The sequence below is a fragment of the Topomyia yanbarensis genome, chromosome 3, assembly GCF_030247195.1.
Source record: "Topomyia yanbarensis strain Yona2022 chromosome 3, ASM3024719v1, whole genome shotgun sequence".
Classification (NCBI taxonomy): Eukaryota; Metazoa; Arthropoda; class Insecta; order Diptera; family Culicidae; genus Topomyia; species Topomyia yanbarensis.
Genome location: NC_080672.1, coordinates 15,796,818 through 16,373,533, shown reverse-complemented (window position 1 = coordinate 16,373,533; position 576,716 = coordinate 15,796,818). Strand labels below are relative to the sequence as shown.

At 38.3% G+C, this 576,716-nt stretch overlaps 3 protein-coding genes across 3 annotated transcripts; 2 read left to right on the top strand and 1 right to left on the bottom strand.

Moving 5' to 3' along the window:
- Positions 1 to 87,744: 87,744 nt before the first annotated feature.
- On the top strand, positions 87,745 to 90,411 carry LOC131692926 (uncharacterized). The gene is made up of 5 exons (XM_058980338.1): positions 87,745 to 87,994; positions 88,053 to 88,192; positions 88,252 to 88,839; positions 88,900 to 89,398; positions 89,501 to 90,411. Exons 1-5 carry the CDS (start codon positions 87,916 to 87,918, stop codon positions 89,965 to 89,967), a joined length of 1,773 nt encoding a protein of 590 aa, XP_058836321.1. The 5' UTR covers positions 87,745 to 87,915; the 3' UTR covers positions 89,968 to 90,411.
- A 191-nt stretch (positions 90,412 to 90,602) lies between these two features.
- Positions 90,603 to 94,277, bottom strand: LOC131686798 (uncharacterized). The gene is made up of 4 exons (XM_058970794.1): positions 94,266 to 94,277; positions 94,121 to 94,214; positions 93,702 to 94,043; positions 90,603 to 90,623 (listed from the first exon to the last, which is right to left on the bottom strand). The coding sequence occupies exons 2-4, from the start codon at positions 94,205 to 94,207 to the stop codon at positions 90,603 to 90,605; spliced, it is 450 nt and encodes a 149-aa protein (XP_058826777.1). The 5' UTR covers positions 94,208 to 94,214; positions 94,266 to 94,277.
- Positions 94,278 to 141,107: 46,830 nt separating this feature from the next.
- Positions 141,108 to 493,312, top strand: LOC131686797 (uncharacterized). The gene is made up of 4 exons (XM_058970793.1): positions 141,108 to 142,939; positions 294,529 to 294,811; positions 474,787 to 475,179; positions 493,152 to 493,312. Exons 2-4 carry the CDS (start codon positions 294,796 to 294,798, stop codon positions 493,310 to 493,312), a joined length of 570 nt encoding a protein of 189 aa, XP_058826776.1. The 5' UTR covers positions 141,108 to 142,939; positions 294,529 to 294,795.
- Positions 493,313 to 576,716: the final 83,404 nt, after the last annotated feature.

The window sequence follows — 576,716 nt, the reverse complement described above, 5'->3', positions numbered from 1 at the left end:
AAATAAAAAATCAATTCTTTGTTTTTCTCATTAATGAACAGCTTATTGCTCAGAACACAGGCACTGTAATTGTCCGTTCTCCATACATTACGAGCTGTTCCAGAGCAGACTTATCCTTAAATGATATTTATCATGTATATAGCATTAATTACTCGATTTTCCCAAATTTTTCTAATTAAAAGTCGTTTATCGTTTCGCCACATCAAAGCTTTTATCGACATTTTGAATAGTTGGACGCAACCTTTGAACAATTTCAAAGATTTCATGAAGTGATTTACCTAAGTGGTTGAAACTTGCACACTTTAGATTACAAATGATAAGAGAATGACAGATGATGATTCTACTACCACATTTACAAAACAATACCTATATTAAATAACTCAAACTTTTATGAAACAATATTAAACATGTACACTAGAGGTGCACGAATATGAGATTGTGCCACTGTATTTGGGTTTTGAAATATCCATTAGAAGCCAATTTGTCAGGTGGATAATTTAAAACATTCCATAATCCTATTTCTCCAGACTAATTTTCAAAACCCGTTTCCTCTCACTTCCCATTATGGCAGGAAGCTGATATTTGATCAAAGTTCATCGCACATAAACAAACGCTGAAATATTGATTAAAATTGGAGATCAATACGAAAAGGGACATATTTGTAAAAATATATCATTTGTCTTTTAGCGAATTGGTGGCTTATCTTACATAATGAATCTAATATAGGCTCATAACCCTATTTATATTCCTAATTACTAATTTATGCGTAATCGATACAAAAATTATAAATCACTGTCGTCGATGGTTTCAAGGACATAAATTGCAGTTCTTTCGCTAAACATACTGGATATAGCAATTAGCGACGGTTCTAATGTTTTCTAACAGAGACTTCAACGCGTACGGCCCTACTGCCTGCGAGTGAAAGAAGCGTTTAATTTTTAAGCTAGAGAATGTTATTCACGGAACTAAATGTTCTGTATGAAAGGTGTGATATACTTTTTTTATGTACATTACTCGATGTAGTAAGTCGTAGAATCGTTACTATTATTTACGCTTGAATTCATCAAAACTTCGGATATATAAGTTAATTTTGAGCACTTAAAAGTTGTGATATTATCAATTGCTTACACAGTTGCGTTTCGGCTTTGCCTCATCACAAACCGACACTATGTATTATTATTGACTATGCTATATTTCACCCTGAGGAGGAAAATTGGGTAAACACCAAATTTCTCACTAGGGTGAAATTTTATTTGGTAAAACCAGTCTTTGCACTTATCATTGTTGAATTTATCAAAGCTTCGGATATGCCAATCCAAACTTGAAGGAAGTTGTGATATATGCACTACGGATAATTATACTTGAATTTATCAAAGCTTCGGATATAATAATTGTATCTGAAATTGTGATATTACTATTGATCAGAGCTACAGATAATTGACATCTTGAAAAAGAAACGAATTTCCATCCATGATCTACGGCGTTTAAGGTCAAGACAGCGTCAGTTGGTTGCTTCATCCCGATGCTTCATCGATTATTCGTTCGGAGCAGCGTAGTCATTCAAATATTTTCTGCTAAAATGCTAAAATTTGCAAATTGAATTTGTCTTCCCTGCTGATTTCCGAGTTTGATTATCAAGTCAAAATGCACTAGAACTTAACCCTGGCATCTACTTTATATGGAGGAAAAGATTCCTCTATTTTAGGTATATGTGAAATTTTTTTATTTCGGTAAAATAATTTAGATTCAATAACGGCGCTCTTCCCATACCCATTGTATCACTATGTGAACGATAGATCAGCAAAAGAAGGTAAAAATGAACGAAGCTTTTCGATTGAGGGGAACGATACGCCATGAATTGTTAATGGAATGAATTTATTATTACTTTGAATGAATAGGTTTAACTCGGGTTAATTTTGGCATTGGAAATCTCTCCTAACATTCCTTATTGTTAAATAGATTAATCGGAGACTCATTTAAGAGTGCGTATCCAATGTACTGCGTTTGTTATTTGGATTCAACTGTAAAGCTCGGTATATTTAGAATCCTTGCGCTGTTTTTGATTGGTGAAGCGATCCTAGTGGTGGGTTATAGAAGCTTTTGACAGCATTCCGTTCACAAAGGAGCGATTTGTCTGCCCAATAGCACTGAAATCATGATATGGTTGGGTGCGAGGATTGTAAAGTTATTGAAAATAGTTATAACCACTGTCTGTTTCCAAGACAGTGTAATCGACGTGTTGAACGTGATTGCGGTCAACAAACTGTGCTGTACAGTCCGAAATATGCGCATTCGGAAAGGTTTCAGAACTGAATCGTTAAGCATAATCGGCAATGCCAAAAAGCGAACCCGTGAGCTGAATGATCAGGTCTTCACCAAGTCAAATAGATGCTTGGTTGTGAACGATAATACGTGTGTCATATTGGATTTCAAACAGCTTCCAGGACAGACATTTTATGCTGTCAAGATTTGAAATATAAAATTATTTTTGCGGATAGCTTTGTCGATAGGTTGTTGATTTGGCAGGGAATCTGCAGTTGTGGCCAAAAGATTTCGATATCTATTGCAAACAACTAGAGTTTGAAATTAGCGGTAGTTTTCCTAACAAGCATTTTTTCCTCGACAGCGGGTCTTTTGCCATATTAATTATTTTCAAACTCTGTAACCATTCATAAATGCTAGATTCTAAACATAAAACAAAGGTAATGTAAGCGAAAAAAACTGAAACAAATCATTCATCGTTATTTCGAAAAAGTCGACGCACCTTTATGTTGATGCCCTTTTCATCCGGCGCGCACTTTGTTCAGTCATGGTTTTGGCCCGCCTATTCCATCGATGCGTCAACCGATCAATGTCGCCGAGGACTGCTCTCTTCATTTTCGAAGCGTAACGGACCATTATGGATCTTAATAATTGTTTGATGAGGAACTTCCTTTACTTCATAGCGTTATTTGCCTCGAAAACGCTGGTTTTCTTGCCACATGAATAGATCCCTTGCCAAATCATATATTTTTTCGCGAACTCATCGAAGGCGGATTCGAAGGCGCAGAGCACAGCATTTTTAAACAAATTATATCCGAATTACCTTCAACCGCAATCCACGATATACGATATATATTCCCAGGCTTGATGTGCACTTTGCTGGGAACATATTTTAAAAAAATCCCAAAATTTCATCAAGATCGGTATGTAACAACTAAATTTACAGCTATTCACTTCCTCTAAACAACTCATAGGCGGAAATTGGTTAAAGTTGTATGTGTGTTCTAGATGTATGTAGTCAACTAAGGTAACAAGAACCATGCATTTATTAAAAAGAATGCAATCATTGCTGTCAGCTTTTGGAGAATCTGGCCCAAGGTTTTCCTATTCTTTTGTCTTTATCACAACATACATACGCAAAAATCATGTTTTTTTCAATTCTTCACGAAAACTATGCACGATATCTATAAAATATTTTCAGAAGCTATTAGTACTCATCAATACCTTTCTACAAATGTGCTATTTGTACATAACAAACTTTGAAATCGTTCTTTCACAGGGGTGCACTGAAGTGTTGTCCCCTAACGCTTTCCGTTACAGTACGGTAAATCCTTCTGCAGAGATACTTTGGGAGCCTACAGAACAGGATATAGACATAACAGATATAAGCAACCTATTTCAGAAATAGCGCAGCCATGCAGTGGTATGAGTGGCCTAAGGGGTGGAAAGAGAGAGAGAGAGAGAGAGAGAGAGAGAGGGGAGGGGGGGGTTATGCCATTAAGGGGAAGGCCTACCTTATAATATCGCAAAATAATCGAGTTTTTATTACATCTATCAATTGATAAACTATCAAAGGATGAATCAACAATTTCAGAACAGAGTTCAAAGATATAAAATGGAACGCAATATGCCAAACAAGTATGAGAGCGCGGAAGAATTTGGTCATAGGGAATAATACTCACTTGTCCTCCTTAAATATTCTTTAAAATTGATGGGATAACACTGTTCAACACACGATCGGGGAGCAGAACGAAAAAAAATGGCGAAAGTTTTGGGTCCGAGGACACCCCTGGTCAAGAAATTTTTGATAGAAATTGGAACCGAGCTTCACAGTTCAAAACCAAAGTTTGTATGGAGAACTAGGGGTGTTCAAGGGGCAAGATATCAATGAAAATGGTCATCTGAAATTTTCGCATAAAGTCTTACATAAAATGCTTATTGCATCGAAAAAGTAATCTATGCAAGGGGGTGCGGTGTTTGAATACTGCTTTCATAAGAAAAAATCCAAAGGGAGTACATGAAATATTGAAAAACGAAATTTTTTTTGTCGAAATATGTTTAAAAATAACATAAAACATCAGCATTTAGTCTCAAAACAAACGAAAACCGCTGAAAATAAATTATAAAAAGTTTTTAGATCCAAGGACTTGGAAATTTTTGATTCGAAAATCGAAAATTTTACTGTAATGCCCTACGATTGAAAATAAAAATTCACATCGAACTGGGCTTGGTAGCAGCACAAATAAAAGATGGCAGAGATTTGGGGTTCCAACTAAATCACAGTGAAGGAATTTTTGAAAAAAAAAGTGGAACGGGACTTCACAGTTTAAAACCAAAATTTTGGGAAATTTTTGAAAATTTGCATCTTTTAGGTGAAAATGGACATTTTTGATCGAATTTTTCTAACGTACTGGGCTTGGGAGCAGACCAAATAAAAAGATGGCTGAGATTTACGGTTCCAACTAAATCACCGTGGAGAAATTTTTGAAAAAAATTGGAACGGGACTTCACACTTTATAATTATTGACCACTTGGAACAAAACACGGTTTGTCTTTTCGGAATTAATTTTCTTCTACATGTACCAAACATCGTAGTTTAACACAGCTTTTTAATGTTTTTATAGCACGTAAAATCAAAATTTTATCGATGATGCGCATTTCTCAAAATTCGTAAATAAAAGATACAATTTCACGAAATTCTTCAGTTTTCTATCATTTTTTTTTTGACTCATAAAACCGCAATTGTGTGCAGATTTTTAACAACTTTTTATACTGTAATATATCTAAATTTTTAAAAAGCTGCGTTGTTCCCTTCTTTTGCAAAAATCGCGTAAAACGGCTGTATTTTGATTAATTGCCTGAAAAAACTTATTTGGCCAACAAAATAAAATTTGTTGAGTCACCCTAATAAGCAGTTAATTTTATTTAATATATTTTCCGATGTCAATAATGTATTCAACTTATCAAAACTACTTGAAACCACCTTTTTCGAATAACTAGAAAGTGGCGATTGTGGCCTACAATCTGCACTGTGGTATGCGGTGTGGCCTGTTCTCAATCCATATTAATTTGATTCCTAAATATCATTTGTCAAATACACATGAAGGTGAAACTAGAAATACATCTAGTTTGGCATTCCAAATCTTTGTTTTGTGTTATTTACATGTCTAGAGGCAATATACTTCGCTTTGTTTGAGCTTCAACAAACACTTCGGTCGCGTTAGGGGACAACACTTCATATGCGACCGTTTGTGTTCATTTTGGTGTTGTCCCCTAACGCAGCGTTTGCAACGGTCGTGAAAAAAATTTCATGAAAGCACGAAAATCTAAGTATACAGTATTGTTCTGTGACTATCGATGATCAAATTCCTAGAACAAATGGATGCTCTAAAGTTTGAGATAGAGCAGGTTTTTACACAATACAAGTGTAGGTTGTAAAACCAATATTTTGCTCTGTTGTCCCCTAACGCGACATTTTCACGTTGTATCTTTCATTTGAGACTAAGTTTGTTAAAATCTGTTCAGCCATCTCTGAGAAGAATGAATGACATTTTTGGTCACACACAGACGCACACACACATACATACATACACAGACATTTGCCGAACTCGACGAACTGAATCGAATGGTATATGTCACTCGGCCCTCCGGGCCTCCGTTAAAAACTTAGTTTTCAGAGCAATTGCAATACCTTTCTATTGAGAAAGGCAAAACATACTTCCCACTCGGCTCCTTACTCTTGATCACTAGTAAAACCCTTGTTCATAATGCTCTCAATACTATTTGACATTCATGCATATATTCGTGTCATTATTCTAGCTATAAAGTGATTATTCAAATTCAATATCAGTAATAACCATGCGTCTCCATTCACAGTTTTTTTTTTAAATTTTGACTGCTTATCGCAATTTTTCGCAAAACTAGCATATACTCATTTTAAAGAGAAAATTAAAAACTTTCGAATGAGTATAGTGTGACCGCGGGCATTCACGGGCGTCGTTGTTGTTATCGCATTAGAAGTTCGAATTCAATAAGAATTTATGACAAACAGTTATCTAAACACTAACTAAACCAACTAGTGACTTATTTTTGGCGATTTTATGATGTAATTTTATCACACGGATAATTTTGGTGAAATAATGCAATGCATAAAATCAACCATTTCTTTGAAAAACGAAAATAACCTGATGTAGTTCCTATGGTCAAATTATGCAAAAAACACCTGAAATATGCCCTTAAAAAAGCTGCCAAAAATTTATTTTACGTTCGAATTACTTAAAATCTCGCAAAAATGTCTCTGATGGCTCAGCTGATAGGAGAAAAATACTAGCGAGAATATCGCATACCATTCATATATGGACTTAAGTCCGGGCTCGTCCCACTGTGTTCCGGGTTTAGCGAACGCGTGATTGTTGAGTGCAACGGTGATTTGGAAAGTTCTGAAAAGCAAGAATGTTCCCAAAGAGGCAAGAAGCGCAAAATTAGACATTGGAAAAAACTTAAATTGTCTTCTGATGCGAATGAAGCCGTTGTTCTCAAGGAACATTTAAAAAACCTCAGTGATTCCTGTTATAAATATAAACGGTCTCCAGTTGATATGTTTCGCCAGTTGTTCGATGTAGATTTCATGGGGTCTATCACCACAGAAACAAACAACTATGCATTGCAAAAAGGAGATACAAGATTCCATGTGACCTTAACAGAAATGTATAAATTTCTAGGAATTTTGTTCGCATCCGGTTACGTTAAAGTTCCTAGTAAACGAAACTATTGGAAACTAAAAGAAGATACCTACAACATGCTGATTTATAATGCAATGACGAGAAATAAATTCGATCTAATTTTGAAATATCTTCATTTTAACGACAATATGCGCAACGATGGGTCTGACAAATTGTACAAAAATAAACCTTTGATCGAACATATGAACAGCAAATTCTTGGAAATGGGCAATCCATTAGGAACAGATTTCTCAATCGACGAGGCAATGGAACCGTACTATGGCAGGAACTCTATGAAGCAGTTCATTCGAGGAAAACCGATTCGTTTCGGCTACAAATTTTGGTGTTTGTGTACTCATGATGGTTATCTCATCAAGTTCATACCATATCAAGGTAAAGAATTTTGATAAATGTTCCTTGAATATAATCAAATATTTCATTGATATACTTTATAGGTAAAACTGATCGCATGCCTGGAGAACCTTTAGGATCGAAAGTGGTTAGCGATTTGAGTGAAGGCATTATTCGTGAAGGAAATTTTATATATATGGACAACTTTTTCACTAACTTGACTCTGCTTGAAGATTTTGACTCTTTAAAAAAGCAGATCAGAGGATCTTACGATATCGTGCGCGATAGTAATACAAACATCACAATTGTTCGCTGGCACGATAATAATGTTGTGAATATGACTACAAACGTAAAAGATGACTGCATTGTCCTGCGTGGTGGTACATGTAATAGATACATAAGAACTGAGAAGAAGAAAGGTGCAATATCTCAACCTCATCTTTGTAAAATGTACAACAAAGGCATGGGCGGAGTTGATCTCTTCGATGTCCAACGAGGACTTTACCGATCTTCCGTGCGTAACAAAAAATGGTATTGGCCCCATTTCCGCTTTATGCTAAATGGTGGTGTCGTAAATCTTTGGTACATCTACAGAAAGACTTACGAGTAAGCACCATTACTCGGTTTCATTAGGTCTATCTGCGAAGGACTTCTTACTGACATCAATCCAAATAGAGCTGAACTTATGCAGCTTAAACCCAGACATTCGAAGTACCCTGAAGGAAGGTTTGACGGAATCAACCATTTTATAAATTCCAATCCAAATAAAACACAGCGAAGATGTGCATATTGCAATCGATGTACCACGTTCATTTGCTTGAAAAATGATCCCTCAGAGTGCTTCTACCGGTACCACTGCAAGTGACATTGAAACATGTATTTGATTTTTGGTCTGTAATAAACAGTTGAAACATATATTTGAATATCTGAATAATTTTTTTGTGCAATAAATAGTTATCTAAAACAATTAATGATTTTGATGATTAAATAAATTTCCGAGTTTTTAGCGAAAGGTGATTTGATATATCAAACCTATCATAAAACGAAATGCCATGAGAGAGGAGCGGAAGGTTAAAATTATTCGAAAAAGCTGATATATTTATTTATTTATTTAATTGCAGGCTTTAACCAACTAAAGCTGGTACATGAATACTCTAGCAACTTTGAAGATATTGTTCAATGTTATCCTAAATAAAACTATAATGGCCTTATTTTATCTATAATGATTTTTTGATACCCTATCAGCCTAGCGTATGAAATTTCATACGTTAGTTTTCTTCGCAATAAAACATTCCAAAGCGGTTATTCTATTTTCCCAAGCTTATATGATGGCTCACGAAGTATTGTATAAATATCTAAAAGTTTTAACATGGCTGGGTTATAATGGGTTGAATGTACTGTACTGAGGACGAAAAACAATGCGTTTCCGCAGAGCAACACGCGAAAACATAAACGACGCCGTAACTAATGCAGATCATCCACGGTAACAGCCGAAATGGCAGTCGTCAACGATGTTCTCTACCGTGTATCTGATTCACCCAACACCTCTGCAAAAACATAATCAGATAATGCACTACTTCTTATTTTATTGAAGAAACAGTTACGCGGGCGTTGTATAGAAAACTCGACGGCGTTACTAAAAAAATTGACGAGATTTGTAACTGCACTGCAAACATTGATAGTCATGTTTGCCATGAAAACGCTGTTCCTATCGCATGGCCGATATTCGAACAAGGAACAATTTGTACACTTTAGAATCAAGTTTGCGTGCTGGTGACTCTGGTTCGAAACAAAAAGTTAAGGGTACTTTACGGCGAGGAAATAAGAACAATATTCAATGATTTTACGTGATAATTTGCGGAGTTTGCAGAAGTATTGTGGAAGATACACGTGGACTGAGTTAATTGCAAATAGCATGAAAAACAAGCCGAATGTGCCCTCTTCTGATTGTGCAGAAGATTTGCTAACCGTAAATCTTTTCATTGGTAAACATTCCTCAATAAGCGAATGAAAAGTGAATATATAGAAATATGGAATTAGAATTGGTTCCTATTTTAAACCATATTTTCATATTTTTAAAGATAATGCATAACTGTAAAAAACGTCGGGAATGATTGTGTCAAATGCAGAGAAAAGAAAAAAATAACATAACCCTTGCCGCGCTAAGGCTAACATTCGTGCTGAAATCCTTGCCACACCGCCGGAGATGCTTGAGAGAGTTATGGATAACGCAGCAAAAACATCCCATTGTACGTTGGTCAATGAGGGCAGTCATTTGTATGTTGCAAGTTGTATAATGTATGCCGATTTAAATTAAGCTAAATTTAAATTCAGCTATTAATTATCCACCAAGGGATGCTGTTCCTTTCCACTGTGAATACTATTGTTTAACTTTGGAATCTTAATGGAAACCCGAAAAAACGTTTTTGCCTAGCTGTGAGAACAAATTTCATTCAATTACTATCCTTCATAGCAATCTCAATCAGCAGTTTGAATGAATTTTCAGGTTCAAGTGAACTAAAAGAATTATCCGAGACTTTGTTGGGTTCGAAATATAATGTAAAGCAGTGATAATATCACAGTTTAAACTTTGTATGTTGTCATATCCGAAACCTTGATGAATTCAAAATTTTATAGCGTAGTGATAATATCACAACTTTTTGAGTGTTTGAATTCACCTATCCGAAGCTTTGATATATTCAAAAACAATATTCCATGTGATAATATCACAACTCATGAAGTTCTAAAAGAATTATCCGAGACTTTGTTGCTTTCGAAATATAATATAAAGCAGTGATAATATCACAACTTTTCAGTGTTTGGATTCACTAATCCGAAGCTTTGATATATTCAAAAATAATATTCCGTAGGATAATATCACAACTTATGAAGTTCTAAAAGAATATCCGAAATTTAATTACTTGCTCCTGGCAAAAACTTGACACCACAATGAGAAAATATCACATTCTCTAGCCTAATAATTCAACACTGATATTGCTCGCAGACAGTGGGCCGTACACGTTGAAGTCTCTGATAGAAAACAACGTTCTTCCGAAGACTGGTTCGCCTACCAAGGTGGCGTGAGGTTGGATTAAAAATTGACTCAAAAGTTGCATCTGATTTATTATTTTGCAATTGATTTCGCTTTAGTTGGGCATTCTGAACATAAAAAGTGATAATTTTTCAATCATTCACCAATTGAATTTAGTCGCTCATATTTAATCGATTATCGCGTCAGCAGACGCCCATGTTAAGAGTCGGTGCAACAATTGAGCGATCAATCGACTGCATAGTCGGCCGATTGTATCGACTCAAGCCGATTTAGTCGGTGGGAAAATCGGGTGGATTTTTTATGGAGTGGTTGACCAATGGGATTTTTTTTCGTAGGGAAAGACATGCAGGCATTTTATACGAACGCAAAGTAGAATTTCAACATAATTGCATAACTTTGGGCTTTTTATGATCACAATATTGTAATGCACCGAAGAAAATAAAGGTCGAGATGTAAGGTTAATGTGCTGGACCCCGCAGTAGACGGTGCTAACAATTTCAAACAATTTGGATAAATCCAGTTGTAATTTGAATGTTATATTCTATCAATTGTTGATACCAACTCTTTCGAACAATATAATGCAAATTTAAAGCATTTCAACTTGATTCCTTTAGTAAAATTCAATATTTCGAACTGGTATCCACATCCCTATAATGGACCCGTTTTCCAATTATGGACCCGGGTCCATTATACGCATATTCAACAATTAATACCTAAAATTGTATTTTTACAGTTTTCTGGCAATATCAAGAGTCATTTTAGCACAGCATTATAAGAAAGATATAAAATATGAAATTTTTTTGTTATTCTTTCCTTTCATTAAAAATTTCAATGACGCTCGAAACCTTTGACTAATGAATTAAATTTTAGTTTGTCTGATGCTGATTTCAAAGGCGAACATGACTTATCAAGCGATGTGATTAGTATGACGCTTATGAGTAAGGTGATGAGGTCTGCATTATAGAAAGTCTTACACAAGTTTACGAAAATTGTAATTGGCAATTGTCTGAATTGATTGGTGGTCGAATCATGACAATCCATCAACAATACAGTGGAGTAAAGCATTTGCAAAATTAACAAGTCAGCTCTAAACATGTTCAGTGTCTAAAGACAACGAATTTAATAATATTTTATGATACCAAATACAAATTAAAAATGACACAACGTCTTGCATCATTTTGATCAGTTCATACAATTGCTGGTACATTCATGTATAGCTATATCTGAAGCGTTTTGAAGAAACCGTAAGTATTTTTAGCTGACAGGGCCAATGATTTACATGATTTAATCCCCAACTATTTAATTTCTACTATTTTCCTGAAAAAGTTCGATAAAAGTACTTTGCATCTTTAGTTTTGTTTCATTTCGGGACGTAACAATAATGGACATGAAATTGCCTGGATATATGCAATTTATACAAGATATCGAACTATATTATCTTACTTTAAAATGAAATTAATTACAGCTTGTTGATTTCAAGAAAGTTATTCGAAACAGTAATCAATGCTACATTTTACGGTATTATTTTAGTATTCCTTATAATCAAATTTTAGTAAAGCTTCTTGAACGTTTAGCACCACCTTTTTTCCTAAAACAATATATTTATTCTATTACTTTTCAATATAAGGATATTAGTGAATAAATTGCAATCATTCTGCAACCCTGTGCATGGCGAACTTGCTAATGTATTACTACAGAATTTAATTTTTTGTGGTTATTAAGTAATCTTTTCGGGCTACCCATGTCACTATTTCATTTTCTTCTATGGTGGAAAGCGTGGAGCTTTTCTTGTTCCTTCAGGCCAGTTTTTCCATATACCCCGCTATACTTCACAGTAGAGCGTGATACATCAAATTGCCTGCACGCTTTTCTTTGACAGAACGTGGTTCTAGTCGCTCGAATGAACTTTTGCATGGCAGCCTTCATGTATTTGTGCCTACTGTTATTAGTTTTGGTCTATTGATTTGTGTAGGAACCACAAATTTTGTCGATCCAATACTGAGAAGCTGCAAAATTTTCAATATGATGGTTTCAATCAATCTTATACTGAATCCACAGAATTTGGATAACTCTTTTTAATTCTATTAGTTGCTATTACAAGTTTCTAGTTATATTAATGTATCAGGGGTTCATAATGCGCAGATACCTAGTTTCACTTGTTCCTATAATGAATTGCAATACCTTTCTACTGAGAAAGGCAAAACATTTTGTTTATCTATTGGAATCATTACTCAAAAGTATTTCGGAGTGATATAGAGCATTTTAAAAGACGAAATGGCTGAATTTTAAGCGTTCAAAACCAAGCCATTTTTCATTTACATGTCATTTCTGTTGAAATTGCACACATCGAAAACAAAGACTTCAAAATATGTTTGTTGATTGTTGAAAATCGTCATCTATTAATTTAGTCGGAGATTTAAACACCTTTATTTTCTTCGGTGCATTACAATATCGTGATCATAAAAAAGTCCAAAGTTATGTATTTATGTTGGAATTCTACTTTTCGTTCATGTAAAATGCATCCTACAAAATCCCATATGAGCGACGAAATTCAATTGGTGAATGATTGAAAAATTATTCTTTTTTATGTTCTGAATGCCCAACTAAAGCGAAATCAATTACAAAATAATAAATCAGATGCAACTTTTGAGTCGTTTTTAAACCAACCTCACGCCACCTTAGTAGGCGGAAGTGTCTTGTTTTCTATCAGAGACTTCAACGTGTACGGCTTCACTGTCTGTGGGTAATATCAATGTTGAATTATTAGGCTAGAGAATGTGGTATTTTCTCATTGTGGTGTCAAGTTTCTGCCAGGAGCAAGTAATGAAATTTCGGATATTCTTTTAGAACTTCATAAGTTGTGATATTATCCTACGGAATATTATTTTTGAATATATCAAAGCTTCGGATAGGTGAATCTAAACACTCAAAAAGTTGTGATATTATCACTACGCTAAAAAATTTTGAATTCATCAAGGTTTCGGATATGACAACAAACATAGTTTGAATTGTGATATTATCACTGCGTTATATTATGTTTCGAACGCAACAAAGTCTCGGATAATTCTTTTAGTTCAGTTGAACCTGAAAATTCATTCAAACTGCTGATTGAGATTGCTATGAAGGATAGTAATTGAATGAAATTAATTCTCACAGCAAGAAAAAAAACGTTTTTTTCAGGCCACGTGTATCTTTCACAATACTTCTGCAAACTCCTCAAATTATCACGTGAAAACATTGAATATTGTTCTTATTTTCTCGCTGGAAAATACTTTTACCTTTTTGTTTCGGACCAGAGTCACCAGCAAGCAACTTGATTCTAAAGTGTACAAATTGTTCCTTGTTCGAATATCGGCCATGTGATAGAAACATCAACGGCAGCGTTTCCACGGCCAACATGACTATCAATATTTGTAGTGCAGATACAAATCTCATCCATTTTTGTTTGGCAACGCCGTCGAGTTCTCTATACAACGGTCGCGTAACTATTTCTGGAATAAAGTAAGAAGTAGAGTAGAATGGGGTCAAGTAGATATGGGGGTACGATAGGAATAGGGCATTATCTTTGCTATGTTATTGCAGAGATCACTCGTGTTGCGTGAATTAGATACATGGTAGAGAGCATCGTTGACGACTGCCATTTCGGCTGTTACCGTTGATCATTATAACGGCGTCGATTATGTTTTCGCGTGTTGTTCAGCGAAAACGCATTGTTTTTTGTCCTCAGTACAGTACATTTAATCAATGTAAAATAATGTTAGGGGTGGGTTTTTTCTTACGTAAAAATTAATACCAAACACGAGTTTTGTGTTGGTTTTCCGATATTTTTGTTTTGAAAAAAAAAAAAGATGGGTGGGTAATGTCAGAGACATAACCAGAGTGAAATAGAATACACTTTAGGGTGTTAATACAAATGCTACAGTTTTGACTAGTTTCTGATCGGTTTTATTAAAACAAGGTATTTCGTTATTTCTAATGGAAACACCGAAATATCGGTACACGTACATCGAAATCTTAAATATTCGAACATATTTATCCTCATATGGTAACCCTGAAAAGAGCATTTAATGAAAGTGAAACAATTCATTTGGCAACAGTGGAGAATCGGATATACACTCAGGTTTTTTTTTTACGCGGGGGATACGAGCCGCGTAAATGAAAACCGCGTAAATTTCAAAATCCGCGTAAATGAAAACCGCGTAAATTTCAAAATCCGCGTAAATGAAGACCACTTAAATTTAAGAATCCGCGATAAAGGGAACCTCATTGATGGGTACCGCGTAAATTCCAAAATCCGCGTAAATGAAAAGCGCGTAAATTTCAAAAACCGCGTAAATGAAAACCGCGTAAATTTCAAAAACCGCGCAAATGAAAACCGCGTAAATTTCAAGATCCGCGTAAATGAAAACCGCGTAAATTTCAAAATCCGCGTAAAAAAAACCGCGTAAAAAAATACCGCGCAAAAAAAACAGCGTAAAAAAAACTTGAGTGTACTTGTACCGTTATTTCGCTATTTCCTTTAGATATATCGAAATAACATATTTTAATAAAACTTTTCAGAAATTAGTAAAAATTGCAGCATTCGTATTATCAGCCTAAAGTGTATGCTACCTCATTACGATAATGTCTCTGACATTGCCTACCCATCTTTCTAATCTAAAACAGAAACATTGTTTTGAAAACCTAATAAATGCATTACCTAAAGCGCTTTAAAGCTACACTTTTGTGAAATTCCGACAAAAAACAAAATAACGTGGTTGTCCAACGAGCTTTCTGTCTCGTTGTGGTATTGAATTATGCCCCCTTGTTGTGGTGAAGTTAACCCACCGACAATCTGACATGACACTCTATTTTTAGATTTGGCAAGAGATTATTAGAGAGTTGACGCAAAAATCGGTAACTCGTACTGTCATACGGACATTTGTGTTTAACAGTACGAGCTACAAAATGTTGCCTCAACTCTCTAGTAATCGACAAAATTGTCATGTATCTTTTAGAGTTCACATTAAAAGTCTGATCAAGAGAAAATTGGCAGCCATAGCTTTAAGAAATGTGGCTCAAAAAACTTGAAATTCTTGAAGCACGTAATAATCTTAGCAATGTATATTCCGGTTTGGTTGAACAGGTGACAATTATCTAATATTTTGTAAAGATAGAACGATAATATCGGGGAATATGCTAAGTTCAGAGTAAAAGACGTATAACAACGTCGTTGTATATACTGAATTTTCGACGAAAAATCTTTGAAATCTGATAGTAAATCGTTTCATTCTTGAACAACGAAATTGGAATGGTTTATCAAACAATGTGTTTGAAAAATGTTGTTTTTTTCTCGATTTGCTTTTCATGAAGTCAACCGAAGCACAAAGTTAGTCAATACCACTGTACTTTCTACTTGAAACGTTTATATAAGATGCTCATTTGAATACAAAAAACTTCTGCTCGTTTTAATATGTCTAACTCATCTTGTCTAGACTTTTACTAGAATATATTAGTGTTATTTTATGAGAGACATGTTACGTAATTGTTCGGATGAACCAGAAACTATATTTTTGTAGCAGCACTATCAGCAGCAGCTCAAAAACTGCAAATTAAGTTATTTATTATAGTTTTAATTATGTTTATAACAAACTTACTTAAATAGTATCCTCTTTCTTCCAATGTCGAATCTTTCCTGATTTCACCTTCTCCTCTTCTCTTCTGCTACTCTTTCGGTTTGCTTTTCGTCCGACTCAGCGAACGACGACAGATATTCGGGTGGCGAGATAAAATATTCAGCGGATTTAATCTCCTCTAAGCCTCTTCTTGCTGCACTATCAATTTGCTAGCCGTCCAAATTCACGTACGGCGACAGTAGTACAGAGAGTAGACTGCTCTACAACTAAATCTTCGAATTTTTACTTTACTTAAACTTAATTTTTCGCAATAAAAAAGATTATTTCCGACTATTTTCCTCACGCACAATTTCTTAGTTTGTTTTGATTCAACTTTTTTTTCTTTTTCTTTCCTCACATGACATGGGTTCGGCTGTCTTGCCGACTGCGGTATTACTGACTGCCTACAGTGACTGCCCAGCGGTGTCAACAGTAATGATGTGTAACTCATTATACGGATGGAGCTACTGTTCCGAAGTAATTTAGTTTGAACTACACGGCTGGCCAATAAAATAGGTGTCTGATAGATTATTTCGTTTTTCTCTCTATTACACATACCAAGTTACAGCAGTCTCAATGACACCTACCGCACACACAAGCCTTGGTATCTGTCAAGTTACTAGTGGGTTGTTGGCGCTGATTATATTTGCAATCTTTGTCAAGATGTAAAACAAAACTGCCGCAGGCTTTTTCGTGTGGTCAATATAATAGGTGTGTGAAATATATTACTATTTTACATAATTCCATGTTACGTTTTATTTGGTGAAGTTTGAATTCTGCGTAATTAGTTTGAATAAATGTAATTAAATGTCGAATAAGTCAAAGATTTGTTATATAATGGATCGAGCATCTCACTGTACTCAAGTGGAACGAGTTTTGCTAAGAAATTTTGTTCAAGAAGATAAGACGTACAAATAAATCGCGAATACACTTCGGCGTTCCGAAAACTTCATTACAAATGCCATAAAACCTTTGAAAAAAGGAAACACGCAAAAAAACCAAGAAAACATCCAGAGCAGCTGACCATCGTATTGAATTATTAGCAAAATCTGATACTTTCGCGTCATCCAAGACTAGTTCAGCGCAAACTGGAAAATTGGTAGGTCCGAGAACAGTTCGCCGTAGGCCGTAAAATCCCAATCTTCCAGACAGAATTGCTAAGACGGTTCCACTATTGCGAAGCAAAATCCTTCGAAGAAATATGCAATTTGCTTTTCAACAGCGTTAATGGGCCTGGTTCAGAAGGCATTAAAAAATGGCGACATATCCTTCGGAGGGACGAATCGAAGATAAACCTGTTTTCCTCCGATGCACAACGAAACGTTAAACGTCCAAAGTGCAAAATGTTTGATCTGCGGCACACGCAAAATGTAGTAAAGCATGGAGGCGAGAACAATGATGTTTGGGGCTGCTTTTCGTAAAATGGCGCAGGTCCTATTTTCCGCAACACCACTATAATGGCAAGATTCGAATGCAATGCTAAAGGATGGACATCCTAAAGAATATCATGCAGTCCTATGCCAAAGATAACGTACCTTTACATGGCAGTTTCAGCAAGACATTGATCGAAAACACACAACGAAGTGTGTTAAAGGAATGATTTCGGGATAATAAAGTGACTATAATTTCGGACCCTGCCAATCTCCTGTCATCAATCCCGTGGAAAACCTACGGAATGCACTTAAAAAGAAGTTATTCGGTTAAAATTTCACAAATAAGGATCGTTTGTGGGAAGCAGCTTAAAAGGAATGGTACGCTATACCAACGGAAACTTATCAGCGTTTGAATGACTCAATGCCGAGACGAATGGATAAAATTTGTTTGAATAAGGAGCTTACGCAGGTTACTAGTTGTTAAAAATATGAAAGTCTTAAAATCATTGGATTTGACAAATTTTAATGCAATGGATTACAATACACCTATTTCATTGACCAGGTACTTTTTGGATTTCATGAAGAAGAGAGAGTTACGATAAAGCATAACATTTAATTTACAAATAAAAGTGTTCTTTTTCATATTTACGACTGTGCCTAACTATAAAATATTTGAATATAAAAATATTTTTAGAGAAAACTCAAAATTTCATGTATTTTTATCTCACACCTATTTTATTGACCAGCAGTGTATTTGCCAAAAATTTTCACCGAAATCGTTCTAGTTGTCATGTCGGTTTGTCGGAGATTTACCTCCGAACAGGTGCGTTTTGCCCTGACCATTTTCCAAAGTATAATGGTTTTGAAACATTACATATCTTACATGTTTTTGAACATTTTGCAAAGCGTTATGATTGCGATTAAAGGGGAAAAGGTTGGTTGAATGATATTTATTTAATTCTCCTAGTGAATGTTCTATAGCTAAGCTAAATCCTATTTCCTTAGGCGCGTTCACCCCATCTTTTCGTAAATAATAATATGCTCAATCCTTAACCAAGCAGGTTTCTTAGTGGAATTTTCTCAATAACCCTGCAATTGTCACGTATGATAATCAACAACGAATGCAGTACCAGGACATTACTTTTAATGGAGCTTTTCACTTGTTGAGCCGCGATATATGCAAACAACATAAGCAAAATGCGTCATCTAGCCGCACATAAACTAAACTTAAACATTGATTATTAGTAAAACTTTTTCTCAGTTTGCCTGACGCCACATATAATTTAAAGAAAGCGCGGTTCGCTCGCACCAAAAGCTGTTTAGCTTTCTGCTTTTTCTGTGGTGTGTCATCAATTCATTATTGTATCTTCCGTGTGAATTATCTACGTATTACTTACCATCTACCACCGAAGAATGCGAGCTGACATGAAACACAGCAGCTGCTACGCTTACAACGTCAGAACACAAACTAACTTTTTTTCTTCTGTTCCCTTTTTATACCTGTTGCTGTTCACTCGATGATAAAGGGGCAGTCCTAACAACGCTCCCTGCTTGATCGAGTTGTACCGACCAATCATGGATCAGATAATTACTGCTTTCATAAAATCCATTATATTCGTTATTTTTAGTAATTGTACATCGTACGGAATTTGATACGAAATTGTTGTACATATTTCCAATCAGATAGCGGAATAATCTTAATTTTTCATTCAGTACAACGGCAGATATTCACGTTCAAAAACTCGGGTAAAATTCCGGCAGAATGTTTTGAAACGGGGCCCCTATATTGAAACGTTAGAAGTATTCTACTTCAAAAAAATACGGACAACAACATGAAACATATGCTTGGGAACACTATAGGTCATCCGTTTGGGGGCACTAAAGGTCACTGCTATAATGCAAATTTGAATTATTTTGGCAGGAAGATTGTAGGTAATTTTGGGCGAAAAACGCCAAAACGAATTGATGATAAGATAAAGAACACTACTGCATCTGTTCAAGATGGCGGCGGTATTCTATCAACCTCAGTCTTCTTTCAAGGTTTCGTTCGAAACATTACGTGCTCGTGTGAAAGGAAAGTGCTTGTCATCAATGAAAGCGCGTCAGATATTTCGCGTGAGTTAACAATAGGGTAAAGTGCCTCCTTTCACCATATTAAGCCTTAAAATCGATGGAATGCGCACAAATTGGCATCAACAGCTTTGTCTTGTTGTTAAGAATCAAGATAATCACACAAATTCCCTGAAAATGGGGAGAGCTCCTAACTCAAAATAGTGAGACCAGAGTTTAGAGTCCAGCTTCCAGAGATCAGAGTCCAGAATTCAGATTCGATAATCCAGAGTTTAGATTCCATAGCCCAGCGACCAGAACCCAGAGTCCCGAGGAAGGAGCCCACAGTCTGGAGTCCATAATCCAGAGTCCCGAGTGCAGAGTGCATAGTCCAGAGTTTAGAGTCCACAGTTCAGAGTCCAAAGTCCAGAATTAAGACCCAGAAGACCACAGTTCAGAGACCACAGTCTACAGTCCTTAGTTCATAGCACAGAATCTCGAGGCGAGAGCTCAGAATCCAGAGTTAAAAATGCAGAGTCCAGAGTGCAGAGAACAAAGTTGAGAACCCTGGGTCCAGAGCCCAGAGTCCTCAACCCAAATTACTGTGGCCAGAGTCCAGAGCTCTGAGACCTGAATCCGGGGCCCGAACTACTTAACCCAAAATACTGAGGCAAGAGTTCAGACTCCAGAGCGCAGAGACCAGAATCCATAAAACAAAATCTCGAGGCGAGAGTCCAGATTCCAGAACACAGCGTGAAGAGTGCAGCATCCTGAGTTCGAAGTCCAGAATCTAGAGCTCAGAGTGCAGAAACGAGAATCATCAGACCAGAGTTTCGAGTCCAGAGACCAGAGTCCTCAACACAAAATACTGAGCCCAGTGTCCCGAGTTCAGAGTCGAGAGTCCAGAGCACAGAGACCAGAGGATAGAGCCCACAGTCCAAAATTCAGAGACCCGAGTGTAGAGCCTAAAGTCCAGACTCCAGAGTGAAGGATCAAAAGCAAAGATACCAGAGCCCATGGTTCAGAGTCCAGAGTGCATAGTACAGAAATTCGAGGCCAGCGCCGAGAGTCCATCAATCAGTGATGAGAGTTAAAAATTTAGAATCCAGAGTCCCGAGTGCAGATTCCAGAGTGCAGAACCTACAGTCCAAAGTTCGGATTCCAGAATCAAGACCCCAGATACCATAGTTCAGAGTCCATAGCACAGAATATCGAGGCCAGAACCCGGAGTCCAGAATCCAGCGAGAAAAGTACAGCGCCCAGGGTTCACAGTCTAGAATCTAGACTGACTGGGAATGTTCGGAATGGTCTAGATGAGTAGGTGCCAAAAGATTATGTCTGACGCCATGTTGACATCCAAGATGGCGGCTTCCGGACGTAAATTATTACGATTACACTACGGATTTTTTATCTTTGCATAGCACTTGATACTGTTTAACTTATATTTATACAATTGATCTATAATGATAATTTTACTAAAACTGCTCACCACCACTGTTGCTACTAGACTGCTTTAAGGCTGTTATTAGGTACTGTTATTAGGTAAAATGAGTATTGATGCAGGTAAGGCACAGGTAACCAGCTTAATATGCCAAACGAATACCAAATTCGTTACTAATACTTTTTTCATGTATCAGGCAACTAGCAGTTGGGAAATTGGATTCTTAGATGATTATGACTTTCATTCGTTTAGTTTTCGATAAAAATACACTGAAAAAAAAATTCAGCTTGGACAAGAAATTTTTTTTTGAAATAACTTTTTTTCTTGAAAGTGTCCAATTTGAATTTTAGACAGTAGGTAGGGAACATAATTACCTATCTTGGAACAAAATTTCATCCAAATCAAAGATGGATTTTTTGTAAATCGACTTTAAATTTTCAAAATCGATTTTTTCAGTGTAGGTGTCGATGAAGAATTTTTTTCACTATTTTTATTAAAAAATTTGACTAATTTTGTGAAAATCACTCCTACAACATTTTTTTGTCATTTTTAGATTATAGCTATTTGAAAGAAATTGGTAAAAAAAAGGTTTGACCCTTTTCAAAAGACAGTCTAGATCATTATTATTGGAAAAACGAAGTTGCAAAGTTGTTTTAGTGACACAGTTTACATGTACAAAAAGTTTTATTAAAATTTCAGAAAGCATTTGTTCGAGTTGGCGCGAAATTAGTCATCAGTTACCACTTCCTCATTTTCTTACTTGAATGACGTCAATAGATTGCATTTATTATTTGTAGTATGAATTATTAAGTTGAATTCCGGATTTTCTAGGCGTGTACGTTGTTTTACTTAACCCCCAGATTTAAAAAAAAAAACATCGAAAAAGTACCTTCGCCTTATTGGATTTAGCTCGAAAAATATTCAGCCAGACATAAGATCATTATTGCCAAAACGATTGCCAGATGTATAACCTTTCCAACGAGTGCTTGTGTTTGGTTCTATAAATGGACTGTATACTTATTTAATTGAACTATTCCTCAAGTAAAATTGAATATTTTACGTTTCATCCGCCCAATAAATAATATATTACAATGCGACGTGCCTATGTAAGGAAGAACTTGTAAAAGAAAACGACAATTTAATTTTCTATAAAACAAACTGTATAAATAGTTGTTCTACCTAAAGAATCAAATCATTTCTTGTTCTAGCAATAAGTTTACTTTATTATTGTTGTGATAAGGTACCAGAATATCCAAAGTTTGGCTGTCCAATCGTGCCTTTTAAAAAATAAACCATTGATGAAAGTAGTACTAATTTAAACGAAAATTTGTTCTACAAGTGTAACTATTGATTTTACACTATTTATTCCTTCAACAAAATGTTATATTTTAGTGGTTCCTACAAATTGTAGAACATAGCGAGTTGATCAATTATGGTTCCAACATGAAAAAGTTAAAAAAAACAGATTTTTAGGTCAAACTTGAAAAATCTACCATTTTGCCATAAACAATGGTATTTTTAGCAAATATATTTATTTATTTATACTGGTCTTCGATTTTCTCGTACAGACAGCTCCTTAATTAATAATAATTCTATGTTTAAAGGTAGTCTTAGTAATGTTAAAATCATACTTGTCAGCTACATCATTAAAATTACGACAGCATACATTGAACGGATTGTTTTGTGAAAAAAGAGTACGATACATCGGTAACCGAAAGAAATCAGTTCGTCTGGTGGGTCTAGGTGGTACGTTGAATCGGAGCTGGCTGAGCAATTCCGGGCTATCTATATTGTTTTCCAGAAGATCGAACACGAAGAGCCGTTGCAGCATTATCCTCCGACTTGCAAGAGTTGGCAAACGTAGAAGATTGCATCGATGTTCATAGGGCGGTAGACGAATAGGAACAGTCCAAGGTAGTAACCGCAGAGCGTAACGAACAAAGTAACGCTGAATTCGTTCGATGCGATTAATTTGAACAGCATGATAGGGTGCCCACACAAGCACGCCGTACTCCAGGATGCTACGCACGAGTGCACAAAATAGTGTTTTTAGGCAATAAATACCGCTGAATTGCTGCGTGTTTCGTTTAATGAACCCCAGCACGGCATAGGCCTTGGCTGTAGTCATTGCAATGTGCTGCGCGAAATTTAGTTTGTTATCGATGAGAATGCCTAGGTCCTTTATCGTATTAACTCGGTTGATACTGCTTTCTGCCATTCTATAATCAAATGTCAGGACGTGCCTGTTTCGACAGAACGATATCACATTGCACTTTTGCACATTTACTTCCATCCCGTTATGAGTACACCAATTTAGCAGCATATCAATATCAGCTTGAATAGCACAGCAATCGACTGCCGACGCAATTACACGGAAAAATTTCAGATCATCAGCAAACATATACTTAGGAGACTGTATAGCGGTGCACAAATCGTGTACGAATAAAATAAACAGTAGCGGGCCCAAATGACTACCCTGAGGCACACCCGACTCTATTACAAACGGAGATGATCTCGTTTCATCTATGCGCACAAATGCACTACGCTCGGTGAGGTATGACATTATCCACCGTGTCAACCACTCAGGAAGTCCCATGCGCTCAAATTTGGCCACGATTAACAAATGAGGCACCCTATCGAACGCTTTTGCAAAATCAACGTAAACGGCATCAACCTGCTGACGTTTTCCAAGCGCGCTACTAAGTGACGAAACGTACGCCATAAGATTAGTACTCGTCGAAGGTTTTTTCACAAATCCATGCTGCCACTCGGAAATGATGTGGTGAACCTTCGGGTACAGCAAATCATGAACGAGGCTTTCAAAAATTTTCGGTAAGCAGCTCAAAATTGAAATGGCTCGATAATTTTCAACATCGTGGATGCTACCTGCCTTGTGGATCGGTGTAATAGATGCTGTCTTCCAGACACTCGGGAAAATTCCTTCGGACAGTGATCTGTTGAAAATTATACTCGCAGGAACAGCCAACGTTACAGCACAGCTCTTGAAGAAGATAGGCGGTAAGCCATCCGGACCAGCACCCTTAGAACCATCAATAGACTGCAACTTCAGCTCCACATCACGCGGCGAGAAATTGAATAGCGACATATTCAAATCGAACAACGGCAGACTATTCAAATATGCTTCAGACAAAGGTGGTCGGTTATTACTTTGCACACTTTGAAAAAAGGATGAGAATAGATTTGCCGATTCAATCGGGGACTCGGCTGTAATTGCGTTGTAACTAACACGTTGTGGGATTCCGGAAGCAATACGCAAGCAAAGAGTTATATTCGCTCTCAATGGCATGCAGCTCAGCTTTGTGCCGATCATCTCTCCAGCGAAAGTATCGTTTCCTAACCTTGCGAAGACGATTCCGTAGATTCTGTAGCTCGTTATTCCACCAAGGCTGCTTTTTACCACGCGGACGACGAGGTCGCTTCACAGGAACAACATCACGAAATATAGCATACATTTTGTCATACATATTTGTCACAGCTTCATTAACACTGCAACCAACAAGAAATTCCTCCCAATGAACTTCGGCGAACAATGTGTTGAGCCTCTCGAAATCACAGCGGGTAAAATCAAAGCCAAGGGAATCAACAACAATACCAGGAGCGTTTTGCTTAATAACGTCAAGCTCGAATAGCCAGATAAAAGGCCGGTGATGTTGGTCGATCTTTAGCAATGGTAATGGTGGCTCACACAATTCAACACAATCAGTGTCACTAATGAACGCTAAGTCAAGAAGTCTCGCGTTTACGTTTTCTAGATCGTTTATCTGCGACATTCCGTTTGCCAAAACCGACTCAACCAAGGATATTTCCTGTTCAGATGAGGCATTTACCGGTATCATACAGTTCAAATTTTCATCCGACATCCAACGTAATTGAGGGAGATTATAATCCCCAACAGTCAAAACCACACCACGATCACCCGCAAGATCAATTAATTTTTTCACACATATTGCATGTTGCTCGTACAACAGGGGAATTTAATATTTAAAATTCAATAATCTGCAACTTTGAAAACATCATCACTCGAAAAAATTTGTAATTTTTTGCTACTCCAAGCTTAATAAAAATGCTCTTATTTATGATGTTTGCAGAACAGTATTATGAATGAATGTTTCCAAGAAACCTAGGTTCTAAAACGCCATCAACGACCCCAAATAGTTGTTATCCCACTTTTTTCGCCACCATATAGCGTGGTAATAAAGGCGTGAGTTTCTGAGCACAATTCGAGCTGTGCTAGCAAAGAAACAGCCTAGTAGCCTATGCCGTAATGATCCACAATGTGCCATGCTGTTTAAAAAACAAAAACACTGGTTGCTATAGTCATTTAATGTAGCCATAGGACGAGTGAGGTTTATTCTATTCTATTCTATTCTAACCCTTACACAGCCAGTATTGAAAAGCATCCTGGAAAACACTGCAGTTATTCTGTAGTGTTTTTCTTGTCAATATTAATATTTGAAGCATATTTTCATATGTCGCAAATGTTAAAACGGCCAGGCCTACTGTGCAGAGTTGGGCTTGGAGATGTTTCAAAATTAGACGGCAATTAAATTGTTCATTCAATGAATAATGTAATTAACGTATTGTTTTGAATCTTAAAGGAGGAAGAAACGAGGACAACCGTACCGAGCGTTTCAGTTTAAAGGGGATATAATAACACTCGGAATACCAAGGGGGTAAAAAGTTACGCGGACTACCAAGGGGGTCTAAAAAAATGGGAACGCTTACTTTGACCGGTCATATCTCAGCCGTTACATAATCGATTTCAAATCTGTCTTCACCAATAGAAAGATATGTCTTTTGTGAATACGTCAAATAAAAAAAATAGAAGAATAGAGTTGTCTACCGTAAGTTATAGTAAAAAGAGTATAACAAAGTCGGTGAGAAAAAAAATGGGAACGCTTCTTTGACTTGCCATATCTTAGCTGTTTGCTCACCAATTTTAATATTTTCTTCACCATTGGATAGGCAATTTTTTTATAAAAACAGTGAACAAAGAATGATGGAAAACAAATCTGTATATCTGAAGTAATTGTAAAAACAGTAATTGAGAGTCAGTACAGACGAAATGAGTTTTTCTGTCCAAACAATCGTATCACGACCATTTGTCAACCAATTTCAATTTTCCTTACACCAATGCAATCCTTAGAGCTTCTGGACTTGTAATATATGCAATAAAAAGTATATTTTCAAAAAATACTATACTTATTCGAGTTTTTAGGAGATAGGATTTTTACAATGTAGGTGGCATACGGCATTGAAATTCTTTGCGACTTGTTAGTTTTACGGTTTGAAAATTACCTGTTTACTCAATAGTTCTACATATTATACATGGATATTATTATATCAAAATGTTTGCACAAACGTGGAGAAACACAATATTGTATGTAAGCTACTAAATAATAGAGTGTGTCAGGACGATTCAGTAAATACGACGAAGTTCAGAATTTTAAAATATTCGTCATATAACTTCAAATTTGAAGCGATGACCTATACATTTTAATACACCAGTCGATTGTAATTGATGGCGGCTACAATTTCTGAAAAAACACATTTTTATATTTTCTCAAAAAATAGCCAAAAGTACGTAGAAGTACAGAAATTTCATTTAGTTCGCAAATAACGTTGAATTCAAAGTGATGGCCTGTACCTTTTTATATACCAATCGATTATAATTGATTTTGGTTACAATTTCTGGAAGAACGATTTTTATATTTTCTCAAAAATAGACATAAGTACGTAGAACTACAGTAATTTCATTTAGTTGACAAATAACTTTAAGTATTCAAAGCTATTACCTATGCAATTTATACACCAATCGATTGTAATTGATTTTGGCTACAATTTCTGAAAGAACAAATTTTTATATTTTCTAAAAAAAAGCCAAAAATACGTATAAGCACAGAAATTTCATTTAGTGGGTAAATAACGTCGAATTCTAAGGGATCATCCCTTAGAATACTTTTTATACACCAATCGATTGTAATTGATTTTGGCTACAATTTCTGAAAGAACAAATTTTTATATTTTCTAAAAAAAAGCCAAAAATACGTATAAGCACAGAAATTTCATTTAGTGGGTAAATAACGTCGAATTCTAAGGGATCATCCCTTAGAATACTTTTTATACACCAATCGATTGTAATTGATTTCGGCTATAATTGTTGCAAGATAAACTTTTTATATTTTCTTTAAAAAAACGACAAAAATACGTAGAAGTACAGAAATTTCGTTTGATTGGCAAATAACTGCAAATTAAAAGGGATGACCTACACTATTTATACACCAATCTATTGTAATTGATGGCGGCTACAATTTCTGAAAGAACAATTGTTTATATTTTCTCAAAAATTAGCCAAAAATACGTAGAAGTACGGAAATTCGCAGTTATGTGCCAATCAGACGAAATTTCTGTACTTCTACGTATTTTTGTCGTTTTTTGGGAAAATATGAAAAGTTTATCTTGCAACAATTGTAGCTGAAATCAGAGTTGCACAAAATCATGATCATCACTTTTTCTTCAAAATGTACCCAAAGCTTCAGTCACAAATCAAAATGATCGTCTTTTTCAGTTGAGAGAACTTGAGCAACCGAAACTGAGCATAGTGAGTACCAACAACAGTGACGAGGGAGAGTGAGAAAAAAAATGACGGGGCGCAGACAGCCGAGTCAAGTGACAACACACAATGATAATTTCTCTTTCCTTTTTGTCTACCACGCGAATTCAACAAGCGTAGTTTTTATTCACTAAATAATCACCATATACGATTCAATCACTAGCCAGTGCTTATTGACCCTTCGCAATTGCCTTAAATTCGATCAAAATCATAGTACATACTGATAGTTAAACTTGAACATGTTGATAAACTTGAAAGTTACTTATAGCTTACATGCTCCTGAATTGGTAGTAATGCATATTGTTTTTTGACCTGGTTTACTGCAGAAATATTTATCAACAGACAGAGCATATTTTTAACTAACCAAACACATCAACATGATCAAAACACAACATATATTTCTTTTGATTTCCTTGCATTTTAACCCTGCCTACTGTGTTTGGGTGCTCTAGACTGTGAATAAACAGAAGTTAGTTTTATGTTATTAGGGAATCCCATAGAATGTAGAATGAATATTATATGATTGAATATGACATTAAATGAGCAATTTACGTGGCTTACAACTCCTATCAAAACGGTGACGGAAAATGAAAGACAATATTTCTCAAACAATTTTCGGTTAGCAACCAAACCAATTGTTTAATAGATAATGTATTTGAACTATAATATTGAATTCAAGACTTGCATCGTGCAGAATTTAAAATTCCCTTTGCTTGGCCTAATGACAATAATTTTCAAAACTGACTGTCATCGAGAGGCTTCAGTCAAACTGAGTGAACAAAAGAGCGAAAAGACAGAACATTTTTTTCGCAAAGGCACTCACGTAGTATGACTGACACTATATGGTGCTGTCACAGTGCGAGAACTTATACGGAAAGAGAGTCGAATATGAGTACTTGCGACTGTGTAGGAAGGTTTTCTGTTTACGGTTACCGAATGCAGCACTGGCTGAAATCAATTACAATCGATTGGTATATATAAAAGTGTAGGCCATCACTTTGAATTTGACCTTATTTGCCAACTACATCAAATTTCCGTACTTCTACGTATTTTGTCTATTTTTTGAGAAAATATAAAAATGTGTTCTTTCAAAAATTGTAGCCGCGATCAATTACAATCGATTGGTGTATAAAAACCTGTTTTAATCCACCTAGCGGTGCAATTGTGCCTTTCTCATTTCTCTAAACTATGGCATGGAGGCTTTTTATGTTCAACATAATTGTGGAAATGTCCATTACATTCTTAGTACACTTTGCACTTATACACAATGGCATGCCAGCCACGAACTTGATGAGCTACGTGTCGACGGTGAAACACTTGAAACAAAAAAATATCATACTCCATTAGCCTAATCAGCATTAGATCAATGTTATCTGCTTGCTAACTCATTTTGTCATGCGGGGATGGGTATGTGAGGAGGGCGAAAGTCCCATGAACGAACGACTCCCCAGCTTAAATTGGTATGCTTTGTAATATAGCGGTGGTTTAAAGATGATGGGGTTGAAAGGGAGGGGTATGAGGTGGTGGTCTGAGGGGTGATTTAAGGAGATTTTTAAAGGAGGGGAGTGAACAGTAGAGGGGGAGTGTAACCCCTCTCCGTAAACCATCAACTACGCCCCTGTTAAAATCCAGAAACCTTATGCGAGTCGAAAAAAAATTTGGCCGGGATTAGGTTGACGTTTTTCAGAGTGATTGCATAACCTTTCTATATGAGAAAGGCAAAAATGTGCAAAATCCAAAAAAGTGAATCTTCGTCAAACTTTTTTCGTGTTTGCATCAAATCTCGACGTTTTATGCACCTTGAATACATTTAGCATCAAAAATAAAAATTCTATTTTTAATTTTTCCTATAGTTTTTATGAGAAATTTCTGTGTAGCCGCACTCTGAAACCCGTAATTCCGGAACCAAAATTCCGATTGATCCAAAATTCAATAGCAGCCGATGGGAAGGTTGCACCTTTCATTTGAGACTAAGTTTGGGCAAATCGGTCCAGCCATCTCTGAGAAAAATGAGTGACATTATTTGACACATACGCACATACATACACACACACACATACACCCACACATACACACACATACATACACACATACACACACACATACAGACTTTTTCCGATCTCGACGAACTGAGTCGAATGGGATATGACACTCGGCCCTCCGGGCCGAGATTAGGTTGACGTTTTTCAGAGTGATTGCATAACCTTTCTATATGAGAAAGGCAAAAAGTATAAATCATCCCTTAGAATTCGACGTTATTTACCCACTAAATGAAATTTCTGTACTTGTACGTATTTTTGGCTATTTTTTTGAGAAAATATAAAAATTTGTTCTTTCAGAAATTGTAGCCAAAATCAATCACAAACGATTGGTGTATAAATTGCATAGGTGATAGCTTTGAATACTTGAAGTTATTTGTCAACTAAATGAAATTACTGTAGTTCTACGTACTTTTGTCTGTTTTTTGAGAAAATATAAAAATTGTTCTTCCAGAAATTGTAACCAAAATCAATTAAAATCGATTGGTATATAAAAAGGTATAGGCCATCGCTTTGAATTCGACGTTATTTGCGAACTAAATGAAATTTCTGTACTTCTACGTACTTTTGGCTATTTTTTGAGAAAATATAAAAATGTCTTTTTTCAGAAATTGTAGCCGCCATCAATTACAATCGACTGGTGTATTAAAATGTATAGGTCATCGCTTCAAATTTGAAGTTATATGACGAATATTTTAAAATTCTGAACTTCTTCGTATTTACTGAATCGTCCTAACACACTCTATTATTTAGTAACTTACATACAATATTGTGTTTCTCCACGTTTGTGCAAACATTTTGATATAATAATATCCATGTATAATATGTAGAACTAACAGGTAATTTTCAAACCGTAAAACTAACAAGTCGCAAAGAATTTCAATGCCGTATGCCACGTACATTGTAAAAATCTTATCTCCTAAAAACTCGAAAAAGTATAGTAATTTTTGAAAATATACTATTTATTGCATATATTACAAGTCTAGAAGCTCTAAGGATTGCATTGGTGTAAGGAAAATTGAAATTGGTTGACAAATGGTCGTGATACGATTGTTTGAACAGAAAAACTCATTTCGTCTGCACTGACTCTCAATTACTTTTTTTACAATTCCTTCAGATATACAAATTTGTTTTCCATCATTCTTTGTTCACTGTTTTTATAAAAAAAATACCTATCCAATGGTGAAAAAAAAAATTAAAATTAGTAAGCAAACAGCTAAGATATGGCAAGTCAAAGAAGCGTTCCCATTTTTTTTCTCACCGACTTTGTTATACTCTTTTTACTGTAACTTACGGTAGACAACTTTATTCTACTATTTTTTTTATTTGACGTATTCACAAAAGACATATCTTTCTATTGGTGAAGACAGATTTGAAATCGATTATGTAACGGCTGAGATATGACCGGTCAAAGTAAGCGTTCCCATTTTTTTTACCCCCTTGGTATTCCGAGTGATAAATCGTTGGGAGTGACTTGGCTAAGAAGGTTAATGCCACTCCTTTGGTCCTAGGTTAAAGCGCCGTTACTCGCTATGCACCTGTTGGATAAAAATTGTTAGTCAAAAGTAAGAAAGAACATTATAAGATAAAATGTACGGCTTCTAAGAAATATTGATTCGCAACAGCTGATTATCATGAATGAGGGATTTTAAAAATTTCAAATACTGTACGATCACAATTTGCCAATGTTGGATTAACAGACACCTTTCTCTAGCGTTACCGTAATTATATAAGTTTAGAGAACGTAGATAGCAACCCATGGATTTCAATTAGGTTTTACACTAACCGACACAACCCCACAAAATGAGCCAATTCTCAATGGCCCGTTTACATGAGAGTTACGTGAGCTCGAATGTAACAGATGAGCATCCGTTGCACTCGCACTCACGCAATCGACAAAGCGAACAAATCACCGAGAATTGTCAAACATGAACTTCATTCATCATAAGTTCATCCATGTCGTCATCTTGTAGAACTCAATACGCAATCCTAACAGCGATGCCATGAAAAATATAGTTAACATGATTATATGTTAAAAGTACAAAACCTGAAACACTTCATGTCATATTTACAGAATTTAGTGTCCAATAATACTTATGGTTATAATAAATTATATTAGATGTCCTTCACCGTATATTTTGCTAGTCCAAAATGGTTCTCTCTTCATGTAGTAGCTCGTTTTCCGACTATCGAAAATTTTTCTTCATTATATCTTTCACACATACTTTTCGCCAGACTTCCAATTAGAGGCGGTACTAAGCCTCCCGACCGACAATTTATATCCTCTTTGGCGATAATTGATACAAAGTAAATTTCTCACTTTTCACACACGTAGCGAACCCACAAATTATGGTATTTATTTAAACACAAGCAACGATAACCGAAATAATAAAATTTTACAGAATAATTTCAAAAAAAAATGAAGGTTGTGAAAAAATAGCACCTGCATCGATTGATAAACATCAAACTTATATGTATAGTAAATATAAAGAGTAATATTCATATAATTAATATATCACAATTAATATGATAAAACTCATACAGAAAAAAAACGCTGAAAGAATCATAAAATTCGACACATAACTGTATATTAAAATAAAAAAATAATTTGCGATGAAAAATCCTGTGCGCGTTGTTTGAGAAACCAGTCTTGAACATACCTTGAGAACCTCAAATCGATTAAAAAAGTTCTGTTCATGTTAAATTTCCGGCCACCTAGAAAAAGTGGTTCCAAGAAAAATATGTTTGAAACCTTCAGTACGTTCGGGGTTCACTAAAAAGCCGCCGAAATAAAATTGAAAATTGAGACATTTAGACGTTATTGCTGTCTTCCATTGTAAGGTAAATATTTGCTAAGAACCCATATACACATTGTAGGCAATATACATTAGTTCACTTGAATCAATTAATTATTTTTGCAACCTAAATTCTAGCTACTTAGTAATTAAACACTACTTAGCCATAGGACGAGAGAGGTTTAGACTTTTACTTGCTTTCGGTACATCAACGATGTTGGTATTATAAAAAATCGCCCAAAGTTATGCAATTATATTGGAGTTCTACTTCGCGTTCTTATAAAATGCATCCAAAATGCAACCAGTCTAAGAAACCTAACCAACTCAACTCAGTCTCAGCCGATGAGAAGCACGATCGAAAATTTTCGATAAATTTACACATACCGCATCAATTTTCGGTCGTATTTCTAGTATATCAGTCGGCGTCTAGCAAAAAATTTAATGTTTTTAGGATTTGAAGCAATAAGCAAAAGCAAGCGAGAACCATTTAACTCAATTTGCTAATTGTAAATGGTTTTTATGCTCAGAAAGCCCAATTAGCGCGAAATAAATATCAAAATGACAAATCTGACAGTCGTTTTTAAACCAATCGCCCCATCCTGGTAGGCGGACAAATTATCGGAAGAGCCTTGTTTTCTATCAGAGACTTCAACGCGTACGGCCTACTGTCTGCGGGTAATTTCCGCGTTGAATTATTAGGTTAGATAATATATTTTCTCATTGCGGTGCTGAACAATTTGATTGTGTCTGGAGCAAGTAATGTAATTTCGGATATTCTTTCAGAACTTCATAAGTTGTGATATTATCACTTGGAATATTATTTTTGAATATATCAAAGCTTCGGATAAGTGAATCCTAACACTCAAAAGTTTTTACTCGGGTGCGTTTCGACTTCGTTTCATCAGTTGTGATATTATCACCTCGGTAATACTTTTGAATTCATCAAGGTTTCGGATAGGACAACATACATAGTTTAAATTGTGATATATACACTACTTGATATTAAGAATGCAGCAAAGTTTCGGATACAAGTATAAACCGGGTTCGCTTGCGATATTGTCGCTACTAAATCTAAGGCAAGAATTTCAGCACTAATGTTAGCCTTAAGCCCGGCAAGGGTTTTCGGATTATTGTCGTACACTTTGCTTTTAAAAAGTCTCACAAATAGAAGTAAGCAAGTGACGAATCGGTGGCCAGTCGCTTCTCTTCGACATCGTGCGTCCTACAATTTTTTGGTGTTCTAAAAACCGAATTGTTTGAGCGGCAGTGTGATACGGCGTTCCGACTTGTTGGGACCAGTAACGCTTAGCACACCCCTGTCACATTTTCGGGCATAGGGGAACTGTACTTAAGACGGACACCTTAAGGGTCAGAATCTTTTTACAGGTGTTTTAAGCTGTTTCAGATGGATATCGCATTAGGAGGGTGGCTTTTCGTTAGGGTGACCCGAAAATTATCAACTGAATGATTGAGAGAAAATTGTAGTAACAAGTGTGCCGAAGACGTCATAGTGGTGTTTCTAAAGATTTTTATTTTATTTTACAGCTATTCTAATTGTGTTCCTTAAAACTGTTTTTGCATTTTTTTACTATAAGAGTGGGCAGATAGAAAATGATTCCTGGATTAGGTTCAAAGATTTATGTTGAAGATGGAACCATTGAAAACATCCCGTGTGTGCAGTCTTTATAATTTGGGGGGGTTAGGTGTATAAGAGTCAGGGGAGGGAAGGTAGACAAAAATGACAGGGAGAAAATTATAAACTTTCTGTTTCAGGCGTCGGGAGATCAAAGTCATAGGTTACAGACTCGGGTGGCCTTGATCAGGAAGAATTATGTACTAGGACGGCGGTGGTCCTCCTCGAGTCGGTAGAGGTTCCTCCAGATGATTTCGTAGTACGGCTTAGATGCTGATCGGAAAGATTTCGAGTTGTGCGTGTGATGTTCATGCTGTAGGTCGCGTGATTGTTGGCTCATTCGACAGAGATGTTTGTTGTCGCCTTTGAGTCGCATCAAACCATCATGGGTGTATGGTACAGGCGGAAGCGGGCACTTCTGAGAATGTTAAGAAAATAAAAGGGGCAGTTAAATTTGTATATAGATGGTTTTTAGGAGGGACATATAGAGGATGTCGCGGCTGGCCAGTACATCTCGAACCGAGACGTTGGTTGGTTTTCCTCGAGCCCGGAGGGTATCCATTAACCGAGACCTGGCGGAGCTGTACTCAGTGCACGCCCAGACAACGTGATCGATATCGTGATAGCCGTCGCCACAAGCGCAGATACCACCATCCACGAGCCCAATACGTCGGAGGTGTGAATCCAGCGTGTAATGGTTTGCCATGAGTCGAGACATCACACGGAGTCACGACCCATATCCATCCCCCTGAACCAAGGTTTCGTCGATAACTTAGGGATTATCGAATGTAGCCACCTTCCCACTTCCCCATTGCTCCATGAAGTTTGCCAACTTACGAGGGTTCACTAATGAGTAATACTAAAAAATTCGCTGAAACAAAATGGTCTTAAATGTCACCTTCTAGGGAACCTTAGCTAAAGAGTCTGCGTTCTCGTTGCCCGGAATGGAGCAATGAGAAGGTGCCCAAACCAAGGTCATCTGGAAAGATTTGTCAGAAAAAGCACTCAGTAGCTCCAGTATTCCCCCCCCCCCCCAAAAAGATGAGTCCTTTCCATGTTTCATCGAGCGAATAGCGTCAATGGTTCTGAGGCTATCCGAAACGATGAAGTAATGGTCTGCGGGTAATGTTTTAATGACACCAAGTGTTCTGAGAACAAAGGAGGCTCTTTTCCAATTCTTTTTAGCTGTTCAAAACTCGGTATATTGGTGTGAGACAGCTTAAAGCTGAAAGTTTTATTGTTATCATTTCCGTTTTATGATATAATTAGGTAAACATTTATCGGTTTAGAACCAGAATACAATGGCTTGCTAGTACAATTAATCTGCGATTCTGCTCGTTTTATCTGTGATATAGTTTTACGTTAGGTTAAGTATTTTAGAAATTGCCGCATGTAATCGATACCCTTCGTTTGTTGTATGGACGACCTGAATTGTTAATCAGTGCTCTACTACAGAAAGTGCGCAGTGTTCCGGCGCCGAAAGCGGAAAAATTGGAGACAATCATCGACTTCGGTATAGCTGTGCGTAGTCTCTGCGATCACCTGGAAGCCGCTGGATAACAAGAGCACCTATCCAATCCCACGTTGCTGATGGAGTTAGTGGGAAAACTGCCTGCGCACACTAAGATGCAATTGGCGGATCATATACAGCAGAATGCGGTGGTCAACCTTAAAGTGTTCGGGGACTTCATGCTCAGTCATGGTCGTCACTGCCGTTAGCAGACTAACAATGTACGTTGGCGAGGACGGAGGCTATCAGCAGAAGCCTAGGAGCGAATCGGAGTCATTTCAGGAGACAATGCGCGAGAAGGAACGGGTGTGCGTGCTGCAAGAAACCAGGGCACCGAGCATCAGCGTGCTCTGCGTTTAAAGCGTATACCATAGATAACCGGTGGAAGTTTGCGCAAAATAACGGGCTGTGTCGGAGCTGCCTTAATGCACATGGAAGGAGAAGCTGTAGAAACGCAACACAACGTGTATGATCGAAGGATGTCAGTATCGTCATCATCCGCTTCTGCATTCTGATCGAGTTAGTTCCAATAGTCGTCCTACCCAAGGATCGTCTACAGTAAGGGAATCACACGCATCGGCAAAGCAAGTAGGTTCTTCTATTCCGTATTATACCAGTCGTCATCGAAACCTGTGCTTTTCTGAATGATAGCTCGGATCTATCGCTGATCGAGAACGACCTGGTAGAGCAACTGGGAATTGACGGTAGGACAACACCTCTGTGCCTGAAGTGGACAGGGAACGTCACCCGTGGCGAATCGGATTCGAAACAAGTTCGAATTACGATCAGAGGAGCTAGCCGCGCAAAACAATTCACTATTGATGATATCCGTACTGTGAAGGAGTTTACTTTGCCGGAACAGAGTTTAGATTACAGTGAACTGGCGCAACGTTATCGTTACCTCCAAGGTTTACCGATTGTCAGTTAGGGATCATCCATAAATGACGTAGCATTATATGGGGGAAGGGGGAGTTTTGTATTTTGTGATGATGTGTGACGACAGGGGGGTAGGGGGTCATGTCATGCTACGTAGCTTTTTTAAAGGGGAATAACTAACATCGTTTTTATTTTTTTTTTAATTTTTCGTGACAAGGGGGGAGGGAGAATTACCGTCAAGCTACGTAATTACCAGGGGGTATTTAGAGGTTTGTGACGAAATGCTACGATGGGGGAGGGGGGTGTTAAAAATCACTCAAAAAATGCTACGTCATTTATGGATCGTCCCTTACGCAAATGCTGTTACCCGTCTGTTCATAGGCGTTAACAACGTGAACCTCACTGTCCCGCTGCAAGTGGAGGAAGGCAAGAAGAGCGAGCCTGTTGCAGTGAAAACCAGACTAGGATGGTGCATTTTCGGCGGCAGTGGTGAGGTAATGGTAGCATTCACTAAATTTCCACGTCTGCGAGTACGTCAGCGACCAAGACTTACATATTGCAGTGAAGGAATATTTTTCAATGGAAGATGCAGGGATGAAGCCGTCGATAGTTCTGGACGACATCGAACTTCCGGATAGCTACAATATGGCATTCAAGAGGTTTGGGTGTCTGTAGCGCAAGATGATGAGAGATCCAGAGCTGGCTGCAAATCTGAAGAACCAGATAGCGGAGTACCAGCAGAAAGGATATGCGCATTGTGCTACGAAGGTAGAATTAGAACGAGTAGACCAAAAACGCGCGTGGCACCTGCCGCTAGGAGCAGTGACAAATCCCCGGAAGCCAGGCAAAGTTCGACTGATATGGGACGCAGCAGGAAAGGTGGATGGAATAGCTCTGAACTCTATGCTGCTTAAAGAACCGGATCAACTTACATCGCTTCCAGCAGTTCTGTCGCGATTCCGGCAATATAAAGTAGGAATATCTGCAGATATACGAGTAATGTTCCAAATTCAACATTTGGATCCACGTGTTCACCGGCGTCAGCACAGTACGTTCAAAATAAAAACGCGGAAGAATTCGCAAACCTTTTCCCACGAGCAGTAGAGGGAATTCTGAAAAGCCACTATGTGGATGATTATCTCGATAGCTTCGAGAATGACAAAAAAGCTGAGCGAGTGTCGCGGGAAGATGCAAGAAAAAAAAGAAGAAAGGAGGATTTCATCTTAGGACCTGGGTGTCGAACAGTGCTGAAGTTCTTTGTGGACTGAAGGAGGCGTCCGCTAACCCTAGCAAAAGTCTATTCTTTAGATTTAGGCCAAACAAACGTCAGATGTTAAAATGCCTAATGGGCGTATTCGATCCACTGGGATTGCTGAGTGTGTCTCTCGTTTATGGGAAGATTCTCCTTCAGGATGTATGGCGAGCTGTATTGTAGTGGGACGAACAGGTACCAGAAGAAATATTCGATCGTTGGGTCAGTTCCCCAAAATCAGAGGCCTGCGGATCCCACGGTGCTACTTCAAGGAATTGAATGTGCAGTTGTATGATCATCTTCAATTGCACGTTTTTGTCGATGCAAGTGAAGTCGCTTTCTCCGCCGTAGCGTAGTTCAAAGTGATCAACCTGGAGGGCAAAGCAGAGTGCTCGATAGTCGCGGCCAAAATGAAGGTTGCACCACTGAAGCCACTCTCGATTCCTCGCATGGAGCTACAAGCAGCATTTCTGGGCAGCCGATTAATGGCGTTTGTTCAGGAGAACAGCGTTTTCTGTGGAGTGATTCCGCCACAGTGCACAGTGGCTCAAAACAGCGTTTTGAGGTACTTAATTCATTGGAGTCAAAACTGTCCACATTAGCGATTTCACATATTCTACAATGTTTGTGTGTGTAAAAAGCGCCATCTTTTGGCAATATTATTTTTTTTAAATTGATCATAGTAGGCTACAGAAAATTTAACTTTTGAGCCGAAAGAGATAGCGCTTGGCTGTCCTCGACAAAGTTGTAGAGGAGAGTATTTTTATAAATTTTTCAGAAGACATGTTGTCTCTATCACTCATAGTAATCGAATTATGAGAGGTTTTATATGGTGAGCTCTTTCATTTACTATTTTTACTTATAACTTTTTTATTTCTGATTTTTCGCATTAACAATATTCTAAAGTATTTTTTATCATCACAAAACACACAACTTTTCCGAAGAGACCAGACAGCTCGTCGCTGTTGTGCTATCTTATGACAAGCGCCATTTAGCACATTTCGAGAAAAAACGATTTTTAAAGTTTGAGATTGAATATCTTGAAACTTATAAATGGTATAAACAATCCAAAGAAGACAATTGATGCTTCTATCTGTTCTGCATTAATCTCTCAAATATTACGAAGATCGGTTGACTATGTTGCGAGTTTTTACTATGAATTTAAACAAAAGTCGCACTCACACGTGTCATAGGCGTGTATTGATGACAAAATTTGTATGACGTGTCATAATCGTGCATGGAAAATTTTCCATAGAAAAAAATCATCACTTTTTAACTTTTATTCATATCTATGGATTCATATGGTCTATAAACATCCGGTGAAATGCATTTTAAAGGAAATGAGTCAGGGAATCTAGAAAAAATGGTTAGTCTTGATTACAGTGTTGCCAAATATATTTTATTTCCAGTTCAAAACTAAAACTGTGTTTTTCTCACAACTCGTATAATTTTCTTTCGAAAATGTTTATGCCATTGTGTTCCTCAGACATTTTCACACATAAAACCGTCTAAAACTTCAATATAACTTGAGCCAATCCCTAGATATAGTGATTTGAAGCAAAAAACTCGCAATTTCTTGTCATGTTTCTAGCTATATCTAAGTAACCAAGTAGAATTTCAAAATTCTGAATACGCCACTTTGTAGAGATTTTTCAAACAAGTAATGTGGCATATCTAACTCAGTTTACCCCAAAATGGCGTTTGTCATAAGATAGCACAACAGCGACGAGCTGTGAATGCTGTGTAAAGACTTATAGCTGGTTTTGATTTAATTTTGGCCTGTTTTCGAACCCGTGCAGCTTCACTATCGGCAAAAATTGCAATTATGCTATCAATTATTCTGATAGGACTAGGTTTCACCTACAAAACGAAGGTAAAATTGTTTGTCCATAAGCACCCGTTCAAAAGTTATACACTTTTGAAAACTTTATATCTGGCCCTCCTGAAGTCGCGTGAATGCCTCACTGAACGAGTAGGCGCTGGTGTTCAAAGACGTGTTCGCTTGATTTCCTGAGTGACGCGCACTCTGTGTACTAGCGCGTCTGCCGGAAGGTTAACACTGATATTGAATGATTTTCCAATGGGTGATATACAATTTCATCTCGGTCCGGTTTACCGGATGAATTTTAGTTTCAGGATGTGGATAAAGAAGTAAAAGATACACATTTTCCATATAATTGCTGCATTAATCGGCAGGATATTTTCAAATATTTCAGACTGTGGTGAAGGCAGCAATTTTATGCATTATCTTTTTTGCCTTGAAGCTAACATTCATACGGTGAAAAATCATTCAATATCAGTGTTAACCTTCCGGCAGACGCGCTAGTACACAGAGTGCGCGTCACTCAGGAAATCAAGCGAACACGTCTTTGAACACCAGCGCCTACTCTATCAGTGAGGCATTCACGCGACTTCAGGAGGGCCAGATATAAAGTTTTCAAAAGTGTATAACTTTTGAACGGGTGCTTATGGACAAACAATTTTACCTTCGTTTTGTAGGTGAAACCTAGTCCTATCAGAATAATTGATAGTATAATTGCAATTTTTGCCGATAGTGAAGCTGTACGGGTTCGAAAACAGGCCAAAATTAAATCAAAACCAGCTATAAGTCTGTACACAGCATTCACAGTTGTCTAATCTCTTCGGAAAAGTTGTGTGTTTTGTGATGATAAAAAATACTTTAGAAAATTGTAAATGCAAAAAATCAGAAATAAAAAAGTTATAAGTAAAAATAGTAAATAAAGGAGCTCACCATATAAAACCTCGCATAACTCGATTACTATGAGTGACAGAGACAACATGTCTTCTGAAAAATTTATAAAAATGCTCTCCTCTACAACTTTGTCGAAGACAGCCAAGCGCTATCTCTTTCGGTTCAAAAGTTAAATTTTCTGTAGCCTACTATGATCAATTTTTTAAAACCATAATATTGCCAAAAGATGGCGCTTTTTACACACACAAACATTGTAGAATATGTGAAATCGCTTATGTGGACAGTTTTGACTCCAATGAATTAAGTACCTCAAAACGCTGTTTTGAGCCACTGTGCAGTGTTAGCCTGGTTAAGCGCCGATCATCGTCGGTACACGCAGTACGTAGCATGCCGAGTAGGGGATATATTGACAACGACAGACCTCTCAGAATGGTATTGGGTCCCCATCAGTAAGCTAAACCCTGCAGATGCAGCAACAGAGTGGGGTAAGAATCCGTGCCCGGAAGCAACCGACGAGTGGTTTAAAGGTCCCCAATTTCTTCGCATTGCCGAGGAGAATTAGCCGATGCAACCAAAACCTTCAAAGGTACCTGAAGAGGAACTGAGACCCTGCTTTCTGATCCAGGGGTCCGGAGGTTGTGATAGATTTGTCTAGATGCTCTAAGTGGCGACGATTGCATACGTACACCGTTTTGTGAACAATTGTAGGCGTAGATGTCGAGGAGAGACGCCTGAATTGCTGCATCTTACTCAAGAGGAACTGAAGAAGAGTGTGGTGTGCTACGCGTCGGCGGAAGAATTGGAACTACACCGCATACATCGCTCGATGCCAGGTTCCCGGTGATTCTCCCCAAGAAAACATCCGGTGACTACGCTGGTTGTAGATGATTTCCATCGTACCTTTCGTGGTGGTAATTCTGAAACGGTAGTGACCGAGATTCGGCAGTTCTACAGCATCTTACAACTAAGGAGAGTGGTGAAGCAAGTTGCGACGGTCTGTCAGTGGTGCGAAATGAAAAAGGCGACTCCGAAGGTTCCGCGAATGGCGCCGCTGTCTTTGGTCCGCTTGTCCTCGTTTACTCGACCATTCACCTACACCGGTATTTATTTTTTCGGACCGTTGCTGGTGAAAGTAGGAAACGCTGGATCTGTCTGTTCACCTGTTTGACCACCCGGGCCGTCCATGTGGAAGTTGCACACAGTCTTTCCACACCGTCCTGTGTCAAATGCATCCGTCGCTTCATTTGTCGCTGAGGAGCGCCGGTGGAAATTTACTCCGATAATGGTTCCAACTTCCAAGGTGTCGAACGACTGCTGCGGAAAGAACTCGAGAACGTATATGGAGAATTAGCAGCAACGTTCACAAACGCACCTACCAAATGGGTATCTCATACCAAACACCGAGTTTGTGAACGGCTAAAAAGAATCGGCCAAGAGCCTCCTTTGTTCTCGGAACGCAGCTTTTTTTGAGAATGACAGTTTTCCTCCCACCGTTGGGCCACGTCATCGTCCACGGGTGACGTTTCAGTCGAATGACAATACTGTTCACCACCAGTTACACCACGAAGAGCAGTGTTAGCAGCAACACCAAGGGTATACTGAATATCAGCTAGATTTTCGAAGTGATATTGAATTTTTAATTAAATATGGTATGCTATTCAGTACTTTACGAGTACTCGGGCATTTACCAGCCAGCGGACATTTTATCTCTTTGATTTTGATTCTTTGATAATTAGACCATCTGGTGAGCATGCAATCCATGGTACATGCGGTGGTATTACCAATCCATATCGAGTGACGGTCTTTCCACTTGTTTTCTCGTATACATACAATGCTTCACACAATCGTCCGTGATCAATTGCGGGTGAGCTGATAACGTTAGGAACAATATGTTTTGTCATTTTACGTTTCCAGTCGTTTGCTTTACGCGATTCAGTTTTGTTAGTAAGTATCGATCATAGTTAGAAGTAGTAATCCTTAAACTTCGTTATTCTTTCCAATCTTCTGTGTTCTGATAAGTTGTTCGGAGACATATGTCAACGCTCTCTTTCGAAGAGACGCAAACTTTTAGCTCGTAGAATGTACACAAATCAGCTTCTAGAGGCACAGTAAAAAAAATTAGCTAGATAGGATTTTACAATCGTTGAATGAACATCTGCATCGAACGACACCAAGGGACTCAGTGAATCCGATGACATCTGGTTAGGCATTTCCAACATCATGAATTCGTTTGCAACACAGCTGTTTCTATCTGGTATTCCATTATCAATTGCAGTCATAGATGTATTTACCTACCATGTATTTCGTATCCGAGGGAACTTCCCGGGAAAACTAGAAATACCAATATGTTGAAAAGATACATGCTAGTTACTCGAAAAAGATAATCGAAAGTGATTAACACGCGAAAATGGGACAGCCGTGAATGTCAGCGACTTAAATGGCTTTGGCGAGGAGCACGAGGAAAACTTACCAGCCGCCATTGCCATCAAACTACCCCTGCTGTTTGTCAAATCAATACCTTTCGACAAGCTGCAGAATAGTAGGTCTTCTAGTAGGCAAATGGTATCAACGATACTGCAGTCAAAGGACGAGTTTGCCAAAACTAAAACGCACCAGAACCAACAGAATACCTAGTTTTTTACCCACGACATGCCGTCGGAGAAACCGTTTAAAGCCGTCGCAAGAGGTTTACCTTTAATGCGACCTGAAGATATTAAAGCTTAGTTGGAGGAGCGCTACAAGCTTCAGCCCCTAGCTGTATACATAATTTTCAGGAAAAAAAACAGAGAACCGAGAGTACAGAGATTGCCTGTATCTTGTCTATTTTCGTAAAGGTACAGCAACGCTAGGTACGTTAAAGGCAATGAAGGCAATTTACAATGTCGTCGTCTCGTGGGAGGCGTATCGTAGCATTAAGGATGTGACGCAATGTGTGCGTTGCCTCCACTTCGGGCATGGTACACGGAACTGCCACCTGTCGCCAAGGTGTAATATATGTGCCGGAAATCACGAAACTACCAGCTGTCCAATCGAAGAAACAGCGGAGTACAAATGCACCAACTGCAAAGAGCGAACGTGTAACGCACGCGAGAAGTACAAGCGGATTCGACAAGAAGCTTCGACAAAAAACCAACCCGGACGTTGCCAGAACAAGGTTCCACAGTTCACAGCAGCAAACTTTCCTGCTCTCACACCAAAATTGGCAAGTGACCAACCTCCCGCCACGCAGTGGGACACCACCGGGTTTCCAACGATGCGGTAACAACAGCGCCCCAGCCTGGTCTGGAATTCCCAACCAATCAAACACCAGTCCTCCAAACGGTTCAAGCCAAGCCCCCAAATATTCTGCAGGCAGAACTTCTGCCGATTTTCACCGCCACGTGAACTCAGCTTCAGCAGTGTAATACACGTACTGAACAAATTCGTGTTTTAGGTGAGTTCGTGATCCAGTATGGTTGCTTACGTTCTGAAAATGATGCTCTGGAACTCCCATGCTGTTAAGCAGAAACACATGGAACTGCTCGACTTGTCAACAAGGGAAGAGGTCGACATCTTAATGCCAACGGAGACCTTTATAAAGCCAGAAATAAATTTAAGCCTACCAGGATACAGCCTGCAAACGTTGTAAGAATATGAAAGTCCCAGGTTTTGATTCAATCTTTAACATTGAGTTGAAAAAATTAAGCCCAGAAGCCCGGTTTTCGTTGAAAATCAGTTTTCGGATAGCTGGGGAGCAATTAGTCGAACACCGATTTTCATCCAAGTGAAGAAATTGGCCGTAATCCCTCAAAAAAACGAGTTTCGGTTATGAAAATTAATCTAAGACTATTATGCCACTTGGTAACAATTTAGGTTGACTACTGATAAATAATATGAACAAGGTTCCAGTTATTCATTCATAAAATTCATTGAAATATGTTGGAACATTTTTGTGCATCGAGTTTTTTTGCATTTTCTTTTCCTTTTGAATAATTCTGCATATTTAGAATCGGTGCACTGTTTTTGACAGGTGACGTCATCCCAGTCGTTGGTTATAAAAACTTTTGATACCAAACCATTCGCAAAGCTTTTATCTTAACGTTCAGTTTAATTTTTTAACAACGTTGGTGTTTTCTCGAATTGCCACGTGTTGGAAAAAAAGAGAATTAATTCGCACGATCGTAAAGCAAAACAGTATGGATAAAATGCTGACCCGAAAGCTGTATGATCAGGTGCTGACCAAATCAAACGGATGCATCCTTATGGACCATGAAACGTATGTCAAATTGGATTCCAAACAGCTTCCGAGACAGACGGTTTTATATTGCCATTGTTTTTTAAATTGTTTCCGAATTAACGAATTTTCTTAGTCTTGCTTTCAATGAATAATTATCTAAAAATAAAGCAAAGGTAATAAATTTTTATTTTGCGAAAACAATCATCATCGTTATTTCGAAGAAATCCAAACTTGTTCATATGGATGTCGTTCTTCATCCGGCTCACATCTTCAGTCAAGGTCTTGACTTGCTGATTCCACCAATTCTTCATCCTACCAATGTCGCTGCAGATTGTGCCCTTCATCTTCAGTTTCCATTTCAGTGTCACCCAATACTTCCTTATTGAACGGAGCATTGGACAATTTGGTGGATTCTGCTCTTTGGGAATAAACTGGTCTTTATGGTCGTATCATTGTAGCACATCCTTGTTGTAATGGCAGCTGGCGATGTCTGTCCAAAACTTAACGGACCACCATGGGACTGAAGAGAAAAAATCGTTTGTTGCGGAACTTCCTATACTTCCATATTCGTAGTGTCATCTGTCACGAATACGCTGGTTTTCTATCCACATGAACAGATCCCTTGCCAAATCATAACTTTTTCACGATCTAATCCGCGAAAAATTTCAACGGAATTTGTTTGAAATCGGCTATCGCATAGGTTTCATCGTCATTCAAAACACATCCATGAGCACCTGGTCGAACAGCGTACGGACCTGGATTCTGGCCACTGTTTGTTGCTCGAGGACTCGGGTGGGTTGTTTCTTTGTTCGATGATATTTGCAACCTTTTCGAAGACGGATTCACGACAGAGTATAGCGATTTGAATAATTTTTTTAGCCAAATTGTATCCGAATGACCTTCAATCGCAATTGACCTTATACGATTGTATTCCGAGGCTTGGATTGCACTTTTTGCCAACTTGAGTTCTTAAGCTCTAAATCACTCATTGGCGGAAGTTGGTTGAAGTTGAATATGTGTTCTAATTCTATGGATTCCTGCACAATCAAAGCAGCTATAGTCAATTAAGTTCACAGGAACCATACATTTAGTAAAAATAATTCAACCATTACTAGTAACTTTTGGGAATTCTAATCCAAGTTTTTCATTTTCTTTTGTCGTGGCTACGACTTACCTTTCAACATAGAGGACCTTTTAAAAAATTTCGGAAATAGCAGGAGGGAAAGTTTTTAAACGTTAGTAGCTTTCGTTATACTAAACTAATCAGCTGGAAAAATAGTTATCTATGTTCTATTAAATTTCAAGGTATATATGACTTCTATAAACGTGTGTAATCCTCTAAATCCCACTGGCCGGCAGAGGTATTATGAAACAAAGTTTTCTGCACATAGTCCAATCACCCCACACAAAGTTGAACGCATTTGGTGAACTGTTCGATAACATTGATCACCAGCTAAAAGAAGCGGTGACTAATGTAAATAATATCACCTGCGCGAAAGTTGATTATGCGGTGTCAACATTATCGCGCACTATGGAAAACAACGCGGTCAATAAGGCCGATGAGCTCGTTGTTTTAAAAAATCATATAACGTCATTATTCAACATATCTATGGAATCCACAAGGAAGCGCATTGAGGAGTACGTGGTGGAGCTCACAACTGACCTGACTCGTGAGCTAAAAAAAATATGCTGCGAAGTTCAAAATTTAAGCGTAATAACCATTGACATGGCGTCTCAATGCAACGAACATACCGGTAACCAGTCGTTTTCTGCTCGTGATGCTCTTGACGAAATAAAATCACAAGCCAGCGCTGTTGGCGACGATATTTTAGACGAAGTAAGGGCAATTGCCGCGACAATTAGTACCCTGGAAACCAGTGTTAATAATGCTCGTTTGACACCTGCGGTGTCTCCCCCCAGTCTGATGGACGAATTGACCGTCGTTTCAAATAAAACTGCTATCTCAGGTTCGCAGCATAATCAAGTGGCAAAAGATGGATGGCGCACACTTGGTTCGAAAAGAGTGTGGCGCTCCGACTGGTCAGAATATGACTTACGTAAACAGCGTCGCATTAAACAACAAAAAGAGAAAGATAAAGCAGCAAAGAGTAAAAAATCGAGAAGAAAACAGGGTACAATATACGGCAATATCAACAGTAATAACAATAACAACTACAACAACAAAGATAGCAAGTGCAATAAGAACAGGAACCGCAATAAGTACAACAATAACAATAATCACAACTACAACCAAAATAGAAACAACAACAATAGCAACAAAAACAACAGCTACAAGTCCAATAATACCACCAACAATTTCAATAGAAACAGGCACAACATAAACAATAACGACCACAACGGAAACAGAAACAACAACATTAACAGCAGTAACAACAACAACAACAACAATAATCACAGAATAAGCAACTACAACAAAAACAGCAACAACAACTACAACAGAAATAACAACAACCACAACGAAAACAGAAACAGCAGTTACAGCAACAACAACAACAACAGAAACAGCATTTGCAATAGAAACAACAATGGTCTTTACAACAATCACCATAACAATAAACATCATTGTTCATCTTGCTCCTGTGAACGTTCGTGTTTTCGCCAATTTTAACGCACTTCTCAGAGGCAGACCAGGACAAGCATGACGCAACTGGTAACAGTACAATAGTTTTAAACAATATTTTTACGAATAACGAATCACAACCAACTTCTTCGAAAGCCACTGAAATTTTGGTTTACTGTCAAAATTTTAATAGAATGAGGAGCGCCGTAAAGATGAACGAAATCCATAAGAATATATTAGGCTCCTCATTTTCGATAATTCTAGGTACCGAAACAAGTTGGAATGAGGATATAAAAAGTGAAGAGGTTTTCGGTAGTGACTATAATGTTTTTAGAGATGATCGTGATTTGCGACTAACCCAAAGAATGTCAGGCGGAGGAGTTCTCATCGCAGTTTCATCTATATTTAATTCCGATCTTATTGTCTCACCAAAATTCAAAGAATTTGAACATGTATGGGTTAAAGCACATATCGCTGATGAAATCCACATTTTTGTCTCAGTGTACTTTCCACCGGACCTAGCTTACAAATCAACATATGAGATTTTCTTTCAAGCAGCTGAAGAAATAATCTCTAATTTTCCTCCAGAATTCAAAGTTCATATTTATGGTGATTTTAATCAGCCTAACTTAGATTTTATTCCTGACTCTGAAAATGAGAGCATTCTACTTCCTGTCGTTGGTGATAACGAAACATTACAATATATGTTTGAGAAAATTGCATTGCTAGGACTCAATCAAATAAACCATATAAAAAATCAACACAATCGTTATTTAGATCTGCTATTAACAAACATTAATGAAGATTTCTGTGTTGATGAATCTCATTCTCCCTTATGGAAAAATGAAACGTTTCACACAGCAATAGAATTCTCTATTTTTGTGCACAAGAATCATAATTTCATTGATTGTGACTTCGAGGACGTTTTCGATTATAGAAAAGCAAATTATGAAAATATTAAATATAAATTAAGCAGTGCTAATTGGCAGTCCCTTTTAAAGAATCAAGTGAACGTTGAATGTGGAGTGGAGATCTTTTATAATATTTTATGGCAAATAATACAGGAGGAAGTTCCACTCACGAAAAAACGACGAAATCATGCATCCAAAAATCCAGTTTGGTTCAACAAGGAAATTATTAATTTGAAAAATCGGAAGCAAAAAGCTCACAAAATTTACAGAAAACACAATAATCAGGATAATTTGGAAAAATACCTTTACATTCGTGACCAACTAACTTTGGCTATTTCTTCGGCACTAACTGTATATAATGCAAAAACTGAAAATGAGATCAAGTCATGCCCAAAAAACTTTTTTAATTACATCAAAACTAAGTTGAATTCATGCAACTTCCCATCAAAAATGTCTTTAGATGGGAAAGAGGGTGAAACTTCAAAAGATATTTGTAATCTCTTCGCAACATTTTTTCAAGAAACTTATTCTAACTATTCAGACAATGATCGTGACTTTGAATATTTTTCTTATTTTCCTGATTATTCAAGGGATGTTGGTGTCAGTCACATTAATGTTCAAGATATCTTGTCTGGTCTCAATGATCTAGATGCCACTAAAGGCTCAGGACCTGATGGAATTCCACCTGCTTTCATAAAGAATTTAGCAACTGAGCTTACGTCACCTTTATTCTGGCTGTTCAATAAGTCACTAGAATCTGGTATTTTCCCAAAAGATTGGAAAAAATCTTTTTTAATACCTATTTATAAATCGGGTAAAAAATCTGATATTCGCAATTATCGTGGAATTGCCATTCTGTCTTGCTTTCCCAAACTTTTCGAATCCATCATAAATCAAACCATTTTCAACCAAGTCAAACATAAAATAACAAATTCACAACATGGGTTTTTTAAAGGCCGTTCAACTAGTACAAACCTTTTAGAATTTGTTGATTACTCGTTAAATGCCATGGATAAAGGAAATCATATAGAAGCTCTTTACACTGACTTCAGCAAAGCTTTCGATAAGCTGGACATTCCCATGTTAATATTCAAACTTGAAAAATTGGGAATCGAGATGAGACTCCTCAATTGGATTAAGTCGTATTTAACAGATCGTCAGCAAATAGTAAAATTTTATGAGATGAAATCTGATATAATTAAAGTTACTTCGGGGGTTCCGCAAGGTTCACACTTAGGACCTCTTCTTTTTATTTTATATGTCAACGACATCTCTCTTATTTTAAAAAACATTAATATTCTCATATATGCGGATGATATGAAGCTATTTTTAGAAATCAGAAATAATAATGACTATAATGTTTTTCACGATGAAACACAAATCTTTTATACATGGTGTTGTAAATGTTTACTGGAGTTAAATGTTAAAAAATGTAATCTCATGACTTTTAGCAGAAAACAAATCACGGCTTCCGTGTCAATTACATTAGGTAATCAAACCGTTCAGAAATGCGATAAAATAAGAGATTTAGGAGTTATCTTAGATAAAAAATTAAACTTTGTGGAACATTACAACACAATTGTTCATAGAGCTAGTAATATGCTTAATTTTATAAAACGCTTCGGATATCACTTTCAAGATCCTTACACAATTAAAACTCTTTACGTAGCATATGTTCGGTCTATTTTAGAATATTGTAGTATTGTTTGGTCACCATTCATAAAAAAACACGAAGTGAGAATTGAATCAATCCAAAAACAGTTTCTATTATATGCATTACGCAAGTTAAGATGGACAGTATTCCCTCTTCCATCTTATGAAGCACGTTGTATGTTGATAGATATTCAAACATTAAAAGAACGTCGGGACTATGCTATGATCTCGTTTCTAAACGATATCGTCATGCAGCGTATTGACTCATCTTACATTTTGTCAAAATTAAATTTATATGCTCCTACTCGTCAATTACGCAATAGAAATTTGTTCGCGATAGGTCATCACCGTACAGACTATGCTAAATTCGGACCACTAAACCAGATGATGGCTGTGTATAACGAGCATTGTGAAAGTATTGACCTTACCATGCCCCGAACAAATTTAAAACAGTTTTTCAACTCTTTACGGCATCATAGTACATAGAAATAGTTTACAGGATAGTATATAAGCAATCAATATTTGTATAATGTAGTCTACATTTGATTGACGAAATAAATAAATAAATAAATAAATAAACGACTTAATCTAGGGATGTAGTAGGTGTTAGCTCTATCGTTTCTCAATGACTCATTTCGAATGACAGAGACCTAGCGGTACATTCCGAGGCTATTCTCCAGTTGGTAAGCTCCTCTTATTTATAATACGTGTATCACAAATTATGCCAGTATTATAATCAAGCTTTTGATTGCTTGCCACGAATGCGTGTGCAAGAAATCAATATTAACAATGGCTAATTTGCCCACGAGCTTTTGTTAAACATTTATGAACTCTTTGAATAACGCAAAAACTTTCGAAAATGACGTGGACAACCCGAAATTTGATAGTCTATTTTAGGCAGAACCGTCCCTATGGCCCACCTAAGAGACTTAATCGAGTATTAGGAAGTTATATAAGTCACGCATGCATTTTTGTGCTAAATGCTTCATTCATAATTCGCTAGTCGAATGAGACGCATGTGTATGCAGGATAAACGGTGCAATAAGAAGAATGCAATCGGAATTTCCATCGCTCATATATTGTTGCGCATATTTAGTTTATTCTGCATTATGACGGATTGTTTTTTTTTTTAACAAATGTGATTTGCATTCTCAATAACAACAAATCAAAATCAAACGGTTATCAAATTCGATCCTTCGTTAACATTATAACATTTGATTAAAAATATTTTGGGTTATAATATTTTAAATATTTCACAATGACTCTCAAAACTAGGAATATTTACAATTATCATAGTATGATTTGTTTAGACTATTAATAGAAGATTCACATTGATATTACATGAAAAGTTTCCTAGAATTAAAAAAAATCATACTACATTTATTTGGTTTGTGAACCGAGCAAAATCTCGTGTAGATTTGGCGCGTTTTTATTTTGTCGTCTTCTGTAACAACCCTGGGGTTTTGATTTTTTTCGTCCTTTATATAAGGAAGGTGTAGAATCCCTGAAACGTTGAAGATTTTTTCCGAGTCCCGGAGGGCTGAGTCTGTTGTCTACTCGGCTCACCAAATTCGGACAATGTCTTTTATCCAGAAGCAATCATGATCAGACACCACCGCCTAGTGGTTTCACGGTAGTGTCGGATTCTTACTGTGGTGGCTTGCAGTAAGCCTGCCGACTAAATCTAACCAACCCTCTTGTTCCCTCCAATCCTCATCCTTCCGGGGCCACCCTTAGGTGTTACTTCAGAAGGGATTCTGCTCTTGCTCTTTTTATTTTTAGTTAGTCGTTTGTGTGTTTTTTCCATTGATGATGTTTCTTGTTCTTGTTTCTGCGCAAGGTTTCTTATCCTTCTTAGCGATACTCGTTTCCAATCATCTGCTAGCTGATGCGGAATTTCTCCCGATACCGATACCCGTTTTCCCACTCTGGTGCTAAGATCGCTTACGGTAAAATTTCTCTAGACAATGATATCCCTAATTTTCTCCGAGCTCGTGTTTTTTTAATTCGTTTATTTGACACGGCTCAATGCATTAGCTAGGAGGAGTCATTGGTATTTTATATATTTACAAGGCGTAAAAAAATCACAATAAATTTTATTTTGACCCTGTAAAATCCTGTGCGCGCAACTTGCTATTGCGAGCGGAGATCTTTTTTCGTGTCGGGAAGATGTTCCTTCTCTCGCCAACTTCGGGGTTATCCATGTCTCTCTCGTTGTTGTTCACGTCCGTATCATGATTTTGATTACTGCCATGATACTCGCGATCGAATGTTCTTCCTGTTTTCTTGCCCTTACGGGTCACGAATGTGAACACTCTATCCTTGGTGATAGCTTCTGTCTTGGTGGTATTAGTTGTTAAGTTTAAAGTACTTGACGCAGCTTTTGCAGTTGTCATTGCAGGTATAGATATTAGAGCTTGGGTTTCGGCATTTCTTTCTGCAGCTGAGCTTTCCTCAGCAGTTTCTGGGTAGGGTTGTTCGTAGTGTGCCGTTAATTCACAGAATTGGCACGTATTAGTTTGTCCTTGATATGTACATAGAGTTCGTTGTATAATTGTATCATCCCCTTCTGTTTTGTACTGCAGGGTAAGGTGGTAGGGAATGGGTTGGTCTACCCGTATTCTCACCACAAAGACATCATTTGAAATACCTGGGAAGTAGCGTCTCCATGTGTCCTCCGTAATAGATTCCACTGTTCCAAAATACGACATGAATCTTTTAATTGCCACTTTGCAAGTTTATTTATTTCAAGTCGTCAATCAGATGTAGACCGGTTTCTTACAATAATTATTAAACTAACTTAACACTAGTTAAAATTTTGGTTTACTTTAAACTGCAGCTTAAGTTTTGTTTTCGACATAGTGAAGTCAATGCTTTCGCAATGTTTGTTGTAAATATTCATCATTTGGTTTAAAGGGCCAAACTTGGCATAATTAGTGCGATGGCGAATTGTACAAAAGATGCTGCGGTTACGTAGTTGTCGAGAAGGAGCATACAAATTTAGTTTCGATAAAAGTTCGATTGAATCAATACGATGTGATACAATGTCGTTTACAAATGATACCATAGAAAATTCACGACGATCTTTCAAGGTTTGAATGTCAATTAGCATGCACCGTGCTTCATAAGATGGCAAATGTAGTCCAGTCCAACCTAGTTTACGAAGAGCGAACATCAAAAACTGCTTTTGTACTGATTCTATCCGGTTTGCATGCGTTGCTGAAAATGGCGACCAAACTATACTACAATATTCTAGTGTTGAACGCACATAGGCTACATATAATGTTTTTATTGTGTAGGGATCTTGGAAATTATAGCAGAAGCGTTTAATAAAACCTAGTGTGCTGTTTGCTTTGTTAATTATTGTGATATAATGATCTATGAATGTTTTTTTTTGAATCTATAATAACTCCTAGGTCTCTTATTCTGTCACACTTTTCTACTTGTTGATTTCCCAATAAGATTCTATTGTTCTGTATATTATTCTTTCTACTCAATGTTATGGAATTACATTTTTTTACATTCAGTTTCAGCAGGCTTTTATTACACCATGTATAAAATATATTTACTTCGTTTTGAAATGTCTGAAAGTCTTCACCATTTCTTATTTCTAGAAATAGTTTCATATCATCAGCATATATAAGAACTTTTACATTTTTTAGAATGAAGGAAATGTCGTTAACAAATAAAATAAAGAATAGCGGGTCCAAATGAGACCCTTGAGGGACTCCTGATGTAACTTGAATTGGGATTGATTTTATCCCTTTAAATCTAACAGCTTGTTCACGATTTGTAAGATATGATTGTACCCATGTAAGAAGTCCTGGCTCAAACCCCATTTTTTCTAATTTAAAAAGTAGCATGGGTATGTCGATGCGATCAAATGCTTTGCTAAAATCTGTATAAAGAGCTTCAACGTGGTTTCCGTTATCCATTGCTGTTAATGTGTAGTTAATGAATTCGAGTAGATTTGTACTTGTAGAACGCCCTTTGAAAAAACCATGTTGCACATGGGTAATTCTGTTCTTGATTTGGTGGAATAAATTTTCATTAACAATCGCCTCGAAAATCTTGGGAATGCACGAGATGATAGCTATTCCACGATAGTTACGCACATCGGATTTTTTACCATTTTTAAAAATTGGAACTAGGAAAGAGCTTTTCCATGTTTTAGGAAAACAACCTGATTCTAGAGACATGTTAAAAAGCCAGAATAAAGGAGCGGTTAGTTCTATTGACAAAGTTTTTAAAAACACCGGTGGAACGCCATCAGGTCCAGGGCTTTTAGAGCTATCCAAGTTTTTTAAGGCATCCATGATTGTATGTACTTTTATCTGTTTAATGTTAATATCTCTTGAAAGTTCTGGGAGGAATGAAAAGTATTCACGCTCTCGATCCTTCTCTGAAAATGTAGTGTAAACTTCCTGGAAGAATGTTGCAAAAAGATTGCAGATTTCCTCTGAGTTATCGCCTACCTTTCCATCAAGATGCATTTCTGTTGGGAAATAATCCGATTTTATTTTAGTTTTTACGTAATTAAAGAAGTTTTTTGGGCAAGTTTTTATATTGCGTTCTGTTCTTGCATTGTACTCTTCAAACGCGATATCAATGGCAAGGTTCAATTGATCGCATAGATTTAAATAGTTTGTTAAGTTATCTTCGCTGTTGTATTTTTTGTAGATTTTGTGTGCTTTCTGCTTACGATTTTTTAAATTTTTGATTTCTCTATTAAACCAGATGGGATGTTTTGAGTTATAGTGACGCCTTCTTCTTTTCAATGGTATATCTTCGTGAATGACTTCAAATAATATTTTGTAGAAGATGTCTACGGCAGCTTCAACATTTTCTTCATTTCTTAAAATCATTTGCCAGTTTATTGCATTAATTTTTTGCCTCAAGCTTTCATAGTTAGCGGACTCGTAATCAAATACCTCCTCAAATTCACTATCACCAGGTCTGTCGTTAATATGCAAGAATATAGAAAACTCAATGGCTGTATGATAAGCTTCATTCTTCCATAAGGGAGTAAGTGATTCCGTTACACAGAAGTCTTCGTCTATATTCGTCATTAATAAATCTAAATAGCAATGTCGCTGATTTCTTATGTGATTTATTTGATTAAGTCCTAAACTGGCAGATTTATCGCAAATGAACTGCAAAGTTTCATTTTCCCCTACAACAGGAAGTAGGATGCTCTCGTTATCAGCATCTGGTATGAAATCAATACCGCGTTGATTGAAATCGCCATATATGTGAACTTTTACGTGCGGGGAAAGACTATTAATAATGCATTCAGCAGCATGATAAAACTTTTCGTAAGTCGTTTTTCGAGCAAAATTTGGAGGAAAATACACCGAAGCGAACACGTGAGTTTCGTCTTTAACATGTACTTTCACCCACACATGCTCGAATTCTTTTGATTTTATAGTTTTGATAACTTCTGCATTTAGTTTTGCTGAAATCGCAATCAAAGCGCCCCCTCCTGACTTCTTACCAGATACATGACAATCACGGTCATCCCTAAATACATTGTAATTGCTCCCGAAAACTTCTTCACTTCTCACTGTTTCGTCCCAACTAGTCTCAGTTGCTAAAATTACGGAATAATGACAACCTAATATTTTGTTTTGAATCACATTCATCTTAGCTGCACTTTTCATGCGGTTAAAGTTTTGGCAATAGACCAAGATTTCTATTCTTGACTGAGATTCTCTTGGAGAAGTGTTAGTTGAATGGGAATTAATTAGACCTAGCTCTGCCTCTTCTAAATCTTGAATCGCAATATGATTTGTCAATTCATTATTATCTTGCTCTAATGAGCGCGTCGATAGCGGCAAAAACACTGACAGGCGCCAATTCCGGAGGGGTACATAGGTGTGGCAGCAGCTGTTCGATGTGAGGTGCTAGGTTGGTCGGTAGGGCACGGGTTTAAAACATCGCCTCTCTGAAATGCAATGGTAGGTCTGAACGAAGTTGAAGGTGGCCTCGAAAAACGTTTCTTTGCCTCAGCCAGTAGCTCTCTATCCAACGGAAGATTGTCGATGTCGCGGCGTTTGTTATCGTGGTACGCAAATCTGCTGTGGTTGTAATTACATCCGTTATTTTTGTCGAAAATTGTGTGGTGTTTGTAACCGTGATTCTTGCGACGCTTAGTATTATTATTACTGTTACGGGTGGTGTCAAGTGCATTAGCGGGCCTCTGTTTATTCCGTTTCTTCTTTATTCTTGCTTTCTCCGCCGCTTTTTGTTGATTGAGACGACGCAATTTACGTGCGTCGTATTCGGACCAATCAGCCTTCCATACCTTAGAGTTGCCAAGGAAACGCCAGCCTGAGTTACTGGCTGCCTCGACGGACATCACAGCCTCTAAACTAGGGGAGGAATCTGTTGCGGGGGAAGCAGCAGTCTTTTGTTCCAGTGAGTTTACTGCACTAGAAATTTGCTTTAACTCATCGATAATATCATCCGTGAATATTGGGTTTACATAACTCATATTCTGAGCCGAACAGTTGTTAGCCATGTCAGTTATCACGCTGCTGACCTTTTCAATTTCTGAACAAATTTGTTTCAACTCGCGTGTCATATCGGTGGTCAGTTCATTGACATAGGCTGCGATGTTGTTTTTCGTAGCTTTCATCGATATGTCGAATAATGATGTTAAGTGATTTTTTGTGGCAACGACATCAGTTTTGCCAGTTTTGTTGGAAGCAGCCAGCTCATTCCACAACTCCGAGGTAAGGTAAGTGGAGATAAATCATGTAATTTAACTTCAATATTTCCATTATCCATGTATATAGGGAAATAAATCTCTTCTGTACTCTGTCCTCACTCCCATTGTATGTCAAAACGACTCGCACTATAAAATTTTTATTCCTGATCAGGAAGTTAAGCAATGTTCAAAAGTAATTCTAAACTCTCATGGGAGGGGTTTGAACCCCCAAAACCCTCCCCTAGCGCATGGGCCTGTGCGGCAAAATCAACCGCAATGGCCCTGCTAGACATTGAGAAGGCTTTCGACAATGTCTTGCCTGATCTACAAACTCTACAGATACAACTTCCGGTATATTTACTCAACATCGTTCAGAACTATCTATCAAATCGCTCATTCCGGGTTGCATTGAATGGTGCTCTCTCGGATAACTTCCATATCCCAGCAGGTGTTCCGCAGGGCAGCTTGTTTGGTCCCATGCTTTTCAGTATAACGCAAGCTATGCTTCTCCCATATAGCTTGTCTCCAAGGCTAAAACCACCAGTCGATTGCAAAATAGTAGTCAATGGCTCTACCGTGGAGTGGTTACAAGAGGCTGTCTACTTGGGACTGACCATTGATCCAAAGTTATTATTCAGTAAACACATTGAAAAAGTGAGAAACAAATGCAATCTCCTAATAAAAAATTATACCCACTTATGATCAGACGATCCAAAATGAATCGGAAAAACAAATTTGCTATATATAAGCAAATAATTGCACCGGTCATGCACTATGGCATGCCCATCTGGGCCACTTGCGCTAAAACCCACAAGCTGAAATTACAGGTTGTCCAAAACAAATGCTTGAAGATGATCCTTGATTTGCCATGGGACACAAAGACAACTGTTGAAAAAACCATCGAAGAAAAAATAATCGACTCTTGTGCAAAGTTCAGAAATAACTGCATCAACTCAGAGCACCTTCTGATACAAAGTCTTATAGGTTAGTTTAGGTTAAGGATTAGGTTAAGGTTATCAGTAAACAACTACTGTTACAAAGGAACAACTTGGCTATGCGAAAAACTGAACATTATTGCGACACAAAACAAAGATGAATTTTTTTGTAAAAATTGCGTCACTTAAAACGTAAATTATAACAAAAATGTAAAATACAAAAGTAACCATAAAATATTGAATGCAAAAAAAAAACAAAAAAAAATGTAATGGTTGTGATACAGAAATCGTCATTCGTTAATTTAGACGGATAGATTTACATCTTGCATAGAAAACCTGTATAAGCAGATATGGCCATAGGACGAGAGAGATTGAGAAACATCTCGTCTCGACCTTTATTTCTTTTCGGTACATTACGATTTTTTAATCATAGAAAATCGCCCAAAGTTATGCAATTATGTTGCAGTTCTACTTTGCGGGAAACCAAATCACTTTAGCTCAGCCTCTGCTGATGAGAAGCACGATTGAAAACTTTCAATAAAGCTACATAAACCGCCTCGATTTTCTGTCAATTTCTAATATCAGAGAGCGTTTAACAACAAATCTTATTGTTTTTGGTAATTGAAGCAGTAATCAAAAGCAAATGAGAGCCACAAATTAGTTTATTTGTTGATGGTGAATGGTACAAAAATTATAATTTTTATGTTCAGAATCAGCGCAAAAGCAATATCAAAATGATAAATCAGAGTTGATTTTTTGAGTCGTTTTTAAACCAACCCCACCCAACCTTGGTAGACGGACTGATATTCGGATGAGCCTTGTTTTCTATCAGAGACTTCAACGTGTACGGCCCACTATCTGCGGTTAATATCAGTGTTGAATTATTAGATTAGAGAATGTGATGTTTTTGGTGTCAAATAACATGTTATTACCAGGAGTAAGTAATGAAATTTCGGATATTCTTTTAGTACTTCATAGGTTGTGATATTATCACATGGAATATTGTTTTTGAATGTATCAAAGCTTCGGATAGGTGAATCCAAACACTCAAAAAGTTGTGATATTATCACCTCGGTAATACTTTTGAATTCATCAAGGTTTCGGATAGGCCAACGTACATAGTTGAAAATTGTGATATTATCACTACATAATATTTCGAATGCAGCAAAGTTTCGGATATATGTATGAACCGAGTTCGCTTGTGATATTTCCGCTACTAAATTTTATTTTTGGACGCAACAAAGTATCGGATAATTCTTTTAGTTCAGTTGAACCTGTAAATTCAATTCAATCTACTGATTGAGATTGCTATCAAGGATAGAAATTGATTGAAATGTGTAAGTCTCTCACAGTAAGAAAAATATCGGCTTCTTCGGGTTTGATTCCAGAGTGTTCGTAGTTTTAGTAAAAATAAACAGCGACCCACTGCTGGATAAATACAGCTGAATTTAGGTTGCAGTATAGACTGTTATTATACACTGGTGGTTGCTATGCAGTCCATATTTGCCGTTGTTTTAGTAACCAATGTTGCTAAGATTGAAATCAGCTGAACATTGTTGGGTTGCTATGATTTCCAACAGATAGTCACTAAACAGTGATGACTCGATTTCGTTCGCCCAATGGTGTGTTTTAGGTTGACATATCGGAACGCTAATAAATTTAGGACATTTTTTACATCCCGATTAGATGTACATGATGTTATTTTAATTTCATTTTGACCATGTAAAGCCTCAAACAACCCTTTGGAATTCAAGTAGCATGGAACAAGTATGGTTCAGTTGGTTACAGGGTTGCCACATTGAAATCTGTAATTTTTCGTGAAAAAATCTAGAAATCTGCATCGCAGGAAAAAAATTCTGTATCGAAAATCTGTATTCAAAAATTAACTAGAAGCTTCCTTAAAAATGATATTTTGGCAATGAAAAATTAATTAATCTTTGTCTGAAGAACAAATGATATCAAAATTTGGCACCTTTGTTTCACGGCTTTAGTGGTTTCTTAAAATCGGAACTATAAGAGGTGTTATTCGAAATTCTGATAGGCTGGGTACTACATATCTACACTGAAAATCTGTAAAATCTGTATTTTAGCCAAAAATCTGTAATCTGTATATACAGAACCTTGGTCGTAAATTATCTAGAAAAATCTGTAAAATACAGAATAATCTGTATATGTGGTAACCCTGGTTGGTTAGTCGATTTCCTTGTACGTGGTTAAATCTATAATCGAAACAAAAAATCAAATAGCAGTCAATGCGTCCTTTTTATAAAAACAAGACCTTTCAATTTATTCAGTTTATAAACATTTCTATGAATTCAATTAACTTACGAAAAACCAGTCATAGAGCTGATATAATCGAGTGCAGGTAGAATCGAAATATCACTGTATTATACATTGAAGCACTCATAGATAACGAAAACCATTGTTAAAAACTTAAATGAAGAGTCCTTTCAGACTGATAGATTGATAGAGTAGAAAATTATTTTTGTCTAACCTACCCGTTGTTAGCAGGAATAATCCGTCGTCCCAAACAAAGGCCGATCCTTACAAACTCAATCAATTTGAAGGCAAACTACTCAAACGCCACAAAGAAAACCGATCCATTTCCCAGATATGGATCCATTCAAGTTGGGACAATCAAATCGTGATACCTGTATCACTTGCAACTTCCTTTGGATGTTCATTTTTTCTTTCTTTCTTGCTATTCTACACCGGTCAACTGTTTATTTCTTATTTTCTTCCGTAACGGAAAAGTTTCTTTCCAGTCCCTTCCTCCTACCTACTTCCTCTTTGTCCTGTGCAGAATGAACTAGAAACGCCATCAGACATAGCATAGGGCAAACTTTTTAATAATATTTGTCAAACTTGTTCCTGCTTACTTGACGCTCTTTAAGCTCGATTGGTAGAGGAAATCGCTTCCCACCGAAAGTAGGATTGAATCTCCCCTCCCTCCCCCCAGAAATAGTGCCAGTAAATTTCCGCAGATTTTAAATTGACCGCATAGTCGGTCGAAGGGGAAGTGTAGGTTTAAAACTAACGTCCAAATCTACTCCACATTGGGTTCCTGGGGTGGGTGGTAAAAAGTGGTAAACTTTTCTGCACCAAACCGCGAACGAAAATCAAATCAAATATAAATGGTAATAACAATAATTTGAGATTATAACTTTTCTACAAAAGAACGCTACTTTCGATATTTTTTTCACGTCTCTCCCGTCGAGAGACCAAAATAAGTAACCTCATTATTTTCTTCCAGATCTTCTCACGATGCCGTGAAGCACTGGCGAAAAGATTTCCAACTCCTGAGGCGAATAAATTGCGATTTGTGTGGAAACTAGGGTGGCATGTTTTTAAAAACTAACATCTAGATGAAGATATAAACCTTTCACCTATTATTTTCGAAATCGGCCGACATTATCATATAATCTTTAAGGTGGCAGTTCTTTTTGCTCATAAGTAAAAGTGAAACCTTAAAATCAAAATGATGATGCTCTAGGAACAACCCTACCTCAATACCGAGTCGAAGGTGAATATTTTATTCCTTTCTCGACCACCAAACCGTCATCACAATTCTGCAGAATCAGCAAGAAGCGCACCAGCAACGGCTTTCCACGCTTAAATCAGCAGTTAAATTTGTCTGATAAAATTCTCCAAGTAAGCGTAAACTTTACGATGCCGATCTTCTGCCCTGTTCATCAGGAGTAGGTAAGGATGATGATGAGTGGTGCACCGTTCGGCGAGGGAAAGTTTTTCTTCTCCATCTCCTATCAAGTGCAATAAATCTTAAATGATTATTGTTCAATTGGGTGAAAAAGTGATTGAAGGGAGAATATTTTGAGTGAGTTTACGAAGTAGTGCATATTGTTATTAATCCTGCACAGTGGCTGAAAACAGCGTTTTGAGGTACTTAATTCATTGGAGTCAAAACTGTCCATATTAGCGATTTTACATATTCTGCAATGTTAGTTTTTTTTTAAAGAGTATTAAAAACCATTCAAAAAAGCCCAGTGACAGGAAAAATGTACAAAAACCCTAACGTCTAAGGGTACAGCTTTGGGCTTGCCATCACCCGACCTGCTAAAAAACACTGATCTTGGCCAGAACCTGACTCCTCCCCGGCACTACCTTACGGCATTACTTCGGGGAGGGATTTTTATGTTCACTCTATTTCAACTATTAAGTAGTTAGCTTCTTCAGTAGGGCTACAGCGCCACTCCTCGACACACACCACCAGTTCATCACCAACCATACAGGCAGTCGGAGAGCTAGCTGTAGTGATCTTCCCCTAGGAAGACAATCCGGGCGTCAACTTTAGATTGTCTAATTTACCGAGCCCTTCGGTTCCCTTGTGCCATTCAGCACCGCAACTCCCTTCTCGTACCATTCAGTACCACTTACTCGTTGAGCTCCCGACTTGTTCGCGAACTACTCGGTATAGTCTCCGACAATGGATCTAGCCTATTCCGACGAAGAATTCCCCAGCGAGAGAGGTACTCGCGAAACCAAGCGGTAGATTTCTCCCGATACCGATGTGCGTTTCCGTGAGCTATTTAGCTCCCCACTTCGTCCCGATCTACTCGGTCTAGTCCCCGGCGGTGGATCAAGCCTACTCAACGGGCCATCCAGTAGGTGCTGAGGTCCATCCAGCGATTCCGGGTAGAGCGTAGCTTCCGGTTCACTGATGCCCCAACGACCCACTGCTAGCTAGTCGACGCGCTCTACTCGGTCTAATCCCCGGCGGTTGATGTAGCTTACTCACGAGCTACCCGATAGGACGTCGAGGTCGGCCCGGCGAATTCGGTGAAGCTTGACGCCCGGTTCACTGGCTCCCTGACGACCTAAATCCGGTGCTACGCCCCATACTACTCATCTGGTTCCCGGTGGTGTGGACCTAGTCTGCACCGTCGAATAGTTCTCCGGCGACGGAATTTCTCTCGATTTGTGGTTTCCCGGTGACTTTCTAGCCAATGCCGCTACTTTGTTGGTCCCTTCGCCACTTCCTCTGCAGCTCAAAGAGTATAATCGTAACCTCTCTGTTGACAGCGTCCCAGGTATGTTCGTCGTGGCACATATCTTTGAGGTTCCGGCGTCTCCTGCACAGTCGCACACTCCGGGCAAAGGGGTGACGAAGCATGTCCAAACCGATGCAAGTATTTCCGGAAGCATCCGTGGCCGAATAAAAACTGCATCAAATAGAAGTTCACCTCTCCATGCTTCCTATGCACTCAAACCGGCACATTTGGGATGAGTCGGTGGGTCCACCTTGTCCCACTCCTGCATTATCCCACTCCTGCTGCCATTTAGCCAACGAGTCCGCTCGGATCAGTCTCCTTGCACTGCGTGCATTTCTCCGCTGGTAGCATTCCACGTCCTCAACCAGAGTGATGCAGATTGGAATCATCCCGACGATAACGCATACTGCCTCCGACGATATTGTTCTGTAAGTACTCATGACTCATACGGGCATCAGCCGGAATGTCCTGTTCAGCTTTTCACGATTCCACTTGGTTTTCAGCGCAGCACCTCAGGCAGGAATCCCATATCGGAGTATCGATGATGAAACAGGAGATAGCAGACGTCTCGTACTGGCTCTCGGGCCACCGACGTTTGGCATGATTCTCGCTATTGCGACTTTTCGCATACGTAGTCGACGTGATTGTTGAAGCTCAACCGGTCGTCGGTTATCAATCCCAATTGCTTCAGTGCATGCTTCGATGCAATTATGTGCCCTCCTACGTCGATCTGCATCCGCTGAACTGCTTTGCAGTTGCTGACCAACACCACCTCCGTCTTGTGGTGAGCTATTTGCAGCTTGACCCCGTTCATCCAACTCTCAATCGCGTCTATTGTTTCCATCACTGACACCTCCACTTCTTCAAGTGTCTCACCCATCACCGTTAGTGACACGTCGTCCGCGAAACCTACGATTTTCACTTTCCTGGGCAGCCGCAGTGCTAAGACCATTTACCGTTGATAAACCGGTCACAATTCCGTCAGATCGATGGACAATATATTCTTGTTTAATGTACATTGATTTGCATAATTATATTGTTTGTTTTCATTTTCTCATTACTATATAAAAGGCTCTTATAAAATTAATCATAAAAAGTTTTTTTTTTATTTTGGTTAATTTATTTAATTTTAGTACTAGTTTAGGTCACATTAATCCCTAAAGCAAACGGCTAGCATCTCGTCTACACACATGCATTGTGGCAAACTTCACGGTGAATATATTATGCACGCAACACCACTACATCCGGGCCAGAGAGAGAGAAAGTGCACGAGACAAAAGCGAAAGGGATGGAGGAGCATACAGAGATAGGAAGAAAAGGCGAAGTCAGTTGGATTAGGACGGTCAAGGTAACGAGGCGTAGTAATCTGAAACGAGCCTCAATCGTTCGAATTAAACACGAACCGTCCGGAAGCATCCGGAGGCAACAGTTTTCTGAGGTAAGCGCCCTCCAGGTCAACAACGGTGACAAGAACCATCTGGAGCGTTAGGATACTAAGCCAGCCGTCGTCAGCAGCCTTCATGATCACGGGGTGAACCCTCAAGCAGTGGCGTCATCTTCATTCAATCACGTCGAGTGATGCTGGTAGCCGGTGAGCCTCTTTACGATATTATCGAGTCACACGTGTGGGTCGTTTGTTGGAAACTTGAGTCCATTGAGGTCTGGTTGAACCTGGCTCCCGCTCATTGACACTTGGGCCGATGGGTTTCCCCTCCGTACATGAGCACCAGGAGTAGAGTCAACGTCACTTGTATAACCAATGGCTCCATTCCCCGACGACCATTGTACCGTCGCAACACTTGAGGTATGAATGCCCTCTCGCCCTTTCTGCACATTGTAACCGACCAAATCGTTTACAATGGTTCGATGACTGTCTGTCTCTTGGGTTTACATGCAATCACAATTATAGACGAAGTAAAACATTTAAAATTATGCTACTCTAACGCTACGTAACCAGGAATTGGTTCCGACTAAATCTAGAGCATAGAATATTTGAAATTAAGAGAACTTATGAATTAAATAAATAAACGAAATGGAAATAATAGAGCAAAATAAAAATCACTTAACATCACTTACATTCCGAGGCAACCTGCTGCTACCCATCGTTCAGTAGCTACCAACAATAAAAAAAACTAAACCGGGAAGTACTAAAAGTTTTCCCGGAGGTGACTGGCTATCAGGAGATGACTGCCTCGTTCATTTACGTGTGGCTAATCTTCCGAAGCAGTACCGAATTGTGGAAGCAAAGCAAGGCCATAGTGTAAATTTTTCGATTAATCCGCAGTGTTTGGCACTCTCCGCCTTCGATAAATTTGGAGAGAGTGTAAGAAGGATCAAGGTAACTAAACACCAACGGCACGGAAAATTATAGCCAAATCGTAAACTAAACCATATTCTCCATAGCATCACCATATTGCAGTGTCATCATTCGCAATTTTTAATGATAAAACATCATTTGATTATCTCCATCGAGTCCGAGTGCGCCCATCACCCGGCGAACAATTTTCCCAGAAAACCAAAATCCAATCTGCCGCACGAATCGTTTCACCGAGCAACGAGGCGCGCTCATTCTCAGCAGCGCTCCGCTATAGGGTAACATACCCGAGAGTCGTCCCAACAACCGTGGAGCCAGTAACCGTAGGATATCGCAGGAAACCGTCTCTGGCCCCAACGAAGACATTACACAAAACAGTAGTAAGTAGATTGTACATAAATTAGATTAGGGTCACAATTAGCAATTTAGGTTAGCAATAAATATTTAGAATGCAAGCTTAATATAGTAGGTTAAAGCACATTATTTCCAATTATTTTCCATTTTTTCTTGAGTCGAAATACAACCCTGAGAAATAGTACATGGAATAGCATAATTATTTTGTGGGCTTCTCTGTGACTAACAACATCAGTATGATCCTGTCGCACGTGCCTCATCGGTCCCAGTTCGGCCGCATCTTTACCCTTTTCCCCATTTCGCACACATTCTTTCCTTTAATAAACAAGTAAAATTAATGCTTGTTAGTTGTACTTTCTTTTTACTGAGCCTACAAGTCTATTTCCTGTTTGTTGATGTGCATTGTTGCATACAATAATGGGAATGTATATTACATATTCAGTACGATTTGCACATATGTACATACAATGGATCGACAGGCAAGATCTTGAGATACTATGTGTCGACACTGAAACATCGCTTGAAACCAGCGGCGGATCAATGAGGAAGATCCGGTGGTCCGGATCGTGCCAAAAAATTTCAACTTGTTAAGAAATTTTAAACTAGTTTTAAATTTTACAGTAGCAACCCCTCATTGCATACTCCTACCTAAGCCTTTATAGGTCAAAAAAAATTACAAGGCAATCGATTTACCAATACGCTACCCAGGCCCGATGAGAGGGGGAGGCAGCCAGGGCAATTGCCCTGGGGCCCGGGTCGAATTTGGGGGCCCGCGGTCATTTTAATTAACCGAAGCTCTTAAAATATTTGATTCTTAGATATAGCCTCACAACCTTTTCTGATTATTTTCTTTAAGTTCCCCTTAAAGGGGTCTGACAGCGCAAAATTAAAAAAAAATTTAAATTTTTATTTTTGCATTTTTCGGATCTCAAGATAAGAAATATATGCCCAAGAAAGGATTTACTCGAATTCAACTTGGTTCGTTTGCTAGAGCCCATAAACTATCAATTTTCATATGAAGCTGATAAAATCGGGTAAAAAAGCTGATAAAATCGTGGGTAGATAAAATCGGGAGTAGATAAAATCGTGGGCTGATAAAATTGGGTGCTGATAAAATCGGGTCTCCACTGTAGTAATTTCTTTATAATCATTCGCTTTATTAAATTGTTATATGATAAAAGTATAAAAAATGCAAACTTTATTTGATAGTTGACATTTGTTTAAACAAACGTTTTTGAAGGATTTGCCTACTTTGTGTACAAGTTAAAAAACGAGTTTTATTGCTTGAATTGATGGAATACACTACAAAATATTGAGAAGCTAATTCAAAGTATTTTCGAAGAAAGCAATAGAGCGTCAAACAAAAATGCGAGCGTACGGACAAACGCATCCGTCGTCTTTTACGTTCGCTTCTTTGCTGGTGGTGCCGGTTGTTGGCTTAGAGACACTGGTCGTGATTGTTTTTGAGTGAATATTTGTTCGTGTCAGATCCATAGATATTGGTTTTGTAGCCGTTTGTAGTTTGGCATAAGATAACGGTGTGCTGTTCTCGGTTATAATAGGTGGGCTGTTCTTAGCTGGTTTTGCACAAAGTTTTCCGTGGTGCAGTGTCTTTTTGTAGAATTCGCGCAGAGGAAGCTACCATGGTTGCATAACCAGTATTGTCTGATGAAACGTCCCATTTTCGGTTGATCCGCATCCGCATGAAATGGTTGAAAAAGTTGGATTTTGTCGTGCATCTATAGCGGAACGATTTTTAGTTTCTACTTTGGGCGAGATGAGAAGGTAGACTGACCTTAGCTAGTCGGTGATTAAAATGGATAATTGTTGTATTTTTATAGCACGTTCAAGGAATTCTTCTGAAAGTGTGAGAAAAACGGTGTTTTTGGGCCTCGCCCAAGTAACCACGAAGCATTATGTAATGGCTTTAGATATGTTCTAAATTTTCATACAAAAGATATGCTTTACGGCTTCATAGTTCTATAGAGATGATTAAAGCACACTGAGTGTGCCAGAATAGAGCTAGTTCAGAAGCACTTTAATGGCTGTCAATGTTAATATAGAGCCGTTTAAAAATAACTTTTCCTTCTTTATCGATACAGCAAAAGAAAATATAAACTTTCCATAACACACTCACCCTTCCGCTCTTCTTTCGTTTGATGTGCCGACCAGAGTTGCACAAAATCATGACTATCACTTTTTCTTCAAAATGTACGCAAAGCTTCGGTCACAAATCAAAATGATCGTCTTTTTCAGTTGAGAGAACTTGAGCAACCGAAACTGAGCATAGTGAGTACCAACAACGGTGACGAAAGAGAGTGAGAAAAAAAAATTGACGGAACGCAGACAGTCGAGTCAAGTGACAACACAATGATAATTTCTCTTTCCTTTTTGTCTACCACGCAAATTCAACAAGCGTAGTTTTTATTCACTAAATAATCACCATATACGATTCAATCACTAGCCAGTGTTTATTGACCCTTCGCACTTCTCTTAAATTCGATCAAAATCAGTAACATACTGATAGCTAAGCTTGAAAGATACTTTTAGCTTATATGCTCCTGAATTGGTAGTAATGCATGTTATTTTTTGATCTGGATCACTGCAAAAATATTTATCAACAGACAGAGCATATTTTTAACTAACCAAACACATCAACATGATCAAACCACAACATATCGACATAGATTTTTCATTAGGGCTTAAATCGCAAATGTAAACAAACTGCGTTTTCGCTATTACGACATTATGCAACAAAAATACTACAAGATTGAGGTGAAAATTAGTTAAAATGGTTTTTAGTTCGATGTATAATTAAAGAAAACAAAACGGCGAAACATGCATTTTCTTCGAGATTTCGACTTAGGCCCTTCTTCTCATATGGAATATAAAGGCCAAACTTACATTTTTAGACAGAAGCGGGCGTACGGTTATTATTCACAAATAAAAGAATAAACGGCGATTCTGTTATATAAATGATAAGCAATATCTACTATGATCATGTCTACTCGATAGTTGTTGCACATAAACATTCGAATATTTCGATATTTTCATGAAATTTGAAGAAAAGATTCACGCGCCCTTTCATTTGCATTGGGTTTCTATGCGCCCATTTGCTGAGCCCTATTAAAAAGTATACTGTCAAGCTCGCCCATTTACCCAGCCCTACCCAGCAAGACAGAGTCAGTTTAGCCCATTTACCGCGCCCTTCTGAAAATTATGTACATGGTTTAGCCCTTCCGCAAATGGTGGTTGCTGAAGGGTGAAATCACGACTGGGATGCAAATTGGGCGTAAGCATTTTTTTAGTTTCTACCCACTAAAAGCACATAGGAATTAAATTCTTTGTTATATTGTCATAAGGTTTAACGAAAAACGCTTCCGGAAAAACACGGTCATAAAGTAATTTATACCTACAATAAAAACTACATTTAGAAAACCTTCGCCGAATATTGAAACTGATTTTTCTCCATTTGAGTACATTGCGACCCTAATGAAAGATCTGTGTCGATATATTTCTTTTGATTTCCTTGAATTTTAACCTTGCCTACTATGATTGGGTACTCTAGACTGCGAATAAACAGAAGTAAGTTTTATGTTATTAGGGAATCCCATAGAATACAGAATGAATATTATATTATTGAATATGACATTATATGAGCAATTTGAGTGGCTTGCAAATCTTATCAAAACGGTGACGGAAAATGAAAGACAATATTTCTCAAACAATTTTCGGTTAGCAACCAAACCAATTGTTTAATAGGTAATGTATTTGAACTGTAATATTGAGTACTTGCGACCGTGTAGAAAGGTTTTCTGTTTACGGTTACCGAATGCAGCACTGATTTTTATTGACTGAAACGCCGATCTTCAAATCATAAATTATCACAATAACAGTCGAAAGTACACTAATTTACGTTTATTGCATTATCATTTATTACAGGAATGCATACGACTTTAGGTGATTATTGGAATACATAGGTATATTTGTTATTGTTCGGTGTCTCAAAGCACTATAAGAAGATTACATATTTGCACATAGAGTTTTCTATAAAAGTTTCATAGCATTTATCTTCAAAAGCTTTTTAGTGCGATGTGTATGTTCTGTATGTCGATATAGTGCTAGATTTAATGCTTCAAATTTTTGGTGCATTGAAGCATTAAAAATACTTGCATACGGCTAGTTAGCAATAGGAATGCTAACTTAGAGTCAATCTAGAGCTTTAAATTAGTGCTTATGGTTATGGTATGGGTGATCAAACGCGTATACCAAATTGAGACGAGGTTTTCGACTACGGATGGAATCCCATCCCAGGCACTAAATCGTCAATTTAATCAGTCGGCATGTCAAACAAAAGAAAGAAAAGAAAAGAAGAAGGGTGGGTACGTTATCGAAAGGGAATTTTTTCTTTTGCTGAGTCGATAAAGAAGCGAAATTATTTAAAAAAACAGCTCTATTTTAACATTGCTGATAGCCATTAAGGCGCTTCTGAATTAGATCTATTCAGGCACATTCTTTCGTCTTTTCCGACACTAAGTGTGCTTTAATGAGCTTTATAGAATTTTGAAGCCGCAAAGAACATGTTTTGTATGCGAATATAGAACATATTTAAAGCCATTAAATAATGCTTCGTGCTCTTGGGTATATTCCTTACCACTAACCTTACCGCTTCCCCAATCCTTCCCATCAGGAAAATCATGAAAAGGCGATTCATGGCAAGGCACAAATCTCCGATCAACATGGGGAACGTGCTATTTGAGCTAGAGGCTACTGATTTCTGTTTCCTGAGTACCAGCAAATTGAAAAACTCGTTGCTAATAGAAACAGGAAACTGTCGAAATTCACCTGTCTGGCACGCTATCTGTGGATGTGGCAATATGAGTCTACCAGAGACTAATAGAAACTACGGACTCACGAGTTTCTCATGGCTGAAGAGGTATTAAAGCAGTTCGCTCACGAGGCGACAGGACACACGCTACAAAAAATATTCACTATGGATTTTATTTTACCTATTCCAACGCGGTAACAGCAACAGCGTTGGAATAGGTAGAACAAAATCCATAGTGAATATTTTTTGTGGCGTGTGTCCTGTCGCCTCGTGAGCGAACTGCTTAACTCATACTGAACTAGAGGGCTTAGGTTGTAAAGGGCCCGGCAATAATTCAAGCCTTGGGGCCCGACGCGGCTGTCGACGGCCCTGACGCTACCCCCACCCCCTAGTCATATTACAGAAATTACGAAAATCATGACTAAGATCCTGAAATCATGAACATGAATCACTCTACTCATAACTAAAATATCAAGATAACGTGAATAGAAATAAACAACATTTGACTGTCGGCTGTGTATTCCCAAATCATGAACTTGAATCACAACAAAAGCTAAACATGTCCAGTAGAGTGACAGAAAAAAATGACCCCCATCGGCCCACCCCTGAGTCGATTCCTAGTCCCACCAGGAGTGTTTGCTCCAAGTTTGAGCCAAATCGAACAAGTCTAGCTACCGGACCAACGTGCTTGAAGTTTGTATGGGATTTTTCGACAATTTACATGGAGAAAACCCACTTGCGAACATTTTCACCGCTAGGGGGCACTGTATACATCAGATTATCAAAAAAAGTGAAACTTAAGAAGATAATTCTATTATCTACAACTTTGTCGAAGACTGCTAGTCAATCCGGCTTTGTTGAAAGAAGTTATTAAACTTTTAGTGAAGTGATGTCTGAGTCAGTTTTGCATGGGGCCTAGCAGTACGTGGTAGTATATCAGTACTAGGTTCTAACAAACTAAACATTTTTGTGGGATAATGGTTAGATTTAGCTGAATAGTATGTTCGGAAGAATTGCAGTACATAACACGAGTTATGTTTTGGTTAGAAAACTTTAGTTCCAGCTGTGACCTCATAGATGGCGCCAACACTAACTTTTCAACGGAGAGAGATAGAAATTAGGTGTCTTCTATAAAGTTGTAGAACAAGATTTTTTCAGTAATTTTGCCAAACATCTTGATATTCTATCTCTCTCCGTTGAAAAGTTAGTGTTGGCGCCATCTATGCGGTCACATGTGGAACTAAAATTTTCTAACTAAAACATAACTCGTGTTATGTACTGCAATTCTCCCGAACATACTATTCAGCTAAATCTAACCATTATCCCACAAAAATGTTTAGTTTGTTAGAACCTAGTACTGATATACTACCACGTACTGCTAGGCCCCATGCAAAACTGACTCAGACATCACTTCACTAAAAGTTTAATAACTTCTTTCAACAAAGCCGGATTGACTAGCAGTCTTCGACAAAGTTGTAGACAATTAAATTATCTTTCTTATTTTCACTTACAGTGATAATACGATGCATACAGTGCCACCTAGCGGTGAAAATGCGAGCTAGTGGGTTTTCTCCATGTAAATCGTAGAAAAATCCCATACAAAGTTCAGGCACCTTGGTCCGGTAGCTAGACTTGTCCGATTTGCTTCAAATTTGGAGCAAGTACTCCTGGTAGGACTAGGAATCGACTCAGGGGTGGGCCGAGTGAGTTTTCAAAAATTCATTATTTTTCTGGGCACTCTAATGTCCAGGGAACAACAACAGTACCCTAACCGAACATTCTAGTGTAACGCCATGTATATATTCGGGGCGAACTGGTTTTTTGGAAACACAAATAGTTTCATCAATTCGAGGTTTATTATTCATAATTTTCGGAACTTGGTCATAGTTTTCGTAAATTGGCTGTTTATGTTCAATATGACGGTGGAAATGTCCATTACATGTTCAGTACGATTTGCACATACATACATACATAATGGATCGACAGCCACGAACTTGAGAAGCTATGTGTCGAAGCTGAAACACTTGAACCCAGCAGCGGATCCAGGAGGAGGGTTCGAGGGGTCCGGACCCCACCAAAAAGTTTCAACTTGTTAACAAATTTTAAATTAGTTTCAATTATAAAGTAGTTTTCAAACTCTAAATCATTTTAAACCAAATTTTTCACTGGTTTTAAAGACCTACTAGGGAAGTTTATTTTGGAAGAACTAGTAAATCTTCTTCGGGGGGCGAAGGGGGGAATTGATGCGGGAAGGTGGGTTTAGGAAAGGATGGTGTATGATGTGGGGATAGACCGGGATTAGGTTGACGATGTTCAGAGTGATGGCATAACCTTTCTATATGAAAAAGGCAAAAAAGTAAGGTGAACTTATAAATATGGAACTCCACTTTTTTCACTTGAACTACCATAACAAACGAACAAAATGCACCAGGGCTTCTAAATTTCTAGAAACATCGTTAATAAGCTTCAAAACCAACGCTACGAAATTGGTGCAGTTTGTTTGTATAGAAAAAAAGTTATTCTGAAAAATTAGGGTGAACGTATAAATATGGGACACACTGTCTTTTCCCATGGAACCAATGTCAAATACTTGAAGAAAAGTGGGCGGAGGTCTAAAATGGTCAAAATGATATGAAATTTTTTCATCTGAGTTTACTTTGATATTTGTCACAATAGGAAGCCTTTGATATTTAAAAAATGAGTGTTTTTTTGCAATGCCCTAATGCGGGTGCAAGGGTGGCCAAGGGGGGGGGAGGTAGCGGGTTGATGAAAGGTGGAGGTGTTAGGGTAAGTGGAGGGCGATACTATACCAAACTGCATATTACACCTTCCATTTGAGACTTATTTTGAGAAAATCGGTTCGGTCATCTCCAAGTAACCGATGCGCAATTGCTGGTCACACACATACACACATACGAATACACACGTTTTCCGAACTCAACGAAGTGAGCCGAATAGTATAAGAGTGTCGGCCAACAATTTCAAGCAATTTTTTAACTCTTTTTTATTATTTTTGCATTATTTGCAGCCTATGGAAACGTTGTACCTTTCATTTGAGACTAAGTTTGAAAAAATCGGTTCAGCCATTACTGAGTAACCGATGTGCTTATTTTTGGTCACTTACATACGTACACACACATACGCACACACGCACAGATATTTATCTAACTCGACGAACTGAGTCGAATGGTATTACTCAGCCCTCCGGGCCTTGGTTAAAAAGTCGGTTTTCAGAGTGATTGCAAAGCCGTTCTATAGGAAAAAGGCAAAACACTGAATAATTGTAGAAAAAACTCGAAAACAAATAGTTCGCATCCGATCACCATTACATACGCTAGATAACAAATGATTCAAATGATGATGTCAACTATTAGGATTTTAGAAAAATCGATTTTTTTTAAATAAGTTTAAATAAAAACTACTTAACCTCATTAACTGAAACCAGCGAAAACACCATTAAATAGAAAATTTTGGCACCTTTCCAGTGGAACTAAACGATTTGAAATACAAAGTATATTTTTTGAGTTAGAGGTACTTTAAAACAAAAACTTCAATAACTTTGTAACGATTGAGATTTGATGGTATGTGTAGAACGATTTTTTTCTCCGAATATGACGGCCAATCACTGCTCGAGAGGTTCTTAACCATTTTGGTTCATGGTTTAGAACCTCATATGTATATACATGTATATACACAGATACATCCATACATATGAGCAACCGAAAATAAAAGTCGCGAGGACAAAACATGCTTCGTAAAACCCGCTTCAAATATATTAGAATATAAAAACCGGATATAAACTTCAAGCATAAAAATCGGACTGGGACTTTCTTTTGCACGAGTCGGATAAAAAAACCTTCAGTATAAAAACCGGAAGAAAATATGTCCGATTCTCACAAAGTAGGTTTTGTTAGCCGATTTTGAATCTTGAACATCTCGATATACGGATGCTCCTACGAACCATTTATTTATTTTTAACCTGTTTTTATACTGGAGGCTCATTCTTATCGATTTTTGCGGGTGAACATTTTTTAACGATTCTTATGCTGAAGAATCTCCGTCCGATTTTTACGCTTGAAGTTTATTTCAGACTTTTATATTCTAATATATCTGAAACGGGTTTTACGAAGCATATTATATCCTTGCGACTTTTATTTTCGTCGCTCATATGTGGGTATGTGAGTGCGATAAATTCGATTCATTATTGTATAGAAATACACACTTAAAAATATTTACATCTCGTAAGATGCACATAAAAAGGAGCGTCACAATTCACATGAATTTACATTCAAAGACAAAGCACATGTGCTTTGTTCACAATTTTCCATCTCTATGCAACCGAGTTCTCTAGTCTAGTCTAGTCTACACATACACAGCCAATACATGTAGGGATCCTGGGAAATTGCAGACGTTCGCCCACAATTTTTCTTGTCATTATTAACGTTTGTGACACATATGGAATATGACACAAGCATTCAAGCGGCCAGGCCAACTGTGTAGCGTACAAAATGAAGATGATTCAAAATTAAACGCAATCAAACTATTCATTTAATGAAGAATTTAATCAACGAATTATTTTGAACCTTGAATAAGGAAGAAACGTGAACAACCGTACACAACCGTTTCAATTTGATAGGAGTTTGATAAATCGTTGGGAGTGACTTGGCTAAGAGGGTTAATGTCACTCCTTTGGTACCGGGTTCCTGGGATGGGGCAGAGGTTATTAGCCCTGTCCTGGCTTATGAGCCAAGGTTATAGCGCCTTTACTCGCTCTCTGAAATGAAACATAAAACATAAAATGTCCGACGCAATTAGAGACATCAGCAAGAATGTCAATGTCAGTACCAATATTCTAGAAAAAAAGATTTCACTGCTAGACTACATGGTTTTGTTTTGTCCATATTCCCCCGAAAACCGCCATGCCTAGAACAATGATACCCACCCTGCCACTCATGTCTCCAATCGCATGTTCTATTTCATTTAATCGCTTATAATTATCGTTTTCGGGAATAGAATTCTTACGCATAAAATCTAAATTTGTTAACTCCAATTAAGATTACATATACCAACTGAGCACAATATGTGTATATTTGAAATACACTGAGCTATACTCTTCTTGGATTGATTTAGCATCAGCGGAATTATCTTTTTTGTTGTCTATTACCTTTTGTCACTTTTGTGAGAAAGTTTGTTATTTCACACTTTATGATCTTTACTTTATAAAAATATTTCACAGAAAAAAATCCATATCAAACTATCTGCGTGAATTGTAATTTCGTTATTTCACTCTGATCCGGGCGTGCTCAGAATTACAGGCAACTGGCATGTGACCAAACTTCACGGCCTATACCGTGACCCGCTCTAACGTGCAACACCCAACAACGATTCAGAATGTAGCAATGCTATGTGCTATTCACCTCGTAGTCAGTCGCAGTCGTAGGAATTATATCTACTATCCTAATACTGAATATTCGGAGAAATGGCTTTAAAGTTGATTACATATATAAATATTCAAAAATATAAATTGCATGGATCTCACCAGCGTGTTAGGACACCCAGCAGCCCGTATAATAGTCTGAGCACCGACATCCCTCCGGTCACCTCTTCCGGATAGTCCGCTGTAGGTCGACGGCCTGTAATTGCATTGAATTGTTCGTTGCGTGCCCAATCCGGCTGCTTTTCATTGCCGTCTCTTTGTTTGCCAGGCGGAGAAAAACAGTACCGTCTTTACGCATGGGCACACTGGGCCAGGGCCAGGGGCCCCGCGATTTTGGGGGCCCCGCACGTAGAATGAATATAAAACCATTCAATAGACTAATTTTCAAAAAAATGTTTGTAACTTTTTAGCATAGGGGCAACTATATTGTCACTCTACGCATAATTGTATCGCGTGTATTGGGAATCCCATAGCACATGCATGGGAAAGTTATTTATTTATCATCGGACATAATAGTTCAAATGATTTGGGTGGAAAATGGTCCGTTCGAGTTGGCCTCCTCCTACCAGGCGCCACCTTCAAATGGGCGTAAAAACCACTATCTTGTCGTAAGGTTAAATGGACAAAATTAAGTAAAATTAAAAGTACCTGACGTGATTCTTATTACTAATACGCATAATAATCACAGTAAACACAATCTTCTTATACTGTTTGCAAATATTTTCGAGGAGTCATTGAAGATTGAATTGATGGAATCCAAAAGATGTCTGATGGAACCTCGACAATAATAATGATGTATCTCGTGTTCTCCTCGCTACTCGGAAATCTAAGCCGGGCTGCTGCCATCACATTCTCCGTTTAAAATTTTCACCAAGGTAGTAGCTTGCTGGATACTATGACGGCATTCTAATGTCTCAAAATTGAGCAGCTGGCAACGGTCACGATTCGGTGGTAAATTTTGCGGGTCACGCCAAGACAAGTTCCTAAGAGCTAAGCGTACGAACATTTTCAGTACTCTCTCCAATTTTAAACACCAAGTTAGGTGATGCGGATTCCAAACCGGCGAGACGAACTGGAGGATTGGTCTGACCAATGCGCAGTATTTGGAATTTAGACAGTACGGATGCGTAAAATCCCGTGAAATCTTCGAAATGAGTCCCAACTGGCGATTAGCTTTCACAATTATGTTGGTCATATGAGAGTTGAAAGACAGCTTGTGGTCAAGAATTACACCCAAATCATAGTCTGCATTGACTCTCTGTAGCCCAACCCCATCGATACTGTAATCGAAGATTAACAGATCGTTCTTCCTGTGGAACGTTATCACGAAGCATTTGGTAATATTTACAGTAAGCTAATTCATTCCACACCACTTCACAAATCGATCAAATAGTGCTTGCAGTTGGTGGCAGTCCTCGGCTGACTGGATGACTAAGTACAGCTTAAGGTCGGCGGCAAATATGAGCTTGTACCCGGAATCTAACACTACTGTTATATCATTAAAAAACAGTGAAAAAAGCAGTGGGCCCAGATTGCTGCCCTACGGTACACCTGATCTATTGGTAAACGGTAAAGGCGTGCTGTGCGTAAGGTAGGAGCGTAGCCGCAACGTAAGCTTGTCGGGCGCTCCTAAATTGTACAACTTCTTGAGAAAAATTTCATGGGCAATTCGGCCAAAAGTAGATTTCAAATCTGTGTATATAGTGTCCACTTGTGTTTTCTCCTCTATGAACACCAGGAACATGTAGGGTTGTTTCCAAACGTCGGGGAACTTAGCCTGGTCAAATGATTGGTTCAAAATGCGAGACAAAGGTTCAGCCAAAGCGACGGCACAGCGACAGTAGACAGCAGCTGGAATCCCACCCGGTCCAGGGGAGAAAGAGCTTTTTAGCTTTCATGCAGCCAGGCACGTAGCCAGAGGGGGGGCTAGGGGGCTAAAGCCCCCCCCGAAAATTTTCAAAAATAAATTTAAGAAACAACATGTTTTTCGGTGACTCTTAAAAAAATTGTATCTTGTTTGGTTTCAACAAATTAATGCGAGAATTGTGAGGAAGATTGCTATTTCGAACCACCGAAGACAGCGGTCAGGATATCTACTCAGTATGCTGAGTGTGATAAAACAGTTCCCTTCATATTGTGTGACTCGTCGGAAGACAAACGAAACTGTTACTTTAATTCTTGCTGTGGGGATCTGTCGAATGATTGAGTCGCAGAAGCAAGAAGTAGTGCTCCAGCCAAATACGGAGGCTATTGACTTCAGGTCTTTTCGCATAAGATCGATCTTATGCGAAAAGACCTGAAGTCAATAGCCTCCGTATTTGGCTGGAGCAACATTAATGATGTGAAATATTTGCTGAAGGTGATTATGGAGGTTATGCTTACGAACATCGCCTTTAACGAGTTTAACCATGTCAGGCGTTCAGTGCTGATGCCATTTAACAAATTAGCCCAGGCGAAACCAGTCATTTTGCATAACAACTTGTAACATGTGGTTGATCCTCATATATATGGACGATGAGAAAATCAATGCTCGGCTACAAGATCTGATACCACTTACTTGCACCGTGGCTATTAAAAGATTCCTGTCATATTTGGAAAAAATGGTATTCATTATAAAGGACACATCTAGGAAGTATATTAAATGGTGTTTTTGTGGTGAAAATCTAGGTGAACAGACATATTTCCTCCAACCTGACCCTGCACGTAAAAACTGAATGCGATAGTATTATTTTACACATTATATCTTTGCATATACATAGTCTCCAAAACCATTTCCTGAGAAACAAACATTTGCCAAATTTTGGCTGCTGTTCGGATAATATTGAAGGCAAAAACTGCGTCTAATATCTCAAAATCAACGGTCGGCACCATCATTGAGGAAGTCGACACTCGTGACCCGTCAGAAATTCGCGAACATGGACATGGCAGTAACCACTATGATGATAAGGAAGTGTACGAGATAGAAATGAACACCACCGCGACACTGTTGGTTAGGAAAAATATTTCTCAGCCTAGTAAATAGTTCTCCACATGCAATCGCTAGTTGTTCGCACGAGATCTGTAGGACAACCATTTACGTTTTATCACTTTCATTGTTCACATCATGGAAATATATTGAAGACACAAGGCTTCATTTAGCTAATGCATTGAACCGAATAAAATAAACGAAATATATAATAAAATTGCAGAAGTTTTATAGAAAAGTGAGCTCAAAAACTGTCCCAAAATGAGAACTTTATCGCTAGTGGTTGTGTCTAACAAAACTCAGATATTATGTTATATATTAGCCAGAATAAAGTTAGTTAAAGCATAAGCAGATTGAATTTCTGTAATAGGTTAGTGCACTGTACGCTTAGTAGAAACATCAGGCATCTCACTCAAGCGTGCTAGACAAAAACATTTCCGTTAGTTGATGACAATATAGTCGAGAAGACAGTTTTTGTTTTCGCGTCATTTTAATGCAATAGTATTTCTGTTGACACTCAATTTCATTTTATGCGGAGAATGCGGTCCGTATTTAAACATTATTAGTCCGCAAAGTAGTGATATTTTAAACAATCGAACAATAAGCAAGAAAAATGCCAAAAAATAAACAAGCCAAAAAGTGGTAAAACAGCGGTTTTTCTGAGGTGTTCATCAACCCAAGAATTGTATACCGTCGTATATTACTAATGTTGTTCACATACAGAAACGTACATAGTAGCGGTAGGACTATCTGTTGTGATTTTATCCTTACTTTTCAACGGATGTCAATAGATGCTAAACCACATGTTAGTCAATCAATCATAATAAACTTAATGTTGTAAGCAGCAGCATTTCTGTCTCTTTCGATGGTTTCCAATTAATGTCCATGTAAGTCTAAAAACGACGTGACGATACAGTGAACAAACATCAGTAGCCTATCACGGATAGCGACTAAAATGTTGTAACTAGTTGAGTCTACAGTCAATAAATTGGGATTAATGTTTCGATTTCATGTTTTCGTTTTATTTGTGTTCGTTATGGAATAAAATGAGAGAGATGAGCAGAGGTCACGAAGAAAAAGAGAGAAAAAATAATAAATAAATTGAAATCGACCCAAGAGCAGCTGTTCTATATTTTCTGGGCACTCAACTACAGAACAACAGAAATCATCAAAGAAAGTTGGCCTTACACCTACGTTACTCTTCGACAGAGGTGAAGTAAGTGCGATGTATACCCGTCCATATGTCGGAATAAAGAGATGCTGAAATTATTGAGCTTGTTCATATTTATAATATTTCTTTTTTTTTCAATCTAAAATTTTATTTGAAACGGCTCAATGCGTTAGCACAACTGATCCGTGGGTCTTTTAATTTTTTTTACAATAAGTAAAAATAAAAAAATTCTAAGAATGTCGGTCTGCCAGATCTTGTTGACGCAGTTTGCTGCTGCGTGTTGAGATCTTTTTCCTTGGCGGTGAGGCCGCTTGGTGGTCATTCAGTTTGCCTTCTCTCGCGTTATCGTTCCCGTCCATGTCGTCATCGGTACTGCTTTCTTCCTGTTCACGATCAGAGGTTCTTATTTGTTTCTTGTTCTTATGGGTCGCTGTTGTATATCCGTCTTCATCGGTATTTGCTTCTTTATTGGCGATGCTAGTTGTTGGTTTGGGAGTGGTTGTCGTGGTCGTTGTACCTGCATTATTGGGTAATTGGATCGTTGTTTTAGGTTTATCTGAAGGTATCGGTGGCTGCTTGTTAGAGTTGGCTGTAGTAGATGAGTTTTGACTAGTTGCTTCGGCGCATGTTGTTCCGTAGTAGGCTGTATAGTTACAGAATTGGCATGTTGGGGTCTGCCCGGGATATGTAATTAGCGTTGTTTGCTTATAGGTCACGCCATCCTTCGGTGATTTGCATTCGATAGTCATGTAAGAAGGTATTGGTTTAGTCACTCGCATTCTCACAATACGAACGCCATTGGGAATGCCGGAGAAAAAATTTCTCCAGGTGTCATTCGTAATAGATTCTACTTCTCCATATTGCGACATGATTTGTTTGATGAAATCCTCCTTCGTGCGCGGGGCCAAATCATGGATACGCACGTCCACCATGTCGTTTTCCATATGCACGGGGATCTTGATTCTGGTGTTATTAAATTCGACCTCGTGTTGCATGTTGTTCTTTGCAATAAAGTTTTCGGCCTGTGCTAAGCTTCTAAACGTGATCAAAACACAGTTTTTACGTGATGTAGCTGAATGTAGGTAACTTCAGCGAGATTAAGCTCCATTTTCACTTTAACTAATTGTTCCACTTCCTTAACTGTTCGTGTTATCCCGTAGCACAGGCACTTTTGCTTCATTTGGCAAACTCATTTTACTCCGCAGCCGGGGGCAACGATACAATTTGTATGTGCACTGATATAGAACAATAGCTAGCTTGATTCACTGGTGCCTGTAGCCTGCTATAGCGTAGCAATTTTTTTTGCTTCTGCTTTTTGCGACATCAGAAGGTAGACCTTCTAGTTCTTTTGGTAATACATTTAACAAATTTCACGTACCGTCAAGTCCCCAGTTACCGTGCGTTTAGGTGGATTTGACGTGACTTCAAATCCTGTTTTTTTTATCAAAATGAAAACCGCCCTCATAGTCACCGTAAAAAAACCTATCTAAATACGTCACAATTTAGAAATAATATAAAACTATTACCAACAAAACGAGAATAAGTAGTTGAGGACATTTGTTTGGCACCAGTGCACGTTATATGATCAACTTACGGTGTATTTAAAATTTTGATTCAACTTTAGTTGGAATGTTTCAATAAAACGATGAAACGAAAGGATTTGGGATGTGGATCTCTCCGATGGATTTAGGGAGCTAGTTCTTTAAATTTCGTGATTTTGAAACTGCACGGTGAACGACACATGCACGGCGACTGGCGATTTGAAGGAAAATTAGAAGATATTAGTAATCAGTGTTTTCATTCGATTTGTAGACAATTTTCTTTAATCAATTAAATTGTGGGCAGTTTCCTTCAGTTGATTTAATCATTTAAATTTATATTTTGATCCTATTGATTACCAAAAATCCTTCCTAACTGGGGTTCTAATCTACCCGACCAAGGCTAGTCTTGAAAATAGTTTCATTTAAATAGAATATATCAAAAAATTGTGTTAGCATGATGCCTTGGAACTGGTAATACTCGCAGAACACCAGACAAAGAAAATAGAAGTTGAACCGTCTCTGCGCATCTATAAATCGCTTGCTAAATCAGAAGATTTTGTACGAATTTCAACATTCTCTTCGTTCGAACATTTTATGGATATTTTTCTACTCATTTCGGTTTAGCATCTTCTACGCCTTTTAAAGGTGTAGCTTGGAACACCTAGTGTTTTCCAGCACCGTCAAGCATTGTCATATTCGGTTAGCGCATAAATACTGTGAACTCTAGAATATACTTTGTTGTAACGAGAGTAAGTACTATAACCTTTCTTGTGACTATGAACATATTTTTAGGATTGTCTTTGATTTGGAATTGATTTCATTATGAACTTTTCAAAATTTAATTTAGTTTCTAGTGACTATATCAAATTGTCAGAATTAAAAGCTTTATGCAAATTTTTTTAAGCCCCTCCCGAAACAAAATCCTGGCTACGGGCCTGCATGCAGCTGCTATTAACATGTCGGGTGAAATCGAAAAGGTGCTTAAGACAGCGATATCTTTCGGAACAGTTACTAGTAGAATTTTTCCGCTTGGAATTTACAAAGTTCCAAAATCCTTTAGGATTACTTCGTAAGCCTACTTGAACTCGTTATACTTACGATCTATACAGAACAGCGTTGAGATTCCGGTATGCTTCACTGGCAACGTGAATGTCGTTGTTCGTGGCAGGCGATTGTTTGCTTTGGCATGCATTTCGTTTTCTGCGACGGACTCGCAGCGCCGATGTACTCCATGCCGAGGAAACACTCCCGTTTACTGGGGGATTATTCTGTAACCAGTCCTGAATTACTCGGCAGAAGTTTATGGTCATTGCATCTGCATCGCTGTTACCTAGATGCGTTGACCAGTCCAGATGGAGCAAATAGTCACACAGCTCGGAAAAATTCAATATTACGATAATTCAGCAGTTGGCTAGCTGGAACAACTACCGACATAACCGGGCAACCAGGCGACTGCATCATGATAACTAGCGGTGGGTGGTGCGTGTCGACGTGCAGAAGGGGGATACTGACTTCTCGACCGAAATACAAAATATTCCTTCGAGCAGAAAACTAGGTCAACGAACCGTCCGATTTGATTGGTATGCGTAAAGCGGTAGTATAGATCTGTAGCAGCTTGGAATCCCACGTTGCACCGTATCTCATGTGATCAAGTTGTTTAAAGGGCATCAGAGCGGTAGAAAACCGAGGCACTGCATGACTAATAAACCAGTTAAAACGTCAATTCCATATTTCGATTCAAGGTTCAATTTATTTTCAACTACAGCAAACAAAAATTTGGCACACTACGTATACAAAATTTGGAAGGTACCCAATCTTAGTCAACCAACTAGAAAACTTTGATTGGCAAGCGATTTGCGAATGTGGAAACATATTTATTTCTATGTCATATTTGAGTCTGTAAATGAACAATTTCACATGGAAATGCCCAAAAGTAACTTCTTGAGGTCTTACGAAGACTCGACACTAATCGATCGGATTTGGCAAGTTTCATTTTGCATGGTCAGTCTTAGACTGACACAATACCAATAATGTTGCTCTGTAATGCATCCGCCTTATCTAGAATAAATAAACCATCTTGTAGACAAATGTCATGAAATCCCAATAAAAAAGTTGAAAATGGCATTTTTAAAGTATTTACACACATACAACCTGACTTTCCCCTAGATTTGAATAAATGAGTCACGGCAATGTGCATGTGTTTGAGGGTATTTGAAGAACATCGGACATTTGGTAGCGTAACCCAACCCCGACATTTCTTCTTCTTGATGGAAGCACTCTTAATCCTCAAACAACGTCTACCAACTATGAAGGTCAGATTACTGGGAATACTATAGCGTAGTTAATAAGTCCATGACGATATTTGGACATCGGCAACGACACCAGGTTGTGGAAATCTAAATTCGTCTTTGTTCTCAGTATAATTTAAATTTAAATTCACAGATTTGGTTTAAATTTGGAAAAGAGCCTCAGGGTGGTATGGAGTGGAAACTGTACCGAAAAGCTGGGATTTTTTTTTGATCATCGTACTACTACAGCTGCTTATAGATTTTCAATTGTAGGGGCCCCCTAGCTCAAGAGTGCTCAGGGGCCCCGTGTAGTCTTAAGACGGCCCTGGAGAAAAACTCTAAGCAGTTGTGATCTCGAAAGATTCCGGAACAGTCTGTAACGCCAACACCCGTGACTACAAGAACATCCATTGCACACGTATACACACACATTTTATATTTCCTTCAGCATCAAAAGGATTTTAACACCTGAATACCACACTCCGACATTACACGAAAATTGACCCAATTTTCAGCAACCCCATCTCCATGCAACCGAGTTCTACATCAAAAGAGACACAATATTTTATTTCACATGTCAAAACATGTAAAATTCCATCATTAGATAGCAAAATACGTCGCAATGTTGTTTACGTCAAATGTAATTTTCATTTTTTCTAAGTCGTCGCTGATGTGCTATCTTATGACAAACGCCATTTTTGGGTAAACTGAGTTAGATATGCAACATCACTAGTCTAAAAATTCTCTACAAAATGGCGTTTTCAGAATTTTGAAATTTTGCTTGGTTACTGAGGTATAGCGATAAAAGTAATGAGAAATTGTCAGTTTTTTTGCTTTAAATCACTGTATCTTGGGATTAGCTTAAGTAATGTAGAAGTTTTAGATGTTTTTATATGTAAAAATGTCTGAGGAACACAATGGCATTATAATTTTTAAAATAAAAATACATGTATTGCGAGAAATATGCAGTTTTACTTTTAAATTGGCAATATTTCATATTTGGCAACACTGTAATTAAAAATTACTATTTTTTCTAGATTGCTTGCTCAATTTCCTTCAAAATGCATCTCATCGATTGTTTCTAGGCCGAATAAAGCCGAAGATATTAATAAAAGTTAATAATTGATGCTTTTTTTCTATGGAAAATTTTCCATGCACAATTATGACACGCCATACAAATTTTGCCATCAATACACACCTATGACACGTGTGAGTGCTACTTTTGTTTACATTTATAGTGAAAACTCGCAACATAGTCAACCGAACTTCGTGATATTTGAGAGTGTAATACAGAGTAGATTGAAGCGTTAATTGTCTTCTTTGAATTGTTTTTACCATTTATAAGTTTCAAGATATTCAATCTCAAACTTTAAAAATCGTTTTTCTCGAAATGTGCTAAATGGCGCTTGTCATAAGATAGCACAACAGCGACGAAGCGTGTAGAGACAAAAAAATCTATTCTTCTTATCGCTTAATCCTGTTTTAATAGAAATACAAAACGAATGAGCGTTTGAATAATATTCGATTGAAACCTAAACCTATAGTCTGGAATTGCATAATCTTGCAATCGTAGGTTTTCGTATTAAGATAAAATGTGATGATTCTAAACAAATCATGGTAGCCGACTGCCGAGAGTAATCAACAAATGATATCATTGTTGGCACCCTTCCTAATAAAGCTTCCTTTTTCCGTTTTACGTGCTAAGAAATGCAGAGAGTTCCTTAGTCTTTTGCAGAAACATGTATCGAATTAACATTCTGCTTTCGGACGTGACTAATGTCGGTGTTAATCATGAAGTTGTTTTCAAAACAGATTTCACAATGTGCAATTATATGTCACTTTAAAATAGTTTCCTTTCAATTAACATTTTGTGATTAATAAAGAAGTTGCAGTAAAAATTTGATCCTTCATCCTTATGCTTACGATAATATAAGACTAATTCGTAAACTAATTTGTACACCACCGAATCAAGCCCCCGATCGACTGTAGACCACAATCGACGTAATTAATTGTCTACCCCAAAGTAACCTCCCAGGACGGTACGGTAGGGTAGGATTAATACTTATCCGAGTTGGTGTAGATACATTCCTAGTGAGCCGGATGGTGTCCGCTATTATTCTGCAGCTCGCTACTGCAACACTGCCAAAGTACATTTTATTGGACAGATTTTCCAATTTTACGGACCAACGAATTTTACGCCTGTACGCGCGCTTCCCCATTCCACGGAGAAAATTCACTTTCAGGTTGCACGTCCTGTTCTGCAGCTAGCTCGAACCGTCCCCTATCGGTGTCCATTTCCGCACGGGAATTTATCCTGGTTCGGTTCTTTTCTCTCACACCCCGAGCTGGTTTGAGTTCGATGGTTGGCGTGAAGTTTCACAGGAGAGCCATTCATAAAATTGCATTAGTTTTGTTTGGCGGGTGTTTTTGTTTTTGTTGCTGCTCATATCGTTAGGAGTTAATATTGGATCTTAATTCGACGACTGGCGACCGGTGCCGTTCTTTGTCATCTTTGGTAAGTCTAAAAAAGGAGTTTGTTATTGGTGCATAGTTAGTAGGAAGCCAAAAATGCAACAACGAGCCAACGAAAAGCATCGAATAATTTAAGTTCTCGCTTGAAAAAACTGCTATTCAGGGTAGCAATGGGTGCAGCTTACACAGTATATATGCGTTGAGAAATTTGTCGATGTATCAGTTGAGCCTTTAGTATTAGAGCACGGACATAATTTTTATTCACGAATTTCAGTAGAACTTGGAAACTGCTTATCAACTCTTTCAACTGTTTGAATCGTTGCATCTCCTAAATTCACAATGCGTGATTTGATACTCATTTTCTAATTTTCCAAAAAGTTTTTAAAAAAAGCTAATGGTGTCATTAATTCCAAGCAGTCGGACATTCGAATCAAAACGATAAATCTAAATATTATCGTAAACTTTCCGAACCACTGATCATTCGCTGCAAATCCCACGAATAAATGTGTAACCGGACAAAGCACTCATCCATTGCGTCTTCCAGAGAATACCCACATTTCAGGCTGGGTCAAACTGTCACTTAACTATAGCGCCTCCGGATTGCTCGATTTATGACCAGGGATTTGATTCGAAGCAATCGAAGAAACGAACGGCATTCCACTTACCTACCTACCGGAAAAGCGGAAAGCCCTATCAGAGTTCGAAGATCAAATAAGTGGAAAGTGCCTACTTGGACCTCGAGTGGACACATTGCATTGATTGTCGTAAATCGAATGGCCGTCGTGCGTGTCCTTCTCGGTATATCCCTTAATCGCTTTCGGGGGGGCACATATGCCCTGGCCACCTGCAGATTGAACCTTTGCTCGTTGGGAACATGTCAATAAATTAAATTTTATACACTCTCTTTCGTTTCATTTCGCCCGTTGCGTTCGAATTTCGGTCAAACAAATCTTGTATCCGAGGAAAGTGTATCCGATTGAAGCGAAATGGACGACCGATTGAGACCGTAAGGGAGAGAGATATGGTAGGAACGAAATCCAATTCGCCTTCGCTGGACCAGATAAAGATTTTCGGTCTGATTTATTTCCGACTTTTTTCGAACTCTATCTCTTGTTTGGAAGGTGGGAAGCACAGCCTGATTTCGAATTCTGGGCCTGTAAACAACATTTTTTTTTTTTTTTTTATCTATTTTTCCCTGCAATCTCGTCGTCCATTTTCGCTCAACCACCTTTCTTCGTAGCTGGGAGATTTTGTTATATTTTTTCCCCTACCAACAATCCACTGACTGACTGGGTCGTCTTGCTCAACCAAGGATTCAAAAGGGGGGGGGGGGACGGAATGGGGGCATAGTACTGAATTAAGAGATGCAGGAAGCGCATTAGAGTAGTTGACATACGAGACTAAAAGGACCAAATGATGCTGTCGCTGCCTTCCTGCATGGCACCAGAATGCCAATGCAGTGGGATTTAAGAGGAAACAAGCGGAAACCACATTCGAAAGTCCTTGATTGCAGCATCACATGTATGTGAATAGGTACGAGTGGAAGGCTCGTACGTACATACATGCATACAAACATCGAGCGCATTCTGTCACTCACCCGTTTCTTCGAGTGAGATTGAAATGTGTGCTGCACCGTCGCCGTGCCTTGAACCGAAATGCATCATCAAAGCCCTGGATGTTGCTTGAATTTCGGTTGATTGTTAGTAAGAAGGTGCATTTGGAATTGCAATTCGGTGTAGCAATCGTTCATTCAAACCGATTCAACATTACATTCGCTGCTGATTTGTGGCAAAATAAGAACAGGAGAATTGTAGGAAAATTCTCTAACTATCCAGGCTAGAACTTGAACTCTTTGGAAATCATAGTAAAAGTATCAAAAAACACGGATAGGTTAAGTAGGGGCTTTTCAAAGATAAGCTAATAACCACCGTCGTACTCTAGTAGCTACACTCAGCTAAAAAGGAACATACAATTCATATTATAAATCCTTTAACTTATTCTGAGTTGCAATCGCATTATATTTATGTGATTCATTTGAAAATGAAGTGAAGACACTGTGAATTTAATCAATTTGTACCATAACTTCTACGTGATTATCATATACATTCGAAAACGTTAACTTTCGGCAAGTATTTTTTTGTTATATGATTTTCCAGTGTGCAAAAAACGAACTAAGATGGCGGAAGCAAGTCGAGCGTTTGATGTTCTGTTGGCAGATTTAGGTTTCTCGGACAACTTACTGGATGTATTTTCACGTAACTATTTTAGCTATTCATTATTACTATTAATAAATACATTAATGTTTTTTTTCAGAATGTGGTCTTAATCTTCACCGATTGTGCACAGTTTCATTCGAGGATTTGAAGGAGCATTTAAAACCGACAGCGGCAGGTGGAACAAAGTGGAAATACGGAGTTCTCTACGATATGATCGATACCTGGCGGGAGCGAAATGTAAATATTGAAATATTTAACAGAAACATCCATGGTAACATTTATTTGGTTATTTTCAGCAATTAACTATTTCGTCGTTTTTGAACGCTTCATTAGCTGCAGAAGAAGTTGGTAAAACCGTCTGTAAAGAAGAGCTTGTCATTACGGATGCAACGGAGCACGGAAGCTCGCGATCGACGCTGTTGATTCAAGAGGAAGCGGACGTTCCGATCGAATTAGAGGCTGAGGAAATTCAAGAAGTCGAAAACCCACTTGTCGAACTCAATCGCATCCTATCGCAGGATAATGATACCGATTCGCTAGATACAACTGAAGACGTGCCACTACTTGAACAGTTCCCAATCGCCGAAGAGGACGAGGAGGATATCGGTTTAGAAGATTGCAATGAGCCAGAAAGGAATCCATACACCACGGAAGACCCAGCAGTTCCACTAACTCCCTCAGTACTATTGTTCCTTTTAAACAGTACTGAAGAAGGAAAAGAGATCGTAGCAAGAGCTAAAGACGGAGAGCTTTCCGAGCCTAAGCAGTTACAACTTGCTGGTGTAATCGCTCGCTTTCATTTGAACCGATACAAGATCACGCGTAAAGAACATTTGGAAAATTACTGTCGTGTAATTACAACTCTTTTTTCGCACGAAAAAACTGTAATTATAAATTTGAACTCTACAGAACAATCATTAAAATTTTATGGTTATATTTTTCAGGAAAACTATTACATTCCTAGAGGTGGCGATCGCAAAAATTTTGGAGGTAAAGTTGCTAATAAAATTAGCAACTTAAAGCAAAAAAAGCGAAAGTCGGATGCGAAAGAACAAGAACACTCGAAGAAAATTAAGGCCACAGGAAAAATTGATTCGCTGCTAGACCCAGAATCACAAGCAGCAAATGCATGGTTGAAATTAAATACGGAACCATGGTCAACGGTACTCGAAATGTGGTCAAAAAGCTTCAATTGTCGTAAACAGTACCTCATGAACAAAATCCAAACTAAGCAGCTTCTTACATTGTTCGAGCACTATAAATCGAAACATGGGTATCAACTTTTGGATATTGATTTTAATCTCAAAGGCATTGGTTCAACGAGCGGGTCAGAAAAATTGGAAAGCTTGAAGGCGGGTTTAATTACGTACATCTCAAAAAAAGGTCTGGACCCATCGGTAGACGGATTGATATCTCTATTGATCGACAGCAACGCATCTGACGGTAATCATATTGAAAAGAGTAATATTGTCAATATTGCGCATAACGCTAAAAATTGAAAACTAATAAATGCAAAATAATTTAATTCAAACTTTTCTTTTGCAGATTCCAAATTATGTGCGCTTTTGCTTGGACTTCAGACGGTTCTGTCACCGATAGCGGCAGGATTGCATTTTAAACCCACCATTGTAGTTGCACAAGACGATACTATTTTATTCGTGGAGTCAGTTGAAGATATTCGTTCGAAAATTCAAGCTGTATATGCATCTTATGCAGAACGCCACTTACCGGTTGCACCAAAACTTGTGTTTTTAGGTTCGGGCTACAAACAGGTCACTGGTAGATTTTTTGTATGCTACGACGACGTTATTTTGTATGAGCTACCCTCAGCATCAAGAGCACTGGATGTTTTGGTAAAGCTAACAGCTGTATTCGATCTGCCATATGCAAAGCTTTCAAAACTTCTTTGGCATTTTTTGAGTTCTTATGTATACGGAATAGAGAAACGAGAAACATATGCCAACATCAGCAAATTAACAGCATATTTGAATAATTTGGGGACAAAATGTTAATTCATTGTATGTTACCAGATTGCGTCGCTAGTTTTACCGGTTGCGAGCCATATTTGGACCATCTAAAGAATTTCCATCGAACGCCAGTATCTTACAAATATGTGTGTACAATGCCACGTTGTCCTCAAATATTTTCCAAATTTTATCCTTTTAAAAAACACATTTCAAACCATCCGGAATTCCGTCTAAATGTTCATGTTCCGTATGCTAAAATTATCAACCAAATCCCCGAAACCATTGGCGAATCGTTCCAGGCGCGAAGAAAGAAGTTGAGGGTAGATAACGTTAGCGAAGGTCGTCAAATTACAAAGAATAGTCCAATCTTGCACCACACTCACGCATTTGAACCAGCAGCTGCAGCATTAACTTTAAATTTACATGCAAGAAATAATATTACTAGATCTAATGTGTATGATATTCAAGCTGAAATCAGTCGATTGTTGAATGAAATAGCAGAGAAAATTTATAGCCTGAACATGACATGCTCTGATATAGACAGTCTCTTTAAATTCAAAAGTTATGTTGCTCAGATGAAGCAGTTATTTAACTCGATTAACTCGGATCATAAACTTTTTAATTATCTTAAAGAACAACATTGTTTCCAAATACCTTCGATCATTGCAATAGAGAAAAATCTAATCGTCCGTAGGGATATACTGGATGTCGATAATGAGTTGATTTCCGATCCTGACAAAAGCTTCCTAGTATTAATGGCTATTGAATTACAAATCAAATCGTTTTTTGAATGCAAAGATATTCTTAAACGTACACTGCAAAATATGCAAAAACTGGAAAAATCATCTAAGATAATTAATTTTGTAAATGGTTCTATATGGAAAGATATTAAAAACAAATATCAAAATGAGATAAGCATACCAGTATGGCTATACGCCGACGAGTATGAAATCAACGATACCCAAAGCTCTCACAACAACCGACATTCAATATTTGTATTTGTATTTGTATAAAAAAAAGTCCAACTGACAATTTGTCTTAATGAACTATACTAAACTAAGGTAAACTAAACATAATTAAAATAGTGACAATACACGACGACGAAACTGCGAAGAGTTCATGACGAAGTCGAAAATTTCAGCAAACTCGTTGAAGCGACGACTCATTGCTAAAATTGGACTATTGGTAGCGTAGTTAGTGCTGCGCATTTCAGAATGTAGCAGGGCTCGAGGGCGAAGAGAACGGGTAGGCGCGTAGAGGTTGATTTGCGCTAGTAGCTCCGGATCATCATATTCAGCCAGCAGAATCTTTGACACGAAGGTAGCTTGCGCTGCATGTCTCCGGCATGTTAAAATATTAAGTCCTAAAAGACGACAACGGTCCTCGTACGGTGGCAGGTTTAATGGATCGTTCCACGGCAATTCACGTAACGCATATCGTATGAATTTACGCTGGACTGCTTCGATCCTAAGGCTCCACGTAGCTTGATACGGGCACCAAACGACGTTTGCAAATTCCAACTGCGGGCGCACCAATGAGCAATAAAGAGCCTTGAAGCATAGAGGATCCCGAAATTCGTTGGATATTTTGAAAATAAATCCCAGCAAACGATTGGCTCTGTCGATGGTCGCTGAGACGTGATGAGTATACGTTAGCTTATCATCAAGAATGACTCCTAGGTCCTTCACGTGGTCAACGCGTTGTAGTAGAGTTCCTGCGATGTTATAGTTGAAGGTAACCATATTTCTCGTTCGGTAATAGCTGATGACAAAACATTTTGCAACGCTAAGGACCATCATGTTTCTTACACACCAGCTATAAAAGGTGTCAATAAGATGCTGTAGCTCACGGCAATCGGCTTCATTCCGTATAACAAGAAAAAATTTTAAGTCGTCGGCAAAAAACAGCTTTCCTCCACGGCTTAGAACGAAAACCGCATCGTTCACGAACAGTGAAAAAAGTAGTGGACCTAGCGTACTACCTTGAGGAACTCCGGAAGTGTTGAAAAAGGATTCTGAAACAATATCGCCAATTTGAACAACGATTTCACGGTGCACAAGGTAGGATCGAAGCCAATGGCAGAATCTAGTAGAACACCCTAGCTTATCAAGCTTTGTTATCAGTATCTCATGATTAACTCTATCAAAAGCTGCCTTTAGATCAGTGTAAATTGTATCCACCTGCAATTTCTTAGACATTTGTTCCGTGCAAAATGACGTAAAGCAGACGAGATTCGTCTCGACTGAACGTCCTGGGAAAAATCCGTGCTGAGATGTACTAATGTAGTGTCGACAAGCAGAAAATAACGCCTCGTTGATAATTGATTCAAAAACTTTAGATTCGACTCCTAGCGAAGAGATTCCGCGATAGTTCGCTATGTTGCGTTTGTCACCTTTCTTGAATACCGGGAACATAACTGAGCATTTCCAATCCTCAGGAAACGTTTGCTGCTGAAGCGATAGGTTAAAAATATATGCAAGTGGTGTTACAAGTAAGTCCGAACATTTTTTCAATACAGTTGAAGGTATAGCACTGAGGCCGGGTGCATAAGATGACTTGGTTTTCCGAATTGCAGATATAACCATTTGTTCAGAGACAGTAAACACATCCAAATCAACAGCACAAGCAGGAACGTCGCGAGAGGCATTTTCGAGTTCGTTTGCGGTTGGCGAGTCAGTTGAAAAAACACTCGAGAAGAATCTGGCAAACAGCGTACATTTCGCCACAGTTGTCGTAGCTTCTTCGCCGTCGTAAAGCATCCTTGATGGAAGTCCAGTTTCTTTACGCTTCGTGTTGACAAATGACCAAAAGCCCTTCGGGTTTCGGCGTAGATTATTCTGGATGCGGTTTACATAGCGTTTGTACAGAAGCTTGTTGTAACAACGATACTCATTACTGGCTAAAGTGAACATGCGCTTAGAAAGAGGACACCGTCGATTTGTGTACGCACGTAGGGTTCTTGCTCGAGTACGTTTTAGCTTTCGAAGAGTGCTGTTTGACCAGGGTGGCTTGCTAGGAGGCTGACATTTAGGCACTGAGGTCTCAACACAGTTCAGTAGTAGTCGCTTGTAGATGGCAACTGCAGCATTAACACTCACTTGGGCATGCAGTACACTCCAATCAATTTGCGACAGAGAACTGCGCAGCTTTACAAAATCAGTTTTGCGAAAGTTGAGACGGTCGACAGAAAGAGTTTCTACATACTGAACTGATCGAATAGTGCCAATTGAGATTTCAAGCGCGGGATGAAAGTTGTCAAGTGGAACAATCACGCTGGATGCTTCATTGACGGAACATACAGGTATAATAGTTTCACTAACAAAGACGAGATCCAGAAAGCGTGACTGGTGGTTAGGAATCATGCTTACTTGACTTAGCCCGTTGAAAGCAAATCCGTCCAGTAGCAAACGACTGGCGATGTTGGTTGTCGAAGCAATCGGGTCCGGGTAAGCGTATCCGTGTCGTGACGGCACCCAAATGAGTCCTGGCTGATTGAAATCACCAAGGACAATCATCACGCCATCCGCGCCAGCTTGTGAAGAAGCGTTATTCACAGCATCCATGTGAAGTTGCATGATATTGCAGTCGAGTCGCTTTTCAGGAGGAATATAGACAGCACCAATATAAAAGTTCCTCGATGGAGTTGTAATTCTAACCCAAACAGCCTCAACACTGGTTAAACTACCTACATCAATCTCACATGAGGCAAATGCGGTGGAAACAGCAATCAAAACTCCTCCTCCACGTCCGCGAATACTGTTGCCACTATGTCGGTCCGCACGGTATACGGTGTAAGCATCGCCGAAAAGCTGCACTGATGTTATACGCGCATCGAGCCATGTTTCGGTGAAGACGCAAACATCGTAGTCACCGTCCACAGCAGCTAAATACACGTCATCAATTTTCGTCTTAAGCCCTCTCGCGTTCTGATAGTAAATCCGCAAACCATCAGTGTCATGTGAGAGGTGTCGTGCTGCATTCCAAGTTTCAGGACTGTGGGCTCGATGATCACTATCACCGCAAATAGCGCGGGGAGAGCAGGATGTACTGTTGTCAGGAAGGGGAACAAGCTGCGATACGGAGGGAATGACTGCGTCATAACTGTTGCGTCCAGCGGCTGACTGCAATGGGAGGCATACTTGAAGGTGCGCAGTATCACGTGTAGCTTCGGAAGGACATATATTATTTAAATGTTTACCTGAGCGGACAGATGCGATGCGATCGAAATTATCATTTTGACATTGAAGGTTCGCTGGAGCGGTAGAGTCGATTGAGTAGTGTTCATCAGCAGACTGTAAGTGAAATTTACATTGAGGGTGTGCAGGTAGTTCGATGTCGCTCACCGAGGAACATGAAATTAGACAGACGAGTTTATCCGGGATAGCTTGCGGTATTTATTATTCATTCCCAACTATACCAGAAGAATTCTCTGCCAAGCTGCACAATATTTTTGTAGCAGGAATGTTAAAAAAAGCCGACATCAAAGTTGTCGGAATAAACAAGTTAATGGCACCACTTATCGATAAATTTAAAACTATGGAGGAAGTTGGAATAGAGTTGACTGTCGACGGTGAATTAGTAAAAATCAGGATAATTTTATGCTTATTCCAGGGTGATAATTTGGGGGTTCACTCGATGTTGCTCTTTTCTGGTGGATTCTCTGCATCATATTATTGCCGGTTTTGCCGACGTCCAAAAGAATTACTACAGAAAGATTGTAGAGAGCATGCAGACTGTTGTCGTCGAATTCAAGACTACAATGAAGATGTAGAAATCAACAGACGAAGTGATACTGGAATTTCAGGAAAATCAATTTTTAATCAATTACCATCCTTTCATGTTATTACCAATAAAAGCGTTGACGGTATGCATGACTTGTTCTCATCGGGTATTTGTAAGCATGGCTTTGTTGAAATCTTAAACTATTGTATTTATGAAAAGAAATACTTCACACTTGCTGAATTTAATACTCGTAGGGAATACGTTAGTAGAACTTGTTTGGATAGTGACTTGAAAAGAATGCCAGATATTACAGAGTCTTACTTTAGTAAAGAGAGGCGCAAGTCTGTACACCTACGGATGACGTCTAATGAGATGCGCGTTTTCAATCACTATTTCACATTTGTTTGTGGACAATATGTCCCAGAGGATGACGACGTATGGCAATATTGCATTACATTGATAAAACTGGTCGATATGTGCCTAAAAAGAAGCTATTCATTCGATGAAATCCACGTTTTACGGAAACTCATTGAAACACATCATTTATTGTATCAACAGCTGTTTCGAAAAGACCTCAAGCCGAAGCACCACTTTTTAGTTCATTATCCTTCTGTAATTTTGAATTCTGGTCCAATAGAAAAGATGATGTGCTTCAGAAATGAGGCTAAGCATCGGTCATTCAAACAGTACGCCCATATCATGGCATCGCGCAAAAATATTTGTTACACTCTTGGCATAAAAGCGGCATTACAATTTGCACAAGATGTTTTGACAGAATGCTTTTTCCAGCCTGATGCCCACAACGATTGCTATTGTGCCGATATACGGTTGCGAAGTTATTTTTCGAAACTACTACAACCCTTGAATATAAGATCGAATTTTGAATTTTTATTAACAAACAATATGATCTACAAAGGAACTGCTTACAAAGCGGGTAGTTTTATATCGTTATTAGAAAATGGAAAAATGTATTTATATCAAATGTTAGAATTTTTTATATTTGAAACGAATGTTTATCTAGTTGTAGAACAGTGGAAAGTAGGTCGTTATATTACCCATTATTTAGCATACGAAGCTTTAAACAGCGAGAATCTGGTTGACATACTTAAAATCACTTTGTTCGATAGCCCACCGATAACACTTCATTGTATAAATAAACGTTTTCTTTTCCGTGCTAAGAATAATTTTAGTGTAGACATTTAAATGTTTTGTATTAAAAATATAACATGAATACTGATTTTTAATTAATTTAGAGAGAATCCAGATGATGTTTACATCAATAAAGTTTACCGGAATATCACGTTGAATTTATATAATGTTTCATTTTAGCGAAACATTTGAAAATTATAAGAGACCACATGATTTTAACAATATAAAATTTATAGGAAAATCATATAAAGTACCACATTGAATTTATGTGATAGATCACTTGACTTTTATTATGGTTACCGTTCTCCTTTCACTTGGATATTACATAAAATACATTGGATATGTTATATGGAAAAAAATCATATACTATTTCACATGGATAGTATGTGCTAATTTTTTTGAGTGTACCATGATTATTTGCCTTTCTCGCATAGAAAGGTTATGCAATCGCTTTAAACATCGACTTTTGAACCGAGGCCGGGAGGGCCGAGTCTTATATATCATTCGAATTAGTTCGACGAGATCGGAAAATATATGTGTATGTAAGTAGGTTTATTGCAAATAATGTCAAATGTGTGCAACTTTACTCTAATTTACGGATGTAGATCACTAATAACCAATTGAAGAAGCTTTGACCATATTGGCCACCTGTGACGGTTATTGATTCCCTGGGGGAACTTGCAAACTTCCAAAATAATATCAAAATTATTTCTCAGCGAATATTCGACCGATTTCTACAAAATTGATTTCAAACGAAAGATATAACACTCGCGTTGACTGCCACTGAATTTTATTGAGATTTGATTGTCGGTTTTGGAGTTATAGCTTATCGTCGCTGTTGTGCTATCTTATGACAAGCGCCATTTTGCACATTTCGAGAAAAACGATTCTTAAAGTTTGAGATTGAATATCTTGAAACTTATAAATGGTATAAACAATTAAAAGAAAACAAATGATGCTTCTATCTATTCTGCATTAATCTGTCAAATATTACGAAAATCGGTTAACTACATTGCGAGTTTTCTTTAAAAATGTAAACAAAAGTCGGTCTCACACGTGTCATAGGTGTGTATTGATAACAAAATTTATATGGCGTGTCATAATCGTGCATGGAAAATTTTCCATAGAAAAAAAATCATCAATTATTAACTTTTATTCATATCTTTGGCTTCAATTGGTCTATAAACAATCGGTGAGATGCATTTTGAAGGAAATGAGTCAGGGAATCTAGCAAAAATAGTTATTTTTGGTTACAGTGTTGCCAAATATGCTATATTTCCAGTTTAAAACTTAAATTGCATTTTTGTCGTAGTTCGTGCATTTTTGTTACGAAAATGATTATGCCATTGTGTTTATCAGATAGTTTTACATATAAAAACATCTCATACATAAAGATAATTTGAGCGAATCCCCAGACACAGTAATTTGAAGCAAAAAATTAAAAATTTCTCAACACGTTTCTCGCTATATCTCAGTAACCACTTTGTAGAGATTTTTTAGACAAGTAATGTGGCATATCTAACTTAGTTTACCCCAAAATGGCGTTTGTCATAAGATAGCACAACAGCGACGTTATTTAGTAAGACCACACTGGAGTTTCACATATAAAACGTTACAATCGTAATAGCTCAGAGGTTAAAATCTATTGAAATGGACGTCAAATTGCTTATATTTGCTGATCTAGATCACTGATGACCAATCAAAGATTCTATGAAGTTATTGTCTACTATCAACAATTCCGGTAATCCCGGATCTCTGACATATTTCAGAACTAAAGTCACATCGGTTATTCGGTGATGACTGAACCGATGTCCATAAACCAGATATCAAATAGAAGGTATAAAATATGGTTGGTTGGATCCTCGGTTAACATCCTTACCTCCCCCACCCTTTCGAAGTCTCGTTGGCCCATTGACCAGAAAAGGTTCCGGTAGTCCTGGGCAAAATGGCCATCTTTCAAAATCAGCAAACTCACATCAGTTGCTCGGAGATGGTTTAAAATTTCCTAGTTTTACCAGAGTAAACTTTCCTAGTGGTTCTGAAATTTCGATTTTGAAATGAACACATTAAATAATATGCAATAACCGCATTTAATCAACTCCAGTGAACTTTGGTTTGAAGTGATTTTGAGTTTGAAACTACTTTCAAATTGAAACTAGTTAAAAATTTTTAACAAGTTGAAAATTTTCGCCGGAGTCCGGACCCCCGGTCCCTCATCCAGGATCCGCTGCTGGTTTCAAGTGTTCCAGCGTCGACACATAGCATTTCAAGTTGTTTGCCGTCGATCCATTGTATGTATGTGCAAATCGTACTGAATATGTAAAAGACATTTCCACCATTATGTTAAACATAACCGGCCATGGAATCGTAGTTTGTGCAAATAAGAAATGCACAATTGCACCACTAGGTGGATTAAAACAGGTTTTTTAGAAGGGGGTGCCACATAAAATTTCAGAAATTGAGCATAAGAGTCTCATATTGGAAAAGAGCAAGCCAAGATAAACGTATTTACATTTTCATTGAGCCTTATGGATGGGACAACCATGTTTTGGTATTTTTTCGATATTTTCTGAACAAACCTGGTAATCTTATTTGTGCATTGTGATTCAGTGGTGATACAGAATACAATCCAACAGATAACTCATTTTTGACAAAAATCCATATGGGACTCTTATGCTTTTATGGGCAGTCTAGGAAGTAATTCCCTGTAAATTAAATGGTGTTTTTGTGGTGAGAATCTAGGTGGACCGACATATTTCCGCCTACATGACCCTGCACGTAATAACATAATGCGGTAGTATCATTATGTGTTTATATGTGTATTATATCTTTGCACATCCATAGTCTCCAATACCATACCCTGAAAAACAAACATTTGCCAAATTTTGGCTGCTATTCGGAAAGTATTGACGGCAAAAACTGCGTCTAGCATCTCAAAATCAACAGTCAGCACCGTCATTGAGGAGGTCGACACTCGTGATGCGTCAAAAATTAGTAGAATAAAGTTAGTCAAAGCACAAGCAAATTGAATATCTGTAATAGGTTAGTGCACTGTACGCTTAGTAGAAACATCAGTCATCTCACTCAAGCATTCTAGACAAAAACATTTCCATTAGCTGATGACAATATAGTCGAGAAGACAGTTTTTGTTTTTGCGTCATTTTCAAGCAATAGTATTTCTATTGACACTCAATTTCATTTGATGCAGGGAATGCGTTCCGTATTTAAACATTGGTAATCCGCAAAATAGTGATATTTGAAACAATCGAACAATAAGCAAAAAAAATGTGAAAAATAAACAAGCCAAAAAGTGGTAAAACAGCGGTTTTCCTGAGGTGCTCATCAACCCACGAATTGTATACCCTCGTATATTACTAATGTTGTTGACATACAGAAACCTTCATAGCAGCGGCAGGAATAACTGTTGTGAGTTTATCCTTACTTTTCAACGGATGCCAATTGATGCTAAACCACATATTAGTCAATCAATCATAATAAACTTAATGCTGCAACCAGCAGCAACAGCATTTCTGTCGCTTTCGATAGTGTCCAATGAATGTCTATGTAAGCTTAAAAACTACGTGACGATACAGTGAACAGACATCAGTAGCCTATCACGGAGAGCAACTAAAATGTTGTAACTAGTTGAGTCTACAGCCAACAAGTTGGGATTATCGTTTCGATTTCATGTTTTCGTATTATTTGTGTTCGTTATGGAATAAAATGAGAGCGATGAGCAGAGATCACGAAGAAAAAGAGAAAGAAATGAATAAATAAATTGAAATCGACCCAAGAGCAGCTGTTCTATACTTTCTGTACACTCAACTACAGAACAACAGAAATCATCATAGAAAGTTGGCCTTACACCTTCAGCAAAGGGGAAGTAAGTGCGATGTATACCCGTCCATTTGTCGGAATAAAGAGATGCTGAAATTATTGACTTCAAACCCTGTTTTTTATCAAAATGAAAACAGCTCTCTTAGTTACCGTATAAATACCTATCTAAATACGTCACCATTTAGAAATAATATAAAACTATTAGCAATAAAACGAGAATAAGTAGTTGAGGACATTTGCTTGGCACCAGTGCACAGTATAGGGTGATGAGCCCATTTTCGCCATATTTCTATTATCACCCTAGCCATTTGAAGCCGTTGGTTAGAGCAGCGTCTTTGTTCAACGCATTGAGTCAAATGGTAGCGCAACAATAGGGGAACTCGATTCGAGTTTTCCTTGCGCTCAAACACGAGAATTTAACTGTTTTCAGCGGATTTGTGTTAATATATTGGTTCTTAACAACGAAGCAAAGCTGTTGATGTAAATTTTTACGCATTCCATTGATTGTAGGCCGAGAAATTAAGGAATTAGTGAGGCACCCTGCTTAATATGGTGAAAATAGACACTTTACCCTATGTCACCATTAACAGTGCATGAAGGTATCAATTTACCGTGTATTTAAAATTTTGATTCAACTTTAGTTGGAATGTTTCAATAAAACGATGAAAGGAGAGGATTTGTGGATTCAGGGAGCTAGTTCTGTCAATTTCGTGGTTTTGAAACTGCACGGTGAACGAAGCATGCACGGCGACTGGCGACTTGAAGGTAAATTAGAAGATATTAGTAATCTGTGTTAAGTGATTTTCATTCGATTTGTGGACAATTTTCTTTAAAAATTAAATTGTTGGCAGTTTCCTTTAGTTGATTTAACCATTTAAATTTATATTTTGATCCTATCTAAAAAGAGTTGCACAAAATCATGACTATCACTTTTTCTTCAAAATGTGCGCAAAGCATCGGTCACAAATCAAAATGATCGTCTTTTCAGTTGAGAGAACTTGAGCAACGGAAACTGAGCATAGTGAGTACCAACAACAGTGACGAGGGAGAGTGAGAAAAAAAAATTGACGGGACGCAGACAGCCGAGTCAAGTCTTGAGCGTTTTTTCAAAACGTCATATCTGCAATGAGTTACTCTCTTTGTTTACTTTCTCTTCTGTTAATAATTCGGTCACTTTAACATTTATCCCTCAGCTCTTTGCATAATATGCTAGTTAAAACCACCGTTTTTCGATCTGTACTGTAAAATAAGTGAAAAGTGTTATAGTGACGCCGTAAAAATCGAAAGTAAACAAAGAGAGTAACTCATTGCAGATATGACGTTTTGAAAAAACGCTCAAGAAGTGACAACACAATGATAATTCTTGAGCGTTTTTTCAAAAAGACATATCTGTAATGAGTTACTCTCTTTGTTTAACTTCTCTTCTGTTAATAATCAGAGCCGTCTTAAGACCACTGGGGGCCCCTGGGCACAACTGAACTGAGGGGCACCTATAATTCAACAGGTATAAATTTCTGTAGAGTAGGATGATCTAAAAATGATCCCCAGCATCAGGGAACCATCAACACCACTTTGAGATTTATTTAACTATGTGAAAGTATTAAAAATAATATAGAAATCAAAATATATGGACAAAATTTTTTATGGTTCCATCATTGTAATTGTTCAGGTACGGTCGAAAAACGGAAGATAATTTTGATAGATCTTAAAAAGATATTGGCATTTCTGATCAATATGATCGAAATTGGCAAATGTCCTAACACACTATATGCGGTTGTGGGAGTTCGAACTCAGGTGAGCTGCGTATAGAGTTGCGTTATTTGTTCCCCATATGATATAATCTGACCTTCATTGATCTAAGTCTAAGACGATGTTTGAAACTGAAGAGTGCCTCCGTCAATAATGAGGGATGATGGAGTAAGGCGGGTTAAACGTCAACACTACAATGTCGACGATTCATTCAATAATTGTCCTTACACTATGACAATCTAGGAAAAATATTTAGCAATATTTAGTCAATAAAATCCTATTTGTTAATAGATGACGACTACGTGATTTACAAAAGTTACATTGATTCGTATAATGTTCTCAATTTCTCACTGTTCCTGATATGATGCAGCTGGATAAAGTCAATTGCCAGCTTTATAAAAAGCCACATTTTTTCAATCATTATTCAACTAAATTTACAGATGACAATATTGAATATTGCAGCCATTGAAACCAATCGATTTTATGTCAAATCAAATTGTGCGATTAGAGGTTCATCCATTTTAGATATTCGCATTTTTCACCGCAGAAATAGAACGATTCTTTGAAATAGTGTCTCTTCCTGCAACAATTGTTGGTGAAGTAGATTTTTGTTACATATTCTGACAGAAGTTTTGTGCTTTCTTTTGTAATAAACGGTTCTGAGAGGCGAAAATAGCAAACAAGTACATTATAAGCAATATTAGTATTTTCATATTTACGAATTAGTATCTCAAAGACGGCGCCCTTAGTTAAGTGGCAAGTGTCTGGTGTCGATGATAGGCACTCAGTACAGAGAAACCAAAGGAAAAAAAATAATAACAATAATTAGCTCTTTCACTTTTCGAAAGTACAAACATTCAATACCTTCATTGTTACTTAAACAAATAAACATAGCAAAACATCGAAATTACTCGAACCCATTAATATGAGCAACACAATTCATTTTAATAATTCATTACCACAACTTTTAGGAGATCATTCATAATCAGAGATGCAACCATCTACCAACGAAGCTCATCAAAGACGACAATCATATGCTATATCACTTAGACTGCAATATTATATAAAATGTAAACTCAAGCATAAATGAATAAAAAATTGAATTTAAAAACATCATTTCAATACCAGTCGAAATAGGAAACACATCGAATGCATGCTGCACAAATCCTCGACTACCTACGGAATACGTTCCATTTGGGCCAGTATATTCTGATTCCTGATTCTGACTGCCTAAAATATTTTTGATAGGGCGGATTGTCGTACAAAAATAACATAATTGGTACTGTACCAGATTACGACGGCATGGTGGAGAATGCCTAATCTGGCCGCGAAAGTATATTGAGACCTAAAAAAGTCCAGGATTCATTTTTAGAGATTTCATGTAGATTTGTCCATTCACACACCCTGAATTCGCATCGGCAATTTTCCAACAGCTGTGTAGTCATCAAATTTAGAAACTGAAATCTCAGCAAAGTGAGATTTGTTTGCTGAAATATTTTGCGAGTACGTCAAAAAAATTGTTTACTGAGATCCCAGCTGTTCAGATTTCGGCAAGAGATGCGGAAAAAGCTGAGATGCGGCAGAAAAAATTAAGTGTACAATCCCTGATGTACCCTGATGATTGTGTACCGAGTTTCGACATCGTTCTATTCCATTTTCTGTACAGCTTTCTCGTAAAAATTTTGCCACCTTGTTGGTTGCCGCTCCTGGTTGGTGTCTTTCGAACTTTCTATATGTTGTAGAAAACATTTCATTGTTTTTGCTCAAAATGAATTGAAACTTGAATCGAAATGTTGGGCTGACGTTTGAATTTGTCCAATACCATCCTAGTCATGCAGTACCTCGTTTCCTGCCGCTACCATAACTTCGTTTGATTGTCTGATGCTCTTTAAATGTGACATGGCACATGGGTTAAGGTGCAATGTGCGAATACGAGCAACTGATCCATTATTACCCACTAGGGCATTGCAAAAAAAAATTTTTTTTGAATTCTCAAAGGCCCCCCCTCTCATATTGTGACAAATGTCAAAGTAAGCTCAGATGCCAAATTTCACATCATTTGGACAATTTTAGACCCCCGCCCACTTCGTTTGAAATTTTTTGAAATTGGTACTATGGGAAAATATGGAGGAAAAATACATTAAATGCTATAACTTTTGAAGTAGCAATCAGAAAATTAAAATTTATACCTCTTTTGGAAGGAAATAATCTAAGTATTTGAATGGAGATATATTTGTTTCTAGAAAAATACGGGAAAGTGGGGTACTGGGTCATTTTGGCCCCAAAATCCCCTATTTTTAATGATTTTTCTGCTCCGTGATGAAAATCATACATATTTTGTAGTTTTTCTAATGTAAAAAAATCTCAGAAATCGAACGGAACCCTTTTGACCTTAGTCCGAATACGAGAAGTTGGGGTTAAATAGCCTTTAGACATTCATATTAAACTTCATCATTTTCTCGTCAATATATCTCTATTATTCTTCACTCGATTTTCATAAACTATACCTTGTTGAACGTGGAAAATCCTTAGGATTATAACAAAAATAGATTCGTTACCGGTAAAATTCAGGAACATCAAATTATCTGACATATATTGTCGATTTCACATTTTTATCATAAAATCGCACATATTAACTCCATTTAACAACACAATTCTTATTTAATTTACTACTTTTAGTGTAAAATATGCTCAGGGATCACATGAGAAAAGTTTCATTCCTGGAAAAATAGGGGAAGTTGAGGTATTAGGACAAATAATGAAAAAAATGAGATTTGTAGAGTAAAGATCAAAAAGTTTGATGTTTTTGAATTTTACCGGTAACATTTTTATTTTTGTTTTATTCCTCAGAATTTTACACGTTCAATAAGTTACATTTTGTGAAAATTGATTGAAGAATAATAGAGATATATGCATGAGAAAATGATAAAATTTAATATGACTGACAAAAAGCCCTATAACCCCAACTTCTTGTATTCGAATTAAGGTCAAAAGGGTTCCGTTCGATTTCTGAGATTTTTTCACATTAGAAAAACTACAAAATATGTATGATTTGCATCACGGAGCAGAAAAATCATAAAAAATAGGGGATTTTGGGGCCAAAATGACCCAGTACCCCACTTTCCCGTATTTTTCAAGAAACAAATATATCTTCATTCAAATACTTAGATTATTTCCTTTCAAAAGAGGTATAAATTGTAATTTTCTGATTTCTACTTCAAAAGTTAGAGCATTTCATGTATTTTTCCTCCATATTTTCCCATAGTACCAATTTCAAAAAATTTCAAACGAAGTGGGCGGGGGTCTAAAATTGTCCAAATGATGTGAAATTTGGCATCTGAGCTTACTTTGACATTTGTCACAATATGAGAGGGGGGGCCTGTGAGAATTCAAAAAAAAGTTTTTTTTGCAATGCCCTATTACCCACACGCTATAGAGTTGCAAACAATTGAATGCTACTATTTTTTTTTTGGTACAAAGCCTTCAGAATGATTTTAATTCACCCTAATTTGGGGGCCCCTAAAAGCCCGGGGCCCCTGGCCCTGGCCCAGTGTGCCCATGCGTAAAGACGGTACTGTTAATAATTCAGTAACTTTAACATTTATCCCTCAACTCTTTGCATAATATGCTAGTTAAAACCACCGTCTTTCGATCTCTACTGTAAAATAAGTGAAAAGTGTTATAGTGACGCCGTAAAAATCGAAAGAGCAAGTAAACAAAGAGAGTAACTCATTGCGAATATGTCTTTTTGAAAAAACGCCCAAGAATTTCTCTTTCCCTTTTGGTCTACCACGCAAATTCAACAAGCGTAGTTTATATTCACTAAATAATCACCATCTACAATTCAATCACTAGCTAGTGTTTATTGACCCTTCGCACTTGCTTTAAATTCGATCGAAATCAGTAACATACTGATAGTTAAACTTGAAAGATACTTATAGCTTATATGCTCCTGAATTGATAGTAATGCATGTTGTTTTTTGACCTAGTTTACTGCAAAATATTTTTCAACAGACAGAGCATATTTTTAACTAAACGAACACATCAACATGATCAAAACACAACATATATTTCTTTTGATTTCCTTGCATTTTAACCCTGCCTACTGTGATTGGGTGCTCTAGACTGCGAATAAAAAGAAGTTAGTTATGTTATGTTAGAATACAGAATGAATTTTATATTATTAAATATGACATTACATGAGCAATTTACGTGGCTTGCAACTCTTATCAAAACGGTGACGGAAAATGAAAGACAATATTTCTCAAACAATTTTCGGTTAGCAACCAAACCAACTGCTATGCTATATTTCACCCTAAGGAGGAAAATTTGGTAAAAACCAAAATTTCTCACTAGGGTGAAAATTTGTTGGTAAAAACCAGTCTTTGTACAGGAGGGCACAAATCCTTATTTCATACTATGTTGCGTTTCGGCTTCGCCTCATCAGAAACCGACACTAACACATTGTCGGAATAGATTAGCGCCGGCTTGACGCAAATCCCTTAAATCCGAAACGCAACATAGTATGAAATAAGGATTTGTGCCCTCCTGTACAAAGACTGGTTTTTACCAACAAATTTTCACCCTAGTGAGAAATTTTGGTTTTTACCAAATTTTCCTCCTTAGGGTGAAATATAGCATAGTGCTTTCGCATAGGCCTGCTAAGCCAAGACAAGTTTCGGCTTCACTTGTGTCTCATCGGCATAAACAGAACTTCTGCTCGAACGGGACATCACGTTTGATCAGTCGTTTGATTGAAACACATAGTGTGTTTTAGTTTTAAGGGATTTGCGTCAAGCCGGCGCTAATCTATTCCGACAATGTGTTAGTGTCGGTTTCTGATGAGGCGAAGCCGAAACGCAACATAGTATCAAACCAACTGTTTAATAGGTAATGTATTTGAACTGTAATATTGAATGATGATGATTAATTAATGATAATAACTTTCAAAACTGACTGCAATCGAGAGGCTTCAGTCAAACTGAGTGAACAGAAGAGCGAAAAGACAGAAAATGTTTTTTGCAAAGACACTCACGTAGTATGACTGACACTATATGTTGCTGCCACAGTGTGAGAACTTATACGGAAAGAGAGTCGAATATGAGTATTTGCGACCGTGTAGGAAGGTTTTCTGTTTACGGTTATCGAATGCAGCACTGCTTTTGATCACCAAAAATCCTTCCCAACTGGGGCTCTAATCTACCAGACCAAGTCCAGCTTTGAAAACAGTTTTTTAAATAGAATATATCAAAAAAAAAATGTGTTACCATGATGCCTTAGAACTGGTGATACTTGCAGGACGCAAGATAAAGAAAATAGAAGTTGAACCTTTTCTGCGCATCTACAAATCGCTTGATAAATCAGAAGATTTTGTGCGAATTTCGAATTCTCTTCGTTCGAACATTTTATGGATATTTTTGTACTCATTTCTGTTTAGCATCTTCTACACCTTTTAAACGTGTAGCTTGGAACACCTTGCGTTTTCCAGCACCATCAAGGATAGCGCGTAAATACTGTCAACTCTAGAATATCCACTGTTATAATGAGAGTAAGTACTATAGCCTTTATTGTGACAATGAACATATTTTTAGGATTGTCTTAGATTTGGAATTGATTTCATTAAGAACTTTTCAAAATTTTATTTAGTTTCTATATCAAGTCGTCAGAATTAAAAGCTTCATGTAAAAATTTTATAAGCCCCTCCCGAAACAAAATCCTGGCTACGGGTCTAATTGAATTCGTATTTTCGATGCCAAATGTGTTGGAAATGCATGAAACGTTGAGCTTGATGTTATTTGGCCGGCGTTAAGTTAGATCGGACTAAGTCGTAAAACATAAAAAAATTAGATAATGATTGCAATGGATAAAGAATTGCGTCAGCTACATTCGACTTTTGCCAGATTTGAAATATGTAACAATAAACAAGATTTGTGGCAAAAAATAATTTCCAATTATAATGTAAAAGGATGCTGCGATTCAAACTTTAAACTCGTTTTTCCCGAAATCAATATTTTGTCACTTAGTCCGGTCTGACTTAAATTTACAAAGATCGACTTTTTGGGACTTAACTTTTCGACTCAGTTCGGCGAGATCGGAATATGTGAGTATGTATGTGTATGTGTGTATGAGTCAAATAATCTCACTCATTTGTCTCAGAGATGGTTGGGCTGATTTTACCAAAGATATACTCAAATGAAACATGAATCATTGCTATATTAATTTTTTTTTTTCATCGGAGTTCTTGGTCTGGAGTTACAGGTTTGAAAGTGTGGTAACACATCAAATTCACATTATAAACCGGTAATACCTTGACAAAGTCCCTGAATTAAATACGTCTCTTTCCTCGGCATGGCCGACTCGATTTTTCACAAACTAACTAAGAATTTCGATTTAGTATTACAATAATTTAGACGTTCAAAGCTTGTTATTTTTATTTTCTAATGGAAAAGACTGATGGAACAAATTAATTCTTTCAAAATAACTAAAATAGTAGTTGGGTCATACGGTTGCCTACTGCGGCAATAAGGCACGGGGCGATAAGTGTGGCGAGCCTCACGAGGAAAATTGTTAAGGATATAGAATAAAACCAAACGATCTTTAAAGGAACGCTCTAGACACTCCTATGCAGAAATATTTAAAATATCTAGTCCAATGCAATTTATACAGAAATATTTATACAATTTTATTTCATCCCCTAGGATTCACCGCCAATAAAACTTACAACGTTGAGATTAGAATTATTTTTACAATTTCTGAGGTTTCTTAAGAAGATTATAAACTTTTCAAGAAAGGTTCAGATAAAGGCTTGATTTGTTCAACCTTTTTCGTTAAATTTTCATTTCTTAAGAGTGTGAATCTATGCTTAATTTCATTTTGTAGATCCTGATAGATCCTGATGACGCGAACGTTGATATTGACGTCTTCGAACATTATTAAAGCGTATTGCCGTATCAATGTCAGCTGCATTTTGTAAATCATGATCATGACTAAAATTAGGCGAAGGTGATCAGAGTCGAAGTCAGCATGTGTAATCAATTCGCTACAAAGGTGACTTTGATCCATCCAAACCAAATCAATTGTCGATGGATTCCTTACAGACGAATAGGACCATTCGGGAACAAAATTGAATAATAACCAGCAGAGCAATCATTAAAAAGTACCATTGGAATTACTTTGAGCATTATTCCAGGATCGGTGTTTAGCTTTAAAATCACCGATTATGAAGAATTTCGATCGATTTCTTGTAAGTATTTTTAAGTCGCCTTTCAAGAAATAAGATTGTTCGCCAGTGCACTGAAAAGGCACATACGCTGCAGCAGTACAAATGATACCAAGATCGGTTTGGCAATGTTTGATATTGCGAATAACCGCTATAGCGATTCCTCCGCCGAATCGAACAATCCGATAAAATCGATAATTAACAAAACTTTTGTTACCTTTCAATTCAGTAGTAGGTTTTAAACAAGTTTCGGTCACAACAGCTATATGCACATTATGTACCCTCAAGAAGTTAAAAAATTCATTTTCGCACGTTATGAATGAACGAGCTGTCCAATCTAATAAATTTAAATGATTATTTAAAGTCATTATTAAAGTTTCAATTCTTTACAATTTTGCTAGAAAATTTCCTACCCAGTTTGAAAAGCTTCAAACATAGAGTTAGAATGTAGCATTGCAATCATCAACTGAAACATTGATTCCTGTAAGAATTTCAATTTTTCTTCCGTCATGCTACCTGCATTGGTTGGAGTATCAGGAATCAGAATATATTGGCTCAAATGGCACGTTCCCCGTACATAGTCGGGGATTTGTGCCTTGCCGTGTGTTTTCATCATTTCCTGAGCGGAAGGAAAGGACAAGGAGGTGTGGGGAAGTAGACTTGGAAGGGTGGGAAAAACAGCACAAAACAAAAAATAAACAACAGGTAAATTAAACTCACAAGTAGTTCAACTTGCCTGCGAATAAGCCTAAAGCTCTTTACCACATTGGATAAGAAACTTTAGTATGTCTCTGAGTTTCAGTCGACCAAACATGGTTTCGTCTATATAAGGACGGCTGAAGACTCGTAATCGCAATTGCGCTAGCGCTGGGCAGTTGCATATCAGATGATATGAAGTTCCGTAGTCGGATTCACAAAGATCACATGAAAAAGACTCAGCGCGCTGAATAGTTGCCATGTGATAATTGAGTTTGCAGTGGCCGGTTAAAGCCCTGGTCAGCATGCCGCAGTGGAGCTTCGAAAAATGTAAGAGATTTTTCGAAACCACTGGGCATGGTTGTTCTAGAAACGCCTTTGTTTGGCGACACGTTTGTCCGACCGTATTTTTTCCCTTATCCAACTTGTCGAAATTGGCAGCGCGGGCTCAGGACCAATGAAGTCAATCGCTGAACCTGCCCTGGCCAATTCGTCAGCCCATTCATTTCCAGTAATACCGCAATGTCCGGGCACCCAGACAAGGTAGATAGTGTTGACAATGCTTAGTTCTTCGATTTGGGTTCGGCACGCGATCACTAGCTTGGACCGGGATTTGTCTGAGCTAAGGGCCTTGATTGCAGCCTGACTATCGGAGCAGAAGTTTATAACTCTGCCGGACAAACTCAGTTGAAGGGCCGATTGCACCCCGCACATAATCGCAAAGATTTCTGCTTGGAATACAGTACAGTATCTACCTAGTGAGTGAGATTGTTCCAGTCTCATTTCACGACAGTAGACACCAGCACCAGCACGTCCCTCCATCAGAGAACCGTCAGTGTAACAAACCACTTGCGTTTGTTGTTGTCTTTCCATAAAGCCAGACAACCACTCCTCTCGAGAGGGAATCTTAACATGGAATGTCCTGTAAGGAAAACTACAAGTGAGTGTAATATCGCTGGGAGCAAGAATATCTTCACCCCATGTAACCATTTGTGACCACAATCGTGTATGACTGGTAGCAAGATCAACATGATTACTGTTCCAAAGCCCAGTAACCTGCAGTCTGTATGCACATGATAGTGCTTCTTGTTTTAAGTGTATGTGTAATGGTTTGATATTTAGAAGTGCCTCAAGAGCAGCAGTCGGAGTCGTGGTGAAAGCACCAGTCAACGTCATGAGCGCCATTCTTTGCAGATGGTTTAGCTTTGACTGGACTGTCACCACCTCTCCCCTCTGCCACCACACAAGGCATCCGTATGACAGTATTGGACGTACAATTGTCGTGTAAATCCAATAGATGTATTTAGGTTTGAGACCCCAGGTCTTTCCAAAAGTTCGTCTGCACTGCCCGAAGGCCATGCACGCTTTCTTGACTCTGAACTCAATGTGAGCAGACCAATTCAGTTTGGAATCCAATATGACTCCAACGTATTTGACTTGATCTGCACACAGCAGCTCAGAATCAAAGAACTGCAAGGGACGAACCCCGGTTGTTATTCGCTTCTTCGTGAAAAGAACCATTGAAGTTTTGCTTGGGTTAACTGATAGTTTAACTTGTCGACACCACTGTTCGACAGCTCTTAATGCCTGTTGCATCAAGTCAAAGATTGTTCCGATGCAAAATCCAGTAATTAGTATTTGGTAATCGTCAGCAAACCCGTAGGTTGGAAATCCAAGCTCATTGAGTTTCTTCAACAAGCCGTCAGCTACTAAGTTCCATAACAAAGGTGACAGAACGCCGCCCTGAGGACAACCGCAAATACTCAACTTCCGTATCTCAGCCTGTCGCAGTGACGAGCAAAGTATGCGGTTACTAAGCATTGCGTTTATCCAACCCGAGATGCATGCAGGTATCCCATGACCGCGCGTCGCTTCCAGAATAGACTGGAAGGACACATTGTCAAAAGCACCCTCAATATCTAGAAATACACCCAAGCTAGATTGCTTGAGCGAGAAGGCCTTCTCAATGTTGTAAACAACATCGTAAAGCAAAGTGATCGTGGATTTCCCACACTGATATGCATGTTGCATTTTGTGCAGAGGATATTCAACTAAACTAACGTTCCTGATGTGATGATCGATTATCCGTTCCAAAGCTTTCAGAAGAAAAGAACTTAAGCTGATAGGCCTAAAACTCTTGGCTTCCTCATAGCTTGAGCGCCCCCCTTTGGGAATAAATCTAACAGTTATTTCTCGCCATGCTTTCGGGATATACCTGGTAGCAAGACTGGAAAGCAAAATCTTTTTCAAGACATGTTTAAGAATATCAAATCCCTTTTGCAGTAGCACGGGAAGTATTCCATCTTTTCCGGGTGATTTGTATGGAGCAAAGCTGTCAACTGCCCACTTGACCGATTCAGTGGAAACCAATGTGCGTGCTAGCGCCCACGAGTCCGAATCACCAGAATGAGATCTGTGAACATTGATCAACTCCGGATCGATACAACCTGGAAAGTGTGTGTCGAAGAGACAATTAAGAACATCTTTTTCGTCTGTCACATAAACACCATCTCTGGTTTTCAAGGAGTTCATCTGAAAATCATTCGATTTGGAGAGAATTTTATTTAATCTGCTAGCCTCGTTCAGACTAGAGACATTAGTGCATAGGCTTTGCCAGCCAGCCCGTTCTGCAGATCTAAGACATTTCTTATATGCACTACGAGCTGACCTGAAAGCCCTGGAGTCATCACGCTGACGCCGGTTCCAAGCTCTTCTCATAACTTTCTTCATTCTTTCAAGCTCAGCCCTCCACCAAGGGGTTCCCCTAGTCGATTTAACAGTACGAAGTGGACTTCTTCGTAGGATGCTAATATGAATGAGTTTGTCGTATCCACGACGTCATCTAAGTCGTCTAGTTGACTAATTGTTGGAAAATATCCATGAAATTTAGTCGCTAAGTTTTCCAAAAAGAGGTCCCAGTTTGTAGACTTAGGATTACGATATGTCACCACATTGAAGGTGACATCAAAATGATCGAAAAATATATATTTATGATCGGATAGAGACGGTTCAGTTTCATTTGGAACCTGCCAATTTCCCAGTTCATGCAAAATTCTATCAGAGCAAAGTGTTATGTCTAACACCTCCTCCCTCCCAGACCTCGCAAAAGTTGGTCGGTTTCCCACATTCAGAATATGGAGATTTGTACTACTTATGTACTCCATCAGTTCAGAGCCTCTCAGATTGATGTCTGAGCTGCCCCAAATGATGTGATGAGCATTCGCATCACTGCCGATAATGAGCGGAAGCCCATTTCTGCTACAATATGATACAACGCTTTTGAAATCATCAGAAGGAGATGATTCGTTATGCGGTAGGTATGCTGAACAATATATATATATTTTTTGTCTACGTTTCCGACAGTCAATGTAACTGTGACAACACAGATATCGCGAGTTGTGAGCTCCGATATGAGACACGCGTCAATAGCCTTATTTGCAAGAATGCAAGCACGAGGCATTTCACGTGGGTTAGTCATGCCTGTCTTGTTGTAAGCAATGAAGGCAGTGTTAAGTAACTTTCCAAAATAGAAGTTTCCTTTATGGAAATACGGTTCTTGAACCAATGCTATGGAAGCTTTACCTTCCTGCATGAGTCGAGATAAATTCATAGTTGCTGTACGTTTATGTTGGAGATTGATTTGTGCTATTCTAATCATTGTTGATTAGAGAACTGTACATTTCATCTCCAACACAAATTGCACAACAACTAGAGGATACCAAGCGAGTTGGGATGTTAACGCATATAGCGAGCCATATCAGGTTTAAATGGGACATGATCATTTAATTCCCACGATTTGCGAAGAAAATAATGGTCCACTGTGTCAGAGATTCGCATAACACAGTAAGGGCAAAACCCAAAATGCTCCGTGCGCGACTGGCATATTTTAGACCCTCCAGTCATTAAGTCCTCGGCACGGAACTACACCTTGACATAGGGTCTCCTACTTTCAGTCGCCTCCCACGACATGGCAGCAGGACTTCAGTGGCTCAATTCTAGGCCGGATACCACACGGCCTCTGGGCAGGTTCATCTGTACACATCGAAATTTGATAATCGAAACTCAACAAAACTTCACCGAACTACAATCAGCTGAGAGTCTAAGCAAACCCCCAGCCAACAAAAATTCGGCAAAATTAAGTGGATCATCGGTGAAAAAAAATCGGTGTGTAGAGTGAACGTTCCGCTGCGTAATGCAGCATACTGGGGAGTTCGCCCAGCTCTTCCCAGGCTCCGTTCGCCATTGAGAATGTTTTAAACCCCCTCAACAATTTTACCCATGGCACGGGTCGCATGACACTATTCCCTGTTTGGTAGATTTTTACCACTGAAACAGGTAGTCCGTAGTGTAATTCTTAGTCGGTTGAAACAACCACTACCGACACTACACGGCTTATCTAGGCTGTTCGGTGAAAGAAGCTGACATTGAAGAACAGCTTCCATATTTAGATGGGCGAACAGCCGCAGAAGGAAGGAAGGAAGGAAGGATAACGGGAGGAGAGGGATTTGGGCTAAGCGCTTATTTAAAGGCGGCACTGGCTCGCCTTGTCAGGGCTGCTTTAGGGCATGTGGTATTTAGGCCTAGGACGTATAGGGCCCACTACCTCGTCCTACCACACCCGCAGTCAGCCCCCGCTGCTGGTTCGGGTCGCGAATCACAACTAGTTGCTATCGCGATTAAGCATTATCCACCACCTATGACCCGCCCGGTTGCTTGCAGCTCAGCTTCCCACGTAGCGTTCCTCCACCACCACGGGGCCCGGGCAATTCTTTACAATTTTGCTAGAAAATTTCCTACCCAGTTTGAAAAGCTTCAAACATAGAGTTAGAATGTAGCATTGCAATCATCAACTGAAACATTGATTCCTGTAAGAATTTCAATTTTTCTTCCGTCATGCTACCTGCATTGGTTGGAGTAAATAATCGTCATCGCTCTTTTAGCCGGGTTACCTGCAACTGAAGCATAAGATGACGCACCATTGTTGGATGGCGTGACGGAGATAAAAGATTCTTGTATAGGTAGAGAAGTAGTAATTCTATTTTGAAGTGGATTAACACGCTTAAACTTGTTTTCTTGAAGTGTGCCTGAAGAAGTAGGTAAATGTTTTATTTGTTGTTTTTGTTGCTTTGAACGAGAATTTATATTTTTTCTCGAAAAGGACATGTCCAGAAAATCGATTTATGGTTTTCGTGAAAATTAGCGCATGTAAAACTTTCTGTAGTTTCCTTTACCGGACAATCGTACTTTGTGTGAGATTCATCACCACGTATCATATATTTGGAATCCAAATGACATTTATTTTTTGTGTCATGCTCAAAGCAGGTATCTGCGAAACTGGGTCAGATTTTGAATTCCTGTCGTCTGAAATGTTCCCAGTTTACTCGTACGAGAAACAAAAACGTGCTTTTTCTAACACTTTCAAATTACTAACCTCATTACGGTTAAAATTAATTAAATAAAGCTCTTGGATAATTTTAGAGCATTGTGGCGCACAGCTGATTGACAGCGGTTTTGCGATGCAGAATCCATTTCTGCCTTATGCTCGCACAATGGGTTTGAAGTGTGAATCTTATGGTAAGTATCTTTACATTGCATTTGTTTCTAGGGTTAGTTTAGTTCACTTATTCTTAAATCTAGGTAAGTATTTACAAGTATATACAAAACATAAAATTTCATTTTCATTTCAGGTTCGTATTGGAGAATTAGAGGTGAGTATTGAACAGGAGCCGTTAGCTTTTCTCCTCATAAGAATATTTTGTGCAGGAAAAGATAAATTTTTCAATTCGTCCAAACTTTGACATTGCGGTAACCCTTTCAAGACAGCCTTGAAAGGTCTATCTGTCTTGAAATCACATGAATAAAATTTATATAACTTCTCCGTAAGATACTGGAGAAGTCGTTTGTGGCCAATCAAGCCATCCGCTGTAGCTCGACATTCTCCTCCTCGGCTAATCAGAAAAGAGGCTTTCACGTCTGGAAGGAACGCCAAAAGCTCAGTTCGAAATGCTCCGAAGTCGGAGATCATCACAGTTATCGGCGGATGAGATAGCGTTTTTTTTCTCATTGGCATTACGCACAACGCTAGGAAATTTTAAAATTTCTTCAGTTTTACTTTTCATCAATTGGATTTTCGGGTGGAGAAGTTACCCTTTTTCGTTTAATTTTTCCGTTTTTATTTCGACCATGTTAGTCACATTCTCTTTTTTACATTTTAACAACATTCAATTAGCGAGAGATTACTGACCACATTGGCGTGTAAACCACAAACAGTTTCGGTTCAATTTGGTCCTATTTATTAAAAAAGAACTTCTGTGCAAACCGGGACATCAGTCTCGATCAGTCGTTTACCTTACACATAAGTTATGTGTAATTTTTTTGGATCTAGCGTCTAGCTAGCGGCCCAGTCAGCGGTTAGCTACTGACAAGGAGAATCCGAAACACAAAAAATATGACTTAATTTGAGAGATTACTGGGTAGGGAATGGTTCGAAAATTAAGAACTATAGTACTCAAGTGAGAACAAGGATGTGAAGTATACAGATCGGAAAACTAGAAGTGGCAGGGTCATTAGAACAGGCTTCATATCTTACGGGCTTAACTTTTGTCTTCTGCTGATGAGGGTCGAGCTTGGGCAGCATAACTACGAATCACTCGAGCTCACCAACATGACTTCTGGCATAGACAGACTTGTCCATCTTTACCGTGAGAACCAACTCGTAACTTTTTGTTTGAGTAACTCATGAAGGATGTGACATCAACGTGAAATTGTTGCTGTTGTTTGACTTGAATTTCCAGCAGTGCTCCGGTAGTTGGCCTAGTTTGTTAAAACCGGGAATGCTGAGAAAGACCACTCTCATTAGTTCCGCCAACGGAAGGGCTACCGTTGATGCTCACATTCTCCATATTGAGTGCCTTTTGAGCACCTTGTGATTAACTACCTGATATCTATCCACGGTGGCTGTTAATCCGATGAGTTGTACAGCCTGTTCCTCCAGTTCAGATGGATGAATCAACTTGTTAGGTCCTCCGCCGGTCGCATTTAGTTCCCTTCTGTGTGGGCAAGCATTTCACTTTAATGCTGCTTTATACAGTCAGCCCACACCTATTTTTTAAAAATCGTTTTTCAAATCTATTTTAACACACTTAATTTTTTCCACCCGATATCATCGCTGCTGGGTGGTCAGAAGCTATTCAGCTCGGTTGCTAGGTCGTCCCAGAAGGATACGGTATTCGCGGAAATTCCACGAGAATATCCCTTCGCAATGTCCCCCTTTCAATCTAGCAATTCTATGCTTTTTTGTTGTTTTTTGTTTTTCCCTGTAATTATGTACAAAAGTTGAGCAAAAAAGTATCAAAATATTTAACTTACATCCTTACGTTTCACTCTTGCTTGACCTTATATACAGCATAAACTAACAGATTATCGTACAGAATGAAATTACAAAAATTCGCATTTGATTTTCGAATTTATAAATAACTCGAACGGAATTTGGAATGGGATTTATCTACTCGACCGACATATTTCGATTCGTTCGGAATGCAGGATCGTGGTGACTGCTTGACCGCCATCTACCGTGTTCAAAATGATACAATCGGACACACAGCTCTACCAACTGCTATCACTGGAGAAGAAAATTCGAATACCTGTCAGCCTGAAATTTAACTATTTCAAAGCCTGCTGCGTTGGATACGTCAGAAATTTTGCTTCTTGCGGTAGCAGTCGCACCTGCACATACGAGTCCGTTACAGAAGATGGTCCTAATCGCATTCCAGATAGACCCAAAGGTTGTGATGTTATTTTTAAGTAGTTTAGGGGAACGTGGTGAGACTTGACCAAGCGCAAAATTCTATTTTTGGCTATGGTGTCTTCTATTCGATTCTTAAAATTGTTTCAAAAAATTTTTTATATTTGTTTCGATCCCTTAAGGTAATTTTAAAAGTTTGGAATGAAAAATCCTTTTCTTACAGAAAATATTACCTGATTAATAAATTTACATTAAATGATGTAATTTTTTATCAAACTTTGTATGGATATATCTACTCGACAACTAATTACTATTAATGTACTAATATACCATCTTAATCTTTGTGAAGCAGTGAAATGATTTTACATAAATTGGAACATTGGAATAGATATTACTAGAAATTGAATGACATTGAACGCAATAATTAATGAAATTTATCAAATGCAACCCTTTTATATTTTTACTGCTACCCAAAGATCTCGAAAATATGGAAAAAAATAATTACAGTATGTTTTATGTCATTATTTTTTGTTATTATTTTTCAAAATTCTCTTTCCCCTCAGTGGGGAGACTTGACCAAAAAAAAACTACCTCAGAAAAAGTTTCGTAACTTTTCGAAAATTAAATTAAAAATTCTGCAAAAAATCATGAAGACGCACAATAACTTTGCACATTATATCTCAATGACTTTTGAGGGATTGAAGGCCTTTTTAGAGATTTACGCGGGTTTAAGCTAAAAACCTAGTCAAGTCTTCCCATGTTCCCCTACTTATTAACGTGGAAGGGATGTTGCGTTATTGAGTTAAGTTATTAAGTAACATCATGTCGCAACCTATGTGTCACCTTGTGGAATACCCCGCGCTTATGCAGTTGGAGTTATTCTCATTTCGTTCCTAGTCTAGCTAAGATCGTCGAAATAAATCAATTGTTAACCGAATAGTTCGAGTTTATCTGAGAATAAAACAGTTATCAGTGACAACAGGGCTGCGGATAAAGCGAAAACAGCGGCAATAGAGGTTGTGTATGGTGCTTCGTGATCGCCAAATTATTGAAGTTGTCATCATTTTCGCATCTCTACGATGAACTAGAGCAGTTTCACCAGATGCTACACAAGCTTATGGAATATAATACTGATCGAGGATCAGTCGTCATCACTGATCAGTTTAATGCTTGGTGGGGCAACGGTCTCATCAACCTTAGAGGGCGCAATCTACTATCAGCACTAACCGCAGGGTGGGTCGGAATCACTGATGTCTCCTATTGCGGCCTTGGACTGACAGGAAATATGGACTGTAATGAATACGAGAAGTATACCCACAATCACCATCAAGCGATCCGATATCGTATTGAGCACATGACACAACTTGAATCACGCAGGAGACAGATAAACGAGCGGAGGAGTAAAACGGTGGTCTTTGTCAAAGACGTGTTCATCGAAACTCTTAGATTTCAAGGCAACCTTTTGAACTTGAGTGAGGACGAGTTAAAAGACTCACAAACAAGGACGTGTAAGTTGCCTCCGTCCCAGAAGAAAAAGTCAGAGGATAAGATGTTTTTTGTAATCAGCTTAACACTACGGTAACCGTAAAAGGTGTGCCTTGGCTAATTAGCGGCATAAACGAAACAGTGCAAAATTTTCTTCAACATAACGGCAACTGATTTTTATCAGATAGTTTCATGAAATAAATTACTTTGTTTTATTCTAATACTTTGTTCAAACTACAGAGTTAGAACATGTTATTTAGCCACAAGAAAATGTCATCAAGATAACGTTAAATACCTTTTAACTCGTAGCGTGAACGTAGTATAAGACATCTTTTAATTTAAAAAAAGTTCAAAATATATATGCATTTGAAAGTGCCCCATTTCTAAACGATTTGGCCTTTAAATTCAACGACGTCAATTGTTGTAATAAACAAGCTCAATGAATAGGTGGTTTGTTTTGAACAGAAAGCTCTCATCTTTCACATCGCCATCACATTGGCGCTAAACCATAATTAAATTAAACTAATCGCTACCATTCTTCAATCGACACTACCGCAAATTATCGATTGCAGCGTGTAACCTAATTTCAATTACCTACACAATTTATACCCTTTCAAAACAGACTGTTTTTGATTGATGACCCACATATTTGTTCCGGTAGCACCAGATGGTCCCGAGGGTCCTCGTCGACACTGCAAAACTGCACAATAAATAAATCAAATTAACCCGGCGGCGGCCCACAAACAGGTCCCAGTGATGCCGGCCAACGACATTACCCGACCGGTCAACAAAACCACTGCAACAGCAGCAGCTGCTGCTGCTGCTGCTGCTGGAATCCATCCCCACCAACTCGCTCGTGCTCCACCCACATTTCCGGCCGACCTAGCTGTTTTTTCCTGGGACTCAGCAGTGCCATAATTCGTCATCATCCAATATTCATCGAGTGTCGTACTCTACGTATCAAATTTGTATTAAATATTTAAATCACGGTGTATTTTGATATGGTAACACGATGGGCGCCGAGTTCGCCACACGATGCTAAACCGGAAAGTTAGTCAGAACAGGTATCTAAACGTTTTCCGATTTCAATTTCGATTGTGGCGCCAAGTCCCTTGAGGTGAACGGTTCGAATCACTTGACATCGATAAAATAGTAGGCATAGTAGGCTGAAATCGAAATTTTTCCACCCCATCGTTGCCACCGTGGGTGGCTTGTTGATGAAAGTATCAGCCGAAGGGGGGTTGGTATTGGAAGAGGAAATCGATGCGACTCGGTCAATGAGAAAAAAAAGTTAAACAAAGAGGTGTATGAATAGATTATTTCCTACGAACAAAAAAACGGATTGATCTTTAGGCGAGGCCCGGTGTGTGTGTGTTTCAACAGGAAGCGAGGTTCCTAGTAAGGAACTAGAAACGACAACAATTGAATTGCAGACTTTTCCACTCGTCAGCTGACGACCGATTGTTCGTGTATTCCCGCCAACCACTCGGGAAGGAGAGGAGGTCCCGAGCGTCAGTCAGCAGTTCAGCAAAATCCCATTCGGCAAATTGCCGGCTGGTTGCTCTTTGCGAGGGGGGTTTTTCTCTCGGTTCTACTCTGATGGATCCCGGTTGTAATTCGTAACAGCGCAAAAGGAAAAACAAACCTGAACCATTCAGATTGTTGCCGGTGCGAAACTGTTGCAAGAACTGTCAAATCTGGAGGAAGCGGATTGGTGCGCATGTCCGTGTTTTAACCTTTTTTTGGAGGAACGGCGCACGTGAGAGATCTGCTCTGGGATGGCAGGCTAAATGCTGCCTCCTCCTCAAATGCATCCTGCTTGCCATGTGGTTGCGCGGGAGCCATGGAATTCTGCGATGGGATTCGTTACCGAGGGGATGTGAAGCTCGCTTTCGTATTAGTGCAAAGGTTATGTATAATTGTATTCAAAGAGCATAGTAAGGTGCCGGATATTCTTTTCATGATAAGTTTTATCTACAAAAACACGTCCAAAACAATTAACAATACTACTTATCAGTTTTTACATTCCTTATAAAAGAAAGGTACAAAATTCGTTCAAACTTTCAAGACTGTTTTCGAGGCTTGAAGGGCCGAGTCTTCTGTACCAATCGACTCAACTCGACTCTTGTACGGAGCCTGATTCCTCCCCGGCAATATCTTACGGCATTATTCAAGGGAGTTAGTTAGTCTTTCAGTAGGGTTACAGCACTCATCCTCGACACACTACCAGTTTTCGACCATCTAGACAACGTGGCTATTTCTGTATTGCAGTGGAAAAGCTAGCTGAGGGTCGAGAATTAGTGCTCTTCCCCTACAAGGACAGTCTGAGAGGCAAACTTCAGAATGTCTAATTTACTGAGCCCTTCGGCTCCCTTGTGCCATTTAGCACAACTTCCTCGTTGAGCTCCAGACTTGTTCGCGACCTACTCGGTCTAGTTCCCGACGATGGACCTAGCCTACTCCGACGGAGAATTCCCTGGTGATAGAAGTTCTCCCTAAACCGAGCCAACCAGCCAGGTTCCGAGGTTAGTTCGGCGATTCTTGTGGAGCAGAGCTTCCGGTTCGCTGGTGCACCGACGACTCGCGATTGATGATGTCTCCTAGTGGTCTACTCAGTCTAGTCTCCGGTTGTGAATCTAGCTTACGTCTACGGAGAGTTCCCCGGAGAAAGTTCTCCCGATACCGATTTTTCTTAGGTTTTTGCTATGTTTCTTTCGGGTCAACCGGTAGGGTGCTGTGGTCCGTCCGGCGATTCCGATGGAGCGTGTTATCCTGTTCGCTAGTACCCCGACGACAGATTCCCGGTGCTCTGTCTCAGTCTACTGGACTTGTCCCCGGCGGTGGATCTAACTTATTCTGACGGAGAATTTACTTCTGCTTTGTAAGTGCCCGGGATTACGCTTCGTACTGCTGCACTGCTCCAACTTCTTTAGTCCAGCATCGGCCGTCATCATCCCACACTCCATCTTGAACTCGCTGGTAATCTAGGAGTGAGCTTAGAAGCGCCAACGACTCTATCGTCTACGGTTTTAAAAACGCTGACTACGAAAGCATCATTAGCACGCTGTTGGATATAAACTGGGACGAAAATCTTAACAATGCACAGTGGTCCAGAATGCAAATTCCTAAACTAAAACTAAACAACTTAGCCTTATTAGGTGTTAAGAGAAGTTTTGTAGTTTGTGAGCTTCTTCTTTTTGGTAAAAACAACAGTTAGGATGGTTCTAATTTTACCCAGATCAAAAAAAATTAACTTTTGAATCATTCTAGTTAGAGTCAAAAAACCTTCAGCGAAGTTGAAGAACGACAAATTTTGAAAAAGTTTGCTGAAAACATGGCAAGTGAGAACAAGGATGTGAAATATACAGATCGGAAAAATTGAAGTGGCAGGGTATTCAGAAACTTAAAATCTTTCGAGCTAATCTTTTGTCTTCTGGTGGCAGGAGTCGAGCTTTAGCAGCATAACTACGAATCGCTCAAGTCTACCAACATGTCTCCTGGCAAAGATAGAATTGTCCCTCTTTACCGCGAGAACCGACATATTAAAGTCGACATAAAAAAGGAAATTCACATTCTGGACCATTATGCACGGGGCTCCGGCCAAGAGCCCCGGGCTTTTGGTGGCACCGCGATGGGGATAGGCGCATCAAATCATACTAGCTGCCTGCGGAGCTGGCGCCATAAAAACTTCAAAATGAAAGAGCGGCCCAATCTTTATTTCTTTCGAAGAATATTTTGATGTACATTCTTGATTTAGAATACCAATCATAAATAGAAAATTCTTGAGCTGCTGATTTCAGTTTTGACGAAATCTGATTTTTTATCTGTTGCTTCGTAAGCGCTCAGTGTCTTTTGATTTACTGAAGTTTCGGGCAGTTTGGCGTCTTTGGGCACAAAATTTATCTTGATGACTCTATACACCTCTAGAACTAATTTTGAATAACGGCACGATATCAAATCAAACCAAAACACCGTAGAACCACAGTTTTGTCTAATAGAGGTAGTCGACATTTTTTAAGACACTCTGTGTGATAAGCACTGTGGTTCATAATCCCGGTTGTGACATAAATCTGACTTCATTTGCTGCAACTGCAGATTGATGGCCAGACCAAAATGTCCTGGCCAATTACGATTTATTGTTTGTATTTTTCAGCGATATTAAATTTATCTTTCGTAACTGGTGTTTTAGAAAGTAATCTCCCGAAAAATACCAAACTATTCAAAGAAATTTCACCAAATTTACAGAATATGAACATTACATGTTAAACTGTAATAAAAAAAATGGTTATCTGAGTCGTTCGGAGAAGGATTTGTGGTGCAATATTTTCGTGGCTAGCATTAAGAGTGAGAAATCCAAAAAATCTGATTATGGTAAGAACAATCAAAAATCCAAATGGACAATTATGTCCGCATTTAATGTATCAATAGCAGTATACTTCAACTATAGATATCTAAACTAGTAATGTTCGACCATCTATCAATTGGCATATAGTGTCATATATAATTGATGTATTTACGCATTTGTTTGCAATATTTACGCAGTAATATATAGCCACTTAACTTTTCCGTGGTCGGAAAGGCTTTTTAAAAAACAAAGGTAACTTACAGCAGTTCTAACAAGACTTTATTATATCCAACTTGGTACTAAGCTACCTAGCTACCTGTTTACATAATTGTCCACTCAGCAATCTGATTACCGAAGGCTGGTCGATGGTGTGTCGATGACTCTGCTACACGTTTCCGCTGTCTGGCTCTGTCAGCAGTTCTCCGTGTCGCTTGAACGTTAACTAGCCGAGCGCATTGTTAACGAAAACAGCTTTGAACGCACTATGAAGTGCGAAGAATTGTTTTGTTCGCCTACACTCCTAGAATTACGGTTTGTTAAATTGTGTCAAGTTTGGAATTATATTCACGATAAAATTCTTATTTTTTGGTGTATGGACAAGGGTGTTCGAATGATGAATTTACGGTAAATCTACTTATTCCATTATTTCTACTTCTTGGTCAACGAATTCTTCATCATCAATCAACGAAATGTACCTAAGAAGGTTGAATCACTATTGTTTATTCTACGACAACCACTAACTACGCATTCAATTATGCAGATGCTATTAAGAGAATCGCAACGCATATTTCCGGCATCTCACAAGGAAGTCATCTTGGTCCATTAATATTAGTCCTCTACCTTAATGACGTCAATATCACATTGCAAGAACCACGCCTTTCTTTCGCCGACGACATGAAAAATTTTCGATAAATATGGGATAAAACCGATACAGAGCTTATTCAGAAGGATCTGGAGAGCTTTGGTACGTGGTGTGAAACAGAATGGTTTTAAACCAGAGTTAATGCTAAATAGTTACGTTCACGCGGAAACACCATCAGACTCAGTTTAACTGTAATTTCTTCGACTCAAGCATTCTAAAAAACAAGGATCTCGGAGTCATGGATTCGGCATTAACGTTCAAACAACATATTTCATACATTGTGGATAAGGCATCAAAACAGTTTGGGTTCATTTTTCGAATAGGAAAAAAACTTCAGGGGCGCATACTGTTTAAAATCACTCTATTGTGCGCTGATCCGTTCAACACTAGAAGATTGTTCTGTTGTTTGGAATCCGTACTACCAGAATGGCGTTGACAGAATCGATGCCGTCCAACGCCGGTTCATACGCTTTTCCCTTCGACATCTTCTTTGGCAAAACAGATTTTAGCTGCCAAGCTAAGAAGTTAGTTAATACAACTCGACATTCAAGGCATCCGGAGGGACTGCTCTCGAGCTCTGTTCGTCTCGGACTTACTGTCTGCCTCGGACGCCTGAATCTTCAAGCCCGTGTTCGAGCTCTACGCAATAGCTCTCTTTGGCGATTATCATTCAGCAGAACCACCTTTGGTCGCCAGAGCGCTTTTACCGGACTTCAGCGTAGTTTTAACAGTGTGGCGACAGTTTTTGAATTCAACCTGACGAGGAATTCAACAAAAGCTAAAATATTGTCAATTCTGAAATGAAATTAGTTTAAGCTACCACCATTGGGACCAACGGGTCTGTTGGTGAAGATACTATAAATAAACAAATAAATTAAACATGCATTCGAAAAATATAGACACACCCTTTAACATCTGTGTAAAAATGATTACTTTAATTGAAATTAGTTTAAAGTGTAATGAATATATTGTCAGACTTTCGTCAATATCCAGATACTTTATAGGAAAGCAACGTAGTCATGGCAATCAAAGAGCATCTGACAACTAAATGAAATGAGTAGCGACAGGAAACAGATCACAGCAAAATCAGAATAATATTGAGCCAATTCATCTTTCGTTCCAACATTTCTATTCAAGTTTCCTATTAATTTGAGCACCTTTGGGACCACACGTATACATAGTTTGATAGGCACTGAACCGTAGCGACAGAAACCAGTGGACAAATCTCACGCAAGGAAGTAGTGCCGGAAATAGAAGAAAAAGTTTTCAAAACTGGTCAAAGCATCTTTGTCTGGCAAGCGATCTGCGGATGTGTCAAAATGATTCAGCTTTTCATCAAATCTGGGACCGTCAAGGGACAAATTAACAAAGATAAATTATTCCAATAGCAGCTTCAATTTTTTTGATATGATGAAGATTTGGCACCGTTATGGCAGGTGTAGCCCCTTCCACTAGGCCCGGACCTTTTGATACTGGTACACAACCAATAACGTTATTTTTATGGTAAAAGAGGTAAATCTTTCAAGCTTTCTAAAACTTTGCCCAATAGAGAAACAGTTCGTGAAATCATCTTGGATCATCTTGTCATCTATATTGAACTTGAAAAATTCAACTTACGCTATTTGGCATAACGCCATTTGGCATAACACCATTTGGCATAACGTCATTTGGCATAATTCTATTTGGTATATTTTTTTTATTTGGAAAGTGAACATTGGATTAACGACAAGTTAGCATCTAAGGATTTCATTCTACTTATGTAGATTTTAAATAGAAATTTTGACAATCTTTCTATTTAAGAACAGTTCATGTTTAAAAGAATCATCAATGATTTACACCGAACTATCTAGTCTGTACTTATCCTAATTATTGAAAGATAAATGACATATTTTACTGAAAATTCATCCTTCTTTTAATTATGAGCTGTTCTTTAAGCTGCTATATACAAAGTTGTGGCGAAAAAGTGAGCTAAGTTCGTAATTGTTTTAAAGTGTTTTATGCAAAGCTTATTTGAAAAAGCGAATGACAGTTCGTTGGTAGTACTATCGAAGATAGAAAAACCAAATTGAATTTAAAAAATATTCAAGGTTTTCGGAGTTATGGCCCATCCATTTTTAGGCTGAGGTTTGCGGTGAACGCTCTTTAAGCCGAACCGCTCAACTGATTTCCAAAAACTAAAAAGATTATTGAAGAAAAATGTATTGTGGTGTACTTGAACGGATCGGTTTTCTAATAGAATTTTTTTTTCTTGCAAATAACATGTTGACCAAAAAATTGAGTATTTTGGTGTTCCAAATTTTAAACAAAAATTCATTGCAAAAAATCGAAAAGTTTTTGATAAAAAAGGAACCGTTCAAGTACACGAGAATGTAAATACAAACAATTCAAAAAAAAATCATGAAGATCGGATGATGATTTTTGAGATATCACGTTCACCGCAACAGTACTTTTCAAAAAAATTCATTCCGAGATAATTGCGTGTAAAATTTTGTGTTTACTTCATTCGTGGAAGAACCAGCTCGCTACAAATGGCTGTAATTTGAAATCTAGTGCTCCGATCTGTATCTTGCACAGATACTTTCAAAAGCATGTGCTTTCAGAATATTCAATAAAAAAAATTCCGATTTTTTGAGTTTCAACTTTGCAAATTCCTAATTTCATATTTCCACAATTTATGATATCTTACTCAAACCAAATTTTACTTTTAAAATCCTTGTGTAAATAAATTCAGTAAACTAAGCATTTGTTCTGGTTCTGTTTCTTTCAATAGTTTATGTGCAAATTAAAACAAAATAAATTATATTCAATGATTTTATTCGTATTAACCGTCATAGGGATTAGAAAATTTAACGAAAAAAATCATCTTTATTGCGAGCCCAGATTTGCTGCTATTGCTAGAAGATAATCAATAGTATCAAAATTTTGTAAGTTCGTAACAATTTTGCACAGTTTCGCATCAATTATCTGATCTTTGGTACGACGCTTCTTCTCGGAGGTTAGTGACATATGCGCCAAGATTTGTGAAGCGATAAATTTTTCCTCTAGTTTCGGTTCTTCGATGATGTGCATCAGACCAGCACTGCGACCCACCAGACGATACCATGCTTCGATTTGGTTGGTGGTACGTGGGATTTCACCTTTCACGTTTCGGTAAACCGACCAAAGATCAGGAGGATACAAAGGATCCGTTGTATGTACTCGACCTGGTTTTGTTGTTAGTCTGGATTTGCCTAACACATAATATTCTTCAACATACTTGAAAAATCCAGTAAGTTCAGTCGGTGCTGTTACTCTGAAAATCGTCAATTTAATCCCGGGCCGGAGGGCCTGAGAGTCATATCCCATTCGACTCAGTTCGTCGAGATCGGAAAAAGTATATGTGTGTGTATGTGTGTATATGTATGCGCGTATGTGTCAAAAAATGTCACTTATTTTTCTCAGAGATGGCTGGCCCAAACTTAGTCTCAAATGAAAAGTGCAACCTTCCCATTGGCTGCTATTGAATTTTGTATCGATCGGAATTCTGGTTCCGGAATTACGGGTTTAAGAGTGCAGCCACACAGAAATTGCCCATATAAACTATAGGAAAAATTAAAAATAGATTTTTTTTTATTTTTGATGCCAGATGTCTTTAAGGTGCAAAAAAAAAAATTGACAAAAACTTTCTTTTTTCGATTTTGGCACATTTTTGCCTTTCTCATATAAAAAGGTTATGAAATCACTCTGAAAACCGTCAACCTAATCCTAATATTTTTTGTCTGGCATAAGGTTTCTGGATTTTAACAGGGGCGTAGTTAAGGGTATGCGGAGAGGGGTTACCCCCCCCCCCTCTACTGTTCACTCCACTTCCTTTAAAATCCCCTTAAACCACCCCTCAGACCGACACCCTACCCAGCCCTCATACCCCCCTCCTCTCTCAACCCCACCATCTTTAAACCATCACCATATCACAAAGCATACCAAATCAAGTTGGGGAGTCGTTCGTTCGTGGGATTTTCGCCCTCCTCACACACCCACCCCCGCATGACAAAATGAGTTAGCAAGCAGATAACATTTAACTAATGCTGATTAGGCTAATTAGGTATGATATTTTTTTTTGTTTTTTATTTTTTTTTGCTTTTTATTTTTTTTGTTTCAAGTGTTTCACCGTCGACACGTATCTCATCAAGTTCGTGGCTGGCAAGCCATTGTGTATAAGTGCAAAGTGTACTAAGAATGTAATGGACATTTCCACAATTATGTTGAAAATAACCTGCCACCGAGCCGTAGTTTATAGAAATGAGAAAGGCACAATTGAACTGCTAGATGGATTAAAACAAGTTTTTAAAGTTATTAAAATAGTTTTCATTTTTGTTGAAAATCTGCAACAAACGATTTTGTTGGATATATTTCTACCAGTTTATGTTTAAATGAAAAAAAAAAATCCATTATGCCTTGAACCAGGGAACTCTTCGGCAAATGTATTGAAAAGAGCCTTTCCAAATCTGTTAAAATCACTTCTTGATGCAATTCAACGTCGATCTCATCAGCAATTTCGATAAGCTTGGGCAATACTGCTCTATAGAGAGATTCTGATTTGTTTGTCATCAGAGCAAACAGGTGCAGTGCTCCCCTCGATAGTAAAACGTAGACGAAATAAACTAGTCGAATGTATTGTAGACCAGGTTGATCTTTCCCGGACCGTCAATCACCATTCTCCCTGCACTCATAGCGCATCATCCTTGTTTGCGCACATTCAGCAAATACGGGGTGTTAATTGGTTATGCCAAATCACCCTTATGCCAAATGGCATTATGCCAAATGGCATTATGCCAAATGGCATTATACCAAATGGCATTATGCCACATGGCATTATGCCAAATGACCATTATGCCAAATGACCATTATGCCAAATGACCATTATGTCAAATGGCATTATGCCAAATGACCATTATGTCAAATGGCATTATGCCAAATGACCATTATGCTAAATAACCTTTATGCCAAATTGACATTATGTCAAATGGTCATTATGCCAAATGACATTATGCCAAATGGGATAGAGCCCTTAACGTGCAACTTTGGCTTAAAACAATTTTATCCTTAGTGGGGAAAAATAGCTTTCACCTAAATTTTTCTCCCTTTTATGAGAAATATGGCATAAACTGTATTCCATTTACGTTGGAATTTGTCCACACTAGATATCTAGTGTGGTCAAATTCCTGTAGTATAAAAACTAGTGAACTATATTTGGTGTTGATTTTTTTGGCATGAATCCTCGCATATGTACTTCCGATTTCAGTTACCTCAGTCCGAATACACGATATCTAATAGAAAGGGCATTCTTTAGCTTTAGAACTATGTATGGGAAGAGAACTTTAAAAAAATCTAATATTAACAACGAACAAACAATTCACTTTAGGCAAAAGTCCCAAACGTGAATTTTTTTGGATGAGACCAAACATGTGCATAAGGACGCAGAACTTAACATAAAGTAAGTTTTTTAGTGTTTCGGATTCTCCTCGTCAGTAACTATCACCAACTTGATGCTAGTTAGATAATTCCAACCCAGCACCGAATTCGCGCTAGTCAGACAGTTTAACTAGCGCCAATTTGATGCTGGATTGGACTAATCTGACTTGCATTAAGTTGGTGTTAGTTACTGAAGAGGAGAATCCGAAACACCAAAAACCATACTTTTTGTTGTCCATATTGTAAGAATTAAAATTTGTGATACTTTGGCGATATTCTTCTAAATTGGCAATATTTTTAAAACGGGTGTAACGAAGTATAGCAACTACTGACGTAGAATAGCCCTGATATTAAAATATTTAGATTCAACACGTGAAAACTACACTAATAAAAATATTTAAAACATAACAAACATTTACGCACTCAGCCATGAAAACAATCACACATAACGGAATATGAAGAATTTTTTTACTGACCTAGACAACGTTCTATCGAAGGACGGTTACTTCATCATTCTTCCTTCTACGGAAAGGCACCCTTCGTCTTCAAACAACATCATGTAACTATGAAGGACTGCGAATTAAATCACACAAATGAGCACTAAAGTCACGTAAATAAAAAATACAAATGAGAAACGGAACGCAATATCTTTTATTTCTACCCTTCAAATATCCTATTACTTTTACAAATGTCATTACAATGGAATCGTCTCTGTGATATGATGGTTTAAATTTTTTTTTAAATAGTAACTCAACATCATAGCAACATCTTCACATCAACGAGTCATTTGCTCCTCATGCCATCCTGAGACTTTGTCCTAAATTTGAATCCAATAGATCAGCATTCACTCATTTCTCAATATATGAAGAATTACCACGGCTTCAGCTGTTCAACACCAGAAGAAGTTGTATGTGTCTAAATGCCTTTCAAGATTTTTATATGAAATTTAATGGCCAACAGTGAATGCAAAATTATCTGAGTTGATCCAAAAAAATTATCAGCATTTTGTTGAAGTGATAGCTGACCAATATTGGCACACTAATGTGCAAATCTTTTTTAGGTACAAGAAGGGCGTGGCCCGAGTGCTTTTCTACTAAATCAGTATCAGAGTGATTATATCATTTAAACACTTTGGCTACGACTACTTTTTCTTTAGTTAAGCTACATGTTTAATACATAACTTGGCGACCTTTATTTTTCACTTATGCCCTGGTCGAAATAATGTACAAAGTGGGTTTATGGTCAAGTTTTCTCTGGAGGTTCCCTGGGATTGACGATAAGCTCCGATTTGGGACTCTTTTAAACTTCTTGGAGTGTCCCATGCCAGGACTTTCGACGATGATAATATACCAGTTGATCTTTGACAGCCCATCGTGATCATCCACTCTTACCTATGTCCGCGATCTCCCATACATGATAACAAATCCAGTGAGTTAACTATCTAGCACTTATAAATTTACAAACGCGGTCTCAAACGTGAACCTACAAACGCTGTTGTTCAAGCGATAATAAATCGGTCGCGTCCGGATGTTTCTACTCTTGGTCCTAGACCAGCCTAGAGCCATGCACCCCAGTTGGAGCAATAAAAAAATAATAACGCTCATATCCACAAGACAACACGTTCTAGGGCGACATGACCGGGATTATTAGTGGGGAAGCTTCTTAAATCTGAATCGCATACTGCAAAATAAGTATCCTATTTACGGTCCCCACTATCGTTCAAAAACGCACTCGAATAGGCGAATGGTCACATTGTTACAAAATCAAACTTATACACACGAAGTTACATACACGCGTATGCACACGCAACAAACTCGATAACATATAGACGCTTGAGGCCTTCGCGATCATCTACGCTCACCGACGCTCGCGATCTTGAAAATTTGATAACACCCAGGTGATGTAGTGAACGTTTTGGCACTTATAAATTTACTAATCAGGTCTCAAACGTGAGCTTAGAAAGGCTAGTTTTCGCGTGATCATGAATCTGTTATGTTCAGAAGTGTCTTTCCTATGGCCATACGGTTACAGATTCCGAATTATACGCGCGAAGTTACATACACGCTATCACACGCGACCTACAAAAGCCCACGCGATAACATACAAGCACTCGTGACAAAACACAAAAATGCGACTATGATTTAGTAAATGCCACTCCACTTATAATCTGATCAAAGCGGTCTCAAGCGTGAACGCCCATTCCCACGTGATCATAAAGTCTCTACGCCCGCTCATCTGAACCGTACACCTAATGAGGGATTCCTTGAGAAACCGGCCGACCGCAAAATATGACCATCGTCGATTCGAACAAAACTTTGCAGGTGTGTTCGCTGTATGATATTCTCTGGCAATTGGAATATTTTGATACAAGAGTAATTTTTCAAAAGGGCGTAAACGTTTCTACGTGTATGAATTTCAAATTTTTTTTGTTCGATTACTGTATTTTATACAGCAAAACTAACTGAGAACAAGTTACAGGGAATGAATACTTCTATCCGAAAAAAATATACACTGAAAAAAATGTTGTCATTTTTCAAAAAAACAAAAATTTATAATAAAAATTTAAATTGCGAAAAAACCCATTTTTTTTAATTTTTTACATTTCTTACAAAAGAAATGTATAGGATTCGCTCAAACTTTGACAACTTTTTCCGAGGCCCGGAGGGCCGAGTCTCATATACCAATCGACTCAGCTCGACAAATTGAGACAATGTCTGTATGTGTGTGTGTGTGTGTATGTGTGTATGTATGTATGTACAAAATGTCATGTAATTATCTCAGCAATGGCTGAACCGATCTTAATGAAATTAGTTTCAAATGAAAGGCCTAACGTTGCCATTTGACACTATTATTTTTGATTTTCGATATGTTGTTTACTTTCTGAGATATGGGCGATTTTGTCAAAATACAGCAGGTTTTTTGCAAAAAACTTTCGAACAGTATAATATTGTCCCTCAAACTGCACATAAATAGCAAGCTTGTAAAAATACCTTTCTAACAAGCTATAGATTGTCTAAATCCGTGCACGAGCGGCGGAGATATTAGACATTTTGCATTTTTAGTTCTCGCTTACCAATTTACACCATTTAAAAATGAGATTGTTTCATACAGAGTATTGCTTTACTGGTGTTTTAGGGGCAAAACTAAACCGATTTTGAATATCGGGGTATGAAAACACATCTACGTGATTCAAGGAATTCGATGTTGAGAACATTTTGTGAATTGCCTTTATAATAAATGAACTATTTCTCAAAAATCAATATATAAGTTCAATTCAAAGACAAAATAATGTGTTGATAAAGAAACAGTGAGTTCTAGTATTTATTCCTTGGATTAGGGATTGCGTTCAATCATGAGGTAAATGTTGGATGGTATATCAATACACAGATCAACAAGTAATTCACCTAGTAGTGAGATAAAAGATTTCTAATATAATTATACTTGTGGCGTCACCGAAAGCAACTGTATGTTTGAAGCCCAAAAATCTAGCGAAAATTTAGATCTTTTGCAAGATTTAGGTTATACTGGTTATGGAGCAAAAATTACTACTTACATTATTTATGATAAGAATGTAAGAATCAATATATCATAATAATATACCTATAAAAATAATGTCACTGCATTAACCATCATTTGCCATTCCTCACACGCCCCCCCCCATCTCTCTCACTCTCTCTCTCTCTCTCTCTCTCTCTCTCTCTCTCTTTCTCTCTCTGTCTCTCTTCTATCGCATCTATCTAGCTATTTCTGTATGCATTTCTAAGTTGTGTGATAAGATCTTCTGCCAATCTGAAATATTTATTAATTGTAATTGCGAAGGTTTGAGAAAACAAAACTATTTTTGTCTGCTGCTACATCAACTTAACTTTAATTCAATTGTATTCAAAGCCTGTTTCTACACTATAATTAAGGAAATTCATGGCTATATCAGAAAAATATTTGGCTTAACTGGGTAATATGAAAGTTTGACGATGGAAATTTTAAAAAGAGACATTCCACGTGCGATATTTAAACTATTCGTATCTCTATTGAATTTTGAATGAAATATATGCTCAAAGACTGAAAGCTGAAGCCAGGATTTCGAAGACAAAATACATGAGAAGAAGAGGTTCTAGAGACGACAATGTGAACCTCCCACCCGAGTTCGGATTGACGGTGACGAAATCGTGATGGTCGACGAATTCATGTATTTGGGCTCACTGGTAACCGACGACAATGAAATTCAGAGACGGATCATAGCGGGAAATCGTGCCTACTTTGGACTCCAGAGGACGCTCCGGTCGAACAAAATTCGCCGCCGCACGAAGTTGATTATCTTCAAGACGCTGATTAGATCGGTAGTCCTCTACGGCCACGAGACCTGGACTATGCTCGTGGAGGACCAACGCACCCTTGGAGTTTTCGAACGAAAAGTGTTGCGTACCATCTATGGTGGCGTGCAGATGGAAGACGGAACGTTGCGCATTCGTTGTATTGGTACGAACTTTCATGAAAAATAACGGATCAAAGACCAAAAATAGCCACAAATTAGATCCAGGAAAAGAAGTCCCCAAAGTACCCACTCTCGATGGGGGATGCAACTACAATGTGTCTTCTAACTTATCGTCGTTCATATTTGGATATACTGAGTAGATTGAACCATTTCTTTTTCACAATATTGGTCTGTATAGGACTTATTTATCCATATTTCCTGCACGAGAATTCCGAACGAAACAATACAAACACGCTTTTATGCAATCGACATAGCCTAGACATTTCACACTATTTACTTCAATGCAAATAAAAACTTTGAAATATCTACCTGTCTCATTCACGAATCGCATTCTCCCTCTATCGTTCTCTGTTCAAGGGGCTTGAAAGCACATGTGACCTTGTCTCACTTTACTATATTCAATTGCGCGTTAAAATACTGGACCAGTAAATTCTGTTCTGCACATAAATCTTTTTTCGGGAATATGTGACCAAAAAGTAAACTTTGAATTCGTCAAGTAAAGAAGCATGAAAACAAAAAGAATAAAACCAAAAAAAGATGGAAGCCCTAGAAAGTCCATTGCATATTTATTAGCCTTTGGGATTTTCAAAAACATTTCAAAACTTTCTGATGCAAATTTCTGGTTTTCATTTCGTACAATCCGGTTTATTCATTATCTTTATTCAAAAATGTGTTTGGCTTCAAATATATGACCATTTCATTTTAATTAATAATTTCATTCCGCATCTTTGATTCGTTTTGTTCATCTGCGTTCATTTTACTTATTTTATTCGTTTCATTCTTTGGATTCACTCTGATCAGTTCATTCTTTTTGTGCATTTTACTCATATCATACATTGTTTTCATTGTATGCATTTTATTAATTTTTTCCAGTTTATTCATTTTGTTCAGTTTCTTCATTTTAATAATCTGACTACTTTTTCAGTTTTAATCATTTCATCCAAATAATTTGTTTGATTCAATTTATTTCTTTATATTAATTTATAACCTTTTACTGTAGTTCAATTTTTCATTTTAATCAATGCATTTAATTCTGCTCATTTTCTTCTTTTTATTCATTTTATCACTCCAGCTCATTTTATTTATTTGATTCGTTTGTTTTATTTATACATTTCATTTATTTTTTACTTTATTCATTTTGTTCATCCATTCTTTTCATTCATTTGATCCATTTCATTAATTTGATTCATTGTATTCACTGGATGAATTAAATCAATTTGATTCATTTAATTCATTTGATTCATGTGATTTGTGTGATTCATGTGATTCATTTGATTCATATGATTCATTTGATTTATTTGATGCATTTGATTCATTTGATTCATTTGATTCATTTGATTCATTTGATTCATTTGATTTTGATTCATTTGATTCATTTGATTCATTTGATTCATTTGATTCATGTGATTCATTTGAATCATTTGATTCATTTGATTCATTTGATTCATTTGATTCATTTGGTTAATTTGATTAATTTGATTAATTTGATTAATTTGATTAATTTGATTCATTTGATTCATTTGATTCATTTGATTCATTTGATTCATTTGAATCATTTGATTCATTTGATTCATTTGATTCATTTGATTCATTTTATTCATTTGATTCATTTGATTCATTTGATTCATTTGATTCATTTGATTCATTTGATTCATTTGATTCATTTGATTCATTTGATTCATTTGATTCATTTAATTCATTTGATTCATTTGATTCATTTGATTTATTTGATTTATTTGATTGATTTAATTCATTTGATACATTTGAATCATTTGAATCATTTGAATCATTTGATTTATTTGATTTATTTGATTGATTTAATTCATTTGATTCATTTGATTCATTTGATTCATTTGATTCATTTGATTCATTTGATCCATTTGATTCATTTGATTCATTTGATTCATTTGATTCATTTGATTTTGATTCATTTGATTCATTTGATTTATTTGATTCATTTGATTCATGTGATTCATTTGAATCATTTGATTCATTTGATTCATTTGATTCATTTGATTCATTTGGTTAATTTGATTAATTTGATTAATTTGATTCATTTGATTCATTTGATTCATTTGATTCATTTGATTCATTTGATTCATTTGAATCATTTGATTCATTTGATTCATTTGATTCATTTGATTCATTTGATTCATTTGATTCATTTGATTCATTTGATTCATTTGATTCATTTGATTCATTTGATTCATTTGATTCATTTGATTCATTTGAATCATTTGATTCATTTGATTCATTTGATTCATTTGATTCATTTGATTCATTTGATTCATTTGATTCATTTGATTCATTTGATTCATTTAATTCATTTGATTCATTTGATTCATTTGATTTATTTGATTTATTTGATTGATTTAATTCATTTGATTCATTTGATTCATTTGATTCATTTGATTCATTTGATTCATTTGATCCATTTGATTCATTTGATTCATTTGATTCATTTGATTCATTTGATTCATTTGATTCATTTGATTTTGATTCATTTGATTCATTTGATTCATTTGATTCATTTGATTCATGTGATTCATTTGAATCATTTGATTCATTTGATTCATTTGATTCATTTGGTTAATTTGATTAATTTGATTAATTTGATTAATTTGATTCATTTGATTCATTTGATTCATTTGATTCATTTGATTCATTTGATTCATTTGATTCATTTGAATCATTTGATTCATTTGATTCATTTGATTCATTTGATTCATTTGATTCATTTGATTCATTTGATTCATTTGATTCATTTGATTCATTTGAATCATTTGATTCATTTGATTCATTTGATTCATTTGATTCATTTGATTCATTTGATTCATTTGATTCATTTGATTCATTTGATTCATTTGATTCATTTGATTCATTTGATTCATTTGATTTATTTGATTTATTTGATTGATTTAATTCATTTGATACATTTGAATCATTTGAATCATTTGAATCATTTGATTTATTTGATTTATTTGATTTATTTGATTGATTTAATTCATTTGATTCATTTGATTCATTTGATTCATTTGATTCATTTGATCCATTTGATTCATTTGATTCATTTGATTCATTTGATTCATTTGATTCATTTGATTCATTTAATTCATTTGATTCATTTGATTTATTTGATTTATTTGATTGATTTAATTCATTTGAATCATTTGAATCATTTGAATCATTTGATTCATTTGATTTATTTGATTGATTTAATTCATTTGATTCATTTGATTCATTTGATTCATTTGATTCATTTGATTCATTTGATTCATTTGATTCATTTGATTCATTTGATCCATTTGATTCATTTGATTCATTTGATTCATTTGATTCATTTGATTCATTTGATTCATTTGATTCATTTGATTCATTTGATTTATCTGATTCATTTTATTTGTATCCTTAATTTTATGCATTTCATGTTCAGTCATTCGTTTTATTTCATTCAATTTGTTAGTATGAGTCAATTTATTCTATTAATCTTATAACTATTTCTAAATATAATCTTAATTTTTATGTAATAACCTAATCTAATTTGATTCGTGTATTTGGATCAAAATTATAATGATTTCCATTAATTTTTCTACTCATTTTATGAATTTAAAAACCTATTGTTTAATTTTTTGCTTTACTTTTTTATTTCGGTCGTTTTGTTGATTTCTATAATTTATTCAGTTTATTCGAGATTTTATTTGTGCAAGACTAGAAACTGTTTTCATCTAATTGGGTGCCTACTTCTCGTGAGTTCTGCAAACTAATCCAACAGTGAAATGTGTAAGAAATGTCTCATCTCACTGCTAGGTGGATTAAATCGGTTTTTATATTTTGTTACCAAAAACCTAAAGAGAAAAGAAACATTTTGATTGTGATTGCATGATGGAGAAAAAATTGGTAAAATTTTTTTTCCAACAATAACTTCGTACATGTTTTTAAATTTTATACTAATTGACATACAAAATTGTAATTTTTATACAGAATATAATTCTAAGCACCATTTAAAATCAAAATGCATTTAACAAAAATCTTCCAAAATGCGATAGTTTTCGAGATATTTGAAATTTTGCTGTTTCAAAAACTATTAATTCGTGTAATTATGCTCTTTTTAAAAGTTATTCGCGTTACTCCATCAAAAAATGTCAAAAATTTAATGTTTATCGTTTTAAAGACGTAAAAGCAACCTTTTTAGTGTATTTGGATCATGGAGAAGCTTTCAATAGAAAAGTTTTCCTAACAACAACTTTTGACATTTTTTTATAATTCTTACTATTTGCAGTCAAAAATACAATTTTCTTTTTGAATATGATTCTAAACACCATTTTAAAAACAAAAATTTTCTAAAATGTAGTAGTTCTCGAGATATTTTAACTTTTGTTTTAACAACACAATTATTTTGTTTTATTACGACCTTTTCATAAGTTAGTCGCGTTTCTCCATCAACAATAATAGGTTTTTCAAAAGGCCCGTAAACTTTCCTGCAACCGATCCTATTGTGGTTGAACTACTTATTGATTTTTTCGTTAGGATCGGTGCGACACCGATAGCTTGGTGTCGATTGAATGCATACGTCACGGCTTGATGCTAGCAGAAAGGGAGAAGAATGATCGCATGGTCGTTCTAGGCGAGGATTTGTGAAGAATTTTTTGCCGGCGTCGGCGGTAAAACATGATGATGAGTTATGTTCTACCATAGACCATGCGGTAGACTTGGGTGCAACGCCCAACTCCTACTCTGCATAAGGCAAAGAATTCTTCACATTTCCTTTCGATCATGCCCATATGAGCCTGCCTAGTTCTAGTTTTCCGTTCTAAGTTTATAACTGATTTGCTCTAGAATACCTATCCGTCTTTCAATTTCATTGCTTTCGTTTCTCTTAGTCTCAAATTTGCCGAAAATAGCCAACAAAATCGATACAGTAGAACCTTGCGGCAATTAAAACATAGTAACATAGAAGTTATTGTTAGGAAAACTTTTTTACCGATTTTTTCTCCATCATGCAATCACATTCAAAATGTTTCTTTTCTCTTTAGGCTTTTTGTATCAAAATATAAAAAATTTAAAAAAATGGGTTTTTTCGTAATTTAAATTTTTATCATAAATTTTTGTTTTTTTTTTGAAAAATGACGCAACATTTTTTTCAGTGTATTTTTTTTTCAGACAGAAGTATTCATTCCCTGTAACTCGTTCTCAGACAGTTTTGCTGTATAAAATACAGTAATCGAACAAAAAAAAAATTGAAATTCATGCACGTAGAAACGTTTGCGCCCTTTTGAAAAGTTGCTCTTGAGTCAAAATAATCTTATTACCTGTGGAAAATATTTAGTCTTGCATGACGGTGAAACGTGTAAAGTTTCATTGGAATCTAAGATGGTCGGTCACGATTTTAAAGATTTTTGGACGGATCTTCGTGGAATTCCTCTAATATCACAATCAGAAGCAAGGTCCGCTGCAATTGGCCTTAAGCAGTGCCTTAGTGGGCGACATTTCTCGTTTCTTTTACAACTCTAGTGAGTGATTCCGACAGGGAACGTTTCCTAGAACCCAACTCTACAGCTCCGGTAGGACAACTCTGAAAAAATGGAGAAGGAATTTTATCTGTCATCTTTTGTTTACGATTTATTAGCACATAAGTACAGAGAAGTATGGTATCCAAACGACTTCTAGTTCCTTCTTGTACGCAGGGCCGTCTTAAGACCGCTCGGGGACCGTAGGCACCATTGAACGAAGGAGTTCAAAAGACGGAAACAGATTAAGCATCGCACCACAGAGATGAAATCAGCTCAGTATCTAACTTCAAGGGTTCTAAAATGGGACACTGTGTAACGGCATTCGAAAAGATAAGAAAATAATTGAATGCTAGAAATATGCATTGCGATTCTCTTAATGGCGTCCGTATAATTTAATGTTCAATTAGCACTATATTGACAGAATCATATATAGTATTTTGAAATCCTTAGTTACATTGCGTTGTTTGAGGATGAAGGAACAAGATAAATTTTCTGTAAATTCACCATTCCAACTCCCTTGTCTAGGCCAGCAAAGAATTCTTCGTACTTAATGATACAGTTAAGGCTATTTTCATAAACAATGCGCTTGTCTATGTATAACTGCGTAAATATTACAACATCTATTATATATGCTATCATATGTCAATAGATGCCACTCTTCATTGATAGATGAGCGAACATTACTAGTTTAGAAATCTATCGCTGAAGTATAACACTTTGTGATACATTAAATGCGGACAAACTTCGGTAGCAATGCATAATAGTCTATTTTGAGTTTTTTTGATTCGTACAATCATCAGATTTTTTATTCTTTTCATTTGAAGTTGTCTTGGTTCTCGCAGCGCAGACGAAAATTTTGGACGAATCAGACCATTGAACGGAGTCGTATTTTAACTCCCTGAAAATCCTACTCAAAACATTAACCGCGGCAAGACAAATTGTCCTGTAGTTTTAGTTATTTGCACATAAAGTGCAAAATTTATGCAATTCGAAATGAATCAAAATGCGATTTTAGAAGTTTGGTACAAGCTTTACGAAAGTCTGCCACTAGCTCTAATTCATTTTTTAATTGGAATCGCCGAAGCAGCAGTAAATTGTACCTACGTTGTCTTAGCGATCATAAGGTTTTTCGAAATTCTGCCAGTGCAGCAGTGACTTACTCTTCTACTCGAACGTGCAAAGCACCAGGCACCTTCATCGATCCACCATCTGCTACAAATTATTATTTAACGATCATTGTCAACCGGCAGCTAACCATCTCGCGCCACAAACGAATCGCAGCAGTCCGACATCAACATCATTCGAACCGTGGAAAATCCGCTTTTCCAAACAACTGATTGGCCTGCTAGACTGCCGGCGCGATTGTTTGTTATTGTTGCTCTCTACCCCAGCTGATGAAGAGCGAGAGAAAGGTTTGAGTGCCTGCTGAGTGCAATTCACTCACGCCATTTCGCATACGTTCGCTGCGATGCAAAGATTCGAATCGAATTTTCATGTTGCCCCTACAGCGTTTGGAACTCATTCTCACCGTACGCGTGGGAAAATTTGCTGACTGAGTGCGGTTTTTCGAACTGACAGCATTGAGCAGGTGTTGTACGGTTCGTTTGAAGGAATGTTTTAGTGTCGATAATTAAGGATATTTATTCAACTTTTTAACGTAATTCTAATAGATTGATGAATTAAATTATTGAAAAATTATCCCCTTATCATAGGAATATCCTAGATGTAATTCAGAAACCGCCATTCATACGCGGAAAACACCAACCCGGGGAGCCCACGGTTACGGGCGGTTACGTCGGGGTAGGACAGACGGGGGAACACCGTTCTCGGTGTGCTGCCTGCGGATGGCACAGACTGCTTGTCTGGCGAAAAACCGTTTCGATCCAGTCGGGAAGATGTGCAAGCAGTTTATCGCGACCGACCAACGTGGCAAGACCTGTGCGACCGACCTGGAGGACACTCTCGATTCTCGTGTTTGGCCAAAGGGACACACTGGAAGGGCAGTGCGATTCGGCAAATTCTATTCCTGATCGGTGTCGTCACACGATTAACTGCAGTTGGAACCGATCGGTGCTTCCTCGAGGGTTGTTTTAAATTTTTACCTCCAAACAATGGCGAACAGTCAGTTCGTTCGAGCAATAGTAGACGGTAATGGTTTAACAGTTTTCGATTGTGTCGGTTTTGATTAAAGAACAATAGAATTAGCTAGTAGATAATCCCTTTGATGTTCCGGGTAGTTTGAACTTAGTTCCCCTTAATAGAATGTATCCGTCCCCTGGTCCATAGTTCGGTGATAGTGAAACGAATCCAGTTTCGTAAATTAGTTGGTTCCATCTGGCATCCCCTGTATATCTGATCTGACTTAGGGAGAAAGCAGACTTAAACGTATTATATAGGCTATCCTCTAGAGAAAAGCTAAGCTCACTTAATTTTAGAAACGGTTGTGATTGTTGGCAATTTCTGTATTTCCTAGTGAGTGTTCACTTAGCGGAAAGAAAAGCTTTGTCTTCTTGTGGTTAGTGTAGATATAAAGTGAGTTTTCTGTGCACGATAATAAGTTAGTGTAAGAAGAGACGCAACATTGTCCCCTGCTTCCGTTGGGCAGACGAATGTGAGTGTGCTTGAATTTAATTAAAAGGCTGACGCAACGAAGAGAAAAATCTCCATGAAAGTGTTCCATAAATTCAAAACGGTGGAAAGAAATCAAGTGACAGTGTGCTTTCGTTTCCTTCCTGAGACAATTTTTGTGTGTGTTTTCTCTACCGAACCAAATAGGTTCTCGTACTTTGCGCGGAAAGGACCACGTTTTTCCGTTTGCCTCATTTTCGCATAAACATTTCCACGCCACGTCCCCAAGCGAAACGGTAAACGCGCAGTTGAAACAGTTAGTGAAAGACGACAGGAAAGTTCGTTTCATGTTTTTCCATCTAACTTAAGTCACACTTTTTCCGGCACACTTGCCATTGCGTTGCCGGGAGCCCTCTACTATTTCTATTCATGTACGGAACCGACCGTAAGACTATCTAATCCGGTGAAATATCGTCGCTTGCCTTTTGCTCGTAGCAAAATCCTGTCTGGGCAAGCCGTAAGTGAATGAATCTTGGCGACATTCTGCCATGATATCGAGACTTCAATCGTTGAAATAAACCGGTGTCGAGCGACCAGAATAAATACCAAGAACCTTTCGGAGAAAAAGTGGAACCGAACCTTTTTTGCCCAATCCAGTGGAAAAATAATTCCAAACTGTAAACACGTGATAATTCTCATCGTCCATCCTCGGAAGCAAAAAACGAAAAAAAATCAGAAGTAAATTCAATCCCATCCCAGTCGACAGAAAAACTATCATCCTGTACCAAACTATCTCCGTTTCCGCCTGCTGCCACTGTAACTGACTGCCATCAGGGTGGCTAGTGAAAAGTGTGCGACAAGTGTGTAGCACGTGCCACTGCTGCACCGAAAACGACGCCTGCTGTTTTCGTAAGTCGCGTCCAAAAAAAAGAAAAGAAACCAAAGTCGGTCCAGCAGCAGCAGCAGCACCAGCAGGGATCGAAGGGTGGGAAAGGACCCGTGGTTTGGCTGTGTGTGTGGAGAGAAGAAAGAACCGAAAGCACTATCCGTTTCGAGGAATCCAAGTGAGCGGCTGCTGAAAAGTGAAAGAAACGCGAGTGGCTAGGGCAGCAAGTTGAACTGAAGTGAGTTTGTTTTTCTTTTTTTTTTTGTTTTGGCTTCCAGCACGGAAAGGACTCTTTGAAGAAGGTAAGTGGTGGTTATGATGATGGTGATGATGACGATTAAACGGTTGGGTGGTTGCTTGTTTGTTTGGTGTTTTGGTATTTCACGCGGCGGTGATTGGGTTGAGAAAGAAAAGGTCTACAATATATCCAATTTTTCCGAACTCTTTCAAAAATAAGTATAGAAATATGAACAGTATGAGATCGGATTAGACTTTGGACGGTTATAAAATACATTTTGTTGTTTATGAAAGTAAGGAAAATTTTAAACGAATGAATATTATCAACATAGACGTATTTTACAAAATTCTCTTTGAAATTATTTATGAAGAGATTTATTTACTTTATGAAGAAAATAGGTTATGGAAACTCAAAGCATCTAGTGTGGTACGGCAAACAAAGTCAGCTTAACCTCACTCGACATTAAATTTTCTATATGTACCGGTCTTCAGCTCATGATAATAAGCTAGTAATTTTTCAAAATCTTTTCTTTTTCAAATTAGAATGTTTGCACATTTTCGAACACCGGGAGCATTATGTACAACTTTCAACCTGCTATAATAATTTTATAATTAGTACACTTGTAGAATTTCCATGAAGCGCCACATTTTAATTTTTTGACAGGGGACTAGCGTGCGAAAGCTACCAATTGACAATCTCATTGTATTAACTTTAGAACTATTTGATACATGTATACTTTGTATTAAATTTCAAAGTGTATACGACTAGCATAAAATACAGGAAAAGTGTTTTTAATGTTCAAGATTTCTTATGAGTCAGCTGCGGCAATATTGCATTTGATTTGTATTAGTTGGATAAACAGTAGACGGGTGCGCATTGAATTTACGAATATTATGGTTACTTAGTGTAAATAGGGTTTTCATTCACTTAGGCAGTTGTGATGCATTGCTGAATTAAAGGCAAAATCGGTTATTTCTAGAAAAATAGCCAAATAAATATCAAAATTCGACGAAAATCATATAAAATTAGAACGTGCTTATTACTGATATTTTTTTTGTTTCGTCAAACTTTTTGTTGTGCCCGGTCTTTATAACCCTTATTATCTTTTTCACTACATTAGAAAGAAGATTTTGATTCCTGTGTTTGAATTCACAGTTACATTTCGAGTTTGTTCATTGTCTAGATAAGGCTTGTTCGCAACAAAATCTGGACACCTAAAACACTTAGATCTCTTGAAATTTTCAACCAAAAAATAAATTACTTCTCACAGATATTGCCTTATGTCTATTCTTTCTAAAAATACATAATATTCAAAAAGCACTTTGAAGAGAGCGTTTAAAGAAGCGCGTGTTAGAAAAATTATTTTGTACAGTTCAAACAAAAATCAGGGATATCAAATTAAAATACTTCTATAAAAGCTTGGCCACGCTGCAAGTTTTGTTCACAGTGTTTCAAAATTGTCTAATTCTTGATTATCAAATAAAGGAAACGCATTAAACAATCTTAAAAAACGACCAAATGGATTCGATAGTGAGACGAACATTCAGAAGAAGGCCAAATCTTTCGGTTCGCACTGTTGTTAGGAAAGTAAAAATGTCAACAATGTTTATGCATCATTCGAAGCAAGGAATGAAGTCATTTAAGGTAATGACGGTTCTGTATCATAGTGGTAGCCAGAATGTGTTGACTTTTTTTCGTGAATATTTCACCAAATTTCGCTGAGTGATGACAATATTTAGGACGTAGAAGATTTCAGCCAGCTTAATACCATGTTTTCTATACTGCTATGTAACGAAATGAGGTAACAAAGTAATTCTGATCGATAGAGAAGTCTAAATTTCTCAAAAATTTTTCGTTTGGCAGGTCATCTGCAACAGTGGATGTTAATTTTACCGAACTCTCCGGGTGTTACGTCCTATCATGCGAAATTGGTCTCTCATAATGAGAGAGAGAAGTCTAAATGCCAACAGCTGGTATCAACTAGAGAAAAATACTAAAAATTGTGGACTAAAGTAACTAAATTGACTATCTCCGATTTTCGTTTGAACTGTTCATAGTAACGACCGAGGAATCTTTAGATAGAATAGACATACTTCAATATCTGTGAGAAATATTTTATCTTTGTGTTGAATGTTTCAAAAGATCTATGTGTGTTTGAATGTCAAGATTTTGCAGCGAACATGCTTTAATGTCTGTTTAATTATTTTTTTTGAATATGGTTGACTACACAACATATTGTTAGAAAATTGATTTCTATAGGGTGTTTGGTTCATGGCTAAGAAGGGGTGAAAGAGGATCATATTTGCGGAAAAAATCACTCTACACATATCATCAAATCACAACCGTTACAGAGTTAACGAACTTTTTCTCTATATGACCTGGTTGTCTTTTTATGCTTTTGATTCAAGAAATGTACCTTGTATTTCAAATCTTTTAGTTCCATTGGAAAGGGGAGAAAATTTCCCACTCAATGAAGTTCTCATATCTTTCAGGTGATGGATTTAAGTAAGCTTTAAGTGGTGAAGTATTTAAAAGTGTTTTCATGAGGTTTTTGTGAGTTTTCTCAAAATAAAGAATAATGAACATAACAATACCTGCTGTCCCAATGTCGAGTTTAAAAATGATCCATAATTTATTCTTCAATGTGATATTCGTATTCGAGCTCATTTCGTTGAAATTTCATTATTAAACTTTCTTTGTAGTAAACTTGTAAGTACTTAAAAGACTAGTAATTTAGACTAGCCTAAACAATTTGCTTTATATGTTTATTACCAAGAATTCATTGGAAATTTCCTACCAAATTATGTACTAATGGCTCTTGTTTAATGGCTCTTGGTTAAGTATACTAAGTGACGATTTACCAGCAGTTTAGAATTATTGTTTTTAGAGGAATTCTGTAATTTATCTAACTTCTAATTAATTATTTCCATTATTGCGATTGTTCATTTGATACCCCTTAACATTCTTTACATCTTGTTTTTTGACACTTTCTTCCTATCTCTTTTTATTTATTTATTTTATTTTGGTAAATACAATGATATGATTAAAATGATTTTGCGTGGAAACGAAAAGAGGTACTGATACAAACTCAAAGAAGGACAAATAGAACTTGCTAAGGTGCATCATTTCCATAATAATAAAGGTGATGCTTGATATGTACTATTTTGAAGAAAATTAGCAAAAACTCTAATAATACAATAACTTTGAACTAACTGACTTCTAAAAGCGTACTAAATTCACTTAACTGTAAGATATTAGTACATTTTTGTATGTAAAATTTTTGTAGCTTTCCTGTGGAAATTGAAAAAAAATATGATAAGTGTCATACTTTTTATTTATAGCTAGTAGAAGAGAAAACAAGGTAAAAATATCCAAGTTCAATAAGCCAAATACGTGGAAACGAGTAGAGATAAGTGTTTGAGGTCAACGAACGAATTATGCACCTTTTTTGTGCGAACAATCCGAAGTACTAAAATAATGATGCTAACTATTTAAGTTTTCGAGAAATGAACGAAAGCTCGAAAAAACGCTAACTTTAGATACCAATAGACTTGAAATAAAAAGTGTACTTTTTGAGTTAAAGGCGTTTAAAGATAAACAGAGCGAGAAAAGGCGCTTTAACCTAGGCTTATTAGCCAGGGCAAGGTGTAAATTCTTCTGTCCCATCCAAAAAGACCAAAGGAGTGACATTAACCTTTTTAGCCAAGTCACTCCCAACGTTTTGAACCAACACAATCTGAAACGGTCGGTACGGTTATCCTCGTTTCAGCCTCATTCAAGTTTCAAAACGATTCGTTGGTTAAATTGTTCATTAAATAAATAATTCAATAGCCGAATAATATTGGAGCATCTTCCAACCCAACTCTGCACAGCAGGCCTGGCCGTTTTAATATTTGCGACATATTATAATATGCTTCAAATATTAATGTAGACAAGAAAAAACACTAAAATATAACTGCAGTGTTTTCCAGGATGCTTTTCAATACTGGCTGTGTAAGGGTTACAATAGAATAGAATAGGGGCATTTAAAGACAAACAAGTCAATTTCAGAACAATATAATTTGCATTCCATAAACAGTATTTCTCTTTATGTATTTTTTTCTGTAATTCTGTGCGAAACCTACTGGAAGAAGATATAGTTGGCTAGGCCGGATTAGAAGTCGGCTAAATGTTGTGCTTCTGTTGGGTAAATTTTGCGTTTTCCTAACATTCGTGTTTAATTGCATTTCACATACATTTCTCTTGAATTTGAACATAAATCTTTATTAGATTTCTCGTAATGCTTTTGATGAAATAAAATCACACTTCAGTGCTGTTGGCGAAGATATTTTAGACGAAGTAAGGGCCGATAGCCGCGACATTTGTTAGTGTCAAAAAATGGATATCGCACACTTGGTTCGAAACTGGACAGAATATGACTTACGTGTTATCAACCAGAAGAGAAACATAAAAATACAAAGATTAAAAATTCGTTTTCTTTTTCGGGTACAAGATACAATTTACGATAACTACAACAACAATGACTGCTAAAGAAATAACAACAGGAACCACAACAAGTACAACAACAGTAATAATAACCGCAACTACAACAAAAGTAGTAAAAACAACAACACAAAAAAAACAAAAACCACAACAGCAAGAACAACATAAACAAAATAACTGCATTAACAATAACAACAACAACAACAACAGAAACAGCAACTACAGTAGAAACAACAACTACAACAGGAACAATAACCACAACAAAAACAAAAACGTCAACAAAAACAGGAACATTCACACATGTAGCTAGTGGATTCAACAACAATCACCATAGCAATCAACATCATTTTTTATCTTTCTTCTGTGAACGTTCCTGTTTTCGTCAATTTTATTGCACTTTTCAGAGGCAGACCAGGACAAACATATCGCGGTTGGTGACAGTACCATAATTTTAGATAATGTTGTTACGTATAACGAATCACAACCAACTTCTAAGAAAGCCAGTGAAATTTTGGTTTACTGTCAAAATTTTAATAGAATGAACGCTGTATAGAATGCGCTGTAAAGATGAATAAAATCCATAAGAATTTACTAGGATCCTCATTATCGATAGTTCTAGGTAAGTTGAAATGAGGACATAAAAAGTGAAGAGATTTTTGGAAGTGACTATAACATTTTTAGAGATGATCTTGATTTACAACTAACCCAGAGAATGTCAGGTGGAGAAGTTCTAATCGCAGTTTCATCTATATTAAATTCTGTACTTATTGTTATTGAATTTTAATATGTAAGGGGTGAAGGGGGGCGGGTCATTCAGCCGAAGGCCATTTCGCCGAATGCCGTTTAGCCGAAGGTCATTTCGCCGAATTGGTAATTTTTTTTTCTTTTTCGAGGGTTGTCCTACTGGAGCTGTAGAGCTAGGTTCTCGGAAGGGCTCCCCGTCACACAGTGGGGCCGGCCAAAACCTCCAAAATTTATTGTCGATTTTCACACCTTTTATATTTTTTTCTAAATGTACATTACCTAAAGCTGTATTCGGCAAATTTTTGAGTCAATCGATTGAAAATTATAAGTGCTACATTTTTTTGAACCGTACAAGTTCTTGAAAATCTGCAAGAATTTGAGTGGCAAAAAGTTTTTATTCATTCTAATTCATCTTGCTCCAATAGGTACTACAACGTTAATTTAACAACACATATAGGCGTTTCTAATAGAAAATCATCTCAATTCAATGGTGTATTTCGATTTGAGAAATAATGAGTATTTAAAAAGTTACCAATAAAATCATTATAACTATGTTGCTTAACGCGGACTTATTTACATTCGGGGTGTCATCTCTTTATCGGTAAAATCGTGTTGAAGGATCTCATCTAGTACAACTGACGTAGAATTTTATCTAGTTTTCAAAAATCATAGTGCCATCTTGCGCCGTTTTGCGCCGAAGGTTGATATTTGGACATTTGTAAAATTAGTTTTTTCATTGAGACGCATGGTAATTTTTGATTTCATGAAGTTTTGCATTATTATTCACCGGTGGATTTCTGTTCTGAACACTGCTTGTAAATTCAGGGTTTGGGGCGATTTCCTTGATACAAATATAAGTATGCCTTAACCGTCTTGCAACTATGATTCTTGTTTCTACATTTTCACAGTTATCTGCAGTATAGAAAAAATCAAATAAATACAAGGCAACGCGGCAAACTAAATGCAACTATTATTATATCTTTTTATGAATCCCATCTCTTTGGCAGGTATTGGTCGTTAATTTTACTGGTGACCGATGTAAAGTAAACACGTGAGTGTGAAAAGTGTTCTTTTTTACCCGATTTTTAGTTATTGACCAGTAATGCAACATTTATTTTCAAGTGCAAACTGCCTATTGAAGCTATCACAATCAACAATCAAATTCAAAATCTCACTCAATAATTCACTTCCAAATTGGTGAGAGTTTCATGCAAAAATGCTCACGCCTCTATTTCAAAGCATACACATACAGTGCAAAGTATAGGCAGGAATATAGTAAAAATGCTCAGGATGATTTTGTACGCAAAACCAAGTCAGTACCCCCAAGGAGATATATTCATATCATCATTGGAATTGAAAATCAATGGAAAAGTATTGAGCGGCTTAGCTGCAGTATGCATCGTATGAGCAACAGTGAATAGAGCATAGTAGAGCATGATTTGAAATCTTCATCAAAATCAAATAAACCTGTCATCTTTTAATAGCTTTGGCGATAACTATAAATAAATACACCAATAAAAATTTAAGGCATTCTATCAAACACCTTAAGATATGCTATTTTTATAACTATTCTAAACGCATACGTTTATAAATAAGTAAAAAAGAGCTATGAAGGGATTATTTTTTCTACGATGGTATTCAGATTGGACTGAAGATCTGCAAATAAATTTATAAAATTACATCATTGTTTATTCACCAGATTTCGATAAATTGGGACCACCCTATCTAACTCGTTACTAAGGACTACCCAAGGAAATCAAAATGTTTCTGTTCACTTACGAAGTATCTGTTTTGAGAAATTAATAAAATTCACTTTCGCAAAATTTAAAAAAATATATTTTAGAACCACCCTAGGATGCCTAATTTTCATTTTAGCGTCCTAATTTAATCAAAATCGAGTTCAGCGCACCAAAATTACCCTTAGATGCTATTTTTAGACATTTTAAACTACTTTTGAGGTTTTGTCCAGCTTTTGTATGGAGTGGATGCACTGTGCGCATGGGCATGTGTAAAGTGTTTATCAGGGCCACGGAAGTCTGTTTCTTCCGTTCATTCCTCGTCAGTAAAAAGGAAAGCTCGTCTCGAAATGGAATTATCCCGGTTGGAAGAGAAAAGAGCGTTGGAAAAAAAGAAGCTCGAGCTGATGTTGGAAGAAAAGTACTCACTACTAGAGAAATCCATGATCGAGGCTGATGTTGACAGTAGCATACGCAGTCGAAGTGAACTGGAACACGAGTCGTCCCATCGGTCCCGTCATACCGCACAATGGGTTAAAGATCAATCCAGCTTAAACCAAATGAATAAACAACAATTCCCGAGCCTTCTAAATCACCCGGAAAGTTCAAAGATCGAGCAAAAAGGCGCAGTGGGTGGGATCTTGTTTGAAAAAGATGAATCCCAGCAGGATGCCTCGTCGGTCAGTGGAAGTCAACCTAGGTTGCAAAAGCCGGGGAAAACGGAGTTACGTACGTTGCGCAAGGATTTGCAACGGTTACAAAAACGTAAGCCTACACATGTGGAGCTACAAGAGCTTCAAGAGCAGCTCCAACGATGTGAACTAAGGTTACAACGACAGGATACTCTAACACAGCAATTGTCTGGGAAAAATATTCCTCGTGCAGCGATCACATCACTAGGAGAAATCCGCAAAACTGGTCGAACGGCAGTATACAAAGATGGAGCGCGACCACGCGAATCGAGTGGCCCGAACCCCACAGCAACTGGCGGCAAGACAAGTGCTATCGAGAGATTTGCCAACCTTTACGGGTAATCCGACGGATTGGCCCGTCTTTATTAGTAATTATAACTACACAACCGAAGCGTGCGGCTATAGTGACGGAGAAAATATGATTCGGCTTCAGCGCAGTTTGAAAGGCCCTGCCTGGGAGTCAGTTCGTAGTCGTCTTATGTTACCCACTTCAGTCCCTCATGTTATCGAAGCGCTTCGTATGCGCTATGGGCGGTCGGATTTGTTAATTGAATCATTGATTGAAAAAATCAAAACGGCTCCAGCACCCAAGGTTGATAAGTTAGAGACGATTATCGAGTTCGGCATGATGGTGCAAGCTCTATGTGACCACATGATAGCGGCCGAGTTGCTCGATCATCTGGCCAACCCAACGCTACTGAAAGATTTGATTGAAAAACTACCTGCTGAATATAAAATGCGATGGGCTGAACACCGGAGGAACAAAGCTATCATCAACTTGAAAACTTTTAGTGAGTTCATGGAAGGAATAGTAACAGATGCATGCAGTGTATCATCACATACAGTCTACGACAAAATGTTGCGACGCGAAAAATCGCGACTGACAGATCGAAATTTAGTCCATGCAAATCATGACACCACCTCCGATGTCTTATATGATCAAAACTTACACAGCGAGAATGTCAACGAAATAGGAATGAGGTGCTCGGTGTGTCAAAAAGAAGGGCACAGGGCTAGAGAATGCGAACATTTTCGAGAACTTTCGATAGATGATCGTTGGAAAAAATTCAAACATTGAACTTGTGTCGAACCTGCTTGTTTGGACATGGCAGAAGGGTTTGCCGCAGCACAAGACGTTGTGGAGTGGGTGGATGTCAATACCGTCACAATGCTTTGCTACATTCTGGACCAAAGCTACCGATTATTAGTAATCCTCCAGCATCAGTGTATCACAATCTGCACCAGCGTGATGCTCCTCTGCTTTTTCGCATTGTCCCAGTGACTTTGTATTGCGGCGAGAAATATGTTAATACCTATGCCTTCTTCGATGAAGGATCATCGTTGACGATGTTAGCGAGCGATCTCGCCACTAAGCTAGGTGCGAAAGGATATAAAAAAACACTACGCCTCAAATGGACTGGCAATGTTACCCGCGAGGAGAAGAACTCTCAACGAGTGGAAATAGAAATATCAGCACTGGGTAAAACAAAACCCTTTAAGATGTCGGAAGTGGGAACAATTCAATCTCTCAATTTGCCAACACAGAGCCTTTTGGGTGAAAATTTTTAATACATACGAACATTTAAAAGGACTGCCAATCAAGAGCTATCGTAACGCAAAGCCGCAGTTACTGATCGGCATCGACAATTTGAAATTGGCGCTGGTCCGCGAAGGACCAAATGGAGCACCCACTGCCGTGAAAACGCGTTTAGGTTGGTGTGTATACGGTGGGCGTCACGAAACTACACATCCTTCTCTCAACTATCACCTTTGTGAATGTAACAACGATAACGCGATGGAAGGAATAATGAAGGCCTATTTTACACTAGATGAGATGGGAACTAAGGCGCATGCGAAAACACTTTCAGAAGATGACCAGCGTGCATCTAGAATTCTCGAGCAAACCACTTGTATGGTTGGTGACCGTTACGAATGTGGACTACTGTGGAGGTTTGAGTCCTTTGAGTTTCCGGATAGCTACGCAATGGCTGTCAAAAGGCTGCAGTGCTTGAAAAGAAGAATGTTGAAAAATCCCACTCTAAAAGAGAATATTCAACGCCAGATCCAAGAATACCTAGAAAAGGGATACGCACGTAGAGCAAATTTAGAAGAACTAAATCGTGCGGACCCGCGTCGTACCTGGAACCTGCCACTTGGTGCAGTTTCGAATCCAAAAAAGCCGGATAAGATTCGGCTTATATGGGACGCCTCCGCGAAGGTTGACGGAATATCGATGAACTCACTGCTGTTGAAGGGTCCAGATCAGCTGATTGCGTTACCTAAAGTTCTCTTCCATTTCCGCCAACATCGGGTAGCGGTTTGCGCAGATGTAAGAGAAATGTTTCATCAAATACGCATCCGTGATAAAGATCAACACGCCCAGAGATTCTTGGGTCGGATACAGTTACACACTTTCGTAGATGCCAGCGAGGTAGCTTACTCTTGTGTTTATTATCTACGGATGATTAACGATGATGGGTCGATAGAAGTAGCCTTAGTCGCGGCTAAGACGAGAGTTGCGCCACTTAAACCCACGACAATACCTAAACTTGAGCTGCAAGCTTGTGTACTAGGAACGCGCTTGGTAAAATTCGTCGTCGATGGACACTCTCTATGTATATCGTCCAGGCACATGTGGACGGATTCCACAACGGCTCTAAGCTGGATAAGCTCTGACCCTAAGAAATACCGACCGTATATTGCATTTAGAGTTGGTGAAATTTTAGAAACAACGAACCGCGGCGAGTGGAGATGGGTGCCTTCAAAAGAAAACCCAGCGGATGAAGCCACAAAGTGGGAGGCGGGGCCCCATACAAACCGCAAGAGCATTTGGTTCAGTGGACCACGATTCCTTTATCTACCGGAAGACGAATGGCCTATGTCGACCAGGGTAACTATGGTTTCTGAAGAGTTACGAGCCTGCTACAGTCACAGAGAGATTCGATTGCCGGAAATAGTCGTGGATTTTAAAAGATTTTCGTCCTGGAATCGTTTAGTACATACCATGGCATATGTGCACCGATTTATAAATACCGTACGCAATCGTAAGTCAAGGTCGAGCAACCCTGCCTATCTTCTGCAGAGCGAATTAAAGCAGGCCGAAACATCTCTATACCGAATGGTGCAGTGGGAATGTTTCCCAAATGAAATGGTAACAATGACATCGAATCAACTTCTACCTCGAGAAAAACAACAACCGCTGGAATCAACAAGTAATATATTAAAGGATACACCTATTCTGGATACCTGTGGAGTCCCTCGCATGGATGCTCGAACCAGCAATACACAACATACTCTGCCAAATCTAAAGTATCCCATAATATTACCACGGAAACACATTGTTACTACACTAATTATCCAGTCATTGCATCAGAAGTTTCAACATGGGAATAACGAAACAGTCGTGAATGAAGCTCGTCAACACTTTCGTATTCCACGACTGCGTGTATTGGTGAAGAAAGTGTCAAACGACTGCCAACATTGTAAAATCATTAAAGCGCGACAGAAAGTACCTCGCATGGGACAATTGCCTAAAGCCAGATTGTCGCCCTATGTAAGACCATTTAGCCACGCCGGTCTCGATTATTTTGGACCTATTTTAGTAAAGGTTGGTCGAAGCCATGTAAAGCGCTGGGTGGCTCTCTTTACGTGCCTGACGAGCCGCGCCGTGCACCTTGAAGTGGCTTTTAGCTTGTCAACCGAGTCATGCGTTATGTGCGTTCGGCGGTTTGCTTGTCGACGAGGATCTCCAGTTGAAGTTTATAGTGACAACGGCACCAATTTCCAGGGTTCAGAAAGACTGCTTCGCGAACAGATCAACGAAAAACTAGCTTCGACTTTCACTGGCACTACAACCGCTTGGCGATTCATTCCTCCCGGAGCGCCACACATGGGTGGTGCCTGGGAAAGAATGGTCAGATCCGTTAAAGCTGCGCTAACGACGGCCTGTTATAGCGAAAAACTGGATGACGAAGCTTTCCAAACGTTTCTGGCAGAGGCAGAATCCATTGTCAACACAAAACCCTTAACTTATCTGCCCTTAGACACCGAAGAACAAGAAGCTTTAACGCCAAACCATTTCTTACTGGGTAGCTCTGCAGGTTCTCGTATACCAGTGTTCCTTGCTGAGGAGAGAGCTCTATTGAAACGTTCCTGGACCATGATTCAAAAACAATTAGACGGATTCTGGAAGCGGTGGATTAGAGAGTACTTACCAACGTTGTCTCGGAGAACAAAATGGTTTGGTGAGGTGAAGAACATACCATCAGGCGACTTGGTCATTATAATAGATGATACCAAACGAAACTCTTGGATCCGGGGTCGAGTAGTGGATACTATTGCAGCCAAGGACGGAAGGGTGCGTCAAGCCGTGGTGCAAACATCTGGTGGTATAATGCGTAGGCCAGTTTCTAAACTTGCAGTACTGGATGTGGAAAGAGATGGAACCCTGCGAAACGGAGAGTTCCACCGGGGGGAGGATGTTGACATAAAAACCACTGAATTGCCAGCACTGCCAACTGCTGATTTGGAGTTCAACTCCGCCAGTCTTCAGGGACAAAATCAGATCGAGAGAACGAACGAAAAACGTGGTAACTGAATGGACTACAACTCGAGTCCCCAACACACAATAATTAAAGCGATATTTTCTCTTTCTTCAATGAACCATGTAGCAAATCGTTCCGCCATTCATTTTTGGTAAAAACATAAAACTTCCCAAACTAAAACAACAAAAGGAAACCCCTCAAAAGATTTAATTGCAATACTGGGCTTTTACCGAACACATTAAAACAAAACGTTTGATTGTAAAGTGCTAATGTATCCTCCTGCTCCAGTAAAATAAACAAACGTCAGAAACGAAAAGAGCCAAATGAATTTACGCACCAGCCTCGAAATGCGAAAACCGTGTCAAACCCAGCCGAAACAATTTCTTCTCCTTGGGTTCCGATTTTACGGGCCATTTGCGGTTAGGGTTCGGAAACGATCCTCACCGCCTTCCGGCACTTATCAAATGATATCGATTCGATTGGGAAGATAAAATTGGGCTCATTTCGTTTTTTATTGCGATGCCATAAATGTTCTATTTTAGAAAATTTTCAACTGCTCCAAATCCGATTAAATTCAAGCAAAAATTACGTAAAATTTCTATTTCAGAAGCGAGCTCGAAAAGGATAAAAATATCCCAGATTCTCACAAATCCATGACAATTCCACTTTTATTAATTCGAATAAAAAATTGCATAATTAATTTCTTCAGGATTGTGGCACTCTACCGTAAGATCCTTCACGCGGCGACGACGTCGGTGAAAAAAAATCAGCATTCCGAGAAGGGGTTTCCTTAGTTTCCTCTTGGCAGCTGAAATGAAGAGCGAGCAGAAGAAAAAAAAAATCAAACTGGAAGTCAACAGACGAACGAACGAAATTCAAATGAAGACGGAAGAAAGGCACTTCCTATTGTCTCTCTCCCCACGGTCCGGTCCGATGCGAGGGAAAATGGGTCGCTAGCTTGCGAAAGTCGTGGGAAAACGCGAGGGAAAAGTGAAACAGGAAAAGCATTTTTCCTCCCTGTACTTCCTGGTAGAAGCTGCCTTACTCTTCACCGTCCCACACTGTGTCGGTCTAATGAGGGATGGCAAAGTGGCGGACAGAAGCAGCTTCACCGCTATAAGGCTGCCTTCTGTATTTTGCTTCTCATTCAGCCATTCTTTCGTTCAGTCATTCATTTATGCAACGAGTGTGGCTCAATTTGAAGCACTATAAAAAAAGTGCTGTCTAAGAGTGGGAAACCCGCAGACGGTGCCTGGGCTGTTTGGCTGGCAGTCGTCACCCGATGGCACTATTCGTCAATGCTAGCGTGCTCTCACCGCGGAAGAAAAGTTGAAATATGCTAACGAAAGGGGCTCGCGTGAATATTTGGCGAACTTCATCCACCACGACCACCAGCCGGATGTAAGTGGGAAGCGTGAAAAATTTGCACAACGAATTGCGAATTGTGTGAAAACTAAATGAAATCTTGTGCTGATTGTTACAGGGATGATTATTGAAGGGGGTACCGAAACTGAAATTTAGTTAAGATGAAATTGAATTTAGCAGTGGGTACAAGAAGTAACCACCGTATGGGGACCCCGAGAAAACACCTCAGATGCATTCTGTTGCAACATTTTCGTGAGTTAACCCTGACACAGACTGGTTAAAATGTTCTACACCATGGTGACAGGTTCGTATGACAGCCGACGCAAAACCGGAAACAGAAAGAACTTCATCATCTCTGCTCTGCTAGGTCACACCGTTGATTGTGACCAGTCTTACATCACAACTGGGCATAGTCTACGTTTCGAAAAAGAATTGCTTTCGGATTCCGAAGCGAGTGTGTCGAGAAGAGGATCGGTCATTTTATGCTATGGCACTTCCTTCTTCCGGAAGCTGGTGGAGTGCAATGCAATGAGTTCAATCACAGAATGTGCTAATTTGGAAGGGAAATAAGAGAAAAAGTGGAAACTTTTTGGCATAATTGTCGAAGGATTTTTTTTTCTTGTTGGACGACGGTTTTCGAATGCTTGACGTAAATTGGTGAAGGAATCATACGAGAAGTGGTTTCTAATTGAATAATTTCCATCACTATTCGGAGTACGGTAGGTGCAACGTCACCATCAATTAAGAGACGATCATTACTTATGGATAATGGAAGTCTAGTTTAGGTCAAAATAAAGTAAATTGATACTCATTTGTAATGAGGAATTTTTATCACCAGGGCGGGCGAAACAGTTTCGGTCTAAAAGGGTAGTAAGGTAAGCATTTTCGTAATGGCAGCCCTAAGTTTGCGCCGCTAAAACAACAAAAAAGATGCATAAGCACATATTAATGGATCGTTTTACATTTTCTTTTCCTATGGATCGTTTTGTAAATATCCATGAACCATAATTTAACGTTCGATATATGAATCATTTCTAATGTTCATTTTTACATCTTCTATGGACCAAGAAAAATTATTTAGCAAACATTTTCATCAAATTTATGGAACTTTTCTGACATTTTATTGCTCCATTTTGTAATACCGTGGAACATTTTTGTCGATATTATGGAACATATCGACGTGTTTTATTGTACATTGTTAATATTCTATGGATCAATGTCAGTTAATTTATGGCGCAAAATGTATCATTTTATGGAACATTTCTAATATTTTTATGGGGCATTGGTTGAATTTAATTGCACTTTTATTACTATTTTAGTGCTCTTTTGCGACCATTTTATGGTTCAATTTTACATAATCTATGGATCAAATCACCCCTTTTTATGGATCATTCACACAGTTTTATGGATTTTCGGCTTTGTTTTATGGAACATGGACAACTTTTTTAAGGATCGTTTTACAATTCTTTTTTATATGAATTTTTCAATATTTTATATGCAAAAGTACATTTTCCCTTTTCGCAATATACAGGCTTGCATTACAAACACATAAAATCATTCACAAAGCATTAGTTCGAATGAAATCGTCAAAACCTTGTTAGATCACGACCGAGAGGATTCATTTTTTTAGCCCTGGTTCATGCTATTGGTCTAGGAGTGATTTTTACCCGTAGTGAAGAAAATTCAGACATCGTCTGTGTAAGTGAAAATGAAAATTCCCGGATAACAACTGGTAGCTACTTGGATACACCCTTAGTATCAACTTCCGCCTTCTATTAAATTTCGTTCCATTAATTTCCCATTTCCTACGATAAAACCTTCTTTTCGCGAGTAGTGAAGCCCATATGGTACAGTTGGCTAATGGAAATGAATCTTCGACGACCGACATTCTCTCAGACTCAATGAAATTTGAAAATTTCTCCGGTTGGCGAAAATAATTCTGATAAGTCTTCTTTTTTATACAAATAATTTCCATCTAATACAACCGGCCCCTGGATGGTCTACTTCTGGACCAAAGATAAGCCAATCAAAATCATCGATGCATCGCGTAACTAAACAATACACTATGATCGATCTTCAACAGATAAATATGTTTGCTGGTTGCGAGTTTTTTTTAAGAAGTAGTAGCATGTCTGCGTACCCACCCGGGAAGAAGAGATTAATGGTGCGGTCTCCGACATGTGCCCTAATTGCGAAGATCTGCTGAAGTATGGGGTTTATTCTTTCTGTTGCATCAGCTTTATGTATTCATTTTTAGTACAGTGTATCGTTACACTGTTATACAGAGTAACTTCGTTTTACTATAAAATGTATCGAAACAATTTACGTGTTGTATGACACTGACACAACGATATAATCTAGGCTTAAAACATCGACCGAATATAGAGCTGGTCTCAGTTAATGTTTATACCTAAAACCATCAACACCCCTTTTTATTTGGTTCACCGAAACAACTTTACTAAACACCATTTCCACCTTTTCCACGTGTTACCTCCACTTTGATATATATAAAAGTTGGCGACGAGGAAAATTGAAAGTGAAAAACCGCGTGCTTTTGAAGGAAGTGCTAGTTACCCTGCGTTCATCGGAAAGCATCCCGGGAGCGGAACGCGTTGGTTCAGAACGGCTGGAAGTGCGAGATAGTTACGACTATTATCTACATTTGGTGGTTGGGAGAAAATCTAACTGTTCCGTCCGGATTTTTGTTCGGTTCGGCAAATCATTTATTGTTCCCACGTAAGTACACTGCAAGAAAAGTGAAGTGAATTGTAAAAAAAATAAAATAAAATCGGAGAAATTATTCGCTCGTTGGTAACGCCATTTTGTTTGGCGGCGTCGTTTTTTTAGGGTAGTGTACACATTGCGAACTAAGTGATATTTTTTTCTTTAAAGAAATTTGATTGAGTTGGACCAATTGGATAGTATAGTTTCAGTTTTATTTCGGTCCCACTACATAAATTTTCATGAATTGGTAATTGATCTATTTTAATTCAGTGACAATAAGAGTGTTTTCTCGTCTAATTTATTTAGGTTAAAAAGAATTTTCAGCTTATAGGCTGAAGGCGGTTCCGATTGGAGATCGTTTGTTCGTATCTGAAGGGCCATCGCTGTGCTTTCCCAGTAATTTCAAGAGCCAAGTGTCGCTAAGAATTGCGGCTTAAGGGTAAAAAGGACATCGTTCGGTAAGCGCAAAAATTTTTTGGTTTTTTTTCGAATCATTGTTTGTGATTTTTGTAATAGTTATGGCTCAAATGAATATGGCGGCCGTTATTGAGCCGTATCGCAAAGGAGCGTCATTTTCGGACTGGGTAGAAAGACTCGGGTATTTCTTCGCCATGAGCAATGTGGCGGACGATGCGAAGAAATCGCATTTTATAACCCTTAGTGGTCCATCTGTGTTTTCAGAGCTAAAGCTACTTTTCCCCAATAACAACTTGGCGGACGTTGCTTACGATACGATGATTGAAAAACTGAAAGCACGATTTGACAAAGTCGAATCGGACATTATTCAGCGATTCAAGTTCAATAATCGTAAGCAACATCCTGACGAATCCGCAGAGGATTTCGTGCTTGCGATCAAACTGCAGGCAGAATTCTGCAATTTTAAAAACTTTAAAAATGAAGCAGTTAGGGAACGCATCGTTGCTGGTTTGAGGGATGAAATCCTTCAGCAGCGTTTGCTTAACGAGCAAAACCTAACCCTTGAGTCAGCGGAGAAGTTAATTGCTACGTGGGAGATGGCAGGGGCCAATGCCAGGACCTTGGGAATCGGTAACAATTCGGGACAAATAGCTTCTTTAAAAACCTGTTTTAATCCACCTAGCGGTGCAATTGTACCTTTCTCATTTCTCTAAACTATGGCACGGAGGCTTTTTATGTTCAACATAATTGTGGAAATGTCCATTACATTCTTAGTACACTTTGCACTTATACACAATGGCATGCCAGCCACGAACTTGATGAGCTACGTGTCGACGGTGAAACACTTGAAACAAAAAAATATCATACTCCATTAGCCTAATCAGCATTAGATCAATGTTATCTGCTTGCTAACTCATTTTGTCATGCGGGGCTGGGTATGTGAAGAGGGCGAAAGTCCCATGAACGAACGACTCCCCAGCTTAAATTATTATGCTTTGTGATACAGTGGTGGTTTAAAGATGACGGGGTTGAAAGGGAGGGGTATGAGGGCTGGATGGGGTGGTGGTCTGAGGGGTGATTTAAGGAGATTTTTAAAGGAGGGGCGCGAACAGTAGAGGGGGGGGGGGTGTAACCCCTCTCCGTAAACCATCAACTACGCCTCTGTTAAAATCCAGAAACCCTAAACGAGTCGAAAAAAAAATTTGGCCGGGATTAGGTTGACGTTTTTCAGAGTGATTGCATAACCTTTCTATATGAGAAAGGCAAAAATGTGCCAAAATCCAAAAAAGTGAATCGTAGTCAAATTTTTTTTCGAGTTTGCATCAAATCTCGACGTTTCATGCACCTTGAACACATTTAGCATCAAAAATAAAAATTCTATTTTTAATTTTTCCTATAGTTTATATGAGAAATTTCTGTGTGGCCGTACTCTGAAACCCGTAATTCCGGAACCAGAATTCCGATCGATCCAAAATTCAATAGCAGCCGATGGGAAGGTTGCACCTTTCATTTGAGACTAAGTTTGGGCAAATCGGTCCAGCCATCTCTGAGAAAAATGAGTGACATTATTTGACACATACGCACATACATACACACACACACACACACATACACACACACATACACACACATACACACACACACACATACACACACACACATACACACACATACATACATACACACACACATACAGACTTTTTCCGATCTCGACGAACTGATTCGAATGGGATATGACACCCGGCCCTCCGGGCCGGGATTAGGTTGACGTTTTTCAGAGTGATTGCATAACCTTTCTATATGAGAAAGGCAAAAATGATTTTAAGAGACCCCGTTCATTGGCGTTAGAAAAACTGGCAGCAACATTTGCCAGTGCTAGGGCAGGTGCTCATGATAACCGACCTGCAGAAAATAGACAATCGGTGAAAACCCGTTTGGGATTTAAACCATATAGCTATGCAAAGGAAAATGATGGCAGGTATAAAAAAGGTTTCACAGGTTTTCGTCCTGCTGGATGGAAGGGTGAAGAGGATACACATCGTGCCGAGAGCCGGATCTGCGACTTTTGCGGTATTAGAGGGCACTTGAAGAAGAAATGCTTCAAACTGAAGAATATGCGCAAGGAAGCGGTCCAGTTTGTGGATTCGGGGGCAGGACCGAGCAGCCTAAGCGAGCTTTTCAACAGGTTGGAGACAAATGCTTCGGACAACGACGACGATGACGACGAAAGGAATAACTCAGGTGAACTTAATTGTATGCATGTGTCTTCTATTAATCACATTAGTAATCCTTGTTTGATTGACTTGAAAATAGATGATAAATCTCTCAAAATGGAGATAGATTGTGGGTCTTCGGTTTCAGTGATTGGGAAACGACAATATAATTTAAATTTCAACAAAACTTGATCAAAATCTACAAAGGAATTAATGGTTGTTAATGGTGCTAAACTTTCAATTGAAGGTGAAGCGAATGTTTTGGTTAAATTCAAAGGAAAGGAAGCAAAATTGAAGTTGTTGGTACTGAATTGTGACAATGATTTCATTCCTTTACTAGGGCGACCATGGTTAGATGTGTTTTTTCCCGGTTGGAGATTATTTTTTTCGGATAATTTGTCCGTTAACAATGTGTTGTCCAACAAATATCAATGTGATGCAGTTATACAAGATATTAAACAAAAATTTTCAAATGTTTTTATTAAAAATTTCTCTACTCCTATTGACGGGTTTGAAGCCGAATTGGTTTTAAAAGATGATGTTCCTATTTTTAAAAAGGCCTATGACGTACCCTATAGATTGAGGGATAAAGTTTCGAATTATTTGGACAAATTGGAAAAGGAAAAGGTAATTACTCCAGTAAAAACTAGCGAGTGGGCATCTCCAGTAGTTGTCGTTACTAAGAAAAATAATGATATTAGGCTTGTTATTGACTGTAAGGTGTCAATAAACAAATATATTATTCCCAATACTTACCCTTTACCTGTTGCACAAGATTTATTTGCTCGTTTAGCTGGTTGCAAAGTATTTTGTGCATTGGATTTAGAGGGGGCATACACACAATTATCTCTATCTAAACGGTCCCGGAAATTCATGGTAATTAATACAATTAAAGGGTTATTTACATACAATCGATTGCCACAAGGTGCCTCTTCTAGCGCATCTATTTTTCAACAGGTGATGGATCAAGTGTTGGAGGGAATTCAGAACGTATTTTGCTACTTGGATGATGTCTTGATCGCAGGCACTGATATGGCAGACTGCATAAAAAAATTATATTTGGTTTTGGAAAAGTTGGCCAAAGCAAATATTAAAGTTAACTTAGATAAATGCAAGTTTTTTGTTACAGAGTTGGATTACCTTGGACATATTATAAGTGAAAAGGGTCTTCTGCCTTGCCCAGATAAAATTTTGACGATCAGAAATGCTAAAATACCGAATAACGTAACAGAGCTTAAATCATTTTTAGGTTTAATTAATTATTATCATAAATTTATTCCCCATTTGTCCTCAAAGTTGTATCATTTGTACAATCTTTTGAAGAATAATGTGAAATTTGAATGGGACGATAATTGTAGTAGGGCTTTTGAGGAAAGTAAAATGGCACTTTTATCTACTAATTTCCTGGAGTTTTATGACCCAAAAAAGCCATTGGTTGTTGTATCAGATGCCTCTGGATACGGATTGGGAGGAGTGATTGCTCACATTGTAGATGGAGTAGAGAAACCTATATGTTTTACGTCTTTCTCATTAAATAATGCTCAAAAATCGTACCCCATCCTTCATTTAGAAGCTTTAACATTGTTGTGTACCATAAAAAAGTTTCATAAGTATTTATATGGACAAAAGTTTGTAGTTTTCACGGATCATAAACCCTTAGTGGGAATTTTTGGAAAGGAGGGAAAAAATTCCATATTTGTTACAAGATTACAACGTTATATTTTGGAATTATCGATTTATGAATTCGATATACGATACAGGCCATCTGCTAAAATGGGCAACGCTGATTTCTGTTCGCGGTTTCCCTTGGAGCAGATGGTGCCAATAGAACTTGACACTGAGCTCATTAGAAGTATTAATTTCGGCAAAGAATTGCCTATTGACTGTGCTAAAGTGGCCAGGGAGACAAAGAATGATAAATTTCTGCAGGATATTATTATGTTTATGCAAAATGGTTGGCCAGAGAGAATTGACAAACGCTTTGTCAACGTTTCTTCGAATCAACACGATTTAGAGATAATAGACGAGTGTTTGTTGTATCAGGACAGGGTAATAATACCGCAGGTACTGCAAAGCGGGATTTTGAAACTTTTACACTCCAACCATGCCGGCATAGTAAAAATGAAACAACTGGCCAGACGCTTTGTTTATTGGTTTGGAATTAATACTGATATTGAACAGTTTGTGGCTCAATGTGACGCTTGTAATGGAATGGCAGTTGTACCCAAGCAGAAAATTGTATCCAAATGGATACCCACTACGAGACCATTTAGCAGAATACACGTTGATTTTTTCCATTTCTCACATCACACATTCTTGTTGATCGTGGATAGTTATTCTAAATGGATTGAAGTGGAATGGATGAAAAGGGGCACAGATTGCAATAAAGTTTTAAAGAAACTTGTAGCATTTTTTGCACGGTTTGGTTTACCGGATGTTCTGGTATCTGACGGAGGTCCACCATTCAATTCCTATTCATTCACAGATTTTCTAGAAAGACAAGGAATTAAAGTCCTTAAAAGTCCACCATATAACCCTGCTAGTAATGGTCAGGCGGAAAGATTGGTTAGGACTGTAAAAGACGTTTTGAAAACGTTCTTATTGGAACAGGAAATGAAGGAATTGGATCTAGAGGATCAAATTAATTTATTTTTAATTAATTATAGGAATTATTGTTCGACGTCAGACGGTAATTATCCGTCTGGAAAAATATTCTCATATGCTCCAAAAACGCTGATAGATTTGTTGAATCCAAAAAAGAGTTATAAACAATTTTTGTGTAAAAACTCACAAAATTTAAATATTGATACGGATACACCAATAAATGTTAGGCATCTTCCGAGAGAGTCTCCTGTTGACCTCTTGGACGAATTGATGGAAGGAGACCGAGTTTGGTATAAAAACAATAACCCACATAATCATGCAAAATGGATTAAAGCAAGTTATATTAAAAGATACTCTCATCATACATTCCAGATACTTGTTGGAAGCGTCGTGGTACTAGCTCATCGTACGCAATTGCGAGTGCCCAAGGAGAACGTTAAAACAACGCTACCGAATGTGGTTATTTCCACATCGACAAAAGGTCTAACGATGGCACCAGAGCAAGACGACAGCGACACGGACTTTAGGGGATTCTCTGAAGCGGAATTAAACAGAGGAGTAAAAAGAAGCATCGAAGAGGTGAATTCATCACTTCGTCAACTTCGACGATCGAAAAGGATTAGAACAAAGAAGATGTACAATGATTTCATCTACTCAGAATAATTGCTAAGAAGAGAAAAATTTAAAATAAGTGCTTAATTTAATCTTAAGGTTACAAAAACAAAAATATCAAATAAGCAAAATCAAATGAATTATTATAATGTTGAATAATGTCAATTTCTGATTATCTAAGAAAAGAAAAATGCTATCGTAATGATTAGCTTTCGAATTATAATTATCCTATTAATTATCCTCTTAAAGGGGAAAGAGCTGTTGCATCAGCTTTATGTATTCATTTTTAGTACAGTGTATCGTTACACTGTTATACAGAGTAACTTCGTTTTACTATAAAATGTATCGAAACAATTTACGTGTTGTATGACACTGACACAACGATATAATCTAGGCTTAAAACATCGACCGAATATAGAGCTGGTCTCAGTTAAAGTTTATACCTAAAACCATCAACACCCCTTTTTATTTGGTTCACCGAAACAACTTTACTAAACACCATTTCCACCTTTTCCACGTGTTACCTCCACTTTGATATATATATATATAAAACTTTCAAGAACACTTTGCTTTAGTCTGGATTGCAAGCAATTGCGATCAGCAAAAATCGACGGGTATATGAAGACAACTTATTTTCCATCAGCCTCATTTCAAGCATTTCGCCGGATCTGCTCTTCCAAACTTTGTTCTTTTGAACTGGCCTCGCTTCATATTTTTGTGCCGCGGAACATGAACTGCCGTCATTGCAAACAATTGAGTTACCAATTGTAGAAACAAGGCACGGTGTGCAAAATACGGAGAGAATCATGAAAATGATTCTTGCAATGAGAAGTCTTTCTACTGTGGGGAGACTCCGCATGATCTAACGGCATATCCCGCGTACAAATTATGTGAGGAAACTTAATGCATTCTTTTGACGAATTTCGCGCTAAATCGTATTCAGAGTTGGCAGCACCCTTTCAGAATTTAATGAAACTTTCTGTACATGAGAACATTGTTACAAAAAGCCACTTTGCATACTTTGTTTTTTCCAAAAATGATCTAGACTGTCTTTTGAAAAAAGTTACACATTTTTTACCATTTTTTTTTTTCAAATGGCTATAGTCTAAAAATGACAAATCCTAAAAAAATGTTGTAGGAGTAATTCTCATGAAATTAGTCAAATTTTTTAATAAAAATTTGAAAAAATTCTTCATCGACTCCTACACTGAAAAAATCGATTTTAAAAATTTTAAGTCGATTTGCAAAAAAAACCCATCTTTGATTTGGATGAAATTTTGTTCCAAGATAGGTAATTATGTTCCCTACCTACCGTAAAAGATTCAAGTTGGGCACTTTCAAGGAAAAAAAGTTATTTAAAAAAAATTGTTGTCCGAACTGAATTTTTTTCAGTGAATTGTTATCGAAAACTAAACCAATGAAATCATTATCATCTAAGAATCCAATTTTCCAACTGCTAGTTGTCTGATACATGCAAAAAGTATCAGTAACGAATTAGGTATATATTCATAACAAACTTGAATGTGAACTTTCAAATGACCTCAATAATTGAATAACACTAATAGGCTTCTACTTTTACATTTTTAGCATTGAAAATGCTTTACTCCACTATATGGGGCTGTGGCTAGGTGTAAAACTAAAATTCAAAAGTCTATCTGCGTCACGAAAATGTGGCATAATTTTAAATGACTGTAGCGCTGTTAATGGGTAATGAATTTGCGTCATTTGAATACCAATCGATTCAGAAAAGTCCAACTTAAAAATTGATTGCAACTTTAAATTGGTGTTTCAACTGTAGACTTTTGAAAAATCCGTATTATTGTGAAAACGTTGGGAAAATGTAAGAAAACAGACCAAGATTTCGCTTACGTTTTGTTAATTGTTGACGGATTTGCTTGATTCGAAAACCAATCGATGCAGAAAATTACCAATTTTTATTAATTGTTATCAAATTTTAATGTAGAATACATTTAAGCTTTCAATATAGGGGTCCCGTTTCAAAATATCGGCTGCGGCGCCGCGTCAGATTTTGAACGTTAATAACTTTTAACATACTTAACAGAATGATTTGATTTTTAGGCCAATTTGTTGAAAATATGTTCCTCTATGCTGTATTAAAATTTGAAGTATTTATAACATGCACTAATAACAAAAAATTGTGTTTTGAAAAATCTTTCGAAAACGACTCGGAAAAGTGAAAATTTTCAGCCCATCCCGCACACAGCCGTCACTATGGTGGACCAACCGAACAATAAAATAATGAAAAGTTTATATATAGGTCCACTACATGTTTGTTCCTATGATTATTCGCATTGGGTTGCTTGACGAGAGCAGTTGGTGGGGGAAAGACGGCATATTCCTTTGGTTAGGCCATTAGAAGCCGGACGGAAAGGAAAGGCTCATGCACGGCACGAGAACGAGCGAGAAAGCGATAGTAGTGGATATTAGCGCGATTATATAAATATCTGTCGGTCGGTTTTTCTCATCATTCGTATTCGTTCAAGCACCAGCAAGCAGCCAGTCCCCGAAGGAAAGCAGTTGACAATGACGACGGTCGGAAAAAGTGCCCCAGCTACTGGTGACTCATCGGAACTGTCGCCCTGCAAGAATTTCGCCCCAACTAAAGGGCAACTAATATGTAGGCTATCGTTCCAGCGTCTGGTTCGTAAGATTGTACAGGACTGCAAAGTCGAGCTACGCTTACAAAGCTCAGTCGTAAAGATGCCCCGAGAAGCCTACGATGCCTATTTGGTCGGTTTGTATTATTAAACTGACTCACCGTGTCCGCGGGGAGTGCGTCTGAATTATGCTCCCGCAATAAAACATTAAACGGTTCTTTACAGGACCAATTATTTGTGTTCTAATAAGAGTTAAACTGAAATTTACATTTTATGGTGTATAACAAATCTAGAGAAAATTTTCAATAGGACGTAAGTAACAATGAGAGATTTTCTTTGGGGTCTTTCTCTTCTGTTCATTACTCGGCCATTTCAACATTTACTACTCTACTCTTTGCATAATATTATAGTAAAAACCGTCGGCTTTCGATATGTACTGGAAAATTAGTGCAAAGTGTTGTAATGACGTCGTAATAAACGAAAGAGAAAGTAAACAAAGAGAGGCTCTCAATGTTACTTACGTCCTATTGAAAATTTTCTCTAGAAATAATTTTCAGAAAGCTATATAAGAAATACGATGTGTGGAAAGAAAGAGAATTTAAATTATCCTCTCGCTCGTTTTCGTGCACTGCTTTTCCATTCCTTTCTGCTGCTAATACCATCATAACTAAAACGAATGTGCGTGTTCCCCCACCATCTCATGGCCAGTGTTGCCACAATTGCATGTTGCTATTACACTTTGAATTATTTTATCGATCCTCTCTAGTATTGATCAAATATAGAACGTGCAAAGTACACTAGTCGCATGCTTTTATTCGAACTTTTTGGCAGCCTCCGTTGATTAACTGCATAAATCGATTTGTTTGTGCAGCTCCTTGCTAGTAGCAAACTAAATAGCCTTTATCAGCGCTAACAAATAACACGAAAGAATTTAAATTTGTGAAAATCTTTTCCTTCCTTCTTTTCAAATCTGCAACATTCTTTGAAAATATTGTTGGAATGTTGTTATTGAAAAACTGAACATGCAAGTTTGCTAGCACTGGCCACTAGACTAGATTGAAGGCGATGGAAAGACAGAATATTCGTTTTGGTTATGCTAGTATTGGTAGCCGAACGGAAAGGAATGGCACGAAAACGAGCGAGAGAGCGATAGTAGTGCTTTCTCGTGTTTTCATATATGAATATTGGTCGGTCGGTTTTTCTCATCATTCGTATTCGTTCAACCACTAGCAAGCAGCCAGTCCACCGGAGGAAAGCAGTTGGCAATGATGACGGTCCAAAAAAGTGCCCCAGCTACTGGTGGTCCATAGCAACCAACTACCGATCAGGAACTGTCGCCATGCCAGTATTTCGCCCCAACTAAAGGGCAACGGAGCAACTAATCCGCTGGCTAACATTCCAGCGTCTGGTTCGTAAGGTTGTGTATTACTTCAAAGTCGAGGTACCACCATCATTTTTGTAAAGAATAATTTGAAATATTCCTCGCCCAAATCACCTTTTGTTCGAAAATTCCAATGAGTATCAACATATTTGAAGAACGTGTTCCTTATGTATTCTACATCTCTCCGGTTATGTCGCAGACATTACCCACCCATCTTTTTTTTTCTATACATTTTATTAACGCACTATTGAAAAATCCGTAAGTCTGCAAAAAAATAGGGAAAACATATACATCTTTCACATATTAGCGCAAGACTTTCCCTAACACAGACCTCATCTCGACAATCATAAGCGTCCTACATATTTCATCGCTTGATTTAATATTTCTAACCGAATTCATTCATTGCCATGTCTGCTCTGCTGGCAGAACTAGTTAGATTATCGCTATACTGCTGCTGTTATATATTTTATTCGACACGAGCCACGGAAGGTGAGAGTTTGTGATACCTCTGGGTATAAGAGTCAGGGGAGGGAGGTTGGACAAAGATGGTAGGGAGAAAGTTATTAGCTTTCAGTTTCAGGCATCGGGAGATCAACGGCATAGGTTACAGACTTGGGTGGCCTTCATCAGGAAGAATTATGTACTGGGATTCCTGGTGTTCCTCCTCAAGTAGGCAGACCATTTCGTGGTACGACTCAGACTCTGATCGGAAAGACATCGAGTTGCGCGTGTGGTTTGTACGTCCGTTCCGTGTTTGTTGGCTCATTCGACAGATGTGTTTGGTGTCGTCTTGAAGTCGTATCAAACCTTCGTGGGTGTATGGTACAGGCGGAAGAGTGCACTTCTGAGAATGATAGAAAAAAGGGGCAGTTAATTTGTATATTGATAGTTTTTAGGAAAGTGTATACGAGGGACATATAGAGGAAATCACGGCTTGCCAGAATATTTCGAACCGGGACGTTGGGTGGTCTTCCGGAGGGTGTCCATAAGCCGAGACCTGACGGAACTGTACTCGGTGCACGCGCAGACAATGTGCTCGATGTCGTGATAGCCGTCGCCACAAGCCCAGATACCACTATTCACGAGCTAAATACGCCGGAGATGTGCATTCAGTGTGTAATGGTTTGCCATGAGTCGGGACATCACATGAATAAAGGCACGACGCACATCCATCATCTTGAACCAAGATTTCTTCGATACCTTAGGGACTATCGAATGTAGCCACCTTGCTAGTTCACCGTTGCTCCAAGAAGTTTTCCAACTTTCGAGGGTTCTCTGATGAGTAATACTTAAAAATTCGAGGAATCAAATTGGTCTTTCATAAACGTCACCTTCTAGCTAAGCTAAGGAGTCCGCCTTCTCATTGCCCGGAATGGAGCAATGAGCAGGGACCCACACCAAGGTAATCTGAAAAGATTTGTCAGTAGCTCGCGTATTTTCCCCAAGAAATACGAGGAGTGCTTTCCATGTTCATCGAACGAATAGCGTCAATAGAACACAGACTATCCGAGACGATGAAGTAATGGTCTGTGGGTAATGTGTCAATGACTCCAAGGCTAGACTGAATAGCAGCTAGTTCTGCGGCGTAAACGAAAGCGGGGTCACTGAGTTTTGTAGGAGGCGGTGAACTTTAAATTGAAAATACCTAAGCCCTGGACCCTTCGAGGTTTGATCCGTCAGTGTAAAACATCTTAGAACAGGCGACTTCTCGGAATTTATTATAAAAAATGTTTGGAAACGAAAATTACATTTATTAACTTGTATTAAGTTTGTGCTCATTAATTCTGTACCTTTACCAGTGAATCATAAGTATAAGCAAATATTCTTCAGATTAATAATGTTCAAACCCGAAGGTTTTTGTAAAACCTTCAAGGAAATCAGCGAATGTGGCAACCCTGTGATGAAAATATTTTCATTTGTCGTACAAAAGGATGGTCTTCTATCTGCATCAAAAAGTTTATAAAAGAGACGCCTTGTATCAAAAAGTGCTCATTTGACATAAACTGCGTGTGGGGAATGTTCGTCTGTTTATACGTAGCAGAAGCGATTCGCCGGCAAGGTTCGTATCGTTTCAAAGGATTCTCGTTCTGAATCACAAGACAGTTATCTGCAAGCCGTCCTATTAGAACGAATATATAATGGAAAAAGAATTGAATTAGAAAATTCCTTTTATTAGCTTCTCTTAAATGTGTGCTTGTTAATTGTTCGAGATGGGTGCTGGTTCACCGGATCGTGGTAGAAAAAAAGTGAACTATATCGGTGGTGATATCGTGGTTAGTGAACACTCGCTTCGGTACTGTGACTAATATAAAAAGTACTCCATACGTTTATTTTCCGCGATAGACAAATGCGATGTATTACGTTTTAATGGTTTTATTCGACTGACTCTCCCTGTCCTATTAAACCTAGGTCAGAGCGATGAGAGCTAAAGGGAATCAAAATCTCCTCTGCTTTGTGATATGCAAAACGAGAGCGATAGATCAAATCTCTGGGTAATTAATTTAAGGTAAACTAACAAATTGCGGCATGCGCGTCAACATTAATGTTCAATTCTGTATCTTTACCATTACAATAACATTAAAAGTAACAACGTAATATGTGTGTGCCCTAAAAATAATACGATATTGAAACGATAAAACAATTTCACGCATGGTGTTCTCTAGTCATGCGTTTTCAATGTAACGGTGGTCGTGTCTTGTACACAACACTCTATTTTTTATTTGAGAGGTTTGCGGTGATCACGATTGGACCCCAATAGATCAACTAAAATCCCAAAACTCAAAAAATTCCATTTTTTTTGTAATTTAACGATTACTTGAATAAATAATATTTTTTACCCGCATTCGAGAGCATTTTTCCTAAAAAATCGCTGTTTTAAGTTCTAATGTATTAAAAAATTCTCATCTACAAAACCAAAATTTATGCATAAAAAGGAACGAAGAGAAATCATTACGATCAATTGAAAAAAATCGGTTGAGTGGTTTTTCGGCAATCGTGATCACGGAAAAACAATTTTTGGGAAAACGACAATTCGAGAAAATCGAGTTTAAAGATTCAAGTTACCACAGCTCTTGGTAAACGAAGCGCATTTGGGAGCGCTGCAACTTTCGATCTATTTCTCGGATCTTTATAAAAATTGGGAAAATATTCTCAAGGACTTTCAGATAAAGTAATTTAAAACAAAATCAATTTTTCGAAAAATAAAAAGGTATGTAACCCCTTAATGAAGATTTTTCGCATAATAGGATAAGAGCGTAGACTGTATATCAAGAAAACTGTCCAGAATTTGGAAACAGTAACAGCAATATCTCTTTCGGGAATAGGTGATTCTTTCTATAGCTACTTTTATATTGAGCTCCCTATTTTCATACAACAGACAAAACATTGAATATTGCAATTTCTGTTCAGCGTGTAGCCATTTCGGAATTTCTTCTCAACGAGAATTATGACGCCTTTCTCCTGGGTTATGTGACATTTGTTTCTTTTGAAACCGTTCGATGAACATAAGTCCTTCATTTTTTCCAAAATAGTTAACAAACTTGAACCTAAACCTAAACCTTCTCAAATGTTAAATATCTAATAATAATATAATATAATCTAATATAAAGGTTTGAATTTAAGCCAAATGTATCTTACATGATGATGATGGAAATATAGGTTTACTCAATATTACCGCAGCCTCCAGAATGAGGGAAGCAATTAAAAAGAAGAACCGAATATATTTTTGACAGAGAAAAATCTTTTTTGCAATATTTTCCAGCATCTTTGAAAAGAGTATCAATTTCATACAAATTTTATCTACTCTCTTCTCTGTATCTCCTCGGTCATAAGATATCATTGGTGCACAAGAACGGGTGGAATCTGGAATTGATTTTTCTGTTTAAAAGTGATTCCTCAGAACATACTGCTCAATTAAAGCAAACCATTTTTTCACAAATGAATATGTTTCTGGAAATTGACTTCTTAACCAGTAGGCCCCGTGTAAATCGAACAACTTTGATAAAATTTTAATAACTTTCTCGAGCGATTTTAGATCGATTTATAGCTTTCTACTTAGTTGTGGACAATAAAATTGTCCATCAGATTCTCACTTTTAGTAATAATTGAATATCTATAGCAATACCTGGTGGCAAATATGTGAAACAGTTTCATTGTAAAACCTAAGTTTTCAAACAGAAAAGCTTTTAAATAAAAAGTGGTTCTGGACAGAATACTTTACTTTTGGTGGCAAATGAAAGGGCAAAGTCAATTCTATTGCATAATGAAGCTTTGGAGATGCCGATTTTTTTCGAATAAAATTGTTCTACTAAATACACCGTGACTGCTCTTGCCCAGAACCTGATTCTTCCCTGGCACTATCTTGCGAAATCACTTCGGGGAGCGGCTTTACGTGCATAGCAACTCCAAATCAGCAATAAGGACTGTCTATCTGCACCATTCCTCGCTACATCCGGCATCCCAAGGCAAGGAAGCCCTCTCGGTCCAGTAATATTCCTCCTCTACTTTAATGACGTCAATATCACATTACAAGGAACCCGCATTTCTTTAGCCGACGATATGAAATTTTTTCGACAAATACGGGATAAAACCGATGCCGAGCTTCTTCAGAGGGAACTGGATAGCTTTAGTACGTGGTTTTAAACCCGAGCAAATGCTCAATCGTTACGTTCGCGCGGAAACGCCATCCTACTCAGTTTAACTACTATTTCTTAGACTCGAGCATTCCAAGACACTCTCACATCAAGGATCTTGGAGTCATCATGGATTCGGCACTAACGTTCAAACCACATTCTTCATACTTCGTGGATAAGGTATCACGGCAGCTTGGGTTCATCTTCCGAATAGCGAAAAACTTGAGGGACGTATACTGTCTTAAATCGCTTTACTGCGCGTTGGTCCGCTCAACGTTATACTATTGTTCTGCTGTTTGGAATCCGTACTACCAGAACGGGATTGACAGAATCGAGGCTGTCCAACGACGGTTCATACGCTTCGCCCTTCGGCATCTCCCATGGCGAAACAGATTTCAGCTGCCGAGCTATGAAAACCGTTGCCAGCTAATGCACCTCGATACACTCAGCATTCGGAGGGACTGCTCTCGAGCCCTGTTCGTCTCGGACTTACGCCCTACAATCCTCGGACGTCTGGATCTTCAAGCCCGCGTTCGAGCTCTACGCAATAACTGGCTTCTGCGAGTTCCGTTCAGGAGAACCAATTATGGTTGTCAGAGCGCTGTTACCGGAATTTTTAACAGTGTGGCGACGGCCTTTGACTTCAACCGGACGCGTAATGCGATAAAAGCGAAAATATTGGCAATTTTAAAATGTAATTAGTTTAAGCAACCACCATTGGGACCAAGGGGCCTGTTGGTGAAGGTAACAAACATAAACATAAACACCAACTCTAATCCAACTACTTAGTATTTAGTTCCTTTAGTAGGGTTACAGCACCACTAGTTCTCGACCATCCACACAAACTGGTAATTTCTGCATGGCAATCGGAAAGCTGTCTGTGAGTCGGGACTTAGTGCTCTTCCCCTATGCAGATAATCTGGGCGGCGAACTTCAAATTCTCTAATTTATCGAGCCCTTCGGCTCCCTTGTGCCATACAGCATCGAATCTCCCTTCTCGTACCATTCAGCACTAATTACTCGTTAAATTCCCGACTTGTTCGCGAACTACCGGGTCTAGCCTCCGACGATGGATCTGGCATACTCCGAATGAGAATACCCCGGCGAGAGAAGTTCTCCCGAAACCGAGCCAACCAACCAGGTACCCGACGACAGGCGAATGATGGTGTCCCGTCGCGGTCTATTTAGTCTAGCCCCCGGCAGTACGCCGTCGGATAGTTCTCCGAAAAAAGAAATTCTCCCGGTCCGATTCTTCTTGGTTCTAACTATATTTCTCTCGGGTCAACCGATAGGGGCCGAGGTTGGCCTGGCGATTCCGGGTGGAGCGTGGCGTCCGGTTTGCTCGCGCTCCGGCGACCCATTCCCGGTGCTTTATCGCGGTCTACTCGACTAGTCCCTGGCGGTGAATCTTTCTACGGCATTTCCGCTGTAAGGCAGTCGACATGATCTGCGCCACCACTTTGTTTATCGCATTCCACGTGTTTACGTCGCTTGTCGTTTTGTAGACTACATTATTCGGGTTGATGTCCAGCCCGTTCGTTTCGAGCATCTCTCTGCGTGTCGCTTCGATCCTCGGACATTTGAAGATCACATGTTTCGTCGTTCGCACACTCCGAGCACAACCGTGGCTTTGCGTGCCCGAACCGGTGAAGATACTTCCTGAAGCAGCCGTGGTCCGACATGGGCTGTATCAAGTGGAAGTTCACCTCTCCGTGCTTTCTATTGACCCACATACGTCGATAGGTTTGGGATGAGCGGGTAGGTCCACTTTCCTTTTTCTGTACTGTCGCATTCCGGCTGCCACCTCGCTATCGAATCAATTCTCACCATCTTCCGCACGTTTCTGAGCAACGCAAAGGAATCGTTCATCCCTTTGCCTTTTCAAAAGCCAAACTGTATATCGGACAGTAAGCTACTTGCTTTGACCCAATTGTCGGGGCAGAATTCATCATTTTCTCAAATGCTTTCTGAATACGGGACAGCTTTGCAATCGGTCGATATGAGTTGTGATCAGCGGCTGATTTTCCTGGTTTCGAGAGGTCGATGACCGTTATTTGCTTCCAATGCTAATGGGTTTTTTTTTCGAAAAGTACTAGAATAATTGGATGGTCCTGGTAAGGTCCGCTTGTTGCGGTACAATCATTTAGGCATGTTCCCCGCGGACGAACTTCGCTCAGGGTGAGGGTTCTTCGCAAGTAAAGATTCGGCTTCTTAACACCTGGCTGGAAACTTCTTGCAATCGGCTTTTGTTGCCAACTGTTTACCGGAAACCTTCCATCCGGTGAACATACGAGCGATAAGCTTGGTACGGGCCACTGCAAAATGCTGTTGTTTGCTACTGCTGGTACGACAAGACACTTATGAGGTTTTTCATTGAAAAACCCTGGAGTGGTCGATTGCTCTGGTGTTGCATTTTCTAGCAGAAGAGCAGGCCACTAGACGTGTTTCATTCCCACTTCTGCTAGAAAGTGCAAAACCAGAGCAATCCACTGGCCCGGTGTTTTCAATGAAAAACGACATTAATGATGATGTTTTATGAGTAACCAACGTTCATAGCCATCTACTGAGACGGTGCTTGCAATATAATAATATGTTCACTTGAATGTCGAATTATACGGACCAAATGTGGCGCAGATCAAAATTCATATTTTCGTTATGTAAAGAAAACTCACAATTTACGGATTTAGATACAAAATTAAGAATATTCCCTATCGGATAGTGCAGAAATCTAGCATGAGAAAACGGTAACGGTGCATACAGAGTTGATTTAGTGTATACTGAATATAACCAATATAATTCTGGAAGCCTGAATCAAGTTAAGTATGGTTTTATTTTCCATTTCTGGTGTTTACGTACACGCTTAATTTTTCCTAGTGAATCCCTATTTTTGAGCAATTGTTATTCGTCAATTACCGCAAACTTCTAAGATAATTCAACACACGATAAATTATCCAAAATTCTCGACAGCCGGCTGCCCAGAGCAGTAAACACACAATAACACTTCTGAGAGTGCGGAGATCGTATCACTTATCAAGGTGAATCCAGATTAATGAAACTCTTTACCCCATCTCACTAACAAAACTTCCTTCCCGTGGCAAACGTGGAGATGCAGAGGTAGGTCTTCATAACAACGTTTGTTGCAATAACATTCCTTTCCTTCCCCGATGACTGTAAGGACGTGGCCAGCGCCGTTATTGCCGTTTCAAAGTGTAGAAGTCTCGAGACGTGCACATTGAGAATGGATAGCTATTCCCAGGCTCCATTCGTTGATTCTCTGTGCAATTTCGATTGTTCTGGTCAATCACGGAGTAGCAACTACGAATTGTACGGTCATCATGCTCATGCTCATTAGGATGGGGCATTGTTATATGGAAAATCGTAATCATAACCTAATAAACCGAGCACAGCACTTTTTTGGTTCCATTTGGGGTCCCAAACAACTGTGCAACTTTTGGGGTCGATTGGATATGACCCGGCGTAGCGCATTGCGTTTGAAATTTGTATGGAAATTAGTATGGGAAAACCTACATTTTTGCATTTTCGATTCTACAGACTACAATTCTTTCTGCAATATACCATCAATTAGACAGAAGTATAGTCCAGGATATGCTGAATAACTTTGCCGAAGGGTACATGGTGCTAGAATGTCTCTACAACAAGTTATAGCTGTTCAAAGTTCGATAGGTCGAATTTATAGCCAAAAATCTTTTTTTTGCCAACACTGCGGGTGTACCAATGATATTTCATAGAGTATACCAAAATAACATCATATACTTTAAATTTACCACATTGGTATGTTTGGATGAATGATTCAAAATCCTTAGCTCAATTTCATGGGCGTAGGTACTTTCGCAATAGGGTGTAGTGAGGGGAGAAGGAGGAGAGGAGGCTTCAACATGTAGAAATTCTAATTGAAATAATTGAAATCTTGTCGAGTTCAAAAATGTTCAGATGAATTATTTTAAAACATTTGCACAATATCCTATGCATAATAGTAACGATGACGCGAAACATACTGTATCCCTCTGCATTGACTTTATATCAATGGAAGTAAAGTTGCAGATTGAATCAACTGGTGTCGAGTTGATATGTCAGAGGAATGCATTGATTTTATTTCAGTTTAATATGCACTATGATTTGATAGGATGCTCTTTTCAATGTTATTCGATCACCTGAAGTAAAAATTGCTGTTGAACTGGGGCTCTTGTGGATTGTGTAAATGTTGTAAAATAATTCATCTGAACATTCGAACTCGATAAGATTTCAGTTATTTCAGTTCAAATTTCCATATTTAAAAGTCTCTCTCCCCTCACTACGCCCTATTGCTAAACTAACTATGCCCATGAAATTGAACTAAGGCTTTTGAATAATTCGTCCAAACATACCAATGTGGTAAATCTAAAGTATATGATGTTATTTCGGTATGCTATATGAAATATCATTGGTACACCCGCAGTGTTGGCAAAAAAATGATTTTTGCCTATTAATTCGATCTAGCGAACTTTGAATAGCTATAACTTGTTGTAGAGACATTCTAGCACCATGCATCCTTCGACAAAGTTGTTCAGCATATCCTGGACTACACTTCTGTCTAATTAATGGTATATTACAGGAAGAATTGTAGTGTGTAGAATAGAAAATGCAAAAATGTAGGTTTTCCCATACTAATTTCCATACAAATTTCAAACGCAATGCGCTACGCCGGGTCAAATCCAACCGTCCCCAAATTTTGCACAGTTGTTTGGGACCCCAAATGGAACCAAAAAAGTGCTGTGCTGAAAAAACGATCATTTTGCCCCACCCTAATGCTCATGCTCAATTGTTATTCGTCAATGGTATGTTTATGGACAAACTTATTCTGAGAAACTGCAAAATGTCAATTGCTCATCGTTCATTTTTGTGGATTTTACTCCTATTTGTTACGCAAATTGTGGTGACATTTGTTTAATTAGTTGACCACCATCCGACAAAAAAGCTTCATTTAGATATATTACTGATTTAAAAAAAAAACGTTTTCAAGCCGATGGAAACCCTGTGGTATCGTACTCCTATATAACGCTTGATCGCGACAATATCACTTAAAAAAACAATGATCTCTTGAAAGATTCAACCAAAAATTAAATATTTCTCACAGATTGTCATATGTCTGTTGTATCTAAAAATAAGTAATTTAATAATATGAAGAAAGCGCTTTTAAAGGTTTTTGAGTCCATTTCACATAGGACTCGTCGTCTACAAAATGCATGCATCCGATCTCAGCAAAACTCGTAAATATAGTTTCCGATTCCTTCTTTTAGCGTGTTGCTTTTGTTCTGTCTTTTGTTTGCCGTTATTCATCCCAACGCTCGTGTCAACTCTATTTGCAAACTGACGTATCGACATTGATTTATTCTTCCTAATTACAGATACCACAGTTTGGGGTTGAAAACTCTGGACTTTCTGCATTTTCCGGTCATCCTATCCAAAGAATAATGCTCCCCCAACTCGTTTATGAATGATTTCACACTTGCATGATGAGTTCCAAAGTGCTTTGCCAATTTTGAGCATAGTTATACCGTTTTCACTTAGCCATTAGTCCGAAACCTTAATCTTCACTTTGTTTTTAATGCGCGACATTTTGGAAACGAAGAACTTATACCGTACAAATAAGTAAACAAACAACAGATGAAGACTTTTTTTTCAATAGGTTCAATCTGCAAAAGAGAGCCTCTCTTTGTTTACTTTCTGTTCCGCGAATTACTCGGTCACCTTGCGGATTTCCATACTGATAAATCTTGAGCGTTTTTTCAAAACGTCATATCTGCAATGAGTTACTCTCTGTTTATACTTTCTCTTTCGATTTTTACGGCGTCACTATAACACTTTTCACTTATTTTACAGTACAGATCGAAAGACGGTGGTTTTAGCTAGCATATTATGCAAAGAGCTAAGGGGTAAATTATTAACAGAAGAGAAAGTAAACAAAGAGAGTAACTCATTGCAGATATGACGTTTTGAAAAAACGCTCAAGAAATGTTTAAAAAGTTTTATGGTATCGCAGTAATAATCGAAAGAGAAAGCGAAAAAAGAGGGCTCTCATTTGCAGATTGGACCTAATGAAAAAAAAGTCTTCAAATGACAGTCAAATGCACAGCATGCTGTGATGAGCACATTAAAACCATAATAACAAATAGGGGAAACCGAGGAGATTTGAAAAGGAGGAGAGTTGAAACAGTGCCTATTACTAGCGAAACAGTACCGTTAGGGATAAAACAATAATGCATTTGTTTTATTTATATCGTGCCCACGAACCCTCCAATACACGCCAACTACGTTAAATGAGTGGTTGAGTATTTACGGTAAACACCACAAAAAATGAGCAAAAGTAAGTTTTTGTTATTTTCTTCAAATTGGTATAAATAAGATATTAAGAGATGTTCAATCATGAAAATATCACTATTATGTAGTCTAAGAGTTAACATTTATTAATTGTATGCATTTCTTTCTATCTTTGCGATGTTTAAATTGTAAATTGTGGATCAAGCCTTACTTCTCAACCTAGGAGAGTTGGAACACCTTGTTTCAACTCTCCTCGATGATGAACTTCTAATCTTAAATTGCAATGTTATAATCACATTAACGTCCCTGAATAAATTATAATAATCAAGATTATTCTTTCCTGAATTGACAACAGTGATCAACATTCTCAATTTATTAGATCTAGATCATTTAAAACCACAGAATATGCATTTGTTCTAATTGTTTACTCCTATCAGCTTCTGAAGCTTGGAGCGAAGTGACAATAATCTTAAATGAACTAAATACTACCGACATGGATACCAAATTACCTGTTTTCATAAACCCGTATCACTTGTAGTCATAAATAGTATCACTGGTCATATCAACCATTTTAATAAATGTAGAATGTTCTAGGGGAAGTGGTTGGAAAATAATACATAACTAAATATATGATAAATGGGTTTCAATTTTCTTGATTTTACAGTTATATTAATGGTGCGGTATAGTATCTTACTGTTGTTACTGTTGGGATAAGTCCTGCATTTGTACCCAAAAACTAACATAAATTTTCAAAACAAGTGTCAGTTTATACATAGATATACACTGAGAAAAATATTGATAAGAATGCATGTCATTGTAAGGAATCATCTTAGTGTGAACGAATAAAAATGACACACTTGCAACATTTGATGCTTTAGAAAACGTTTTGATAATATTTAAAGTAACTGGTTACTTGTTTCAACTCACATTCATTGCTGTTTCAACTTACCTTGGCATGAGGAGAGTTGAAACAAAGAGAAATACAAAAATCAATATGCTGATGCTTTGTTATTGTTTTTTACCAGTTATTCTGATGTAAATTAATAAAGCATAAACAGAAGTAAGAAATTTAAAAATAAGCAATCATCGAATGACAGTTTTTTTTTCGATTTATCTAACAAAAACAAAAAAACTGTTTCAACCCTCCTCGGTCTCCCCTACACGAGTAAAACGCGAATACATTTGGATATCTGTGTGTCAGAACACAGTCCTTAGCATCAAACGCTATGAATCAGTACGCTTGTCAACGAAATACTGAAAGATAGAACTTGGTCCAAATTAGTTTCTTCGACTGATTACAAAAATCACAGTTCATATTTTATTGTATTTGTCTGGGTTACAGCAAGCAATCAAATGGAGATATAGAACACATCAGTAATCAAACTCCCGCTCACTCCTGTAACGAGTAATCTGTACCGCGGCTGAAGCAAGTTCTCAAACTGCCGATTAGAAAGTCAAACCAGCAAAACTACAAACACTCGTATGCTGTCAAATGTTGTAACCGTTATTGTTCTCCGCCAAGTTAGCAGACGTTATTCATCATCCCATATAATGGTACAGCAGTTTTAGTTTGCAAACCGAGATTATGTAACAATAACCCCGAAATCCAACCGCAGGTGCAAAAGTTCATTTCCATTAGGGAAACTCCCAAATTGCATGTCACACACATTGTATTCCTCGCCTATCTTCCATTCAAGTGTCCTAAAATGGGCCTCCTTGAATACAATGGCCTCCTGCTCCCTACTCGTCTTCCCATCCCTGCCTGACCCGGTACTATAGCTGTCACATGTTCAGTGTTCCTGGGTCGCCAATCCGAAGTCGCTTCCGGCCTAGCTGGCTGACTGGCTTGGATTCGAACCGAACCGAAACTGTCGCAAACTTTATCCCCCCCCCCCCGTTTGTCCATCTCCCGCCGTCAAGTGAACGTTTCTCCGATTATATAGGTACATCCTCTAGATAGTAAGCGAAGGACGAGAGATCTAAAAAAGTGCATCGGCAGCAGCAAAACGGGGATGCGAGGTTGCCGGAAACCGCCGAGTTCCGAATTTTTATTCGACTGTTCGTGACCGAAAATTTTAATTATCTTCGAGTGTTGAATTAAACTTTTGCGGTGCTGCTGATACTAGTCGAAAAATTTATTTTGCAACCTTATAACTCTTGCACTTCACTGTCATACCGCTCTGACTGGCAGGACACCAACTCAGCTGTGGATTTGCGGGGGTGTTTTAGTTTTGCTGGGTCAATCAAGGGAGGCGGGCTGAGGGTTGTGAAAACTTTTTTTTTCTCTGCTCATCCATCGTAGTCATTCTATCTCTCTTTTAATTTGGGCCGTTTTATTCAGAACACTATTTGCGAGTGCTGTCCATGTCCGTCCGGTTCCCGTCCATCCGTTGCTCGGCTCGGCCCTCGGGGTTCTTCATTTTGATTACGGCTGACACATGTGGACAGTTGTTTGATTGCACTTTAATTATGCGCCGATGTGACGAGGTTGAAAAGGTTTTTTTTTTATTTTTCCTCGTTCTCGTTCCAAAAATCATAGCCGAACACATATGTGTTCGGATGGGACTTTTCGTGACTTGATGCTTGAACTAGTGTTTCGGTTGTGTGGGTTAGTTCTCCGGAGGCGTTGTTTTGTGCTCTAGTAATTTGAAGGTTGTTCTAATTTAACCAACGGGAAAGCTCTAAACTGTAGATTATGTTCGTCAGCGCCTCAAAAATAACTATTCAGTTTTGATAAGTTTTGTCAGGGCCTGTAGTAAATGGTACCTACATAAAATTAATTTTGCATTTAATTACCAAACCTTTCAAGACTTTTAAATAGTTTATAAATAACAGAAATCCTTAACGAACCAAACAAAACCATATGACCGGTTTGTGCCCAAGCTAACCCCATCCAACCAGCGTAATTGAGCGAAATTCCGCCAGAGGCGTTCACCACCTCGTTTTGCTTCGTCGCTTTTCGCTGCCAGCATTCCCATCCTGCTGCATCGCAGTGAGTCGAGAAAAACACGAGTGCTTTCCGTGCCGTGGAGAGTGAGTGCGCGCGAAACAGCAACCAGCCAATGGTGGCAAGACTTTTGTTTTCTCTCATTTTCCAACCACGGCTATCCCTCCCTAGGAAATGATCGGAAGCGAACTTCATCGGTCGGTAGCGAAGCAGCAGTCAGCAGCGCCAGAAGCGTTCGTTCGGATGGTGGTTGTTGTTACTGCATCGCATGCTTTGTTTTTTTTTGGATGGCGCATCATCCGTTAAAACAAAATTGAAATGAAATTAAAATTTAAGTGGCTGGAATAGTAATTACACGAAAAAATCGCCGTGTATCTGGCGAGAATTAAAATTCTTTCACGCGTAGATTGAAATAGAATTAAAGAGGCGGAAGCTGGTTGCATTTTAAATATTTGTTCGCTTTCAATTAAAACAGTCATTATTTTATAACAGCGTACAGTGCTTCAGAACTGATGAACCTGATTCTTTAAAACTAAAGCTGTTTTTTCAAAATACTACAGTTAAGGGAACATGAACAAATTTGAACCACTAGCTAATTCAAACCCCAGCTGTTTCACAGCCATCGTAATACTACAAAATGGGAATATATTCTTTTTATAACTGTCACAGAGTTTTGTTATCTATCTATCTATCTATATAAAAGTCAAAGTTTGTATGTATATGATTTATAGACTCCCAAACGGCTTAACCAATTTCCATAAAAATTTATACACAGTAGGCTTTTGTTATGGAGCGTGTTTGTAAGCTATTGGGGATTATCTGCCCACCAGATGGCGCTATAGAACAAATTGTGTTTTCCTCATATTTCGTTGCAAATCGCAGCAACGCGCGATGGGTATTAGCTAGTTACTCATAAAATTTGAGGTCTCTCAGTTTTCGTGTGTGTTCGCTAGGGGAAAAAAAAGATGTAAAATGTGTATGCCAAATGGCTAAATTTTTGACTGGTTACTACAATTAATCAATTCATGTACATTGTCATGTTTGTGGATCTGTCATCTAATATTTTGTTTTAGGTGAGACTGTCAACTGTTTTCGTCTAATCGGTTTATGAATTGTAGAAAATTTGATGGTCCATTTCGGACCTTTCACCGTAAATATACGCGAAAAATGTTGATAAATTTTGGTCTTTATCTATTGATGAAAGCTGACAAATCATGTAAATTTAGACGAGGATTTGCTACATTTTCTAGTAATTTGACTAGACGAACGGCAATTGGCATCGAAAGGAAAAGATTAGCCAGTGCCTATTACTGAATTTATCAGCACGATTAAAACAAGTTTTTGTGTTTCTGAACCTCATTCTTAAATAACTTGGCATAATAAAAATTGAGCTAACGTTTATTTGGCGAATTAAATTAAACAATTACTTTTCTCCGAGAATATTATTCCTAACTATTATTTTGAACACCCATTCTTTAGGGTCATAAGACCTTTTGGAAAATTGCGCAAGTTAATGAATATGATGTCGTAATTAGAGGATCAGTTTCCTGGAGTGTAAAGCTAATCATAAAGTCAGATAATTTATAGAAATCGTCCAATAAAACTTGTTCTTGGAAAAATTTATAAAAATTGCATAAACTTGCGGTGTTTCATTTTAAAACGCCCAGCATTCCGAAAGCTTTGGCAGATGAAACCTATGTCAAGATGAATTCCCGAACACAAGTTTTATCAGATAACAGCTTACGGTGATGTCCCCGGCAAATTCAAGTTTGTTTTTGCTGATAAATTCGCCCGGAAACTACTGATCTGACAAGGAATTTACAGCTGCAGAATCACTATAAGTTTTTCATTACCAACAAAACGAAGAATCATCTGCAAGTGATTTTTTAAAACTGCATTTCATGCGATAACACAAAATAGATAGCTAAACAGAATAAATTCGAAAAATTTGATGAAAATAACCATTTTTATATAAAAATGAATAAATAGCGATCAAACTCTAATTGTAACCGCAAAAATGTTTTACGAACTATCGAATGCAATCAATTTTTTGTTAATTTCGTTCCTCCCGATACCGAGTAAGATGATGGAACAGAATCTTGGGGCAAGAACACAGTGATTATATCCTACACTTTGTCCGATGATTTCGCGATCGAAACATACAATCGCTGTAAAGAGGAGCAGTTAGCTGAATCCAAAATGTTTTTACTGCGAGGAGAAAGGATATCAGGATACTTCTAAATAATGAAAACTGAAAAGTAGTTTTTTATGTTCCAGGAGGTGCTGGGAACGCTTTTTCGGAACTCAGATTTCCGATAGGATAGCATAGCTTTATTTAAGGAAACTTTAACAACTGTGGTCATTCGTCCCTGATGCTTAAAGTAATTACATTAAATATGAATACTCAATTTTGTACATTTTAAAAAAATCATTAATTTATCTTCGCTGTTCTGGTCGTTATTCAAAGCACCTTCGATGGTATTAGAAATGTTGGTATCTCGCCGTTCTTGGGCATATTTCCAGCACTCAATAATCAAGTGTTCTACAGCCAATTGAACATCACAGGTTTCACATTGCTTGGGTGGTTGTTTACTGAATAGATGCGAATGTGTCAATCTTGAGTGATCGATGCGTAGTCTCGATAGCACTCTCTATTCCGTTGGGTTAGCTCAGCTTAGGTCGTGGAAGGTTTGATTTTGCCGAAGACCAAATGTTTTCCCAGCTTTAATCTCATTTCCTGTTTAACCCATGTTATGATGTCGCTGGCCGGTACTAGACGGGTTGCTAACTCTTCTGTTCTATCTTTAACTGAAAGTTGGTCTGCTTTATCGTTTCCGGGGATTTTGAAATGTTCTGGTACCCAGAATAGTGTGATACAGTGTTTGAGCATTTCTTTTTCTATTTTCTGAATCCAAGGGTGGTTGGATTTTCCAGGTCCCACTGCTGATATAACACAGGCCGAATCAGTAAATATTACTTATCGTACTGAATTGTTCGCTATTCTGGTTAGGGAGCATTCATAAATTACGTAACGCAAAAATTACTCAAAATAGGCTCCCCCTCCCCCATGCAACAAATTATCACAAATTTCTCTATACCCCCTCCCCTATTACGTAACAAATTCCTCAATTTTTTTTCTTCAGTAAAACATGTTACGTAACGTTCTAGCTTACTTCCCTCCCCCATATGTCACAACATGTCATACTTTGTCGTATCCCTCTTCCCCTCCCCCTAAAAGCGTTACGTAATTTAGTAATGGTCCCTTATAGCAATGAGGATCGCCATAGCTACAGCTGAAAGTATTGTGGATTGACTAGAAAGTTTGTATGCAATATTTGTTAACCCATCTCATAACCTCACATTCTACTTGACTGTGGGCATCGACGGATCCGTCCGTATAGATTTTGAGAAAATGTGAATGTTTATCTTTCACTCTGCTTAAAAACAGGGCAATGGTAGGCATCTTTTGATTGCCATAGCAGGAAAATCTTGATTTGTTATTTTATAAAACTCAGTCTTGGCTCGCTCGATTGCAGGAATGTTCTGTTCTGTTCCGGCAGTGTACCCAGCAGCAGTGTTCTTCTCCAGATAACGTTTCGCTCTAGAAGTCAAGTTTTGTGTTACTATATATTCCCATGGTACCTCTCCCGACTCTGCGAAAATTGATTTTAAAGGGCTATTCCTGCTTGTGGGATATTTGTAGCGCTATTTTCACTGCTACTATAAACGCTGATTCCGTACGTGATTTTAGGCATTACTAGCGCTTTATTCAAATTAAACAATGATTGCCTGTTCCCGCTTTTCAATCTTCCTCCAATTAGTTTTAGAAAATTTATCTGATTGGATGCAGCCTTTCGCAACTCCCCCAGGTGCGCTTTAAAGATCAATCGTTTAGTGAAAGTTACTCCCAACATCCATGCACGGGTCACTTCTGGTATTGTTTCACTGTTGGAACTTGTCTGTGTTTCTTTTTTCTGCACATATCTAAAATGCACGACTTTGCTGCTGATCATGAGAAGCTAATATTAGTAGCCCAATCCGATACTAGTTTAACTGCATTTTGTATTTTTTCCCTAGTGCTGAGAGGTGCTTTATTTGATGTGAATGCTTGATATATTTGGTGTTCTAGACGTGTTCTAGAGTTTTCCAAACTGAATTTAGCAGGTTCAAAAGTACCAATTTAGCATGAAATGGTTGTTTGTTTTCGGGATGGTTTTCTTGAAGCTTCTTGAGTTTCCTCAATTTCTTCCTTCTGTCTTTGATAAGTGCCTTAATATCAGAGCTCCACCATGGTACTGCTCTCTGGCCTACGCGTCCAGTAGCACGATGGATGCTTGCTGTTGCTGATTCCACGACCGCTCTGTTGAAATCTTCCACAGACAGTGTGCTGTTCAGTGGGATGCGCTTGAGGATCCTCTTCGTATTTGCTCCAATCAGCTTGTTCCTCAAGCCAATGCTTGCGTCTTCGTAGAGAGATTGGCTGTTGTGTGGAGGCGAATATGACGGGGAAGTAGTCAGCTGCTTTTGGCAAGATTAGTCACGCTATTGCAGTGGCAAAGTTGGATAGACTTGGCTTTGGTACTAATATTTTTCATTTGATGCAATCGTATCTCAGTGATCGTCGTATAGCAGTCAAGATAGGTGATTGTGTATCCGAAGAGTTCTTCGCTTCATCTGGTATTCCGGCCCATTGATTTTTCCAAGGGGTTTCCAACGACCCAAAATAGTGACACTTAATCAAGAATTACTTCGATTTTTCGAAATAATTCGGTAATCCGTCGATTACTTTGGTAATCAATAATAAGCAGGGTAATTGTCTTTATTATTAAAATAATTCACGTAATCAACCATAAATACAATGTAATCAGTTAATCATAAAGTAATCGTAAAGTAATTCATTACTACAAAACTCATTATATGTTGATTTTCACATTTTTGCACTCATTTTTAGTATACTCAAAATTGAATGTCTTAGGTCCTAAGATATTGACTGAATTTAATAAAGAATTGGGGAGGCAATCAAAACCATTTGAATACATCTTAGCAGTTTAACAAGAAAGATTCTTTGATTTAACAATTAAAACTAAGAGAAACACTTTTCGGCACATGGTAGGCGCGCAAAATATTCTTTGGAAAAACATTCACATGGGGGACAAATTCACAAGAGCGACATTCGGGGGATTTAGTAGTAGAGAGCATATTAGGGACAGCAAAGAGATAGCGGAAAACGATGACAGAAACAAGACGAATACAAACTTGCACCATTTTGGCACGCGGCTGGTCTTTATTAAAGACCCGATTTCCAGTTTGTTATTTGCATTCGGTTTTCAAGAGTGCAGCGATAGATTTTCTGCTAGTCTTGTAGTAGAGATCAGAGAATGATAGGGAAAAGAGAAGAAATAGCTTATGTTTGGATATCGCCAGCACATCCAGAACCCAAAAGAAATAATTTATCTGAGGTCTGGCGCCACAATACCCGTCTCATGACCAGACAACATATTCGATGTCGTTATAATCTTTCGCCCAAGTTCAAAGATCGTTCCCTACAAGCCCAATATGCCGGGAATGCGCGTCCAACGTATAATGATTTGGCATGGGCATCACTCGAATTAAATTACAACCCATATCTATCCCATTAAAACAGGCTTTTGTGGACACTTGTGAAATTATAGAATGTTGCCACCTTCCTAAGTCTCTACTGCTCCGTGAGATTTGCCTTCTTTCGAGTGTCCCTTGACGAGAAAAATACATGTAAAATTCGTTGAAGTGAATTAATCTATCGTAAAAATCACTTTCTAATGCACTCACCTTAGCTAGAGTTTACGCCTTCTCATTTCCCGGAATGTAGCAATTGGAAGGGACCCAAACTAAGGTTAGTATCTGGTATTATTTCTTAGAAAAAAACACTTAGGAGTTTCCGTGCTTTCCCCAGAAAATTCTAGGAATGCGATATACAACTTATACTATCCTTAACGAAGAAATAACGGTCTACAGGTAGGGTGTCAACAATCCCAAGGATATCCCAAATTACGGCTGATTCTGAGACATAAACTAAAGCAGTTTGTGGAAAGCGGTGAATTTTGATTGAATGTGCCGAAGCCAGGAAACTCGTCGAGTTTTGATGAGTCAGAGCACCCGACTATATTCTGGTTATTGAATTGAAAAAACTTGAAAAATTGATCCTATGTTGCCACTTCTAATTCATACTCCTAATGTGGTTTTCGAGTTGAACCAGATGACAAGATATTTTACTGCGGTGACTTGAGCGATAGTTTGACCTATTAAAAGAAGCTGTACTTGTGCTGAACCACGCTTCCTTGAAAATACGGCCAACTTTGTTTTGTTCATGGAAACCTTAAACCCGGTTGAAAGTTGAAGCAGACAAACTATCCGAAGTACCTTGCAGATCGATGGCGTTGGATCCTATTACGGAGACTACTCCATCATCTGCAAGTTGCGTTAGCATATTAAAATTGACAAGTTATTCATAGATGTCGTTTACAAGCAAATTGTACAAAAGGGGGCTAAGAAATGAGTCCTGAGGGAGACGCATGCCGCTTGCCTTTTTTAATTTTATAAAAATTGTTAGATTGTGTGAAATGATAAAAAAACAAGCAAACAACAGCTTACTATTTATCCTAATAGTCGTTTTGAATTGACATGACATGGTTTGGGGTTCTTGTAGTGAGAATAATCCAGCAGAGCTAGAATGTATTAAAGGTCTATCTAATAAAATACCGATAAATTTGCTAATCATGAACAGTTTCCGCTTAAAATAATTGAATAATAGGAAGTAATTCCAACAAGAATTTGCTTTGTTTCCAAATAATCCAGATTATTCGAGGAATTTTACAGTAATCAAGTAATTATTTAGTTTTTTCGAAGAAGTAATCTTTATAACCATTCAATATTCAAGGCAATTTTTTTCGGGAGTGACATGTAATCAATGCTGTTGGAAACCCCTTGGAAAAATCATTTGTTTTATTATTTTACATAGAAAAGAACAAGAAGGTGATGTATAATTTCATATGGTTTTATCGAGTTTCGATTCCTGTAGGAAGCGGATTCAAAATTCAAATTATTATAAGTAATTATCCCAGTGTTAGTTTGTAAGTAATCAATATGTAGTAGTACTGACAATTATAGTGTTAGGCATTGATCCGTATAATTTGGATGTTTGCCATCTGTTTGTACAAAAGATGAGGAGGTTTTGTGCCTGCTGGAAAACGAAAGTGATTCAATCTCAGCTCCCACGAGCTTCTATATTTTGCAACTATTTCACTTTGAATAACAGTGGACTAGTCAAACCATTGTCCTTATGTTTCAAATGAGTTGGGTTTTAGTAATTACTAAAATTATTAAAAACAATTGTGATACTAGTAGTTAAATCCAACATTTCTTTTCAATAGGGTTACGATACCGTAGTAAATACTTATGTAGATTTTAAATACATTTTGATATCAAAACTGAATTCAGTTCTCTAAATTAACCGCACTTTCCGCCGTCGCCGTTCGAGTAGATTTTCCGTTCTCTATTACTTTGGTATCTTTGTATCTGCCTCGAGGAGCTCAAAATAAAGATGCATTGACTGACTTATACAGACAGTTACCAAAACCATTTATTATATTAGGCGACATGAACTCTCATCACTCAGCATGGGGAAGCAATAAAACGGATTCAATTGGGAAAACTCTCCTCGAGACTATTGACGAAGAAGACCTCGTGATAATGAATGATGGCACCCATACCCATGTAACGCACAGCACAGGAAATACCGATGCAATTGACTTATCACTCAGCACTAGAGATATAGATTCAAAATTCAGTTGGGAGGTCTCACAGACACACATGACAGCGATCATTATCCGATTCTTGTCAGAGTAGAGAACTCGAATCAAACTCTCGCATGCCGCAAACGGTGGAAGCTGAATGAAGCAGACTGGATTGCTTTTGAAGATCACATTACCAATTCATTACCCCCTATACAGCGACACAATATCAACGCTATCGAAACCGCTATTCAATCCGCAGCCGAAAATGCGATTCCTCGTACAAGTGGAAAACTACATCCTAACGCCATGCCATGGTGGAATTCAGAGCTAGAAAATGCCATCCGTGCTAGGAGAAAATCATTGCGACGCCTTCGACGCCTCCCGCCAGAACATCCTAATAGAAATCTACTCCTTGAAGAATTCAAGTCAGCCCGAAGTAAAGCTCGCCATATTATGTGGAAGTCTCGAACTGAATCATGGGAGAACTTTCTGAAGGACATCAACCCAGAAACACCAATAAACACTTTATGGAAAAAAGTACGTTCGCTCCGCGGAGATAAAAAATGTCATCGAGCACCCTGTATCCAGGTCGATAGTACTCTCTATGCAGACACGAAGCATATTGTAGAAGCTCTGGCTCGGCATTATGAATACGTCTCATCTAACGCGTCCTACACCGCTTCCTTTCTTAACACAAAACTTAAAGCGGAATCCCGATCTATCAGTTATCCAACACGAAAAAAAGAATTATATAACAAACCGTTCACGCTTCATGAGCTCTTGCGAGTATTCGACTCAGTGAAAGGTTCAAGTCCAGGGCCAGACAACATCCATTACGAAATGCTACTCCGGTTACCTCTCCACGCCAAACGATCGCTTCTAACCGCATTCAATCAAATTTGGGAAGGTGATGAATTCCCAGATCAATGGAGATTATCGTTTTTAGTCTTGTAGTTGTTGAATTGAAAAAAAATAATGAAAAATTGATCCTATGTTGCCACTTCTAATTTTAATTTCTAATGTGGTTTTCAAGTCGAACCAGATGACGAGATATTTTACTGCGGTGATTTGAGCGATAGTTTGACCTATTAAAATAAGCTGTACTTGTGCTGTATCACGCTTCTTTGAAAATACGGCTAGCTTTGTTTTCTGCATGGAAACCTTAAATCCGGTTGAAAATTGAAGCAGACAAACTATCCAAAGTACTTTGCAGATCGATGGCTTTGGATTCTATTACGGAGACCACTCCAACATCTGCCAGTTGCGTTAGCGTGTTAATATTGAAAAGATATTCATAGATGTCGTTTACAAGCAAATTGTACAAAAGGAAGCTAAGAGATGAGCCCTGAGGAAGAAGCACACCGCTTGCATTTCATAATTTTAATTTTTTTTAAAGATTGTGTGAAATCATAAAAAACAAGCAACCGACATCTTACTATTCATCCGAATAGTAGCACAGTGGCACGACGAGTGACAAAACCCCAAAAATCAATTCTTGTAATTCTTTCGAAAATATTTTATTATTTTATTTTTCGCTTGGTTCGAAAAAAAGTATCTCAAAATTTTACGATAATCGGATGAAAAATGAATTTTTCGCATGTCGTTGAAGCAAGTGATGTCGATGATTTCTATTCAATTCGTTTCCATATAATTGTTCGCACCTTCGAACTTCAAATGGCGATATCTCAAGAGTTACACGGCCGATTGGAGTAGTTTTAAGTTTTTTTTTTGAAAAGAAGAATGAATATACTAAACTATAGATATGAGCTTTTTGTACAGAAATGATTTACCTTTGTTCTGTATTAAGAAAAAGCAATTGAAAAATTCAATGGCGTTTCAGTAATTTATCTTTATACCTCTTCCAATTTTTGAAATGGTCTCCCATGGGTCACTTATCATGAATCTGACTCCAAATTTAGTGTAGTTTCAAGATATATAGGCCTCATCTTGCGCCGAAGTTGTTATATCTATGTTTTTGAAAATACCCATATGGAGACGCCCTATAGCTCATGAATCTTCTTACAAATTGGTTGCCTACTCGACATCATATTACTGAAAAATTAGTAATTTTTACTAGTTTTGGCAACCATTTCTGCTATCTGCTGTTATTGACTACTATTATTAACGTGTATATTAACCCTTAAACGACCAACGCCTTCAAATGGGTTTACATAAAAGGAGTCGAAAAAAAGAAATATGGAATTTCAAAACTGATAGCAGAAATGGATTCAATGACCCAAAATTAGTTAAAAACCCAATTTTTAGCCAAATAAACCAATTTTTATATTTTTGTCACGTCTTTGTATGGGAAGGTGCCACTGTGAGTCGTTTTGAATTTTTTGTCGGTTCCACATGGTTTAGGATTTTTGTAGTGAGAATAATCCAGCAGAGCTAGAATGTATTAAAGGTGTTTATTTTTTATAACTTTTATTATTTGATTAGATAATAGCGATCAATTTGCTAAGTTTCCGCTTAAAATAATTGAATAATCTAAAGTAATTCTAACAACAACTCGCTTTGTTTCCAAATAATCCAGAGTAATCGAGGAATTTTACAGTAATCAAGTAATTAATTAGTAATCGGTTTTTCGAAGAAGTAATCTTTATAACCATGAAGTAATCTAGGTAATTTTTTCCGGGAGTGACATGTAATCAATGCTGTTGGAAACCCCTTGGATTTTTCTTCCGTATTTCAACGACGTCAACTTTTATTTAGAAGTACCACGGTTGTCTTTCGCCGACGACCTCAAGTTATACCATAGAATCCGGAATACTGATGATGCAGCTTTGCTTCAACGCCAACTGGTAACCTTTGCGGAATGGTGCGAGATCAACCGAATGACCCGAAACCCCAAGAAATGTACGATCATTACGTTCTCGAAGAAAAAAAGTCAATTCGATTCGATTACTGTCTAGCTGAATCCACGATTGACAGAACGAATTGTGTCAAAGATCTTGGAGTTTTTCTCGACAAACAAGTGACGTTTAAGCAACATATCAGCCAGATTGTCGCAAAAGCATCACGCTGTTTGGGGTTCATAATGAGAATATCTAAGCACTTTTCAGTTATTTACTGCTTAAAATCTCTCTACTGCTCACTGGTTCGATCAACACTGGAATATTGTTCAGTTGTGTGGAACCCTCATTATCTCAACGGTGTCCATCGAATTGAGACAGTACAGCGCAGATTTGTTCGGCTTGCCCTTCGTCGATTGCCTTGGTGCAACCCTCACCAGCTGCCAAGTTACGAAAGCCGGGATTTGCTTATTGGACTCGATACATTGCAAGTGCGGCGGGATCTATTCCGTACTGTGACGATTTCGGATATTTTGCAAGATCGAATTGACTGCCCCGAGCTTCTCAATGCGATAAACACGAACGTTCGCCCTCGCGCCCTTCGCAATAATTTATTCCTCTGATTACTTCTTCGCCGAAATAACTATGGAGTTAACGGTGCCATCATTGGTTTTTCAGCGGACCTTCAACAGAGTATCATCCGGGTTTGGTCTTCACATTCCATGTAGCAGATTACAATTTGACTTTTTAAATACATTTAGAAATTATCATTAGGGCCACACTGTGTCTGTTGATATTAATTATAAATAAATAAATAAATAAATAAATAAATAAATAAATAAATAAATAAATAAATAAATAAATAAATAAATAAATAAATAAATAAATAAATAAATAAATAAATAAATAAATAAATAAATAAACAAATCATGTCCAAATTAGGTCATTTTTAGCGAGAGTTGTTAAATTCCCACCTAGAACAAAAATCTGAGCTGAGCCATGTATATTTAAAAACTTTTTCAAAATGTGGAGAGGTCTAGTGGTCACTGCCTCGGGAATCGTTGTGAACTGTCTAGATGAATTTCTGAGCAATTTTCCTGGAAGTCATCGTCAGGTCTATAGCTGTTGTATTCCCTGTTCTAGCGTCGATTATGGTGTGTTGTCCATCGTTTCAGATCATTAAATTATGGTCGATAGCGAAACTCGCAATAGTATGTCCTCTCACATTCGCTCTTTGACTATCCCAAATGGGGTTGTGGGAATTGAAAGCTCCCATTAGGACGACAGGATCTGTTGCTTGAGTCAGTAAATTGGTTATGTTTTCGATAAGTTCCTTGTCGTTGGTTCTATGGGGAATGTACAATGATATAAATGTTTTGCGAATTGCGGTTTCCAATAGGATTGCGATTGCTTGTAGTGGAGAGTTTAGGCGAATTGCATGGTGAGGCGTGTCACCTCTAACTCCGATGCATACTCCATGTACATCTGGTTTAGCTCCCGGTTTGAAATACCAGTCATAGGCCTTACTTGGATTTGTGCCCCTAGTCATCGTTTCTTGGAGAACAATGATTCTTGGGTTGAACGCGTTGGCTAGCAGTTGAAGTTCAGTCAGTTTTGATCGCATTCCGCATACGTTCCATTGAATAGTAATAATGTTGTTTGGTGTTTGGTGTCACTATCAGGGGAGGGTGATGGGAGGTGTCCGGTGCCTCCGCTTGGTGAACATGTTGAAGTTAATGGATTCTGAGTTTTGTTCATTGTGTTGATGTTGTCCTCTGTAATGGTATTAGAATTTTCTGGAGCAGAAGCATACTCAAAATTCCATCGGGTACTTGCCCGAGAAGGCATGGCCCCCGTGTCAACAACCGCCAGTGGAGCGTCAGGTTAGCCAGGAATCTCAATGAACGGGGACCACACGGGAATGTGCCTTGATGCTACTTTGTTCGCCGCCGTCGTTTTCTGATGAAATAACCATATCCTCCTTTGCTACAAGAATGTCGTCGTTGGATTTACTATTCGAGTTAGACATAGCAGTTCGTTTCGGAGGCGGTGATATTCCGTTAGGAGATGTGTCGATACGTTTTATGTTGTGTGTTGCATCGTTGGGCTTTTTGAATTTTTGTTTTCACCTGGGATTCTCAGGTTATTCGCTTCGTTTTGAATAGTTGCTTTTGTTAGTCTTGCTCAGGGTTTGCTCGGTGGTAGACAGATCATCGAATTTAACTGCTGGAGTTGGATTCTGGCCGAAAAGATTTTTCATTATGTATCCTTTCAACTGGCTGAACATTTTTTCTATTGTGGCGCTTTTTTCAGCTATACATAGAACATGTTTCGAAATATCTTTATCTTTTTTCCTTGAGCGTGCTAGAAGAGAATCCCGCTTTGCTTCGTCGAATCGGGACTGAACTGTAGCATGTGCGTAACTTTTTTTGATTATAGAAAAAATCATTGGGTCATTCGCCTCTTTTCGGGATAGACAAATTTCTTTTGGAAAAATCTCTAACCCTATGTTCAATACTCACCTCTATACAAATACGAATCTGAAAGAAAATGAAATTTTATACAATGTAAATATCTGTAAATACTTACCTAGCCCTAAGAAGAATTGAACTAATCCTAGAATATTATATACAAAATGCAATGTAAAATACCGTACGATTCGCACAGTCAGCCCACTGTGCAAACCCTAAGCAGAAATGGATTCTGCAAACCTTAACATAGCTGTCAAACAGCCGCAGCATAAACACACATAGAAAAATGTACACAAACAACATACAATAAAACAGATAGTAAAACGCAATCGTTGGTGTCGGTCGCAGAAAAATAGTTTTTCGAGTTTTCATTTTCGCGATATCCAAAGTTCCCTACAACCCGTTCATTTCGCGCGCGACAGCTGAAAGTGCAATGGAAAAAGTCCTGATTCAGCAGGTGAAAACGGCAAAAACTTTCTAAAAGATCCAGTAAGTAAGAAGAGTTGTGAAGTGCGTGAACACCCTATGTGCGGGGTTGGGAATCAAACCCAGGTGAGCTGCGTACAAGGCATTCGATTTACCAACTACGCTATGCCCGTGCCTGTGTAGCTTTCTTTTTTCTCGTTGATGCGTTTTCTGGCTTCTGGGAATTTTTAGATTGTGATCAAGCTTTAGTTTTATTATGCAATGAGATACTTCTTCACATTTTTCACCGGAGCAGTTGAAACATCGTTGGGTTTTGGGGCGTCGAGCTTTCTGATGACTATACTGGAAGCAAGAATAGCACAGCAATGCGTTCGGGTGATAATAGCGGGTTGCAGCGTCCAGCACTCCTATCTTAGGTAGGTCGTTTTATTGAAGGCTAGAATTTGTGTTGAGGTATTGATGCGTTTGCCGTTTTCCTTTTTTGTAATGCGCTTTACGTGTGTAACATTTTGTTCCTCCAGGTATTCCTGTATGGTGTCTTCGACCGTGTCTATTAGATCGTATGATGATATGTTAGAAACTACCGTGGCATAGCTAGCCTGTCTGCTGCCTTCAAGATATTTGAAATTGTTGTAAGCACCTTCGTACTCTCGCGCACGAAAAGGTACATTTCTACCGATCAACATGGGTTTATGCCCGGACGATCCGTAACCACAAGTCTTCTAGATTTCACATTGACTTGCATCACGCGGATGGAAGATAAGGCACCAATTGATGCAGTTTACACTGACCTAAAAGCTGCATTCGAACGAATTGACCATCGAATATTATTAATCAAAATGTTACGGCTGGGTGCATTCTAACTTGAGTGACAGAGTCCTACGTGTGCAGCTTGGCTCTTGTGTTTCCTCTCAATTTACGAACAAATCTGTAGTCCCTCAAGGCAGCAATATGGCCCCCTACTGTTTGTATTATTTTTCAACGTTTGGTTTCGGCCGGGATTTCAAGGACCCGCATTGTATGAAGGCGTTATATTGTTCGTTGGTTCGCCCACAATGCTTCTTTGAATTGGAGCCCCCATCAGCTTACATGGAACTTACAGATTGAACGGGTGCAGAAGAGATTTGTCCGACTCGCACTACGAGACCTTTCATGGCGGAATCCTCTAGACCTTCCACCGTATCCTGCTCGATGTTGCTTGATCGGTCTCGACACACTGGAACAACGCAGACAGCTTCAGCAAGTAGTATTCGTAGCAAAGCTTCTTAACGCTGAAATTGACTCCTCGAAGATGCTGTCCTTTCTTGATTTTCGTGCCTCGCAACGTTCTCTACGCTCATCTGGCTTACTACAACCTAGATTCCACCGTACGACGTTTGGATTCAACGAACCGATAACCGCATGCATTCGAACTTTCTCTACGGTCGAAGATTTGTTCGAGTTTGGTGAACCATCGCACAAGTTCGCACAGAAAGTTTCGCGGTCTGCTATTTTTATGACTTGACTCCCGCTATTCATTAAGACTATTTTTTTGTCAGCTGCATTATTTTAATAAACAAATAAATCAGCGGCTAGTATTTAGGGTGGGGTGCAGCTGTATCGTTACCTTCGATCCATCAATAAGTGTGGTTATATTTAGCAATCTTTCAGTTTTTAACACGTAGCGAGCTCCCTCCTTCTCGCTTTTTGCATCTTCGATGGCTCCGACAGCCGATTCGACGCTTTTTCCAATAATAAAAGGATTTTTGGGGAAAGCTTTCTTTTCCGGTCAGGAGCAATATTGTAAGAGATCCAAATTGTCTATGTGGGTCCATAAAGGCAGGAAAACTTCTATCGTTCCATTGGTGACCACCTCCGCTTGAGAAAGCCATGGTATCCACTTCGACAGTTACCTACCACAGGCAATTTTGCCTGGGGTCGTTCACTTTGTGTGTAGTGAATTCCCAGCAAACACTCAATGTGCTCGTAACAACAGCAGAGTTAAAAGTCAAGATCACTTGTTATAAAAAGCATACTGTAACACTTTTTACCCAGCATCCGATCAGTTTCTCGAATTGATCGATCGATTGTCCAAGTAGAAACCGATAAACGTTTTGTAATGTCGCTATTGGATGCTCAAGATGCTACTAAATTTACGAAAATTTGATTGGAAAGAATACACCAATCAAATTTTCGTAGGCCACATCAAGTCACATTCAAAAATCATGTTCAACTTTTAGGGTCATATATGGTCATCACCAACGAAGTTGGCTCAATCTCTATTTACAGCACCTTATCCATCACAGATAAGGCCTGCCACTGACTATCATCGACATTCGTCTCCAGTCTCCAGCAAAAGTTGGACTAATAACATCTTAAATATAACTTTAGGCCAAATCGACTGTATAGCTATAACGTGTAAAGTGCTTGACAAAAGGAATAAATCTCACAAAAAAAGTTAATTAACGCCCTTTCTCGATGACTGTTGAAACCGTTCGCACTGCGCATTCATACCTCCCATTCAAACCCACATTCAAAACAAGATACAAAAATTTAGCTTCAACTCAAAGGTGTCGACAAACCTTGAGCAAGCTCACAGAAATAATGACCGGAATATTATCTTCTACACCAGGACGTACCGATTCGCGAAGACAATACTCTCGAAATATTTCACCTACGTGAAACACTGGGACTAGTGAGTCCAGTTTGTAACCCTGCCCCAGCATGCAGCGAGATTATAGGGTACAAACTTTCCTCACAAAATAAACCTGTTCCAAACCGCAATTCACCACACAGAGAAGCATCTCTGCAATTAATGTCAATTACGACCTCGAAACGAAAAACTATCTTAAAAGAATTTTTAAACACCAGAACTTGTCCGATAACAAAATTCATCAAGAAAAATATTCATACGAAAACAAACTCATTCACGCACCCCTCACATACCGACCGCATCAGAATCCATCTACGTTACGTATTCCGACACGCGATCATTACCGGTCTACCTAACATACAAGTTCAACAGCATCTTAGAGGAAACGTCAAATGGAAAAATGTCAAGTGTGGAAGTGAATCGTGTGCGCGAGGATGGTCCGACGGAAAACTCGATCGGAATCGCGAAAAAAAATCATTTTGATCCTGAGAAAAAAAGCATCGTGTCCGAGAAGGAAATAGTGGACCGACCACTGCGGAAAAACGGATAGCACAAACTGGTATGTGTTCCAAATCAGGTGTAAAGGTTGTTTCTTTTTTTTCAGGTTAGGACCGACCGTGCCTGGGGGGAGATCAATACTCTGCTAGCGTGGAAGGAACGGATGGGTAAGGAAGGAAGGAACTGGCTGAGGAAGTTATGCAATTTGGATGAAGGATAAGGGATGGAAATTTGATGAAGGACGGGACTGGCTAAGGAAAATATACGATTGGAATGATGGAAAATCTAAGGACAAATTGATGAAAGGAATACTATGAAGATCATGAAAAAAAGAAGTTGGATGAAAGAGAAACTAAGTTGCAATTGAAAAAAACTACATGGATGTGAACAGGAATGGATATTTCAATATATGGCAAGAGGAAGGATTTGAGGATATGTGACAGCAGGACAGGATATTTCGGTGTATGGAAGTGGAAATGGATAGGATATGTAAACACCAGGATGTAAAAAGGAAATTGTTGATGTATGGGAACCAGGAAGGAAAGGATGCGGTATAGGATACGATGGAAAATGAACGAGAAAAGGTTTGGCTACTTAAACCCGAATATGTTCCTACGAGGGATAAATCGCGCACTATAGAGAGAAGCTCTTAAGGTATGTGTTTTGAAACAAATCTAATATACATTTCATCTACGTAGGAAGACGAATCATCAACAAAAAAACAACAACAAAAATTATATACAACGGGCAAATGTCCCTTCGGATGGAGAGGAGTATGCAGCTTATTTACATTCTTGATGGCAAATATTCCCTGAAGGAAGGAAGGATGCCGTATGGGTTTCGATCATCGTTGGATAATCGCGAGTATTTTAGAGTATTAAAACTAACAGTTATTACTAAACATTAATATTAGAAAATTTACGATAGGGAAGAAATATATTAATAAACTAATCTACTATATACAGACTATTTACATTCGTCCTTCGAAACGCTTCGCGACTCTTTTGTTATCTGGTCGTTACTTCTACCTTGAAGGCTGATGTGTGGGTTACCCATTCATATTTTTTTTTTAATAAATCGTGATTGATTAATGGTCTTCGTGGAAGCATATTCGTAGCTGGTAAACAACTTTAGCTAATTAAGGTCAATCTTGGTATCTACAAGAACAGGACTGTCCTGAGACGTTCCTGTACGAGTTCTTCAAGATTGTCCTAAAATGCTAGTTACCCTTAACGGTGTTTTCTTGCTCATCGTAATCTGTGGTCGCTCCATTCGGAGGTACATAGCTCGGAATTGTTCCCCTTAATGGCTTGGATGAGAAGAGTGCATCTTCTTCAGCCTATTGGCGAAGTAGACCCCAAACCTTTTCCCGGTCAGATCTTCTAGCTCGTAGGTATGGGACCCAAGGACTTTGCGGACTACCGCTGGTTCGTATTTTGGAGCTAGTTTTTTGCAAAATCCCTTCCCCTTATCCGACAGGTCAAAAGTTTGCTTGAGCACTTTCTCCCCCACCGTATAAGTTACACATTGTGGGTTGGACCGAAGGTTGTACGTTTTGGCATGTCTTTGGTACGCCGTAGCCAGGTTGGTCTTAACTTCCTTGAACAGTGCTTTCCTCCTTTCTGACACTGCTTTCCCCCCTTCTTCGTTTTGCTGGTAACTATCGCGTACGTGGCTGTATTCTCGTCCATCAGAAATTTTATTCCTACCAAACACGACGAAGTACGGGTTGTATTTAGTTGAGTTGTGCACTGCATTCCGTATTGCATCTGCGATATCCTGTATATCGTCCGCCCAGTGATTGTGGCTCTTTTTCAATGTGGCCCGAATAGCAGTTGTTATAACTCGGTTGACTCTCTCCGTGTTATTTACCTGTGGGTGGTAGGCGGGCGTCAACCAGTGCGAAACGTGATATGTTTCCAGCAGATCTTTGAACGCCTTCGATACAAACTGGGAGCCAGTGTCTGTCAACACGATCTCCGGTGCTCCGAACAGTCGGAAGATCATGTTTTCGACGAAATCTACCAGGGAATTAGCCTTCGCCTCTCGAAACGGTTGAACCAGGATAAATTTGCTGAATACGTCGGTGGCAACAAGAAGACAGGTGTTTCGATTTCGTCCAGACGGCGGTAATGGTCCAATGTAGTCCAATGTCACGAACTGCCACGGATACTCGACTGGCTTCTGTGCCCCCATCGGCGGTGTGACGTTCACATTCCCCGACTTACTCGTCTGACATCGTAGGCATTCTCGGCAGTATTTTCGGACGTCGTCGCTCATTTTCGGCCAATGGAAGTGCTCCTTCACGGAAGCCAAGGTCTTGTCGAAACCGAAATGCGCTTTATTGTGTTCCTTCTGCATAATTTCTTGCCGTTTGTCCTTCGGGGGGTAGTACTTCCAAGCAAACCGTGGATCGCTCTGTCGACTGCCGGTCTTTACATACTGGAATACCTTCCCGTCGATTACTTTCCGGTCGCGGTGTTTCGCTGGATCACCTCGTATTTCTTCGACCAAATCCTCATAGTCGGGGTCGACCTGCATCAAAGTAATCGTGTCTACTGCTATCGATCGAGATAGGCAATCTGCCAGGATATTCGCCTTGCCTTTCCGATATTCTAGCTCGAAATCGTACGCTTGTATGCGCAATGCCCATCGCAGCAACTTAGCGTTGCCGGTCTCTGTACCGAGGTTGAACAGCCACAGCAAGCTTCTGGCGTCAGTGACGACCCGGAATTTCGTTCCTTCTACATAATGTCGGAAATGGTGAATGGCCGACAATACTCCAAGGCATTCTTTTTCCACTGCGGAGTAGCGACGTTGTGCCCGGTTAAGCTTTTTGCTGAAGTAGCTTATCACGCGGTTTACTCCCTCTTGTTCTTGAACCAAAGCGGCGCCTATCGCTCGATCAGACGCGTCTGACTCAATAGTGAACATTTTAGAAAAATCTGGATTTCCGAGGATTGGTGCTGAAGTTAAAACCGATTTCAACTCGTTGAACCCATCTTCGGCTTCCTTTGTCCAGGTAAACCTCTTATTTTCTTTGGTCAGCAAGTCTGAGATCGGAGCGGTCATTCTGCTGTAGTCCTTAATGAACCGTTGGTAGAAACCTGCCAACCCCATCAGCCTCCGGATATCTTGTTGAGTCTTGGGTCGAGAATAGTCAAGAATTGGTTGAATTCGAGTACTGTCTATTGCCACGCCGTTTTCGCTTAACAGGTACCCTAGGTACATTACCTGTTTACGGCAGAATCTGGACTTATCAAGCGATATGGTCAAACCTGCTTTCCGAAGACGTTCCGCGACGATTCGTAGCAGCTTTAAATGTTCCTCGAACGTTTCTGCTGCAATAACTATGTCGTCTAGATAGACGAAGACTCTAGGTTCTAAATCAAATCCTATCGCTTTCGCCATTAGACGGGACATAGTGAATGGAGCATTAATTAGTCCAAAAGGTAACACCTTGAATCGAAAAACCCCCTCTGCTGTGCGGAAAGCTGTGAGATTTCGACTTTCCTCTTTCAGTGGGATCTGAAAGTAGGCGTCTTTGAGGTCGATCACAGAGAAATATTTTGCCTTTCCCAATCGTCGGAATATGTCTTGCATATTCCGCATTGGGTAAGTGTCTTTAATCGTCAGTTTGTTGATCTTCCTCGAATCTAAACACACCCTAACTTTGCCGTTTTTCTTACGCACGGGTACCAGGGGATTGGTCCACTCGGAGTAGCATTCCTCGATGGCATCCAATTCTTTGAAGCGCTGCACTTCCAGATTCACCGCATCTTGGACATACGGCGAGCATCGGTAAATCGGTGGGTTGCGCGGTACGGCTCCTTCTCTTAGCGTTATTTCGTGTTCTATCAAGTGTGTTCTTCCGAGTTTCCCATTGGACGTCAGCTCGAAGCTTTTGATTACTTCCGTCAGTTGTTTTCGTTGCTCCGTCGTGAGAGTGTGCTCCGTTTCGATACTTTCCGGATCTGGAGTTGAATCGATAGGGCCTTCGTATACCGGTATGTCCAGAGTTTCGTCGTATTCCTCGTTGATTACTTCCTCTGGTGGGATTTCAGAAGGTTCAATCGTGAAGCACAGTAGCGATTCATTCTTCGAGTTAACGGTCTCTAGTTCTTCCGGTCCCTTTCCCAAATCAATCATGGGTTTTATCTTAAAGGTTTCCCAAAAATCCGCCCCCAGTATCAGTTCCCTAGAAATTTCCGGAACCACAATGGTAGGTATTACCCTAGTCAACCCCTTGTATGTGAACGGTATGTTCAAAAACCCCAGACACTTGTAATTTGTGCCGTCTGCGGTGGAGACACGGATCGATGCCGGCTGAATCTTCAAGCCGTATCGCTCAACTAAATCAAGGGAGTTCAATACGCTTATCCCTGCCCCAGAATCTAAAAGGGCCTCTATCTCTGTTTCAAATATTTTCACTCTAAGATGTGGGCATCTACTCAGTCGTATTTTTATATGATACACTTGCAGTAATGGATCGTATGTCAAATTTTGTCGTATCAAATCGGGAATTTCATTATCAGTCGGGGTGCTCGAATTCCCTGACTCCCACCCCTTTATTCGTTTCCCTGGTGCGATTGATTGGTTCTGGAACCGGAAGTGCCCGAGCACCGCTCACAACTGCGGATTGTTCTCCCCAAATTTCCGCAGCCGTAGCAAAAAATCAACCTTGGTTTAGTGCACTGTCTCCAACCATGCCCTTCGACCTGGCAGTTCCAACATTTCATTGGTACCTGCTGCTGATTCGATTGATCTATTCTCACCGGTAGATCGCGGGATTGGCGAGAGGTTGGTCTCGTACCGGAGGATGATGCGGGTTCCCTGCTAGGTCGACTTCTCATCATGTTCAGAGGCGCGGAATGCTCACTATCATAGTCGCTGCAATCTGCATCGATCTGATTGATCGGGCGGCGTGCTTGATTATCTATCGTTGTCTGTTGCATTTGCGGGTCTGCTGCATCGATACGATAGTTAAGCCGAATGAGATGCTGCAAATCCTTTATTTCGACGATCGAGATTTTTGATCTGTAATGCTGCCGCATATTATCCCAAATCACTTCGAATTTTCTTCGCCTCGAAAGTGGTTTGGATAACATTCGGTTCAGCTTCTCGATCTCTGTCACGAAAGCGATAAACGATTCTCCCCGCAGTTGCTTGCGCTCTTGGATTTTGGACCGAATCCCCTGGTCCTTGTTCGGGTTCCCGAACCGGTAGGTGATGTTCGTTTCAAATACCTCCCATGTGTCCAGGTCGTCCACGTATGTAAAGAACCAGTCCGACGCAGCCCCCTCGAGTAGCATATGGATGTCTCTCAGTAAGATTTGCTTGGATACACCCTCCCGTTCTGCTAACTTTCTCGCCTTGTATAGAAAGTTTTCTACTGTTAGGGACCTTGACTCTCCCGTGAATCGCAACTTCCATTTTTCCACACGTCCATTCCCTTCCTCTCGTCTACCATGTCTCGTTCTGCGTTGTGGGATATCGGGTTGCCAACCCAACTGTCTTGTCGATCGATAGCTTCCGTGACTGGACCACTCGTCTTCTACGCTGTTTCTGTTCCACTGACGTCGTCGCCTTCCATCTTCGTTGTCGCTCGATTCAGTATCCTGGTCCTGTCCCGAGAAACCTGGCAATTGGTCGCGCGGGGGTTGAACTCTATCCTGGCCGGTTCTTCCCTGGTCGATGCCGCGCATCTCTTCTCTTTCGTGGCGTTGTGTTTCCCAGTTCGTAGCTTCATGAAACCCACTTCTTGTGTTCCGCACGTTGTTGGTTTTGACCTGTTCCATCAGCTCTACCAGTGTCTTTTTCATATTCGTCCATTCTTCCTGTGAAACCGTGATCATCGGGCCATCAATCACTGGAGTTTGTTTTTGGACTGCCCCCTTCGACGTGTCTGGCGGATTTTGGAGGATGAATTCCTGAGTCCCCTGGTTTGTCGGCAGTGTAAACCCGCCTACCTGATTTGACATGGCTGTACCCCCTTCGGCCCCTTGGATAATGTTGTTAATTTGGTCCTTATACGGGGACAGCGGTGGTCCAAACTGAAAATCTACCATAACCTTCTCAATTCGTCGTGTTAGCTCCCTCCTCTCTTTCTTTTCTTCTTCACTGGAAGCCAAACACCGTTTCACCCGATACCAGTAATGCAGTACTCTAGATTCTAATTTCGGTTCCACCTTTCTCGACAATGCCTTCTCTAAATTCACGATTCTTCCTTCTATATACGGGCCCTCGTCCCTGATATTCAGAGATGACCGATAGTTTCGACATTCCTGTTGATCTTCCCTGAACAAATTTCTTAGCTGCCTTTGTTTCCCTGGTAAGTCAAGTTTAAATACCTCTTCTGGTTGCCCACGAATCATTAATTCATAGTCAACTTCTTCTTGATTGAGATCTTCCGCGTGTGGGAAAAGTCGATTCATTTTGTAGCATTCACCCCGTTATAGCAAGTAATAAGGTGATGTAGGCGTACGTATAATGTAATTATAAATGCGAAAAAGCTTAGATTATATTAGGATAACCAATAAATAACAAAGAAAATATAATGTAATAATTGGAAAAAATAAATTAACATGCAAATAACAAATATATAATATGGATTAACTAAATAATGGAAATGATATGTACAATTGAGAAAAGTCCCCTTTTCAGAGGAAAAGTTACCACACAAAAAAACTTCTTTCTTCGCCAACCTGTATTGCACAGAAATTTTCGTTTTCTTTGAACACCAATCGAAATTGGTAAGAAAACTAAAAAAAACCTAGTTTTGTTGGGTGCCAATGTGACTTGGCTGCAACGAAACTAAAAGCCTGGTATTGTTGGGCGCCAATGCAACTGGCCAGCCTAACGAGCTTCCGAGGTAGGTAAGTGGGTGGTTTATGCGCCACTCTCAGTTGAGAGACCACCCACCTGTTATAGAGCTGCCCGGCCTAGTGAGACCCCTCGGGAGAAGGTTCTGGTTTTCCTCTCTTTAGGAAGGAAGCAAGTTAGCTGGAGACACAGTCCGTCCGCGTCGATGATCCGCGTGCTATACGAGCCAAAGATAATCCGAAACGGCTAATGCGAATTTATTCCGAAACGAAGATTACACTCGCGGGTTGTTATCATCACGGGCAAAGTCCAAACCGCCAATTCGATCAACCAGGGTTCGACTAGAGAGTGATTCCGGATGGTATCAGGGCCAACCTCCCCAGTAAAAGAAAAACAACCAAAAAAACTAACACGACACGCTTTAACTAGAACTGAAAAACTTCACCAAGACGACAATCAGTACATTTACCCTACGGGATACATTTTCTGCTATATCGCAAACAGCACATTTTCGCTACATCAATACGTTTATTTCTATTTCTTCACTTTCCTCATTCTGCGATTCCTTTAGACCTAGCTAGGCAGTTTTCCCTTCCCTTCAATCATCCTCTCTCCTATCTAGTGCGACGCAATACTACCTATTGTGCGTCCTCTCAAGGTGTGCTTTGTTCAGTGCTGTGCTAATTGAACGGCAATCTATATGGGCGAGCCACGGATGGCAAAATTTGACGGTAGGGTACGGCCGTCTATGGTGACCCCATGCGCATGGACATCACAAACATAAAAACACTCTACTCACGACCTAGGTTTTACGTGACGATGTTGGGCGGGAGACGGCGATTCCTTCTACTGCTGCTGCTGCTGATGCGACGTGCGATCACTCCTGATCGCGCCTAATGTACGACGATAGTCTTCACCGCCGATTCGTGGACTGCTGGCGGGGTAGTGCCGCCGAATCTTCCGGTCGTCACCGGAAAATGTACTGGGTGTGCTGGTACTGCGTTTCGGTAGTCGGATGGTCCTGCCAAGGCGCGGTTTGACGGATGCTGCCTTCTTCCGGCCACGTGTACCACCGGGACCAACCTTGAGACGAACCGTGGGGTCAAGAGTGGTTACCAACGAGGAGATGTGATGCTTTGGACGTTCGACGGCTGCCACGAACCTGTGAAATAGATTGCCGTTGCACGGGAACAAATAAGCACAAGCACATTTTTTTGGTAACCAAAACTACGGGTTTACCTTAAAATCTTCTTCGGCGCGCACACAAGAATCGCCAAGCTAATTGGGTTGCACTATCAATTGCTATTCTGTTAGGGAAGGGAAACTGATTATTGAACTTGGTGAAACTTTTAAGGCCGAATTTAATTACCACGCTGAACACATCACGGCGCGAACAAATGACGAACCACTCTTGCCTCTTCCACTGATTAGTTCAAAGTGGTTTATTGGGCTTTGAGAATCCTCAGATTAACCGCGGTTTGAAGGTCTTCGTTAGCGGATCTGACGTATTTTCCACGAAGTGGACAATAGCGACATTCTCGAATTCGCATTAACAGTCCCGAGTTTCCCCAGCTGCATAACAGCATCTCATTTCTACGGGTGGCTTCAAGTGTGCCAGCCTGTCTCTTGCCAGCCATCAGAGTGAAACAGACTCTTCACCGAAGGATGCAAGGGTTCGTGAACTCTTGATAAGGTCGATAGCCTCTTTCGGTAGCCAAATTACACTCCCATCGGTAGCGACGCTAGGCAAAGCAAACTACAAATTGGCGCGTGCGAAGAACGGTGGTAACTCAAGTGGATTATAGCAAGTCTATTTTAAAGAAGTCTCTCTCGCGCTACCGTAGCAGCTCGATTTTATGAACGCGGTAAACATGAACAACGAAAATTAAATATTAATAATATAAAAAAATCTAAGTTAAATTATAACTATATACATTTACATATTTACAATAATGTACTCGTTACAAAGTAGAGCTTCGGGTATCCGAGACCACAAGCTATTTGCTTCAATTTATCACCAATCACCAGTACTTCACCGAGCAGTTAGTTTTGGAAAATCTTGAAAGGATACGTCTCCTTGTTTCTATGATTTCTAGGCACATCCGAAGACGTTCCCTTCTTGAGGTAATCAGAGTCGCACTCGTCAGTAGAGAAGTTAGTATAAATGTTTATAGTAGCCGCTAACGTAGTTCTCTTTAGCATTACTATAAAAGATTGCGATTCCGAAGCGAACGCACTCACCTGTTTGTACGCGTATTTGCCACAACTGACCTTATTGCTGTAATGGGAGGCGGTGTATTCTAATTATTTACAATTCATGCAGTTTATGGCCCGCAAGCAAATTAATAAACAAGCAGACGAACCTCGTCAAAGAGGAGTTTTGTAGAGCAGATCCCGCGAAGATCATCCGATATAAGCCATACGATATGTGCTGAATGCAATCGTTTGCAGCCTAATATCTTCACTGACTGAACAATTGGGCCTTTAAACTTGCCAACTCCGTCTTTCAGCAGAACCACACCACCGATTTCGACCTTGTTTGCTGGTACGGAGACTCTGAACTTGTACCTTTAAGGACTGTTATCAGCAATCTCATTTGCCTGATTCAGACTACCAGACTATTTTTTCACAATCGAATATCAAAAATTCGATTTAAAAAAGTCGTCTTTGAAAATGGGCAAAATTATACGATTTCAAGAATATATTATCACTGTTAGACATAGCACATAGTTTTCACATTAATATTAATAATAATAACGCTATTCGAATCAATGTCAATCAAACTTTTCGACGATCGCAGCATTCCGCGGAAGGAAGCGTGACTAGTTTCGCTAGACAATCGCCAAGTAAAAACAATGATTCCAATTACTCTTCCGAATTGAGCATTCAAAACCGTTCAGAGAGCATTTCCCCATCCGATGGTCCACTATTGTGTTGTGATGCAAACGTTTTTGAACGAGTTGAAGATCAATGATTGCCGTCTGTCCATACACTGCACTGTGTGTGTGGGTAGGTATGTCTGGTGCGATGGAGAGGGGAGGGGATGCAATTGGGACCGGTTTCGGGGGACCCAAATGCGAGCAGCAAACGAATAACAAAAAATCGACATTTTGCGGCCAAAAGAGCTGACCGACCGAGTATTGCCCTTTCAGTTCTGGCAGAGCAGAGCGGGTGAAGAGTGCTAGAACAAATTTGCATTGCGACTGATTTTTTTTATTCGTTTTTATTTTTTCATGCGACCAATTTTGCATAGAAAAGTTTTCCCTCCGGGAGAATAAGGGATCAGCAGCAGCAGCAAACGGCGTTTATCTGTATTTGTAGTTCTGACTGGGAGTAAAGCTGTTTTGGCGATTTGAGTTGATGTTTCATTTTTTTTTGTTTCCGCACAGGTTGTAGTCGCTTCTGGCTGGTTAGGATTGTGTATCCATTCGTGGGCATTTAAAGCTGCTGTTTTGAGGTAGAGCGATTCAAGAGGTCCTGTATCGAGAGGGAAACAAGCCACGTACCCTTACTATTTATAAACAACAAAAAGAGACTTGATATAAATACTACTATTTTGGGAATTTTTTATATGACTTGATATTGTGATATTTTACTAGAAAATTATGCAGAGTTAAAGGGTAAAAGTTGAAGTGACAGAGTAATCAAAGAAGAGAATGTAAACAAGGAGAATTTATCATTGTCGCTTAGGACCTGTTGAAAATCTTCTCCAGAATTGTCGTTCTATCTAGTGACATTCACAGTCCGCGTTAGATGTGATTCTAGAAAAATTCGAAGTAGGCTGTGAATTATTCTTTATTTATCATTCAATGAATTTCCGAAAAATCTGATAAGAACGCAATACTTTGACAAGTTTTAGACAAATACAAAACTGAATGTGGACCTGTAAGGTAAAACGGAGTAAAAGATAATGGAAAAACTATTTTGCCGTATTTTTGCACTTTGCATATTGGGGTAATGCCTAAAGCATTGATGTTTTTATCTTATCGCAATATTGCAAACATGTCTCAAACAAAAAAATTGAGACAATTTCCACAGCATTTATTGATGTTAAAACAATCTACAATTGATAATATTCTTGGAATTTGTTTTCTAAACTAATTTCCCTACTGTTTTATACAGTTCCGGCAGACAGTTTGATTGCGATATTGCAATTGCGTTGAAGAGGCCCTCGACTTTTAGCATGTATTCCGCCAGAGGGACGATGCAAGTAGGAATCGTTGAATGGGTCGAACCGGGTTATGTCGCTGTTGCGCCAGGCGGTTTGTTTGTTGTTATGGCACTGAATCGATTCCATAGTGTCTCCATCAGAGGAGCCTATGAGATCGATGATGATGACGGTATTGTCCTCGCTTGATAAGCGACGGGTCAGTGGTAATAGCGATTCGATTGTGCATGTGTAGTTTGTTTGTTAATTTAGCAACGCATTTTTAGATAAAAAAAATACACTGAAGCTGCATGTTTTGTTTTTTTTTTCGACGATCGATTTTCTAACTCGTTGTTTCGATGTGCATAGGAATTTAACAAAGCAGGCATTAGTTGCCATTTTTTCTCGAATCAGACCTCCATGAACAACCGTCTAGACTGCAGTTTGATTTTATAATCTAGTCATCCAGGAATACACTTTCTCTTTTGTTTTGTTGTGGAAATATTGAGTTGTTTATTTTGGTGAGGTTTCGAATTTTGCTGGTATGGAAAGTATTTTTTCTATGGATGGTGATAGTTTTTTTCATTTTGTCTGTTTATTTCAAATAGCGGTTTGTGTCAGTTTGAAGGAACCATATTATTTTACTTCACATTTTAGATTTCTTTTAACTTGAGGTTTATCAATTTAGATTATTTTAAGAAGTGATTTTAAGCTTTTTGAAAAAGCTAAGCGGATCAATTATGAGAGAACTAGAACTATAATTCTTGACAGTTTCAGTCAACGCGTTTTTAGGGATTTTTCCGAAATTCCAGTAAATAAAACAACCGACGTATGCTTTTGATATGGGTCCATCCATAAATGACGTAACATTATACAAGGGAGGGGGAGTTTGTAAGCGTTTCCTTATACACAATTCCAAAATCAAAGTGCGAGCAAATTATTTGGTTCCTGTACTGAATGGTTAATGCTTCGTTTTTTTTATTTCAAACTTTCAAGTTTTTTAATTACAATGGATTTTTTTGAAAATGTGTGCAGTCAAAAACGAAGTATTTTTCTTTGCTAATTCTCGAATAATACGTACTCAGCTTTAGGTGGAAGGATTATCGTCAAGCTACGTCATTATCAGGGGGTATTTGGAGGTTTGTGATGAAATGCTACGATGGGGGAGGGCGTGTTAAAATTCAATAAAAATGCTACGTAATTTATGGATGTAGCCTATAGAGAGAGATTGTATTTTTCCTGTATAGGACCGATAGTTTTAACATGATAAGTTTCTAAATTTTTGTTTTATATGTGATTTAGATATAGTTGTATATAAGAATATTCATTAAGATTATAAGTTTTCGACTTAGGTTTAGTTCTTTTCAAGGTGTTCGTAACCGGATGTCTTGCCAGCAATTCAGGAGTTTGTTGGCCACAGGCTATTTCCTGCAGGTCGTTCGTATATTGTTGTAAGTATTTAGAAGTTTTTCCAACGGTTTTTAGTTAGATTAACACCTCGTAGTAGCGCAATGATAAGTAGATATTAGGTTGGAGCACTAAATCTCATGCGGGCAGTACCCAGCTAGTTAGATTATAATAGATACATGTATATATCGCAAAATACCTATAAATTTTATACTTTTACCAAGCCAAAAGTGTTACTCCAATAGATTCAATTTCAGTGATATTTAGTTAGTATATTAATTTTAAACTTTAAACTTTTACCACAAAGGATAATGAACCTTACACGTTGTTGAACTTCGTCTTTTTGCTTACTAACCCTGGGTGACTGGAGCCTGTTGACCAAGATGTGCTATAGGTAGGTGAGCGCTTATCGGAGGGGTCCGATAACACACCCTCCAGTTAAGCCGATATCTGTTCGGCCTACTTCTCGTCGCGCTGAACATCCAGTACAGTCACATGGTCACAGGGCGCTCGTACACACCACTCGCCGTCCGTACGGTAGCTGACCGTATCTGGCCATCGCACTATGGGTCACAAGGCCGGTTTTTCGGTACAAAAATCAATAACTCCCAAACCGTTCATTTTAGAGAAATTTTGTCTGAGATCATATTTTTGGAAATTAAATTGGCTTTCTTTTAAAGTAAAATGTAACTAGGGTGGTTATCTCGAACATTCTTTTCGAAAAAATATTTTTCGAACTAAATGGTGTAGCAAGGTACTTACTTCAGCAAAGTTGTAGAAAAATGTTTTTCAAGTAACATTTTCAAATGTATCAAAGTTATAGAATTATCGGTTTTCATGCTATAATTATTTTTCTTCTTTAACCTAGGATGTTTCTGAAAAAGTCAGTTTTTTAACTATAACGTTTTAAGTAGTTAGTCTATTTCATTGCACATATTTTTGCTGAAGAAAGTGAATCGATATCATTTTTCGTTATCGAGTTACGATCATTTTTTTAAATAAAAATGATAGTTTTCAATGACCCCTAACTCAGAAGGTTGCAAAAAGTAGCAGCTAAATTTGTACTTTTTCGATAGTGCATCAAAAATACTATCAAATATCTCAAAATCAACTTTTGCTTTTTTATCCTTCAGCGAAAAATGTTGACATCAACATTATGATCAAATGACATCAACTTACGGTTGTTTTTAACCCTTTCATGCCCAACTTTTTTCTAGTGCATGTAGGATTTCAAAACTATTTTTCCTTGAAAACGGTTGGGTCAAGAAACACGAAAAGCCTATTTTCATAAAGATAGGTGCTTCCATGGCAGTGCTAGAGGCTGGTCAATTTTTACCTTGTAATGCTCAATGCAATTCTCCTAGAATAATTACAATAGTCTAATTACGCAGAAAACGTAACCAACGACAGTCTAAATTGATAAGTTTTATCAGTTTTCAATAATATTGCACCATAACGAAGAGATATGAAAAAATCATTTTCCGTCGTCAACGTAAACTATCCCTGGCAGCACTGCTCCATCGGAATCCAATCAGACTAATTGCAATAACTTCAGTTCTAGAGCTGATCCTTGTAACTGTTAATGCTCAAATTAAAGGCAATATTCACATTAATGAGCATTACTTGTTTTTGTGAGCAAATCTCGCCTCAATCAAAAGTTATAGCTGTTTAAAAGCGTTGTTCTCCACAAACAACATAGGCATGAATGGGTTAAGGGCCTGGTCATCGCCATTTAGCACCTGCTTTACTAGATCAAAAAGTCGAGTTTTTAAATGATTTTTTGAGCTTGTCAAATATATGTACACAAATATTGAAAACGTTAGGCTCAGGCAGATATTTATTTTACTATTCTACATAACTATTTTATTATTTTTTTTTATTCATTTCGTTTATTTGATAGGCACAAATGCGTTAGCTTGGCGGTGCCAAATTCTTTTGTTTTTACATTTTGTATATTTTAAAACTAGGAGGTTACAATGTTGAAATATTTTTTTTAAAAAAGAAAAATTTTACAGCTATCTTAAGACTAGAAATAAGATTCTATATACAAGAGAGGGGGCGAAAGATTTTTTTTATGAAAAAATTTTAAAACAAGGAATTCAATAGTAATAATTTTTAGGAAATATTTACAGTTATCTTAAAACTAACAATATAGTTTGGTACACAAAAGGGGGAACAAATATTTATGAGAAAATTCGCAGGTGTTTTAAGACTAGGGATACAATTCTATTTACAAGATGGGGGACAATAGTTTTAACAAAGAGGTAAAATTACAACTATCTTAAAACTAGGAATACAGAATACAAATTTGAACTTTTTTAGCGGAGACTTATGCTTGGTCAAGATATTCAGAGGGGGGCTGTAGAAGCAGTTGTATCAAGGACAGGGGAGAGAAAGCGTAGATGGTGACCGGGAGAGAAGAGCAAAACTTGCAACTTTCGCTCAAACGGGAGATCAGCGAAAGATTACCGCCTCAGTCTAGTAGGTCGGATTGGCGGATGGTATTCTTCGGACCCGCGGGGAATCCTTCAAAAGTCATCGGACCTTGAGTCGCTCTCGCTTCAGTTTCCGTAGTGGTAAGTGCGACGGCGGTTACATAGTTGCAGTCTGGAGCTGATCGGTCCCACAAGGCAAGAGAAAGCTTCTAAAACGAGAAATAAAAAGAGAGGGGCTAAATTGGGATATTTGTCGTTTTTATGAAAGTATAAATAAGGGACATATAGGGGAAATCACGATTTGCCAGTATATCTCGGACTGAGACATTGGGTGGTCTACCTCGGGCCCGAAGGGAATCCTTTAACTGAGACCTGGCGTCCAAGTACCCGGCGCATACCCAGACAACGTGCTCGATGTCGTGATAGCCCTCGTCACAAGCGCACAGACTACTCTCCGCAAGCCCAATACGCCGCAGATGCGCATCCAAGGTGTAGTGGTTGGACATAAGTCGGGACATTACACGAATAAAATCCCGACCCACATCCATCCCCCTGAACCAAGGCTTCGTTGATACCTTTGGGATAATGGAATGTAGCCATCGTCCAAGTTCACCATTGCTCCACGAGGTTTGCCAACTGTTGAGTGTCCTCTGACGACAAATACTAAAAAATTCGTTGAAGCAGATTGGTCTTTCGTATATATCACCATTTAATGCGCCCACCTTTGCTAATGAGTCGGCCTTTTCATTGCCCGGGATAGAGCAATGAGAGGGGACCCAAACAAAGGTAATTTGATAAGATTTTTCAGATAACGTACACAAGGACTCCCGTATCTTCCCCAGGAAATATGGGAATTGCTTTTTGGGCTTCATCGCACGAAGAGCCTCGATGGAGCTGAGGCTGTCCGAAATGATGAAGTAGTGATCTGTGGGCAGAGTGTCGATGATCCCAAGGGTGTACTGAATTGCAGCTAACTCTGCGACGTAAACTGAAGCGGGATCATTGAGCTTGAATGAAGCGGTGATAGTATTGTTGAAGATACCGAAGCCAGTGGACCCATCGAGATTTGATCCGTCAGTGTAGAACATTTTGTCACAGTCGACTTCTCGGAATTTTTTATAAAATATATTGGGGATCACTTGCGGGCGTATATGGTCCGGGATTCCACGAATCTCTTCCTTCATGGATGTGTCGAAGAATACAGTAGAATCAGAAGTATCTAGGAAACGAACACGGCTGGGAGTATATGAAGAAGGATTAATGCTCTGTGCCATGTAGTCGAAGTACAAGGTCATAAATCGGGTTTGAGAATTAAGCTCGACGAGCCTCTCGAAGTTTTCAATCACCAACGGGTTCAGAATGTCGCATCGGATGAGCAATCGATATGAGAGTTCCCAAAATCGATTTTTTAGCGGAAGAACGCCCGCCAGCACTTCGAGACTCATCGTATGGGTCGAGTGCATGCAACCCAAGGCAATGCGCAAGCAACGATACTGGATTCTCTCCAGTTTGATGAAGTGTATGTTCGCAGCGGAGCGGAAACAGAAAGACCCGTACTCCATCACCGACAATATCGTTGTTTGGTACAACCTAATCAGGTCTCCTGGGTGAGCACCCCACCATGTTCCAGTTATTGTTCGGAGAAAATTGATCCTTTGTTGGCATTTCTGTTTCAGATACCTAATGTGACATCCCCAGGTACCTTTAGAGTCGAACCAGACCCCGAGATATTTAAATGTGAAAACCTGGTTGATCGTTGCACCCATTAATAAAAGCTGGAGTTGCGCCGGCTCACGCTTCCTAGAAAAAACAACCAACTCAGTTTTCTCCGTGGAGAACTCAATACCCAGCTGAAGAGCCCAAGCAGACAAATTGTCCAAGGTATTTTGTAATGGTCCTTGCAAGTCGGCAGCTTTGGGCCCTGTAACAGAGACCACCCCGTCGTCTGCAAGTTGCCTTAGCGTGCATGAATTGGCAAGACAATCGTCAATGTCATTCACGTAGAAATTGTAGAGCAGGGGACTTAGACATGAGCCCTGGGGAAGACCCATGTAGCTAAATCGCGATGTTGTTAAATCGCCATGCGAAAAGTGCATGTGCTTTTCAGACAACAGGTTTAGCAAAAAGTTATTTAAAATTGGCGAAAGACCATGCTGGTGCAGCTTCTCTGACAGAATGTAGATAGAAACTGAGTCAAAAGCCCCCTTAACATCCAAGAAGACTGATGCCATCTGCTCTTTGTTAGCATAGGCCATTTGGATTTCTGTAGAAAGCAACGCAAGGCAATCGTTCGTCCCTTTGCCTTTGCGGAAGCCAAATTGTGTATCTGACAGTAAGCCATTTGCTTCAACCCAATTGTCGAGGCGAAACAAGATCATTTTCTCGAACAACTTCCGAATACAGGACAGCATTGCAATCGGCCGATATGAGTTGTGGTCGGAGGCTGGTTTTCCTGGTTTTTGGATGGCGATGACCTTCACTTGCCTCCAGTCATGAGGGACAATGTTACCCTCAAGAAACTTGTTAAATAAATTCAATAAGCGCCTTTTTGCAGTGTCAGGCAGATTCTTCAGCAAGTTGAATTTGATTCTGTCTAACCCTGGGGCGTTATTGTTGCATGATAAGAGAGCAAGTGAGAACTCCACCATCGAAAACGGTGTTTCGTTCGCGGTATCGTGAGGAGACGCGGCGCGGTACGTTTTCTGTACCGGGACAGAGTCCGGACAGATCTTCTTGGCGAAAGCAAATATCCAACGGTTTGAATATTCCACGTTCTCGTTGGTACTATTACGGTTACGCATACGTCGAGCCGTACCCCAAAGAGTGCTCATCGCTGTTTCTCTCGTTAACCCGTCGACGAACCGGCGCCAATAACTACGTTTTTTGGCTTTCATTAGACTCTTCATTCGCCTTTCTAACGACGCGTACTGTAGATAGCTAGCGGGTAACCCGTCTTCCCGGAAGGCCTTATATGCAGTGGACTTTTCCGCGTACAGCTCTGAGCACTCTTTATCCCACCACAGGGTGGGAGACCGTCCATGGGTATTCGCGCTGGGTACTGGTTTAGTCTGAGCTTGATTCGCACTGTCGAGAATCAAGCCAGCCAAAAACCTGTACTCTTCCTCCGGAGGAAGTTCTTGAGTGGATTCGATTTTAACGGATATCGCGGTCGCGTAACTCTTCCAATCAATGTTCCGTGTGAGGTCATACGATACATTGATTGTTTCCGATGGTCTTGAACCGTTAGCAATTGAAATCACGATAGGCAAATGGTCGCTACCGTGGGGATCAGGGATCACCTTCCACATGCAATCTAACTGTAGCGAAGTCGAGCATAGAGATAAATCCAACGCGCTTGCGCGTGCTGGTGGTGTAGGAATCCGCGTCATTTCTCCCGTGTTTAAGATGGTCATGTTGAAATTATCGCAAAGATCTTGGATTAATGTTGATCTATTATCATCATGAAGACAGCCCCATACCGTACCGTGCGAGTTAAAGTCTCCCAGAACTAGCCGCGGTGCCGGTAAGGATTCCGTGATATTACAAAGCGTTCGATGCCCTACCGAGGCTCTAGGAGGAATGTAGATGGAAGCAATGCAAAGGTCTTTACCTTTGATTAAAACTTGACAAGCGACAATTTCAATGCCTGGTGTCGAAGGGAGGTTAATTCGGTTGAAAAAATAGCACTTTTTGATCCCCAAAAGTACTCCTCCATAGGGGTTTTCTCGATCCAGACGAATTATATTAAAGTCGTGGAAGTTGAGATTTATATCGGAAGTTAACCAAGTTTCACATAATGCGAAAGCATCACATTTTAAACTATTTAGTAAAAATTTAAAGGAATCGATTTTCGGGAGGATACTTCTGCTGTTCCACTGTAGAACAGTGATCGAATCGGTGACCTCGTTCGATGACTTAGCCATCGAAGGATACGATCGCTGCAAGGAGGGGCCATTTAGTAGTCAACTGCTTCAAAAATGTTTGCACTATAGGGAGAAAACGTATCAGAAGGCTTTTAAGAGGATCAGTAACATTGAAAGCTGTGAAAATTAAGTCCACTATGTCAGAAAATTTCATTAGTCCGCTACTGGACTGAGTATCTGTTTGAAAAAAGGGGACACTTGGGGTTTTTGGTGTCCCTGGAAGTGGTGGGTACTCCTTGTTAGAATTAATATTTCCAAGTCCTGGAGCAAATTGCTTCGGCTTTTGTGCATCACTTCCGTTGGATTTATTGATTGCGGTTGGCGCACTCTGAGTGGACGACACCTTGGCACCCTTACGAGGCAATGTAGGGGAGGCTAGATTTCTCCTCTTCCTGGATTCCCCTGGGTTAACCAATGATGTTCCCTCTTGTGGGTCGTCAGATTCTTGCTCAACGCCAGCCAAAAGAGCAAAGGAATTTTCGGAAGGGACAGATGGCGAAGCATTCTTTAGCATTTCTGCATAAGACTGCCTCGAGCGATCCTTAAGGGAGCGCTTAATTTTATCCCCGCGCTGCTTGTACGCCGGGCATGACTTAAGAGCATGCGGAGGGCCCCCGCAGTAAATACACTTCTCAGTTTCTCCACCGCAAGCGTCATCCTCATGCTCTCCCTCGCATTTGCCGCACCGTTTTTTATTGCCACAATAAGTGGCTGTGTGGCCCAGTTGCTTGCAATTGCTGCAGTTCATTACCCGCGGTACAAATAGGCGAACAGGTAGGCGAACCTTATCCAGGAGGACATAGTTGGGAAGAGCAGATCCGGAGAAAGTCACCCGAATCGAGTCTGACGGAGAATAAGTTGTCTTATCATCTTCAGTTTTTGCGGAATACAATTGCTTGCATTCCAGAATTTTCACCTTTTGAAGTGAAGGGTCCTTAAAGCAGCCAACCCCGTACTTCAACAGGTCTTCGCACTTTAGACCCGGTTCGGCGACGACCCCATCGATCTCCACAACTCTACAAGGCACATACACTTTGAATTGCTTCGTAAAACGCTCGCTGCGAGCAATCTGGTTTGCCTGGTCGAGGTCATTTACTATAACGCGTATCTTATTAGCTCGAACACGTGTTATCTGAGCCACGGACGGGTAGTTGGCAGTCAGCTCCCGTGAGATTTCTAGAATATTGGGCGATTTCGTGTTGGGCCGGAAATACACCACCCAGGGTCCAGTCGAACTGGCTGGGTATGTTTTAATACGGGGAGGACTGGGGGAATCAGGGGAGGGAGTAATTTCGGGTTTATCCGGTATATCCATGGGAATATCATTCCCATCCAATGTTACTTCGCCCTCGGCCATTTAGGCACGAGGATAACACGTGGTGTAAACGAGAGATGAAACTTATATTCAGGGGAAAGGGCAGAAGTAGAGACCGATCGGGGAAAGGGAAATGAAAGAAAAAAAAAATACTTAGCTTATATAGCGGCGATTCCGGCTATTCTGGTATTCACTTCACCAGCCTGGGCACCGGCGAACAAAGACTGCCTCGAACAATGGTTGACCTTCACTGACAATTTATTCTTGTTCACTTTATGCACAGCACCAGAAAACGAACTGCTTCGATCGAGAGCTCGGAGAGTTATGGTCTATTTTATTATAATCGACATCATCATAATTTTTATAATCACAATCATCAACATCATCAGCATCGTCGTCGCTATAGTTATCTGAATCGTGTTTCTTTTCCCAAAGATTAAGTTTCCTTTTCCTTTTCAAGCACAATTCATGCACTCGGTTTTTTGGACGGCCTATAATTTTGAACATTATATAAACAGTATAAAATGTTGAGCATGTTACTTTAAAAAGCGAATGAATTAAGGATTACCCTTCATTCTATTCTGAGTAAGTGACGAATTTCTGTGAATGCTGGTTTAGGAGGAAGTGCATTTTTTGGAACTGTTAACAGCTTCTCAAAATATTTCGAATTTTTATCGAGCACTTTCGTCTCAATTTGATGGCTGTCTTTCCAAAATTGATCAAACCTTTTACATGTTTTAATTGCTACAGCTTTTGCATTCCGAGCGAAATTCTTTTTTTCATTTTCTCCCACATCAAATGATCTCATAATTTTCTTAAACCCAGCCTTTATTTTATTTCTATTTTCACCTTTGGTCACTTTCCAGAGATAGAATGATTTTCTTTTATCCATTTTAACGGAACTAATAATACAAAGCACTACACGCGTTCATCAAAGAAGTCGTCGGCTACTGCGATTCAATACATGAATGGGATTGATAGCAATTAAACTGTCACGACTCGTGGTGTTGTTGTTCATATATGACATCGAAGGACAAAAAAGCAAAAGTTGATTTCGAGATATTTGATAGTATTTTTTATGCATTTTCGAAAGAGTACAAATTCAGCTGCTACTTTTTGCAACTTTCTGAGTTAGAGGTCATTGAAAACTATCATTTTTATTTAAAAAAACCGATTTAATCCACCTAGCAGTGAGATGAGACATTTCTTACACATTTCACTATTGGATTAGTTTGCAGAACTCACGAGAAGTAGGCACCCAACTAGAGGTGGGATGAAAACAGTTTCGAGTCTTGCACGAATAAAATCTCGAATAAACTGAATAAATTATAGAAATCAACAAAACGACCGAAATAAAAAAGTAAAGCAAAAAATGAAATAATAGGTTTTTAAATTCATAAAATAAGTAGAAAAATTAATATAAATCAAAATTATAAAATACACGAATCAAATTAGGTTAGGTTATTAAATAAAAATTAAGATTATATTTAGAAATAGTTATAAGATTAATAAAATAAATTGACTCATATTAACAAATTGAATAAAATATAACGAATGACTGAACACGAAATGCATAAAATTAAAGATATGAATAAAATGAATCAAAAGAATCAAATGAATCAAATGAATCAAATGAATCAAATGAATCAAATGAATCAAATGAATCAAATGAATCAAATGAATCAAATGAATCAAATGAATCAAATGAATCAAATGAATCAAATGAATCAAATGAATCAAATGAATCAAATGAATCAAATGAATCAAATGAATCAAATGAATCAAATGAATCAAATGAATCAAATGAATCAAATGAATCAAATGAATCAAATGAATCAAATGAATCAAATGAATCAAATGATTCAAATGAAACAAATGAATCAAATGAATGTAATTTGTGGATATTTTTGGTCTTTGATCCGTTATTTCTCATGAAAGTTCGTACCAATATAACGAATGTGCAGCTGATACAACTCATGGTTTATTCGCCTGTGCCACGTTCCGTCTTCCATCTGAACTCCACCATAGATGGTACGCAACACCTTTCGTTCGAAAACTCCAAGGGCGCGTTGGTCCTCAACGAACATAGTCCAAGTCTCGTGGCCACAGAGGACCACCGATCTAATCAGCGTCTTGTAGATAATCAACTTCGTGCGGCGGCGAATTTTGTTCGACCGGAGCGTCCTCCGAAGTCCAAAGTAGGCACGATTTCCCGCCAAGATCCGTCTCTGAATTTCTCTGCTGTTATCATTGTCGTCGGTTATCAGTGAGCCCAAATACATGAATTCGTCGACCATCTCGATTTCGTCACCGTCAATCCGCACTCTGGTGGGAGGTTCACATTGTCGTCTCTAGAACCTCTTCCTCTCATGTATTTTGTCTTCGAAACGTTGATGGCAAGTCCAATCCTGCTGGCTTCAGCTTTCAGTCTTTGAGCATATGTTTCATTCAAAATTCAATAGAGATACGAATAGTTTAAATATCGCACGTGGAATGTCTCTTTTGAAAATTTTCATGTCAAACTTTCATATTACCCAGTTAAGCCAAATATTTTTCTGATATAGCCATGAATTTCCTTAATTATATTGTAGATAAAGGCTTTGAATACAATTGAATTAAAGTTGAGTTGATGTAGCAGCAGTAAAAAAATAGTTTTGTTTTCTCAAACCTTCGCAATTACAATTAATAAATATTTCAGATTGGCAGAAGATCTTATCACACAACTTAGAAATGGATACAGAGATAGCTAGATAGATGCGATAGAAGAGAAACAGAGAGAGAGAGAGATGGGGGGGGGGGGGTGTGAGGAATGGCTAATGTTGGTTAATGCAGTGACATTATTTTTATAGGTATATTATTATGATATATTGATTTTTTATATTCTTGTCATAAATAATGTAAGTAGTAATTTTTGCGCCATAACCAGTATAACCTAAGTCTTGTAAAAGAGCTAAATTTTTGCTAGATTTTTGGGCTTCAAACATACTTACTACTTTACTTTCGGTGACGCCACGAGTATAATTATATGAGAAATCTTTTATCTCACTATTAGGTGAATTACTTGTTGATCTGTGTATTGATTTACCATCCAACATTTACCTCATGATTGAACGCAATGCCTAATCCAAGGGATAAATACTAGAACTCACTGTTTCTTTATCAACACATTATTTTGTCATTGAAGTGAACTTGTATATTGATTTTTAAGAAATAGTTAATTTATTATAAAGGTAATTCACAAAATGTTCCCAACATCGAATTCCTTGAATCACGTAGATGTGTTTTCATACCCAGATATTCAAAATCGGTTTAGTTTTGCCCCTAAAACACCAGTAAAGCAATACGCTGTATGAAACAATCTCATTTTTAGTTAGTGGAAATTGGTAAGCGAGGACTAAAAATACAAAATGTTTAATATCTCCGCCGCTCGTGCACAGATTTAGACAATCTATAGCTTGTTAGAAAGGTATTTTTACAAGCTTTCTATTTTTGTGCAGTTTGTGGGACAATAATGTATTGTTCGAAAGTTATTTGCAAAAAACCTGCTGTGTTTTGACAAAATCGCTCATATCTCAGAAAGTAAACAACATATCGAAAAACAAAAATAATAGTGTCAAATGGCAACGTTAGGCCTTTCATTTGAAACTAGTTTCATTAAGATCGGTTCAGCCATTGCTGAGATAATTACATGACATTTTGTACATACATACATACACACATACACACACACACACACATACAGACATTGTCTCAATTTGTCGAGCTGAGTCGATTGGTATATGAGACTCGGCCCTCCGGGCCTCGGAAAAAGTTTTCAAAGTTTGAGCGAATCCTATACATTTCTTTTGTAAGAAATGTAAAAATGATCGTAACTCGATAACGAAAAATGATATCGATTCACATTCTATAGCAAAAATATGCGCAATGAAAAGTACTAAAATTGCTTCATAGAGAGTACTAAGATAGATTAACTACTTAAAAAGTTATAGTTAAAAAACTGACTTTTTCAGAAACACCCTAAGTTAAAGAATAAAAATAATTATAACATGAAAACCGATAGTGCTATAACTTTGATGCATTTGAAAATGTTTCTTGAAAAACATTTTTCTACAACTTTGCTGAAGTAAGTACCTTACTATACCATTTCGTTCGAAAAATAATTTTTCGAAAAGAATGTTCGAGAGGACCACCCTAGTTACATTTTACTTTAAAAGAAAGAGAATTTTATTCCCACTAATATTCTCTCAGACATAATTTCTCTAAAATGAACGGTTTGGAAGATATTGATTTTTGTACCAAAAAACCGCCCCTGTGACCCATAGTGCGTCGCTGTAATAGCAGGTCTCGATGATCTTTCCCTTCAGCCAACAGTTCCTCGGAAGCTTTGGATCGACGATGACAACGACGTCTCTTATAATCACGGGTTTCGTGCGGATGAACCTCTTCGTCCTTCGGGTAATCTCTGGCATACTATGTTGCGTTTCGGCTTCGCCTCTTCAGAAACCGACACTAACGTATTGTCGGAATAGATTAGCGCCGGCTTGACGCAAATCCCTTAAAACTAAAACACACTATGTGTTTCAATCAAACGTCTGATCAAACGTGATGTCCCGTTCGAGCAGAAGTTCTGTTTATGCCGATGAGACACAAGTGAAGCCGAAACTTGTCTTGGCTTAGCAGGCCTATGCGAAAGCACTATGCTATATTTCACCCTAAGGAGGAAAATTTGGTAAAAACCAAAATTTCTCACTAGGGTGAAAATTTGTTGGTAAAAACCAGTCTTTGTACAGGAGGGCACAAATCCTTATTTCATACTATGTTGCGTTTCGGCGTAGTATGAAATAAGGATTTGTGCCCTCCTGTACAAAGACTGGTTTTTACCAACAAATTTTCACCCTAGTGAGAAATTTTGGTTTTTACCAAATTTTCCTCCTTAGGGTGAAATATAGCATAATCTCTGGCAGGTAGTCTGTCAGCCAGCGTTTCCAGAATTAGTTGACTAGGGCTTGCGATGCGCGTCTTGTTTCAATGCGAGGCTGCTGTCGTCGTTTACGGTGAGTGGCTTCGTTTCGTTCGAAGAGCCCAGTAGGAAATGGGTCGGAGTAAGAGCAAAGTCCGAAGCATCATCAAACAGAACGTGGGTCAACGGGCGAGAGTTTACTACGTTTTCAATCTCGGTTAGGAGGCTCCGGAGTACTTCATCAGTTGGTTTCTTCATCGGGCAGATAGTAGCCAGATTCTTTTTAACAGTGCAGATCAGCCGTTCCTAACTGCCGCTCAGTGGCGTTGATAGCGGATACAGCATTGCCTAGTACTCGACTCGCGCCGAAAAAGTTTGTTCCACGGTCGCTGTATATCATCTAGGGCATGTTTCGACGGGAAATGAAGTTGCGAATCGCCATGAATCCGTGCTGAGTAAGTGTATCAACACGATGTATATTTCACGAATCGAGCGGTTGCGGGCATTCCCCATCGTTTCTCCACTCTTCTACCGATGACGACCTCAATTGGTCCGAAGTAGTCGAGTCCACCGTGCGTGAATGGACGGGACAATGCCGCGAGTCATGCCAGCGGGCGATCGGCCATAATCGGGGCACGTGGGATTGAGTTATCGTTCTTACTCCGTTGATATTGTCTTCTGACTCTAGCGTAGCAAACACGTAGTCGCGAAATTTTGTAGTTCTGGCGGAGTTCGTTTTTGGTGGTTTCATGGTTCTGTTGGAGGTAGTATGCTATGATCAATGTGATTAGGAGGTGGTCGTAGTCGCAGAATCGTGTTCTACCCTTCATCCTGATGACACCTCGCTGATCAAGTCCGGGTGTGAGCTGGTACTGTTCGTTGTTCTTTGGTATCTGCTTACGTGGTTCTTCCGGAAATTCTTGTGCCTTCCGGAAACTCTTGTGCCCTACGCAAAACAGACGAGGACGAACTTCTGCAGTTGTAAAACCGCTTTTGGTTGGTGATCGTGGCCACTCCGTTTCCGGGCGCCAAAGAAAATCTGGTCCTTTAAACCATCTGCTGTCGGGAGCCATATCCGGCTGACCATCGTGGTAGCGTCATCGGCTACGTTTAGCGTGGTAGGTATCCAACGCCATTCGTTCATCTCGGTGATTTCGAGAGTCTCGCTAACTCGGAACGCCACAAATTTGGAGTGTCGCCGATGGTCCGAGTATATCCAGCACCTCACATCCAATAGATTGTGCTAATCTTGCACCTACCACGGCTGTTTGAAGTTCGAGCCTTGAGATGAAAGTGAATTTCAGCGGAGCGACTCGTGTTTTGGCCGAGACTAGAACACACTCGACAATAGCGTTCTGAACCGCTTTCACTGGCATCGACAAATGTGTGCAGCTGTACCTCATTATCGTTGCTGGAATTAGTCCGAATACGATAGCATCATGAGCACCTGGAGTACTTCCTTTTTAGTAGGATTATGTTGGCCTTCTAGCAGCGCTCGATCATGCCGGCTCCAACCGACCTTGTAGATGAAGGTGACAGTACACGCACAGAGTTGCTAATCCAGCAACGGATTTCGAACCCGCCTTGTCAGTGTACGAGCTTCATTTCCTGTGCCAATCTGATTGCTTGCTCTTCTGTTTCTAAGTTCCCCAGCATGTTATCCACGTAGTGCCTTTTAATTATGACTCCCGCTGCTATTTTTAATGTATTGAGCACGGCTCGTGGAACAGCAGGCACCGAATGTCATCACACGCATAATGTATGTTGCGATTTCTCCATTCTCGTCTCTCCAGTAGAATTGTTTGGCACTGCTGGTCTTCTTCTAGGATATCCACCTGGCGAAACATTTCACGGATGTCTTCTGTCAGTCCAACTCGATGCTCTCTGAACTGTAGAAGTATGGAGAATAGAGAACAAAGCTGATCAGGCCCCTTCAGTAGTCCTGAGTTAAGAAATAAGCTGTGACCGCTGCATCCCACACGATTCTCAGTTTCCCAGGCTTCTTTGGGTTTGTTACGGGAAAGACGGGTAGGTATCACGTACGAGCGTATGACTGAGCGAACTCTACAGTTTTCTTATATATCCTTTGGCGCTATAATCTACAATCTAATGGTTAAGGTTCAGCTAACACAGCATCCTTCTTCATATGCATCTCAAGAGAGTAACACCGTCGAAGAGTCATCACGCGACAGTCAAGGAGGCGAATGTCGTCAAATCTCCAGGGGTGCCCCGTCTGGTATCTACCGTTTCTGAATTTTGTCCGGTTTCTATACTCCGAGACTGTCCAAGGCAAAATGCTCCTTCATACTATGATGTAGGCTGTAGTCCATCTCTTCGCCTGGATTGTGCTCGAATTACGAGATATCAAATAATCTTCAAACACTGTACTATATAGGGAGTTTCTTCAACGTGGCCACCGTATACAATCCACCCTAGTCTTGTGTTGTTATGCCTCATGATACGGGTTTATTGGTAGTTCTCGTAAGTGTGGGTACAGTTGCGACAACTCTGTGATGTTCAGAGTTTGGCGGGGCAGCAGTAGTTCCACAGTTCTTACATAACGCAGGTTGAACACCTTGGTGTTGCCTCTTACTCCTGCTATTCCTACGTCAACTATTCGAGAGTTTTCTTCGGGACGCTCTTCACCTGCTTTCCATCGCAGACACAGTGGACTGACTTCACCAAATGATTCCTGTTCTCAACCGTCATCGAAGAAATCATAGGTATGAACCGCTTTGTTGATTCCTTGCAGAACAACGGGTAAGTACCGGAACAGTACGGCAGACGACGACGCTCGATGATAGTTGAACCCATGCCATTGGCTCGACCCAGGTGCACGGTGGAGCACGCTCGGTTTTCTGGTCGTCGTATAAAAGCCCGTGGTGTCTGACGATACAGACATTTTTGCCGCAGGGTTTTGCTTTGCAGTTCCCATTGTGACGACGTAAGCATGTTCGGCATAAACCAAATTTTCCTACCACCCCCCTTCGCGCATCTCGAGAGAGTTCCAGAAAACAGTTGCATTTGTCTGCCGCCTTACATGTACCCGTGCACGTTGGACAGTCGTAGTTGACGCCTGCTTTGTGTACGAGTGGCGCCCTGTCGGTGGCGTCTACGTTGGGCGTCTTATATGCCGGGTTCTGCTCAGGTGATTCAAGATGAGCGTTCAAGAAAGCGTGGCCCTTCTTGGGACTGCGACCTTCGTAACGTGCTGGTCTGTGCTCCTATGCAATCGACAGGATGGCCACCTGGCTCAAAGCTTCAGCGAGAGAGTAGGCCGAAGGCCGCCAAGTTGACCCTGGGTAGAGCTCGACGATGACACGCCCAGTCCAACTTGATCGTTGCCGGCAGTTTATTGACGAGTTGCTGAAGGAGCGAGACATTGTAAAGGTGGTCCTCCAGCCCACACGCGTCCACTGTTGCACAGAAGTTCTGTGCATTTACCGCCAAGTCGACTATAGTCTCTAACAGTGCAGTAAAATTTCATTTCATTCAATCGAAACTGAATGAACGCAGTCAATCAGTCGTCTGCAGTAGCATTCACATTCATTTAACGCATCAGTTGTTGTTAATCTGAAGCTGGGTTCATGGCACTTCACTCACCGCTGCTTTCAAATGAGTCGCAATTCATATTCAACCTCCTTCGTTTGATCCTCTCAAATGAATAGATCAGCTTTCAATTTCCCCAGTGAGCACCAGTCAAATGAGATCCGGGTAAACCTAAGACAAAAAGAGACAACTGGCTTCGTATTTTTGGTTATCATGCCTTTCTTGTGCCAGATGACAGATGAGTGTATGCAGCTAGCGAGGTTGGCAGTGCAGCCAATTTCTTTGTCATATTTAGATATGTTGCTATAATACACATAATAATGACCGTTTTATTGACACATTTCGCATTTATCTGGTACTAATCAATCCAACATTTTTATCACATGTTTCTAGCAAATATGGCCAGCATAACAGCCTATTCATCAGAATCAAATTTGCAACAAAAATATTATAGAGATGAACGTACTACTAAATAACATTTTTCATTGCAACCAGTTTCAATAAGTTGTTATTAGTAGATTCATTATTTTCGTCTGAACTCTGCGAATTTAAGAAAATTTGAAAAAGAAATATGATAGCCGCAGTATGCTATCATAATTGTACGAAGCTGTCAAATTCATTGCTAAAATCAAATATGTAATTCAGCTATTTATTTGCACCTCTACCAATAGTTTCCTGTGTACAATTCCGATGACATGGTGAAGAGGTAAAATATTTCCACACTGGTTATATAGGAACACATTACGAGCACAGTCTATAGTCTACGAGAATCTTTTCTTTTTCAGAAAGAATTCGAAAAGGTTCTGCTCGATATGAATGCTATAAATAGGTCATATCGAAGGTGGGTTTATTGATTTGAGGTAACCAAAAGGCGCCATATTGGATTGATTGATTGCAAAATGTCCTCAATCATCAGTTTCCGTCATCTAGTGACCATCATTGCAAAAGCGATATAGATATATATTGATCATGGTTTTTACTGTGGTGGTTACCCGAAACCGCCATCTTTGTTTTCAAAATGGCCTAAATTCATAAATTACGGTATTTTATGATTGTTTTAAATGATACCCATATTGATAGTTGTTTTCACAGTTTCTTGGTCACTATAGGCCGCAATCTTGGATTTCAAAATGGCCTAACCTCCTTTCAAATGGTATCCATGTTGCCCTCATCTCTGATTTAAAAATGACTTTAACCATCGAGCTTGAGCTTGACCTTGTACGACCACCCGTAGCTGCTACTCCGTTATCGATCTAGACTAGCTGAAGTTGCACAGGGAATCAGTAGTAGTGCTTGGGATTAGGGAAACATCTTTCAATGTGCAACTCCCGGTAATCCTAAAGTGTTTATTGAACAAAACCGGCGACGGCCTGGCCCGAACGTAGATCGCAGAATCTCAGCGACCTCAGCTGGGATTGCACCCAGACTAACTGGGATGGGTGGCTGTCACGCTTACCACTCAACCAACTACGCCTTCATTTAAAATGACTAACCATCGATTTCCGTTATCTATCATCTTGGACCTTTAACGAGTTCGCCCGTTTACACCTAAGACAAGATAAAGCAACTAGTAATACGATTTCTGTATATTTCTGTATTTTGGTAGTACGTCCATCTCTATTTCAAAGTTTGTGGCAAATTTGATTCTGATGAATAGGCTGTTATGCTGACCAAATGTGCTAGAAACATGTAGTATATGATAAAAATCTTGGATTGATTAGATCCAGATATATTTTGGCGAAATGTGAGTTAATAAAACAGTCATTATTATGTGTATTATAGCAACATATCTAAATATGACAAAGAAATTGGCTGCACTGCCAACCTCGCTAGTTGCATACAGTCATCTGTCAACAATTATTCACCAGGGCACAAGAAAGGAAAGAAAACTCTCCAAGAAGAAGAGAAAGAAAGGTTCGGAACATTTGTCATTTTTGAGTGAATTTGTTTTATGTCTGTTAAGCAGAAAAGCCCACTACGTCATTTGTTTTATTCTTTTCTTTTTCATATCCTCCTGATTTATCAGCTTCATCGAAAAAAAATACAACCTTACTCATACAGAGAAAAAATGCTCGTACCTGTATCCGTCTTGAGTTGCCTCGTCTTATCATAGCCTTTACCCTATATTATTTATTATCTTGGTCGGAGTTATTTTTATGTCAGTGAGTGTTCCTTCATATTCATTTGTGAGTGGTTCATTGGAATGGTTCACTTCCATTAGCTGAGACCGTGCTAATGTGAGGTTGGTGTTCAATGTGTGTGGTGTCAAATGACTAGAACCTGTTATTCAATTGACAGTGAACTTTGAGTGACTCAAACGAAGACGGCAGCTGAACTCAACTGATATAGTGGTGGTATGTTTACAGTGAAAGGCTCGAAGTTTCACTTGAAACGATTATTTTCGTTTGAAATTGATATTTTACCGCACTGAGTCTCTAACTTGTCCTCCCTAAGAGGTGATCAGGGCGATCAGGGAATATACAATGGCCTTAGGTTGCTCAAAGATCATCTTCAGAGCAGCCATCACTCCTAGAACGTTAGAGGGGTGCGTCAGACGGCTCTTCACCGCTTCGGATGCTCGTCCTTTTAAGTTCTTCTGAAGCCGGATAATGTTCTTGTCCATTTCTGTAAAGCTGTTGAACGATGACAGAAAGATTCGCCAATCTTCAGGATTACCATAGAACGTAGGTAGATCCCTTGATACTGCTTGTCGAGCTGTAAGCTATGCCCGGATGGGCTCACAGGATTGTTGCAGTTCTAAAGGGTTCCGATGTTTAATGGATCGAGTACACTTCGATGCGCGTTGATACGCCAAGCCACTATCCTGTGGAATTGGCTGCTGCTCCGCTCGGTCCGGCTTGGTGATCGAATTGGATCTGTTGATGCGGCTGAGGGTGCGAACGGATTATCTGGACAAGGGGCATATCTTTCCGAATTCTGGGCCTAAATTGGCCTAGAGTGTATGCTACCGTTGTCGGAACCGAAAATACGATTGGCTACTTCGATGCAGTGCGTTTTGTTCTGAACACTGTACATTCAAATTATCCGGATGATCTCCTGCCAGCCCTGCCAGAAGCGTTGTACGTTGAATGCTGTTGTGGGTTGAAGTGTTTTGGAACCGAATCGACCATCTGTCCTTTCTTCTGAAGTGTATTTACATCCTTTATCCAGTCGTTCACGCGACTCAAACCGCCGGCTTGCCTTCTGTGGGAGAATGTTGTATTTTATATCCACGTACAAGCGCTGGTTCTCTGCTGCTTGTTGATCAAGCACATGCTCCTCTTCCAGTTTCAATAACTCCAGTTTCAGCAACGAGTTCTTTGAAGATGCGTACGAGACCACTGAGAGAGCTTCTCTGGGTGGCTGTTCCGAAAGAGCCTTCTGCTTGGTCGGCTTGCTTGTTTTATTCAGCTGCTGCTCTTCTCGCTGCTGAAACTCAGGAATACTGGCAATTTGTTGATTCTGGCTAGCTTCTGGTCCCTGCTTTCTGCTATTTGTGACTTGCTTGACTATCGCTGGAGTCTGGTTGGCAATCGTAGATTTTCGCCGGATCCTTGTTGCCGTAGTACAGTTGGAACATCTCCAGCTCTGGTCCTCGATCTCCTTCGTTGCCTCACGCAAGCGAAATAATGCCACTTGTCGCACTCGTCACACCGAACCATGTCGTCAGTGTCCGGACCACTACACGGCTTACGTGCCTGTCCGGAAAGAGAGAAAGAAGGTAGAGCAACAACCCGATATAGGGTTGTTGCTCTAACTTCACATTCTCTTCGGCCGCCATTGACACATCAACTAACGCACCATCTTCCACTCATACTTTCCACACCGGTTTTTGCCTTTGACCGCGTTCCTTTCGAACCACATTTCCCGACTGCCTTCGACCAACCCGGCATTACCCAAATAACCCAATCCGCAAACGAAAATCACAAGATGTTAACAGTTTCAGGTGTTTATTGGCCACAGATTATTTCCTGTAGTTCGTAAGTAGATAGCTGTAAGCATTACAGAGTCGAGGGCGAACACGATCGCGTAGCAGTGTACGGATCGGTACCACGCCGAGTTGGTACGATGATGTTGATGAATTCGGTACAGCGCCAAAGGCGATTACGGAGGGTAGGAAAATGAGGGAGGAATTGAATTTCGATAGGCATATATAGGAGAAAACGTGGTCTGCCAGCACATCCCGAGCAGGAACGTTGAGTGATCTACTTGATCATCATAAAAGAATGCAATATCTCCGCTCATCGTAGAACGAAATCCATAGAAAAAATATTGTATTAAGTACAAATCTCTGGGTAATATAAGTGGCTACAGACACTGCACGATTCTGTGAGTAGAGATATTGGGCTTATTTTAGCCTTACGTTCCTTCAGTTTTTAGGAATTAAATGTTACTTATATTCCGAGTAGAGCACGAACGCTAAAATTAGGCTAACTTTATGTACGTTATGTTATGTTCCACGGAGAATCGATTGAAAATTCATCGAAAGAACGTCTCTCCGAACGATGATAAAACTGATTTGACCATATATTTCTTCTGGTTCCAGGAACCAAACTGAGAATTCATGTGCGTGAACTATACTGAAATGAACGTGTCTAAAATTTAACATGCTTTATCATGTTTATATAATATTGTACACGATTAACGGTAAAACCGTTGCTCTCATTTTCCGGCCATTTGGTAATCAACATTGTAGATAGCTCTAACGAATTCTCTGTCACTTCGAACGCAAAGACTATAATTGCACTGCGATAATGCCCTTCAACTGTAAGAAACACTGCACTAACGCTGTACAACAGTACGCATCTGTACACATTCAGTACCCATACTGTCTTCAATATTTATGACACTTGCCTCCAGCTATGGGGCATCATATCGCGCGCTGCCTACACCAACCCATTGCATTGCATTGGTTGGTTGGTTGGCCTTTTGTTGGGAATTTTCCCACTTTCGCAAAACCACCTCTGTTTTGCATTTGCATCCGTCGCGCGCGCGAAAATTTTCATTTGCAATGTCAGACAGTGGTTCTAGATTCTCTACTTTATATACTATCCCTGCGGTGATCTCACATTCGTTCTCATACCAACCGCAGCGCCTGATTAGTGCGGCGGAATTGAAGCCACCAGCAAGCATATCGTTTGCTCCATTTCACCGATGAATAGCTCATTACGGTCGGGGACCTTGCCTTGCTTCCTGGCGAAAGCGGCATTCATTATGGTTCAGCTCGGAATGATACGAAGGGTATCCTAATAATACAACGAGGTCAGGATGATGGTATTGTTTGAAAATGTGCGGTTTGGTGGGAATTGTATGTGGCAAGGGTAGATAGAACTGGGTGCTTTATCTAGAGTGACCTAGTGCTAGTGGCCTCGGGATTTTAGGAGAACCGGTAGTATAGTTTTTCTGTGTATTCATGATCTAAAACAAGCTAATAGCAGTTGTGTATTTTTAACTCGATTCCTCCCGCAATTCTTTCGACTCATACAATTTGTGTCTTCAGCAAAGTTGTTCAAAAGATTATAACCGGTTGGAGGATATTCTATTTGGGTCAAAGCTCTGTCATCATATAGCACAAGAATGTGCGAATTTAAAATATTGAATCTAATATTTTATCTAGTGAATCTGAGAAACTAGTTTTTTTAAACAATGTTACTTCAGAATGATCCAAAGTAAATAATTCAATTATTCGGTTTTTTTTGGCGTAAGTGCCAATAGTGATATTTTGGTGGCATCCAACGCAGAAAACTGATCGAAATGGTGAGTGAAGCGAAAGCAATCATGTGAAAAAAATCCCCCAGATGCGAAATTCGAACTCGCAACCTTCGAGACTCCGGCCCAATGCACTAACCCTTATGCTATCCCTGAGATATGATGACGTTCCAAAAAGAACATGTGATTAGCGCACTAGCGATGGCGATCGTACCTTGCCTGCAAAGCGAGATCTCACACAACCATTAGATTCCAAGGCCCGGGTTTTTCATTATCGTCTGGTGTCTAATTTTTAGTTCATTAACCATCGTACTTCGGTGGGTGACAGAACCAATGAAGACTATCGATTTCTGGTCCTTTGCCTAGTTAAGGTTGCACAGAGAATGGGCAAAAATCGAAAACGAAAAAGCAGTTTTTTACCCCATCTTCATAAAAATCAATCAGCTTATGTAGAATGTTGTCACAGTACTGCTGATTAATTTTTATGAAGATGTAACTCACGGTGTGGAAAAAAACTGCATTTTTCGGTTTTCGATTTTTGCCCATTCTCTGTTCAACCTTAACAGAGGTATGACGGTAGCGAACTGAGCTGATTTGAGTCGAAATACCCAAAATACTTTTTTCCGTTCCGAAGCGTTTCGTTTTTTGTTCACTATTTATGAACTATCGACACCAACACGGAAAAAAGGTCTTCTTTACCTCCTTTTCATTCGCAAAGAAAAACATATTTCTATTACTTTTAGTATTTAACAACATGTCGCCAGGAAAAAAAAACATCATAAACAGGTTGCGTTGCCGCGAACCCGCTTGGACCAAAATGTCTGTCGCAACTTTTGCCTTTTTTCAAACCACTGTGAATGAAAGAGTAGCAAGCAAGCGTGGTAAACATTTATTGAATTCAAAGTGGTGGAATAAGGGAATCGAATATATTGGCGCGATTGGCTCGTTTCTCGTGTTATTCGAAGATTTCTGTCTTGCCATGTCGTCTCATCACTTTCCTGATGAGACGAGAAAAGGAGGTGAAAGAAAAAAAGTAGAAAAATAGAAAATTACAACACATTTCAATCACAACACAAAACAGTAAACAACCTAGATTCTTCGCTCCTGCAGAAATAATGAACCCTACCCATGAAGCCTATAGTATTTCACCTCACTGGGGAAGGAAAAATAGCAAATCTTTGAGTTTCAGTTGTGTATGTATGTATGTATCCGAAAAAGCCAAATACGGATTTACAAAGATCACATGAATAATACTCAGCATGCTGAATAGTATCCATGTAATAGATAAGTTTGCAATGACCAGTCAATGGCCTGACTAGAATACTACAATTGTGTTTAGAAAAATGCCACGAATTGTTTGACATTTTCCGAAGCACATACGGCATCGAAGTTTTTGTTTGAACGCAAATTTGCAAGCTATGTCAATGATTGCAAAGTTCGGGTGTAGCTTTTTCCAACTTATCGACAGTGGTAAATCTGGTTATGGACCAACAAAGTCATTCGCAGTACCTGCTCTAGCCAATTCATTTCCAGTAATACCGGAATGACCGGGTACCTATATTTGAAAGTTCTTCGACTTAAGTTCGAAATGCGTTTACTAATTTCGATCTCGACTCTGTCAAACTAAGTGCTTTCAGGGCAGCTTGACTATCAGAGTAAAAACAGACACCAGCACCGGCCTGCCACTCCACTATGATTTCTTTAGGTTCCATCTAGCCAGACAGCCATTCCTCGTGAAGAGGAATTCTCACATTTAAAGTTTTAAAAGGAAAACCACATATGAGTGTAAGGTCACAGGGATATACCCATCCCAAGCAACCGTTTGGGGCCACAGTCTTGTGTGACTTGTTGCCCGATCTATTGGATTATTGTTGCAGAGCTCGGTAACTTTAGGACTGTATGCACAAGCAAGTGTTTCTTGTTTCAGAAACACATATAGTGGTTCTATGTTCAATAATGGCTCAAGTGCAGCACTCGGTGTTGTCGTGCATGTACCAGTCATCGCCTTCAAGACCATCCTTTGGAAATGGTGTAATTTTGATTGGATTTTCTTTTCTTGAACTTGGGTTTGTGTCCTTCTTGATTCTGAAATCTATATGAGCTGACCATTTTAGCTTTGAGTCTCCAACGTACTAAACTTGATCTGCGACAATAATTTCAGGGTCAAAGAATTATAACAGACGAGCTTCGGTTGTAAGCCTTCGTTGCATGAAAAGCGCCATTGATGTTTTGTTTGGATTAACTGATAGTCCAACATAAACGCACAATAGCTCAACAACACAAAAGGCTTGCTGCACCAAATAAACAAAATGTGTTAATCCAAATGCTGGTGATCATAATACAGACGAAATCATATGTCGGAAACCCAAGCTCATTAAGTTTCTTCAAAAAGCCACTGGTGACAAGGTTCCATAGAAGCACAGAAGTAGTGACAGCACACCACCTTGCGGGCATCCGCAGACACTCATTTTCCTTATCTCTACTTATCTTAACGATGAGAACAAATGTCGGTTGCTAAGCATTGCGTGTATCCAGTTCGTGATATATAAAGGTACTCCATGACCTCGTGCTGCTTCCAAAATGGATTCGAAAGACACGTTGGCCAAAGCACCTTCAATATCAAGAAAAACTACTAAACATAATTACATAAAAGATTTTTGAATGATGGGAACAGTATTGTGTACCAGTGAGGTAGTAAACTTCTCCCGCTGATATGATTGTTGCATCGCATGTAGCTCGCCCAAGCTAACATCCCCAATATAGTGGTCGATTATCGACTGATTTCAGAAGGAAGGAGGTCAGGCTTATCGGTCTAAAGCTCTTTGCCACCTCATAAGTAACGCGATAGCTTTTTGTAATGAGTTTTACAATTATTTTCCTCATTACCTTGGTATGGGTCCCTTCTCATTGCTCCATTCGGGGCAATGAGAAGGCGGACTCCTTAGGTAAGGCGGGTGCCCTAGAAGGTGACGTTTTTGAAAGACCAATTTGCTTCCACGAATTTTTCAGTATTACTCATCAGAGAACTCTCGAAAGTTGGCAAACCTCGTGGAGCAATGGGGAGCTAGGAAGGTGGCTACATTCGATAGTCCCTAAGGTATCGACGAAACCTTGGTTCAAGGGGATGGATGTGGGTCGTGACTTCATTCGTGTGATGTCCCGACTCATGGCAAACCATTACACGCTGGATGCACATATCCGGCGTATTAGGCTCGTGGAGAGTGGTATCTGCGCTTGTGGCGACGGCTGTCACGATATTGAGCACATTGTCTGGGCGTGCACCGAGTACAGTTCCGCCAGATCTCGGCTTATGGACACCCTCCGGGCCCGAGCAAGACCACCCAACGTCCCGGTTCGAGATGTGCTGGCAAGTCGCGATGTCCTCTATATGTCCCTCATATACACCTTCATAAAAACCATCAATATAAAAATTTAACTGCCCCTTCTTATTTCCTAACATTCTCAGAAACGCTCTCTTCCACCTGTACCATACACCCACGAAGGTTTGATGGGACTCCAAGGCGACACAAAAAATCTCTGTCGAATGAGCCAACAAACACGGGACCTACAGTACGAACATCACACGCGCAACTCGAACTCTTTCCGATCTGCATCTGAGCCGTCTGGAGGAACCCCTTCCGACTCGAGGAAGAACACCCGGTCTCCCTGTACATAATTTTTCTTGATGAAGGCCATCCGAGTCTACATCCTATGCCGTTGATCTCCCGATGCCTGAAACTGAAAGTTAATAACTTTCTTCCCTGCCATCTTTGTCCACCCTCCCTCTCCTGGCTCTTATACCCAGAAGTATCACCCCTTACCCCCCCCCCCCCCCCTCCCCATTCTGTCTCTTCTAGTTCTAACTATTATATTATATAATCTCATTGAAAATGCCCAACTCTACTACCACTACAAATAACTCTAATTAATCTCCCCGAATCTTTACAAAATTAAATCACGCTCTCTAGTAATTCCTAGTTTTAAGATAGTTATAAAAATTGTCCCCTTAGTTAAAACTTATTTGCTTCATTAATCTTTCTGCTAAAAATGTCAAACCTTATTGCCATAAAAACTAAATGACCCCCTAATCTTTCGAAAATTAAAGCTATAAATTCTCCTTAGTATAATTTTTAAAAAATCAATATGTAAACCCTTAGTTTTAAGTTATTTGAAATGTAAAACAAACCAAGATTGGCACCTTTAAGCTAACGCAAACCTGCCTTATCAAATAAACAAATTAAATAAAAAAAATAATTATTTTCCCCTACGATAATGGAATGTATTCTGTTGCAAGATGCAGGAACCTTTTTCAAGATATGCTTGAAGTATTCATATCTTCTTTGAAGTAGAACTGGAATGATTTTATCTTTCCCGGAGACTGACATGAAGATTTTTCGATTTCTAACTAACTTATTTAATCTAATAGTTTCGTTGAAACTAGCGACATTTATTATAGCGGGACAGACATTTATATTTATATTTCAACTCATGCGTAATACCGTCAGAGCAGAGCGTTATTTCAAACACCTCTTCTCTGCCAGATCGTGCAAATGTTGGGTGATTTCTTACATTAAGTATAGGAAGATTTGTACTACTTGAGTATTCCATCAGTTTGGTGCTCCTCACATTGATATTTGAGCTGCTCCAAATTATGTGGTGGGCATTTACTGCCGATTATGAGAGGAAACACCTTTCAGCCACAGTATGATACAACCCTTTTCAAATCATCAGAAGGTACGGCAAATATGCCGGGACAATAGACGTATTTCCTGTTTATGTTATCCACAGTCAAATTGACTGTGATAGTACAAATATCGCGAGTTGTGAGGTTGGATACAAGTATACATGCACGAGGATTTGTCATGACATTTTTGCTGAAATTTTCATTTTTATTTTATTTTGACTCATGTAGTCACACTTTATTTGTTATTTTTTAACGACATTCAATTAGCTAGAAATTACTAAGGAGAGAAAGTTATGAAAACTTAGAGCCATAAGACTCAAATGAGAGCAAGGATGTGACATATATAGATCGGAAAACTAGAAGTGGCAGGGTCATTAAAACAGACTTAAAGGCCTACAGACTAAGTGTCCAGTTTAGGCAGCATATCTACGAATCACTCACCAACATATCTCCTGGTAAAGACAGACGTGTCCCTCTTTACCGTTAGAACTGACAAAAAAGAGAAGTCACGTAGGGTCACCACTGAGAACATGTCGACGATTAACAACAATAATGAAAATGCTGCTGATATCTCTGTATGCCTTTCAAATGCCGGAGTAGTTTTTATTAGTGTATTGCCATTGCTCTTACGGTGGTAGCAGTCTGCTACTATGTGTAAGATGCACGTAGCTAGAAATGTTTTGAAAATAAATTTCAAAAACATTATTATCAGCGACTTTAGTTTGTAGCTCGTTTGGTTTGAGATAAAGTTAGAAGATTGCTGTTTCCAACAACCAAAATCAATGGTCATGAAATTCATTGTGGTTTATGCTTCTGTCCCAGCCGGTGTGAAGCGAACGACAAATAAAGTTGCTTTTATATTGTGTTCCTTGTCTGAAGAACAAAGGAAACTTCTACTATACTATGCCCTCGTAATCTGTCGAGATGAGTGAGTCGCAGAAACAAGAAGTGGTGCACTGGCCAAATACTGTGATTAGTGGTGATTCGCATAGTACTGAGTATTTGTGATAAGGAACATTTTCTGAAGGTGAAAATGTAGGCTATACTTACGATAACCACCTTCATTGAGTTCTACCACCTCACTTATTCTGTGCTCATAGCGTTCAACAAATTGGATCAGACAAAATCTTTGATTGATTTAAAGCAATTAAATTTTAATGGTTGTGTGTGACAATGCTGTAATTAAGATCTTCATAAAAATGGTAGGTGAGAGCATCCATGTTCAAGATCGGATACCGCTTACTTGCAGATGCATATCACATATAAGAGAAATGCGGTACAAAACATAATGCGATAGTACAATTATACATAGTATTCTTTGCACATAACAAATGCAAACTACTACGTTCCAGTTCTGTAAAAAAACGTCACATTACGATTTATTTACCGCTGAACACAAACAATTACCAAATATGTGGCACATGTTCAGGAAATATTGACAACGGCAAAAGCTGCGTCAATATCTCAAAATCTACAGCCAGCAAAATCATTAAGGAAATTCACAATCATAAAGGCAACAAGCAAGCATGTTTGCGAACATAAAGACAGCAACCACGATTATGAAACGGAAGTGTTCAATAGCGAGATAGATATGAACGACCCCCTATACGTAGTTGGCGAGAAAAAATATTTCCCTGCTTCGTGAACAGGTATCTACGTGTAATGGTTAAGAGTTTGCGTGAGATCTGTTGGACAACCAGTAAAACTCATTTTATTATTTTTATTGTTGGAAATAGATATAACTAGATAACAGAATCACTGTTTCGATTGGCTAAAGCATTGAGCCGAGTTCACTTATGAATTATTTAAAAAATAGTAGAAGAAGTTTAATGGACGACTGAGTACTACAACTCTCCAAAAGTAAACGCATCATCACAAGTGATTGTCCTGTTTAACAAAACTCAGATGTAATACTCGATATTGGCAACTCTATTTTAAATTTAAATGACAGGTTTTTGAATTGTACCCAATTTGAATTATTGTATTAGGTATGTGCACTCTGTACTCTTAGTATAAATACTACACATCACATTAAAGCGTACTTGTCAAAAATATATTTCAATTTACTGAGAATGATATAGCTGAGGCGACAGTTTGTGCTTTCGCGTCATTTTAATGCATCATCATTTTCATTGGCACTTAATTTCACTTTCATGCGAGGAATTCGTTCCGTTCATGCGAGTTCGCAACACTGTTGCAACTAAAATGTTGTGACTGGTTGAATTTAATAGTCCAATAATTTAGATTTTATGTCTTCAGTATACAGCAGTCTCACGATCTGTTTTTTATTTGTTTTGGATTAAAATGAGAGATGATCAGAAATCAAATCAGCGTTCGGAATTTCGCTTTGATCCTCTCAATTCGGTTTGAATAAAACAGCATTTTCGAAAACAGATTACGTCTTCGTTATCCGCACAACATTCAACGTTAGGTGGAACAACGTTGTTTGAAATTGTTTCCTAAATTTTGGTAAAACAAACCTGTAATCAAATAGTATTACAGCTTTCTTCAAGAAGTCATGCATCTCTTCCAATCTTGATGATGATTGTAAAAAAACTTGAGCTAATTAAAAACGAACCAATTACTGAGCAGATTGTTTGAATTGACTTAGAAAGTGTAACTGCAAGCATCTTCGCATCACGAAAACTGCCGCTGACAAAAGATTTTGCAAAAGATTCACAGAAATAGGATAAATTACAATAATTTATAAACATTGAAATCTGAAAGAAAGTCTCTTCGGCACAAGAGAAGCAAGTGCGACGTGTTTTCTTTGAATTGTCGGAAACAAGTGTGATGTTAAAATTATTTAGCTCACCCATATTTATAGTTTCGAGTAATTCTAGTGGTTTCATTAATGTGACATTCAGTGCTTCGAAATTTCAAAATCAGTTAACTATTTCTGCTTATCGAAACTGACATTCAGATTCAACGCCTCGGTCATTCATTAATTTTCCAACTGACTGAAATTTCATGCAGAATCGAATGTTTGAGTGCAGAGGAAATATATATTCCTTCTCCAACCAAAGCATTTACTTGTTATTGTGTGGACAGTTCGAGCATTAGTGAGCTGCGTAATCTATGTCTAGTGCATTTTCGCTCAATAATCTAGCATAGAAACAAAATTCAGTTTACTTCTGAAACCGAGCATATGCGAACCCGAATGTGCTATGTCGGGAGAATGAATGACGAGGGAATCGAATCAAACATTCCATTCATCGCGGCTCGCAGGAATTAAATTTCGGTTCTCTTTCAAGTTCACGCAGGGATGCCAATTTTTTTTAATCTTTGGTTACATTTAACAAAATTTACGTAAATTGCAAGATAACAGTAATCAGGGGATTTCCTTTCGATCAGTGAACAGTCCTATAGTAGATAAAATTCCGGCTAGTTTTGTAAATTAATTCATTGAATCATCTCTTTTGTATTGTCCAAAAATTCATGAATTCCGAAATGAAACCTGCAAGCTTCGTGTGCTCACATATAATATTTGCTTAATCTAGGTAAATACACCTATAGTTCTTATTTATGCTTTGTAGAGAAATTAGTAGTATTTTGCCATAGTTTCAAGGATCTAGTAGAAGAATTGCCTAGAAAAATAAGCCTGTCTAATGATATAAAAAGTATCAATTTCATAAAAGAATAGGATCTGTGAAAAATTTGAATACTTAAATAGATAAATAATTAGTTGTTCTCACTTGTTTGAAAATAGTCTTTAATGTATCATCATTTAAATTAAAAATTATTATAAATTTGAGTTGAATAGGAGTTGAACCGTTTCTGCGCATCTACAAATCGCCTGCCTAATCACAAGATTTGGAGCGAATTTCGACATTCTCTTGTATTTGTAATTGTATTTAAATAATTGAGTCTTAATGAACTATACTAAAAAGAAATGAACTAAAGTGGCATGCGCGGAACTAATGACGAAGTCGAAGATGTCGTTATAATCGTTGAAGCGACGGGTCGGCAAATTCCAACGGTGAAAATGGTAGCTTATAAATTAATAATAAAAACCAAATTCAAAAGCAAGAATTCGTCGATGTACTATACCATCTCTTGTATCAGACAACATATTGTCTATTGCCATAGTTTTGGAAGTGTTTTCACTAAGAAATTTTCAAAATTACATTCAGTTTCAAGTGACTATCTCAAGTCACCAGAACAAGTTTTAAGCCCCTCCAGAAACAAAATCCTGGCTACGGGCCTGGTAAGATGATGGCGGTGCCTACAGCCTGGGAATCCAACGGCAGCGATAAAACATGATGATGAGTTATGTTCTATCAACGACCATGCGGTAGACTTGGGTGCAGCGCTTAACCCCTTCTTGCAGAAGGCAAAGGATTCTTCACATTTCCTTTCGATCGTGTCCATATGAGCCTGCCTAGTCCTAGTTTTCCGTTCTAAGTTTGTAACTGATTCGCTCTAGAATACCTTTCCGTCTTTCAATTTCATTGCTTACGTTTCTCTTAGTCTTAAATTTGCCGAAATAGCCAACAAAATCGATACAGTTAAACATCTGGACTCATGCAGCCTCATCCTTCCGGGGGCCACCGTTAGATACTACTTCAGTAGAGATTGTGCTCTTGATCTTTTCATTTTGTGGTTTGACCTTTTCATATTTCAGGTTTTCCATTGCTGCTTTTTCGCGGTAAAACTGACCTGTTCACGTCTGCTTCAAATATCGCCTCCTGTCGAGACACGAACCGATCCTGAAGTTCCGATCATAATGACTTGCATCTGTTTACAGTCACTTTCGCAGTTTCTTATACTTGTTAGCGCTACTCGTTCCTATTTATCTGCGAGCTGATGCTGAGAGTACTTCAGCGGCAGTATTTCTCCGGATACTGAAGGTCATCGACGGTGAACTTTTTTTCAGGAATCGATATACCAATTTTCTTCTACTTCGTGTTTTTTCTCCTCAGCTCCCCTGCCTGCTGACCTACGCTGCTGTAGAACTGGTCACAATTTTCAAAGCGCTACGAAAATTCAAAAAACGAGTCCAAAACAAAAAATCCTGTTTTTACCTGGGGAATAATATGAAGAAGAACTGTACAAAATTTCAAAATGATTGATCCTATTGATTATAAGTTATTACACCGCAAAACAAGTTTTCGACGAAGCGCTGTTGTTGTTATGATTTTCTATTATTTTAACTACTAACGGGACCAGCTTTATATCACAGATTTCTGCGAAAATTGCATTCTGTTATAATATTTCTATTGCATTATGTTCGTTTAGCTCACCCTAATATTCATTGGGGATTTAACATTTCATTTAATACCATCGCATGTGGTATGGCAAGTGTTTCACAAAAACTGGGAGATTTCCACGCATGTTTCCTGCTACGACGACGCCAAATTCATTAGAGCCTGTTGTAAGCCAAGTCACCAGCATTAATATTTTTTAATTTTTTTTTGCGCTTTTTCAGTCTACAAAGACTATAACAGCCTATTTTTCCCCGTCTACAGCATCCATTCATAGCGCACAGGAATATAGATTCCAGACATTCTGTACAGGACAAGGCAGAACTCGGGAGTAGCAAATGAGAGGTGATTTTAATGAGTGTTCATTTGTCGTACGCCTCCCCCTCCCGTCGTCGGCGCTGCAAGCAACGGTGCTTCGCTTGTTTCTGGACAGAACAAGGCAGGAAGACAGACAATGAGCTTGCAGTCAGTGTACACTGAATGGAAAATTAACGTAATTTAATGTGGAATCAAGACATTATTTTAATTTAATCGCCTCAAATGTGTATAATATATATATAAACGTGTGAGTGTATGGTAGCACCGTATTGGAAAGGGATGTTCGGTAAATGTAGGTGTCTGGCAGCGATTTCACATTCACTGTGTCGTCGGTCGTCGCCTACTACATGTTCCGCCGATTCACGGCCGGCTGGGAAAGATTCAAACCGATGTCGGAGGCGGTGGAGGTTGGCAAATAGGTTTTGTCTGCTCGATTCCTTGCTTCATTCATTTGAAAAGAGTGCAGCACCGTCACCGGCAGGAAGAAAGACTGTTTAATTTCGATAAAGCTCCCTTTTTCGCTCGCTGCACAAGTACAACAGGATGTTTCTGTACGACGACTGACTGCAGACGTACCGACCGTATGTGAGCAACATAATTCTGTACACGCTTTCGGAGAGGGAACCTTTTGTGTGACAAGTTCAGAACCGAAATATGACGAGAGTTGACGGCAGCAAGCAATCCCCAAAAGCAACATCAGAGTTCTGGTTTCGAAAGTTAAATATTTATAGTAGAATAATAATAAATATATGTAGATCACTCGCTCGCACAGCTCTACGATTGGTCCACACTTTGTCCCGAGCTCATCAACGGCGGCGACGAAACGGAACATCTCCGGATCCAATCAGCATCCACACATTTTCACCAGCATCCGCAGCGACACCAACGACGACGACTACGACGACAGCTAATGTGACAGAAGAGAAAGCGAGCGTATGTTGGTTGAACGTATGTCCTTTCCGAGTTCCCCCTTGCCCCACTAATGATCCCAGGGCGGTTCGGAATACGCGGATCAGAACAATATAATTATCAGTGAGTGAGAGTGAGCCATCGCCTGGCCAGTAAGGCTCATGAATATTTGATTGAAGTCGTTTTAAATAATTACCGGACTTGGAGCCATCACCGGCGGAAAAAGGTACCCTCGGTTGGTGGCCATTGTTTCAGAATTGAATGGGATGAACTGCCGCTTCAGGGCGACGACGTTTCGCTATTGAGCTTCGCCGAAGAGCCGTCGTGCACCGTTGCAGTGACTAATGGCCAATAATTTGCTTCGCTTTTGTCGAAGTTGAAAGCTCTTTCCTGAAGACTTAATTGATCGCGTTAGAGGTCGCGTTGGGAAAATTGTCATTAGTGGTTGGTTGGTGTGTGTGATTAGTCGATTGGCCTTTTAAGGACATCGTTTTACTGGGGATAGTTGCTCATCTGCAGGGTAGTATTGATGAACTATCTTTAGCAGACTACATAATATCGTGTAGATTCAGATTTATGTGCTTAAGAGCTAATCATATTTAATTTTCACCACTTGAACATTTGACACTATACATGGTATAAAATCCGTTAATTTCGTTTTATTTGTATTGAGCTGGGAAAAGATCGACGGAGGAATAAAAATACATTAAATGGCCGTTTACGGTTTTCGTCTACTAAAACGCTCATCAGGACGTTCTAAACGAGTAGCTTAAGCGCCACCCCCGAAGAGGACCACTCGTCAGGTTAGAATTGCCCATTGGTTTTCCGTTCAATGAAACTAATTCAATTTTCAATCAACGCAACGTGTGAATTTACAATAAAATTCGTTGAAGAAAGCACGATAAATCGTGTGTTTGTGGGGGAATTTGATCTTACATTTATATTTATGCTCCAAATATGTGCATGGAAATAAATGTAAAAATACAAAATATTTTTTTTTCTGTGTAACTCAAAATTATTCAGCAACAAATTGGTTGTAAGCGAAAAAACAACCAAATATCGTTTTCAATTAATTTAGGGATTGTGTAGTAAAAGCCAATTTTAAGTTAACATTGCATACGTAGGGGAACATGGGGAGACTTGACCAAGCGCAAAATTCTATTTTCGGCTATGGCGTCTTTAATTCGATTCTTAATTTTTTTTCAAAAATATTTTTATACTCGTTTCGATCCCTTAAGGTAATTTTGAAAGTTTGGAGTAAAAAATCCTTTCGTTGCAGAAAATATTACGTATTAATAAATTTGCATTAAATGATGTAATTTTTTATCAAACTTTGTATGGACATATCTACTCGGCCACTAACTACTATTAAAGGACTAATATACCATCTTAATCCTTGTGAAGCAGTGAAATGATTTTACAAAAACTGGAACATTGGAATAGTTATTACTAGAATTTGCATGACAGTGAATGCAATAATTAATCTTGGGGAGATTTGACCAAGATTTCATGGGGAGACTTGACCAAGTGGCGATCAGCTGAAGAAAGATACAAAATTCTTAATATTTATTATGCTTTGGTATCTACTGTTAATGTTAATTACGCCATAAAAAAATCCCATCCCAAACATAAGTCTTTATATTTTAATATTTGTAAACAAAGTTAGCAATAGTAGGACTGATTTTGTGACGTGTGAACATGCAATGCAAGCAGTACAGTTAATCCTTAAAAAGAAATGCATTTAAAAAAATCAAAATTTATCAAATGCAACTCTTTTATATTTTTTACTGCTACCTAAGGATCTTGACAATAGGGAAAAAATAATAATTACAGTATGTTTTATGTCATTATTTTTTGTTATGATTTTTCAAAATTCTCTTGGTCAAGTGTCCCCGCGATGGGGAGACTTGACCAGAAAAAACGATCACAGAAAAACTTTTGTAACTTTTCAAAAATTAAAATAAAAATTCTGCAAAAAATCATGAAGACGCGCAATAACTTTGCGCATTATATCTGAATGATTTTTGGGGGATTGAAGCCTTTTTAGAGATTTATGCAGTTTTAACTGAAAACCTGGTCAAGTCTCCCCATGTTCCCCTAAATGTATTGATCTGCAGCTTAGTTTATTGAGAATGATTGGTGTTTCGGAAGCCCCAAACGGGAGGAAAATTAAAAGTTATCGGAATAAATATCTATAATATCTTTAACCTGATTTCATGTATATGTCATACCTACATTTAAATCTTCTAAAACGTTTTCATAGTACTTTGGCTTATGTTTGTAACATTTTCCAAATGAACAATGAAGTGCTAATAAAATAGCTAATTATTCAGTGGATTCGCCCAGAATATTGGCAGTGGCACTTTAATTTAAGTGCCGTGAAGAGACGAAGTTTAAACGCAAACACCTGGACTAATTATAGTTAGGTTTTGTGCCATTCATGCATAAAGACGGTTTTAAACCAATTTTCTCCTTAGGGAGTAAAATCGCACTTTGAAGTTTTTGACATTGACACTATGGGAAAATATGAGGGAAAAATGTATTAAATGCCATAACTTTTAAAGTAACACTAGGAAAATTACAATGTGTACTTTGCTTTGAAAAAAATTCTTGACATTTCAATGAAAGTGTTTTTGTTTCCTAAAAAATAGGGGATGCTGGAGTTTTGAGACATTTTGTCAAATAAATTGACCGTTCTTAATAACCATTCTGCTACAACACATACATTTTTTGAAATTTTCCTAATGTGAAAACATCTCAGAAATCGAACGGTATTTTTACGACCTTTGTCAGAATATGAGAAGTTGGGGTTCTAGGGTATTTTGTCATTCATATCAAATTTAATCATTTTCTTGTGCTTATATCTCTACTCTTCTTCAATCATTTTATTTATTAACCCTCAAAAAGGCAACCGGGTCTCAGAGACCCGACACGTAACAATTTTTTAGTTACAAAAAATGTGTATGCAGTATAAGTTTGGGCATGGAACTTTTGATAAGTAGCTTTGAAATCTATAACAAAAATAAAGAATTGTGAAATTTTCATCTATGGAGTGATGCTCAGCTATGTTTGAATTTTTACATGCACAAAAAGGCAAGCCGGGCCTGGCAGGCCCGGTGTGCATGCAATATTTACTAGGAATACCACGGGTTTTATACAATAATATTTATCTGAAAAAAAAAAACATTTTGATGAGTTCATCTTCATATTAGCAGGAATTTTTTTTATGTTTTGATTGATTTTATCTTTTTACCTTTTCATATAAGAAAAAAATCTTGAAAGTTTGAGCGAATTCTATACATTTCTTTTATAAGATATGTAAAAATAGCATACGATAATGACGTGTGTCATATTTTTTTAGGTAAATACTTTTATTTCACCAACTGTGGTCTACTTGACAATTATTTGGATACAACATAACCTAACTCTGTCGTTATTGTCTATTTTTGTTGTCTATTCTTTGTGTTATAGTTGTCGTAATTATTCAAATTGTAAGATCTAAAAGCAACAAAAAATTGAAATGGCTATAATACGATTTGCCCATGTTTTCAATCGTCTCAAAGAATCTGAAATAATGGAAGAAATTCGAGCAAATTCAACAGCAGACGATTCCGAAACTGATTTGCAAAGCGAGGAAGAAGATGTGAATGATATTGCTTCCGAAGATGAATCTGATGCAGAAAAATATGAATATGTACTCCGGTTATGCATCAGAAGAAATTAATAGCAACCCAGAAACATTTATTGGTCATATTCAAACGAAATGGAGCTCAGAACCAATCGACAGTCGACGTGATCCTTTTGGAAAAAATTGACCTTTTTACATCAATCGCCTTATACGCTGATTTGTTGCGTTCGTACTCATCATCCTGTAATTCCGGAACCGGAAGTCGGATCAATTAGAAATTCAACAGCAGACAATGGGAATGCTGTACCTTTCATTTGAAACCAAGTTTGTAAAAATCGGTAAAGAATTCGTTGAGAAATAGGTATGACATTATCTTAGGAACTTGATAAGTTCCCCGGGGCATTAAGAACCGCCATAGCTGGCCAATGTGGTCGAAGTGCCTTCGGTGGGTCATTAATAATCTAGACATACAAAGCCAAGTAATGTTGCACATATTTTAATATATATTGCATCATTTGGACATCATGGTGGTATCAGTTTCTATGCAAATTTGCTGTGAGATTGTATTCTTCAACACGTAACTCCAGAACCGAAAGTCGGATCAATAAAAAAATCAATAGCGACCGATGGGAAGGCTGCACCTTTCATTTGAGAATAAATTTGTACAAATCGGTCCTGCCCCCTCAGAGAAAAATTGGTGAGATTGTTTGCCACATACATACATCCATACATACATACATACACACACATACAGACATTTTACGATCTCGACGAACTGAGTCGAATGGTATTAGAGATTTGGCCTTGCGGGTCTCGTTGCGTTGCGTTGCGTTGCGTTGCGTTGTGACGATGATTTTGGCGGATTGCACACTGACTTCATCATGTTTGACTGCTGATTATCTAATAAGAGTTGCTTAGGAAGTGGTAAGTAGGAATTCATACCAATCCGACCCATATTAAAACCTCAACAGCATGATAGCCATCATTGCCGGCCGCCCCCATCTCCATCGTTCACGGGGAAGGATAAAGGATAAGGTAGACAGGAAGTGTTGATGCTCCACCTACTTAACGGAAGGACGACGATTCATCAGACTCTTCCATAGGTGTCGCGGAGTTGGTGGTTTGGAAGGGTATCAGGTCTAGGATTCGCTCCAAGCAAACGATGCGACCTGTAAAGCATGTTTTATTAGGTAGTTGTTTAGTTAGTCTTCGAGTGCACGATCACTCGAAAAAGAGATGATCTTGTTTAGTTTTTGGTTATTTTTAAACTCTGGGCAGCCGGCTACCGAGAGTATACTATGTTCCCTAAACAAAAACAATTTGAACTCCACACAGCCGATCGTGGGAGTATTGCCTGGAAAAGCTAATCTTATCCGCGTAATGGGCCGGATCACTATTTATTGCAACAGTATTTGGACAGAATTCGCTACTTCTTCTCTACGATATATTTATTGGCTTGAAAACTACCGAGTGATAACACATTATACAGGCAAAAATAGCGAGAGATGTTATAAATCAAGGAAAGTATTTCTTATTTTCCATATCGGATTGTTTGTGGAATACAAGTATACGAGCGATAATACCGAACACTGAAGGGAAATATAAAGGATTGTTAATCTGATGCACGGGCTTGTTAGCAATAACGGAGCTTTAAATTAGGTTCATAAAAACAGACGCGGCGAATTTTCAATACGTATTGAGCCGTGTTCATAGATACTAGTCAGATTAGTCGTATTGGGGCTAATTTCCGATCAACTATTCATTTTTACGGCAATGTTTTCTCGACTAGATCTGTTCGCACCCTCTCATTCTGTTCGCACCCTCTCATTCTGCGGTCTAAGGACCAAATGTCATCAATAGACTTAGAATCGCGTGGAGGCATGAGATAGGAAACTTGTAAGAATTTTGCTATCCCACCGTTTGACTACCAGAATGGATGGGAGAACAGTAATACTAGCAAATACCGACTACCATAAGAGCGGTGCAAATTTGAACGAGTGACGTAGAGTACTGCACTGAAAAAAGGACCAGGAGTGCGATTTTACGAAGTTTTAGCTTCCGATGGCCCTACATTTTCTGACAAAGTGAAGTTCTTGAATGTTGAGATTTTTATTACTGTTTAGAAAAGCAAAAGTATCATAAAGCTAGTGTCAGGCCTTCATGAGACCTCAAGAAGTCACTTTTGGAGGTATTCGTAAATGTAGATTTGTCGGTAGACGGTTCCAAATATAATAGAAAAATACCTAATTTAACACAACTACAGATCACTTGCAACATAAAAAGCTTTTTGTGAAATTCGACAGCTCCATCTTAGGCCAATTCAATAAATTTCCTGCATGAAAGTTTCCATTTTTTAAAAACGGTTTTTAAGCCAAAGCTTTGGAAGTTAAACCTTGGCGTGGAAGTGCCGGTATATTAATATATTCTGTTACTTAGTGTAGAATTAGATTTCGTCATTTACGGCTAATATACAACCGCCAGAAGAAACTTAAAACGTTGGTACACAATCAAGAAAGGCGAATCAGAAAAGGTATATGTCAGTGATTCACTAAATACAGACTGGAAAGAGGGTAATATGGAAAACCTTAAGGTCCGCCCAGATTAAGTCTTCGGTACGGAACAAAACCTCGGCCTAGGAACTCCTAGCATGTTGTTAGTCGCCTCTTACGACATGGGAGCAGTTCCCAGAGGTTCTATTCTTGGTTGAAATAGTGCAAAAAGATTTCAGCCCGCCGGACACCACACGGCTTAGAGATTTGGCCTTGCGGGTCTCGGTTAAAAAGTCGAAATTTCGACCGATTGCATAACCTTTCTATATGAGAACGGCAAAAGGGAGCTTGAATTTAGACGGGCCTGAGAGGCCCGGCTTGCCCTTTAATGTTAGGATTTTAGCTTGCCTTCACAAGGGTTAAAACTACCTTATTGGACGTGGAAAATTCTAAGGAACCAAATGGTAAAATTATTCGTTGCGTACAAATAGGAACATTTAATTTTTTGCCATTTAGTCCTAATTTTTTCACCAAATTCCCCAATACCCCAACTTTACGTACTTTTCCTGAAATGAAACATTTACAATGTGATTCCTGAATAATTTTCATACTTAAAATAGCAAATACAATAAAAGTTTATTGTTTAATAGAGTTGATATGTGCTACTTAATCATAAAATGTGGAATCGAGACTAAATGTCACAAAATCTAATGCATCTGAATTTTACCGATGGCAAATCTACTTCTATTTTGTTCCGTAGAATTTTTCACGCTCAGTACGGTATACTTAATAAAATTTGGTTTAAGGTGCCGAGGTCAGTTCGGCGATTCCGGTGGAGTAGGATTTCATGGATATTTTCCAAAAATTAGTCAACTAGACGACTTAGATGACGTCGTGGATACGACAAACTCATTCATATTAGCATACTACGAAGAAGCTTGTCCACTTCGTACTGTTAAATCGACTAGGGGAACCCCTTGGTGGAGGGCTGAGCTTGAAAGAATGAAGAAAGTTATGAGAAGAGCTTGGAACCGGCGTCAGCGTGATGACTCCAGTGCTTTCAGGTTAGCTCGTAGTGCATATAAGAATTGTCTTAAATCTGCAGAACGTGCTGGCTGGCAAAACCTATGCATTAATGTCTCTAGAGTGAACGAGGCTAGCAGGTTAAATAAAATTCTCTCCAAATCGAATGATTTTCAGATGAACTCCTTAAAAACCAGAGATGGTGTTTATGTGACGGACGAAAAAGATGTTCTTAATTGTCTCTTCGACACACACTTTCCAGATTGTATCGATCCGGAGTTGAACAATGTTCACAGATCTCATTCTGGTGATTCGGACTCGTGGGCGTTAGCACGCACATTGGTTTCCACTGAATCGGTCAAGTGGGCAGTTGACAGCTTTGCTCCATAGAAATCACCCGGAAAAGATGGAATACTTCCCGTGCTACTGCAAAAGGGATTTGACATTCTTAAACATGTCTTGAAAAAGATTTTGCTTTCCAGTCTTGCTACCGGGTATATCTCGAAAGCATGGCGAGAAATATTTAGATTTATTCCCAAAGGGGGGCGCTCAAGCTATGAAGAAGCCAAGAGTTTTTAGCCTATCAGCTTAAGTTGTTTTCTTCTGAAAGCTTTGGAACGGATAATCGATCATCACATCAGGAACGTTAGTTTAGTTGAATATTCACTGCACAAAATGCAACATGCATATCAGTGTGGGAAATCCACGATAACTCTGCTTCACGATGTTGTTTACAACATTGAGAAAGCCTTCTCGCTCAAGCAATCTAGCTTGGGTGTATTCCTAGATATTGAGGATGCTTTTGACAATGTGTCCTTCCTGTCTATTCTGGAAGCGACGCGCGGTCATGGGATACCTGTGTGTATCTCATGTTGGATAAACGCAATGCTTAGTAACCGCATACTTTGCTCGTCACTGCGACAGGCTGAGATACGGAAGTTGAGTATTTGCGGTTGTCCTGAGGGTGGCGTTCTGTCACCTTTGTTATGGAACTTGGTAGCTGACGGCTTGTTGAAGAAACTCAATGAGCTTGGATTTCCAACCTACTGGTTTGCTGACGATTACCAAATACTAATTACTGGATTTTGCATCGGAACAATCTTTGACTTAATGCAGCAGACATTAAGAGCTGTCGAACAGTGGTGTCGACAAGTTAAACTATCAGTTAACCCAAGCAAAACTCCCTCTCGAGAGATGTGGCTGTCTGGCTATATGGAAAAACAACAACAAACGCAAGTGTTACACTGATGGTTCTCTGATGGAGGGACGTGCTAGTGTCTACTGTCGTGAAATGAGATTGGAATAATCTCACTCACTAGGTAGAAACTGTACTGTATTCCAAGCAGAAATCTTTGCGATTATGTGCGGGGTGCAATCGGCCCTTCAACTGAGTTTGTCCGGCAGAGTTATAAACTTCTGCTCCTAAAGTCAGGCTGCAATCAAGGCCCTTAGCTCAGACAAATCCTGGTCCAAGCTAGTGATCGCGTGCCGAACCCAAATCGAAGAACTAAGCCCGGACATTCTGGAATTACTGGAAATGAATGGGCTGACGAATTGGCCAGGGCAGGTTCAGCGATTGACTTCGTTAGTCCTGAGTCCACGCTGCCAATTTCGACAAGTTGGATAAGGGAAAAAATACGGTCCTGGGCTTCGTCCGAGCACCGCAATTATTGGAGAAATCTACAAACGTGTCGCCAAACAAAGGCGTTTCTAGAACAACCATTTCCAGTGGTTTCAAAAAATCTCCTACATTTTTCGAAGCTCCACTGCGGCATGCTGACCAGGGCCTTAACCGGCCACTGCAAACTCAATTATCACATGGCAACTATTCAGCACGCTGAGCCTTTTTCATGTGATCTTTGTGAATCTGACTACGGAACCTCATATCATCTGATATGCAACTGTCCAGCGGTTGCGCAATTGCGATTTCGAGTCTTCAGCCGTCCTTATATAGATAAAACCATGTTTGGACGACTGAAACTCAGAGGCATACTAAAGTTTCTTATCCAATGTGGTAAAGAGCTTTAGGCTTATTCGCAGGCAAGTTGAACTACTTGTGAGTTTAACTTACCTGTTGTTTATTTTTGTTTTGTGCTGTTATTTTTCCCATCCTTCCAATTTCTACTTCCCCACACCTCCTTATCCTTTTCTTCCGCTCAGGAAATGATGAAAACACACGGCAAGGCACAAATCCGCGACTACATACGGGGAACGTGCCATTTAAGCCAATATATTCTGATTCCTGACACGTCGTCCGCGAAACGCACAATTTTTCATTTCCCGGGCAGCCGCAGTGTTAAGACCCATCGTACTTCCCGTATTCCAAAGAGTAGGACCGAGAATGGAGCCCTGAGGAACGTCTGCTGCGATTCGTATTGACATCTGCCCCTCGTTCGTCTTGTACATCAGTACTCTACTCTGGAAGTAGCTCTTCAGGATCTGGCTCATTCTTCTGTTCAGCGCTGCGGCATTAGCCTGTACGAGGATGGATGGCCGACACCAGCTTCTGTACCTTCCTCATTTCGGGTTAATTACCATCATCAAAAGACTTCAGCAGTAGCATCCTGAACATGTCCGGATATGCCAGGATCACAGCTTTCAGCACCACGATTGGTATTCCATCAGGACCTGGGGTTTTCTTTGATTTTAGTCGCATCGACACTTCTTTGAGCTCGTCGTTGGTCGTTTGCCACTCGGCTGTGGCTGCTCCTTCTTCTTCGCCGTACGTTGTCGGTGACCAGGTAGTTGGATCGTGCTTCGGGAAGAGACCCTCAACGATTATCTTTAGCTTACCCGAGCATAATTCAACTGTGTGTCGACGGGTCCTCATCTTCGTCATGACGACTCAGTACGACAGTCTACTTCAAACTAGCTTGCTAAGCTTGATCTCTCGTTTTGAAGCGTCCCTACCTTCTCGAAAGGTCGCTTGCGCTCCTCTCTCACTCTCCGATCTTGCTCTCTGAGCCCACCTTCTAGTTCTAAGACAAGCAGCGTGTAGTGTACTGAGCTACTCATACAACCGGTAAGCCACACGCCGTCTACTGCATGGCTCCAGTTTTCGTGGAATTTTAACGTCAAAAGCCGTCACAATCCTTCATGTTAGATCAGCCGCTTCAACGTATTTGACGCCACTGTTCGCCAAAGTGACTCAACAACGAGGTTTTTGTTAAAGACTTTCGTCTTCCACATTAGCCTTCCGGCCGTCCTTCTCCGTGCTGCAGCAGGTTTCCATGGGTCGATGCGGTAGCGAATCGTCTGGTGGTCGCTATGGGGATACTTCTCGCATGTCCGTTTCGTGAACCAATAAGCTACCAGTTTAGTCAAGATTCCAGAAGCCATTTAACTCCCCGCTTCACCGCGATCTACTCGTTGTAGTCCTCTGCGATAGACCTAGCCTCCACAACGAGCCGACCGGTAGGTGTCGAGGTCCGCCGCCATTTTTCACTACAAGGAAATATTCTCACAAGATAACTTTAGCAAATGAAACCTTGAAAATTCCATGTAAACCTGTTGACGATTAGCATCAATCATCATTTGATTGATGCTAATCGTCGACAGGTTTTCAGTGGTGATCTTGCGTGGCTTAATTTTTGTCGGTTGTCACGGTGAAGATGGACACGTCTACCTTTACCAGGACACATGCTAGTGAACTCGGGTGATTCGTAGTTAAGCTCGACCCTCATTAGCGGAAGACAAAGATTAAGCCCGTACGATATTAAGCCTGTTCTAATGACCCTGTCACTTCTATTTTTCCGATCTGTTTACTTCTCATCCTTGCTCTCACCTGAGTAGTAGTACTATGGTTCTAATTTTCATAACTTTCCCTACCCAGTAATCTCTAGCTAATTGAATGTCGTTAAAATGTAATAAAAAAATTGTCCATAAAGTTATTGTTGGTAGCAAAGAATTTTTTTTTATCAGTTGTGTTGGTTTGGTGTCACCAGTGTGGCCAACTTTTCGTGTTTGTCTTAACTGCGGTGTATGCTAACTCGATTGACCTGACCTTCAAACAGCAAATATCCACACGAAAGGATTTATTGTGGGGTAGCATTAGCCATATCTTTGTTCACAGTGGTTTATGATCCATGAGACTTATTTGAATTTAATGTAATTTTACATGAAAGTAGTCTAATTTTGACGATTCTGCTCAACGAATTTCGGTCTTCTTCAAGCGGAGTCTTAAATACCCTTTTTGTCACTAATTATATGGACGATAAGTGGAAGTGTTATGGTATCAAAATAAATGTTGAAAAGAATTAAATCGAAAGCAGACCATCGTTGCAGATGGCTATAATCATGGCCACCACAATGATATGCATTCAGGCACAGGATTTAGAATCGCAATAATGGCACCCTAACTATTCTGCCACCAAACGCTCAAAACGATACTCAAAATAACACCTTCCAATTAATCGTTTTTTACGCCTCAATGAACTCAAATTGACGATGGCATTCGAATAAACAACAGGCAACGCATTTCGAATAAGCACCGAAAACCGCTAACAAAATTTGCCATACATCGAATCCATTCGTAGGCCTATTCTGCGTTCAGTCGGGGTTAACCCTTAGGGGACCTAAGTAATAAGTTTGTGTAGAACCTTGACAGATTTTTAAAAAATGTCAAAGCCACGAAGTGGTTTGTCAGGATTGTCGCTAAGTAATGAATTTTTCAATCTTTCACATTACAAATTTAAAGGTTTATAAAGCTAATTACAATATTCAACTGAAATTTGGAATTATGTTTGGGGGACGACTGACTTGTATACGATAAATACATCACCCCGATTTCAAGTCAGAGCGTCATCCTGTATAGGGTCAAACTCAGTTAGCCATACAACAAACAAACAAATAATAGTCCTATAAAATCAGACAAAATAATTATCGCAGTTCAGTATCATTAATATGGGGTTTGCGGTTGGATATTCCTGCTGCCTTTGGGCTAGTTTCGACCAACTGTTGGTACAATAGCCTGAGCTAGTTAACCCTTGTGAAGGCAAGCTAAAATCCTAACATTAAAGGGCAAGCCGGGCCTCTAAGGCCCGTCTAAATTCAAGCTCCTTTTTTGCCGTTCTCATATAGAAAGGTTATGCAATCGGTCGAAATTTCGACTTTTTAACCGAGACCCGCAGGGCCAAATCTCTTATACCATTCGACTCAGTTCATCGAAATCGTAAAATGTCTGTATGTGTGTGTATGTATGTATGTATGTATGGATGTATGCATGTGGCAAACAATCTCACCGATTTTTCTCTGAGGTAGCTGGACCGATTTGTACAAATTTAGTCTCAAATGAAAGGTGCAGCCTTCCCATCGGTCGCTATTGATTTTTTTTTATTGATCCGACTTTTGGTTCTGGAGTTAGGTGTTGAAGAGTACAATCACACAGCAAATTTCCATAGAAACTGATACCACCATGATGTCCAAATGATGCAATATATATTAAAATATGTGCAACATTACTTGGCTTTGCATGTCTAGATCATTAATGACCCACCGAGGGTACTTCGACCACATTGGCCAGCTATGGCGGTTCTTGATGCCCCGGGGGAACTTACCAAGTTCCTAAGATAATGTCATACCTATCTCTCAGCGAATTCTTTTCCGATTTTTACAAACTTGGTTTTAAATGAAAGGTACAGCATTCCCATTGGCTGCTGTTGAATTTCTAATTGATCCGACTTCCGGTTCCGAAATTACAGGATGATGAGTACGAACACGCAGTAAATCCCGATTTCAGCGTATAAGGCGATGAATGTAAAAAGCTCAATTTTTTTTCCAAAAGGGTAGTACTCGGAAGATCACGTCGACTGTCGATTGGTTCTAAGCTCCATTTCGTTTGAACACGACCAATAAATGTTTCTGGGTTGCTATCAATTTCTTCTGATGCATAACCGGAGTACATATTCATATTTTTCTACATCAAATTCATCATCGGAAGCAATATCATTCACATCTTCTTCCTCGCTTTGCAAATCAGTTTCGGAATCGTCTGCTGTTGAATTTGCTCAAATTTCTTCCATTACTTCAGATTCTTTGAGACGATTGAAAACATGGGCATATCGTTTTATAGCCATTTCAATTTTTTGTTGCTTTTAGATCCTACAATTTGAATAATTACGACAACTATAACACAAATAAAAGACAACAAAAATAGACAATAACGACAGAGTTAGGTTATGTTGTATCCAAATAATTGTCAAGTAGACCACAGTGGGTGAAATAAAAGTATTTACCCAAAAAAATATGACACACGTCATTATCGTATGCTATTTCTACATTTCTTATAAAAGAAATGTATAGAATTCGCTCAAACTTTCAAGATTTTTTTCTTAAAAGAAAAGGTAAAAAGATAAAATCAATCAAAACATGAAAAAATTCCTGCTAATATGACGATGAACTCATCCAAATGTTTTTTTCAGATAAATATTAATGTATAAAACCCGTGGTATTCCTAGTAGTAGTAGTAGCCTAGTATTGCATGCACACCGGGCCTGCCAGACCCGGCTTGCCTTTTTGTGCATGTAAAAAATTCAAACATAGCTGCGCAAAACTCCATAGATGAAAATTTCACAATTCTTTATTTTTGTTATAGATTTCAAAGCTACTTATCAAAATTTCCATGCCCAAGCTTATACTGCATACACATTTTTTTGTAACTAAAAAATTGTAACGTGCCGGGCCTCTTAGACCCGGTTGCCTTTTTGAGGGTTAAACTATAGGCGAAAAATAGAGTTATCTAAAACAAATTATGTTTATTCAGCGGATGGTCACGAAAAATAAAAAAAAATTAATTAAATTCACGCGAAATTAATAGAATATTGTTCGGACCCGGTGGCGTTAAATTGCAAATGGAAAATTAAATATTAACGGAGAATAGTGCTTCGATTTTATCCGCTTTCAACTAACCCGAACATTGTCACGTCTGCAAAACCGGTAGCTAATTGATCAGTAACGGTTTCGTCCCACCACATACCACCCATATCCGCACAGTTTATTCCCGATCGCCAAAAACCGATAACTGGTAGCACACAATTTAATGTTATAATGACGGTTAATTTGATTTTTTTCTTCGCTCATCATCAGGCGATCCTTTTTCGTCGTCGTGGTCGTCAATTACCGCCCGATTCGTTTGTGGTCTAACCGCAAACATCAATTATGCAAATTATTTGACCAGCACCATCATTCGTCTGCCTGCCTGTCGGACTGTGTATCAATGCGGGCATAGTGTAAAGGTTAGCCTAAGTAGGCCGGGAGGATGGGTGATTTAACCTCGCACCTGGTAGGTTGATGTCCAGTTCACGCTTTACTGATTTTGTGAAAAAAATCATACCTAATATTGCATTAGTTTCAGCAAAGTCGTTACATAATTGAGGGGTAAAATGTTAAACATTTATACACCATCGAAGATAGTACCAACGAAATCAAAAAAAGAACTATCAAATAAAATTTAATAGTGAATACTATTGAGAAACTTCTCCTTCCAACTTAACGGGGAATCCAAACTGAATCGAGCAGACCTCACCCGCCCGCACACCCTCGTCCAAACCATTTCCGGAGTGTCGTCCGTCAGTTATCTGTCACATTCTGTCAACTTACGGACAACCGGAATGAACTAGCGTAAGCAGAAGAACAATCAGAATCTTGGGAGCGACAAAAAATTAACAAAGTTTCCCCTAGCTTCTAGCGACGGGCAGTCTCAGAGAAACTTTTGTTATTTTTTTTTAAGTGGAAAAGGTACTGTTTCGTTCTCTTGTATTGCTTTTGAATCGCTTTAGTTGTGAAGGAAAATCCCCATTTTTTAGATAATTTGAGCTATACTGCTTCAAATGCTGAAAATAAATATAAAATATTTTCTTTTTTATTTTCTATTAATTTTCATATACATTTTAGTAAAATTTTAAACTGTCAACCGTGCGAAAGGTATCGTTTTGATTCGAATGTACTTCGAAATCCAGACACTCACACTTGAATATTCCCATTCCCAAAAACCCAAAAAATAGTATCAAAACTGATGCTATTAAGAAAAAACGAAAACGCCATAACTGTTGAGAGTAGCTGCTCTATAGCTGAGTAGTAGGCTAGGAAAAATATCATCTGGAAGAGTGTCAGTTTTATTCTTTTATTTTCGTTGATAATGATGTATTAAATTTTCGGTGTGTCTGATTTACAAATAGTTGAAAATATTGGCATTAATTAAGCAGTCGTTCATAGGGCGCATAACCCCACCTTCTCATGTGAGTGCTGGTTATTTACAACACTCACCTAATCGTGTTAATTGTTTTATCCCAGCTTGCGACCACAAAAAAAATTCTCGGAATGATTCCAAAGCTTGAGTCACGCCCGCAAAAAATCCGAACAAAAAGGAAAATTGAAAATCATAGCCTACTGCACCCGATCCCATATACGAATGTGAACAATGCTCAAGTTAAAGCAACTGACCGGAAAGCACCCAATCTTCACCATCCCAGCAACGCCATCTTAGGTTTCTCGGTTGCAACCGCAAGTGTTTATCTGTGAAGCCAAATATTCGTGCGCACTCACTCATATAAATAAATTTTCCAATAATACAAACTGAAATTGCTCCAGTAGGACTGTATCCTCAACTTCCGCTTCCGAGCGGAGCGGAGCGGTGGTGGTCGGTGGTGGGTGAAAAAATCGTTTTCCCATTATATCTCACCAGCCGCACCAGCTCCGGTTCAATTGTTCGCATGAGGTTGAACCCGTCGACAACGAATCGGGTTGGTTCGTATTCATTTCGAGTTGTTGGTACACCTAAAACGTACTACAGACCGTTCCACAACCACCGCTACCACCCAGCATATGTACCATACATGAGAACGATAATCGAAATGGATTGGATATTACGAAATCCCTCCCGAGTACAATAGAAATCCATTCCTTCTAACCGGCTGCCGGGCTCCTGACAACCAGCGACACAAAGTCAAAGAAGGCAACTTGCCAGATGAACACACTTGAACATCCGGTTTTGAGAAGATCGTCTTGCCGTTGCTTTCCAGTTTTTTTTTTTGGTGCGGGATGACGTGGTGAGGCAGGCGAGTGTGGGCATTCTTACTTCACCGCTCCGATACTTGGGACGGGGTTGTAGGGGAGCTGGAAACTGCAGGATACAGATTAAAGTTCCTAATGATTTCCTTTACTGAGTAATTTTTCCTGCGAGAGCTGGTAAATTCATTGTGTTTGTGGTATACAATTGAGCTATTGTAAGTGTTTCTCTTATCTTTGTTGATTGGTTTTTTTATGTCATTATAAACTATAGCGAGTGGCAATGTGTACTGAAGTCTAAATTTCTCTGAATCGATTATTCGACCATTTACCGATTTCTGTCTGTTTAAAAGATTCGTTTTCAGGGTCTGCTACACAACAGAAATTAGAATATATTGACTCGATTGGCACGTCCTCTTTGTCATTCGCAGGCCTGTGCCTTGCCATGTCGTCTCATCACTTTCCTGCTAAGGGAATTGGAGGCAAAAATTTGGAAATTACAACACAACACTCTTATAGCACAAAACCGTAAACAGATTAGACTATTCACTCCTGAAGGAAAAATGAGCCATACTGATGAAGCCTATAGCTCTTCGCCACATTGGGTTTGGAATAATAACCAATCATTGAATTTCAGCGTCTATGAATGGAGAACCAAATATTCGGATACGAAATTGTATTACTGCAGGGCAGTAATGATATAAATTTACGTAGTCAGAATCACAAAGATCACACGAGTTATTCTCAGTACGCTGAATATCCAACCGGCTGAAGTGTGTTTGCGTCACAAGTATGCAAGCTACGGTTGCTCCAGTGGCGTAGCCAGGGGGCGGAGTGGGGGTTGGAGTTTAGTTTAATTGAGTTGAATAAAAAATAATTATATAAATAATAAAAAATATTTATTATTTAATATTTAATATTTAAATAATAATTTTCGAAGCTTTTTATCTGATCATTACATTGAGAACTTAATGTTTCAAACACCATGGGGACTTTTACTAAATTGTGGGAATGGAATCTTGTATCTAATCTCTTACATTTAACAAATTATGTCAATATCAAATAAAATACCTGTATGAAAACAGTCACATAGAAACTGATGAAAAATGGCGCTTTTCGTTGGCCTCTAGCAGGTCAGGATCAGTTTTTTATAATAATTTAGTTTTCCTTTATACTATCAATTATTTGAATAGCCACTTAGTAGGATTGGAAATGAAGAAAAAAAAAAAAGGCAAATTAGTGGCTATTTATGAAGTACATTTGAGTACTGAATTATATGACGTAATACAATTTCGTATACAAGGACTCGTTATCTAATTATGAACATTAAAAAAGTTGAATAAATGCTCGAAAGCTGTTTTTGCGGTCAATATCACATAGCTTCGAAACCGTCAGCTTTGGAGGTTTAGAAACATTTTCTGATAAAGTAATTTTGGTGAATAATCCTCCCAGATGGATGCAATAATTCTTCAAACTAATTTAGTCTCGAAAAACATGGTGACTTCAGTAGTTTTCGAGAATTTTATTAAAATAACGTGGCTGAAGACATGAATGCTCCATATATTCAGGATATCGAGATATATTAGGCTAATTGCAAGAGTGAACCTTCAAAATCAATTATTCTGATGTTTCTGTATATGATCAATCTCTTCTGCTAAATAAAATAAGCATTTTTTCCAAGCCATATGTTTCTAAGGCTTGCAGTAACATTGAAGAAAACTGGATTCAAGAATAATTTTCGTAAATATCGATTTATATCTCGATATGCTACATACATAGAGCGTTCATATCTTCAATAAAGATGTTTTAAATGAAATTCGTAAAAACTTTGCTGAAGACATCAAGTCTCTTACTATTTTTTGAAGAGTTGATTTTCCATGATTATTTCTAAGAGTATTTATTACTAAAATGATTATATCTATTCTATGTGTTATTTTATATTGGAAAACTTGTTGCTAAACTTTCACTTAAATAATTTAGTTACCAATCAGTCTAAGGCCGCGATGTCCTTTACTGTATCAAGAGGTTGTGTCCAGTTCACTCGGTCCATGGCACTTTGTATCCTCGCAGGGCACGAATACCTCGCAATCCCGCTTAACACCCTTTTTATAGATGGGACACCCAGTGGAATGCTCGTTGACGATGCTGTACGAACCCAGGGAAGCTAAGTGACTTGCAGTTCGATGTGCCAAGTTTTCAATCATAGTCCTTTTTTCGGTACATAAGCTTTGACCGATTGTTCCGATCCACCATTTCTTCCTGATTTTTCGTAACGTGATGATTTCTAGACGGCTTGTTGGGTTTGACCAAACCTCTTGTCTCGTCGAAGGACAGCTGCGCGGGGTTCCTTTGCCACCTCACGTATTCAGTTCTGTCTATGGTAGGGTTATAGCGCACATACCCACTCGCACCTTATCATTTAGCTTCTGCTGCAGAAGACGGTGGTACCCAGTAGATGTCGGCCTACAGATCAAAAGTCATCAATAGACGTACAGGGAGATAGGTGCTTGTGAACACTGGAAAGTATTCTCCATTTGACGACCAACCTGACAATTATGACAATTATTCACAGTTTCATTCAAACTGCCCGTCGCTAGTATCTCGACCCAATTGACACGTGAAATTTCCTCATTAACCCTTGTGAAGGCAAGCTAAAATTGTAACGCTAACAGGCAAGCCGGGAATCTAAGGCTCGGTAAAATTTTATACCCTCTTATAGTAAAAGCATGCAAAATCCAATGCATATTGACGAATTTCGCGCCAAATCGTATTCAAAGTTGGAAACACCCTCTCAGATTTTAATGAAACTTTCTGTACATGAAGACTTTGTCACAAAAAACCACTTTGCATACTTTGTTTTTCCAAAAATGATCTAGCCTTTCTTTTGAAAATGGCCAAACTTTTTTTCAATGTTTTTCAAATAGATACCTATAGTCTAAAAATGACGAATCCTACAAAAAAAATGTTGTAGGAGTAGTTTTCACAAAATCAGTCAAATTTTCGAATAAAAATATTGAAAAAATTCTTTATTGACTTCTGCACTGAAAAAAATCGATTTTTAAAATTTTAAGTCGATTTACAAAAAAAACCCATTTTTGATTTGGATTAAATTTTGTTTCAAGATAGATAATTATGTTTCCTACCTATCGTCAAAAATTCAAGTTGGGCACTTTCAAGGAAAAAAAAATATTTGAAAAAAACTTTTCCTTGTCCAAACTGACTTTTTTTTCTTCAGTGTATTTCTATAGAAAACTAAACCAATGAAAGTCATAATCATCTAAGAATCCAATAAAACTCAGTTTGTGAGAAGATATTGTCTAATTTAGCAACTAAGCATATTTTTATTAAGGAGTTAATAGTTTGTCATTTTTCATGGTGTCTACTCACTGGGAAAACCGGGAAAAACATGGAAAACCGGGAATTCTCAGGGAAATTAATTTTACCTGAAAAAACCTGGAATCCTCAGGGAATTTTGAAAGTTGACTATGATGATATCAAAATTGTATCAATTGTCACGAGCAACACCATACGCAAAATACTTTTGTTCCTTCAATACCATCGAACTTTTTCTGAATTTCAATAGAATAAAATATTTATTTCGAAAAGCGAGAAAATGTAGATTTATAAATTCAAACATTTCTTTAATCCGCTATCATTTCACTTTACTTGTATCGACTGCTACGAATAACAAATATTTGGGTTTACTAGCCAATAAAACAATCATTCAATTGAATAGTAATATTAGTTTTTTCTTACATTTTAATACTGTCAGTGGGAGAGATGAACGTCATAACAATCCAACCAGTGGCGTAGCCAGAAATTTGGTTTGGAGGGGGTTTTGATGAAAATCGCAAATTTTTTGAAAAAATGCTAAAATTTAATATGAGTTTGATAAATTATAGAAAACTCAAAAACATAAGTAGTCTAACAGATGTCATTCCAGTCTACAAATAAGAAGGATCAACATGGAACAGTTTTCAAACCTCTATAGATTATTTTCTTGTATAATATGTCAATGAAGTAAAAAATTGTGATCTTTTAAAGTGGGATAAATGATCTAAAAAATTTTCAACGTTCAAGATCACCTAATATAATAATCCTTGACTTTGAAGGTTTGACAACTTCGGGAAGTTATCAACATAAAACAGCGCCTGCTTTGATATAGAAATTTTAGTGATTAACTCTCATAGAGGTAATTATGGTGAATTAATTTTTCAAAAATATTAAGAGACATGGTGCCTTCAGCAAAGTTTTTGAAAATGTCATTTCAAACAATTTTGTTGAAAATATGAAGGCTACATGTATTCAACATATAGGGATTTAAATGGACTGGGTCTGCTATATTTCTTCTTAGTGAAGAAAAATTTAGGTGAAAACTATTTTTTTCTGCGCTGCGGATAAAATTGTTTGAAACAATCATTGCGAGTTGAGAACACAAAACCTATAACTAAATTATGGATGGATGGAACTGAAACTTGTGTTTCGACTTTAGCTCATCAGAATCCGACACTAACTTGGTGGGCGGACTAAGCTTGCGCCGAATTGATGCTAGCTCCTGAAAATGGAATCATTCTTTGTGTTTTTGAGTCCTTTTCATATCTGGGAATTATTTGTTTTATATCCAGTTCCCTTATTTTTTGTAAGCTTCAAAGGCACCTTGAACGCAATGTGAATTTATTATTTAATTACCGCAGAAGAGATTTATCAAATACAGTAATTTCAGAATAGCTTGTTGTAAAGGTTTTCTACTACTATATTTCGATACTCTGAATATGTGGGATATTTATGTCTTTGACAAAGTTGTTTGAAATAGCACTTTCGAAAACTTTGCTGGAGACATTAAGTCTCGACTCAAATTTGGTTGAAGAGTAATTCTTGTCTATAATTACTTCTAGGAGGATTAACCGTCAAAATTATTCTATCAGCAGATGAACAGTTTTACGTTTTGAAATTCTTCAGTTACTTAACATCGAAATTTGGCAGTTTCGAATGAATGTGATCGTGACCGTTAAAAATTTATCGAGCATTAATTTTACTTTTCTTTATTAGTCAACCTCACTACTTGCAGTACTAGTACGTAGCACACAAAATTTTAGTACGCCATTCATTGCATCCTGCTAAGAGGCTATTCATATAGTTGATAATACACCAAAAACCAATGCTCATAAAACCGATCCTGACCTGCTAGAGACAAAATTACATCTGCTTTCAACTAGTTTCTGAAATGTTATTCTTGTTGTTAACCATATTGAATTGTTGTCTAAACTCTACACAATCTAAAAAAAAAATACATTTTCAGCAAATGTTGAAATGTATGTAAGTTTTCGGTAAACAAGCTTATGTTTTATATGCAATCAACCTATTCAAATTTAGATTCCCATTCGAAAAATTATCTCTAATCCATATTTTGAAGCATCTTTCCAAAAATGAGCTCATAATAATTCAGACAGTTATTTTATTTTACATTAAAGTAATTTGACAACTATGGGATTTTGCTAAGAGATAAGTTACAAGATCCCCTTCCCATAATTTTCCAAAAGTTCTCATGACGCTTTAAACACAGTTCTCAATGTAGTGATCAGAGAATATTTTTCCAAAAATATTTTGTGGAATATTAAATTAAATTCGTCAGCATAAATTATTTTTTCAATCCAATTAATTTTGGTTTGGGGGGGGGGGGGTTTAACCCCCAAAACCCCCCCTTGGCTACGCCACTGAATCCAACCGACCGTATCAAATAATTAACAAGTGGAAGAAGATTGCAATAATCAAATGCAAATGCAATTTCCGTTTACACTTTTTGTTGAAATATTCGTTAGTTTTCTAGTTTATTCTGAATCTTTTGACATCAGTTAGAGTATCTACTGATTTCAAAAAAATATAGACCTCCTACACTAATGAAAATTGATATTTACAAATTTCCTTTGGTGTTGGGCTATACAAAAAATCACTTATTCGTCTGATAGCTCTGGAATGCTGTCCATGGTACCATCCATTAACGAGGTTTCCATAATCGTGGATTCCTAAATTTACGCGGTTTTCATTTACGCGGATTTTGAAATTTATGCCGTTTTTCATTTACGCGGCCTGTATTCCCCGCGTAAAATAACCTGGGTGTATTAAATTAACATTGCATTCAAATTTTTGTTGCGATTACAGTTTCTTGCAAAAAGTTCTATCTTCGTTTTGCTTCCTGATTCGTTGCTCAGTTTACCTATCTGACCAGTTGTTCTGATACCACGTTTGTTGTCTGTCGTTGACGTATTTCCTGCAATATTGGACCAAGTGCCGTACATGATACTCCACCGCATATTCACAGTTCAGTGGTGGTTCTTTTTTCAACAGAAAGGTGTTTTTCATTTGTGTCGCTAATCTTTACCCGTGTCAGTGCATATTGGTCGACAGCGTTGCTTCGCTCCGTCTAATTCTGTGTATCGTGTTTTATTTCTCCCGGGAACAAAACCACTGCTTATCCTACTGTCATCGTTACGCATATACAACTTCTCTTTAAACATCTTCTGCTGGGTTCGGCATATCAATGACCATCAGTTTTCTGGCTTCCTTCGCAAATCGATCTGCCGTCTTGTTACCGGTTATGCCGCTATGTCCTGGAATCCAAACGGAATCTCGTTGTGATTTCTTTGCACCTCTTTCTTTTGCTTACGAGTTTTCCGCAGCTATCTCGGAGCCACACTTGATATATGAAATAACCTTTGAGCTATTCAGTTCTGAACTCTTCTCTTGCTGTTCGTCTTCATCTATTACATTGCCATTTAATTCTTTAATTCTCTCAGTGATCGGTTTAGCTGCTGATTTCCTTAACCATGTAGCTCCTATTTCCGCGAGTCATTCATCTTCCAGCCTTATCACTATTTACACGGATAGTCCCCGGCAATGAACTCACCCTACTCCGATTGAGAATTCCTTGACACAAGAATTTCCTCCGACATCGATACCCGCATTCTGGAGCCATTTAGCTACCAGCTTTATCGAGACCTACTCGGATATCATCCGGCGGTGAAACTACCCTACTCCGACTGAGAGCTCCCCGGCGGCGGAGTTTCTGTCGGTATCGATGTCTGTTTCGTAGGCCAATTAGCTTCCAGCCAATTAGAATTTACCCAACTGTAAATTCATCGGCGGTAGATTTATTCCGATACCGATGCTTGTTGTATACATCATCGGTATCGGGTGAGTGATGCATAAATTGCAGTTCCACTCGTACTTTCTCTTGAAAGTATGGAAGGTAGTCCAATGTCGCCGATCTTTCGCAGTAGAGTATTGCGGAGCGGTGTGTGGTTTATTTTCAACAGTGATAAAATTCGTGACATTGCACTATTTGATGCTCATTCTGAATCAATGATGCCTATTGCAGCGATGGCACAACTGTCGTAGTTGTGATTCTCGGCTATTTCAACTTCTATTCAATAAAGTGGCGACCGGCTCATAGCGAATTTCTACATTCTGAACCCGCCTATGTTTCATCCAGGCAGCATGACTCTTTCGGATAGCTATAGTACGGCCACGCTCCTACAGATTAGCAGCATGCTGAACGAAAATGATCGGATTTTGGATCTATGCTTAGTTTAAAGTAAAGTATGTTCGTCACCATCCGACCTTACATCTTTCATTCGAAGACCAAGACCACAAACTGGTCGACTACAGCAGAATTTTGACGATTTTCCAAAGCAATAACTGGGATTCTGTGATAAGCAAAGATGAGAATTCCGCTACTGAAAACTTCTGCCATAGCTGAGCTACCTCATTGATCGTCATATCCCTAAGGTAAACCATCGACGAACTAACTAATTTCCCTGGTAGAAAGCAGAACTGCGTCGATTAAAAACGGCGAAAAGAGTAGCATTACGAACTTCTAGCAAACGCCGCACCTTGTCGATGAGAACTCTTCGAAGGCCTCGAAGATGCTTTCTACGTTGGTGAACGACCTGTTTCATGTATCTTATGCTGTTTTTGTGTGACCTCGATACTCAATCAGGTTGCAATACCAACCACTGTCTATTCATATAGCAGTTTGAGCTAGAACCTGACTCATTTTCGCTCCAAGCAAAAACGACATTAATTATTAACGCTTCATACCTTGCAATCCCTTGCCTATTGAATGTCGTTACAACACATAAAAAGAACAATGTGACGCACTCATTGTTAGTAAACAGGAAAAAATATTGTTTTGGATGAAATTTTCTTTCTTTTTGAACCTGGAATTTTTTTAGAAAACCCTGGAAAAACCTGGAATACTCAGGGAATTTTTTTTCTTCAGATTGAGTAGACACCATGTTTTTCATAAAATCGATTTTTTTATTACTTTATCTGAAAGTTCAACTCCTTGGGAATGTTTTCCCAAATTTTTAATCAGATCCGAGAAATAGATCGAAAGTTACAGCGCTTCCAAGTGCGCTTCGTCTACCAAGAGCAGTCGTAATTTGGAATTTTAAACTCGTTTATCTCGTAAATTTCGTTTTACTAAAAATGGTTTTTCCGTGATCACGATTGCCGAAAATCTACTCAATCGATTTTCTTATTTTTTTTTCAGTTGATCGTAATAAATTTTTCTCGTACTCTAACTATTGCTTTTTTTGCCTAAATTTTTGTTTCATGGATAAGAATTTTTTAATACAATTTTTAGAGCTTAAAACAGCAAGTTTTTACTAAAAACGTTCTCGAATGCAGGAAAAAACTATTATTTAATTAATCGTTAAGGTACGAGGAATACTCATATACTTATGAAATTTTTTGAGTTTTGGGATTTAAGAAGATCTATAGTTCTTCAATCGTGATCACCGCAAACCTCTTAAAAAAAGGGTTTCGTGGAAAAAGCCATAACTCCGCCAAATATCAATATATATATTTATAAACCTATGCTTGTTTATTTCACTGAAAAATGTTATACCAAAATACTATAAGTTTTATTTAATGAAATCATTGCTTTATGCCTTTACGTATATTTAAACTTTCTTGACATTTTTATTTCAAAAGGTATGTAACTCCTCCATTAAGAATCCCATTTAAAAGAGTTTATGTCGTTAAACATATATTCCATTATTACTTTTTTTATTTTCTTATTTAGTGCTGAGGAAGAATCAGAGAAAGAAATAACCACCACAACATTATGTATTGAATTTTACATAAATATTTATTTATTTTTATATTTTACATTTGTCTCAAACTATCTTCATGCATGCTATTTTCTATTATTTCTATGCAAGGAAAATATTTTTGGTTCATCTTCTGACTTAGAATATCTTTTCGCTTCTACTTTGCCACCAGGAATAGGCACAAAACTGTGGAATTTCTACGTAACAGATATTGTTTTGGCGTTATTATACAGTTCTTAGAGTGCTTCTAAAACTTTGTAATACTCTTCAATGAATATTTAGCAGAAAATTAATTTTTGATATTTTCATCAGTTTGTTTAATTGCCCAGTTAGATAACTTTCGGAGAGCCATTCGCTTGAGAGTGCCTTCAATAGCATCACAGGGTCCTTTTCCATGGGATGTTACAAAAATGCCATTCTGCACTTAATTCGTACTTTGACTGGAATCTACAACAACCTTGCGAAGTTTTTCTTATTTTTGTATTGTGCTGCTACTCCATCAGACATACAATAAATTTTGGAAAAGTTTATCAATTGTTTCATAAAATTTATCATTTTTGAGATGAACAAATGAACTGCAGTCGTCCAGTCTTTCAGTCTTCATTCAAGTTTGTTACAAATATATATCAAATTCGTTACTGATACTTTTTGCATGTATCAGGTAACTAGCAGTTGGGAAAATGAATTCTAAGATGATTATGATTTTCATTGGTTTAGTTTTCGATAAAAATACACTGAAGAAAAAATTCAGTTTGGACAAGAAAAAGTATTTTTCAAATAGCTTTTTTTATTAAAAGTGGCCAACTTGAATTTTTGACGGTAGGTAGGAAACAATTACCTATCTTGAAACAAAATTTCATCCAAATCAAAAATGGTTTTTTTGTAAATCGACTTTAAATTTTTAAAATCGATTTCTTCACTGTAGGAGTCAATGAAGAATTTTTTCAATATTTTTATTCGAAAATTTGACTAATTTTGTGAAAATTACTCCTACAATATTTTTTTGTTGGACTTGTCATTTTTAGACTAGAGCCATTTGAAAAAAAATTGGTAAAAAAAGTTTGGCCCTTTTCAAAAGACAGTCTAGATCATTTTTGGCTTTTTGTGACAAAGTCTTTATGTACAGAAAGTTTCATTAAAATCGGAGAGGGTGCTGCCAACATTTGTTCGAGTTGGCGCGAAATTCGTCTATTGATCAATTTTATTCAGAAATCCAAACTTTTCAAGTGCTTAATCATTCATTGCTATTCGAATTTATTGGACAATGTAGAATAGACTGTGAAAAAACAGCATATAAGCGAAAATGAAAGACTAGTAGATTGTTTCAGAATACATATTTTAAAGGATTCAAAATTAAAGCTCACGCTTGTAGTAATTTGCTATGCTCTATACTAATAAAGTCAAATTCTCATAAAAAACGAATACTCGATGAATACTCACCCTTGGGATTAGTTAAGGTAGACATTGGGTAAAGCTAAAGGTTAAAATAGATAAATAAATAATTACGAGCCATATCTTGTTTTACCACGTGCTAAAAATGGAAAACTTTATCCTTGGAAAACGTTCGTTCACTCAATTTTCTTGTAAAAAAAATTCAATGCTATTGCAATTTACAATTTTGACAGTTTTCGCTCACGGTCAAAAGAATTGTAGAGTATATCAAATAAACGAAATGAATAAAAAAAAAAAAAAAGAATTGTAGAGAAAAATTTCTCCCTTCAAAACGCTTGTCTCGGATTTCTGTACTGCCCATGATCGCATCCCGTTTTTTATGGGATCTTTATAGGCCTGATTTGCGATCTTAGGCAGTGTAACTTTGTCAAATCTGAATACGCTGAGATGACAGCTTCGTGTGCTAGTATATTGACATTATATTACCCAAACCATGAATTCACAGCTTGTTTCGACGCTATGTAATAAAACGATATGGCAAAAACTGTTATTCTGCCATACAGACAACAATGAATGGATTCACTGTTTGAAATACTCCCAAAGGGAGTTTTTTTTTTGCATACGCCGACGACATAATTATAGTGGTCAGTGGTAAGTCTAAAATACTCATTAGGAAAAAAATCAATGCAGTTGTCCTATGAGCTGAATCAGTTGGATTTAGCATTGCTGCATACAAATGTGCTATAGGACACTGCTGTCAAAACCCATCATAGAGCGACAGACAGACCAGTGAAACTGAATGAAACTGTAATCCCTTTCCGCAAAGAATCAAAAGTACTTGGGATAACCATCGAAGAAAACTTACGCGTACACCACACTTCTAACAGACGAACGGTTAGCTCACGGCACCCAAAGTGCGAACGGCGAACAATGATAAGCGTGTCAAAAGCCATTATTGACAGTCGGTTATTTTACGGAATCGAACTTAAAGGAAGGTATCAAACAGATGTGGAGAAGATACTGCCGTATCACGGAGCGATTAGACTAGTCTCAAACCTTCTCCCTAGTACATCAGCGGATGCAACATACGTCAAAGCAGGATTTCTACCATTCCGGTGGACTAGATTACGAAGAGTAGTTTTCTCGAACGAAAAAGCCGGTGACGATGACTGCCTTATGGCCGACATGGCCAAAGAAACGTACAGAAGCTTCACTGCAAACCAATTACCCCTCATCGCCAGGATGCACAGGATTCGACCACGGGGATGGTCAGACGATAAGCCGACTATCGATACAAGCTGAACACAAAAACTCAAGGCAGGAGCGGCAGCGAAGGAGGTAAAAACGGAGTACCTAGCTCTAGTTAACCGAAAGTATATGGACGATACCCACTTTTTCGCAGACGGATCAAAATCTAAGGAAGCACACCAAAAAATCTGAATTTTATAGTTGACGTAATTGTGTGTGTGTGTGTTAACCTTCCTATCTCCCACTAGCTGGTAGTGATTTACAGAAAAAAGATGTGTGCATGTATTTAAACATTCATGCAAATAACTTGGTTCACGGATTTAAGAAGGTGTTAGCTCAATTGACTTTCCGGTGACCCATTTCGTGTACAGTGCCAGACATGTTCCGAGGTCATCGTTCCATCAACTAGCCCCGCCTTACTGTAATGTTTGTATCAATTGGATTGTAACATTACAGTAAGACTTTCGATTCCATTTAAGCAGGAAATCGACGCGTATTTAGTATATTGGTTCAATTTGTTTATATAACATAACACATGTGTACTAGATAACTTACCAGTTTTTGCAGTTTTCTACCTTCATTTCTATCTCCCATTTATGTCCCCTTTGACTCTCATCCACATTTCTTGAATTCCTGCTTATTTAAGAAAGAAAAGGGGAAATAATAAAAAAGAACCGATAGACTCCGTGTTTTCTTCAGCGCTTCCGTTTCTCCTAGTCTGGTGTCACTGCCTGTTGGACTTGTGTAAGTTGTTCCATTGGAGATCTCCAAGGAGCTGTAATTGGAGGAAGATCTGACTTCTATCCAGAAGTATCAGTTTTTCACATTAATAGATTATATGTGTACACTACAAAACAATCCCGTGTATAATGCAACCATTTTTTGAACATTTATATGTACATATACACACATAAACACATACACATATATACACACATGTATACATAAAACCGATTTAATTCACCCATCAGTGGGATGAGACACCTCTCATACATATAACTGTTGTATTATTCATTAAATTGCCAAACGCACGCAAAGCTGGCAAGCAACTATATGTGAGACAAGCACAGCCTCGAGTCTTGCACGTATAACACGTATAATAAACAGAATAAATTAAAAAACAATAACAAAACAAACCAAAAATCAAAACAATTATGAAGCAAAAAAAAGTTATTCATAAAATGGATAGAATGATTCATATAAATCAAATTAATAAAACAAATCAAATTAGCTCAAATGAAAATCAGACAATATTAAAAAAGTTATGAAATTAAGAGAGTAAACTAAATTGTTTCAAGCTAACTGTCATCCAATAACTAAAAGAACTGACTAAACCGAATTAATAAAATGAAGAAACTGAACAATATATGAACTGGGAAAAACTTACAATTTAATAAAATGATTAAACAAATGAAACAAACAACATGATTAAAACAATAAAAAAATTATTGAATTAATAAGATAAATAATATGAATAATGTGGATAACACTAACCGCCATGTTTGAAAAATGCAAAAACAACCAAGTCCATTGCAGCCGCCAGAAAATTTGTCGTCTTAGTATTGAAATTACCTTTAAATCGCATTCGCAAATAGCATTTGTTCCTAGGGGCAATTAGCACAGGCGAGTTGATTCAAACGTCAAACCATTCAAATGGCCTGACGATCTTCGTCCGCATTTTTTTGACCGGGTACTGACTCCATTCAGATATCCGAACCGGTTCTGGAATGAATTTAACTGGGAATCAGTGAAATCGTTGCATCAACTAGTCAAGTTCAGATGGCGCTGTCGATGCTAAGTGGGAACATTTTTTTGGTAGCTCGCTCGAGTCGCGCACATACATAGTAAAATAATTGTGATGTGACGATAAAATCACTACGTCAAATTACACTATTCCAACGATATTTTTGCCTACCAACACATAACACAACAGGAGAAACGACCTACCGAGCGATTAACTTCGATTTCCTATTAAATATACTATATTTCACTGCAAAATTTTGTAAACTATGGGAGGAACGCAAAATCACTTCCGAGAGATTCGGCAGTGCTGCCACCCATTTCATAGTTGACGTAATTGTAAACATGACACAAATCAACAAACCGCAATTTACGAAAGGACGGAACATTACCGTGTTTCATTTAATTTTACATGAAACATATACTTTACATGCGCAATGACATAAAATTACACTTCCTACTATCCAGAACAAACGCTGTATGTGGAGTAAAATTACATGATTTACGAAATTAAACGTCATGTAAAATTAAAATCAAACGGAAAACTAAGTTATTTTTGATGCTCGTATATGTCAGGGTCAGGAGACGTAAAATTACATTATTTTTTCTAGGTGTGAGGCGTTGGAGTCATCACACCCATACTTTTATGCACACACTCACGATTTGTGTCTAATCACACGAAAACAGGTACACTTTTTATCGCACAAAAGAAATCCAAACAGTTCACCCGACTTACTTAAGTTTTATGCCCTTAATGCAATATTAATTCCCTTTTGGGAATTAATATTGCATAATGCTAAAAAAATGTTTGTGAGACAAATCGCTTCATCAACCATATTCAAGGGAAAAAATGAGTCGGAAGGAGCGTACATCGTATTTGTATAAATGCCACCAAGTAGAGTGGCACCACAAAGCTTTCAAAAACACAATAAAAGTAAGTAAACCATATTATTACAATATATTTATTGATAAAAATGCGTTTTCAACTACAGCAGCCTAGCAAAGCGGCAATTAACGCCGAAGAGCTATGAAATGAGGTAAAAATAACTTATTTATCTTACGATTTCGAAGAACTAGTCGGAATATGTTTTCATAAAAATGTTTCTTTTTATGAAGAATGTTATCATGAAAAATGACACCGGGTTATTTCACGTTCAATTTTATCTGGAATTTTGAACGTTCGATTCTGAAACAGATTAAGTCGGAATCGGTTAAAAAAACAAATGGAACTCCTTTATATTCACCAACACAGAAAATGGATCCAGAGTTCTGCTGTGAATCTCGCTTGGTTGTGTTGTGTTAATTTTTTGTCTAGGGGAACAGTCCACCATTTTGTGTTTCTTCTGCATGTGCGTGCGAAAAGAAGGCGCTCGTTCTCTACAAAGCAACAGCAGTTTCCCAACGGATACAGGTGTTCCGGTGAATCTGGCTAGATTTGGGCCATCAGAAGCCAACAAGGGATCGGCATAGTTGACTTCGATGGGTTCAGAGATGAAAAAGAGGTCCTATTTGATGAACTCAAATACATACTAACGGCCGACAAACTGTAAGCATATCCAGTATATAACATTTATTATATCAGCGTATTATCATCATGTCTAAATTGTATACAAATCAAAGCAATACACTACATACGGGTCGATTTTTTTCCTTCCGGGAAGGAATCGAATGTCTTACTGTAATGTTACAATCCAAATGATACTTGATAATTGATCTTGTGCAAACTCCTAGTCAAGCGTGATGTTCCGCAAGAAAAGAAGCTTATTTTAAGCTGATGAGAACTAATGAAATCGAGACATTTGGTTTGCAGGCTTAGCAGGCCAATGTAAGACGCACTATGTCCCAAAATACCGATGTCGAATGAAGATAGCCCACTACGATTAGGCAATCAAACTATCAAAATTCCACTCATTTTTTAAGTAAAGGCGTTTTTGTTGCAATGAGTAGCCGAGGATGAGTGTCTATGATCCTATATTGAAAGACGACCAAATAATATAAAGAAACTTTCTCATAAAATAAGCAGATTTAAAACTATTTAGGCGTAAACATTATTGTCCAAATACGGCTTTGTGACCATTGTACATTAGTCCATCGCATCACAGGATAATTCCGTCTTTCACCAGGTTTACTCTTGCTTTCTTCGCACCAGGAGAAGCCCAACGGTGTCGATCCGTTGAAAACCTAACTGAAAGTCACCCGACGAGCCCATCAGCCAATACAATATTCCACAAATATTGACCGAGCTGACAGATTTCACTCGCACGGTGAAGCAAAAACGTATTGCACAACTGTTTTCATAGCAACACAATACACACCTTCCAGCACATCAACAACCTGCTTTCGACAGCAGCGCAGCCAGCCCTGCGACGGCATCGAAAATATGCGTTTACTTCGCTTTGCATCTAGTTGCCCGAGGATTGTAATATTCACAGCCATATTATTGCATCGTAGCAGATTTGCAAAACACCAATCGTGTCGTGTGACTGGGGCCCTTCCCAGCTGTTCCGGCAGTGCGTCGATGTGACGTTTGTTCAGTAACAGTACCTAGGTACCTGCAGTTTGAAAATGCATGCATAATCAGAATCGGGATCAGTCTGCCGGCCGGGCGGTGGATTTTGTCGTATTAGACGCGGATTGTTTGCTCGTTGAATATTCCGTTCGTTCGGGTTGATACATTCTGCAGACTGCGATACAGGCTGTAAAATTATTGATTAGTGGATATTCGTGTCAAATTAGGACATGTTTGCACGTTTGAAGCGGGTGGTTGAAACAAGTTTTACTCACCTAGCAATGAAAGGTATAGAAGGCTTCGTAACTGATCCAGCGTCCATTTGTAGAATCGGAACACCGAGCAACATATGACTGAAGCAATTTCTCTAATCAGAAAATTACTAGCGTTCATGCACTTAATGCAATATTCCGTTCAAGCCGTTACTAGTTACTAATCAAAGCCACCGCTGTTAAAACTGTGTACCCGCCAAACAGCTGTTTTCATGAAATCGTGTGGCTCTTTATAGACCCGTTGATAACTGTGCTCATCAATAGTTCCATGAATAACACAGATCCATCATAAAGATTAAATTTTTCTGCCATACACAGCAAAAAGCATGCTTAGATTGAGATATATTACGAGTTTGCAAAAGGTTCTCAGTTGGTACAGAAAAATCACTGAAAAAAATCGTAGTGACTATTGGATACATGAAGTTCTAATATCGCGATAACGATGATTACAGATCAAACGCCATTGATAAAAAAATGTATGCAAATTGGAAACATTTTTTGCCTCGCTGTCGAACCAATGAAACGAGCTGTTTTCTTTTGCATTGGTTGGATGAGGTTAGCGAACCACTGCAACGTGAATTGTGGTATATCGGCAGCAAGTTTTATAGCACGCTACAAATGCAATCTATGTTTTATGAGAGGCTGTAAAACTATTATAAACCCACAATTGTTACTAGTGAAGTCGCCCAACTTTCTGTAAGAAACCTTAGTGAAGATGATCTTTGACAAAAATAAAAATATAGAATTATATATTCTCTACATTTTAAGCACATGAAACAGCGTTTGTCCCGAAATGGATGGATGGAGAGGAGTGTGGAGGAACAGTTCCCCTAGGAGGTTAGGTATGGCAGTCCACGGGATGTGGCATACTGAATAAATTTTCTAGTACTTGGTAAGAAGCTGCGACGGATTTTAAAATGTAGAAGAATGAACTTATCAAACATCTGGGGAGGTTCGGAATGCAGCTTGGCAGCAGGCTCACGAGGTGATCAGTAAAATGATAATAGCAGTGTTACTTCACTAGGGAATAAACGGGGTGCCTGGTTCGACGTGGAGTACAAATACACGAGAAAAAAGTAGGCTAGGAGCTGAAAGTTTGCAGCGGCCACCAGTAGTATGGAAAAGATTGACAGTAAAATTAGAAGTGAGTAGAATAAATAAATTGAAAATCTATTTATATTGAAGAAAGAAAAATGAAATTGATCAAAATTATTAATTATGCGTTATAACTGCTTCCTTTCTCAAATATACGAATAGCGAATCCGTTTTTCTTGTTTCCAATTATTGATGTATGTTTTAACTCTGTAGTGTGAACAAAATATTACTCTCTTGCAGGGGTGTGGCTTCTACATAAAACTTTAAACACAATATTCTCGAAATAATGTTTTCTAAAAACGACGTTGCGGTGACTAGAATTCCAAAAAAAGTTTTCGGCCGATTGAAAAAACTGATTTTTTTTACCTGACTAACGACTTACCCTTCAGTATAAAGACCCCTTTTCAAAACTCGTGTAAGGTTTGGATCGTTTATATCTTTTGTTGTGCTGCATGGATTTAATTAGCCATTTTGCCGAAAATATGTTCAGCGATGTTGAATGAAGTTTTGGAGTATATATTACATGTATTAATTATGAAAAACTGTTGTGAACAATCTTTTGAAATAATAATACTGAGAAGGAAATATTTGTTCACGGATGGTGGATAAATCAGTTGTTATCTACTACTAGCAGAGGCAATTATTTTCATTTATTAATCGTACAAAGTAGCATAAATAACGAAAAACCGGATTTTAAATAACCCGATCGAAGCAAGTCCATGATTGGTTATCGCTTATTTCATGCACCGAGCCGCAAATCTTGAACAGAAGCAATTGTGATTTAGTTGGTTTCTACTAGTCAGCCTTATTGGATGGTCGGAGACTACATTTCAACATTGGGAAATATATTACCCAGAGAACATTTCCTTTGGAATACAAATTAGCTCTTATCAGCGCTATCAACTAAGAATTGAATTTGAAAATCTTTTCCTTCCCCAACTATTATTTTTGTTTCTGAACGATTTTAAATTATCTGACTGAAGCTCATTCCTGGTTGGTTCCCGCTAAGGAACCATTCATAAATTACGTAACGTTTTTAGAGATGAGGGGATATGACAAATTGTGACATATGGGGGAGCGGGAGTAAGCTAGAACGCTACGTAACATGTTTTACAGCAGAAAAAAAATTGCTTTAAAGAATTTGTTACGTAATAGGGGAGGGGAGTAGAGAAATTTGTGACTCTTTGTTACATAGGGGGAAGGGGGTCCATTTTAGACAATTTTTGTGTTACGTAATTTATGAATGGTCACTAATTACATGCACCGAACCGCTAATCTCGAACAGTTTTCTTTCGAGGATCCATCTCTTTGACGATGGAAGTAAACTGATTTCTTTCGATGGACAGCCCATTTTTATATTTTCTACCATTTAAGTAAGATAACCTAAACCACATACAAGTAAATTGAGGTTTAATACTCGACGTGGCTTGATTTGCTGGGTAGTGAAGTTGCCAAGCCGGTAGCAGCAGAAGCTTTGCTGGAGTTTCAGCTGACCACAAATCAGTCGGCTCTCCCTTTGTCTCCTTCGTCAGACGAAGTTGCATGCGTTAAGATGCAGATTTTATCTACCGGTCGTTTCACTTTACCGTTCGCCGTCCGTTGAGAAACCACTCGTATCAAACCATCCGGGCTTATGTGTGTTCCGATGATTCGGGCAATCCTCCAACGTGTGGGTGGTAGGTTATCATATCGTGTCACCATCAAACTACCTTCCTTCACGCCAATGTAACGGTAGGTTTTCACCACTTCACTGATAATATAAATTCGTAAATATAACAAAATCGAGCATGCAATGCACGAATTCATTTGTCATTTTTCAAAGGGGCATAGACGTTTCTACGTGCAATAATTTCAAAAAGTTCGATTGCACTATTTTATACAGTAAAACTATCTGAGAACGAAATACAGGTAATGGATACTTCTGCACGAAAAAATATACACTGAAAAAAATGTTGTCATTTTTCACAAAAACAAAAATTTACGATAAAAATTCAAATTGCAAAAAAACCATTTTTTCTAATTTTTATATTTTGTCAACAAAAATCTAAAGAGAAAGGAAACATTTTGAAAGTGGTTTCATGATGGCGAAATTATCAGCAAAAAAGTTCTTCTGACAATAAGTTTATACATGTTTTTAAATTTCATACTAATTGACATACAAAACTGTAATTTTATTGTAGAATATAATATAAGTATCATTTTAAATCAAAATGCATTTAACAAATATCGAAAAAAAAAAATTTGAATGGATTTTAAGTTCATACTCTCAATAGCGTTTACTTAAAATCCAACGCGGCTGAGAACTAAGCACTGAAATTTTAGCTTTTGATATCTCGTTACCTCTGAAGGAGGAAAATCATCATCATTCGGAATTTTCTTTTTTACGAAACTTTACGATAACCTTCTGTGAGTTCTATCATAAATTTTCAAATACTTTATAGTTTTCACAATATTATTAGGCAAAGCTGTTTAAGAAGTTAAGAGTTGTAATATTATGTAGGAAAACGCTGGAAATTTATGAATGTTCTCTATCTGCAAGATATAATCTTTTAAGTATATCAATTAATTTAGGATCATACGTCTCCCAACCTTTGAACGGAACGGATCGTTATATTTCACAGTGGTGTTCGGTGTGTAAATTCAGTGATTCAAGGTCATCCTTTGTTCGTTCGTTAGCTGCCATTCTGCTGGTGCCGGCAGTAAATCTAGTACATTGTTTTCGCTGGTGCGGAACAATCGACGTTGTTTACAGATAAGTTTTGCTTTATTTTTTTTCCTCGTTTCCTTTCTTTCCTTTTCCCTACTTTTACTCTACCTTGTAATCAAATAATAAGACACATTCCCGTTTATATAACGCTCTGCCCTCGTGCTTAAATGGCCGAGGGCGAAATACCATCTGATGTAATCATGGAAGTCCCTGATCCCCCTAATACTCGCATTGCTCCCCGTATAAAGCAGTACCCAGAAGGTTCCTCTGGGCCATGGGTGGTATATTTTCGGACCGGAGAGAAACCGGTTAATATATTAAAACTTTCTCGAGATCTGACTGCTAATTACCCGGCCGTAACTCAGATAACACGTGTTCGGGCAAACAAGATACGTGTTCTAGTGAGTGATCTCGGCCAGGCAAACGCGATTGCTTGCTGTGAGCGCTTTACGCGGGAATTTAAAGCATACGTGCCTTGTGTGGCCTGTGAAATCGATGGGGTAGTGTCCGAACCGGGCCTGAAATGCGAAGAACTGTTGGAGCACGGGGTTGGCTGCTTTAAGGACCCCTCTCTTGAACAGATTAAGATCTTAGAATGCAAACAATTGTATACCGCAAACACCGAGGGAGGTACTCTCTATCAGGCTCGATTCGGGTGACATTCGCCGGGTCCTCTCTTCCCAACTACATCCTCCTTGACAAGGTTCGCCTACCAGTTCGCCTGTTCGTACCGCGGGTCATGAACTGCAGCAATTGCAAGCAGTTGGGCCACACAGCCACATATTGTGGAAATAAGAAACGATGCGGCAAATGCGAAGGAGAGCATGAGGATGACTCTTGCGACAAAGAAACTGAAAAGTGTATTTGCTGCGGGGGCCCTTCACATGCTCTTAAATCATGTCCTGCGTACAAGCAGCGCGGGGATAAAATTAAGCGCTCCCTTAAGGAACGCTCAAGGCGTTCTTATGCAGAAATGCTAAAGAATGCTTCGCCATCTGTCCTGTCCGAAAATCCCTATGCTGGTTTGGCTAACGTTGAGCAAGAATCTGACGACCCACGAGAGGGAACATCTTTGGTTAACCCAGGGGAATCCAGGAAGAGGAGAAATCTAGCCTCCCCTACGTTGCCTCGTAAGGGTGCCAAGGTGTCGTCCACTCAGAGTGCGCCAACCGCAATCAATAAATCCAACGGAAGTGATGCACAAAAGCCGAAGCAATTTGCTCCAGGACTTGGAAATATTAATTCTAACAAGGAGTACCCACCACTTTCAGGGACATCCAAAACCCCAAGTGTCCCCTTTTTTCAAACAGATACTCAGTCCAGTAGCGGACTAATGAAATTTTCTGACATAGTGGACTTAATTTTCACAGCTTTCAATGTTACTGATCCTCTTAAAAGCCTTCTGATACGTTTTCTCCCTATAGTGCAAACATTTTTGAAGCAGTTGACTACTAAATGGCCCCTCCTTGCAGCGATCGTATCCTTCGATGGCTAAGTCATCGAACGAGGTCACCGATTCGATCACTGTTCTACAGTGGAACAGCAGAAGTATCCTCCCGAAAATCGATTCCTTTAAATTTTTACTAAATAGTTTAAAATGTGATGCTTTCGCATTATGTGAAACTTGGTTAACTTCCGATATAAATCTCAACTTCCACGACTTTAATATAATTCGGCTGGATCGAGAAAACCCCTATGGAGGAGTACTTTTGGGGATCAAAAAGTGCTATTCTTTCAACCGAATTAACCTCCCTTCGACACCAGGCATTGAAATTGTCGCTTGTCAAGTTTTAATCAAAGGTAAAGACCTTTGCATTGCTTCCATCTACATTCCTCCTAGAGCCTCGGTAGGGCACCGAACGCTTTGTAATATCACGGAATCCTTACCGGCACCGCGGCTAGTTCTGGGAGACTTTAACTCGCACGGTACGGTATGGGGCTGTCTTCATGATGATAATAGATCAACATTAATCCAAGATCTTTGCGATAATTTCAACATGACCATCTTAAACACGGGAGAAATGACGCGGATTCCTACACCACCAGCACGCGCAAGCGCGTTGGATTTGTCGCTTTGCTCGACATCGCTACAGTTAGATTGCATGTGGAAGGTGATCCCTGATCCCCACGGTAGCGATCATTTGCCTATCGTGATTTCAATTGCTAACGGTTCAAGACCATCGGAAACAATCAATGTCTCATATGACCTCACACGGAACATTGATTGGAAGAGTTACGCGACCGCGATATCCGTTAAAATCGAATCCACTCAAGAACTTCCTCCGGAGGAAGAGTACAGGTTTTTGGCTGGCTTGATTCTCGACAGTGCGAATCAAGCTCAGACTAAACCAGTACCCAGCGCGAATACCCATGGACGGTCTCCCACCCTGTGGTGGGATAAAGAGTGCTCAGAGCTGTACGCGGAAAAGTCCACTGCATATAAGGCCTTCCGGGAAGACGGGTTACCCGCTAGCTATCAACAGTACGCGTCGTTAGAAAGGCGAATGAAGAGTCTAATGAAAGCCAAAAAACGCAGTTATTGGCGCCGGTTCGTCGACGGGTTAACGAGAGAAACAGCGATGAGCACTCTTTGGGGTACGGCTCGACGTATGCGTAACCGTAATAGTACCAACGAGAACGTAGAATATTCAAACCGTTGGATATTCGCTTTCGCCAAGAAGATCTGTCCGGACTCTGTCCCGGTACAGAAAACGTGCCGCGCCGCGTCTCCTCACGATACCGCGAACGAAACATCGTTTTCGATGGTGGAGTTCTCACTTGCTCTCTTATCGTGCAACAATAACGCCCCAGGGTTAGACAGAATTAAATTCAACTTGCTGAAGAATCTGCCTGACACTGCAAAAAGGCGCTTGTTGAATTTATTTAACAAGTTTCTTGAGGGTAACATTGTACCTTATGAATGGAGGCAAGTGAAGGTCATCGCCATCCAAAAACCAGGAAAACCAGCCTCCGACCACAACTCGTATCGGCCGATTGCAATGCTGTCCTGTATTCGGAAGTTATTCGAGAAAATGATCTTGTTTCGCCTCGACAATTGGGTTGAAGCAAATGGCTTACTGTCAGATACACAATTTGGCTTCCGCAAAGGCAAAGGGACGAACGATTGCCTTGCGTTGCTTTCTACAGAAATCCAAATGGCCTATGCTAACAAAGAGCAGATGGCATCAGTCTTCTTGGATATTAAGGGGGCTTTTGACTCAGTTTCTATCAACATTCTGTCAGAGAAGCTGCACCAGCATGGTCTTTCGCCAATTTTAAATAACTTTTTGCTAAACCTGTTGTCTGAAAAGCACATGCACTTTTCGCATGGCGATTTAACAACATCGCGATTTAGCTACATGGGTCTTCCCCAGGGCTCATGTCTAAGTCCCCTGCTCTACAATTTCTACGTGAATGACATTGACGATTGTCTTGCCAATTCATGCACGCTAAGGCAACTTGCAGACGACGGGGTGGTCTCTGTTACAGGGCCCAAAGCTGCCGACTTGCAAGGACCATTACAAAATACCTTGGACAATTTGTCTGCTTGGGCTCTTCAGCTGGGTATTGAGTTCTCCACGGAGAAAACTGAGTTGGTTGTTTTTTCTAGAAAGCGTGAGCCGGCGCAACTCCAGCTTCTATTAATGGGTGCAACGATCAACCAGGTTTTCACATTTAAATATCTCGGGGTCTGGTTCGACTCTAAAGGTACCTGGGGATGTCACATTAGGTATCTGAAACAGAAATGCCAACAAAGGATCAATTTTCTCCGAACAATAACTGGAACATGGTGGGGTGCTCACCCAGGAGACCTGATCAGGTTATACCAAACAACGATATTGTCGGTGATGGAGTACGGGTGTTTCTGTTTCCGCTCCGCTGCGAACATACACTTCATCAAACTGGAGAGAATCCAGTATCGTTGCTTGCGCATTGCCTTGGGTTGCATGCACTCGACCCATACGATGAGTCTCGAAGTGCTGGCGGGCGTTCTTCCGCTAAAAAATCGATTTTGGGAACTCTCATATCGATTGCTCATCCGATGCGACATTCTGAACCCGTTGGTAATTCAAAACTTCGAGAGGCTCGTCGAGCTTAATTCTCAAACCCGTTTTATGTCCTTGTACTTCGACTACATGGCACAGAGCATCAATCCTTCTTCGTACAATCCCAACCGTGTCCGTTTCCTAGATACTTCTGATTCTACTGTATTCTTCGACACATCCATGAAGGAAGAGATTCGTGGAATCCCGGACCATATACGCCCGCAGGTGATCCCCAATATATTTTATAATAAATTCCGAGAAGTCGACTGCGACAAAATGTTTTACACTGACGGATCAAATCTCGATGGGTCCACTGGCTTCGGTATCTTCAACAATACTATCACCGCTTCATTCAAGCTCAATGATCCCGCTTCAGTTTACGTCGCAGAGTTAGCTGCAATTCAGTACACCCTTGGGATCATCGACACTCTGCCCACAGATCACTACTTTATCGTTTCGGACAGCCTCAGCTCTATCGAGGCTCTTCGTGCGGTGAAGCCAAAAAAGCAACTCCCGTATTTTCTGGGGATGATACAGGAGTCCTTGTGTACGTTATCTGAAAAATCTTATCAGATTACCTTTGTTTGGGTTCCCTCTCATTGTTCTATCCCGGGCAATGAAAAGGCCGACTCATTAGCAAAGGCGGGCGCATTAAATGGTGACATATACGAAAGACCAATCTGCTTCAACGAATTTTTTAGTATTTGTCGTCAGAGGACGCTCAACAGTTGGCAAACCTCGTGGAGCAACGGGGAACTTGGACGATGGCTACATTCGATTATCCCAAAGGTATCAACGAAGCCTTGGTTCGGGGGGATGGATGTGGGTCGGGATTTTATTCGCGTAATGTCCCGACTTATGTCCAATCACTACACCATGGATGCGCATTTGCGGCGTATTGGGCTTGCGGAGAGTAGTCTGTGCGCTTGTGACGAGGGCTATCACGACATCGAACACGTTGTCTGGGTATGCGCCGGGTATTGTGACGCCAGGTCTCAGTTAAAGGAATCCCTTCGGGCCCGAGGTAGACCACCCAATGTCCCAGTCCGAGATATGCTGGCAACTCGTGATTTCCCCTATATGTCCCTTATTTATACCTTCATAAAAACGATAAATATCCCAATTTAGCCCCTCTCTTTTATTTCTCGTTTTTAGAGTTTCCTCCTGCCTTGTGGAACCGATCAGCTCCAGAGTGCCACTATGTAACCGCCGTCGCCCTTACCACTACTCCTGCATAGAAGGAAACTGAAGCGAGAGCGACTCGAGTTCCGATGAGTTTTGAAGGATTCCCCGCGTGTCCGAAGAATACCATCCGCCAATCCGGTACTCGACGACTTACTAGACTGAGGCGCAAATTTGTTTCGCTGATCCCCCTTCCCCCCCCCCCCCCCGTTCGAGCGAAAGTTGCAAGTTTTGCTCTTCTTTCCCTGTCTCTCCCCTGTCCTTGATACAACTGCTGCTACACTGATGCGGAAATAAGCCACCCTCTGAATATCTTGACCAAGCATAAGTTTTAGTTAAAAAATTCAAATTAGTATTCTGTATTCCTAGTTTTAAGATAGCTATAATTTTTACTCTTTATTGAAACTCTTGTCCTCCATCTTGTAAATAGAATTGAATCCCTAGTTTTAAGATTTCTGTGAAGTTTCTCATAAATATTTGTTCCCCCTTTTGTGTACTAAACTATATTGTTAGTTTTAAGATAACCGTAAAATATTTCGTAAAATACTATTACTCCCCCTCTTGTATATCAAAGTGAATCCCTTGTTTTAAATTTTTTCATAAAAAAATCTTTTGGCCCTCTCTTGTATATTGAATCTTATTTCTAGTCTTAAGATAGCTGTAAACTTTTTTTTTTCCTTTGTAAAAAAAATATTTCAACATTGTAACCTCCTAGTTTTAAGATATCCAAAATGTAAAAACATAAGTATTTGGCACCGCCAAGCTAACGCATTTGTGCCTATCAAATAAACGAAATGAATAAAAAAAAAAATTAATTTAGGATGCCCTTTTAACATAAACTATTGCACAAATGGAAGTAGTCGATAAAATAACCCCTTGGAAACTACTTAAAAATTCTTACACAGTTGCGTTTCGGCTTCGCCTTATCAGAAACCGACACTAACTTTTTGTCGGAATAGATTAACGCCGGCTTGACGCAAATCCCTTAAAACTAAAACACACTTTGTGTTTCAATCGAACGACTGATCAACCGTGATGTCCCGTCCGAGCAGAAGTTCTGTTAACTTAAAAATTGGTGTATTTCGAATTGCATCGAACGAAAATATTCTCAGAAAATGGGATGTACCTATTAATGTGAATAATAAATACTGTAAAGACCCGTTTAAATCAGTTCCATGGTGTATTTTAGGCTGACAAAATGGAGACATTTACTAAATCGGGACATTTTTTCTTCATAATAAACAAAAGCTGTTAAAATATTCTTCCCTTCCCTTGATGTAGTGTAATAACTATTTCTGATTATTTAATGTAGTCTTCTAGCGCAAAAATTTTATTTTTTTTTATTTTTGCATATTTGCAACTTTAAGATAAGGAAAGCATGCTCAAGAAAGGATTTACTTGAATTCAGCCTTGTTCGTTTGCTAGAGACCATTAAACATATTTTCATATGAGGCTGACAAAATTGGGGGCTGATCAAATCGGGTCTTCAATGTATTATAATGGATAGGCAGTATTTGAAGAAGTTTCTTGCGAACGAGTGTAGAACGACTTTGTCCCTACTAACTTGTAGTCAGCGGCGTAATCAGAAATTCGGTTTGGTGGGGATTTGGTGAAAATCTAACTCTGTCCAAATGGCATAATTACGAAACCGCCACATTTGAAGTTTTAAAATTATGGAGAATCAGTTGTTCAAAAAATTGTAACAGAGTACCTGTCTTTAGCGAATTTATTTAAACTTTCATTTAAAACAACTTTTTATTCATACCTACATCTATGGAGTATATCGAGTTGTAAAATAATATTTACGAAGTGTACCTTAATCTAGCTTTTTCTAAAATAACTTCTATTGTGAGCTTCTCAAACTCAAGCTCTGGATAAAATGCAAGTTTTATTGTTTATAAACAATAGAAGAGATTTATCATAAACAGTAAAATCATAACAATTCATTTTAAAATTAAATAGAAATAGCCTAAAATATGTTAATACTCCGAACACATTCAACAAAAAGGTTTGTAGTAGCACTCCTCAAAATTTTTCTGCAAGCATTAAGTCTGGAACTAAATTTGTTTGAAGAGTAAATTCTCCAATAATACTTCTTGGAGGATATAACGCCAACATTATTTTGTCAGATGATGTGCTGGTGAACGTTTGTACAATACATCGAAGACATTAAGACATTCTTGACCATAAATTCCTGTTTTCGAACATTTATTTTACCTATTCATATAATTTGTTATACAACAAAAATCAAATGTTAATAAAAATCAGGACCTGCTAGAGTCGAACGGAAAACGCCATTTTTCATAAATTTCCCTACTTTTGGAAAGTGTTATTCTCGTTATTTATTCTATAACGTTTTTGTCTCAACTCGACGCATTCCCAAAATAAAAACATTTTCAGCAAATGTTGAAAGTTATGCAACTTTTCGGTGAGCAGAGGTTCCATAGACATTAAATCAATTCCAATTTCGCTTCCAGTTAAAAAGACCCTAATCCATATTACAGTACATCCATTCAAAACTGAACTCAATGCGATAGAAAATCTGAGGATTATGATTGATTTCAGAACTCTGGAATGTTTTTAGGAAGGTATTTGATATTGATGTTATTAGACAACTATAATATCAAGACCAATAGATCGTTTATTTATTTTTTTAATTTTCTTTCGATTATAGAGGTTTTAACCTTAAGGTCTTTCGCCTCTTCAGGTTAGAAAATTCTCTTGTCAAAATTTCTAACCCTATGTGCAGGGGTTGGGACTCAAACCCAGGTGCGCTGCGTACAAGGCAATCGATTTACCAACTACGCTACGCCCACCCGCAGCCAATAGATTAGTTACAGATCAGGATCCGAATCCCACAATTTTTCTATGGTCCTCATGATGTTTAAAACAGCACGTTATCAATGTACTGACTAGATAATTATCATTGTAATATTGAATTATATCAGTCAGCATCAATAAATTGTTACCTTCAATCCAATTATTTTTTTTTTGGTGAGATAGAGGGGGAGGTGTAGTTAAACCCCAAAGCCTCCTCTTGACAACGGAAAAAGTCCTGAATGTTTGAGCGAATTCTATACATTTTTTTAAAAAGAAATGTAAAACATGTTTTTATCCGCCTAGTGGAGGAATTGTGTCATTCTCATTTGTCCAAACTACGATTCCATGGCTAGTTATGATCACCATAATGGGAAAATATAGTTTTGCATATAAAATATTTAAAATTTTCAAGTTAGCGAAGGTCAGTTACCTGACTAGTGGGACATGGAAGCTTAAGTTTTCTAACTATAATGTATGCATTATCTGCTTTAGTTTGGAATTTCAACCAAATGTAATATGCTTTATTATTAGTTCGAATAGCAAAAAATCGCATGAATTCATCAAATTTAATTTTTCTGGTGTATAAGCACATAATAATGGATCGTTTTACATTTTCTTTTTTTATGGATCGCTTTATAAATATCCATGAACCATAATTTAACGTTCGATATATGAATCAATACATAGCATTTCTAATGTTCATTTTTACATCTTCTATGGATCACGAAAAAATATTTAGCAAACATTTTCATCAAATTTATGGAACTTTTTCTAACATTTTATTGCTCCATTTTGTAATACCGTGGAACATTTTTGTCGATATTATGTAACATATCGACGTGTTTTAATGCACATTGTTAATATTCTATGGATCAATGTCAGTTAATTTATGGCGCAAAATGTAACATTTTATGGAATATATCCAATATTTTTATGGGGCATAGGTTGATTTTAATTGCTCTTTTATTACTATTTTAATGCTCTTTTGCGACAATTTTATGGTTCAATTTTCATAATCTATGGATCAAATCACCCTTTTTTAAGGATCATTTACACTGTTTTATGGATTTTCAGTTTTGTTTTATGGAACATGGACAACTTTTTTATGGATCGTTTTTCATTTTTTTATGGATCATTTTTGTTGTTTTAGCGGCGCGAACTTAGGGCTGCCTCAACATAATGGTGAAAATGTATAATACATATTCAGTGCGATTTTTACATAACTTCAAACCAGTGGCGGAACCAGGAGGAGGGACCGGAGGGTCCGGACCTCGACGAAAATTTTCTACTTCCTAAGAAGATTTAAACTAGTTTCAATTTTAAATCAATTCCAAACTTAAAGTTTTTCAAAACCAATTTTTCACTTCGGTTATTGTGTATTACATAATGTGTTCATTGTACATACATACATACACACATACAGACAATTTTACGATCTCGACGAACTGAATCGAATGGAATAAGAAACTCGGACCTGCGGGTCTCGGTTAATAAGTCGAAATTCTGACCGATTGCATAACCTTTCTATATGAGAAAGGTAAAAAAATGGTTCAAATAATGTACTAGAACATGTATATAATGGAACAAATCTAAAAGAAAACTGTTTTTAAGGGGACTTTCATAAAGAATGCAAGTGGTTCTTCGCTATGAACCTTACTACCTCGACTAAGGAGTTGAACATTATCAGTACTACTTGTCTCGTGTGATGTAGTTGTATGTGGGACCAGGGATGCCAAAGGTACCGGTATACTACATTTTTTCGGTATATTTACATTTGCACAAGCCGTACAGCCCGCTACAGCGACGCATCACTACAGCTCTTGCCAGAACAGTAGCCCAACCGAGTACATTTTCCCGTACAGCAGTAGAATACATTTTTGTTTTGCTGCTGTACTCCGACTGCTCGGTGAGAGTGTAGCGTAGTAAAGTTTGTTCTCTCGCTTTGTACACTTTTCTCTGCATAGTCAAAGGGAGAGGCCCGCACACGAAAGCGTTAATGCCGGTCGTGGCATAAACGAACCGCATTCATTGTTGTCATTTATGATTGAAAATATTGAATAGATTAAAAATAGTAAAAAGTGTACAATAAGAAAAGAGATGCTGTACCGCTTGCGTCTGGTGGCTGTACTGGGGGCAGTACTTTTTTGTCATGTTACTGCTTTGCTTACAGACTGCCGTACAGCGCTGGGCGTCCTGCAATAGCGAACGACAGTAGCGATGAAAGAGAAAGGAGAATGTAGGCAGAAAAATTACAGCCGCGGAAAAGGTAGGCATTTTGCATCCTTGTGTGGGACACTTCTGTAAGCACAAGTTCCATTTTCACCATGCTCATTTGTTCCACTTCGCGCACTGTAGGCCTAAGATGAGTCTGCGAAAAGTCATTCGCGGTTTTGTTCCCTCGTACTGGGGCGAAATTTAGTTTATGGTTCACTCAATTGGTCGCAGTTGGAGGCAACGGGACTTTGAAGTTATATTTTGAGCGAAACCCCTAAGTTTCTTGTCTAGCTACTGAGCCTATAATCCTATAAAAATATGCTTTAAATTTTTCATAAAAGACGTACTAAAAGGAAGTACGTGAAGTAGTCAAACATTTATTCATGCATGTCTTTTGTTGGAGTCAATACGTCGCGCATTTTAAACACCGTCTGTTGAAGTGCTCTTGTGTGCAAAAGTTTGTATGTGCCACTTTGGTCAAATTATTTAATTGAGTATTAATAAGTTCGCTTTTAGAAGTGCACTTAACATACCATATCAACCAAGAAACAAGTATTTTTGGTCCAAAATGATTTAATAAATTACCAGTTGAATAATAACTCTGGAGAAAATTTAGAATAGGACGTAAGTAACATTGAGAGCCTTTCTTTGTTTACTTTCTCTTTCGATTATTACGGCGTCACTATAACACTTTGCACTAATATCGCAGTACATGTCGAAAGCCGGTGTTTTTTACTAGAATATTATGCAAAGAGTTGATTGCTAAATGCTGAAACGACCGAGTAATGAAGAGAAGAGAAAGACCCCAAAGAGAATCCCCAAATTTTCTCTAGAACTATAATATTCTAGAACTATAATATTCAAATATGCTCAGTTGTCCTGTTTGCAGTGATGTACCGATGGGAAAAATTCCATCTTCCCGGGTTTTTATTTTTGGGTTTTAACCGGGTTTTTTCCCAAATCCTTTTAACCCGGACGAAATATGGGTTTTTTCGTTTTATCGAATGTATAATGTTCATTTAATGTTTTTTATCCTTTCGGCAGTCGCGCTAGTGCACTGAGTGCACGCTGCTCTGAAAATCTAGCGAAATCGTCTTAGGGCACCAGCGGCTGCTCATTCAGTGGGCTATAAGCGCGACTTCCGGAGGGTTAAAGAATCTTGCATTTACATTTGAGAGACCGAAAATAAAAGTCGCAAGGATAAAACATACTTTGAAGAATCCACTCCAGGTATCTTAGCATGTAAAAATCGAATATAAACATCAAGCGTAAAAATCGGACAGAGATCCTTGAGCATGACAATCGCTTAGAATATTCTCACCCGAAAAAGTCGGCAAGGATGACGTCCAGTATAATTCGCTCAGAATAAATTCCGTACGTTACATTCAAGATTAAAAGTTGGATAAAGAAAAGTTCTTTGTAAGAACCGGATATACTTTTTTACGGTTTTTATTCTGTAGGACATAATCGAAAAGCTCATGTCCAATTTTGAAACTTGAAGTCAATTTTCACATTCTAATATATTTAATACGGGTTTTACGAAGCATTTTCTGTTCCTGCGACTTCAATTTCGGTCCATTCCATATTCCAACTGGTTTCGTATAATACTGGGAACAATAGTCATTGCTACTCTGACAACTGAAAATTAGAATAATCGTGTGATGCCCAAACTACTTTTATTCTGCTTGTTACTCATTTTAGGGGTTGCTATACTTTTAGCGAAATGAGGTAGGTATTCACACAAAATTTAGAAAATACCTATTTAGTTCGGTGAAAAGTGAGTAATATGCAGAATGTGAGTGGCCTTGACATTCGTCATTAGTATGAACCGTAATCAGAACTCTCACAAATCACAATCCGAATTTTTTCGGCATCAACTACATCAGCAACAGTAGAAAAAATGTTTAGTTCGTTTAGGTGGATTCACAGTAAGAAACGCAATCGACTTAGCCCAAACATTGAAAAGTTTTATCACTTATTTAACCACAATATTTGTAAAAAATGTTGGATCACCGCTATAGCAATGATTCAATTGAGGAAAACCATTCAGAATTCATATACATGCAAAACTTTATGACAATAATGCTCATAAATAAAATAAAAATGTTTGGATAACAATACATTAATGTTCAATTACCAAAATATCAAAAATTACAAAAAACCCAATCTTCCCGCGAAAAAACCGTTTTAACCGGGAAAAAACCTTGGGTTTTTTCCCCAAAATTATAAAAACCCGAATTGGTACATCACTGCCTGTTTGATATAATCAACATCGCAGCAGGCTTCTACTACATAACACATGCAGAAGGAGACGTATGGCGGGAAGTGGGATGCTCAAAACTAACGCACAATGACACTCCCGTCGAGTCACCTCATCGCCGATGGAAAATCGTCCCCAGCGCGCACATCTCACAGAAAGCAGAACTCGGTGACACTTTTGCGGGATCCTGAACAAACATTTACCCTAGCAGCTGATTGGAGCTGGCTCCGGCTCCGGCCAACGTGGTCGTGTAAATCCCGGAACATCGTCCGGACCTATCGTACGGTGCTGTTTTGTCCGATTTCCAAATTGGAACATGAAGTGGAGCCGGCTTCAGGCTTCGGACTGCAGTCCTATGTGAGAGAGAGAAAGTGTTTGCACCGCGGTTTGGCTTTGATGTTGATGAGCAGAAGCAACGGCAGGACAACTTTCGACCAGGTATCCGTTATCCGGTTGTTTAGGTTGATAGTTTGGCCGGACGGTGAAATCACTGCGAATCTGTTGGGTAATGAATTGATCGCAAGGGCTTTCACTGTGTTGAAAAGAAAAATTAAACTCTTGTAGTTTAGATCAAAGCATGCCGTGCCATTCGTATGGTAACCATGTTGACTGTCTTAACTCTTTTCTAATTTTATCGCATTTCAACACGCGATTCTGGTTCCGTTACTTTGAATGTTTCAATCATGTATCGATCTGGGAAAACAGAGGTGGATTTAATTGAATTTAATCGAATTTTCTAGTTTGTCACCAGCTAGAGCTGAAATCCTGCAAGCACCCAACCCAAGCTGACAAAGGCACATCGTCTCGTACGCAGACACAGCATCTGTATCATGTTTTGAATATGCTCGACTTAACGATTATGGTTTTTCACTCACCGGTTTTATTTCTGTGTTTGTGTTTTTTCCCAGGTGTTGTTTGTTGGTAGAATCGATCGATCGATCGGCTTCAGCTGTCCTTTCTCGAATTGAGCTGGTGATGATGCCGGTGATACCGACGCTGACGCAGTTGTTGATGATGAGCCCGATGCCGATGCCGAGAAATCGAAACTTGCTGCAGTGGATAAGTTGTGACACGAACTGAGTCAAGTTGTGGGACCGACCAGCCCCAGAGAGTGGAGGCAAGCTGGCAAGCCAGTTAAAACAGAGGACATTGACAGGGGACGTATTAAACATACGATGAGCTATCAGCAAGGTAAGTCGAATGGGGCTGGTGGACCTTTTGGGCGGGTAGTTTCGATTGCGATTTTGGGTGGGATTTGTTACGGTACGGGAAAATGCTGGAACGTGGTGTGTTTAGGGGAAAGATTGAATTTTGCGGGGTTATAAGCTCGTGTAAAATGAGCAGATGGGACAAATTGAACGGATTGTACGACAGTCGAGTAATCAAGGAACGAGTTTAAAGCAACTGAACGTCACCTTCGTAAACAATACTTGACAAGTATCGTAAAACTGCTTCGAAATATTTTCAGATTACGTCGGAAAAAGAGCGGAAATCTCTTTCAAGGACACTAGAAAACCTTGTCAAAATATAACCTAAAATTAGCTTAGTTTTGACACATTGAATTCTTCAAATCAAAGCAGGCAATGACAAATAATTTTCTGTTGAAATTATGAAACATACAATTCAATTACATCGAATACTCGAGTGAATCTCGAAAGCACTGTCAAACCGACCCTGAGGTAACAACCTAATTTAGCTTCCAATGCAAAACTTTTCGATTGCCGAAAACTCTTCAGCCTTTTATTCCTACAGATTTCAGCCTGGGGGGACGGGGCGTTCATTCTCGCTTCCGTTGGCAAATTCAAACGCAAAATTTCCTTTTGTTTCACCTCACGTTACAATCAATTTCGGAATTATTACCCATCGGGCCCGAATTGCCTCAATCCCACCGCTCTGCATCGCCTACTTCGATGCTTCAAGCACCGAGGGAAAAAATGAAGAAAATCCTTTGCGAGTTGTACGGAAGCAGCGGCTCGGTTGGTAGGAAGGGGGTGGTAATTTCGCCCAAATTGAAAATTTATTGTCTCTCATATTTGCAACCGAGCGTCATGTTCTGTTACCTTTGTTACACACCCCACCTCCCTTCTCGTTCTAGTATTGTGCGAAAGGTACGTAGGAAAAGAGACTCCGAAAGTCCTTCCAACAACCGACATCAGGAATGAAAATGCCAAATTTCTATGGTTTAATTAAATCCATCCGCGACAATGGCAGCACACCAGCATCGGGGGAAGTGTTCTTTTTATTGCTTCTTAGCTTTTTTAGGTTCTCTTCTACTTTTTTTTTGTTTCACTTGACGTGAATCAAAGCAGTCGATGAAATTTGAGTGCGCCGTCGGTCGGTGAGAACTGAAAGCTCGAAGTTTAACGATTTAATTTTCCCGTTCAATTTGCCTGCTTGCTTTATGTAAATTTTGCCAATTTCGGAACTGTGCTTGTTGTAAATATTAGGGAGAATAAAAGATTGCAAAAGTGAGCCTTTCTTTATTGAGGGTCCCCGAGGCGGTGGTGAGTCTGTTCGAGTGCTGATAACATTGTTTCTTCTAATAATAGTTCACCTTTCAGTGCACGGGGAAAAATCGGCAGGGCGATGACTTTCTAAGGAATCGCACGGCTTTCACGACCTTACAAACATGGCTGATTGATTTTCAATTTTTCGAACCTGAAAATAGTCGTTCAGGTGATAAAATTTTACTCTTTAGCTTTCTTCATTCAGGCAGCACTCGTTCCGACGGGCAGGGTACAAAAAGGTGCCAACCGGATATTGCGTTCGTAAATTTTTACGACTCTTATCGGACAACATCCGAAAACTGCTCAACTATCTGCGAATAAGTGAATGGCAGCCGACAAGGAAGCACTGCCCAACACATCCTGATGTTATTCTTCTTTTCTTTTGAGAGTGACCCAGTTTTCGAATCTTTGTCATCATGGGGAAACATAAGCGATTCTATTCTAACGACCTAACTGCTGAAAAACTCTTCAACCTGTTAGACACCATCTCAATTCAATCGCAAGGGATTTCAAATCAAAAGTTAAATTGTCGCTACATTTTTCAGTTCTAGCAACAAACTTTACCGATTCGCAACATAAATTGTCGATTTGGTTCGCCTACTCTTCAACCTCATCCGTAATCACCGCAGTAGGCGCAATCTGGAAAAATGTTTACCTATAGAAACACAGGGAGCCCCTGCCCCTGCTACTGAACTCTAACGTCCAGAGACTACGAAACCGTTGCAAAACTTCCATCATGATTGCCGTCCAGAGACCAGAACACAATTATAAAAGAAAATTGACTTTTTTATCCCAAGATTGCATTATTACGATGATTATTAAATTGCTCTCATCGGACTTTGGGGTGAAGTTTTGCTGGATGCGAGTGGGTGTGGGTGGCTAGTACCGTGTCCGACGGCCTATACCTACTAAATCTGCGATAGTTGGTGTAAGTAAAAAGCTGTAAGCCGTAGGGCGACAAGAGGGTGTTAGCCGGGTAAATGATAGCTTCCCATTTTCCTCTGCGTACTCGTTTGTATTGGTGCAGTGCTGCCAGGTTTTCTTCGGGGTTTATGAAATATTTCTTGGAAAGGTTCATACAAATGTAAAATGGTTGGTTCACAAAAGGCATTTTCTTTAGCTTATCTGTCTGGAACTGCTCGTTGGTGTAAATTGTCGGACGTATTCTCACGATACGCACGCCGTTGCGAAGACCCGGAAAGAAGTTCCTCCAAGTATCTTCCTTAACGGTTTGATAGTGATACGCGGTGTCAGGCCATGTAGCTTAACTTCAATAGTGGATAAACGCAATGCTTAGTACCCGCATACTTTGCTCGGTACTGCGACAGGCTGAGTTACGGAAGTTGAGTATTTGCGGTTGTCCTCAGGGTGGCCTTCACCTTTGTTATCGAACTTGGTTGCCGACGGCTTGTTGAAGAAACTCAATGAGCTTGGATTTCCAACCTACGGTTTGCTGACGTACAAATACTAATTACTGGACTTTGCATCGGAACAATCTTTGACTTAATGCAACAATTTTTAAGCGATTTTTATATTCTGAAGAACTGGCTAAGAGGAGAAACCAGATTGTTCTAAACTAAAGACTATATTTGTAATTACATTGCCAGTTTCGGCAAATATTTTAATTGCAATTGTGTTTTAATGATGAGCATGGTGACCGTACAATTCGTAGTTGCTAACGGTTGTTCAATAAAAATTAGATTTTTTTCAGTCATGTAGTTAAAAAAAATTCAACGAGTGCCGTATTTTTTTTATTTAAAGCATAATGTTTACTCTTCAAAAAAAAACGTCGATGAATATTAGAGAAGATGCCCTAGTCAGCCGTACAATGGAACTTAGTCGCGATGCTCTTACAAGAGCGCACTGACGTCCATCTTCCGGATACAATTCCGTATCCTGGTGGTCAACTGCTTCGTATCCTTGACCCACCAATTATTTTTGTACACTAGGGCACTGAGGGAGTCGAAAAAATCCTCAATGGGACGGCATTGGGGCAAGTTGGTCGGGTTCCTTTCTTTCGGCATGTACAATATCTTTTTCTGCTCAAGATACTCCAGCGTCTTCTTGGCGTAATGGGAAGATGCCTTGTCCAGGCAGAAGACGTACTTGCCATCCGCATGATGCTCTTTTTAAGAACGGAAGAAGAATTTTCTTAAGACAGTCCTCCTGGTACACTTGTTGATTGATGTTATTGTATAGGGATTATGGTAAATAGCTTTTGGAATAAATATTTCGTTAAAACTCCTTTTTTATTTAAGATATTAACCCTTAAACTTTATTTCACGATAAAATTGTTAATTTTATATCTATAAAAAATACTGAAGATAATTGAATGGATTTTTGTACACTTATGGAATGATATATTCACTATCTCATAAAATTATTTCTACTTTATAATTTTGTGAACTTTGCACCAATTTAAAAATTTCAATAGTGTTTTTTATTATGCTATATGAAATATCATTGGTACATCCGCAGTGCTGGCAAACAATTTTTTTGTGCTTAATTCGATCTATCGAACTTTGAACAGCTATAACTTGTTTTAGAGACATTTCAAAACCATACAACCTTCAGCAAAGCTGTTCAGCATATCTTAGACTACACTTTTATCGAATTCTCGGCATACTGCTGGAAGAATTGTAGTCTGTAGAATTGAAAATGCAATAATGTAGGTTTTCCCATACTAATTTTCCTACAAATTTCAAATGCAATGCGCTACGCCGCGTCAAAACCAATCGACCCCAAATTTTGCATCGTTATTTGGGATCCCAAATGGAACCAAAAAAGTGCTGTGCGCTGAAAAAACGGTCATTTTGCCCCACCCTAATATATACATACGAAAATACATTCATCCACACTCAAATAGATATATGTGATGTTGTATTCTGTAGGTTATCTAATCCTATTTAACATGTTCCTGCCATCGCGTTTGAGTCACCTATGTCTGAAACGGATCAATTGATCACCATGTTAGTTTTTGCTCGCTAATACTTTTTCTACAACTGTGACGGCACCCGTAGTTCAGTGGTAAGCGTGACCGCCACCCATCCCAGTTGGTCTGGCTTCAATCCCAACCGAGGTCGTTGAGATTTTTTTGAGATGAAAAAATCGGTGGTCACGTCTTCCTTCGGAAGGGAAGTAAAGCCGTCGGTCCCCGGTCCATGAGTTGATGGGTCGATATTTAGTTACTAACTAATATCCTCCTCCAGTGATACTATTGGAGTGCGCAGTAGTATATACGACCTCTAGCAAAAGCAAGTATCGGACTAACATTCCTTCTCTTTCCATCCGCGATCTACGTTCGGGCCAGGCCGGCTCCGCTGTTGATCAATAAACACTTTAGGATTACCAGGAGTTGCACATTGAAAGATGTTTCGCTACTCCCAAACATAATTATCTACTGATTCCCTGTGCAACTTCAGATCGATAACGGAGTAGCAGCCAGGGGTGTGTGCCGCTTTCGCTGCCAAGGAACCAGCCATTTTGTTATGTCCTTGCCCCGTACAACGGAGTACACGTCTTACCTTTAGCGCGGTCTGTACAAGAAAGAGGACGAGACACTGTTCTGCGTGATCGCGTGAGCTGCTGCTGGTGTGGCGGGTAACCGGCGGGTAAGTTGCAAGGTTGCTAGAGTTCTATGGTTCGGTGGTGCAGTCACGATGTGTATATAGCGGGATAATGCAACGAAATGTAAGGGGTGTAACTCACCGAGTTGTCTGATTACATTCAGCATCCACACATCACCCCCTTCAAAAAAGGGGAAACCTAGGGATCAACTATTCTTAATTGAAATTATCATTTATTTTTGTAGTAATTTAGTAATAAACAAGGCGTGTTTTATTCTATTTATTTTGCTTTACAACTCTTACATAGTTCTCCAAATAACCAGGTCTCCTTTTTACTCGAACTGGACGCTCAAAACAATCAGATTGCGGAATTTCTGCCCACGATTTTGGGGATATCGGATCAGTGTTACTGTCTACAGGAGTTTCAGAATGGATATGTTCTCCGGGCTGCCTCCAATCATAAACGTTCTTGATCTGTGAGACGTGCCTTTTTAAAACCTGCCCGTTTTCATCGCTCAAAACTAGCATCCCATTTCGTTCTTCCGTTACCGTATACTTGCGTGGATCGAAGCGTGATTCTGCTTTCGCCCGAGGCAGGCGTTCTACAATAACCGTGTCTCCTGGTATAATGCGACATTGACGAGCGCCCCGTTTAACATCCTCACGTTTCTTAGCTTCACTTTTCGATTTAAGGTCTCTTGCGTTAAGCAGGTTATCGTCGAAGGACGCCTTTCCACGGTATATTAGAGGAAGCCCACGTTTAATTGTTCGACCCGTCATTACTTCCTCTGGCGGTATCCCTGTGACGGAGTGGTTAGCGGCGTTATACGCTTGAACCGCTGCATTTAACTCTTCTCCGTAGCTTGTTCCACTTGCAGATGCAGCACTCATTGCCTTGTTCACCAACTTCATGCAGCTCTTTGCTAAACCGTTCTGTTGAGGATACAATGGAGTAGAAAAGGTGGGGGTATGCGGTGGGACCATCATCATCATCATCATCATCATATTGATTCCGCGCTCAAGACAGTACCGTTTGTACTCATCCCCGTTAAAAGGGGGGCCATTGTCTGATTTCATATTTTTTGGAAAGCCTTCCTTCTCGAAAACTTCCTCCAAAATCTTTCGGGTGTGTTCGAAACTCGTGGATCTTACTGGTTTAGCTATTATGTATCTGGAACGATAGTCCACAATGACCAAAATCGAGATACCTCCAAACTTAGAGTAGGGTCCGTTAAAATCCAAACCTATAGTGTCCCAAGCTGTTTCTGGAGTGAAAACACGGGTCATGGGGGTGGGCTTTTCAGGTCTTCCATTTGTTGCGCAAATCGAGCAGGACTTCACCCATGCCTCTGCGTCTTTGGCCATACCGGGCCACCAAACACGCTCTCTTAAAATGCTTTTAAATTTAGCAGACGATGGATGGCCCTCATGTGCAACCGCAAGCGTTTTCTCGCGAAGACTCTCAGGTATAACCGCGCAGCCTGTTTTAACCAAAATTCTTTCCCGCATGGTCAGGTCACCGCACAGTACTTTAAATTGTTTCAGGTGCTTTGGCCTAACATCCGTTTCAAGGGCATCTACTACCTCTGTAAGCTGCGTGTCCTTGGCTGTAGCGTTTTCTATTTCTTTTTCTGTTAGAAACCCAATTTTATTTATTTCAAGAGTCGCGATGACGGATCTGCTATATTTTCTCTTCCTCGTACATACTCCACTTGAAAACGATACGGGCTGAGTCTAAGAGCCCATCCGTCCGCCCGGTTTAATGCTCGTTTGGAATCCTCTCGCGATCTGTTTAATATAAACGTGGAACCTTGCGAATCAGTACGAAGTACGAAGGGCCGTCCTAGCAGAAAATATGCGAAGTGTTCCACAGTCCACACAGCAGCGAGAGCATCGCGTTGGTTTCTCGGTTGTTGTTAAAGCTTTCGATGCAAAACTTATGATTCGCGGGGGTTTAGTGTTATTTTCCTGAACGAGAACGGCGCCCAGATCATGCGGGGAGGCGTCGGTGTATAATATGGTTCTATCTTGTTCTGTAAAATAACCAAGAGATGTTGTGCACTGAACGATTTGATCTTTCAGCTGTTGAAAGGCTTTTGAATGCTCCTGACCCCAGACCCACGTATTAGAGCTGTTAGTAAGTGCCCACAATGGACTCGCGATGTTTGAAAAACCTTGAATATAAGGACTTACGAAAGAAGCTAGCCCCAAAAAACTTTGTAGCTCGGACACGGTGTTCGGTTGTCTAAATCTCCGAATATCCTTAATTTTTTCCTCATCGATGTTGAATCCATTTTCGTCGAGCTCGTGACCTAGCCACTTAATCCGACTCTTATCTAATTGGCATTTATCGGGATTCACGGTCAGGTTGCTCGCTCTTAGAATTCTCAACACGCGAGACACCGTTTTGCGGAGTTGATCTAAACTGTTCGCGAGCATAAGGATGTCGTCGATATACACTATAATGTTATCCACTTCTCTGAGAATTCTTGACATCTCCCGTTGGAAGATTTCCGGGGCGCAATTTACCCCGAACATTAAACGGCTAAACCGGAACATGCCATTTTCAGACAAAAATGTCGTAAGATCTCTGGACTGCTCATGGAGTTCTAAATGGTAAAATGCGTTTGACAAATCAAGCTTCGAAAAATATTTTGCCCCGTGAAGCTTAATTCTCATTTCGTCCAGCGACGGCAAGCGATAATACTCTCTTTTAATTGCGCGGTTAGGGGCTCGCATGTTCACGACTAGCCGGAAATCATGTTTGCCTTTAGCTACTGCCGACATTCCGCCAATCCAGTTAGGGGCCGATGTAACACGCTCAATGATTCCTCGGACTTCCATCTCTGAAAGCCTCGCCCTCGCGCTTTTCCTGTAAGCTGCAGGGACGTTGTAGTACGCGTTTTGCCTTTCTCATATAAAGAAAGGCTATGCAATCACTGTAAAAATCGACTTCTTAACAGAGGCCCGGAGGGCCGAGTGTCACACACCATTCGATTCAGTTCGTCGAGATCGGCAAATGTCTGTGTGTGTATGTATGTGTGTGTGTGCATGTGGGTGTGTGTGTATGTGTGTGTGTCATTTAAACTCACACAATTTTCTCAGAGATGGCTGAACCGATTTTCGCAAACTTAGTTTCATCTGAAAGGTATAACGCTCCCATAAGCTGCTATTGAATTTTTAGTTGATCCGACTTCCGGTTCCGGAGTTACGGGTTGAAGAGTGCGGTCACACAGCAAATTCCCATATAAACTGGTACCACCATGATGTTCAAATGATGTAAAACATATTAAAATTGATGTAACATTACTCTAGTTTGCGGGTCTGGATCACTAATGATCAATCAAAGCAGCTTTGACCACATTGGCCACCTATGACGGTTCATGACGCCCTCGGGGAACCCGCCAAGTTCCTAAGCTAATATCACACCCATTCCACAACGAATTCTCTACCGATTTTTACGAACTTGATTTCAAATGAAAGATATAGTAATGCCATTGACTGCTGCTGAATTTCATTCGGTTCTGACTCTTGCTTCCGGAGTTACAGGGGTGTTAGTAAGGATACACTGGAATTTCCCATATAAATCGGTACAATCGTAATACCTCAGAGGCTAAAAACTATTGAAATGGTCACCAAATAACTTCTAATCGCAGATCTAGATCACTGATTGCCAATCAAACATTCTTTGAATATATTGCCTACTATCGACGATTCTGGAAGTCCGGAATTCCGGGCATATTCCACAATTAAAGTCAAATCGGTTCTTCGGTGATGACTGAACCGATTTTCTCAAACCAAGTCTCAAATGGAAGACAAAATATGCAGTTGAGTATTGCGTCGCCGCCCCCTCCCCCCCCCCCCTCCGTCTTGCCCTTACACCTCCATCCTTCATCACTCCCCTCTCCTTGGACCACCCTCACGCCCGCATTGCCTGCATCCATCCCGTATACCAAAATAAGATGAAGGATTTCTGACGCATCCTCCACTCCCACTCTACTAACCCCCCATTCCCTCCACTTTCAAACCCATTCCACCATCATTTCAAAATATAATCACATGAAAATACTATTGAACTCATGCTGATTAAGCTAAATATTATTCTTTTGCCTTTCTCATATAGAAAGGTTATGCAATTGCTCCAAAAACCGACTTTCTAACCGACTCATAACATTCGACTCAGTTCGCCGAGATCGCAAAATATCTGTGTGTATGTATGTGTGTATGTACGTATGTATGTATGTATGTATGTGTGTATGTATGTATGTATGTATGTATGTATGTGTGTATGTGCGGATTTGTTAACAAAATGTCCACATCGGTTTCTCGGAGATGACTGAACCGATTTTTACAAACTAAGATTCAAATGAAAGGTATAATATTCCCATAGGTTGCTATTGAATTTCATTTTCAACCGACATCTTGTTCCGGATTACGAGTTGAAGAGTATGGTTACAAAACAAAATTTGTTGATTTGTCCACATCGGTTTCTCGGAATTTTCTGAACCGATTTTGACAAACTTGATTTTAAATGAAAGGTCCATCAGCTGCTGTTGAATTTTGTGTGGATACGAGTTCTGGTTCCTGAATTACAGGGTGATACGTACGATCACGCAGCAAATCCCGATTCTAACGAATTCTGCGATGAATGTAAAAAGGTGAATTTTTTTCCAAAATGTAAACACATTTGTTGAATTTGTAGATCTAGGTCACCAACAGTCATTCAAAGTCTCTTTGGCCACACTGGCCACCATCGACGGATCCGGAAGCATCCAAATTCAGAATAACGGTTATATTGGTTTCTCAAAAATGGCTAGACCGATTTGATCAACTTAGTCTCAAATGAAAGGTGTTGCGTCCCCGGAAACCGATATTAAATTCCATCTCCATCCGACTTCCGGTTCCGGAGTTACGGGTTGTGGAGTGCGATCACATAGAAAACTCCGATTCAAACCGATACCGCGATGAATGCAAAAAGGTGCTCTTATATATACTTACCAAGTGTAATAAGAATGAAAAACATTACCATAATGTTATATTGTACGAACCAGCTACTAAATCATAGTTTGGAGAAATGAGAAAGGCACAATTGCACCTCTAGGTGGATTAAAACAGGTTTTTTGTCGGTGGTATTGACGTATCGATGCTGAATTTCACTAGTACACCTGGTACCTTAGGGAACTTTGTGGGTTGCTCCATTTTTTCACAGCTGTTTATACCGACTTCCAGCAACCTCAAATCACTTGCAGTGGAACGACCCAGTAGGGAACGAGAACCTTGATCAATGACATAAAACACAGCCTCGATTGATGGTTTGTAGCAACCCACTACTTCAATTTTCGCCTTGAAAGCGTGGGTAACTGAAATAGGTTTGCTGGACGCATAAGATCGCTAATCACTGCCGTTTGACAGTTGGATGGGTTCCAGTTTGGCATTGCCTGATTGGAACTCGTGTTTCAAATTCGCCCAATCGTCTCCACCAATCGTGTTAACATCCGCCCCTGAGTCGATCAGGAAACGAATTGGATTCGAAGATCCCACGCGACAATCGATCAATGTATCTGCCAACGAGATTGTTTTTATTGCCTGGAAGTGTGACGTTAATAAAACAGTTTTAGAATTCGGAAGCTATTACAATGTATTTAATTTCAGTTAAAAAAGCTAATGTACAAAATTCAATACTCATTCGGTTTCTGAGTTTACCTTTTTGTTATCTTCGGCATCCAACCATCTTGATGAACGGTGCTGTTCGATTTGAAGGTGGTTGGTAGTTTTTTTCCGGCATACTACAGCGAAATGTCCCCTCTCGCCACAGGTGTTGCAATTGTTGTTGACTGCCGGACACGATCCAAATTTGTGAAACAGGCGATTGCATTTCAGGCAGCGTGATCTACGTCCCAATCCTCGGTTTGTACTATCATTCCTACCGCGCTTTGATTGCGTCCACCTATCGCCAGTTGCTTCGAGTTTCCGCTTCCATGGCTGTTTTGACGGGAGAGGGTTGGTGGTTCCGAGCGACCACGAGTGCGTGTGGATGCTCCGTCTGAGCTGTTTCTGCTGCGTATGCTTCCTCACGAGTTGCTGATTGGACGATGAAAAGAGTTTCGTACCCAAATGTCCGTGACGCTTTCACCAGCTCTTTGTTTCGCATTCCTTTCAACAACTGGGCCCGAATAAACCGGTCCTGATCAACACTGCTATAACCACAGAGGCGGACCTTTTCCATCAATCGGGCATGGAAAGCAATCGTTGGTTCATTTGCCTCCTGTTTCAAGTTTGTGAACGCTTCGTGTTCGGCTGTTACATCCACCATTGAACGTAAATAGTCTTCGATATTTTTCACGAAGATGGAGTAGCAGTTGGGCTCCAGCAGGCTTGGCCTAAGTCTAGCGGCTCGGGTTATTCCTTGTAATTTTTCCCCCATGGATAAAAACAGGATTTGTGCACGCTTTACCGGGTCGTTGATGTTGGAGAGGGATGCAGCGATCTCAAAACGATCGATGAACCGATCCCACTGTTCCCACAATCTATTCGCTGGAACATCATCAGGGAATGGTAGAATATTTTCCCAGTGAATATTAGCTGCACTTGTCGATGGTCCTGCAATAACGTTGCAGGTATTCCAGCTATGGTCGGCCTCGTGTGGAACTGTGTTAGTTCCTCCAAGGGGCTGATTAGAACCTAGAGCTTTCACTAGCTGGTTAAGAGTATTTTCGATTTGGTCCATCCGGCGATAGTAATCTTGGTTCTCACAACGCTTTGGCAGACGTTCTGTACTCGGGCTCCTTCCTGTGCTATTTCCGGAGCTGACTGCATCCCATTCCTCTGCCTCGACAAGCTCGGAGGTAGACTTCGCAGTGACAATGGATTCTTCCCCAGAGTCCGAACTATCGTTGTCTCTTTCAGGTTCACTGGTATCGTATTGGTTTCGTTTCTGTCCATCGCTGTCTGACTCGTTGGCCAACGTATCATCATTGAACTCTTCTGACTCACTTTGGAAATCGGGGGCACGAACATACTTTCCTCCAGACGACATTTTGGTTGATACGATGCGTGTTAATATCTCACGTTATTCTATAAAAATATCGGATAAGGTATAAAAATTCTGTGGAAGATTGATGTTAGTGCTGTACATATGTATTCAGTGCGATTACAGAAATAAGCTACAAAAGGTTATACCGATACTAGAATGATTACCAATCTTTGCCAATTTGTTTTTTTTTTTTTGCGATGGCATTCATGTACAAAGCAAAATATTTTGCTAACTTAATACTGTCAGTCAAATCTTTTGATGGCGGTCGTCCCGATCCGCGACCATACTTTTATGTGCGGTCGTCCCGAGCCGCTACCCTGTTATTTCCTGCGCGGTCGTCATGATCCGCTCCCAAGCTAGGAAATTTATAAAACGCGGTCGTCCCGATCCGCTACCAAGTCTCAAAACGCGGTCGTTCCGATCCGCTACCGAGTTACCTTTCCTTGCAATATCAATTTCACTAAAATTGCACAATTTTTTATGCCAAATGTTTCGTTACACGGCTCTTTTCACAGTTTGCGTAAATTTACAAAAAATATTGAACACCCAGTCTTGAGATGAATTTGGAAATTTAGCTCTACCACTTTGAAGCGAGCGATTAGCTGATCCGGCAATTACGCGTTTTATTTGTTGAATCTGATACCATTGCACAACATTCTTTTTGTCATTTCTGTTCCACTAACAAATGAAAAATGTGGCCGGTTCTTGTTTTTCAGTCGCCTGGCCTTTTCTCAGAATTTTAACACGCTGGAACGTATTCTGTTCAATAAAACTCACTCACAAACAAAAAACTAAATCCCCGGAAACAAAATAACTGTATTCCCGGCAGTGAAAAATCTTCCAGTTGAACCTGCTGAATTTTCAGCAGCCTGGCAGGATCGCCAATGTGCCGCTTTCGCTGCCAAGGAACCAGCCATTTTGTTATGTCCTTGCCCCGTACAACGGAGTACACGTCTTACCTTTAGCGCGGTCTGTACAAGAAAGAGGACGAGACACTGTTCTGCGTGATCGCGTGAGCTGCTGCTGGTGTGGCGGGTAACCGGCGGGTAAGTTGCAAGGTTGCTAGAGTTCTATGGTTCGGTGGTGAAGTCACGATGTGTATATAGCGGGATAATGCAACGAAATGTAAGGGGTGTAACTCACCGAGTTGTCTGATTACATTCAGCATCCACACAGGGTGGTCGAACAAGCTCAAGCTCAATACTTTTTTCTACAACTGTTCTGATTCTCCTTGGTCTTATAAAAGAACTCGGTAATCCTTTTTCTAGTCTATATTGGTAGTTAATAGGATGTGGATCAGGTAAATCCTAAAACAAAATGCTATTATCATCATGTTGAATAACTAAACGGGTGAAGGCATGTTAAAGTTCTACAAAAATAATCTCTGCCCATAAAGAATATCAGAAATATTTAATGATTAATCCCCAGAATGAAATCCATGGAAGTCCGCTCTAACCGAGTATTCATATCGTTCGACTCGAGCAGATCAAAACAACCGGAGAAGGCGAATAAATATTTCCAAAAACCGGTATAATTGGTCGAGTTAAATAATCATAAAAACAAACGCTGAGTAATAAACTATCTCTCAGGAGTCAGTCCTACTCTCCTTTTCTGAACTAGCTTCATACTAATGGTCAAAAGAGTCATGCATTCCCATCCAAGCGAATTTATTAATCCACTTTTAAGTACAGACGGAACGGACAGAATATCGAAATCGATAGCCTGCAGCGATCAGAGAAGGCCAGGAGATTTGGCGTACAATTTACTTTGTACAGCTTAGATACGTTGAATATAATTAGGGAAGTAAGATGACCGAAAAACAATATTCAAGCGTAGAACGAACCAAGGCATAATATAGTACCTTCAGGCAGAGTATATAAATGAACTCTCTTGTTTCTTAAAATTCAGTCTTCAACCAAGCGGAACACTCAAAACTCCTTCAAGGATTATTCTTATTGGTGAATTGTTTGCAAAACATTACAGTCAAAAGTAATTATTGAATTATGCGGGTAAAAGAATCGACTGAGAATTGAAAAGCATTTAGTTGCATCCTATTGAACAATTTATGCATTGGGGGATGTTTTAATAAGGTGGCATAATTTAAAGTTGTCGCCAAATGATAGTTCCGTCAACTTTATCGAGAGATTTGGGTCGCTGAGATAGAGTAAGAATATGAAAGGGCCAAGATGACTGCTCTGAGGAACCCCTGTGCCGGCAGCAAATGGAGAGTCAGATTTTACAACCATTTCACCTCTAGAGAGATATTACTGAAGTTAATTCGAAAAAGAGACTCCGAATCTAAGTCTGTTTAGTCGTCGAAAAATCACTATATATGGCATTTACTGTTTAGTCAATTTTCATACAATCAATCCACATTTGTACAACAATTTACAAAATTTTCATTCCAAAATGTTGAAAACATGCGTTGCAAACCATAAATCAAGAACTCCCAGATCAATCGTTCTGAAAGATTGCACAGTTATTCTTAACGTTATAACCCAGGTAGTTACAAGAGTTTTTTTACGTAGGACTACGTCTTTGTTTTCGATATGAGGGTGCACTTTGCAAATTCTACAAAAATGGTATGTAACGAAAAGTGGTCCAATTTAAAACGCATATAATTAAGCCATATCACGATAAATTTTCAAATTTTTTGCGCATGTCGCCCCGAAATACTTCTAAGAATAGATTCCAATAGATAAACCCAAAGATTTTTGATATCATGGTATTAAAAATTTAAATAATGTGCAACCTTGTCAAAATATCGCGCATTTACACACAGATAGCGCTTCCCAGATAGCGACAGATTTGTGTACCTATCGCGCTACGCTTCTATGAATGACGTCATCATCGACTATTTGAAGAACGGATATGGCCGGACAAGCTCAGTTGCCTGTTGAACGCAAGGCGGAGCAAATCACAGTGCTGTGTTTTTTTACAGTCAGTCTGAGTTAAAAGTCCGTTACACTGGCTGTGGAGGTGCGCTACTCAGTGCCGTCCAAAAGGCGACTGGGCTTGTCCGTTCAAACACTATGCTTTCTTTTGTGTTGTGCTCGTTTCAGCACACTTTTATGTACAATCTCGAATACAATTCTAGAGAAAATTTTCAATAGGACGTAAGTAACAATGAGAGATTCTCTTTGGGGTCTTTCTCTTCTGTTCATTACTCGGACATTTCAACATTTACTACTCTACTCTTTGCATAATATTCTAGTAAAAACCGTCGGCTTTCGATATGTACTGGAAAATTAGTGCAAAGTGTTGTAATGACGTCGTAATAAACGAAAGAGAAAGTAAACAAAGAGAGGCTCTCAATGTTACTTACGTCCTATTGAACATTTTCTCTAGAATTATTCGTACACAAAGTCGCTTGTACATTAGGGTGGGACAAAAATTCGATTTCAGCTCCGAGCAACTTTTTAGGTACCATTTGGGTCCTAGAAAACTGTGCAAACTCTTAGCTCGATCCCTGAAACTATATTTTTGCGCTCACTGTTTAAAGTTTACATGAAATTTTGTATGGGAAAGCTAACTTTCACAAAACAATTCCTCCAGAAGTCGCCCATTGCATTCGAAAAATAAATCAATATGTGACTTTCACAGGAAATTTAACAAAGAAACAAAGTCTCGAAGAACATAAAACGATTTGTCACTTAAGAAAAAAGTTATTAAGCAGAAACCGATTGATGATCTGATTGATAAAATATTCATTTTTTCTAGCATCACTGCTGTTGGTTGTTCAGTTATATACAATTTTGTTTTGATCTTCTATAAATGTGTCTAAATCAATTATCTATACTGTTTGGCCACTTCACAAGAGTTTTGAGGGATAAATTGAAGCTTTTTTGTACATAATAAGTGAAAGTTAAAAATTTTGTATATAATTTGACCGTCCAGCTGAGCAGTGATGCTATGAAAATTGAAATTTTCAACAATCTTCAGAGCATCAGTCGGTTTTTGCTCAATAACTTTTTTCGCAAGCATCAAATCGTTTCACGAGAGACTTCGAGACTTCATTACCTTGACAAATTTCTCATAAAAATCAGATTTCTATTTATTCTATTCTCTTGGAAGAATTATTTTGCAAAAGAGGATTTTCCCATACGAAATCCCATGTAAACTTTAAACAGTGGGCGCAAAAATATAGTTTCACCGATCGAGCTCAAAATTTGCAGAGTTGTTCTAAGAGCTAAATGGGACCCAAACAGTTAATCGGAGCAAAATTTTATTTCTTCTATATAACCGTGTCCCACTCTATTGTACATTCGAGCTCCATTTGCAAACACGGTTAACAGAGTGTCGTGGTATTAGTTGTCTCTTTCGCTCTACCCATCATCATCAGCGTTGACTCATTTTTCTTTGTGCGCTTTGGTTCAATGTTTGAGGCGAATGTGTAGGTACACACTCAAAAATATTTACATCTTGAAGGTGCCCATAAAAGGAGCGTAAAAATTAACTTAAATTTACATTCAAGAACATGTAAAAATGCGCTCACAATTCTCCATCTCCATTCAACCGAGTTCTACATCAAAAGAGACACAATATTTTATTTCACATGTTAAAACATGTAAAATTCTACTATTAGACAGCAAAATACGTCGCAATGTTGTTTACGTCAAATGTAATTTTCTTTTTTTCTAAGTGTGTAGGTATATTTAATTTGTTAGCAGGATTACCATATTCACAGATTTTTCTGTAATATCACAGATTTTTTTTCACAATTTTTGATCACAGATTCTTTTTCACAGATGGCAGGTTTTTGGCATTTCGATGAAAATTTCACAGATTTTCACAGATTTTTGGGAATATTGTGATTTTTTGGAAATTTATCATAGATTTTTCCTATTTCAGTTATCTTAGATGGTAAAAATATATTCTTGACAGAAACACAGCTTTCAATGTGGCATCCCTGTTTGTTGGCGGTTACGTGCGTAACCTGCATGATAGCAATCTGTGCTTTCGTTGCGCAAAGAGAAAAACTTTCTTAGCAACAAATTTCCGCGGATCGATGGAAAACACAAAGAAAGTTTATTATTCGCGTTCGATCAATTCATTGATTCATTTCCACTCAGCCTATCCTATTTTGATTCTGCTAATTGGTACATACTACAAAGCCTATTTATGAAATTCATTCATACTCGAAAAACCGTTGCAAAAACGCATCAAAATCCATATACATATAAAATTATTTTCGATTCTTTTATATTATATATTTATATTTATAGTTTCGACATGATTAAGAACACTGCATTTGCTACATTTGTAAGTGTACTTTTTAGGAAAGTTACAACAATGGCAAAATATAACTAGAAAGCTTGGTCTATACATGAAATGTGAATATATTGTCTAAAATTTGATTTTTCTTCACCGATCCGGGTTTTTACCACACACAATCGAAAAGTTTTTACAATTTTTGAAAGCTGATCTTGCGCTATAAAAATTTAGTGCCAGATATAAATTCGGTCACGGTTTTCTGTCTTCTTTCTTCAGATCGTCTCAAATAAGTTAAATCGGATTCGATCACCTACTACAAATGAAATGACCTGATAATCAAGAAAGTTTGGTTCAATATGTATTTTTCGATGTTAATTGGTTGTGCTTAAGCTATACGTAAAAAACATATTTGATTTATTATTACTCTAAATGTACTAACAAAATAAATATTTTACATTAAGTAGTATAGTCCTACGTCTACAGTTCGTGCAACCCCATAGGGTTGCCCCTTGTAGTTTTTTACAAAAGTTTTAGCACTATTAGTTTTACAATAAAATATTATTCGATCTTACTCTAGCAGAAATCGAAACTTTAAATTCAAAGCTCTATGAAAAATTCAAAAATCGAGTAAAAATAAAAGCTTCTAAAGGGGGAATGATGTGAAGAAGAACTGTGCAAATTTTCAGTTTGTCGATTGTCGGCGCATAGACGTTGATCAAGCTATTTTACTCGTTATCCTCAAAACCCATTGCTCCATGTTAGTATAAAAACATGCAACGGTACAAGAATGCCGATGCAACGTTTGTCAAGAGAGCTTGATCGCAAATATATAGTATCGCTCGACGTGCTTTTATTGGTGTGCTTACAGATTTACCCTTCCAAGACATATATTTTAGTTCTGATCTTTACTTCAACAGAAAGTTTAGCCATGGATCATTGTTGACAACCTCCATCGAAAGTACCCCGGAGATAAATCTGCACATTTCAAATTGCCGTTGATGTCATAAACGTATTCGTCCTTCTAATCCGTAAAACTGGCATCACTGTTTATAGCCCCAATAGAATATTGTGCTGTAAAAGATTTGCCAGGCTTACTATGATCGTTGGATAAATTTCGTAACACGTCGCCGTTAGGGTTCAACTGTGAAAGCATGGAAAAGCGGTCATCTTGAATAATGATAAAAGCAGTTTTTTCTTCATGAAAATGAATCAATTTAGGGTAAATGATGCTAAGTGGGACTAAACTGATTAAGTTTGGGACTATTTGAAAAATATGCGATACGACGAATTAAAATGAGGTAATGCGTAAAAATCATCACATTCTGCAAAATTTAACATATTTTAATCAATCTGTCATTGTTAGGCACGCTGCAGAGACAAGAAATTCATAATCCAATTTTATCAATCCTCAATTTATTTAGATTATAAAATTCCTAGGAAATAAGTAAGTAGATGTAAGTTGTAGATTTAAGATTGTAAACGCTTAGTATTTCTTTTTGTCGTACAACGCTCCGTATAACCTTTACATATGTTCACGCGTTGCAGCTGTTAAAGTTCGTGGAATCTAGTAGTACATATGCTTAGGTGAGATGGCTATGGCTACTGATATAGTAACTCACCTAATAGTTGCTCTCGCCAGTGTTCTTACACAGCGCAATGCGGAGTTTCAAGCTCTATTGATTCTGAACAAGCAGAATATTTCGGTTAATATATAAATACTAGTAAATTTTCTGAGTTATTATTTATTTGTTCGATCTTCGGTAGATACCGTACAGATTATTAAAAAATAGAACATACTATCTAAATTAATTAAAAATTCCTAATAGCTAACATATAACTAGATTTGGTGACATTAAAGTCGAACAGATGTGAAGTTTCGTTGTATTTGTAGCAACATCTATCCACAGGATTGTTTTGACCGTAAACAATACGATGTCTAGGAATCCACAAAAGAGGACGATTCCTTAGAGCGCGAGGAGGTACAAACACATTAATCCGTGCAAGAATATCTGGGCAGTCAATGTTTTTACACAACATATCAAATATAAACATTCTTTGCAAGAATGTGCGGCGGAACTCTAACGTCGGTAACTCAAGCAGCATGCATCTATCGTTGTAAGGTGGTAGATGGGCAGGGTCGTTCCACGGCAAATTTCTTAGATCGTATCGCACGAAACATCTTTGTACGCGTTCTAGTCGGTTTATTTGGACGTTGTGATGTAGAGCCCACACTTGCACAGCATACTCCAAAATGCTTCGCACCAATCCGCAATATAGAGATTTTATTGCGTAGAAATAGTTAAAGCCAGCGGTATTTCGCTTCAGGAAACCAAGTGTTGCGAATGCCTTCGCCGTCGTTGCGGTGATGTGATCCGAGAAGCTAAGCTTTCTATCAAAAAGCACTCCCAAGTCACGAATGGAGTCCACTCTTTCGATGACGCGGCCTTGGAGCAAGTACTCATAATGAGATAGAGTGGATGATCGTCTGAAACTTATCATTTTACATTTGTCAACGTTTATCTGCATACCATTCAACAGGCACCATTGTTCAATATTAAGTACATCATCTTGAATTGCAGCAGAGTCAAGTCCAGAAGCAATGGAACGAAAAATCTTCAAATCGTCGGCGAAGAATAGTTTTCCAGATTTGATACGAGCACAAATGTCGTTTATAAATAAAATAAAAATTAGCGGCCCTAGGTGACTTCCTTGAGGGACTCCGGTTGGCATGTCGAGCAAGCTAGAACGTGTTGAACCAATTTCAACGAAATCACTCCGACTAGACAGATATGATTGCAACCATCCAGTTAACCACGCAGGAAATCCTAGTCTTTGCAGTTTCAGAAGAGCAATGTTGCGAGGTACTTATCGAATGCTTTCGAGAAGTCAAAATATATTGCATTAGTTTGTTGACGCTTCTCAACAGAGGGGACCAAGATGCTAGTGTACATCATCAAATTCGAAGTTGTAGAACGTTGCTTCACAAATCCATGCTGACATTCGTCGATGATGTGAGAAGCAGCAGCGTACATCTCATTGTAAACAAATTTTTCAAGGACTTTAGCAAAACAGTTCAAAAGTGAGATTCCTCTGTAATTTTCAACATTGTGAATGTCTCCAGCCTTGTGAATTGGAAATATAGCCGCTTGTTTCCATGCACTCGGGAAGACGCTTTCAGTGATTGAGCGGTTAAAAATAATGCTGATCGGCAATGACAATGATCGTGCACATCCTTTTATGAATATCGGAGGCAAACAATCCGGGCCTGGTCCTTTCGATGGGTCGACACTGGATAGAGTTTTCAACACGTCTGCTTGAGTCATATTCAAGCTAGGGAGACTGATATTGTATGATGGTAATGTGTCTATATACTCTTGTGAGGGAGAGATAGCTGGGTTGGTGAATACCCCACAAAAATGTTCTGCAAAAAGGTCTACGGATTCGGCTGTGGATCGCGCACTGGCATCTCCAAGATAAACATTTACGGGAATGCCACCAGAGCGTTTTCTGCTGTTCACAAACTTCCAGAACGTCGAGGGGTTGTTCCGAAGGTTGCTTTGGACGTGACTTATATACTCGCCGAATGCACTATTCCGGGCTGTTTCGTATTGAAGTTCGGTTCGGCGAAGAACAGCTTTATTTTTCGTCGGTCTTATGACGGAAGTAACGCTTGTGATGTTTTCGGAGAATGTTGCGTAGACGACGAAGCTCGGAATTCCACCACGGATATTTGTAGTCCGTCTTTCTGTTGACACGTTTCTTAGGAACTATGCGGCGTAGTATCTCGTATAGAGTTCCGTAGAACACCGCGACAGCATGATCCAGATCGTTTCCACTTAACCAGTCAACAGCATCGAAGGCCGCAGACACTTCGTCAAAATTGCAGCGATTGAAGTCAAAATTGAGACCGTCGACGGATTCGGCAAAAGCGTCTTCTGTTTCAACTTGCATGTTAAACCTCAGCACGAAGGCTTTGAGTATAGAGGTCGGAGGCTCGAGAAGTTTGACTAAATCGTCGTAGTTCACGAATGCTAGATCGAGCGTCCGTCCATTTGCGTTAGTGAGCGAGTTGATTTGACACAGTCCCCCAGCGACTATCGTTTCCGTGATAGCTATCTCTTGTTCGGTTGTGGCATTTTCAGGCAGGTAACATTTGAGATCATCGTCGAATATCCATCTGAGATGGGGAAGGTTGTAATCACCTACAATAAGTACACTGTCTGAGCTACTAGCTTTATCCAGAATTTGTTGAACTGCAGAGGAGTGGGCATTGTACAGGTGTGGACTGCTGTTCGGCCGCAGATATATACGCACAATAACTTGTTCCAAGCATTCAAAACCAGGCATTTTTATTACAGTGCCGGTGAGATTATTTTTAGCGCAATAAGAACGCCACCAGAAGCTCCGAGTTATGTATGTCAGCACGTAGCCAGATTTCTGTGAGAACAATAACATCGTAATAGCAAGAGGAAAGCGCCAGCAAGATCCTAAGTTTTTGTTCTCATTCCTCGAACATTTTGATAGTAGACGGACAAGAAACCGTCCGACTTAGAATTAGCGGTCAACTTAGGATTGGAACTGACGGCTTGAGTGGGCAGGTGAGACAAAGTTGTGTCGATGAAGTGTCGGTTTGGAGCTTGGCTTATTTGGACACTGGCAACATGTGGCGGAGCAGGCTTTACTTTGCTGCCTTCGGTGTTTCTGCTATCGGTTGCGGAGGGGTGGGATTCCAAAACCCCTTGATTGTGTTATCTTCAAACTCGCGGAATCGGATACCAACGGGCCATGCGGAAGCAGTCATCGCTTTATCTTTTCTATCAACAGGCAATCCAACTTTGAAGGAAACAAATGTTAAAGTGCGCACATCTCGTCCTTTAGGAACCAGCTTGTGTACTTCGACGTTGTTGGTGTCCAGTCTTGACTTGACCATTTCTGTTACCGTATCATTTGGTACCTGTGGCATTACCCCGGACAGGTACAACCAAAATTTTGGTCAATGGAGTGGCAGGGACCGATTCCATCCAATATTTCAAATTGCTGCGAATTTCAGACTGGATCTCGGTCAAAATAGTATCGCGGATCGATTTTAAAGCAGTAGAAAAATTCGCTTTTTTCAGGAGAGTAGAACAAGCATTACACATCCAGCACAGATGCACGCTGCTCTTCACTGCCAATCTTATATCAGTCGACATGCCTGAGCAACGCAAGCAAAAACGCACCGAGCAGAACCCACCACAAATAATAAATTCATCGGTAAGGGTACCAGTGCATTTTTCACAAAGTGCATTCATGATCAGAAAATCACAGAATTGAATCGCTGGTGTTGAAAAGGCTAATTTTGTAATATTCTAGGTTTAATTTTCGGGATGATTACCCCAAGCAGAGTCCGAGTAGCCGAAAATCAAAACAAAACACCTCCACAAACAAACGATTCACACGATTTCTTACCCTAATTTATGCACGAGCTGCCTATATGCATCAACCAGCCACCTGTCCGTACTATTGTTCTTCAGTACTCAGCTATTATTTCAATTTAGGTTAAGATTTAGTTTTAATTAGTATTACAATAAATTTAAGTTAAGTTTAAGATTCTTCAAGTATTTTCTCACCTAGATATTTTAATTAGATTCAAGTTTCAATATATTCAATAGGAAACCCTAGATTTCAACTATTTAACAGAATATACGATGGTACGCCTAGCTATTACTTCGCACATTATCAATCTGTTCTCTTTTTCTGCTCTGTGGCTTACGCTCGATCGATATAAGCTAGGTAGGTCACCTTCACCATCACGATCCCTCGGCTGGTGCACCCTCAGTACACTATCGGTGTCACTCTATGAACGGGGCAAATGGGGCTCGTCGGTCGGTGTGGCGTAATCAACAGTCACGGTTACATATAGCCAGAAATATTTATAAAACACCAAACTTTCCGAAACAAAATTATGTCTTTTTCTGATACATTATGTCGCCTTGAGTGAGCTTTGTCGAATAAGCAGGCTTGTGATGAAACACTCGAAAATTGGAATTTTTATATATACTAATGTGAGCAAACACTACTACATTTTCATTTAAATAGATTGAAAATACTACGGAAAATGTCATGAATTTAAATAAATTATATTTATAGTTTTTTGATATTAAAACGCACTACAAATAATCGTTATTGAGACCACAAGTTTCAGCTAGTCACTTCTAGAGGAGCTATTTTGGTAACCTTTTGTTATGAACCTAATAAATCATTTCTAAATGTATTTTTCATCCATTTGGTATACCAGTAATTCATTTGAAACATATTGAAACTTTTAAACGGGGCAGAAATTATAGTCCTAATCAAAATTATTTTTAGTTCCATTCAAGACATTCACACTCATGATCAATATTCTTTAGTCAGTAAAACTGTTATTCTGGTTCTAATCACAGTTTAATTTAAATTTCAATTCACAAATTATCAAAATTATTAGTTTTACCTGTTATCTAATACTTTTTGCTAAAATATTTTCCTAATTTTATGCCGAAATCGAGATATGTGTCGACAATACTGCAGCATATACAATAAATTTTCCCACTCAAAATCATTTACCCTATTCGGGGCATTGATTGATTTCCGTGCAGATGTGCGAAAAAAGTGCTTTTTTCGTTTTTCAAGATGGCCGCTTTTCTAAGCTTTCTCAGCGGAACCTTAATAAACCACGATGTCTCGCGATTTTTTTGATAACACATACTACATGGGATAGTGTCAAAATTCAGGAGTCAGAAGAATTGCTTAAATCAGCATAGGACAACATCAGTGCTAGAAATCTTAAGGGCTAAACCAAATCAATGGAAAAGTGGAAAAATGGGCCATCAAATAGACATCCAAATGAATTATTGCTAATGCTCTGCTAACAAAATATCTAAATTCTTCAATCAGTGCATTCTGTATTGCAAACTTAATTATATGTTGTGCTGAGGCAAAAAAAAATCGAAAAAAATTGAATCAATTTAAAGTTCATACTCTCAATAGCGTTTACTCAAATTTCCAACGCGACTGAGCATTAAGAACTGAAATTTCAGCTCTTGATATCTCGCTACCTCTGAAGTGCATGCATGCATAGTTCAAACTTTAATTTAATATCGATTTGTTCTAAAAGTGACTTCCCAGTAGTCTCTTTGATTTAAATTACTATCGCTAATCCTAATACCAAAGAACAAATAAAAACCTTTCGAATCCCGTAAATGAAAATCATCATCGTTACTGGAATTTTCTTCTTTACGAAACTTTTCGATAACCTTCCGTCACTTGCGTTAATGCACTGAGTGAACGTTGCTCTGAAAATCTATTAAAAATTTTCAATTACTTTATAATTCTCACAACCTTATTAGGAAAAGTTTTTTAATAAGCTTCAGAAATATTGTGTAGGAAACAAGCTAAAAATTTCTGTATTTGATAATTTGTTCATTGAAATTTAAATTTAACTGTGGTTGTAGCCAGATTAACAGATTTACTGACTGAGGAATATTGCTCATGTATGAGAATGTGCTTATCTTGCATGGAAGAAAAAATAAATTTGATTAGGACTACGATTTCTGTTCTCTTCAAAAGCTCCAACATGTTCCTAATGAACTACTGGTATCCTAAACGGCTGAAAATATATTCGGAAATGATTAATTGGTTTTTGAAGCAAAAATTTCTATGAAATATATCGAGAGTATATTATATCAAAACAAGTCAACAGCAAATTAGAATTTTTTTCCCAACACATAAACCCTGAATTTAGATTTCTTAATAACAAAATGCTACCAAAAATACCTCCTCTAGGAGTGAATAGCTGAAACTAGAAGTCTCAATCACGATTATTGGTAGCGCGATTTAATATTAAAAAATCTTAACCCTTTCATGCCCAACTTTTTTCTAGTGCGTGTAGGGTTTCAAAAGTATTTTTCCTTAAAAACGGTGAGATCAAGAAACACGAAACGTTTATTGTCAAAAAGATAGGTGCCTTCCTTGCAGTGCTAGAAGCTGCTCAATTTTTACCTTCCAATGCTCAATAAAATCCTCCAAAAATATTTACAATAGTCCAATTGCATGGAAAAGTAAGTATGCACTAGAAAAAAGTTGGGCATGAAAGGGTTGATAGCTCGTGCCGCATATTTTTCAAATAATCCAAATCTTGATTAATTTCTCTATAGTTCCACTTAATATCATTTACGCTACAAATTTCTCTTAAGTCTTCTAGCGTAAAATTAAAAAAATATTTTTGCATATTTGTATCTTTAAGGGAAAACAAGTTCAAGAAAGGATTTACTCAAATTCAGCCTTGTTCGTCTTCTACAGCCCATCAAATATACACTGACAAAATCGGGGGCAGACTAAATCGGAAGCTGATCAAATCGGGTCTTCAATGTATTATAATAGGCAATATTCGAAGAAGTTTCATGTAGACGAGTGTAGAACGATTTTGTTTCTATTTACTTGGTTTGGTGAAAATCGAACTTACTGTCCAAATGGCATAATTCTGAAACCGTCATCTTTGAAGCTTTTAAACTTCAGAGCCTCCTGTTGACTACGCCGTTGCTTGGAGTTATTTATATCTTTTTTTTATTTTCCAAGATGTTTCAGATCGATCCGATAGTTATAATATATAGAAAATTTGCAGTCAGAAGGTTCACGCGAATGAAATTTTTGGCACCGATAAGTGATCAAGTTTCATCTATACAACTTGGCATTGTTCGGTGGTTATTTCTAGCGGTTATAGATAGAAAAATGAAATACGAAGTTTGTTTTATCGAAGTAATAGTTGGCTTATTAAAATGGATTATTACTATATTGAAGAATAAATAGGCGAAAAAGGGTAATTCATAAACAACAAGCCATAACTTTTAAAGTATGCAAAATAGATATTTGATGTCTTTAGTAAAGTTATTCGCAAACTTAAGAGCTACGAATGTGATCATTTCAATAAAATCACTCCCAATAAAATTTATGAAAATATCTCACTCGTAGGGGGATTAATCAGCAAAAAATACAATGCCAAAGGAAGGAAATATTGCATCCATTAAATTCTCCGAAGATACTATTGACCTAAAATTAGCCGTTTTGGCGTTAATAATAGATTGCATGTTTTTGGTCTTATTTCTGGCTATGGGAAATGATACAAATCTTTCGTCCGTATTTAATGTTATACATTTCTTTTGATAATAGTCCAATTTGAACAATCTATAGCTTGTTCGAAAGTTATTCGTATAAGCTGTCTAAAGATATATAAAATGTTTATCTAAATTGTCAATTTCGGCAGTAAATTTCAAAAAAACTGCGAAAAACGCCATTTTTGCACTTTCAAACATTCATATCTTGGGAACCAAACATCAGAATCAAAAACCATTTAATAGCATTTTGTCTGGGTTATAAGTATTTTATTTAAAATTGGTTTGGATAAGATCGGTTCAGCCATTGCTGAGAAACACGAATGAGAGTTTGTCCGTTACATACACAAACGGATAAAATCGACAAAATAGTTTAAAAAAATCGCTTAAAATTTTTAAAATTTTGTGAAGTTTTTATTTTAAGCTTGAAAGAATGGAAGATACTTTATCGCAATAAAGTTTCAAGATTCCAAGATTACTGCCGACACTGCCCATCGCTGCACACCAAACAAGAACGAGTCACTCATGCATTTATCGGAAAGAGTACGGACGGTTTCTCTCTCTCGTTCAGAACATCGCAGCACCTCAGGAGGCTGGGAAGCCGTTGTCGTAGCCATCGTCGTCATCGTTTTTCCCCCGGTAGGTAGGAAGGTATATGAAGCGGGAAAATTGCAATTTCTGCAGGTTACTGTCCCATCCCAGACCCGGGGTGACTGTCCAGAGCATACAGCACACATCTCCTCCCGAAACAGTTTATCTGTTTTATGAACCAAAGCAAATAACCTACTGTACAATAAAGCTTACGGTGGAGATAGTGGTACTGGCGTTTGCGACGGCTATTGAGAGTCTGTTCCGGCGAAATAAAACTTCGTGAACCGTGGCGCATAAAGCGGCAGTATCAGAAGCAGTTTCCGAACTCCGGTGTGGGCTGATGGGGATTCGGCATTGAGCTGATAATCCGCATGGTTGAAACATTGGTTTGAACTGGGCAGTTTTCTGGAACTGAGAGTATGTGGAATGGATTGTTAATTGGCTATGTTTGACCTGACCCTCAGTCCCTTATTGGTGATATTTTTTTATTATATCATTATTCTACAGGCAATTTAGTTCAAACACCCGTGACTCATACCTATCCCAAACGAATTGAAAGTCAACAACTCAACGCCAATCAAATAATTCCAGTGGATAGCCACCGCAATGCAGCCTATCCACACTCAAGTGCACTTCAATTTAGTTAGTGTATCTATTTGATTCATTTATTCAAACATAATTAGGCTGATCCCCGCTTGCCAAATGACGCAGCTAAACACGTTGGCATAGAATCCCACTTGCAAATTCCGCTGTATGCTGCAATATAATGAACCGACCAAGTTTACACAAAACGGAATTCATAATGACAAAATTTATCACCGTTTACTAATTCCCACCTCACTTCATGCGGGGCGTTTCCACGTCGTTCCAGGGTATGGTGAGACAACTCTATACACATGCGAGCATTTGACACTATAATTACACATAATGATGCAGAGTGCAGCGCAGTTTGGCACTTGTCAGTACATCGCAATCAACGACTTACCGCAACAGCTTCCGGTGTGATACTCGTTTAATTTTACGTCGAAGTTCCAATTTGACTAAACATCTGAAATTGGTGAAACAAATTTACACACGATGTCTTTAATCAATTTAAGTCTTTACTTTTACCCACCAGACACGAGATAATCAATTTCCTATCCCCCGGAGTACAGTCAATCAGAGTGCGTCTGTAAAGTCAGCGCCTACTAGCGCATCAATCGCTTGAATGATGGCACCTAGCAACAGCAGCACTGCTCCGAAAGGGGCGGATTGCTCCATAGGAGACAAAATTGAATTTGAATATATCATTAAATGGCATCGAACAAGTTCGTTTAAGGTTCCACAACCACACCAGCAAGACGGGTTAACGGGCACAAACTGGGATTTACGTAAAGTGTAAGCGTTCCCTGATTGTCCCTTTGTAATCAAATTCCCTCTAATTATGACTCTTTGCCGGCTGGCTGACTGCGGCGAAAGGAGCCGTCTTCCGGACTAGAGACTGACTCAAAACACACACACACGATGGTACGAACATGTGCTCACACCGAACCCCGGGTGGGGATCTGGTCCAAAGTGATAATAGGATCACACCTTCACTTCCGACTGTTGCCAGACAGGACAGGACAGAACAGGACAAGACATGGGCTGCAATTACCACCATCAACCGTCGAAATTTGATCCTTCGTTCGGTCGGTCTCCCAGCACAGCAGGTTTCCAGTCGAGTGTGAAACCGCGGCCCTTCTACGCAGTATTTACCGTTGAGTGGTTTCGGGTGCTTTACCTTCGACAAGCTTCGGTATTGACTGTCTCTGGCGTGTAATCACAAACTGATATAATATTATGCAAAACGATATGCTAATACTTGGCGATACTGAAGCACTTCACCTGTAGACAGTTCGTGATTTGATATGTGACAAAAAAGAGCAGTTTGATGATTGGCTATCCTCGTTGAGAGCAACGTGCGAATGCGTTAATCGAGTTGAAAGATTATTTATTTTTTAGACTTAATGAGATGAATATAGTTTATCAATCAGAATATATTGCCTTGATTGGCAAATTTTCCAAGTCAATAAGAAATTTGTCCAAGAATTTTCCTAAAGGGAAAGGAATCTCGTTTCTCCCGAATCTTGCTGATAAAACCTACAGCTCTTTACCACACTAACCCAATTGCGTATTGAGGGCAGTTACATACATTATATGAAGCTCGTTAATCGGATTCACAAAGATCACACGAATAATGCTCATCGCGCTAAATGGTATCATATAATTGTGTTTGTAATGTTCAGTCAGGGCACTGACTAGAATGCAGCAATTCTGCTTGGGAAAATGTAACAAATTCTTTGATATTTTCGAATTTACATCCGGCAGAAATTTTTTTGCTTGACCGCAAGTTTTCAAGCTCCGCTAATGTACAGTGATGCAAAACCGGCCAAGGCCTCGAAAATTAACTTCAATCCCCATCATTAAAACTATTTTGATCCAAATAGTTAAATATTCAGCCTGCCAAAAATTTTATCATCTGTAAACATTTTTAAATGTTGAGTTCTCAGATGAAATCAAGGATATTCGGGTTTTGTATTGATTTTATCGGTCATTTGGCCGAATCAGTCATATCGCCGAAACGGTCATTTGACCGAATCGTTCATTTGACCGAATCGGTCATTTGACCGAATCGGTCATTTGGCCGAATCGGTCATTTGGCTGAATCGGTCATTTGGCCGAATCAGTCATTTGGCCGAATCAGTCATTTGGCCGAATCAGTCATTTGGCCGAACAGTCATTTGGCCGAATCAGTCATTTGGCCGACTCGGTCATTTGGCCGAATCAGTCATTTGGCCTACTTGGTCATTTGGCCGACTTGGTCATTTGGCCGACTCGGTCATTTGGCCGACTCGGTCATTTGGCCGACTCGGTCATTTGGCCGACTCGGTCATTTGGCCGACTCGGTCATTTGGCCGACTCGGTCATTTGGCCGACTCGGTCATTTGGCCGACTCGGTCATTTGGCCGACTCGGTCATTTGGCCGACTCGGTCATTTGGCCGACTCGGTCATTTGGCCGACTCGGTCATTTGGCCGACTCGGTCATTTGGCCGACTCGGTCATTTGGCCGACTCGGTCATTTGGCCGACTCGGTCATTTGGCCGACTCGGTCATTTGGCCGACTCGGTCATTTGGCCGACTCGGTCATTTGGCCGACTCGGTCATTTGGCCGACTCGGTCATTTGGCCGACTCGGTCATTTGGCCGACTCGGTCATTTGGCCGACTCGGTCATTTGGCCGACTCGGTCATTTGGCCGACTCGGTCATTTGGCCGACTCGGTCATTTGGCCGACTCGGTCATTTGGCCGACTCGGTCATTTGGCCGACTCGGTCATTTGGCCGACTCGGTCATTTGGCCGACTCGGTCATTTGGCCGACTCGGTCATTTGGCCGACTCGGTCATTTGGCCGACTCGGTCATTTGGCCGACTCGGTCATTTGGCCGACTCGGTCATTTGGCCGACTCGGTCATTTGGCCGACTCGGTCATTTGGCCGACTCGGTCATTTGGCCGACTCGGTCATTTGGCCGACTCGGTCATTTGGCCGACTCGGTCATTTGGCCGACTCGGTCATTTGGCCGACTCGATCATTTGGCCGACTCGGTCATTTGGCCGACTCGGTCATTTGGCCGACTCGGTCATTTGGCCGACTCGGTCATTTGGCCGACTCGGTCATTTGGCCGACTCGGTCATTTGGCCGACTCGGTCATTTGGCCGACTTGGTCATTTGGCCGACTTGGTCATTTGGCCGACTCGGTCATTTGGCCGACTCGGTCATTTGGCCGACTCGGTCATTTGGCCGACTCGGTCATTTGGCCGACTCGGTCATTTGGCCGACTCGGTCATTTGGCCGACTCGGTCATTTGGCCGACTCGGTCATTTGGCCGACTCGGTCATTTGGCCGACTCGGTCATTTGGCCGACTTGGTCATTTGGCCGACTCGGTCATTTGGCCGACTCGGTCATTTGGCCGACTCGGTCATTTGGCCGACTCGGTCATTTGGCCGACTCGGTCATGGTGTCTTTTTTAACAACTTTATGCAAAAAAATTCAGCATCTCTGAAACTTCAGGATATGAAAGAATGTTCTTTCCCCTTTCATTTGAAACCAAAATCAAAATAATCCGTCGGGGGTCTAGAGCAAATTTTTTTTAAAGTTTTTTTTCGTGAAAACATAGATTTTACAATGGAACTAGTTCATATTTCTGCCCCTAGATGGTGCTGTAGACATTCGAGCAACACTAAAAGTGAGAATCTGATAGATTATTTGTCTACAACTTTGTTACCAACTAAAAACCGATTTGAATTTTTTCGGATAGGTTGTTTAATATTTTAACGAATTCTAAGTCTAAGTTAGCTTCACAGAAGACCTAGTGGTTTGTCAATTCACAAGATCTTTTTTTATTTGCCAAATAGTTGTGTTTAGTTCAACAGTGAATTCAGCGGAATTTGAGAGCTTGGAAAGTCTTATCTTTCAGCTGAAAATTACAATTCCCTGATACAGGGCACCATTAATATGTTTGAGATGAAAAGTCTTAGATAAGTGTTGACAAAACTAGTATGATATTAATATTCTTGTTCATGATGGTAAGTGATTCCTCTCGCAGAAACAGCTTTTGCAATCATGTATGCCTTCTTTTTCATTTTTTCGATTGTTCTCAGGTATGACTGATAACTATTCTTACATGAATCTCCTACTCTGTTGGCATCTTCGTATAAAATTTACTTGTCCTGAACTTCAACCTTTATATTCGAATAAACTCAATGAAACTTTTAACGCACCATTGCACTATTTCGTGGATTTCATTGCAACGCATGGTTAAAAACGCTGATCATCCGTTTGCAAAATTAACTCAATGTGACAAACAGTTAACAAAAAACCTTGAGTCTTTGGATCAAGATAATTTTTTTTTGGGATATATGCGAGGACTTCTATGTATATAAGGTTTTTGTTGTACTCATATCATATTTTGTTTTCAAAAGTAATACATGTCGCATAATCTAGGATCAATTTAGTAACGATATCTCGCATAATTGATAGGAAATGGCCGTAAAATCCAACTGCCACAATATGCTATGCGGAGAAAATTTGAATAAATCGTTTCACGCTAACCACTAATTTGGACAGTTACTGGTGTGGTTTGCCTTAAATTAGAAACGGTGTGTCCCAACATTTTGTCTTGAACGGAATTATAATAGCTGACTTAAGCGATCATAACCTAAATTATACGACGAATGGTCCTTTCTAAAACACAAATGTACGCAAACCCTTGTAACCAAGCAATACCTTCCGATGGATGGTAGTTCCTTCGAAACTGTCGGGAAAGATTAGAAACCAAAAGCACAAATAGTTTTCTGACTCTGTCAAACATCCTAATTTTCAGAAGGTCAATTAGAATTGTCAACGAATTGTTAATTCTTTTTACATTTCTTATAAAAGAAATGTATAGAATTCGCTCAAACTTTCAAGATTTTTTTCCGAGGCCCGGAGGGCCGAGTCTTATATACCAATCGACTCAACTCGACGATTTGGGACAATGTCTGTGTGTGTGTGTAACGGACAAATTCTCATTCGTGTTTCTCAGCAATGGCTGAACCGATCTTATCCAAACCAATTTTAAATGAAAGAACTAAAAAAGAGTATGAACGCTATTAATTTGTTTTTGATTCTGATGTTTAGTTTCCAAGATAAGAATGTTTGAATGCGTAAAAATGGCGTTTTTTGCAGTTTTTTTAAATTATCTGCCGGAATTGACAATATAGATTACCAATTTATATGTTTTTGAATAGCTTTAACGAATACCTTTCGAACAAGCTATAGATTGTTGAAATCGGGCTATTATCAAAAGAGATATTTAACATTGAATGCGGACGAAAGATTTTTATCATTTCCCATTGCCAGAAATATGACCAAAAACATGTAATCTATTATTAACGCCAAAACGGCTTATTTTAGGTCAATTGTATCTTCGGAGAATTTAATGGAGGTAATATGCCTTTTCTTTTGGTATTGTGCTTTTGCTGATTAATCCCCCTATGAGGGAGATATTTTCACAAATTTTCTTGGAAGTGATTATATCGAAATGATGCCTTTTGCAAATTTGTAGCTCTTACTTTTGCGAATAACTTTACTGAAGACTTCAAATATCTATTTTGAATACTTTAAAAGTTATGGCTTGTTGTTTGTGGATTACTCTTCGTCGCCTATTTATTGTTCAATATAGTAATAATCCATTGAAATAAGCCAAACATTATTTCGATAAATTGAATTTTGTATTTCATTTTTCTATCTACAACCGCTAGAAATAATCACCGAACACTTCCAAGTTGTCTGGAAGGAACTTGATAACTTGTCAGTGCAAAAATGTTCATTTGTGCGAACCTTCTGACTGCAATTTTTCTAACTAACGACCATCGGATCGATCTGAAACATATCGGAAAATGAAAAGCGAAATAAATAACTCCAAGCAACGGCGTAGCCAAGAGAAGGTTTTGGAGTTTAATACCATACACCCCCCCCCCACCACACCCAAAAAAAATATTGGATTGAAGTTGAAAATTTATTTAAGACTGATTTAATTCAATATTACAATAACAATTATCTGATCCGTAGATTGATAACCTGTTGTTGTAAACGTCATGAGGACTTTTGATAAATTGTCGGAATGGGGTCCTGATATGTAACTGATCTATTGGACTTGATTTCACAGTTGTCTAATAGCATCAATATCAAATTCCTGCCTGAAAACATTCCAATAGAAAATTCCAGAGTTCTGTAATCAATCATAATCCTCAGATTTATTTTCAAATTTTCAGCTTTTTTCGTACACAATATTACGAAAGCTTATTAAACAATTTTTCCTAATAAGTTTGTGAAAATTATAAACTATTTGAAATTTTTTAATAGTTTTATTTTTTATTCAACCGTGATTTTTTAATAAATAGTGACCATCGCTTCACAACGTAGTCTATTTTTCATGGCTTGCGGTGAGCACGATCTCTCGAATTGCTGAACTGAAAATTATGGAATAGATATTAATTTTTAGTATTCTTTACAGACCCGCTGGTGCCCTAAGACGATTTCGCTAGATTTTTAGAGCACTGTGCACTAGACTGCCCAGAAAAATGATGAATTTTTGAAAACTCAATCGGTCCACCCCTGAGTCGATTCCTAGTCCCACCAGGAGTACTTGTACCAAATTTGAAGCAAATCGGACAAGTCTAACTACCGGACCAACGTGCCTGAAGTTTATATTGGATTTTTCAACAATTGACATGAAGAAAACTCACTAGCTCGTATTTTCGCCGCTAGGGGGCACTGTATACATCGTATTATCACTGTAAGTGAAAATAAGAAAGATATTTTAATTATCTACAACTTAGTCGAAGACTGCTAGTAAATCCGGCTATGTTAAAAGAAGTTATTAAACTTTTAACGAAGTGATGTCTGAGTCAGTTTTGCATGGGGCCTAGCAGTGCATGGTTGTGTATCAGTACTCGATTCACACGAACTAAACATTTTTGTGAAATAATGGTTAGATTTAGCCGAATAGTATGTTTACAAGAATTATAGTAAATAATACGAGTTATGTTTTGGTTAGAAAATTTTAGTTCCACCTGTGACCGCATAGAGGGCGCCACTACTAACTTTTCATAAAAGAGAGATAGAGTATCAAGATGTTCAGAAGAAATACTGAAAAATGCCTGTTCTATAACTTTATAGAAGACACCAAATTTCTATCTCTCTTCGTTGAAAAGTTAGTGTTGGCGCCCTCTATGCGGTAACAGGTGGAACTAAAATTTTCTAATCAAAGCATGACTCGTATTATTTACTATAATTCTTCTGAACATACCATTGAGCTAAACCTAACGATTATTTCACAAAAATGTTTAGTTCGTGTGAATCGAGTACTGATACACAACCATGCACTGTTAGGCCCCATGCAAAACTGACTCAGACATCACTTCGTTAAAATGTTTAATAACTTCTTTTAACAAAGTCGGATTTACTTGCAGTCTTCGACTAAGTTGTAGACAATTCAATTATCCTTCTTATTTTCACTTACAGTGATAATACGATGCATACAGTGCCACCTAGCGGCGAAAATGCGTGCTGGTGGGTTTTCTCCATGTAAATTATTGAAAATTCCCATACAAACTTCAGGCCCGTTGGTCCGGTAGTTAGACTTGTCCGATTTGCTTCAAATTTGGTGCAAGTACTCCTGGTGGGACTAGGAATCGACGCAGAGGTGGGCCGATAGGGGTCATTTTTTTCCTGTCACCCTACTGTGCACCCAGTGCATTAACGCAAGTGACGGAAGGTTATCGAAAAGTTTCGTGAAAATGAAAATTCCAGTAATGATGATGATTTTCCCAAACGGTTCGTTTTCGTGAGGTTTTTATTTGTTCTTTTGCATTAGGATTAGCGATAATAATTCAAATCAAGAATACTACTGGGAAGTCACCTTTAGAAAAAGTCGATGTCGAAGTAAAATTTGAAACTGTGCACGCATGTACTTCAGAGATAGCGTGATATCAGGAGCTGCAATTTCATTTCAACGCTTTTTTGTGAAAAGGGCGATATTTACAAATGTAAACATAGGGCTTTTTTCTTACATGCGAATGAGGGCTTTGAAACGCAACAAATTAACCTAAAAATTTGGATTCTACGATACTGCTTTCTAAAACTACAGCAAAAAGTACAACAGGCGAAACTGTATTTTTGTTTGTTTATTTAATGTTTCGCCCTCCACGCTCCATGCAAACAAACAGGGCGATACTTTTTTTGCTAGCAGTTTAGAGGCGAAACTGTTATTTTCGTATTTTTTAGGATTATCAAACTGATACCAGCTGTAAATAGTAACAATGATCTCTATTGAAAAAAACCCGGACGAAATCGGTGGTGTAAAATGGTAGTTATTGTAAAAAAACGTAAGGGCGATACTTCAATGCTGATAGATGGGAACGAAAAAGTAAACAATCGCCAAAGGGGCGATACTATCATTTTGTCAATTTCAATAGCAAAAACAAATTTTAATTTAATAATTTCAAATACTTTATGAAGTTTTGGGTTTCGATCACTGAATCATGCAATCTAGGATGCAAAAAAATACAATAGGAAATAAAACCAAGTCTGGAAATATACACTGTTGATTTTCTTTGAATGGTATCACTGCTAGTATCGCCTTTTTCAAGAAAAAGCGTTGAAATTTGAGTAAAATATAAACTTCAAATCGATTAAAAAAAATCGTTTTTTTTTTGTTTCAGTACAATATATAACCCCTTTAGGAAAATTCAGTTTTCCCACCACAATATAGATATTTTATTAACAGAGCATTAACAATAATTCGTTCGTATGTCTATATTATGGGGCATTTTTTCGCTTTCCCATTGATTTGGTTTGAGATTTCTAGCACTGATGTTGTCCTATGCTGATTTGAGCGATTCTCTGAGTCCTGCCACTATCCCATGTAGTATGTGTTATCAAAAACATCGCGAAGCATCAAGTTCTAAATGCTCTCAAACGATATAATATCCGAAGAGTGGTAAGAGTTATAAGAAATGTCTTATCACACTGTTAGGTGGATTAAACACGTTTTTGGTAATGTAATAAGTGCGAGAAAACATATTTCCAAACCACTAGGCCTCGTGTGAAACTATCTTAGATATAACTTTGTTAAAATCTTAAGAAACTTTTCCGGATAATTTCAGATCAATTTTTAGTGGTCAACAAACTTGTAGACAATTAAGTTTTCTATCAAATTCTCACTTTTAGTGTTGTTCGAATGTATAAAGCACCATCTAGGGACAGGAATTTGAACGAGCTCCAGTAGTAAAACCTATATCGTTACGAAAAAAAACTTCAAAAAAAAGTTGCTCTAGACCCCCCGACGGATTATTTTGATCTTAGTTTCAAATGAAAGGGAAAAGCCCATTCTTTCATATTCCGAAGTTTCAGAGATGCTGAATTTTTTTGCATAAAATTGTTTTAATAAATACACCGTGAATAATAAAGTATATTACATTTGGATGTAATGCCAAACTACAACAAACAATGCATAAATACTATAGAGGTTAAGATGCTGTCTGAGAGTTGCCAGGAACAGATTCCTAATTTAAAAGAGTATGGTTTTCATCCAATGGAAATTCATTTGGTGAGTAATATTCGGAAAGGGGTATATGGAGCGAAAAAGATTGAAAACCACTGGTATAGGGGGTCTTTCATATCTATCTCGCTACTGAACACTTCCGTGTCATCATCGTGGTTACAGCCTCGATGATCGCGAACATCTGATTTCTACCTTTCTTGCTGCTTTTACGAATGTGAATTTCTTCAATGATTGTACTGGCTGTAGATTTTGAGATACTTTACGCAGCTTTTACCGTTATCAATATTACCTGAACATGTGGCACAAATTCTGTAATTGTTTATGTTCTGCGGTTTCTGATCAGGGTAATCCGTAATGTGCCGTTTTTTCGTTTTTTTTGGAACGTACTAGTTTGTCCTTGATATCTGTAAAGAATACTATGTGTAATTGCACTATCGCATTTTCCAAATGTGATACGTATCTCCAAGGAAGCGAGATCCGATCTTGTTTTGGCAAAACAGAAGCTTGAATTCGAGATTGACCGAATCAACGGATGCTTGGCGTACACCTTCACGGATGCAAATACCCAGTGAAGCCTGAACCCACCAGCCTCTCTACACGTGCGGCACTCTGCTAAAAAGCCAGTTTGTTAAGGATGAAGAATCCTCCGTTACATTGATGAGTGAAGTGAAAACGATTCAATTCGAGACCTACATTCCGATGGGTGCGTTTGAGCAAAAGCTTACGATGTCGATTTAACAAGAAAGCCTGCTTAGCCCGAAAGGAGATAGTATCTATCATCGAGAAGATACAATTTGGAACATCGTTCAGCACATGATATGCTAGCTCTGGAATTGGTGCATCGGGCAGCATCTTCCGAGTATCTCGAGACAAATGAAATGGTTTCCGAAAACAACGTCTGTGTAGTGATGGCTGATGATAACATCAGAAATGAGTAGGTAAGAGCTCGGTTTTACAGGTTTTCCCAGCTAAAGAGTTCGAAGAGCGCTGATGCAGACAACAACTGGCAAACTATTGGTCCGCTCGCCTTGCTGTACGTGTTGGATGACGGACGAATAGCCAGCGACACGGGTCGGAGAATGTTCCAGGACCCAGCAGGCCAAGATGCCGTCACCTTTGAACACGCAACGGAATCGAGAACATCTGAGACAAAACATGAATCTAACTTTTACAGACCTTTAATTAAAGTATATGTTTCCTAAAATTAAACAATATGAGAAAAAAATATTTAAACTAATAAAATAATTTATGCTGTATTGATGAAATTACAGCTTTGAGGTAACTCCACCAACAAAATCGGTTTAAAAATTGTTGCCGCTATAAGGTTTGTAATTAAATTCAGTGAAAAGGGTGTGGTTAATTTTGAATTGATCCTTAAAGGTAAGCTTTTTGAGCTTTGAAGGATTATTCAAATTAAAATGAAAGAGAGTATTTCAGACCAATTTTCAGAGTTCAAAAAACCAACATTTTTGGGTCGCGTGTACTTTATTATTAAAACAAATCTACCAATAATCAATTCCTTACTGGGAATAAATTGATCGTATTTGAAAATTCATTCGTTTCGCTACAATCCTGACAGGCATCGAAAAATTTCCTTCGAATGCTTCCCCCAGTTCAGCCGAATTTTTCCGTTCGAAAAAAAAAATCGTATAATCATCGCGTTCATTCATTGATCATATACCCGAACCACCGAACTTCCTCGGGTCGTCAGCCAGCCAACCGACGCCGCGCCGCAGCGCAAGGCAACACAACGCAACCAGCTCACGCGTGACTGCACGAGAAGAAAGCGAATCCAATTTGGACCGAAAACGAACGGCGGCGGCGGCGATGGGTTTTTTAGCCTAGCCTACTACTGCTTCACAAAAGCTACCAGTCAAACAAGCTGCCGCTGGGAAGGAGGGGGACAAGCTTTGGTGATTATGATGCTGATGATGATTATTATTTTTTGCACCCCAGCGTGAAAATTTTTTGGCTGTTTTCTAGTCGCGGCCATCGTGTGGTTTGATTTGTTCGGATTGATTCGGGAAGCTCGGATTTGGTGGACCGCTATGAAAATGCGAAAGAAGAATAGCAAATCTGCTAATCCGGAATTCATTGCGTAGAAAAATCTAATTATGGACGGAACCGCACTAGCGAAAACTGCGGTTACGAGATTTTACGCTTCGCAAAATAGGTTCCACTTTGATCCGGGCTTATTTCCATGGAAAGGAATTCCGCGGAAAATAACTCGAAGGATTAGGCTGTCTTCAGTTCCAGAAATTGATTGGGTGATCCAAGTATACAACAGTATTCAAACAGTTCACGTATAAAGTGGGGTTCGTTTCAAATTCCCTCAACAATTTTTATTTTTTAGTTAAGTCTGCCAACATATCAGTCACCATCAAGCAATTTTTCCACCTGGGAGAAAGGCTAAACATTCTATATCACCCGAGGGACAAAAGTGGAATCGCTGTTTATGATATTGACAAATCGTAGGACTAGAATTTTGATCCGTGTAGGGTTTCTCATTGCTAAATCACTTCACGTACAACAGGCACAGCCTGCTTGGACCCACCCATTCTTTCCTGCTGTATAACGCTTTTATTCTCCGCTAGTAGTACAACAAAAGTCACGTTTATTTATGCGTGTAGCTACAATCAACTGTCGGATTTGTCGGCGATTTTAAGATCTTTTCATCGTCCGTGAAAATCCTCACCATTTCCGTAAATTGTAACTGTTCCACTCACTTGGCATGATACTGCTCGTTATAACATCACTCACGATCATTACACTTTATGCTGGTGATGACTAATAATAACATATAAATATTGCTCTTACATGTGTAGTTTTTTCCCCGAGAAGGAAGATATTCCCGTGCAGAAGAAAAGCGGTTTTTGCAATCAGCAGATTGAGCTGCGAAGTACCTTCGCATATAGTAGTTCAAGTAGGGTGGACTTGAGATTGGAAAGAAAACCGTCTTCCGTCCGCACGCCATTCACTGCTCAGGGTTGGTGCAATAAAGTAGCAGCTCACTGTGACGACGTGAAGTGTGTTTATATTAGAAAATTTGTTCACATTTTCCCCATGCACCGGGAAAGTGCCTTACTAGCGCAGTAAGCGCTGACTTTCATCACCAACGAACGACCACACGTACCGTATGCATGCGTCGGTGGAACGGAATCATCGAAGACGGCGTGGAGAGCCTCCACATTGTCAAGGATGAAGCACCATGTTGGTACGATGCACTGCAAGGGGGAAAAATCGATGTTATTTATTGCTGCCAAGTACATAAAACAGCTAATAATCATAAAGTTTAATATAAAAATTATGCTATTAAAAGTTTTGCTTTGCTGACGGTCGGATCGCGATGATAGAAACGGGGGAGACGATGTTTTAAGCTCTGGTCTTTTCCTCTGTGGTATTGAAATGAAGTCGACCGGATTTGTATTTCCATATGTGGGGACTGGTTTTCGTTTTATTTCATGTAATATAAGTGTTGGTTTGGCATTGTGATCTGTACCATATTTCTTCATTAGAATCAAGAATCAAGAATCAAGAATCAAGAATCAAGAATCAAGAATCAAGAATCAAGAATCAAGAATCAAGAATCAAGAATCAAGAATCAAGAATCAAGAATCAAGAATCAAGAATCAAGAATCAAGAATCAAGAATCAAGAATCAAGAATCAAGAATCAAGAATCAAGAATCAAGAATCAAGAATCAAGAATCAAGAATCAAGAATCAAGAATCAAGAATCAAGAATCAAGAATCAAGAATCAAGAATCAAGAATCAAGAATCAAGAATCAAGAATCAAGAATCAAGAATCAAGAATCAAGAATCAAGAATCAAGAATCAAGAATCAAGAATCAAGAATCAAGAATCAAGAATCAAGAATCAAGAATCAAGAATCAAGAATCAAGAATCAAGAATCAAGAATCAAGAATCAAGAATCAAGAATCAAGAATCAAGAATCAAGAATCAAGAATCAAGAATCAAGAATCAAGAATCAAGAATCAAGAATCAAGAATCAAGAATCAAGAATCAAGAATCAAGAATCAAGAATCAAGAATCAAGAATCAAGAATCAAGAATCAAGAATCAAGAATCAAGAATCAAGAATCAAGAATCAAGAATCAAGAATCAAGAATCAAGAATCAAGAATCAAGAATCAAGAATCAAGAATCAAGAATCAAGAATCAAGAATCAAGAATCAAGAATCAAGAATCAAGAATCAAGAATCAAGAATCAAGAATCAAGAATCAAGAATCAAGAATCAAGAATCAAGAATCAAGAATCAAGAATCAAGAATCAAGAATCAAGAATCAAGAATCAAGAATCAAGAATCAAGAATCAAGAATCAAGAATCAAGAATCAAGAATCAAGAATCAAGAATCAAGAATCAAGAATCAAGAATCAAGAATCAAGAATCAAGAATCAAGAATCAAGAATCAAGAATCAAGAATCAAGAATCAAGAATCAAGAATCAAGAATCAAGAATCAAGAATCAAGAATCAAGAATCAAGAATCAAGAATCAAGAATCAAGAATCAAGAATCAAGAATCAAGAATCAAGAATCAAGAATCAAGAATCAAGAATCAAGAATCAAGAATCAAGAATCAAGAATCAAGAATCAAGAATCAAGAATCAAGAATCAAGAATCAAGAATCAAGAATCAAGAATCAAGAATCAAGAATCAAGAATCAAGAATCAAGAATCAAGAATCAAGAATCAAGAATCAAGAATCAAGAATCAAGAATCAAGAATCAAGAATCAAGAATCAAGAATCAAGAATCAAGAATCAAGAATCAAGAATCAAGAATCAAGAATCAAGAATCAAGAATCAAGAATCAAGAATCAAGAATCAAGAATCAAGAATCAAGAATCAAGAATCAAGAATCAAGAATCAAGAATCAAGAATCAAGAATCAAGAATCAAGAATCAAGAATCAAGAATCAAGAATCAAGAATCAAGAATCAAGAATCAAGAATCAAGAATCAAGAATCAAGAATCAAGAATCAAGAATCAAGAATCAAGAATCAAGAATCAAGAATCAAGAATCAAGAATCAAGAATCAAGAATCAAGAATCAAGAATCAAGAATCAAGAATCAAGAATCAAGAATCAAGAATCAAGAATCAAGAATCAAGAATCAAGAATCAAGAATCAAGAATCAAGAATCAAGAATCAAGAATCAAGAATCAAGAATCAAGAATCAAGAATCAAGAATCAAGAATCAAGAATCAAGAATCAAGAATCAAGAATCAAGAATCAAGAATCAAGAATCAAGAATCAAGAATCAAGAATCAAGAATCAAGAATCAAGAATCAAGAATCAAGAATCAAGAATCAAGAATCAAGAATCAAGAATCAAGAATCAAGAATCAAGAATCAAGAATCAAGAATCAAGAATCAAGAATCAAGAATCAAGAATCAAGAATCAAGAATCAAGAATCAAGAATCAAGAATCAAGAATCAAGAATCAAGAATCAAGAATCAAGAATCAAGAATCAAGAATCAAGAATCAAGAATCAAGAATCAAGAATCAAGAATCAAGAATCAAGAATCAAGAATCAAGAATCAAGAATCAAGAATCAAGAATCAAGAATCAAGAATCAAGAATCAAGAATCAAGAATCAAGAATCAAGAATCAAGAATCAAGAATCAAGAATCAAGAATCAAGAATCAAGAATCAAGAATCAAGAATCAAGAATCAAGAATCAAGAATCAAGAATCAAGAATCAAGAATCAAGAATCAAGAATCAAGAATCAAGAATCAAGAATCAAGAATCAAGAATCAAGAATCAAGAATCAAGAATCAAGAATCAAGAATCAAGAATCAAGAATCAAGAATCAAGAATCAAGAATCAAGAATCAAGAATCAAGAATCAAGAATCAAGAATCAAGAATCAAGAATCAAGAATCAAGAATCAAGAATCAAGAATCAAGAATCAAGAATCAAGAATCAAGAATCAAGAATCAAGAATCAAGAATCAAGAATCAAGAATCAAGAATCAAGAATCAAGAATCAAGAATCAAGAATCAAGAATCAAGAATCAAGAATCAAGAATCAAGAATCAAGAATCAAGAATCAAGAATCAAGAATCAAGAATCAAGAATCAAGAATCAAGAATCAAGAATCAAGAATCAAGAATCAAGAATCAAGAATCAAGAATCAAGAATCAAGAATCAAGAATCAAGAATCAAGAATCAAGAATCAAGAATCAAGAATCAAGAATCAAGAATCAAGAATCAAGAATCAAGAATCAAGAATCAAGAATCAAGAATCAAGAATCAAGAATCAAGAATCAAGAATCAAGAATCAAGAATCAAGAATCAAGAATCAAGAATCAAGAATCAAGAATCAAGAATCAAGAATCAAGAATCAAGAATCAAGAATCAAGAATCAAGAATCAAGAATCAAGAATCAAGAATCAAGAATCAAGAATCAAGAATCAAGAATCAAGAATCAAGAATCAAGAATCAAGAATCAAGAATCAAGAATCAAGAATCAAGAATCAAGAATCAAGAATCAAGAATCAAGAATCAAGAATCAAGAATCAAGAATCAAGAATCAAGAATCAAGAATCAAGAATCAAGAATCAAGAATCAAGAATCAAGAATCAAGAATCAAGAATCAAGAATCAAGAATCAAGAATCAAGAATCAAGAATCAAGAATCAAGAATCAAGAATCAAGAATCAAGAATCAAGAATCAAGAATCAAGAATCAAGAATCAAGAATCAAGAATCAAGAATCAAGAATCAAGAATCAAGAATCAAGAATCAAGAATCAAGAATCAAGAATCAAGAATCAAGAATCAAGAATCAAGAATCAAGAATCAAGAATCAAGAATCAAGAATCAAGAATCAAGAATCAAGAATCAAGAATCAAGAATCAAGAATCAAGAATCAAGAATCAAGAATCAAGAATCAAGAATCAAGAATCAAGAATCAAGAATCAAGAATCAAGAATCAAGAATCAAGAATCAAGAATCAAGAATCAAGAATCAAGAATCAAGAATCAAGAATCAAGAATCAAGAATCAAGAATCAAGAATCAAGAATCAAGAATCAAGAATCAAGAATCAAGAATCAAGAATCAAGAATCAAGAATCAAGAATCAAGAATCAAGAATCAAGAATCAAGAATCAAGAATCAAGAATCAAGAATCAAGAATCAAGAATCAAGAATCAAGAATCAAGAATCAAGAATCAAGAATCAAGAATCAAGAATCAAGAATCAAGAATCAAGAATCAAGAATCAAGAATCAAGAATCAAGAATCAAGAATCAAGAATCAAGAATCAAGAATCAAGAATCAAGAATCAAGAATCAAGAATCAAGAATCAAGAATCAAGAATCAAGAATCAAGAATCAAGAATCAAGAATCAAGAATCAAGAATCAAGAATCAAGAATCAAGAATCAAGAATCAAGAATCAAGAATCAAGAATCAAGAATCAAGAATCAAGAATCAAGAATCAAGAATCAAGAATCAAGAATCAAGAATCAAGAATCAAGAATCAAGAATCAAGAATCAAGAATCAAGAATCAAGAATCAAGAATCAAGAATCAAGAATCAAGAATCAAGAATCAAGAATCAAGAATCAAGAATCAAGAATCAAGAATCAAGAATCAAGAATCAAGAATCAAGAATCAAGAATCAAGAATCAAGAATCAAGAATCAAGAATCAAGAATCAAGAATCAAGAATCAAGAATCAAGAATCAAGAATCAAGAATCAAGAATCAAGAATCAAGAATCAAGAATCAAGAATCAAGAATCAAGAATCAAGAATCAAGAATCAAGAATCAAGAATCAAGAATCAAGAATCAAGAATCAAGAATCAAGAATCAAGAATCAAGAATCAAGAATCAAGAATCAAGAATCAAGAATCAAGAATCAAGAATCAAGAATCAAGAATCAAGAATCAAGAATCAAGAATCAAGAATCAAGAATCAAGAATCAAGAATCAAGAATCAAGAATCAAGAATCAAGAATCAAGAATCAAGAATCAAGAATCAAGAATCAAGAATCAAGAATCAAGAATCAAGAATCAAGAATCAAGAATCAAGAATCAAGAATCAAGAATCAAGAATCAAGAATCAAGAATCAAGAATCAAGAATCAAGAATCAAGAATCAAGAATCAAGAATCAAGAATCAAGAATCAAGAATCAAGAATCAAGAATCAAGAATCAAGAATCAAGAATCAAGAATCAAGAATCAAGAATCAAGAATCAAGAATCAAGAATCAAGAATCAAGAATCAAGAATCAAGAATCAAGAATCAAGAATCAAGAATCAAGAATCAAGAATCAAGAATCAAGAATCAAGAATCAAGAATCAAGAATCAAGAATCAAGAATCAAGAATCAAGAATCAAGAATCAAGAATCAAGAATCAAGAATCAAGAATCAAGAATCAAGAATCAAGAATCAAGAATCAAGAATCAAGAATCAAGAATCAAGAATCAAGAATCAAGAATCAAGAATCAAGAATCAAGAATCAAGAATCAAGAATCAAGAATCAAGAATCAAGAATCAAGAATCAAGAATCAAGAATCAAGAATCAAGAATCAAGAATCAAGAATCAAGAATCAAGAATCAAGAATCAAGAATCAAGAATCAAGAATCAAGAATCAAGAATCAAGAATCAAGAATCAAGAATCAAGAATCAAGAATCAAGAATCAAGAATCAAGAATCAAGAATCAAGAATCAAGAATCAAGAATCAAGAATCAAGAATCAAGAATCAAGAATCAAGAATCAAGAATCAAGAATCAAGAATCAAGAATCAAGAATCAAGAATCAAGAATCAAGAATCAAGAATCAAGAATCAAGAATCAAGAATCAAGAATCAAGAATCAAGAATCAAGAATCAAGAATCAAGAATCAAGAATCAAGAATCAAGAATCAAGAATCAAGAATCAAGAATCAAGAATCAAGAATCAAGAATCAAGAATCAAGAATCAAGAATCAAGAATCAAGAATCAAGAATCAAGAATCAAGAATCAAGAATCAAGAATCAAGAATCAAGAATCAAGAATCAAGAATCAAGAATCAAGAATCAAGAATCAAGAATCAAGAATCAAGAATCAAGAATCAAGAATCAAGAATCAAGAATCAAGAATCAAGAATCAAGAATCAAGAATCAAGAATCAAGAATCAAGAATCAAGAATCAAGAATCAAGAATCAAGAATCAAGAATCAAGAATCAAGAATCAAGAATCAAGAATCAAGAATCAAGAATCAAGAATCAAGAATCAAGAATCAAGAATCAAGAATCAAGAATCAAGAATCAAGAATCAAGAATCAAGAATCAAGAATCAAGAATCAAGAATCAAGAATCAAGAATCAAGAATCAAGAATCAAGAATCAAGAATCAAGAATCAAGAATCAAGAATCAAGAATCAAGAATCAAGAATCAAGAATCAAGAATCAAGAATCAAGAATCAAGAATCAAGAATCAAGAATCAAGAATCAAGAATCAAGAATCAAGAATCAAGAATCAAGAATCAAGAATCAAGAATCAAGAATCAAGAATCAAGAATCAAGAATCAAGAATCAAGAATCAAGAATCAAGAATCAAGAATCAAGAATCAAGAATCAAGAATCAAGAATCAAGAATCAAGAATCAAGAATCAAGAATCAAGAATCAAGAATCAAGAATCAAGAATCAAGAATCAAGAATCAAGAATCAAGAATCAAGAATCAAGAATCAAGAATCAAGAATCAAGAATCAAGAATCAAGAATCAAGAATCAAGAATCAAGAATCAAGAATCAAGAATCAAGAATCAAGAATCAAGAATCAAGAATCAAGAATCAAGAATCAAGAATCAAGAATCAAGAATCAAGAATCAAGAATCAAGAATCAAGAATCAAGAATCAAGAATCAAGAATCAAGAATCAAGAATCAAGAATCAAGAATCAAGAATCAAGAATCAAGAATCAAGAATCAAGAATCAAGAATCAAGAATCAAGAATCAAGAATCAAGAATCAAGAATCAAGAATCAAGAATCAAGAATCAAGAATCAAGAATCAAGAATCAAGAATCAAGAATCAAGAATCAAGAATCAAGAATCAAGAATCAAGAATCAAGAATCAAGAATCAAGAATCAAGAATCAAGAATCAAGAATCAAGAATCAAGAATCAAGAATCAAGAATCAAGAATCAAGAATCAAGAATCAAGAATCAAGAATCAAGAATCAAGAATCAAGAATCAAGAATCAAGAATCAAGAATCAAGAATCAAGAATCAAGAATCAAGAATCAAGAATCAAGAATCAAGAATCAAGAATCAAGAATCAAGAATCAAGAATCAAGAATCAAGAATCAAGAATCAAGAATCAAGAATCAAGAATCAAGAATCAAGAATCAAGAATCAAGAATCAAGAATCAAGAATCAAGAATCAAGAATCAAGAATCAAGAATCAAGAATCAAGAATCAAGAATCAAGAATCAAGAATCAAGAATCAAGAATCAAGAATCAAGAATCAAGAATCAAGAATCAAGAATCAAGAATCAAGAATCAAGAATCAAGAATCAAGAATCAAGAATCAAGAATCAAGAATCAAGAATCAAGAATCAAGAATCAAGAATCAAGAATCAAGAATCAAGAATCAAGAATCAAGAATCAAGAATCAAGAATCAAGAATCAAGAATCAAGAATCAAGAATCAAGAATCAAGAATCAAGAATCAAGAATCAAGAATCAAGAATCAAGAATCAAGAATCAAGAATCAAGAATCAAGAATCAAGAATCAAGAATCAAGAATCAAGAATCAAGAATCAAGAATCAAGAATCAAGAATCAAGAATCAAGAATCAAGAATCAAGAATCAAGAATCAAGAATCAAGAATCAAGAATCAAGAATCAAGAATCAAGAATCAAGAATCAAGAATCAAGAATCAAGAATCAAGAATCAAGAATCAAGAATCAAGAATCAAGAATCAAGAATCAAGAATCAAGAATCAAGAATCAAGAATCAAGAATCAAGAATCAAGAATCAAGAATCAAGAATCAAGAATCAAGAATCAAGAATCAAGAATCAAGAATCAAGAATCAAGAATCAAGAATCAAGAATCAAGAATCAAGAATCAAGAATCAAGAATCAAGAATCAAGAATCAAGAATCAAGAATCAAGAATCAAGAATCAAGAATCAAGAATCAAGAATCAAGAATCAAGAATCAAGAATCAAGAATCAAGAATCAAGAATCAAGAATCAAGAATCAAGAATCAAGAATCAAGAATCAAGAATCAAGAATCAAGAATCAAGAATCAAGAATCAAGAATCAAGAATCAAGAATCAAGAATCAAGAATCAAGAATCAAGAATCAAGAATCAAGAATCAAGAATCAAGAATCAAGAATCAAGAATCAAGAATCAAGAATCAAGAATCAAGAATCAAGAATCAAGAATCAAGAATCAAGAATCAAGAATCAAGAATCAAGAATCAAGAATCAAGAATCAAGAATCAAGAATCAAGAATCAAGAATCAAGAATCAAGAATCAAGAATCAAGAATCAAGAATCAAGAATCAAGAATCAAGAATCAAGAATCAAGAATCAAGAATCAAGAATCAAGAATCAAGAATCAAGAATCAAGAATCAAGAATCAAGAATCAAGAATCAAGAATCAAGAATCAAGAATCAAGAATCAAGAATCAAGAATCAAGAATCAAGAATCAAGAATCAAGAATCAAGAATCAAGAATCAAGAATCAAGAATCAAGAATCAAGAATCAAGAATCAAGAATCAAGAATCAAGAATCAAGAATCAAGAATCAAGAATCAAGAATCAAGAATCAAGAATCAAGAATCAAGAATCAAGAATCAAGAATCAAGAATCAAGAATCAAGAATCAAGAATCAAGAATCAAGAATCAAGAATCAAGAATCAAGAATCAAGAATCAAGAATCAAGAATCAAGAATCAAGAATCAAGAATCAAGAATCAAGAATCAAGAATCAAGAATCAAGAATCAAGAATCAAGAATCAAGAATCAAGAATCAAGAATCAAGAATCAAGAATCAAGAATCAAGAATCAAGAATCAAGAATCAAGAATCAAGAATCAAGAATCAAGAATCAAGAATCAAGAATCAAGAATCAAGAATCAAGAATCAAGAATCAAGAATCAAGAATCAAGAATCAAGAATCAAGAATCAAGAATCAAGAATCAAGAATCAAGAATCAAGAATCAAGAATCAAGAATCAAGAATCAAGAATCAAGAATCAAGAATCAAGAATCAAGAATCAAGAATCAAGAATCAAGAATCAAGAATCAAGAATCAAGAATCAAGAATCAAGAATCAAGAATCAAGAATCAAGAATCAAGAATCAAGAATCAAGAATCAAGAATCAAGAATCAAGAATCAAGAATCAAGAATCAAGAATCAAGAATCAAGAATCAAGAATCAAGAATCAAGAATCAAGAATCAAGAATCAAGAATCAAGAATCAAGAATCAAGAATCAAGAATCAAGAATCAAGAATCAAGAATCAAGAATCAAGAATCAAGAATCAAGAATCAAGAATCAAGAATCAAGAATCAAGAATCAAGAATCAAGAATCAAGAATCAAGAATCAAGAATCAAGAATCAAGAATCAAGAATCAAGAATCAAGAATCAAGAATCAAGAATCAAGAATCAAGAATCAAGAATCAAGAATCAAGAATCAAGAATCAAGAATCAAGAATCAAGAATCAAGAATCAAGAATCAAGAATCAAGAATCAAGAATCAAGAATCAAGAATCAAGAATCAAGAATCAAGAATCAAGAATCAAGAATCAAGAATCAAGAATCAAGAATCAAGAATCAAGAATCAAGAATCAAGAATCAAGAATCAAGAATCAAGAATCAAGAATCAAGAATCAAGAATCAAGAATCAAGAATCAAGAATCAAGAATCAAGAATCAAGAATCAAGAATCAAGAATCAAGAATCAAGAATCAAGAATCAAGAATCAAGAATCAAGAATCAAGAATCAAGAATCAAGAATCAAGAATCAAGAATCAAGAATCAAGAATCAAGAATCAAGAATCAAGAATCAAGAATCAAGAATCAAGAATCAAGAATCAAGAATCAAGAATCAAGAATCAAGAATCAAGAATCAAGAATCAAGAATCAAGAATCAAGAATCAAGAATCAAGAATCAAGAATCAAGAATCAAGAATCAAGAATCAAGAATCAAGAATCAAGAATCAAGAATCAAGAATCAAGAATCAAGAATCAAGAATCAAGAATCAAGAATCAAGAATCAAGAATAATCAAGAATCAAGAATCAAGAATCAAGAATCAAGAATCAAGAATCAAGAATCAAGAATCAAGAATCAAGAATCAAGAATCAAGAATCAAGAATCAAGAATCAAGAATCAAGAATCAAGAATCAAGAATCAAGAATCAAGAATCAAGAATCAAGAATCAAGAATCAAGAATCAAGAATCAAGAATCAAGAATCAAGAATCAAGAATCAAGAATCAAGAATCAAGAATCAAGAATCAAGAATCAAGAATCAAGAATCAAGAATCAAGAATCAAGAATCAAGAATCAAGAATCAAGAATCAAGAATCAAGAATCAAGAATCAAGAATCAAGAATCAAGAATCAAGAATCAAGAATCAAGAATCAAGAATCAAGAATCAAGAATCAAGAATCAAGAATCAAGAATCAAGAATCAAGAATCAAGAATCAAGAATCAAGAATCAAGAATCAAGAATCAAGAATCAAGAATCAAGAATCAAGAATCAAGAATCAAGAATCAAGAATCAAGAATCAAGAATCAAGAATCAAGAATCAAGAATCAAGAATCAAGAATCAAGAATCAAGAATCAAGAATCAAGAATCAAGAATCAAGAATCAAGAATCAAGAATCAAGAATCAAGAATCAAGAATCAAGAATCAAGAATCAAGAATCAAGAATCAAGAATCAAGAATCAAGAATCAAGAATCAAGAATCAAGAATCAAGAATCAAGAATCAAGAATCAAGAATCAAGAATCAAGAATCAAGAATCAAGAATCAAGAATCAAGAATCAAGAATCAAGAATCAAGAATCAAGAATCAAGAATCAAGAATCCAAGAATCAAGAATCAAGAATCAAGAATCAAGAATCAAGAATCAAGATCAAGAATCAAGAATCAAGAATCAAGAATCAAGAATCAAGAATCAAGATCAAGAATCAAGAATCAGAATCAAGAATCAAGAATCAAGAATCAAGAATCAAGAATCAAGAATCAAGAATCAAGAATCAAGAATCAAGAATCAAGAATCAAGAATCAAGAATCAAGAATCAAGAATCAAGAATCAAGAATCAAGAATCAAGAATCAAGAATCAAGAATCAAGAATCAAGAATCAAGAATCAAGAATCAAGAATCAAGAATCAAGAATCAAGAATCAAGAATCAAGAATCAAGAATCAGATCAAGAATCAAGAATCAAGAATCAAGAATCAAGAATCAAGAATCAAGAATCAAGAATCAAGAATCAAGAATCAAGAATCAAGAATCAAGATCAAGAATCAAGAATCAAGAATCAAGAATCAAGAATCAAGAATCAAGAATCAAGAATCAAGAATCAAGAATCAAGAATCAAGACTTCCATTTTTTCCATTTTTCCATTTTTCCATTTTTCCATTTTCCATTTTTCCATTTTTCATTTTTCCATTTTTCCATTTTTCCGTTTTTCCATTTTTCCATTTTTCCATTTTTCCATTTTTCCATTTTTCCATTTTTCCATTTTTCCATTTTTCCATTTTTCCATTTTTCCATTTTTCCATTTTTCCATTTTTCCATTTTTCCATTTTTCCATTTTTCCATTTTTCCATTTTTCCATTTTTCCATTTTTCCATTTTTCCATTTTTCCATTTTTCCATTTTTCCATTTTTCCATTTTTCCATTTTTCCATTTTTCCATTTTTCCATTTTTCCATTTTTCCATTTTTCCATTTTTCCATTTTTCCATTTTTCCATTTTTTCATTTTTCCATTTTTCATTGTTCCATTTTTCCATTTTTCCATTTTTCCATTTTTGCCATTTTCCATTTTTCCATTTTTCCATTTTTCCATTTTTCCATTTTTCCATTTTTCCATTTTTCCATTTTTCCATTTTTTCCATTTTTCCATTTTTCCATTTTTCCATTTTTCCATTTTTCCATTTTTCCATTTTTCCATTTTTCCATTTTTCCATTTTTCCATTTTTCCATTTTTCCATTTTTCCATTTTTCCATTTTTCCATTTTTCCATTTTTCCATTTTTCCATTTTTCCATTTTTCCATTTTTCCATTTTTCCATTTTTCCATTTTTCCATTTTTCCATTTTTCCATTTTTCCATTTTTCCATTTTTCCATTTTTCCATTTTTCCATTTTTCCATTTTTCCATTTTTCCATTTTTCCATTTTTCCATTTTTCCATTTTTCCATTTTTCCATTTTTCCATTTTTCCATTTTTACATTTTTACATTTTTACATTTTTACATTTTTACATTTTTACATTTTTACATTTTTACATTTTTACATTTTTACATTTTTACATTTTTACATTTTTACATTTTTACATTTTTACATTTTTACATTTTTACATTTTTACATTTTTACATTTTTACATTTTTACATTTTTACATTTTTACATTTTTACATTTTTACATTTTTACATTTTTACATTTTTACATTTTTACATTTTTACATTTTTACATTTTTACATTTTTACATTTTTACATTTTTACATTTTTACATTTTTACATTTTTACATTTTTACATTTTTACATTTTTACATTTTTACATTTTTACATTTTTACATTTTTGCATTTTTACATTTTTACATTTTTACATTTTTACATTTTTACATTTTTACATTTTTACATTTTTACATTTTTACATTTTTACATTTTTACATTTTTACATTTTTACATTTTTACATTTTTACATTTTTCCATTTTTCCATTTTTACATTTTTACATTTTTACATTTTTCCATTTTTTCATTTTGTCTGTTTTGTTAATTTTTCCATTTTTTGTTTAGTTTTGCATTTTCCATTTTTCGAAAAAGGTGAAGAATGTAATGAAAGTGATGAAAATGGAGATTAATTAATCGATGATAGTTAAGGAAATCAAAAATGTAAAGAAAGTCAGGAAAGTGAGGAAATTGATGGAATTGAAGTTAATGACGAAAGTGACGAATGAAAGATAGTGAACAAAGTTAAAAAAATTAAAGAATGTAAAAAAAGAGAAAAATTGAGAAATGTGAAGAAAGTGTAGAAAGAGAATAAAATGAATAAAGTGAAGAAATAAAGAAAGAGAAGAAAATGAAAAAAGTGAAGAAAGTGAAGAAAGTGAAGAAAGTGAAGAAAGTGAAGATGGTGAAGAAAGTGAAGAAAGTGAAGAAAGTGAAGAAGGTGAAGAAAGTGAAGAAAGTGAAGAAAGTGAAGAAAGTGAAGAAAATGAAGAAAGTGAAGAAAGTGAAGAAAGTGAAGAAAATGAAGAAAGTGAAGAAAGTGAAGAAAGTGAAAAAAGTGAAGAAAGTGAAGAAAGTGAAGAAAGTGAAGAAAGTGAAGAAAGTGAAGAAAGTGAAGAAAGTGAAGAAAGTGAAGAAAGTGAAGAAAGTGAAGAAAGTGAAGAAAGTGAAGAAAGTGAAGAAAGTGAAGAAAGTGAAGAAAGTGAAGAAAGTAAAGAAAGTGAAGAAGGCGAAGAAAGTGAAGAAAGTGAAGAAAGTGAAGAAAGTGAAGAAAGTGAAGAAAGTGAAGAAAGTGAAGAAAGTGAAGAAAGTGAAGAAAGTGAAGAAAGTGAAGAAAGTGAAGATGGTGAAGAAAGTGAAGAAAGTGAAGAAAGTGAAGAAGGTGAAGAAAGTGAAGAAAGTGAAGAAAGTGAAGAAAGTGAAGAAAATGAAGAAAGTGAAGAAAGTGAAGAAAGTGAAGAAAATGAAGAAAGTGAAGAAAGTGAAGAAAGTGAAAAAAGTGAAGAAAGTGAAGAAAGTGAAGAAAGTGAAGAAAGTGAAGAAAGTGAAGAAAGTGAAGAAAGTGAAGAAAGTGAAGAAAGTGAAGAAAGTGAAGAAAGTGAAGAAAGTGAAGAAAGTGAAGAAAGTGAAGAAAGTGAAGAAAGTGAAGAAAGTGAAGAAAGTGAAGAAAGTGAAGAAAGTGAAGAAAGTGAAGAAAGTGAAGAAAGTGAAGAAAGTGAAGAAAGTGAAGAAAGTGAAGAAAGTGAAGAAAGTGAAGAAAGTGACGAAAGTGACGAAAGTGAAGAAAGTTAAGAAAGTGACGAAAGTGAAGAAAGCGTTGAAAATGTAGAAAGTGAAGAAAACGGAAAAAGTTACGAAAGCGAAGAAATTAAAGTAAGCAAAGAAAATGGAGGAAATGAAAAGAATAAAGAAAGTGGAGGATGTTTTGTAAGTGAAAGAAGTGAAGAAATTGCTGAAAGTAAGAAAGTGTGAAAAGTGAGAAAAACGTAGAAAGTAATGAAAGCTATGAGAAGAAAGAAACTGAAGGAAGAAGAGAAAATGAACAATGTGCACAAAATAAAAAAGAAGTGATGCCAAGACACATGCTGGTGAACTCGGATGATTCGTGGTTATGCTGCCTAAGCTCAACCCTCATCAGCAGAAGACAAAAGTTAATCTCGTACAATATTAGGCCTGTTCTAATAACCCTGCCACTTCTAGTTTTCCGATCTCTTTACTTCACATCCTTGCTCTCACCTGAGTACTATGGCTCTAATTTTCATAACTTTCCCTACCCAGTAATCTCTAGCTAATTGAATGTCGTTAAAATGTAGAAAAGAAAATGTGACTAACATAGTCGAAATAAAAAGGAAAAAAGGAGGTGATGAAAGGCGAAAAAAATTTATGAAAGTGAAGGAGGTGCAGAAAGCTTAGAAGCGAAAAAAAGGAGAAATTAAAGAAAGTGGAAAAAAAGTTGTAAGGGAAAAAAAATTGAGGAGAAAGAAATTAGTAAACTGAAGAAAGCAGAAAAGTGAAGAAACTAAAGAAACTGATGAAAGTGACGAAAATAGAAAGAAAGCGAAAAAAGTAGAGAAGTGAAGATAATAATAAAAATTAAGAAAGTAATGAAAGCTGCGAATGTTAAGAAAGTGAAAAACATGATGGATGTTAAGAATGAAACGAAAGATTATCGAAGAAATTTTTTTGAAGGAAGTGAAAAAAATAAGAATCTAAAGAAAATGTTTAAGTAAAGAAAATGAAGAAAACAAAGGAAGTGAAGAAAATTTGTAAAATTGAAATTAAACGATCGCCGCAATATCTACCGGTTTCTCTTACAGAATAAAAGAACACATTTTCCACTTTCCTTGTCATAACGTTCTGGTCTTTGTTTCAACCATCATCGGACGGATAAAGTCTCACTACACAAATTTAATTTTTTACAAAATAAACAACAGTAAGTCTGCAGTGTGTGAAAAGTGGAGAAATAGAGCTAAACAAAGAAAATTGTTTAAAATTTCTTGTGCCATGTCGTAAATCATCGACAATTCATTAAAGTTTACGACTTTTTAAGTAATCCTTCAACAGTTGAACAAGCTTTAGTTTGAAAAGAACGAACATTACCGGACGGTAAACCAAAAAGTTGTGTAAAAAATAAATCTCTCAACTTTTCACGCTTCTTCCACCTTTAGTCGCATCACCAGCGCATTAACTCACTTACTTGGACACACCATCGTCGTCATCATCATCATCATCATTATAACACTTAGCAACGGAACAGTTTAGATTTAGTTTTCCGGAAAAGCAGTTCTCACTTCCCGACCGGCTGACCCGTTCCCTCCTCTACAACAGGAACACTCCCGGTAGATGCGATGTGTACGTGACAAAAATCTAATTGTGTTTTATAATTGTTGCGGAAAATTTACCGCTTCGGAAAAGTCACATCTGTGCTATCTGTTCATTCATTTACCGTGTCTCTCTCTCTCGACACCCCTAACACCCAATCATCACGCTTTGTCCAACTGGATGGGCGGAACGACACGACAACACGATGGATGGAGTGGGAAAAACGTTGGATGGCAATTGTGTGTCTCAGCACTGCCAAAGTGACAACTTCCTGTGTTGCAGTGTCAGCTCAAAGCGGAAAACAAGTTCCAATTTCGCTTCAGAAACTCGCAACCTTACTTTCTAACTCCGTTTCCGCCGCGCAGCGGACTAGCTGAGAAATGTGGTGGACGTTTGTGCCACGGAATTGAAACTACTTTTACTGAACTTTGAGTTGCACGTGTAGAACAATTGAAGGGAGACGTGAAAATCGCTGTAATTTAAGTTATTTTTAGAAACGATTCCTGAATTTAATCAACTGTTTTCATTTTATGACTCAGCACTGAAGCCTGATTAAACAATGAACAATCGTCAAGAAGAACTAAGCTTCCGTTTTGGTAGGCCACACCCACAATGTACCGACTCTCACTATTATGCTAATTAAATTTGATCCACCAGCAACTCGTAAACAACCTCCTGAAAGAGTTATGCCAGCAAGCAGTGGAATCCCCATCCCCTAACCGGTCTGGTGTTTCTGTAATCAGCTCCCTTGCCAACGTTCTGCACCACAGTAAAGCACAAGAGCCAAAGATCATATATTATCAATTACGTCAACTTCATTCCCCGGCACCAATTTCTATTTCCCGGTAGCAGGGTCACTAACTTAACCCCAAACAACCCAACCCGCCCTAATGTGGCTGGTTAAGGAAAGAAGGGAAGACGTATAGGTAGCACACCACACAGCATCAGAATCAATCGTACCCAGGCAAGGCACGACTCTTGTCGAACAATAAATATTGCTTTATGTAAATTAAGCAATCGATTGTAACCGGCTTTCGGCTTCATTCGCATATTTAATGCTTAAATTAAAGTGAATAAATTTCAGTCTCATCTTCTTCCAACCCAACTGAACGGAACGGTGAAGCTGGGAAATTTCTGCAGTCTCATGAATCTCATGTTATGGCAGAGGCTTAGAAATACTCATTTTAATGTGGGGGGTTGGGGTTGTTTTAGATCTGCTCCGGCTTCGAATGTATGCTTGTGTACTAACTACTGGTGAAAGTGATTTTTTACCCATCCTAACCATTCTGTCGCTCACAGCTTTATGTTATTTAATATTCATAGGGTGGGATTAAAACACTTGCTCTTTGGTATTTACCGGAGGCGTGCGGGTGAGGAAATGAGCAGTAAAGCTGGAATCAGGAGTAATTGAGATGGTTGACAGGAATTTGAAATGGCGGTTGGGGTTGGTCAATTACATTCCTTAAACTAGGCAAATTTAGTCAAATGTTTTGGTTTGGATACCGGACACTAAAGAAACTGTTGTAGGATGTTGGCAAATGATTGTAGTGTATATTTAACTTGCGGGTTAATTTACCTTGAGAATTTGTTTCATAGCAGCTTAATTTCATTATGTTTTACTATTTGAATTAATGGGTGCTAATTTTTATGCAAAAACATCTAAACGTACTGATCGCTACTCATTAATTTTCAATCACTTAACGCACAGTTGTAATTTTAACTCCGAGATCAATTAAACATTAAACGCTAGTGAAAATGGCAAATATGATGGAAAAGTGATACTTGATTGAACGACATATTTTCTAGCCTACTATTGGGTAGAGATGCACGCCGCCGTCAGTACTCTTGATCATTCACACGACGTATCGGCGGCGTAAGGGTGTCGTTGACTTTTATAATTTCAGTAATTCGCGTGCGCTAATTTTCTCAGTTCACGTGAGTTTACACACTAAGCCAGCCAAAAGTTGTTCAGTAATTTCTTTTGACGACTTGCTCAGTAAAGTGATATTTTTACTGAGCTGTCAGTAAATTGTTTAAAAAATTGCGGTAAAGTTTTCATTTTTAGCGATTTTCAGTAATTTAGCGAACAATTTGCTGAAACCCGCAATATTTTTAACTGAATTTATCAGCACTTCTGTTCTTTTCAGTACATACACATTATCCAGTAAAATACTGACTGATTGTTCGGCAAAATTGTACCAACATTACCGAACCTCGTCAAAAACTTTCAAACTTTCCCGGGCCCCGTGGTGGTGGAGGAACGCTACGTGGGAAGCTGAGCTGCAAGCAACCGGGCGGGTCATAGGTGGTGGATAATGCTTAATCGCGATAGCAACTAGTTGTGATTCGCGACCCGAAGATACGTTCTAGGCCTAAATACCACATGCCCTAAAGCAGCCCTGACAAGGCGAGCCAGCGCCGCCTTTAAATAAGCGCTTAGCCCAAATCCCTCTCCTCCCGTTATCCTTCCTTCCTTCTGCGGCTGTTCGCCCATCTAAATATGGAAGCTGTTCTTCAATGTCAGCTTCTTTCACCGAACAGCCTAGATAAGCCGTGTAGTGTCGGTAGTGGTTGCTTCAACCGGCTAAGCATTACACTACGGACTACCTGTTTCAGTGGTAAAAATCTACCAAACAGGGAATAGTGTCATGCGACCCGTGCCATGGGTAAAATTGTTGAGGGGGTTTAAAACATTCTCAATGGCGAACGGAGCCTGGGAAGAGTTGGGCGAACTCCCCAGTATGCTGCATTACGCAGCGGAACGTTCACTCTACACACCGATTTTTTTTTCACCGATGATCCACTTAATTTTGCCGAATTTTTGTTGGCTGGGGGTTTGCTGAGACTCTCGGCTGATGGTAGTCCGGTGAAGTTTTGTTGAGTTTCGATTATCAAATTTCGATGTGTACAGATGAACCTGCCCAGAGGCCGTGTGGTATCCGGCCTAGAATTGAGCCACTGGAGTCCTGCTGCCATGTCGTAGGAGGCGACTGAAAGTAGGAGACCCTAAGTCAAGGTGTAGTTCCGTGCTGAGGACTTAATGACTGGAGGGTCTAAAATATGCCAGTCGCGCACGGAGCGTTTTGGGTTTTGCCCTTGCTGTGTTATGCGAATCTCTGACACAGTGGACCATTATTTTCTTCGCAAATCGTGGGAATCAAATGATCATGTCCCATTTAAACCTGATATGGCTCGCTAAATGCGTTAACATCCCAACTCGCTTGGTGTCCTCTAGTTGTTGTGCAATTTGTGTTGGAGATGAAATGTACAGTTCTCTAATCAACAATGGTTAGAATAGCACAAGTCAACCTCCAACATAAACGTACAGCAACTATGAATTTATCTCGACTCATGCAGGAAGGTAAAGCTTCCATAGCATTGGTTCAAGAACCGTATTTCCATAAAGGAAACTTCTATTTTGGAAAGTTACTTAACACTGCCTTCATTGCTTACAACAAGACAGGCATGACTAACCCACGTGAAATGCCTCGTGCTTGCATTCTTGCAAATAAGGCTATTGACGCGTGTCTTATATCGGAGCTCACAACTCGCGATATCTGTGTTGTCACAGTTTCACTGACTGTCGGAAACGTAGACAAAAAATACATATATTGTTCAGCATACTTACCGCATAACGAATCATCTCCTTCTGATGATTTCAAAAGCGTTGTATCATATTGTAGCAGAAATGGGCTTCCGCTCATTATCGGCAGTGATGCGAATGCTCATCACATCATTTGGGGCAGCTCAGACATCAATCTGAGAGGCTCTGAACTGATGGAGTACATAAGTAGTACAAATCTCCATATTCTGAATGTGGGAAACCGACCAACTTTTGCGAGGTCTGGAAGGGAGGAGGTGTTAGACATAACACTTTGCTCTGATAGAATTTTGCATGAACTGGGAAATTGGCAGGTTCCAAATGAAACTGAACCGTCTCTATCCGATCATAAATATATATTTTTCGATCATTTTGATGTCACCTTCAATGTGGTGACATATCGTAATCCTAAGTCTACAAACTGGGACCTCTTTTTGGAAAACTTAGCGACTAAATTTCATGGATATTTTCCAACAATTAGTCAACTAGACGACTTAGATGACGTCGTGGATACGACAAACTCATTCATATTAGCATCCTACGAAGAAGTCCACTTCGTACTGTTAAATCGACTAGGGGAACCCCTTGGTGGAGGGCTGAGCTTGAAAGAATGAAGAAAGTTATGAGAAGAGCATGGAACCGGCGTCAGCGTGATGACTCCAGGGCTTTCAGGTCAGCTCGTAGTGCATATAAGAAATGTCTTAGATCTGCAGAACGGGCTGGCTGGCAAAGCCTATGCACTAATGTCTCTAGTCTGAACGAGGCTAGCAGATTAAATAAAATTCTCTCCAAATCGAATGATTTTCAGATGAACTCCTTGAAAACCAGAGATGGTGTTTATGTGACAGACGAAAAAGATGTTCTTAATTGTCTCTTCGACACACACTTTCCAGGTTGTATCGATCCGGAGTTGATCAATGTTCACAGATCTCATTCTGGTGATTCGGACTCGTGGGCGTTAGCACGCACATTGGTCTCCACTGAATCGGTCAAGTGGGCAGTTGACAGCTTTGCTCCATAGAAATCACCCGGAAAAGATGGAATACTTCCCGTGCTACTGCAAAAGGGATTTGATATTCTTAAACATGTCTTGAAAAAGATTTTGCTTTCCAGTCTTGCTACCAGGTATATCCCGAAAGCATGGCGAGAAATAACTGTTAGATTTATTCCCAAAGGGGGGCGCTCAAGCTATGAGGAAGCCAAGAGTTTTAGGCCTATCAGCTTAAGTTCTTTTCTTCTGAAAGCTTTGGAACGGATAATCGATCATCACATCAGGAACGTTAGTTTAGTTGAATATCCTCTGCACAAAATGCAACATGCATATCAGTGTGGGAAATCCACGATCACTTTGCTTTACGATGTTGTTTACAACATTGAGAAGGCCTTCTCGCTCAAGCAATCTAGCTTGGGTGTATTTCTAGATATTGAGGGTGCTTTTGACAATGTGTCCTTCCAGTCTATTCTGGAAGCGACGCGCGGTCATGGGATACCTGCATGCATCTCGGGTTGGATAAACGCAATGCTTAGTAACCGCATACTTTGCTCGTCACTGCGACAGGCTGAGATACGGAAGTTGAGTATTTGCGGTTGTCCTCAGGGCGGCGTTCTGTCACCTTTGTTATGGAACTTAGTAGCTGACGGCTTGTTGAAGAAACTCAATGAGCTTGGATTTCCAACCTACGGGTTTGCTGACGATTACCAAATACTAATTACTGGATTATGCATCGGAACAATCTTTGACTTAATGCAACAGGCATTAAGAGCTGTCGAACAGTGGTGTCGACAAGTTAAACTATCAGTTAACCCAAGCAAAACTTCAATGGTTCTTTTCACGAAGAAGCGAATAACAACCGGGGTTCGTCCCTTGCAGTTCTTTGATTCTGAGCTGCTGTGTGCAGATCAAGTCAAATACGTTGGAGTCATATTGGATTCCAAACGTATTTAACCATTACACATACACTTAAAACAAGAAGCACTATCATGTGCATACAGACTACAGGTTACTGGGCTTTGGAACAGTAATCATGTTGATCTTGCTACCAGTCATACACGATTGTGGTCACAAATGGTTACATGGGGTGAAGATATTCTTGCTCCCAGCGATATTACACTCACTTGTAGTTTTCCTTACAGGACATTCCATGTGAAGATTCCCTCTCGAGAGGAGTGGTTGTCTGGCTTTATGGAAAGACAACAACAAACGCAAGTGATTTGTTACACTGACGGTTCTCTGATGGAGGGACGTGCTGGTGCTGGTGTCTACTGTCGTGAAATGAGATTGGAACAATCTCACTCACCAGGTAGATACTGTACTGTATTCCAAGCAGAAATCTTTGCGATTATGTGCGGGGTGCAATCGGCCCTTCAACTGAGTTTATCCGGCAGAGTTATAAACTTCTGCTCCGATAGTCAGGCTGCAATCAAGGCCCTTAGCTCAGACAAATCCCGGTCCAAGCTAGTGATCGCGTGCCGAACCCAAATCGAAGAACTAAGCATTGTCAACACTATCTACCTTGTCTGGGTGCCCGGACATTGCGGTATTACTGGAAATGAATGGGCTGACGAATTGGCCAGGGCAGGTTCAGCGATTGACTTCGTTGGTCCTGAGCCCGCGCTGCCAATTTCGACAAGTTGGATAAGGGAAAAAATACGGTCCTGGGCTTCGTCCGAGCACCGCAATAATTGGAGAAATCTACAAACGTGTCGCCAAACAAAGGCGTTTCTAGAACAACCATGCCCAGTGGTTTCGAAAAATCTCTTACATTTTTCAAAGCTCCACTGCGGCATGCTGACCAGGGCTTTAACCGGCCACTGCAAACTCAATTATCACATGGCAACTATTCAGCGCGCTGAGTCTTTTTCATGTGATCTTTGTGAATCCGACTACGGAACCTCATATCATCTGATATGCAACTGTCCAGCGGTAGCGCAATTGCGATTTCGGGTCTTCAGCCGTCCTTATATAGACGAAACCATGTTTGGTCGACTGAAACTCAGAGACATACTAAAGTTTCTTGTCCAATGTGGTAAAGAGCTTTAGGCTTATTCGCAGGCAAGTTGAACTACTTGTGAGTTTAACTTACCTGTTGTTTATTTTTGTTTTGTGCTGTTATTTTTCCCACCCTTCCAATTCTACTTCCCCACACCTCCTTGTCCTTTCCTTCCGCTCAGGAAATGATGAAACACACGGCAAGGCACAAATCCCCGACTATGTACGGGGAACGTGCCATTTGAGCCAATATATTCTGATTCCTGATTCCTGATACCGAACCTAGTCAAAAACTTACAAAACAGGTACAGCAAATCATCTGAAAAGTCACCATTTTCAGAGGAAACTGCTGATCAACCAGTATTTTTTGACGTTTGTCAATATATCAACCTACCGCTGTGAGTGCAGCCATTCATCCGCAACAATGTTACATGGGTTACTAACCTATCTAAAAAGAAGACTGTGGAGTATACAAGCCTCTCGCCCTTTTCTTTTCATTTTCTGACTACGTCTATGTTATTCAGCAATTCATTCTGAATATTCCATTCAAAGGTACCAAGTCTCTGCAATGACTATATTCTCATTTATTTAGGCTTAAAGTATTGGTGTCGGTGGTGTATTGACAGTGTTGGAAGAAATAATGAATTTCTGTATTTGGATTGCACCATAAGTTTTAAAATCGTTATAACTTTTTTTTTTTTTGAAAACTCGCAGCTAGTTACGGTCTTCGACAAAGTTGTTAACCAAGGTTTGAACTATAGGTTTATAAAGCAGTTTTTTCATATTGAGTGAAATAGCGATCTTTATGAGCGTAAATGTAAAATAATTGATTTCCCCATATAAAATCCCATACAAACTTTGAACGCAATGCGCAAACCCAACGGCTCCCAAATTTTGCACATGCACTTGGGACCACAAAAGGAACTCAAAAAGTTCTGTGCTGAAAAATGTTATATACATAGCCACTCTAATGTGCAAGCTATGATTGGGAAGTGCAGTTGCAGTCCAAGAACGAATCTTGTGCTTTATTCATATTTTCCGGAGACTTATATGAAGCAAAACTTTCAAGCGACCATTTGAACGATTCGATTGTCAAAATTCTTCGAGAGTAAATGCCCAAGGATCAAAACGATCTGAAAAGAACTAAGGGGCAGTTGTCGGAGATATCTCAGTACAGTCTGGAAAGTATGTGTGTGTCAAAAAGACAGTTGAGTACTGCACCATCGACGAGCGACTGTCCACATAACATTTGAAGTCTAGCAATTTTGACATTCCATCAAGCAATTCCTCTAGAAATACTCATAACTCGAAGCGGAAAAAACCCCTGGTATACTATGAGTGAGTTTGTTTTATCCTTGACAGCATCCCTGACACTTGGAGCTTCAATCGTTGAAAATACTTGTAAAACCTAGTCACCAAGCCTTCTTCGAAAAGGTCCCAGTTCGTAGATTTGGGTTAAAGATATGTAACGATATTGAGGGAGACGTTTAAAGGATGAAAGATTAAGTGTCAGCGATTAAATGACAACGGTTCGAGCTTGTTCGGAGGAGCAGGTTGCCAAGTCATGTGCAATACCGTTGGTGCAGAGAGATACATCTAACACCGCTTCCCTGCCAGATCATACAAATATTGAGTGATTTCCTCTATTGAGTATATGAAGATTTGTTGCGTTGCGTAAGCACGGTATATTTCGTAGGTTGCAGACTGTAGACTCTCATTTCCAGCCAGACTACTTGAGGAGCATTGTTTGGGAATACCAATCGATCTAGTCCAAGCGAGAATTTCACCTGAGAACCACCATTGCAGGCCGCGACCATCTTTACCTTTAATGTTGATGTGGTACTTACTTAACGGAAGGCCCCGACTCAGTGACACTCCCACAAGTACCGCGAATTGGGTAATGGGTGGGTTTTTAGTCTCTTTACCCCAATAGCGCGGAAGAATTTATAAATGATTCTTTATAGGTATTATCACAAGCTTATTGAGATCCCGTAACTTCAAATTTTCCAGCTCGTTCGAGTAAACGTTGCGATATTACAATGAAGACGCCAAGCAGAAAAAATATCGATGCTGCTTTACTAAACGATATTAATATCATGCACGAATCAAACTCCCCCAACTACAAAAAGTAAGTATTTTTTGCCTTTCTCATATAGAAAGGTCATGCAATCGCTCTTAAAATCGTCAACCCTCCCCGGCCCGGAGGGCTGAATGTCGGCTCAGTTCGTCGAGATCGGAAAATGTCTTTGTGTGTATGTGTGTATGTGGGAAAAAATGTCACCTCTGTTTCCCAGAGATGGCTGGACCGATTTGCACACTTAACTTAGTCTCAAATGAAAGGTACAACATTTCCATCGGCTGCTATTGAATTTGGTTGGACTTCTGGTTCCGGAGTTACGGGTTGAAGAGTGCGATCACACAGCAAATTCCCATATAAACTGAAATAAAAAATTCTCAAAGGGGGGAGTAAAGGAAAATTTCAAAATCGAATTAGTATTTTGGATGCCAAATGACCTTAAAATGTTCATGCATTTGAGATTTGATGAAAACTCGAAAAAATTTTTTGACGAAGATTAACTTTTTTGACTTTGGCACATTTTTGCCTTTCTTATATAGAAAGGTTATGCAATCGCTCTAAAAATCGACAACGTATTCCCGGAAGGCTGAAATTTTTTGGCTTGTATAGGCTTAGGTAGGAGTATGCAGTAAGGGGTTGCTACTTTAAAATTGTAACTAGTTTAAAATTTCTTAACGGATCTTCCTCCTTGATTCGCCGCTGGTTTCAAGCGATCTTTCAGTATCACATAGTATCTCAAAATCGTGGCTGTCGATCCATTGTATGTACTATGTGCAAATCGTACTGAATATGTAATATACATTTCCACATAGTATTGAACATAATGGGCCATGGAATCGTAGTTTGGACAAATGAGAAAGGCACAATTGCACGACTAGGTGGATTAAAACATTTTTTTTATTAAGCTTTATTTGACACGGCTCAATGCGTTAGCACAACTGAGCCGTGGATCTTTTAAGTTTTTACAATATAAGTAAAAATAAAAAAGAATTAAGAATGTCTACCTGCCAGATTTTGTTGACGCAGTTTGCTGCTGCATGTTGAGATCCTTCTCCTTGGTGGTGAAGCCGCTCGGGGGTCATTCAGTCAGCCTTCTCTCGCGTTATCGTTCCCGTCCATGTCATCATCATTTCTTGCTGTTGTTATTTGTTTCTTGTTCTTACGGGTCGCTGTTGTAAATCCGTCTTCATCGGTATTTGCTTATTTATTGACGATGCTAGTTGTTGGTTTGGGAGTGGTTGTCGAGGTCGTTATACCTGCATTATTGGTTAATTGGATCGTTGTTTTTGGTTTAACTGAAGGTGTCGGTGGCTGGCTTGTTGGCTGTAGTAGATGAGTTTTGACTAGTTGCTTCGGCGCATGTTTTTCCGTAGTAGGCTGTATGGTTACAGAATTGGCATGTTGGGGTCTGCCCGGGATATGTGATTAGCGTTGTTAATTAGCGTTGATAGTCATGTAAGAAGGTATTGGTTTAGTCACTCGCATCCTCACAATACGGACGCCGTAGAGAATGCCGGTGAAAAAATTTCTCCAGGTGTCATTCGTAATAGATTCTACTTCTCCATATTGCGACATGATTCATTTCATGTAATTATCCCTAGTGCGCGGGGTTGTTTTTTGCAATGAAGTTTTCGACCTGTGCTAAGCTTCTAACCGTGATCAAAACACAGTTTTTTACGTGGTGTAGCTGAATGTACGTAACTTCAGCGAGATTAAGCTCCATTTTCATTTTATCACAGAAGCATTTTATTCCATATTTTCAAAGGATACTGAAGGGGTGCCCATAACCCGTCTAATATTTTAATGTGAAAATTGACTGCTCCATAAAAAAAATTTGTTTCTTTTTATTAGCAACAAATTAGTAGTCTCGTAGGCTTTTCGTTAATATTATATTAATATGTCTGTTTAACTATTAACTTCATCAAATGTTATGACTGCAATAGGTAATTGTATCCAAAACCGGACAAATTTCCCCTTAATATATAAAGAACGACTATTAGTTCCCATGAGATCTCGTGCCCTAGCTTGCTAATGCGCAAGGATGCCTTCTACGTCGTTGAGGAATTACTTTTTCTTTCCCAACTGCCTCTAGATGGTCATTCGCGTCTCTCTTATTATCATACATGTCCATGGCGTCGCCGCTGTTGCTACCATGGTACTTGTGATCTTTTATGCACTTTCGTGTATGTACTAGTCGTATATGATATTAGCTTCCTCGCCAATGGTGCTGGCTGTTGATTAGGTGCTACTGGACCCAGCTAGTGCAGTTGTCGTTAGTGCCTGAACTGCTTATACAAGCTGGGCAATCATCTGCGGATCAGTTTTCGGATTCAAAAGTATTGTTGGAAAATACTTACCTAGTTTTAATGGAGTTTTAAAAACTGCGAATAACATTTGAAATATATCTTTTAGCACAAATTACTAGTAGTTTGCATGTTACAGTTTTAGACTGACGTTTTATTCACTCGTTTATAGCGACCGGCTCGGAAAGACCCTACTCAATTAATTGACCCTTTAAAGAAGCGGCTTGTGATTAATTTGCAAATCTGCGTTCAATTAAAATCGGTCATTGGGATATTCGGATTGAAACATCTCTGGTAACGTCTTCCTTCGCAAGGGAAGTCAAGCCGTTGCTTCTGGTTCATCTGTTGATGTACCGATATCTAGTATCCAGATGGTTGAATCAGCTCTATGATACGCACTCAACATGGAAATATAATGAAATAATACATTTCAACAATCGAAAGGGAAATAGCTCAGTAATTTTATTGATATGTAAAGATTGAATCGAGTTGTTTTCAAAACATCAACATTGATCGAATCTACTAATACAAGTGGTATTAATTAATTTCAATGTCAGTCATGTAAGACAGACGAAATGGAAAACACGTCGTATATTTCCTCGTGGATTATAGTTTACCATTGCTTTCGTCGTTTGCCTGTAAATGGAGATTCTAATTTAACATGGGTAAGTTAAGTTTAAGTTAAGAATATTTTGATTTCCAATTTCTCCTAATCTGAAAAGATTAATTTATATTATTTTCGTGACAAAAACGGAGGAGGCTGCTTCTGTTTTGCAGTTGCCATGTCACCCCCAGTGCATATTTTTACCCAAAAATTCCGAGCCCCAATGTTTCCATGCATAAAGACGGAATTGTTCTCGTAGCGTTTCTTGGCAAAAAGAAGTAAATAGTTCCTCAAAACATTATCGATGTAATATTTGATAGAACGAACAGAAGTGGTCTTTTTAATAATTAAAATTGAAATATCGTTCCATTGGCTCTCCAATAAAATCCCCGAAACATGACTCCTCATCAAAGTTACCTCTAATGAAGGATTCCATCCCTTCGAAAAAAAGCATCCCATATGGAAAATCCCACACAAATCGTATCATTATCAGCCCTTATTAAACTCCAATCCTACCGTCTATATCGAGTGACTGCTCCGCCCTCGAGCGCAGCACACTTCGATTCAATTCGACTCGATTCGACACATTCTGACGGTTTGGCCGCCTTGCAACCGAAGGGTGATTTAAAAAGTGTCATTTTGCACACACAGACTCATATGGAGAGATTTATCAGGCGGATTTACGGGCTCGGCTTTCCGGTTGCGACCGGCGGTGGCCTCGACCCGCTTCCCCCGTTGTAAGTCAATCTCATAGTCACACTCTTAAAAACCTGATTTATGCTAACGATCTCCCGTTTCACGGCTGGCACTGTCAGACGCGTGCGTGTGTGTTCGTTGCGAGAAGGAAAGCCCAACTTTGAACAGTATTTGGTTGATTTGTTCGAATGAGGTGACGCTTCGTAATTGGCTGTTAGTATCCTGCTGTGGAGAAGAAGCGCTTGATCCCGGGAGTGGATCTTGATTAAAGGCCGTAAATTCAACCCCACACTGATGTAGATGAAATCCTCTGTCGGCGAAGGCTTTTAACCCTTCAAACATCTTTTGATAGGGAACCTGTCCCGATATCTGTTTTGTGTAATTTCACGGACGGAGGGACACAATTAATGTTCGGCATAAAGAATCAACCATGGAAAGAAGATGCCTCCTCTTATCAAACCGAATATGTCAAATTAACGACGCTGTCATAAATCCTGGCTCAATTTGTTGAACAACAGAACCGAAGATATACCCTGCTTTCAGCAGATTTTTACCTACTCACTTTCTAATGGCACGGGGATTAATAAATTTTGGCACAGATAACAGATGACACTATTAACAGTGGCTTTGTTTCAAGCGTTGTTTTGTTGTGGGTTGTTTTATTGCTGGTTTGGCTTCTCCTGTGTTTACAAGTGTTTTTATTACCTTCACCCTTTTTCGTGGTGGCTACAGACGGTGTTGCTGCGTTTTATTTGTAGCCGCCGTAGTGATCGGTAACAAAGACGAAACTAGATATGTAGTTGGCCTTGAGTTCGTAGTTAGTGTAAATCAGTAAAAAGTTTTTCTAGAATCTCTACAAAACCCAGTATTACCAACTATACACCTGTTATTAGTTTTATTTATCAGTAAAAACATAAAAAGTTGAGAAATGTGTGTTTCGACTTTATCTCATCAGTATCGTGCATTGTCTTGGCGCCCGGTAGACACTGTGTTCTTACTTTGGCGGCGATTTAGCGTTGTAAGTTATCTGGTTTGGTTGTTGTATGAATTCGTATGTTGTACTTTGTTTATATTTTTTTTCGTATTTTTACTTTTCAGTGTTGGTATTTTGGTTCTTGGAACAGTGTGGAAAAAATGCGGATACGCCAATTAATTGTTTCTCTTTGATGGGTGATCTCGTGCCAGGAATGTTATTTATGTTAGTCGCTTATGTTTTGAAATACAAGATTAGTGAAACAATTTTTGTTCAATTTGTACAAAATAAATAATACTTTATTGTGGATAAAACTTTTGTTAAAATTATTTTCAAAATTTTGGAACTGTTCCCATATATCTATTCAAATATTAGACGCAATTAGGGCATATAAGATATCAAATGGAGTATGAATAGAATCCTATATCAACTATAGTATCTTCTTTCCCTCATCTCGGGGTTTTTGGCGCTGACCTAAGAACCTACTAATTCGACGAATCATAAACCAGTGTGAATCCATTGCAACCATAAATCAGAAAAGAGACCAAACCAAAACAAAAAAAAGAAAACAATAAATTGCATCTTCCGTTGAGATGTAGTGTTTATCTTCTCTCCGTTTGTTCTTACAATAATCTCTGGCACAAAGGCGTCGAAGGAAGGCAAGTCCTCTGAGGGATTGTGGCACTCCCAAAGGAGGACACCGGATTCCTTATCTCCTCGAATACACACTTCCCTATTGTAGAGAAGAGCAGCAATTGGTTTTTCACAAACGGCAGCTCGGTAGTACATTTTTTTCTTCTAACAACGTGCAATAAATAAACACTCACATCTTCCTTGTTTTGTATTGTTTGAACTCCCAAACTATGCAGCTTCGGTCGTCTTGTGGTTTTATTAGACGACCAACCCAACGCCGCCACACAAGACAAAGGGAATGATTTTTCCCGTTAACAAGGGGGGTGAAACTGTACACATAGTAGCTCCTTCCGTTGGTCCAACTGGTTTGATAGAGGAAGGAAGACGGTGTCTTAAAATTTCAGCACAATGCGGCATTTCTCGATTACTGCCACTACCCATGTGTATTACACATTGTTTTTCGGTTTGCTGTTAGTTTATGGAATTCCACCACCCACTGACGAACGCGTCTAGTGAATGTGACGGTGTTCCGAAAGGTTCATGGGGATCTGTTTTATGAAGGTACGTGTGGTCTCTTAAAATCTTGTAAGAAGGAGGAAAATTTTCAATTCATTGCAAGTTCCACCTCCAATGCAATTCAAGTAAGCATACGAAAAGTCGTCTTACTTTTACTAATGGCTTAACCCTTTCAAGGGAAACCCATTTACGGTGGGGTGTCAAACTACGGTGAGAATGTTGAATGTCGTTCGTTAGAAATTCCCCCGAAAGGAGCGAGCAATTAATCATGCCGATAAAGTTAACTTTATTGCAGCACCGAAAACAGATAGTTACGAAGTAAAATTGGATTTATTTGCTGAAAAGTTAGCACATTGAATTCAAGTCATTGGTTACATCTTAGATTTTTTCGAATTTTCTTCAGTTTTATGAACATAACTACATGGTCGTTTTAGACAACTTGGGGTCCCTAACCACTATACTTAAGTAACAATTCAATTTTTATAGCACGCTACAAGTGTAATTTCAGTTTTATGAGCGGTTATAAAACTTCCATATAACCTCAAATGTTACTAAGGTAGAATAAAGGGCTCTCTATATTATTATGTAATTATGTATAATAGGATGACCGAAAAATGATCTCCCGCATGAACGGCTGGACCCCTATGCCATTCTAAGGTTCCATTCAAAGGTCAATCCAAATCGGCTAACTATTACCGACTTGGAGTTTGTATGGGATAAAGGCATTAAAATAAATAAAAAAAATAGTTATACTTTCCGCCAACATATTTTTTTATATATAACTATGATTATTTAGGCCCAAATGCGGTAGCTTAACGAGGCCGATCATTTATTTTTTATTACATTTCAGATTTTAGTAGAAGAAGGGAAAACCTTATTTAGGAGCGGCTTAGTCCCCTCTTATGCTAGTAAGGGAAAAGGTAGAAAATAGGTTACATTGTATATTGACATTGTCATTGGTTGGTTGATCATTTTGGCAGATATGCACACTTTGTTGTAGTAGTTTCCAGCCTGTAATCGCAGGGGCGAGGGGAGGGTCGATATTTCGGATAATTATTGGCACTCCAATGCTGTCACGATGTCATGATGTCATCTATATCTATGCCTGTGAGGTATGTCATGATGTTCTGGATGGACGGCTATCAAAAAGGGTATGCATCAAAGGGTTTCCAACAAGTCAACATAGTGTGATACAATGTGATCAGTTAATCATAAAATAATCGTAAAGCAATTCGAAACTGCAAGACCGATTTTCATTTATTAGCTTTCACTTTTTAAATATTTAAATAAATTTTTTCAGTTATTCCACAAATGAATTTCACAAGATATTTTACTTGGGGCTTAATAACATTCTCATATACTTCAATATCAGTCGAAACCTGTATTTCAGAATATATCAAAATGATAGGGTCACAAACTCGAGTATAATAACTTTTGAGGCATAACGATCCTCATTGCCACCTACAAGGTACTCTCTCGTGTTCTGTTTAGTAATTACACCCGTTGGCAATATCCTTTATCGGCGAATACCAAAGTGGGTGTTTAAAGATTTTTGTTTTTTAAAGAGAGTGCACAGCAAAAAAATATGAAAATTATCTTAAGCGTATTTCGTAATATCGTACAAAAACTATTCGTGTAATTATGTTTCACGAATAAATTTACGCAATATATCATGCACATAAAATGAACCCTAAAAATCATGCAAATCTGTTTGTTCCTATGGAAGTTTACATTATTATGTTACAGGCTTGCGCGCTATTCATTCAACTTTCAGTCAATATATCGTATTTTTACACGATTTTATACGAAACGGTGTTGAGCAGAGAGAAAAACTAACTGCGTTAAACACATACATGCACGAGCCGCAGATCAATGCGCTTGGATCGTTCACGATCACGCGAAACTTATATACGCCATTTTGCGGCTACATTGTGTGTCGCTTTAGCTCAGTCAGTAAGGGGGTATCTTTGGTAAGTCAATGATTGTCGGTTCAAGTCTTGGTATTATTGCACGGATTTTTTATGTCGGTATGGACACCAACACATACTTAAGTTATATATAGTACGATTTGTGGCCCATGTAAAATTAATAACACGCATAATTTTACGCTATTGGTCGCGTTCCATTTTTGTGCAGTATAGTTAGCATAATTTTAAATGAAATTTTTATCTGTGTGGGCAAAAAAGGATTAATGATAAACTGGGTCATATAACAATGTGAGTAAGAAACAGGATTGTGTCTACTTACAAAAATATATTTTGCATTAAATGTTACTGGATCATTCTAACATGCATTCCTCGTTATGTTTTTCGATTTCGAATCATATTAAATTTTAGCATTTGTCACATTATCATCATAAAAATGACTTGCGTTTTACCCTCTAATTATAATAAAAAAATTTCACTCCTCCGTAAAGAAATCATATCTTTAATATTTTTTATTCAGTAAAAATTCGGTATGTTTCAGTTTAGCTAAATTTTCCTGCACAAAATGTTTCAGAATGTTACATGCATTTGACAAAGCATTTATTCTTATTTTTACACACGACTTCTCAGCCATTTTTTTTATCTAATGACCTAAATTCTAGGGAAAAAGAAGTAATCCGTGGATTTCGCTTCTTGCTAGACTTATTCCAACTTAAGAGGAAAACATTTGCATGCCTCATGCTGCTTTTTATAGCGCGTCGTCGAAGAAATCCGCGAAAATTCTGTGGTGTTTTGAAAACACAAAATACAGAAATCGAATGGTCGCATTAGAGGATGACATGGCAAAATATTGAATCTCCTAGTTATCCTTGCATTCATAAAGAATTCTGCTTTATTTCAAAATGCAGAGTATTGCATCGTTGCGGATATGTATGAATTTAGATTTTCAAGGTATCATACATTTTTGCCTTTCTCAATAGAAAGGTATTGCAATTGCTCTGAAAACCGGCTTTTCCAAGACAATGATCTGGGAACAAAGCAACAATGAACATAAACGGTAGCACATTAACTGTTGGCTCCTGAAGCAAATGAGGTATTTATTTGAGTTCTTCCGTAGTGATTTTTTATATTTAGCTAGTTTATTTTAACTTTAGCTTGACTGTTCCCAAACGTTGAGAGCGAAAAACTCTGATAGGTCCGATTTCTTTCGAGCAAGAATACAACGACAGTAGTTGTCTGTTGTAACTGTAGCTTTAGCTGTAAATTTTATTTTCGTGTTAATTTCATTGTTGTTTCATTTTATGTGTTACTTACAAATCAGTTTATCAGTGTAGTTTTAGGGAACAATTAGTTTTAGCTCCTTTATCCGTACTATTTCTGCATGTTTAAGTTAGGTTAGGTTAGGTTTACATTAAATTCAATTTAGGAACTTACAAATTTCAATAATACATTTTCCTATAAACCAAACCGATAGCAATAACGTTTTTTTCCATTTAGTTCATAAGTTAGAGTAAGAACATTAGTTTTAATAATATAATTTTAAGATTTTCCTAGCTGACACGTTTGTTCTGCGCTGGTGATGAAATCAAAGTGACAGTAATTCCTCACACCCGTCTGCTGTTGTATTTCCGGCTGTCACCGAGATAGCCCCGTCGACCTGACAGTCCGTAGCTCCTACTGTAGCTCAATGAGACGTGTTGCCAGTATCAACATTCTCTCCCCCGTAACACTGGCCACCAGGTCCAGTTTTACCACCATCATCAACCTCTAATACCACCAATCTAGCCACAGGCCTACGCACCAGCCCCCTCGCAGTTTGTACTATAGCTTGCCGTATTCTTCCGTCCACCCCTTTGATCACTTGAGTTTTACGACCCCTCGTCCACTCATTTCTTCTGCCGTCGCCAACTACCAACACCAGCTCCCCTTCTGTTACTGGTTTTGCTTCGCCGCACCATTTCGGCCGTTTGGTCAGCGTAGGGAGATACTCCCTTGTCCACCTTCTCCAGAATACGTCGAGTTGATGCTGTATTTGATCCCAAGAAGATCGTAAAGCCTTCGAAGAACCGGTAGTCTCCATCGCCGGCTGGCGAACGCCACTTGAACTGCCCAAAAGGAAATGGTTTGGTGTGAGAGCTTCGTGTTCTTCAGATGCAAGCGGTAGATACGTTAGTGGACGACTATTCACGATTGCTTCAGCCTCCACCATGAATGTTTCGAGCGCTTCGTCATCCAGTCTAGGGTTATTATTGTATGCCAGCTCCACAGCCGTTTTGATGGAGCGTACCATTCGTTCCCATGCGCCGCCCATATGGGGAGTTCCCGGTGGGTTGAATATCCACTTCGTATCGATACCAGTGAACGTAACAGCTAGCAGATCGATCTGTTCTTTCAGCAGTCTTGCGGCCCCTTGGAAGTTTGTTCCGTTGTCGGAATATATTTCGGCCGGAGAACCGCGACGACAGATGAACCGGCGAATACATTTGATGCAGGATTCCGTAGTAAGGTTGTGAGCAACTTCAACGTGAACTGCGCGCACTGTCAGGCACGTAAACACGGCTACCCATCGTTTTGCATTACTTCTTCCCACTTTCACAGCCAACGGCCCAAAGAAATCTATTCCGACGTATGTGAACGGTCGCACGAACGACGCCATCCTAGCAAGTGGTAGCGGCGCCATTCGGGGAACCTTTGGCGAAGCCTTGTAGATTCGACACCATTGACAAGCTTTGGCTGCTCTTCTCACCGCTATCCTAAGTTTCGGAATGTAATACCGTTGGCGTATCTCGTTCACGATGGTCTCCGGGTTACAGTGTCTGTACCTTCGGTGGTAGCTATCAACTAACAGAACGGTAAACGGATGCTTGTTCGGGAGGATGACTGGGAACTTCACCTCATTCTTCAAGTTTGGAGCTTCTCCGATCCTACCATCAACGCGAAGAATGCCGTTTTCGTCCAAGGTTGGACATAACTGATAAATATTGCTGCTTTTCCCAATAGAAATCTGCTCATCCACCGGCTTTAGCTTGTAGCGGGACAACACCACCATCTCGTCCGGAAAGCTTTGCCACTGTGTCTCTCGAATAAGGTGGCGCTCAGCCTTCTGTAGTTCCTCAGACGTCAGCGGGCCTGCCGATGGTTTCTGACCGCTGGTACGCTGCTTCAGGATTTCGACGAAACGATAAACGTTAGCGACGGCTCGAATAGCTCTATTTAATTGCGAAAAGCGTTCGAGCTCCACGATTCGTGTTGGAAATTTTACTGACTTGTGAGAATAGCAAGGACGGAGCTCTTCTTCTGTGGGTGACGAGCGAGTCACTTGCCTCGGCCATTCAGTTTCCGTAAGCAGTAGAAATACAGGACCCGTGAACCAAACGCTATTTGTAACCACGTTGGGACCTTTTCCCCACTTGGTCGCAATATCAGCCGGATTCTGCTTTGAGGGAACCCAACGCCAGTTTTCCACATCCGTTAATGTCAGCAATTCTCCTATTCTGCAAGCAACGAACTGTTTATATCTACGATGGTCGGCTCGGAGCCAGGAAAGCACAGTAGCCGAATCAGTCCACAGAACCCTTTTCGTGATAGGCACAGTGTGGTTTTCTTCGACAAACTGCATCAGCCGTGCCCCAAGAACTGCGGCCTGTAACTCTAAGCGTGGGATAGACTGCGTCTTCAGGGGGGCTACCTGAGTCTTCGCCGCGACCAACACAATTTCAGGCATACCTGCAGAGTTCAGTGTACGAAAGTATGCCGTGGCACAATACGCAGACTCGCTTGCGTCGACGAAAATATGGAGTTGAAGATCCTTATAACGTATACTGCTTGCTTTTGGGAAATAACATCGAGGGATTTTAAGATTGCGAACGTCTTCGAAAAGATTCGTCCAATTTATCCATCTTCTATGTAGATCGTCGTTCACTTTTTCATCCCATTGAATTCCTGCTCTCCACACTTCTTGCAATAGGATCTTGCCATGTACTAAGAAAAGGCCTAATAGACCTAACGGATCGAAAAGAGACATCAAACACCTTAACATCTGTTTTTTCGTGGGTCGCTCATTGCTACGGATCAGCGCTTCAATTTCTTGCTTCATCTCAATTGAAAAACTGAAGACGTCCTCATGAGTTGACCACAGCATTCCAAGGACACGATCATAGTCACTCGTCTTATCTGGTGTAAATTTCTTATTACGTTGAGGCAATGGTTCTCCCAAACCGATCAAGACTTGGTTACTATTCGACAGCCAATTCCGTAACTCAAATCCACCATGCTTATGAATTGAACGCATTTCAGCGGACACCTTTATCGCCTCTTCTACACTTTCGTAACTCTCTATAGAATCATCTACGTAATGATTCTGAACTATTCCGTTCACTGCTCGAGGGTACAGCTCCTTAAATTCGTTAGCGTTCTTGTTTTTGACATATTGAGCCGATGCTGGAGAGCAAGTTGAGCCGAATATCGCAACGTTCATTAGATAAATATCCGGGGCATCTCTCGGATTCTCCCGGAAAAGGAACCGCTGCGAGTGGCGATCTGCCTTACGTATGAAGATCTGGTGAAACATCTCCTTTAGGTCGGCTGAAACGGCCACATTAAATTGTCTAAAACGAACTAGAACGCCTGGAAGAGACGTGAGTTGATCTGGACCTGTCAGTAAGGCTGAATTGAGAGATATTCCGTTTACAGTAGCTTTGGCGTCCCAAATCAGCCGAACCTTGCCCGGCTTCCGTGGGTTCACTACTACTCCGAGTGGTAAATACCAGACACGTCGCAAATCTGCACCGCCTAGCTCATCTACGGTTGCTCGATGTGCATAACCCTTCTGTTGGTAATCCTCTATTTGTTTGTGTAAAGCTTGCTTCAACTCTGGATTACGGCTCATTTTTCGTTCCAAGCATTCAAGTCGTCGAAGAGCCATGTTGTAGCTATCGGGAAGCTCTATGTGGTCATGCTTCCACAAAAGACCAGTTTCATACCGGGCACCGACACGAACTGTCGTTTCTTCCAGTATCCGAGAAGCGCGCTTTTTTTGGTCCGAAAGTAGCGGAGTGATTAGTTGCATTCCGACGTCCTCCTTGGTGAAAAAATCCTTGACCAACTCATGAAGAGCTTGATCTGATGCGCAGCCGCAAGCATGGCAGTTGACTGAAGATTGCTGACCACTGGCTCCCTCACCTCCGTAGATGCACCAGCCCAGTCTAGTTTTCACAGCTACTGGTTCACGTTTAAGTCCTTGCTTTATCTTCAGAGAGACCATCAAACTCAAATTGTTGACTCCTATCAGTATCTTCGGGACCGCATTTGCATAACTCGTAACTGGAAGTCCCTTCAGATAAGCATACCGCTCAGTTAGATGCCCGAATGACAGTGTTTGTATGGGTAGGGACAGCTCCTTCACAGTTTGCACTCCCTCTAATGAATACTTCCTTCCCCCAGCTGCTGAAACAACTAACGAAAGCTGTTTAGAGTCTTTCTCCACTCTTGTTACATTCGCTGTCCACAGCAAACACAACGGCTTCTTTATTCCACAAACACCTAGTTGCTCGACTAAACTGTCCTCGACTAGGGTTAGCGATGACCCGTCATCCAGAAATGCAAAGGTTTCCACCTTCCCTTTGGGTCCGTGCAACGTCACTGGCAGAATCTTAAAGAGTAACGACCGTTCATCCACACGGAGCGTGTAGTTTTCCGCGGTATTCACTCTAGACACGATATTTACAACTGCCTGTGAAGTCGTCTCGTTATTGCTGCGAGACGAATGTAGGAGCGGATGATGACGGAGCTGGCAACCGTTCGTTCCGCAGAAACTAACTTTCCTACAGCTTCTTCTTCCGTGGGAGTTCAGACAATTTCGACACAGCCCACCGGACTGCACACATTTCCAGCGCCCATCGACGGAAAGCGATTTGAACGTTCGACACTCCTGAATACGGTGACCCATTTGCTTACAAGCAGGACATGGTTTCCCGTCATCCGAATTAGCTAACGAGCTGGCAGCGGTATTGGATTCCGAAACACTCAAGTGAGCGTTGACATTTCCTTTGGGTTTTGCTCTGTTCTTCTCGACGAAACTAGACTTTCCATGGCTGCTTGCATACACTGTCACTTGACTCACTGATTTTACTACGCTGGACATGAAGCTTCCGAATGTATTGAGATTAACTTCCGGAAATGCCTGAAGGTACGTTCCCCATTCCATTTGAAGATGTGGAGGGAGTTTCGCGACAAGTTCCGCGAGAAGGGAAGGGTTTGACAGGTGCGCGGTTTGTCCCGCTGCTACCAAATGATCGCAGAGACTTTGGATGGACATCCCGAAATCGATAATTGATTGGAATTTATCGGCTTTCGGAGCAGGGGCAGAACGTACCTTTTCTAGTAGGGCTGATATTAGCAAATCTGGCCTTCCATAAAGCATATGCAGCGTTTCCAAAATTTGAGGCACCGATTCTGGAAGAAGCAATCGGCTTTGCACAGCTTCGTATGCTGCGCCTTTTAGACACCGTTGAAGACGGCATAAGTTTTCGGCACTGGAATACCCACAAGCTAGTGTAGAATTCATGAAACTGCTTATGAATACCGGCCAATCAGCGGGATTTCCCGAAAAGATTGGTAAATCGCGCGGCATGACTTGCCTAGCGGCTAACTGCGAGTGCGAGGGGGCAAAACTGGCTATATTTGTATAAAGCATTGGTGCTTGCGATGGCGATAAGGCAATGCTACCAAATTGCTTCAACAGATGTTGTAGATTGATATCATTATTTGGTGGTATATTTGCAGGTAGAGGATAATTTTTCGGCTCACTGGGAGGTACGGGAAATGTTCCTGGTCCGGGAACAGATCCAGGAAGAGTATAATAGTCTGGCTTACCTTGTGGCACGGGCAATGTTGCTGGTTCATGAAAATGTCCAGTCACAGGATAATAAGGCTGACCTGGCGGGACAAGAAATGTTGCTGGTCCATGTAGAGGAACTTGCGTTGCAGTTGGTACCGGTCCGGGAAGCAGTACATGCGTTGGCGTTGATCTTGCCAATGGCAGAGTACCTGTGATTCTGTTGAGAATGCCGGGTCGAAAAATTTCATTTTGCTTAAGACCCGTCTCTGTATCCCCACCTGTTGCTGGAATAACGCTCGGTGGTTGCTGTGTTGCTTGCTGGTTGAGCAAATCACGATGCTCGATGGGACACTGTTGATTCTCTATGGTCGTAGCATTTCGATCGTCCTTGTTGGGTACTGGCGGCAATGATGAAGGACCTTCCATCGTCGTGCTTGGATTTTGGAAGGCTTTTGTTTGCTCTGCACTGTTTTTTACCCAATTCACAACCTTGGCAATGCTCTCTCGCTTACTGACTCGACTGCATTTGCTTCCTCCACTTGCGTTGTCGTCTTCCAAATCCAGCTGGGACTCAAGCAGCTTGTATTTTTCTTCGACAAACCTTTTTTGTAGTTCATGGAGCTCTTCCAGCTTCTCAAGCTGCAAATTCACCCTGTTGGATTTTCTCGTACCATCAGAGTTGTGAGATGCGCGAGAAATGGAGGCAACACTTAGTGAGTCATCGCCATGACATTTCGAGCAGGACCATGAACGGTTCGCAACCGAATCCGAGACCCCGGCACAAGAGAAGTGCCACCACGTTTGACAGTTGTCACATTGCACCATACTTTCCACACCGTTGGGGCGCTTACAACGGAAGCAATCTAGTCGATCGTCATCAGGTGTAGGCGGGTTGTGACTAGGTTTGTCGGTTGGCATCTCCGGTGTCGATTGCATATCTGTTTTACTGCAATGATTTCTAAAGTTTGTTCCCAAACGTTGAGAGCGAAAAACTCTGATAGGTCCGATTTCTTTCGAGCAAGAATACAACGACAGTAGTTGTCTGTTGTAACTGTAGCTTTAGCTGTAAATTTTATTTTCGTGTTAATTTCATTGTTGTTTCATTTTATGTGTTACTTACAAATCAGTTTATCAGTGTAGTTTTAGGGAACAATTAGTTTTAGCTCCTTTATCCGTACTATTTCTGCATGTTTAAGTTAGGTTAGGTTAGGTTTACATTAAATTCAATTTAGGAACTTACAAATTTCAATAATACATTTTCCTATAAACCAAACCGATAGCAATAACGTTTTTTTTCCATTTAGTTCATAAGTTAGAGTAAGAACATTAGTTTTAATAATATAATTTTAAGATTTTCCTAGCTGACACGTTTGTTCTGCGCTGGTGATGAAATCAAAGTGACAGTAATTCCTCACACCCGTCTGCTGTTGTATTTCCGGCTGTCACCGAGATAGCCCCGTCGACCTGACAGTCAGTAGCTCCTACTGTAGCTCAATGAGACGTGTTGCCAGTATCAACATTGACGGTGCCAACAAATTTTATTATTTTGCAATTTAATGTTTTTAAATCTAAGGTGTTACAGCTTCAAATTTTTTCAACTATATACGCCATTTATTATTTTTATATTAATTCAATGGCCGTTCTAAAACCAGGAATATTGATAATATACAAAAGTTATTCATTGATATTGACTGAGCTTAATTTAGGATAAGGGAGACAATTCGGAACATTTTTGAAGACTTTGATAACATTTTAGCATTTTTAACTAGAAAGATTCCGTGATTTAACAAATAAAACTAGGAGAAACACTTTATGACATTTTGTAGGCGTGCGCAATATTCTTTGGAAAACAATCACATGGGACATTTATTCTTTTGAAATACATTGACAACGAAAGCATTCACAAGAGCGTCATTCACAAAGGGGATTTAGTAGTAGAGATCATATTAGGGACAGAGAGCGAGATAGCGGTCAACGATGACAGGGAGAAGATGAACGCAAACTCACAATATTATGGCACACGGAAGATCACTCGACTGGCCTTTTTTTAGGGGCTTGACCTCCAGGCCGTTATTAGCATCTTTTCGATAGTGCAGCATTAGATTTTATGAGAGTCTCGTAGTAGAGATCAAACAATGTTAGAAAAAAAAAGAAATGCTGAATTTTGGATATTTATCTCCAGCGCATCCAGAACCCAAAATAAATCGTTTAGTTGGGATCTGGCACAACAATACTCATTTCATGCCCATTACAACATGTTCGATGTCGTAATAATCCGTCGCGACAAGCTCCCAAATCCGTTCTCCATAGGCCCAATATGCCGGAAATGCGCATCCAATGCATAATGATTTGACATGCGCATCAAATCACAACGCAAATCTATCCCCTTGAAACAGGGTTTCGTAGACACTTTTGGGATAATAGAATGAGCTACCTTCCCACTGCTCAACAAGATTGGCCTTTTTTCGAGTGTCCTTTGATGAGAAAAATAAAGGTAAAATTTGTTGAAGTTAATTGGTTTTATATGAAAATCGCATTCTAATAAGCTCACCTTAGCTAGAGTTTGCGCCATCTCAGTAACCGGAATGGAGCAATTGTAAAGGACCCAAACTAAGGTAATCTGGAATAATTTTTTAGATAAAACACGCAGGAGTTTCTATGTTTCCCCCAGATAATGCGAGCAGTGCTTTTCACTCTTCATCGCACAAAGGGCCTCTATAGAAGTTAAACTATCTGTAACGATGGGTCTATGGGCAGGGTGTCAACGATCCCGAGGATATACTAAATCGCTGCTAATTCTGATATATGAATGGTAAAGCAGTAACATTTTGAATGAATATGCCGAAGCTAGTAGACTCGTCGAGTTTTGACACGTCAGAGCCGCTTACCGTAACGAAAAACTTGATCCGTGCAAAAAATTACATAACATTCATCGACATTGTTTACAAATAAATTGTACAAAAGGGGGCTAAGAGATGAACCCTGGTCAGTGGGGTAGGTAAAACCTCCCAAAACAAAATTAATTGAATTGAAAAAAATACTAGAAATACTATTTTTTGTTTTATAGTTAAATGATTATTTTTGAAGTTTAATATCTGATCGTTACATTGAGAAATTAATTTTTTAAACACCATGGAGACTTTTGGTAAATTGTGGGAATGGGATGTTGCAACTGATCTCTTTATGATGTCAAATCATCTCAATATCAAATAAAGTAGCCTTGAAAAACTTGATGTCTTCAGTAAAGTTTTCGAGAATTTTATTACAAATAACGTGGCTAAAGACACGAATGCTCCATATATTTAGGGTATTGAGATATATTAGTCTATTTGTGAAAGTGAACCTTCAACACAAGTTGTTCTGATATTACTGTATATGATCAATCTCTTCTGATGTTATAAACATTTTATCCAAGCCATGTGTCTTTGAAGCTTACAGTAATATTGAAGAAAACTAGATTTAAGAATAATTTCGTAAATATAGTATTATAGCTCGATACACTACACACATAGAGTTATCATATCTTCAATAAAGACGTTTTAAATGAAATTCCATACAAAATATTGTACTTTAAAGTAGTAGACAAGCAGGAAAGACAACACCACAGTTTTTCGCTCTGCGCAAAAGTTTTACCCGCGTTTCGCTGCTATAAAATCACTAAAACAAGACGAGCTTTTTAAACACCGATTATTTTAAAGTGCGGGTCAGTAAAAAATATGCATATGTACACTATAGAAGGACGCCATTGTAAATACACACCGGGCAACCGATGTTGGACACAATCACACTTAACGAAAAAACGAACCGTTTCAACTTCTTGATAAATCTGAAATAAAATCACAGAAATGGCAATACTTCGTTTTGCCATTTTATTTTGATTAATTCAGCCGATAACATCCTCAGAATAATTAACAACAGTCGTCAAACAACTGAAAATATTTGATTTAAGTTCCCCTTAAGGGGGTCTAACAGCGCAAAAAAAAATTTCGGATCTCTAAGATAAGAAATATATGCCCAAGAGAGGATTTACTCCAATTAAACTTGGTTGGTCTGCAAGAGGCCATCAAACTATCAAATATCAATTTTCATATGAAGCTGATAAAACAGGGTAAACAGAACTGATAAAATCGGGGGCTGATAAAATCGGGTCTCCACTGTATTTGTTTCATCTTCTATGTCAGTGCACTGTCTAGCATTGTTCCTCCGGACTTCTCCGATTGGAATAATCCGTTAAGTCCATCGTTGATCGGTAGTTTGAAGCTCAGAAATTCAATGAAGTTCAGCTTGCCCACGCCTGCAACCAATAGAAGATATAGGGTGATGAGCCTATTTTCACCATACTAAGCAAGGTGCCTCACTAATTCGGTAATTTCTTGCCTTACAATCAATGGAATGCGTAAAAATTTACATGAACCGCTTTGCTTCGTTGTTAAGAACCAATATAATAACACAAATGCGTTGAAAACAGTAAAATTCTCGTGTTTGAGCACAATGAAAACTCGAATCGAGTGCCCCTATTGTTGCGCTACCATTTGACTCAATGCGTTGAACAAAGATGGCAGACACTGCGCTAACCAACGGCTCCAAATGGGTAGGGTGATAATAGAAACATGGTGCAAATAGGCTCATCACCCTATCTTGATTGGCTCAAAACGGGTCGTAACAGCATTCACCATTTGTTGTTGCGAAAGTAACCTTACATGTGCATTCTAGGAATACATGTTGGTCTGTGCTCGAAATGAACAAGTATCTTTTCAACTGTATAGTTTTAAAATATATAGAATACCAGTCAAATTCCGCTATAATATGATTCGGAACTCTGGTTGATTCCGATTCAGAAGCATCAAACTACCCACACTTGATTAGTTACGGAGTTTGATCGATCAATATTGAGTGCTAGAAAGAGTGACAATTATTGGGTCTACATGATAGAAGTTCGAGAGATTGTAGATCCTGTAGAATGGGTAAATCCGTAGGGTTCGTCCGTGCTATCGTCACCATTTTTGTATTTATCCTCACGGTTTGTTGTTCTTGCTTGTTTATTGGATTTTCGGGTTACGATCGTGTATCTAGTTTGGCTTCGGCTTCGCTGATGACTGTTTAAAGGTATTTGACGCATATAAATCGTATAAATCTCATTCACAGATATATACTAGTAATGTGTTCAATTGAATGAAATTAACGCGGCTATATCAAACTGCACTTATGTTTTAATTACTACTTGAAATACTCTTTCAAGCAAATAACAAGGTAATGCATGCCATGCAGCATCGAGCCTCAAAACTTCAACAAGGTTTCTATATTTAAGGTAACCATTTATCCTTGTGCTCAAGGAATTTCTAATATTTAAGGTATAATTTCTTCTCAATTTTAGAACTGTTAGGAATGTTACAGTACCAAGAGAAAAAGAAAGTACTCCGGAACAAAGAGAGAAAAAATGGTTCTGCATTCTCTTCTTCTCTTTTTTGTCTTTTAATATCAAACCTGAGTAAAAATGAGCAAGTTCGTTGACTCTGGAATAACTGGGAGCAAGAATTGGGTACTGGAACAAACCTTTTATTTCAGTCTGATAAAGGTACTATAATATGAGTTTAAAGCATCCGGATATGAAAAGTCCATCCCAATCAAAGCTCCTCTGCGATTGTTTTATTGGGATAGGAAAAACTGTGTTCCTGTTGTAGATAATAATGTGAATACTTTTTACTTTCCATGCCAAAAGTTGGGCTCATGTGAATCCATTAAAACCTTTCACCAACGTCCGCTAGCCTGCAATAACTGTGTACTTTATCTTGAAATTAGCTGTTATTTACAGCTCTCAAACAGCACATAGGTGAAAAGGTTAGAGGACATTCTTCCCCACCTTCTAAAGTGCACCCTCGAGGAACATTTCGAAAGCAACACCAGCTTTCTACGATTTTCCCCTATTATGGATAGGTTCCCGACTTTTCGCCCGTCATTCGCTAACCAGATCACGTATTTTCGGCACTATTTTTACCTCTCCCGCTCTCAGCAACTTAACGTCTGCCGGCCGGTCGTACGCCTATCGGCATCGCAAGCGGTATTATCAACATTCACAGCCTGCTACGTCGCCGCCTGCCAGCCAGCACCACTGCTGGGAGTGATGATGACCGGTCCCAAATGGGCAGCAAAGCAAGGCTTGCTTTTGGTCAATCGTGTCGGTGCGAGTGTATCACGTGTGTATCAACCCGAGCCACGAGCTCGGACGGACATTGCACGAGGGCTTTGTGAATTTCTCTTAATTTAGATCCAAGGCAAAAAGCTCGAGGTCAATCGGTCCTGCCTGCCCAGCAGCGAGAGGTATGTAGCTGCTGTGGCCACTGGAGTATAATCAGCGTGTGGCAGACGACCACGTTTTCGAAAGTGGAGAGCTCTCTTGTGAGGCTGACGGTGGAGGTCTGCCAATCATCATCATTATCATCAATCGATTTGATTGAGCTCGATGCGGCTACTTTTACCTTCGGGACTGGGTAGTGTGGTCTCCAAGCGGAGAAAGGGATTGCAGTTTTATACCTCGGTAAACATTTGTTTTCGACCAATCCTCGAGACGGAAACACACAAGGCCTACTTCTCACAGCAAGCCAGAAGCTACTTGGATGTTTTTCCTTCTGGATTATTGATTAGCTTCGGCATTTCATCTCGAGCCGAGGGAAGTGAAAATTCTGCAGTCTATAATTTTTGATGACTTCATCGTTCAAGTATTAATTTTCCTTCTCATTGAGCCTATTCAAGCCGGCATAATCCAGTGCAGTTTAATGCCTGGAAGCGAAGGCGAAAGGCATTTCAATGGACACAGTTGTAGCAATATTTGCCTTTCTCGATAACAGCTTCCGGGGGCTTAGGCGGGGACTATCGTTTTGACCGGAAAGTCGACTTGGAGATGTTTTTACAGTCCGTATTTAAAGTCGGTCCTGCTCTCACTTTATTAAATTGGATAGTCCTTTCTTATGTGTGCAATCAGGTGCTTTCGGATTCTGGTGTCGTACACACTGATATCAGCTTGAAGCATTGAAGCGCTTGATTGAATCCAAACACTAGGAAGGTAAGGTTGTTTAAGAGTACAATCAGACCGTAAAATGTTTATTTTGAGCATTTTGATTGATTATTACAGTGGTTTAGTTAAGAAAGGAATCTGAAAATAGCACATTTGGATATTTGTAACCTTTCTTAGGGGCCAAATTCAACATTCTGTCTACCCTATCGAAAACTGTTAGGGCGCCATTTAAGAATCTAGAAAATTTAAGAGTTCAAATGCTTGAATATAGTTTATAATTAATATAAGTTATATTTTTCAATTAACTTCAACACTGCCAAACCAGAATTTACATCTAAATTCTTCCACTAAAACCACTAGACAAGTCTATTTCTAATTCCGTCCCAAATGCTCGCATTGCCCAAATTATCGCGGAAACGGAGAAGTCCTATGGAAATGAGTATTTCTATACAATAGTCCTGCAGCATATTGCGTTGAAAATAAGAGTGAAAGTGAACATAGAACAAACGTTACGCCAACGGGTGGGGGTTGAGCCGGCGGTGGGGTGGTGGCAAGGGTAAAATTAAACAGGGCGCACACACAGTTCTATTCGTCCCTACTTGTTCGTTTGTCTCGTACCCATAGTCAGCCGGGCGAAAACTTTATTAAATTAAATTTTATTAAATTAAACTGTATCCGTGTTATACAATAAAGATGAGGTTGCTTCGCTCGTCCTCCGTGTTTTTGAGGCTTTAGTTTCACCGATCCACAGAGCAATCCCGGTCCCATCCCGATGTTTCGTGTTTTCCCTAGATGCGACGAAGCGAAAGGGGGAAAAAGGGCCGCTTCCCAAACTATAAAATTAAATGTAAAATTTAAAACATTTAAACACTCGGTTAACCTATCTTCGTACCCTGTCCAAGTGCCCAAACTCTGAACCGGAGGAAGGAGTGGATCAAAGCATGCCAGTGAGTGGGGATAGATTTTTAAGCCAACTTGTTCCGCACTCAGCAGGCGGTGGATGGAAAAGTGTGGAAAAACGACAAACAACATCGGTCGGAGACATAAACAAAAGAGAGTAGCTTTAGCTTGGAGAACCACCGAGCGGATTAGTGTGTGCTTATTAGTTTGTTTGGCCACCCACTGCTGGCTGAAACGATCTGAGTATCCACAGGCCAAATGTACTTTCACACTTAAGTAGCGGGGATTTAAAATCATTGCAAATTGCCATGCTGCGAGAAAGTGGAACACGGAAGAAAAAAAAAAAGCGGGTCCCTCGTCTGGTCGTATATTAGGACCTGTTTTAATTAAAACACCCTTAAATTTTCAAATAAATTCAATAACAATGTTATTACCTTCTCCAGTTCAGCCCTTCGCTGCTTGGTTTGTGAATGTTGGCTCGCTGCTATTCCGGGCTTTGTGTCACGGTTTCAAAGTTGTACGGCCGGAGACGGTTTGCACAGGAAGCAGAACATCACACACAAAGTTCCGTATTTGTTTTACCAGTTTGTGCACACTTCAACACTCGCTGAATCCAAGTAGGGCGGGCGAATTATGGGAATAGAAAATGGTTCTGGAAGCTATGAACTGCTTGGCGACGCGGACTCGACTACTACGATTGTGAAATTCGAATTTGAAGATTTCAGATTTCGGGAAACTTTTTCAATTTGATGTAATTTACTTAAAGTTCGTCGTCACATTTTCGTTTAGTTTTTTTTTTCATCGAACCAAATAAAATTCTCCTAGTCTAATCCAGCGGAACAACAAGCCATTTCTGTGCTAGCAAAAAGTTGAAGCATGTTATTCATAGCCCATTGCCGCCGTTTTGCAACCAACGAGCAGAACATACGTTTTACAATTCATATTAACATATTACGAACAATTCCCTTTCCCCGTCGTCAGCCGGGAATGGCAAGTTCCGCATACCCCATATTTCCACCCGAGCGGTTGCGGTGCTTTGAATTGTGGCCGTTGGTTTTGCGCAAATTTTCCGCGTTTGTGTAGCTTTACACAACCACATGAAACCACGGGCATGCACACACAGACAAAAACGCATACAGTGAGCAAGGGATCCAACTGGTGCAATCAGAAAACTTTATATTTACACCACTTTTAACTAGGATCACACATCAATTCGTGTTCCGGTGCGTTTGTAGGTTGAGAGATAACCAGACCTGAGAACTGTCAAAATTAAACCTTAGATAGCACAGTCATCATAAATTATCCGTGGGTGCAAAACCGTGGGCTTCAATTAAGATTCAATTTGTCAATTTTCAAAATTTCTTATTCTCTTTCTAAGGAAGGCGTTCACACTGACATCGGCTGGGATTGAACCCAGACCCATCGGTGTGAGGAGCGGTCGCAATTACCTCCCAACTATTTACGCCATGTCAATTTTCACAATTTATAAACAGGTAAAAAGTGCTGTCCATAATTGAGCTGCATTATTGCCGCCGTCTTTCTCTACAATCCTACTGGGATAGGATCAGATCATCAAGAGTTTTGGCGGTTACATCATAAGGCCTTGACGAATACCGTCGCCATAAGAAATCTACTAGCTACTGTTGTAAAATAAGGCTCACAATAGTAAAATGACGTATTGAATAAATTCTGGCAGATTCTTCAACAGATCAAACTTGATTCTTTTTGGCTCCGAGGCGTTATTGTCGCATGAGAAGAGAGCAAGTGAGAACTCCATCTTCGAAAACGGTACCTCGTTTACGGTTACCTGCGGCACGGTAGGTCGTCTGTGTGGTGGTGTTCTGCTAGTTTTAGTTATTTTCAGAGAAGTGACGACTCCCACTATCTGGACTAGATATCGATCCATCAAACTCATGCATGGATCGAGGACCAACGGATGGATGTACTTCCCTTCCGAAGGAAAGCGTGACCCCAAATTTTTTTTCACGTCAGAAAAATCTCAACGGCCTCGGCTGGGATTGAACCCCGACCAACCGGGGTGAGTGGTGGTCACGCTTACCACTCAACCACCGGCGCCGTCTTTCAAACGGTTTGAATATTTCCCGCTCTCATTAGTGCTGTTTCGGTTTCGCATTCGTTGGGCCATGCTACAAAGAGTGCTATCGATGTTTCTCTCGTTAAACCGTCCACGAACGAGCGCCAGTAAGCACGTTTCTTGGCTTTCATCAATCTCTGCATTCGCTTTTCCAATGTCGCATATTGTCGATAGCTAGAGAGTGTTACGTCTTCCTGGAAGACCTAATAGCCGGAGTTATAGTCCTCTAGAACTAGCCGAAGTGCGGATACGTATTCTGTAATTCTGTAAAGCGTTCGATGCGCCATCCAGGCTTTATGAAAAATCAGAATAGAATCAATGTAAAAGTCTTTGCGTTTGATTTGTACTTGACATGCGACAACTTCAATGCCTGGATCTTGTATGTGTCTTCTCGTTCCAAGTGAATAATAATAAAATGTAGAAGTCTTTTTGTGAAGTGGATCATATTTCGTGTGATTTTCATGAAACATTTCAAATTATTTTTGACATTAAAAATGTCTTACTCCACTATCTGGGGCTAGGTGTCATTCTAAAATCTAAACTATCTCCCATGTAACGAAACTATGTAAGGTTTGCACGCTTATAACTCCGATATTACTAGATGGATTTTAATCATTCATACACCAACCGATTCAGAAACACCTAACTTAAATATTGGTAATAATTTAATATCTCCCCAATAAAAGTAGACTTTTGGAAATTGATAAAATTAAAAAGTTCACGAAAACGGGAAAATTACCATTCGTGAGGCAGCTTTCTCAGACACAGCCATTCATAGAGGGCACCTTATTGGCTCAATCACACACGAAATGTCATAAATAGAAGCGACGCATGTCCGTTTAAATCAGTTGTTGCTCTTATCCCATGCGAGCAACATCGTCTCCGGGCGATGCAATAAGCGCTATCGATTTTCGGCAACGTTGGCATTTGCACACACTCGCACCTAAGTGACTAAACCATATACGGTTAGTTTATAAACAGAGGTGACGCGTACCCGTTTGAATCAGTTTTTGTCAGGAGGGTGTCACTCCTGTCATCCGCTATTGAGATATACAGACTTTGACAGTAGTCAACATATAGTGGGCCTAGCCACCTCTAGGCCCATGCCGCCCGTGCAATAGCATTGGGTTGTTTTGATTTTAACAAAAGCTAGGACAAAATGGTTGCCTAGCAGGGGGCTGGTTTTTGTTCTTATGTCGAACGGGTAAGATCATGGCACTACAATAAGCGGTAGACGCTTTGCATTTTCGGCAGCGGTGGCCGTGTGCGGATTTTTCGGGTACCAGCACGGTGTCACAGAATGATTTGCAAAGTGGGTGGGCGGGGTGGTTTGGATTTAATTCAATACGGTGTGTGCTGCTTAAGAGTGTTGCGTTTGAAAAAAATATATTTATTTTTATGCATGCGTGTGCGTTGTAACTTGTTAATCCATGTTTTCGGCGCTTTGTAGCTGCGTAGGGTAAAGAGCCTATTGGTTTTCATATGTTTCATATTTCGATTATATGTTTTTTTATCAGTAAGGCATCTGACAACGTGCTTCTGTAGTTATTGCACTGTTCAGCAGCGTAATATTTTATATAGGAGAGCACACTCAGGTTTTTTACGGGTTTTTTTTTGCGCGGTATTTTTTACGCGGATTTTGAAATTAACGTGGTTTTCATTTACGCGGCCTGTATTCCCTGCGTAAAAAAAACTTGAGTGTAATTGCATCGGAAACAATCACATTCCCAGGAGAACTTTTTGTTTTCTGATTTCAAACACTTTTGTTTCGTACTGCACACAACGGAAAATTTTAAAACAGAACTTACCGTCCAAGTAGCAGTTTAAGCGGGTGTTCTTTTTCGATTAAAATTCAAGCCATGTCTTAAGCGTTACTGGACTTAAAATTGTTTTCCCAGTTTATCCAGTCAGAATATATGTCCTACCCTATGTATTTAAAACACAGTTCTAATTGCGTTTTAAAGTATGCAACAAATCTTTCTCACTACAGTTATCGCGCTATCTGATGCTGCAGTTTTCGGGGCAAACAGTGACTGTTGAATCAGGATGCTGTAAAAGAATGTGCTGAAAATTTCAACGAACGAATGGATGAGCGACTGACCAGAGTAAACTAAATACAGCAATCTGGTACACGAGGCGGTAAATACTACAGTCACAAAGTGTAAGGTATTGCACAAAGACATCTGTGGAACTGCTGGATCGATGTTGAATGACCAATAGCGACAAACAAGAAAATTCAGACTAGGAGCCGAACACTTGCAGTGGTTACACAGGCAGCTGACACATTCAAGTGAGAACGGAGATAAAATTTCACCGATGAGAGAAACACGGGTACCACGAGTAAAATATTTCGAAGTTCGCGATGAACTTTTCCCTACCCTTGCTAGAAAAAGATATCGTGATAAAAACATGTTTGGGATTAAAATAAGACCAGTTTATATACTGTTACATGAATAGAACATATAGATAAGCATTGCGTTACAAAAACCAAACGAAATCACATCTGGTCATATATCGAACTTCAACTAGGTTGTCAGTTTCAGTAGGGTCGGTACATAAAACTGGGCCTGCTTACTTCAATTTTTACTATGCACTCGATGGCAAATTACAAAAAAAATCTTATCGACGGAGCTAAATTACCAGATCTTTTATTCTTGAATTGTTTCTTGTTCAAACCAGAATCTTTCTTTCGGGTATAGTATTTTAGTCAAGGCACTGACAGGACATTGCAATCTTATTTTTCAAATGGCAACTCTTCAGCGCGCTGAATATTATTCAGGACATAGACAAATATTTGCACAGGGAGTTAAATCTCAAGGATATGCTATTGTTCCTAACCCAGTGTGGCAAAGAGCTATAGGCTTTATCAGCAGGTTTTCCGTATTCCTTCGGGAGTGAAGAATTTAGGTTTTCTGATTTGTGTTGTGATTTAATTGTGTTGTCATGTATTGTCCCATTAGGAAAGGTAGTTAAGCACAAATCTTCGAATAACTTGGGGAGCGTGCCAATCGAGCCAACCTGTACTGAATCCAAATTTCATAGCAGTTCTAAAATAAAGATCATATCGTTCAAAAGGGCAAAATTCTACTGTCTCTTTGCGTGTATTTTTCGAACTATCTTTCGCGTTTTGGTATTCCGTCACCCATAACTTTGCCTTGTATAAATCCGAAAAAGCAAATATAAAACTATCATAATGAATAAGCCAAATTATGCTTTGAGCAGTACCAGCTACGCAGTACTCAAATTATAAGATATATACCCTCATTCTTGTTTAAGGCCGTATTGATACGATTCGAAAGTATCTCACATTTCTATTCCCGTTTACGTTCGAACCAATTCGATCCATTCGTTCTTTCGAACATCATTCGTTCGAACGAACAGAGTCATTCTTGTTTACGTCGTATCGCTTATTTTTAACGTTGGTGATTCGCAAGTCAAGGGTGACGAATCAACTGTTCGTTTGATTGAAAGTTCACAAGTTCATAAGTTTTTTATGATAAGTCTGATGCAATAAAAACCTTTTTCAACGGTTAAAAACGAAAGTACATGAAAAACTAAAATAACCAACACAGAAGTTTTGTTTTGCAAAATTATTGCTATGGATAAAATACTCTGCGTGATGTAAGTGTTTTTAATTCTTTATTAGAATGATAAAACTGATAAAATTATTCAAAAACCTTCTAGGGCAAACAAGCGAGTATCAATGAAACCAGCATGCAAGACTCGACGTCAAACCGTGTAGATTTGGATCCCGGGCTGTAGTCGATTCCGATTACAGCAAGTAAAACTGCTCAGATTTATTTTAAGGCGAAAACCTACATGGTTAGTGTCATTCGGTGCAGTGAATTGCTGCATTCAGAAGATAAAAATTGTCGTGGCTATGCATGCGTTCTGGCCCGCAATCGAATACCGGTAAAGTGCCCGGATTCGGAAGAATAATCTATCTACGCATCCGCAATATTCGATGGTTTGCCGGAATGGTCTGTGTAATTTGCTTAGGAAGATGAACAATTTGAATTTGTTGAAAAATAAGGTGGAGAGCAGTTTTTGAGAGAACATGATTTGTAAGAAAATTAATAAATATTGACTGCAATTAATGATAAATGTTGCATTGTATTAGTTATAAACCAAAAGAAACCTGCGATGCCATAAAGTTTTTCGAAAATATAGGATAATTTAGTAATTCGTCGCTGTTGTGCTATCTTATGACAAGCGCCATTTAGCACATTTTGAGAAAAACGATTTTTAAAGTTTGAGATTGAATATCTTGAAACTTATAAATGGTAAAAACAATTCAAGGAAGACAATTAATGCTTCAATCTATTCTGTATTAAACTCTCAAACATCATGAAGTTCGGTTGACTATGTTGCGAGTTTTCACTATAAATGTAAACAAAAGTCGCACTCACACGTTTCGTAGGTGTGTATTGATGGCAAAATTTGTATGGCGTGTCATAATTGTGCATGGAAAATTTTCCATAGAAAAAAAGCATCAATTATTAACTTTTATTAATATCTTCTGGTTTATTCGGCCTAGAAACAATCGATGAGATGCATTTTGAAGGAAATTGAGCAAGCAATCTAGAAAAAATAGTAATTTTTAATTACAGTGTTGCCAAACATGAAATATTGCCAATTTAAAAGTAAAACTGCATATTTCTCGCAATACATGTATTTTCATTTTAAAAATTATTATGCCATTGTGTTCCTCAGACATTTTTACATATAAAAACGCTTTTAATCCACCTAACAGTGTGATGAGACATTTCTTATAACTCTTATCACTCTCTTCGGATATTATATCGTTTGAGAACATTTAGAACTTGATGCTTCGCGATGTTTTTGATAACACATACTACATGGGATAGTGGCAGGACTCAGAGAATCACTCAAATCAGCATAGGACAACATCAGTGCTAGAAATCTCAAACCAAATCAATGGGAAGGCGAAAAAATGGCCCATAAAATAGACATACAAACGAATTATTGCTAATGCTCTGTTAATAAAATATCTAAATTCCTCAATCAATGCATTGTGGTGGGAAAACTGATTTTTCTAAAGGGGTTATGTATATTGTACTGAGCCAAAAAAAATCGATTTTTTTTAATCGATTTGAAGTTTATACTTTACTCAAATTTCCAACGCGACTGAGAATTAAGAAATCAACGCTTTTTCTTTAAAAAACCCACCATTCCACTATGGGTCACAAGGGCGGTTTTTCGGTACAAAAATCAATAACTTCCAAACCGTTCATTTTAGAGAAATTATGTCTGAGAGAATATTTTTGGAAATTAAATTTTCTTACTTTTAAAGCAAAATGTAGCTAGGGTGGTCCTCTCAAACATTATTTTCGAAAAATTATGTTTAGAACTAAATGGTGTAGCAAGGTACTTACTTCAGCAAAGTTGTAGAAAAATGTTTTTCAAGTAACATTTTCAAATGCATCAAAGTTATAGCATTATAGCATTATCGGTTTTCATGTTATAATTATTTTTCTTCTTTATCTTAGGGTGTCATTTTAGTGTTTCTGAAAAAGTCAGTTTTTTAACTATAACTTTTTAAATAGTTAGTCTATCTTCATACTCTCTATGAAGCAATTTTAGTACTTTTCATTGTGCATATTTCTGCTGAAGAATGTGAATCGATATCATTTTTCGTTATCGAATTACGATCATTTTTTTAAATAAAAATGATAGTTTTCAATGACCTCTAACTCAGAAGGTTGCAAAAACTAGCAGCTAAATTTGTACTCTTTCGAAAGTGCATCAAAAATACTGTAAAATATCTCAAAATCAACTTTTGCTTTTTTGTCATTCAGCGAAAAATGTTGACATCAACATTATGATTAAATGACATCAGCATACGGCTGTTTTTAAGGGTCTGGTCATTGCCATTTAGAACCTGCTTTACTAGATCAAAAAGTCGAGTTGTTAAATGATTTTTTGAGCTTGTCAAATATATGTACACAAATATTGAAAACGTTAGGCTCAGACAGATATTTATTTTACTATTCTACGTAACTACTTTATTATCATCGTCATCCTCATAGTTATAGTTATCTGAATCGTGTCTCTTTTCTCAAAGTGCTAACTCATTTAATATTGAACTTATTTCAGTGAGTTTACTGTATCAGGATCTTCTAACTGCAAGAACCGGATTAGACGAGTCCATTGCTCTAAAGAAAACATCTTCCATGTTCGCGACTCTTAAACAATTTCTACCGTGACTCAGTCGATCGTTCCGAGCCTCAGCTCCTTGTTCGCTCATGAAACTTGTTGGTAATGGAAGTGTTGACATAATATAAAATGTAGCGCATTTTGCCTTAAAAAGCAAATGAATTAAGGATTACCCTTCATTCTGTTCTAAGTAAGCGACGAATTTCTGTGAATGCTGGTTTGGGAAGAAGTGCAGTTTGAATCTTTTGTAGGAACTGTTAACGGCTTCTCAAAATATTTCGAATTTTTATCGAGCACTTTCGTCTCAATTCGATTACTGTCTTTCCAAAATTGATCAAACCTTTTACATGTTTTAATTGTTACAGCTTTTGCATTCTGAGTGAACTTATTTTTTTCATTTTGTCCCACATCAAATTATCTCATTATTTCCTCAAACACAACTTTTATTTTATTTTTATTTTCACCTTTGGCCACTTTCCAGAGATCGAACAACTTTATTTTATCCATTTTAACAGCACTAATAATACAAAGCACTACACGCATTGATCAAAGCAGTCGTCGGCTACTGCGATTCGATTCATGAATGAGATTGATACCAATTAAACTGTCACGACTCGTGGTGTTGTTGTTTATATTTGACATCGAAGGGCAAAAATGCTGACTTTGATTTTGAAATATTTTATAGTATTTTTGATGCACTTTCAAAAGAGTACAAATTTAGCTGCTAGTTTTTGCAACCTTCTGAGTTAGAGGACATTGAAAACTATCATTTTTATTTAAAAAAAAATGATCGTAACTCGATAACGAAAAATGATATCGATTCACATTCTTCAGCAGAAATATGCGCAATGAAAAGTACTAAAATTGCTTCATAGAGAGTATGAAGATAGACTAACTATTTAAAAAGTTATAGTTAAAAAACTGACTTTTTCAGAAACACCCTAAGTTAAAGAATAAAAATAATTATAACATAAAAACCGATAGTGCTATAACTTTAATTCATTTGAAAATGTTAACTGAAAAACATTTTTCTACAACTTTGCTGAAGTAAGTACCTTGCTATTCCATTTTGCTCGAAAAATAATTTTTCGAAAAGAATATTTGAGAGGACCACCCTAGCTAAATTTTACTTTAAAAGAAAGCGAATTTAATCCCCAAAAATATTCTCTCAGACATAATTTCTCTAAAATGAACGGTTTGGGAGTTATTGATTTTTGTACCGAAACATCGCCCTTGTGACTCATAGTGCATTCAAAGAAAATCAACAGTGCATATTTCCAGACTTGGTTTTATTTCCAATTTAGAACTATTGTGTTTTTTACATCCTTTAACCCAAAACTTCATGAAGTATTTGAAATTATTAAATTAAAATTTGTGTTTGCTATTGAAATTGACAAAATGATTGTATATATAGTATATAGTCCCTTTGGCGATTGTTTACTTTTTCGGTCCCACCTATCAGCATTGAAGTATCGCCCTTACGTTTTTTTACAATACCAATTTTACAATTGGTGGGGGTTTGGTGAAAATCGATCTTAATGTCTAAACGGCTTAATTCCGAAACCGTAATTTTTGAAGTTTTAAAATTATGCAGAATTAATTTTTCAGAAAATAGTAACAGAGCAAATAAGTACCAAAGTCCAAAAAAATCAATTTTTGTCAAACGTTATTTTTTCGAGTTTACATCAAATCTCAATGTTTCATGCATTATAATGTCATTTGGCATCAAAAATACAAATTTGATTTTGAAAATTTTTCATTTCAGTTTATATGGGAATTTGTTGTGTGATTGCACTCTTCAACTCGTAACTCCGGAACCGGAAGTCCAATCAATAAAAAAATCAATAGCAGCCGATGGGAAGATTGTAACTTTCATTTGAGACTAACTTTGTGCAAATCGATCCAGCCATCTCTGATTAACAGAGGTCACATTTTTTCCACATACACACATACACACACATACACACACATACATACAGACATACATACACACAGACATTTTCCGATCTCGACGAACTGAGTCGATTAGCATATGACACTCGGTCCTCCCGGTCGGGATTAGATCGACGAATTTTAGAGTGAATGAGAAAGGCAAAAACATTTTAAGCAATTGTTGAAATTTATGCATTTTTTGTTGAGCAGTTCTATGTTTCATAGAATTAAATCAATTTTAACTTCGCTTCCTATTAAATAAAGACCCTTATTACAGTACATCTCTACAAAAACGAGATCAATTTGAAAATAAATCTGAGGATTATGATTGATTACAGAACTCTGGAATTTTCTATTGGAATGTTTTCAGACAGGAATTTGATATTGATGCTATTAGACAACTGTGAAATCAAGACCAAGAGATCAGTTACATATCAGGACCCCATTCCGACAATTTATCAAAAGTCCTCATGATGTTTACAACAACAGGTTATCAATCTACGGATCAGATAATGTTATTGTAATATTGAATTAAATCAGTCTGCATCAATAAATTTTCAACTTCAATCCAATTTTTTTTGGGTGTTGTGGGGGGGGGGGGGGGGTGTTGTATGGTGTTAAACCCCAAAACCTTCTCTTGGCTACGCCGTTGCTTGGAGTTATTTATTTCGCTTCTCATTTTTCGATATGTTTCAGATCGATCCGATGGTTATAAGTTAGCAAAATTGCAGTCAGAAAGTTCGCACAAATGAACATTTTTGTACTGATAAGTTATCAAGTTCCTTCCAGATAACTTGGAAGTGTTCGGTGATTATTTCTAGCGGTTGTAGATAGTAAAATGAAATACAAAATTCGTTTTATCGAAATAATGTTTGGCTTATTTCAATGGATTATTACTATATTGAACAATAAATAAGCGACAAAGAGTAATCAACAAACAACAAGCCATAACTTTTAAAGTATTCAAAATAGATATTTGAAGTCTTCAGTAAAGTTATTCGCAAAAGTAAGAGCTACAAATTTGCTGAAGACATCATTTCGATATAATCACTTCCAAAAAAATTTGTGAAAATATCTCACTCATAGGGGGATTAATCAGCAAAAGCACAATACCAAAAGAAAGGGCATATTGCCTCCATTAAATTCTCCGAAGATACTATTGACCTAAAATAAGCCGTTTTGGCGTTAATAATAGATTACATGTTTTTGGTCATATTTCTGGCAATGGGAAATGATAAAAATCTTTCGTCCGCATTCAATGTTAAATATCTCTTTTGATAATAGTCCGATTTCAACAATCTATAGCTTGTTCGAAAGGTATTCGTTAAAGCTGTCTAAAAACATATAAATTGTTAATCTACATTGTCAATTTCGGCAGATAATTTAAAAAAACTGCAAAAAACGCCATTTTTGCGCATTCAAACATTCATATCTTGGAAACTAAACATCAGAATCAAAAACAAATTAATAGCGTTCATACTGTTTTTTAGTTCTTTCATTTAAAATTGGTTTGGATAAGATCGGTTCAGCCATTGCTGAGAAACACGAATGAGAATTTGTCCGTTACATACACACACACACACAGACACACACACACACACACACAGACATTGTCCCAAATCGTCGAGCTGAGTCGATTGGTATATAAGACTCGGCCCTCCGGGCCTCGGAAAAAATCTTGAAAGTTTGAGCGAATTCTATACATTTCTTTTATAAGAAATGTAAAACATCTAAAACTTCTACATTACTTAAGTGAATCCCAAGATACAGTGATTTAAAGCAAAAAACTGACAATTTCTCTTCACTGTTTTCGCTAGAACTCAGTAACCAAGCAAAAGTTCAAAATTCTGAAAACGCCATTTTGTAGAGAATTTTCAGATTAGTAATGTTGCATATCTAACTCAGTTTACCCCAAAATGGCGTTTGTCATAAGATAGCACAACAGCGACGAATTGGAATTGGAGATTTGGAAGAAATGTGCATACTTGTCCAAGTTGTTCCCCTGTGCCCTTGGAATCGCTCTTCCAGGTGAGTTCGATCACAATAAGTGACTATAGTCACCAAAGTGACTTCGGTGATCGCTTTTTTCGCTCTTGGACTCTATTCTCACAGTCACGTCACTTAGTGACTAGAAGGAAATTTTCTTCTAATCACTAGGTAGCTGACGTGACTGTGAGAATAGGGCTCCTGATCTCACTTATCTCACTTATAACACGAAAGCCACTAGGTGAAGTGACAGTGAGAATGGCTCTTAACTTAACTTTTCCTATACAAAAATTTGCTTCAAACGTGATTCCGTTATATATTTTTATACTTTCATTTGCGTGACTTTAAAAATGTTTTCATGCTTCACGTCTGTTGATCTAGTTTGTATTGCTCTGTTAACTAATATTCTATGAGAATTATGTATGCTATATGCTACTCTGTTGGTTACGGTATCTTTCAATAAATGAAATATCTGTGCATTCACCTCATTGAAACATGCATTATAATTTTATACAAGAATAATAGTGTTATTGTATGTTAAACATATATTGTGCAGTGCGTATTTTTACCATTTTTTGTTAACCATTTTTGTTAACGACCTATTGAGTCAATTTGTCAGCAGTTGTTACGGCATTTAATTTGCAAGGGACTGGAAGGTGAAGTATATTTTTTAATATTTAGAGCCATAGTACTCAAGGGAGAGCAAGGAGTTGAAGGGAGAAAGTTTAGAAAAGCGTGGAAGGATCATATATGCAAGCTTAGAGCTCACAGGCGACTTAACTTTTTGTCTGCTACCGTAGGAGTCAGGGTCTTTTGGCATTAGAAATGCGAATCACCTGAGTCTACGGCATGTCCGGACAAGCGTTAAGTAACTTGTTACTTCATGCTGTCGGAACCGACAGCAAACATTTATGATTTTCGATGACTTGGCTGGAGAATAATGCAATTGCCGGGCGCCCAGTATGCACCGAAAACCGTTTTTCAGCACTCCGATTGTCCGTTCAATAATTCCTCTTGCTAAGCTATGCCGCCTATTAAAATTGCTTTCTTCGCTTCCATCTTCCGGTGCTCGGTGGGGAGGTATGTGCCCGTGATAACAGTACCATTTATTCTTCATATGGATTTTAAGTGGTTTGAACCAAATAGAATTAACGTTTGGATTTTTATCAGTGTTGGAATCATACGACGCTGCAGGGCCTTTTCAGTAAAAGTAGCACGATGAATATTGAATTTCTTCAAGGTTTTCTACAAAATGAGCACCGGACTACGAATGTTCTCTATTGCTATATTAAATAGTTGCACTGGATTTAAAAGAAGTCTTGGAGAAGAAAAATGCGGGAAACTTTAGTTCATATTAACCAACCATTTGCTAGAAGTGGTTAAAATCAACGAATGACATATTACATCAGAATAAAATTATAATTCCAATTATTTTAGTTTCTAAATTCAACTTTGAAAATAAGTCGCATTAACAGAAGAAAATTATTTGTTTTATTTTGATGCTTAGGATGTTTTACTATGTACCTATGTGCGCTGAGAAAAACAGAGAATTAAATGAATCTTGCATCGTTTTTGCAAGGCGCCTATAAACAATTGCAGATGTTTTGAAATTTTCACGCATATGCCCTTTCAATTTGAAAGGTCTTAAGTGCCATCATGATTATTTTAATCGCATTCCTTTGGTTTGCCAATATCCTCTTCGATTACATTGACAGAAACAAACATATCCAAAGTCACTTCTTGGTATGTTCCAACTCATAATATTTATTGGAAAAGCTTGACGGTTTCGATAGATGCTGTCATTAGCCTTCGTATTGGCCTCCACAGCTAAAAATATTCCGGTATTGGCAAGATTCAGAACCAATCAACTTCCGCTTTTTGTTAGCAGGCCTTGGGCCGAAAGATTCCATTATTGGAAGATCCTGCTGGTTCAACAACGTCCATTTTGTTTTTTTTTCTGTGAATAGCAACGTTGGCTTTGGTTGTAAGAGGTTGCCAAATACACGCACTCGCTATTAACCCAACCTGCTTGCCAACCGCCGATGCGGTGTCGTGTAATTATGGTGGTTAGTAAATCGTTAATACCTATGCTCCGGTGTGGCTAGTCTTAGTGCCAAAGCCATACTTATTTGAAAACATTAAGTACCAACTCGTAAATAAATGTGGCATAAATATGTATAAATAACTCAACAAATGTACAGTAATTGTCTTACAGTATAGAATTGAAGTATAGCGAATTACAAAATATTTTGATGCATAAAATATGTTCTTTAAATACTTAAAGTACACTCACAATGACATGCATTACATAAGTACCAGAATGATTCCCATTCAGTCAACAGAAATATTTTAAGTATGTTCACTAATTACAAATATTTAAAATACAACTAATTCAAATATTCGACAAAACAATTTTTTATGAAATATTAACCGATTTCCTTGAATTTGTGCAAATAGACAAGCGAAGTACGACACCGTGTGTTTTTATTTTCTCCGTCAAATCTTCTCGGTCAAATCCTTTCGCAAACCCGTTCGGAATCCTGAATGTATTACAGCTCATGTACAACAAACTATTACGACTTTATCAGTTGCTGCTACTGAGCTGGAATTTATTCCGGAATCCGAACCGTTTTCCGAATGGTTTGACAGGGTTCAAAATCGTTGAAATAAAAATGACAACCTCACTTCGAGATGCATTATAGTCAAGAGGGTGACATGACGTCACATTATCGTAGTCAACATGAGAGGATTGATTGTAACGAAATTTGTTCTAAATACGAACGAGGAGCACTTTTGTTTGCATCAAATCAAAGAAAGTGTGCATTGTTTTCTATTGTTTACTGCAACCTTTCAACCGATTTTGACGTTGACAAACTGACTTCCATCGATCGGTGGAAAATCGATGTAACCTATTGTCAAACTCTGTATGTAGAGATAGGGACGTCAGTTAACTGATTACAGTACATACATGTGTTACCATTCGTCACGTTTGAGTGTGTTGGTTTGTTGCTAGTGAAATTAATCATGGCGCCCAGGATCGCAAAACACACTATCAACAAACCAACCAATCGAAACGAAGTTTGTAAGCACGTGGTGAAAATAAGTATGGCGGGATCACAAAAGGGCAAAAATTTACATCACTAACCAATCAGAACTAAGTATGGGACCACGCGCCTTATTTTTCTACTTTTTTCTCTTTTTTTGGTCGAAAAAACTGGCTGCCGACGCACACATAGAAAAAATGCTGACACCTGTACATCTCGACCTCACTTATACAGAAAAATGTGGCCACCTTTGTAATTTTTCATCATGTTGAAATTTTTGACAGTTGCGGCAACACTTTTTCGCACACGAACTACGTTCGTATCGTTCGTGTGCGGATACGAACGTAAACAAGAATACCATTTTCGACCTCGTTCGAAAGTATTCATTCGTACGAATGACGGATACGGCCGTAAACAAGAATGAATGTGATAATCTTATTTTTGGACACCGAGTTTGTTGCTGATGTTATAAACATTTGTGCAAAACGACTTTTTCAAATGAAAAGCTAGATTTTTGCTTGGCATGTCTTTTGAAAGCAATCAAAGTAACCAACAGTGGTCCTAATATGTTTTCGCTGTCAACACATTTTTTTTCCATTGAAGCGGTCCCTTAATAGAAATTATACCCGTAATTATTGTCGTTGTAAATGTACTGAAATTATTCAAAGTACATGAAAGAAGAGTGAAACTGATAATAATTGCATTTTCCGTATGACTTTAGTGCATCAGCATTAGTTTTATAAGCATTTGTAGAATTATAAATATAACCATCCAGTGAGATTGACATTCAAGAAAACTAAAAACAAGTCAAGTGGTCATGGTGTGGTGAGCACTTAAAAGCTGAATTAGATGGCGTAGTTGGATTTGTATACAAGGTGTGACTCTCAATTTATGCTCATTAGAAATATAGAAAACTGAAAAAACAGTTTCTTGCGGTCGTTTTAATATATTTTTGAAACCGTAAACTTTGAAGGTATTTTAATATTCTCGGAAATAATTGAGATTCATATGACAATACAGCGCGTCCAATTAAAAAATAATTTGAGGATGTTATCGAGGAAAGCTCGAAGAACAAAACGAATATCAGCTAACAGGAGTTAGCCCTTTCATGCCCAACTTTTTTTCTCGTGCATGTTGTGTTTCAAAACTATTTTTCCTTGAAAACGGTGGAGTCAACAAACACGAAAAGCCTTTTTTCATAAAGATAGGTGCTTCCCTCGCAGTGCTAAAAGCTGCTCAATTTTTACCTTCCAATGCTCAATACAATTCTCCTAGAATATTTACCAATTGTGTGAAAAATATAGCCAAAGACAGTCTTAATTGATAAGTTTTATCAATTTTCAATAATATTGCAACATAACGAAGATATATGAAAAAATCATTTTCCGTCGTCAACGTAAACTGTTCCTGGCAGCACTGCTCCATCGGAATCCAATCAGATTAATTGCAATAACTTCAGTTCTAGAGCTGGTCCTTGAAACTATTAATACTCAAATGAAAGGCAATAGTCACATTTATCAGCCTTACTTGTTTTTGTGAGCAAATTTTGCCTTAATCAAAAGATATTGCTGTTTAAAAATGTTGTCCACAAACAACATGGGCATGAATGGGTTAGCCTGAATGCAGTGCGACAGCAAGTCCTTGCGGCGCTCAATACAACAACCAAAGAAGTGTTGGGTGCGTGGAAACCAGCTAAAAGGCAGGTTTGATGCTGAATGCCAAAGTTCAACGCTTGAAAAAAATCCAGCCCAGAAGCTGAATGCTTGCAACGGCTACACTTCAAAAAACTGCACTATATGGTGAGCTGAGGATATCGAAGAAAAAACTTCACCGGATTAAGAAACGTGATAATCAGGTGGAAGGAGTATTTTGTGTTGCTTAATAGCAACAATGGACAAACTATTAGAAAAGGCACGCAGATCAGAGGACTGTGGATGATGGACAAGCTGTGGATCCACCCATACTACACGAAGTGCGAAAAGTTTATTCGAGAGCTGAAAACGGCAAAGCTACTGAGAAGGACGGAATCCCGGTCCAATTTCTTAAAGTCAGAAGTTACCGGCTATAAGAAGAAACCCACTGCGTGATCGGAATGGCCGAGATGGAAAAAGAAATGCCTTCGGATTGGTTGGATGGTCCTCTCTATTTTCAAGTAGAAACTCGAAGGTAGTGACTATTGAGGCATAACGATCCTCAATGCCGCCTATAAAGCCGTGTGGTGTCCGGCGGGCTGAAATCTTTTTGCACTATTTCAACCAAGAATAGAACCTCTGGGAACTGCTCCCATGTCGTAAGAGGCGACTAACAACATGCTAGGAGTTCCTAGGCCGAGGTTTTGTTCCGTACCGAAGACTTAATCTGGGCGGACCTTAAGGTTTTCCATATTACCCTCTTTCCAGTCTGTATTTAGTGAATCACTGACATATACCTTTTCTGATTCGCCTTTCTTGATTGTGTACCAACGTTTTAAGTTTCTTCTGGCGGTTGTATATTAGCCGTAAATGACGAAATCTAATTCTACACTAAGTAACAGAATATATTAATATACCGGCACTTCCACGCCAAGGTTTAACTTCCAAAGCTTTGGCTTAAAAACCGTTTTTAAAAAATGGAAACTTTCATGTAGGAAATTTATTGAATTGGCCTAAGATGGAGCTGTCGAATTTCACAAAAAGCTTTTTATGTTGCAAGTGATCTGTAGTTGTGTTAAATTAGGTATTTTTCTATTATATTTGGAACCGTCTACCGACAAATCTACATTTACGAATACCTCCAAAAGTGACTTCTTGAGGTCTCATGAAGGCCTGACACTAGCTTTATGATACTTTTGCTTTTCTAAACAGTAATAAAAATCTCAACATTCAAGAACTTCACTTTGTCAGAAAATGTAGGGCCATCGGAAGCTAAAACTTCGTAAAATCGCACTCCTGGTCCTTTTTTCAGTGCAGTACTCTACGTCACTCGTTCAAATTTGCACCGCTCTTATGGTAGTCGGTATTTGCTAGTATTACTGTTCTCCCATCCATTCTGGTAGTCAAACGGTGGGATAGCAAAATTCTTACAAGTTTCCTATCTCATGCCTCCACGCGATTCTAAGTCTATTGATGACATTTGGTCCTTAGACCGCAGAATGAGAGGGTGCGAACAGAATGAGAGGGTGCGAACAGATCTAGTCGAGAAAACATTGCCGTAAAAATGAATAGTTGATCGGAAATTAGCCCCAATACGACTAATCTGACTAGTATCTATGAACACGGCTCAATACGTATTGAAAATTCGCCGCGTCTGTTTTTATGAACCTAATTTAAAGCTCCGTTATTGCTAACAAGCCCGTGCATCAGATTAACAATCCTTTATATTTCCCTTCAGTGTTCGGTATTATCGCTCGTATACTTGTATTCCACAAACAATCCGATATGGAAAATAAGAAATACTTTCCTTGATTTATAACATCTCGCGCTATTTTTGCCAGTATAATATGCTGTCACTTGGTAGTTTTCAAGCCAATAAATATATCGTAGAGAAGAAGTAGCGAGTTCTGTCCAAATACTGTTGCAATAAATAGTGATCCGGCCCATTACGCAGATAAGATTAGCTTTTCCAGGCAATACTCCCACGATCGGCTGTGTGGAGTTCAAATTGTTTTTGTTTAGGGAACATAGTATACTCTCGGTAGCCGGCTGCCCAGAGTTTAAAAATAACCAAAAACTAAACAAGATCATCTCTTTTTCGAGTGATCGTGCACTCGAAGACTAACTAAACAACTACCTAATAAAATATGCTTTACAGGTCGCATCGTTTGCTTGGAGCGAATCCTAGACCTGATACCCTTCCAAACCACCAACTCCGCGACACCTATGGAAGAGTCTGATGAATCGTCGTCCTTCCGTTAAGTAGGTGGAGCATCAACACTTCCTGTCTACCTTATCCTTTATCCTTCCCCGTGAACGATGGAGATGGGGGCGGCCGGCAATGATGGCTATCATGCTGTTGAGGTTTTAATATGGGTCGGATTGGTATGAATTCCTACTTACCACTTCCTAAGCAACTCTTATTAGATAATCAGCAGTCAAACATGATGAAGTCAGTGTGCAATCCGCCAAAATCATCGTCACAACGCAACGCAACGCAACGCATAACGATCCGCAATGCCGCCTATAAGGTAATCTCATTTGTTCTGTTTAGCAGACTGCGTCCAATGACTGAATATTTTGTTTGGCGATCACCACATATTTCATACATTGTCAATAAGGCATTAAGATGTGTGGGTTACGAATGAGCCTTAACTATATGTTGTACCGTATTATGAACATCTACGGTATCACTCTGTGCACTCACATGCAACGTGAGTACCTACACGTGGAGTTCATCATAGCAGGCCTTGACTTTGCCTCTTTGATCTTTCGACCAGCCTATAGGTAAGACGCACGAGAACATACCGTGCTGGGTGATTCCTTTCCCAGTCTGGTGTACTTGGAATACACAGCTAGAATATTGTTCTGCTGTTTGGAATCCGTACTACCAAAAGGGGATTGATTGACAGAATAGAAGCTGTCCATCACCGGTTCATATACGTTGCTTTTCGATATCTCTCATGGCGAAACAGATTCCACTGCCGTTGTTAGTTCATAAACCTCGACACTTTCAGCATCCAGAGGGATTGCTCTCGAGCACTATTCATCTCGGACTTACTCTCCATCATAGTGCATTGTGTTGCGTTGCGTTGCGTTGCGTAAGCACGGTATACTTCGTAGATTGCAGACTGATGACTCTCATTTCCAGCCAGACTACTTGAGGCGCATTGGAGCAATAACGATTGATCCAGTCCAAGTGAGAATTTCGCCTGAGAGCCACCATTGCGGGCCACCACCATCTTTACCGTAACTTGGGATGATAAAGGAAGTGTTGATGTGGTACTTACTTAACGGAAGGCCCCGACTCAGTGACACTCCCATAAGTACCACGGATTGGTAAGTGGGTGGGTTGTTAGTCAGGATTCGCTTCAAGCAAGCGATGCGACTGAGACTGTATTTTCGTGCATGTTTGAATAGTTTATTGACTGTAGTATACGTAAATGTTCAAGGCGTTTAAACTCTGGGTAATCGTTTATCGAAATTGTTTCATTGAAAACAACTTGAACTCCGGACAGCCGGCTGTCGGGAATGTTGTCGACAATGTAAAATAGACCGTAAACAATGAGTTTAAAAGTGATACTGTGGAACATTCATAAATTATGTCACGCAAAGATTACCCAACACTAACTAACCCTCTGTCATATTATTACCACGTTATTTTTCCCCTTGGTCTAGTACCAATCAAATGATTTTAGTTTTTCCTTCATTTTGTAGTAGCACATTAATGCCGCTACTCGCAAAAGTGTTCATGTTCTATGGAATTTCCTATATACATGGCGCAATCGTGCGTAAAACGGCCGTTGCGTCAAAGCACATGATGTGCTCCACTCCCATTTATGTCACAATTAGTCATATCTCTTCCTCCTAATCCTGCCACGCTAATTTATAAATGGTCCTTATTGATATAATCACAAGCATATTGAGATCCCGTAACTTGAAATTTTCCACCTCGTTCGAGTAAATTTTGCGATATTACAATGAAGACGCGAAACAGAAAAAATATAAATGCTGCGTTCCTAAACGATATTAACATCATGCACGAATCAAACACCCCCCGTTTTCAAATAGTACGTACTTATTCTTAGCTCAGTATCATTGACTGATGAGTTAATGGACTAAACGTAAACCTTTAAATATGACCATAAAACATTTGTATTTTGTGTTGAAATGATTGCCGCAAATTGGTAATTGGATTTGAACTGATCTTGCGAATTGTCAATTCTCCACCCTCATACATAATTCAAAAGTCATTCACTCAGACAAGACCATGCGTATCTCCCACACGCCTTAAAGACTCAGTGGATTCATTTCCTAGTTGGTCAAATAAACACTAAACAAACTAATAAATTAGTTTGTTCAGTCTAAGGAAATGTCAGCTCGATTGGCATCAACCGGCGGATACGTGTTCCCTTACAATGCCATCAAATGAAAATACATTTAAAATTACATACGATAAAATAAGTGCAATTCAGAATATAACGAAATGAAGATTGCTTAATTATTTGCATTTAAAAAAAGATCTGAAAAAATTAGTTGCATAACCAAGGTGGTTCATTTTCAAAGATAGCACTGCTGATGAATCACTTTATAAAAATTGGTGATAAGGGACGCGGACGAAAATAGCTGACCACCGCCCTTACTCTCCATCATAGTGCATTGCTCTGCAAACTTCAAGCCAGTAAAAGCGTTTCCAAATTTTGGAATACAATTTCACAAATCGTGGAGAGGATTTATTTTGTGGAGAAGTTATGCTCTGGGTATGATCAGGGATGTAGAGTGGGCTTCTTGCAACCTTGGCGGAGTTCCAGTTTTGCGCTCTTTTGGTGTTTAATACTTTGAGCTTCCAGGAAAAAAAAACCTCAAGTGATTCAACATTACAATCAGAGAATTAATTTAGTGCAGTGTTATTTTGGAACTCCTACCGAAATCGAAGCAACTTGAACTGTACGGCATGGGGTTGTCTTCTCGATTTTGTGTCCTCCACGATATTTGCTATAGCTTAAGTGAGGTGGCCTGCTTTACTGCCCTTGAATGCGGTTTGTCCTATTTATTTTTCTGTGAAACTAAGAAAAGCAGTGATAAAATTTGTAATAATGTTCGCTATTTTTTTATAATTTGAAATCTACAGTTGAATTGTTCGTGTCATGAAAGTCAAAAACGCTAGTTATTTTGTTATTTATCCACGTTACATTTGAGAATGTAACCGTTTGTTCTGAATGGGACTGACAGGGCCATAGCGTGGTCTCTGGTGCATAGAGTAGATAACGATTTCGGCGCTCCCTAAGGTCAGCTAGCGCCCTTGGTGGGGGCTAACCCGACCAATCTTTTAGAAAGAACTTTTCACATCTTGGTATAATTCACATAGAGATTTGTCTTCTGCAAAGTTTATAATAATATTATAGAAAGCTTTGCTAAAATAGCATATTTGATAATAATGCAACCCAAAAGTAACATTTTCTGGGCTCTTTGAATACTTTTCTTCAAAGAGCTTCCACAGGTTATTTTCAGATATACGAGCAAATGTATAGTTTCTCCAAAAATGCTTTACGTTCGATAAGGTCGATTATACGTGCTATGCACGAATCGCCCATTGCAATTCAATCTTTTACAGTATAATCTACAGTCGAAATTGAAATCTATCAAAACCAAACAGGATTCACGTTGAATTATAATTCGAAGGTTCATAAACGAACTTTAAAATTGGAATCAGCGAAAAAAAATAATTTTATTTTTATTCCTATCATTACTTCTATCATGTGGCAATTTGTTCAATGGGTTTGTCTCCCGCCAATCGGTTTCCGCTCGGGCAAGTGAAAGAAAGGCTCTGTGTCTGCACGATTATGTGGAAACGCTGGTGGTGATAATGCCGTTCATAATGATAGGTTGTCTTAGTTCACTGAAAGGAAGGGGGCCCGGTGAAAATTGGTCCTATTGGTGGTGGAGTCGGATAGAAAGCACTCGCAAACAATTTCCCGACTCCGGAGGAGTGTGTGTGTGTGCCTGTGTGTAATCGAATGGGGGAAAAGGTGATGAATATGATGATTATTGCTTTTGTTATTGCTATTTCTGATTAGCTTCTGGTTCGCCCCACCCCAACCGTCGCACATACTACGCCGTACAACCGGTACGAAGGTAAATGCTGCGAGGGTGGATGATTACAGTAATGAGGGTTTTCGGGATTCAATTACGCGAAACGAAACGAATCTCTAGTCTGGTGACAGCGTCGGAAGCGGAAGTGATGAGGATATCTGATTGGTCGTACGGAATTGTATGCGAAAATGGAGGTTATTTCCAAGTAAACGCGTGAGTAATAAAGTTCCCCAAAAATCAATATTAGTTAAGAGAAATTTTCCAAAAATATTGTTTCAATTTAATTTAAATCATGTGGTTCAATAAGCAACTTGGATTAAGAAAGATCCATTCCAAACAACTCTCAACAAGTTACTCCAAGAGCGGATAGCAATCATTACGAAAGCACACCATCTACATACATTCCAGCAGAAACCCCGAAATGCGCTGCATTCTAGCTCCCTTAATTCTCACTACACCATCACCAACCTGTAGTTTATCCGAAGGAAGGAAATTATTTAAATTTTATTACACATTCATGGCAGTTGGCAAGTTTCCGCCTAACGAGCCCGGCTAAGGAGCAAAATTTGGTGTTTACATCTGCCACCGGAGAAACGGCGGAAAAGTAGTTCCTCGGTGATGCTTCCCTTGCTAGGTAGGTATCTTAAGATTAAGGGAATGTACTTTTGATCCTCCCCCAACCCTTCCCATCGCCCGGTAGGTTTCGAAACGGTGCGACTTGAGAAAGAGTTAAAAGTTAAATACCGCTATAAATGACGGTACTTTATAATCTTGCCAAGTATATTAAATTTATCACTGCTTAGCGTTTGTCACTGGAATGCAGATACATTCCGGCCGTAATCACCTCCCGAGCTCTCCGGAGGCCGGAAATGGGAGTTATATCCGTTCAAGGATGGCCGTTCGGGATGACAATTATTTGGTATGCCGAAGACATAAGTTTTTTCCCTTTCCGCAACCACACTCTCGTAATACATTGTCTAATGAGAAAACAGGATTAATTTATCCATCTTATTTATAGCAGTTCCATGTTCGGTACGTTGGATGTGTATCGTGAACTATCTTAACGAGAACTAGAAATAGGAATATAGGAATAATATAGGAATATAGAAGCTCTGAAGAAATGCAGCGAATATTGTAACGATCTATGAGATAACTTTTATTTGAGGGCGCGATCCAACTTGCTCATTAGTTCACGAGGCTCACATCCATCTCTCGAAATATACATTGATTATTAGGATTTTTGAAAAAGCCTTCCATGACATAGTTTATACGTAGATTGTTGCTACAAGTTGGGTAACTCACATTGTCATCCACTTTCTAAAATTGTGTTTTTTTTTCTTGAGAGTATTTTATTCTCACTTCAGCTCATGCAGACGCGATGTATCTATTATATTTATTCAAAATTATTCCTAATGTGGAAAACTTCAGAGGAATCTCGCTGCTTTTTTAGCAGATTGATAACAAATTGATGCATGTCGCATCTTTTGTTCTCAGAAGCAAATCTGCACGGCTTCGTGAAAACGTTCTACTACTTCAAAATGTAATAACACACATAGATTTTTATACCCGCCGTTGAAACGTCGACAGACGTCTAAAAAGAGTGTATGACAAAATACTCAAACTACGGCAACTTATTTTTCATGGTTGACTGGTTCGTTTCAATAAGATAACTTCGTTCCTACTGGTATTGATCAAGGACGTCACTTGGAACCAGTGATTGTCATTTTTAACCCAAACGGTCTCTGTAGTTGCATCCAGTGTATTGTCGGACAGTCAATCTATTGTATTTCGATACAGACGTCATCTAGATCACAGATCCACTCACACTGATATACAAATTTAAGTTTTCTGCACAAGCCTCAAAAAGTGGCAATTTTTAAAACAGATAAAACAGTTGTTTTTTCTCGCTACCTGTAATACAATTGCCATGAAAATCAATGTATTAAGGACATTATTTGAATACCTATCAATAATTCATTTTAAAGAAAAATTTTGCTGTGTGCCAAAAAACTGCTTTCTTCGTTTTCAATAATGACCTCTTTTCCAAGCTTTCTCAGCTTAATACACACGAATCTACCAATTGTACATTCCCATGTCTTGTTTAGTTTCTCAATAGTGCCTCGTTATTTCCCTTTTCAACGTGGCGTGCGTATGTACGTAGCATATGAATAAGCTGTAGTCCATTTGCAATAAAAAATTGGCACCTGAACAAATTGAACCGATTCCAGTTTTGGAACAAACTCTGGCTGCTATCAAATTCGACGACACGATGCTTACCAGAGCTTCTTCTCGGTTTAAATCGTCTTTCAATCCGGAACCCGAAGAATTCCCTTTGGTACCTCTAAGAAGACACATCGACGTTTTGGTAATTCTGCCTCGTCTTGAGTTCTCTTGCCAGTGGCATTTTCTCGTCTAACTGAAAATCCACGAACATGTTTCCAATCCATAAAATATGGTCAATGCAATCACGATTAACATGGCTTCAAGCCTGGACGCTGAACAGCGACTGACTTGCCGAGTCTTGCATCCTGAATAACAGAGAGTATGGAATGTCGCGCTCGAACTGATTTACACCAACCTATCTGCCAATTTTTATATAACAAACGATAAAATGGTGAAATTTGTAATCAACAGTAGTTTTCGATCCTAGCTCTCAGATCAAGACATAATGGTTATCATTGGAGATTGGTACTTATTTTAATATAAGGAATAGCACAGGGAAGCTACTAAGGACCGTTGATGTTTCTGCTTTACCTCAACGACGTGTATTTAGTGCTGACAACTCTGGTCCTGCACAAACGATCTCGAAATATTTTTTGCATCCGTTCAATTCAGATTTACTGATTTTCCCCACAAAAGCATGGAACCTTCGCTGATGGAGGTGATCGGATTTCCATGGAAGACACTATCTACCCCAGAACACTTTACTGTCGAAGCTCTGCTCGTCAGATCCCAAAACTTGTTAACTGGTAACGGGGGAAGGCAGTTCCCTTTAGACTGTCCTGAGTTTTTACTCTTCTGATATGGTCACTCTAGAATCTGTTGCACTTGCAGATTGTCTTTCATCCTTCGTGGGGGTCAAAAATTGTACAAATGATGTGAAATTTGGCATCTAAGCTTACTTTGACATTTGTTGCAATATGGAGGGGACACATTAAATTTGCTATTAAAATAAAAATTTGCTTTTTTTATTTTTTTAGGAGAGAAACCTCCTAAGGCTAAGCTTCTTTCAGTCTCGCTCTCCAGAAGGCATAAAATGATAAACATCTAAATGATTTCATTAAATATAACTTACAGTTAAACAAATTATCAGCAACATAAACATAGGGTGAAGTGGGGCAATTCGGACCGCTGGCCAATTCAGACCTCTATCTGTTTCTCAGCTATGGTAATATTATGAAAAGCGTATATACCATTTTCATGGTTGTTATGTAGCTCAGGCTTTTACGAAAAAATATTTATTTGTGATTCGGTTGACACGTTTCAGTTCTATAGCTCATAAATCCTTACTATGTCCGAATTAGCCCAATTCCCCCTAATAAATTATTAGAAAATAATACCAAAACTAATGCTATCAAGGCAAGGATCTTCGATACAATCGCTTTAAAACATCGCGAGACAGGTGATTATCAAAACATTGGAACAACGTTTAAGTAATCAGGAATCAGAATATATTGGCTCAAATGGCACGTTCCCCGTACATAGTCGGGGATTTGTGCCTTGCCGTGTGTTTTCATCATTTCCTGAGCGGAAGGAAAGGACAAGGAGATGTGGGGAAGTAGAATTGGAAGGGTGGGAAAAATAACAGCACAAAACAAAAATAAACAACAGGTAAGTTAAACTCGCAAGTAGTTCAACTTGCCTGCGAATAAGCCTAAAGCTCTTTACCACATTGGATAAGAAACTTTAGTATGTCTCTGAGTTTTAGTCGTCCAAACATGGATTCGTCTATATAAGGACGGCTGAAGACCCGAAATCGCAATTGCGCTACCGCTGGACAGTTGCATATCAGATGATATGAGGTTCCGTAGACGGATTCACAAAGATCACATGAAAAAGACTCAGCGCGCTGAATAGTTGCCATGTGATAATTGAGTTTGCAGTGGCCGGTTAAAGCCCTGGTCAGCATGCCGCAGTGGAGCTTTGAAAAATGTAGGAGATTTTTCGAAACTACTGGGCATGGTTGTCGTTTAGGTAGACGACACATACTGGAGACTTGCTCATTGTAGGCGTAATTGGTTCTGACACGAGGTATTCGCCAAAATTGAAGAGATCTCAGACTAGAACGGCGGATGTCAAAATCCACAAGTTGCATGAGGTTTGAGCAATCAATTCTTGATTGAAGTAGGTCAGCAATAAAAACTGCTTTTGAAGCATCTCCATGACAGCTTGGGAGGCTTAGCGGGTCCCTCCAGGGTAAATTACGAAGGGCAAAGCGAACAAATTTATGCTGAATAGTTTCTATGCGCTGGATGTCAATGTGGTGACGAGGTACCCAACCAACGGCAGCATATTCGGGAGTATCGCGAACTATACAAGGCAATACAGCGCAGTTTGGCAATGTACATCGACCAAATTTTTAGTAACGTGTAAAATGAATTCTAAAAGCTTGGAGTCTTTGGAAATGAAACACTCAGGTTTTTTACGCAGTTTTTTTGCGCGGTATTTTTATACCGTGGATTTTTTTGAAATGTACGCGGTTTTCATTTACGCGGCCTGTATCCCCCGCGTAAAAAACCTGAGTGTATATTCTATATGATCCTTAAAACTGAGTTTGGGATCTGAAAGAACTCCTAAGTCCTTCACAGAAATTTCTCGCTTGAAAACAGATTGAGAAATGTAATGTAATGTAATTAATGAGCGTTTGCGGGTAAATGAGATGACAGAACACTTTAAAGCGTTTAATGCCATCCTATTTATCTTTTACCTATTTGAAAACAAATTTAACTGTTTCCGTAGGAATCCTGCATCATCCAAGTATTTGATTAGGTGGCAAAGTTTCAAGTCATCGGCAAAAGATAATTCCCAACAGTCTACTGCAAGGTTTAGATCGTTAAGGTAGAGCAGAAATATGGACGGTCCTAGATAACTGCCTTGAGGAACTCCAGAGCTGACTGCACTAGGAGATGTAATTTAGTCTCCAATTTATGCTGTCGTTTCTCGACCAGCCAATCTGCGCCTATTCAGTTTTGCTATAGGTTTTTGATGGTGAAATCGGTACAGATTGTGTCGACTTGTTGACCTGCCTGTAAAGATTGAAAAAAAGATGTGTACGATATAAGATTCGCGGAAGTTGATCTCTGATATGTAGCTCAAGCAATTATGGGCGATAAAATCTCGAACTATAAACTCAAACATCTTAGACACAGTACATAGTACGATCATTCGAAATTTTGGATTTCCTACCCTTTTTGAAAACTGGGAAGATGTGCGATTTTTTCTATGTAATTGGGAAAATTACCGATTGTAGAGAGGAATTGAAGAGCATTGCTAATGAGATGAGAATTTCAGTACTACGGATGGAATACCATCGGGTCCCGCGTTCGACGATAATCTCACCTTTGAACATGCAGTCTTCACCATGGTGGTTGTAATTGGAGGGTGAGAACCATTAGGAGAACAAAGAGGGTAGCTTCGGAAACCAGTTCATTGGCTAAGCTTTCATCGGACAGAACATTGCTGAAGAGTGTTCGGAAAAAGTTGGATATAACGGGTAAAGATGAGGATTTGACGCTTTGGGTGTCATATGAATTGGCAATTCTGTTTGCTTCCTCTGTTCATTGACGTTCTTGCAGAAACTTTTGGGGTCGGTTCTAAGATTATTCTGGTCGCGACGTAGGTAGGCAGAGTATAGTGTTCTGTTCAGACGTTTATAGCGGCTGTTGAGGCGTAAATAATGCGCGTTGCGCACGCTTATAACTTTTCAAGGTTGACCAGGGTGGATGGATAGGCTCACTTACCGTTCAGGCTAGAGCCTTGTTGTCTCTTGCTGTACGCAGAGCCGTCTTCACTCCACTCGGTCCATTTCTGCTTGTCGCCAGCCTTGCAGTCTTAGAAGGGTCCGCAGGTCGTCCTCTATCTGGTCGATCCACCGGGCTCTCTGTGCTGTTCCTGTAGGGGCACCCTCAAAAACCATTTTCACCGGGTCGTCGTCCGAATGGATGGATAGGCTCACGTCTGGTTTTCTTAGGTACGAACTGATCAATTGCAAGCGTCCATAACACAGCGGCCCAGTTACAATCGTAATTGGACAATAGAAAGCCCCAACTTAATGATGAGAAAAATGGATTCATCAAATCAAATTTCAGAAATGTGGGTCTTTTATTTTTTTTTACAATAAGTAAAAATAATAAGGAGTTAAGGATGTCTATCTGTCAGATCTTGTTGACGCAGTTTGCTGCTGAGTGTTGAGATCCTTTTCCTTTGCGGTAAAGCCGCTTGGGGGTCATTCAGTTTGCCTTCTCTCGCGTTATCGTTCCCGTCCATGTCATCATCTGTACTGCTTTTTTGTTGTTTACGATTAGAGGTTCTTATTTGTTTGTTGTTCTTACGGGTCGCCGTTGAAAATCCGTCTTCATCGGTATTTGCTTCTTTATTGACGATGCTATTTGTTGGTTTGGGAGCGGTTGTCGAGGTCGTTGTACCTGCATTATTGGTTAATTGGATCGTTATTTTTGGTTTATCTGAAGGTGTCGGTGGCGGCTTATTAGAGTTGGCTGTAGTAGATGAGTTTTGACTAGTTGCTTCGGCGCATGTTTTTCCATAGTGGGCTGTATGGTTACAGAATTGGCATGTTGGGGTCTGTCCGAGATATGTGATAAGTGTTGTTTGCTTATTGGTCACGCCATCCTTCGGTGATTTGCATTCGATAGTCATGTAAGAAGGTATTGGTTTAGTCACTCGCATCCTTGCAATACGAACGCAGTTGGGAATGCCGGTGAAAAAAATTCTCCAGGTGTCATTCGTAATAGATTCTACTCCTCCATATTGCGACATGATTCGTTTGATGTAATCTTCCTTAGTGCGCGGGGCCAAATCATGGATACGCACGTCCACCATAACGTTTTCCATATGCACCGGGATCTTGATTATTGTGTTATTAAATTCGACCTCGTGTTGCATGTTGTTCTTTGTAATGAAGTTCTCTACCTGTGCTAAACTTATAAACGTGACCAAAACATAGTTTTAACGTGGTGCAACTGAGTGCACGTAACTTCAGCGAGATTAAGCTCCATTTTAACCCTAACTAACTATTCCACTTCCTGAACTGTGGGTCTAACACGAGTTTTATTAAAGTTGATCGAAATCGTGTTATCCCGTAGCACGGGCACTTTTGTTTCATTTGACAAACTCATTTCACTCCGCAGCCGGGGGTAACGATACAAATTGTTTGTGTTAATAAAAGCTGGCTTGATTCACTGGTGCCTATAGTCTGCTATAGCGTAGCGATTTTTTTTTTGCTTCTACTTTATGCGAGGTCAGAAGAAAGACTGTTTATCATTTCGTTGAACTAGACTTGTGATGTTATAATCGTCTAGAAGCGGCGGGTTCGATAAAATTACTAAAGATCATTTCGCATCCGGGTACAATTAATTAGAAGAACAGCAGATCCAATTAATGTCGGAAGCAATGAAATCTCCTAAGGGACCATCCATAAATGACGCAGCATTATATGGGGGAGGGGGAGTTTTGTATTTTGTGATAATGTGCGACAACATGGGGGTAGGGGGTCACGCCATGCTACGTAGGTTTTTTTAAGGGGAATAGGGGTTGACCTGATGTCACGACAATCTTACCTGTTTCATGCAACAAACATCGTTTTTATTTTTTTTATTTTTTGCGGAGACAAGGGGGAGTTAGGGTTACCATCAAGCTTCGTAATTACCAGGGGGTATTAAGGGTTTGTGACGAAATGCTACGATGTGGGAGAGGGGTGTTAAAATTACTCAAAATATGCTACGTCATTACGATGTCGTTCAAAGCCATTTGATTCGTGATCGATGACTTCGAGCGCAATTGTTGATCAATATGATCAAAATAATATTTGGCACACCCAGAGTACCCAGAAATGTTGGAAGAATTGAATATTTGGTTAGGCTGCATTATTCTTGAAAAACGAATTAATGTTGAAAAAGACAGATTGAGAGTAGAAAATAAAGGAAGTCTTGAGAAAGAATGTTTCTGTTGATAACTCTAGGTAAACCAGGAACTATCAAATTTTGTGACTACATCGAACGAAGGGCGATCCTCGGACTCTATGGAAAAATATAACTACTACAACTTGCTCTATATTCCTGTGAAGTCGTCATCTAACACACGGACTCTCAAATATAAGTCGTCCAAATAAGCTTGACCATTTCGCTGTCGGAATTGACCTGATTTGTGCAAACATAGTTTTGCCAAACAGTGTTGAACCGAAGTCATCGATGTCTTTCACATATGCAGATGGATTTTTGTTCTTCGAGAAATCTAGAATTACTTCTGATTTATTTCAAAATAAATTTATGGAAAGCAACACAAAAATTAATCATGTCAACACCGGCGAATGTAGATAGAACACGTACCCCTCTCCCCTGTTTCAAAAAGGAATTTGCATTTCCTTGTCACGTACGTAGCTCGGTTTGAGCATTTGGGCGTATAATTCCAGTGCGTGGAGTCAGGCAGTAAGTTATTGGTCAAGCATGTCGCAATTTCATAACTCGAACATTGTTGAGAACATCAGTTCTGCCAAATCTTAAAAGAAACCGATCACACCTCTCTTTGTTGTGGCATCTCTGTCACCGTGCTTGTACCCAGGGATAATCGTCACGAAAAGACGAATGGGTACGACAATACTTAACACCAACAGCCACTGTGTGACTTCATACAGCAAATAATAAAAATGGGTGGAACATTTTAACTAGAAGCCGTTTCAGAAATATTTGCTTTTTTGCTAAAAATTCTTAAACAGTGTTGTAGTTTCCAAAAGCCAAAATTTTACTAAGCGAGTAATTGCCAGACGCACACTTTTTTTAGATGCGCAAATTAAATATACCTTTCATGTTTCTGAAACTTACAATATCGCAATCTTTCCTGATTCAGCATGAAATTAAAAGGATAAAATAAACTTTCAGTGACACTTAAAATTAGGCTTTTCTGTTGGAAGTCCTCATAAATCAGAATTGTTCACCATTTCTTAAGTCGATAAATTTTCTAAGGATGAAATAAAGGCAATAACATCTCATTTCATGAAACTAACTGTGTTGTTTCAAAGAAATTCTCACATTTTTCTTTTTCGCTGATTTCACTGATTCTTCATCCATCCAAAGTCGTTCTTAAATGCTCTCTTTACTCCAGTTTTCGCTTCATTGTCACCCAAGATTTCTCTATTAGATGGAACTGATAACAATTTGCCAGACTCAGCTCTTTTGGGATGAACTAACTCCATTGCCGTTATACCTTGCTATTATGGCAGCTGGCTAAATATGGCTAAAATGTAACTGAACCATCATAAGAATTAGTGATGGGAAAATCTGTTTATCGAGGTCCTTTCTTTTAAATACTTTCGAGTTCATGGTCTTATCCGTCACAAAAGGCTGGTTTTCTTGCCTCAGGAATAGATCGCTTGCCAAATCATAATTTTTTCGTGAACTTATTCACGGAAACAAACTCGAATCTTCTAGGAACATTACCGTGAGTAGGGGAGCCTTGTAGAATTTGAGCCCAGGGGTTTGTTTGAAATCCTCATAGATTTCTTCTTCGCTCGAGTCACATCCATCGAGTTTCATCAGCCCTTGGTCGTACAGCCTACGGACCCGTGTTCTGAACGCTATTTGTTATTTGTGGCTGGGTTATTTGCTTGCTCGGTAATTTGTGTACAGTACAGCATTCAGTTGATTTGTCGAATCATAATCAGATGTATTGGGATTAGCCTTGAGTCGAATTACTTTCGACCGCAGTTGACAGTAGACACTCGGATTGCGCTTAGCGGGTTGTTGTGAGCATTTCCTCGCACATTTCAATTTTCCTATTTCTAAATAATAAAACCTTTAGCACTAAATATTTGCAGGACCTCACAATGATAGACTAATTTTACCAACATAACGGCAAATCTTAAATGAATCAAAGATCAATTGTCCTAGGTGACTTCCTTGAGTGAAACCTATAGACATTTCATTTAAGCTTGAACCAATCCTATATCGTTTATTATCGGAGTTCAACCAACTGGCCAACGACTGAGAAACAACAGCATGTCGCCGCATATTAACAAGCTGACCGTCGATGTCAACACCTACTTGAACTTGTGCTGGTTTTCCTGTCAATTTTTCTTTTGGTGTTTTTTCTGAAAGTATCGATTCCAACAGGCCTCGATGGGTGAACAAGAATTTCCTTAAACTCTTAATCTGTCTTTCCTGGAACGAGGAATTTACTTAGTTAGTGAAATGCAATGGACATCATTTTAAAGATGGTCTGGACCTAGTAGATCATCCAAAAATCTTGATGAAAAATCTACTGACTGACGGTTTTGTTTGGACAAATGGTAGCCTATCTTCTCAGTTTGGCACAAATCAGCAGTTATGCAAAGAATCAATATTAGAACATTACTGTACGCTAGACAGCCCCGAAAAATAAGGAATTTTTTGAAAACTCAATCGACCCACTCCTGAGTCGATTCCTAGTCCCACCACGAGTACTCGCTCCAAATTTGAAGCAAATCGGACAAGTCTAGCTACCGAACAAACAAGCCTGAACGTATGGGATTTTTCGACAATTTACGTGGAGAAAATTCACTAGCTCGCATTTTCGCCGCTGTGTGACGCTGCATGCATCATATTATCACTATAAGTAAAAATAAGGAAGATAATTTAATTGTCTACAACTTTGTCGAAGACTACTAGTCAATCCGGCTTTGTTGAAGGAAGTTATTAAACTTTTTTTTGAATAACTGGAACAAAGTGTAAAGTGAACAACATCTAGCAGCCTTCGAATTAGTGTACAATGTTTCAAGAACAAAGGTAATATAGTAGTTTTCGAAATAGTGCTGCTTTAACCCAACACCGCGGTTATTGACTTCAAATTTGTTTCTATACGCTTCTTCATGAATTTTCATGAGATGATGTATTTTCTGACGATGAAAATGGAGCTTAGGCTTGCTGAAGTCGACTTTCCTCAGTTTCATTGCCTACGAAAGGCAGGAATGATATTCCACAGGTTATAACAACCCAAAGGATTTGTTTTGCAGTAACCTAAAACACTTGGTTTCAAGCAAGACTCTCGTGTATGTGGAAAATGACTATATGGAGGTAGGCTAGATGACCCATCACCATATATCCCTCGTGAATCAGTTGAAAAATATTTGACGCAATTCGGAGAAGTAGAATCCTATTCGTGAGCAGAATGCATCCGATTGTCCACGGCACATCAGTTATAAACACAAGCATGGACACCATTATCTGAACCATAAACAGTTACCAGCTTTGTGGCAGCTGTTCAGGCCATCACGTTAACAGCAAACACAGCATCAAGCATCCCAACTTCAACTGCCAGCACTTTTAATGAGAAGGCGACTAAATAAATCTTTTCCTTTCACGAAAGAAGTGTTATCGAGCGCTGCATACTCGAGATCCGACGGGTATAATATTTGTTACCACTTATTTATATTTTTAGTTACATATTGTAAATATTTGCGGCTCCGTTAAGTCATCGCAAAGAGCCATGCTAAATAAACGAATTATAAAAAATAGCTTGTTTGGTACGGGTTTCACGGAGTTTGTTTCGAAGTATAGCAGCGCAATCGCGAACGAATACAGAATAGTAACATTTCTTCCGGGGATTCATGTTTAGCATTCAATTACTACCTCTTCGAATCAAATTGCATGCAATTTGCCTCAAGCACACATTGTAATGATTTTTTTTAAATTTTTTGTCTCATTCTAGGTAAATCTTCATAAATTACGGACCACACACAAATATTTAATGTTTGCCTCAGAATCAAACAAGTAAAAAACAACCAAGTCGGTGTCATATTCCCTCTCACAAACAAGCAGGAAGACATCACACAAAAGTTACGAGAAAAATCCAAAAGCATCTCCCTAATTATTTTTCGGAAATTACACATACACACACCGGAGATTCGATGAAAGCACAGCCTCACAGTGACAACTGGTAACATATTTGATACTATTTTTATTTCATTCGGATTAAAAACGCAAAACTGCAAAAAACAGCCCCTTTCTCCTCAACCACGCGATTTTCGTCAGAGGGTTGAGGGCTCGATCCTGTGTTCATTATGCTGCTTATATTACCCAAGAAGGTTATAACAGGAAGGGTAAGTTTAGCAGAACCTATGTATGTGGCTTTCAGTTTAGAAAGAAGGGAAAGCCATTTTCGTCGAGGGGACGGAACGATAGTTGTTTAGCTCGTCCGGACGAAGGGAGTTCAGGAGGGATTTATTTAATTGCATATATGATGGGACATTCGAAACTATTTAGCTATTTCGAAGGAAGTTGCTTTGCCACATGAAGAGTCTGTATGTACGTAATAAAAGAATCTGTCGAATTTATTTTTTTTTGCACGCAAAGCAATGAAATTGAATCTGTTAATTTGAAAATGTTTCTTTTGCTAAGGGGTGTGTATTAATCGGGTGGAATTGCGTTTTGGAGAAGAGTCGGATTAAAGGGATTTATTTAATTCTTTTTCATTTTCATTGACTGTAATACAGATGCCATTCGGTGTGAAATTTACGGGAATGTGGTTTTAGAAATAACGAATTCAAAATCTCTTAAACGTGGTTATATTAACCTTGTCAGGGAAAAAAATCGACTTTCACAGAGATCAATAGCCGAATATCAAATCTCACGAGTAACGTATTTATTTAGCAAATCATATTCAAATTTGCACTTCCTACAAATCCCCACGAGAGCTCCGCAACCAGTCGTATGCAAAGAAAATAAAAAAAATATCTACATTCCTCCCCGGTTGTGGTTTCTTTCCGACTTCCTCCGTACGCCCGCGTAAAAGAAAGTAAACCGAAACAGCTCAATACACTCGAAGCATCCGACCCCAGAATGATTCCTGAATAAATTCCATTATTTTATGCGCGGAAAGACAGAAACTTCGGAGGGAGCTTATTTGCTATTCATTCTTTTAACAGATGAGTTTTCTTTTACCCACCATGTAGGTTTCAAACCGACCTTCAATGGCGCAATGACTTCCCTGGAAAAGCTCGCAGTCGAAACGTCGACGGGTGCGAGCCGGGTAGGTACAGATGATTTATCAAAGTAGGCAGTCCCCCTTTCGCAGAGTCGCAAAGAAATTGGTTTTCTATTTGTTAGTCTGTTTATCTCGTTCACTTCGTTCGAAGAAGCAGGAAGAAACCCTCTCGTCATCAGTTTATTTCTTTTATTTGCATCATTGAAGTAATTAGGGGGTTTATTCATAATTTTCTTTTAAGGTTTGAACTCGGAATGAGGGACATTACTTATTCGTAGAAGTTTATAATGAGCTCTGCGTATAATCAAGTTTAGAATATTCTGCTTGATCTCAGAAATTTCCTAGATGTTGTAATTCTTCCCCATTCTAACAAAAAAATGTTAATGCAATTCACAACTAACTCACCGAAAACAATCGAAAACCGTCATAAATTATTATGACAATCGATGATGATGATGTGAAAATCAGCTTGCCTCGATAACGAGCGGCACGTTCCAGGCCAACTGCGACGCATTTTTTTTTATTATTTTCGACGCGCACTTTCGGTAGTTGCCTTCCTAATCCCTGACAGAAGTGGAAGTTGATACAATCTCGGCACAGTCGGATTAATTGAATGCAATGCAAGGAGGCCTAACGCGACATTGTTCGAAATTTGAATGTTTTCCGTTATCGGATCAGCCCGGCCGGCAAAAGGCGAGATCTTATCCGAAGGCCTATAGTAAGCAAGTACGGTACTGGTGCCGGAATCAATGTGCGATCGTAAGTAAGCCGATTGAAGGAGGGCTATAAGCTGCAGCGGCGCTTGAGTTTGTGTTTCCCTGTGTTGCATCAACAACTTGTCGCTTCGCTACGCGCGAATCGGAATGGGATTTTCAATAATGCTTCTCGTGTAATGAAGCACGTGTCGGACGAGAAAGAAGCCAGGATCAGCCGATGGGAGCCGTGTGCGTGTGTATGTTTACCAAAATGACTTTAGATTGTTTTCTTAGCGACCGTTGCATCATGAAATGTTCTGAAAGGGGGAAGGGAATGAAGAGATCCATATGCTTCGATGATAACCCCTGATAAAAGTAGCAATTTTTTTACATTGTGTTGAAGTAGGCTGTGTGTTTTCTTTCTATATTGCCTCAATGCTAGCGATAAAGGGTGCTACGATCAAAAATTGGTCAAACTAGAACGTAGTCCAATCGGTAAAACTTTTTTTTAAAAAATCATGTCTCTTTTGCAAGTTCAATTCATACAGTTTAATGAAAAAAATATCCACTCAAGCTTCTTTTGCAGCGAATGCGAGTTGCCGGGCTTTTTTTGAACCCTTTATCAACATGAAAGTTGATTTATTAGGCTTTTTAATATTGCCCACTTTCAGTATATGTCAGAGTTCGTGTGTTAATGTTCTGAGCTTTGAAATTTAAATAGCAGTGCGCGTTCATGAAACCAAGCTACAATCGTTTCGTTCATCGTATTATGCTTTTAAAATATTAAGAAAAAATTGTATTGTATTTAACATAACAGATTTTTAGAAATAGTTGCAGACTGTTATAATTAAATTAAAGTAGATATGAAATTTCTTGGCATCGGGGTAGGTAATTTTGGATTTAGGCATTTGGATTCCAAGGCTTGGAAAACTCTATTCTGACAGATTTAAAATATACAAGATCAGGAATTGTTAATTTTAACTGTGATCCGAAGGCAGAAACCAAAGGCCAGAAATGTTTGCAAATTATTGAAATATGAATCCTGGAATATAGATGATGTTTCCCATTTTTCGACAAAAATAGATGTACGAATAAACTGCGTGCTATACAAATCGACAGAATAAACGTGTGAACGCGTGGAGATCCTTTATCGCAGCGGGACAATATTTGTTTCCTGTTCTGCTGCATCATGGGGGTCGTTAATTTCTCTAAAGTGGTCTTACAATACTTGAAAATGGTGGTTGGCTTCTCATTCTTCTTTCTGGCCATTACATATCACGAGTGTGAAACCGTCTTCTTTGGCATTTGCTTCCTTACTGATGACGCTGGCGATTTTGAGTTATTGGATGCCTAATTTGCGGAATCGCAGTTACTATTATTACCACAACTTTAGCAATCGCAATATTTAAGACTTTATGTTGGTTTTGAATACCGGAGATGAGCATTTCTTAGCGGCAGCTGTCCACGGGTTATAATGCTGAACCGTTTCAACACAGACCGGGCTGGTAGGAATCTGTCATTGATACGTGCACAGCGTTGTTTTAATTTATTTGTCACGATCTTCGGTGGATACCGTACAGATTATATAAAATAGAACTTACTATCTAAATTCTAAATTATTAAAAATTCCAAATTGCTACCTTATAACTAGATTTGGTGACATTAAAATCAAACAGACGCGAGGTTTAATTGAAATAGCAATATCGATCTACAGGACCATAAACACCATAAAAAGTACGGTGTCTAGGAATTCACAAAAGTGGAAGGTTTCTTAGAGTACGAGAAGGTACGAACTCTTTCGATGACGCGGCCTTTGAGCAAATACTCCTAATGGTTTAGAGGTTTCATCCCGGAAATTTATTTACCATGAATCCCGAGATTTTTTGGCTTTCCTGAGACTCCCGAATCGCGGGAAATTGTGTTTTCTTATTCTCGCGATTCGGGAACCGCGGGAAAAAGATTTTTTAATTTATTCCAAAAAAACTTAGCTTCCGCAAAAACATTCTGCGGGCAATATCTCGACCGGCAAACACTTGGAGTAGGTAGTAACTGTAAATTATACTTTTTTCACTGATTTGCTGATCAATGGGGGATATATCTTTGAACTCGGTAATATTTTTTAAGGTATAGTGTCTGAACCTTATGCAAGACTTTGCTAAAGAATATTCATGTGTTCATGCCAAAAATGACAAGCTCCCACACTATTTCCGCGAAACTTTACTTTACAGTGGCAGCGGTACGCATGATATCTCCGCAACCGATGAACCAATTTATGGATTTACAAATAATTGTTTCTTATTTAAATAACAAGATCTTCAATGAATGTGTTTGCAATTAGAGATTAATTACGGGCAGATTTCTTTGAAAAATCGATTAGTTTTTGTTTCAAATATTGGTATGGTTTGCAGAGTCGTAGCGTACGGTTGGCCAGGTCGGCCCCCGCCAAGTGTGTCAACCTTAGAGGGGCGCTAAAATCTTGATCTGCTTTATAAAATTAGTGAGGTTAAGTCATAAAATAAGTCAGGACAGGATCCCCAGGTACACTCAAAATTACTGTTTGAAAGTCAAACTGAAAAAAGGCAAAAGCAGACAGCAAACAGGCGCATAACTGAGACTTCATCAAAAGCGCCAGAAGACTACGCTACACGGTCTTGTTAGTCCATAATAAACAACGAACAAGACAAAAACTTCAAGTTTCAACAAAAATAACCAAATTTATTGCAAACTTTTTCCGCTCGTTTTCTCAGTTTCATAGGAACAGGAGGAGTAAGCCAGATCAATTATCACCGATAATCCCATGCCGTACCATGACAATTGAAGTCTCCTCGATGCTGGGAGGAGTTCCGTAATATCGTAAAGTGACGATTCCCAACCTAGAGCCAACCAATCCTGCACTAAGTTGAATAAGTTGAATCTCTGGTTGACATATCACATCAGATTTCAGAGATCAGGTGTACTTGGAAGCGTTGGAAACTCTTTGTTTCTTCTCAATTGTCTAACACCAGGTGCTGTTCGCTTCGGATTTGTGGCAATTTTTTTTTGCTGGCATATTTGGTGGCCTTTCAAGAGGGAAAAACAACAAAAACTCATTTGCTTGTAACTAGTGCTATATTGCTTGCATGACGTGCGGCACAAGCAATCGATCATGCAGACGATCCTTGTCGAAAAAGACGCAACGCAGTCTCGCCCGGTGGGAATGTCACTCAAAATCTTCGCTCACTGGAGCAAGCGGTAATTGAAACAGCCAAGCCCGTCAAGTTCAAATCGATAACTACACCATCGATCTCAACTTTGTGAGCGGGCATATAAACGCGCCAGCTCTTCACGAATGTTTGGTCGCCAGTAACATCTATTGTTTGCTTTAGACAAAATATCACAATTCTCAGCTTATCTAGGCGAAATTTTGAGATATCTGGCACAACTGAATATTTATGCGCCTTATGGAATATTAGAATACTTCGCGGACTATCTTTGATCCGAAAGAAGATCGGATATGATCGAACCTAGTTCAATGTGTTTGACTTTAAATGGAAGCACGGAGTCTTTGGCGACGAATCTTGTTCGACATCCATTTTAGGCTCATTTGGGTAAATTCAGGAGATTTTATTTATGCACGGACCTAGAGCCAGACACAATATTAAAACTGAAGAATAGGAAGGGACAAAAATCATGGGGGATATAATTTGAAGAACAATCTGAATTTGATAGTAAAGGAATGACGTAGTCGTCTATCTTCACACGATATATAGCTGGATGCAATCTATTTTATTAGAAACTGGAACGAAGAATATGTAAAAACTTAATCAGTAATAGATCATAAACACATCTTTGGTTTATTTGATTGTGCTAAAAGATGAGTGGGTGCAATCTGGAATTAAAATGAAATGCTGTGACGGCTCTTGGACTGGACTTATCATTAATCCATCAATCTGTCCTTAAAATTGTCTCCTCAGTATACATGATATACGGTAGAGTGCCAATATTTATGGTTTTCCTGAAAATTCAAACCTGACACATCTCAAAAGTTTTGTTACCTCGAAAAAAGTCCCCACGCAACAGTTGAGCGCAATCGAAAAACAATGTTATGAAGTGTCGCGATCTGGTGCAATGTTGAATAAAAATCCTTTGTGGTGCAAGAAAAATTCTTGAATTGTGATTGGACTTGAGTTTGGAGATGCATCTTTTATATTTATTTGTATGCCAAATGTCAAAATCTGGCGTCAATTCGAATAATTTTTTTTTTATTTTTATTTGAACATCTCAGTTTGAAAACTAAAAATACCAGAAAGGCAATTTTTATCAAAACATTTTTTTACGAGTAGATGCAAGATCCGTTGCTGCATGCATTTCTAAGACATTTGGTATAAAAATAAATTAAATCAAACCCCAGTATCAACTCAAATCCAGAATTTTCCAAGTTCCATAAAGGCTATCTTATCAAAAAATCAAGGTGGCAGTAGATCTCGACGTTTCCTAAGCCATTTAGCATAAATAATTCGAGTTTAATCTTTGAACTACCCTGGAGCAGCTGAATCATTTCATCCAAGGTAATTGATCCCATCCCATTGAAATGTTCTGCAACGAATTTCAATTTTGGACAGTAACTCCAGTACCTGCAATCAGGATACCGTCCCAATTTTAATCGTGATTACCAGAATTTTGGTTATCCAAGGTTGATTCAAGAAAAATAATTCAAAAGAAGTTGATATAGGATAAACTGTGTGACGAGTTGTCAAAGGATTCAAATCCGTCAATTCGACATCTACTGACAAATGTTTTAGGACAGATACACACGCAATCAATCAGGTTTGAAAACATTTAAATTTAAATTTAAATTTCTTACGCATTCCCGGGATCCCGGAATTTCTCGAGAAATTTTTTATTTATTTCCCGAATCCCGGAAAGCTGAAAGCCGTCGGGAAATTGAACCTTTAGTCGACGATCGCCTGATATTAATTATATGTCTTATATTAGGGGTATATTTGTTCAATATTAAATACGTCATCTTGAAATTCAGCAGAGTCCCAAGTTTTTAAAATCGTCGGCGAAGAATAGTTTCCCAGATTTGATATGAGTGGAAAGGGCGTTTATGGCTGAAACGAAAATTAACGGCCCTATGTGACTTCCTTGAGGGACTCCGGTTGGCATATCAAGCAAACTAGAATGTGTTGATCCAATTCTAATGAAAGCACTTCGACTAGGCAGATAAGATCGCAACCATCCAGTTAACCACGGAGGAAATCCTAGTCATTGCAGTTTCAGAAAAGCAATGTTGTGGGGTACTTTATCGAATGTTTTTGAAAATTTAGAATTTAGAGTCTTTTTATTGATACTTCTCATCAGAGGGAAGATATGTTAGTGTACATCATCAAATTTGAAGTGGTAGAACGATGCTTGAGAGAAGCAGCAGCGTATATCTCATTATAAACAAATTCTTTAAGGACTAAACAGTTCAAAATCGAGATTCTTCTGTAATTTTCAACATTTGTTATGAATTGGAATTATAACCGCTTCTTTCCATGAACTCGGGAAGACGTTTACAGTGATTGGGTGGTTAAAAATAATGCTAGCCGGCAATGTCAAGCAATCCGGACCTGGTCCTTTCAATGGGTCGACACTGTATAAAGCTTTCAACACGCCGACTTCACTCATATGCAAGCAAGGGAGACTGATATCGTCTGATGGTAAATTTGTCCATATACGCTTGTGCCGGAGACATAGCTGGGTTGGTGAATACCTAGTGAAAGTGTTCTGCAAACAAGTCTACGGACTCGATTGTGGATTGCGCACTGGCATCTCCGAGATAAATATTTATTTTTTTTTGCTGTTCACAAACTTCCAGAACGTCGAGAGGAGTTGGACGTAGTGTAATTGGTTGTCTTGTACGCAGCGCACCTGGGTTCGAGTCCCGACCCCGCACATATGGTTAGAAATTTTTCGTAAGAAATTTTTCTAACCCGAAGAGGCGAATGACCTTAAGGTTAAAGCCTCTATAATCGAAATAAAAAAACGTCGAGGAATTGATCCGAATGTTCTTTCGGACAGGGCTCATATGCTCGCCGAATGAACTCTTCTTTCGTATTCAAGTTCGATTTGGCGAAGATTAGTTTCGTTTTGGTCGGTCTTGTGACACGTTGTTTTCGAAGATTATGGTCCGTCTTTCTGTTGACACGTTTCTTAGAAATTATGCTTCGGTGTATCTCGTAGAACACCGCGACAGTATGATCCAAATCGTTTTCACTTAACAGTTAATTCCAGTCAACAGTATTGAAGGCCGTGGATACTTCACCAACACTGCAGCGATTGAAGACAAAATTGAGGCCGTCGATGGATTCGGGAAAAGCGTTTTCTATTTCAACTTGCGTATTAAACCTCAGAAGCTTTTACGGTGAGCGTCTCCTTCGAGTATAGAGGTAGGAGGCTCGAGAAGTGAGTCAATTTGACACAGCCCATCGCGGACTATACTGACTATGATCGCATATCAGTCCCACAAAGATAGGAAATCCCATAAAAAATCATTCCAAATTTTCGATCGTGAGCAGTATAGTTTCCGTGATAGCTATCCCTTGTTCGGTTGTAGTATTTTCAGACTGGTAGCATTTGAGATCATCGTCGAATATCCATCTAAGATGGGAAAGGTTGTGATCACCTAAAATGAGTACACTGTATGTCACCAACTTTGTCCAAAATATGTTGAACTGCAAAAGAGTAAGAATTCTCCGGTCTGGACTGCTGTTCGGCCGCAGATTTATACAACAAATATACAGAGATGAACTTGGTAGTGAAATGCGTAGAATAACTTGTTCCAAGCATTGCTGGCACAGTGCCGGTGAGTTTGGTTTTTAGCGCGATAAGAACTCTGCCCCGCAACGAAGTTAACTAGAGGAAGAGTTGCTATTGCAACGATAAATTGCGTAGTTCATTGAATGTTCTGAGTTCGGTATGCCCGCAAGAGATCTAGAGTTTTTGTTCTCATTCCTCGAACATTTTGATAGTAGACGGACAAGAGACCTTCAGACTTGGAATTGGCGGCTTGAGTGGGCAGGTGAGGAAAAGATTGTGCCAATGAAGCGATTACGATATGTGACGATATCTAGCGTCTAAATGATCAAAGGCAATGTACGTATGATCAGATTATGATGGTTTGAGCTCTTTAGGTTCGAGCCAGTTTGCCATCGCCAACTAGAAAGATTCATATAACACCTCTTCTCTGCCAGATCGTGCAAATGTTGGGCGATTTCCTACCTTAAGTATATGCAAATTTGTACTACTTAAGTATTCCATCAATTCGGTGCCTCTCAAATTGATATCTGAGCTGCCCCACATTATGTACTGGCATCTGCATCACTGCCGATTTTGAGTGTTAGCCTATTTCTGCCAAGGTATGGTACAATTCTTTTGAAATCATGCGAAGGTGATGGAGCATTAAGCGGAGATATACCGAACGATAGACGTCTTTTCTGTTTATGGTAGTCAACAGGTTTTGACTGTGCCCGCACAAACATCCAGGGCCGTCGAGAGCCGCGCCGGGCCCCGAAGCATGAAGTACTGACGGGCCCTACTATATATGACTTCTTATTTCAATATCGATTAAAGAAATTATACGGATGCAATTGTTTCAATTAAACTATTTTTTATGAAAATTGTTGATTTGACACGATTCAATGCGTTAGGTCAACAGAGTCGTCAGTATTTTAATCATGTAATAGATGGAAAAAATTAAAATTAATAAAAGAATATTTGTGGCTGGCCATCAGAATGACTTACGCCAGACTTGCCATTGCAATTGGAATCCTTTTTTGTGGCGTTGCCATACAGTCCATATCGCCATCGTTCATACTCCCTTAACTCACGTTAATGCTACCATCGTTAATAATGCCCAGAATCAGAGCTTAGAAAAATTGACATCCCTACGTGAGCTTGAAAGAGAAACAAAATTCAAATCTAGCCCGCCACGATGAATCGAATGTTTGGTTTGTTTCCATCGTCCTTCGCTTTTTCGGTACAAAGCATTCATGTCCGCATGTGTTCGGTTTCAGAAGCAAACTGAACCTTGTTTCTATGCTAACTGTGAGAGGGATTATCAAGCAAAGTGCACCAGATATAGATTACGCAGTTCAGTTATGCTCGAAATGTAAAAGAACTTCTGCCTTCAAACTGTCCACATAAAAACAAATGAATGCTTTGGTTGGTGAATGAATTTATATTTCCTCTGCACTCAACCATTCGATTCTTCGTAAAATTTCAGTCAGTTTGGAAGTGAATGAATGAGGGGAGCGTTGAAACTGAATATTGTTTTCAGCAAATTAATCAGAAATAAGCAACTAAATGTGAAATTTCGCACCACTGATGTTACCTTGTTTCTTGTTGTTGGTACACCTGTTGATTTTGAGTTACTGGATGCAGCTATTGCACTGGTCACTATGACCTGAACGAATTTTCTTTACCGGTTTCTGAACATGGTATAATCGGTTTTGGAATCAGTTGTTACATTTGTGCTGACATTCAGAGGGTGACGATGACTGGGATCCTACAGCGAAGCAAGCTGTTAAAAAAACTGAGACAGAGAGTTGTGAGAGAAAGAGTTTCAGCTTTTGGTGCAAACTAATGGGTGGAATAAGTGTCTAGTTAAATTCCCATATTTTTCTTCATCAAATGTGTGCACTGGAACCTCCATTTACGAACCAAGCCATGGGTAAAAAAGTTCGCTTTACATTCTTACTAAAATTCATTGGTTGAGCAATACTATCGATAAACCCTAACAATATTGGTATTTCCGAAACAGGCTTGACAAGTACATGATGAAAATGAATATTTGGTACCTTTTTGAAATCCAGGATGGGCACTTCCGATTGAACAATAATCTCGATAACCCTAACAATTTGGAAATTGGGGTGGGCGTAGCGTAGTTGGTAAATCGATTGCCTTGTACGCAGCGCACCTGGGTTTGAGTCCCGACCCCCGCATGTAGGGTTAGAAATTTTTCATAAGAGATTTTTCTAGCCAGAAGAGGCGAATGACCTTAAGGTCAAAACCTCTATTATCGAAAAAAATGGGAATTTTTGAAACGGGCTTGACGAGTAGATGATAGAAATGGTAGCTTGGAGCTATTTCGAATGATTTCTGTATAAACTATGAGGGTATTTTTAAACGGGTTTGACGATTAAATGAGCGATGCCCTTTTGGAGGCCAAGATAGTGTCTTCTGGTTGAGAAAAGTTTTCTATAATCATGTCATCCGTATCACAAATCACTATATCTATATCTATTCTATGATTATCTTATTTTGAAAATGTCAATATTTTAGGTTATACAGATATCTTAACTGGAATTCGCCATCTTGGTTTTCAAAATGGCTTCATACATTGATTTTCGTCATCTACTCGTCAACCCCATTCAGAAAATATCAAACTTTTATTAGTAACAGTTAGCTAAGAATATGTTAAATTGTATACAACTTTATACTGTACGAATACGCACGTATTCAAACTTTTTTTACAAACACCTTCAAAAACACGACAAATGAAACAAGAATGGTTCAATTGCACTGTTAAATGAATCTAGTAGGGTTACGTTCACGTACTTCAGAAAACCATTGGAACGACTGGAACGTAGTTGATTGTGGTATATTTGCAGTGCCAACAGAAACAATAAACTTCAACAATAAAATTAAAATAAATTAAATTCAGTTAAAAATGCGGGCCCCCAAAACAGACCCGGGCCCCAGAGTAGTTGCCCCCCCCTGACCCCCCCCCCCCCCCTCTCGTCGGGCCTGCAAACATCAAGAGTTGTGTGATCGGATATAGGACACGTATACATGCACGAGGCATCTCACGTGAATTTGCCATGCCATTTTTGTTGAAAGCTACGAAAACATGGTTAAGATTGAAATACGGTTTTTGAACCAAAGTTATGGAAGCTTTTCCTTCCTGCACAAGACGGGATAGATTCATAGTTGCTGCCCGTTTATGGTGAAGATTAATTTGTGCTACTCTAACCATACTCGATCACAGCACTGCACATTTCATCATCAGCACTTGTTGTACAGCATTTTGAAGATACCAAACACGTTGGCTTATAAGCCACTATAGCGAACTCCGAAATGGGTATTAGGGACATGATTGTTTTAATCCCACGATTGCAAACATAATTTTGTTTCTATGCTGGCTCTGAGTAAGATTATCGAGCAAAAATGCATCTGACATAGATTACGTCAACTTATGATCGAATGCTGATCTCGGTAAACACTCGCAGAAACAGGCAACTGAACTTGAGATTTCGAACCACCGTGGCGCATTAAATTCATCAGTCCGAGTGCCGTAATGACTTTCCGATTATTTTCAAAACAATACTTACCCATCTTTTTGCACATATGAGCAAAACAAATGTGCTTTGATGTTACTGATAAAGGTTTACACATATTATTTGTACCAGTTCCTAAGAAATTCGGTAGTATCCAGATAAGCCTCAAGTAAAGATGTCCACATTTTTGCTTTACCATGACTTCTTCCAATTTATTATATCTCCTATAATTTCTATCTCTTCCTTCACTAAAAATTATTAAATTTTCACTTTACCACGGGCTCTGGACTCGTTCATAGATGAATTTTCCTGAAAAGACTCAGCTGATGCAAAAATAAATGTCGAACAAGATTCGTCATTAAACACTCCGATTTCCTATTTAAAATTATCCACATTAAACTCAGTCTGGTCGTATCTGTTCATTGCATAGCCGTTCCTGGTATCTCGAACGTTTGCCCGGATAACCTCGAAATTGTGATATTCTGTCCAAAGCAAGCAAACGATAATACTGGCGATAAGTCTTTTATGATGGACTACCGCCTCTGCATGTCTGCTAGCAAAGTTGAGATCAACGGTGTGGTTAGCGTTGCGAGTTTGTCATGGATGTATCTACCGAACAACATAATTGGCTGTTACCATTGTTCTAGTAAACGAAGATTTTAAATGGCGATAGAACTGGACGGGACAAAATTGTGTGTCCCCCTGGACTCGTGGCGGGTATCCCTTCGCTTTTGAATGATTGTGTTTTCTTTGATAAGGTTCGTCTGCCTGTTCGGTTGGTTGTGCCACTCGTCATACTTTGGACATATAAATACAAGCAAATGTGATATTGTAGCCGGTGTGGCAAGCACGCCGAAATTCATGAAAGAGACTGCTGAGAAGTGTACCTATTGTGGGGAGAGTCCACATGATATATTACCTTACCATGCCTCGCATACAAACATCGCCCGAAGAGTTGGATGATTATTTTTATCTTGAGAGGCTCCAATATAATGGTCAGAGTAAACGCACACACAAAGAAGAAGCAAACAGCTCCTGGTCTTAGAAATTCGAGATCAAACCAGAAGTTTTTAGCGCTTAAACAGTAAAAATCCCAAGAGACTTTTCAACTAGTAATTCAACTTAGCGCAGGTATAGTTGGGTCTAGGTGGGCACCGGCAACTTTGTAATATTTCGGAACTCTTGCAGCACCGAGAACATTGCCATTCTCACGTTAGGGTATGGGATTGTCTATTCGATTATACTCGATCTAGCTCAAAGATCTTTGCTGCAGTTTCAAGGATGTTGCCTGCTTTACTGATTCTTAGTTCATATCTGTCCTATTCTATGTTAAATGAGAAAAAGAGCAATAATGTTTAGGATAATTTTTCGGGCCATTATTTTTGTATATGAAATCTTTACAGTTGAAAATTTCGTGTCATGCTACTTACACACAATCGTTTTCTATTACTTTATCGACTTATAATCTAAGAATGACACCACGTATTATAAATAATTCTGAAAGGGACTGACACGGTCGTAGCGTGATCTTCTGACGCCTTTTGTGTAGTCTCAGTTTAGGACCTCAGTTTGAGACTGTCGACTGATTTTTTCGTTTCGCTTTCAGAATCCGACACTAAATATAAGCCAGTTTTAATACTGACTTTTAGTGTGTGTCGGATTCTGAAGAGACGAAGCCGAAACACAAAGCCCATTTCGTGTGATTCCAGGGATAGCATGAGGGTTTGTACATTGGACCGGAGTCTCAAAGGTTGCAGGTTTGAATCCTTCCTCTGGGAGAAGCTTTCACATAATTGCATTCGCTTCACTCACTATTTCGATCTGTGCTCCTCATTTGATACCACCACAAAGTACGATATTGATACGATTCATAACGACTATCAGAAAGATATGTGGAGCCTTATTTTCGTCCCCCCCCCCTATATACGCCATTTATCCAATCGCAAGGAAAAAGTAGCCTTCGTTCCCATACATAATCTGCAAATATTTATAACGTCGAGAAAAACATTATAGAATCGTCTCGCTAGAGCTCTCGAAATGCTAGTCTGCTACGTAGCGTACAGTAGCTGCATCCCATATGATCTCATAGTATCAACAGGGATTGTCATGAAACGATTTCCCAATTCTAACTCTGTAGCTTGCTTTTCTACTTTATTACCGCCATGGAAAAAAACCTGCAAGTGGGTGTAATTTATCCAACTTTTCAAAAGAATTAGGCATAGTATCTTACAACATCACAATCTTGATCTTATAATTTTCAGAAAGTGCTACGCAGAAGCATTCAAATTGGTTTCAGTCATATATCTTCGATAGATCTTCGGTTCTTCCTTTCGTGAGTATAAAAGAGCACGTGGTCAAGCTCATGTATATGCTTTTTAGAGTCCCGCAAGACAGTCAACAATCTTCAACCGTTATTTTTTATTTCATTTATCGACATCGACGATATTGCTGTAGTTGTATCAAGTCTGGGGCATTTTTACATAGAGAAGATCTCAAAATCTTTTGTACAATCCCTACAGGACTCGACGCAGTAGTGCTACAAGAAATCATCTGTACACTTCAAAACTAGTGTAAGCTCATAGAAAAGGAAGGTAAGTCTGTAGTCAGGATTTTGTTTCGAGAATATATTAAAAATTGAATGGATAAATTAATTTATTCTGATGACTTGATATGGTATCTGTAATTGAAAATTAGTCCGATATGAAAAAGAAATTTCATAGAATATGAAGCAAATATGAGCGACTGAGAATAGAACATGCTTCGTAAAATCCGTTTCAAATATATTTGAATATAAAAACCGGATATAAACTTCAAGCATGAAAATCGGACAGAAATCTTTCAGCTTAAGAATCGCTTAAAAGTTCTCATCCGCAAAACTCGGCCAGGATGAACCTCCAGTATAAAAATAGCTTAAAAATAAATAAATCGCTCGTAGTAGTATCCGTATATCTTGATGTTCAAGATAAAAAGTCGGTTAACAAAAATTACTTTGTAGGAATCGGATGTATTTCTTTCCGGTTTTTTTACTGAAGGTTTTTTTACCCGACTTTTACAAAGGAATGTCCCAGTCCGATTTTTATGCTTGAAGTTTATATCCGGTTTTTATATTCTAATGTATTTGAAACGGGTTCTACGAAGCATGTTCTATTCTTGCGACTTTTCTTTTCGATTGCTCATATGTAGTCACTGAAAACTGCATCAAGTTTGGAATGATTTTTAGTGAAAAAAAATCCAAAATGAAGGCAATAAAATTTAGAAATTCTAAGAATATCAATTTCATGTTATTTTTAATTTGTTTAATTTGTTATTCAGTAATATTTTCAGATAAGTGAGAATATGGGCATTTGAAGAATATATGCCCGTTAAAATAATTGTAAATAGTGAAATTTTCTAATTATTTAAGGCAATATATTTTCAACGTTATGTGTTTATAATTTATCAGAAAAATTCAAGAAAATTAGTGCTTATTACAATAAGTAAATTTCTGTTTTTGGACTTATTGCTGATATCTTTTAATTTACGAAAAACATGTTAAATGGTTCAACAGTAGTGACACCAAGTTAGCTTAAATTCTTTTGAAAAAAAACCAAGTTAGCTTAAAACTTTTTGAAGCTACTGTATTGTTTATTTGATTGAATGATTAGGATAGTTTTTCTGAACATATTATCCTTTCCAAATCGTTTCAGATGTTTTAAAATCCTTTTATTGAAAGGGTGGATGTGTTCTACATTAGAATTTTAAATCGTCAATATTCCACGCAAAATTTGGCACCAACTTTTCCCCAATTTATTTTTTTCGGTTCAGTAGTAAGTTTGACACGTATTTTTACATATCATAATAGTTGACAGAATTTTCTAGATTTTTTTGGGTTGAATTTTCAGATTTAAAAAGAAGAACTTTTATATAAATTCACTCCTACTGCAATAAAGAAGACGCAAAAAAACTTACAAAGCTTTTCTATGCTATTTTACGACCAAGTTGCTATGTGCCGACCATAAACTTTCGCCATTTGTAACGTTCCTTTTATTTGCATTATATTTGGCATCATTTTACATGTGTACAAACTAGGTCCTTGCTAATTGGTCTTGTCGCCATAACTCGTGCAACAATAGACGGTTTCGTCTCTAGCAAAATATTACCAAATTTCAACAGATGTATGACACACAATCTCAAGTGTCACATGAAGCTTAATCCTTCCGGTAAATTATAATTCACCACCAACCACTCTAGGTGATTATTTTGCTGCTAAATCCACCCGCAAGTTTCTCCCGTCCATCTCCACAACATTCGACAAATGCAGAAATCCGCTTTGAACAATCCGCTTCCACGCGTCAATTCCACCTGTCAGCTACATCCGCTGCTACCGAAGCAGCGCCGTCATGTCGAAAGTGGCATGTCTTCGACATTATCCTCTTAATTTACAGCACACGCACGCACGCAATTTGTTCAACTTCACATTCTTCAATTTGACAGCTGCAAAGGATTTTAGAAGAGCTGAGTACCAAACAAAAAAAAATCGAATTGGGGAAAGAATAGAGCACCACATTTACCCGCTCAGTGAAAACAAATATAAATATTTCATGAAGATTAATCTCATTTGATATTCAGCATGCCAAAAAAGTGCGAAATAGACAGTTGTGATGGCGTTTTCATGGGGAGTGACGAGGTAATCCAGTAGCACCTTTTGAATTCTCACGTGGCACCAAATGTCGCGATGGCACCGATTCAAAGCAAACCTTAGCCTGCTTGGATTCAAATGCAGAGAGCTGTCACACCCCTCCAATACATCGCGATGCGTCCGACTGTCAACAACAGTTGGTTTGAAATATCACTCAATTCAAAATATTGTATATGCTTTTATGATTAAAATCATAAATTTCATAAAAAGGTGCTTCCTTTCAGGAGCGGGTGGTGGTCGCTAGGTTGAAGATACGATTTCCGCTTCCGGGTGGTGTTGAAAAGGGCGCTGAAAAGCACTCATTTTGATCCACTTTCAATAAATGGCAGCTTTTATCTCTCATTATCAGATGTTGCCACGCTGGCACAATGAACTTATTTCGACCGATAACAATGCCAATCCAAAATTGACATCTTTCTTTTCATCCCCTGGTGGGGTGGTAGTTTGTTCTCACAACGTTGCAGGAGGGTGTCTCTTAAGTTTTTTTGAATTATGCTATATGCGAAATGTTATGTGCGTTATTTTCATCGGAAATTTTCTATTCCGTATTTTATTATAAAAACAATAAATCGATTATTGATTTTAAGTACGACTTGATTATTATAAATAAGATTAAGCATAAACGTAAGAGATCGCCCGTGTGCTGCTACTCCCAGTACCGATTGAGATTGTAAAATGTTGCTTGGAACAACATTCATGGGAATACCATGCTAGCCACATTGTGCCATCTGTCATGATCTCTGCATGCTTATCAATACCGACGTCAGACTCGTCCGGATCAAGATCTGCTGGGACTGGAGGGAAGGTTAGTCCGATACATGTTGCTGCTAGGGACCGAGGAATCCTCTGCATCTTCACGTGTATCACGGGAGGGGAAGTTGATTAGCAAGTGTGGCATAAGCGTTATCATTTTGCTCTGGGCAACCGGCTATCGAGAATGTTTGAAGGATTAATAGGGTTTTCTATTAATTCTTACTTTTCACATAAACACTTGGGGGCTTCGTATATTCGACTATCGGGAGGGCTGCGTGTAGATTATTTGATACCAAGCACAATCCATCAAGTCCAATGCAACAAAAATGCTTAAATAGCCGAACGTCATCACATTTAAGGGGATACTAAGGTCAATTCGGCAAAAAGGCACAATTCTCCCAAAAATTGCTGTAGCGCCGCAGAAAGTATCAATGCATTCACTCAATCCCCATACAGCAAAGCCACAACTAAGCAATATTTCCCCAAACCGTCACGGCAGAATCCCCAAAATTAAGCAAATGGCAGCGAATTTCCGGAGGCGCCTCATCGAAAACCTGTTCTTGTTGTTGTTTGGGCGGAATGGAAAAAACCGGTTAATAGCAGCACTTTTCGTCGGTGTAGAGCAGCGCAGCTTTATACTGCAAATATATTTAGTTTAATTAGGTTATATAATACAATTTCTCTTGCTTATTACCTACACTTTCGGTATTTTTCACCGGATTGATGATCCACTCTACACGTGGAGAATTTATGGTATAAATTGTAACCAAACTTTTAGTTCTGTGTTTTAATTAGAATAACAAATTAGGTTTTACAATATTAATTCATTGTTATTTTACTTACGTTTTTTAAACGAGGATAACAAATTTAGACCTCGTTTTATCAGTAATCACCTCGTAGGATTAAGGAATTTTAACTAGCACCAATAAATTATATCAAACACTTTAACCGTTGTCTTCCGTTTTAATTCCACTATGGCAACCAAAATTATATCAATTTAACTTTTACCTCTCAACCGAACTCGTCATGTGTCTGACTTAAGATTCGTTAACGTTTGACGTTTCTAGCCAGCCTACACGCTAAACGCGCCTACCCCCGATTTTAGTCAGTGCGCGCAGCAGCAACAGTATACATCACAACTCAAAATCTTCCGAACAAATTGAGTACAAATCTCGCACAGCCCTTCCACATATCAACCTCTAGGTAATTCAACTCCAACACTCCGCAGCGAAAATCCGAGAGAGTACCGTTCAAATGCTGCACTACTGCAAGCAAACTAAAAGAGAATAAAAAAAACCTGATTTGATCCACCTAGTGGTGCAATTGTGCCTTTCTCATTTCTCTAAACTATGAGTCTATGGCTGGTTATATTCGTTTCAATTATGGAATTATCTAATACATTCTTATTACACTTTACACCTACACACAATGGTTCGCCAGCCACGAACCTGATGAGCTATCTGTCGACGGTCATACACTTGAAACAAAAAATATCATACTTTATTAGCCTAATCAGCATCAGTTCAATGTTGTCTTCCTGCTAACTACGAACGGACCACTCCCCAGCTTAATTCGGGATGCCTTGTGTTATAGCGGTGGTATAAAGATGATGGGGTTGAGAGGAGGAGGGTATGAGTGGTGGATGGAGTGGTGGTCTGAGGGGGGGTGCAATGAGTGGTGATCTAAGGGGAATTTAAATTGGTGGTGACCAAGTGAGGGAGAGGGGGGTGTAACCTTCTCCTGTTAAAACCCTGATACCTTACGTCAATCGAAAAAAAAAATTGGCCGGGATTAGGTTGACGATTTTTATAGTGATTGCATATCCTTTCAATATGAGAAAGGCAAAAAGAATTTTAAGAACGATATTCTCTTTACCGAACTTTTTTGGAGTAGCTCGGATGCGTCGGTTTTTGGGAGGGTTCGGAATGCATTTCTGCGATATTTTACCATTTTAATGTAGCTGTTCATCTTTACCCAAGTAACGCTTGTATATGATTCGAATCTCGCCAAACAAATGATCTTAAGAAGCCTATTTATCGGATTCTCTATTGCGATTCTGGAGACTCAGGGGAAAGGAATCATTTCGATAGTGTAATTTGTTCTGGACAATTCTAATGTTGGGTATACCTAAGCTGACCAACTCTGACGAAAAAATCTGTGTACCATACCGCAACGAAGCGGAATCGTTCACCACGCTCAGGCAAATAGTCCGCACAGTGTACGGATTTTTCATTCAGAGTTGGTCAGCTTAGGTATATGTGTGGGTTACGAATGAGTCTTAACTATATGTTGTACCGTATTGTGAATCTCTACGGTATCACTCTGTGCACTCACACGCAACGTGAGTGCCCACACGTGTAGTTCATCATAGCAGGCCTTGACTAGGTAAGACGCACGATAACATACCGTGCTGGGTGATTCCTTTCCCAGTCTGATGTACATAGAACACACAGTATACTTATAAGTATTACTCGAGTGCATTCGACATCTTCGTGTTTCGACGGTAAACCATTTGACTGCCATCGAAAGGTTTTGCGAACTTGTGATGTCGCAAGTTGTATTGGTGTCGAATGTCCCTTTGCCAAATTTTTTACCTCAATCTCCCAGATTTTGTCTAGTTGTTTGTGTCTCGTTTCTAGGTCACCCTCAACGAAAGTTTTGCTCAATTTTTCAAAAGACGTCATTTCACACTAGTGAATAATGAAATGAGGACTGCATCCACTGTAGGAATGAACGGTTGTGTTTAGGATGCGCTTCACATCGCTTATGAGGACATCCCAGTCGTGTTACTCGGTTCGAGCATATGCACGGATTGCGGTGTTTATTGAGCGATTTGTGAAATCGAGGACGACTAACAATGGTTGGATGCCACGTTTTCTTTTTGACAGAGGACCAATGTAGTCCACAGGAACCATTCGGTATGGTACATTAGTCGCACGCGGCTATCCCCTTTCGTGCTCGACTGGGACGAAAGGAGCTTTTATCTCTTTACACCTCCCGCATTCTGAAATACACTTTCGTATTTCCGATCCCATACGAGGCCAGTAGTATCACAACTGCACTTCGTGGAACGTTTTATCGTATCCCACGTGAAGACATAATTTTCGTGGGTATGTCGGATCAAATCTTGACGGAACACGGGTGCTGCAACGAGTTTCTAACTGAAACGTGAGTCGCACGGAACAACTTTCAAATTTTCATACTTCAAAAGATTATCATTTTCCACTTTGAAGTCATGCGTCAGGATTTTGGATAATTTTGGATTTTAGTCGTAGAGTTGTAATTCTGAATTCCAAAAACTCAAACGTGAACTGGTTTGCCATTTAGTCTTCAGCATTCATGTAATGTAATCGCTGACGAATCAGTAACCAGTCGAAAAAGTAACCTTGGATGTGTTCACCTGTCATTATCACCATTATCAGACATTTCTTCTCAGTTGTATGATAGATCCTTTGGGGAGTGTACAGTTTGTTCGAAAAGTAGGCTACTTTCTACTTTCCCATCCTCGGGGTAGGCTTGCATGAGCACAGAAGCGACTGCTACATCACTAGCGTCTACCTGAAGAATGCACTGTTTGGAGAAGTCTGATGAAACTAAAACTGGAGAAGTGACTAAAAGTTTTAAGGAACGCGAGTTCTGGCTCGGAGTTCCAAACTATGCTCTTGGTTTAGTTTTGAACAGATCTGTCAAGGGAGCAGTTACCTCTTTGAAGCGATCGATGAAACGGCGATAATAACCGCACATGCCGAGGAAGCGACGAAGTCACGGTAATCGGTCTCTCGTAGTCGAGAATCGGTTGAATTTTTTCGTAATTGGCCTTCATGATTCAACAAATAACCTCGAAACTTTAGTTCGGAAATTTCAAAATGGAAATTTTCCAAAATAATGGTTAGATTGGCTCTCGCTAGAGCAACGGTATGTGATGCTGAATCGTTTCGCTTACCTCGATGATGTCATCTAGGCAAACGAAAACGTAGGGTTCCCATTTACCTCGTCCTAGGACCTAGTCCATCAATCGCGCTGGAGTAGCGGGGCTGTTGACGAGATCAAATGGTGGACGAGTAAATTGGAAAATACCCCTGCCGGGAACACTGAATGCACTGTCCTTGGCCAGGACTACCTGGAGGAAGGTCTCCTTCATGTCTATGGTAGACAGGTAGTTCACATTACGTAAGCCCCTAATATTCGCCTAGGGTGGGCAGAGGAGAGGGTATGCATCCCATGCAGTGTGGCCTAGGGTCTAGACAAAGACGCCTTCGAAAACGTTTGGATTTTGCGATTCCGTTCTTCTGCCAAGCTTCCTTTTGGTTTTGATGATTGTGTTTTTGTTTGTTTTGTGGTGGATTATCGGAATAAGCAGCAATTCCCCGAGAAGAATTGAAACTTTCTAATAAATCGGCGTCTTAGAGGCCTCGATCGATTTACCACGACTCATCAATTCTGAAGGCGTGTTCACTGGCCTGAGAATCAGCATTTGTTTATAATCGGTGCTGGAAAGCCGCCATCTTGAGCGTAGCATCAAGTTCAGGTTGTACAAACTTTACTTTGAGCTCACAAACCAGATACTTCCAGTTAAACAGCCTGATACCAGGTCAAAGCATTACCAGTGAACAAATGCATCCCAGAATTGAGGAGCTCCTTATCACACATTTGTTCACACGCAGCATTACTCGCTACGGTGTTCAAAAATTCATTAGGAACAGTTCCCTCATCAGTTCCAGCATACTTCCAAATTTTTCAATCGGAATCGCATTGTGACCTTCGGGCATAATTCCCCGAGACAGCCATCGTTCCGTAATTGGCGATATTATGTAGCGAAAAATCCGGCAAAAATGATCCCATCGACTGTCGAACAAATTCAAGTGTGTAATGTAGCTTCTGAATCTGGAACTGGTTTATGAATCAGGAGTGGGTGCTAGTGTTGGTCGTGGAATTTTCTGTGCATCAAGTGAATCGGATAAGTCCATCAAACGCAAATCGTCCAGAGCGGTCTGCAGATCCATCTCGGAAGCTTTTTCTTGCTGGTGTACTAGTGCTCTAAGTTCACTGACATATTTACGAAGTAAGACAACTTCCTGAACCGTGTTTCTTAAAACTAACAAAATTGTTGTCAGTGAAGCAATTCCGTCCAGTAGTGTCTCAGTAAATTTTGAAAAAGTATCAGACTTGTGAGTCCAGTCCAGTTTCATCATATGAGAAATGTGGTACACAATTTTTTTGCAAAGTCCAAGTAGGCGACTTTACTGTCTATCTTCTTGAAAGACTGTAGAATGTGGAAACGTTAGAAAAATATTCTAGGCTGGAAGATTACATGAATACAGATGAAAAAATCGCTTCATTTCGCGAAAAATACGACCGCAGCCACAAAAGAGTTGTTGCTATTGTGGAAATTTGAAGAGTTTTGCACTCGCATTTAAAAAAGCCCTTTCTTGACCGGTGGCCCTACTCCAGGATAGATACCAAGATTTATAAAATCTGGCAAGAATGAAGATCATAACTGAAGGTTAAGCGAAAAACTAAATAGTCTCAAGTGATTAATCAGAGGAGCGGATCATTTCGTTATACCAGAATTTTTATTTATTTATTTTTTTATTTATTAATTTCGTCTTTGGCATATACCGTACAGATAACTGTTAATACAATTGTTAACGTCAGTATTAAAAAAAATTTAATTGCTAACTTATGACTAGATTTAGTGGTATGGAGGTCGTAAACTAGAGCAGTTTCGTTGAATTTGCTACAATATCTGTCCACCGGATTATTCAGGCCATAAGCTGTACGATGTCTAGGAATTCACAAAGGCGGACGATTCCTCATACCACGGGGAGGAACAAACAAATTAATGTCGGGACAGTCAATATTGTTCGATAACAATCGTAGATAAACATTCTTCGCAAAAAACTACGGCGATACTTTAACGTTGGCAAATCTGCTATTGTACGGCGGAAGACGGATATGGTCGTTCCAAGGCAGTTTTCTGAGAGTAAATCGTACAAAGCTTTTCAAAACACGCTCCAACCGATTACATTGGACGGCGTTGTATGGCGTCCATACTTGTACAGCATACTCTAAGGTGGTCCGGACCAGTGCGCAGTATATTAATTTCATCGCGTAGGAATCCACAAAACCAACTGTGTTCCGTTTCAGAAAGCCCAGTGTTGTAAAAGCCTTCGCTGTTGTTGCAGTGATGTGGTCGGCGAAATGAAGTTTTCTGTCGAACAACACTCCCAAGTCACGGATAGAATCCACCCTCTCGATGACACAGGCTTGAAGGGTATATTCGTAATACCTTACAATTGGCGAGTGCCCGAAACTTATCACCTTACATTTATCGACGTTGATCTGCATGCCGTTTGGTTAGCACCATTCCTCTATATTGTCTATATCATCTTGAAGAACAGCAGAGTCCAGTCCTGAGGCAATTGAGCGAAAGATCATCAGCGTAAAGTAGTTTTCCAGACTCCGCACCAGCGGAGATCGTTGATGAATAAGAGAAAGATAAGTGGCCCTGGATGACTTCCTTGAGGCACACCGGTTGGTGTTTCGATCGTGCTTGAATGTGTGGTACCGATTCTAATGAAAGCGGATCGCTCGGAGAGGTAGGAATGTAGCCATCTGGTTACCCATCCAGGAAATCCTAATCGCTCCAGCTTCAAAACAGCAATGTTGTGGGGCACCTTGTCGAATGCTTTCGCGAAATCAAAATATATTGCGTCCACTTGTTGACGCTTCTCGACAGCTGGAACCAGAAAACTTGTGTATGCCATCAAGTTCGAAGTGCCGGAACGTTTTGTTTACAAATCCGTGTTGACGTTTATCGATTATGTTGGAAGAAGCAGCGCACTGTAGATAAACTTTTCCAGAACTTTAGCTAGACAGTTCAGCAACGCGATTCCGCTGTAGTTTTCGATATTGTGGATGTTTCCAGCTTTATGGATGGGAACTATAGCAATTATGCAAAAATTATGCTTACTGGTGCAGAGAGAGTTCGGGCACAATGTTTTATAAACGCTGGAGGCAAGCAATCCGGACCAGGACCTTTCAACGGATCAACGCTGGACAAAGCGCTGAATGCATCGGCATCATTTACTTTAGGACGAGGTATGTAGGTTAATAGTATACGAACAAAAGTTTAAACCCTCGAAGCTATTCGTCGGTAAAATCATCTCATTACTTCGAACAGATGATGAACTGCCCATAATCGCAAGTTAGTCCTATGTTCTATGGGATTCCTTATCTACATGGGACTGACTTGCGATTATAGGCAGTGAACATATTGTGGAAATTAGTACCAATTGCTCTATGAATACGATCGATTACATACGAACGGCAAAAGTTCCTCCAGATGAAACTTGACACTTTTGTTATTCGACTGAAGAAACAAGCGACCTACGGTGATTTAGAAGATAAAAATCATCATAAAACGGCGGGATTCCCCGCGGGTCCGAAGAATACCATCCGCCAATCCGGTACTCGACGACTTACTAGACTGAGGCGCAAATTTATTTCGCTGATCCCCCTCCCCCCCCTTCGAGCGAAAGTTGCAAGTTTTGCTCTTCTTTCCCTGTCTCTCCCCTGTCCTTGATACAACTGCTGCTACACTGATGCGGAAATAAGCCACCCTCTGAATATCTTGACCAAGCATAAGTTTTAGTTAAAAAAATCAAATTAGTATTCTGTATTCCTAGTTTTAAGATAGCTATAATTTTTACTCTTTATTGAAACTCTTGTCCTCCATTTTGTAAATAGAATTGAATCCCTAGTTTTAAAATTTCTGTGAAACTTCTCATAAATATTTGTTCCCCCTTTTGTGTACTAAACTATATTGTTAGTCTTAAGATAACCGTAAAATATTTCGTAAAATACTATTACTCCCCCTCTTGTATATCAAAGTGAATCCCTTGTTTTAAATTTTTTCATAAAAAATCTTTTGGCCCTCTCTTGTATATTGAATCTTATTTCTAGTCCTAAGATAGCTGTAAACTGTAAAAAAATATTTCAACATTGTAACCTCCTAGTTTTAAGATATCCAAAATGTAAAAACATAAGCATTTGGCACCGCCAAGCTAACGCATTTGTGCCTATCAAATAAACTAAATGAATAAAAAAAAATCATAAAACGGAGAGTCGGGAGAAGAGGTGAGCAATACTGCGTAATAGAGATGGCTTCCAGTGAGTTTGAAATAACACGCTGCAAAGAATCATGTATAAAGATTATGACTGCATTGAAAACTCAACAAACGTCTCTCTCCTGTTAAATTCTCACAGATTTCTTATAAAGAGAAGCGATCATTACATCTCACACTATTTCCCTTACAAACAGAATGTAATTTTTGACTGGCTTGTGAGCGACCAAGTAACCCCAACTCTACTGTCGTGACTTGTGGTTGCTTATACTGCGTCGTCCTACTGACGAGGCTCTCATTTGACTTCCGTTTTATTCGGATAGATATCTGAGAACAATAAACATTTTGATTTTTGTATAATGTTTTGACGTGCCGACAAATCTTAGTTCTGTGGCTCACTGTACATGCTGGATATGCTTCGGTGTGGTTTGTTGTAGTTGTGGCCGGAGTACTTGCTCTGATACACATTGTATCCAGCATCCAGGGGTATAACTGGAATGTATGTGTCACACCAATATATGTAAATTCGTTCTATAAACGGCATAACTATTAATAGCACTAACACAATTAAACGGAATGGTTGCACAATCAAATTCAACGTAAAGTCGGTTTTATATGAAAACAGGGCAATGAATAAGTATTAGGGTGGGACAAAAATTAGATTCCAGCTCCGAGCAACTTTTTAGGTACCATTTGGGTCCCAGAATAACTGCAAATTTTTAGCTCGATCCCTGAAACTATATTTATGCGCCCATCGTTTAGAGTTTACTTGGGATTTTGTATGGGAAAATTAGCTTTCACAAAATAATTTCTCCAGGGGTCGCCCATTACTTCTTAAAAATAAATTGTTATGTGGTTTTTATAGAAAATTTAACAAAGAAACAAAGTCTCGAAAACCACGAAACGATCTAACGCTTGAGAAAAAACCAATTGATGCTCTGACGATTGATAAAATATTCATTTTTTTTAGCCTCACTGCTGTTGGTTGTCCAATTATATGCAATTTTGTTTTGATCATCTCTTAATGTGTCTAAATCAATTATCTGTACTGTTTGACCACTTCACAAGAGTTTTGAGGGATTAATTGAGGCTTCTTTTGTACCTAAAAAGGGAATGCTATAAATTTTATATATAATTCAACCAGTAGTGAAGTGAAACTTTCATCAATCTTCAGGGCATCAACCGGTTTTCGCTTGATAACTTTTTTCACAAGCATGAAATCGTTTCGCGGTCTTTTAGGCTTAGTTTCTTTGACAAATTTCCTATAAAAATCAGACATCTATTTATTTTTAGGAGGCAACGGACGACTCTTGGAAGAATTATTTTGCAAAAGACGATTTCCCCATACGAAATCCCATGTAAACTTTAAACCATGGGCGCAAAAATATAGTTTCCTCGATCGAGTTAAAAATTTGCAGAGTTGTTCTGGGAGCTAAGTGGGACCCAAAAAGTTACTCGGACCAATTTTTTTTCATGTAACCATGTCCCACTCTAATAAGTATCGTTATAATAAAAAAATGATTATTTCAAAATCCTATTTTTTCCAAAATGCTACTCGCCTTTAGAAACCTAATTGACGCTGATATCACGGGATAATATGAAAAGCACAGTTTTCTAGAATGACAACTGGATCAGATTTTTATGTTTTGGTCATTTCAATCATCGAAATAGCGACAGTTTATTGTATATCATAAAGATACAACTGAGAATCTTATTTGGAGTCTAACGGATATCTTAATGTAATCCTGCTACGGAGTCTCTAGGAATCTGCTAAAAATACTGGTCTGGATTCTGAAGGTATGATGTGCAGTATTTTGACCAGCATTCTGATAAAGGAGAATTCTGGAATGGTAGCATTTTGAAACGGATTCTATCAGAATCCCGATCGGGATAATAAACTGAAAAAAAATCTATCACGATCCTCGGCAGGATTCCGCCAGTTTCCTTTTCCGGAGGCCATCAGATTTCTGAGCAGAATTATATCAGCGTCCTGGGCGGGTTTTTATCAAAATCATGTAGAGGAATCAATTACAATACTGAGGATTTCATCAAAACACTGAAAAAGATACTTTGAGCAAAATCACGTCATAATGTTGATAAAGATTCCATTAGAATCTTTAGCTGGTTTCAGTCAGAATCCTTATCAGGATAATGTTAAAAAACCTGTATCACCTCTAAAAGTGAGTAAGACATAGTCAGAGTCTTGTGCACAGTTTTGTCGGAATCCTGAGAAAAGTTTTATCCAAACCTTGAAAATGATTCCATCAAAATCTTAAGGATTCCATAAAAAGGATTCTAATCAGAACTATAAGTAATCGAAGCTCTTTTTGATGGCTAAAGATGAACTTCAATATTCATTCAAAAATTCGTTTTATTCATTCAATTGAATATCGTACAATAATATTCATTCGACTAAATATCTGGATGAATGTTATCAAAAGTTGTTAAAGCATATAAAACAATATTTATCACCGCTTACATTAAGTCAGGGCCTACTTTGATACATTTGATTCATTCTTGCACGTTCGCTTCGTGCAATATTCAGTAGAGTGGGACACGGTTGTATGAAAAATAATAAAATTACGCTCCGAGTAACTTTTTGGGTCCCGTTTAACTCCCAGAACAACTTTGCAAATTTTTAGCTCGATCGGAGAAACTATATTTTTGCGCTCACGGTTTAAAGTTTACATGGGATTTCGTATGGGGAAATCGTCTTTTGCAAAATAATTCGTCCAATAGTCGCCCGTTGCCACCTAAAAATAAATAGATGTCTGATTTTTATAGGAAATTTTGTTAGGAAACAAAGTCTAGAAGACCGCGAAACGATTTCATGCTTGTGAAAAAAGTTATCAAGCGAAAACCGATTGATGCCCTGAAGATTGATGAAAATCACTTCTGCTGACGGTCAAATTATATACAAAATTTTTAACTTTCTCTTATTATGTACAAAAGAAGCCTCAATTTATCCCTAAAAACTCATGCGAAGTGGCCAAACGGTACAGATAATTGATTTAGACACATTTAGAGCAGATCAAAACAAAATTTCATGTAATTGGACAACCAACAGCAGTGGTTCCAGAAAAAATAAATATTTTATCAATCGTCAGAGCATCAATCGGTTTAAGCTCAATAACTTTTTTCTCAAGCGTCAGATCGTTTCGTGGTTTGTGGTGCGGCTGTTCGCCCATCTAAATATGGAAGCTGTTCTTCAATGTCAGCTTCTTTCACCGAACAGCCTAGATAAGCCATGTAGTGTCGGTAGTGGTTGTTTCAACCGGCTAAGCATTACACTACGGACTACCTGTTTCAGTGGTAAAAATCTACCAAACAGGGAACCCCAATTCCATAGTGTCATGCGACCCGTGCTATGGGTAAAATTGTTGAGGGGGTTTAAAACATTCTCAATGGCGAACGGAGCCTGGGAAGAGTCGGGCGAACTCCCCAGTACGCTGCATTACGCAGCGGAACGTTCACTCTACACACCATTTTTTTCACCGATGATCCACTTAATTTTGCCGAATTTTTGTTGGCTGGGGGTTTGCAGAGACTCTCGGCTGATGGTAGTTCGGTGAAGTTTTGTTGAGTCTCGATTATCAAATTTCGATGTGTACAGATGAACCTGCCCAGAGGCCGTGTGGTATCCGGCCTAGAATTGAGCCACTGGAGTCCTGCTGCCATGTCGTAGGAGGCGACTGAAAGTAGGAGACCCTAAGTCAAGGTGTAGTTCCGTGCCGAGGACTTAATGATTGGAGGGTCTAAAATATGCCAGTCGCGCACGGAGCATTTTGGGTTTTGCCCTTGCTGTGTTATGCGAATCTCTGACACAGTGGACCATTATTTTCTTCGCAAATCGTGGGAATCAAATGATCATGTCCCATTTAAACCTGATATGGCTCGCTAAATGCGTTAACATCCCAACTCGCTTGGTGTCCTCTAGTTGTTGTGCAATTTGTGTTGGAGATGAAATGTACAGTTCTCTAATCAACAATGATTAGAATAGCACAAATCAATCTCCAACATAAACGTACAGCAACTATGAATTTATCTCGACTCATGCAGGAAGGTAAAGCTTCCATAGCATTGGTTCAAGAACCGTATTTCCATAAAGGAAACTTCTATTTTGGAAAGTTACTTAACACTGCCTTCATTGCTTACAACAAGACAGGCATGACTAACCCACGTGAAATGCCTCGTGCTTGCATTCTTGCAAATAAGGCTATTGACGCGTGTCTCATATCGGAGCTCACAACTCGCGATATCTGTGTTGTCACAGTTTCACTGACTGTCGGAAACGTAGACAAAAAATACATATATTGTTCAGCATACCTACCGCATAACGAATCATCTCCTTCTGATGATTTCAAAAGCGTTGTATCATATTGTAGCAGAAATGGGCTTCCGCTTATTATCGGCAGTGATGCGAATGCTCATCACATCATTTGGGGCAGCTCAGACATCAATCTGAGAGGCTCTGAACTGATGGAGTACATAAGTAGCACAAATCTCCATATTCTGAATGTGGGAAACCGACCAACTTTTGCGAGGTCTGGGAGGGAGGAGGTGTTAGACATAACACTTTGCTCTGATAGAATTTTGCATGAACTGGGAAATTGGCAGGTTCCAAATGAAACTGAACCGTCTCTATCCGATCATAAATATATATTTTTCGAGCATTTTGATGTCACCTTCAATGTGGTGACATATCGTAATCCTAAGTCTACAAACTGGGACCTCTTTTTGGAAAACTTAGCGACTAAATTTCATGGATATTTTCCAACAATTAGTCAACTAGACGACTTAGATGACGTCGTGGATACGACAAACTCATTCATATTAGCATCCTACGAAGAAGCTTGTCCACTTCGTACTGTTAAATCGACTAGGGGAACCCCTTGGTGGAGGGCTGAGCTTGATAGAATGAAGAAAGTTATGAGAAGAGCTTGGAACCGGCGTCAGCGTGATGACTCCAGGGCTTTCAGGTCAGCTCGTAGTGCATATAAGAAATGTCTTAGATCTGCAGAACGGGCTGGCTGGCAAAGCCTATGCACTAATGTCTCTAGTCTGAACGAGGCTAGCAGATTAAATAAAATTCTCTCCAAATCGAATGATTTTCAGATGAACTCCTTGAAAACCAGAGATGGTGTTTATGTGACAGACGAAAAAGATGTTCTTAATTGTCTCTTCGACACACACTTTCCAGGTTGTATCGATCCGGAGTTGATCAATGTTCACAGATCTCATTCTGGTGATTCGGACTCGTGGGCGCTAGCACGCACATTGGTTTCCACTGAATCGGTCAAGTGGGCAGTTGACAGCTTTGCTCCATACAAATCACCCGGAAAAGATGGAATACTTCCCGTGCTACTGCAAAAGCGATTTGATATTCTTAAACATGTCTTGAAAAAGATTTTGCTTTCCAGTCTTGCTACCGGGTATATCCCGAAAGCATGGCGAGAAATAACTGTTAGATTTATTCCCAAAGGGGGGCGCTCAAGCTATGAAGAAGCCAAGAGTTTTAGGCCTATCAGCTTAAGTTCTTTTCTTCTGAAAGCTTTGGAACGGATAATCGATCATCACATCAGGAACGTTAGTTTAGTTGAATATCCTCTGCACAAAATGCAACATGCATATCAGTGTGGGAAATCCACGATCACTCTGCTTCACGATGTTGTTTACAACATTGAGAAAGCCTTCTCGCTCAAGCAATCTAGCTTGGGTGTATTCCTAGATATTGAGGGTGCTTTTGACAATGTGTCCTTCCAGTCTATTCTGGAAGCGACGCGCGGTCATGGGATACCTGCATGTATCTCAGGTTGGATAAACGCAATGCTTAGTAACCGCGTACTTTGCTCGTCACTGCGACAGGCTGAGATACGGAAGTTGAGTATTTGCGGTTGTCCTCAGGGCGGCGTTCTGTCACCTTTGTTATGGAACTTAGTAGCTGACGGCTTGTTGAAGAAACTCAATGAGCTTGGATTTCCAACCTACGGGTTTGCTGACGATTACCAAATACTAATTACTGGATTTTGCATCGGAACAATCTTTGACTTAATGCAACAGGCATTAAGAGCTGTCGAACAGTGGTGTCGACAAGTTAAACTATCAGTTAACCCAAGCAAAACTTCAATGGTTCTTTTCACGAAGAAGCGAATAACAACCGGGGTTCGTCCCTTGCAGTTCTTTGATTCTGAGCTGCTGTGTGCAGATGAAGTCAAATACGTTGGAGTCATATTGGATTCCAAACTGAATTGGTCTGCTCACATTGAGTTCAGAGTCAAGAAAGCGTGCATGGCTTTCGGGCAGTGCAGACGAACTTTTGGAAAGACCTGGGGTCTCAAACCTAAATACATCTATTGGATTTACACGACAATTGTACGTCCAATACTGTCATACGGATGCCTTGTGTGGTGGCAGAGGGGAGAGGTGGTGACAGTCCAGTCAAAGCTAAACCATCTGCAAAGAATGGCGCTCATGGCGTTGACTGGTGCTTTCACCACGACTCCGACTGCTGCTCTTGAGGCACTTCTAAATATCAAACCATTACACATACACTTAAAACAAGAAGCACTATCATGTGCATACAGACTACAGGTTACTGGGCTTTGGAACAGTAATCATGTTGATCTTGCTACCAGTCATACACGATTGTGGTCACAAATGGTTACATGGGGTGAAGATATTCTTGCTCCCAGCGATATTACACTCACTTGTAGTTTTCCTTACAGGACATTCCATGTGAAGATTCCCTCTCGAGAGGAGTGGTTGTCTGGCTTTATGGAAAGACTACAACAAACGCAAGTGGTTTGCTACACTGACGGTTCTCTGATGGAGGGACGTGCTGGTGCTGGTGTCTACTGTCGTGGAATGAGATTGGAACAATCTCACTAACTAGGTAGATACTATACTGTATTCCAAGCAGAAATCTTTGCGATTATGTGCGGGGTGCAATCGGCCCTTCAACTGAGTTTATCCGGCAGAGTTATAAACTTCTGCTCCGATAGTCAGGCTGCAATCAAGGCCCTTAGCTCAGACAAATCCCGGTCCAAGCTAGTGATCGCGTGCCGAACCCAAATCGAAGAACTAAGCATTGTCAACACTATCTACCTTATCTGGGTGCCCGGACATTGCGGTATTACTGGAAATGAATGGGCTGACGAATTGGCCAGGGCAGGTTCAGCGATTGACTTCGTTAGTCCTGAGTCCGCGCTGCCAATTTCGACAAGTTGGATAAGGGAAAAAATACGGTCCTGGGCTTCGTCCGAGCACCGCAATTATTGGAGAAATCTACAAACGTGTCGCCAAACAAAGGCGTTTCTAGAACAACCATGCCCAGTGGTTTCGAAAAATCTCTTACATTTTTCGAAGCTCCACTGCGGCATGCTGACCAGGGCTTTAACCGGCCACTGCAAACTCAATTATCACATGGCAACTATTCAGCGCGCTGAGTCTTTTTCATGTGATCTTTGTGAATCCGACTACGGAACTTCATATCATCTGATATGCAACTACCCAGCGCTAGCGCAATTGCGATTACGAGTCTTCAGCCGTCCTTATATAGACGAAACCATGTTTGGTCGACTGAAACTCAGAGACATACTAAAGTTTCTTATCCAATGTGGTAAAGAGCTTTAGGCTTATTCGCAGGCAAGTTGAACTACTTGTGAGTTTAATTTACCTGTTGTTTATTTTTTGTTTTGTGCTGTTTTTCCCACCCTTCCAAGTCTACTTCCCCACACCTCCTTGTCCTTTCCTTCCGCTCAGGAAATGATGAAAACACACGGCAAGGCACAAATCCCCGACTATGTACGGGGAACGTGCCATTTGAGCCAATATATTCTGATTCCTGATTCCTGATTAGACACATTTAGAGCAGATCAAAACAAAATTTCATGTAATTGGACAACCAACAGCAGTGGTTCCAGAAAAAATAAATATTTTATCAATCGTCAGAGCATCAATCGGTTTAAGCTCAATAACTTTTTTCTCAAGCGTCAGATCGTTTCGTGGTTTTCGAGACTTTGTTTCTTTGTTAAATTTCCTGTAAAAGTCACATAATGGTTAATTCGACTCCTGGAAGAATTATTTTGTGAAGGTTCATTTTCCCATATAAAATCCCATGTAAACTTTAAACAACGGGCGCAAAAATATAGTTTCAGGCATCGAATTAAGAATTTGCACATATTCAGTGACAAATGAAAGCCTGCATTTGAATGAATGGGCAGCTGGTTCGTTTGATGTTAGCGAAATTAGTCGTTAGCGTCACTAAATATTGAAGATGAATGCGACTGAATGTGATCAATTTCCAATCAATGAATTTGAATATTATTAAATCCGAAATTCTAATACAATTCATAGTAGGATTCCGAACAAGATCACCTCCAAAAATGAGTAAACCAACGTCAGATTCCTGAGCATGACTTCGTCGGAAACCAGATCCCATGATAATTCTAAATATTTGAACAGAACCCTCAGCAGAAGGCCATCAGATCTTAAGAAAGATTCCGTCTTATCCCTGGAAGAGAGAGGATCACATCACAATAAGTAAGACTCCATCGAAATCCTGAACAGGGTCTCATTAGAATGCCGAGAATGATTGCGTCGAAATTTTGTTGATTTCATCAACATCAAGATTGCTTGAAGCGAAATTTTTTATCAAAATAATTTCAAATTTATTTGAAATAAAAATTGCTATCATTCACGAAAAAATCCGCCATTTGATGAGTAAAAAATTTCCTTAATCAAAAAGTTATCTTGAAAACTCGACGTAGGGGTCAGGTATTTTTCACATCGAATGTGTACGAAAAATTTGAAAAAAATCGGTTAAGTAGTTGTTGAATGGCAGGTAACACCTCAAGTCGCGTTTTTTTCAGAGACGTTCTACAAAAAGCTCCATCACCGAGTCGCTTGTAAATATTTTTGGATAAAAAAATTATAACATTCTGTAATTTGAAATGATACATTATAACACACAAAAGTTTTGGTCAATTCGCTTTAACCGAAGTTCTAAAAAAAATCGCAAAAAAAGTGAAATGAATCAAATGCATAATATAGTACTAGTTGAGAAGTATTTTACTTATCTCTTCATTTATTTTCAATTTCAAATGCCCTGTAGATTTTCCTCGCTAAAGTTTCGAAAAATAAGAGTCACCCTACATAGAAACGGCGATGGGAAACCCGGTAATTGAGAGCACACACACTTTTTTCTCCTTTCCTGCTGATCGCAATCGACTGGTGATAATGGGTGAAATTGGCTTACCGTCGAGTGTGAGAAAATTGCCAGCGGCGCTTTCCAGAGAGGCACACGTGCTGCCCATTCCCGGATTGAGTTGCTGCTCAACGCTGGCATCAAAAAACGACGAGGCGGGCACCGAAAGGGATTGATTTCCGGTTTCCGGATCCCGGTTCGAGAAAGGACATCTCCATTTTCTGTCGGGATAAACTCCGGCGCGGCGCTGAAGCAGCTGTCGCTATTTTTTTTCGAGAGAAGTCGTTGACATGCTCGAGAGCTCCTCGGTAAATTCTGCTCGAAAGTTACATAATTTCATTAGGGTTCATGATTCTATTTATTAATAAAGCCATGAATCAAGTGTGAAATCACCTTACCAACCTTTCCAGGAAACATAATTCTCTTTTCTTCATGCGGGACCTGTCATCCATCAATCGTCGTTTTCTTAGAACACACTTCCTTCACATCCTTGGCGGGGGTGCAGAGTTTTGCGAGGAATTTAAATAAAACAACCATCCATTATGAGCGGGAGCGAATACCGGGTACCAGCACGGTAATGTAACGTGTGAGTGGAAATTTAAATTACAATTATTTATTGCTTTGTGCCTCTGTTGGAGCTGATAACGAAACCCACCAGCTCAACTGCGTTCACCTAGATCCTGTTTCTTTGCCACTACCACCGCACGCCGAAGAAAGAGCATTAGCATTCCGAAGAAAGTCCTTTTGTACCGACACGAGAATGGTTTGAACTTTGAACAGTCTCACCTCAGTACAAGACGAATAAAAATTCCTTGAATATTTGAACACATTCCGCTAAAGCCCATTAGCTAAGGTACATTATAGCCCGAATCAAGTGCCATCCAGGCTCAGTCTGAGCATATATTTAGTATAGTGGTGGAAGGAACAGGGTTCCCTTTGTGATACAAGTTAATGGAAGACAGAGAGTGCCATAAAACCGTCGCAAACTCGCAAGAGTGCGATGAGCTTAAACAGCCCATTTTAGCAGCCGAGTGAGCAGCGTAAAAAAAGGGCCGGATAAATGGATAGCACTCGCAAGTGGAAAGACAGCAGACGCGGATTTTAATATTGTCACTCATAAATTTTCAACACATTCGTAACGCGATGCGTAACGAACGGCACACGAGCGAGCGGTATGGTGGTAGCAGCGAATAAAGAACGACGAAAGCCTGCTTAGCAGTTTCATTGCCGAGTGAGGAACAAATTGGTTGTGAAGTTTACATGCGTGGGAAACGCCAGGTTTAGTAGGCTGTGCCAAAAGATGTTCAACTCAAGGCTGTTTTTAAAGTTCTGGTGAAATGTTTGATGTTATCGGAAATTAAAAGGAATATGTTTGCTGGACTATTCCAAATAGGTAAATAGGCTGCTCATAGGTTAAAAAGACTCAAAGGAAAGACATTTTATGTTTCTGGGGTATTTTCTTCTGCAAAATTTAATAAAAATGTGTCGCCTACGTTAGAAGCTCTGCATGATAATTACGAACAAAACTATCTTGGCCCTATTAGGGCTTCTTCTGGGCTTCAATAGTTTTCAATTCGGGACCCGGCGAATTCTCTTCAGTACTTATGAAAAGGCGACGTTTGAAAATTTTTCGAGCATCTGTTACTAGTAACATTTTTTCTATCTCGTACATAAACTGCCGTTATGAATCTATCTGTTGTTTTTGATAAGTGAATATAACAATCAGAAAAAGGGAGAGATTTAGTAATTTTTTACAGTTGTTTCGATCTTATCTCACAGATTGATAGATAACGGGTGTCAATTGAGATTGCCAGACACGCACATTTACTTCAACATCAGCAATATACCCCAAGGAAGCAACTTCGGGTCGTTCATGTTCCTACATTACTTCACTGACGTGTATCTAGTTTTGAAGATTCCACGTCTGTCTTTTGCAGATGATATGAAGATATTCCGTTTCATCCACTTAATTGCAAATAAATCGAATCAAACAGAATCGCTGGACAGGATTCTATCAGGAATCAAGAATCAATAGCGACATGTTCAAATGGCACGTTCCCCGTGTTGATCGGAGATTTGTGTCTTGCCATGATTTTTCTTTTCATCAATTTCCTGATTGGGAAGGATTGGACAAGTGGTAAGGTGAGGAAGTAGGGAAAATAACGACACAGAGAACATAGACAATGCGGATGTATTCTTCACTCCCAAGGGAATAAAAGACACTTCTAGATGAGCAGATATATCAACAATATCCCCCGGATGAGCCATTGTCATTCAAATTTGGCTTAAACTGATTTAGATTCGTTGTGACTTATTAAAAGCAAGAGTTCAGTTTATAACCCTTTTTCACCATTAATTCGGTCGTCGATAGTGCATAAATACTGCTGTATTTTCTTTGTAATTGACTTGGTTCTCAAAACTTCCAAGCGAACAACCCGCGAACAAGGATTGTGGAAATCTTGCCTCATTAACACATAAGAATTTCTCAAACATTCCTTGGGATTGGGATGTGAAGGAATACCTTATTCTGATCAAGGCTATATGGTTTGGCAATAAAACGGAAGTCCCCTACCCTCCCACTTATCTCTTCCAATTTCTGATTCAGCCAGGTACTGCTTTGTTCGTTATCCGGAGAGAACGAAATAATACCATACGGTAAGCCAAACCCACTTAAACTGGGAATGAAAGAGTTAGGAAGGATTAAGAAGAGACACCCGTGAAGATATTTTAACAGACCATCCTTCAGCCTAATCGAGAGGTGACATTTCTCATACCTTGCTTGCTAAAGGCAGGTATTGGGACTCGAAGGCTGATGTTGTTGGAATTGACTCAATTATGGATTTATCCAGAATTTGAAAAGAGTGGAAATGATTTGCACGAATCAGAAGGTTTGATAAAAAAGAATGGAAATTTACATTGCAAAAATCACGCAATCACTTATTTAACCTTGATTTATTACACAGTAGCATCGCAAAAGGTGAAGTTTAAATGATCAAATGCATTTATGATCAGACAACGAGCTTGTTGGGTATGAGCTAGTTGGCCAACTGGTGCGTAATACCGTCAGAGCAGAGAATTACATCTAACACCTCTTCTCTGTCAGATCATGCGAATGTTGGGCGATTTGCTACATTTAGAGTATATTCAGACTTGTGATACTTAACTCAATTGCGAATTAATCGAATTGAAAAGAATCGCTGCACAGGATTCTATACGTACACTTAATTGTCAAGCATGACGTGCAGGATCTAATTTCTCCAACGCAACACGATTCATCGGCTGTACTGGATTAGAACCTTAATAAACGCTCCCCTGGAAGTAGAGTTGCTGTTCACATCATTCCGTACTATTGCAATATTTCTAGTGTTTATCTGATTTTGTGTTGTGAACTTTTGCATCGAGAAGAATTGTAGACTACGCTCAACCGTACAGTCTATTCTCCAAAACAATCGCGTAGAGATAGGAAATCCTATAGAAAATGGTACGAAGGTGCGATCATGGATAGTATATATCGGCTTTCGATCCTTAAACTCCTGGCGAATAAGCTGAGGCTTTGGTTCGTGAGTTTCTGGGAACAGATAATCTGGCCATCTCGAAAATATCGATTTTTCTTTAGTCGATTTCGTATCAAAGTGGGAGTAAGCATGGGACTAAACCGCACTGTTCTTTCCTGTGAAAGATACTCAGTTCTCGTTACACTCTCAGTGAAATCACTAATCATCAATCAAATCTCAAACTCAAACAATAACAGTATCAAATTCATCCCATCTACCCATCAATAATCAACCTGTCACCACCATCTCAGTTCAGTATGCACTCATACGTCAGCAGCTAGCAACAGGTAACCGCATATCGATCGATGCTATACATCCCACATCTCACAGAACGGCTCACTAAATCACTAGCAGCAGATTTTCCCCACATCAAAATCTGTAGCAGGCAACACAACACCATTCTCAAGCTTCACAGCAAAGCTAAAGACCGCCAAGATAAAAATGACCAAAACAACGTCATTTACAAAATTCCTTGTAGAAATTGTAACTATTGTTATATTGGAATGACCCAAAAAAGACTAGCTACAAGACTTTCTGGTCATAAATCTAACACAAACAGACTAGAAATGTTAGAACAAGCAGGCACTAATAACACAGAACAGATCAATGAAATGAAGGAAAAGACTGCCCTCATAGAACACTGCATCGTACTCACACATCTTATTCTCGAAAATACATCAATAATAGACCGCAGTATCCATACCAAATCCTTACCATTTCTCGAAATGTGCCACATTCTCAACACACCTAACACAGTCAACAGGAGAATCGATCTCGATGGACTCAACACAGCATATGCGGCAGTATTACACAGTATAAAACCACACTAACAGACCCAGCAATATTAGTAATATAACTGTCTCACTTCCACAACCACCATACTGTCGGAAATATCGACAATTTAACACATGCAGCAAAACCCAAAGAAAATGACCTAATAAGTATAGTTCAGAACCGCCATAGTAAGTAGTAACAGAGCGACAGAATAGTAAACATCAAACTCAATTTTTTCATCACAAAATTAAAATTTCAAATATTCACAGCCCATGTATCTTCATATTTAACGACATTAAGCTTAGAAAATCCAGGAGGAACAACCAAGTAGATTGTAAGTGTAATCATTGTTCATTTAAGTTCAAATTTTGTATTGTAATTGTTTGATTCGTGTAATTGTTTGTAATATACAGTCCCCTGAAGATGATGCGAATCCTGCATCGAAACGTCGGAATAATCACAAATTAAGTTGTTTCAATAACACAAAGAGTGCTTAGAACAAAATAACTCCAGCAAGCTAGATGTTATGAAAACTGGAGATGAAGGATACTATAGTGTGGATATCTGCTTATCGAGTGCATTATGATGGCATTAAGACTTCAGTTTATTTCTGAAATATTATCTTATGAACGAAATCACGAATACATTATTAAAGCAAAATGTCACAAATTGTGCTAAAACTCCTACCGACTGAATAGGTATGGGGAGGGGTTAACGGGGACGTACTTCTCCGGGCCCTCCCTGGTTCCGTCAATGTTTGCCATGACGTTGTCTTTGTCCGTAAATACTTTTAAAATGGTTAAGTAGAAACTTCTAAGTGTTGAAAGAAGGGATGCCGTTTCAAATTTCGAAACCTACCAGCTCATGAGCAGCTCATGACATGAAAAATGATCAATTTTATCATTATTCATTCAACGAATATACAAATATAGTTGCTTCTACAATTATTTATTCCCATATTATTCAATTATATTATTTAGCAATCAAAAATAAAGTTAAGCAAATTATCTGATGCAGCCGTCGCGTACGAAACAGCCCTAGCCTAATACTAATACAACATGATTTCAGTTCCTAAAATTTATTGTCGTTTATTGCCGAACCAGCTGAGGCCCCTAAAATTAATGCATGCGCAAAATTTTTGTTGTTCATAATTATGAATTATTCATCTACTTATATTTAGTTACAGTCTTGACGGTGCTATGCCCAATAGGCTGGAAATGTGTTTTGACAAAACTGTTCACTTAAATGAAGATCCTTCCAGCCCTACTTTTGTAACAACATGAAAATGAGGACAAAATCTTCGCTTCCAAGAGCCGATTTCGTCACCCTCGCTTAGTGCTTAAGTCAGGTTTAAACGTACTGGTGAACCAGGTTTAAAAGTTAAGCGAGGGTGAAGAAATCGGCCTTAAGGATTATACAAGTTCATTTTGCAAGTATTCGTAAAGGTGTTACATACCTTTTTGCGAGATTTTTAATGCATGGGGCAATGATTTCATTACAACAAATTTATTGTTTTTTTTTATGGTAAATTTTTCAGTGAAAAAATAGGCATAAATTTATGGAAAAATATTAAAAATTGGTGGAGTTATGCTTTTTTCCCCGAGATCATTTTTTATTTAAGAGGCTTACGGTGATCACGTTGGAAGTCCAGCAGATCAACTAAAACTCCTAAAATTAAAAAAAAATCATTAGTGTAGGATTATTTCTCGTACTTTTAGTGGAATAAATAATATTTTTTCTGAGTACAAGAACGCCAAAAAATCACTAAAATTGTATTAAAAAATCCTTATCTGCAAAATAGAAATATATGCATAAAATTGGTAGCGTTAAAGTACGAGAAAATAAATTACAAGTAATTTATAAAAGAAGGTCGGTTGAGTAGTTTTTCGGCAATCGTGATCACGGCAAAGTCATTTATGGGAAACAACATTACGAGATAATGGGGTTTAAAGTTTCAAGCTACCACTGTTCTTGGTACAGGGAGTACGCTTAAAAGTGCTGTAATTTTCGATCTATTGCTCGTATCTCTATGACAATTTGAGAAAATATTCTAAAAGAGTTGTACTTTCAGATAAAAAAAATCAGATTTTCTGAAAAAATAAAATGGCATGTAACCCCTTGAAGCAAAATGAGAAAATGGCGTAGCATAGCATAGGTTTCACTAACAGGAAAAAACAAGCGGAAGTGAAACAGTACTAGCGAGGGCGCGGAATATTCAAACCGTTGAATATTCGATTTCACCAAGAAGACTGGTCCGGATTCCGTCCCGGCACATAAGATCTACCGCGCCGCGTCCCCTCACTTGCTCTCTTGTCGTGTAACAATAAAGCTCCAGGGCCAGACAAAATCAAATTCATCTTGTTGAAGAATTTGCCGGACTCTGTCAAGAGACGGTTGTTGCACTTATTTAATAAGTTTCTTGAGGGTAAAATTGCCCCACAGGATTGGAGACAAGTGAAGGTCATCGCCATCCAAAAACCAGAAAAAACAGCCTCTTACCACAATTTGTATTGACCGATTGCAATGCTGTGCTGTATCCGGAAGTTGATCGAGAAAGTGATCCTATTCCGCCTCGACAATTGGGCCAAAGCAAATGGCTTACAGTCAGATACACAATTTGGCTTCCGCAAAGGTAATGGCCTATGCTAGCAAAGAGTAGATGGCATCAGTTTTCTTAGATATTAAGGGGGCTTTTGATTCAGTTTCTATCAACATTCTTTCAGAGAAGCTGCACCAGCATGGTCTTTCAATTACTTTAAGACCTTTTTCTAAACTTGTTGTCGGAAAAACAAATGCATTTCTCGCATGGCGATTTATCGACATCACGATTTAGCTACATGGGCCTTCCCCAGGGCTCATGTCTAAGCCCCCTGTTATACAATTTCTACGTCAACGACATTGATGAATGTATTGACAATTCCTGCACGTTAAGGCAACTTGCAGACGATGGCGTGGTGTCTGTTACGGGACCCAAAGCTGTCGTTCTACAAGGACCATTACAGAATACCTTGCACAATTTGTCTGCTTGGGCTATTAAGCTGGGTATCGAATTCTCCACGGAGAAAACTGAACTAGTTGTATTTTCAAGGAAGCGTGAACTAGCACAACTACAGCTTCTATTAATGGGTCAAACTATCGCTCAGGTCATCACAGTAAAATATCTAGGGGTCTGGTTCGACTCGAAAGGTACTTGGGGATGCCATATTCGGTATCTGAAACAGAAATGCCAGCAAAGGATCAACTTTCTTCGTACAATAACCGGAACGTGGTGGGGTGCCCACCCAGGAGACCTAATTAGGTTGTATCAAACAACGATACTGTCGGTACTGGAATACGGATGCTTCTGCTTTCGATCCGCCGCGAACATACATTTCATCAAACTCGAAAGAATTCAGTATCGTTGTTTGCGTATCGCCTTAGGGTGCATGCAGTCGACCCATACGATGAGTCTCGAAGTCCTGTCGGGCGTTCTTCCGCTGAAAAATCGATTTTGGGAACTCTCATATCGATTGCTCATTCGATGCGATATCTTGAACCCGGTGCTGATTGAAAATTTCGAAAGGCTTGTTGAGCTCAATTCTCAGACCCGTTTTATGTCCCTGTACTTTGACTACATGGCGCAAAATATTAATCCTTCTTCTTACAATCCCAACCGTGTGCATTTCATAAATACTTCTGTATCTACTGTTTTCTTCGACACATCCATGAAAGACGAGATTAGTGAAATTCCGGACCACATACGCCCACAAGTGGTTCCAAACATTTTTTATAATAAATTCCGAGAAGTCGACTGTTCTAAGATGTTTTATACTGACGGATCGAACCTCGAAGGGTCCACTGGCTTCGGTATTTTTAATCAAAAGTTCACCACCTCGTACAAACTCAGTGACCCCGCATCAGTTTACGCCGCAGAACTAGCTGCTATTCAGTGTACCCTTGGAGTCATTGACACATTACCCGCAGACGATTACTTCATCGTTTCGGATAGTCTGAGCTCTATTGACGCTATTCGCTCGATAAAACATGGAAAACACTCCTCGTATTTTTTGGGGAACTTACGGGAGCTACTGAGTGCTTTATCTGACAAATCTTTCCAGATTACCTTGGTGTGGGTCCCTTCTCATTGCTCCATTCCGCTCAATCAGAATGCGGACTCCTTAGCTAAGGTGGGTGCCTTAGAAGGTGATGTTTTTGAAAGACCAATTTGCTTCCACGAATTTTTCAGTTTTACTCATCAGAGAACCCTCGAAAGTTGGCAAACCTCGTGGAGTGATGGGGAGCTGGGAAGGTGGGTACATTCGATAGTCCCTAAGATATTGACGAAACCTTGGTTCAAGGGGATGGATGTGGGTTGTGACTTCATTCGTGTGATGTCCCGACTCATGGCAAACCATTATACGCTGGATGCACATCTCCGGCGTATTGAGCTCGTGGAGAGTGGTATCTGCGCTTGTGGCGACGGCTATCACGATATCGAGCACATTGTCTGGGCGTGCACCAAATACAGTTTCGCCAGGTCTCGGCCTATGGACACCTTCCGGGCCCGAGGAAGACCACCCAACGTCCCGGTTCGAGATGTGCTGGCAAGCCGCGATGTCCTCTATATGTCCCTTATATACACCTTCGTAAAAACCATCAACATAAAAATTTTACTGCCCCTTCTTATTTCCTATCATTCTCAGAAACGCTCTCTTCCACCTGTACCATACCCCCAGAAGGTTTGATGGGACTCCAAGGCTACACAAAAAATCTCTGTCGAATGAGACAACAAACACGGGACCTACAGTACGAACATCACACGCGCAACTTGAACTCTTTCCGATCCGCATTTGAGCCGTCTGGAGGAACCCCTGCCGACTCGAGGAAGAACACCCGGCCTCCCTGTACATAATTCTTCCTGATGAAGGCCACCCGAGTCTACATCCTATGCCGTTGATCTCCCGATGCCTGAAACTGAAAGTTAATACCTTTCTTCCCTGCCATCTTTGTCCACCCTACCTGCCCTGACTCTTATACGCAGAAGTATCACCCCTTACCCCCCACCCCCCCTCCATCCACCAAAATTTCCCCCGAAGCATTTAGCTCTTTCTGTCTCTTCTAGTTCTAACTATTATATTATATAATCTCATTGAAAATGCCCAACTCTACTACCACAAAAAATAACTCTAATTAATCTCCCCGAATCTTTACAAAATTAAATCACACCCTCTAGTTATTCCTTGTTTTAAGATAGTTACAAAAATTGTCCCCCTTAGTTAAAAATTATTTGCTTCAATAATCTCCCTGCTAAAAATGAGTCGAACATTGCTTCCATCTGAACACGCAGATCAACTTCAACAATCCTAGCTGGTTGCTTTGGCTGCAATGGGATAGTTTTGCTGCTCATCATTTGCTAGCTGTTGAAGAACGCGGGTGGCTAAATAGGGTGCTGAAGCGGTGCCGTACGTAACTGTCTTCAATTCATACATGCTAACTGGCTCAGATGGTGAAAATCGCCAAAATATTCTCTGCAACGGAGTGTCTTCGGGGTGCATTCGAATTTGCCGAAACATTTTAGCGACATCAGCGATCAACATTATCGGGTGTAGGCGAGATCGCATGACTATGGAACGCAGGTCTTCTTGGATTATTGGACCTACCAGCATGACGTCATTCAACGAGAGGCCTGTTGCACTCTTGCAAGAAGCGTCAAACACTACCCAAACCTTGGTAATGCTGGCTGCGCTCTTTCCAAATAACTGGATGATAAGGAAGAAAGAAGGATGGCTGTATCTCAGCTTGAGCTTCACTGATTAGTTCCATATGACCGAGTTGTACATACTCCTTCATACATTCTCGATACTCGTCAGCAAGTTTAACGTCTCGGCTAAATCGGCGCTCAATGAGACGAAATCGGTGGAATGCACAGTGGTGGCAATGTTACCAAAACGTGCGTTTAATTAATTGTGCTCTAGGAGTTGATTTTAGTGATTTGGTGTGTTAGGAATACTTTTTTGGAATGTAAGCCCCCTTCTTTTGATGCATACTGAATTGTGATTAATCCATCTAAAAGTGAGATAGAACATTTATTTCTACTAATTTTTGAGGTAGAGTCATGATGTCAATGACAAAGTTGTAGAAAATTTTACTACGAGAAAACTTCCTGAACATGAAAATTCTCTAAAATGTAACGGTGTTGAGATAAAGCGCGTTGTTTGTGGAAGTCACCCAAAAAACCATTTTTTCATTATAACTTTTTCTGAGATTTTTTCAATTCTTTAAATGTTCTAAGAAGTTGTTGGAATTGAGAAACTAAATAAATTTGTCGAAGGCGTCAACATTTTTCATTTAAAAACTTAAGAGTTTTTGAATAAAATAGTTTAGAAATACAACCATTTCGAACGTCAATTACTAGGAGATGTGGAAATATGTGGAAGACATTTCGATTCTATTAGAAAGATAGTGAAAAGAATAACAAGAAAAATAACTAGCCACAACAGGCATCACCTGGCCTGAATGTAAAAATTACTTTCCAGCAATGCACGTTTTGTATTTTGTGACAAAATAAGTAAGACTTTTTCAACATAACTTTTTTTTGTGATTTTTTCTGTTCGTCAAATGTTTTAGGAAATCATTGGTAGTATCAAAGCACACATATGAATTCAGATCTATAAGTTTCTGTAATCTTAAATTTAGATTTTCTACAACTTTGTCATTGACATCATGACTCTATCTCGAAAGTTAGTAGAAATAAATTTTCTATGTCTCTTTTAGGTGGATTAATCCCAATAGTATACATCAAAAGAAGAAGGCTTACGTTCCATAGAAGTATTCCTAACACACCAAATCACTAAGATCAACTCCTAAAGCTCAATTAATTAAACGCACGTTTGGGTACCATTTGCGACCACTGTGGAATGCGGTGATCTTGTTATCTCCTAAATTGCTCGAACACAGTATCGACTGTCGGTATCACGGGTAACTGTAGGGTAAACAGGTTTAATACTATACCCGACCAGGAGAAAATACCTGGCTAATAACCCGAGCATACTATTTGCTGGTATCACACCAAAACCAGGTATTAATTGATTATTAATACCTCATTGAGGTATTAAGCTGGTATTGAATAAACATTCTTCAATACCTACTCAATACCTCAATGTGGTATAATAATTTATTTTAGTATTATTTATGTATTCCAGTTATTTTTACAAATACCAAATCAATACCTTAATGAACACCTCCATACAGTGAGTTTTGTTATTGGAAGGTTGAAAAGGTTTTGTTATTATTCAGGTATTATAATAACTCGTATCATTATCAAGTAGTTATTCGTAGTACATGTTTCAGTTAATATTTCAAGTATTTTACCTCTTATGCAAGGCTCCTCAATACCTTATTGTGGTGTTCAGTATTGGGTACAGTATAACTGAATCTGATATTCTGAAGTTATTTTCTTCTGCTCGGGTATTTAACCATTCGACACTATGCTCTCCGCACCAACTACTCTAATTTATTTTTGTATTAGTTAGAAATTAGTACCCGTTTCATTTTTTTATTAAAAACCTCCTGATACAAGTATTAATAAACAATAAACAAAGATGCCAAAATTCTAGTTTTTTCTTTCACCCAGGGTGAAATGCCCACGGTTAAAGTGTAATATGCCCTACAACAATAGGATGGTATGCCCCACAGCAATCGGTGAGTATGCCCCACAACAATGGGTGGGGCATTTTAACCGGTGATGAGCTGTTGTGAATGCATGAATAATTCTACACGCACACCACATTTTAAACCAAGCTAAAAACTAAAATAGTAACTATAATATTCTAGTAAGCTACTTGAAATAGTTCTATCAAATCCGACTGTTTCTAATTGGTTGTAAGGCTATTGGAAAAAGTGGGAGCTTACATCAAAGTATCTCTTTTGAAACTTTTGTGTATATTGTTGTTTTGCAACACATTAAAATACCAAACTAACTTAGTACGTTAATTTCATGAAACCATACTGTTATCAGTCATTTTTATTTTTTAGATAATTCAGGAATTCTGGGAATTTAAGAGGGGCATTTTTCCCCGGTGGGGCGTATTATACCCTTTTACCCTATCGCTAAAGTATTGCTCACAAAATGTTTCTTACGGTGAATATGCTGACGATGTATCATCCTCAATACTATAGAATCTTTGTATGGAACGATGTATATCTGACATGGTAGCGACGTTGTATGTCATGGTTTTTGGCAAAAAAACACTGGAATAGTGTACAATTTGTGCCTACTTTGATGTTTCTGGTTTTTTTTACAAAGCTGCATTATCTGAGCAAACACTCATCTGGTAAGTATATAAAAAAATTATACACGAACTTTAACCCATGTAGTGCAACGATTCCACATATTATTTGGATGATACCTTGAACAGGTCGTTAGGCTCTTAAATCGTACGATGTTTATTAGGGTTGGAATAAAATTTCACTATAATGTCGAACCCAAATATGCGTTTTATCGCTCATTGAAATAAAGTGAGAATTTTTAACCATATCTGTATTTGTATACTACCAATTTCATTACCCCAAATCATTCTATTGATTGTCACATTGCTTCGTAATGGAAGCAAGAAGCCATCTGCTGTGTTCTATACACACACAGTCCCAACTAACTATTGTAATTCTTCAGCAGTCATCCGCGACCATAGGAAATTTGATACCTTCCATCATCCGTCCCCTGGTCAGCAAGCAAAGCACACTCCGGCAACGGTCGGAAAGGGAATTAACAACATTATTTGCAAACAAGCGGCTCATAAAAGATTTCCAAACACAACACAGCCAGCAGCAGAATCAGCGCCTGCTGCGAATAGGGAAAACAAGATTCCTCTCCTATACCTGCACCTATAGTTGATGTAATTCTAATAAACCCTCAACACTGTACCTACCACCTCTCTTTCCTACTTCCCCGAACCCACATCTCTCTCTCCCGCGGTGACAAATAGAAATTGAATCGTTACTCTCGTTTCACGTTTCGAACAATGTATCCGAGCTACCGCATTAGCACTGCCGCAGGAGGCAAAAAAAAAGTTGACGAATGAGCCCAAAAAACGACGTGTCTGACATACCGTTTCACACAATTTAAGCCCATAGCGAAAAAATAATGGATTGCCACCTAACCTACTATCCCGGTGCTGGCGGCCGGTCGAATGGATGCGTCGTCAGCCGGTGTGTGCGAGCGTGTGGAAAGGGGCATGTTCAGAGGGGGAGGGAAACATGTTCCATTACATCCAGGACCACCAACAGCCGCAGGATGGCGCGGAGACGAAATGGCATGTCGGTTATTTATGCGATTGTTGACGATTGTTAAACATCCAAGCGTTCTTCTCTTTTTTTGGGAATTTTTGATACGAGCCCTCATTCAGCAGACAGAGGAACCGTCCGCCGGTAGCTTTTACAGTCCGGATTGTATACGGCCTCAAATAGCACCTCAAAACGGTTCCACAGTTTTTGCCTACCTTGTTCCACGCCGGAGCAGTACAACATTGTGTTATTTAATTTGGGATTTTTGATTTATGAATCCGACCTGCACCAATGCAATCGTATGCACCCTTAGGACATAACTACCTACATAGGTTAGCTCAGAACGAGCATGCTGCTAAGCATACCTCGTTTTGCGCTGCTACCGTTCCGTTCCGTTCGTAAGGGCGAAAATGTACAACCGATTGTGTCCTTGCTTCCTGCTGGGGAGTGGGGTGTTATTCTTACGACCTGGCCATCAGGATTTATGACGACAGCAACCTTCATTACAATTTCACACATGCACTGAACAAGGCTCTCTGCATTCATCGTTTGTGCCTTGGCCTTCGAAACTTCGGCGTGTGTATGTATGTGTGTTTGGATCGAGGGGCGACGAACCACCCTCCGGAAGCAGCGCCTGGCTGGCAGAATCGTCATCGTCATCCGGTCCGGTCCGGTTCGAAGGGGGAAAACTAGCAAGATCAATTGAGTCCGGTGCACTTTTCGGTGCTGCGTGTGTGCAGCTTTTATTGACCGTTGTTAATGGTACAATTTTTCAACACCGTTTTGACAATGGGAAAATTAAGTGCGTAAGTGAGAGCTCGTTCAGTGTTTCATCCTCATTAGTGAGTGGACGAGGCGAGAACGGGAACAGGATTTGCTGCTCGCCTGATTGGGTTTCGTGGTATAAATTATTACACGATGACAATGGTGAGAATTCGTTTCGGTAGAAAAATGAAGGGAATATGTTTGACTTTGTAGCTGTTCTTATTGGAAGGTCTTATGAAAGTAGTGCCCTACGCTTCGCATAAAACATATTTAACTACACCTCTGTGTAGTGCTACATCTGTATCCGATCACTTTCTGATTATTTGCTTAGTACAATTTTAAATATTTTTTGTAGAGACGTGTAGTAAAGGATGTTTTGTGGGTTGATTACAATTTTGATCAAGTAATTTTGACTAATTGAAATAGGAAAGTACCTTGAAATCTCAAAGCCTATATACAGGGCCGTCGAGAGCCGGTCTACGCTCCAGGACTTACATTAATGTTGGGCCCTTCTAAATAAATACTTAGTTCAATCTTGATTAAGAAAAACGGATGTATTTAACTGTTTAAATCAAACCATGTTGGGTCAATCCGCTTAAAATCATCGATTGGTAAAGCAATCACAATTGTATTTTGCTAGGAAATATCATTTCAATATAAATGAGCGAATTCTAAAAAATAAAATTCATAGGGTCGTGGAACATTGAGAAATTAGTAATGTAGACAGGAAAAGTGTAACCATAGCCACATAGAGAGAAAATACGGGCCCTGGGGGTCCAATATGAGAGTTCCCAGTCACTATAGATGTTTCAAGCATCAAAAAGTTTAATCTCGATATTCATTGGAAGGAATAGCTCTCTGCTATTGTGTATAGAACATAGAATTTGATTAGATTAGATCAAAGAGGTTTTTGCTGGGTTGATTCTGAAGTTTACACTATAACTGGTTTCATTTGGAATTTATCAAAAAACAAAACCATATTCGGCCTGGACGGTCGAAGTATAACTGTTACTGCTAGGCGCACTGCCTAAAATCTGGGCTATCCTCGTTTAGCGTGTAGGCCTGAGGAGAAATGTCAAACGCGAGCAAGTCAAAAGTCACACACGTTGCGCAATATTTCGATGGAGAACTAAATCAAAACGTGAGCGGATCTGAAGTAACGGCAGAGAAGATTAAGTTTAATCAAACAAAGAGTCTAATAGTGTTAATTGCAATTTCATAATCCTACGGGAGTGATTAAAACTAAAAACCTAAATGTATTATTCTAGTTTAAAACCATGCAAAAGTTTGGTTAGGATTTATGTATTGAATTCCCCACGTGTAGGGTGGATTGTCAATCCGGTAAAAAAATATCGAAAGTTATAAAGCTTCACTGCACTGCACTTCACCACACCGACGAAAAGTGCTGCTATTAACCGGTGTTTTATTTCCATTCCGCCTCAACAATAACAGACTCTAAAACACTGAAAATACAGGGTCAAATTAGTTTCTCACTGTAGCTAACATTTTCTTCCGTTTAGTGGGAGAAGCCGGATTCCTATATTTTGGCTAATCCTTGATTAATATATCGCTACAATATTATTAAAGTTTTTTTTTTCAAAAAATAGTAAAAAACGTAAAAATGTGAAAAGAATGGTTATGAAACAAATTTCAATAAAAAAGCATATATATAGAGGAACGAATTAAAAATGGCAAAAAACATATAATTGACAAAATAAATAAAAAATGTTAAAAGTGCATAAATGAAAAGAATAAAATTAGGATAATCTATTATTTAAAGCGAAGAAAATGGAAGGAAACGAGTAAAAAATATATTAATGCAAAAAAGAACAAATTATCAAAACGGGGAAACGCTTAAAAGTTGGACAGAATAAAGTAATGAAAAATTGGAATGGTACAAAATAGCAAAAATAATCATATCAATCAGTGCTGCATTCGGTAACCGTAAACAGAAAACCTTCCTACACGGTCGCAAGCACTCATATTCGACTCCCTTTGGGGCCGTTCATAAACCACGTAGACTCATAGGGCGACGGGGTGGGGGGTCTAGCAAAAGTCTACGTTTGTCTACGAGGGGGGAAGGGCGCGGTCTTTGAAAAAGTCTACGTAGACTTTTATTTTTTGATATTCTCGTATTACTAATTATAAATGGGACTTAAAGAGAGTTGTATTCAAAATATCCTTCTATTCAGCTAGGTGTACGTTTTTTTCCGCATATGCAGACACTTCAAAGCTAGTACACTATTGAGGTAGGTAACTAATCGTTAAACGACCACTCAACCCAGAACCCACGATTTTGTTTTTTGGACAACCTCACACGTTATTGTTTCTTGCGCATATTTTGATATAGTTTTCATCTAGGAATAACACAAAATAACAGTTCTAAAGACGATCGCCCAAAATTCCTCTCGACGGAAGATTTTGACTGTGAAATCATCTGAGACACCACTAGTTAGCAGACATGTATGGACCATTAAATGCATGAACCATAAAAAGTAAAAAAAATGGTCAAAGTTAAGCATTTAAACCACCGTTGTAATAACAAAACACCCGATTTTTTTTTTATTTTTGCCTTTCTCATATAAAGAAAGGCTATACAATCACTGTAAAAATCGACCTTTTAACCGAGGCCCGGAGGGCCGAGTGTCATACACCATTCGATTCAGTTCGTCGAGATCGGCAAATGTCTGTGTGTGTGTATGTGTGTGTGTGTGTCATTTAAACTCACACAATTTTCTCAGAGATGGCTTAACCGATTTTCGCAAACTTAGTTTCATCTGAAAGGTATAACGCTCCCATAAGCTGCTATTGAATTTTTAATTGATCCGACTTCCGGTTCCGGAGTTACGGGTTGAAGAGTGCGGTCACACAGCAAATTCCCATATAAATTGATGTTCAAATGATGTAAAACATATTAAAATTGATGTAACATTACTCTAGTTTGCGGGTCTGGATCACTAATGATCAATCAAAGCAGCTTTGACCACATTGGCCACCTATGACGGTTCATGACGCCACCGGGGAACCCGCCAAGTTCCTAAGCTAATATCACACCCATTCCCCAAAGAATTCTCTACCGATTTTTACAAACTTGATTTCAAATGAAAGATACAGTATTACCGTTGACTACTGCTGAATTTCATTCTGTTCTGACTCTTGCTTCCGGAGTTACAGGGGTGTTAGTAAGGATACACTGGAATTTCCCATATAAATCGGTACAATCGTAATACCTCAGAGGCTAAAAACTATTGAAATGGTCACCAAATAACTTCTAATCGCAGATCTAGATAACTGATTGCTAATCAAACATTCTTTGAATATATTGTCCACTATCGACGATTCCGGAAGTCCGGAATTCCGGGCATATTCTACAATTAAATTCACATCGGTTCTTCGGTGATGACTAAACCGATTTTCTCAAACCAAGTCTCAAATGGAAGGCAAAATATGCCCTTTTATTAACAAACATTACGTTAAAATATATCGATACTATACAATTAAACAATTTTATCATAAACTGCATGTTTCTATATATAACATATATAAATATATGTTTCTAGCATATTTAGCCAGCAGAACAGCTTCATCAGAATCAAATTTAAATAGAGATAAACGTAGTACCAAATAACGTTTTCATTGCAACCTGTTCCAAAAAGCTGTTATTACCGGATTCATTATTTTTCGTCTGAAACCTGGCGAATTTAAGAAATTTAGAAAAAGAAATATGATATCCGTCGTATGCTATTATAATCGCACGAAGCTGTTGAATTCATTGCTAAAATGAAATATTTAATTCAGCTATTCTTTGCACCTCTACCAATATTTTCCTGTACACAAGTTCGATGACAATGTAAAGGGGTAAAACACTTCTACAATAGTTCTATAGGAACACAATACGAGAACAGTTTAAAAACTACTTACTTTTAATTCAAAAGATGCACTTCAAAATGTGGAATCATTGAATAATGACTTAATATCTCTGTTTTGTACATTGTACTATGTGTATTCAGTGACATTACAATCTTATAAACGAGAATAGTCGATGTTCTCTTTCAGAAATAATTCGAAAAGATTATGCTCGCTACGAATGCTATAAACAGGACACGTATTCGATCGGAAGAAAATTGATATATAGATAGTAAACAAACAATTGAGATGTCGGTCGTTATTAAAAAAATACAGCTTTATTAAATATATAATTTTCACGCTAAATAATTGACGAATTCTAATTATTTTATTAGGCATCTCGCGCTGATCATGATACCAACACTGCGAAACACGTAGAGATGAGCCCTGTGGTAACTATAACAGCATCACATAAGTCGAATTCGAAAACGTCAAATTGGCTTAGCGCTGGCTCCAGAAATCGTATTACTAGTTGTCTTGTCTCAAGATGAAGAGAAAGAAAGGTGGGAAAATTTGACATTTTTGAGTGTATTAGTTTTATATATAAACATCCGGACGATCTTTGTGCGCGATGAAAAGTGAGAAAAGGCCGAGCTTCACCTCGAATTCGAACTCTTAGGGACACTTTTTATCTCGAAACTACCGATAAAAAATAATTAAGACCGAACCGAAACAAAACTTATATCAACAGAAAATCCCACAACCTCATTTTTCGACAAACATATGATTACGGCTTTAAAGCCAACTGTCAAAATTTTCTTTGAAAGGAAATTCCGGACAAAGTAACGACTCACCAATTACAGATGTTAGTAGTAAACAAAAGAGCATTTTTTTCTTTCATTAACTGCTGTAAGCTGTGTTTGGCTAGTAACGGTTTGTCCTGAATTTCCTTTCAAAGAGAATTTCGAAAGTTGGCTTTAAAGCCGTAATCATATTTTTTTCGAGATTTGTTCATGCTTTTTTCTACATAGAAAAAAAAATGAGCCCACCTGTATCCGTCTTGGTTTTGTCTTGTTGAACTCGTCCAAAGTCCAAGATGATAGGTAACGGAAATCTATGGTTAAAATCATTTTAAAATCAAAGATGAGGGCAACACGGAGACCATTTAACAGAAGATTATACTATTTTAAACTCTAAGATGGCGGCCTTCGGGTTCCAAGAATTAGTGAAAATAGCTATCAATACCCATATCGTTTGGATGGAGGCTTCCAGTTACCACGAAACAGTGCTAACAACTATTAATATCGACATTATTTAAATGGGATTAGACATCAAATGCTGGAATTTGATGATTTAGGCCATTTTGAAAACTAAGATGGCGGTCTCCGGTAACCACCAAAGTGACAACCACCGTAAATATAGGAATCATTTGTGAAATGCTGGTCAGTAAATGACAGAAACTGATGATTGAGGACATTTTATAATTCAAGATGGCGTCTTTTCATTACCACAAATTATTTAACCTGCCATCAATATGGGTATGATTTGAAAAATGGAAGTAAGGAGATGACAGGAATTTATGATTGAAGTATTTTTGAAATCTAAGATGGCAACTTCCGCATCCAACTTCGAAAGCTCTATGAAATATTGGAGGTTTATTGAAAGGAGGAAGAAATCAAATGATAAAAATCGATGTTTACAGTCATTTTGAATGTCATTGTGTCGACTTCCGCTTATCATTCGTGGACGTAAATAGTTCTCCACAACTATTTTAATGTGGCCGCTTTGATTACGTTCAAATCCGTACATATTAAAGCCACTTCATCCAGCAGTTATATAAAATGTATTGCCGGTGGCTCAGATTATCGGACTCTCTTGCCGTGATACGGAATAGAATTGCCACCTTCGTCTGTAGTGACTCTAGCAAAAGGTTAGTGACAAACTCACTAGCCGGGCCCATTAAAAACTGCACATCGTAGTCACTTTGCATGCAGTTGTACACATAAACTTGTTTATTTTAACGTAAAGGATCATGTAGTAAATTTTACAACTATGCATTTATATTCTAAAGGTCATCTTATAATAAAATATATTTTGTTGCATTAGCTTATGGCTTCTTCACTGGCTTCGCGCCAAACTAATACTGGCTGCCCGCAGCTCGTTTGCTGCCAAGTACAGTCGACCTCTCATTAGCTCATTTGCAAAAGTTTCCTATTCTGGCGGAAACAATAAGACGCTATCACTGGTGTTGCATCGAGTGTTGGTGTTGTTGAATCATGGACCAAGGCACCTACATATGATCATCACACATATATGTTTAATATAAGAATAAATCGCAGTGAATAAGTGCTTAGGTAAATGATCAGGAGTTATATGCCATTGTCTTCTGACTTATTCTCGAGAAATGATGGCAAACTATGATATTCACAGGCGTACTACCATTCAATTGACATCCATATTGATGAAAATATTCATAGTTTTGTAGTAACCGGAAGCCTCGAAATGGCTGAAGTCTTCAATTGAAATTAATGGCTTAACACTTTGCATACTCGTATTCAGCATTAATTTTCACATTGATTAAATGTACTGTACTGAGGACGAAAGACAATGAGTTTTCGCAGAACAACACGCGAAAAATTAAACGACGCCGTAAATATTTCAGGCGATCCACAGTAACATCCGAAACGACAGTCGTAAACGATGTTCTCTACCATGTATCTAATTCACGAAATATGAGAGACCTCTGCAATAACATAGCGAAGATAATGCCCTATACCTATTTGACCCCATTCTATTATAGTAAAGAAACATTTTGGTGAATTTGTGTTAGGCGAACAATTCTAATGACTTTCATATTCATTATTCATTTCAAACCAAAACACCCTTCGTTTTTGGCTTTCTATCACTAACGACTTCAAGGCAACTTTTCTTTCGAGTACTTTCAATAAATAATTGCAAACTTTAATAATTATCTCAATTATTAATGATAAAAAAAAGGTTTCACCAATCAGTCCCGAATTTTGGCAAAATATCCTGCATCGAAATGCGTACCACGAAATGTCCCACATTAGTTTAAGACTGTACAATGTCATGCGATTAAAAATCGTTCATTAAATTTTTTTCAAAAATGTATTATCATGAAACTTGTGTTACTGAAGTTGATCCAGTTGATTCTTTTAAGCGGCTGACTCTTAAAACTACTATTAATTGACAGTCAGTAAATAATTTAGCAAGAATATCCCTAGCAATGGTGTACGAAGCGAAAAGTTCAGAGTACAGATTATTCGTTTCAATACAAATAAATCTTTGATATTATGTACTTTGTTTTGTTCTAGATTCATCAACAACATTATTTGACTATTTTCATGCGTTCTTTTCTACGCTAGATTCCATTTTATTTCATAGAAAAAAGATTCATTCCATACTCAACAGTTGAATACTAGCGCAAACTCAAGCAATGAACTGCGAAAAGTAACGATGTTCTCAGATATTTTAGTTTAGCTCTACCTACCAACAAGTCAAGATCTCAACCGAACGACTCCTTCAATTTATTTCTTAAACAAATTCAATTAAATCAATCTCAACAAGCCGTGACTTTTGAAGCATGCACCAGACAGTTTCGATTGGAACGCAAATACTTTTACCAGCAAACGGAAAACAGCAGCCTCCTGCGAGCAACAATTTTACCTAACCAAAATTTGCTTTCTCCCCACGACTAAACGGCGCACTTTTTATTCCGACGGCGGCAGTAACCATTGCCTAGCAGAGCCCTAAAACCAATTTGGAAAGGAAACAGTTTGAAAACTTTTCGCCACTCGAATGTGCAGCGAACCGCGTGCACGCGAAAGTGGTTGTGCGTTGAAACGTTGCAATGTTGCATCAACAGCAATCACGTTGAATGCTCTTCGCCCGTGTTGCTGCTAGTGCGGGAAAATTCTCACAGCTTTCACGCGTGATGGGGTGAGTGAGAGAATTGCCATTCATGACACGGGCGAAGGGCTGATTTTGAGCGATCATGCGCAGTTTGGTACTCGCGGGCGAACTTCTGTTTTATGAGATTCTCTCTTTCGGTTTGATTTGACACTACCGGTGGCGGATGCTCAGCACTGCACTCTGCCTTCTGTTCGACACGATCGTAGCATACCGGGCGAAATTAGATGTTTGCAATATTCACGTGTAGATGGTGCTAGCGGTATCGGGATTGATTTTTCCAGAGAAATTATTTAAATTTTTATATCAGCAGCTAAAGGGAACTTGTACAGTTAACAATGTGCAGATGGATTAAATTTAAAAAGTAACCCTGTTTATATTTATTAAAATACATTTCAAGGTTTTTATAGTTCTAATATTTTGATTTCAATGCCTTCGTTATATCTCAACATAAATCTTGCTTCCACAACATCACTGCGGTCGTTCTTTGATCCGTATTAAGTAGTAAATAATCTTAAAATATTGTTTCAATACTTTATCCACCCCTTTCACTGGTTTGTTACTCTGCTAAGGCAAAAGCATCGCTTTCACCCACCGATACAAAAACTGTAAAGAGTGAGACAGTAAGGGGAAAGCGAGAATGTAAACCGTAAGAACCTGGAGTAATAAATATTTAATTAAAAACGAAGATTATCCTATTAAGGGACCAAAGCGAACACCATCACAGATTGACACAGAGTAGCTATGCGATAAAATCTCGTTCACACTCTACTTCTGTCCATGTGACAGGGGTTCGTTTGAAGCTCGTAGCCAGTTCACAGATGCATGTCCCCCTAACCGGATTTTGTTCGATAGCGCTTTCTGCGAACAGCTGAAAATTTCCCACTCTACGAGGCTAGTGGAAACAGCGAAATGCTCGAACTTTTGCTTGAGTAATAACAGTAAATTAAATATAAATTGCGTTTCTAACAGTGGTACAGAAGAGTTCCGCCGATGCCCGAAAACATTTGCGAAATTGTCGGTAAGGCTGACAAAGGAAACAAAAGAGGATTATTCGGAAACAAATTTGATCTCTTATCTCGGAGAAAGCCATCAAAATTGTATCAATTTCCATCTGTTCTTTTTAATATTCAATTCTCACTAATTATTGTTCTTTTGTTTTTCAATTGCAGGAAAAAATCGCCTCTATCCAAGATACTCTTTCAATTCTTCGGACAACGAGGATACTCCGATCCATCGGTCTATTTACGCACAGCCCTACAATTCGCAGCTATTGCAGCAGCAACAATCTCAACAACAATTACAGCAACACCAGCAACAACAACAACAACAACAGTGCATTCTTCCGGTGGTAGTCGGTGCCCAATCTGCCAACTACTACGGCGGATACCGATCGGTGAAAAATTCCGTCGGTATTGTCGGTACGGGACACGGACAATCGAGCGTGACCTCCACGACACCCCCATCGGACAACGGTTCCAGTGCGACGTTGACGGACGCTGAGGCGATATTGGCTAGGGAGAACACGCTGCTGGTTAATAACGGTGAGTTTGGGAACTTTTTCAGTTAGTTTAGTGCAAATGCTGCATTCGATGAATATTTTGCGGTAGAAGGCTTTAACCCTTAAAGGCGCAAATCATTTTTTTTTAGAATTTTGTGAAAATTATCTCACAGTTATATTACGTTAATGCGATAATTTTAAAACAACATAGCGCATTTAAGGGTTAACAGGAAGTTTTGTCGTTCCTAAGGCTCGACGGACACTGACCATGTTTCATAAAATTTGGTAGGGTGTTCCTTTGTCGGAATCCAAAAGTGATCGATGAATTAACTATGGATTTATTATTAAATCTAAAACAGGTATATGTTGTTTAACATATCTGTCTATCAATTAGTTACTTTCTGTTTTACACAGTTTCGATATTAGATACCAGACGGTTTAGTGTGCCCTATATATTCAGTCAGAATATCACCAGATGAATGTCAATATATTACCGTCAATGCGTTCCAGCTATTTTTATAACAGGTCGGACCGGGGCTAGTAGGCGGTGTTTTCAAATTTCACCAATTACTGAAATAATTTTTATTCATTTAATACTCCGGAACGGGGAGAAAACGTCCATTGAAAGAGTGTCTGGTGAAATTAATCGAACCTCTAGCTTGTAACTTGTTGAAATTCAATTTCGTTAATTTTTTCTGGAAGGGCTTGGGGTTCTGAATGGAATATATCTTTCGAACTTGAAATCACAACACTGTTTTTTCCTATTTTTCCATTAAAATACAGCTGGTTATTTTGGGATTTTTTTAAAATTCATATGAATTTTATATGTACTCTATCATTTTGTATAACGTTGAATTATGAAACACTCAGTAGGCCTTGAATATTGTCAAGCATGTCCAATTTAAAGGATCTTTGATAGTCAGTAGTACATCTTCGTGCGAAGGTAAATTTGAAATGTCTGAAAAATGCGGAAAAATTCACTTAGCTGCGTATCTTTTTTCATATTTCGAACATGTAACTCTTAAGTGAAATCTTCGTTTAAAACAGAAAGTTGATTTATGAGTGTATAAGTGCAAAAATTTAAAAATATGCCGCCATTACCTTGAATGACTTCATTTCCTAATGATGTTTCGATTTATGCTCAAACACTTTCGACATGTTTATTTTATGTTACTAGTAAAACACGGTGAACAGAGAGGACTGGCCTTCCTCTAAATCATCGTCTATAGATATAAGTAAGCTGACGAACCGTACGGAATTTGGGAGGACAGTACGGATTTTTTGTCGTGTGTCCGGAAAAAGTACTTCTACGGATTTGTCCGGAATTTGCACGGAATTTTCAACCTTAGTGGAAGTGGAAGTACTCCCGGGACAACAAAAAATCTTCCACAAATGGAAAAAGACTAAATAATGTTGCAAACTAGTTTCCCAGGTTCGAAAAACGCAATTAAAGGCACAAGGAAACCAGTGAACCAGACGGCTAAAAATCGATTTTTGTAAATTTTCTTATAAACTTTGGGACTAAGTAAACTTTAAGATCTTTTCTAATATTAAAGAAAAAATTGAACTTTTTTATGTCCCGCTATCCGCCTCGGCTTTTTGTTTAAGCCATTTTCTCAAGTTGGGTGGTATTTTGAAATTCAGTGTCTAGCAGCCGGCAGGTCGTTCTATCTAAGTCGAAACGCCATTTACTCGATTAATTTTCGTTATGAAAAGTATAGTTCTCGATGTACACATTTGATTCAACTCAATTTGCCTCCAATAAAGGTATCTGAAAATGATCCAGTTTATACATTTTCTATTTTTAATCTTTTTCGGAACCAAATTACTACCACTGCAGTTCGACTGTTTTCTGTAGTTCTGAGACATAATACGATTATGGAACTCTTACAAATTTTCCATTTACATATATAGATTAATAGGTTTTTCCTTTAATTTGATTTGAAAGAGATGGCTAAACCGATTTTGACAAACTTAGTCTCAAAAAAAAGGTGCAACGTTTCCATAGGCTGCTATTGAATTTCTAATGGATCCGACTTCCGGTTCCGGAATTACAGATAATGAGTACGAACACGCAGAAAATGTGGATTTTAATAAATTCTGCAATGAATGTATAAAGGTGAAAATTTTTCCAAAATATGACCACATCTGCTTCGTAGTATTAGGTCACTAACATCCATTCAAAGTCTATTTGGCCACATTGGCCACCATCATCGGTTCCGGAAGCCCCGGCGGAAGTATCTAAATTCAGAATAACAGTCACATCGGTTTCTCGGAGATAGCTAGACCGATTCGACTAAACTTGGCCTCAAATGAAAAGTATTGCGTCCCCGTAAATGGCTTTTTAATTTCATCCCGATCCGACTTCCGGTTCCGGAGTTTTAGGTTGTGGCGTGTGGTCACATAGCAAATTGTGATTCAAACCGATACTCCGATGAAAGCAAAAAAGGTAAAAATTTCGCTAAAATGCCTCTCAAACAACTGAAATTTGCTGTTCTAGGCCACCGACGGCCAACCAAACTTTCGTTCACTACATTGACCACCATAGACGGTTCCGGAAGTGCCCGGGAAAAGCGGCCATCTTTCGAAATTTACGAACTCACATCAGTTTCCTGGAAATGGTTGGGCCGATTTTCACAAACTTAGTCCCAAATGATAGCTATAATATCCCCACAGATGTTTATAAAATTTCGTACGGATCGCTTATATGGGGCCGGAAATATAGACTAAATCGTCCGGTCACATATGAAATTCCCATATAAGCCGGAACTCAAATTTTTTTTCAAGGGGGGGACCCCATGAAATTTCAGAAATCGAATTCGTATTTTTGATGCCAAACATCTTTAAAATGCATGAAACGTCGAGATTTTATGTCATCCCGAAAAAATTTTTTTTTGTAAAAATCGACTTTTTGGGACTTTGCCGATTTCGCACCTTTTTTCAGTTCAATATTACCGTGGCTGTTTTTTCTTCTTCAAAATTTTAGAACTCGAATAATGATTTATTTTCCTGTATATAGTTGTCATGTGATGTACAATAATAAAATGTAACATATGCATTTAAAAGCTTTTAATGAATATAAACAACGCACACATTCTCGTGATTCATGATTGAGAAAGGCACAATTGCACCGCTAGGTGGATTAAAATAGGTTTTTTTGCTATAATGTTGTGCGTTTATTAAATTATAGCATAATAGAAATTGTGTTATTTATCAAGCTCTTTTGTATCAAAAACCGTTCATATTTACTGCTGTAAGTTGTGATGAGATTTTTTACTTCTATTTCAGTTATTGGGGTGATTTTATTTTACATAGAAGCCTCTTTGGCCATAACCGGAAACTCTAGTGATATGGGAGAACTTACTCTCTTCTAGTATCTGAACTATACATTGCAAATTAACTATCATATTCAGGGTCCGCACGCGATAATTCAAGAATACACGCAAATATACGAATAACCACGCGGTTTTAAAATCGAATTTATACACGCGAAGTTCATACACGCTAGTATACGCGACAAACACGTTAACATACAAACGCTTGATCTTTCGCGATCATCCACGCATACCTACGCTTACGATCTTGCTAACAGGATAACACTCCGGCAGGTTTGCATGAAACACAGCACGAGAGCCTAAAATGAGCCGCTTTGAACGAACGAAATCCAATAAGCACTGACAACGCTCGTGCTAGGTATCCGTCGTGCTCGAGCTGTAGGATTCGAAGAGATAGCACAACTGGTTAGCACGATGAGCTAGCTCGGTAAGCTGGCACGATTTTGCTCAATGAACTAGCACGGGAAGCCTGCCCGATGAGCTAGAACGGTGCAGTAGAGTAAGCCATTAAACGAAAGAATAAGACAAAGCGAAAAATATACGTTGGTAAATGTGCGACAAGTTTCTGCAAAAAATGATGCAAGCATTGTTACTCACACTAACGCGTTGTATTTTTTCTACTTTGCTATAGCTCGTAGCAGCGGTGCTCGTGCTACTTACTAGCTCAAAGAACTTAGCTCTGATACATTATGAGCCAGTGCACAGGAATAGTACACGATGAATGAATGAGAACCAATCAGAAAAAATGACACTCATATCCACTAGACAATACGTTCAATGGCGACATGACGGGGAACTCTAGTGATAGAGATCTCACTCTCTTCTAGCATCTGAACTATACACTGAAAATTAAGTATTAGATTCACGGTCCGTGCGATTATCCAAGAACACACGCTAACATGAAATGGACACCCGGTTTTAAAATCGAATTTATGCATGCGAAGTGACACGCACAGCACACGCGACATGCAAACGTTTACGCGACGAACAAATGCCCACACAATCGAACACAATAACATACAAACGCCCGAGTCCTTCGCTATGGTACACAAAGACGAACATACAATCGCGACCATCCACGCACAACTACGCCCAAGATTTCGCTAACACAAAAACGCCCCCGATGATTTAGTGACCCCTACAACACTTCCAATCCCATTAACGCGGTCTCAAGTACACACCAATAAATGTTCATTCCCACGCAATCGTAAAGCCCATACACCCGCACAACTGAACCGTACACTCGATATCACAATCAGAATCATGGCCTGCTGCAATTGGATTTAAGTAGTAATGAGTGATTTTGATGGGGAGCCCTTCCGTGAACTCAGCTCTACAGCTCCAGTAGGACAACTCTCGAAAAAGAAAGAAAGAAAAAAAAAATTATAATCTCTAAGAATCGCATTCTGTAATCAAATTATGTTTTTGTCTACCAGTTAGTATGAAATTTAGAAACATATTTAAAGCAGTTACAAGAAAAACATTTTTAACAGTTACTTCTCCGCGATGCAACCACAGCAAATGTTTCCATTCTCTTTAGACTTTCGTTGACAAAAAATAAGTTTTCAAAAAATGAGTTTTTTGTAGTTTTAAGTTTTGATAAAATTATAAATTTTTTGATAAACTTTTTATTCAGCGTTTGTTTTGTTTTTTTGCAAAGAAGTGATTATTCCTTGCAATTTTTTCTCGGAGTGTTTTGCTGCATAAAATACAGATCTCAAGCCAATTTTTTTGCAAACCCTGCAAAAACTATTATGCCCTTTTAAAGTATTGCACTTGAATCAAAATGCTTTGCTTTGCCGTGCAAAGTGCTCAGAACCTATGCTGGTAAAGAGTCTAATATTTTATCGGTCTTTCGCGATTTTAAAGATTTTTGGGTGAATTTTGGAGGAATTACTGTATTGTAGAATCTGTCGGGAAGTGCCAATTCGAACAATAATCGATGTAATACTTTAATTCTTGCCGAAGTGATCGTTTAGTGACGATATGTGTAAATATGAAAAAAAAGAACTTTGGTCAAAGAAAGTGACTTCGAGTGATTTCGTATTAGTCCGAGTTTTTGGAATATTTACATACAGGTTTCATAGCTTACCCTTGCGAAAGTCACCTCTGTCAGATGCTATTATATCAGACATCCAATAATGATAATTTTTGATAGATTGTGCCAGGCAAATAAAATCATTTTGCAGAACAATCTACAAGTCGCTGATTGTGACGTATTAGAATTAAAATCAATATCCTTGTATTTATGGATAATGACAAAATCGAGATTCGACAGCACGATATGGCACCTCGAACTTGCGATACGGTCTTTAGAAATGTTGCTGTTTAGAAAAGTGGAATCATTACAAAGGACACATGAAAAAAACCGATTATTCCTGGGTATTTCAATAGTGGTTACGCGGTTAAATTTCGTCCTTCCTACCTGGACCAACAATACAAAACACGACAGTATAAATCCACAAACCACGCTTTGCAGTCATCAATGCCTCGCGAGTGGAAGACCCCTTAAATAACAAATGTACATGGAGGAAACCGATCAGGACACTAGCACAGGACCTCTGACATATAATTTCTGTGCTCCATCAATTACATTGAATTCAGAAAATATTTTGATTGTAGAGGTTTTAAAATTAGGGTCATTTGCTTTTTTTGTGGTAGAAAAATCTCTTTTGAAAAAACTCTAACCCTGTGTGCGGGGTTTGGAATTAAACCAATCGATTTACCAACTACGCTGTGCCAACCCCTAAAAACCATTGTTAAAAATCTTATTACCTGTATGTGTACGGATTTTTCCTAGCCCACAGTTGGTCAGCTTAGATATAAGTATACTGCATCCAGCGTTCTTACATACGACCAACTATTGCATATTATCTAGCGAAGGTGAAGATTCTGCCTAGGCAATGTCAGGGCCATGGTGTGACCGGAGCTGTCTAGATCCAACTTGTGTCCGTTCTCGTCAACTTTCTTCCAAAAACTGAAATTTGATTGTCTGTCACAACAACCAAGGCCTGTTGTTAGTTTTATTTCTACTCGCTTATCTCCCACACATGGACACATATAGCATACGTAATGAGTACGGTATGTCTAGTATGTTAAAATTTCGGAATTTAAAGGTTTTATCATCTTAATCTTTTAATAATTCCACTTCTCGAACAGCTGGTCGTACGAGACATTGTGAATTGTCTTTAGTAACAGTTTGACTCAATTGGTCCACTTTTTACGTACGTTCATCTCTCATTTCTATTCGCGATCGACACAGTAGATAGAGGCTATGGTTTTTTGCTATTGCAGAGTAGACAAAGCATCATATCGGTAGATTTAATTGTTTGTTTTGCGGTAGCAATTTGTGCACATGTGATTGGTGTTGATAGTTGGGATAGTGTGGTACCAATCCTAAGAAAGGTTCAGAAAGCAAGGACAAATCAATGACTCAGAATTTGCTAAGTGCTGACTTTTAGTGTATCGATGTTATGACATTCTTTGTCAACCTCCTAAGACAACTTGTCTTAGACTTAGACTTAAATTTTCAGCAAGCTAACCTTCACTGAATTTCCGATTTTTTTTTGAAACTTACAGCGGACATATTCATGCAAAGATTCACTGTTTCAACGAGTTTTGATGGGTTTGTGTCTGCATCTTTTTTGATTTGTTCTAGTTGTTCTATAAATTCTTCCTACAAGTTGATTTGAAAATGGGATGGGATGAATTAGGTTAATTGTTCTTAATTTCATAGAAATTAGTATTTCGTAGAACGAGTAATATTTTAGCAATAATTCAGGAGTACGCAATATGGAAACATACGGTGCATACGCTGGTTTTCAATGATGCCGAATCACTTCATTGTGTTGTGTGTAAACAACTTTATCCTTGCACCTGTATCGTGTAGTTTATTCCAACAAAGATTGCATCCGTTCAAAAGAGCTTCTGCGTTGCGAAATATCAAGTTATAACTTTCTTTTACCATCTTACTTCGAGTGTAAGATCGGGCAAACGAGTGGATCATGATAACCTAAGCGTATTGTGGAACGCTGGTTTCTGTTCATTCTGCATTGGTCAGCTGAATTTTTCTAAGTATCACGATTTACTACTAATCCTTTCTTCAAGTAGCCCTTCTTTTGCACAAAACCGAATCATTGTAAAATATAGAAAGAAGAATCAGACGAAACGGGTTAAAAAGAGTAGATTGAAATTATTTCAATTAAATTTAGTGTTGTGCCCGTTGTTTCTTGCAAACTAGCTTTAAAGGTTAAAAATTCCAATTACCTAGTCTCTACTGTACATACGATTAAACCATGCTCATTCAATTTCCGAGACTATTCAAATACAAATCACTTTATGTGCTTAAGTTGGTTCAACGTGAATTTGTAATAAGGATTGCTTCCAGTACCTCCACACCAACAGCCAGCATCACCTGCGAAAAAGCTTACGACTAAGAAAACGATTACACACTCAACATTAGTTAGCGTTAAATAAGAGCATAAAACCGTACTACAATGATCATTACATAAATGTACACGTCAAAGAATTCTTTTTGTTGTTTCCAATTTTGATTTAATTTTAGAAAAAAATTCACTTAGCTTATAAAAGTTTCCACCATCTCACTGAATAGGGGGCACAAGCCTCTGCATGGAGCCGCCAGGGCATTCTAGTGTTTCAATGTAATTGCAGTGGATAATAGTACCAATTTCCTATCGTATTTCGTTCAACAGTTTCGAAGAACCCTTTTAATTATGTTAGTTCTATATTCTACTGGTTTCAAGCCTGCATCAAACAATTATAGATAGCCACAAAATGTTTGTACAAATATTGTCTTATACAGGAAGACTATTAATGTGTTCGAAATAAAATCTTCAGTTTTTGTTTAAAAGAACGAGATTTATTCGACTTGTGAAAAGAAAGTAACATAGTTTTAATAGATTTCAATATGTTCTGAAACATTTAATAATAGTCAAAATTCAATGTTCATTTTTTGGTCAACAAAGCGATGTGTTAAGTCTTTCTCGGATTTCCAAACACCAAAAAAATAATGTAAACCGCCACGTTATTATTGTCAACTTGTTCAAATTTGTAAGATAATAAGTTAAACTTTTTAAAACAACACTGAATTAAAATCTTAGCATATATGCACGTTTTTACCTGAACTCGCCGTCTGACTTTGGAGTGAATTGCAACTCACGTATCAAATTAGGCTAACAGAGCTGCACTGAAAGCTAACCTTGCTCTGTTCGGCGCTGAAGAGATATGATATCCCAGTCACGTTCCTGTCATAACAAGTACTTTAAGCAGGAGGAAACCCTTCGTCATCGCTTCCAGAGCCATAGTCAGTAGCTTCCGGGGTAGTGTCCTGACTCCGATCAGCTTCCGTCAGGATTCCTAAGCTAGAGCTGCTCCCCGGCGACCCCCGGATAAAACGTCTTCGCTGGACTGGTCTGAGCCGAGAACCACTTTGCATGCATGAAAAATATGTATATCACCGATGGTAGGGTGGCATCGGTACAAATAGTAGGCCATGGGTTACTCCGGTGAAAATATGCATCCTCAAAAGATTCAAGCTATCTTCTCCAAATGATGTTTAATGTTAGCCAGTGTATTTTTGAGCGGCAAATTCCCACCAGCTCAGATTTTCCAAACTTTTCCGAGCCATCCTAACCAAGAATCCAGCAATGTGGGAAAGCTCAATTGCACTTTTCCGTCCGTTTTATTCCGGCTGAGCTGTGACATTCTCCGCACATTTTCAACACCTTCCTCCACACTACACCATCAACTCAACTACTCTACTCTAAGATGAGATTCTAAATCCAATAATTTCACTGAATAGATTTTAAATTAAGGTGCTTATTTGAATGTGAAGCAAAAGGACAAAGAAAAATGAAAAGGGAGAGAGTGCAAATCCGGCCGAGGGAGTCAAAGCCATAGGACGATTCCTTCCTTCATGTAGGTAGTAGGAGAAAGAAAAATCTTATTTTCTCGCCCACCTTTCTTCACCGGCTCTGGCCATGGCTCTGAGAGCACAACTTTTCCCATACCGGTACCGGTTCAGTTCCTCCGTGTTCTGCCGCTGATGGAACTTTAAAGGCTTTAGGATGTATGGGGGTGGGGTTTTCAGGGGAGGGGGACAGGGTCGACAGCTTTGCATTTTTGCTTCATCTCCCGAGTCCGTGTGAACCGTTCGCACCTGTCTCTTTTGCTTTTCTGGGAAACCCTCGATCGATTCCAAGCGTTCAGTTCAGGAAGACCTCCGGCTGCTAGCATGGATGGCAGCTCAAGAAAGCGTCACGTCTTCTTGCTTTAAAGGTGGAATGCTCGTTCGCCGCACTTTCACCTTGTTTATGACGTTATAACACCTTCTAAATACAAAGTTTACATAGCACTTAACAGGCTTTTCTTTGGTAGCTTGAGCGGAAGAAGTAGCAGCATGAGAGTAACAGTTGAGTTACGCTTTTATTCCTTTTTCCCCTAATCGAGTGCGGATGTGTATGTACAAAGGGATCCTTTTTTCCCGCAGGTGTCTACATGACTCATTTCTAAGATTTAATTCAGTGTCACTGGGCAAAGCCTCCAGCCAGCAGTGAATATATTGTAACGGTTTTGTCAAGAAAAATACTATAACAAATTTTATTTTCGTGATGAGTGGAATTGTCGTGTTGGTGGTATTTGCATTTATTTCTAAAAATATCTAAAATGTCAAAATATTTCCTGCATTTGGAACTATTTCGACATTTTAGATCTTTAGATCTCTCAAAGAAAGTAGTTTCCAACAAATAACGGTCTCTAGTTTTGTCATAACTTTTCAAAATATCGAAAGAAACAGCAGACAGAGGTTTTGAGTGTTAGTAACTTGTATTGTACTGAACGGAATCGCACGATGTGTTGCACTGAATTTCGAAGTATGTATGACTTCAACAAACAACGCAAAAACTGTTTTTCTAAAAAAAAAAATTGGACGCAACGCGGGAAACCGAAATTTCTCAGTCTATTTCAGACAGAGCCGTCAATATGGAGCACCGAAGAGACCTAATCGGATATTGGAAAGTTGTATAAGGTCCATATGTATGTGTGTGCTTTATTAGAATTTGGCTAGTCAAATGAGAATCGCGTTGATACGCGGTTAACTAAAATTTCGCCACCATATGTTGTTGCGCCTGCTATTTTTGTTATCAAGACTTATTACGCATTGTGACAGATAGTTTTTTCGATTATGATTTGGATTTTAAATAACGTTAGCAAAATCAAACCGGCGTCAGATTCGATTGAACCATATTCACCGTAATGCAGAACAACGCTGAATATCTATACTATAAAAATGAAAGTGTTTTTGTGAGTGGAGACTACTGGGAAGGTTGTAGGCATAATTTAGTTGACACATCTATATAGATATACAACCTATATTGTATAAAAGTTAAATATGGGTTGTATTATCGACACATGTCAAGATCAATAGATGTATGAATGTTTGCTAATTACTTCCAAACGACGAGTCCGATTTTGATGAAAATTGTTCATACGGGTTCCTTCCGTCAAGAAGATGTTCATGGAGTGGCTTTTTGGGGTGGAGTGGGTGGTTTGAGCTTCAGGGAGGAGGGGTGTTCTGAAGCAGTTTTTATCCGTATTTAATATTTGACTTATGTACTTCTCCCACCCAGGTTGTGGCCATGGTTGATGGAGACGGACCCTTAAGAAGAATTTTGGATAGCAGAGAGGGAAAAGAGCGATGGAGCGGGGTACGTGGGCCTGAGGGGAGGGTGAATTTAGAGCATTTTTATATCTATAGGAGGAAGTGGGCCAATTCGAACCATCAGCTGCGATAATATTATGTATAGTGTACATATAGTTTTCATGGCTATCATGTAGCTCTGCTATATTTCACAAAATATCAAGATTTAAACCAAGTGCATTATCGTGTCTACGGATCTGTTGGATAATACCTATAATCTGAAACCTTGCTTTGGTTGAGACTATCAACTGCAGAATATGCGTTGCTCCAATTCGGACCTTTTGCCATACATACAATACAGGGTGTTTGGTTCATGGTTATGAACTTCTCGAGAGATGATCGAGTGTCATATTTGGAGAAAAAAATCGTTCTTCACATACCATCAAATCTTAACTGTTACTAAGTTATTGAATTTTTTGTGCTGAAAACTTAGTTATCCTAAAATAGCTCTAACTCAAAAAATATACTTTGTATTTCAAATCTTTTAGATCCATTGGATAGGTGAGAAAATTTCTCATTGAAAAATGTTGCCAGTTAATTCAGCTAATGAGGTTAAGTAATCTTTTCACAGTAATTTATTTAGAATTCAACAATTTTAATCGATTTTTCGTTCATTTCACGGAAATTTCTATAGTTAACATCACCATTTTAATAATTCAAATTTTTAGTCTTGAAGAGTTGCATAATTTATTCTTTGACATAATACACTTATCTTTTTTTGTTTTCATGTATTTGGGTTATTGAATTAGGATATTTTTATTTCATATTCAGTCACACTAGCTCTTAATGAAAAGTATGGCACTTATTGTACCTTTATTCGAATACCAGGAAAATTTAGCAGAGAAAAATCTATTAATACCTTGCAGTTAAGTGAATTTAGTATTCTTTTAGAAGTTATTTAATTTAAAGTTAGTGGTATTATTAGCATTTTCGTTATTTTCTTGAAATAGTAAATATTAAACAGTACCATTATTATCCTGGAAATAATGCATCTGAGCAAGTCTTTCTTTTGACTCTATTCAATTATCTCTTCTAGTTTCGAAGTAAAATCATTTTTATCACATCGTTTAATATGCAAAAACGATTTACATTTGTGATGAGATCATGCTGTGTTAACTATTAAATTGCAGCGAAATGAAAAATGTGTCAAATAACAAGTTGTAGAGAATGTTAAGGGGCACAAAATGAAAATAGTGACGATAAATTTATTTGATCACTAATTAGAATAATTACAAATCTCTCCAAAAAACGCTAATTTTGAAATATTTTACTAGTAAAAAGTCATTTAGTACACTTAACTAAAGGATATCTGTACATACATTGAAAGGAAATTTTCTCAACTTTTCAATTAAGTCCTGATAATAACGATATAAAGCATATTTTTAGATTAAAATATTTTAATGGGGAAGGGCAGGGTGGTAAGGGTTGCAGCGTAAAAAAAAACAGTTTTTTTTGTCACATTTTGCTAGCGAGATGGGTGAAGCGAATCGATCGAAACTTTTGTACATTATACTACATCATTTCAATAATATTCTGTAATTTTTTCATACAAAAATATCAACTAGCGACTCGGTGACGAAGCTTTTTGTGGAACGTCTCTGGAAAAATGCGATTTGCGGTGTTCACTGCCGTTCAAAAACTACTTGACCGATTTATTTCAAATTTTGCATACACATTTTACGTAAAAAATACCTAACCCCTACGTTGAGGTTTTGGGGTAATTTTTCAATTAAGGGGACTTTTTACTCATTTTATTAGTAAAAAACCCCCTTAATCCAAAAATTATCTCAAAAACTCATCGTATGGGTTAGGAATTTTTTATGTAAAATGTGTATGCAAAATTTGAAATAAATCGGTCAAGTAGTTTTTGAACGGCAGTGAACATCGCAAATCGTGTTTTTCCAGAAACGTTCCACAAAAAACTTCGTCACCGAGTCGCTAGTTGATATTTTTGTATGAAAAAATTATAGAATGTTATTGAAATGAAGTAATGTACAAAAGTTTCGATCAATTCGCTTTACCCATCTTTCTAAAAAAAATTGACAAAAGAACTGTTTTTTTACGGTGAAACCTTTATTCTCCCCTTAAGCATTTGCAGGTCAATTACAGGAAAAGTTTAGAAGTGAAATTACAAGGAAACGAGAAGAGATGTGAATATCATGTTGAAAAACAAATTATAAATCGTTCTCAAACCTAACTTTTGGATAATAGATATTGCTATAATCATAAGTCATTATTTTGAGAAAATTAACAAAAACCTCATCAACAATACCAACTTTTAACTACTTTACAACTGCAACTTTACAATAACTAATTAACTAAAAGATATGAGAACACCATTCAATAGAAAATTTTCTCACTTTTTCAATGGAACTTAAAGATTCAAAATACGAGGTAAACTTTTTTAGTTAGAGGTATTTTAAGATAAATAAGTTTTTTACACAAAAAGTTACAATAACTTTGTAATGATTGAGATTGGATGGTATGTGACAAAAATATGACAGTCAATCACCCCTCGAGAGATTCTTAATCATGAACCAAACACCCTGTATATACTCGAGATCGCGAAAAGCCGTTTGAGAGAAAAGTGTGCGCAGTCTTAACGACAAATTCGATGTTGGTGCAATTTGATTCATGTACTTCTCATCCAAGGAGATGGTCATAGGGTGATTATTGTGATGATTTTTGGGGTGCTTGAGTTTTAGAAGAAGAGAGGGGTACTGGAAATTTTTTTTTCAGATTGAATATATTATTTTGCATAGGAAACCCAGGGCCATTAAGACCACGGGGGTGATTCAGACCGCCTCTATTTTTATCAAAACATCGTAAGACTTTCTGACTGTCGTACATATTCGTGGAAGAGCTATTATGAAACATTAATTTTGACAGATGAATCTATTCTACTGTTTATTTAGTGTTTATTTTTTTCCATTTTCAAAACACTTCTATGAAAAAATCACGATTAAATTAACAAATATAAGTGAAAAAAATAACAGGTCAGTATTTTGGAAAGTTTGAGAATTCTATTTTATGGGATGATTTTGTTAGGGTTATTTTGCTCACCACTTTGTGCGAAATGCGAGTACGGGGCTATGTGGACCGCCAATTACATCAACCACCGTTCAGCGGCTTGCGTCGGTGCACACGATTGCCACGCCACAGCAAAGAGAACACATGCTGCACCACTCGACAGCTGTGACTACTAGAATTATTTTTCAACACATTTTTTTGCATTTTAAGGAGGTTTTCCAACAAAGATTTCATAGGTAATTGCCCCGTAGGGATGTCCACATTACTCCTACATTGTAAAAGAAGGGAAAACTGTAGAGTTTTGCAAATCGTCGCCTAGCGCTGCCATAGAGGGATGCAAATGAAATGTTATGGCTCCAAAATGGTGCAGAGGTTTCAAACTAACAATTAGGACCTTTGACCGATAAATCTTTTCACATCTACCCTCCTCTAAGGGCAATTTTCATAGGTAGGATTTAATAGCCCCGGGTTCCCCTATGTATTTCTTTTACCAAAGTGGTGCCTGTGACGGATGGGTTCGGAACTTGAAGGAGAGGGAGGGTTTCTGAAGGATTATCGATCTAAATAGATCCATGAGCCACTGTCTGCAATGATTCGAACCCTTTCTCGTGCTGACGGTGCCTTTGAGTTTGGTGATTCCTCGAAAATATATGTGCTGGACATTTACATCGCTGCCGATTATTAGGGGAAACCCATTTCTGCCACAGTATGATACAAGCCTTTTGAACTCTTCAATAGATGTGTTTCTTTCTTTCGTGACCAATAAGAAAGCAGCACTGATGCAAAATGAAACAGAACGATAACGTGAGAGGAGGCAGACTGATTGATCCACAGTGCAGTGCACCGAATACCGTAGCTTCGCCATCAAAAAAGAACATCTCAACACGCACCAGTAAACTGCGTCAACCAAACCCAACAACGGTAGTGAGATGTAATTTTCTATTTTTCATTTACTTCATTTTATAAAAATATAAGATCCACGGCTCAGTTATGCTAACGCGTTGAATATCGATCGTTTTATTAAACTAAACTGTCTTGAAAAATTCAAATTAGTTTTAATGGAGTATAACTGAAATAAACCGGAGATCGAAGTTGGCGTCGACTGAACGTAGATGTAGACATTTTCTCGCATTGAACTTTTGCTCTACCAACAGTAACGGGTGTATTTAGTGGAAAGTAAATGTGAAATTTGTCAAGTGAGGTGACGTAAGGAATGAATCCGGTCGATATACCGAATGCACTGAATTCGCCAAGAGTGCAAGAAACTGGAACCAGCCCAAGCCTACACATCCTGGATTTCGATTGTCGATAGATGTAGGATTATGTTGAGGAAAGCCGCGGGTACAATATCAGCTGAGTGAGCTGTCACGGATTGTTGGGAGACGAACCAGAAGCCTACACATCGATGCTTTCAGTAACGTTATGTGAATAATTGGGGTAAAACGAATATAAACGTTACGTGCGGTCATTTCAACTATCTTCAACCGATTCCCCGGATTTATCTACATAAGAATTACTACTTGATACCAGACACCTTCAGCCTCTTTTCGAGAAGCACAGCCAGTTTTTACTTTCCACTTGAGATATGGGATGATTTGGGGTAAAACGGGTACACACGTTTCGTGCGGCCATTCTTAATATCTCCAATCGATTCCCTAGAATTTTTTGCATAAGAACTACTACTTTTGATCAACAAGCATTCAACCTCTTTCTGAAATGTAGAGTCAGGTTTAACTTCATATTTGAATTATGGGAAGAATAGGGGTAAAACGGGTACATACGTTTCGGGCGACTAGTCTATCTACATTCAAACGATAACCTGGATTTTTATACACAGGAATAATCACTTTTGATTAGCCGCATATAGCCTTTTACCGAAATATAAAGCCAGGATTAATTTCAAACTTTAGTTTTGCGGATAATTGCGGTAAAATGGGTCTATACGTTTCGTGAGATTATTCTAATTATCTTTTATCGATTCCCTGGACTTTTTCACATAATAAATACTATTTTTTGTCAGACGTATTCAACTTTCTTCCGAGTTATATATTCAGTTTTGAACATAAACTCAAATCAAAGGGGGAATTGGGACAAAACGGGCATGATAGCGTAGCGTGCGGCCATTGTAAATACTATCAATAAATTTTTCAGACATTTTTACATAAGAAAAACCTTTCCTGGTAAACGACATCCAGCCTTTTCAAAAAGCCGTTTTGGGTCCATTTTTTCCCACTGTGCACTGGTGCAACACTACTGTGAATTCCTTTTCTTTCTAATGTTGGATTGGAATGAAATGCCAAGGAGATAACTGTAATAACATATGTTGACAGCTGGAACCTTGTTAAATTCTTTTATTTTTAGAGAATTGTATTTACCATCCCAAGAAGTTAGGACCAAAGGAGTGCTTAACCTTCTTAGCTAAATCAAAGGGGTTTATTTGGTAAATCAAAGCCAATAACCAAGAGCGAAGGGCATTATGATTTACTACATAATGTCTGAATATCAATCTATCTGTGTGTTTAAGTCCGGTTGCCACATACTGATGAGGCAAAATATGTACTTTTTCGTTAGCAGCCATATAGTGAAGTCTAACGTATTGGTTTGCTAGTCGAACCATATCTCGCAATGATTTCAGCAAAAGTCAGAGCTTTTTTTCAATTATTTTTAACAATAGTTACTACAAATAGAAATCAAAACATTCAATAATCAATTTTAATTTTGGAATCATTTTTGTGAACTTAGTAAATATACTTTAATATTTGATTTTTTAGTTTTCTAGATCTCTTTATTCTCCGATTCTACAGAACTATTTAAGCTCAAGATTTCTCTAATCTCGGGCATAATTTTTCCAAATGAAGCGAATCTCTTAATTTTCCGCCACTTTAGATATCATAACAATTCACATGCAAAAAATCAGTAACTGTTGAATTAAGCAAACAGGTCGTCCCGAAACTCGACTCTGACAGTTGCCTCAATCGAATAATGCTTTGTTGTATTCTTCATAATGGAACCCACTTGAAAAATGTCAGCACAATAATATTCAATTACGGACCGGATCTCACGTATGTTCGCAATTTACCTTCCGCTTCCGCCAAGGGTTCCCGGGTTCCAACGAAGCGGGGGCAAACGGCATCGGACTTGGTAGAATCAGCTGATTTTCTGATCGTAACCGAATCGACCGAAGCAAGCAACCAACCAACCAACCACCACCGACCACCTCCGGAGGGAAAATGCAAACTTCTTGTTAGTATAGCGGCAAATCTTTAGTTCTTCTGCTGTTCGGCTACGATGGATAACGAAGATGAAATCAAGACTTGTGTGCTGGGTGGGAAGCGGTTGTGAGGTTTCTTAGCTACTGCTGCTGCTGCTGATGCGGTGAAATAACTCGTATCCCTCAAGTGCACTCGATGTCCGGGGCAGCTCGAAAGACGGTGTGTTCGGATCGTTTCAACCTAGAGATTGCACGCTCCGGCGGCTGAATGGAATGGGTAGATTCTCATTTTCTTCCACGAAATTAAATAAGAGCTCACCGTCTGACCTCAACGATATAGTTATGAGCATACATATACATATTCAGTCTCATGTCGTCCGGAAAGTTGGATTAGAACGGAATCGAGACCAGGTACGGGTTGCACGGATTGGCCTGGTTTGGGTATTTTGGGATACGATTTAGAATGTGTTTATTAAAAATTATTTATTTTAAGGAAGTGTTGACATTTAAGAACACTTTCCAACCTGACTACTTGATGAGTCGGCTTTCAATCGAAATTGAAATGTCTGACGTTTAAAATACGCACACTGAGATCTCACATTTGTTCACTATCGACCTCTTTTTAGGAGCAGAAGTTTGTATACATCTTAATTTGTTTTGCTCCAAATTAAAACGTCAAAACAAGTCAATATCCACGCAACTGCGTAAGAACATCATTTTTTATATTTTTTTTTTCTAATCAGAATCTTTCCGTGTTCCATTCCCCAGTGCGGAAGGGGAGAATCTCAACGGATTTGGAACACTAGTCATTCCGACCAGAACAAGGAAAGGGTACAAGTGGATGCACACCGGCGGCGGCAGCGGCATAGGTGGAACGGCCGGTATTCATATCCGGAGAAAATGAGACCCAAAGTAAGAGCATTATCCAATCTTGCTTCGAATGGATGGACCCTTTCTTCCCCGGTGTGTAATGAATGTGGTAGAAGATTGTACCACAAAGTATTTTCTTTTTCGCACGGCTATGCGGAAGAACATAGTTTCTGCGAAGACAAAGCTGGAATGCTTTCCTGCAAATGGGGGGGGGGGGGATGTAATCATAATCCGTAGAAGATGCATAGCAATGGTGCGAAATGAAGGATGCTTAGCCACCTTCGGAGGGGAGGAATGAGAGTAATTGATTCCAGGAATTACCTTCTGTGCGTTCCGTTATTGGGTCGTGAAGGGATTTATCCATGGTAATTTTGCTTGATAGGATCTTGCATTTCAGTCTACTTTGATTGGGAAATTTGTTTTCGGTATATTGATGGCACGCTTCAATTTCACGAATCGATTTTCTAGCCTACTGTTGTTAGTCACAAAATAGCGTGTCAAAATGTATTTCTCTTCATTCAAACCAACTCTTATTTTAACAAATCCCCTCACGGTAGTAACACACACCGGAAAGTCTCTAGCAGGAATAATAATTACTTACTATCTGCTAAGAAACCAGGGGGAGAAACAGTTTAGCTACTAACCGGGTACACAAAACGGCAAATTTATTGCGTCGCGCTCGCTGTCGTTCGACTGATAAATTATTCAAATTAATTTCTGCGAGAATGGTTTAATTTCAGAGGTGCCAGCTACCGGGGAATCGCGCAACATTAACGTAGCGCACCGCTAAACAAACCCGTTTTACAAGCGGGTGGGATGTAAGCGATCAAAATGACGCCCGCTTCCCACCATTCGATTCGTTGGTTGGTTGGTTGGAACAAACAGCGGCAGCGCATAGTCTCTACACAGTCACAGTGGAGGCAATTTTCCCCCGCGATGATGGTAAATTATGTCGTTTATTTGAGTGATCATCAATTTGCGGAAGAGCCGTCAAGTCCTTTCTGCACGGTTGAAACTGATGGTTCGGCTGGTGATTACGGCTTGTTGTCGTGCGGCTGCCGGTGGGAATCGATTAATTTAAACTTTAAAGTTGACGGTAATGAGACGATGGCACATCAAAGGCGGATGAGGGTGTAATAGAATTTTACCGCTCCTTCGAATGGTCAGATAATGAACTTAACACACGCGGTGGTTTTGGTGTGATTGTAAGCGATCATAAAATATTTCACGGATCAATGGTAAAACCTAATAATTTAGACAATAAAGCTAAAAACTATAAAATCGACCTTTGAACATTGTTTCGAAAAGTTTGTATCAATTAAAATTCGTTCGGAATTTCTCCTCAAATTGTTTATAGACTATTTGAAGTCCTAACGATTTTGAGAAGCCATATCCCACAGCCATAGTTGGAACTATCACATTTCATTTGAGCACGAACAGCCACAAGTATCATTTGTAGAATTTAAGTTTTTGCATTGGTACGATTTGATTCCGCCCGACCAGTGCTGCCAGTGACAGTTTAAGTGAACGGTAAAAAATGGAATTTTGATTCTATCTTGAAATAATTCTGAAAACTGATAAAACTTATTAAAATAGGCTAACTTTAACAAATTTTTCCATGCATTTGAACTATTGTAAATATTCTAGGAATGCATCTAGCATCGGAATGTAAAAATTGAGCAGATTTTAGCACTGCAAAGGAAGCAGTCATCTTTATCAAACCAGATTTTTCGTCTTTCCTGTTCCCAACATCGTTAAGAAAAAAATGTTTTGGAACCCCGAATTGCGCTAAAAATAATATCGGCATGGAAGGGTAACCTCGAAAAACTATGGCATCAAGAAAATTCTTTAAATTTAAATTCAGAAAGAATTGAAGGATTCAGGAAAAATTGCTGAAGCATAATCGATTAATTCAGGGAAAACAAAAATTCAAGTATCCAGGAAAATTATTCGAAGGATTTAAAAAGAGTCCTCAAAGTTTTTGTTCAGATTTATCGAATGATCCCGTAATAACTATATACCTAAAATGACTTAAGGAGTGTTATCGATGGATTCAGGAAATATTCTAGGGGTACTCTAGGGAAGACTCAGGAAAAGTGCTTGAGTGAGTCAAAAGAATCCTTTAAGTTATCAAGAACAATTCGCTAAGGATTCAGGAACAAGTTTATTTTAAAGTGTTTGCAATGGTGTTCTGGAAGATTCATAGAATTTATAACAACAGCGTTTCTTAAACCCTTAATACATACCATGATAAAATTGAAAATTTAGCTTGTTTAATTGCCACTGTCTTTGAGGTCCAAACACATTGGTGACAATACAGTTGCCACTACTGTATATACTGTTAAAGATCCATACAGTGTAAGAATCGGATAGATATTGTTCTGGTTTTTATAGTGAAAGTTTTTTTATCCGAATCTTACCCAGATCAATTTTTAAGCATGAAGTTTATAACCGGTTTTTATATTCTTAAATATTTGAAGCGGGTTTTACGAAACATGTTCTGTCATTGGGGCTTTTATTTATGGTCGCTTAATTAGACTTTGAATTCAAATCATGCACCACTCTTCAATCATACATGGGGGATCTCCTACTGGCTCATAAAAAAGACAAATCGTCGTTGTAATTGTAAGCTTTTCTCCTAACTTTCCATAAATAAAAGTTTTATTGGCTCATCCACAATCAAGTTGCCGAGCAAATGTCGGATCTATTCGGTTGTCTGTAGCGAATGTTTCCGTAGATCTCGCCATTGCGTTTGGTCCTTTACGCTGTATTGAGCATGATGACCATAAAATTCATAATCACTACTCTGTGATAGGCCAGAACAAGCGAAATTTCACAGAAAATCAACGAATAGGGCTTGCGAGTACCAATCCATGCTTAATGTGTTGCTTATGTATAGTTGAATTAATTGACATGTGAACAATTTTATTATTTCTTGTTTCTTTAACCAGTAAAACACGACATTCCAATAATAATACAATATAGTGAAAAGCGATTACCTCTACTGTCTCGAGATATTTGCCTAAATAGATATGCTAATACCTATGTAATTCAAGCTGAACATATTTTAGCTAAACAGGAATTATGAATTGTTTTTCTTTTCCATGAACGATTGAATAAGATTCGGACTCTTACGTATGTTATCATTGTTCGCACCCGTTGTTATGCTAACTGAAGCACATTTTGAACTTTAGAAAATTATACTACCCAAGTACCTGAAAAGACCGACATTGTATGTCAAGCGCACAACCGATGACACGCATGCGAGTTTTTTGCTAATTAGTAGAACAAACTTGGATCGAAGTAGCCTTCGGGTCTAACGCGAAAAACTTTTTTTGATTATAATGCGGGTATAATTGTGGTACACGTTTTTTCACCAAGCGGAGCTTGCCGACGGAAAAATGGACTCGGAATGTACCGCTAGGTTTCTGTCATTCTAAAATGGGTCATCGGAAAATCGGTGGAGCTAACACCTACTAAATCCCGTGATTAAGTTATGATTTGACCTACTGCAGAAAACTTTTTACATTTCTTACAAAAGAAATGTGCAGGATTCGCTCAAACTTTGAAAACTTTTTCCGAGGCCTGGAGGGCCGAGTCTATATGAGACTCAGCTCGACAAATTGAGACAATGTCTGTATGTGTGTGTATGTGTGTATGTATGTATGTACAAAATGTCATGTAATTATCTCAGCAGTAGCTGAACCAATCTTAATGAAATTAGTTTTAAATGAAAGGCCTAACGTTGCCATTTGACACTATTATTTTTGATTTTCGATATGTTGTTTACTTTCTGAGAACTTGTTGTTTACTTGTCAAAACGCAGCAGGTTTTTTGCAAATAACTTTCTAACAATATAATATTGTCCCACAAACTGCATATAAATAGAAACCTTGTAAAAATACTTTTCTAACAAGCTATAGGTTGTCTAAATCCATGCTCGAGCGGCGTTGTATTTTTAGTCCTCGCTTACCAATTTCCACTAACTAAAAATGAGATTGTTTCATACAGAGTATTGCTTTACTGGTGTTTTAGGAGCAAAACTAAACCGATTTTGAATATCGGGGTATGAAAACACATCTACGTGATTCAAGGAATTCGATGTTGAGAACATTTTGTGAATTACCTTTATAATAAATGAACTATTTCTTAAAAATCAATATATAAGTTCACTTCAAACACAAAATAATGTGTTGATAAAGAAACAGTGAGTTCTAGTATTTATTCCTTGGATTAGGCATTGCGTTCAATCATGAGGTAAATGTTGGATGGTAAATCAATACACAGATCAACAAGTAATTCACCTAATAGTGAGATAAAAGATTTCTCATATAATTATACTCGTGGCGTCACCGAAAGTAAAGTAGTAAGTATGTTTGAAGCCCAAAAATCTAGCAAAAATTTAGTTCTTTTACAAGACTTAGGTTATACTGGTTATGGCGCAAAAATTACTACTTACATTATTTATGATAAGAATGTAAGAATCAATATATCATAATAATATACCTATAAAAATAATGTCACTGCATTAACCATCATTTGCCATTCCTCACACGCCCCATATCTCTCTCTCTCTCTCTCTCTCTCTCTCTCTCTTTCTCTTTCTTTCTTTCTCTGTCTCTCTTCTATCACATCTATCCATCTATTTCTGTATCCATTTCTAAGTTGTGTGATAAGATCTTCTGCCAATCTGAAATTTTTATTCATTGTAATTGCGAAGGTTTGGGAAAACAAAACTATTTTTTGTCTGCTGCTACATCAACTCAACTTTAATTCACTTGTATTGAAAGCCTGTATCTACACTATAATTAAGAAAATTCATGGCTATATCAGAGAAATATTTGGCTTAACTAGGTAATATGAAAGTTTGACGATGAAAATTTTCAAAAGAGACATTCCACGTGCGATATTTAAACTATTCGTATCTCTATTGAATTTTGAATGAAACATATGCTCAAAGACTGAAAGCTGAAGCCAGCAGGATTGGACTTGCTATCAACGTTTCGAAGACATAATACATGAGAGGAAGAGGTTCTAAAGACGACAATGTGAACCTCCCACCCGAGTTCGGATTGACGGTGAGGAAATCGAGATGGTCGACGAATTCATGTATTTGGGTTCACTGGTAACCGACGACAATGATAACAGCAGAGAAATTCAGAGACGGATCTTGGCGGGAAATCGTGCCTACTTTGGACTCCGGAGGACGCTCCGGTCGAACAAAATTCGCCGGCGCACGAAGTTGATTATCTACAAGACGCTGATTAGATCGGTAGTCCTCTACGGCCACGAGACCTGGACTATGCTCGTGGAGGACCAACGCGCCCTTGGAGTTTTCGAACGAAAGGTTTTGCGTACCATCTATGGTGGCGTGCAGATGGAAGACGGAACGTGGCGCAGGCGAATGAACCATGAGTTGTATCAGCTGCACATTCGTTGTATTGGTACGAACTTTCATGAAAAATAACGGATCAAAGACCAAAAGTATCCACAAATTAGATCCAGGAAAAGAAGTCTCCCAAAGTACCCACTCTCGATGAGGGATGCAACTACAATGTGTCTTCTAACTTATCGTCGTCCATATCTGGATATACTGAGTAGTTTGAACCATTTCTATTTCACAGTATTGGTCTGCATAGGACTTATTTATCCATATTTCCTGCACGAAAATTCTGAACGAAACAATATGAAAGCTATAAGGATGAATGGAAAGAGACTGCATTGCAATCAACCGAATGCACGGCTTTTATTTTATCGACATAGCCTAGACATTTCACACTATGTACTTCAATGCAAATAAAAACTTTGAAATATCTACTGTCTCATTCACGAATCGCATTCTCCCTGTCGTTCTCTGTTCAAGGGACTTGAAAGCACATGTGACCTTGTCTCACTTTACTATATTCAATTGCGCGTTAAAATACTGGACCAGTAAATTCTATTCTGTACATAAATCTTTTTTTCGGGAATATGCGAATAAAAAGTAAACTTCGAATTCCATAGCAAATTGAACTTTCCAGGTTCCTGATAACTAGTTAAGGTCCAACAATAAAGTAGAAACACCAGATAATCTTAAAACGACGCCGTTAAGAAAAGAAGCATGAAAACAAAAAGAATAGAACCAAAAAGATGGAAGTCCTAGAAAGTCCATTGCATATTTATTAGCCTTTTCTCAGAAGATGAGATTTTCAAAAACATTACAAAACTTTCTGATGCAATGGTTCTCAAATTCGTACAATCCGCTTTATTCATTTTCTTTATTCAAAAATGTTTTTAGCTTCAAATATATGACCATTTCATTTTAATTAATTATTTCATTCCGCATCTTTTTATTCGTTTTGTTCATCTGCGTTCATTTTACTTATTTTATTTGTTTCATTCTTTGAATTCACTCTGATCAGTTTATTCTTTTTGTGTATTTTACTCATATCATTCATTTAACTTATTTTATTCATTGTTTTCATTGTATGTATTTTATTCTTCTTTTCCAGTTTATTCACTTTGTTTAGTTTCTACATTTTAATAATCTGACTACTTTTTCAGTTTTAATCATTTCATCCAAATAATTTATTTGTTTCAATTTATTTCTTTATATTAATTAATAACCTTTTTTCATTGTTCAATTTTTCATTTTAATCAATGCATTTAATTCTGCTCATTTCCTTCTTTTTATTCATTTTATCACTTCAGCTCATTTTGTTTATTTGATTCGCTTGTTGCATAAAGCATTTCATTTATTTTTTACTTTATTCATTTTGTTCATCTATTCTTTTTATTCATTTGATACATTTCATTAATTAGATTAATTGAAATCACTGGATGAATTAAACCAATTTGATTCATTTGATTCATTTGATTCATATCTTTAATTTTATGCATTTCATGTTCAGTCATTCGTTTTATTGCATTCAATTTGTTAGTATGAGTCAATTTATTCTATTAATCTTATAACTATTTCTAAAATTTTTATTTAATAACCTAATCTAATTTGATTCGTGTATATTATAATTTTGGTTTACATTAATTTTTCTACTCATTTCATGAATTTAAAAACCTATTATTTCATTTTTTGCTTTACTTTTTTATTTCGTTCGTTTTGTTGATTTCTATAATTTACTCAGTTTATTCGAGATTTTATTCGTGCAAGACTAGAAACTATTTTCATCCCACCTCTAGTTGGGTGCCTACTTCTCGTGAGTTCTGCAAACTAATCCAATAGTGAAATGTGTAAGAAATGTCTCATCTCACTGCAAGGTCGATTAAATCGGTTTTTTTGTTTAAAGTGTGTCAGTATCGACATGTTGCTTGTCAGGTCCGTGGCAGTCGTGCCATTAAATAATAGTTTGGATAAATGAAAAAGGCCCAATTGCAACACTAGGTGGATTAAAACATGTTTTTTATGAAATTTGGAACTGTCTTCCGACAGATCTCATGAAGGTTTTACACTCCTTTTGTTTTCCTAAGCAGTGGTAAACATTTGAACGCTCCCGAACTTCACTCAGTCAGAAAATGTAGGGCCATCGGAAGCTGAAACTTCGTAAAATCGTACTCCTGGTCCATTCTTCAAAATCATCCAGTGCAGCACTCTGGGTCACTCTTTCGAGTTTGAACCACTCATATGGTCGGTGTTAAGTCAGACCAGACTAAGTCGCAAAACATAAAAAAATGAGAAAATGATAACACTGGATAAAGCCTTTCGTCAGCTACATCCGACTTTTGTCAGATTTTAAATATGTAACGATCAACAAGAATTATGGCAAAAAATTATGTAAAGTATGCTGCGATTCAAACTTTAAACTCGTTTTTCTCGAAATCAACATTTTGTCACTTAGTCCGGTCTGACTTAATACCGGCCATATGGTAGTCGGTCTTTGCCAGTATTGCTCTTCTCCCATAAATTCTTCTTCTGGACCGCCGATGGGACAAAAGTCCTTGTCGTTGTGTTTATTATATTTATTACGCATGTCTTTTGCAATTTGGCATTTAAGCCAATTATGGAAACGTGTCTGATAGGGAGAGTGGAGATGCCAACTTGTCATTAATATTTCGCAGTGAGTTGTCACATTCATTTGGGATATCTTTTATACTTTATGTACGCTTGCTTTGTACTGGAAACGATTAGTGAAGTGTTAATAAGAAGTAATATTCCTGATGGTCGGTTGTTCGGGGTACAAATTGCTCGTTTCGAATTATCGGAAATTGATCGCGAGCGACTTTTGTACATATTGTTAAGCTCATATTATCTATAGATGAATGGATACCTCTATCATATTCCACGCAGCTTTATCCTGTTATGTAACGTCCCGTTAAATAATAATTCTTAAAATGCCTATTCGGTATTCATATTTCTACTGGAGATCGCACTGCTGAAAACTTTGATCTAAAATGAAAAGACAAAGCGCGTGAGTACTTAGCTAAATTACGAAATCTACCAAGATATACACTTATGGATGATGATGCAAAGAATAATAGTCCCAAGTGTTGGACTAACATTCCTTCCCATCCCAAAATTGTCCTGCATACGTTATTGATCAACTCTAATCTTAGTATCTTTGGGTTGCAAGTTGAGTATGATGTACTACTCCCAAGTATCATGCAACTGGTTCAATATGCAATTTCAACTGGCTTTGATCAATCACGGGAAACTCATGGGTGTTAAGCTAAGCTAAGCTATCTTCTGTTCAACATTGATTCACAAGAACCCAGTTTCGGTAATTGTGAGATTATTGGTCCTAAAGCGCACACCTACGGAAGACATCCCCATTCAATGCTTCGGTATTGACACACATATACTCTTCTGTCATTGTCGAATCAGATTTTGAGTTTGATAACTTCTTTTCGCGCGAAAAAAAATGTGCACGCACTGCCTGCGTATCGCAGAGAAAATGGCATGTTACTTTGAACTGTGTCGCGTTCACTCTGTCATGTAAGGTATTTTTTGCAAGAATCAAATTAACAGAGCTTAGACGCACCCGCTCACGATAAGTCAAACATCGCGTCGCAAGTCTCGTTCACTATGGCATACCACCCCCCCCCCCCCTACGCAGCATTAATCATCACATAGTAAAAGCAGGAAATCCGCTCAATATTTTTCATAATCTGAAAGGGAAGAGGTATTAGATGCAACTCTCTGCTCCGACAATAAGCTTGAAGCGTTATCATCTGATTATTTCAAATTAGTTAGTGTATCTCCCCGATGATTTTTTTTTTCTTGAATCGAATATAATAAAAAATCAAACCTAAATTGTGACTTCAGGAAGCACAGCTCCTAAGAACCAATGAAATCGAAAGCTGTTGTTTTACCAGCGAGAGAATCGAAAACCCGAAAACGCTCGATCATTTGAATTTCAAATTACAAGTTCATTGAAACTAGGGAACTGCAACTAGCCGGGCCTCTGAGACCCCTGGCCTATTTGAGGGTTAATACCACTGATTCTTTTCTTAATAGAAAGTATCTCTCTAGTCTCTAGTCTGCACATACATAGCCAATACATGTAGGGATCCTGGAAAATTGCAAACGTTCGCCTACAATGCTCCTAGTCAATATTAATGTTTGTGGTACATATGATATGTGACATAATCATTAAATCGGCCAGGCCAACTGTGCAGCGTACAAAGTGAAGATGATTCAAAATTATACGGCAATGAAATTATTCATTTAATGAAGAATTTAATCAACTAACTTGAATAAGGAAGAAACGTGGACAACCGTGCCGGCCGTTTCAATTTGGTGGGGATTTGATAAATCGTTGGGAGTGACTTGGCTAAGAGGGTTACTGTCACTCCTTTGGTACTAGGGTCCTGATACGGGATGGGACAAAAGTATTTAGCCCTGTCCTGGCTAATGCGCCTAGGTTATAGCGCCTTTACTCGCTCTTGACTCTTTTCTTAATAGTAAGTATTCAGTCAAATTACATATCCGTTGAAATACACTGGGATGCAACGTCGACTTGTATTTGATTGTATTGCTCAAATACTTTCCAGATTATTTGGTTCCATTGAGATACTTTCTGTTGTTTTAGTAGAAAAAATTTCTCTCTGTATCTGTATATTTCATAATTGAGCTTGGTTTAACTGTAATATCATTTGATGATAGTCAACCGTGCCGAAACCAATTGCTTTCCCAATTCATACCAGCCACATTCCAAAAAAGGATACACGTTCACCCGAGCCATATTTAACGACACGCAAATTGTCGACTCAATAAATTGAGGTGGAAAACCGCTTAATTACGACACGACACAACTCTTACCAGCGCGTAAATTTCTGCCCAACCATCATCGTGTTCGACGAATTCGCCAATTTTACAGAGATAATAAATTGTCATCATTAATTACGAAATAATTAAAGTCGCACATAGTGCGATCGGATACATCGGCGAGCATATAAAAGCGCTATCCGCGGAAAATCCGCCCGCGTGTTCCGTCGCGACGGGGGGTGTCGTAAATTCTTAATGTAATGCATGTGCCGTACGTAGTTGTAACGTTCAAAGAGTTCTATGAAATCAAAGCGAGTAAGTCTTCGAACGAATTTGAATAATGGCATCGTAACTAATTTGTTTTCTAAAATATGGCTATTACCCGTAAATTTTGCAAGAAAATATTTTATGTCCGATAGATCTGAGTAGTGTGAAATGTAATATTGGACGTGACGCAACTATTTCCGCTCAAATGATAACGAAAGCGCTCCAAATCACCAACGAATGGTTCTCATACAAGTTTGAAAACCCATTCATTCACGTTTTCCGGTAATACCCTTTACATAAATAATTAAAATTTCAATTAATGCCCAGTCAGCCGAGAAAGCTGCTGCACCGCAGACCCGAGCCGGGGTTAGACGGCGCGGAAAAAAAATGCCAGCTGCTTCTTCAATGGGGGTAAAAAGAACACAGGTACTCTCGTCGGTTGTGCGCAGATAAAAACGTTCACACAAATCCCGCCGTACCCACCTCAATGGGACTCATCAGGACCCGTGATTAGCTTCGGGAGGGCTTCGGGACATCATCATCACCATCATCGACATGTATGCAAATTTTGTATAGAGTAGCACTCTCACATCTGCACTACGCGACCAGATTCCAGGCAGGTCCCAGACAGCCATGACCGAGGATGAAGGAGGGTAACTGATTCCTGACTGGCGTGTACTTTTTTCCACGGTTGAAGTTTATGCGAACGCCGTATCTTGCTCGGAGAGCAACATAAATACCCCCAGCATAATCATTACGTTAAGTGCACCTGTTCCCGGTCCAGCTGGCTTTTATTCATTTCACGCGATGCACAGATTCCGACAGGTATGGAAGATTCTCGCGGAAAAAAAACAAACAAAAAGGAAATCCTGCCGATGATGCACAGAGTAGTGGTGGCGACGCCATCCGCGGTCGGACGACCGATGATGATGGCAATGGTGATGAAGATACACTCTTGACCTTCTAGTGTACATAGGCAGGCGGCGCGGCGTTCTGGTAGTCACGAGTAACGAGACAGTAGGTACCTGTCGTCTAGTGTGATGCATCCAAGCCAGCTGTGAAAAAACAACACTTCACAGTTTTAGTCTGCTCGTTTGGGCGAGGAATGGGGAAAAAAAGCTTTCATTTTCGCGCCGCAATGCTCGGGAAAAATAATAAATGCCGCCTATGAGTAAGTTTTGAGAGACAGTCTGTGTTTTGAATTTAATCATAATGTGCACTATTAAAAACGATTAAGAACACTTTTTAGCTATGAAACAATGTGGCTTTGGTGGAATATTTACAGTGTTGACAGAAACAATAATTTTCTGCTATTTATTCTACTCTTAAAATTGGGGTAGCATTTTTATTGAAAATTTCCTAACAAGTAACAGTTTTCTGAAAAAAATGATATTCACATTACGGACTACACTAAAAGGTAAATTCGATCAAAACATGTGCATGCATGGTTCAATACAGTGCGGTAGTATGTCTTGGAATGCGTGTCTGCCATGATACTGATGAGACGAAATCGAAAAGAAAATTCCTCAACCTGTAAAGTTAGGTACAGATATACATAGAGCAGTAGCGTGGTCTTCTGATGCCCTTTAGCGAAGACTCAGTTTTGTGCCCTTTCGTGTCATTGTCAACGCTAGCAGCATTGTCAACGAATATGCTACGGTGAATAATAAGTTAGGTAAAAACATAAAAAGCTTTCATTTTCGCGCCGCAATGCTCGGGAAAAATAATAAACGCTGAGTGAGTTTTGAGAGACAGTCTGTGTTTTGAATTTAATCATAATGTGCATTATTGAAAACGATTAAGAATACTTCTTTTGCTCAGATACAATTTGCAGTGTGAACAGAAACAATAATTTTCTGCTATTTATTTTGATTCATAAAATCGTAACAACTTTTCATTAAAAAATATCCCAACAATTTAGTTTTCGGAAAAATTGATAATAACATTCCGCATTAAACTATAAAGAAAAATAGATTAAAACATGTTTTGCATGAAGGATACAATATAGTGCGGTTGTAAGTCTTTGAATTCCTGTCTGCCTTGATACTGACGAAACGAATTCCAACGTAAATTGCTCAACTTATGAAGTTTGGTCACAGCCAAGTTGATCTTTGTAATGACTTTTTTTTAACATACCATCTATACCAAGAAAGAATCGTGAATTCCCAGACGCGTTTACTTTAACTCTCCCGTCAACATATCCCGCTCGAACAGAAAAGAATAAAAATCATTTGCAAATATATGCCTGAAACGCACTCATTGTCTGCCGGCGCAAGCATTGTTGTACTGCAACCCAGTAGGCCAAGCGAAACCGTAGAATATCAACTAAAACTTTGCGCGAGAACAACAACAACAGTAGCACCACCAAAGCTTCTCCGCCACTGCCACAGGCTGTCGTGAAGCAGCCGTCGATTGGATTCGCGAAACGAACGCGAAACACAGCAGGCGCAGGCAAAAATAATAAAGTAAGCACACTACGCTACGAGAGACTGTTGTGTCATCTTCTTTTCATTTCCTCGCCGACTGCATTCACTGCAACTGTGCAGTGCATAATGTGCATAGTGAATAAATTAGTCACACACAAACGGGGCACATCAAGGGAGACGCGAATACGTAAGATGACATCCGAATGATTTCCGTTGGCCCGAACGGTGTTGCATGTTGTCTGCTAGCTTTATAGGCTAAAGAAAACATGCTGAAATTGGAGGGGTAGTAATGAAAGGACTTGCAAAGCCGTTACTGCAGCTTGTGTAAGGATGTCATCAAATCTGTCTCAAGTGGGCGATGTGCGATGGATGAATGAAGTCTGGAAAAGTTTGGAAGGTAGATGATTCTTGCATTTGGGAAGTGTTGGGAATGAAGGCTAGTAGTATACCAAAAAATTCGATGCATAGTGTAAATTTAAAAAAAATTAATAATGTCAGAAAGGTTATCATAAAAAAAAATTGAAAAGTTTACAGATAGCCATGCACCTCCACTAAAATGAACAATCACACGGTACAACTGCAATCAGATTGACGTATCGCTTAAAACCGTTCCGATCACAGCAAACTACGCCCGAGAGGCACAGAGATTTTACTCTCATGAACGTATCGTTTCTCTTTGCCTCACTATGCATTTTGGAAGATTTGGATGACTACCAGGGTACATGTAACTGCAACAGCCAACAGTTGAAGGATAATGGAAAATCCTGATCTATGTCAACGAAGGTCTTACTCGCTATGATTCGTTTGATATTGGATTGGAACACTGCTACTGTGAATCTTTGTTACCAGTAAACCAACCAAGCCAACAACGAGCAATTTAGTTCTACTGCAGTACGTAAAACTTCAAATTTGGTCCAAATAAACCTGTTCCTCACTGTAAACTATTCCAACTGACGGAACACACACTAACACCCGGAAGAGTTATCTCGAGTTTCGACTAATTCGCGAGAGACAACCGGTAGACAGCTTGTCTGACAGGCATGGCTAGAAAAAAAAACCTGGATGGGGTAGTAGGCGTTGCGCTTTTCATGGATGCGTTAGTGTGCTGTGGCTGCCACGAAAGGGTTCAAAGTTGAGCAGATAGTGGCGATACTGAAGAGAGCTTTCGCTGCTATATTTGCTCAGGTCAGAAAAGGCAAACGGTGAGAATTGCAGGATCTCGCAGTGTGTTTGTTGATCATGCTGGCTGAGTGGAAACGTTTATTGTTCCCATTTGACAGCTAGCTGTGGAATGTCCCGAAGGAAGGGATGTACCAAATATTTTAGGGTAATTCTCCTTGAATAAAATGTTTTCCTATAAAAAAATATTTTTTAGCGAGAAATAACAGTTTTCAACGCATTTTGCATCCTCACAAATTTTAGTGTGGTTATCAGCCTAATTAAATGTTTTAAACTATGATTGTTTAAACTGTAATTTAGAGTGAACGGTACACGATTATTGTCAGCAAAGATTTTCATTTCTTCATTATACGCTGTACAGACACTATTTTAAACTGCAAAAAATAATAACTTATATCTATGCTTGGAAATGTTAAAATTGAACAATGAATAATTTTGTTAAATCTGCAGCAACATCTTTCAAGTGGATTATTTTGTCCATATGCAGTACGGTGTCTAGCAGCAGAATGGAGGCACGAAGAACATGGGGAGGTGCATTCAAATTAACGCCCGAGAGAAGATCTGGACAGTCGACATTACCTGGCAGCAAGTCGAAAAAAATCCTTTGACGGATGCTAAGGCAAGCCGTCGGAGTCTGTAGACGAAATAGCATACAGGCGGCTTCGGCGAATACTCCAGAACACTGCTGATCAGGACATAGTAAAGTGATTTTAGTGCGTAGAAATCGTCCAAGTCCGCAGTGTTCCGCTAGAAGCCCAGCATTCAGAAAGCCTTAGCAGTTACGTGTTAATATGGTTTGAAAAGCTCAACTTCTTATCGAAAAACACTCCCACATCACGGATCGAGTCGACGCTAGTTTTTGCTTGTAGGCTGTTTTCATAACGTTCTTGAGTAAGCAAACGTCCGAAACTAAATACTTTACATTAAAAACGTTGAGCGTGCACCAATCTTAAATTACACAGATGTCTTCTTGAAGCACTTTGTCAAGTCCCGAAGCTATAATTCCAAAGATTCTGAAGTCTTCCGCATAAAACAATTTTGCACAAAAATCATTAAAATATACAATAAAAATAAGCGGGCCGAGTTGACTGCCTTGCGGGACACCTGTGGTTGTTCTGAATGTGCTTGAACGCGTGTTTTTCATACTCTCGACAGTGGGAAGCAACTAAGATGTGTAAGCTATCAGGTTAGAAGTTGTGGATCTTTTCATAGCAAACCCGTGCTCATCCTCCAAGGTAATGCGAGATGAACTTTGAAGTCATTTTAATAATGAGATACCTCTGCAACTTGTAAATATTTCCAGGAATATGATCAATTACTGCTTCTTGCCAGGCGATAGGAAAAATGCCTTCAGCGAGAAAATGATTGAAAATGATGCACACTGGAAGAGACAGCACGTAAGAGTGACTTTTTATAATTAGTGGCGAGAGATGATCGGGGCCAGGTCCATTCGTTTTCAGTTTCATTTGCGACGGGACGAGTAATATTTCAATTGTACGTTGGTAATGTTTCCAAATATTCATTTGAGAAGACGATATAGTCGCTTCTAAACACTCAGCGAAAGAAATCAGCAACCAGCATCAGCTAGAGATTACGCATATGCATTTCCAAAAAAAAAACGTCAGTGGGTTTACTAGCGTATCGTTTTCGACTATTAACAAAGTTCCAAAAGTTAGGGGGTGATCTCGAAGGCATTTTGTCCGCAGTTCAAATACTCACAAAAAGCGGAATAACGGACGCTTTCGTATTGCAGCAAGATCTATAGATGTCTTTAGAGTAGATTTGTTTTCGTCTGTTTTTTTGACGAAAATAATGCTTGCACTGTAAATGGTGAATCACAGCGTTTACCTCGGATATTTGAAATCCACTCAGCAAACCACAAATCGTACAACAATGTAAAAAAACTCGTAATGATGACTAGAAAGAGTCAAAATCTTTACGACAGTCGAATTTAGTCCGCAGAAATTGATTTGTAATTGCATATTACTAGTAACATAATTTGAATACGAGCTTTCAATCAAAATCGCATTGATGTTCTAGTTAAATCGTGTTCGATTGAAGCTGGTCGTAGAGTGCTGACAACTTATCTTCATATAGCTAAATAATTAAAAATCGTATTTTTGCTTATATTTGATTGTATTTTACTTTGATCAATGGCTGATTAACAATTAACAATTAACGATAAAAAGTTCAATACGACTTAATAGATCACAACATATAAGAAACCCGATTTCGCGAAATTATTTACGACTTATCTCATATCTTTAAGGCTCAAGTTACCTCAAGGCTTGGTAGTATGCGTAAGAAAAATTGTGTTCAGCTTTGCCACCAGATTATCTATTTAAACCTTTTCAAAACTCTAAAAGAAGAATATCAGTCGATTTATTAGATCATCACGATTCAATTCATGCAACATACCTGCTGGAAAAACCATCGGCTTAGCTGGATGGTGCTTTTGAAAAAGTGGCTGTGATTTTTTATCACACTACCACACCGAGCTGGGGTACGCAACACAACTGCGCAATGAAAAAACCACAGCCACTTTTTCAAAAGCACCATTTAGCTAAGCCGATGGTTTTTCCAGCAGGTATTTTGCATGAATTGAATCGTGATGATCTAATAAATCGACTGATATTCTTCTTTTAGAGTTTTAAAAAGGTTTAAACGGATAATCCGGTGGCAAAGCTGAACACAAATTTTCCTACGCACACTACCAAGCGTTCAATTCGAACACATGCTTAAAAAAGGTAACTTGAACCTTAAAGTGAGATTGCTGTATATATGGCGAATGGTTATCGGATTAGGGTTTCTCTACTGGAAGATAAGATATGATTATGAAATATTGTCACACTTATAATAATTAAAATAGTTCCTACAATATCAAAATGTCGGTAAGTTCGAATCCCATCTTAACATGAGAAGAGAAACCTCTATAGGTTGGGTTTGGCTCCGGTTCACATTCGGCATTCGTTTTTTTCTCCCCAAGCCCCGCCTTTATCGTATTTTGTTATGCTGGATTTGATTGATGTGCCTATTAACTGTTCAGAGTTTTTGATATTCCTTACCGACGAATGAGAGTTAATTGTATATCGTGTTTCGGAACTGTAATGTGAGATTATTTCGCATATCCAATCGTAAATACATTCTCTGGAATCGCTTTCATACTAGAAATTATCGCGCTTAACGTGTAAATTATTGTCAGAAATCGTCAATTTCAATAGCTATATGCGTATATCGCCTCCAGTTTGGTACGCGTATGCCGATTTTCTGCATTTAGCGCGACTTTTTAGTGGGATATTAACACGTATTATTCAGTTGCAACTTGGAAATACCATCAAAAGGGGACATCCTCTTGTTGACTCGTTTCATTTGAACCTGTTGGCGAAGTATTTCAGCAGCAATCAGTGCGAAGATTTCGTCAAAATTAACTTCAAAATAAAGGTCGTCAATTGAGTAAAATCACTTCCAGTGTCGGTACGTGCATTAAGCCGCAGGATACACGGTTTGTGGTGGGGATCGACTTTGAGAATAGTAGTCGGATGTTCAAGCAGCTCCACAATGTCTGTGTTGATTACGAATGCAGGATTTAGGATCCTTCCGTTCATATTCGTCAATAGTTATTGGGCGACCACTGAACGTGTGTAAAATTGCAATCACTAAAAACGAGAATAGTGTTGGCGCTACCAGCATTGTCTAGAGTTGTTTAAACTGCATCAGCATGCGCACCGTGTAAGTTAGTATCACTAGATAGACACAGCTAATGTATACAGACTGTTCTGACCCTGACAATCTTAGCTGAGGTTGTTCTTTACCGCACCTAGGCGCAGATGATTGGTTGTTGGGTTGCGGTCACAGAGGTGTATTACGTAGTTCGACGAATGTTCAGCACTTAATATGTCTTCGCGCAGACAGGTATCCGTTAAGACAATGGCGTTGTAATCACTAAGAAGAAGGCGCTAGATGGAATTCTTGTGTTTTCGTTCTCACACCTCTCACGTCCGGGAAGTAAACTGAAAGAAACTATTCGAAATCAGCAACAACTTCGAGAATCAGGCGATGTAACGAGTTAGAAGTAGGACTAAGAACAACGAAAGTCAACGACCCAGTGTCGGGCGCAGTCGGTTTCCAAAAGAAACTTATCTTTGAGATCCGAGGGAATGCTGGCCTTATAAAAGACAAAATTCAGCGTTGTGGGATATCTACCACGAAGACTAACTTAACAACAGTGATGTCCGAAATTCCGAGTTTATCCACACTAGCTTGGTGACGCACATCGAGTGAGATTCCAGATAGATACAACCAACACTTTTTATCTTCACGCTTCATAACGATGGATGGTGCCAACGAACCGGCGCCATCAGTACCTCGCAGCAGCTTAGAAGGATGTATCATCGTTGTCTCTCTTCATTTCTCAATGAAAATTACGGTGGTTCAGGAACCGGAGTATTTGGATACAGCGTCGATCAACGTTTTGGAATTCTTCCAATATGTCACTGCGAATTGTATTTTTAAGTTCTTCGATCATCATTTGGTTTGCGGACTCAACGTACACCAAGGCGTTGCGAAAATGCGTCCCATAATATTTTTGCAGGTGCATCCTAAATAAGACAGGCTTATTAAGAATTGATGCAAATAATTCGTCGCTTAGTCCGCATGATTTCACGCAAAATGTCGAGGAGCAAATACCGTCACATATTACACCAAAACGACCATTGAAAAAATTATTAGTGTAACTTTCACAAAATCCATGCATTTTACATTATGCGGTTAATATTCTCGGTAAAAGATGGCGCCACTTGCACCCGACACGATGATGACAGGTCTGCTTCTTGGATAGATGCAAAATCGGTGGAATCTAAGGAAAAACTTATCAAAACAAAGATGCTCACCTTTCTCATTCTCGCACAAGGAGATCAGGAAGGTGGACGACAAATGATGAATGCTGATGTTTATGTTTAATGGCTTTGTCGGTTGGTAGAAATGAAACACAGTAGTGGCGATGGTGTTAATTTCTATTCTATTTCCAAAATATTCTTGGATGTCCCGGTCCATCCTTGAATGAAATACTGCAATTCGCAAATAAACACGGTGGTTGGGTAGTGAGTCTGAACAGATTTACAGGATTACGAAGCCAATATTGACAATGATAAAAACATCAGGAATAGGTGGCTTCAGTTAGAACTTTTTTACTTGTTAATGGTATTTTGATTTTTTAGAGATTTATGCTAAGCGTCATCTTTTTACACCATTTCTAGGTCACAGTTTGAATACAATCCGAAATCGATCATTTATCCTTGCTCTCTAACAGTGATGACAGTGTCATCTGCGTATCCCGCTGCTTCGAATCCACCTTCCACACCCTCCAATTCGTCGCGAAGTCCGTCTACAACCAGTGACCACAGAAGGGGTGACAGCACTTTTGGTTGAGGGCAGCCTCTGGTGGTTCTAATGGTTATGGTCTTGACTCGCAGCAAAGTTCTCACAGTCTGGTAAATCGACATTTCAGTAATTCATTCGACAGTGGAATACACTATCCCCTTTCATTCAACTGCACGTCATCAAGTTCTTCGGATTTAGAAAAAGCGTAATGAGGATCAGAGGGTTCGTCACCGCTGTATTCCATAGGTTTCTGTATGGTCATAACGCAAATTTTAAAAATTCCACGACGGAATGCACCGTCCTTCGTCCTAACGGTCCGGGTAGTAACCGACGGTGTTGCTGTTTTCAGCTGTTAGAACTTGTAGTATTCGTCCGAACCTCCATTTGAGTGATAGATTTTTTTTGCTTCATCAGTACCATGGTACCAACGGAAGAGTTGTCTCATTGGATACGAAGCTGCAATCCTGATAGCTATTCTGACTGCCACTGTTTCCAAATTCGACGGACTTATGTGTTCCTGTGTTTACTACCATCGGTGCAAGCGGCTGGAAGCGAGACTCTGCACTGGAATCGCGGCCAGTGATCGATACAGCAAAACTTCCAGGTTATTGGGGGCTGCAATGAGCTCAGTGAGTGGATGAGCATTTGGGTGGCTTTTAATTTGTGTTAGTATAGCAAGAAATTCGTCCTGATACAGTACAACTTCGCCGATAGTGCTGCGCTAGTGTTTTTTCTACGGCAGTTGATTTTCAGAGTTCGCCAAAATTTGGGCGTTCGAACGTAACCCATTTTTTCTGTATAATCGACTGTGACCAATTGTTGCCGCTTCTGAGATACAAATAGATGGGCTGAATCGTTCAGCTCGCGTTGGTCCATTAAATGTAGACTGCAATGTCAATTTCTTCGGTAAGCCACAAACCATTTCAGAGTAGTTCGGTATAAGTCGGGCGATAGGTTTGCAGGATCTTGGCTTAACAATGAACGATAATGTAGACACATCCATCGAAGATTTTTTCTTAGCGAAAGTCCTAAACTCTAACCAATGACGTTGATGAGAATCGCAGAGCGCATCATGCCAATTCTTTCCTTCTCTTTAAAAGTTCTTCCATGCACAGTTTTGATTAAACGACGATTGGTCTAACTAGTCCCAGAAGGTTAGGGTGTTGTGCGATATCCGGAAGAACACAACGTTTGGTTGTTGAATACTGCTCACTGGGCATTGGAGCTTTAAATAGAGATATATCTGTCAACGCCTTTATCGCCACAACCGACAAATTAAGGTCAAAAACGGTTTGTTCGTTTCTTAGGGAGTGTGGAATTCCTTCTAGAACTTTGGGCTCATTCAAATCCTATTTACGGAGCTGAAGTCCAGCAGAACTCGTCACATTAACACTCGGAATACCAAGGGGGTAAAAAAAATGGGAACGCTTACTTTGACCGGTCATATCTCAGCTGTTACATAATCGATTTTAAATCTGTCTTCACCACTATAAAGGTATGTCTTTTGTGAACACGTCGAATTAAAAAAATAGAAGAATAGAGTTGTCTACCGTAAGTTACAGTAAAAAGAGTATAACAAAGTCAGTGAGAAAAAAATGGGAACGCTTCTTTGACTTGCCATATCTTAGCTGTTTGCTCACCAATTTTAATTCTTTCTTCACCATTGGATAGGTAAATCTTTTATAAAAACAGTGAACAAAGAATGATGGAAATCAAATTTATATATCTGAAGTAATTGTAAAAACAGTAATTGAGAGTCAGTACAGACGAAATGACTTTTTCTGTTCAAACAATCGTATCACGACCGTTTGTCAACCAATTTAATTTTCCTTACACCAATGCAATCCTTAGAGCTTCTAGACTTGTAATATATGCAATAAATAGTAGATTTTCAAAAATTACTATACTTTTTCGAGTTTTTAGGAGATAGGATTTTTACAATGTACGTAGCATACGGTTGATTGAAATTCTTTGCGACTTGTTAGTTTTACGGTTTGAAAATTACCTGTTTACTCAATAGTTCTACATATTATACATGGATATTATTATATCAAAATGTTTGCACGGACGTGGAGAAACACATTATTGTATGTAAGTTACTAAATAATAGAGTGTGTTAGGACGATTCAGTAAATACGAAGAAGTTCAGAATTTTAAAATATTCGTCATATAACTTTAAATTTGAAGCGATGACCTATACATTTTAATACACCAGTCGATTGTAATTGATGGCGGCTACAATTTCTGAAAAAACACATTTTTATATTTTCTCAAAAAATAGCCAAAAGTACGTAGAAGTACAGAAATTTCATTTAGTTGGCAAAAAATGTTGAATTCAAAGCGATGGCCTATACCTTTTTATATACCAATCGATTATAATTGATTTTGGTTACAATTTCTGGAAGAACAATTTTTATATTTTCTCAAAAAATAGACAAAAGTACGTAGAACTACAGTAATTTCATTTAGTTGACAAATAGCTTCAAGTATTCAAAGCTATCACCTATTCCATTTATACACCCATCGATTGTAATTGATTTTGGCTACAATTTCTTAAAGAACAAATTTTTATATTATCTAAAAAAATAGCCAAAAGTACGTATAAGCACAGAAATTTCATTTAGTGGGTAAATAACGTCGAATTTTAAGGGATGATTTATACTTTTTTATTCACCAATCGATTGTAATTGATGGCGGCTATAATTTTTGAAAGAACACATTTTTATATTTTCTCAAAAAATAGCCAAAAATACGTACAAGTACAGAAATTTCATTTAGTGGGCAAATAACGACGAATTCTAAGGGATGATTTATACTTTTTTATACACCAATCGATTGTAATTGATGGCGGCTACAATTTTTGAAAGAACACATTTTTATATTTTCTCAAAAAATAGACAAAATCCGTAGAAGTACGGAAATTTGATGTAGTTGGCAAATAAGGTCAAATTCAAAGTGATGGCCTACACTTTTATGTATATACCAATCGATTGTAATTGCTTTCGGCTACAATTGTTGCAAGAGAAACTTTTCATATTTTCCCAAAAAAACGACAAAAATACGTAGAAGTACAGAAATTTCGTCTGATTGGCACATAACTACAAATTTCCGTACTTCTACGTATTTTTGGCTATTTTTGAGAAAATATAAACAATTGTTCTATCAGAAATTGTAGCCGGTGTAGATTGGTGTATAAATAGTGTAGGTCATCCCTTTTAATTTGCAGTTATTTGTCAATCAAACGAAATTTCTGTACTTCTACGTATTTTTGTCGTTTTTTTTTAAGAAAATATAAAAAGTTTATCTTGAAACAATTGTAGCCGAAATCAATTACAATCGATTGGTATATATAAAAGTGTAGTCATCACTTTGAATTTGACCTTACTTGCCAACTAAATCAAATTTCCGTGCTTCTACGTATTTTGTCTATTTTTTGAGAAAATATAAAAATGTGTTCTTTCAGAAATTGTAGCCACCATTAATTACAATCGATTGGTGTATAAAAAAGTATAAATCATCCCTTAAAATTCGACGTTATTTACCCACTAAATGAAATTTCTGTGCTTATACGTAGTTTTGGCTATTTTTTTTAGAAAATATAAAAATATGTTCTTTCAGAAATTGTAGCCAAAATCAATTACAATCGATTGGTGTATAAATTGCATAGGTGATAGCTTTGAATACTTGAAGTTATTTGTCAACTAAATGAAATTACTGTATTTCTACGTACTTTTGTCTATTTTTGAGAAAATATAAAAATCGTTCTTCCAGAAATTGTAACCAAAATCAATTATAATCGATTGGTATATAAAAAGGTATAGGCCATCACTTTGAACTCGACGTTATTTGCCAACTAAATGGAATTTCTGTACTTCTACGTACTTTTGGCTATTTTTTTGAGAAAATATATTTTTTCAGAAATTGTAGCCGCTATCAATCGACTGATGTATTAAAATGTATAGGTCATCGCTTCAAATTTAAAGTTATATGACGAATATTTTAAAATTCTGAACTTCTTCGTATTTACTGAATCGTCCTAACACACTCTATTATTTAGTAACTTACATACAATAATGTGTTTCTCCACGTTCGTGCAATCATTTTGATATAATAATATCCATGTATAATATGTAGAACTATTGAGTAAACAGGTAGTTTTCAAACCGTAAAACTAACAAGTCGCAAAGAATTTCAATCAACCGTATGCTACGTACATTGTAAAAATCCTATCTCCTAAAAACTCGAAAAAGTATAGTAATTTTTGAAAATCTACTATTTATTGCATATATTACAAGTCTAGAAGCTCCAAGGATTGCATTGGTGTAAGGAAAATTAAATTGGTTGACAAACGGTCGTGATACGATTGTTTGAACAGAAAAAGTCATTTCGTCTGTACTGACTCTCAATTACTGTTTTTACAATTACTTCAGATATACAAATTTGATTTCCATCATTCTTTGTTCACTGTTTTTATAAAAGATTTACCTATCCAATGGTGAAGAAAGAATTAAAATTGGTGAGCAAACAGCTAAGATATGGCAAGTCAAAGAAGCGTTCCCATTTTTTTTCTCACTGACTTTGTTATACTCTTTTTACTGTAACTTACGGTAGACAACTCTATTCTTCCATTTTTTAATATGACGTATTCACAAAAGACATATCTTTCTATTGGTGAAGACAGATTTAAAATCGATTATGTAACGGCGGAGATATGATCGGTCAAAGTAAGCGTTCCCATTTTTTTAGACCCCCTTGGTAGTCCGCGTAACTTTTTACCCCCTTGGTATTCCGAGTGTTAATCAACGGTCTGTAGAGTACTTGATGCAGTCGACCCCTGGAAAGAATGTAGTTCATGTAAAAATCTCGTCTCGTCTTCTTCTGTTACTGGAAACTCATCCGATCTGTTTTCAGTCAATTTCTGGAGACGCTTCGTTGTGATGTATGAACGTAATGTACGTAACGGTAGTTAGCTGGTAACTCCGAATCGATTGTGATGACAAGACTCTCCATAATATTCCTTGCATTAGCTGGGGTACTGGAAAGTTATAGACTTAAATTTGCATATAGGCCTTTTCGATGTCAGAGATGATAGCAACCTGTGGCATACGATATTTCATAATAATGGTAAGAAGGTCATCCTGCTGAAGTGAACCGATCATTAATAGACCATTTAACGACACTCCAGTGTCCAGAGTAGGCGTATGAGGTAAGATATTTACCACGATGTTTTATATTGCTGCTACTCCGGTAACACGATCTTTTCCGTCTATGTGCTGGGTCTTGATTGAGGCTCTTGGACATCATGAGGGCTCCGATTATGCAGTAACCATGCGACAGGCTTGTTACCCCGTGTATCGTCTTTCTTTTTCTTGGTTGTGGAATTCAGCTTAATCTTCTGGCCGTCCCGTCGTTTTAATATCTCCTAGGAGAAGATATCCATTTCAAAGATGAGAATGGCTAAAGTTCCAGTGTTCTTTCGATTGAATTGTCTCTACCCAGCGGTAGATAGGCTGTTTTGGATCAGTCGCGCCTTTAGTACTATGTTAGAAATATTCCGCAGCCGCGAGAAAAATTGTAGAACTCGTCGAGAGACATTATTTCGATATACTTATTGGTGATGGTTGTAAATGTGATTTTTTGGGAATGTCATGAAAATTTTGATAATAGGAGTAACTTTAAACTACTTTAAGAAAAGAGACATCCTGTGTAGATAGAGCAGACATAAGACAAAGATGAACATAAGAGAAAAAAGAACAAATTATACAACAATTTTAGACGAACTATCCAAAAAGACTGTTTTTATTACTTAATTGTTCGAAAAACGAAAGATATAATTTAGTAGCCAGCTCTATAATTGTACTTAACAATATTTATGTGAGGAGAAATTGCAAATTAATAGCATGTTTGCGACTATTTAGAAATTCTTCATGTCGAACAAAATACTCTGTATATAAGATAAATTCATAATTGTACACACCTCAAAGTACGTTTAAAATGTGTTTCACCAAACAACAAGTCCAGTTAGTTTTTCAATCACATTCTACACAGCTGTTATCACCATAAAAAGTACTCTTACTAAGCAAATATTTCCTTTCGTTGTTAAACCCAATATATTACCCATTTCATCTGCTCTAATCTTTCAGAAGCTAAATAAGTACATGTTTATATCGTTTCCCAGCACTCGGACCATCCCGGTTTCGTTGTGCGTCCACGCCATCCCCAGCAGCAACCCATATCAGCATGTTAAATTCCTCGGCTTGCTACGATCTCGAGCTGCATGCCGTAAACAGCTGCTGATGGGGACGCTTGGTCTCCCAAACACGGTTAGACCAGACGAGATGCGGATGCTTCCCAATCTGGAGATCCTGTTCAGTTCGCTCTCTCGCACAAATGTATGCGTGTGCGAGAGAGCGGTGAAGTGCAAACTCTCAGCCCTACCCGTGTCGCGGATAGCTTTTGTTGTTCTGTTTCCTCCCTTGTGAACGAAAAGGATGCTCCTCGAGAATGCAGACGAGCCACACAACAGCTGGGTAGGCTGTTGTCCTGGGTGGGGGTGGTGGGGCACGGGATGGTACCCGGACCCGGTGGTGGGTTGGCGCGGACGGGTTACGGGTTTGTGTCTACGTGCAATATTTTCCACCAGAGCTATTCAGCCCCCGTACGCAATGGGAAAACATTAGTCGATCGACGATTCCAAAGCGTAGCGGATGTGCCGAGTTCAAGGCTCAGGTTTTCGGGTCTCTTTTTGTCCGATGCGTTTTGGGCTGTTTCGCGTTTCGCCGCAAACCGGAAGGGATGCCCTTTTGCTCGGGATGTGTGAATTGAACGTTGTTTTTTGTCGGGTTTCGGTGTGAAAGCTTGCCTGGTTCGTTGGTTGGTTTACTGCCTCCGACGCCCGCGTGCTGCAGCTACCAACCATACCGTGCCCCACGGCAGTAGGCACTGACAATTTGAGAGTGTGTTTTGGTATTGATCTGAGATTTGACAGGTTTTTGTGATTTGACACGGGTCGTGGAAGCGTTTTATCTCGGTCGGATTTTTACGGGTGAATTCAACGGCTTTTACTACCGGGAAAGTGGCTGTTATTACCGAAAGGCACAGCCAGACTGGTCGGTGCTTTGTCGTGGTAGGCTCTCTGTTTTGAATTATTGGACGGTTTGTGGTGTGCCCGAAGCGATTCTCCCGAGAGTGAAAGTGAAGGCAAGAAGATTTTATGAATTATATTTACATGACTGTTATCGTGTCGGTTCCGGGGTGAATGATCTGCAGATATGAAGAAATGTGCCGAATAGATTTGAGACGATTATAAGGAAACAGTAAGATTTTCTTGGGTGGTGATTTTTATTATGGATCAAAAACGTTCAATGTTAAAAAAGCCAATTGAAATAATTTGAATGCAGTTTAATAAGTGGGAAATTAATGCTGAACTAGCAGTCCTAACAGATGTTTTAGTGAACTGATATTCGTGGGAATAAACCGGCATGAGATCGGATTTCGGGAGTTACCGCAGCATCCAATGAAGGAGGACACGTTTGTCGGCAGCATTCATCTTGCAGGATTAAATGTACTATGCAATTGACAGCTCAGAAGGTAGGTGAAATGGTTTCACAGCTTTCTCTCTCTCGCGAGAGAGAAAGGGAGTGCATCATCGAAATGCATGTTTCCATTAAATATGTGCGTGTATGTGTAATTCGGGTTATAGTTGCACGTGTCGAACAGAGAGGTCAAGAGAACTACAGATAGAAAGAGAGAAAAAGCTGCAAATGTCTGATTTATACAAAGTTGCAGTATTTGACTGAAACTAGCTGAGAGTCGACTTGTAATTCAGTACGCACTAGATCAAACACACATACAGACAAAAAAACACACTCGTCGGTCTTTGACGTTTTGCATCGGAATGATAACTCTCACTCTCTGCTGACTCTCGATTCCGGCGGATCCTGATGTTTGTGTTTCGACGAAAAAGGGTTGTACTGTGGGAGTTTACACAGGGATTAACTAGGTTCTATTATTTAGCGGTTTCTTGTGATTAGTGGAATTTCACGTATCCCTTAATAGTGGGTTAATTCTATATAGACTAAATGTGTGCCGGTTGTATACTGCCAGTTGGTTGGTTGCATATGCCTAATTATCTTATGTTCTATGGGATTCCCTATAGGCTTGGGACAATTATGCGTAGAACGGCAGTACAGCATTACATTGGAAGTAGGCATACTATTTGGTGGCACTTTCTATATTGTAGACTAATTCATACTGCAACAAAGTACAACATGATATTAGTTGTCATGATCGTATTTCCGTGGCATTTGTAATCGGAAATGTTACCATTATCAGTCCGCATTTGGGTAAATTTTAATTTGACAAATATCAGTCCCTTCAAATCCACTATTAAAGCATCGCATTTGGAGATTTTCTAGGTTTCAGGCTTATATCCGTAGTTTCGAAACCTAGATATTAAATTTTGCGCTGTGATATAATTTTTCATGAGGAACTTCATCCATTACTAGTCATTTCAGTGTATCCTTATCCTCTTTAGTTCTAAATTTAGTTCAATATTTATTATACCTTTGTTTTGTTTCTAAATATTCGTTTTAAAATGTGTTTATAATATTAAGCTTTTCAGAAATGCGGCTACGGTTGTGAGCCTAAGGGTGCGTACTCTTGAGTAAACGACCAGAGTGGAAGATCCGAGCGAGTGCTGGGTTTTTGGACTTCAAATATCATGATCGTCGATCACGGATTTTTCTACTTCCGAAAGGGAAGATTACATGCTGATCCAGTTGGTCGAAATTTCATTCGGCAGTGGGCACGGCGATCAGTTCATGAGAAGAGAGGGTCAATAGTCAATCTTTTGAAAGAGATGATGAGACTTTAGGTGGGAGCGATTACCTTTTAACTCACTGGTTGCGTTCTGGTTATTGGAAATGGCGAGTAACTCAGTTGTCTCGAAAGGATCGAATTCGTTGTCTCCTGGAATAGGGATGACAATCCCGTATTGGTGGAACATACTGTTCAGTTACTGGTTGATGCCCAACTAGTACAACATAGTCATCTGAAACAAACAGTTTTTGCAATATATAAGATTATATTTGTATATAATATATTTTCATTTAATCAATAGTAAATAAAATTATTTCCTTCCCCAGGGTAATAGATTGTAGGAAACCACAGTATATCTAATATTATTAGGAAATTTTATGTGAGGCATTTTACTGGTTATTTATTGTTACACTTATACTACTCAAAATGCCTCTTTAAATCACTATTGACACGTAGTGTCGATGCATTGCAAAACACACTGTAATTCAAAATTATACGACATTACTGGTATAAAATATCCAGTTAAATCGTCTCCGATAATCCGACAAGTACCCAGAATATATCCACAATAAAAGCTATAACACAATAGTTAAGCAATATGTCAAAGATTGATAGCATTTTTTTGGTCGCAAACAGATGTTTTACTTCAAATATTGACCCAGTCTTTACCGCTGAAAAACAAAATCATGATGCGTATAATTTTTAACTTTTAACCTTGAAGTATTTACGCCAGCTTTGGCACCATATTCGCTTAGCGAAGTTTTTGACTTCATAATCGATCTTACTGCACCAGACAATAGAGATTTTCACTTATTTATATTAGAAAATGTTATTGTGCGTCCTTTTTTGAGAACATAAACTCCACTCTCTACTGGAGGTGCTAGTAATTTGATTTCGACACGGAAAAAAATTGTTCCCAAAATCGTGAATTTTTTATGTTATGAAATTAGGACAATGAACAAAAATCATGTGTTTTATAATTAAGTTCAGTTTCCCTTCAGTAACGCCCGCATAACACTTTTATTAGTGGGAATATTTGTTTTTGTTTTGAGAACTTCAGTCACGGTTTCCGCCAAGTTATTCTACTACAGTTCGCAAACTAGTTCACAACTTTATGAACATTATTCATAAAACCAAAGGTTGACTCGTGATGTTTTTCATAGATATAGGAACATTAGTTCACAAAATCAAAATATTCTGGTTATGTTCTCGTGAACTATTTCAAATTCAAATTCAGAATTTTATTCATGAATCCATTCAATCCCCATGAACTAATTCATGACCTCTAATATTTTAACAACGATCTAATATCTGTGCTCGTGAAATAGTTCACAAAATCATCAAATATCATTCATGTATTCGTGAACTGGTTCATGATACCTAGTATACTAGTCACAACTTACCATTCATTTTCGTGAAAAAGTTTACAAAATCATAAAATATTCATGCTTTCGTGAACTGGTTCATGATTCCTAGTATATGATTAACAATCTATTTTGCGTGCTGGTGATATTTAGAAGATATCCCTAATCATTTACAATTTCATGAAACATGGTAATGAAATTTTTACATGAACTATTTCACAAATTTGGAGTGTTATTTGTGCGATCATTTTTGTTCCAAACACTTTTTCATGAAATGTCCAGCTTTTAGCGAATAGTAATAGGTACGATCAGTACATATAAAAATAAGCTGTTAGTACCTCGAACATCTTCATTCATTTAATGGAGTTCATTGTGATATATAGTTATATATAATATAGTTCGCAGGAAAAGATATCGCTAATCAGTAACATTTTTATGATCCAGTTCATATTGTCACATTATTCCGAGTAAAAAACCGATAGTAACCAAAAATAATAGATTGCGATAAAGCGAGGAGAATAAAACTGCTAATATCATGAGCATTAGCTACATTACTCTTTAAAAATAATCTCTAAAATAAAATGTCAAAACAATTAAAATATCACGGTAACATTGCTCTATTCATGACTAAAATATCACGATAACAAGAACAGAAGTTACTGAAATCGTGACTAAGATCCTGAAATCATGAACACAAATCACACAACTAGTGACAAAAATATCTAAAGATTCTGAAATCATGAGCGCGAATCACTATATGTATATGACTAAAATATCATGAATAAAAATTACTAAAATCGCGACCAAGATCCTGAAATCATGAACATCCGCTAGTCTGACAGAAAAATCCGATCGAAAACTCATGAATAAAGTAGCACGGTAACCTGATGAGAAATCACAAGAATCGCGAATAAGCTCTTGATATCATGAACAACGTTTCACTGTCGGCTGTGTATTCCCAAATCATGAACGAGAATCACAACAAAAAACTAAACATGCCCAGGGAACAACAACAGTAACCCAACCAAACATTCTAATGTCACGCCATGTATATATTCAGGGCGAGCTAATTTAAAAAAAAAAAACACGTGAATCGTGACTTTTGTTCATGAATTTATGAATGGTTTTTCTCCGTGTATTGATGGAACGATGGATCAGAATATTTATTTTGGTATGTATTTGAATACGAGTATCTACAGAGAAATTTTTAAATAAAATGCATCAAAAGTGCTTTGACTTTGAAATGGTGAATATTACACACTTAAAGGTGTACTAAAGCGATTATGGTGTACTAAAGCGATTAAGCAAATAAAAATTGCTTAAAAGATTCTATGCAAGTTTATTATTCTGATTTCACGATTCTAATATTATTCGATTGAATCGAAAAGACTTTTACTTTTGTGGATCAAAATTTAGTAAATCTGAGATAAAGTTAAAAAAGTATTTGAGATGTACTATTGGAGTGGAGATAAAAAAACTAGTGACAATTTGCGATATACTTGGAGGAGACTATTTTCTGCGAGGCATTGTTTATGAAAGATCGCAAACAATATTCCATAACAAATAGTATGTTACATCGATGACAGAGCAGTGGATATCAGGCAAAGTTCCCTTGGGTTGTGTAAAACAGAGAAGCAACATAAATTTAGGCATATGAATGAAATGTTCCAAAGTTTTAATTGCGAAATGTTCAAAAATGGACATGTTGCTGTAAATCTTCGAAAGCACATCGGAAAAATGCGATGTATGCACATTAGGGTGAGACAAAAATCAGATTCTTGCTCCGAGCAACTTTTTGGGTACCATATGGGTCCTAGAACAACTACAAATTCTGAGCTCGATTCCTGCAACTATACTTGTGCGCCCACTGTTTAAAGTTTACATGGGGTTTTGTATGGGAAAATTAGCTTTCACAAAGTGAAGAAGTCGCCCACTGTCTCCTAAAAACAAATCGTTATATGGTTTTTATAAGAAATTTAACAAAGAAAGTGGTCTCTAACGTGGTCTCGAAGACCACGAAACGTTCTGAGGCTTGAGAAAAAGTTATTAAGCAGAAACCGATTCATGCTATGACGATTGATAAAATATTAATTTTTCCTAGCACCACTGCTGCTGGTTGTTTAACTATATGCAATTATGATTCGATCTTTTCTTAATGTGCCTAAATCAATTATCGGAACTGTTTGGTCGCTTCACAAGAGTCTTGAGGGATAAATTGAGGCTTTTTTGGGCATAATAAGAGTAAATTAAAAATTTTGTATATAATTCTACCGTCAGCAGCAGTGATGCTTTAGAAATAGAAATTTTCATCAATCTTTAAAGATGCCCTTAAGATTGATGAAAATTTCTATTTTTAAAGCATCACTGCTGCTGACGGTAGAATTATATACAAAATTTTTAATTTACTCTTATTATTGACTTTTGTTTAATAGCTTTTTTCACAAGCATCAGATCGTTTTGCGGTATCGGGACTTTGTTTCCTTGACAAATTTCCTATAAAAATCAGACATCTATTTCTTTTTAGTACCTAACGATCGACTTTTGAAAGAATTATTTTGCAAAAGTCGACTTTACCAGACGAAATCCCATGTAAACATTAAACCGAGGACGCAAACATATATTTGCAGAGTTATTCTGGTACCTGAATGGGACCCGGAATGCAACACGGATTTTTTTTTATGTAACCGTGTTCCACTCTAATGCACATCGTATCTCTAAATCTACTATTGTGTTTTCTATTTCAATTGTTTTACGTGACATTCATGGAAATTAATTGTACCGCTCATATTAATGGATTCGAAAAATTCGTTATAACGAATGTTTATTATTGTTATTATTCAAATTTATTGTTCTGTTGGTCTCATTCCACACTCAGTGCCTAGCGCCGACACCAGAGAGGTAACTCCACTATCTTAACCCAAAGTTTGACACTTAACCACCGGCGCCATCTTCAAAATACCAATTTGTTGAATAGGTAGGGCTTTTTACTTAAAATGTACGTGTTCGCTTTCTACGCCTCTCAATGCCAGTTACAATAAGTGGAATGCACAAAAATTCTGTTGAAAAAAAAACTAAATTGATTGTGGCTATGTGGCTAATCCAATGTTGGGAATCGGCTTTATCCAATTTTATCATATCAGAAATATCCAGAAGTTGAGAATAACACTTAACGAAACAATATAACTATTGCAAGTCTCGTTGTCTAAGTTCTGAAATACATACGTTCAATGGCATTGCCATGTTTGGATCGTAAACAACATATATGTACAAGTTGAATTTTATTAGCATGTTGCTATTTAATTTTCGTTGTTGTTTAGTTTAGTTAAATGAACTCTCGCCATTATTGTGTTTTGTTTTGAGAATTTATCCAGAAAAATTACATTTATTAGTTTTTGAACAAAACGAAGTAGACTTATAAAAATGTATCGAAAATGTAACCGAAAAACGGCCAGAATTTTGCAATGTTTGTTTACCTGTTAACGAAGTTCGATACCTTATAATTAAGAAATTCAGATATAATATTTGAAAACTACATGAAGTATTTTAGAATTTAGCAATAGTAATGCGCTTCGTTTTAGTTTACATATAATTATGGAGTATGTACAGAGAACTAGCCTAACGTTCAAATAATGGACGTTTAACTGGCCCTACTCCATCATTTCTCCTCCTTGGTGGAGGCGCTGTTCATCCTCCATCAACGTCTTATAACTATGAGTGTCACATACGTCTCCCAACCTTTGAACGGAACGGATCGTTATATTTCACAGTGGTGTTCGGTGTGTAAATTTCAGTGATTCAAGGTCATCCTTTGTTCGTTCGTTAGCTGCCATTCTGCTGGTGCCGGCAGTAAATCTAGTACATTGTTTTCGCTGGTGCGGAACAATCGACGTTGTTTGCAGATAAGTTTTGCTTTATTTTTTTTTCCTCGTTTGCTTTCTTTCCTTTTCCCTACTTTTACTCTACCTTGTAATCAAATAATAAGACACATTCCCGTTTATATAACGCTCTGCCCTCGTGCTTAAATGGCCGAGGGCGAAATACCATCTGATGTAATCATGGAAGTCCCTGATCCCCCTAATACTCGCATTGCTCCCCGTATAAAGCAGTACCCAGAAGGTTCCTCTGGGCCATGGGTGGTATATTTTCGGACCGGAGAGAAACCGGTTAATATATTAAAACTTTCTCGAGATCTGACTGCTAATTACCCGGCCGTAACTCAGATAACACGTATTCGGGCAAACAAGATACGTGTTCTAGTGAGCGATCTCGGCCAGGCAAACGCGATTGCTTGCTGTGAGCGCTTTACGCGGGAATTTAAAGCATATGTGCCTTGTGTGGCCTGTGAAATTGATGGGGTAGTGTCCGAACCGGGCCTGAAATGCGAAGAACTGTTGGAGCACGGGGTTGGCTGCTTTAAGGACCCATCACTTGAACAGATTAAGATCTTGGAATGCAAACAATTGTATACCGCAAACACCGAGGGAGGTAAGACTACCTACTCTCTATCAGGTTCGATTCGGGTGACATTCGCCGGGTCCTCTCTTCCCAACTACATCCTCCTTGACAAGGTTCGCCTACCAGTTCGCCTGTTCGTACCGCGGGTCATGAACTGCAGCAATTGCAAGCAGTTGGGCCACACAGCCACATATTGTGGAAATAAGAAACGATGCGGCAAATGCGAAGGAGAGCATGAGGATGACTCTTGCGACAAAGAAACTGAAAAGTGTATTTGCTGCGGGGGCCCTTCACATGCTCTTAAATCATGTCCTGCGTACAAGCAGCGCGGGGATAAAATTAAGCGCTCCCTTAAGGAACGCTCAAGGCGTTCTTATGCAGAAATGCTAAAGAATGCTTCGCCATCTGTCCTGTCCGAAAATCCCTATGCTGGTTTGGCTAACGTTGAGCAAGAATCTGACGACCCACGAGAGGGAACATCTTTGGTTAACCCAGGGGAATCCAGGAAGAGGAGAAATCCAGCCTCCCCTACATTGCCTCGTAAGGGTGCCAAGGTGTCGTCCACTCAAAGTGCGCCATCTACAACCAATAAATCCAACGGAAGTGATGCACAAAAGCCGAAGCAATTTGCTCCAGGACTTGGAAATATTAATTCTAACAAGGAGTACCCACCACTTCCAGGGACATCCAAAACCCCAAGTGTCCCCTTTTTTCAAACAGATACTCAGTCCAGTAGCGGACTAATGAAATTTTCTGACATAGTGGACTTAATTTTCACAGCTTTCAATGTTACTGATCCTCTTAAAAGCCTTCTGATACGTTTTCTCCCTATAGTGCAAACATTTTTGAAGCAGTTGACTACTAAATGGCCCCTCCTTGCAGCGATCGTATCCTTCGATGGCTAAGTCATCGAACGAGGTCACCGATTCGATCACTGTTCTACAGTGGAACAGCAGAAGTATCCTCCCGAAAATCGATTCCTTCAAATTCTTACTAAACAGTCCGATATAAATCTCAACTTCCACGACTTTAATATAATCCGTCTGGATCGAGAAAACCCTTATGGAGGAGTACTTTTGGGGATCAAAAAGTGCTATTCTTTCAACCGAATTAACCTCCCTTCGACACCAGGCATTGAAATTGTCGCTTGTCAAGTTCTAATCAAAGGTAAAGACCTTTGCATTGCTTCCATCTACATTCCTCCTAGAGCCTCGGTAGGGCACCGAACGCTTTGTAATATCACGGAATCCTTACCGGCACCGCGGCTAGTTCTGGGAGACTTTAACTCGCACGGTACGGTATGGGGCTGTCTTCATGATGATAATAGATCAACATTAATCCAAGATCTTTGCGACAATTTCAACATGACCATCTTAAACACGGGAGAAATGACGCGGATTCCTACACCACCAGCACGCGCAAGCGCGTTGGATTTGTCGCTTTGCTCGACATCGCTACAGTTAGATTGCATGTGGAAGGTGATCCCTGATCCCCACGGTAGCGATCATTTGCCTATCGTGATTTCAATTGCTAACGGTTCAAGACCATCGGAAACAATCAATGTCTCATATGACCTCACACGGAACATTGATTGGAAGAGTTACGCGACCGCGATATCCGTTAAAATCGAATCCACTCAAGAACTTCCTCCGGAGGAAGAGTACAGGTTTTTGGCTGGCTTGATTCTCGACAGTGCGAATCAAGCTCAGACTAAACCAGTACCCAGCGCGAATACCCACGGACGGTCTCCCACCCTGTGGTGGGATAAAGAGTGCTCAGAGCTGTACGCGGAAAAGTCCACTGCATATAAGGCCTTCCGGGAAGACGGGTTACCCGCTAGCTATCAACAGTACGCGTCGTTAGAAAGGCGAATGAAGAGTCTAATGAAAGCCAAAAAACGCAGTTATTGGCGCCGGTTCGTCGACGGGTTAACGAGAGAAACAGCGATGAGCACTCTTTGGGGTACGGCTCGACGTATGCGTAACCGTAATAGTACCAACGAGAACGTAGAATATTCAAACCGTTGGATATTCGCTTTCGCCAAGAAGATCTGTCCGGACTCTGTCCCGGTACAGAAAACGTGCCGCGCCGCGTCTCCTCACGATACCGCGAACGAAACACCGTTTTCGATGGTGGAGTTCTCACTTGATCTCTTAACGTGCAACAATAACGCCCCAGGGTTAGACAGAATCAAATTCAACTTGCTGAAGAATCTGCCTGACACTGCAAAAAGGCGCTTGTTGAATTTATTTAACAAGTTTCTTGAGGGTAACATTGTCCCTTATGAATGGAGGCAAGTGAAGGTCATCGCCATCCAAAAACCAGGAAAACCAGCCTCCGACCACAACTCGTATCGGCCGATTGCAATGCTGTCCTGTATTCGGAAGTTATTCGAGAAAATGATCTTGTTTCGCCTCGACAATTGGGTTGAAGCAAATGGCTTACTGTCAGATACACAATTTGGCTTCCGCAAAGGCAAAGGGACGAACGATTGCCTTGCGTTGCTTTCTACAGAAATCCAAATGGCCTATGCTAACAAAGAGCAGATGGCATCAGTCTTCTTGGATATTAAGGGGGCTTTTGACTCAGTTTCTATCAACATTCTGTCAGAGAAGCTGCACCAGCATGGTCTTTCACCAATTTTAAATAACTTTTTGCTAAACCTGTTGTCTGAAAAGCACATGCACTTTTCGCATGGCGATTTAACAACATCGCGATTTAGCTACATGGGTCTTCCCCAGGGCTCATGTCTAAGTCCCCTACTCTACAATTTTTACGTGAATGACATTGACGATTGTCTTGCCAATTCATGCACGCTAAGGCAACTTGCAGACGACGGCGTGGTCTCTGTTACAGGGCCCAAAGCTGCCGACTTGCAAGGACCATTACAAAATACCTTGGACAATTTGTCTGCTTGGGCTCTTCAGCTGGGTATTGAGTTCTCCACGGAGAAAACTGAGTTGGTTGTTTTTTCTAGGAAGCGTGAGCCGGCGCAACTCCAGCTTCTATTAATGGGTGCAACGATCAACCAGGTTTTCACATTTAAATATCTCGGGGTCTGGTTCGACTCTAAAGGTACCTGGGGATGTCACATTAGGTATCTGAAACAGAAATGCCAACAAAGGATCAATTTTCTCCGAACAATAACTGGAACATGGTGGGGTGCTCACCCAGGAGACCTGATCAGGTTGTACCAAACAACGATATTGTCGGTGATGGAGTACGGGTGTTTCTGTTTCCGATCCGCTGCGAACATACACTTCATCAAACTGGAGAGAATCCAGTATCGTTGCTTGCGCATTGCCTTGGGTTGCATGCACTCGACCCATACGATGAGTCTCGAAGTGCTGGCGGGCGTTCTTCCGCTAAAAAATCGATTTTGGGAACTCTCATATCGATTGCTCATCCGATGCGACATTCTGAACCCGTTGGTAATTCAAAACTTCGAGAGGCTCGTCGAGCTTAATTCTCAAACCCGTTTTATGTCCTTGTACTTCGACTACATGGCACAGAGCATCAATCCTTCTTCGTACAATCCCAACCGTGTCCGTTTCCTAGATACTTCTGATTCTACTGTATTCTTCGACACATCCATGAAGGAAGAGATTCGTGGAATCCCGGACCATATACGCCCGCAGGTGATCCCCAATATATTTTATAATAAATTCCGAGAAGTCGACTGCTACAAAATGTTTTACACTGACGGATCAAATCTCGATGGGTCCACTGGCTTCGGTATCTTCAACAATACTATCACCGCTTCATTCAAGCTCAATGATCCCGCTTCAGTTTACGTCGCAGAGTTAGCTGCAATTCAGTACACCCTTGGGATCATCGACACTCTGCCCACAGATCACTACTTCATCGTTTCGGACAGTCTCAGCTCTATCGAGGCTCTTCGTGCGGTGAAGCCTAAAAAGCAATTACCGTATTTTCTGGGGAAGATACAGGAGTCCTTGTGTACGTTATCTGAAAAATCTTATCAGATTACCTTTATTTGGGTCCCCTCTCATTGTTCTATCCCGGGCAATGAAAAGGCCGACTCATTAGCAAAGGTGGGCGCATTAAATGGTGACATATACGAAAGACCAATCTGCTTCAACGAATTTTTTAGTATTTGTCGTCAGAGGACGCTCAACAGTTGGCAAACCTCGTGGAGCAATGGGGAACTTGGACGATGGCTACATTCCATTATCCCAAAGGTATCAACGAAGCCTTGGTTCGGGGGGATGGATGTGGGTCGGGATTTTATTCGCGTAATGTCCCGACTTATGTCCAATCACTACACCATGGATGCGCATTTGCGGCGTATTGGGCTTGCGGAGAGTAGTCTGTGCGCTTGTGACGAAGGCTATCACGACATCGAACACGTTGTCTGGGTATGCGCCGGGTATTGTGACGCCAGGTCTCAGTTAAAGGAATCCCTTCGGGCCCGAGGTAGACCACCCAATGTCCCAGTCCGAGATATGCTGGCAACTCGTGATTTCCCCTATATGTCCCTTATTTATACCTTCATAAAAACGATAAATATCCCAATTTAGCCCCTCTCTTTTATTTCTCGTTTTTAGAGTTTCCTCCTGCCTTGTGGAACCGATCAGCTCCAGAGTGCCACTATGTAACCGCCGTCGCCCTTACCACTACGCCTGCATAGAAGGAAACTGAAGCGAGAGCGACTCGAGGTCCGATGACTTTTGAAGGATTCCCCGCGGGTCCGAAGAATACCATCCGCCAATCCGGTACTCGACGACTTACTAGACTGAGGCGCAAATTTATTTCGCTGATCCCCCTCCCCCCCCCCCCCCCCCCCCGTTCGAGCGAAAGTTGCAAGTTTTGCTCTTCTTTCCCTGTCTCTCCCCTGTCCTTGATACAACTGCTGCTACACTGATGCGGAAATAAGCCACCCTCTGAATATCTTGACCAAGCATAAGTTTTAGTTAAAAAATTCAAATTAGTATTCTGTATTCCTAGTTTTAAGATAGCTATAATTTTTACTCTTTATTGAAACTCTTGTCCTCCATCTTGTAAATAGAATTGAATCCCTAGTTTTAAGATTTCTGTGAAGTTTCTCATAAATATTTGTTCCCCCTTTTGTGTACTAAACTATATTGTTAGTTTTAAGATAACCGTAAAATATTTCGTAAAATACTATTACTCCCTCTCTTGTATATCAAAGTGAATCCCTTGTTTTAAATTTTTTCATAAAAAAATCTTTTGGCCCTCTCTTGTATATTGAATCTTATTTCTAGTCTTAAGATAGCTGTAAACTTTTTTTTTCCTTTGTAAAAAAATATTTCAACATTGTAACCTCCTAGTTTTAAGATATCCAAAATGTAAAAACATAAGCATTTGGCACCGCCAAGCTAACGCATTTGTGCCTATCAAATAAACGAAATGAATAAAAAAAACTATGAGTGTCAGGTTACACCGTACGGAGAGGGGAGTTAGTTCAGTTTCAGTTCAGACAGTTAATTTATTTAATATTTCGTAGTGTAACACATATTACAAACTTTTTAAGTGATATAGAAATCTTCTTTTCATTTTTGTTTCTAGTTTACTCTTTAGAGAGATTGTTTAAATTTGATATTGATTGGAGAGGGGAGAGCGCGACGTTCGATATTAAGTACGTGGATAATGGACGTTTGAGGCCTATTAGATGTATTTTCAATGCAATTGTATCCAAATATTGAAACATAAAGCAAAATAATCATCAAACAAGCCTCTGGAGCTATTGAAACTTGTAGTATTACGGATAGCATCTTCATTAGGCTACGGATGTTACGTTTGTGACGATACCTTCGAGTTTTCGAAAATTTGTACTTTTATTGAAGAGTCTTGACGTGGCTACTCTTGTTTCTGTCGCCTTCTGTAGCATGAAAGCAGGAGTCCAATGGATGAATGCGTGGCTTCTTCAACCCGTACGACGTCTATGCTAATTAAGCCTGGAGAAAGATAATAGACTATTATCAGCCTCCTAGTGGAACAACCATCGAAAGTTACAAGAAATGGTCAAAATTATTTTGTTCATGAAGCAAATGTCTTAATGTTTTCATAATTTTATCCAACGGTGTGATATAAAAATATTTTAAAATATAAAAAATTTATTTTGGCTCAAAATCTGGGTCACTCAACTCGAAGTGTCCACCCAAATTTTAGGATCGATAATAAATTAACATGATGTAAAAAAGAAAAATAAATGACTGAAAAATAGGAGCTGATCTCCTCAAACTTCCATCGAAAACGCTCCGGGAAACAATTCCATTAACATACATTTATAGGTGAATATTCGAACCGTTTGATTATTTATTCACATTCTGTCATACTCTATACGCTCTAATTACGATAAATAGGTTGAATTGTACAGCTAAACGCACTCATGCTCATCACTTTAAAATCCCATCAGTTACCCAGCTGATCCTTTCAATTTGAAATTTAATTCAACAAACTATATTTTTTCAACCGGAAGCGATGCGAAAAAAAACGCAATCCAACCACGGTGGACATTTTTTGTTCTAACTCGTTTCGCATTCCGCTCTCTTTTCTTTTTTTTTTCACTATTCAAATCATTCAAATGGGGGTTGGGTCCCAAATTCTAATTACACAATTGCGATTAGTTTTTCCCAGGTTCAGCAAAGCGGATTAATCCGCAAACACTAAATCCGCATCCACAATTGCCTCTCGTTTTTTGTTGTTGTTATTGTTGATGCTTAATCTCCCTACCATGCAGCATTCCTCCAACCTACATTTACCGTATCACCACACAACGAAAGCGTTAACAGACTAAGCTGACTGCCCAGGCACCGACCAACAGACTGGACTATCTGTGCATGTCAAGTGCAGTTGCATGCATTCATGTATTCAACACGGGTCCGCTCGAGAAGAATAGAATATGTACATACAGCAATGAAAAAAAAAACTATAGTCCAGGGATATATTTATGCAATGCATTCGAATGAAACCCCTCGGGTTGGTGTTTTGCGTGTATGTTGATGCAGTTGTTGTGATGCTGCCTACACATTTCGAGCGTTTGGTTCCGATTCGATGTCAGTCGGGCCCCTGTTCGGCCTTGGGTATTAAGGTTTCAATATCCATGCGTCAAAACAAACAGATTTGCCTCTGCTGACCGATTATTGCGGATTTAGGTTGGCATGGTCGTACTGATATTTGTTGTTTCAAGGGAACAGTATCAATAGACTGGGCGATGGACTAGAGCAACATCTAATATTTTATTTAGAGTTTAGTAAGTACAGAGGTGAGCTTTTGATAACAATTACTCCTGATAAGTAGTACTTTGTGCTATGAATTGATGGTGGAGTTAAAATTTGTAATGACCAGGTCCGTAGCCAGAATTTTGCTTCCGAATTGGCGTAAAACAGTATAGTTTTAGTCACCTGAGATTTCCAAAAAAATTAAAAGGTTTTTAGTGGAAGAAGTAACTTCAACAAAATCACTAATTTTATAAGATTTCATAATAAAATTACTAAAAATAAGTTATTAGTTTTTTTAAATATTCTTAATATAGCTGTTTGTCATGAACTTTTAATAAACTCGAACTACTAAATACATAAAAACTACGACGCTCACGAGCGCCCGCAATCGCAAGGTTGTATTTTTTTTATCAACTGAGTCTAAGTAAGTTTTGCGAAAACTTGTGATAAGCAGCCAAAATTTAAAAAGAAAATAAACTGCTAATGCAGACGCATAGTCATTATGGATATTGATTTCAAATAAGTACTTTATAGCTAGAAGAATAAGGAGTCCATGCCAGACTTGCATATTAAATTAAAAAGATGATGCATGAAGTCTATACTAGCGAATAAAAGAGTAAAGCCGATTGGAAAGAGTGGTTAATTAGGTAATGCTAGTATCCATACAGCTTGTTCAAATTTCAGTAAATATTTGAACATATTGAAATGTGGCAAATATTTCTGGAATTGTATCATGATATCTTACGTTAGTTCTCAATTTTAGTAAATAGTACTCAGTTCACGCTTACTTCATTATACTTATTTGGCAACACTGTTTTGATTAGAAAATATATTGTATCTCTTCATCTTTATGGTGAGTGAATGAAGTAGGGCTTTCAATGGATCAAAACTGTCGGTTACATCTCGAAATTATATGGCACAGTTTGAAGAATTAAATTCAGTTTCATAGAAATTATTTTAATAGAAAAATATGCAAAAGTGCCCATATGAGCAAAAGGTTGGGAAGGTCTGATATACATTGGTGTAAAACTCAAACCCTGTAACCGTGATTGTGGTAGCCGATGAAACGATGACAAATTTGACTTACAGGATGTATAATCACGTGATGTTTATATAATTTTCAACGAAATTTTTTTTTCTTATAATACTATATTCTATATACAAATATAACCAGTTATAAAAATTGACAAATCAGGGTCCTAAGGTACTCAAAACCAAGGGTTAGGGGTTAGTGAAGTTATTTTTTCTCAGCAATTTATACCAAAAACGAACTCAACCTTTATGAGCCACTCTAATAAGCATTAAAAATTATTTCTGATAAACGAATACAGCTTACGAAATCTACCATAAACCATCTAAATCATCACAACCAAAAACTTTTTGGGACACCCTAATGAGTAGTAATTTTTTTCAATGTGTTTTAATATCTAAAACGAATATAACGCACAAAAGTACAACAATTATTTATGAATCGTTACGATAAAATAAGTATCTTTGAGCCACCCTAATAAATAGTAAATAATTCGCCATTTAAAAATGCAGATTGCATGCCGAATAAGTCGTTTTATTGATAATTTCGATGCGATTATTTTGTCTTTTAAAGCACTATGAACTTATATTTTCTGATCTAATACTCCTGTCCTGATGTTTATAAAAAGTAGCAAACATAATAACATCCCGGTGATAAGGACTCAGATCTTATAAATTTTCAAACACAGTCTCAAGCGTGATTCGATGATCGCTAATTTAGGAGGAATGTTAATTTTCTGACAAACCTATATAATTTAGCCGTATTATGTCTTAAAATGAATTTATGTACATCAGAACATGCTTCTTTTTGTTGGAATAGTTATTAGGGTGGTTCCAATTTATCTAAAATGCGAAAATAAACTTTTTACTGATGAAAGATAGAGCTTCATGGTCTTCCACAAAGTTATAAAGAAACTTATTTTGAATAAATTTGTTGAATATATAGTTATGAGCGTATGACTTTACAGGTGAGCGTAAATTTTTTATACGTGGGATGGCAATAAAGTTATTTAAAGAGAAAATGTGACCTGTTCGGTTCATTTTTGTCAAGAGGAAAAATTTTAAAACCGGTTATAAGTGTTGCCATAATTCCGTGTCCACAGAGCATTTTTGGTTAAAAAGTCATGCCTTTAATCTTTTAGGTACAGTTTTTTATAAATTGGTTGGTTATAAAAATTAAATTCATGAATTTGAACTTTTCGTATACAAGACTCTAAGATAATAAAGACATATACTACAAACAAATAAATTCGCTGCTCTATTTATTTTAGGTTGGGCAGTTCCATAGTTGCACATAGCAGTTCCATAGAAAGTTGCGACAAAATTTTTAAAATTGGTTTATAAGACTAAAAATAAAGTTTTTAACTAATTTTGCGACTAGTTTTGAAATCCCATAATTGTTTTTTCTTGGATTATTTTCATATAAACCCTAAGCTGTTGTTGGTAAAGGGTTGATATATAAGTATAATTAACTAGTTGAATTTGATAGCAGAAATGGTTGTTTAGGTAGCTAATTTGAAAAAAGATTTATGATATACGGGGCGTCTCCATTATGGTATTTTCAAAATATGCAAATATATTTTTTGGCGAAAAAATGCGCATGGTTAGGGCTGTATACCATAAACCTACACTAAATTTTGAATCAGATTCATATTAAGTGATCCACGGAAGGGCATCTAAAAATTGTAAGGCGTATAAATATAAATTGCTAATATTACGAATCGATTTCTCAATTGATTTTTTTGATGCAGAACAAACGATTTATGCACGAAATACATGTATCTATAGTTTATCACATCCACAATTATTTGAAATGAACTTAAAAATACTCCAATCGCCCGTGTAGTTCTTGCGATATCGCTATTTGGAGTTTGAAGTTATTACGGCTCGTGTGAATTGAATTGAACGGAAATCCTCGACATCACTTGCTTCAACGACAATTTAAAATACATTTTTCATCGTAAAATTTTGAAATAATTTTACTCATACTCAGAGAAAAAATAAAGGCAAAAGATTTTAAGTGAATTTATTTTTAGGGTTTTATCACAGGTCGTGTCACTATGCGTTCTTGTATGGCCTCTTCATGCTTATGCTTCATGCTATTGCAACGAAAAATTTCATCGCAAAGCGGGTCAAAAATTTTACACTCACCCAATCATATTGCATCATTTGCTAAGAAATTTCTGATCTGGCAGGTGATTTACGGATGTAGCGAAATTGACGCCTCCTAAATCACTTCTGAAACTATTAACGATGAGATACACAAGAGTTTCTTCAGAAACGACTGGTACAACTGTTTAAAGCTGTTTGGTTTGACCTATTGTGCTGTCAATTTGCTCGAAACATGTTTCGGTGGTACGTGACCAACAACGTGAATTTGGTGCCAAAAGAGATCGACCTATCAAATCTGTTGAAGATTCCCTCAGTTGAAAATTTTTGCGTTATTGTGAAGAAAGTATCGTGAAATTATTGAAAGTTACCTAGATTTGCTAATATCATGACGAAATAAAGCCATACGATGGACGAAGACGATCGAAAGTGTAATTGTATTTGAATCGAAATTAGGGTCAGTAGAATGTCAAATAGAACGAGACGATTAAAAGGAAAATTTCTTTTTAGAAATAGTGGATAGAGGCACTCTTGTTTAATTGCTACTTTTATTCTCTCTTTTCTGCCTGATTTATGTACAACTCTCTAATTTTTATTCCAAAACAAACACCAAAAAGAATGAGAGGTGAAGATTTGTTACCAGTTTCTATTATCAAGCATATCGTTACATCCTAAGGCTATTACGAGTAATTTAAGGATGTGCTTTCTGGTGTATATGAGGGTAATTTTTTTTAAACGTTCTACTGAATGACGTGATTCATGATCACGCCGGAATGGGTTGTTTTTACGTTTGCATTTGAGGCCACATTTATAAAGTGCTAACACGTTCTCCTAATCGCCGGTGCGATATTTCGGATGTAGGTGTGCGTGGAGGATTGCAATTGTATGTTCGCCTTTGTTGCCAGGTTTGTATTATGGAAAGCGGCACGAGCGATAGTATGAAATATGCTTGAACGCGTGGCATTTATGTGTCGGGAATGTGCCAGCGTGTATGAAATCGTTTGTACCATCGTGTGATAACTTGCATATTCGTGTGAGTATGAGTATTGAAAGAGAGAGAGAGAGTGAGAAAGAGAGTATGTGTTTATATAAAGGAGTATGCAATTATATGAATGGTACGTGTGTGGTGTCATAAACTTTACAAAAGAACCAAAATATGGTTGGCTTCATGGTAAGTACCTCTCGAGATACTTTTTTAGGGAAAAAATCGTTCCACACATACCATCAAATCTCAATTGTTATAGAGTTATTGTACTTTTCCTGAATTGACTTGGCTTTGGTATCTAGCGGGGAAATTAAATAGATCAAATGTGTCAATAATACTGTCTTGACTGCCGACAAACAAATGTTCTTCCCTGCATCTTGAACTGAGTGTGAACACGACGTTTTTCATAATTACTTTCTCGCTGTTGGTGATTGCTGTTGATTTTGAGGTACTGGATGCAGCTTTTGCAGTTGACTTTATGACCAGAACAGCAACCACATATTTAAATAATGTGAATCAGGTATGGGGATTGTAAAATGCGAGTTGGATTTAATTTTCGTAGACAAGGCACATATTATTGAGTTTTTTATACGCAAAAGTTGTCTATTTAATGATAACCGTTTAGATTTCCCGGGTCATGTAGGAAGTAACGGATAGATCCAATCGTATTCTTAGAGCAATAGTCCCATTGAGGACACCTGAAAAGTAGATAGTTAATAGGAAGGCAACGGTTTCCAACTCTCCGAAGTCATAACTTTTTAATTAGCACCATTACAAGAAGGCGGAGCCAGATTATATTGAAGTACCGGGTATTTTGATTGAAGTGTGACATCAATCGTGTGGTTTTTTTGGGTTAATATATCGTATGTCGTATTAACGGATATCGTTTCACCATATTGTGACATAAATCTGCGCTATCTGATGTATCTGGAGATGGATCGTGCGTTCGTACCTCGACTGCACCATCCTCTGTATCCTCTATATCGACAGGATTCTTGATCCTTTTAATCCTGTTCAACGAAGTGTGTTCTTGTAGATAATTTTTTGGAACATGAGTTGACTACAGAATTGTATCAGGACCGCATTTAGTACATGTTAAAACTGAATAAGAGTAATTTATAGTTGGCAATTAGATGTTCTTTTTCAACAAGCGCGCCACTTCTACTGATGGGTGGCTTTTAGATGTCTTAAAAATGATATGCCAAACAATGGAAGTGGACAAAAATATCAAAATATTGAAATTTCTAATCCTGCTGCAACGCTCATGCTTTTTAATTCTTTTGCAATTTTCGATGGTTTTTCTCAATTATTTTGTCCAGCGATGCACGTAGAATTTGATTTTTTAAGAATTTATATAAGCTCGAAAAAATTATTGCATATTCTGAAAAAACATTCTTTCGAAATTATCTGTGCGAAATTTCATCCAGATCGGAACACTGGATTTCAAACAATAGCCGTTCGCTGCGCGCTGGTTCTATCCACGAATTATTTAACCCTCCGCCAGTTGTGCTTATTGGCCACTGAACGAGCGGCCGCTGGTGTCCTAAGATGATTTCGGAAACTTTGAACGCGATTATCTTGGAATTGGAGTTTCTTGAAAGGACTGTTACGATGAACGTAATATACTGAAAACAACTCAGCCAATTTTCATAAATTGTGTTTTATATTTGTTCGCATTTACATTCTCGTGTACTTGAACAGTTTATTTTTCATCTAAAAATTTTTGATTCCTTGCAATGAATTTTTGTTAAAAATTCTGAAAAGCTAAAACATCAATTTCATTGTCAAACAGTTTTTTCACTGCAAAATTTTTTTTTTGGGAACCAAACCGTTCAGTTACACCAGAATACATTCTTCTTCAATACTTTACTTACTGTTTTGATTTTTGGGTTCATCGGAGCCATAAACCCGAAATTTTTCAATAATATTTTAATACAACATGTTTTTATTTTCTTCGATAGCACTACCCACTAATCGACTTTCGATTTATCAAACAAAATTCGCATAAAACCCTCTAAAAATCACGAGCTTAGCACATTTTTTCGCCTCAACTTTGTACATAACCAATTAATACATAGCTTTTTTATAATTTTTTTTTGTGATTTTAATGAAATTGTCAGCCACTTACTTTTCATTTTAAAGAACACCATTTCGTGAAAAATCTAGATATCGAGAGATCCCTACGTAAGAACCAAGCTATTGTTCTGTAGAATATTGGATTTTAGTTTCATGTTTAAAATAGTGGGAGGTAGGTGGGAATATACTGCACAGCCAACATCTTGTGATAATTTTACACGGAAAAAATTGAACAATTAACGACAATCGTTAACAAGTTTCTGAAATAATGAATAATAAACCTCGTATTCATGAAACTATTTGTGTTTTCAAAAAACTAGAGGAGTCAAAAATTTACATGGTGTTACATTCGAATATTTGGTTGGATTACTATGGTTGTTGCCTGGATATGCTTAGTTTTGTTATGATTCTTGTTTATAATTTGAGGATGCAGTGCACAGTGGTCCAGAATGTGAATTAACCTTTTGCTAAATTAAATGACTTAGCCTTGCAATATGTTTGGTAAAGTTGTTGTACTCTGCAAGGCCCTTCTTTTTTAAACAGATGCTAGAGTGGTTCTAATTTTCGCAATATTTAAAATTGAACTTTTTACGGTTCGAGTTCTAGTTTTATCGTCTTCAATGAAGTTGTAAAGCAACATATTTTAGACAAATTTGCTGAACACTACCTCTAGCTAGGTATACTTTCCATTGCATGGGAAATCCAAATGTATGCTTTAGAGTGTTTATTAAAAAAACGGTTTTATTTCTATAACTTTTGTATTTTTTATTTTACACTAATGAACACTTTGGACAACTTGAAGATTATTTTAGGGAGCATAATTTGCTTCAAAACACCGACTACTAACCTCTTTTCGTTTAGAAGTTATAAAAACTTTTATACAAAAAGTATAACTTTTTCAAATAGCATTATCTTCGATTAGGGCACTTAACATTAAATACCGTTGTTGCCATGTGAAATAGCATGCTCTGTAGTATAGATCACCAAAAAATGGCATACACGATATTTTTTATATCTTGCAATGTTAACTCAATAAATAGTTTATTTTTAATAATATATATATATATATATATATATATATATATATATATATATATATATATATATATATATATATATATATATATATATATATATATATATATATATATATATATATATATATATATATATATATATATATATATATATATATATATATATATATATATATATATATATATATATATATATATATATATATATATATATATATATATATATATATGTATATATAACTTTCTAATAAGAGAAGCTAGAGGTTCGGTATATTAAGATAAATTGTTCTCCTTCACAATATCTGAAAGTATTTCTAAAGTGATCTTAACTTTTTCAGTTTTCATTTTTTTTCAACCTATGCTTCTGATGTTTTTCGTAGTTTTTGAAGACGAACATTTTCTTCTAACATATCAAAACTCTAGCTTCCATCGTTCAAAAGATATAATCAGCTCATATATCAAAAATATATTATTTTAACTTAATTTTATGAAATTTAAAAAAAATATCGTTTTCGTCATTTTTTGCTCAATTATAACTCTAATCATGACCTTATTTATAGTTGAAAAATTATTATGTATTATTATATATTACTATATGAGCTATATTGTTATTAAAAAAAACCATTTTTGGCGAAACAGGGCTCATAACTTTTCGACGAAAATAATTAGATATGTGATGCCATGAAAAAAAATATTCGTCTTAAAACAATCTTAAAGTTCTATGCTATATTTCACCCTAAGGAGGAAAAGTATGAATCTTAAAGTTGTTTGAAGACTAAAGGGCGAGCACGAAATTATTGCGACAGCGAAAATGTCATGCCAATTTTCTTATAATGTTTAAAGTCAAACCAAAATTTTAGGGTAGTTTTATACATATATTTACTTCAAAAATCAAAAGAAAAGTTAATCGATGGAGCCTTGAGTGTAAAATTGAACGCATTTTCGCTTGATGCCCTCCATCAAAGTCTTTACAGTGTCATCCGGTACCAGTTTCTCAGTTTTTTTTTCCATTTTCTTAACATGTTCTTCTCGTCTTTGATTGTCTTCTTGCTCTTCCGAAGTTCCTGCTCCATCATTGCCCAGTACTGCTCCAACGGGCGCAGCTTCTGGAGGCACTCAGATTTGTAGATCTCGCCATTTACTGTGCCATTTGTCACGAAAGGCTCACTCCTAAGTCCACAAGAGCAAATGGCCTGCCAAATGAGATACTTGGAGGCGAACTTCGACATTTTCTTCTTCTTGAATTTGTCGTCCATATAGAATTTGCTCTTGCCGGTGAAAAACTCCAACCCCGGAATTTGCATAAAATCGGCTTTTATATACGTTTCGTCGTCCATCACACATCAGCCATATTTCGTCAGCATCTTCTCGTAGAGCTTCCGTGCCCGAGTTTTAGCCGTCGATTGTTGCCGCTCATCGCGGTTTGGGAAGTTCTGTTCCTTGTATGTATGTAGTCTAGCTTTCTTCTTTGCATTCTGGACGTAGCTCTGCGACATGCCGATCTTTTTAGCCAAATCACGGCTTGCGACGTTGGGATTTGCTTTAATCATCCGCTTCACCTTTCCCTCCGTCTTTTTGTTCTTCGGTCCCGGTTTTCTTCCAGGTCCTTTGCCGTGGTCCAACGTCAACCACCCCTGGAACCGCTTCAACACTCTGGAGACGGTTGAATGGTGAATGTTCAACATTTTTCCCAACTGCCGGTACGACAGGTCAGGAAATTCCAGGTGTTTGGAAAGAATTTGTTCTCTCGACTCGCGTTGGTTCACCTCCATTTTCGTTGAATCGAAAAACACGACTTCGAGTTTGACAGCATGTAAACAATACACATCAATGAGAAAGTGTGCAAAATTTGGTTGATTTTTACCCAATGGTAAAAAAGTTATGCCCTGTTGAAAGTGTCGCAATAATTTCGTGTTCGCCCTTTACTTCTGTTTTAAATCAATACCGCAAAAGTTATTTGAATAAAACAGTTTTTCCAAGAAACACCCTAACCTTCGATTTTAAATTTGTTGTAAAATGAAAAGTATGACAGCTAGAGCTTACATGTCTTTAGATAACTTTTCCAAAATTTGTCTTTCTACAACTTTTCTGAAGGTTGTTTGTCTCTAGCTGGAATGATGACAAAGTTAATTTTTTGATCTTGGTAAAAATAGAACCGCCCTGACTGGCAAAACAAAACAAAACAAGGGGCTCACAAACTATGAAAACTTCTCCAAAGTCTTAATGAGGCTAATTTGTTTAGTTTTAGTAATATTTCAAAATTCCTGCTAAATTTGTATTCTGGACCACTGTGTAGTGGTCTGTATGAGCTATCACAACAAAAAGAGCCGACAGTGAAGCACTATTTATGTTTTGAAGAGCTTAATCGCGATTTTTGTAATTTCTCATCACGTTACCGTGATATTTTGTGCAAAAGTTCGGATTTCCTGGCATTTGGTTTGATTTATGATGTTCATGATTTCGGGATTTTAGTTGCGATTTTCATAATTTATGTAAACGTTATCGTGATATTTAATACTTTAGCTTGTTATTGAATTTGACACGAGGATTGCTCATGTAAATCAGCAGTTTTGTCACGATATTCGTAATTTATCTTCACCTTATCGTGATAGGTTGTTATTCGGTATCTTGTTTTGAGAATTATGCCAAGAACACGATTTGTGCTATATAATATATTTTGAGTGCTCAGCGTAGTTTTTGATTTCTGTTCGGTCATCACACTGAGCCTTATTAAATGAATGACGATTTTCGAGATCCTAATTGATTTCTTATATCTACTGCTCGTACCTATTACTGGTCACTAACAGCTAAACCCAACTTTATTATTTTTCATAAAAAAATTCATGGAATAAACATGATTACATATTCATATTACATATACATATAATATTCCAAATATAGTTCACGTAAATATTTCATGACCATGTACAGAGTTGTATGATTATAAATATCACAAGCACGCAAAACAGATCATAGCTAATGTATTATTAATTAAGAACCAGTTCATGAATTCTTGAATTAAATTCTATGAATATATTAACTATTTCACGAGAACACATGGTGAGTCGTGTTTAATATACTAGGAATCATGAATCAGTTTACGAATACATGAATAATATTTTATGATTTTGAGAACTATTTCTCGAGCACGAATTGTGGATTTTGGCTAATGTACTTGAAAATAATGAACCAGCTCAGAATACTCAAATAATATTTTACGATTTTTTTTAACTATTTCACAGGCATGTCAGTTGACATTTATACTAGAAATTATGAATCATTTCACATATCAACGAATAGATATTTCATAATTTTGTGAACTATTTCAGAAGCATGAATGGTGAGTTATGACTCATACGCTTGGAACCAGTTCACGTATCCATGAAGAACATTTTATGATTTTGTAAACTATTTCACGGATATTAAATCGTGACTAATATATTAGAATCATGAGTTTGGTAACGAGGATTGAAAAAAATCACAAATAATATTACAAATTTTGTTAAATACTTAATGAGAATATATCTAGACTGTTTTGATTTTGTGAACCAATTCACAAACACGTAAACCGAATCATGATGAAGATGTAATAAATCTTAAAACAGTTCGCGTCGTATAGCTGGACTCGGAATAATGTTAAATCTACGAATTAAATCACGAGTCAACCTTTGGTTTATGGATAATCTTCATAAAGTTCACCAGTTCAAATACAGTTAAATTTAAGCATTATGCAGGCGTTATTGAAGAGAAAGTGGACATAATTATAAAACTCATGATTTTTATTCATGGTCCTTTTATCGTTATCGTGATTGTTCCAGAATTTGGGAACATTTTCTACGCATCTTTAAAAATTTGCCTTTTTGTTCGTTATTAGTATTAAAAATCTCATTTCACAGAATCTTGCATCGAGCTCTTAATAGCGTCATGAACAATTCTCGAAATATGTTTAATTTTATGCTTTAACCCATTCAATTCCACTCCAAACGCAACTTTCTTCGATTTCGTTACCTATCCTAGTTATACCATTCGGAATTTAATTCATAATCCTGTCTGTTTTTAGTCAACCTTTCCAAATTTATGTTATTGTTTAAACAACTCAACTCAACCTTATTGAATTAAAGATTTTAACTGAATCGAACCGATCATTTTGTTTTCATAACAATAATGAGAGCGGCTACAATCACGTTCACGTTTATGTTTTAAGTACCCGTTCTTTGTACTTCTCTTTTTAAGTGCGTTTCTTTTTTCTTTTCCCTTATTCCTGTAGAAACACACAATAACATTAGTGTTTGTATTGTATTATATAGTAACCTAATGGTTGTAAATTTCTTTGTCTATTTACAGGTAAGTTTGGAAAAAACAAATGTGTTTATTGCGTAAGTAAAATTTAACCTATGGTTTAGTTTGCACTGCTAAAGTACCATAAAATATTACACAGTGAAAGTGTTACTCAAATAATGTTCCACCGAAAAAGTTTACTATTTGTTTAGGATACCAATTTGATGACTCGTAATAACAACAGTCGCTCAACCATCTCTTTTCTTGTTAGACATTTCAAACAAAGACACAGTTCGGATTCAAACCGTGATGACTTCAACTCTTTTTCCCTTCCGATAAGCTTAAAGTGGAGGGACGATGGGGTAAACCACCCCGTTTTTTCCCAACCCAGCCCAGCTCCATTGGTAACGGGTGTGTGTGTCATGTCAGTTTTACGGTCGCTTCATTTTCCCTTCGCCGAAATCCGTCAAATTTGCGACACATTTGTTATTAAAAATTATAACCAAACAGCTGGTGTTCCCGGCCTGTCCCTCTGATTCTCTCAATATTTACGGTCTCCGGTTGTAGCTATTTGTTCAGGATTTTGACGAAGACGGGTGGTTCTGGGCTGCTGGGAGGGAGGGAAGTTTTTCTTCCATTTCAGTTTTGAAAGAGCACCAGCAGTGGTAGCAGCCAGCATCAACGCCACTGTCGTCATAGAATATGGTGTGGCATATCATCAGGGGGGGAAATATGAAGTAGTACAAGTAGATTCACTGATGCGAAATGGGTCGTGAAAATGAATAATTTCCCTTCCGACACTCTCCGCCAATCACAAACTCACATATGTAAGCCGGTAGAGTAGCGAATATGTGCAGTTGGTTTTGGGAATGCTCGAAATGAAACGACGATTATTTTTAAACTGTGAGATAGTAAAACAATAAAATGGTGCAAACGGAAAAACAAATCAATTTCTCAAAAAATGTATTTGATCATTCCTATAGCAGAGAATATGTACCAGCTCGCACACATAACTCGACAAACAATAAATAAATCCACTTCTTCAACCAGCTGTGAACCTCCATTGTGAGCTGTCTGTGCAAACGACTGTGTGTCTTCCGAGGCTCTTCTCCCGTTCTGGGCCGCACGCAGTACGGGGAAGCACTGTTCCCGAAAGGGCTAACCTGCTAGGTCGTCACTGGTAAAGCGGTCGGTGGACCTGGCGGGTGGATAACCGTTTTTGCCAAACTTCCGGAACTGGCATCAGCATCAGCCAGTGTGGAATAGCCAAAGCCAGCTGAATGTGGAATAAATTTTCTTTCTGAAAGCTGCGAGCGAAATTGCTCGTTTCTTTTCCGAATGGAATCCCCATGACAGTTGGTTTTTCTTACGCTCCATGGAGTCACTGTTTGGTTGGTTGGTGGTGCCTGCTTGCCTGATTCGGAACAGTGGACTGTTGTCTGAGAACAGTTTTCACTTATTCAATCACTCGTTCACTTTTTGATGTTGACACTTTGGAATTAAATGTTGTTTATTGGTTGTTTATTTCGGGATTATTGTGGATTTTCAAAAGATATTAAATTTCGATCGAGGAAAGTCCAGAACCTATGTCAAAATAATATTATTGGAAATCAAATATCACTTATTTTTCCGAGAACACTTGAGTTCTAAACTAAGCTCTAATTATGATCATATGCATCAGATTTGCAACTTATAATCTGAACTTGAGAAACCAATTCAGAACAGTACCGGCCTATGGATTTCTGTCAATTAAATTTTCATCAAACTCCATCAATCCAGCGTTGCAATGCCGTTTGAACGTACCTAAGTACCAATCCTGGTTACGTTATTCTGTTACTAATTTGTCACCCATCAAGCTGTGCCGGTGCAAAGGCGTTCTTCGCCAGACAGTCACTGAGTCAGTCGGCCCGGAATCAATTTCCTCACCCGAAATAGCATCAGTCTTCGTCAGTCGTCGTTCTGCAATGCACTTGCATCGATTGCTAATGAAAGCTCTTATTCAATAATCATAACGATTTATCGAATTCCACTACCGGAGCACTATCGAGAATTGCGAGAAACTGAATACACTCGCAACCTAGTCACAAACTGCCATCGACATCATCGTTGAAACCTATGGAAAGGTGGGAGGGGGGGATGAGTGGGCAAGCAAGCCCTCCTAACTAACCATTTGATGAAGCGAAACGGGGGCAGGCATGCGGGGGGTGAAAGTGCTCCGGAGAAAGCTTCAATTAAAATCGAAATCAAAGTCAATCACTACAGTAAGCAATAATTGCCAACCTGGACCTGGACCTGGATGGACGGTTTCCAGCATTCGAAGCATACTCGTTCCATATCACTGTATTGCCATTTGCTATAGTAGCATTTGAGTGGAGACATTCGATTCGAGTACCGATACAAACGGTACCGTCAATCGTCATCAGTGACATCAATCGAGAAAATAATCACTTTTCTTCTGTAGCCCATATTTCATTCTAATGGAGGAGGATGCTGTTACTGATGATGATGATGATGATGATCGGGATGCTTGCTTGCTTTCAAGTCGAATCAATCGAAAATGAGGATCTGAAAGAATTTACAAGCAGCAATTGTATGCCGTTTTCTGACTGTTAAATTTAGCTAGAATGCTTAAAAAAGTTTCTCTTGTTAGTTGGTTGATGTCAGTTCTATTGCCATTTAGTGTGCTGTTTCATTAAAGGGTAAGAGAGAAAGCTATGAACATCGGACAAATCGAACAACGATGATGTCTTCTGAGATGTTAATTGACGATCCAAGCCCATGATATAGTTACAGCGATTAATCCACTTGCTAAAATTATGGAATGGTATGAAAATCAAGTTCCTTCAAAAAATTTTAGCTTTTTTATAAACATCTTTCCAGAAAGTCTATGTGTATCTATATGTAATATTCTTGAAGGCTTCGTTTGTCAACGACGCCTTCAAACCTTTTTTGAACATTCTACTTTATACTTCTGCCGCTGTCAGAGCTACAATCGAGCCAAGTTCTGGTTATTTTCCGTCGGCCTATTTCCGCTACGAGGCCAAACACCGACTCCCACTATCTGGACTAGATATCGACCCATCAACTCTTTGACCGGGGACCAACGGCTTTACTTCCCTTGCGAAGGAAGGCGTGACCTAAGCAGGCACGTAGCCAGAGGGGGGGCTAGGGGGCTAAAGCCCCCCCCGAAAATTTTCAAAAATAAATTTAAGAAACAACCTGTTTTTCGGTGATTCTTAAACAAAATGTATATTGTTTAGTTTCAACAAATTAATGCGAGAATTGTGAGGAAGATTGCTATTTCGAACCACCGAAGACAGCGGTCCGGATATCTACTCAGTATGCTGAGTGTGATAAAACAGTTCCCTTCATGTTGTGTGACTCGTCGGAAGAACACAAGAAACTGTTACTTTAATTCTTGCTGTGGGGATCTGTCGAATGATTGAGTCGCAGAAGCAAGAAGTAGTGCTCCAGCCAAATACGGAGGCTATTGACTTCCGGTCTTTTCGCATAAGATCGATCTTATGCGAAAAGACCTGAAGTCAATAGCCTCCGTATTTGGCTGGAGCAACATTCATGATGTGAAATATTTGCTGAAGGTGAATATGGAGGTTATGCTTACGAACATCGCCTTTAACGAGTTTAACCATGTCAGGCGTTCAGTACTGATGCCATTTAACAAATTAGCCCAGCGAAACCAGTCATTTTGCATAACAACTTGAAACATGTGGTTGATCCTCATATATATGGACGATGAGAAAATCATTGCTCGGCTACAAGATCTGATACCACTTACTTGCACCGTGGCTATTAAAAGATTCCTGTCACATTTGAAAAAAAAAATGGTATTTATTATAAAGGACACATCTAGGAAGTAATTCCCTATATATTAAATGGTGTTTTTGTGGTGATAATCTAGGTGAACAGACATATTTCCTCCAACCTGACCCTGCACGTAAAAACTGAATGCGATAGTATTATTTTACACATTATATCTTTGCATATACATAGTCTCCAAAACCATTTCCTGAAAAACAAACATTTGCCAAATTTTGGCTGCTGTTCGGATAATATTGACGGCAAAAACTGCGTCTAGTATCTCAAAATCAATGGTCGGCACCATCATTGAGGAAGTCGACACTCGTGACCCGTCAGAAATTCGCGAACATGGACATGGCAGTAACCACTATGATGATAAGGAAGTGTACGAGATAGAAATGAACAACCACCGCGACACTGTTGGTTAGGAAAAATATTTCCCAGCCTAGTAAATAGTTCTCCACACGCAATCGTTAGTTGTTCGCACGAGATCTGTAGGACAACCATTTACGTTTTATCACTTTCATTGTTCACATCATGGAAATATATTGAAGACACAAGGCTTCATTTAGCTAATGCATTGAACCGAATAAAATAAACGAAATATATAATAAAATGCAGAAGTTTTATAGAAAAGTGAGCTCAAAAACTGTCCCAAAATGAGAACTTTATCGCTAGTGGTTGTGTCTAACAAAACTCAGATATCATGTTATATATTAGCCAGTTTAAAGTTAGTTAAAGCATAAGCAAATTGAATTTCTGTAATAGGTTAGTGCACTGTACACTTAGTAGAAACATCAGGCATCTCACTCAAGCGTGCTAGACAAAAACATTTCCGTTAGTTGATGACAATATAGTCGAGAAGACAGTTTTTGTTTTCGCGTCATTTTAATGCAATAGTAAAGTATTTCGGTTGACACTCAATTTCATTTTATGCGGAGAATGCGGTCCGTATTTAAACATTATTAGTCCGCAGAGTAGTGATATTTTAAACAATCGAACAATAAGTAAGAAAAACGCCAAAAAATAAACAAGCCAAAAAGTGGTAAAACAGTGGTTTTTCTGAGGTGTTCATCAACCCACGAATTGTATACCGTCGTATATTACTAATGTTGTTGATATACAGAAACGTACATAGTAGCGGTAGGACTATCTGTTGTAATTTTATCCTTACTTTCCAACGGATGTCAATTGATGCTAAACCACATATTAGTCAATCAATCATAATAAACTTAATGTTGTAAGCAGTAGCATTTCTGTTTCTTTCGATGGCTTCCAATTAATGTCCATGTAAGTCTAAAAACGACGTGACGATAAAGTGAACAAACATCAGTAGCCTTTCACGGAGAGCGACTAAAATGTTGTAACTAGTTGAGTCTACAGTCAATAAGTTGGGATTAATGTTTCGATTTCATGTTTTCGTTTTATTTGTGTTCGTTATGAAATAAAATGAGAGAGATGAGCAGAGATCACGAAGAAAAAGAGAGAGAAAATAATAAATAAATTGAAATCGACCCAAGAGCAGCTGTTCTATATTTTCTGGGCACTCAACTACAGAACAACAGAAATCATCAAAGAAAGTTGGCCTTACGTTACTCTTCGGCAGAGGTGAAGTAAGTGCGATGTATACCCGTCCATGTGTCGGAATAAAAAGATGCTGAAATTATTGAGCTTGTTCATATTTATAATATCTAGTTCTTTTTTCCAATCTAAAGTTTTATTTGAAACGGCTCAATGCGTTAGCACAACTGAGCCGTGGGTCAATAAGTAAAAATTAAAAAAAAATCTAAGAATGTCGGTCTGCCAGATCTTGTTGACGCAGTTTGCTGCTGCGTGTTGAGATCCTTTTCCTTGGTGGTGAGGCCGCTTGGGGGTCATTCAGTCTGCCTTCTCTCGCGTTATCGTTCCCGTCCATGTCGTCATCGGTACTGCTTTCTTGCTGTTCACGATCAGAGGTTCTTATTTGTTTCTTGTTCTTATGGGTCGCTGTTCTATATCCGTCTTCATCGGTATTTGCTTCTTTATTGGCGATGCTAGTTGTTGGTTTGGGAGCGGTTGTCGTGGGCGTTGTACCTGCATTATTGGGTAATTAGAGTTGGCTGTAGTAGATGAGTTTTGACTAGTTGCTTCGGCGCATGTTTTTCCGTAGTAGGCTGTATAGTTACAGAATTGGCATGTTGGGGTCTGCCCGGGATATGTCATTAGCGTTGTTTGCTTATAGGTCACGCCATCCTTCGGTGATTTGCATTCGATGGTCATGTAAGAAGGTATTGGTTTAGTCACTCGCATTCTCACAATACGAACGCCGTTGGGAATGCTGGTGAAAAAAAATTTCTAGGTATCATTCGTAATAAATTCTACTTCTCCATTTGCGACATGATTCGTTTGATGAAATCTTCCTTCGTGCGCGGGGCCAAATCATGGATACGCACGTCCACCATGTCGTTTTCCATATGCACGGGGATCTTGATTCTGGTGTTATTAAATTCGACCTCGTGTTGCATGTTGCTCTTTGCAATGAAGTTTTCGGCCTGTGCTAAGCTTCTAAACGTGATCAAAACACAGTTTTTTACGTGATGTAGCTGAATGTAGGTAACTTCAGCGAGATTAAGCTCCATTTTCACTTTAACTAATTGTTCCACTTCCTGAACTGTTCGTGTTATCCCGTAGCACAGACACTTTTGCTTCATTTGGCAAACTCATTTCACTCCGCAGCCAGGAGCAACGATACAATTTGTATGTGCACTGATATAGAACAATAGCTAGCTTGATTCACTGGTGCCTATAGCCTGCTAAAGCGTAGCGATTTTTTTTGCTTCTGCTTTTTGCGACGTCAGAAGATAGACATTCTAGTTCTTTTGGTAATACATTTAACAAATTTCACGTACCCTCAAGTCACCAGTTACCGTGCGTTTAGGTGGATTTGACGTGACTTCCAACTCTGTTTTTTATCAAAATGAAAACCGCTCTCATAGTCACCGTAAAAATACCTATCTAAATACGTCACAATTTAGAAATAATATAAAACTATTAGCAACAAAACGAGAATAACCAGTGCACGTTATATGATCAACTTACCATGTATTTAAAATTTTGATTCAACTTTAGTTGGAATGTTTCAATAAAACGATGAAACGAGAGGATTTGGGATCTGGATCTCTCCGATTGATTCAGGGAGCTAGTTCTTTAAATTTCGTGATTTTGAAACAGCACGGTGAACGAAACATGCACGGCGACTGGCGACTTGAAGGAAAATTAGAAGATATTAGTAATCAGTGTTTTCGTTCGATTTGTAGACAATTTTCTTTAATAAATTAAATTGTGGGCAGTTTCCTTCAGTTTATTTAATCATTTAAATTTATATTTTGATCCTATTGATCAACAAAAATCCTTCTTAACTGGGGCTCTAATCTACCAGACCAAGGCTAGTCTTGAAAATAGTTTCATTTAAATAGAACTGGTAATACTCGCAGAACGCAAGACAAAGAAAATAGAAGTTGAACCGTCTCTGAGCATCTACAAATCGCTCGCTAAATCAGAAGATTTTGTGCGAATTTCGACATTCTCTTCGTTCGAACATTTTATGGATATTTTTCTACTCATTTCGGTTTAGCATCTTCTACGCCTTTTAAAGGTGTAGCTTGGAACACCTAGTGTTTTCCAGCACCGTCAAGCATTGTCATATTCGGTTAGCGCATAAACACTGTGAACTCTAGAATATACTTTGTTGTAACGAGAGTAAGTACTATAACCTTTCTTGTGACAATGAACATATTTTTAGGATTGTCTTAGATTTGAAATTCATTTCATTATGAGCTTTTCAAAATTTAATTTAGTTTCTAGTGACTATATTAAATTGTCAGAATTAAAAGCTTTATGCAATTTTTTTTAAGCCCCTCCCGAAACAAAATCCTGGCTACGGGCCTGGACCTAAGATTTTTCTAGGCCTCTCGCTCAAGTGTGCATTGTCTCGAGAACAAAGGAAACATCGTATTATTCTTGTCATCATGAGTAAAGTTGACGAAAAAGCTCTACTCCAACCCAACGCCGCGGTCGTTGACTATAAATGTTATTCAACACGACTGAGTATTTGTGAAGTTTTGCAGTGAAGATGTGGATTGAAAGGCCTATACTCTCCTACTTGACAATAAAAATCTAATCTCACGGAACTACAGTTAAACAAACTACACCATGCGCCCATGAGAGGCAAACTCCTACGTGCAAGTATTGTAATCAGAATGCACATCATGGACCACCTTGCGCGGAAGATGCAAAGAAAAATGCAAAACATAAAAGATCCACGACTCCGTCAAGCTACCGGTATGAGCCGTGACAAATAAACAAATAAAAAACTTTTTTTAAACATAATTTCTTAAATGTTGTAGATGGGACCTTAGTGTGTTCCTGAAGTTGTTTGTATTGCTGATGTATAGATCATTTTTGATAGAAAAAATGTTTCAATAGTAACTTTTTCCCTCGGCATGATATTGTACCTTGACGTACTGCTTTTGCAGCAGTATTACAGTAAGTTTATTTCGTTTTATTTTGATATATTTTTTCTCGATTCAGTAGTGTTTAATCGTTTGAAAAGTTTTTGACATCTTGTAAATTGAGAAATATTGCAAAATTCATTGAATTTTGCGAAAAAAGTATTCAGAGGCTGTGAAAAATGTTCGATGTCATCAGTAGTGAACATTTAAATTGTCAATGAATTTCAAAAATACTTTCTTCCATAAATTGTGGCCTACATTAAATGTGAATATTATTGTATAAATATGTGCAAATATTAATGTATAAATATGTGTCACTTTGGTTTCGGAGTTGTGGGTGAATACGTGTTGCTTGCTTGCCGCGCTTCCAGTCATTATCGTTTGATGATGCAACGAAAACGAGTCCATAGGGTGTAGCGGCAGCACAGGTTGTTTATGCCTTCAGCCCGTTGTTGGAGGTCCGTAACTTTTTCTCGACGACTTGTTGTTAGGTACTGAAAATAACATATATTTTTTTGTCAGCCAAAAAGGAAGTCCAGGACATCTTTTGTTTCATTTTGTTGTGGACGGTTTGTTTAAGGATATACAAAATGGCAACATTCCGGATCAGGAAGGATCCATTTCTGTTTAGTTCGTTAAAATCGATCTATTGTAGAAATTTTTTAAAGGAAGGGGCTAAAAGCTTTGAATGTCAATATGAATATTATCGAAAAATTGAATATTCTACCGAAATTGTGATGTCTTCTAGTTTGGGTGGCCTGCTTAAGAAATTTTGACTCAGTTGACATTTTCCGCACAGAGTCGGCTTATGCTGATTTCGGTTTTGGATCAGAGTCGCTCTGGGTTCACTCTAATATTTACCAAATGCATACAAAAGTGACAGCTCAGAGCGAACCTAGAGCGGCTTGGTTCTAGGAACGAAATCAGCATTAGATGTCATATGGTATCGCTTGGGTTTTCAATTAAATCATTGAATTCATTTTGCTTTGTTGCTTTTTCTTCGCTTTATTCATTTTACCAGTTCTACTTATTTTGTCTATTTAATTCATTTTATTGATTTTATTCATTATTGATGTTCGATTATTTTATTTAGATCATTTATTTGATTTATTTTATTTCAATTATACTTTTTATTCATTTTATTTGTTTTGTTTATTTAATTTTTTAATTTAATTTTTTATTTTATTTGATTTATTCTTGCTATTCTTTTAATCGAATTCGTTAGTTTGAAACAATTTAATTTAATTATTTAATTAAATTTGAAAAAAAATTATCATTGTCAATAAATATACTGAACTAATTTGATGTAAGTTATTAATTTGATTTGCAGTTTAATAATATTGCTTCTTACTACGAAATCATTATACATGTGTAATTCTCACTATTTATAAAAGTAGTACCTGACACGATAAAAAATTAAGACGTACTCAAATACCTATTGTATATGATTCCGATTTTTATTCAAACAATCGCCGGGTAAAATTAGCATCAACACGACGCACCACGAAAAATTTGTCGCCCGATAGAAAAGTGAACGACACAGTTTTATTAAAGCATAATTAATGCTCCGCATAGCCGGCTATCTGGAGTTAAAGTTGATTATTTGCTCAATCATATCATATCCTTGGTCTCTAGCAGCGACATATATCGGATTAACATTTCTTTCTTTCCCAGAAGATGTGCTTTCTGACGTGGTCGGCGTCAGTATTGAGTAGCGTGCAGGAATCAGTATAAATTGTACGATGTGGCTTATCATGTTATTCCCAAACATGCTGTTTCAATGAACGTTTTGCAATCTCAATTGGTTCTGGTCAACAATGAGAGCGAGAAAAGGCGCTTTAACCGAGGCTTTTCAGCCAGGGCATGGTGTAAATACCTCTGTCCCATCACAAAGGAGTCACATTAACCTTCTTAGCCAAGTCACTCCCAACGATTTATTATATCCCCTTCAAACTGAAACGGTCGGTACGGTTGTCCTCGGTTCTTCCTCTTTTAAGATTCAAAACAATTCGTTAATTGAATTATTCATTAAATGATTAATTTAATTGCCGCCCAATTTTGAAACATCTTCAAACTCAACTCTGCACAGTAGGCCTGGCCGTTTTAATATTTGCGACTTGTGAAAATATGCTTCAAATATTAATATTGACAAGAAAAACACTACAGAATACCGGCAGTGTTTTCCAGGATGCTTTTCAATACTGGCTGTGTAAGGGTTAGAATAGAAAAGAATAGAATTGTTTAGTACTTTACTTGGCGACCTTGGCCATGGTCGAAATAATATACATATTGGGTTTACGGCCAACTACCCTCTAGAGGTGCGCTGAGCTTGACGATGAACTCAGTTTTGGGGTTCTTTTAAACTTGAACTTCTAGCACTTATAAATTTAAAAACGCGATCACAAACGTGAACCTATAAATTTGCCCATGTTCGCGCGATAATCTATCGCTCACGTTCTGAAGTCTCCACTCTCGGACTTAGAACCAAGTTTACCTGGTACTGAAAGAAAGATGTGGGATTAGATTGAACAAAAATTTTAAAACCTCATGCGAAAAAAATGGTCATTGATATATATTTATATTCATTTACCTCATTGAAAAAAAAAAGAAACGACTGGAGAAACCCTAGAATTTGAACTAATGTCAAAAAAATGCTTTTTTTTTAAGAATTAGAGCAAACAAAGTACAGAACAAAAGCGACGTGATGCAACAAATGACCGAAAATTGAATTCGCGAATTGTGCAGCGAGCGGATGTATGCATTTTAATGAGCGACAACATCTATATGAAAGAGAATTCAAAAAATATTTCAAGTCTACAATATTAAACCGCCGTCGTTGGAGAGGAAGGTCGATTCAAGTAAAGAAGTTTGATCGGAAAGTGTTAAAATGGTAATGATATGATCTTATGACTACCAGAACTATAAATACAGAGATCGAAGTTAAAGCGACAAATCCTTTTTACTGCAACTTATCTCGGAGCCTTTGGAGAAATCGTCTGGAAGGAAACGGTAGACGATCAGCAGCAACACTGGACATCGCCAAGGTCTACAACATAATTTACCATGAGGGGGTTTTCCGTCAGCTGGTTAGTTAGCTGGAGTCACAGGAAGCCCAAAGAAATACATCAAGGGTTATCTAACAACCGTGTCTTCCAAGTGGCAGTGGACGGTTCCTGTTCATTGTCAGCATGAAGAAGCTTATGCCTTCGTCTAAGCTGACGACATCATATTCGTCGTGGTGGGGAGATCGATAGTGCGATCGCCATCGTAAGATGAACCAATGCGGCGAGGCTCAACAAAGTGAGTGATCAATATCTTACTATTACAATTCCTAGTACTAAGCCATTAATAAACCAATTAAACACAGGTGCACCTATCTCTTTCCGTCTAGAATCAAGATATTCTACCATCAGTGCGCGACATCCGACCAGTAGTATTCAATAACCGTAACATCTTTTACTAGATTGAAATAATCAGCCAAAACTTGGACGGACTTATGAGTAACCTTGCTCTCATGAATAACGGAACGCGTCGGCTACCCGACCCTATACTTCCACGCATGCAGGCGGCCGCTAACATCATACTTAGACGCGCCTTTCAAGCAAGAGTACCGCCTTAAAATGGATCGAAAAATAATTCGAGAATACATAGGCCCAGGTACCCTAGAACTAACCCGTATCCATAAGGCTCCAGACCGTCCCTGGTACGTGAGAATCCCGAACATCTGCACCAACCTATCCAGGTCACTACGAGCAGGCCCTCCGTCCGAGGTTACTCATGTTAAATACCAACAGCAGATGAATCAACTATTCCCGAACCACTGAAACGAGCAGATCGGTGTAGAATCTGCCGTTTCAAAAATGTAGCGTTAGCAGTGTTTGCGCCTTAGCTAAAGGCAATATTAAAAGTGCTCGAATCATTTATCTAGTTCATGGGTGGTGGGTATTGAGGAGGGAAGTGGGTGAAACAGAGGTGAACAGGAAACCTAGTACAGAAGATAAATAATAACGGGAAAACTGTAATAGGGAAAATAAAAATCAAGAGAGAACCGGAAACTCTGAAATTGAAAACCGGAAACCCTTGAGTGATAGAAGAAAGAAGAATTAGTTAAAAGGATAAGTTTCTTGGTCGGTCAGGAGAATCAACTCGATCTTTCCCTTTTGGACCGCCGAGTAGAAAAGTTAGATGAACAGTTGTAAAAAGCAGTGAGGTAAATCATAGTATAATTGAAGTACGTGTGCAGTTAAAAAGTGAAAAAGGAATATAATGTTTTAAAATTGGTTTGATTTCAGATTAAAAATATAATTAAAATGCTTTACAAAAAATCGTGAGTCATGCAGTGAAATGTATTTTAAAAAAAGTAAATATATTTAAAACTAATAAAACCTACGGATTAATTTAAATAAAATTATTCTAGAGAGCAGTAAGGTTAAAAAAGTGAGTCGTTAGAAAAAATAGACTGTGAAAGGAGTTGTGATAATAACAGGTAAATGTGTAGCAATGAAATCGTGTGTCAGGTTCTTATGCAGTTTGTATTTTATACAGCCACATTCCGGTGGCGAAGCCATCTTGGGGTTTTACCGCTGCGGGATCGAAACCCGGAAAATCGAGCGAGTGCGATTTTGATCATTTTCCGTCCGTGCAGGATCAAATCCAGATTCGTGGCATGGTCCTCTAGGGGAAAGACTACCAACGCCAGAGTGATCAGCCCGGCTCACGTCCCGAAATCGGAGGCCCTCCGTATGATACCACCCCGTGAGCTCAGCTCGGCAAGGAAATCACGCCGATAGGCATCGAGCGTTCGATCACAACCCAGAAAACCCCACCGTAAGTGAATTTCCCCCATCATCGCCACTCACCACCGTTTGCTACCTGTGGGCGAACATTGTCGACGCATCATTAGCAGCAACCATCGGTCTCGCAGAGATCGGGGGGGGGGGGCGGTTGTAAATAACCGTTTCGAAAAAAAAACAAACGAAGTCTCGCCAATTTTTAAATTTATTAAAACGTACTTTTCATTTTCATTAGTGTTTAATTCTTTTTTTATTTACCTTCAATAAACTAGTATTTTCCTCTAAGTAATTTCTTTTAATTAAAATCAATTGGATGAACAACTAGAAAGATAGAATCAGTAAGTGATTGGGAGCATTTGGGAAGTTATTGGGATTGGACTTGGGAACATTGTTTGTGTCGTTGGGAAGGAAGTTGAGGTGTTTTTTTCGTTGGTGGGTCAAGACATCGCTAGCTGGGCATTTTTGACCGGAGTTCTTGGCAGACGACTCCGTCGTCTGGCGCGAAGCCGAGAATTTAAGGACCCCTAAGCCCCCTTACACCACGTCCGGATACGTTCAAGCTGAAAGAACGGGTCAGAGTTTCGTGAGCGTCTGCGGAACAGGACATGGCCTGGCTTACCGACTACCGCCAAGCTGCTCCCTTGTTTCGGCAGACGCTTCGGCCATCAGTCTTACGATTGAAAGGAAACCCGAAGAAATTTCAATCATCATTATATCTGGTTCCACGTCTGTTATAACCGTACTGGAAACAGGAACGTCACACCACCTTTTTATTCAGATTTTAGAGGATACTTGTGATCCGCTGACGACGATCTGTGAAGTGCCTGATCACTGCAGAATCAACTGGAATAAGAAAACGGACTCGAATTGGTCTCATCGGCGGATATCGTTTCCGACGAAGGGCAATTAGTCACTGGAGGAAGCATCCCGGCCACTTTCAAAAAATCAAGCGAGGACCTGGATGATGGATCAACCGAGGTAACAGGCTCAAGCAGATACCACCGTTGGACACACCAAGATAACCCATGTACTCATAACTACTCGACCTGACCCGCTTCTCTGTCCGGGCTTATCACGTGATACCTTCTGATTGATTGTTCTAAGTTTCTATATATTCGGAACGTCCATCATCTGCTGTCTCCAATTCAAGCCATTCTGGCTAACGACACAATAAGTGATGAGACACTTATCTCATTCTCGAGAGACGCTGCGCCCCAAAATAATATATAGAAAACCCTACTGGCCCTTTGCCTCGTTCGTTCGAGTGTAAGGAAGGTTAATTGCAGCCAACCAACGCAGCTATTTGTAAAAGGTTTTCCAAAGTGTACACAACAAGTGTGTATTCGTGTAAAAAGACTCAAAAATAATTACTGGTATTCACAATAACCGCACGGTACACTATCATGCTCGTTTTACTCATATTCCCCTTGACGTTTAAGTTAACATTCAAGACTGGTTATGCAACTTAAAAGAAAACTGAATGAAGCTGACCTAGGGTAGTAATTCCTATATGTAAAAATGTCCCGGAAATCGACTGAAAACAGTTAGAATAACCGTACGAAACCAGTGCGACCGTTTTTCACCAATTCTTCTCAGAATGTATTGGATTTAATACGATGCAAATGTGTAATATTTTTTTTTGTGTCCAAATTTTGTTGTGAACAAATCTTATTTAAAACTGCAATATAAATTATAAATATAAATTCGTCGACAACTTCGTACCGTAGACACCTGGAACTAGATTCTTATCTCAGTGTATAGTCAGTCCAATTCTCGTATCTTTCATTTAAAAAGACACAAACACAACTTCCACTGCTCTGCGATCGACTCCAATGATGTCAATGTCGTCTGCGAAGCCAATAAGCATGTGAGGCCTCGTGATGATAGTTCCATTGCATGGCACACCCAATATTTATATTGCTCCTCCGAGCGCTATGTTCAACAACACATTCGGATGTTCATAAGGTGCATTCAATCGATCAAATGTCGGATGTTTCGCCGATTATTCTGTCGCTTGATTTTTAAGCACCCAGTGTCATCCAAATCCATTTATTTAGTTTTGATGAAAATCATGTTCACGTGTTGTCTGCCGCTTTGCTTCACTGTTTCGTACGCTGCTATGAAATCCACGAAGATTATAGGTCCGCAAGTTGTACTTCCGACATTTATCCAGGATTATATTTTTGCCTTTCTCATATAGAAAGGCTATGCAATCACTCTAAAAATCGTCAACCTAATCCCTAATAATTTTTTGACCTATAAAGGCTTAGGTAGGAGTATGAAATGAGGGGTTGCTACTTTAAAATTAAAACTAGAATTTACAAACATCCATGTTCGCGCGATAATGCGTGGGTCACGTCAGGAAATCACTTCCTTCGGTCTTAGATGGATAGGTCTATGCCTACAGTTGGACCAATGAAAAAATGACACTCATGTTCACTAGACACCACGTTACATGGTGACATTACCGGGAACTGGAAGAACTCACTCTCTTTTAGCACCTGAAGCGTACACAGAAAATAAAGTATCATCTTCACGGTCCGTGCGTGATCATTCAAGAACACAAGTGAATATACGAATGGACACAGAGTTATCAAATCGCATTTATACACGCCAGCACACGCGACATACAAACGCCAAAGCGATCGAACGCTCGAGCCCTTCGTAATGATACACGCGTGTCCCTACGCCCGCATATATCTGAACCGTACAATGAATATCACATTCAGAGTTACGGACGGCTGCAATTCGTCTCAAGTAGTAGTTTACTGTGTGACATTTTCCGTCACGTCTACAATTGTACTGAGTGATTCTGACGGGGAACCCTTTCGAGACCTTTGCTCTACAGTTCCATTAGGACAACTTTCGAGAAAAAAAAATTCAAGATTTGTAAATGTTGTTCATGCGTAAGCTGACCAACCGTACGGAATTTGGGAGGACAGTACGGATTTTTGGTCGTGTGTCCGGAAAAAAATACTTGTACGGATTTGTCCGGAATTTGTACGGAATTTCCAACATTAATGGAAGTGGAAGTACTCCCGGGACAAAAAAAAACTCTTCCACAAATGCAATTTTTGTTGGCAAATGGAAACCGGTGAACAAGAAGAGTGCTAAAAACTTGATTTTTCTAAATTTTCTCATAAGCTGTGGAACTAAGCAAACTTGGCGATTTTTTCTAACATAAAAGAAAAAAATTAACTTTTATGTGTCTCACTATCCGCCTCGACTAGTTGTTTAAGTCGTTCTCCCAAGTTGGGTGGAATTTTGAAAATCAGTGTCTAGCAGCCGCCAAGTCGTTCTATCTAAGTCGAAACGCAATTTACCCGATTAATTTCCGTTATGAAAAATATAGTGCTCGATGTACACATTTGGTTCAACTCAATTTGCCTCCTATGAAGGTATCTCAATATGATCCGAATTATACAATTTCTATTTTTAATCTTTTTCGGAACCAAATTATTACTACTGCAGTTCGATTGTATTCTGTAGTTCTGAGATATAATACAATTAAAATATGCAGTGGATTCTGGAACTCTCTAACATTTTCCTTTAATTTCATTTGAAAGGTTGAACCAAAAATTTAATCATACTCGAAGAACATTAGATACAGAAACGAGACTGTTAAGTACAATAGAGTATTTATATTTACGTTAGATTTTCAGCCAGATAAACTGATTGGATAGCTTGATACACACAAGGAACATGATGAGTATAAGTGCTAAATGCGTGTACACTCATTTTTATATTCCGTAATCAATTTCTTCTTGTGCAAAGAAGCGCTTTTTTGACTTTAATACTATGTTCACACTACAAAGTTAAAATACGTTATTATAATTAGCAACAAGAAAAATGTCATAGATGTCATAAATAGCGTTAAAATACGCTTTAACTCGTAGTGTGAACGTAGTATAATGTTGTGCGTTTATAAAATTATGGCGTACAGTGATGTACCAAATCGGGTTTTTATAATTTTCGGGGGAAAAAAACCAAGGTTTCTTTCCCGGTTAAAACGGTTTTTTTCATGGGAAGTTTAGGTTTTTTGAGTTTTTGATGTTTTAATAATAGAAAATTAATGTATTTTTTTGATTTATGAGCATTATTGTCATTACGATTGGTTTGAATCTGAAAATTTTGATAAGCCTTTCTCGATATAATCATTGTCTGATCGCTGATCCAACATTTATTTACCAATTTTGTATTTAAATAGTTTTCCAACACAAGCTGAGCTAAGTCGATTGCGTTTTTTGCTGCGAATCAACCACCAGCCGAAAGAATTCCGATTGCAATTTGTGAGAGTTCTGATTGCGGTGCGATGTTTTTGTGCATATTACTCATTTTTACATTTCACCGAATGAAGTATTTAGTAAATTTTGGGTAAATTTTTAGTAAATTTTGGGTAAATTTTTAGTAAATTTTGGGAAGGAGTAAATTTTGGGTGAAAAATTATCTAACTTCGATAAAAGTGAAACAACTTCTAAAATGAGTAACAAGCAGGATAAAAGTGGCTAAGGATTATTCTGCTTTTTATTAGGGTAACTATGACTATTGTTCGATGTATTATAAAAAATGAGCTGAAATTTTTGGCTGCGGACTAAATGAGTGACCGAAAATAAATGTCGTAAGAACAGAACATGCTTCATAAAATCCGCTTTAAATATATTAGAATGTTAAATATTCGATTTTACATTTTAAGATAGTTGAAATGGGTTTTACAAAGCATGTTCTATCCTTGCGACTTTAATTTTCGGTCGCTCAAATCTAAATACAAGATTCTTAAAAAAACGCTAAACAAACATTCTGTAGTCGATCAATCGAAAAAAAACAGGTTTCGGCCGGGTTAAAATGATTTGGGAAAAACCCGGTTACAACCCAAAAATAGAAACCTCAGCGATACATAATAGAATAGCGGCATAATAGGAATTGTGTTATATATCAGGTTCGTTTGTATCAAAAACCGTTCATATTTACTGCTGTAAGTTGTGATGAGATTTGGTACTTCTATTTCAGTTTTTGGGGTGATTTTATATTACGTGGATGCCTCTTTGGCCATAACCGGAAACTCTAGTAATATGGGAGAACTCACTCTCTTCTAGGATATGAAGCATACATTGCAAATTAAATATCAGATTCAGAATCTGCGCGCGATCGTTCAAGAATGCACGCAAATATGCGACTAGCCACACGGTTATAAAACCGAATTTATGCACGAGAAGTTACATACACGCTAGCACACGCGACAAACACGTTCACATACAAACGCTTGAGGCCTTCGCGATCATCCACGCATACCTACGCTTACGATCTAGCAAACAGGATAACACTCCGGTGACTAAGTGAACGTTCTAGCACTTATAAATTTACAAACGCGGTCTGAAGAATGAGCCTACATACGCTTGTGTTCGCGCGATCATGAATTGGTTATGTCCGGAAATTATTCCTCTCGGCCCTAGCCGCCTAGGTCCACGCTCTCAGATGGACTAATCAGAAAAATGACGCTAATATCTACTAGACAATACGTTCCATGGCGACATGACAGGGAACTCTAGTGATAGAGTTGATAGTGATAGAGAACTCACTCTCTTCTAGCATCTGAATCATAAACTGAAAATTAAGTATTATATTAACAGTCCGTGCGATCATCCAAGAACACACGCAAATATGCAAATGGACACCCGGTTTTAAAATTGAATTTAAGCATGCGAAGTGACACGCTAGCACACGCGGCACACAAACATCTACGCGACAAACAAACGCCCACGCAATCGAACACAATAACATCCGAACGCTCGAGCCCTTCGCGAGGGTACACAAAGACGAACATACAATCGCGATCATCCATGTACAACTACGTCCAAGATTTCATAATCACAAAAACGACCCCTATGCTTTAGTAACCCCTACAGCACTTCTAATCCGATTAACGCGGTCTCAAGCGCACACAAATACACGCTCATTCCAACGCGATCGTCAAGTTCATTCCACTGCACAACTGAACCGTACAGTCGATATCACAATCGGAATCACGGCCTGCTGCAATTGGACTGAAGCAGTGATGAGTGATTCTGATCGGGAGCCCTTCCGTGAACTCAGCTCTACAGCTCCAGTAGGAAAACTCTCGAAATAGAAAGAAAGATAAAATTTAAAATATCTATGAGAATCGTATTCTGTAATAAAATTATGTTTTTGTCTGCTAGTTAGTATGAAATTTGGGAACATATTTAAGGCAGTTGCAAGAAAAACATTTTTACCAATTACTTCTCCGCGATGCAATCACATTAAATATATTTTCATTCTCTTCAGACTTTCGTTGCCAAAAAATAAAACTTTTTAAAAAATGAGTTTTTTTGTAGTTTTAGTTTATATTAATTTTTTTTTAATTTTTTGGTAAATTCACAACTTTTTATACAGCATTTGTTTTTTGCGAAGAAGAGATTATTCCCTGCAATTTTTTCTCGGAGTGTTTTGCTGTGCAAAATACAGATCTCGAACCACATTTTTTTTAAACGAGGCCTGCATAAAATTTTAGGCCCTTTGAAAGTATTGCTCTTGAATCGTGCAAAATGCTCAGAACCCATGCTGGTAAAACGTCTAATGTTTCAACCGTATCGAAGATGGTCGTTCGCGATTTCAAAGATTTTTGGGTGAATCTTGGAGGAATTACTGTGTTGTAAAATCTGTCGGGAAGTGCCAATTTGACCAACAATCGCTGTAATATTTTAATTCTTGCCGAAGTGATCGTTTAGTGTCGAGATATGTGAATATTAAAAACAAAGGTGGAACTCTGGTCAAAGAACGGACTTCGAGTCTTTCCGTATTAGCCCGAGTTTTTGGAATATTTAGTTACAGGTTTCATAGCCTAACCTTGAGAAAGTCACCTCTATCAGATGCCATCATATCAGGCATTCAATAATGATAATTTTCGATAGATTGCGCCAGGCAAACAAAATCATTTTGCAGAACAATCTACAACATGTCGTTGATCGTGAAGCACTATAATAAAATTCAATATCCTCGTGTTTATGGATAAAATCAAGATTCAACTGCCCGATACGGCACCTCGAACTTGTGATACGGTCTTTAAAATTATCGCTGTACAGAAAAGTGGAATCGTCACAAAGGATACATGAAAAAACTAATAATGCCTAGATATTTCAATGGTGATTACGCGGTAAGATTGCGTCCTTCCTACCTGATCCGACAATACAAAACACAACAGTATTATTTTACAAATAATGCTTTGCAGTTATCAATGACAGATTCCTACCTCCATATCCTATGATGAAACGGCTCACTATCATAAACCGTAACAGCAGTCGTTAAGAAAACTCATCTCTGACAATTAATACCAATACACAGTCGTTAATTCCGTTGCCTGATCCCCAAATGATTGCTAACTTTGTGACACTTGTTCAGGCAATAACGGCAACTGCAAAACCGTAAAAACTGTGTGTAACTTCAAATCAAAAGCCAGAGTTCTCAGTTGGGACGAAGAAAGAAAGAAGATCCAACCGTGCATGTACTGATGAGATGAATTCGAAACGCATAAGCATTTTATTTTTAATTTGTCGATTTGTATAGAACTCTGTTCATACGAACAGCTGTTTTTGTGAATTTGAAGTATAGAATACATCCTTTTTATTCCAAAATTTGAATTTGAAAAAAATATCTGTGCACGTTTCGGGGCTTTGGTCTCTGTACTAAGATTCTAATCAAAATGCATAATCCCGGGATTGGATATTTAAATTCGAAACCAAATTATTTTGGATCCAATGTGCTGAGCAACAGTCTGTTATGAACAGAAACCCATATAATTTCAAAGAACCTTCCTGCATGGCAAGAAATTTCAGTTCGTTGTGAACTTAACATGAAGAATGTTAAAAAGAAGGTATTTTTTCTGGATTTTTTAAAAACATAATGCGAAGAACGAAACGATGTCTCGGAATGGTCGAACTAGACTTAGATGGTAAACCAATCGATTTACCAACTACGCTATGCCAACCCCTAAAATCATTGTTAAAAATTCCATTGCCTGTAGTAAAATATAGAAAAACAAGAGCAATACTAAACAGTCCTAGAAATTAACCTCTGTGTTCTAAATTTTGAAATGAAATGTGTACGGATTTTTCTTAGTCCACAGTTGGTCAGCTTATTCATGCGTATATTTTTGCATGATTAAATTGCAAAGAAAACTCAAGTAATTCAAAAAGGATTAAGATCATACGTCAACTGAGTTGTTGGAAATTCTCACTTGAAAAAAATGATTAAAAACACCCTTTACTACTGCGCACCCGATAAGTGTCCCTGGAGAAAAAGTATTGTCGCAGTGGTTCGTATCCAACAAAAAAAAAGTAGGGATTTTCTCACGTAGTTCAAGATTTTAAGAGTATCTGGGCCTCTGGCCACCAGGAGGCTCATTAGGTGCCCAAAATCTCGTAAGGTGAATAGCGAGAAAATTTCTAGAAGCAAGCTTAATTCAAATATTATTTTTACAGAAAACAAATTAGCGAAATAAAAACGGCGAAAATACGTAATAAACAAATTGAAAATATAACAAAATATTATCGATTGTTTTCGTTACTAGAACATGAAATAATTTTGAGCGGCCCAAAATAAGCTTCAACTATCAGTTTATTCGCAGCCACCAAAGACGTCGGTCACGATACCAGTGTACCATCTGCTGCAACCCAAGCCAGCGCTATGGCCCTATTTCGGTGGACAAAACTGTTTTAGTCCAAACCGCCAGTTTTTGACATACAGTGTTTTCGGCAAACTTTCTTAGCACTTGTTTGCTGATTTTTTATATTGATTAAATTAGGGCCACGCTTGTGGTTAGGGGACTAAATTATTTCCAAGTATCTTCGCTAAATAAACGCTAACCTCTAACGGTTCATGTGTTATGATTTTTTCAGTTGTTAAGGTAGAGTGAATCTTCAAATTCCAAATTCAAACTGTTAACACCGTGATGTCCGAATGATGTAATACATATTGAAATGTGTAAAATATTACTTGAATTTGCAAGTCTCTATATATCACTAATCACCATTCAAAGTGGCGTTGTACATATTGGCCACCTATGACGGTTTTAATGCCCCCGAGGATCTCGCAAAGTCTTCCAGCTAGTATCACCCCTATTTCCTAGCGAAGTCTTGACCGATTTCAACAAACTTGATTTCAAATGAAAAATACAATATTATCATTGCTTGCTGTCAAATTTCATTCAACTCAGTTTTTTGGTTCCGGAGCTACAGGTTGATTATTGCGATCACGTAATAATTTCTAATATAAAGCGGTACAATCGTAAAATCTCAGAGGTTCAAAATTTGTTGAAATGGCCAACCAAAAATTCTTGGAAAATATTGGAATTGTCCAATAGCGACGAGACGTTGAAGAAAGCCATTGTCAGTGCGTGGGCCAGAATACTGGAAAGTCACAATCGGGCAGCTTGCGATTCGTTTTTTAATCTGAATCAAGGTGAAAGACGACCATATCGAGCAAAGGTGGATTGATTCTGAATTTTCTATAGTTTCTCACATTCTGAAGAAAACAAAAATAATATTCTGCGTTTAATTGGTCACACTTCGGTTGCCGGACCTTGTAGAACACCGTATCTATAGTCAGGCCCGACGAGAGGGGGGGTCAGGGGGGGGGCACCTACCCTGGGGCCCGGGTCTGTTTTGGGAGCCCGCATTTTTAACCGAATTAAATTTATTTTAATTTAATTGTTGAAGTTTATTGTTTCTGTTGACACTGCAAATATATTACAATCAAATACGTTCCAATGGTTTTCTGAAGTAGGTGAACGTAACCCAATCAGATTCATTTAACAGTGCAATTGAACCATTCTGGTTTCATTTATCGCAAGTGTTTTTCAAAGTGTGCAGTATGAAGTAGTATACAATTTATCATATTCCTAGCTAACTGTCACTAATAAAAGTTGGATATTCTCGGAATAGGATTGATGAGTAGATGATGAAAATCAATGTATTTTGAAAATCAAGATGGCGAATTCCAGTTAAGACATCATTATAACCTAAAATATTGACGTTTTTGAAATAAGATAATCATATAATCGATATAGGTATAGTGATTTGTGATGCGAATGATATGATTATAGAAAACTTTTCTCAACCAGAAGACGCTATATTGGCCTTCAAAAGGGCATCGCTCATCTACTCATCAAACCCGCTTAAAAATACCCTCATAGTTTATACAGATATTGTTCGAAATAGCTCCAAGCTACCGTTTCTATCATCTACTCGTCAAGCCCTTTTCAAAAATTCCCAAATTGTTAGGGTTATCGAGATTATTGTTCAATCGGAAGTCTCCATCCTGGATTTCAAAAAGGTACCAAATATCCATTTTCATCATGTACTTGTCAAGCCCGTTCTGGATTGTTAGGGTTATCGATAATATTGCTCAACCAACGAATTTTAATAAGAATGTGAAGCGAACTTTTTTTACGATCTAAATCCCAAAAAACGAACTAATTTAATTTACGAACCCTTGGCTTGGTTCGTAAATGGAGGTTGCAGTGTACACATTTGATGCAGAAAATATGGGAATTTAACTAGATACTTATTCTACCCATTAGTTTCCACCAAAAGTTGAAATTCTTTCTCTCACAACTCTCTGTATCAGTCTTTTAACAGCAGATTTCGCTGTTGGATCCCAGTCATCGCATTCGGAATGTTTTCTCTCTGAATGTCAGCGTAAATGTAACAACTGATTCCAAAACCGATTTCCAATGGGTGACATACAATTTCATCTCAGTCCAGATTATCGTATGAAAGTTAGCTTCAGGGCAAAAAAGATTATGCATAAAATTGCTGCCTTCACCACAGTCTGAAATATTTGAAAATATCCAGCGGGTTATGCACCCATTGGAAAATCATTCAATATCAGTGTTAACCTTCCGGTAGACGCACTAGTACACAGAGTGCGCGTCACTCAGGAAATCAAGCGAAAGCACGGTGTATTTATTAGAACAATTTTATGCAAAAAAATTCAGCATCTCTGAAACTTCGGAATATGAAAGAATGGGCTTTCCCCTTTCATTTGAAACTAAGATCAAAATAATCCGTCGGGGGGTCCAGAGCAACTTTTTTTTTTGAAGTTTTTTTCGTAACAATATAAGTTTTACTACTGGAGATAGTTCATATTTCTGTCCCTAGATGGTGCTTTATACATTCGAACAACACTAAAAGTGAGAATTTGATAGAAAATTTAATTGTCTACAAGTTTGTTGACCACTAAAAATTGATCTGAAATCATCCGGAAAAGTTGTTTAAGTTTTTAACAAAGTTATATCTAAGATAGTTTCACACGAGGCCTAGTGGTTTGGAAATATGTTTTCTCGCACTTATTATATTACCAAAAAAATAATTGGGTTTAGTGGCATAAAAATATTAGACGGGATTCATTATGTTGACAATTCTAATTGAACTTCTGAAAATTAGGATGTTTGACAGAGTCAGAAAACTATTTGTGCTTTTGGTTTGTAATCTTTCCCGATAGGTTCGAAGGGACTACCATTCATCGGAAGGAATTGCTTGGTTACAAGGGTTTGCTTACATTTATGTTTTGTTACACGGGTGTTTTAGAAAGGACCATACATCGTATAATTTAGGTTATGATCGCTTAAGTCAGCTGTTATAATTCCGTTCAAGACGAAATGTTGGGACACACCGTTTCTAGTTTAACGCAAACCATAGCAGTAACTGTCCAAATTAGTGGCTAGTGTGAAATGATTTATTCAAATTTTCTCCGCAAAGCATATTGTGGCAGTTGGATTTTACGGCCATTTCCTATCAATTATGCGAGATATCGTTACTAAATTGATCCTAGATTATGCGATATGTATTACTTTTGAAAACAAAATATGATTTGAGAACAACAATAACCTTATATACATAGAAGACCTAGAATATATCCCAAAAAAAATATCTTGATCCAAAAACTCAAAGTTTTTTGTTCACTGTTTGTCACATTGAGTTAATTTTGAAAACGGATAATAAGCGTTTTGAACCAAGTGTTGCAATGAAATCCGCGAAATATTGCAATGGTGCGTTAAATGTTTCATTGAGTTTGTTCAAATATAAAGGTTGAAGTTCAGAACAAGTCAATTTTATACGAAGATGCTAACAGAGTAGGAGATTCATGTAAGAATAGTTATCAGTCATCCCTGAAAACAATCGAAAAAATGAAGAAGATGGCATACATAATTGAAAAGGCTGTTTCTGCGGGAGGAATCACTTACCATCATGAAAAAAATATTAATATCATACTAGTTTGGTCAACACTTATCTATAACTTCTCATCCCAAAAATATGAATGGTGCCCTGTATCAGGGAATTATAATTTTCAGCTAAAAGATGACTTTCCAAGCTCTCAAATTCCGCTGAATTCACTATTGAACTAAACACAACTATTTGGCAAATAAAAAAAAGTGCTTGTGAATTAACAAACCACTAGGTCTTCTGTGAAACTAACTTAGACTTAGAATTCGTTAAAATATTAAACTACTTTTCGGGATAATTTCAAATCGGTTTTTAGTTGGTAACAAAGTTGTAGACAATTAAATAATCTATCAGATTTTCACTTTTAATGTTGTTCGAATGTCTAAAACACCATCTAGGGGCAGAAATATGAACTAGTTCCATCGTAAAATCTATGTTTTCAAGAAAAAAAAACTTCAAAAAAAAAGTTGCTCTAGACCCCCCGACGGATTATTTTGATTTTGGTTTCAAATGAAAGGGGAAAGCCCATTCTTTCATAACCTGAAGTTTCAGAGATGCTGAATTTTTTTGCATAAAGTTGTTAAAAAAAGACACCGTGAAAGCGTCTTTGAACACCAGCGCCTACTCGTTCAGTGAGCCATGCACGCGACTTCAGGAAGGCCAGACATTAAGGAAGGCCAGACATAAAGTGTATAACTTTTGAACGGGTGCTTATGGACAAACAATTTTACCTTTGTTTTGTAGGTGAAACCTAGTCCTATTAGAATAATTGATAGTATAATTACAATTTTTGCCGATAGTGAAGTCACACGGGTTCAAAAACAGGCCAAAATTAAATCAAAATCAGTTATAAGTCTTTACACAGCATTCACAGCTATCTGGTCTCTTCGGAAAAGTTGTGTGTTTTATGATGATAAAAAATACCTTAGAACATTGTTAATGCGAAAAATTAGAAATAAAAAAGTTATGAGTAAAAATAGGAAATGAAGGAGTTCACCATAGAGAACTTCTCATAACTCGATTACTATGAGTGACAGAGACAACATGTCTTCTGCAAAATTTATAAAAATACTCTCCTCTACAACTTTGTCGAAGACAGCCAAGCACTATCTCTTTCGGTTCAAAAGTTAAATTTTCTATAGCCTACTATGATCATTTTTTTAAAAAGATAATATCACCAAAAGATGGCGCTTTTTACACACACAAACATAGTAGGATATGTGAAATCACTAATATGGACAGTTTTGACTCCAGTGAATTAAGTACCTCAAAACGCTGTTTTGAGCCACTGTGCAAAGTGGCGTTTACAGAATTTTGACAACCTGCTTGGTTACTGAGATATAGCGAGAAACGTGCTGAGAAATTTTTCATTTTTTACTTCAATTGACTGTGTATAGGGATTGGCTCAAATTATCTTGATGTAAAAGATGTTTTTATATGTAAAACTATCTGAGAAACACAATGGCATACTCATTTTCAAAACAAAAATGCACGAATTGTGAGAAAAATGCAAGTTAAGTTTTAAACTGGAAATGTAGCATATTTGGCAACACTGTAACCAAAAATAACTATTTTTTCTAGATTCCCTCACTCATTTCCTTCAAAATGCATCTCATCGATTGTTCATAGACCAAATGAAGCCAAAGATATGAATAAAAGTTAATAATTGCTGATTTTTTTCTATGGAAAATTTTCCATGCACGATTATGACACCCTACAAATTTTGTCATCAATACACGCCTATGGCACGTGTAAGTGTGACTTTTGTTCACATTTATAGTGAAAACTCGCAACATAGTCAACCGATCTTCGTAATATTTGAGAGATTAATACAGAATAGATAGAAGCATCAATTGCCTTCTTTGAATTGTTTGTGCAATTTCTAAGCTTCAAGATATTCAATCTCAAACTTTAAAAATCGTTTTTCTCGAAATGTGCTAAATGGCGCTTGTCATAAGATAGCACAACAGCGACGAGCTAGCATAGAAACAAGATTCAGTTTGCTCCTGAAACCGAACATATGCGAACATGAATGCGTTGTACCGAAAAGCAAAGGACGAGGGAAACAAACCAAACATTCGATTCATCGCGGCGGGCATGAATTGAATTTTGTTTCTCTTTCAAGCTCACGAAGGGATGTCAATTTTTCTAAGCTCTGATTCTGGGCAGCATTATTGTGCGTCAAGGGAGCATGAACAATGCCGATATGGACTGTATGGCAATGCCACAAAAAAGGTTTCCAATTGGAATGGTAAATCGGATGTAAGTCATTCTAATGGCCAGACACAAATATTCCTTTATTAATTTTTATTTTTTCCATCTATTACATGTTTAAAATACTGACGACTCTGTTAAGCTAACGCGTTGAATCGTGTCAAATAAACAATTTTCATAACAAATAGTTTAATTGAAACGGTTGCATCCGTATAGTTTCTCTAATCGATATTGAAATAAGAAGTCATATATGGTAAGGCCCGTCAGTACTTCAAACCCCGGGGCCCGGCGCGGCTCTCGACGGCCCTGTCTATAGTATCCAGATCAAGTCACCAGTCAGCAATATCAAAGGCTGCGGAATCTTCATCGACACTGAAGGAGTTGAAGTCGAAATTGTGCTAGTCCGTCGACTACCAGAGACTGCAGCCGAGAAAAAAATCCTTAGTTGTTTAATAGTGATGAAAGCTTGCTTTCATTGACCTATATTTAATGCAAACTTGTCAATATCTGTTCTTTCGTAGGTACAGATAAAAAGCTTGAAGAATGTAAAACAAAGATGTTAAAGCAGTACAATTTGCGTCAAACTTTAAAACAATTATATTGATTTCCAAATTATCCGTTTTTTTTTTCTTGACCTTAAGTCATCCCTCTTATCGTTCCTTACCCGCACGGGCATACGTCTTTTTATGCACTCATCATCCTGTGGGCAACAAACCAGCAACCCTATCGGTCTGTAGTGGCCGGGACATACATGGGCACCGATAGATTTATCGACACAATTAGAAGTCACTTCCTTCCTGCAATGCGACGACCGCCGCCTTCAAACCACCCGCCACGGTGACATTGATGTTGTAGTACGAAACCACAGCCTATGCTTTGCATATAGAGAAACGCAAGAAGCATACACTCATCGGCCACGTCATCTGCCAAAGGACGACAAACGGCGCAACCGGTGATTGAATTTCATCAAAGGATGCGCTGCGATATGTGGCGCCGCGAGTAGGTTCAGGTGGCAGTCAATGTTGGCTGATGCCTCACAATCCGCGGTTCGCCTACTCTGGTTGGAGGGAAAGTTATGCCTCTCTGCTAGCGTGCATACATACGTAGGCACACACAGGTAGGTATGCAGGTACTAAATTAATTTATGAGCAGATGCCAGTAATTAATGCAGTACCAGGAAACGGACAGGATTTATTGATTTGCGCTAGTTTCTTCAAGTGCGGACGGCCGGACGAATCCACTTCATCAGCAGCTGCCGGTTCTAGTGTTTTATTGAAGCGCGTTGATGTGTATGTGTATGCGTGCTTGTCTGTATAATGTGCTTCATGTGGGTAAATGTGTTTATTTGAAAAATAAATACGGACGAGCAAAGTGCAGAGCAAATATTATAAATTCAGACACTTTGACAAGGGCTTTCTGTGGGAGGTAATGCAAACATTACCGGGGTTCGAAACGAGAACAGCAGATAAAGCAATGGACGAGCTGTTTCTCTCCACATTGACAAAGTAAACAAGTTGAATTGATTTGGATAATTTATTCGCTTTGAGTTCAATTGATAGAGTTTTCCATAACTGTGTTTGAGTTCTATTCTTTCGTAAAACTGTAAAACACATTCTAGCACATGTGGTCTGCAGGAAGGCAATCACAATAAAGCAATTAACCCGCAATAAACCCCCTTTGATTTGTAAATCATTTGACTTTTTGCACCTTTCCGTGCTGAGAATGACTGTTACAGACAAGTACAGCTTTTAATTGCTTTATTACACTATTTATTATCGGTCTTCTTCTGCACACACGGCGGCGGCAGCGGCGGCGGCGGCATTTGACACCCACCCGAAAGTGCGTACTGACATGCAACTTTTCCTTTTACAACCCCACCGAGCCGAACTGCTCTGCTAGTTGTGTATGTGTCAGTTGTAATAAAAAGTAATTGTTATTCATGTCATGTCATGTGCTGATATCTACCGGTTGAGATCTCCAGGCTTCTATCCAGAGCTACCCCCTTGCAACGGTGAAGGTGTAAGTAGAGTGTGTAGTACCATTTAGGAGAAGGAGAAAGAGTTGGCGTGTAATCATGTGCCACTGATAATTGTTGTGAATTATGTGAACAAATTAGTTGATAGCTTCTACATACTCTGCTGCTGGGGCCAGTTTGTTGATAGAACAAGGTGAGGGTGTGACGAGAATGGTATAGAGACCGGAAAGCATGTGCCATGGATCATCCCACTCAGGTGACCGATGATAATGAGTCTGTCAAGCTAGTTCTTATCCAGATTTTATCGCCGTTTGTGTGGGTGTGAGTTTGATCGTCTGAATCGGTTCTATGTTAGGTACTAAGCGTTTCACTTCATTGGTTTCGAAATTCGTATATCTGTGGTGTAGAATCTGATAGCAGTTTAGACGTAACAGGTATGCCGTTTCAAGGCTCTGAATTTACATGCTGCGGAGAAGTGAATTAGTCTTATTCTGTTTCAATAAACTAGCGTAAACTATCTTGGAATACTTGAAAAAAAATCTGTTGTGTGCATGGACAACATCCGTTAATAAATTCTTGAAAATAATCACGATTTCGTAAACTGCATCGTTTACAAAAACCGTTACCAAGCACCAAAATTACGAATAATAAATCTTGTATTCATGAAATTATTTCTGTTCCACAAAACAACGCTAAAAATATTTGGCAATATTTTTGAAACTTCTTAGATGATCAATTCAAATGCTTGCCCCTCAATGGTAACATTTTTGCCGGAAATTCCAGTCATCCTATTATCATTTCTCAATCGCTACATGTGCACTGCCAGATCATTCGGGTTTTTGACTTTTGAAAACTTTTTATTAAATTCGAAAACACTAACAGCAATGATTTTCGGTTTGGTGGTCTATAATTAGCCAGAAAATCATAGCGAAATAAAAGTAATTGCCTGTTTCAAAATTTTCGCACCTGAAGCAGCGTCAGATTTTGAACTTTAATAATTTTCGCTACCTGAATGTAAGGATCTCTTGTTCCAAAGTTAAAACATTCTGGTAATACATTCCAAAATGCACACGAAGAACGCACAATCTCTGTTTTTAGAATCAG

Coding starts and splice junctions, on each gene's coding strand:
- LOC131692926 (XM_058980338.1), top strand. CDS start 87,916: ATGGCGGAAGCAAGTCGAGCGTTTGATGTTCTGTTGGCAGATTTAGGT. Junction 88,193..88,251: donor ATACCTGGCGGGAGCGAAAT/GTAAATATTGAA, acceptor GGTTATTTTCAG/CAATTAACTATTTCGTCGTT. Junction 89,399..89,500: donor CGACAGCAACGCATCTGACG/GTAATCATATTG, acceptor TTTCTTTTGCAG/ATTCCAAATTATGTGCGCTT.
- LOC131686798 (XM_058970794.1), bottom strand. CDS start 94,207: ATGAACACTACTCAATCGACTCTACCGCTCCAGCGAACCTTCAATGTC. Junction 94,044..94,120: donor CATCGCATCTGTCCGCTCAG/GTAAACATTTAA, acceptor CTCCCATTGCAG/TCAGCCGCTGGACGCAACAG. Junction 90,624..93,701: donor ATGCTTACACCGTATACCGT/GCGGACCGACAT, acceptor ATCGACATCCAG/TATATCCCTACGGACGATTA.
- LOC131686797 (XM_058970793.1), top strand. Junction 475,180..493,151: donor TGAGTTTGGGAACTTTTTCA/GTTAGTTTAGTG, acceptor TTTTCTAATCAG/AATCTTTCCGTGTTCCATTC.